The sequence below is a fragment of the Anticarsia gemmatalis genome, chromosome 7, assembly GCF_050436995.1.
Source record: "Anticarsia gemmatalis isolate Benzon Research Colony breed Stoneville strain chromosome 7, ilAntGemm2 primary, whole genome shotgun sequence".
NCBI classification, from domain to species: domain Eukaryota; kingdom Metazoa; phylum Arthropoda; class Insecta; order Lepidoptera; family Erebidae; genus Anticarsia; species Anticarsia gemmatalis.
The window spans coordinates 1,115,425-1,630,291 of NC_134751.1; the positions used below are offsets into that span (position 1 = coordinate 1,115,425).

Sequence of the window (514,867 nt, forward strand, 5' to 3'; positions counted from 1 at the left end):
CACTTTGTATTTTAAGAGGCTACTTTCAAAATGCCATGTGATTTCTTTTTATTTTGATCTCCTGGAGCTACACCTACTTTTTTGATTATGTTCATGTTATTGCACCTGTTAATTATATGTTACGTTGTTAGTAATATTCAAAAATAAAGGCTTTTATTTTCTTTCAAATAATAATTTATTGCATTCACCACACTATCACACACATATTACATTAAACAAGCCTTATTTTTACTAACTAGACGGGATCCCGAAAATCTCGGGATCCCGCGGGATTGATATTTCTGATCGCGAGGGATCTCGAGTTGACGATCTCGAGTCGGGATTGCATTCCCTAATTCAAATGCATAGCTGCGTTTGCGCTTTGCGCTAGCGCACGCTGCGCGCTGCCGGTTGCTGTCAATTTTGACAACTGTTATCACAACATAGGGGATGGATGAACAATGATCGATAAAACATCGATTTCAATTGTAAATTTACTAGGTAAGGTATTGAGTCATATTTATTTTAACTGCTAATTAAAGATTCCAATTTCACAATGATGTTAATTTAAATAAACAAAAACGTTTGTCGAATCTTGTGTTTTATTTTACTTCGCTAATTAATAAGTATCTTAGTGATAAATCTTTTATTTAAAGTCGATTTAGATTTATTATTACGATTATCAACATGTAGACGATGTATGCACTATCGATACTAATACTGTCGATTCATTGAAGACGATCGATAAAAAATCAACATCTCTATAGATAGAAACATTCCATTACTACTGAATACTTTTACTTAGCATTGAATTTTATTGCTATCTTTACTACATCAAAGAAAATGAGACTCTATCTCGCTTTGGTTCATCTGGTGAAGTAGTTTTGCTAAAGATTGATAATAACCAAAAACGGAACGTTGTTTTATCTCGGTCTGCTCAAAAGTCATTCATCAGTGAATTATTAAAAAAATATCCGGCGATAATTTACACGTTTTTGTGAATAAAAGAAGTCAATTTTGTGTATGTGATGTAAATAAGTTATTAAATAGGTGAAACAAGATGACTATGAAACATATTCTTGAGTTTGATTGGTAAGCTTATGTTTGTAGAAGTTTTGTATAATTCCCTCTCATAAAATATTTGCGAATCGCAAATATTATTTCATAAAAACATAAGTAGAAATCTCGTGTATGCTATGAGTATGTTACCAGCATATATCAGGAGTTGAATAAGCAGTAACTTATTAATAATTTTATACATGGTTGAATTACACAATGTCTATACTTCATCTATCTTTGCGTGAAATATTTGCGTCTAAAGATGCTTACTGTTGTGTATTCATTGAAGGAATCAATTAATTATCTTGTTTTATGTCGATACACTTGTATGATTCCGGATATGCCTATTTTTCAATCATTCATTAAGAGCTTGCTGTTCAGCTTCTATTGTGTGAAAAATATAAATAAAAATAGTTCTTACATTGTACAAATTTAGTTGATAATTGAACAGTCTTGGCTGGGTTTAAATCATCCTTTTTATTATTTTTCTTCCTCTTCCATCTCCATCTTCACATCCATCCTTTTTATAATTATATTTACAAAAGAATTATGATACTGTTACCTCTGTATTATGAGCGGGACTGTGTGTGCCTGCAGATCATTTGTACAAATTTTTCAGTCTAGTAAATCTGCTATTAAGTTAATCTATTTACTGCTGAAATACATTAGTATTTCTAAGCCTATTAAGGCTTAAGAAGTTATTGTTGCCAAAACATAGTGATAAGCACAGTCACTACTATAAACTATCAAAAATGCATCTTTGCCTACAACTTTGTAAATTACAGTTGTGTTATTATAATTTTTAAATGACATAATCTTTGAACAGGAATACACCTGCTGAAAACGATGAAGATTGTTTTCTTGATGAAGATGATGTAGACAACTCGAACATTGAGAAGATTCTTCGCAACAAGTTCATTGACCCCATGTTGAGTGATGAGGAAGAGGAGCCTCAACCTAACAACATTGATTGGGATCAAGTATTCAAACATAGTGTGAGTTTATTACCTGTAGAATTTTCAAACATTTTACAGATTTTTTTGATATAGTTTTGTTTTGTACACAAAGATACACTAATTCTACAAATTCATTGCTTTGCTTATTGGATTGCTCTTGTTAACTTAAATACAGACCCTCTTATTCATAAACACACTATAAACCTGCTTTAGTTAAAATACTACTATAATATGTTTTCTCTTTTTCATTATGCTCAGGAGTGAAAGAAACAATACTCTTTAAAAGCCTTCATATATTTTTATGAATAAGTGGGAGAGTTTATAACTATGTTGGAAAAAAGTTCATAAAGTTTGCTATTTGACAAAAATATGATTACCTTGACTAGACTCCAAAATAGTATTAGTGCAATTTAAAATGACAGTGAAGCTTGTTATAAAATGTGTATTTAAAGTAATTAAATATCATAACAAATTATTTAAATAGCAAATAATCAAAAAAAAATATTGCACAAGACAAGATTTGTTTTGAAGTTTCATTGGTTTTATTCAAGATATAACAAGATTGGTATTGCATCTATCCTACAGGCAAGCCGCACAAACAGAATATTTGTCCCTGGCCTGCGCGCACCACCTCCTTACCCCAAGATATCAACACTAACAACGGTACAACATGTACACGGACTGAAGATCATGTGTGCCAAGCATCCCAACATACTTGATGAGGTCCACCTGCCTATGCCTACTAAGGTGGACCATAGGACTTTTGAGGTATGTATTTGCTTAAAAGTGATTTATTTTGTTTAAGTTTCTATTGATTAATTTTTCTATATATTCTCGATTACGTCAAAGAAACTTAATCGGTTGTCTTTTCATGTGATTGATATAAATCAGTGTAATCATGTTTTTTTATTTGAGACCATCTTTATGTCTATCCCAATGTATCCTCTCGTCAGTCGGGATTTACACACACAGTATCAACACTCAATAACTGTTTTGCCTACTAGCAGCATCATGAACACATTTACCACTATGCCACGAAACCGTTTGTATTACTATAGTAATACGAAAAACAGCACTTAACTAAAACTAAAACACAGGTACTTCAATAACAATATTTGTTTGTTTTTATTCCTACAGTCATACCTAGACAAATACAAGAAAGAACAGAAAGAATACATAGAATGGGCAAAGTCACTCTGGACCAGTGACCATTGCATCCGCGCACTACGTCCCAAGCCGAGCATCGAGTCTATATATGAAGCGGAGTTCAAGATACGAGCGCAGAGGCTCAGTGGCTTTCCTAAACACTTTGATATGGCTGCCCAGATTCCTTTAGAATGTAGCAGGCCGTATAAATATGAGTTGACGTTGAAGGATACTTTGCTTGGGGTAAGTTTACATTGTTTGTTAGTAGGGTATTTTTGTAACCTGTGCCGAAACGTTAGGCGTTCTAAGGTAAAATGCGTGATTCGTGATTCCCGTATTCTATTAAATTGTATTTTTGCTAGAGTTGAACATAGATTGCATGTAGAAAGAATTTAAACACGACGGAACTTTAATTGAATCGTTAAGTACTAATAAAATTGCAAAAGAGTACTCGAGTTTAGAGTTTTTAACTTTGTACATTTACCATTCCTTATCAGACAAAGTTTAAAATCAAAAATTCTTAATACTTTTCACCTATGTCATTGACAAAAAAAAATCTTGCTTTGGCCTCCATTCATTCATTTACCTACTACACAACTTTAAATCTATATTCTTCTCCTGTTTTTAGGTAAACATAGCAGAATTGCCTCAAGCTCAGATTCCAGATCGTATAGTGAGGAACAGCACTATCATCAGACCATGTTCTATGCCAGAGCCTTGCCAGAAACACCCTTATCAATTTATACTACCAAGTAAGTGCATGTTCGCATTTAATATTTAAAATATTAAATAACATTGTTTATGTTTTAAATAGATCCTCAATTAAACCATACCTTAAAAGAATTGACTATCAAAAAATCTAAATTAGTTTTTACATTAATTAGTGTTTTCATCAGATATTATAAGAGTAATGCCAATTTGATGATGACATGTTACGTCTAACAACATCTAATGTTCAAACTCACACTTTTTTTAACTGCTTATCAATCTTTGGTAATAATAATTTTCAGTGTGAAATTTAAAGCATTTTTTCATCAATTATAATTGATGAATATTAGCAGTCATATTTATGCGCTATATATTGTTCCAGCGGAGGACAGTGTATCGATCCTGCCCATCACGGAGCTGCACCGCGAGCTGGCGCAGTACGCGGCGTCGCACGGCACGCAGTACATCTGTAGCGAGAACGCGCTCCGCTGTCTGCTGGAGTTCAACAGACACTGGACACTACCGCTCGCTGTGCATTCTGCTATTAATGCTGGTAATTATAATCTTCATATTTATCATGTTTGTCTGTCTGTGTAACATTCGCCGAAAGGTCAAGCAATCCAAAATAGACTGTAAGTTCGCACCATATAATATTGCGCAAAAAAATAAAATTAGTCTGTGTTCGCAATATAGTGAAAACAACGAATGATTCGTCATGCGGTTTTCACCAGTAGAAAGCGTGATCCATATGACTAGTTCCAATTAAACATAACTTTACAGAATACAGTGGTACTTTGCTGTAACTGACTGTTAGCCAGACTGATATTAGTAGTACTTTGTTCTTATTTCTTGGTGTACTAGACTAAAGTTCGTTTGTTTGTTGGTAGATGGTGAATGTGTAAACGTGGTGGTACTGGACAGCGAGTTCTCGGTGCACAAGGAGCCCGCCACCACTAGGACTTACCGCGCGTTCAGACACCTGCTCGAACATGCGCTTATACCGTAAGTTGTATCTCAATAATAATACCTTCTAATTGTTTAATCTGATGTATTTTAAGGCAACTTATATTAAATATTTTTAAATAAAAAAGGGAGTGGCCCGGTCTTCCCAATTACACCAACCCCTATATATACCCCTATAAGCCCTAAAGATGCAGGTATTATATTATATTAGTACTTGGGCATAAATCGAGTAATACACTGTTGGGATACAGATATTAACCTTTAAAGCCAACCAATAGCTTGTTTCCCATTACTATTTGGATGCCACCGCTACTGACCTTTTGATTAGGTTGTATTATCTACTGTTCTAGAAAAACATAAGATCACTGTGCATCATTCAATGTCAGTGCCAGCAAAAAAAATTGTTACACAGTAATTTCAACAGTTAAGTGTCTATTTTAATTAATAATATCCTTATTATTCATCCATACAGCTCATCAGAGATCCAAAAAGCCCTAGAGCGCAACAAAAGAGCGCCTAGGAAGCGTAAGCGCACGACGTCCAAGCCGCCCGACCCTAGCGAGCACGCCTCCAGTGATGACGAGCCGCTGAGCTTGTACATCGATGATGACGATGATGATGAAGATGCCAGTATGTATTACTTATGTTATGGTTTTGTGATGATATGTGGGTCTGTTTTACCAGCAGATAAGCTCTTGTTTAGTTGTGAATATTTGAATACGGAGTTATCCATTTTTGAGGAGAAATGGACAGATATAACAAATTTTATAGTTATTCCTCTAAAATCCTTGTTTGAATAACTAATACTCTTAAATATTTAATCAATTTTATTGACGAATGTCATACTTAATTCCTCTGCTGAGCAAAAGTCTACTCTCGTAATTAGGGAATACCTTGAATTGCCGTAAAACAGTCAATTTTGAGTATATTTTCTGAGTTTACTGTAGCTTCTTTATAAATTTTATGTTAAAGAAAAGTAACAAGATGCTTATTTGTCAATGGTGAAACTAACCCTAATTTTTGTTTACTAACCAAATGTTACAAATTAGTAGTTAATCAGGGTTGTTGGTAGAGATGTCTGTTGTTATTTTTTACAAAAGTCCCACTATTGGGCAACGGGTCTCTTCTCAGAATGAGAGGGGTAAAGCCATGGTGTATGAACCTATAACAATGTTTTTTAGAAAAGTCCCACTAAGTGCTATGGGTCAAAGTGTATGTATTATAAAGTCCCTCCTGTGGGCATCGGTCTCTTCTCAGAATGAGAGGGGAAAAGCCGAGGTCTATCCTGACCAAAACGAAATTGTACTTCAAAATATTGTTGTAGTTTATTTAACAAAGTCCCACTATTGGGCATCGGTCTCTTCTCAGAATGAGAGGGGTAAAGCCGTGGTCTATCAGACCAAATAACATATAAATTGTACTTACAAATGTTGTAGATAAATAATAAAAGTCCCACTATTGGGCATGGGTCTCTTCTCAGAATGAGAGGGGTAAAGCCATGGTCTATCAGACTAAATAACATATAGATTGTACTTTCAAATGTTGTATTTATATAATAAAAGTCCCACTATTGGGCATCGGTCTCTTCTCAGAATGAGAGGGGTAAAGCCGTGGTCTATGTAGACCAAATAAAATATAAATTGTACTTACAAATGTTGTAGTTAATTAACAAAAGTCCCACTTGTGGGCATCGGTCTCTTCTATAAATGAGAGGGGTAAAGCCGTGGTCTATGCTGACCTAGTAAAATATAAATTGTTTTACAGATATTGTAGTTAATTAACAAAAGTCCCACTATTGGGCATCGGTCTCTTCTCAGAATGAGAGGGGAAAAGCCGTGGTCTATGCAGACCAAATAAAATATAAATTGTACTTATAAAATAATGTTCTTGTTAAATAATAAAAGTCCCACTAGTGGGCATCGGTCTCTTCTCAGAATGAGAGGGGTAAAGCCAGGGTCTTTATAGACCAAGTGGAAGCTCCACTGAAAACAGAATTGTACACATAAAAAATATTGTATTTATACATTAGTATAAAAAAGTCCCATGAAATGGGCACCGGTCTCTTCTCAATATGAGAGGAGTAAAGCCATATCACACCACACTGACCAGACTCATCAAATACATAACAGAAATAGTTATAATTTTTCTTAATAAATACATTTTTGGAAGTTTTGGACAGTGTAGTGTTTTTAAAAATGAGAGGGGAACTCATTATAAAAAACCATATTGGGTCATCTCATTCAGCATGCTGTAATGTAGATGAAAAGCCCACCACCTTGTACAATATACATAGTTTATCTATGTATATTACATTACTATGACTTGTAATAGTATAGTTAGATCTAAGCCTGATACATTATCTATTTCTTTGGAGACTCACACAGTCATCTGATTGCGACAAATATGTAGTAACATGATTCTCGACAAGTTCAAGATCTATGACCGATATATAAGAAGAGCAGAGCCCAAATCCGTAAACATAGCTATTAATACAAAAACACTGGTTTTGGAAATTCAAGCCCCCTTATTATGGAAAATCTTTGGGATAAATCTGGTTTGAAAGTACTCAAAAGAGGTTAGATGACTAGCATTGGAAAGATAAGGAAAAAAAGTCTAATTTTTGTTTTGGTTCGTTTCGTTATTGTGGAGTGCTGTCCATAAAAATCAATATACTCTTGGTAATTTAGTCGGTTATGAGAGCGATTACAACTAATACTTTCTTACAAAAGTGCGTATACGTGCCAAAAACGTGCACCCTAATTGTAAATGGTCTAATAATCGTCTGTTGTACACATAGGCGTAGCCAAAAACTTAAACAGTAATCATTCAGATCACAAGAAATTCTTAGGAGATATTCTTAGCTGAGATTGTTGGCGTATTGATATTTTTAAGAATTAATTACATACCCTAATTTTGTTTAAAATGGCTACGCCTATCGCTGTGCGTAATATTCATTTAACTGCTGCATGATCTAATGGTATCAAATTACTATTTCGAGCAGTGTTATTGGGTCTTTCAATAAATACTCAGTAGCTGCAAGGAGGTAACCAGTAACCAGCTTTGACAAGTATCTGCCTGTTCCTGAGAGGTGCAGGTACGACGTTTGTCCGCGAAATATGTGTGTTTAATACAATAATAATAATTTAATGTTTATTTCTCTCACATCAAGTTCGTAGGAGGATTATAATGAATGGTATGAACCGGTTTGTCAACCAACCTTTATTTACTAGATATAGTCCATAGTTTTACCTAGATTTAAGGCTAAGTCTAGATTTTAAGGTACATTAAGTAGTAGCTTAATCAGAATCATTCACTGAACACATTACGGACTTTTTCAAAATTTACAGTATTTTTTTGTTCTGCTAAAATTGTACTTTTTGTTTTGTTTCACATTGGCAGAATTACCGATAGTCCGTAAACAATGGTTCTATCGTTATTTTTATTCACAAATGTGTAATTTTACTGAAAGAAGACTCGGTCATGTAAAGATAGCAGAGCTGACGGCTATTAGAGACGAGTGGAAGAATCAAAGCTACACTTAACACTGTGCAGGCCACTTTTAACGTAGAAAAGAATCAAGACTATCAACAAATATGTAATTTTAGTTCTTGTTAACTTCAAGAATATTACACGAACTTAATATCTTAATTGTTGGTAAATATTATTTTTATTTTGAAAAATTGTAAACTTAAGTTTTTATTAAAATTACATATTCATAGCCAAACACGTAGGCCGTTATTTTGATTTTGTATATAATGTAACTTTAGTTATTTTAGCTTAGAAAACATCTTAAATAATACATGTAATTTATACTATAACAAGCACAATAATGAACACTATATAATAATTAAGGTTTTACCGGCTTCGAAGAAACAAAGCTGTAAACATGCTTATATTAAATGCTACAGTTATATTGCTAAAATAAGCGTCAGGATAATTTGCGCTAAAAAAACATTTAATTTTAAGTTAAGGTTAAATTTAATGCATGCTTTTTACTTACAATATAACATATTTTCTTTTATACAAAATATAACCGTTTCACCCTTAGTTAATTTGACTAATGCATGAAAACAATAGGGTAGTTGACGAACAGTCAAATTGGGTACTCTTATGAGAGGTCCGCGTAGGGGTATATAAACTTAGCGTTTCTATGCTTCGGAGGGCACGTAAAAAGTCGGGCCTGGTTGTGGTCTACTAAGATAATAGTAGTTAATTCGCGTGAAAGGCCTTTCGGGCGGCTTGCATAACTTTGACACTATGTTGACCACTATCCATAAGATAAAACAAATCAACTAGTATCCTATTTTCGTTGGGATCAATTGAGTGCCTAATACAATGTGTCAGTCCGTAATAATTTTAGTGTTATTAGTTATTGTAAGTGTGAGCATTTTGGGTGAGCCTTTTACCAGTACAACTTTCATAGTTTTTGTCAACCTTGTCAACTACCCTATTTCTATTATTATATCCAATTGCATGCAAGCTTTTCAATGAACTATAATAATGTGTACTATATTGTTCAAATATTCGGGTTCAGCAGTAATTATAATATGAATCCGCACAAGTTTGTTATGACCACTAAAATGTGTGTGTTTTGTTGTTTTGCATATAACGCTTTGAAAAGTTACTAACTTTTGCTTTATTACATGCAGCCAGGTACATGCTCGCAGGCAAGTATCACTTAATAATACTAGAACTATAGTATTTTATGGAAATGTGATATAACTTACTGACTGCTGGAAGAAACAACCACATGAATGGCTATTTCATATAGTACAAAAAATCTTAAACGAGACGTTGAACATGATAAGTCTTTATGTATATTACTTGTCATTGTTGTTTGGATTGTTATAAAACCTAAGCTATGTAGTAGAACAAAATGAATTAAATAAAGCGAAATGGAAAAGTAAATTAAAAGTCTTTCACAATTAAAAAATGTTGATGTTGTTAAAAAACTAAGTATACCAAATGTCCTTACCCTTATTTACGTCAAAGAGTGACGTTAAAAAGAAAACGTTTTAGACATATGAGTGTATATGTCTAAACGTATACTTTAAAGTGTCCTTGTTTATTTTAGTTCTATAAGCAACATAGTATATATGTTGCTTATAGCGCTCTACTTGCGAATTCGCTTTGCGAATGTATACTATCTTAGTCATTATAATACAGTTATTAATAAATATATTTTCTTTCAACAGACGACAGTTATCTGTCAGATAATGCGGAACCGGGTTCAGATAAGACAGAGAACAAGCGATACTTTGAGAGCATCGCGAACGCCAGCGCTAACAAAATTAGGAAGAGCGATATCACTATGAATGACATCAATAAGATCATTGGAGTTTATAATTGCACTTGTTCTGGTAAGTTCTAGAATATTAAAAGTCTACATTAAGCTTAAAATAATGAATGGTCATTAATTATTTTATATTAACTCAATTTTTTAAGTGCCTTGGGTGACAACCGAAAATATTTGTAATTTTCAAAATTAAATATATTATGTGTTTTAAGGCTGGATATTGTGCATATACTTGTTGATAGTTGCTTCGAGTTTGACGACCTATTTATTCAAAATTTCAGACTTAACAAGTTTCTTACATAATAATGAAAATCAATGTTCTCATATTAATCGATCCCTAATATTATGAAATTGTGAATTATATTTTACTCTTTCAGATACGCTCTATGAAATTCCACCGCGGCGATCTTTCAAGAAGTGGCGAGTATCCAACATCAACACAAATGACAACATAGATTTTATAGTGCACACAGCTCATAAGGCCAGGGTAAGTTCGCTTGCAATAGTTTTCCGGAAGTTTCATGCACAGAAATATGTGAAAATAGCATTTGACTGTTATCAAATGTACTCTTAATATCCTTTATTCAACTCAAAGTTTCATGTGAAAAATCATAGCTATTTTACATAGATATAAGAAGTTCTGACTGCATTGCAAAATTCCGTGATACATTTAAATGTTTGATCACTGAAAAGTAACATATCAACGATATTTTCCCCTATAGAAGTAGCCTAAGATTAAATGGACAGTGATTTAAGCATACTATTATTCAACAGAATCGTAACACGGAGATATTGTTGGAACCACACCCTGAGTACCAGCTAGAACTCGGCGCCAGTGAACAGCCACCAGACAAAGTCAGGCGACTCGCTCTCTCGCTCATGCTGAGGAAAAATACTACAGTTCTGAACGGTAAGTCAATAAAATTACTACTAATTAAATTATAGAACCAAAAAGATAGGTTATTGTTGTGAATCAAACCTAAGACTTTCCGGAATATAGTCGCAACGTCTGTCAAAATTGCTTATCTGCCATATTTTGTTTGAAAACGCGATTCAGGATTTTGGCTTCACATAGATACGGTGGACGTCGATAGATAGCGTTATTCTCAAATTTATTTTACTTATACATATACTAAGGATGCGTTTCTACTGAAGCGGAGCTTTCCAAAGCAAAGCAAAACGGACCGCTTATCGACCAATCGCAATGTTTGAAATCGCCTCCCTGTCATTTGTCGATTCCCTAGTCTCTTTCAGTCCGCTTCAAGTGTGTTTCTTTATGGTAATAAGATTATGTCTGCATAACATTCAACTTTTAAAACTTATTTTATCATTATTTTATATTACACCGGTAATTTTTGTTCGCAGTCCGCGTGGACGGTGTGAACGGTGACATGGTGACTACTGAACAAGTGTCGGCGGAGGAATTCCTTATTCAACACGAGGATAAGGCGCAACAGGTATTACTACAAACTTTATAACATTATTTAATTAATTATGACTCTAACTTGAGTCTTGTGTAAACATTTATAAATGTAATTTTTGTTTTGTTCAGGTAGTCAATGTGTTGCACACTGCACTGAGTGAGCTTCAAGGATTACTGCCTGGGAATTATGTGCTTCAACACGAGGTCAGTACTTTTCCTACTTATTATGTGTCTACACACATATAATATCACGCTATTTATACCCAAGGGTGTACCAAAGGTGTATGAAATACAACCACGTTTCGCCATTAACAATGTTAGTACCAAGTAACGGGGTGTGTACCTGTTGCAATTTACCGGGTACATTACCAAATTCCAGGCTGCTATTGAGAAGTGTTCAAATATAAATTAGAAAAGACCAATAGCTCTTTTTGCCTGACTCTGAATCGAACCTGGGACCTAATGACCAGCATTTTAATACACCACCGACCGGGACACCTCCTTGTTATTATACAAATAAACGGAAAAATAATTACAAAGTAACTTTCGGAAATCTTTCTAGTTAATTTCAATAATAATAAATAGTTGCCTGGAAGAGATTGCCACTGTGCGATAAGGCCGCCAATTGTACTTTTATTTTAAGTTTATTTTATGTTGTTTGTGTTTACTTTATGTACAATAAAGAGTTTTCATTCATTCATTCATTTCATTCAATTATGAAATATATATATTTTTATTTATTGTGTACAGCCAAGTCACGGCGCCAACGCATTCCTGCTAGTGTCCCGGCCGCGAGCCAACACTCTCGTACTGGACTTCGACAGTACACAACTGACTGAGTCCGATGAGGCCAAGATGGTGAAGATACCACCCGTTATTACTACTGCTCTCTTGCCGTATCACAAGTAAGTAGAATAGTTTGATTTTATATTATAACTTCAAGGAAAATTTAAACCATGTGGTACCATAATTAAGTCGTTATCTGAATACCTTACAACGCCTATTAGTTCAAAGGACTACGTCAGTTTAAACTAATGCAATGACTGACTAATAATTGTCGCAGAAATCAGATCAGACCGTCTGAAAATCATTTTTACCGTCGCTAAATAAAACATGACAGTTAAAGTACTGGCCTTCTCATTATGAGCCCTATATTTAGATGTTTAATTGTACACACAGGTAATCATAATTGACAATATTTAATTAAACTGATAAGATTGAATATTGTATCATTATAAATTAGAAATCCTATCAAAATACCTGTAAAACTTCTACATTAACACCCGCAATTTGTACTGCCAATACAGTATTCCCATAATCCACAGGCACCGTAGGACTCTCCCATGCGCGTTCACTCCGTTCGAGAATCTGTTACTGAAGGACAAGAAGAAGGCTCCGGCGCGGCAGAAGACTCCGCCGCAGGCCATCATGGTACTAAATAACTATTTACTATATTATATTGCTGTTTTAACAGGTATTGGCGAGTGAAATCTAGCGAACGTTTGTGGAACTATCAAGTGTATATGTTGGCAAAATAGAAGTATATCATAAAACAAAACGCTTTGAATTATAATCTTAATATTTTTAAACAGAATTGTAACCTTTATCGCGAAATTTTAGTTAATTGTGGTTATAACTTAGTAAAATAGTATGATAGAAATTATTGGATACTGTGTCTCAACTTATAAATGTTGTCGCTGTTATTGTGCAATAATAAAAAAAAAAACATTTTCTGTAAATTCTGAACTCTAATCTACTTCTGAATAAAACGTCGGGTTATAAAAAGATGTGAAATTGTACGTTAACGGATCTTGTTAGTTCCACAAATAGCTAAAGAATCCAATCATCGCCAATAGTTCCAGAATTTTAATTTTGGTTTTTGTTAGCTGTGCTTGCGTTTCTTAAACGACGTTTTTCAGGAAATGTTTTTCCCCTTAAATTGATTAAATAAGAGTTACCAAACTCCTGATCTTTATAAAAGTAATACCTGATTTATAAATATTGTTGATTGGATATGCCCACTTGAAAAAATTAATTGTTTTATATTCTTATACATCTCTCCTCTCATTTATTTGTTTATCACTATTATTAATGTTCCAAAAAGCCTGAAAAATGGCTGTATTTTTAAGTGTTTTTCAGGAACATTGTCGCCACATGCACACACTGAGTCTGCGTTTAGAATGTGCCTTGTTTTATATATTTAATTTATTATTATACTAAATTTAATTATTAAATATTAAAGCCATCTATGGTGAGGTATTGGTAAAGTTTTCGACAAAGTTAAATATTTCCTTCATCACATTTTCAAATAGACTTAAAACACGACTCGTGTGAAATAATCGCGCTAATAAATTTCAAAAAGTTGTGTTATGAAAAAAAATATGTGTTGATATGTTTTTCGGCTCTTGTTTGTTTTTCGTGTAACGGTAAATTTGTGTTCATTTGGGAAAGGGATAAATAAAATTACTACAAAAGTCGCCACTGAAATAAAATTTTATGTCGTTTGGTAAGGTTCAATATATTTAAATATTTATATGTTTCGGTATCTGCGGTAATATAAACGTCATTTTTAACGATTTTTCATTTAAGTATAACATAATCACTTAAACTTTAGAATAAAATAGTTTTTGCTGAAACAATTTAAATTCAAAATCATGCTTTTCACTGTAAAAACATATGTCACTTAAAACAATTTAATTTAAGTATACCACAAATTCTATTATTTAAAAAAAAAATAATCGTCATTGCGGAATCTTAATAAAATTAGCTATTTATAGCGATATTATAAAAACGATAGTATCTAGCGCAAACAAATATCATACAAACTTACGGTCCATTTCGCAAAACAAAATAAGAAAAAAACCCAGCATATTTGGCAAGTAAATTCCTCACAATTTATCAAATCGGCACATTTTAAACCGTCACCTCAGTCTACGGCTGCTACAGTAAAGTATACCAATAAAAGGGTGATATTGCATGCATTTATTACAATTGTCAAATCTGCTTGTTTGCCTAGAGCGGAGCTGGCGGGCCGGCCATGGGGACTAAGGTATCACGTCAACTACGAAAGGACCTATGTAGCATTGCCGCGTAATGTATTCACAGCTGTTTTGAAATTGAGACGGTAGTTGTACTTGAAGAGATGCTGATTTCATTTTTTATAATAACTTTGAAAAGCAATTATTTAGCTCTTAAATGGCAAGGCTCAAGAGATTTCGATTTTTGCAGTAACACCGGTATCCTACTGGTGCAATTTTAAAGACGTACCTTTAATAAGTACCCGAGATTACCTAAAAACTTTTTAATTATTTTGCATGTATTATTTTTGTTAATACTCTTATTATTGTTGTTATTATTTTTAAGTTTCAATAATTTTCCTTAAATATATCCTTCGAGTATCACTATCTGACTGATTTCTATAACAGCGATGTTGTTTGTTTTATAAACTACTGAACACGATAGGTATGGTGTGTCTAGAATCTACAATGTTGGAAGTCACAGACAATATGTCAAAAATATTTTCTTAAGTTAACCTACCCATAAAGTCATAAGTCATAAAAATCTTAATTTTACTGAAAAGAACACATACTCCTTTTTTGAAAAGCATACAGGGTAAATTTTGAGTGCATTATTAAAATTTAATTATGAAACCCCCTAAAAATAATTATACAAGCAAGGGTTTCTCTATACTAATATGACTCGCCTCATCGTAGATTTTAGACACATATTAAATACAACTTAAATAAACTCAGTGCATAAGTATTGACTAATATTACACAATTGCAATTATGCATTACGACAAGTACTACTTGACCGAAACGTCAAGCAAATAAAGGTTAATGATGCATAATTGTGTTAATATCTAATATTAGATAATACTCCATTATTCAATGGTTTAGGAAATAGTAGGGCTATATATAAAGTCCCTCAAAATCGAAGTATCGAACAACTTATGAGATAAATCATTTAGAAATAAAGTCGTTTTATTTTTTGAGTAGTTTTGAATGGGTTCCTAAGGTAATATATCTAGGTATTTTGGTGTAGAGACATAACAAACGGACATAAGGACAGACACTTTCCCAAGTAATAGAATGGGGATAAATTCTCAGTCAGGTTTTCAAAATAATCTTGTAGAACTAAGTTTATTATTTAAACAGTATAATGAGTTATGTTAGTGAAAAATTAATACATAAATGTTGAATTCTATTTATTCGTATTTGAAATTGATATTGACATCTCATTATGATCTCATTGTACTGTACAAAAAGGTACATGTTCTCTTTACCATTCGGAATAGAATAAAAGACGGACAAATGCTGTGTAACTTTTAACACAAAAATATCCTTTTATTATACTAATATTTAATTGAAACAATGATCTAATTATAACTCTCATATGGTATACGTTTCAAAGCATCTTTAATTTCGCAATTGTTACGGGTAATAGCAATTTTCTAACAAATGTTTCTACCATTATGTTGACACGCAGCTCCATTGCGATCATTATTGTTTAGAGAACACGTACCTTCGTAGTAAATAGTTAATTAAACAATATTTCAAACAAGGTATTACGTTTATATCTTTGTTTCAGTGGCCAAAGAAGAACCGCAAGAAGAATAAGAAGAAGAAGTAAAACAACAAATTAGGTGATAATATTTATTACATTTTATTATAAAATATCTGGATTAAATAAATAGTGTCTCTATTCCTAATCTAATACACTTACAATTCATATACATGTAATATTTAACTTATGAATAAGTTTCGGCTAGCTTGACATTTGAAATGATGGGATTTTTCATACATTCGCTGTCACTTTTTTTAGGACATCTAGATGGGCTATCCGGCACTTACTCGTAAGTTGTAAACTAGCCGATAGTATAGAAACTATGAACAAGTATCAACTAAAAATAAAAATAAATTGTTCCACCCAATACTGTCCCACTGCTGGGCAAGGTCTCCTCCCTTAATAAGGGAGGGGTTAAGGTCACAGCCCACTTACACGACTCTGCTACCACCCGACTAATAAAATGTCATTCAAATATGGGCTGTAAGTTGTGGCCTTGCGGTATAGTTTATATTGACAACATAAATTAGCAGACAGATAGGTGTCCGCAAGCTTCCCGCCATCAGACTGCTCGGTAGTTGACGCCTTGCTGATCACGCGTTGTAAACGAGCGGTCGGCGCGGTGTCCGTGCGCTGACTGCTTGTAGCCGCCGCGGCGACTGCTTTGGCTGTAAAGCGAAAGCGCGACCGGTAGGTGCTGGGCGTCAGCTAGCTGTCGACGGCTGGACTGCTAGGCGTCTGCTAGCTGTCGTCGCGCGGACTGCGAACTGTCGCCTTGTTTTAGGGCGGTGTTGGGTGGGAGCAGTGTTGGAGCGGAGTCGTATAAGTGAGCTTACTCCTTTAGGCCTTGAGCCCACCTCGCTGACCAATTGCGGGTTGAGGGCTGATTTGCGTTAGTTAAAGCGTAACTGTGATTGTCATCGAATATTTGTTTATAGTTTCCATACTATACTACATGTAATCTTAAAATTCTATTGTACGCGCCAGTTAAATTTATGGTTCAGAATATAGTAACAAGCTGCTGTGAAAACGCAAATAATAAATACTCAAGACACATAAGAAGTGCGGGTGACAAAAACGTAAAGACGACACGTCTTCCCGTTCTGTAGCCCGCATTCCTTGCCTACGCCTCTTTTATTTATTTTCATCTTGTACAGAACGGCTTGTTCCTATATTCATAAACATAAAGATATCTGGCGCGTACTATCCGTGTAATACTCGTTGTTTAAGCAGCTTCGTCGAAGTAACCATCCAATTGAGTTGCAATCTGTAGAAACACAAGGGTATATTAAAATAAGCTATTTATCAATACTACAATGTAATCTTCCAATATTTCTTGAATAATGTTACCATTACTCATATTCGTATATTTCAATACGACTGGTTAGTCATTTCAATCAATTATTAATATATCAATTATCTTACTAATAGACGTCGTGTAAGCTTAGTGTGATTACCTACAGTTGGTACTATCGAGTGTCAAGCGTTTGACAGTTAAAATGTACTAAAAAAATAGTTTTTACGGCGCCCAGTAGAGGCGCTGATCAGATTTCATACAACATTTTTCGATAGCAAGCCTTTCCGTTGCCCATAGTCCATAGTGTTAGAGAATCGCGCTACTAAGTAGTTAGTGTTTTGTCACTTTCAATCAATTTTGTAACTGTATATGAGTGAACGACAAAATATAAGTTATTATGGCTTACACGAGGTTTATTAGTAACATGTATTTATTTGTAAGTGTATCATGATGTGTATGAAAGTATTATTTTATGTTACATGGGAATGAAAAATAATAAGAAATGAATTAATACTAGAGTAATTTTTCCATTGGCTTAATTTTTTGGCGCAGGTAACACTATCTGTGTTTGCTAGTAGACCTTAATTTCTATGTAATATAAGATAATGTTTTGAAGTGAAGGTATGTTTTCTAAAGGTTAGTACTGAAAGTGTTACGAGGCATTATGTACTATTACCGCGAACATAAAACATGATAAGATATAAGAAGAGTAAAGATTCATAATTAAGAACCACAGTGAATACATACAATTACGTTATTAGAAGAAAGCTTTGGTCTATTTAAACTACATAACCTTTACAAACTTACGCTAAAATCTGATGAACGTGTTAACTGACTTAAAAAAAAGGAGGAGGTTCTCTATTCGACGTGACTTTGTTATGTATGTTCCCCAATTATTAAGCTCTTTGGAAATGTCTTGTTTCCCCGTACTCATTGCACGAACTTTCGCTATGTAATACGTTTCATTAATACCTCGTAACACTGGTCAGTACTTTTAGCATTCGTGCTAAGGACTGAAGGTTTATGTGATCTTAGATCAGTGAAATGTATTGTTTAATATCTGTGGCAGATAGTCAAGTTTATAGTTACTAGTTTATCAGTAAGACTGTATATTCTCATTATTTATTTTAAATAAACATTCAGTATTACTCCAAAGTTTGTTTAATTTTCCAACCTAACCCAGAAATAAGTCGCCATTAATCTTTGAATTCTAAAACGAAATTGTATAAAATGCTTTGAAAATTATTTCTGTATGTGTATAAATGTATTTTTAAATGCATACTAAAATCGATATTCTCCTGAGGTTAAAACATTTTTACACTTATGATTCAATGACAACATCTGTCAAGTGTAACGAGTACGTGCGTATACGCAAACCTTGACAATAGCAAACATAAGATACTTTGAAAATCTCTTTGAGCTATAGTCTTTAAAATATAGCTTGATTAGAATGACAGATGTCAAACTGTTTTGACTAGGGTTGTAGAAGTATTGATCAAAATCGATAGCGAAAAAATCGAATCTAAAATAATTATATTCGATTCAAATATTTTTGAATTAGCTTTTTACGAATTGTTGTTGTGAATCTTATTGTTTAAGCAAATTCGTATAGGACGACCAGCCCTACTTTTAACACCGCACGGAGAACTCTCCTAGTTTAGTATTAATTAGGATCAATTAAATAAAACAATGAAATTAAAGTAAAATCGTTTTATCGATTTTAAAAAATACAACTCCCGCACTAAGGATTGCTCTTGTGTCGCGGGGACTTTTACAAACATACAAACAACGGACACAAAGCACAACCAGACCCGAAACAATTATTTGTGGATCGCACAAATAATTGTCCCGTGTGGGAATCGAACCCACGACCTCCCGTTGCAGTGGTATCGGCGTGGCGACCTAAACCACTGCGCCACGGAGGCAGTCAATATTAATTTATTCAGTTAATGGTGCAATTCTGATGATAGGGATGAAGTTGATAGTAATATAGGATGCGCAGTTAATGGTGCGCATCCTAAATCAGTATCATCCTCATCGCTATCATCAGAATCGCTGGAACAATCTTGGAGATTAATTATTAATTCTTGGTCACGAATAGTATCAAAGTGTACTTCGCGATTAACGATTAATCAGATGATTTACTCTTATCTATTGTGTCTCCTCACTAAATTTTTTCCAACATGACGTAGCCTTGTAGAGAGGTTGAAAATTATTAGTTTTATTTTTAAGACTAAAGAAAATAGTACTGATTTTTAGTTTAAAGGCTGATTGTATTGAATTATTCTGATTTCTTATTGAGGATCTGTATTTAAAAAGTAGTTATAATGCTAGACAAGACAGATTTTTCGTGTTTTAATTTGTAATACTCGTTAGACGTCACTACAAAGTTGTGTGCTCCGTTTTGCTTAGAACTGTCATTTTAATCAAGCTATATTTTAAAGAGTATAGTCGGTTCATATCTGACGGAACATACGTTGCGTAACGCCGATAAATGTAAAGGAAATCACGCGACCCTCCGCACTCAACTTATGATGCGTCGGTGCTAAGACCCAGACTAATTTAGGTACACACCACTACGTCTTTCATCAGATGTGAACCGACCCTATAGTGGTTAAAAGATAAAATAATATATTCCTAATAAATATAAAATAAATAATAATATATAGATAAAATGATATATGCTCACCTGCACGGGGCTGTACTTGACGTACTTGTCCGGGTTCTTGGAGAAGGGCAGGTCTGCGTAGTGGTCGTAGAAGGTGGTGTAGTGCGGCAGGATGGCTTGCTTGTTGTCTCTCTTGAGCGCCTCGCGCAGCTCGGCGTCGGGCACGCTGTACGTGCGCTGCACGCGGCTGCACTCCTCCCACTCGCGGTTGAACGACTGAGGGGCAAGAGACGTGCCAATTATTATATGTGTAGTATTTAATTTTCTAGTAGTTCAATGCCTGAGCAGCACCTTTTGTGGAGAACGTATAAATAAATGGGCTAGTAAGATGCTAGTTTAACGATTTCACTGTCCAAGTCAGTTAACACATTGGAGTTGAACCCACCAATTATGTTGTTGGCAAGTGTTAAATATAATTAACTTAAACTACCACATTCATGCAGTCGGTCATTGAACAACTGTCAATCGAGCCTCAAAGAGTATCCTAAAACTGTTGACCTTCCACCGGCCGTGTTTGTTGCCCATTCCATCTAACAATGCGTATTGTTTATGCACTTGGACACGTATAATCAAATTCCGGCACAGTTGAACTTCGTTCGTTCGTTCGACGTGTGGTTAGTGGTCAACCTAGCGTCAAAGTTGTTCAAGCCGCCCGAGAGGCCTTTGACAAGGCTTACACAGACAGTCGTTAAGCCATGTCAAAAGCCTATCTATCTTATTAGACAAGAGCCGGGACCGACTATTTACGTGCCCTCCGAAGCACGGAGACGCCCAGCTCAAATACCACTATGCGGTCACCCATCTATGGAATGACCGCGCCAAAGGTTGCTTAACCCACAGATCGTGTACTGACCGGTGAGCGCAACTGGCTATGGGCGCCTCGAACGAACGAACCACCAACAGTGATGAACTTCTGCTAAGAAAGAAGTACTCACCGCAAACTTATCCTTCAATATCTGCCTATCCTTGTCCCTCAGCTTGGCTGGCAGCTGTTCATCTAACACGGTGTGCTGCAACAGCTTGTTCCAGCTCTGTAAGTAGGCGCTCTTGTGCTCCTGGATCATGTCGCGGTAGTTGGCCTCACATTCCGGCTCGGCTAACATTAGTACGTCTAGGAGACCGCTGCGTTGGAGACCCTGCAAACATAAGAGTAGATTTAACTCTTGTACTACTAACAGGGGAAGGTTTCCTTTCGCGGTGTCGCTTTAGGGGCCAATTGCACATCGGAGCTCTATTAGGGTTCCGTACCCAAAAGGTAAAACGGGACCCTCTTACTCTGCTGTCTGTCTGTCTATCTCCAGGCTGTATCTTATAAACCGTGATAGCTAGAAAGGTGAAATTTTCAAAAATGATGTATTTCTGTTGCCGCTATAACAACAAATACTAAAAATTTAAAATAAATATATTAAGGGGGGTCCCCACACAACAAACTTTAATGCCATTCTGCCAAAGTATAGATAATAAATTACCTGTAGTAAATACAGCGTATTGTTCAACAGGAATATAGCTTTCAACGCGTCTGGATACTGTTCACTCTTGTTCCTCAGTGCGAAGTTCAATTGAGCCAACACTTTCCCTGGTACAAACAAAACATAACTATTTCATAGGAGACAATTTGAAATTATAATAAAATCTATCTCAGAAATTGAAATGACTAATTTATTAGGAATTAATCATTAGGAATCTAGAGTTCCTATGAATGGCTTCGTACTTACTCATATAAATAGCCAGCATGGCCGCGTTTCTGTCATGTACTCCGGACAGTTGACTCACTGCGCGGACGTAGGATGGCTCTGTCGCTAGTGCAGGACCTACAATTAATTTTAGTTAAAATAAATAGAGTTAACGTATACGTTTGGATTCTGAACGTACTCTTACACGCACTTGACGAATAACTTTTGACATAAAGTATTCAAATATGACTTTTTACTGTCTTCCAGAATGGAGCAGAAGAAAAAATTAAGATTTATGTCTTGTTTTTTCTTTGTAACGACGCCGACGCTGCAAAATAGTACTCAAGAAAGACTCAAAGCTTATTGCAGCCATCTTTTAATTATTAATTGAATATTTATGTATGCCTATCGATACATGTCTATTCAATCTTGGAACTGTACAGACACAGTTATGCTAGTGACGTCACAACACTGACCTATAGTGTGTATGTGCGCGGCGAGCGCGTGGCAGTGCGCCAGCGCGGCGGCGGCCAGCTGGTGCACGGTGCCGTCCACCGGCCCCGCCGCCGTGTCGCTGCGGATACCCTCCACCCAGTCCTCCAGGGACTTCACGCACTGCACGTACACACCATATAATGTTACGTGTAATCAATCAATAACTGAATAAATTTACAGATTTAAAATATAAAGTTTGTTGCGTTCAATTATATGTATAGTTCCTATATCGTCTATGTAGTGCACGAGCCTGTATTGTATGGCGTCGTCCTGATTTGCAGTGATCGTGCGATGCGATTTTCGTCGAACGATCAAAGTGGTCGTGCGATGACCCAACAGGTGTCCTAATAGATCGTACGATGGCTTTGTTTTTATGATCGCACGGTCCAACTCATCGTACGATCATTATGTTTCGAATAATACTCGCGAAGTTCAAATAGGACACTTTGAAGATATCTGTATGTTTGAACTCATCGCACGACGAGAACGCATCGCACCCTCGTACGATCGCTGCCAATTAGGACGACGCCTATGGAAGTAGTGTCCGCATACTATGCTTATACGTGACACTAACCGAATATATGAGATCATTTATATAAGAAATTTAGAAAATATATTTCACACTTCACTAAGACATTATCATTTATACATCGTCACAAAAGTATTCATCATATAATTAGGATACGTACATTCTGCTGGCAGTTGTTGAGTATGGCGGTGTATGGCGCGGGCGAGGCGGGCGCCAGCGCGCGCTCCAGCTCGGGCTGCAGGCGCTGCAGGCGGCGCAGCACGGCCCAGCACCCCGCGCCGCCGCCGCAGCGGGACGCCGCGCGACGGGAGCGGGAGCATGCGCGCTGGTACAAACATATACACGTAAAACTACGTCTTTTGACTATTGAGCGTTTAACTCTCTTTGAAAATCTCTTTCAATTACGATAACAACAAATAAATCTAAATCAATTATAGAAGATTCTAAGAGGTTTGCAATAGTTGCAATCTAAAACAGTAAAATAATTTCCATTCGACGAAAACCGGCTAAGCAAAAAATGTCGATACTACAAAATCGTATCATAATAATAATGGCGATGAACGAAGTTAATCAATAATATGTACGTTTTATATAAATTACAAATTAAAAATTTGTACTTCAAAACTTGGTCATAAAAAACAAAACGCTTTTTACAGCGTATACTTACAGACCGTAAATCATAAACGCGCACGCGTAAAAAAAACATAGCTCAACGAATTAATAGATACACAGTTTAAAAATATAGAAGACAAAGTATACCTCAACATCAGTAGCAAGTATGGTGAAACAGTGACTGAGTACTCCGGCCAATAGCGGCGGCAAGCGCGGCAACGGCAACAGACCCAGTACGTGACGCTGTTCGTGCCGAGCCAGGCGACAAACTGCTGCGGCAACATTACCGGCTAACTCCGCCTCCCACTCGTCTAGCGATTCGTTGCTTTCTTCCGTGTCTGATACCAAATAAGTCGAATCAAATCATTTATTCCACATTACATATAATAGAAAAGTTTATGAGGACCGAGGGTTTTGCGTGCTATACGAGGTACTGAGGTCTACAACATCAACTTTCTAAGAAAGGAAATAGATAAACACTGTCTGTTAATTGCCTAAAAAATCTTAATTATTTACTTGCCCATCCATGAACATATACAGATATAATTAGAAGTATTATTAACTGATGAGAGAAATATCAGCACAATATACTCACAAGCTTCTGAAACAGATTTCCTAGGTCCAATAGCGAGGCCAGTTGATTGTTCTAAAGTTTGTGATGCTTTCATCATTATCTTGTTCGCACGTTTCTCGATACTAAACCAAAAATATTATTATCAGTAATTATCAGTAAAGAAAATCAATTACATCTTGAAATGTGTCGAAAGAAAACAGAGAAGTAAAATTTCAAAGTAAACTTACACTTTTTGTAATTTACTTGTCCTTCTCTGAGTACTATCTGAACGATGGAGTAAATTCTTGGCTCTCTGTAACAAAAAACTTCTTTAAAATAGCATAACAAAACAACTAAAATAAAATTATTAAATCATGAACAAAACTCTTCAAATTGTATTTCAAATAGTCCTCTTTAAAACGTGCCAAAACAAAAGACATTTAATATGCTTCTGAACAAGACAAATCACATTCAAAATTGGTTAAATTTTTTACAGCTACCACTCTGCTATGGTAGCACAGACACACGCCTATCATCAATATGTTTAAACATTTTACATTATGTTGTATTGAGAGCTAAAAAATCAGTAGTTAAACAAAGAGCACTTACCATAAGCGGCGACGCAGCCATAGACCTCGACCTGAGATAATCCTTGAAAGCAATAAGAGAGTTCTTGGCGGCAGGCGCCCTGATAGCTAGTAGTTGACTGGCGGGCGGTACTCCCGCGGCACTGAGCCACGCGGCCGCCGCACGCATTGTTTCTAGAGCTGTAACCGATGTACTCCCGCTGCCGCTCACGCTTACACTGTCTACACTTGAATCTAGGACAATAAAGAATACAATAAGTTACAAAGCATCTTCTAATTTAATTAAATGTTCTATAAGCATGGCGTTACTGCTAGCTCAATGAAAAGACGTTCTTTTTAGTCAAGCAGTTTAATAATAGTGACAAAAGTAAAAAAAAACTTTGAGCCCAGAAACTGTTTACCTCTGAAAACTGCTATTCAAAATTTTATCTTAAACAACTGTCCAACCTGATTTAGACTAGAAAGGAAACATACATCATGTAGAAAGAACTTTTAAATGTTTTGATTAGAAATATAAAAAAATCTATGTAAAAGAAATAAAAGTGCTTACCTTCTTCCAATGCAATCATGTCCATCAATGTAGTAGGAGACAGTGGTCTTGTATTACGACTTAACAGTTCTTCAAAGGCATTCTCAAGCTTTGACACCCCAGTGTTATACAGTTGATTCTAAAAGAAATACAGTACTTATAGTATATTGATAATTTTTGTGATAGTAGTGTGAAGTAAGAAAAAAATGTGTTTACTTACAATGTTCTCCAGTTCAATACTTTGAGGATTGTTTTTGTTGAAATAACCTTGTGCATCAGCTAGTTTATCCAATGCCTGAAAATTTGAATTATATTTAAAGCTTGCTCAATATCAAAAGATACTTGTGTAGATTATGTGTATTGAGAGACAACATTCAGAAAGGATACCAAAAAGACAAAATTTGTTCATTTCTCTTTCTAAAAAATATATTAAAATACCACAATTTTTTAACAGTTTCTAAATGCCAACAGCTCGTAACTTACTTCAAGATAAATATTAAGTGATTCTGTAGTGGTTGTGTGTGGTCCAGCTTGTATGAGGTCTGCTAGCTCCCTGGTCACCATATAGTAGTTAATCACATGATCCAGTGAACGGACTGTACGCTCCATGTCTAGAAACAATATAAACCACTTTAATAACTCACTCTTAACAATGAAGGTAGGTCCATAATTTCTTATTACAGTAGAAAACCAAAGGAATTTAAATTTTATTGTTACTTACTTTGATGAATATGCTGCAGCCTAGCAGTATCTCCATACAGAGGCAGTACAGCAGTCTCCAGCTGCTGTAATCTCTGCTCACATGCTCCCAATACATTACACACATCATTGGCCAGAGAGGAGCTGCGTTTAGCTGCAGCTTTCAACTCTTGGATGTTTGACATTTCCTAGACAAAAATAAACATTTGTTTTGGTCAATTTAGTAAGTCTGAGTCTTTAACATGCTGTTCTCCTGTTTTGATACATGTTAATGATATAGTTACCAAGAATAGGCAAAAAATATTTTAAATTGTGATGAAATGTTTCGGAAACTGAATGAAATTTTCGTAAGAACTAAGGAAGTTCGGAAATCAGTAACATAATTCGTCTATTATTTTTTATTGCAGTCATTCGCTCGTGCCATGTAGTTGTGAGGAAGAGCGGATGTTTGAAATATTTGACACGCCCCCAATAGATATTTTATATATTATTTTCTTCTCTGTTTACACGCAATATACCATTATAGCGTACTCTACGTCGCGGATATTGTAGGAATATAAGAAGTAAAACCTTTATTGCTAAGTATTCAGAGAATTAAGCAGCAAAACATGAAATAATTGTGATGTAAACATACCTTTCGTAACTTCATCTCAATTTCGAACTTTTTCTCCACTGCGTACATCTTGATGGATAGATTTTAACTCTTTACATAAAAAGAAAACAACACTGCTTCTAGATATCAAAATAAATATCTAGAAACCCCAAAACTGGGTTTTTCTTTTCTACAAATACTTTTCCCAATGTTTGGCGATTTTCGATGATAAGTTCATGTCTTCATGTCTCGCTTGACTGTCACTTTTGTCAAAAAATTCTGTTGACATCACAAACAGCGTTCTGCTTCATGCAGAAAATACATAAATATGAAATTTAAAATAGTTTTTATTTTATATATGCTATAATATTATAGCTTGAAAAGCAAGTTAATGTTATTATTAGTAATTAATATTTTTTGTAAAAGGTCAAGGAAGAGGGCAAACGTCGACGCAGAAATATGTAAGAAACTGTAAAGACTTGAAGCATCCTAATCATATTATTATTATGACATAACAAGACATTCTAGAAGAAGATTTTAGGTGGCAGCCGGTGTACTTTAGTACGAATGTTTATAACACATATATTTTAATATGTCTTGTTTTTTTATTTTTCATCCTCGAAAGGTTCTTGCATTGACCAGACTTACGAAAATGACTGGTGGTATATTCTTTTATAAATATATACTCACAAATATACCTGTTATTTTCTAATACAATATATTATTATGCATCAGGGGGCACGGCAGTGCCCCCGCGAGTCGAGCAAAAAAAACGGCACGGCTGTACCATCCTTTTCTCGAAGCAATTCAGGCTATTTTCGACTCCCTATAATTTGTTGTGGATAATTATTAATTCGTGGTCAAAAATCCGAAAATCTATGAAATTCTAAATAATCTGATCATGTAAAAAGTATTCGAAATGCAGTACCTACTAGTTATAGTAAATATCAAATTAAAATGCAAATCAAATTAGGTGAATGCTAATTTATTTGTTGATTTACCTACCTTCCACGTTCGTGGTTTCCATTCCACGTATTACATTTAGCAACGTATCCGAACGCAAAATGTGTGGTGACGTGCCGTGAATGTCGAGACGTGGCTGACGTTTGCGTTGTTTTGTCAGTTTACTATCCGTAATTTTCGCCTTCGGTTGCTGCAAATACTACGATAAATTGCGCTCCGCATAGTTTTACACGCAAATAATTAAATAAATAAATTCAAGTAAGTAACAGTGTTTTATATCAATCACCATGTCAAGATTTCTAATTGGAATATACTATTTATCTAACTGTACCTACTGTGTCCTATTTCTAGAATAATGGATCAAATCGCTAAATTCGTCGAACCTGGCAAGCAGTTCGCCAAGGATTCTATCAGATTGGTCAGAAGATGCACAAAACCCGATAGAAAAGGTGAGTTTATCATATAAAAAGATAATTTTGCTTACAAACTATGTTACGATGTTGGCAGTTTTCCATGCAACCTGTACGTTTTCGGAGATATATTTCATGGTTACTAGTATTATTATTGACTATAATCATCCTTTAAACCATCTTTACTGTAACAAAATAAAGTTCTAATTAGATAAGCCTGTCAAACATATGTTTCCTTGGCCAGAAAATGAGAGTAGGTAGATAGTAAATGTATGAGACAAGAATGTCCAGCATGTTCCATTTACTGAATTAGAAAGTGCATAATTATAGGTTACAGTGAACGAAAAAGGTTTTATATTGTTTAGATACTAAGAATAAGCTTGTAAAGTTTTGTCATCAAATTCTTTTTGACAACTCACCAGTATCTAATAAACTAATTTGTAATTTTAACCTTATTTACTCCACAAATAAAAGCTATGCAGGTACTTATGCTGTCAATTCAACAGAATGAGCATAGTTTAATATGTAAATTTTAATGTACTTACATTCTATTTTCAAGTTCATAAACTAGTACTTTAGTAATTTCCTGTTTGGTAGAAATTGAAAGTATTTTACTAAGCCTTTTACCAAATTACTTAAATGTTAAAGATGTTATGTTATGCACGAAGATTTTGGGTGATTTGTATTTAGGAACTGCTTATGTTTCATTGCAATACATTGGTTTTAAAGAGATGTTGTTATTTTTAAAGTAAAAGTAATGATATAGCCTTATTGTAACATTCTTAATGCAAACTACCTATATCATCATCTACTTTGATGAAAGATATGCCAGTGATTATAAAAATTAACTCTATACCATAATATTGTAAAGCATCCACATTGAAGAAACTTCTACCATTTACTGTAATGCTAATGCTTTTGTTGTATGTAGTGTGGAGTAGGACATACAAGAGGCAGAAAATTGGTTCCATACATGAAAAGAAAATGTAAGAGCTACTCTTACAAACTCATTCAAAATTGATCCCCAGCTCAACACTAGTTGTATGGTTAATTCTGTAAAAAATGTAATTTGTGTATTTGACTGGAATAGATATAGCACTCCACAATTTTTTTTTCATACCATAAATTATATCTGATATGTTATATGTATCTTTTTAAATAAGTATGCACAGTGTTAATGTTAGTTAGTTTAGTTAGATATATCTAGGCAAGGTCATTTATCATACATCATCATTTTAACCAAACATTTTCTTTTATTCCAGAATTCCAAAAGATCGCGATCGCTACCGCCATCGGTTTCTGCATCATGGGCTTCATCGGTTTCTTCGTCAAACTGATACACATCCCTATCAACAACATCATTGTAGGATCATAGACGTGTAGTGTAGCTCTAGATGTAATTATGTGTAAGGCCCCCACTCTAAATACATTTCATTTACAATATTGTTTCTTAAAAAAATAAATTATTTCAACTCTATGGTGTTTTTATTATAGGTAACTTTGTTTAAATCCTATAATTGATATACAACTTGATTTTATACCTATCTTTGTGAATAATTTCTTTGTCTTTTTCATTAACTATGAGCAAAGTATCTATACTTAGGCCTTAACAAATTAGCGCAGCAAGAATACTAAAAATAGGAATGTGACAATGTGCAAATGTGAGCAGAGGGCTTGAAATGTCCTGAGTATTTATATTTCAAATAAAATTTTGTTTTTGTTATAAAGATGTGACTATCAACTTTAAATGTCTGTACACTTAAAAACTAAAGTGTTCATTTATAAGTTTAACTGCTGGTTAACTGTAGACGAAGACATTATCACGACTTTCAATAATGGTAACAGCAAATGATGTTGTAATTCTTGCAATTCCATTAATAAGGCCAATTAAACTATTTGTAAATTCACTGCACAGGTAAGAATTACATGATGATGGCATTAATATAAATATGTCATTTATGAAGGTAATAGGTAGGCAGGCACAAAGTGGTTATGATTTGGAATTTAATTTTGAACTGACTAAGGCTTGTGGGTCTTTTACAGTGGCGGTCCCCGTTAAAGGGATAAGTCTTTGTAGCGGTCTAAGACTTTGATTCCTCGGAGTGAGGTTAGGCGTCGATAATGGCGTTGATCAGCTCACGTTGATAGCGCTTAGCTTCCTTGTCGGGAAGACGCGTGTGTATTGGAATTAAACATAAAGTTATCATCAGAAACTGCCTTATTCAAACAACGAGCGCCATCTATCTAAATACTAGTGCACTTATTTGATATACAAATCTCTCGTTTATCGTAAGTGTATTTTATCCATGTCAGGTTTATTTAGCGAAAAAAATTACGACACGGTATTACTGTTATATAATTACGCATTAATGTTATTACAGATTAGATTTAATCTTCTTTTTTGAGTTTACCAATTGTGTCTATATGCGTTTTGCTATATTTTTAATGTAGGCGTTGGTGCAACATTAATAACTTCGTTTAAAACAACAATCTCCTTTAGGTGTTATCTTACAGTAATTCATAATTCCTGGGCGTCAAAATCACGAATTTGTGCTTAGGTAGGGAGAAGGTTGTTACCCCACGTACGGTTTTCACATTTTATTTTATATTTTTTTAATTTTTTGATAAATAAATTAGTGGGCATCTTAAATTCATAGTCTAACTATCTGAGATTCATTTAAAAAATAACACATGGTTTCATCTAATGTTTCATCCACAATTATGATTTTAAATAAACCCAAAATATGTACGAAGGTGCCCCAACCATGGGGTACCTTCGTACACTCTGGTGTACAAACTTGCGAATAAAATGACAAATATAAATCAAAATACTTCTATAGGTCCAATACTCCTTGCATAACATCTTTTATTGCTGATTGCATGGATTCTTCACCTACAGCCTGTCCACTTGTCTTTTTTGGTTTAAAAGTCCGACCACGTTGCAGTGGAAAAAATAAATAAGTAGGTATTAAAATATATACGTACGAGCATCGACTATAACAAAACATAGGTAAAAAATAGCAATTAGCACACTAATACTCTAAATCGTTACAACTTATCAGTTACATGGGTACATTTGTACGCGTTCAAATGTGCCCCATCTAGTTCTGTCCGAATGTACCCCACTAACCAAATAACAACAAAATATATGCTTTTTTAATAATAATAGAAAAAAGTTATAATTAAAATGTAGGAAACGTATCTTGAGTATATTTTGCTACTTACTGAAATAATACTCTACACGAAAACTTATTTTATATACTGAAACAAAAACCAAAAACATTTTTTTAAAAATTACTCACCGAGCTCGAAAACACATGTGTGCCTGTGACTTTACTCTCACAGGTGCAAATTGCGCGAAACTACATTGAAGTGAAGATGGTACCGCGGCTCACGCAAACATACAAAAGCAAGATCCTACGTTGTTTTATTCGAATATTATTTTGACTGTATGTATGTGCCCCGCGTACGAGGGGCAACGATCTTCCCCTACATAACGCACGAAAAGCACTTAGGTTCAAGCAGTCATTTTGTATTCTTTGTTATTATGTTCCAATTTTTTGTATATAGTAGTTTAAAATAAACAAGACAAGTTTTAACGAAAACAATTTAATATAATTTTATTTTAAATATTATTTGTCATTCATAGCCTTCTGACTTTGTCTAGGCTTTTATAAATTATAGATCTTATAAAAATTATAACAAATTAGTTTTATCACTTCAATCCTAGTAGGAAATTTTATTTCAGGGACATAATATAAAACGGTTCATGTCAAACAGACAAGACCATATTGTTAATTAATTAAATTTTTCTCTTAACTTTGGCATAATTTTAATCTGAATTAAATTCACTTATTTCTGAACGAAAAGTCAGGGGCAAAATGTAATCAATTTGAATTTAAGTAGAATGTGGAGTTTAAGGATTAAATCCTAACGACCTACAGTAATTTTACAATATTTGAGACATCTTGGTATTTAAATACGTAATATTAATTTATTAAATAAGTTCTAATAAATGCATATATTAATTCTTCGCTTTTTCTAGTACGTGTATGTAGAAACCGGGCACGGGAACTTGATTTAACGGCTTGAAGTCAGCATAGATGGCGTGGTGTTGCGCGCGGTTGTCAAACGCTTCGTCCAACATTTTCGTGAACTTTTCCAACTTGTGAGGGTAATAGCAGAGACGGAATTCACTGGAATTAGAAAATATAATAATTTAATACAGCAGACCGTAAGATACTGATGATTTTCGATATATAGACGATAAGATATGTTAAGAAAAGTAAGTTTAAAAAATAAAATCTATTATTTTTTTTTTGGTTCGCAACAGTGGATTGATAGGTTGGTAGAAAACTGTGCTACCTTCCACTGGATAGTCAACGAAGATATTCTAGGTAATTATTGAAACTAAAGTCTGAAATATTGTTTGTTTTACAATCATTTACCCTCGGTTTAGCGCTCAAACCGATATAAAAAATCTCTATCGAATAGATAAACTACCGCTAAATGTACTCAGAAACCGGGGGTTAGTCTGCGGTCAGTTGGGACTAGGTTTTGTTAGTTAATTGACACTATGGCAATAATAGAAATGATATTGTTTAAGTAATTTACCTAGTCTCATTGCTCTCCTTGTCGGTAGTGATGCAATAATCTAAGGCAACGAGCTGAGGCTTGCCGCCGACGACCAGCACTGACGTCTTGATGTCCACTGGATAACGGCACTGGAAAGTAAGAAAATAAATTAAATCTAACGTTACGTCTATCTATAGCGAAGTAAATAGGGCTGTGTTCCCTTAGTTTTTTATAAATAAAACTTAGAAATTCGTGACCTATATTAAAGAAAATTTCTTAACATAAAACCGACTAAGTAATAGGCAAATCATACAACGTAGATGTACTGCTCTGTGCCCAATCCAGCTTTTGGCACAAATACCTTGTTTTAAATGTTGTTAAATGGGTTCGATTCTCACATAGAAACTTGTGGGTAAATACGTTTTATATACGTGACATGATAATATAGTTTTAAATGTTGAACTTGGGAATTATCTGATATCGTTATAAAAAGAGTAGGTGTGGCTAACCAAAAAAAATCGTATCTTATAAAAAAAACTAAAAAAAACGCCTTGAACTATCACTATCTTCATAAAACTTTGTTTTATCAAACTTTATGCCAAATAATATTTCAGCTTTCGAAGATAAAGTTTAAATCATTCGACAATGTATACCTATTGATCACTGACCTTTTAATAAATAAAATAATAACTGATAATTTTCATATTAAACTGTTGTTTTTAAGAAATTTCTGTAAACATATTGATATGAGGCAAATTATTTTGATATTAAGATTATTAATTTCATAGCAACAGGTCTTTTTTTGTTCAACAAACAATAAAGAAATAATGACGTTAATAGTAAAGCCCCTTTTTAACACCCAGTTAAAAAACACAACATACGAATTGAGCGTTTAGAAATATATACCTACTACTAAATAAGCTACTTCATAAATTAGTGCTTTTGAAAAACGCTAGAGGCGCTGATAATTTTTTTCAACATTATTCGTATGCCTTCCGAAATAAAATTCTGGATTCGGCTTTGCCTATAAACTTGTCTTATTCTTCAATATATCCATGCTATAAAGTGTATAAACCGTAGAATAGCATGTTGTTACATGATAGCCGATAAGAAAATCTATTTCTAATTCAAATATAAACATAACGTGAACATTTTAGTTACGGAAATTATAACAATGAAACTATAAAACGACGGCAAAAACAATAGAAAGTATTTTTTATAATGCAAGGAATAGAAGTCAAGGTACTAACATGAAAACTTGCAAAACGTCGGGTAAACATAGGTATAAGGTATCCTAACCTTTAATTGTCAATCGCGTCAATCGTCAATCGCAATCGTAACCGACTGCTGATCATGAGGTTCCCAGTTCGATCTCCGGGAAGGAACAAAGTGCTATTGGTCTTTTCTAACTTAATTTAGAATACTTCTCGATAGTAGTCTGGAGTATGGTTACGTTATGGTAATGTGCCCGGTATATGATCATAGGCCCGCCCCCTATTACGTCTATATGAGACTAATATTGTTAATAGCGTGACACTTTTTTAATACCAGGTCAGATTTGTGGGTTACTCATTTTTAATGCAATCTCTCTGCCTACCTCCTAGATTAACTGATAAATACTTACATTATAATAAATAGAGTGTCCAGGAGTAGCGCCGCTGTCAATCATCGCATCATAATTCCTATGATCAATGAACAACAGGCCACCAGGCTTCAAGCATTTCGCGAAGTTCTTTAAGCAATTCTTCTGCATCCTCTGGTCTCCGTATTCGTCTAGTAAATGGGCGAAGGAGTTCCCTAAGCAGATGACAGCGTCGAACTGTGTTCCTGGCAGGAATGATTCGATGTCACGAGGAAGAGTTTCCCAGTTGGCTTCTTCGATGACTGGAAATAAGAAAAAGATGTTATAGCACGCGCCAAACAGCTTTATGTGCCTGAATATAGCAGCAAGCTAGTGTGATAAAGTAAAAAATATAAACAAGAGTTTTAAGTGCAGTGCAGGTGAAGGAGACGTTACATCGACTGCATCTGTCCGTTCCGTCGTGCTGCAATGTTATACTGCAATGACCACTTAGTAGTGATGATTTAAAGCTTGATTTTCGGAGCGCGAAAACAGTTATCTCGTTTTCTGTTTAAAAGTCTGAAGGCCAGAATTTGACTCATCTCATCTATTGTCATAATATTCAGCAAAATGCTCTACCTGTATATAGGACTAAAGAAGGGAAATAAAAGTTGGAAAAGTCACTAAATCACAAATTTTAATTTAATATGATAAAGGTAATAAACATTAATCACCTGAAGCATTAATTCATTTGGGAAAATCAATAAAAAATCCCAAAAATGCATGCTCATTGGCGAATGACTTTTCAAACCATGTAGGCATACTTTTAACCGCAACATCAATTAATTGTATCAATTAATATGATTCATGGGAATGCATTTTCCTTCCATACTCTTAGAGCTTACATCATAAGAAAGGTATTAAGGAAACTGCGACATGACATTGCAAAAAAAACATTGTTCCTATGGCACCTATTCACTTTATTCTATAACTACACCTATTTCCTTAAAGACTGCTCACAAAGAAAAGGTCACGCAAACAATCAATCCAAATATGTTTTATGTAAAGTAAAAAGAAGATAGTGTTTGTGTCAAGTATGATTTCATAGATAGATAATCTTTTGTTGCAATCATTTGCATACCTACAGAAAACAGTGGATGCAGAATTTTGAAAACTGGGTGTTTCAAACGCCTTGTTCTAGATACGATGGTACCCAAGTGAGAATAATGAACTCGGATTATTAAAGATTCAGCTTCTTAGGTCCTTATATTGATTAGTAATTTTAAAATGTGTATTACTAGTATGACAAATGTTCTTTCAAATCGATATTTTCCGCTACAGCGGCCAGTTTCATTAAAACATTAATATTTTCACATTCAACAGCAGCATCTAGCAGGTACAGGACATCGTGTCATATGTGTGCACCACTGCACAAAACTTGAGTAGCAAACGCATACACTATCAACCGCGTTATAAAGGTTGTTATGATGATAGAATATATATATTATGTCTTCAAAGGCCTACGTACCCCATTCATCATATTTGGCGTTCTTTCTCTTCTCCCAGCGAGCCTTGAGTGCGTGCTTCAACATCTTGTCTGACGCGTCGATGGACACCATCTTGAAACCTTCGTCCACCAACATCATGGAGTCAATACTGGAATAAAAAATATTATTTTTACCTACTGTTTAATAGAAATTACTTTACTGTATACCTACTTAACAGATCTACTATTATAAATTCTGAACTCAGTCTATCTGTCTGTACATAAAGCTTACACAATTGGACCACTGAACCGATTTTACAGAACTGAACTGATTATAAAATTTGGCATAAAATAAGAAAAAGTTCTATGCCGCATAGAACTATTTCTACTCAAACTGCACCTATAAAACATTTTAGGTCTTGGGCACGGTCATACGCAATTAGTTTTTTTAAAGCTATGTTTTGGTGTAAAAGCTATAGGACGGACGAACGGATGGACGAAAGGATGGGCAGCAGTGGGGCTAGCAAATGATTTCTGCCACCCTCCCTGCACTATTTGGAGAATCCTAATAAAGCTATTATGGCTGTGTTGGACAGAACTAGAGGACCAAAATGCTGCTAATATAATATCACAAATATTATCACATTCTAAAATGAGACGTGTTTGTTTGTTCATAAAAGTTACGTAACATGATGTAATGATGGCGAATAATGTCCATTATTACAATATCTGGCGATAAACACAAGTTCAACACTATGTTTCTGCTGATACTATTTTATTGTAAAAGGGGAGATAGTTCTTGGTATCTCCAGAGTGATATAAAATACGATAGTGACTTTGTATGCTCGTCTATTTCTCTTTCATGTTCAACCTCTGAACTTAATTTCAATGTTTTACAAAGCGATGTTTGTACAAGGAAAGAAGTAATCTACTCATTTTGATGGTAAACTTTCATGGCAAAGGAGCCGCGTGCTAAAGTTAGTCCACTGTACATTTACTGTTGGTATAATGGCTCTTTTTCTTTTGGTAATAGATGGAAAGGCAAAACCGTACAAAGATCATTATGTAGATTGTAGAGAAATAATTAGGAAGGCTGACTCCCATTTGGAACGAATAGCCAGAGACCTTTAATAAACAATATGGAAGCACCATTTGGTTTACTGGTAATCGAGAGGTCATGTGTGAGCTAACCCATTGCTCTACCGAAGTGAATCCACTCCCAATACAAAAAAAAATAGCTTAAGGGTTTAATAGGATTGCTAGTATGTACTGAGACGATAATATTATATTTATTATCAATGGCTAATAAAAAAGTTGCGTCATATTACATTTCGAGTTCACAGAAACATAATAATATGACTGAACCAGTTTAATCTCACAGTTAAGTGTACTTGAACTCACCGTGTGCAAACTCCCTATTATACGTGTAGGTACCAAGAAGTGATTATAACATGTCAATAAGATCTGGGTCAAGGCTGCTAATATTCGCAAACAATTCAAGGTCTTAACTAGTTCACTTACACAATAGAGACTGGTATGTCGTACTTTCTTTAGTGTTGGTTACTGGTCGCGAAATTTGATGAAATTTGTTGCAGAAATGGGTTGATGGTAGCTAAAGTTTAAGCTTCCGTGTTTTGAAAATAATGTTGATTAATTTATTTTTATAAACAAAATTAAAATAGTTGATTGAATCATATAGGTATATTACAGTTTATGCTTACCTAATACAAATTATGAAATAATCTTTTAAGACACAATATTTCAGCAATACTTAGTGGGTAAGTATTCGTTTCAGCGGACAGTTAAGTAGTTAGCAGGTATCGTTGTAACTAGGTTCACAGTGTTTTACTCTACCGACCCTAATAGCCCCAAGGTGCATTTTATTTTCACATTTGAGCAGATACAATTTTAAAAATTGACAGAAATTTTATCTCTGTAACCTATAGAGAACACTAAATTTCCAGAATGTCTACATCAGACAGGCCGGTTGTAAAGACATCAGCTAAACCCATTTACTTTACAGCATGTTATTGAGGGAAAACATGCTGTTTGAGGTAAAACACAAAAAGAAGACATCGCTGTAGATAAGAATTTCTGAAAATTATAACGAAAAATAAGATTCCCCATCTTTCCTATGAAAACGGATCTTTATCAGTATTACCAGAATTGATCAGTAATTTAGGTAGGTACTTTACAGCATGTTTTTGAGGCAAAACATATAAAAAAAAACATAGCTGTAGATAAGAATTTTAGAAAATTATAAGGAAAATTAGATTCGCCATCTTTCCTATGAAATCGGTTCTTTATCAGTATTACCAGAATTCGTCAGTTATTTCAAGTGACATCAGATCAAAAGGTTACAGTTGTTTACTTTCAGTATCTTGAACAAAACAGATAGTTGTTTTGTTCACTTATCTGTACTGATTACATTACAATAACATATGTATCTCTATGTGAAATTGTATAAAATAGATCGTTTTGATAGTGTATTACATCATTTTGTTTTTAACTTGAGTTTCCTTTTACTGAAGAAGAGAGGTACCTTCTATTTACCTACGAAACGCAAGTAGATACCAGTCTACCTGATTATAACATACGTAAAATCACGCCTTCTTCCTAGAGCTGATAAAACGCCACTTGATACTATCCTTACAATCAAAGCACAGACAAGTGCAATTTTCATGGAAATTAATTTTGCCTGAAAATTCACATGAGAATCACACACTAACTTCGGTTATCCGGGCACGCCTTCCAAAAACCTATAAGTACTTACTATACATACATAAATTCACGCCTCTTCCCCATAGGGGTAGGTAGAGACCAAGAAGGCTATATTTAAGATTCCTACAATTTCCCCTTGCTTCTTTCACATCTTGTCATACCAATACCAATACCATCAAAATTAAAAAAATACTCACCCAGTACCGCAAGCAGTATCCAGAATCTTCTTGCAGCCATGCTTCTTCAGAATACCGATCAAGAAATCCTTATAATTCTGTGTTCTCTGGTTGCTGTCTCCAATGAACTTGTTCCATGCCCTCGCGGCCTTGCCGTCTGCGTACTGGTCCTTCACTCCCTCGGAGGGTATACCCTCGGAACGAGAGTGGAATACTTGATCTGCTGACATTTTCTGGTAGAAGATGAACAGGATGTTAAGAATTATAAAATCAACTTAACTGTCATACCCTGTGACTATGACTGCGATAATCAATTTGGTAGTTTGGTCGGTAGTGTTTTCGACTGCTGATCACGGTCTCATGGTTCGATTCCCATGTAAGACAAAGCGCTAATAAGCCTTAATTTTTTGTAAGAATCATCTCAGAAGTAGCCCGGAGTTTAGTGAAAAAGGCTAGCTTTATATTATGTAGGATTAACTGAATACTACGGCAGAGCAGAGGGATTTTTATACACCTCTGCCTACATCATTGAGTATAACAGGCACAATGTTGTTAATAGAGACGGCCCACCCTTTTCAACGTTATCACCGTGGTTTTAAAATAACTACTTACCAAAAGGAGGGTGTGTTTATACATGATTACTCTTATAGAAAACGTATAAAGAATTTATAATTTTTCGAGAGAACGTGTATTTTTTCAAAAAATATTTCGTTACTCGTCTACACTACTTGCTACTTCGTATTACGGAAGTCGCTATGTGCAATTGTTTTGATAAGCAACTGTCGTTAGATAGCCTTATTACAAAATAGTTATCAGCTTACTGCAGGCAGGATATAAACAATCATTGATTAGGTGACATCATAGCTGTACTTCCCCGAAAATTAAGACACACAAGTATTGCTATGATAATAAATTCTAGACATAAAACTATTTAGTAATCAATATAAATTATTTATAGCTTAAGTTATGCTATTTTATAAAAAGCCATCACGAAATTGTCTTATGAACTATCAATAATAATATTGTTAATATATTTTTTTCTTCCTTGAGGATAGCTAATAATATGCCTTTTATTTTATGCCTCCTAGCAAGAATCGAACTCGCACTAGTATTTTGAGAGGCGATTTATTACAATAGCACTTTTTATTGCATTAGATACATTTCTAATAATCGACGTAGGTGTATTAAGAATGAACGATTTGTTTTTCCTAATATCTCAATTAAATTGATTGAATGGATTGCTAAACAACTTGAGTTTTGAGATAATTATTCAATTAAATAAAAAAATATTAATTAATTATAAAATAGTGCAGTAATGATTAGCTCACACGTAGCGTAACATCATTATATCATTGCGTCAGTCAATCAACGCCAACAGAAAAAAGAAGAAAAAAAAATACAATTAAAAAAAAGAAACACACATACCTGTCAAATATTTTTTTTAAAAGAATAAATTAATTTAATATTTTCTAATAACACTTTTTGTCGTAGTTTTCTTACAGTCACTGTAAAAGTACCGGTCTCGGTCGTTTCGCGAAATACACTGATTCCGTTTACCGCGAGCCTTGAATTATAACTGTTCTCGCATACACATCACTACGCGTAGAAATTATAGAAAGAAAAAAATATTATGTTATGTTTTGGCGCGCTCTAGCGTACGCTTAGCTGTAAGAGATAAGCAAACGCGTTGACGGACAGCTTATGGATGGGTGACCGGTAAGTCAAAATATTTTGCCAGTTATAACGTATTTTTATCACAGTAAGTCTTTATTGGTAAAATCTCTAGCAATCGTAGCAATGTTTTAATTATTTTTCAAAGGTAGACAATGCTGCGGAATACCTACTGTTTACTTCGATATCTTAGTGAGACGAATTGATATTTTCTAAACCATGTTGTAAGTGCTTTGAAGAGTAGGTAATATGGAGGTCTATATAATTCGTAACTGCGTGTTTCTGTTTTTGCTATTGGTCATAGTAAGCAATTGTAGGTAGCTCAAACCTTTTATTGGCTATCTTGAAAAAATCTAATTCAAACCAGAACGGTAGATCTATATTCTCGACCCGTGGCGCAGTGGATGCCACGCTGTTACCACTGCGTTGAACTCGTGGTTCAATTCCCGTACAACACAAATATACATAGTTTGTTAAAGTGTTTAAGTCTATTTAATTTGCGTTAAAATGCAGTTAATTGAGGGTTATCGCGTCGCCAATATTATAAAGGTTATCGAAGAAATGCAAGTAATTTGATGTTAATACTGTGATAACTGAACAAATGTGTGAAACTATGAACTATAAGTATCAACTTTGATAACATAAAGTTAAGTATAATTGTATCAAATTGGTTCAGTTGTTGCCATTCTAAAATATTGAAATACAAATGATCTTACATTAAATCAATTTGATAGAAGAAGCCAATGGAACAAGGGTTTAATTTTAAGGTAGTCCTAACAAACGTATACATTTTGAAAATAGCGTACGTATTGTATAAACAAACAATTAACACATGCTAACAGTTAATTATAATATCAAAAGAATATTTCAGTGCTTGAGTTTTATATAAACAATTTTTACAAAAAGTAGAGTCTCGAAAATCAATTGAACTTGAGGCCTAACCCCTCTTGCTTCGGGAGAATACGCTTGCCCATCAGTGGGACACTAGTGCTGGCTACATTTATTTATCTGCTTAGGCATTAACGGGTATTTTACTCTACAGAATAATATTATTCAGAGTGAAGGGCCTTGATAAGATCTAGCCTTGAACTGTTCAAGTTCATTTGATTTAGTCAATTAACATATTGTTTATTGAGAGGAGCACGTGGCGTAAGAGAAATATTGGTACGGGTTCCGTAACTTTTGCCATTACATGCTTGTTTTTGTTACGACATTTCTTATAATATATAGGCAATTATGGTTAAGAATTCTGTTGTATTATGCTCGTTTTGTATTTAAATAAAATAAATTAGGACAGTTGGCACTTAGCTATACGATAAGTACCTACCTACGTAATTTTATACTTTATTGTAGCTACCTTCTTGTAATTTCTGTATTACCTGTAAATTTAGCTATCAAACTAACAAAATTGTGAATAGGTATTATTATTCTGTGACATTTGAGCAGCCTTTAGACTTAGAGCCTGCTTGAAGAAAACAGTCGGCGTGAGGACCCCTAACTATAGGTTCAACCATTTAAATCACGTTACTTTTTAAGATAAAACGGATAGATAACTGTTAGATAAGTTCCGTTTATTATCATACAAATATTACGTCATTATTTAAGAATAACATCACAACAAATGACGACACACATTGAAATTGTAGCAAAGATGCTGTCAATTCCGTTTCAAAAGGATTTACCGATGTACTTACACACCTTTGCAGCAGGAGTTTTAGCTCTTATTACAAGCAACATAAGATTCAATATGGAAGGCTATTTTGGCAGTCAAAGGCAAAGTTATTGAAACAGAATGTTTCTTCGACTAATGAACGCAAGTCACGCATAGAATCATTTTGTTTACACATTTCGTGTGCACTGCGTTATCATTATAAAAACAAAGCGTTGGAAATTAGAAACGTTTTTAATAATATTACGTAAGACTATATTTTTATTAAACATTGATTACAATAAATAACTTACAAAAAAGTTAAGCGGAATAATTCAGAAACAAGGTTTTCGTAGCACTACTTAAGGACTAACAAATATTTTTTTGAATCATTTTAAGATTTTATGTCCTTACCTGCCTGTTTTGTTTTAGGTTGTAAGAGGTGTAATAATATCAAAATCGTACGTATTTATCTATTACCGTGTTGTTGTGTACCTACCTACTAGGTAATAGGTTAGGTAAGGAAAGGTAACTTCTTTGAAGAATCCAAGAATTCCCATCGTGAAGTAGGCAGTTGTTACAATTCTTTATAAGAGGAAAATATTAAATATTTACAACAAAACAGTTGAGTAGCAATGAAACGGCACAAACAAACATGGTTCAAACAGCTGGCAAATTACATCATGTCAACAAGTCAATGAATTTAGTCTCTCTTTCTGGTATTCGATGATGGAATGAGACAAAAACGGTTTGTACTCCGGGTAAATTTTGTTTGTTTTCCTACTGAGTATGGTTCGATTGATTACTGTGTGTGAATGGGTATAAGTATGTTGTTGGTATTTTAGCAAAGGCGCCGGTTTTCACTGACACAGGAAAAACATAAACATCATGATATACAGTCGGGCTAATTACTATAGGCCCGCCTAGCAGACCGTGTGTAACGTAGGGAGTTTTTTGTAAACCTTTGCAATTAAACTTCTGATCGGTAATAAAAATACTAATAAATAAAAAATTCACACCAAAACCAACTAATTAGTTCAAGAGCTACGATGTATACATACATAGACGCATCAAATATATAAGTAAAACTTACCTATTTTTGAGCAGAGGCTTGAAAATAGCAAGAAGTAATTATATTTATGACTTTAAGAAGGTATTTGTGTAGATTACTTGATAATAAAACACCAAAATTTTCACCATGATATTTATTTATCACGAAAAATACAAGTCCATATTATGATTCGTTTGTCGTGATTTTAAAACCACATGTTTACATAGCGTTTAGTCATTTATAACAAAACAATGATTACAGGGAAATTTTAGTTTTATGTATAACAAATTACATAAGAAAACCCCACGAAAGGGGTATACACCTAAATTAAAAATACATCCTAAAATTATGAAAGAAACAACTTACTTTTAAAAATTTGAGTGATTTTGCATTTTGTCTTTGTAGTTAAGGAGTAGCTATAGTGTTTTTGAGCTAGGCCACGCCTATTTTCATTCCCTGTTCTCCTTTTTCCATGAAAGCACGCATAGTATAATTAGCGTGACAGGACTACGATAAATACTATACACATGTAACGCACCATTCATATTTGTGTGGCTGAATATAGCAACAAATGACTTCGAGTCAATTTACGTAAATACAAGAGATGTAGATAAGGAGTGAACGAAGCAGAAAACTGTCGTTGTTACGTCTCCTTCTATCGTGGCTTGCTGCTATATTCAGAACATCAAAGTTAATCGGTGCATACTTGATACTATACTAGGTAAAAATAGCTCAAAATGATTTGGCTGAACATAGTCAAAGGTTACATTTTTTATACAATTTAGTTCAAATCGACATTTCATTCGTACCTTAGTATCTTCTAATATAAAAAGATATCTTGTTTGCGAGTATAATAATTGCATTCTTGTGTACAGAATGAAGTTAGCTTCAATAAAAAGTGGGTTAATGACCACTTATAGAATACTAGCTTTGAGTAAATAAGGAAATATCTAGTGATTATAATATAAAGTGTATTGTAAAAAAATACATATTTCTATTCTATACTAATGTGATTTCTTCGTCTTTATTTAGTACTATTGTAATTATTAGGGGTTTAAAGCTACTTGGCAAAATAAGTAATACGCTGTTCAGTTGATGTAGGAAAGAGAGTAAGAACTCTATACATTTTGACTGTTTTTTTTTTTCGATATCCATTAGGGTAGTTGACGAAAAATTATTACACTTGTACTCTTGATAGGTTCATATAAAATGCTCATGCTATGTCATGAAACTAAAATGATTACGGACTGAAATCATTAGAACACCACGAAAATACGATATAGTAGCTGATACGACTGGTAGTCAATTACCCTATTATTAAGGTTAAGTCAGCTTGTGACCACGTCATACATACCAAAGTTACCAAAGTTAGTATATACTTAAATATTTTTAACTGTTCAAAATTCACTGAACAATGGCTTGGTATAAATAACACAGCTACTGATGACTGCTACAAATCATTCAAAATAATTACTTAAGATACCGAATTATTGCTTAAATTCAGGTTTTATTTGCCCACCGAACTTAATTCCTCTACCTGAAAAACCGTTGCTACGTTCCCCGACAAATGAGATAATATACATCGCTAAAGTTTACAATTATGACCTTTACTCAACCACCAAATATGTTCATAATCCTACTGTCAACGGGTTTCCGACGATCAATATAAAAAAGTTTACGGAACCTTATTTATTTCATACCGTAACCCGTTCACAGTAGAATTATGTATACAAATCGCGATAGTTTAAAATCCATTACCCTGTCTTACTAATATACATCGTAAAAGCTCTGATTCGTAAGTGTTTTGTCACATTCAATATTAAAACTGAATATGAGTGAATAAGACAAAATACTGAATACAGTCAACTGCTTCTTTGATTTTTTATGGAAATTTACCAATACATTATTTAATTACAAATCTGTTTAATTATGATAAAGTATTACTAAACCAAGACTTTCATTACAAAATATGACTGAAGTTAAAGTATACATTTACCAAGTACAAATACCAGTGAAAATACCCATATTTTTCAGTTCAGTAGTAAGTTAACATGACAAAGTGAAGATGCCACAGTTGTTGGACTTGTTGGTAACTAACTAATACGATACGATAGCTTATACGATTTTTATTAGTAACAAAGTAAATACATATTGTCGTTATATTCCAGCACCTACATCAGAGGCATCAATACCTAACATAGCTAAGTCATCCATTTCTTCCTTCTTCCTAGCAACCTCTCCATTGTCCTTGCTTTCCTTACCCGATTTACTTTCTTGCTTATTCACCTCGGGTTTCTTCTTATCATTCTTCTGCTGCGGTCTTTTTTGCTGATGTCTCGGTTTTGGACTAGGAACTAACGGTACATGAGTATCATATAACTGCGGTCGAGGTTGGAATAAAGGTGCGTTGATATCAAAACCAAACATTTGTGGGTTCATAAGAGGTAAAGGTGGGAATGGAGGCATAACTCCGGCGAGCCCTGGCATGAAACCCGGTGGCATCGCGAACAGGTCTGGTTGAGACATGTCTGGGTTTTTAACTTCTGATGGAAATATTATGTCAAGAGCGTCCTGGAAGTCTTTTGGTAAAGCTGGCTGTTGCGCCAGTTGGGGCTGCGGCTGTGGTGTTTGTGCCCTGAAATAAATAATAAATAAACTATATTATGTGTTTCTAGTGTCTTTTTTAACTTGTTTATTTTGTTGTTTAGTTTATGATATCATGGTATGGTACTTTAGTTTTACATTTATTTTTACTTTTTTTTATCTTTTCTAAATAAAATCTCAATTATAACTGTTGCAGTAATCGATTTAGATTTTATTATTACAAGATAAATTTAAGTGTACACTCACAGTTTCACCGCATCAAGTTAAGACCTGGCGACAATTTCGATGTCAAGGGCCAATTAGACATGTATTGATCAAATATTTTAAAACCGACAACGTCCAATTTGTTTTTCTGTCTGTTATCGACTAAATCTTTGTTCAAGAGAAGAAAATACGGTATTTTGATAAATAACTTTTATAGAAAACGATCGCGGTGAGTCGCGGACAAAACGGAGCTTAAACTCTTTTTAATATTATGATTGCGAAAGCTTATTCGTCTTTTAAGTGCTCACGTCTTAACCATTGAATCGATTTTGATGAAAGTATGCATGAATATAGAAGATCAGGGGTCAATTATAGATAACTTTGATTTTCGACCTCCATATGAACAAAGTATGTAGGTGTTTCATTTAGTTTTAACCTGCACAATAAGTGTAGGATGCAGTCTACGTAGCGAACTTTTGGTTCAAAATTATATAAATAACTGACTCTTCTACATGAAACGCTCAACACAAATCAGCGAAGGCGCGGTGAACATACTGAGAATAAAATCAACTAAAAATAAACTACTACGACATGTAGTTTCAAACATGATGCGTAATGAAACGCCGTGTGCCACGCTATAATCGATATAATAATATGGCATACGTCTTAATCCACGTCATAGGAGTTTAAGTTCATTTTAAATTGATTAATTCTTAGTATTTTCGCTTTTTTTACTGGGTTGCGTTGGGCGTTTCGTGTCAACGATTCTTCTATTTTTACTATAAATGTTATAAATCGTTGACCAGATTTTTTTTGCTATAAATTAGTTAGAGAATGTAACATACGGCGGCGGCACGGCGAGAGTCTGCGGCTGTCCGAGCTGCGTGGGCGCGGCCAGCTGCGGCGCCGGCAGGTAGGGGTTGGGCAGCAGCCCCGCGCCCGGGTTGGGGCCCAGCGCCGCCGGCTCCACTTGAGACTGCTCGCGCTCCAGCTGCGCACGGGCTATCTTCTCTTTGAATTCTGCCACCTGGGAAAACGTTAACGGAAAGTTATATGTCTAGTTAGAACAAATAAGATATTAGTCTCCTCAGTAATAGAGAAGACTTCGTAAACATAAAAAGTAATATTGAGTGCATTAGAAACATATGAGCATTTGCCCGATGATGAAAATAAACATCCCACGAGAACTTCCTTGCCTGATACAAATCTCTCTTAAAAACGTGAACTTTTTTAATCAATTCGTAAAGAAATGCAAAATCCTGCACTTAGCTAGTGTATTGCAGAAGATCCTTGTCCAACAGAAGATTAGTAATAGGTTAATTTCTTTTAATTAGTTTTTTTTATGTAAAAGAATAATGTACCTTCTTTTGTATTTCAGCGTCCATCTCCTCTCTTCTCTTTTTGCTAACTTCTTCTTCCTCTTTTTTCTTTTGTTCCTCTTTCTTCTGCTCTTCAGATTTGGAGTTTTTTGATAAGTTCTTATATACAGGCATTTTTCCTACAAACGGACATTTTACATGAAATTAATAATTGGTTAACTAAGTAAACTGCCTAAGTTTGCAGCTTGTGGAGGTGCACAAAATTGTCAAGACTATATAAATAGACCTGTTAAACCTATATTTAATATTCTGCGTCGCCTTTAGTTCTTAACACAATGACATGAAGAGTAGAGTTTTCATGCGTTCGTGTGTCAAGGTCAAATTGGACTGTTACATGGCATGTCTGAGATCTGATCTGATGTTGTAAGGGTAACTGAGATGTGGAACAAATGAGTGGCACTGACCGATGAAGGGCATCTTGCGTATCTCCTGCGGCTTCTTATCATTGCTGGGCGGCGTGTTGTCCCGCTCGCGCCGCTCCCCGCGCCGCCGCTCGCCGCGCTCCCCACGCTCCCCGCGCTCGCGTAGCTCACTCTCCCTGTACACGAATATAATGGTCTGTGTTAGTGTACGGACACTGCTGACGCTACAATATTGTGAAGTCAGGCGCGGCAGCCATCTCATCGTCATTACCGCTCAGGTATCTGTAACCCTAAATTAGTAATCAACCTTATTTGACAAGAACTGTCAATCATTAACATCTAAGACTCTGTTAATAACATCTATAAATATGGTTGAATAACTACCCAATAGTAGTTTAGTAAGGACATTAAATATATCAGCTATGTCGTCTTACCTTAATTTCCTTTGCAGTTCAGCTACACGCTCTCTGTCACGTGTCGACCGATCGCGATCTTGTGACCGTCTTTTCTCGTCTGAGTCTTTCTTCATTCTGAAAATCAATTCAACCTTAATAAAATCTAAAGGCTATTTATAAACAATAAATGGTTACTTGTAACTTTTACAAGATATAACAGTTAAGCTTTTAAAGTTAAACGTTTTTGTTACCTGCTTTTAAGTGTATCAAGTAATTTTCTGTCACTATCATTAAGTCTGTCCATCTGTATGTTTGACACCCAGTCCGACAGTGTCTTGTCGTCCGGCACGTCGAAACGATTCTTTGATTTCTTATCTGAAAGTTTAGAATTATGATTTATAAACTAATGAACTTATATTCGCGCTGTAAACTGTAAACTTTCAACTCCTTCTGCTAACATATTATAACACAGAATAATATTTTTTTGTTATAATAAGCTTATTGCGTTTTGAGACACACAAACCCTCTTATTCATGAACACACTATAAACCTATCTTAGTTAAAAAACTACTATATTATGTTTTCTCTTTTTCATTTCGCTAAGGAATGAGAGAGAAACAAAACACTTTATAAGCCTTTCATAACTTCGTATATTTTTATGAATAAGAGGGAAAGTTTCTTTGTTATATCGGTCGATTTTGTCAAAATTTCAATTCCATGAAGATAAGAAATCAGTTTTTACCTTTACTTTTCTTCTTGACAGGCTCACTATCAGAACTATTACTACTACTGGAAGAACTGCTGCTACTACTCCTCTTTCTCTTACTCTTCTTCTTCTTATCTCTTTTCTTCTTCTTCTCGTCTCCGGTCGGCGGCGTATTCTTCCGTTTAGTGTGGAAACCATCTTTGTTGAAGGTGATCGTATGGGACATGTATTGTTGTGGCTTCTCGCCGTCCGATTTGATCTTGCCTCGGGATTTCTCGAACGCTTTTTGCCGATCCGACATCCAGTCCGTCTCCCAGTGGGGGTTTTGTTCTACGAAGTTCTAAAACAAGTAATTATTTTAAAATATTTTTTTATAAGTTTTTATTTTTGTTGTGCAAAAATTACCCCTTACTCGAAGAGAAATCAACATTGGTACCCAGTACCTACTTCTGATTCGTTGTCATATTTGATAAGACTTTCTTTGTTGAAAAAAAAAGACTTCAAATGACTGATTGTTTAAACCGATCTTATGTCTATAAATCGTGGAGTATTACAAAATTATGTTTTAATACTTACCATATAATTCTTGGAATGTGTGATAGATTTAAGATGAGCGGAGGCGCAGTGGAGGTCTCCTATGAACTGGTCGCAGAGCTTGCAATACCAAGCGGTAGATGGCACGAAGAATTGAAGACCTTGGTAGAAAATACCATTTAAAATTTATTTACAGAGAAGGATTCTGCAATTATTTTGAGTATCTTATAACATGTTATGTTTTTTTCCTGTTATGATATGCTTTCAGTAGCAAACTACTGTAAGAATTAATAATTATTTTTGAACAAGATTGCCAATTTAACGAACAAAGTTTTCTAAAGTCACACTTCAACACACAGATAAAATAATCACCATGAACACGAGTAAAACTACGTGGCAATGTTAGTAAAAAACTGAAAAATTAAGAGAATTTTTAAGTTACCTTTGATAGGAGTCCGTTTAGTTGGCGCAGACGGGTAGCTCGGGTACCCTTCGTTCATGCCTGACACCGTGTGCCAAGGTGCTTCTAGATGTGCCGCTGCCATTCTACAAACAAAAGAATTATGGGTTGAATACTTTACGTATGTAGATGTTGATGAAGCTTAATAATTACTAACTATATCTACAAATCCGTACATACATAATCCGTCTTACCAATAAACGTTGTAAGCCCTGATTACACAGTGTTTTGTGGTAATTACTCATACTCATTTCAAAATCAGAGCTTACACGAGGTTTATTAGTAAGAGTAAATGTTTTACCAGTGAACAAATACATCGTAAGTCTTTACATAACTAGAAGTGATTTCTGATTAACGTATTCTCTGCTGAATACCTATCGAATAAGCACATACATATTCAAGTCTAATAAATACACCTTTGTCATTTTATTACCTGTCTGTCAGTCCAGTATATTCATCCAAAAATATAAATATATTTTGATAAGATTATAAGATTTATCACAAAGTTCATTACCTGCTTTCTTTCTTGAGACTAAGACTTGCTGATAAAACAACTACACTTCATAGTCAGTATGTACTACCTACTTGTATCATAAAACATATTTTTTCACTCACTTGGAGATTTGATCGTTTCGTACTAGTTTTCTCGTGCATATCTGGTTACGGCTTGGAAAGAAGAAAGAGGGTTATAGCCAGCACACAATCATAGCATATGTTGTTAGAATATCGACTAAATTCACTACCTTTTGTAACCCTTACCTATTCGTTAAAAATGCTCACTAGACTACAGATTTCGCCTAGATTTTTCTTTTACAATTCTAAAACAATGAAGGTTTCCTTACGATGTTTTCCTTCACCGGTAAAACGATGGGTATTTTGTAAACATTAGATAACTATATTATTCAACAAAAAAGGGAATTAATAATGCTTTAGGATAGGGAAGTGGTTATCATGGTAGTAATTTAAAAACTCATACTACATATCTGTTTAATAAACGTCGAATTAGCACTGATTGTCAATTGTGTTTTGTTACTTTTAATCAATTTTGAAACTGTCAATGAAAGATACAAAACACTGTTATATAATCAGAGCTTTCACGACGTTTATAGTAAGATAGTTAGGCACAGCTATTTTCGCAATAAATTATTAATAACAGGGAATTTATGAAAAGAATCGTCAAAATTCCATCTTATAGATATTTACAAGTGAAACTGGGCCTAAATATAAAAAAAATGTTAGACATAGTGTTAGTAAAGACTTACTTGTGATGTGCAGGTGAATGTAAATGGTTTAAATAATCTTTAGCAGTTGGCGGAAACTCGTTGCAGACGCGACACCAATGCATCTCCGGATCGTAGTATATGTAGTTGAACTTTTTGTTCGACGGCGACCTGGAAAATATCTCACATTATTTACTACGTACGTACATATACTGGAATATGGACTAATTTGTAAGCAAAAATATTTAGTCGGTTGGTTAAAAGATATAATAATAATAAACACAATACCGTTTTTTAAATCGTATGTAATATTAAAATGTACCGAAAATTATTTTGTAAATCCATTTTCTAAAATTCCGCCTTCAAGTGATAAAATATTTAAAATTCATACAATAATTTTCATGTTTCGCATTCCGATAGAATAAAACCGTTTTTTAAACTCCATTTAAATCTGAAATCCATGTTACTCATCACTATAAAATATGCCTATTACTTACTCCACAATCATCTGCGAAAGGGTAAATAAAAAAACTATAATGTGCGTAAAATTTAATTGGATACATTAGAACATAATACATATCTAAAAGATCCATATAAAGGTCAAAAAGGTCAAAAAGAAACAGTCTTCCTAAAAGTTCACGACTATTAGTCGTACGTAACACACACGTGTAAGCGTACGCGGGCTTATACGTAACAAAAGGATTGGCATTCATATGCAAACACGAAAAAGACATTTGTGCTCAAACACCCAAATCTTAATCAATAATTGTTCCAGCGATATGCATAAAGCCGTAAGCAATCAATCTTGACTGTTTCTTATGTCCAAACAATGTACATAGTCACTTAAAAATATACATGTTTTAGTGTAATTCTAAACAAAACACAGTATCTCGTAAAAAAGTTGAGGGTCATAAAAAAAGCACTTAAAGTCGTAAGTGATGTGAATTAACAAAGTTTTTATTCACACAGCAATTAAGTACAGAAGCTTACAATTTATTTCAAGGAATAGCAAATTATAAATAAGTCGTTTTCCATCGATGTTGCCACAGCCCATTCTTGATATTGCCAGTCCACTAAAATATTAAAAGCGAATAGCTCTTCTTGGCACGCAAAAGCTGTGCAATCCTGATTTGGGGAGAAAATGTCACAACTAATAATATTTTATTTTTAACTTATTTCATTTATACACACATTCTCGCAATTAGTATTAATTCAATGCATAGAACATAGGTGCTGGAAGTTAATTTCTGTTTTTACTCAAGAATCTTAATAAAAAAGAACATCATAGTCATTATGGAACAAAAATGAACTTCCAAAATAAATAAAACGAAATGTAAATAAAATAAAAAATTGTAACGCAACACACCTAGATTTACGTTTGGCGGCGCGGTCTGCGGGTTCATCAGCCTCATGTATCTCATGTGCTTCTTCACCGATGATGCCGTTCAACATGTCCACCACATTGTAGATCGTCTTCAACTTGTTCTGTATCTCCAACTATAAGAACGCGTCGTTTAAAACTCATCACATCAAGCTGCACAGTCAAGCAAAGAAAATGAGCTGTAAAATTAACTAAATAGAGTATAATTTCAAGTGACAAAACCTGTAGCTTAGTGTTCTCCTTCAAGAACCTCTTGGTGTCAGGGCTCGGGGAGCGTTTCGCGTCGCCTCGTAGCTCGTTGCGTTGGTCTTTCAGTGTGTCCAACTCTTTCTTGAGTATCCCGCATTTCTTGATGTAGTCCTCTCTTTGTTTGGACAATGCGGCCTTCTGGTGACGCATTTCAGACTCGATAGCTGCTGTAAAATATTGTTTTATTTCATAATCTATATTTAGTTAAAAGATTAAGTGCAGCATCATTATTTGTTCGAATGTATATTCAATAATTTTTTGATTAATGATGCTGCACTTAATTCAAGCAAATTATATAAAGATTGTTTTCTTAGCTGTTGACGACCCACATCTGCTAAATAAAATGTCTAGAGGCAGTTTCAAGCACACTGTTTACCTCTATTATGAAACATTATAATCTGTACAATCATGCAGGGAGTGCTAAATGAGTTTATGTTCAGCAGGGGTAGGCGAAATATAAGAGGTTAAAGAACAAAGCAGGTATTTTCTTGAGGTTTTCTTCATGTCACCAACTTTATAACCTGAAATCACTGTGTTCTTACTGTATATAACAGTTTATAACAATAACAGGATAATTTTATGCATTTCTGTAATAGAAATAGTATGTAATGTAAGTTGATTGTTTAAAGAAACAATGACTTAGGTACATAAGAATATTTATAAGAAATATTGGTACATACTTATAGGTATACAATATTTATTTCACTGTTTCTTTATTTTATAAATACTTGTGTTGTGTTATGCTTAGTTTATTAAGTTATCAGAAAGTGGTTAGTTTCTTAGAAATATATAGTTAAAAATAAACATATTGAGTAACAAATGCACATATAAATAGTAGTAAGTTGTCTTTTTTAAGTTCATGTTTTGTTTTAAGAGTGGTGTTTAGTTGTTAATCAATCAATAAAGGTGAGTAAAGGAATGAGTTTTTAAATAATTATGAGCATTTTTAGATTTATATCCTTATCATAAACTTATCCTTATCTTAAACTCTAGCTAACAAATTTTAACATACTTTTGCAATTTCTTACTAAATATAATGAAACATTATAACCACTTTTAAATAAGTACAATTATTTTACAATAAAAACATCCTTTTACATCTTAATGCAGGCTTCATGAACATATTATTATTTCAAGCTCACATTTTATGCAGTATGGTACTGTGTTTAGAAGTTGTCTTATCTTATATTAAAGTTAAAACCAATTTAACACATTTAAAACAGTGAGATAAGTTGTATAAACAAAATTTTAAATAGGTATTCTGTTTACAAGAAAATTTGTAATGTCAGAATTTTAATCTTAAAAATATAATTATATTAAAATTCTAATTGACAATTCACATACATGTATACTCAAAATAATATCATAATTAGCCATAACACCGTAATAACCTGAAATAAGACATAATTAATGCAAAAGGTAAAATTAAATGCAACATACCTTCTTTCTTTATTTGGTCTTCTACGTTACTGACGTACGGAGCTGGCGGGGCTGGTGGTGGCTGCGAAGGGGGTGGTGGTAGAGACATCTGGTTCCATGTAGTAATGTCCGGTGGGTGTGGAGGCTGTGGTGGGAGTGCACCCACAGAGGGGAAGTCGTCATAGATGCCAGAGTACGATGGCTGATAGTTCCCAGCATAGTTTTGATTGGAAACACCCTTTAATAAAATTGGAGTTTGTAAGATGACTTGCGAGAACACATTGATGATTACTTTGATTAATAGCATGATGTATTTTAAATTTATATTCATAGAACTTGAACTTTTAAGCATACTGTATGAACATTATCAATACTTGTGATAGAGTCAGTCACTTTGTTATCTTTAGCATATCATCATTATAAAATTAGGACTCAGTTTTTATGTATTGCATACAAAAATTATGAAAGTTTTAACTCAACCACTATCAGTTTTGTTATCAAGTTACATACCTATATTACTTTACATTATATATGGTATCAAGACAGGTTATTGTTATAGGTACCTGAGTAACAATACCTTTTGTTTATTACAATGAAGAGGATACTGTTTTATTGACGAATTAATCGAATAGTACCTAAATGGATTGACTGATGTCAATTACAATAAAACAAACAATGGAACTTACCTCTTGAGGCGGCTGTGAAAATGTCGGCGGCGGCGGCACTGGAAAACCTTCTTGAAACTGATTGTCCCACAGCTCACTAGGTTCAGGAAGTTTGGATATTTCACTCAGTATATTCTCGTCTAGAATGTCTTTTTCGTTTTTGCGTGGAGACCGGCTGCGTTTAGGGTCATCTCTCCTTGGAGGAGATCGACTTCTTTTTCGCATCGGCGGCGGTCTTCCGCGGTAGTCCCCACGATCTCTTTCTCGTTCACGCTCGCGGTCCCGTTCCCGTTCTCGTTCTCGACCACGATCCCTATCCCAATCCCTGTTGTAATACCCCTTTCTTTGTTCATGCGACATTTTTGCACTTAATTTAGCACAATCACTTATCACTTGCAAAAATCAAAGCATCACCAAAACACGCTAGTTTGACAGCTGCGACGCCATGTTATTGATATGGCTGTTTGTGTTGCCAATCAAATTTTGACCGGAGCGATTTGTCATTACCAATTGCGAAAAATAGTATGTTAGATCAAAACAAGATACAAAAAAATATTCTACAGATCAACAAAAAATATTTATTCAATCTAACTTTACAATTCAGGATTGATGATAAAGTTCGTCATCAACTTATAATCATTTCTACGAAATATAAGGGAGATATAATTATTCATAACAAGTTGCAGTAAGGCAAATACTTCGGTGGAATGTAAGTGCCTATGTATACAAATTGGCCTTGTAATAATGACTTTACCTTGTCGATCCAAATTCCGACTCGAGAATACCAGCCAGAAACCGTTTAACCGGGTATGTTGTCATAAAATGATTATTAATCTCTCGGCCATAGAAGCTATTACCTACTAAAACAATCACATTTCATAAAGCAATAAAAAAATAAACTAGGCAAAGTCGTAAGTAATACTTTTATGATTTATTTTTCATACTTGATGCCCTCTACTCTTTGTAAAGTACGTAGGCACTTTAAGTACTTACCAAACCAACGTACGTTGTTTGGCCATGTGCCTACGGCATTTCCGACACAAAATGTGTAAGTTTATTTAAAGACTGCAATTACCAGCGTCGCTAAGCCGTACGCGAAACTTCAAAGCGGCTGTTTGTACTCCATTGAAGCAAAAGCAGGAAGTTTGTATAACGTTTTTGTTTACATTTCAAATACGTCATATCCACTGATCTCCATTAAATCGTTCAACGGAGCGGAATAGACTTTTAACAAATGAAGTGTGCTCGACAGCAAACGTTGTGTTTGGGGGGGCATGTCACATCCAATGTTCCACTTGGTTTCATCTTATTTGACGGCTTAAGTGCGCCCCAGATTGGAATTCGCGCCAATGCGACGCCCTGCTAGAAATTGGAGCGTTAAAGCTACTGGGACACCTGATGAATTTGCTACATTTATTTACAGCAGCCGATAAATATGGATGCCGATAGTAGAGGTTTTTTTGGAGGCAATTTCAGCGACATGGAGCGGTATAATGTCGTGACACTATCTGGATGTAGCACCGAAATAGAAGAGAGACGTTATAAATTGACATAATAATATTGGTAATGGTTTCTTGAGGTATTCAATTTCGCGGCGGTAAATAATGGCACGTCTTGTTTCTGAAATAAAACGTGCTACAGTTTCGTAGACTTATTGTAGAGCTTTCGTAGGCCTGTCATAGCTCTGATTAGAAATTGAAATGCATTTGTTGATAATTTAACAAGAGGGTTTAGAAAAAATTGTGTGTTGCGACCATATTGCGAATATACTACAATTATATAGGTACATATGTCTAATATGTGTAAAGGGTATTAAAGTATAAGTTAAATTTCAAAGACAACACCTCGGTGACAAGTTAAATATAAGCGCTGATGTTGGTAGATAAATCCGAGACATCTAGCCTTAAATCTTAAGATATCCTAATGGAGTGCTAAGTTTACATAGGATGGCTTGACAGATCCACTAAAAGGGCTGAGGTCATTTGAGTGAGTGCTGTTTGCAGTAGTGTAATTTTGGGTCCAGATATTAAGTGAAAAAACGAAATAAGCTCTAGATGAGTATATCCATACTTCCATACTAATATTATAAATGCGAAAGTAACTCTGTCTGTCTGTCTGTCTGTCTGTCTGTCTGTCTGTCTGTCTGCTACTCAATCACGCCTAAACTACTGAACCAATTTGCATGAAATTTGGTAGGGAGATATTTTGATACCCGAGAAAGGACATAGACTACTTTTTACTCCGGGAAAATGACGCATTTCCCGGGAAAATTCAAGTGGCGAACTAAATCCCGAATAGTCAATATTATAATGACACATTGAAATAACAAAATTCCGTTGTCATGGCAACTGTTTTAATGGCGGATATGCCTTAGCGCGACTTCGTTATATTAAGAGATATAAATAATTTTGAGAATATTTTGCGTTAAAAATAAACATATTTTATATCATCACGCTACGACCAATAGGAGTAGAGTAACAGTGAAAAGTGTTACAAAAACGTGGAAAATACTGACCCATTCTCTCTTATGTGACGCAAGCGAAGTTGCGCGGGTCAGCTAGTTAAAAATATTTACGATAATTGTGAATGTAATTTCGCAATTAATGTAATTCTGTTTTCTTCTGTCTTGTCTGCTATCATAGCTATACTAAACTACATAACCGATCAAGATGTAAGAAGACATGTGGTAGTATTTTGTGATTTTTACTAAATATAGACTAGGTAAATATTATATAAAATAAATTTCTACTTTTTTCTGCAGTACGAACGTCTCACTAGTGCACAAAGTTCTATTCTTGTTTTTACAAATGCCTCTTTTAGCGGGGAATTCGGACTCGAATAAGTACTTTAGTACCTTACTTAACACGCTCCGTCAGGTCTCAATGGTACATTGTAATTCAATAGTAATACTATTCTAATCGTCCCCTATTCAATATCACGGAATGCTCTATGCATCTTGGACTCAATGATGTGTGTCCCCATGATAGATGGTCAGTCCCATGACTAATGATCATAGTTCATTGTTTATCCACTCGCCGGGTACATCATCGTTGATTGATGGCCTCCAGTTTCAGTTTACATGACGTGTTTCAAACTGGTGCTGCTGTAGGTTTATGTTACGTAAGCGGCAATGGATATTGAAATTAATAATTTTTCGTTAACAATGTTTGTCTACTCACAGCAGTCATTCGGCTGCTCTATTAAATATCACTCAATCGGTTTTACCGTTAAGCTGTTAAACTGTTAAAGCAGTTCTTATCTTATATACTATTGGCAATGAATTGTTTTTATACAGATCGCATAAATCGTCGAATAATGTTTATTTTTGTAGCAGTAGCCCCATCTATGTATAAGAGCGCTGGAGACTGCAGAACCTACGCTTGACCTACCTCTATAGAGAAACCGTCATCATTTTCTTCACAAAATCCCACGTTAAGTAGGGTCAGTGTAGCATGTTTTCATTCTCCATTCATCTGTATCAGCCTTCAACTTTCACCTAAAGAGAAGTAAATGCATTTTCATTAAAATTTTAACTGTCCAAACTCGTTTCCCAGTATTATTTCCTTTACCTCTAATCTAAGAATTCTCTGTGCGATAAAAAGTGCCTACTTAATAGTCCAGCTTATTACAAAAGTTCAAGTATATCGTTGCCAAAACCACCTACAAGTAATCAAAGGCGACGTTCAATTAATCTTCAGTAACCTGTAGTCCCTATTATCGTATGACCTACATAACCTTGGCTTAGCACAAAGGTGGGAAATTAAAGCCCTCTTTAACCCTTCAATGCTTTTGAAGGTTAAATCAAATTTCATTAAACACGTATTGACATGTTATTGAATATTAATTATTGTGGAGAGTTGGAGGGGTATAAAACGGCACAATTTGCCGCACTTAACACATTCTATTCAAGTGTTTCAAGATACTCAGGTGTTTAAGGTGAGACTAGAACATTTTCTGCTTCCTTTCTTACTTATTTGATTCACAATATATTTTATAAAGTAATTTGATATAATTAAGGTGAAAAAAAATAAAAAACGGTATAATTCTAGACTTCTGGAGTAGGTTTTACTATTAACATATGTAATTATAAATTCGAAGTGGTATAAGTAACGCCATTTTTCAAATAAGTTTATCAGAACGATGCCGATGTCTTTCTTTACTTTAATGTTACAAAGAAATCTATAATATAAACATGACACATATCGACGCCCCCAAGGAATAAACCGGTATTATACTATTACCGACTTTTTATTGTTATTACATTTTCGGTATCTATGGGTGTGAATACACCTATACAATTTTTTTCAGATTTTTTCTCCCAAAATTTTCAATGATTTCCGTTATGACATGTTTGTTCCATGGATTCTTTTTTATTTTTATTTACGTGAAAAATACCGCTCTACCTTATTACAAATTAAATTATATGCCCAAATTTCGGTAAAGAAATATTACTGTAAAATATTCCCTAAAATCTTCTGGCTAACGCGATTACGGGTTTATTCTCGTAAATTTTTAGGCCGACATTTTCGGTAATACTCTATTACAGTAATCATTTGAGACCTTAAGATATGTATTGGCGTTAACTGGCCCGCGCTCGACGAATCAAGAACATGTCGCTACATGTAATGCACATTACTCACACCGAGACAAATACAGGGCGTACGCGATAACTGTTACAATTATTTACACTTCTATGGTTATTAATTTTTCACCGTAATAAGTCGGTAACTGAATATTACAATCACCCTCTGTAATGTAAAAACACGTTCGATAATTCAGTAAACTTATATTATGTCTATGATTTTTAAAAAATTCACAAGAATAACTCGGTAAGTAAACATTGCTGGAATAATATTAATAAGTGAAGATCCTAATATATCATTACCTTTAAAAGTGTTTGAAACCATTTTCGGTATTATGTATTTTGGCGATTTACTAATCCTGTGTATATACAATAATTTCACAGGTTATGTTTAACTATTAGAAAAAAAATTAGCTTTCCCTCCATATGACAATGTTGTCATAATTACCTTTTATAGAAAAGTTATACCTGAAAAACACTAAAACATTTCTCCTGTAAAATTAGATTTTTGCGATTACCGGTTTATTCCTTGGGGGCGTCGATATAAACATTATTTTAAAGTCGCTAGTAATTTGGTAAAGGAAATGTATTTGATATTGGGTTATAATTCTCAGATACATATAAGCTATTTTGGGATCCGGCGTGCAGATCGAAAATGCAAGATGAAGGCGTTAGTTATTACTTCATTAGGAATTTAGCCCTCTCATTAAAAGAAAATCAAAATATGATGTCTCAATTTAGAACAACGCGGCCGCGGCGGTCTCAAATCTCAAAGTCACTCTTTTTAATCACCAAGTTGGTTTTCTACACTTGCTTCTTTACAACTACATTCAAAATATACAGTTTTCTTAGTCCTATTTCTCCTTAAGATTGTTGTGTTGTAACTGTCTTGCATGTGCATCCAAAACCACTATGTGTTTCGTTTTAATCTTGTACGGTTTACGTTGCCAATTGGCTGCTTACAAACATAAATTATGTGCATGTTACACTGTAACTACCATCTTACTTTACTGTTTGAGACATGATATATTTATTGCGTGAACTGTTCTGGGTCAATTATAAACATAATATGGAGATAGGTTCCTTCCATGAGGGTTGTTTTTATGAACTTAAGCTGATCGTCCCTGCTTTGACCGGTTAATAACGGGCATACATTTACAAATTAGGCATTTAAATCTTTCTCGAGTATAACTCTATGTATTGGTGAAAATTAAAATTCAGTCAGTTAATTTCAAGTTTATTGCGAACAGACAGGTTGACAGACAAGGCGAGGAGATTTTATTTATTAACAAAGAACATAACGGAGAACGTCGTTTGTTTATTCGTCAGAGATCGTGATGTTGACGCAAAACCTCAAGCTTATCGGTCAACAAAATGACTGTAAGAGCCCAATGATGATGATACGATGTTCCAAAGTTCAGATCATGTCAATTCCAACTTTCAGATGAGTCTTCAGAAGTCGTTCGCGTTGTTGTTGTTGTGTGTTGCTGTGTGTTGCGCGCACGAACAGAAGTACTGCGGCAGATCGCTCGCCCGTGCTATAGCTGCACTCTGCTTCGAGACCGGAGACCCCGTTGACAAGAGAAACGACGGTACTATGTATAGTAAGTGCTGGAATACTTTTTTCTCTTGTCCTTATCCTATGTTGAGAAGGGTTGTACACATGTTTTCTATCTGTTTAACATTATGAAATCAGGCCTAATCTTACTTACGTCGGGACCAGCAGCTTAATCTTTTTGCTAATGATACAGGGTGTGATAGAAAGTGATTTATTTATAATTCAATTAATTTGCTATGTGGTGATTTATTATGGCTGTTGAAGCAGCTTTTTGGCCAGTGCATGCATTTGCCGAGCAAGCGGTGTTGGGTTTGATTGTGTTAAGAGCAAAGTATATTGTAACTAATATGATTCGTATTAGTTCAAAGTTTAGTAACGTGTCGGGTACCAATTGACATGCTCCCTTAAACCTGGGTCAAACAAAATACAAAAAAGAGCAAAAAGTGGTTGTATTCTGACAATATACATATTTTTTCGATTTACCAAAGACAGGCTAGTATCTAACAGCCTAAGACAGCAGTAACGATTAATATAATTTCCGTTAGCTAAAAGAAACGTGTAATAGTGTAGCAGCTGGTTATCTCCAGGCGCCATTTGTAAAAGTCGAGTAAGGAGAACAATTTGTTAGAGGAAGCGCCGGCGATCCATCAGTATTTAATGCAAACTGAGTATCTCCGAGCTCAATACGATTTATTTTCAATAAAGCCGCGATATGTGGAGGTTTTGTTACTGTTTAGAATATTGTGTTGTCAATTTTAATAGAAATATGAGTATTTTATAGGTAGTTAAACTGTTGAAAATGTGTGACAATTCTTAAATCTGGCTTGTTAAAGGAATAAATTAAAAAGAGCCACATTATAATACTGACTGATGTAATTATGATTTGTAAGTCAATGTGTAGTACTTAACAGGTGTCATTCATAAGTTCTGAACCTTAAAATTGTAATTGAGTCTTCAGGTATTTAAATCAATAATATTTTGGCTACAATGACCATTCGTGGCGGTAACCGTAGCAGCGCAACGTAGCACGCTCTACGGCGTAGCGCTATGAGTCTATACCCGATTAGATATTTTAGTAACTTAGAGACTCTAGTGACTATAGTGCAAGACTTAATAACGAAATGGGTCACTACTGAAGTAAAATACCTTGTAGTACTAACTTTTATAGTTAAGCTATGTATGTGTATGTGTATTATAGAAGATAACATTCTAAATAAAACTTCTTTACCTTCCAGATTCAATCCTGGCTCCATACTATAGGGACCAAGAGCCTTCATACGGCTGGGCCTGGCCCCCACATAAGGCTCGCGGCATGTCGCTGGCTCAGCGTGGAAAACGACTCATCGTCAACGAATGCTGCGATAAGGCCTGCACTGTAGATGAACTCCTGTCTTATTGCAACTATTGAATGTAATGCTGTTCTGTGGGTTTAAGGCTTGTTCGTACATAAAATCATTAGCTCGCTTTTTTCTGGCTATTCGTCTCATACGATGATAAGCCCCGCCTTTCTTACACGCTTACTTACTAACGCTTAAACTATTTTTGCACGTCAAAATCTCGACTCTCAATAATACCGACTGTAGAGAATTGCGATCGTAGACAAATGTATCAAAGCACATTTTCTTTTACCTCCAATTGAAAACGATTAATTATCTTATTCGTGAAAATAATAGTCGGCAAGTATGTGTGAACAAGCTATAAATTCATCAAAAAATTATCGTCTTGTAACTACTGAATATTATGCTACTCTGTGGCACTTTTTAACATCATTACGTCATTGTTATTTGTTTTATGTAGATAATTGTTTTGTAGAGTATTTTGCTGTGTATAAATCATATTATTTGTTTTATTGTTAAGTTTACTTAGTATTAGATTTACAACCTCGACGCCTGTACTCTCAAATGTTAACGTTTTATAATTGTAACATTAAATGTTTTTACTCACTCCTTATTAGAGTGGCCGTTTATAATTTGAATTTGCAATGTATAATGCCGCAAGTCCCTAACCCAGGCCAGCGTGATGGACACTAGGCCTGACTTCTTCCTTGTTTAGGAGGAGACCTTTGCCCAGCAGGGGGACATTAATGGTCTAAAAAGAAATGTCGCAAGACGGGAACGTTACTCAAATCTGAGCTCGTAAGTATCATATTAACTCGTTCTGTTTGACGAGAATTGTAACCAAAGAAATACCTTCAAGTGATACTTTAAATTACGTTTCATTGGTAATTGATAGGAAGTCTGATTTAGTCAAACACACGTAAATCTATAGGGACGGTCACAGATTACTTGATTAAGTTAAGTAACGGAATATTTTCTTATTATGAACATATTTGCAGTTTCAGTCCATATAGTCCCACTGCACAGCAACCCTCCTTTCCCTCTATCCACCTTCCTTTTTCCATTTCTGTTTAAGGCTATATGATACCTATTTATTAAGTCGGGGAAAAATCTTTTCGCATCGAACAGATTTTATTACAAGTTCATACAAACTATAATGCGAAAAGACTTTTTCCCCGACCTAATATTATAAGAGTCCAAGTGTACCTACCTAGTGAAGTACTATCTACACGTGGAATATTATAAAAAATATTACCCAACAAAAGGTAGGTTAGCTTTCCCCGATTATCTAGGTATAACAATTACCAATTAGTTACATCGAGAAACGTAACAAGCCTTGTAGAAACCTTTTTTTAAAGATATTCTTACAATAACGAGTGGATAAAAATGAGGGAATATTCTATACAATTACGAAAAACCTAGAAATTTTTAAGACAATATTTGTTAAAAAAATATAGTCTGTTAGGACATGTTCTGATATTCATTTTTGTAAAGAATTTAATTAGAACACGGATAGATATTTTTTTATTTCTAAGCGTAGGTCTTTTATGGTTAGTTATAAGTACTATGTTACGTTTTTAATACAAGATTATTAAAGAGATTTAGTAATAGGCACAGTTATGTTTGCCTAAAACTTTAAATTACAAGTTTGATAACAGATTTTGGCAAACCTGATGATGATCTTTCCGAACGATTTTGGCCATGGCGCCCACTTCGACTCCGAATCAGATTAACGCTGATGCGCGCGGATATCTTACAAAACCAATTTTAGCAGACAAATATTTAAGGGCCTGGATAGGCTACATAGATGACATATATATTAATATTTTAACTTTTTGAGCATACTATCGTTAAGTAGCTTTTTTAATTTTCCTTCTTTAATGAGTTGAAATAACTCAATAACATAGTAACAATAGTTACAAAGTGCAGTGCAATATCGGTGAGCACAATGTCTAATTTGTATGTCGAGTGCCACGTCTTACTGCAACTTTGAGGAGGTTTCTTTCAAAAGGAAACTGGAAATGTAGTCTTGTTATTGTTATCTGATGCACACCGACGATTGTTTTGTAATATACATTTTTGTATCTCATCTATCTAAAAGATATCTCACATTAATATACGAAGTAAGTGTTGTAAACTATGACTAACATTTAAAAAAATGTTTCGATATAGGTATGCTGGATTTCTAGGATTAATTAGAGTTTGTAACTCAAAGTGTTTGACTCTGGTAAAGTCGCTTACTTTACTTACATTCCAGCAATATTTTTGACTCATATTTTGGATGAAGTTATTTTTGTTTAAGATCGATGGCGAATCGTTGTTTTTAAAAAGGCTGCTAGATGGCAATATTGCCTTACGATCCTTATGAGGATGGATTAGAGTTCTAACTTTGATAAGTTAACCTAGTTCTTTCAATCTAGTCACGCTCTATTTTCGTTCATCAGTACTACGACATCATCATTATCTTGCAACAAAAGCCTAACTTAATTCCCTACACTAACGTAACAATTAGTCTCATCCCCAGACATCTTGAACGCGTTCAAACCGCTCGTATACAAAAACCAGATACAGTAAAGAAACTTTATGCTAAACCGAATGCACTCCCTGTCGCCGGCAAACGCCTAGAGTGCGCCGTGACTTGAATACCAAATCACTAACAAATGCATACCTACTACCATATTGCGACACCATGCGACCGCAAAAACTCATTTTGCTTTCACACCTACAAACATGACAACATACATCGACTGTTATGTTTAACAACCAACTTTGTATACTCTAACATAGCCAGCAATGGATGGTAAACAATTCGATGTATTCGCAAAGTCGGAGACAGAATGTTACATAGTTAAGGGTTGGATCCCATTTCGAATTCCTAGCATGTAATGGACGTAAACAAAGAGATTATTACGAGCAGATGCAATTAACATCAAAAAGATACAATGAAAGAACCTGGCCTTAAAAGTTTTATGAGTAAATACCGCCATAAAAGTCTCGTTGGCGAAATAACAGTAACGGTAAGAGTGCACGCTCTAGAATTCATTATTGGTGGAGAAAATAAGAGTAATAAAATATGCCTACGTATAAAATGTAGATGATTCTGTAATAAACTAGGGTCGGTTTCACCTTTACCTCTGAGTAGAGATAGATAACCTTTAACCCGCAAATGAGATCAAGTTATCTATACCAATATTAAAAACGTGAGTCGGTCTGTATAGAGTAAACAGATAGATAGTTTAATTACTCGTTCCGTAGCACGATTTCTTACCCCTATTTACTATCGATCACTGGCTAGTTATCGACAAATATTGCGTACTAAAATAAGATCAGCGCCTCTAGCGGCTGCCGCAGAAACTATGTTTTAAGTTCACTTCAAATGTCAAACCCTCAATACTCGGTAGTAGGCACCGACTTTAGAAAATCGCACTGCAGACAGTTCATGTCTTGCTGGCTGAACCCCGTTTCATGAATCAAACATAAGCTACTAGTTAGCTACAAGTAAATAATATATCTTCGCATAAAAGCCACTAAACTGTCGTAAATTTTCATCCAATGCTAAAACGAAGATAATAAATCACCTTTCTGCAATAATAAACACGTCGATAATATCACAACAAATGTTCCATAAAACCGTTTGATAGATTATATATTAATGGAAAACACTACACGTCATTTGTCAATAGTCTATTAATATTTATTTTATGAAATATCACCAACCATTAGAAACCCATTAATAACTTTAAAAAATAATAAAAATTGCAACAGCAATAAATTTTATATTTTCAAACCATAAACAATATTTATCTACGATAAAAAAGTATAAAGTCCACGTGAATGAGTGTCTGTGGTATGCCTCTGTCTGGGGATTACCCGCCATTTATGATGATTTATGTTCATCCATCGAGATGTAATATTATAGAAATATAGTGTTTCTCACTCACGTGTTGTCAAAGCTGTGATTTTATATTAAATGGCGGCAATTTATATCACATACTCGGGGGATTTGAAAATAATTTGAAGCATAACTATCGATCTGATTTAAGTGGTAACTTATTTCAATTACAAAATAGGTATTCCATTTTTCTTAATAGTTTGATCAGGGTTAGGCCTCTACAAATCTGAAAAATTGCTACATGTACTTAGTCAGTTTTGAAATGAGTCATGAGTGGAGTACAAATTAACAGCAAATAGTGCAAAATTGTCTTTTACTCTTCGAACAATCAAGTAAAGTAGCGAATCTTCCAGAGCACAATCTATGTAAGTTAGTTCAAAAGTCATACCGGCAACTTTTATCACACGTTAGAAATTAATAAGATCTCCAAGCCAAATTGCTGTACAAAATGCTCATGTCGATGACAGGTGTTCATGAAATTATTCTCAGTACACGACCTTTAGAAGTACAAAACATCAGTCAAGAAAAGATCAGTATATAAATCTTCTTCAAGATTAAGTTTTCAGTAATACATTAACTTTTACTTTTATTTCCCCACTACGCATGTGAGTAATATATAGTAGGTATGTAGTCCCCAATATTGGCTGCGGCTCAAGGTGGATGGCTAAAGTGCTTCGATGCTTCGTCAGGGGTCGAACCTGTATCTGATGTCTGCGATCACTTCGGCATTCGTGTACATTGTACTATGAACGAGTGGAGAAGGCAGTTTGCGGAGAAAAGTTACTGTTTTAAATACAGTTTGTCTATTCCTGCGAAGGTTGTGGTGTCTGTTTTTATTTTTTTCGCTCGGATATTGTACAGTAGATATAGTAGAAAGATTTGCTATGTTTAATTACGAATTCGTGTCATAAAACAACTATTTTAAAGAGTATCTGAAATGTAGTATGATACTTAATTTTTCTGTATCCACTCACATACACACGTCAAACACCCTTAATTTCAAATGATGTTCTCATTTAAAGTACTGTGGAGGAACGAGGTGATCATGTTCCTCCAACACAAAGGGAGGATCCTCCGACTAGGCGAGGTGATCATGCCTGGTGGGCCTAGGCTGCCCGACTGTTGTAGTCGGGAACTTGTATATATAGTCAGTTGCAGTGCAAACTTCGATAGCGCGATCTAGGACTTGTGACGTCAGTCACACTGCGCGTGGTGGTTGGTTGCGCGCTGGTCCCAGTAGATGTCGCTGTATGTAGCGAGCCGCTACAGTACAAAGCGATATACAATAAACTTAAAAATCTAAGTAAAATCAGTTTCACGCATATTCATTTTTTTTATTATGCCGGCGATGTAAAATCTGCCGTGTGACAGTCTGCCATATCCCTATCTTCTTAGTTCCTGGTCCCCCCAGCTCCAGGTAAATCGTGGCGCAGACTGAAGTGTTGTCACTGGCCGTCGGGCCACTTAGTGCCGTGCCTTATCTATAGATTTACAGCCGCCGTCGTATTACGTCGATACCTCTCGAGAGGCACAAACGCTCAGATTGAACTCTTGATGCGTAAGCTTATTGTTTTATTTTATTTATTATTATTACGGCACGTAGATAAGTGCCCACCTTGTAATACAAAAATTAAATTAACAATGAAATATTTTAAGAAATATTTGAGGTTAAGAATGCATGGCCAAGTTCTGAACGCTGCAATCTGCATTCTTGGTAGCGTCAATTGTGATTTTAAGGATTTGATGAAATCTTGTTTTTTACGTCTTTACAGCCAGTATCGCAGTTTATTAACGTGTCGTGATTTATTAAAAATAAAAGTTTCTGTTCTTCTGCAGAATTTAGTCTACCGAATTATTTGACACGGACAAGAAAAATAGACAGACTTCCTATTCATAATATTACGCAGTAACTGTTTTTCTTTTTCTCGTAACAATTTCATGCAGCTTTTCGGAGGAAGAGGAACATATCTTTAATACTATTTCCAAAATACAAAACAGATAACACAGGTAAACAAACAAACGAACATAGCCAATATCTAATACACACATGGCTTGAACAGCTAGTATCAAGATGGTGGCAGCCGCTGAGGCATCCTGCCGCTGAATGTACTCAAGTATCAAGATTGAACGAGCCGCGACTACCGACTGATATTACTGGTTTATTCAGGTATAATGATTTGTAAATGATAAATAGAGTATTTGTTGTAACTATCTGTTGTCTGAGTGTTGTAAAATAATCCTTAATGTTTATTTATAATCCTCAGATGTTTGGTTAAGTTTGGTTTTTTAAGTCACGTAAGGTGATTTTTTGTTTTCCGAGCTTTCGCAGTTTTTTACCGGGTAAAGGCATAAAGACGATTTCTAAAAAGGATTCAAATATAAATTGCGTAGTGTGGGTTAAACGTCATCCTTTTTATGATGCAGAGGGATATTTGATAAAATTAAGGTCAGAAAGTCACACAGATCATGTCTTGCAAATGAGTCAAGTGCGTAGTACTCGTAACCGGCAGTCCCGTATGACACGATGTATGGATGTGAATGAAGCATATAAAGTTTGTATGGATCGTACCGAGTGGTGTTTTCTGGTCTCTACCTTCCCTCATACGAAGGCGTGATTTTATGTAGGCGTGTAAAAAAATTAGTTATACAATGGTAAGCTTCCAACAAAAAAGGTTTGTGCTTCATAATAATAAGATATTCAAATAGAGTACAAGATAAATTCCCACACAGACAACCTAGCAACTGACCTTTAATCCATCCAGAAAGCGTAAAGCACATAAGTAAAACTATTAAGATAAACACGCGATGATTGATCGAGGCCACTCAACATCTTAGATACATTAATCACAAAGTTCTTAAGAGCTATTAAAATAACCCTTTCCCTGACGCCTCGTGGTCAGACGGTACTGTACATCTAGTCACTGAGTTATCACTTAGACGTTGTGATAAATTAACTTTTGTTAGAAATTATGTGTAGACTTTTCGTGGAAAAGTACCCTATGTCCTTCTTAATAAAGTAAGCTATTAATTATTGGCTTCATGTAACAGAAGACACTCAATGGTGGTCCATTGAGTGTCTTCTGTTACATGAAGCCTAAAGACACTAAGCCTTTAGGCTTAATGTAACAGAAGAACATATTTTTTTAGTATGGATTCGTATTAATCGTTTTCTTGTTTGTTGCTGTGTATCAGTAGCACGATTCTCTACAATTTAAACCATCAAGTAGCGAGAGTTTGACATTTCAAATGTGCGGCCAAAATAGTTTCTACGACGCCCTCTGGAGGCGCTGAACCGTTAGTCATACAAAATTGTTCGATAGCTAGCCGGTTGTCGGTAGTCTATAGAGAATCGCGGTACCTATTTTAAGCGGCGCAGGCCGATGTGTCTGTCAAATAAATGTCACGCTACAAAAACGAATGTAGTGATATTATCAAAAACGTACAATAGGCATTTTAAAAGATAAACTACAAGTTTTCCTTTTATACTTATAATATATGTATATCCGGATTGAACAATAGTTCCTTGCATGAGATACGTAAATAGTAATTTAAATTCTTAGTCAGAGTTATCCAATAAAAGCAATTTGTTTGTATAATATAACTTAGTAAGTATTAAATGATTTGAATTTGAATTTTGAAAACAATTTTATTTGTATTTACCATCAGTTTTCACCAAACCAAGCTACCTTTAGCACACGCGTTTAACAAACCAAGTTAACCAGCTATAAAATGTACTATTTTAAAAACAAACAAGCAGCACTACCTTTAAAACAACCCACAATACAGTACACTTCAGCACATAATTTAAAATTCAGTGAAGATCGAGTTGCGTTGTTAGTGGGTAGCATTTTTCTTATACAACATATAATAAATCATTGTCAGCTGGGCTCAGTTGCACAGCACTGTCCGTCTTAATGCCAAACCCTTTTTTTCTACCACCTAACTTAATTAATTTTCCGCGAAAGGTATAGTAGCCTGTGATTCGACTGACTTTTTTTTGGGTAATTACGTAGTTTAGGATTTATTTTGGACAATATGTAATTGACGGGAAACTTATGTTTTATTTTTGTTCCAGAAGTTTCTTAATTAGATTAAGTGGTGGACGGACCATGCTTTAGTAGCTCATTTTATTCTGTTAAGAGACTTACATAGAGTTGTGGGACCGAAACATGATTTATATTATACTGAATTCCTTGTGAAGATGACAACATCACTAAAAGAAAATCAATAAGGATCTATTTAAGTACCTAAGTTAATAATATTGTAGAAAAATACATAATATGAATAAATTAATGATTCATGTTTTTTGTAAAAACTGTTTCATAGTCACACAGAACATCTATTTTTGTTGTAACACAGAAACATATGTGAATTAAACAATGGGACTGTAGCTTAGTAGTTTGACAAACTAGCTTTTAATAAACAAGTTTCCTGGAAAGGTGTAATAACTTACGCGTACATGTGTTACGTAGGGGTGATAATTGACACCCGCAAGACTTAGTTGCAAGCTCATACCGGGAATCGCTTTAAAGAGAATACCGACATTGGTTTTACTCAGAATCCGGGTTCACGATCGAAATAGACAACTTTGTTTGATTTGATATCTTATGTGTCTTATAAAAGAACTTTATATTTGGTAAAGATATGATAGTATGCCAGAATGATATCATTTTATCTACAGGAAAAGTGTTTTCCTATGAATATAATTACTTATCAAAAATATAGTTTTAGTTGTTGACTTGCATGCCTATATGTTTGCGATTTTCTCACAAACTACTGACCCGATTTAAAAGAGGTATTAACTTTTATGTAATGCAGTACCGTATATTTTTGCGCCAATGTAGTTTACTGCTTTAGTCTCGTTACAGAATAAATAAAGACTAAAAAAAATGAGATCTAAATACTAGCAAAACTAAAAAAGTATAAAACCAAAAGCCTAACCTTCTAGTATATTGAAAGAAGCCTTATTTCCCAAACTACTCAATCATACCGTAAAAAGATAGGCAAGGTATACATTATTCAAATATTATTCGGCAACAGTTACTCGGGCCGGCCTAATTCTAGATGTAAAATAACTTTGGTGGAATTCAATATGGTTGCAACAATATCGCTACACCTGTGTTGTATTTCCATTCGGGGAGCGGTTGTTTTGTATAAATATTCAATTTACCCACTTCGCCATACACTCCTTCGTATATTGATGGCTATTCTATGGTTTAGATGGAGGCCGCTTGATGAAACTTTTGTGTATAGTTCTGTTTATACTGTTATAGTGTTTAGTATAATATCTAGAGGATAACATAGGCCTGATTTTACCACTTAGATGACTAATCAGATGGAATTTTGACAATATCATACATTAATATATTTACTTTCAATCTATCTAATAGATAAGTAGGATAGGTAAACTGACACCTATTGATAAGGTCTAATAATGGCTCTTGTAATTCTTCAGTTCAAAAGAATATGTGAGTTAAAAAGATTAGTAGTACATTCGCGACCACGTCACTATTCTGCTGATTTTTGCGAAAAATAAACTTAGTTTCATAGACTATTTAGATATCTTACAGATGGTTGTTTAATATATCGGTTATTAAAAGCCCGATATAACAACGATAATAGCTATAGGGCACGAAACTTTTCACTCAAGCGGAGACGCATATATCAGTTAGTCAAAAACATATTATTCACATCAAACAGCACATTCTTCCACTTAGCTAAAACATTCAACAGCGAGAGTTAAAAGCATTAAGTAATAGACACAACATTATTCAAACGAACCTTTTCATTTCGTTTTATTCTCTACTCAGTTGCGGTTTGATTCTGATACTCAAGTTATTGTTGTGTTGATGTACGTTTGTGGCGGTATTGTTTGACTCATGATATTTGCTTTTGGTGTTTATTGTAGACTTATTTTTTAACGCGGTTTTGCTTACATAATTTTGAGATAAAAAGGGTTCTTTAGTTATAGTAAAGCATGAAGTACAAGATGCATATAGTCGTTACGATTAGAGATTGTGGCTTTAGTTCCAATAATCAATATTTTTAAATGGTCTTATAATAGTTGCTTCCTATAATATGGGTACTATGTAAATACTCTGGTCTCTGCCTACCGCTATGAAAAGAAGGCGTGATTTTAAGTATTTTTATTTCTCTCTTGGCATAAGTTTATGCTTGCAGTGTATGAATGTCTGTATTTGTAAATAAATTCAATCTTAACATTAATTACAGTTTGATATTTTTTGTAAAATGAAGGTTTTACTTGCATTGTGGGAAAAAAAGATTTCTTAGACATATCATCTTCAGACAGCCTTCGAGAAAAGAGGCATCATACTACAAAATGAAATAAAATAAACAAACACATTTACCTATTTTATATAATTACAAAGGCTCTACCCGAAAACCCTTTGATGTGAATTTACGGCAAAATGTAGAAAGTTTTAATATTGTTCGGTTGCGGTCTGAGTTATTAGTTTAAAATATATTATTCTCCATTTAAAATAGTATGCTAATATTATAAAGGAAAGTTTGTGCGGTTCCAACTGTCAGGTGGTTTAGGCCGACGAATGTAATGAAACAAATAGTTGCGTTTTAGTTTATTTTGTGAACATATTTATTAACGTAATATATTTTGTAAATATATGATTTTTTGTTAAATAAAGTCGTGTTATTTCCACTATATATAATTTAATAACGAGTGAACCGATTTGGCTGGTGGAGAGGTAGCTTAGGACCGGGAGATGGACTTATGATTTTTTTTTTATTATACATAAAAACGATATGCGAATCCCAAGAACGGCTATTTTAACTTATTGTTTTGCTAAAATTGTATTTAATACACGGTAAAAGATTTATGTAGAGAAAAAAATGCGTGAGCGAAGCTACGCGAGTCGACTCGTACTTACCATATAAAATTGTTACAACAGAAAAATTTTGAAAAATACATATAAGATTTATGAAAGAATAATGTAAACCTTTCAACAGTCGTATATCATAAATCAAGGCTTCGTGAGAATGAATCACTCTCCAGAGTTAGAGGCTTCGTGGCCACACTGCAGGGGTTTGTGCAACCTCTCGGTGACAAGACGAGGTAATATGCATTCTTAATAGAAAAATGTACACACTAAATGCAAGTGAAATATCAGATTTATATCCAACAGCAAGAAAATTAATTGAACTCGATTTTTTAATACATCTTATTGGTTGGTGAGTATAAATCAGACAGTTTTACATATATTTGCTAGTTCCCTTCCTTTAATTCTGTCTTCTTACGTAATCTTGCAAAAAAAATATCTTGTGTTTCAAAAAAGGGATTTTTTTGCACCAGTCTGTAATTGAGTGATGTTAACGACGAACAGGTTTTATCTTATTACACAGTACTGAAACTGTAGACGGTAAAACGTGGTAGTATCACATGTACCTTTGTCCAAGACTCGCAAACTTCCGAGTATAATAGGTGAAAAAATTATAAAAAAACTATTAAATGAATACTTCAAACTGATTTATAAACGTCATCATTCGGACATCAACCACAAGACAAAACCAATTTGTAAATTAATTAAAAACAAAACTACATCAAACTCCGACCTCCTAATTTGTCAGACATTAGGCGTAAAATGGCTGAAATTAAATAAACTTCTCACATTATAAAGACGAAGATGAAACGTCTTTGTAAATTACTTGTTAATATTTCGACAAGATTAATGTATACAAGTTTATAAATGAATAGCATCGGATCCAATGTCCGAGCTTGTTAACGACTTTAAATGATAAATCAACTATAGAACAACAATGGGAGTTGGTTTTGAGTTAGGCTGGCGGTACAGTGATGGAAAGATATTTTAGGCTTGAAGATGCCTTGGTGTTTGTAACTAATCAACTTTTGAAGAAAGGGAAAAATATATTGTGATAGAATAATTCAAATTCCTTACGTGGTTACGTGGACATTAGGAGTTTATCTTATGTTTCCTAAATGATTTTTGAAATTTGTCACAAATATTTTTGTTTCATATTTTGGCAACAGGCCGAAGTTTGGAATGGATACTTTAGATACATATTTTTAGGAGCTATATGCATTAATTACGTCATGTTTGAGTATTTTCTTAATTAATCAATTATAATATTGAAATAGATTGTTATAAACGGGTAAGTGGAGATAAAAGAAGCAGATGGATTGATTGAAATTTGAAACATAGTAAACCAAATCATTTAGTCACAGCAAACTATTGAAATGTACAATTCCGTTGAAAGTCGTTTCTTATTGACTACAACACAATCCTAACACCAAGTTTTGTTTGGGGTCTTGGAAATTAATCAAATAGTGTATAGTTATGACAGTGCGGACATCGGATTGATGGCCAAGCGGGAATACTCGCTATCTTATCCAGCGCCGCGGCCATTGTGCTTCCTCGTTCACTCCCTGTATTAATTACACTTTCAATATGATGCTGTTCAAATTGAGTTTTGTTGCCGATTATATCTTGTACTCCCTGTTTGCTGGGTGTATATTTACTAAGGAACAGAGAGAGAGAGAGCGAGAGAGATACTATTGAATGTGAAAGACCGTATGTCTGTTAAGCTCTTACGAAACTGAATATGATGGGATATTGCTTGGCTATAGTTTAAGAACCGTATTCAAATATAAAATTAAAAAAAAAAAAAAAAATAACCCATTACTGTCCCACTGCTGGGCAAGAGTCTCCTCCCGTAATGAGGGAGGGGTTAGGCCTTAAGTCCACCACGCTGGCCAAGTGCGGGTTGGGGACTTTGCATGCCCTCAATAAATGTATTAAACAAATTTTAGGCATGCAAGGTTTCCTCACGATGTTTTCCTTCACCGTTGGAGCATGTGATAATTATTTCTAATACACACATAACTTCGAAAAGTCATTGGTGTGTTGCCTCAGATTCGAACCTGCGACCACTGGCGTGGGCGGTGACAACTTATACCACTCGGCTATCACTGCTCTATCATTCAAATATAGGATACTTTTTTCAAAATCAACCCATTAGCGGTTGAAGTAGAGGATTAAACTTAATACACAAGGTGTGTTTTCTAATTTACATCCGATTATTATCTATATCATAACTCCCCCGGAGTTTGGTATCATGCCCAGTAGCTATATGGCAATAGGCTCACCGCCTATGAAATCAGAGAACTTGCATTGTATAAAGGCAAGCGTGTTTCATACTCCTCTGCCGACACCATCGGCTATAACAGACGTGATGTAATGCATGCATGTATGTCATAAATATAATTAGTAATCATGACCGAAATGAAACACAAACAAAGTCGCAAACAATCCTATATCTTCTTCTATCCAAACTAACGACCATCGAGACTCACAGCATCCATCTCCGAGATGAATGAGCTAAGAAACGTGATTACCTCTGAATTATTGACACATGTATCTGTGAGGCACCTCCCTGTAGGGTCGTGGAGGTCGTTAAGGGTCTATCAGGTGAGTAGACAATGAAACTAATACAACTTACTAATTTGTGTAACGCAGTGATTCTTATTGATGAACGAGATAGGGAGGATCAGAGTACCATAAAGATGCAATGATGTGGTTATAAGCTATTCTCTCACTACGTTACTAGAACTGTTGATAAGTTATATAATGGCTTCGTATTCTGATGAATTTTGTTTCAGGTGTCAAGGTTTGACAAAGTAGGTACTTAATACACTTACTCAGGAAAATAAAACGCTGAATGCTAAAAGGTGTAATGTAATACAGATACAAATGAAGAATTCTTTTTCCACAAATTCGGGCCGAAAAACTATGTAGAGTTTCTGCTTTTCTATTTGTTCATCAAAGACAATATAACTTAGATTCGCAAAGCAAAGGAATAAGACAAGGAAATGACTACTATTAATTAATATTACCAGTATAACATTTAAATCAAATACAGTCATCAAATAACGGTTAATTTTGTAAAACAATATAAAATAATTATTAATTCGTTACTGTTTGGAGTTTTTTATCTAACTGCACTGCAGTTTTTGTTGTTTATATATATTAATAATTAATAATGAAAATGATTGACAATACGTGATTAATATTTAAAGTAAGTTCAACTGTGGGTAGGCGCAAAAATTCGCGCTACTATGCGACAACGCTTAGCAGCTTCATCAGTCCGCGCGTGACCGTTCCGGAGTAACTCGGTCGAAACGTTGACTACTTAAAAATTACAATGATTTTACGTAACCTGTGTTTGTTAGTTTGGTTTGTGAAAAGAAAAAAAGTGTGTTTTGATAGTGTTTTGCCTGTTAAGATTCTTTTTTCATAAAGTACTGCATGCTTTATGGAGCTCTTTTAAACAACTGTAAGTATTTTTCGTTTATTTTTTAAAAGAATTTAACCGTTACTTATTTCCACTTTGAAGTACAAGATATATTTTTTCGATAAAAAACAAACTCTTCTTAAATACATATAATTCAAACTTCGAATTAAATGTAATTATACTTATTGTCCTATACATAATTTCTAGAGAATTAAATACATTGTCTTTTTACTGGCCACAATGTAATCAGGTTAAGCATCATATACCTCTTATATACATTGACAGGCTATATAATAAAACTGAATCGTGTTTCACATGATCTCCCCGCAAACCGGGAGCAGAACAGCGAATGGGCGGGTCTTAAGGTGATGTAGCGAGTGTACACCCTACTTTAGAGCCCAATTACTTGCTCAAACAAGACCGATGTGCAACGTTGAAATGTGGTACATGCACACCGTAGCAAGAGATTTACTACCTTTTGATGACTTAACGGTTTTTGGATAAGATTGGCTATTTTTGCAAGGTCGAAGTAGCTTTAGAAAGTACTAAGATGCACAAGGGGTCTTATAAGCGGTAAAACAATTTTAAAGGTTAGACACTAAGGTTAACATTAGACGTGTGTGTGAAATACCTTCTAGGTTATGTGCTAAAGATTGGGTTATTTTAATTATATAATTAAAATTTTATGCGACATTACAGCAAACAGACTGACGCACGGAGACAGGAGATGGTTTTATAATTTGTAGCGAAGTGATTAACGTAAAATATTTAAAAATTATCTGAAATTGAAATATTTTGCGACTACGTTTGCATAACTATAATATTTAACGAAACGACAAAAAAATTGCTCCTTAATCACTTTCATCCGTTTAATCTTTACCAATACTTTAAAATCCTAGTAAAGCCATTCCTCTACCATCAATAAACACTATAAATATTTATCTCAGAAACTACTGGACTGTTAACAATAAAACTGCGAGCTAACTGTAGATTGTGCAGTATTTATTTAACTCGAACGAATCCGATTAGTGAATGGAACTTGGGTTGTTCAAATAAATATCTATAGAAAGTGGTCTTATTGTTTATAGAGATTTAAATACAACAAAGCATATTGATTTTGATAAGTAAGGGGTAAGTGAAACAAACGAACATTCATTTTACAAACGACATTACTGAAAGAATTTTTCGAATCGGACCAGTAGTTCCTGAGATTAGCGCGTTCAAACAAACAAACAAATAAACTTGTCAGCTTTATAATATTAGTAGAGATATGAAATGACCAAAAGCACTTTGTGGAGGTTAACAGACGGATACGGATGATTGTCAGTAAGTCAAGTATTCAGAAGTATACTACTAGAATTCAAATACTAATTGTGACAAACTTTATCATTCTTCGGAGGCCTCATGATCAGCAGTCACTACAGACCGCGCCACAAAAGTATTTTTTTTAAATCATTTATTCAAGTTTAACAATAAAATTTAAATTTTCACAAAAAATCGCCAAACTGCATAACAGTTTGTTGGCGACAATGGCGCCCTATTTCAATTCTTACATAATATTATATATAATTATACAACTCTTCATAATTATTATATAACTAATTATACTACTTAATTTATAGCTATAAACTTACTTATGTTATTATTGTGTTATGTATTTATATCTATAGTTCTAAAAGTATTTTCTTTCAATCTTTCTTCCTTTCAAATTTGCAGATGGCATAAACGTAAATCCTCAAAACAGAAAATTACAAACAAAACCACATGTAAAACATACATGTAATTCTAAACAACATTACGTATATTAACTACGCGAAGCGGTCGCGGTCCACGTCGCGCCGTAAACGACACAACGCCATCTATCGATCAACATCCAACACTCAATGTACCGTGGCTGACTGATGTATATCTGTAGCACTTAGAGATAGTGTTTATTGTATTGTCTTATACACTAGTAGTTGTTCTAGGCTCTGCTTGCGTGGGATTTGTACTAAAATAAAGGGGTTGAGGAAAATATACCCTAATCCTATTCAAAGAATCTGTGTTTCCAAATTACTAAAATACCAAATTTTATAGTTTAAAATTTGGGTTTTGTTTTGATTTATCAGAGAGTCAGTTAGGCGGTCAATCCGTAAGTCATAAAGTCACTTAGTCAGTCAGTCTGTTAACCCGTCCATCCTTCGGCTAGTTAAATTACTTTATTATACAGGAAAAATAATACCTGCCATAGTAATTACATAAGTGTATATGCAAGCACCAGGGTTCATTCGATTCACGGTTAAGAAAATTGTTGCTAAGATTGTTTATTTTATGTATATCTACATACCAAAAGATTAACAAGTTTCGACTGCGCTTCTATGGTGAGCGATTGCAACCATTACTTGTTTAAACTCATATAATATAGAAAAAAACGCTATTGAATAAATAAACTACTAAATGTGCCTCAGAAACCGGGGGTTAGTATGTATATCAAACTACGAAAACAATATTCCTTTTCCAATTTCCGCAATGCATATTCCGCATCATCTTGTATCGACGGTACCGCCCTCTATCGATCACAACCGGACACTCCATACGTCTCACTGATACCCCTATCATATAACCGAATTGGCCTTTATATCATAAACTTGAACTGCCTTTATATTTCAATGTTAAATGGGCTACTTTGTCAGCCAGTCATGTTAAGTCATGGCCATTTTTAAAATAAGTCTTTTGTAAAATTGTATGATGGGATTTCGATATTTTTGGTTTTAGGGTAAGGATGGTTTGGCTAGCGTAGTAAGTAGCGTGTTTTCATATATAATTATAAGTTTCTATGTTATTGTTTAATGCTGATGCTTGTATGAATATTTTGACATTGTTAGATGTCGTATAAAAAATCGGGAATATCTAAGCTCTGATTAAAGCTATATTTGTCAAGTGATTGTGTTTATATTAACACGTATCCTAGCAAGCTCTCTCATTCGCGCATGTAAGCCCCAATAATTGCGTGAACACATATAGGTTCGTAACAATCTAAGCTTACGGTATTATGACAATATACCTCTGAAAATTCAAGCTGATCTAATTATTTTTCTTGTTTTTCTTTGGAAAAACTGCTTGTATCGTTTTTACCTTGACCAATAACTGTTTAATTTCTGTTATCTCCAGAACCCATATCCAACTCCGAAAATATAATTTAAATACTTATTCACTTGAGATTTCAAACACCATACATAATATGACAAAATGTCAAACAACTAACTCAAAACAAATAACAACAGGTACCTAAGAGTACTATCGAAGTATAACAGAATAACACTAAAAGCTAGTAGTTGTCCAGCGTCAAGTTATTCGCTATAAACTAGTTATCGTTGTTCCGTTACTGTAAAACTACGCTGCATTTTGTTCTGAACGCATGGGTAATAGATCTCTTTACTAAGTTGTAAAGTTTCTTGCGAATGGATAGTACAAGGTACTTGTTCAAGTGAAAAGTACCTGAACTTATCATTTTTGTCCAATGTTAGGCATGAGTATTGAATCTTCAAGCAATTGATAATAAATACAATTCCTTATTTCCAAAGAACTAAGTAAGTCGGTGTTGTCTGTTGGCAGTAAACTCAAAATCTACAGAACGGATTTTTCCGCGGTTTTCACAAATAGATAGATTGAATCTCAAGGTAGGTTTTGGTGAATATTTTTTTAAGATAAACCCTGACAAAGCCGGGGAAGGCTGTGGAATTTAATATACCTAAATACAAGTCATAGAATCTTTTCGAGTAACAACAATAGCATTCGTCGATTTTCCTATTGTCAAATGTGTTCACGACTTTACGTTTGCAACGAATAATTGAATAACGAAACTCAAAACGCAGACATTTTTCTTCAGTGCCTCGATTCTCTATTACTATCGACTACCGATATCCGAACTGTCATCGAGAAATCTTGTATGAAAATCTGATCAGCGCCACTTGCGGGTGTCGTGGGAAACATTTTGGCAGTACATTCTAAATGTCAAATGTCGATAGCTAGCCGGTTGTCGGTAGTCGATAGTGGTAGAGAATCGAGGTACAGCACTCCTTATTTATTACTCGTATATCTATAAACAGACTAGCCTAGCAAAAGTCTACGAGACCTAAGTACACGCAATAACGGCCAGTAATAAAATAAATCAGGTATATCTCCAAACCGCATTTGTACTAAAAGCAGTTCCGTAAAGTCGTTGTCCGTTCAGTATGTAAGTAATTCAAAGTAAATGAGTTAGGGTGGTCGGCCAACTTGTTGGGGGCAGCTAAAAACTATGAGTGAGTTGCACTGTGAGTTAGTCGATGGTTAAATGTAGTTTTAATCTTTTGTTAACGATATTATTTGATTTTACTGTTGACAAGTCGTCCGTGACTTAAACTGCATTTATATTTTCTTTGTAGAGGCAAATATTGTAAAGGGGAAAGATTATACCAACTTTGTGAATGTAATTTTATAGATTTGGTTGCATCCAGGGGAACCAAAGTTATGACTGGACTGACTTCACTTTTATATTTTTGTGGAAAAAAAAATAGAGCCCTATTATAATTATGGGGCTTTAAATGCCATTATTCATTTTAATAGATTTTGCTTTTAAAATATTGTAGATAAATAACGAAACTTGCACATTTTTTAAGCCAAAGCTTATTTTTATAAAATGAATCTACACGTAGAAAATTTCATCAGAATTTACCTCGGTAATGTTAAATGAAAACATGATGAGCTAGTTTTAAGCAAGTGTATTTCATTCCTTACCTAAAAAGATGAAAGTTCCTTCAAAGAGCTGGCATCTTCGCGCGAAAGCCTTGTCAAAACTCATTACACTAAGTGGGATTTTTTCTTCCGACATTTTGTTAATACTTTGGTAAAGCTAGTCGTATAAATTAAATCGTATATTTTTGGGAAAGTGGCCGTATCTCAGTGAGATGAGTGCTTTTATTTACGAATAAATAAGAATTATATAGCGGCCTGATTTCCATCTTAAATTATTGTATGGTGTAATCTTTGCGATCAATGAAGTTTCGATTAAGCTAATCAAATTGACATTAACACTGTTTGAATTGTAAATAATTGAGTAATTTATCGAATAGTACAGTATTATATCATGAGGAATAAATAAACTGAATTTAGTGTTGTATCTTGTATAAAGAATGAATTTTACTCTATATTTTCTTTTTGTAAAATGTTATCCAAAATACGTGATTTATATCTACCCCTTCAATTTTAGCCCTATGTCCCAATACTTAGACCTACATATGCTTTTAAATTCAGTCGTCCTCATCTCATACATACACACGTTTCACATCCACTATGACTATAAGTAACAAACAGTACTTTAACTGGCAGTTAACATATAACGGTGCAACCGCCTCAAATTGCTTAACGAATTTATCCAAGAGTTAGTGGGCGGACAGATGGTACAAAACCGTCTACATTGTTATATGCAACTTATGTACCAAACAACTTTTATGTACTTACTTCTATACTATGCACTTGTTGTTTTTGTTAGTGATTTCATTTTTTTAATGTAGTTATTAAAAATGAGTAATAACATAATGTTAACATTATAATAAAAATAGTTCTTAAAATATTCACAGGCATTGATAAACCTTAACATGTCAAGCGTCCTGGATTCTATGCCCTCCTCCTTATTGTAGGGGGGGCACCCTTGCACGGGAGTTGGATAATAGTGGGTTACACGTACTATTAATTTTAAGATGTTTTAATATGTTATGAACTGGCATGATTGGTTTACCGTGGGCAGCGATCTTTTTATAACTGTGTCGGTTTAGCTGCGAAAGGTTTCGTTTAAATACATAATTATATTATTATGCCAATTGTAGCGTGTGTAACGAATTCAAAATCTGATCAAAACATTGCTTTGTGAGATCTAGAAACTATTGTCAACAGTTCCGATATTCCTAATGAGAAAATTTACGGAAACAAAACATGCCTATTTGAGATATGTCCGGCAATATTAAGTCAACAGTCATTGAAGTAGAACCAGACTAATAAAATAACCAACAGACACGAACAAGACGTGTAAAACGTTCATTGAAACACATCTCTATTGAACACATAATACTTTAAACTGTCAAGGGAATACACGTATACATATACGTGTTTCATCAGTCTCTCGTGTTGTGGGAAGGTATTTCCCATCGGTAGTACTGTGCCAGCAATGTACATCGACAGTTGCAATTGCATCGTGTAAGGAAAACTTAACGAATGGATATTGGTAGCGTCACTTTAGTGCTACGGGTCACTTTTCAGAATATATTCTGGATATACAAATTTTATGCTTGCTGCTGCGTTAAGGTATATACGTCTATCTTCTTTTAAGCTTCCTAAGCGCTTAACATTTTAAAAAGCAAGCCTTAGTTTGGGTCTTCGACATTTATCATGCTGAATTTCAAATCTGTATAGCAAGTTTAGCCATGGAAGCGTAACAGACATACTTTCGTATCCATAGTATTGGTATCGATTACGCATAGGGCCTTAGCAAAATCCTCGACAATCTTATTTATCGAACGCACCATTGAGTTTATTTTTTCGCTTTATTTATTGAGAAGGCTTTAATTAAAATTTATCTATTAAAAGAACAATTGGCATAATTCTATCTGATAACCTAACCAACACATATTCAGAAGTGGTGAAATCAGGCTTAGAATTTTCCATTTAAAATATTTAAATAATATAAAGCCATAAAAATAACGAGTGCAATACAAATAAAACAAGGGAGGCTGCAGATTAAGCTACATTTAGCATCAGCGATAGGCGACGTATCCCCGGTTTCTGAGGTACATTTAGCGGTAGTTTATCTATTCAATAGCGTTTAAACTTATATAAATTCACGTTTTTGAACAGATAAACTACCGCTAAATATACTTAGGGACCGGGCATGACCGCTTTTTGTAAGCACATATGTATGCAACATTTAAAAAGGCCGAACGCTTTAATCGCTTAGCGGAACAGTGACGCTTGCTCCACCTAAAATTCCGATCGCTGCGTTTTGACAGCTACCAAATAGACGCAGACATAGACGTAAACTTGCGACTCTTTACAGTCTGTATTATCGAGTAAGATTTGACATTTGAAAGAGTTTGACATTCTACATTCTACGGCTCCCGTTAGAGGCGCTGAACCGATTGTCATACTTTATTTGATAGCTAGCCGGTTGTTGGTAGTAGTGGTAGAGAATCGAGCTACTGTTGCTTTGTTATATGGCCGGACGAATATGCTAGAAGTAGTTAATCTGCAGTCTCCTTAACACAACAAACAATATGCAGTCTAATGCAACGTTATTACTGATCGTTATAACTTGGAATATTTTATTATAATAATAATATTATTGCTACTCATTTCGTTATATTATCTTTTGTTTAGGTATCGCCTTTGATGATATTGTTCAAGTTTATGGAAATTTTATTTAAGCGGAATAATAATTACGTACATGAAAAAGCAATATCTTTAAATAAACATATACTTTTATTGACAGATTAATTGGAAAGAGATAGAACTAGCACGCTTTATCTATTTATTATTAAAAAAATGTGGTTATAGCAATTATATGCTATTACTAGCTGACCCGCGCAACTTCGCTTGCAACATAAGAGGGAATGCGTATTTTCCCCGTTTTTGTAACATATTTTAGTCGTACTCAGCTCCTTTTGGTCGTAGCTTGATGATATATAGCCTATATATAGCCTTCCTCGTTAAATGGGCTATCTAAAACTGAAATAATTTTTCAAATCGGACCAGTAGTTCCTGAGATTAGCGCGTTCAAACAAACAACCTCTTCAGCTTTATAATATTAGTATAGATATTTAATATTTATGAAGTTTTTTATAGCTACAATAACAATTGTATGTTTCCGTAAACTGTCCTTGGGCATGTTTCTTTTCAATTTGTTTCTAATTTAAAATTACTATGTTTGAATAAGACAAATTTAATAACACGGATGGGGCAGAAAATAATGTCATATTTTCAGTTTCAAACGTTAAACATAAGTAGCAAAGAAATAACATCTATAATTAAATTTAAAACAAAACAAACTGCTCTTAAACAGAACTTTCATAGAAACTACGAACCCTTTCTATAAATACGCAGTCGGTTAGATAGATAGATCGTGGGGGCCGTAGTTAAACGATATTAAATCTAAAATGCAAATGTTACCAGTTCGATACTCCGACGCTCTTTTGTGAATACGAGTAGTACAAGATGTTGGGTTAATGGAAGTGAATTATTTGGTTTATTAGTAATGTTATTTAATAGTAAAGGATATATTAATTTGTTAGATATTGTTAATTCCTCTTTAGTAATTGAATTGTCATGTCAGCTAACTTTTTCTAGAGGGTTTGACCGATCTGGATAAAATGATGCATATAGTACGTATATTTCATAAAATTTCATTGGTACCTGGATGGTCAGTATTAAAGTGAGGTTTGAAGTACGTTTTATTATCTAAACTGTTATGTATTTATGTAGGTATGCTATTTCAGAAATAAGCACTACTTGGCTGCTTTGGCTGCTCCGCTAGTTTGCCTAAAAAAAGGAACTACATGAAGTAGTTTACCCGTCGAATTATTCTGAAAAATCAATTTTGGTGTCTCAGTTACAGTTGCCGGTTGTAGTTTGCTCAAAGTAGCATTTGCTACTACATAGAATGCACATGAGAATATTTGAGTCTCAGACCTACTCTCAAAATCTGAAAGCCATACTTTTTGACTGTATATTTTTCTACTTTCTGTCACAAGACTCTAAATATCCATCAAAGCAAAGCCACTTCCACATTCTCTTTAGTTCGTAAAACTGCATTCATTCCTTGCGCAGTCGGGAGAACTAATCTGCTAATGCATCTATACTTACTGAACCAACTATTTCAGGGTTTTGGGAAGCATTTCATTGGTGCACTGGTTTTAGACGTGTTAGGAGCACGTTTGACAGGTCTGACGGAGTATTTTCAGGCACGTTTTGTAGGCTTTTTTTTGGTCTATTCTAAGATAGGTTTTGGGTGTGAATAAGGATAGTTATACTTGCTAATGGAAGTGTTTTGGATAGAAAGTTTATCCTAATTTATATGAGCATAGTTTTTTTTGGACAATTATCTTTTTATCTTATAGTTATATTTTTTAAATTAATTTTCCTTTAGGGGTTTCTTTCCTTCCTTACATCTTTATTGTAGATCTTGTTATGTATGTTTTACTAAGTTTCTTTTAGACACAAGTTCAAAATTAATTGAATTATATAATTTGATCAATGAATTAAAACTGCTACATAATTCATCAAAAAGTGAATCAACTAAAAATGTTGTCAATCCCACTTTTCAATTACCAGTAATTTTTCACAATAGTAAGTACGTAATAAATTTGTCAGCCAACAGTATCAAGAGCAATAAATTTGTATTCAATATATCTAATCTATCAACGCCTTTAATATCAAAAGTGCATTGCAACCCACAAATAAAATCCACTTCGATTTCCTCTCGGAATATCAAGCATTCAGTTTCAGCGAACAACCACTTTGGTTTCAGCGAATTAAGAAAATTACCATAGCACCGACTTAATCGCATTCTTCAAGTCATAAATGTTCAGGTTTTGCACTGAAATAAGCCAGCCATCACGCTAGGCTGCAGGATATAGTAATAAGCCATTTTGTAGTACAGTTTGTGATAGACACGCGATGCAAGTTAAGAAATAAAACCAGGTAGGCATTTAAAGGCATTAGAAAACTATTATAGATTTTCTATAGGCTTTTTTTGAATCCACAAACTCTGTTGCAGATTGTACTTGACGCATTTAAAATATAATACATGCATGTGTAATAGATGTAGGCATTGATTAATTATTACAGCCATTTACCAACATATTATTATGATGTTCTAGTATAAAATGTGGACGACCTATGGGACGGACATATTTAATAAAGATAAATAATGAGAAACAATGAGTAAATAGGATTCAACTTGAAAAAAAAACTTTGAATACCGTAATCCCATGATAACGCCTAATGCCTAATGAATAGTAGGTGTGTCTTTTACGATAACATCTGCACTTGATATCTCAACATACATTTAAAACTGTTGATAAAGCACATAAACAAATAAACTCTACCCACCACATGAACTTATGTAACCTATCAATAAAAAAACCTATTACTCACGTTTATCAAATAAACCGTTATCTGTAATTTACACTGAGTCTCATGGCGTTAGTCCGTTACTTAGGTCGATTGGGTCCTCCCACTTTATGGCGTGGCTGTTCTAATGCACGTTTTATAGCCCTGCACCCTCCACGATCTTCAAGTTTTAATGTATTGGCTGTACCTTGATGGACCCTTTTGTGGTTAATTGCGAGCGATTATTGTGATTCGAGTTCGAGAACTTTTGGTAGGTGTTTATATACTCGTATGGTGATAGGTGTGATGAAATAGAAAAAAATTAACAGTCCTCTCTCTTAAATCTAGCAGTCTGGCCTGACTTCGTCCGAGTATACTACAATTTTATCCCGTTGATATCCCATACAAACCTTAACCCGACATTTACAAACTCATTCAAATCAAATCATTTATTGGTGTGATTTTGGGTACAGTAAAGTCTTACAAAATATTTCGTCTCTCCAAGAACCTGCCAATGGGCTTACACACTTAGCACATGTAATTATGAAAGGAAGAAAAGTAAAAAATCAGTATGGTATACAAAAACAAAAAGCTTAAAATTTATAACTGAAATGAACACAAACATAATAATCATAGAGAGTCATTTAAAGAATCAGTAATGCTGTAATAGCTTTTTTGAATTAAAAACATTTTTAGCTTAACTCTAAATTGTACATCGGTAAGTTCTTTAATTTTATTTGGTATTTTGTTATACACTTTTGGTGCCATACAAAAAATGCTTTTGTGCATTAGAGCAGTTCTTGATGGCCTTATGCATATATTATATTTATAGGCTGTTCTTGTGGTTCGTATTCGGTTGTCAGAAACTTTTTCAAAAAAGGCAATGTTATTTCTTACAAATACAGCTACTTCATAAATATACAAGCAAGGGACTGTCAATATGTTTAAGCCAGTGAAATTTTATTAAAAAAATAATTACTAACGTGTATGTGTGTACATACATTTCGGTGTTTCTGTTTTAGTTATATAGAGCTGACCTGAGTTACATTGCAAATGTGTTAAATATAAAATTTTCTACGTAAATTAATCTTATTAACTTATTAACAAACTACCTTGCAAAGTCATTGTTTGGACATAATAAAAGTTTTTTTAGTAGGTAGTAAGCAAAATGTGAATACCATATTATAACTAAAAACCTGTAAAAGTAGGAAGTAAATTAAAAAATCCGCCTTTTAAAGATTTTCTTTATTCGATAAATCAAGCCACGATTTCCTTGAATGCTCATATTTCTTCAGCTGTCCATCGTTTGAATATTCTCTCTATTACGAGCACTAGATTGAAGGGTTCTAAGTGGAGGCGGCTCGATCGATTACATTGGAAATACCGGTATCCTTAGGTTACCGGTATTACTACAAAGACGTAATGGCAATGGGCAAGTCTACTTTCACACGGTGTGACTACAAAAAGCTTGTAATTTGCTTTTCAACAGTTTGCAGTAATAGATTGCGATGCCATAAAGTAATCAATCAGTCAATCAAAATAAGGAAATAAAATAAACTTTTTCTGGTTTCCTATTAAAAAACAATAGCGAGTTGAATAAAAAGTCTTTGAAACACAAGTCTTGGGCCAGAATTCGAGTTCAAAGATGCGCAGACAAATTATAATGTTGCTGTCTATGTTAATTTTCTCGCAACACAATCGTTCAGTTTAACATCAGTAATTATGCTCCAGGAACAAATCATGGGCTTTACAAACTAAATATTTGTTCATAAGGAAGACAAACATCACAATTTATTTACACATTCTTTTATTTTTCTTAACAATGGTGGACAATAAAAAGCGTGTCAACAATAACCCAACGCCGTCGCTACCAGGAGGCCATGAACGCACGAAGCTGTTTAACAATTCAACCGTCCTTTGTGCGCTATCACGGCTAGCTGTTTGCTTTCAATTAGACAGTGCAATTGTGCAGCCCCACTCCGCTCCTGATGCCCTGGTACCTCGCGTGGATTTTGGTTCAATTAATTGGACGCGTGCTCCTTCGTTCGGATAGGTTTTTGATATTGATAGGAAATTACGCGGTTGTAGATTGTGGGTTGTTTTCAGTGCACCCAAAAGTGATTAAATAATTATGCATTATATAATTTAGTCCATCTATGTATCTGTCACGTTTTGCAGCTAAACGGCTATTAGGATTATTTTTTGGTTGAGTGACTTTAATAGTGATGTGGAATTGAATACTCGTAATTTCCACGCATCAAATACGCATAGGACGTCATTATCAAAATGATAAAGCAAGGGTGACAAGGTTTATAAAAAGTTGCAAAGTTATACCTTGGTAAGGTATTGCTGATTTATAAATGCAATAGACTTTGCTCTCTACTTTCAGAACTTAACATAAAGTCTACACGCTCTACACACATAGAAAATCCCGTCTGCGTCTTCGTGTAAAAATGTTGCTGAATCGTGAATTTAATTTATAGCGGGGCAAAGTAAATAAAAAGTTTTCCCCGATGTCATATTTATTTGTAGAGGGATGTAAGGGTAAGTTTTAATTGCATTGGCCGTCAAAGCGGCGCATCGAGGGCCTCTAGGAACGTTTGCGTTTGTACCCGGTACCCTATTAGAGGGATCTCAAGTTTGTAGGATTTGATCATTTCGAAGGCATCTCAGAATTGCGCTTTTTTGTAATTATGGTTTAGTTTAGGTCCTTAAAGATTTTGAAGAACATGCTGAGTGTTTTCTTAAATGCAAAGAGAGGCAGATTAGAACGTATCAGTGGTTAATAGTTTTTCACTAGTTTTCGTTTGGGCAACGCGCTCATTTCTTATCTAAATAAGAACTGATGCTCGGCCTAAAAGTGAAAATCAGGGCCTTGTCAGATCATGTTACATTAAGTCGTGTCTACTATAACAAGGTCGGGATTGATTTTACGTGGTTAATATATCTTTTCGTATTATTATATTTAAAAATACTTTTTGTTACTTTTTCGATAGAAGTGTTTCATCAAAGAATTTAGCTACAAAAATAGCTGTCTACAAAAAGGAAGAAATCTACAAAAGATCAAGTAAAAGAAAGAACAGATCATATCACCGTGATGAGCGGAAAATACTTTTTGCGGTGTCCGTGACGCGGCGCGGTGACCTTGTAATGTGATCAAGATAATTAGCTTTTTGTCACTCTAATCCACTGGTTTCAATGAACATTTTCTTGGAAAAAAAAAGCCTTGGAACAAGATGGCTTGTTTTGTTTTGTGTTGATTGGTATATTGTTGTTAGTAGGTAATTATTTTAACGCTAAAGATGAATAAGAAACTATGAGAGGGACGACCTCCGTGGCGTAGGGGTTAAGGTGGTCGCCATGCCACTACCGTTGCGTCAGGAGGACGTGGGTTCTATTACCACACGGAACAATGATTTATTTGTGCGATCCTCAAATAGTTATTTCGAGTCTGTTTGTACTTTATGTCCGTTGTTTGTATGCTTGTAAAAGTTCCCGCGCCAGTAGACCAATTCTTAGTGCGACAGTTGTGTTATAAGGTCTAGTACCTTGACCTAGATGAGAAGCAAGAGTGTAGTGATAGTAGTTTAATTTCTAGGTTATAAAAAACAATTTAATAGTTTTAATAAGTAGAGTAGAGTCTAGAATGAACTCGCCTCCAGCAAGTCTGTTGACCGCGTCTTTGGAAGAGGTCATTCTTGTACAAGCACTTTTTCGAGCACAACAATCTTTCACGGGTAAAGAGAAAATGGGAAATTTACGCAATACCTTCACGAATAGGACACTAAATCACTCTAACTATTGGTAAAAATGAAATATTCGTGCAGTTCATGTCGAGTTTATTGACATTAGACAAACAGAAACGGCGAGGGAACTTTATTTTATAATGTAGTTACCTATAATGTTCGTTAGCAAAGACAAGGCAAATATTAAATCCACGAGATTTCTTCCCAAAAACACGAAACAATAATTTTATCTAAATATTCCAGGGTCGAACATTGTAAAACTAATTTGGAAACATCTTAATTCTTGTGAGCACTTGATCTGTGTCAGCCGGGGGTGGCAATTAGACGCGATTTGTGCCTACTTTGATAAAACGTCTTGTTTTCAAACATTATTTGTTTGACGGCTGTATAGATTAAAACTGTCTGCGATTTTACCCACTATTTATTTAAATTGGCCCGATTTTTATAACTTTACAGCAATAATACTGTATACTGATTCTTTAGCCTAAGTAACATAATGTACTTAATTGATAATATCATCAGTATACATTTTAGTAATTTGAATTCTTTTTTTGTAGGTGCACTTTTTATCTGCTTCAGCGCAATATGTGCTTCAACAAATTTGAAGTATTCACTACAAGAATATCACTGGCTTTGAAACTTCTATTAACGAGAGTAATGAGCAGTAGAAGAGACTTCTCTTAAATCTCTATTTTAATTAAATGTCTTTTATTCATGTGCTGATTTTTGGTCATAATGTACCTCATAATTTACTACGTAAATTGTTATATTCTTTTATTTTTTTAAGTGTCACATACTGTCAACTTTATATATTTTATAATTCATTTATTTTTAAGTACGGTGTTGTTTTTTTTTGTCGCGTAAATTTAATAAAAATAAATTTAACCCATTACTGTCCCACTGCTGGGCAAGGGTCTCCTCCCGTAATGAGGGAGGGTTTAGGCCTTGAGTCCACCACGCTGGCCAAGTGCGGGTTGGGGACTTTGCATGCCGTCAATAAATGTATTAAACAAATTTTAGGCATGCAAGGTTTCCTCACGATGTTTTCCTTCACCGTTGGAGCATGTGACAATTATTTTCTAATACAGACATAACTTCGAAAAGTCATTGGTGTGTGCCTTGGGTTCGAACCTGCGACCACTTGTGTGGGAGGTGTCAACTTATACCACTCGGCTATCACTGCTCTTTCAAAATCAGTGCTGTGCCTAGCACAGCGTACACTGAGCTGTAACCCTTTGTTACATATAAATTTAATGTATTCACTAGATACTAAGTTATGCTAAGTTTTATTTTGTGTAACAAAAATAAATGGTTTAACGCCGTTTTTGTATGATTGTAATCATAAATAAGTAGCGCAATGAAACTAAAAAAAAACAGAGGCCAACATTACTCAATATTTTCAAAAGACATCTAAAACAGGATTCTTCGCAATAATTCCACGACAATATGAGACATTGTGCAAGTTTAAAAGCATTTCTATTGTCATCTCATTTCCCTTCAGCACTCAATTTACAATGTAAAGGAAACATTATAAACAAAAAAACTGGTCAAGCGTGAACGTTGGTTACGTAAATAATTCTTTACCCATATAAATCAATACTTACTTGATCTATTTTACTAGTCCTAAAAGAGTAAATTTAATTTAAATAAAAAAGCTTTCTTGGAAATAAATGAAACATAGTAGTTAATGCGCCGAATATCAGGCATTTTAAAGTAAAATGCGTGTTCGCGTTATTCCCGTATTCTAATCTATACATATCAAAATGTTTAATTTAATATTTCTCTTGGTCATGCCATCATATTGTGTGATTGGCTGGACCGATTTCACTAATTATTTATTTATAATATTCCTTGAAGTATTATTACGGAGAGAAAAAATAAAAAAAATGAAATAAAGAGATTTATGAATTATTTATTTATTAAATATCAGCTGTTAGGCGACACGAAGTTTGCGGGGTCAACTAGTAAAAATAAACTCTCATAGGGTTTATTACCAAAACAATGCATATGAAATTTTATAAGTCCCGAGTAACTTAAGTTTTATGAATCTTAATTAATGAGACAATCTAAAACATCAACTTGATCTAGACTTGGGGTTAAAGACTGTATTGTCTTAAAACTCATAAGTAGGACATTATTATCCTCTTTTTACATCCCAGGAACACAAAGTGCTGATCCCTAAAATCCTTCAAAGTGTAAGACAGGGGCGACAAAGGCCGGCCCGCAACGCTATTGTGACGAAAACTTGGCCCGCTAAGTTTTAATTGCGTTTTTAAGTACATCACCATGTAACGCGCTGTAATCTGATTGTAACAAACTTTCACAATGTTAATTATTTAATGTTCTAGTTTGTTTATGTATCAATCATTTGAAACTTTCGTGTAACATATTTATAAATCTATACTAATATTATAAAGCTGAAGAGTTTGTTTGTTTGTTTGTTTGTTTGAACGCGCTAATCTCAGGAACTACTGGTCTTATTTGAAAAATTCTTTCAGTGTTGGATAGTCCATTTATCGAGGAAGGCTTTAGGCTTTATATCATCACGCTACGACCAATAGGAGCAGAGTATCAGTGCAAAATGTTACAAAAACGGGGAAAATTTTGTGACGCAAGCTAAGTTGCGCGGGTCAGCTAGTTAATGATATGTTACGGGAATTGACGTAAAAAATATGAAACCCATTTCATATTATACTAGTTTTTTGCCCGTGGCTTTGCCAGCGTGCAATTTCATCGTCTTCGGGATAATAGTTAATTCCAAAAATCCTCTCTTTTGGAGGGACATAATAATATGCATCTTGCAATGTTAGCTTCTTGCGTTTAGAAGTTTCGGCCGTTCCGTGGCCCGAGGTTGAGGTGGTTGCCACGCCGCTACTAGTGCGTCGGTAGGTCGTGGGTTCGATTAGAACAAATATTAGTGTGATCCACAGATTGTTGTTGCAGTGTTCCCAAGATAAAAAAGCAATTCTTAGTGTGAAAGATGTCTTAAAAGACAAAGAAAATGACGTCTTAGTATCAAAGTGATTATAGCTTTTCAGGTAAAAGATATCGGTCGGATAACCACGGTTGTAAAAGGCGTATTGCTGCTCTCAATATTTAAACTGAACATCATTCCTTATTCTTTTCCACTATTTATACGAGAGAGTGAATCAGCATAGAAATGGGGCAGCAAATTAAATAATACAGTGGAACGGTTCTGTCACGACGGGTCGCACACTCGCACGATACCTTCATGATAGCTGTTCACCTTTCTCCTTGCGTAGGGACACCCGTTCTGCTGAATAGCTTACGTTTTAGGTGTTGTACTGACTTCCCTGAGTATTTGTTAAAATAAAATATAATTATTTTAGTTGGTTATTTGTTAAAATAAAATCTTAGTAATGTTCTCCTATCTATCATTGAAACCTGCCAACTTTTTTAGTATCCAAGTCTATAATACACCGGGATATGTATGTATATTATGTAGTTAATCACATCTTTCTATCATTTTATCGTTATATGGAAAAAACGACTACATGAAATACTATATGAAAGAGCATTCTGTACGTTTCCATGGTAACGGATATCATTAAAACTTAACAAATAACCTTGTTAAATCTTCACTACAATATCTTTGTTGTAATTTACTATTGAAGCACATTTTCATTAATTGTGTATGTACATCATTTCTTTACCTCAACGCTTAGGGGGTACAGAGACAGATACCTCGATTTTTATTATGTACAATGGTTAAAATTCTAATCAGTCTTTTCCTGACGGATGGTTTAATTTTAACAGCAAAGTGCGTGCACGTCCTTAGCCGAAGTTTGTGAAGTAACCGAAGTCCGAAACCGTTGTGTGTCACGAAGGTACACCATCCTTTTAGTACAGTCAGACTACTACTATTATACCCTGTACATGTATTTATTCTTTACTTATTTAGAAGTCGTTTTCCTAAGAACAAAATGAAGGCTACTTTTAATGTTTTTCTTTTCCACTTAGTTAACTTAGAAATCTATGTACCTACTAACACTAATAATAAAATAATAAACCCAATACTAACAGCTCCTCTAATAAAGCGGTATAATTTCGTTAGAAATGATTCGGTATTTTCAAACATAATTTATTAGGGGAATCAAATATACCTTTAGGTTATAACGCTATTATTTTAGTTCTAGAAGCGTATTATTGCTTAAAATATGAAGACAACATGACATTATTTATACTAATATTATTTATACTAATATTATAAAGCTGAAGAGTTTGTTTGTTTGTTTGAACGCGCTAATCTCAGAAACTACTGGCCCGATTTGAAAAATTCTTTCAGTGTTAGATAGACCATTTATCGAGGAAGGGTTAAGGCTATATAACATCACGCTACGGCCATTAGGAGCGGAGTAGCAACGAAAACTGTTACAAAAACGGGGAAAATTATGTCTCATTCTCTCTTATGTGACGCAAGCAAAGTTGCGCGGGTAAGCTAGTTATCAATACAGAATAATACTCTACACAAAATCACCATCGTCAATATAAAAAGCAGAATAAAAAGTTAAAAAGCTCCTTTTATTTATGAATTCAATGCGTTATTTGTTATTTGAACATGGAATCTACATAATCTGGCTTGACGGTTGGAACGCGAGGGTCCGGCGATGCAAGAGTATGACGTCACTGATGTGGGCGGGGAAAAATGCTTTAATGAAAAATCCTTGGTTGTATGACGTGGTTTAAACATTTGCGTCCCACGCAAGTGGTCGTGGGTTCGTACACTTTGTACGCAACAGAGGAAAGATTTTACAAAGTTATGTGTTTTAGAAATGATTATAATTTGTTGTTAAGGTGAAAGAAAACATCGTGATGCAACGTGGTTTAAAACAACATAAGGTGTAGGCAGAGGTGTATAAAATAAACCCTCGTTTTGATATTAACCATATTAGGGCCATGTTATAAGGGGCAAGCCATATATTGGGTTCGATACCAAACTTCAGGGTACTATCGATAATGATGTAAAATTAATTTGGAAAAAACCAATATTACCTACTTTGTTCGACCTAGGAATTAAACCTGGGACCTCGTGTTCAACAGGCAGATATACAATCGACCGCACCATAGAGGCAGCCACCAAATTATATACAAAATAGCATTTAAAAACTCGCAATACACACATGTAACCAACTGTACTTTTATAAAATATAAATCGAGTAGGCACGATCCCTATCCATGCCTTATTCACATCGACTTCCCATACTTTTGATTTTTTGATAGCTTTCCCATGTTTCGAAGCCGTTTCTTATTTGTTCACACTTACTTTTCAATGGATTTTTTCTTTACTTTGTTGGTAAATAAGTCTAAATTGTGTTTATATTGAACTTTGGGAGTACTAATGGAGTGAAAAGTTTATAAACAAAAAGTTTGGGAGATAGTTAGCTGGTAAACCCTTGGGCAGTTTCAATAACTTTGTTGGTAATCATTGTAACATAAAAATAAGTGCAATGTTTTTACCGTTTCGAAACCTTTTTTTACTCAATTTAAACCTAGCGAAACATATTTTATAGTGCTGGAATGGAGGCCAATCTATATATTATTTTTTTTTATTTGATATCAACAATATTAATAATAGTCGTCAAATTTTAAACAGTTTTGGGTTTCCATCTAGACATTGCCTGCGCCGAAGGTTGCCTACCCTATTGATCAGTTGCCAAACGGTGATTGCAACTGTATAAACATATAAACACATTTTCCTTCTAATTAATCATAAATGATTTCAACTGCATCGAAAAATTTGCATAAAATTCTGATCAGCGCCTCCAGCGGTCGTAGTGGGAACTACTTTATAGTATATTTTAAGTGTCAAAATCTCGTTGCTCGACATTACCGACTGTAGACAATTGCGCTACAGTTCGAGCAACTAATTGAGTCATAATTATTGGAAGTTAACAAAAGATAAACATGATTGCAGATCGCGGGGCGAGTGTGTGATCACGCAAATTGACCAATCAGTTGGTCAGCGTTGCGTTGCTTTAAACAGAGCTTTGACTACAGCGGTTGTAAGTGTCGAGCTGATTGGAGATTGCTTTATAAATAGGTATTTTCTGATATTGGTATTTAAACATTCGATAGAAGTTTTAGCCAGTGGCTCAAGCCATACACAGAGACATATTAAAAGAAAGCAGTAATGTAATATATGATGCTGTCAGGTTTCATTCAAATCGGTGTAGTCTTGATATAAATTGAACAAACGAATATACCAAATTTTTGCTTTCTATACGTGTGTGTTCTGAACAGGAAAGTAGTTTTGTCCAGCACTATTGCACCGTCAATACTTAAATTGAAATATTTTAAATTCGACACTGCCTAACTTATGCCGAAAAGAAAGGCAAGAGCCAGCTTTTTTTTAATAATATTATCGACACAATTGGAACCATATCCAAAAGACATTAAAGTAATAAAATATAGAAGTCGTCACTATCAATAATAGGATTAAAAACCCATAACATCTAGGAATATCAAACATGTTTCAACTTCATTACCTCACGTTTCACTCAGCTATGATAGTAGTAAAATGAGCTATTAAATGCAAATACATCAGACGACTAGTAAAACTTTTATTATCTATGTTCAGTCAGTTAATACATTTATAATAGTGCACTTAAGGATTAGACTGATGGATTAATATATGCATATCTTTTAATATGTATTATGTTAATTCGTTATTAGCAATATTGTAGAGAAGCCTTTAATAGCTGGTATAACATGTATTGCTTTTAGTGTGAAAATATTTTTGATTGCTAAGTTTGAGCTGTTATGAATCAATGGTTAGAACATTTAGAGCACTTACTGGCAATTATTGTGATCGTGCGTATTAGGTATTAACGACACACCAAAAGCTTATTGAAGTTAGATGTCTTTAAGAGTTAATTGATATAAGCTTAAAGCTGAAATAATTCTCGCCTCAAAGATAGTTAAGCAGTTCGTTAAACGATGCAAGTTCTTAAACGTGTACTACTAATACTACTACCTAGTGTGATGGGTTTAGGCTACCCGTACATTATTCCGGGAGGACATTAGCCTTGCCCAGCAGTTGGACAACTGTAGGTTAAATTATAAACACGCTTTCAATAAACGCGTCCAAAATACCATAGACTAATCTATACTAGTATTATAAAGCTGAAGAGTTTGTTTGTTTGAACGCGCTAATCTCAGGAACTTCTGGTTCTAATTTTGCAAAAATATTTTTGTGTTTAATAAACCACTTATCGAGGAAGGCTTTAGGCTATATAACATCACGCTGCAACTATTAGAAGCGAAATAATAATAGAAGACGAGGAAAAATATGTGTAATATTAGGAGACTTTATGCTACACAAACACCCACAAGCCGCATGCATTGTCAAACTTATATTTAAATCCACAAACACTCGTGGCCACAGACAGACTAAAAACAACATAACCTTCCCAGTCTTAACAAAAAAGGTAGAAAAAGTCCTTCGCAATTCCTTTCCGTATTCTTTGCGTGCAATATCGGTTGTGAGTCTATGAGTCTCTTTAGCCATGACTTTGTATTTATGTATTCCTTGTATTTTTGTATTGTATATCTTTTGTAGTGGTATGGCGATATTTTTATTGTGAAGCTTTAAGCAAGGATTGGTTGAGTCTTGGATGTAGTGAGTTTTTAGTTTCTTTTTTGTTTTTTATTATTGGAATGCTGATATTTATTATTTTTATTGAGATGTTGATTTAACGAAAATAATTTAAGGGGTGTTGTGATGGAAATTTTTATAATATAATTAATAATGCCATATTTAAATTAATTTGGGATTATATCTGAGGTGGTGTGGACGTGTGAAGGTTGTGAACACACGAGTGTCGTGGGTTCGATTATAAAACGGAACAAATGTCTGGTAATTTTAACGGTACGATATTTTTTAAGGAAAAAAAGGTTATATTTGATTCCATGTCTTCCACTATCTCCGTGCTATATCACGTAAAAAGTGATTTTGCGGTTTACCATTGAAAGGTTAACAAGCACACTTTCAAACTTTTATATCCATATTTATTTATATAATATAGAATAGTTTGGCTATTTGTATATTTAAAATTAAAGTTGAGAGCAATTAAAACACAGATTTCGTGGCAAATTCACTGTTTTTTATAACAAAATAATCCTATAAATGCATCAAAATGTGACCGTGAAAACAAAACCCGCTCTCGTAAACTACCAAACAGTTGTCAAAGTTTACCGCGCGCCGCCGACAGAGGGCGCCATCGTAATCGAATGTCAACACACGGCTTTGTGAATACGTAGCAGACCAACGATGCTCACTGATCTTTGTTTTGTGTGGGAATCGAACCGGCTATATGCGGTGCATCTGTAAATACCAAGACAATTTCACTGTGTTGATATTGTGTTGTGTAGTTTTATGGAAAATAGTATTTTTGTTTTTGTTTTGAATAACTATACGGCGTGAACCGATCGAAACGTTCGTAAGTAGCTAGATGTCGGTAAGGTTATCACTATGGGGTAATTTCTGAAATTAGAAAAGAGGCTGTAGGGTACGTACCGTAGCCAGACATTTTCTTTAGAATCAGCACCACCGAGTATCGAGAGTTTGACATTTAAAATATACTGCAAAAATAGTTCTTATGGCGCCCACTAGAGGCGCTGATCACTTTTCATGCAACTACTAGCCGATTATCCAGAGGCTATAGTGGTAGAGATTCGAAATCTTTGACCATCGGTGACCAGCAATAACAGCTCAACCAAATTACGTGAAATTTAATAGTATGACAGATATAGATATAGGACATAGGCTACGTGGACACGCAACCTAGACCTTCATAATTGCATTAAAACATTTTTTTTGTAGAAAAGTATATTACATGGATATCTAAAGTATATTTTGAAGTTTTTAATCTACTGTATCCTCTTCGCCAAATAGGAAAATCTTCTGTAACTCAGTATAACGATTAAAACCTCGTGAAAAAGCTAGGAAAGGCTTCGAACAGTCGAATGGCTACAAGCCAAGACTGTGTCGTGGCAACCGCTTCAGATGCTACATACATTATCACTGTTTATCATGCTGATGGGTTTATAGGCTTGCAATTACATATGGCGCGGTCGGTAGTGGGTCTAACTGCTGATCATTAGGTCTCAGGTGCGATACCCGAGTCAGGCAATCTTATTGGTCCTTTCTAATTTATATTAGGTTGTTCTTAATACAACATACTACTACAGTATCTCTCGCTACCCTTCTATTACATTACCTAACATTAAATTTCATACCTATCAGGCATAAGGCAAATCCTGGCGATGTTTGGGCGGTGCGTTAGCAACATCATAATATTTGATTACTTATTTTAAAATGCCACATTTACTCAGAAGACTTTATTGAACAAAACCTGAGTGAAGCCGGCTTTTTTCAATAAAAATTGGCCGGCTGTCAGCGAACGAAATTACTGCAAAATGGAAAGTATTTCTACTATCATTGGAATCAGCAACCAACAAATGTTTAACAATCAAATTACATTTTGATAATCACGAGTAAATCTGGATTTACTATTACATATTTCGATATTATTCGACAACCACTATAAATATCAATTTAGTCATAATAATGTCGATGTGAAGGCCGCGTCAAATTCTGCATATAAACTGTGATTTTCCGCGTCACTGTAAATGGAAACTTTTGTATGTCAATATTCATTGAAATCGGTTGCAGTTTAATTAATTTCGTGCTATTGTGAACATACTATACGTCAATGTGTTTAAAGGTACGTTGATGAGTGATTCTGCAATAAATAAGACGATAATAATCCTAATATTATTATAAACTGGTTTGTGAAAATGCGTGATAAATTATTTTGAATTAGCTTGTGGACATAGCTATTTACCGCTTTAAAATTTTTGTGTTATTTCCTATAGTTTCAAATGTGTCACCTTGCAAGTTAATACCCAAATTACGTTTGTCAAAGAAACTAACAGGGAAACATTTAATTTGCGTGTTGCTTTAGCTTCCAACTATAAATCACTTGTACGGGAAAAGGATGCTCTCTTGTCGAAACTCTTGTCGATCACTGCCAGGCAGAAAAATTTAATCTCAATTTAACCCAAGAATTTCATAAAAATATTTTTCTTTAATTGCTGACTAAGGATACATGGCAATACAGACGTGGAAACTGCCTTAACGTTTGATGTGGACACGTTTGTCAAAAATGTCGCGCACAAAACCTGCTGAAACAAAATCCAATACTTTCACAATCAACATCACTTCGCTATACAGTTGGCCCTGAGAGATATAGCAGAATAATATGCACTAAATCTGTCGAGGTCGCCGCCTAAATTAGACCCGGCTCCCATGAGGCTCGTAAAACACAACTGTGGACTCCATGGCAAGTTAATTTAACGGTATAGGCTTTGTGCGGGATGGTAAGCGATGTTCATCAGGTCGGGTTAGAGATGGGTCGCTGATGGAAGCTTAATTGATGTGTGGTTTTGTGGTTGTTAGTTGATTTGGTTTGCTCATATTTGTCTTAAATTTCCAAATTAAGCATCTAAACAATCTAAGCATCTTAGCATTTAATATTTTTCATGGAAAATCAAAAGTCATCAGTTAGGTTCTAAAAAAATATAACCTTGATATAATGACTACTCTCTCTAAATAATTTCTCGTGAATCTTATTTTTTGTGATAGCTCTACTATTATAAGAATTCATACGAAACAAACAATATTTAACTTTGCATTAGTGCAACTTAAATAATCCAGCATAAAATAAAACCAGTTCGCTACAGAAAATATATCATTTTACAAAATTCCATTTATTTAAACTATTACGAGAATAGCCCTCGTATCGCACCCAGTGCAATACGTCAGCGCTATGCATTTAATAAATCATGAAAATCGTCCGTCGGTCTGTCATCGCGCTCGGATGACAAATTGCGAAACTAGCCGACACCACCCGACCTCCCCCGACCTCCCCCGACCTCCTCCGAAAACTCCCGAACACCCACGAGCCTATAGTGCGCTCGATTGATGGCCGGTTTGGTAATTGCATTGTTTAAATTTTTAACGTGTGATTGATTTATTGATGTCGCTTGGTTTAGGAGTTTAATTACAACTACATGGCATTTTTCTATACTGACGATGTATTGCATGAAACCCCTGCTTTAGATAGGTATTTTAGTTGTATGAAAATAATATGAAAATGCAATTTATCAAGCTCGATAGGTTAGGAATGGTTATTGGGAATTTTATGGCTGAGAGCCGAGGATGAGATTTCTCTATCCGGGATATTAAGCAGGTCCTTTAAAAGACTTGTGGTGTGGTTGCCTGGCCGCAAATAGCCATAGCACCGTGTGTGTTGGGTTTGAATCTCACGAAGGACAAATATTTGTGTGAAGAGATCTGTTCTAAGCCTGATTGTAAATTTATCTACATTATGTATGTATTTAGGAGTAAATAAGTATGTGTGAGTGTGTGTTGTCTGAGTTTTCTTAAAACATTTTTTTATCCATCCATCCTTATAATCCAAAAGTTAAATGTATAAGAATGACTATATAGGCACATTGTACGTGTTTACGTCAATCCCGTATACATAATTTGATGTTATTGTAATCATAATTCATACAGTCGCCACACATTTGAATAGAATAACAAAATTACAATGTATTTATGTATTGATGGAATATTTCATACATAATTGTGTGTTTGATAAAGTAATGAGGTTTTATAGAATAGCCCATTATTTACCAATACATTACAGGACGACTGATTAATGAAATATTTATGATTATAACACTGAACGGCTTTCGTCTGCGTTCACATTAGTGAATTAATGAGATAATAAATTTAAATAACAATTTTAGTATGTATGTATTTTTTAATCCACTCCAAAATATTTGTAGGCTCTCAATTCGTATGTACTTTTTTTGTTACCTAAGAATTTTCTACTAGGTGGGACCGATTTTGACGTTTTTTTTTATTTGGATGAGAGGTACTTACCATGTGATCACATTCATTGTGGCACCATCTTACACAAATAGCTTTTGAGATAACTTTAAAAATGCATAATTTTGTATACATTGATGATGACCATTATTGGTCAAGTTTATTCGGGGTTTTACTAAAGTTTTGTTTTGCTTGGAAGACGGTTTTTTGTAAGAATCGCTTAAATAGTAATTATATTATCATTCAGATGGTTTGAGATTCGAATCTCGTTTGACTGAAGTAGACTGATCTAAGTTTGTGTAAGCATTGAAAATTATTCATTTCTGTGGACTATAGTACTTAGGTCACTACTTATATTTTGAGCCTTGACGAATCTGATTGTTTTAGACCCCATTTGGTGTTTTCATCGTAAAGTTTGACCTTTTTGACTACTACATTCCTAAGAAAGTTTTGAAATCTGCGCTGAAAATATTTTCAGTATCGTCGATCGAAAATTGTAAGTGTGCGGGAAAATGGTATTAGGATGTTAACATTTTCGTGCAAATTTTTTTTACGACTTTCGACGTGACTTATAGAAACAGTCGTGTCTATATCGACTTATTTATTATTTTGGTGATAAAGTCCGATCTTTTGAAAATTTAAAACGCTAATATGTAGAGTTCTATCATGATTATTTTTCCCTCACCAATGAAATTCCTGAAGGTCGTCCAAGGTCACCAGTTGTGTCCGGAAAAATCGATGCTGTGTGAAAATTAATTATGCATTTTCGTTTCCTGACACATCAATAGATCGATACAATGCTATACATTATTTCCACTCTTAGATATAAAATATTTGGAGAGAACATTTCCGTTTAGAAGTTTTTTTCTAATTGAGCCAATTTTTTTTCTACAAGAATTCGCAAAGGTACTCGCGCCGATTAATGCGAACAAATGCTTGAAAATTCTATCGTTTTGCTTCAAAATACATGTATCAAATTGTGATAGACTACAGATCTAGGATCTATGTGCATGAGCCGAAAAGTAAACGTCAGTCGACTTTATGGATGCTTTAAGATGAACCAAATCCAGAAAAAGTTTTTCGCGCTCGAAGCACTTCGAAACAAAGAGTCCCTTGATTTTTTATAAAAACTTTGTCACGGACCAAAATGTCTTTAGAAAAATGTAGAATGGTTAATTCTCATTGATTTACAGTCAAAAGTTTACCGAAAGACGAGTTTAAAATATGGAAAATCCACAAAATACTACAGGTCGAGTGCCATAATGACAATGCCCGCCCCAACGCATCTTGTTAAACAACCGGCTGTTATGTGCACGAAAATAATCGAATAAATTAGTTTCTCGCCATACACTACAGTTTGACATCAAATGACTTTATTTAGTTCCAAAACGTCAAGAATAAATAGCATTAACCTTGATTTTTCATCGGCACAAGAAACAGGTTATGCTTTTAAACACCCTGTTTTTGAGGGGTCTTCGGGAAAGAAAAAAAAATATTAAAAAAATATTTCGATCAGATAAAAATCTATCTAGATCATGCATAAGAATACCCGAAAATACGATAAAGTAGTTTCCACTCACATATTTACCGTTTTTCATAGTTAGGCTCAAAATATAAATAGTGGCCCACGTAACATGTTGGGCCATATTTTTCTCGTGTCATTTTTATGCGAAACTTAAAATATTTTTATTGGCTTAAAACAGTTTTTATTACACTTGCAGATGTTAATCTTTGTAGAAACATTTTCACGCTGGGATAACTACAAGATAGTTATAAAAGGGAATAAAGTAGGCTGTTCGCCAGTTTATATAAGTCACAGTACACTTTATATAAGTCATTATAGCATAGCCCAATCGAATGTTTTCTTATCTGCTTAAACCAGTACCTCGATTCTCTACCACTATCGACTACCGACAACCGGCTAGCTATCGAAATTTTGACATTTAGAATGTACTGCCAAAATGTTTCCTACGACACCCGTCAGAGGCGCTGATCAGATTTTCATACAAAATATCTCGATGACAGTTCGGTTGTCGGTAGTCGATAGTAGTATAGAATCGAGGCACAGTACCTCGATTCTCTACCACTATCGACTACCGACAACCGGCTAGCTATCGACATTTGACATTTAGAATGTACTGCCAAAATGTTTCCTACGACACCCGTCAGAGGCGCTGATCAGATTTTCATACAAAATTTCTCGATGACAGTTCGGTTGTCGGTAGTCGATAGTAGTAGAGAATCGAGGCACAGCTTGTGGTTTTGAGGGACTATTACTTACTACTATCGAATGAAAAATGTTTGCGACCAGATCCAGCTCATTCTACGCTCCTATCCCAAAATAATTATAGCTGTTTTTTACAACTCCATATCTTTATGCGATACACTCAAAATATATTAAACGGAATTTTATGTGACTTCATCATTATAAGTAAAAGTTAATATAAGTGCTTTTCGAAGGAGGTTTTATTGTTTTTTTTCGTCCTTATTTTGTTTCTATGTTATAACGCGTTATAACAAAGACAGGACTTACTAACTAATACTCTATTTTTGTAAAGCCCTCTCAATATACGGACAAATACTATCACGTTTATAGTACAGATTAATTTAGTGATAGATGGTAAGTACTAGGTCGGTAAATGGAGGACAATTCATAAAGTGAATGTAGTGGGCGGCAATTTTGTTCTTATTGATGGCTGCTTGAGTGCCAGACTTTGTCTAGTGTCTTATTTATAAGTATTTGGTATTTTGATATTTGTTCTGTTGATTATGAAGGACATATAATGAGGTCAGGTGGAGGTTACTTTGTGACTTGTCTTCAGGCTGATTTAATAAAGTTTTGCTTTCTATTTAATAATATTCTAATTAATAGCAACGTAATACATACCTACATAAGTTTCTAAATATCTAGAGAGGAAACTGTGTACGAACAATAACAATATAGCTATAAGATTAAATATGTTTTTAGCCAACGATTGTTTCGAAAAAATGCAATTATGTTGATTTCGAATCTGCGGTTACAGATAGGGTAATGTGATGAAGTTATTATTTTGTATTTCGTTTTTATTATTATTTTTTTTCCATTATTTAAAAACGAAGGAAAAAATGAGTTATGTTAAATATTTATTTGTATGTATTTGGCCTTTGTGGTAGACTCCCCAACAGTCAGACCATAATGATTTAACTTCATTTATATTACGGTACATAAATGTCATTTAACAAAGCTTATTAAATAACAACGGGTAACGAAACGCCACATGATACTGACACGAAATATTAAAGAGTATTGATGTACAATCGTATTGTGTGGAACTTAAAATGAAAGGCTTGACGAGAATGTGTTAAATTATTAAGTGTCGGTATAAATGATGCAGTAAATTCGATTATGGCAACATTAAGCTGAAAGTCATACTGTTATGAAGCTGGTGGTTTATTTTGTGAAATAATATTATTGTTAGCTGTTTTCACTGTTTGTTGTGTATGTGGCTGATCGCGAGGTACTGAGTTCTGTTTCTGGGTCGTGACAAAAACTTGGTTAATTATTTTCCATAGTTCTCTGAAGATAGTCCAGTCAGCGTAACGGTTAGTCTTGTGTTTTTCCGACTTTTAATCAAATGATATCCCGACTTTTAATGTCAAATGTGTCTATTTTGTAGAAGCTCTCTTTTGTGTCCCACTGCTGGGCAAGGGTCTTTCCTTTTTTCCTCTTAAACTTATTTATTATCTTATGCCATCTCACTCCACCTTAGCCGTACCTAATGTGTGTATATCTCCTGAAATATTTTTTGAGTATGACAGGTAAGTTGTTCTAAATAAAATTAAAAAAACATATCTGTTGAATGCAATATATTCTATAGAATCCTATACCGTGGGGCCAACGTCTTGAGGCTTAGTTTAATTACGATATCTAGTACAAGCCTCAATTTTCAAGTACAGCTTAACCTAATATCCAATTATTTGCCCCCAAAAAGCTCGGCATATTTTAAGCGTCAAAAGTATATAAAAGCAAGTACATAAAAAAAAATTTCTATCAAAATTATAGTTTTGTAAAGCTCAAAAATAAATTGAAAACACAATAACTATTATTACAAAGGACGAAGTAAATTCAAGTTCAAAAGAAAATGCGTGGTATCTCACCGCAGAAATTGGTTAACATTTATTGAAGACTAGCTGTGTCCTACGGATTCACTTGATTTTTAAGTGATTACTCTGTTATTGTTTTGAATTATTAATTTTTCAACGTTCCTGGAATTAAATGTAACAAATCTTGGAAGCTTTTTTATCTTCTAATGAAAAACCTTTTCAAATTGGATAAGACTTCTCATAAATCTTTTCAAAATAAACTAGGCAGAAAGATTAATAATTTCGGAAAACCGTTTTAAATATTACACCAGACTAAACAAAAAAAAAACAAGAAATATTGCTTAATCCTAGATATTCGGTAAATATTATAAGTATTTGAAAAAACAGAGTTGGAATCACAATCAGACACTTCAATATTATTTTTCAGTGTGTATAGTTTTTAAAAGAAAAGTCTGGTATTATTCGACAGTTAAAATAAATAGCGCGGTGTTAAACGAGTCTCGGTGACCGCATGTACTCTCGAGATAAAGACTAACTGTATAGGCTACTATATTATTTCTTGCGTGTTTCTTTATTTTAGTTTTATCGTTCGTGATTTGTGAATTTACTTAAAGGTCTTGTATTAGAAACTTGGTAAAACTATCGTATTTATTATAATAAATACTGTTTGTTTTTGCACAAGAATAAATGCAACTATTTGTTAGCTACCCGCGCGGTTCTACTCGTGTTCAAAGTTTTATACTCTATTCTAGCGCCTGGGTGAATATTTTTGAGAAAAATGCCATACCCAAGGTTTCAAGTAAATCAATGCTTCTTTCGTAAAACCACATCGACAATCCGTTACACTTGTATTAGCAATCTTAAGACGGCTAAAACTATCTTCCATCAAAAGCTTAGGTATTACAACTCATACCTAACTTGTATCTAGGTCTCGTGTTCCTAGACTCAATTACAGTAATGTGTCACACATCGTGGGTTTAACGCTATGTGTCATGGAACGTCCTGGTGAATCACGGGAATATCGAAGGAAAGTTTCGTGCCAAGTACTCTATGATGGTAGGTTATATAAGTTTTTGGTTTAAGAGTTGATGGGTTTTACCAAAAGACGATTTGATTACAGTGGAAATTTATTATCAAAAATCAAATCATGTATTCATTTAGGTCAAATATTGACACTTATGATCGTTGTTACAGTTACTGAATCTACCACAAGCTCGGAAAGGGGTACAGCCTTATGAGAAGAGCTAGCAACAAACTCACGGCCAATTTAATTTGAATCGCCAAAAGATTTAAATCAATACATAGCTGGACATTTCCATCGAAAGCACTCTTAGGGTCTATCTATCGTATGGTTAATGGTCAACCTAGTGTCAAAGTTGTTCAATCCGCCTCAAAGGCCTTTGACGTGGCTTAACGACTGTTATCTTAATTGACAACAACCGAGACCGACTTTTTACGTGCCCTCCGAAGCTTTCCGTGATCCCGTCATTTGAATCACATATTATATTTCTGAGAACCAGAATAAACAAACTTCGCATTACCTATCCATTGCACCTATAAAACATAAGTGTATAAAAATCAGAACCAAATTGTGCAAAAAAGTCTTGTAATTCATCGCATTCAGTTCGAAGAGTTACGACATAATATCCGCACATAAAACATGCACTTATTTAAAAACGTACTTTTATTGGCATCCCAACTAGCACACAAGCGCTATAACAAGCTGCACAATGGCCGGTTAAATGATTTTTATAACGCCTTAGGCTCCTTAGTAAGAAGTATAGTGGTTCTATAAGCGGCTACAGATCTTTTGTAGCGTCAAATAGGCCCATACTGTCCAGCTTATAGCTCTAAATTGGATCTACAGTGGTCGTAAATAGTAATTATAATAGTGCGTAGTATAGTAGTAATACAGGAGCGCTAAAATAAGATGAAGGTGGTATAATCGCGCTACAAGAGCTTTTTCGCAGCTTCGTGGCGCTTACCAGCTGTTGTACAGAGGTGGTTAGCGCCACGAGCGCTCGAAAAAGCTCTTGCAGCGCGATTATACCACCTTTAGCTTATTTTAGCGCTACTGTGTAACGGTTATAAATGCTAACGCTCTAAATTAGTAATATGGTCGGTTTATTATGGTGTAAACTAAATATATTTTTTTAAAATGAATCATCAGTGACAAATGAGGAGACATTTTATTTTTACGGATTGGATTATTAAAATAACAAGTAGTCTATCGCTTTTATTTCTTTGTGTACGTGATATGAAAGTGCGAGTTCCAGTTTGCTGTCAATATATATGTATATTATCGTCAATATTTTCATGCGCCCTCAAAATATTCCGTTTTAAATGCAAAAATTATATAGATATGTGGATTTGGAAATTGTATTTTGAACATAAATAAGACTTTGAGGGTTCCAGATAATTTAATTAGGGTTATAGGTAATAAAAAATGATTTTAATTATGTTAACGTTACCAGGCTATAGATTTATATGATCTTCAAAAGATCGTAATAACCTCAAAAAATTGTTTACCAAATGCTATAATGGCGTCTTGATCAAGCAGCTCTCAGAGTTGGTTACATCTGCTCTAGCGCCTTAAGCTGTACAAAGGCTCTAGTGTTTGCTGTTGTAGACCTCAAGGTTCTGCAGTTGTGGCATAGGAGTGCTTCAATATAACTGTTTTGGTCGCACACCAGCATTTTACTCGTACTTTTAGGGGTCAGTCGTTGAATATTAAAATAGTTTGAAAATCATTTTTTATTTATTTTATTTTATTTTATTTTATTTTATTTTATTTTATTTTATTTTATTTTATTTTATTTTATTTTATTTTATTTTATTTTATTTTATTTTATTTTATTTTATTTTATTTTATTTTATTTTATTTTATTTTATTTTATTTTATTTTATTTTATTTTATTTTATTTTATTTTATTTTATTTTATTTTATTTTATTTTATTTTATTTTATTTTATTTTATTTTATTTTATTTTATTTTATTTTATTTTATTTTATTTTATTTTATTTTATTTTATTTTATTTTATTTTATTTTATTTTATTTTATTTTATTTTATTTTATTTTATTTTATTTTATTTTATTTTATTTTATTTTATTAATTCTTTAAAAACAGTTGACTGACTGAACCACCACTGCACCTATGTAAATATATTATGATAATAATTTTAAGCTTTAGTATAAAGGTATATTACTCGGTTATAGCGCTTTAGGTGCTTAACAGAATTCTGTAATCCCCATGGCTGTAAAAATGTTTCGAATGATACCTTATACATCTATTTGCCGTACAGAAGCCATATAAATATCTGATATAACGCTCAAGGCGCTATTAAAGACCTACGCAACTCTTTTATAGATGAGTAATACACTAGCCCTAAAAAAATCTATTATAGAACCTAAGGCATTACAAAAAGCTTATTTACGCTCTTGAGCGCTATAAGCGCAACGCATAACTCCGTTTAAACTCCTTTATCTCCTAAAGTTCCCTTATACAGTTAACGGTGTTATAGAAGATTCCATTAACTCAGTTATACTTCCCTAGGCTGTCTAGCGATGCAATTACATGCTCATATATCACTATAAGTCATTAGTTTCCTACTAAACGGCTACTGTCCCGCCTAGCTGTTAAAGGGTTTCTTAAATAGCTAGTATACAACTTATAGAGAATTGTACAGCATTTGAACGACTCTTATGCAACTATCAGGCTGTATAACGACTGTATAAGCAGCTTGTGTGCTAGTTGGGATGTGCTTCGACATAATAAATCTTTGAAACAGTTCAACCATGAGACTACGGTGAAATGTTCCCATACAAATATATGGAATGCGAAAGTCTGTCCGTCCGTTACGCACTTAGGGCTAAACAGCTGAAGCAATTTTGGTAAAGTCCTGAGTTTCAACATAGGTTAGTTAGGGCTAGTTTCACAGTATATAAATCATTCTCAGATAACCTGTCTGCCAGGTTAGGTGACAAATATCTGAAACTTTTTTTCATAATTTCGTCTAATAAGCTACCCAATAGATATTCATATTGGTGAAACCTTACATACATATATAATATCACGCCTTTTCCGTAGACGTTGGCAGAAACCAAAGAACGGCACTTGGTACGATACTGACAAACTTCCCTTGCTTCTTTCACATCCATACATCTTGTCACACTTGTCACCTTGAGCTTATTTCAAGACATCACCGATACGATCTGCGGAAAAAATTACCTCAGAAAATCTTCATCAAACTCCTCCCGAAGCAAATACAATAAAGACAGAAAGGCACGCGAGCAGATCCGTGTGGGTAAGCTAGTCTTCCAATAAATTAATCCCAATGTTTGCTGCTCTAATAGATGTTTAACATAAAATACAAGTTTTGTATGAAACTGTATTTCTGTATGAACGATTGCCAATCGTTCCATTACCATAGTGGGTCGTTTTGTACATGTAGTTTATGACCATTTAACTTTGAAATTTAGTGCGATGACAGTTTTTATTACTCTTTTGCTTGTGAAATAAGAGTAATTTTAGAATATTATACGTACTTAAATGTGTCAGTTTATAAATAAAATAACTGGATAAAGACGTTATACCGATTATGATTAAAATTAATAGCAATTATTGATTTTTGATCAATGCATATTGACTGAATTCCTCCAAAGAAATTGCCTTAAAGTGATATATTATAGTCGTCGAATGGCTGAAGAAAAAACAAAAAGGTAACGGGTCTTCTTGCTTAAAAACCTATGAATTTTTTTCAGAAACGCTGTATTCATATTCCTCAGTTCTCATTACTCAATTTCATTAACAAATGTCACAATTAGCAAGCACCTCACAAGAACTACACTAAATGCACTAATTAAAATATTCCCGGTACATTTTCTTCAAAACAATTTCACGTTTGCAGCGCAATATCTCAGGTAGTGTTTTCAATCTCCCGCGGTAGAGGGCGCTACGTCTCCATCACCTGCAAGTGTTGTTACTATGAACATCTATCACTTGCAGCGCTGTTTGTAAACGTGCACTGACTTTCATGGGGAATACACACTGGTAGTAAGATTTTAGTATTGAAAAGCTATCGAGTTTTTGGGAAGAATTGGTCAGCGCCCCTGGCGTGATTTGTAATAACTAAATTATCAAGAAGTCATCTTCTTACAGGGCCCGTAACTTGCAATCGCTAATTTGTAGCAGGGTCTCATACACTATTAAGTATTGGGTTTTTTGAAATTTAAATATATTATACTTGAGGAAGTCACAGAGGCGCTATAATATAAGGTTCTTCGTGCAAAACTTCTTGATTGGTGATAGTTGATAAAGATTTGTAGTAGTTTGCATTTAACTGCAATCATGGTTATAACTTCTATACCCATTTATTTTTCTTCTATTGTATAGTTACAGTTTTTTGACCACCTGACTTTGTTTTTCACTCACAACATGTAAGGCTCGATTGCTGTAAATATCGTCTTTCTTTCACTGCGTAAACACCCAACTGTACAGAAAATCACGTAAACAAATGATTTGATGAGAAAGAAAGAAAACTGGCGATCCAAGGTATACATTTCTACCTTTTATATCCTACACAACACTAAGAAGTAACTGAAGACTAATAGTAGCTTAAAACATAAGAAACCCAGCTAAGGTAAATAATATGTTAGGTGAGTAGTGTATGCAGCGCTGATCCATGCCATACGTCAGTGCACCGCGGCACCGTTGCGAGCATTTGTTAGCCCGCTGACGCCCACAACAGCTAGTTTGTACGGAATTGAATCAACAATTGTTGCACTTAATGCTTAATGTTCGTGGTAAAAGGTTGTTTATTAATTCTTTGAGTATAAGTGGAGATCCCTGGGCATCAAAGACGCCTAAAACTCTAATCTTTCTCGGCTAGGATGCTCTGAAATTAAATCTTGCCGTCAATATGTTGTACATGAAAGCCCCAAGGGGACTTTAGGCTTTGCTGATCGTAAGGCCACATACTCGATTTCCGGATCGGAAAAAAATCTAATTGTTAGTTCTTAAAATATTCAGGTAATGTTGAAATTACTTGAAATATTGTTCACATCATTTCAAATCTACGTTTTGACCAAACATATTAACACAAACTTTTCCCTATAAGGTTTTTTATAGCTTATTTATCAAATGTTTAGTATAAATTAACAAGGAGAAAGAAAACGCGCAAATAAAAAAAAAGCAAACATATAATAGATAAACGAAAATATCTCGCGATAAAATTATGAGATAGGTAATTTATTTTTGTAAAATAAGATCCTTTTACAAAGAACTACGAATCTCTTTCAAGTTAAAAAGATTTGACTATTATAATGAAAATAGAAAACGTTACGAGTTGTAAAGAATATAAACTTTATCTGCCATGAAAAGACTCTGACATCAATTGAAAATATAAATGGAAGTTGTGATAAACACCTGTTTCTATTTTTCACTTTATCAGACTGGTTTTTGAAACTTAACGCAGAATATACTGTAGTGCGATTCTGTACTGTCGTTAGTGTTTAACAACAAGAGTTTGACATTTAAAATGAATTGCAAATTAGTTCTTAAAGCCCGCTAAAGGCACTGATTCGATTTTCATACAACATTTTCTATAGCTAGCCGGTTAAAATATGCTTAACAACTGCTGCAACTGCTTGTTGCCGCTCACATTGTGACTAATATTTGTCACACCTGTTATACACAATGTGTTGTCAATGGTGTATGTAATACACCCTCGTTTAGTCATTAACCATGTTAGTCACATGTAACAAAAGGCGGGTCTATTGTAATATGCCAAGAGCCTATTGCAAAGACCCAAGCTATGTTTTAGAATAATCGATTGTAAATAAGAAAAATACCAACAGCATTATGTCCGACCTAAAACGAACTCGGGACTTCGTGGTACGGATACACTACCGAACGCGCCATAGAGGCAGTCAGCTTTTCTTCTCAACAATTAGTACTTAATCAAAATTTATTTCAACCGTCAAAAAATATGTCGTCTACATTTTCCATCTTACAAGTACATACACATTTTATTTGTGTATTTGTGACAAGTACATATTGGGTACGTGACCGGGGACTCTCGACGGAACTCCGTATACTCATATACTGTTCGACTACAGTCACTGCGCGTATTTTCATGTTAAGTTTCTGGTACGTGTGTAGTTGTATATTATTTGGTTTGTATTGTAAATTAGTTAAGAAGTTGGTTTTCTTGAAAATACAGTTGCTATCCTTGATACTAAATTTAGTATTTAGGATACATTGTTAGCTAACTTAAACCTATAACCCGTTCAAAACTTTGTTTTCTACACATAAATAAGTCGGTAATGAAATCGTGTACACATACGGTCATTAAGTAATAAACCCGGCCGATTTCATAAAAAAAGCAGCCAACTTTGTATGTAGTGTTCAAGTGTGTGCACAATACACAGGTATTGTACTTTCTATTCCATCACGACCAGTAAGCGGTCAGGCTTAGGACCGATAGTTTTACGTGCTCTGCAAGGCACGGGAGCAGTTTGGTCATTAGAATATCATCAAACCAACTACTAAATTATGTACCCCTTTTTTAACAAAGTATAGCCGAGTGGTATAAGTAGACACCTCCCACGCAAGTGGTCGCAGGTTCGAACCGAAGGCAACACACCAATGGCTTTTGGTAGAATCGAAGTTATGTGTGTATTAGAAATAATTGTCACATGCTCCAACGGTGAAGTAAAACATCGTGAGGAAACCTTGCATGCCTAAAATTTGTTTAATACATTTATTTAGGGCATGCAAAGTACCCAACCCGCAATTGGCCAGCGTGGTGGAGTCAAGGCCCTGAGCCCCTCCCTCATTACGGGAGGAGACCCTTGCCCAGCAGTGGGGCAGTAATGGGTTAAATTTTAATATCTAATAGAGTTAGCATTTTATTGTGTACATTAAAAATGAGAATTGACTACTTCCCCGAGAAAGTATCCTAAATCAACGTACTCTTTTCACTTGTTGTACACTAAACATTACAAGTTATTCAAAAACAGTTTTCCTTAGCAAACAGAGCTACATAGTACACACAACATATGGTACGAGGTTTGATTACACGTCGGTGGAAGCACAGCTCTCCACAATGTGCCCAAATGATTTCCACTCGTGATCCGATTGACGCAACACTATACATGTATTTGTATGTTTGTATGTCTAGGATTGAAGGCGATTATTATAAATGTTTATGTTTTGTTTGTTAAAGAAAGAAATACACTTTTTGGCTTAGTTTGTCTAAAATATAGAGTGGGTCTTAGTACTTAATTTTAGTGGTTCTTAAAGAAATAATACTTACTTAGTGCTGTGAATACGAGGGTTTATTATTCCGTCTTTAACTCTTTCACAGCTAAACTACTCATCGAGATAGTTGAAAACTTAATAAAAACACTTTTTTACACAGTCACCATCTCAACTAATGCAATAGGGTATGAAACTTTGTACTCGGATAAAACAGCGTAATTCCTTTGTAATACGTACAGTAATTTAACTGCAAATGTATAACAGACAGACTTTTGTATTTGTAATGTTTTTTTTTATTAACAATACACTTGGACCAAGTACAGTCAGCTCCAAAAGTCACTGAACATATTCGATCTTTCGAAACCCTATAGCTGACTCTATCTACGACAAAGATTCGTCGCAATTGATTTATTATTAAGATATATAGGCCAGGCGGTAGAGCCTAATTGCTGGCCGGCTGGTGAGGGTCAATATAAGAAGTAAATAACTGGTATATATGTATTAGTACAATAAACAGAGTATATACAGGGCCGCGACGTGATCCGCGGAGTCCTGTTGTCCCGAGGGATCGCGCACGTTCTGCCTAGAACGGGAGCTAAAATGACGCTCTTTTGCGATATTTATTGCACTTGAATTCCTTATTAAACTATGTTTTTCTTATTATTAGATATTACTGCGAAATTGGGGTTTCTTGAGGATTAAAATATAATTTAATTGATCCATTAAGTTAACGGGAGTTGTTAAGATTACATTAACTTAGATTTTTTGTATTTTTTATTTCAGCACGGCTTAGTTCATACTAAGACATGGTCATCCAAGACCTATGCAGACTGTAGTCTTGCAAATAAACATATTGTTCTTTATTATTGTCTGCTAACTACATATAGATATTTTAGTTCTGAAGCAGTTGGACCATCAATGTGTTTATTATTAAATTATTAAATCACTCATAGAGTCAGATCAAAACTATTCGTCTGGATTATAATTCGTTAAAAGCGACAGGAATGAAAAATTTAATAAAATTACAAACAATTTATAAAAATATATATATCGATGTTTCGCTTCCTACCCATACGTCTCCATACATTTTAGTCAAAGAGAAACTCGAGCAAATTCGCTTATAGCGTCACTAACAGCAAAACAACTCTAGGGACCTACGTGCCGAGAACAAATAAAAACTACCAGCTCAACTTTGATAGAGGAAATTGTTTTAAGCAATGTTCAAGTGGAGATTTCGTAGGTGGACCCTCCCAGATGTACCAACTACCACGGACACAAGTTTGTACTGTCTTCTTGAACGGAAAATAAAATAAAGGAGTTCCATGTTGACTCTACAGTCTGTAAGTTTGTAGTTCGGTTTGATTTTATCGATAATTAAGGGGCACGTTTCCCTGATTTGATTTGGTTTGGAGTAAATAAGGTTGTTGAGGGACGTGAAAGATAAAAATAGTTTCGCTTTTTTGAGCGTAGTCTATTTATTTTGATTGTTTGACAAATGCTCGTTAGATGTCTTTAAAAGACATAATATTATTTGTGAATGTTAAAAAAAATATAACAATCTTTAGGAAATCATTGAATTTATTTGAGATAGCTTGTGATCACGGCCAGTGCAGCTAGGCTGGAACACAAACCATGAAAAACAAAAATATTAGTAATATAAGTTTAAGGGCTAGTTCTACAATAAACAGATAACTGTCGTCTAGAGGCGCCCATAGCCAGTTGCGCTCACCGGTCGGTAAACGATCTGTGGGTTAAGCAATCCTCGGCGCGGTCATTCCATAGATGGGTGACCGCATAGTGGTATTTGAGATGGGCGTCTCCGTGCTTCGGAGGGCACGTAAAAAGTCGGTCCCGGCTGTTGTCTTCTAAGATAACAGTCGTTAAGCCACGTCAAAGGCCTCTCGGGCGGCTTGAACAACTTTGACACTAGGTTGACTACTAACCATACGACGAACGAACGAACGAACGAACTGTCGTCTAATTAATTATGTATGAATAAGATTGTCTTATTCAGAAATGGTGCAGACTCCCACAAAAAGTTAAATTTGTAAGTTGAAAAGACAAGTTATAGCACAGGTTTCAAATGATTTTAATTGAGTATTGAATATACTATAACAAAGAATAAAATACCAAATAATTTTCTTAGCACACTGATTTCCCGTGATGCAATTTTAATGGCGGCACATAGAATATTCACCTGTTCACTTTTAGGGCCCGTTTGTCCCAGGCCCTTGGGAGAAGGGCACTTCTTAATGACATCAACTGAGGAGCAAAGTCAAGGGGTGCCTGATATTAACATTGGTGGGGAAGAAATACCAAATCATGTGGACAATTCGTACTCTTTTCTTTAGTGTTCTTTGATAGATATAATCGCCAGGGAATTTACGGGTTAAAACGTTTTTACTTAACATTATGTGACGCGCGGTTTCATGTAAATGTTAATTGAATATGCGCTCATGATATTGTTATCCTAAAAAACTGGAATATCCTTAAAAATTGAGCCAACCAACTTAACAACTACGAACGTTTACTTAGTAATTTAAATACATTTATTTACTTATGATTTTGGAAAAGATGTATGATTTTATCTCGCCAGTAACGCGGCTACACCTATATTACTGCTTAAGACGGATAAGTAAACTGCGTAAAGCCTTAGTATATTTCATTATACTGTGCATTTCAAGCACACAGTGTTTACCAACAACACATACACAAACACACATACATACACACACACACACACACACACACACACACACACACATACGCACACATAAGTGTATTTACACACAAACACGTCATTCGAAAACCCAATTTCCTTCGCGAACGTGAACGTTTTCCGTTTGTGAAATATCGATATTATTAAAGCTTGTGTGATATGATATCAAACATGAAAGACGTATCGTAAAGTACTGAGTGAAACTGGGTGTGGCTGTAATGGTTGCAGTTATTGAAAAGGTTTGTTAACTGCAATCTATAAATATAAAACTCTTCCGATACTGAGTGTCTGACTGACTGATGGACAACGCACAGCCGAAACTATTGAGCGTAGAAGGTTAAAATTTCGTATGAAGATTCCTTAGGAAGTGTAAAGAAGCTATAAAAGACGATTTTTGGAAATTCCCATACGAACGGGGTGAAATTCCACGCGGGCCAAGCTAGTTCGTAATAATCTAGTAGGAACAAAAACTTTATATTAGCTGTCAGTATCTTTACAGTTAGTTACAAACTTATTCAGTCATATGTAATGTGCACATGAATCTTAAAATAATTGTTACATTTACGAAAGTATGTGGTAGTTATTGTAATATATTTAAACTTATAAGTTATCGGCCAGGGGTTTGAATCGAGTTGCGCCAAAAAAGTTGATAGAAGGCCAAAAATTTGGCATATAGGTTTAGTGTTTATTATCGATAATATATATATTACAATAGTAGAACACGGAAGTAAGCTACGATTTTTGTAATTTAATTTAAATGCGGCCAGAGTCCGCAAGATGTCGCTAGTAGTCTCTGTGCGTCAAAACCTAAAATTGTACCTCGATTTTTTATTAAGATTATACGAGATTTTCTAAGTAAATATTTCAGTGTAATTTAATATTTCTATATTTATTTTGTTCACGTTTTACTTTTGAAAACTTGGATCAAGTTTTTAAAAGTTTCGTTGGAAGTTGTACAAAGTTGAGCTTGAACTCAGCAACAACATAATTAGCGAATTTCTTACCTTTTATGATAGATAATGTGAACGAATTTTAAAAAATCGTCTCCATGTAAGTTTACTCGTGTAGAACACGTGATTTCTTACAGACTATTTTTTATTTAATTAAGTAATATTTGTTGACTGCCACACTAACATAATTTCTTTTTCTTTGATTTTTTTACAAATAGAAAAACAACGGGCGTTATACCCTGAAACTAAACCTGAAGCGTCTATTGGTAGATCCCTCAAATACACATTTTTTTCGTGTGGAAATTGGTCCCACGGTCCCCTCGCACGCATTGTTTACTATATTATTATCAGTTTACATTGCATACTATTTATTGCAAAATTGCTGATTTAAGTTTTTAATTATATTTTTGGACGAAGTGCTTTATTATACCCCCTTAGGGATGCAGAATAGTGGGTTTTAGCATCGGCGAACGGTGATTTGCCCCATTTGGTTAAACTGCTAACCTGTCTCCTATTAAACAATCTGAAATTACACAATAAGACACGCAGAATTTAATTAATTTCACATCATCGTTCCGAGTTCCGAGTCGTAATAATCTAATACTTAAGTCACGGAACCGTATTGGGTCAGTCAGCTGAACGCCTGAGTAATTCCAATTATACCGACGTTGATTCCGCGTTATTTATAATTAGACGTCTTGCTGTTCATTATGTTTGTAATTAATAAACCTAGATGCTTGTGTGGCAGTTTGATTGACAATGGAACTTGTAGCGCGATTTATACTTGAAACTATTGTATTGTGATTTGTTTCACACGGAACTATATTATCATGTTTGAATAGTTCATTTGTCTATGAAAAATAACTTATGAAAAGCAATTGAGGAAGAACAGTTTGCGTACAAAATGTCCCGATTAATCGATAGTGCTATAGCCCGTAGAAAGAAAGTAGCACTTCTAATCAACTTTAAATACTTTCAAAATATTGTGAGTACAATTTAGAAGTCGAAAATAGATTATTTTAATATCGTTGTGGCCACTGGTCAGCGTAGTAGAAATTAGAAAATCATTATTTGGTAGTTTGATACCGCCTCGGAAACATGTCAGCTACCAAAATTCCGCGATTTGCATTATTGTTATTCATTTAACCTCCTCAAACAATCCTATCTTTAACCTTGCATCAATATGCATGTAATTTAAGAGCTATTGCGAACTGTTGTCTGGCGATCCAGACCACAGTTCGCAATAGCTCTTAAATTCTAGCTTTTACAACTGTAATAGACCATATTATGTCTATCTTTTTTACTCTACGGTATATGTAGTACATAATATAACAATACACAATAAAGTCCCTACGCGTAAGTACTCGCATACAATGGTAATAAACGTGGCATACAAACGGAATGTTCGATCAATATAACATGTTTTATGTACCTCTCGTACGTGTTGTGTACAATAAAATATAACACCTGAAGGTTTACTTTATAAAAGGGATAGGGTAGAATAAGAATTTTATTTGAATGATTTAATATTTAAATCTGGCTGGGAACAGGAGACGGCTTCTTACTACTATCGACAATGGGCTCGTCATTTTTGTATAAACACCGACAAACGCCCCTAGCGTGCTATTTAGGAAAATTATATTTAGTTATTTTAACTGTCAGAAGCTTAGTCGATTGTGCAGATTGTAGAAAATCTCTCTCACACAGGTCTCTAGCTAGCTACGAATTTCTTGACGGTTTTTGTCCATCTTGTAACGTAATGCAACTTCAGCCTGTCTGGTAACTTCGTATAATATAATTATGTCGGCGATGATCGTTCTATAACAAAAATAAGCTATGCAAATCATTAAAAGTTTTACCAAAAATATGCATAAGAATCTACTTAACAAAAGGTTTGTAATACCAGAACAAAAAAATATTTTACAAAGAAACTGAACCTACTGATAGAAATACTTAGATATTAAACTGAAAATGCAACGATTTCCATTACGAAAATCACATTACCAAATTCTCCTTTCCATTTATAATTTTAATATCTCACCCTTTAAATGAGTTATTCCTCATCTCCCTCGGCATAAGAAACTATTATATTATACTTTACATCGGACGGGGGATAAAAAGTAAATGACTAGTATATAATTATTTCGAAGTTGCCAATCTTATCAGTGTGATTCCACCCTCTAGACTCAACGACGTTGCACGCGACACAGTACATAAGAAACAGTAGTTCAAGTGTTTCTAGGAAATGTTGAAATTTGAATTGAAAACTGAAGTTTGACTTATAAAGTCCGTAAAAAAATTTGACTTTGGCAAATTCTATGATCACTTTATATTATAAATGCAAACAAACACGTAATGTTCATTAGCTTCGCTTAATCCGTTAAAAAGAGTACAATATAGTAATGAGTAGATTTAAAGTATCATATAAATCAATAAAAAAATTATAAGTAACCTTCTTTCTGTTACACAAGGGTTTTTTCCTAGAATTAAAGCAAGAAATCAAACTGTTAAATTCATGAACCTCGCTTACCAAATCTTAGTGTCGGTTTTGTTAAGGTATTTTTTGTGGGGGTTTAGGAACTCAACATTAACCATCATTGTTCAAACAAGTGATATTTATAAACGTGCCGTATTCATCCTTATACGTATTCATTGTTATACGTAATATTGAATTTAATATTCCTAGTAACTTTGTAACCGTTTCCAAGTTAGTCTACTGTTATTTACTGGCAAGTGACGTCACAGCGACGTAGCACAGTAAGCGTAGATAAGTTAAATTGGAAAAGCGATCATCTTCGCTCCGATGTTCTCGCTACTTCACTACCGGGAATATTATAACATTGTGAAAAATGAAAATATTACAACATAATGGAAATACTCATCTATTTACTTTTAGTTCCAAAATAACTTTACGGTGAAGAGATGTGAGTTAGAATATTTATTGCGAGTTCTTTTTGAAATAATTAAATTGCACTTTTCTTGGTTATATTGTTTGTGTTTTCTAGCTGTTAAATTTAATTGCCTTGCCTTATAATTATGAAAATTAATAAGACTCGTTTCTCATCCGTAAAATGACGAACGATAAATAAGCGAACTGGCCGTATGGCCGTATGGTACAATTTTGATCCCATCGATTCCATACAATCCTTGTCCTGACAGTTACAAACATAAAAAAATAATTATTCAATTTAGTTTAGTTTAGTTCAATAGTTAAACGCGGTCATACATTTCGGTGTTTCATTTCAATTTATATAGAAGGTTAATTGTACATTTTACGCAATATTTCGTTTTCATAATTACAGTTATTACAGTTCAACGGTCAAATAAATTGTTCTCACATTATTTCATCAGCGGTTCAGTTAGCTAAGGGCTGTCTGCGTGCAATGGGAATCAACCCTTGCAGGAGCACATATTTCATATGCGATAAATTAAATTAATTAACAAAATTGAAGTTACACCCCTAAGGGATGTGGAGGGTAAACATCGTTTTTAATTACTAAAAGTTTGTTGCAAGTGAAATGCAGACATAACTAGTCTCAGAGAGTACGTAGATGTGTCTTGCAGAGCCATTTTCAATATTTTTTAGGGGCACTGGGTGGCTAAGTTTTTTGGACAAGGGTCTCCTCCCAGACGGGCCTTACGGTTGACCTAGACCGCGTTGACCAAGCGCGGTTTGGGGACTTTGCATGCCCTCAATAAATATATTAAACTCATTTTTAGGCACACAAGGTTTCATCACGATGTTTTCCTTCACCGTTAGAGCAAGTGATAATTATTTCTTATAGACACACTAGCTGACCCGGCAAACGTTGTTTTGCCATAAAATTAAATAAAAATACATTGTCCAGCGGACAAAATTGTGAATCTAAACCATTCTCAGATCCCCTTGAACACACACAAAAAAATTCATCACAATCGGTCCAGTCGTTTAAGAGAAGTTCAGTGACATACACACTTACAGAAGAATTATATATATAAAGATAACTTCGAAAAGTCATTGGTTTCCTTCCTCGAGTTTGAACCATCGACCACTTGAGTGGGAGGTGCCAACTTATACCACTCACCTATCACTGCAACCAACATATTATCCCAATAAATTAATTAAAACTATTAACCCCCTAATACAGTTTCACACTCGTACTCATTGACATCACAGTAGGGCCAAGTTCACACGTAGTCGGGTCACGTCGTGTTATCAAAGTAATTTACACGGCGCGCACCTCAACTCCATCTAACTTGGTACAAAGTTGCTTGATTAGGCGCGTGAGACCAACTTGACGGGGTAATTATTTCCTTCTAGATCTCGATTGATGAATGCATGGCTTTTTGTAGGTTATTGGTTTTCAGTGTAATTAAAATTTTTGTGGTGGTAGTTGCATGAAATGATTTTAAAAAATATTTAAATCCTCCGGCTTACATCTTCTGACTGAAGTATAAATAGAAACAATATAAGTATATTTTTGTGTTTTGAGCTATGTTACTAGTGTTTGTTTTAAGGTGTCCGCATTAATTCGGTCGGTGCTATATATATAAATTTGGAGAGTATAAATACTAAAAATTTATTGCTCTCAGAAATAATAAAATAAATAAACAGTTCGTTAGAATGTTAAGTTATTTCATTCGAAATTATTTGGTTAAGTTCAAACCTTATTTAGGTCCCTGTATATTGTCTTCTGCAGTTAACGAAACTCGCTAAATACAATTATATGTAGATGCTATTTGAAATTAACAATTGATACACCAACTTCAATTCTTACCTAAACAGGTACTAAAACTTAATAATAACTTCAAACTATAAAAAATAAATCAATCTACTTTAAAACATAACTACTTGGAACTAAAGCCAGGTGGAGGTAAAATTATTCGAAACTTTCCGAGTATCCAGTTCCCAGGTATAATTTAAAATTAAACTAGTTCAAAAAGAGATGTAAGAAAGAAATGTAAATTAAAGTAGGGAGGAAGAAAAACAACATTATGCATTAATGGTACCGTCCTGGTAAAGATGGAGGTACACTTTAAGAAGATGCGCTTAATAATATAGTGGCTATGGTTTCCTGATGTAGTTTTTTGGAGAGAGGATTGGACGGGAGTTTTATTTGTCAGGCTAGAGTTTTGAATATTGTTGGTTGTTCATTTTGTTTATAACTCAAAGTTTGACAATTTCGGCGCAATTCTGTTTTATTTGGGTATTCTCGCGCGTTGTCTATATAGTATTGGATGGCATAATAATCTTTCGTATTTGAAGCATAACTTTAAAGTAGACTCACAGAACAATACTTATTTGCTGATTAATATCATAACTAACCTATGTAGTACTTTAGTCACATTACAGTGTTAACCTCGGGATAGAATTAACTTAGTGACCAGCAGTTACATTCTTAGCAGTCTCAAATTATATTCATAACTTAAATTATGATAGCTAAAAATATATGTATCTATCAACACAATTTATTAAAGATTCTGTAAGGTATTCTTAAAATCACTATGGTAGTCAATATTTTTAAATTGGCTTATACGCGGCGAAAATAATAAAATAATTACCTTATTTATTACTATTCAATTGTAACACTTTGACTATAATACCCGACGTTTCGACTGAGTTACATCGATCGTGGTCATGGGCAGGCTGAAATGACGATCTATGTAACTCGGACGAAACGTCGGGTACCAAAGTCAGAGTATTACAATATTCATACTCATCTTATTATCTCAGCAGTATATCTCGCAGTGCAACATAAACCCAGTAGACGATCACACATAAGGCTCGGCGCAAGTTATGACATTAAGATAAGACAAATAGTTCGTTCTCTTACAAATGGTTTCTTAATGCACGCAGATGCGATGCGATTGTGAACTATTATAGCCTAGGACTTACTTGGTAAGGAAAAGTTTTCATATTTATTGTAATAATGGTAGTTAGGTAAGCATTTTATGATTGGAATGCAATCAGATAAAATGTGGATAGAACTCGCATAATAATGAAATAGAATTGATAATATCTTAGCCGACCGGCGTTCTAAAGAAACCTATGGCGCAGTCAATCATAGGTTATTTTAAGCTGACACTACAAGTTTAGGTTACATATAGTTGATCGATAAAATCACAGTAATAGAAAATAAACAAGTAACTGAAAACGAAGCCGAAAAAAACCTTAAAAAAAGACAAGCAACTAAGCAAGCCGCTGAAAATCAAATAAAAAGCCGACAAAAGAGGCACCGATGGTATCAAAAATCAGTGATTCGACAAAGAGGGCTACAGCCTCCCTACATTGTATGTACGTGACTGTACTTCTAAGTTGAACAATTTTTCCCTTTGACTTATAGCCGATACAAATTGGTAATTATCTTTCTATTCTCCGGTATGAGCGAGGAATGTGATATTAAATTCTGTGATACGAAGAAATATTTTCTGTAACCCTCTGAACTATGTTTATGTTGTATTGCTTTCATATTATTAAATTGTTAGAAAAAAATACTAGTAAAAAATTATAGTAAAGACTCTTTATGAACGCCTACTGTCTTATATACTGGAAAATGAACTTATTTGCAAAAGGGCAACATCAGATTTCCGGTAAGAGACTCTTCAGGAAATATTTTTCGAAAGTCTTCGAGAATAGTGTTATTGTTGTGTGTGGTTTAAAAAAATAGCCCTGGAATTACGGATTTAGCTTAAAAATTTCCGATATAAGGATTTTAAACTATCAAACTTTAATACTTTTGTCCTGAACTATCTTAATATCGTTGCAAATTGAGTACGTTTTTCCCAACTCCTTACGAAAAATAAATTTCGAAGCTATTTTATACTCGTAAAATTGTATTTCCAAACACAAATTGCACTTAAGCAAATGAGCCTTCGTATCTCATCTTTCCTTCCTTCTTTCTTTCTTTATTTAATACTCGAGTACTCCTCAGTTCAATAGTAACACGACCGGACACGAGTTGCACTTACGATTCGCAGATAGTACCGTATAAATATTTAGAAAAACCGAAACCACCACTACTTTTGTTTCTCGAATTTAAACTCGAATATTATATTCAGAAGGAACGGACAACACATTTGATGGAACTGATATTCATTGGAAGGTGTATTTTTCTTACCTTAAGTGGTTATTTCAATTATATAAACACTCTTTAAATAGAATACAATTAATGGAATGCATACGATTAACACACCTTGGAATTGTATCGATTTCGTGATAAAATGTTTAAAAAACGTAAAATTTTATTCACATGAATATTTCCTTTCTTCTTAATTTTATTGAAAAAACAAGATAACATTTTAAAACAATTATATTTGCACGGTTTGTATATTTTTTCCTTAAATATCCGAGACGAGAAGTACTTACTTATAAAAACAAGCATGTGTCGTAACTTAAGCCCGAGTGAGTTTAGTTCGTAAAATCAGTGCCAGTGATTAGGAGCCCTGCCAAGTTGTTCCTCCTATCTGAAAAATAGACTCAAATTAACCGTAGCAGTCGAGAATTTTTGGTTTAAATGGATGAAGTATAATTCTGTTGCAATTAGCAGTAAGTTTGTAGCCGAACTCAGATAGCTACGAAAATTGCTACGGTGCTACGATATCTGCTACGGAGCTACGATTTAGCTACGTAATGTTTATCGAAATAATGTTTTCTTTAGTACTTTTAGATTGAAAAGTTTGAAGTTATTTATATTTTTTTTATATGATCTGTGGCGTAGATATAAATTTACAAGTTAATGTATATTCTATTTGAGTAATAAGTTTGAGAAAACTTTTATTTATGCCTGATATATCTGTAAATTTTTCATTTGGAATCAAGTTGTCAGCGTACGGCTCTAAGATAAGGCGTTATTTTGATTTCTTATTTAAGTATATACGACCCTAGGGTTAATTTACACAGCAGGTTCAATGTCTAAATAAATAAGATATGCTTACAACAAATAGTAAATATTCTATTGATTCAATCTATCCCATTTTTCATTTCTTAATTGATTTGTATTAATTATTGGCCGCTGGCGTAAAGTTAAAAAAAAATACTGGTAAGTTTTTATTCATTATCGAGAACTTTTTCACTTATTTTAAAACTTAACCATCTATCTTCAACTCACAAACTAGTTTCGAGTTTCCATAGTAGCATCCGTCTAGTTCGCGCTAAAAGCATTAAAGAAAGCGTCTGTAAAACAGCGGCCACGTTGAAAACAACATTGTTTATTCACGACCTACTCGACAACCGTACTTGACTCTTGATCACATGGAACTTAAGCGCACTGAGAATATACTATCGAGTTACGTACACTATTATGTAGTTTGTTATCGAGTAGTTACTAATGTTCTTTTTCTCTTTCTTTCTTTAAGAAATTTCGGATGTTTTAAGCTACATACATAGAAAGTAACAAGCCTGTTATACCCAAAGGTGTAGGCAGAGGTGTATAGCATATAGAGGAAATACGCCCGCGTTTCGCCATTAATAATGTTACTTTCATTTAATAAGGGATGAGCCTATTGCCATATATACTGGGCAATTTAGCAAACTCCGAACTTCTATAAAAATATTATAAATTTAAATTAGACCAATATATAGATAATAGACTATGTGCCCTGGGAATAAGACCTAGGACCTCGTAGTTAGCAGTCGGATTCTTTTAAAGGCATAAAACAACTAGACTAATTAGTAAATACATAAAAACACACGAAAATCATCTTAATCTCGTTTTACTTCAAAATTCAACAAACTGACTAAAGATCCGTGTTTTAGTGCCAACATTTAACAGAAATGTTTTCGTGAAACTGCACTTAGCAGATGACAATTTGAATCAAAATATAAATCAAGTACGTAACATTTGACAAACAGTGGAGGGGAGTCGTGACCCAATTTAAATAGATTTTGAAAATTCAGGAGACTGAGATGCACCTTACTAATATTTTAAATGGGAAATGATTATAGTGATGGGTGTTTGTGACTTTTACGTATAAAAATACAGTTCTTATTGATTTGATCAAATGGTTATAGTCCAGTCATTATAGTAAGTTCACCTCGGAATTCGAGATACCCAGCTGTAAATCTGTAAATACTTGTACATTGACACCCTAAAAGTTGTCTCAAAACCTACATATGGAAGGGTGTACGCAACTATAAAATTTCAAGGTCAAAGGTAACAAAAACCGGTTTTTTGCGCTTTTTTTGTAAATATCTCATTTCCTATGGAATTTTTGCTATGTGTATTCACTATTAATATTGTACAGTATAAAATTATCTACAAATTTTGTTTGAAAACATTTTTTTTACGGTGAACCGTTTTTGAAATAGAAGGCGGAATAATATTTATAATCATTGATTTATCGATAGTTCATCAACTATATATGGCGCATTTTCAACCGGAGGCACCGGTTGACCTGAAATGGTCCTGTGACCGCGCGCTCTCCGCCCTCTATTTCGAGAACGGTTCACCGTAAAAAAAATGTAAAAAAATATATATTTACAATACAATTAAAACACATCTACAGTCTAAATACTCCGTACGTATACGCGAAACATTTCTAAAAATAATATACCGAATACTTTTCTTAAAAACATTCCTTTGCTAATTCGGCAACGATGACGTCACTCCCCTCGTTGTAACAGTGACAAACAAACAGCCGGAAGCCTAATTACGTAATGTTAATTCGTTGGCTATTATCATTCAAAAACAGGAGGTACTTGGCAAATTGTTTCAAGACACAAAAACACGTCAAACACGAACATATGCTAATCTGGAATTACTTAACGTTAGTGATGTGACTCTTACTTTAAGGTTTTTCTAATGTAGCAAAACAGTAGGTATTTCTAATTAATTATCAGTCCGAAAAATATTACACACATGTTTTTTTATATCATACTTAGTTTGAAATGTTTAAATTGTTAAAAAGTGAGTGCAGATAAAAGTATAACCATAATTGTTTTATCATATACAAAAATAAAAAGTAATTTAATATATTTTTTGCACAATCTATTAAATAGATAGCAAGAGTAAGTTTCTTTAAAATTTTATTTATTTATTTGATTAAATACCCGAATATTATGTTAAAAAATTCCCTCTCCAACTAAGAAATTAATTGTCAGCATTTAAATTTATTAATTTGAGTCAAAAATCTTGATTGAAATATAAGACTTGTGATGATTAAGCGGAATAAAATTATAAAAGTCGAAACCCTGTATCTCAATTAAAATAAAATATAATGATAATAAAAAAAAAATCACACTTAAAAATTTCATCAATTACAGTTTCTTATTTCTTATTGATATATTAATACTATTTGAAAATAAATTAAATCCAAAAACAGCAAATCAGCCTTTTTAAAATGCAGAAAGTAACAAACGGATTTCCTCTATCAATTCCGTATAGAATACCGGAACCGTTATTCATGTTGTATCCCATCCCTAGTTAATATGTTCAGGGAAGATGAAACACTTGACTCATTAGAAAGTTACCTAATCCTTGTAGGTAATGTGTTCATTCGTTCAATATGCAAATCGCGAACGTTACATTCGGCTACATCCCTACTAATACTATACATGAAAGTTACTCAGACTGTCTGTTTGTCTGTCAGTCTTTCAGTCTGTCTGTCTGTCTGTCTGTCTGTTCTTTATACGTTCTATTGAAACAATTACCTAATGCCTAAACATAAAAAAAATAGCTTGAAATCACAGATCTTTGTCAGGTCTCAAATTAGTATAGTTTTTTTTCTAGAAATCTGACGGGAACGGGAACTATGTGCTTAATTCCTACTTATTTCTATAAATGCAAAAGTAACTCTGTCTGTTTCTTGTTCATACTTAAATTACAAAACAGATTGGACGATTTTTTTTAAACAGTTATAGACCCAAGAAAGCGAATAGGAAAGTTTACTTCTTAGAAATCCTCAGGGAACGGGAACTATTTATACTAATATTATAAATAACTTGCTCAGTCTGTCTTTAAAATGAAATTTTGTACTATGAAAGTTTTTCTGCAAAGATAATATAATTTGTTAACCGAAAAAGAAGATAGGATAGTTTTTATCCCGGAAATCCTACGGAACCGCTACAGGTAATAAGTCATATAACCACAGTCCACGTGAGAAAAGTCGCGTGCAAGATCTAGTTGAGCTACATTCGGTTACATTCGTACGCTAATGACGTTTTCGTTTAATTTGCCTTCGCTTTGTGAGGCAGATGACGTTTGGACTACGTTCGCATTGTATGTTAAACAGACTTGATGAAGCGGCCCGTTAAAAATTAATTTAGGTTTTAATTATATGGATTTTAGTACTTTATAACCTGTTTCTAAAGATATGTTTCACTTTAGTTTGATTGATGTTTTGGCGCAGGTTACTCTGGTTTTCAAGGGAAATAATTTTGAACTAAACTATACTTGGTTGGAACTGAGGAAATTGTATGATGATAATTTTAATGATTTTATCTTATTGATTCAGCGTTAGTTAGTGTTCCTCAGGTGGGCAAAGAAAAAAGAGGTTTTTATTTTCTTCTACAATATTCTCAATAGTAGTCCAGAGAGCACTTACCTGACTATTTAAGAAAATAGTGAAATGGTATTTTTACTTACACTTTTTGATAAATAAATAAATTTAACCCATCAATGTCCCACTGCTGGGCAAGCGTCTCCTCCCGTAATGAGGGAGGGGTTAGGCCTTGAGTCCACCACACTGGCCAAGTGCGGGTTGGGGACTTTGCATGCCCTCAATAAATGTATTAAACAAATTTGAGGCATGCAAGGTTTTCTCACGATGTTTTCCGTCACCGTTGGACCATGTGATAATTATTTCTAATACACACATAACTTCGAAAAGTCATTGGTGTGTTGCCTCGGGTTCGAACCTCCGACCACTTGCGTGGGAGGTGTCAACTTATACCACTTAGTTATCACTGCTTTTTTACACTTTATGATAATGGAATGTAAAACAACGGAGTTATAATCTATGTACCTATATAAAAATATTTTTAGAATAACCACAATTACATATAATGTATATGTGACGTTCTCTGCTTACACCCTAACATAACCGGGCAGGTTAATATAATGTGCTAATATTATCCCACTAAACAGCGCTACGACTGAAATTACACCAACTAAAATCACTCACGGTAATTTGCAAATGAAACATGAAACTAATCAATCACTTTAATTATAATATTGTATTAGCAGATTGTTTGCGAACATAATTTTAATAACTGGTTCCGAACTTTGCGTTGAAGTTATTGTGAATCAAGATTGAAAAGGGTTGTGTGGAAAGTGTATTTTATAATGGATAATATTTTGTATATTATGCTAGTAGTGCTTTGAAGGTAAAACATATTAGTGTATTTACTTTGATAGCTTGTGCCATATTTAAGAAGTTGTTTAATTTTTCTCATTCTCATCCTATTGTGGTCATCAGTTGTATTCCCATGTATTTAACTAGGGATCGTTGAGTTTAAGCTGACTATGCGACCAATAGGCGCTTTGTAGAGACATATATTATAGTCGAAGTGACATCAAAAGATGACGATGAAGAAAGAGTTGTATTTAAAGATAACAATATATTATTATGTAGACTGATCATGTTTTTGCGCCAAACAAAGGTATATATTTGTATATTATACATAAACGAAGCTAAACTAACGAGTGAGTGGTTCTGGTACTGGTTCAGATGTATTGTACAGTTAACAGTCAACAGTTTGACTGCCTCCGTGGCACAGTGGTTTAGGTCGCCACGCTGATACCTTTTTTTTTTTTTTTTTTTTTTTTTTTTTTTTTTTTTTTTTTTTCGTCCGGAAAACCCGTTGGAGTCGATTAAAACGACCCACCGGCTAGGTCCCCGCTGCACTGGGACTGCGCAAACGGGGTATGTGGTCCGCCGTAGAGCCCACTAAAAACCTGACGAGTGTCCAACCGCTTCCGCAAAGACGTGCGCCGGGATAACCGCTATGAGCTAGTACCGCAAGACGCACGCCATGCGCGGCTCGCCCCCCCGTAGGGGGGGCCCTACCCTGGGTGATGCCGCCTGGGTGGATAGTGACGGCATCAAACACCATAGACGATGGACGTGACACCACCCGCCCATCACCTATCTTGGGAACCTCACCTCTCCTGTGGGCGACGGAAGTCCCATTCCGCCACCCGGAGGTTCCAGTTAAGGAGGAAGGCGGCGCAGGTGCGCCGCCCGCCTGCGCCCGACGCGGCGTCGGCGGTTTGGATCAGCGAGGGGATCGAGCTCCCTGACCCGCTCCGCTTCCTCCTTGCGCTTGATCACTTCTTCGCAGAAGTTGACCATAGCGCTCCACGCCTCGTCGCTGTCGACCATGGCCTGGCACACAGTCGAGAGCGACAGATCGGCTCCGATGGCGTCAACAAGCGCCGCGCGCGGCCCCGACCACGCCGTGCACACGGCGAGTGTGTGTTCCGCCGTGTCCTCGGCGCAGCCACAGTGATGACAAGCCATCGTCGACTCCCTGCCAATCCGACACAGGTATCTCCCAAAGCAACCGTGCCCGGAGAGGACCTGCGTCAGCCGGAAGGTCATCGACCCGTGTCGCCTGTTGACCCACCGATCCAGGACCGGTCGGATAGCGCCGATGGTCAGTACACCGGCGCATGGCTCCTCCAACCGCTCGGACCACTGCCGGAGGATTTCGTCACGGCATTCACGCCGTGCGAGTGCTCCCGTTGGCAGCAGTCCGGTCCCCTGGTCCCTCTCTGCTCTCGCCTGGCGGTAACGTTCCGCCAAGGCACGGGCCTCGAGGTCCCATGGGGGAGTCCCGGCGAGGACACATGCCGCCCCAAAGCTGACGGTCACGTATCCCCGTATGGCCCTGTTCGCCATCACACGTTGCGGTCTCTGAAGGACCGCAGTGTTCCGGCGATTCAGGGCATCCACCCAGATGGGCGCCCCGTAAAGAGCCATCGAACGCACAACGCCGGTGTAAAGCCGGCGGCATGCACCCGAGGGCCCCCTCAGGTTCGGAAGCAATCTTCCCAGTGCCCCGGCAGCTCCAACAAGTTTGGGCGCCAGGCGACGGAAGTGCTCCCGAAAGTTCCACCTGCTGTCGAGGACGATACCTAGATACCGCATCGTTTTACCGACGCAGATAGGAACTCCGCCCACCACTAGCTGCGCTCCGCCCGGCGGCGCCTGCCGAGGTCCATGAAAACAAATGGCCTCGGATTTGTCTAGGGCAACCACGAGCCCCAGGCGCCGAATACGGCTGACAACTTCGGCGACGCCGGTCGTGGCCAAGAGGGCCGCCTCCGGGTATGTATCGCCGCGGGCCGTGACGAGGGTATCGTCCGCGTAACAAGTCACGTCGACCCCCGCCACGAGTGGTTCCCGCAGCACCCAATCGTAGCCGATGTTCCACAATGTCGGACCAAGTACCGACCCCTGTGGAACACCGCACTTGACAACCCTCTGACGCCACCCGTCCCGCGTGGGATACGCTACGGACCTGTCGGAGAGATAAGATGTTAACACTCTCCGCAGGTACTCCGGCACGCGGTGGTGGCTGAGCGCAGCGAGGATGCAGCTCCAGGGAAGCGAGTTAAAGGCGTTGGCGATGTCAAGAGACACCGCCACGACCACCCCTCGCCCTTTCACTGCATCCCCAATCAGGGATCTCACCCGCGAGATCGCGTCAATGGTGGACCGGCCCCGGCGAAACCCGAACTGCGAGTCACAGAGGTCCGGTCCCGGTCCCATTAAGTGCTCGGTGAGACGGGCTGCCAAAAGGCGCTCAAAGAGCTTGCCGGCTTCATCGAGCAAGACGATGGGACGAAAAGCCGACGCAGAATCTGGCGGGCGTCCCTCCTTCTTGATCAGGGTCAATCTTCCCGTCTTCCACCTACGGGGAAAATGACCCTGCGCCAGGCACGAGGAGAACAGCCATGTCACCCTGGATTCGAGCGCGTTGGGCAGAGCCAATGCCCATGCCCGTCCGGGAATTCCGTCGGGCCCCGGAGCGGTGTTACAGCCCTTTAGCCTATCCACCGCCCGGTGCAACTCGTCCAAGGTGACTTCGGGCGCGACTGCTTCCTCAAGCTCCTCACTGCTGGTACTGCTCCCCGAATCCACCGTCGCCGCAACCGCAAACGGGGGAGGATGTTCCCCCCGGTCCGGAAACAGGCCTGCTACTACCTGTTCCAGAAACTCGGGTTGGAGACTCTCCGTCACTGGGGGCTCCCAGGGGCGTAGCTTGGCACGCACCAACCTGTAGGGCCGCCCCCAGGGGTCCCGGTCTAACGTCTCCAGGAACTCCTCCCAGGCCTTTTGTTTAGCCTCCGCAATAGCCGCCGATAGGGCCCCACGGCAGTCCCTATAGGCGGCATATAATTCGGCCTCACGGGCCTCGTTGCGGCAGCGGCGCCGGCTTCGGGCGTATCGGCGTCTAGCGATCACGCAGTTCCGACGACACTGCGCGATCTCCGGCGACCACCAATACACCTGACGTCTAGGAGGGCAAGGGCGGGCCCGCGGCATGGACGCATCGCAAACTCGCGACATCGCGTCCACGAGCCACTCAGCCTCTGCCTCCACGTCCGCCGGACCCTCGGGCGCTGGACTCCACGACTGCACTAGGGCCGCCTCGACCAGCAGCTCTCGGTCGAGACGCCCCAGTACCCACCTCGGACCGGCCCCGCGCGGGGCCCGACCCGGACTGTCCGGAGCAGCTGGAGAAGGGAGAATCCGATACCGGATATACCGGTGATCAGATGCTGTCTCGACCTCCACCAGCACGCTCCAGTCCCGGACACGGCGTGCCAGAGCGGCATTAGTGAACGTGAGGTCCACTATCGAGCCACCCTGCTGGCGCACGCACGTGTTTACCGAACCCCGGTTGGTCAGAACCAACCCGAGCGATACAGCCCATTCTTCCAGCGCCCGTCCCCTGGCATTAGTTGCCGGAGATCCCCACGCCACAGACTTGGCGTTGAAATCCCCAGCCACGAGAACGGGGGAGGGGTGTGCCCATCTGACGAGCCTCGACACCTCTTGAAGGAATCGCTCAAAATCAGACGGGACACAGTTCGGAGAGCAGTAGCATGCGACCACCGTCACGGATCGCATTGACGCCGCCACGCATCCGCGACCCCTCGCCACCCTTTCGAAAGGTGGCGAGCCGTGCGACGCCAACCTCACCAGGGCCGCCGTGCCCGTCAGGTCCCCAACCCAATTATTTCGGGGTGGAACCATATAGGGCTCGGAGACCACTGCCACGTGTATCAACCACTGCGCCATACTCTGGAGCAGTAGATCCTGAGCTGCAGCGCAGTGGTTGAGGTTCGCCTGGAGGAGGCGGATCTCGGCCATTATTTAATTGCCAAGTTCCATTGCCTCCCCGGCCTGTGACGGCTGGCCATTCATAATGTCCTGGGGAGCCTTACCCCCCGTCTTTTGAGAGGCCTTTCCTAACTTACTCTTGGGCTTGGGGGCCCTACAGGAGGGACCCCCAAGACGATGCTCCGCCGGCAACTTCGCCTGCACGCAAAGTATGCAGTGCGGTGCGGCGGAGCACTGCCCCGCCTTATGTCCGGCCCGACCGCAGCGGTAGCAGATGTCGCTGCGGTCACACTCGGAATCACAAACGGCCCGGGCGTGACCGGCGACCAGGCACCGGAAGCAGCGCATTTGGCGGGGTTCAGCGACACTAATGCGAGCCGAGACCCACCCCACCAGTAGCCTTCCGGCATCTACAATCTTTTTCGCAGCCGCAATTGGACATTTTGCCCAGGCCGTACCCTCTCCGCGTGGTCCGCTGCGGACCGCGCTAACCTTCACTGCTTCCGCTGAGCAGCCTCCGGTTCGCGAAATCGCCTGAGCCACTTCCTCTGGAGTTACAGAGTCGTCCAGACCGCGAATTCGTAAATCGACGCACTTACAGGGTCTGGACACTATCGCGTCACCCCCCAGGACCTCTCTCAATTTCCCCGCGAGGGAGTCCGCCTTTCTCTCCGCATCTGGACCGGGGATCTCCATTTTCCGCGCGCCAGTCGCGGCGACGCAGATTTTGGCAATCCCGCTTATGCCGTGATCCGCCAGGACGATGTTCTGTTTCGCCCTGGCGATCACTTTAGCGTAGGTGATGCCTCTCGCGATGGCATCCTGCGACACGGTCAGAATGATTGCTGCAGCCGACGGGGGACGCAGCGCGACCGCCGCTTTCTCCTGTTTTTTTGCAGGAGGCTTGGTTACCGCGGCTACAGGCGTCTGCGCCGGTGCGGCAGCCTTTGCCCCTTTCTTTGACCGCTTACGCGCCACAACATTCCATCCCTCAGAAAGGGGTGGGTCCACCGGAAGGCCCGAAGCAGGTTGGCTTGGGGCGGGAGCAGGGGCAGGAGTCGGTACAACTCCCCCCTCTGACTTCTTCCCCTTCCTCTTACCTTTGCCTTTGCCCTTGGAGGCCTTGCCATCTCGCCCAGAGGAAGATGAGGGGGCCGAAGAAGGAGCCGGGGCCGGAGGGACAATTGCCCACGCGACACTAGTCTGCGGGGCGGGCTTTGGTTGCGCCACCCCTTTGTCCGCTGCTAGAGGCGGGCGGAGGCGAGGCTCCGGCGGAAGCCGGGCCTCTATGGCCCCGAAGCGGGCGTCCAAGAATAGCCGAAAATCGGCCAACCTCCGATCGAAGTCGCCCCCCGACGCCACCTCAGTCGGCCTAGAATTTGCCGACAAGGACTCCACCACCTCCTTCAGGGCCGCCACTTCCTTGGTGAGATGGTCGACCCTGAGAGTAAGGCGATGATTCTCTGCTTTTAGAGCGACGTTCTCGACCGAGGCGGTTCGCCGGCTCAACTCGGACGCCGCCCGCCGGACTTGCTTTTCCGCCTCCTTAAGGGACTTACCAAATGAGCCCTTAAGGTTGGAGCGGTCCGCAACATGGCGGACGGCATCCATGTGCCGCAACATTAGTTGGGCGATGTCTGTCGCAGTCAGCTTTTCCAGCTCCCGGTCAGACGGCCCTGGCTCCAATTGGAGGCTACTTCCCTCATCGGCACTCAGGGCTATGTCAAGGTCGGTCATCGACCCGGTTACGGCACAGCTGAGGCCACCCTCTTCGCTAGCGGGAGGCGATCGCGCTTTTCCTTTCTTCTTTTTCCCACCCTTGCGTGGGCTCACTTTGGCCAGAGGCTCGGCCTCTTGGCGCATGGCTGATACTGGCCGCTTTCGGCCTTTGCCAGATTCGCTGGCTACCTGGCGTCCCTTCCTGAACATCGGGACTCCGCCCGAAAAGGCAGCCTCGTCCCTTTCCGACTCGCTGTCACTAATCGAGGGACGCCTGAAGTACGAAGGCCGCTCAGCCTCGGATAACTCAGCGAGCTGGTCCGCCTGCCCCGAACTAGAGGCCCCCAACACCACAGGCGTCCGGGACCTGGAACGTCTTCCGCTAAGCGTCCGGGACCTAGAACCCCTTTCGCTAGGCGTCTGGGGCCTGGAACCCCCTCCGCCTCCTTCCACCGTCTGGGTATTTTCAGGCGTCTTAGGACGCCTGAATATTCCCTCATCTAAAACAAGGACTACGTCCCCAACTTCTCCACAAACTTTTTTACTATAATTGGCAATATCCATACTGATCCCACGAGTATGGGGGAAATATACCGTCCACCCAGGCAGAGCCCCCTGTACCTGGGTAACCCTATCTACACCGTGAGGTCGGGCAGGTTTCACGGGCATTCTAACCTAAAGTTTTTTATTGAGGTTTTCTCCTCTTGACCCAGCCAGTTAAGGCAAGGCCCTCGGTCCCAGCAGTGGCCGCGAGACGTGACCACGACACCACCGCCGGGATAACGAGTTTGAGGACGGTGACTGAAGTCTGCCCACCCAGAAACTATACCGAATCCGGGTGAGCCCGTCCTCCCCCCACTGGCCTGGAAGCCCCGGCGAGCAATACCCGCGAGGAAATTACCCGCCGTTGCTTCCCGCCACACCAGCCAGAACCGCTCGCCATACCACCGACCCGAAAGTTTGTGGGATGAGGAACGGAGCTGCCAAAGGGTAATTTTTTATAGAGGTTTTCTTCCTCGCGACCACCATCTCAAAAGAGACGGCAGCCCCCGAACCTGACTTCCGTCAGGCCTTACGGGTTGAGTCCCTCCTAGCTTCACCGTGGCTGGATTGCCACGGCTACTGAGCCCCCTCACCACGACAAGGTGGAAACTCCCCGAGGGGGACCACGCTGATACCTACCACTGCAACGGGAGGTCGTGGGTTCGATACCCACACGGAGCAATTATTTGTGCGATCGACAATTAATTGTTTCGGGTCTGGTTGTGCTTTGTGTCCGTTGTTTGTATGTTTGTAAAAGTCCCCGCGACACAAGAGCAATTCTTAGTGCGGGAGTTGTCTTTTTTAAAAACTAACAAACTACCAAAAAAGCTATTAATCCCTACATTCAATTCAAGTCTCAATAAAACGTACTCTCAACTATTTACGTAAGCTGGCAGCAACATTTAGATGTAAACATTACGTTCATTGTCAAGTCAGCGAGGCTGGCCACTTCGCTGGGTAATTTTAACTTCAACTAACCTATTTAGTCTCTCACGGCTCCTAGGCTGAGTGTACAAGTTACTTGTAAGAATAAAATGTAGAAACGTATTTTATTTTTCAGTAAAAGTTTTAAATTACTCTTTAAACGACATGAAAGAGTTCATAAATTTAATTATTACATAACGCCTTTTAAATCTAAACGTGAAGGCAGAGGTACAAAATACATCCAGGGTTTTCATTAATGATATTAGTAATGTTATGCAATAAGGGTTTCAATTTAATTAAACCCCATAGCACTTTATTCGAATACAAAATCGAACGTGAGACCTCTTAATCCGCGATTGCACATTAGCGCTTAGACCACATTGTTTTTCTTAGACGGCAATTACAACACTTACCTACTGGTGAAGTTATATGTAGAATATTGCTATGGTTATCGAGCACTCAAAACATAAAACGACAGCCCAAAAAAAATTACCTAACTTAGAAATCGAACCCATCACAATCTACATAAAACCTTCTCATTTACCACCAAACACAATAACACTAATTATATCCACTCATAAAATACATACATACAAACAAGCATACATATTTATAGTCTTTACATATTAACGCTACCGATACAAGCTCGGTAGTCGGTAGTAATGTAAGTTTCGCTCGCCCAAGCGTTTTCATGATTAGGCCTTTTGGCTAATTCTCTAAGGCACTATGGTCATGAATACGAATACGAGAGTGTTCTTGGAGCATAAAAGTGGGAATGTTTATTGTGATTCGTTAGTTATGAGCCTGTAGAAATGAAAGGTTATTGTGTGTATTGTGTAGTTTTAAGTGTTATACAAAGAAACGAAAATATACATAGTTTGATGGTACAGTGATTTGATTGTTGCGTACAAGTGGTTATGAAAAATAGATATTATCTAAGTCCATGATTTCTATATGACATGTGGCGATTTTTTTGTTTTCTTTATAAGACAACTTTAGCACTACTGTGAACAATTAGTTATGTGTTGGTTTTTTCTTTGAACAGACAACATTGGCGCTATGAATAGCTTGTGTCAAGTAAACATTAACGAAACACAAACAAAGAAAAAGACATCTCATAGGAATTGAATGTACGACCCTTGTGACCCTAACAAAATAATAGTAGATAATTGTTCAATACATAAATTATTATCTTATTAAACAATATAGTTTCTAAAACCATCCTTCATGTCCGTTAACTGAAACTAATGCGACATGTAACTAACTACATATATTATGTTTGTTGACTCTATATTTCAGAGCTTTATTATTAAAGTGATGGATTTGAAAAGAGCTGGCTGTGTTTTTTTTTTCTTGCAAGTATTTGCTTAAAAAACACCTTTGTTCATTAAAGCTCGATAGGGATTTAAATTAATGTAAAAAAACACTAATGTTAATTGAACTAAATATCCACGTAACCTTCAAATTGTAAAGGTTATGAAAAACATGACCTTTCTAAAAATATTACTTTATCAAATAACACTTTTCCACATCGATCGTTTCTAAATCAAGACAATCAATCAGATCTATTCCTAGTTCTAATCAAATATACACAAGTAATCACACTAATGCACTTGCCTTATAATCAAAGTAAATAATCAAAGCAAGATAATCGCTAGCAGCGATGTAGGCGGTTATAAAGATGATAAATATTCCATTGGATCGGACGACCATTTAATCGCTGTAAGCCTAATGAACAGGCTTTCTATGAAATCATGCTTTGAAATTTTAATAACGCCCGCGAGCGGCCGGCTCTGTATATTTTTTTTATCGAGTTCCGCATAAAAACAAGCGGAACGGAACGTTGATGCCGAAAACACTCGTTTTGTTTAGAAAAATCGCGTGTGTTCAGGTGCACGCATGAATGCGTGCGGTCAGGCATTTGCGTTCACGCGTTCATGTACGCTCGGTGGCTTCGCTTAAATCTGCAAAAATGGCTATTGATGACGTCATGAGTATTGCATTCGAATATTTATTGTGTTCATGGATTGCACTGAATATATCAAATAAAAAGTTGACGCGGAGTATTTTTTTACACTTTAAAGTATTTCAGTTGAAATGTTTTTACTTCAAAGCGTTATTAATGTACTTAATATCCTACAGTAGCTAGTTCTAGATTAAAATAATATTTTATTTAATCATTTTCTTAATAAACTCTGTAAATATGCGCGTTACTTTTAATACCATGCAATATGCTTGCGTACGTGCTTGCATGCACGCGTTAAAGATATAATTGCGTTCATACTATCACTGTAATATCAAACGATAGAAGTGTTTCAGTTAAGATAAGACAACTGTGTAATATTGCGTGGGTCGACTCTGATTATACCAATCACATTTTCTGATTAAACCACATATTCTGGGAATTCATGATTGATGTAGAATAAAGAGCAAACATATTGTAGGTCTAAAACTGAATTATATTTTATATTAAATTTAACTTTTGTACATACATAGTATCGTGCCTGTTATATCCGAAGGCGTATGAAATACACCCACGTTTTGCCATTAACGATGTTATTCCTATGTAATAGGGAGCGAGACTATTGCCATAGTTTGTCTAAGGTATAAAGCATTTCATTTTATGCTTGCATATCATAAATAATGTATTTTCGTATAATAAATTGAAGTAAACAAAATGACAATAAACATTACTTTAAAATAAGTTTCCATAAGTTCTACAATTTAAATAATGTTACAAGTTGCAAAATAAGTTAAAAATACTAGCATAACTCATTGCAAACGTCAACTATAAATTATTTTGTTAGCAATAAACAGTTTATAAAAGTTTCAGCATAACATTAACTCATTGTAATTACTTTAAACTTGAAAGCACAAAGTACATTTATTGTACAGTTTTTTTAAATGTAAAAAAATATAACAAATCGTTCGCACTTGACCTTTTTTTCATTTCAAGTCATAAAATAAAATGAACTTTGAAATATTAATAGCAAGTATTCGGGGAGGGAATGAGGACTTTTATACCTTACGACTCAACTTTATATTAACGTTTTGTTGTTTGACTGCCTCCGTGGCGCAGTGGTTTAAGTCGCCATGCCGATACTACGTCGGGAGGTCGTGGGTTTCATTCCCACACGAAGCAATTATTTGTGCGATAAACAAATAATTGTTTCGGGTCTGGTTGTGCTTTGTATCCGTTGTTTGTATGTTTGTAAAAGTCCCGGCGACACTAGAGCAAATCTTAGTGCGGGGGTTGTCTTTCTAAAGAAATAAAAAAAAGTTGTTTAAATGTAACCGAATAAATGTAGTAGTAAAAATGAAATTGAATGAGCTATCAGAGATGTTCGTAAAACTTTATTATCATAGTTTGTGAGGTGAGGATATAAAAATGCATGTAGTAATAAAAGTGTTTTGTTTTTGGCGGACATAGTTGCTTTAATGAAATCTTTTCGTACATCAAGAAAGCAGTAAAATATTGCTTATTATAAGATATTATGTTTATTAAGAAAAAAACGAATACCATAATTTAAAATAAAAATACATGGGCATGATAAAGGTTAACAATAATGAAGAATTAACTAAATAAAAAGCTTTTCTAACGTAACGACACTCACTCATTAAATTACTTGTATATTAAATTATTTACAACTACCTTATAATTTTTAAATCATAAACGAATCTCAAAACTCAATCATAATTCCGCGAAAAAATGATTACCGTATTTGAATAACAAAGCACAGATTAAACCGCATCATATAAAGGTACTTTTACACCGCTGCGTCTGGGATCTGTGAGCCAATTCGCATGAATTGTGCACGCCCGGGTAACGATTGTTGCGAAACACACCCGGTTATGGATCCGGTTAAACACGGACCGCCAGATAAGACACGTACGAACGGTTAATTTGTTTGTGTACTGTTTTACGCCGGATAAGTTTAAATGTAAAAGTTCGCCTTTTTGTTGAACACTTAGAATGTTATGACTGCAATTGTTTAGCTGTGAAACACTGATATTATTTGAAAGCTTGGTATTAAATATACAAACAGTAATTATACAAATACTTTAGCGTTAAAAAAATGTTAAAAATGTTTTTCCAGTCCTTTTTGGTTTGAATGTAAATAATATTACACGTATTCTTCGGTTTAGTTTATCGTAGCAGTTCTATTAAAGATTCCTATAATAATATTTTATTTAGAGACGCCGGTCTTTGGTCTCTGCCTGGCTTTGTTTGTATGTATGTATTTAGAGCTACCTACAAATTTATAGATCAGTTATTCGCGCTTCTAACTCTTAAGTCAAAATGCGTTGCTCATGCAAAATGATTTAGCCGTTTAAAATGAAAACATAACAAAGATTGATTTTGACTAAGACGGAAATTTACTAATATTAGTATGGCTATCGTAGACAAATCCCCGGGAGACAGCTAGTATAGATAAAAAATATCATTATTTATTCAGGTTAATGATTGTCTAAAATCGATTTGAAGTGAACACGAGTTTTTAGTCATGTTATTCCCCGTAGACGCTGATATAAAATTAATGGTTATGATAGAGAAAAACAGTTATTAAAATACTGGTGAAACGAAAATACTTGGAAAATTTCTGATTTGGGAAGAAAATTGGCTTAGCAACGTTACTTAAGATGACCTTAAATATGCTAGTTGCTGTGTACAATAATAAATTTTAACAAATAATGTAAATCTGAGGGCTATTAGGTATCTAAGTTGACCACCATTTGAATGTACATTTTTTTGTTTCTTAGATTTTTAGTGATTAACGCGTTACGTCAAAGCAGCAATGTATTGAATAATGACCATCTATTTGACTTAAAACGAGAGAAATTACAAAATATGAGGGAAAAATGTTGTAACGCATGTCTTACAGTTCTGAATTACAATGGTATGTCAAGTCTAAGTCTACGTTTGCCTCAGTAGTGGTAAATATGTTGAAACTATAGAGTTTCAATAAGAAAATAAACCAATTGTATAGACAATTGGTTTATTTTCTTATTGTTAAAGTATAATTTATTACCATAATCAATGAAAAATTGTCCAGTATTTGAATCAAATCTTGATCATAGAATTATTGTATTTTTCTGTACGAAATGTCTTGGAGAAAAAAACATCTGACGGGACCTTGCCTGCCTTAAAGTTATTTCGAAACCGCCCTTGTAAGTATGCAAAGTCTACATCCAGTACTTTGCTAGAGACTCAAGGCCTACTTTCTCCATCATTGTTCATTAAAATTATTATCCTTTTAAAATAAACCTGCTCAATAATATTCCTCAACTCATAGCTTATGACAAAAAGACCTTCTGTGCAAATTAGGTATCCGTAAAAATACATTTAAAATTAGAGACGGGAATAATCGGTTTTCCTTGTTTAGGTCGGTGACCTTTTATTTATTAATTACAAGGGTCAATTGACAGTCCCTTCGAGTGTAACCGTGAGTGGGTTAGGCAGGAAGCCGAGTGGACGCGAATAATTGTGTTTAAATTTTTACCGACACGGTTAGAATGATCCTTTTTCTAATTATTAAATTGTCTATAAAATGTTGACTCATTGGCTATATCGTCATTGGTCATAAGTTATTAGTACGAGAAAAAAATATGCACTTTTCAGGTATATAATGTTATCAAACTCGGAGTTACTATAGAGACTAAAGAAATTAAAAAACTCAATAGCGCGTATCTTTAACCAGAAATTGAAGCGACGGACTTGCGATCAGCGGTTACATATTACTTGGAATGCAAAGGCAGATTTTTTAACACGTTTGTTAGTTTGTTTGTCTAACTTGAGGTCATTGCATTGACTTTAATCAATAAATATAATATTCCAATCATTATCGTTGTGAATCATACATAATCATCATCATTTCAGTCAAACACATATAGTTTATCGAAAGTAAACAAGAAAAAAATGTCGCATAAACAAACACCTTACCAAAAGCATTTTAAACATCTAACACAATCCCAAAACAAGCAAACGTGACGCAATTTATCTTGAACGCAATCTATGTGAATGCGTGCATACGTAACGCGTGTTATGCACGCGTTTGCACTTGCGTGATTAAAATATTGCATTATGCAATTCATGCAGCCGTGAATGCACTTAGCGGGATTGTCGTGTTCTATTCAATATTAGTGTGACTAGATTTTGCATTAGATAAGAGAGTACTAACATTTTCTCGCAACTTCGTCGGGTTAAAAATATTTCCCGATGTAAAAAGTAGCTTGTTTGATTTCAGTTTATAATGAATCGTTTTATGTCATCAAAACCATTTCGAAGATTTTGCGTGAAAGACCTACAAAAAATATTCTTTGTTTGTTTATTCGGATAAACTTCTGCAATAATTATGTTAGACAACTATTTATTTATTAATACTAATTACTTGTAAACTTGTAGCCCTGAAATTGAAAAAAAATATAAATGTTGAAATCTATAAATAACGATAATTTATATTGAAAAACTTAACCACACCTGAACAAAACCAAAATGTAATTCTGTAATCTTGCTGACGCTTCTATTCCTCGTTTAAACACTAATACCGTTAAACTAACATAATAATGACAATAATAATATAATGATTAACAATAACAATATTTTACACCCACTAAGCCCTTCTCTAATCAGTGGAGAGCAGGCTTCAATAACTTATTGTAACGGCTCTTAGCATGCGCTTAACGATCAAATACTCTACAAGCTTGTAATTTGGAGGTCCGAGGACAAACCGCTTGCTCAAACTCTATTTAATGCATATTATTATGAGGTGATACTGTGGTGAGCGTTACTAAGGTTTCTTGTAATAAGGTAATAGTGAGTTGTAGGACTTGCCTCTGGTTTCTGAGGTATATTTAGCGGCAGTTTATCTATTCAATAGCGCTTAAACTCATAAAAAACGCTATTATGTACTCAGAAACCATGCATGAAATAACTAAAATAGTGCAATATATTACTTATTGAGAACATTTAATGTGGTAATATCAAGTTGCAAACAGTCGCGTGGAGTTGTTTTTTGGCAAAAAAAAACAAGTTAACATACTTTATGTGCCGTCATTTACTTACTTTTTAAGATTAAAGTTTCAGTTTGTTATAGTTTTGGGACAGCAATAATTTATTATGAAATTCAGCGATTTATCGACTTCAAAATCGAATGCTTCTAAATTAATTTGTTACTTTCTCTGGCATCATTGTCAGTCACATTTACGAATAAATATAATGACCTGTCGGCGTAGACAGTAATAAGACTAGTAATAGCTGCTGAAAAGGAAACTCACAAGCACCAACAAAACTCACTGCAAACTCGCTTGTTCCTAAATCGAGAACCGCTACTACCTCAACTGTTGGTACACAAATATTAGCTCGCAGACCAGTGGCCACGTTTGCTTGTTACCGTTATAATAACCGACCATTATCTACTCGGCCACAGTAAACAGTCGCCGCTGTGATTGCAGTTTTTGTTTACATTCTGTTTGATAGACTACCTGTTTTATTAGTACTTGACGAATGCACTCAATTTTGGTATTAGGCTCATTGGTAATACAACAACGACGAACTGGTTATGCAGCAAGTGAACCCGGCCGAAGCAAGGCCAATCAAAGTAAAGTTCTAACTGACTTTATTACTGTGTTGTATGAGATTTTTATAAGCATAAGACTTCTTCTTTTTTTTATCGTATGGTTAGTGGTCAACCTAGTAACAAAGTCGTTCATGCCGCCCGAAGGCCTTTGACGTCATTTTTACCTTCGCGCGATAGAAAAGTAAACTCTTATTGAAAACAAAACGGCAGTTAAAATAATATTGCTCTACAAACTGATTTTTAATAGTTTGCAACTTGACTGTCAATAATATTAACGTCACTGTTTTGCGGACTTTAAATAAAATTAGTTAAATAATCTCTTGTCTACCCAAAACAAAATAAATTCTCGTTGAAACCGGCAACATTACGTTGCCGCTACATCGCGCCAAAAAACGTGGCGTCATTGTCATTTGTCATTGCATTCATTTATCATAGTGGTCAACTGACAATGCAGCATGCGCACGCTTTAAATAACGCTTTTGGACCGCACCCATCGATACTCGAATATTATGAGTGTTTTGGAAAAAGTGCTTGTAATTATTATTAAAGACAATTTCGTGTATAAGTTGCAGGTTAAATTTACAAAGATTTTAGACATTAATTGCAAAATGGACAGAACAAATTATAAGCACTATTTGGTAAATTATTACTTACCAAGTTAAGGGTAAAACTTCCTTCAAACTATTTTTGGGTAACAAAGGAATACTAAAGTTAAAAACTTTTTGTAATCCGATCATTAGGCAAATGTTTTCATAAAAAAATAACGTTAAAAGCATTGCCTGACACTAGCATAAGATCAGGATTTTGTTTAAATTAGTTGCGTATGCTCAAAATTATTATTAGTCTGTCGGAAGTATATCCAAACTTTCAAAGCAAATACAACATTTTCAACAGCCAACACACGTTGGTGTTGCCATAACAAAACAACCTCAAAAATTAAAACAAAACTAAAATATAACCATAAAGTTAAACTATTTGCTGAACGTGTGGTCGCGCGTGGTCGTCGCGTGGTCGGCGCGTAGTCGCAGCGCGGTCGTGGCGTGGTCGCATCGATTTTAATAAACAGACCACTAAACTTCGGTCGGTATGGCTGTGCTAATGAATTTCTCTGTGGTTAACGACATATGTATATAATTGTTCGTAGTTTTGGTAGATAGTTCGTTTTAGTGCTGATTGGGTTTTTATATATTTTTGTAAGTAAAGTGATGCAGGTAGTGAATAATATTGTTTTTGTCTATGTTGCATTAAAAGAAAACCTGCGTTTGGAAGTTATATTAAATAAGGTCTAATTTGCCCATAAGTCTGAGGATTCTTAAAAAAATGTTTTTATAAGCCGATTACCTCCATAAAACAATTTTATACTTATTGCATAAGATGTTATATCCCGTTTTAATACCTGTCTTAAGCTAAAGCTAAGCTATACTCTATATTAAAATAGGTTCAGCGGTTTTCATGTGAAAGCGTAACAAACGGACAGATAGACTTTTTCATTTAGAAGATTGATATCAAAGTAATAGTTGTGTAATTCTCAGTATCGATCTCCATCGCTGGACGTTTTGTCGGAATTGATCTAATGTTCGCATGATAGATCTAGAGTACAACGAGCTGTGAAGAATAAAATTGTAGTGATAGTGGATGCGACAGTATTAAGACTTTATTCTTAAAAAATATAATATATGGTGTTGACGATATTGATATAATATCAATTGATTGTCAACTATAATATTTTACAAGTTCTGTTGAGGTTGTAATGTAATGACCGAATTTTACGGCCAGTTCTATGTATAAATTGTATTAACTACGCCATGTACGAGGTGAATTATGGTAGTGAATATTATGCACCGCTACGTCGTAATAGTATGTACATTTATTTACATTTATGTACAATTAATATAAGTTGAAATCATCACAGTTATTGAAAATCGATCAGTTTAAAAAAATATGCATATTGTCAAGAAAAAAAAAAAATTAAGTACGCGATCGTTTAAGCAACAATTATACATGCACAGCATGGAATTACAAAAACACTTAACAACACCCATAAATACGTACAAATAGAAATATCTACTAAAATATTAAACCATCAAACCCCAATATTCTAAATCGAACAAGACACTCAAATATAAGAAACACGACTACGAACAACTTTTCAGAATTCTACAATCTCTGCCCAATATACCACATCAATGTTTTCTTGGCTCAAGAACAAAGCACTGAGCGAACAATGATTTGGTTTTATTAAGGCGACATCTGTTCCGCGGCTCCGTTAAACTGTGGCGAATTAAATACGATCCCGGTTTATCGCCTGCATCGACACTTTGTTGCTGTACGAGATACATTTCGTGCTGTGAAAGCGTAAGGAGGAAGAGAGATGTTTGGGACAAAGACTTGTAAAGGTTGAAATCGATGGGTGATAGAATATTTCTGGATGTTTGTTGTGGTATTTAAGTAATCGATTTGAAACGAATTGGGTCATTTTAAAGTAAAATATTGTGCTTTAAAAATACATTTTCTTAGGCGGTGGATTGTATGGAGAAACCTTGCATTAAAAGTTACTAGTGAGTTTATTTTACAGTTATTGAAAGGATGAATAGTTTCTTATAAACTCATCTTTCATCTCAGTAAGGACCCGTGACAAATATTGTGACAACGCTAGTGAAATGCTTAGTTAAGAATTATTTTTATAATAAAATCTGCTTAAAAATATGGGTATGCTTTTGCTCAAGGTACTAAGAGCCTTTCAATCGCTACCTCTTTTCTGATCGTTTACTAACCAAAGAGTTTATTTAAGAGCCTCTCAAAGGCTGCGTTAAATTCAGTCAATTTGAATATGATGCTTACAGTTTATCACTTGCATCACTACTTTGTTGTATAGGTGTACAATTTCGAGATTTAAAGCGTTGGCGGAGTACTAATATAAGGTTCGTGGTTCATATAAGGTTATGAACGTTTTGGAGTGTGTAATATTATAGTAGTTAGTTCATAGATTCATGTATTATAAAGATATTTATGAACAGATTTTTTGGTGCGTGAGTTAGGACTTTTGAAAAAGTCTTGCCAAAAGCAAGGTTCTTATCGTCTCGCGGGTGCTTCGAAATCGGATGAAAAATTACGACCAAACCCGGGATTACTAATTGCTTCAGATGGGAATCGAACTTTTAACTAACATTGACACACAAGTAAAGTAACGCTTCTGTCTATCACTAATTGTAGAAACAAGTCGGACTTAATAAACGCCTCAAAAAACCAATAAACTTTAAAACACAAAAACAAATCCCTCATAAAACAACCCTCAAAAGCTTGTACAAAACGTGTTCCATCATAGTCGGTAGGTACTGTGAACTAATTCTGTGAACACTAGGCACAATGCGTTTTACTGCCTATCGGCTTTCCACGCCATAAACGTCCCGCGGGACGCATTGATTGCCGTCTCAGATTTTCTACAATTTGCATTTTATAATTAAAGAATTAGATGTCGCTTCGTAGAGTTGGGTTAAGTGGAAGATGAGCTTGACTGTAACAGGATTTGTAAGGTCCAAAATACTTTACTAAAAATGTCTCTCTGTACTTTTTATCGATAAGAATAAAATGATCTAACCATTAAAAAAAATATATAAAAATATATTTTCACCTACATTATGATATTTTGAAGGTTCAAAAACTTGTGTAAATGAAATTGAAATTCAGTTCAAGAGATCTGAATTGAACACTGTTTTTATAGAGATAGATATGCTAAAGTCAACCTAAGTAGTGTCTTTTCTTTTTATGTAATTATGAAGATATTCATTTCTATCAGACACTTACAATATCATACAATAACATCTATCGTTACAATAAACTTATGCGATAGACAACAGTATAAATGGTTGCGTAATACTAAGTACTGTAATAATTACGTTTTGAAACCCATAAGAAAGATAATAAACTAATCAAAAATATTTCCTTAAGGCTGACTATCCATTCAAAAATACAATCGCAATCAATGATTCAATATAACCAACCTCGCTCATTCCTCACTCATCTTGAACAAGCACCGCACCCTCAGTTTGGCTCAAAGACAGTTTATTTGTACTGCCGCGTCGACTTTTACATTTTAATGACGCGTTTTCGTCGGCGCTTTTTCTTCAGTCGCTCAATGATTTGAGGGTTAAGATGTACGGCCTATTTTGTCACGATTTTTGTACTAAAACACCAGTGTTTTAGGTTAGAATTTAAGGATTTAAGATTTAGCGTGCTTTAAATAAAAGCTGGTAATAAAATCGTTTTAGTTGTAGTTTTATGTTAAGTTAAAAGTTAGTAGGCATTTCAAAGCAAAAGTTTATTTTATGGCGTAGGTTTTGTTTAAAGTAGACTTACATAGATGTTAATAACACTTTAAGTAGTTTACTTGTAATCAATCCGTATTATTGTAGTAAAATAATAAAAAATGTGTCTAAACGGCTGAATCTAGTGACAAAGTTACACAGAAGAATATTACCTACTTTATAAATATATCGACAATGGCCGTGCTGTAAGCATAGTCTAGTAACTAATAAAGTAGATTAGAATTCTCATGTTATGAATAAAATGTTAAAGATAAAGAAATATGCTCGCCTTTAAATGAAAAACAAAACCCTTCATTTGCCATATCATTCGAGAATTCTCATTTCTTAAACACAGATACTATTATTTTTTACATCAAAACAGCAATAGCGATTCATACATCAAGATTTATTATTTAAAACAAATTCGTATATAGTTGTAGTCTCAAGAGTACTTTAACGTTAAGATAACGTACCTTTGCTCTTAATATTTGATGTAATGCTTCATACAGGGTGTCGGATAAATTCTTTTAACATGTATGAAGCAGGGTGAGAGATTTATTGTATGAGTAGCGACACTCCCCGACTTGATTCGAGTACGTTGTAAAAAACATAACTGCCTTTATAGCATGATCGGTAGTGTATGCGACTGCCGCACATGGCCGCGGGTTCAATCCCCGGGTAGGGTCAAAAATTTTATTTCTTAGTTTCGTCAAAGTCAAAAAATGCTTAAGGAATTAAGTGCCTGAGTATGGAAGTTCCAAGCATCGGATAGGCTATGAAGCCGTCGATCTTGTCGCTGGTCGTGGTCGTCACACATAATTAGGAACATACAAAAAAAAATTCAATTGGTTTTTGATTCTTAGATAAAATGTTCTCAGGCATTGTGCTTACATACATTTCAAAATTGTATTTTTTTATAATGATAAATAGATAGATGTCGTATTGATGTTTATTAAGATCTATGATAATATTTTATGATGGGGTTGTGTTTGGGGTGCATCTTTCTATAAGGGTGTGGAGAGATTTCTTTACAGGCTATAAATAAACCTTTATTACATTTTCACTATTTGGAAGGGGTTGTACAACTTCTTGAAACCCTATACTTTAGTAAAATGGAACGGATTACATGAAAACATTGAAACATTACAACAAGTGTGAAGTCAAGTGAGTGTCATCAAAAAAGTAATTATGCGTATGTTTACCATATCAACCAAACAAACGCTAAATGTACGCACAACTATTTTCTTATGAAACTGTTAAAGAACCCTCAAGCGTGCAGATTAAAAAATACTTTTTTACTAGATATTTGTTCGATCAAATGTCAAAGCCAAATTGATATATTTTCTATAAATTATTTAGTAACTAAACAAATATCATAAACAACACAAATACAATAATTTAATATGAAAATAATACGGAAATTGCGTCAATAAAGCAAAAATAACAACTATCGGATGTGACGTCACTTCCCCTACAATAACTACTTGTTTTTCCTTTATAATAAAAAAAACAAAGCGTTCTCTATTTATAAGCACAACTTCAGCTAGTGACTTCGTCCGCATTGACGGATTTTACGCGATATCAACCATGGGATGATGTTGTTTTTTTAACTAACAAACAAAAACAGTAAAAACTTTTAAAAATCTTTTCATTTTTCAAAAAGTAAGTAAAGGCCTCATTGTTCATATACTAAAACGTTAACTGTTTTCCATTTCCAATATATAGAAGTTAGGTAAATGAACCAGAATTTAAAGAATACAGAGAATAACTAAATATGACGTATTAAAAAAAAACAAGCATATTCGCAACTTAGCATTAAATTATAAAAATAATGTTAAAACCCATGCAAAAGTTGGAAGAATCTTTCAATAAACGATAGTTCAAAGGTAATCTGTACCATCAAATATTGTAGATAAAAATATTGTATACGCAGCAACTATTATCAATCAGTTCCTCTACGTATGAACGTAACAACGAAAAAATATCGATATTGTTTTTCACATTTCAGCATCCATTTTCAGGCGTTATTTCCCTAAAGACAGCAACAAATAATGACCTATTCGGAATAACGAGAAAAAAGTAGTATTGCCATGACAAATAATTGGGGCTTTCTGTCCTAGACAAGATGTGAATTCTCATGAAGTATAAATATATTATGATATTATGTATTTCTATGAAACGCCTACGCAGTTTCTGCGTAAGACTTGTAAAGATATATAATTTTACATTATATTAAGAAAAAATGTCTCACTGTTGGGCATGTGTCTCCTTTAGGAATAAGAGAAAAAATATTCAGTAAATATGAGTTTTTTTTTTAAATTAAGTTTGTTGCTATTAAGCTAAATTCTATCCGATTTTTACTGTTCCATAAGTATTTAAGAGTATGTACAATTAAAAGTAGGTAATTATGCTCTTTGTGTCCTAGGTTATATAACGTTACACAATGTTGTATAACGTTATACAACATTGTGTAACACCATAATAAAACAATTTTGATACAATTTTAAACCAATTTTGTTTAAAAACAAATTTTATAAGTCAGTTTCTAACGTTATATAACTGCTGTGTAGGAGCACCCTTAGTTACAAAATATATTTTTTCCAATATTTTATTACCGTTATGTTATTCATTAGTAATTTAGCAAAAAGTCATTGTCTTCTATATATGAGATTGACGAAAATAAATTGAGTAAAGAGTGGGAGTGTCATTCTACCCACTCTTTCCTCGAAATTTTGAAAATGGAAAGTTGTCATTTTATTTATATATCCTGTATATTAATAATAGCTTTATTTAGTCAAAATATAGTCTTTTGCATAACAAAATCATACCATACACGTGCTTCAACATTTCATAATATTAATACACTACATCCCTAAGCAAAAACTGTCGTCTCTTATTCATAGACGTACTCGCGCAAAAACTGATCCATATTTAATTCAATCATAAAAATTCATAACATCACCCCTCGCTTAACTAATGAGGTGGTGAGCAGTACTACCCTTAGCCATAAAAGAGGGGTTATAATGAAATCGCAGCCCCATAGATCACGAACGCTTAAAGGGTGTGATATGGGGTACTATTTAACCCCTAAGACGATTTAGCAGAGGGTTGCAGACCACCCGTCGCGTAAAATTAAAGTTAGTAGGTTTCATTGTGTCTATTGTGGTGTGAAATGAATTAGATAAATACAATGCACGTGTTTGTTTGGGGGAATGGATGCCGTAGAAAATTTTAAATGCAAACATGCAAACATTGCAAGTAAATATTTTGTCTTTGTACTCATTAGTATAAAGGAGAAGATTGACTGACTATGTATTTGATTAAATTTATATAGGAGCGTTTATAAATTTATGTAATTTCTGGGTTTTAGACGTAATAAAACTTTAAGCTTATTACCAAGATCAACGCCTAGAGTGTTTTTATTAAAACGAATTCTAGGTACAGATAAAGTCTGGTTTTAGATGCAAAATCTAGTTTAAGTAAGCTATGCAGAAAACCAAATAATTTCATTAACGTTTCAGGGATAATATTAAGTATTTGATAAGTTTATGTCGAGTATTTTGAACATCTAAAATACTGTTGAGATTTTTTCAACTCTCTTTAGGATTCTTCGTTTTACTGCACAAGTCATATCAAGCGGAAAAAATCGCACATAAAATGCTCTCTAGTCGTAAAAACGTCACCCTCTTATTCAATGGGGGGTTGATACGAGTTCAACTTTAAATATCAACGTTGCTGAGAAGAATTTTAACACTTTACACCTCATCGCTAATCACACTGAAGAAAATCTATAAATATTTCTTTTCCTGACATTATTTCAAAGTTTTAACACTATTAGGAAATGTTGTACATTCGTTTGTCAAAGATTTTGACGCGCTATTACTATCTAAGACATTACCAAGATGACATAATATACCGTGTGTGTCTACAGGCCATGTTACACGCGCTCTTCGACGAACCTTTGACTATATTTACAAAAGTCATTCTAAGAAAATGCTTTCTGTTCCATAAGATAAAAAGTTAGCAGTAAACAAAACAGAGTCACGAACATCATGATTCACGCCGCACAGATTTCATTCATTAAACCAAACAACAACTTTACTCCGAGCGAGTTCGTTTGGACCGACATGTGGTTCTAAACTTTCTTTAAACGGTTCACGCCGTTTGCATACCTGCATACTTTATTTGTACATTGCAAAACATCCTTATGACGAACCAAATAGAGTTGAGAAAGGGTTGAATGGGGTGGAAATTGGGTTTGTTGGCAGTAAGATGTTCTGAGAGAAGAGTTAGTTGCACCACGCATGCGCAGTAGTCACTGCAGCTCGGTCTCCCACGTTGTGTTGACCGTAACTGACAGTCGATAGCTGGCTGTCACAGCGACCGGTCGCGCGCGGCTCTAGACAGCCTTCATCCTTACGTATCTACGTAAATTTTAGTGTACGCAAAATTCGCTTTTAGTGTCGTAATTAGATTAAAATAAATGTGTTTAAACGTGCCATGTTTAGATATTAAGGAATTTAAATAGGTAAGTGTAAATTTTATATGAAAATAGGTATAATAGGAAATGTTGAAAGAGGAAAATTTGGTATAATTAGTTAAAGGGCCCGCTGATTTCGTTCTTTATAAGTGGGAAAATTTCTTTTGAGTGAGGTTTTATTATCTTTGCAGTGATTTTGGGTTGTATCTTATCTTCCTAGGGTTTATCTTACTGTCAAACAATTTAGAAGTTGGTATGAGTTTTCGGACCTTCTCCTATTAATATACGTACCATTTTTTTACTCATACAATAATACAGTTTGTTAAATGTACTGTTTACAGTTTGAATTTTTTTTGTTTATTATAATAATATGTTATTAGTTCTTTTTGACTAATGAGAGTCGAAACTATCAATTTTGTGATTTGAACCCAACCGTCGTTTTATCACCTAAACTAAATTGGCATGCACGTTGCAATAATTATGAAATACCATTATTAACTCTACCGCCATTAACCAAGTAGCATACAGGTTCAATTCCCGGTATTTACTCGAAAATTCTTCGAAACGTTCGGTGAAAAACAATACACGCGCACATACAATTTTTTTTATTTGTTTTTCCATTTAATGGCTCGTGTTCTGTTGCCAAAACATTGTTCGGTTTGGTTTCATTTGTTTTTTGGTATTTTGGAAAACTATTGGGTATCAATTTGTTATAAAGTTATTCTTTTCAATTTTGACTTTAAATAACACAGAGCTCGGAAAACATCGTAGAGCTTTGGTTATTGTATTTTATATTTGTAATAGTTCAGTGTTAATTCATTACTTTTGCAGTATTATCGCATAGATTTGAAAAAAAAAACCTTTTTCTGTTCTAAAGGTTGACAGTAAGCTTATATCAAAAGAGGGATCTTCATGTTAGAATCTTATTTTTGGTTCTGATTGTTAGTTCTTTCAAAATATATTTTGAGTTAGTTAATATTGTCACAACTACTTTTTAAATTATAATGATTAAAATAATTTTAGTTTAATGGGTGATATTGTTGCTTTCAAATACTAATGTTTCAACGTGATAATCCCTGTTGTATTATAATCACAATACAGGAAATAATAACGTTACTTATCTTGTAAATAATACCACTTCTGATTGTTAGTTTGTTAGAGTTAGAGTAGTATGTTTGCTAAAGTTAGAAACATTAAATTATATTTGGATAAAATTTATAGATAGTTTATTACTTATTTAACACACATATAGTTGAAGATACAAGACAGATAGTTGAAGTCCTAAACTTTTATTTTATTTCACGAAATAACTTAAAATGATTATTTCGTAAAACCTTCCCTCGTAACCCAAGTCACATAATCTAAATACGTTCTGTAACATTATAATGAAGTTTGAAAAGCATGTCAGACAAACAGACTGCTAATCTTGTTCCGCCCACGTTTCTTAAATAACTTGCCTTTTCAACCGTTAAATGGACAGAGTCCTCATGTTTCAGTCACTATAGACGTGAAATTAAATTGTAGGGTATTTTTTATATATTTTATTTTAAAATGTGTTATTGGAATTAGGCATAAAGTAAGGATCGCCACGTAGATAAACAATAATAATTGTTAAGTTACACTTACGGTTGAAGAATATTAATTTGTACTTTTATTCATATTGTGCTTATGACTGGTTTAGTTTTGTAGGAGTATATTTATTTTTATTTTGCTCAATTTTAAATATGAGAAGATCTGCACGGATATAATATATTAAGTGATGAAATAAAATTGTGTTACATAGTAATTGGTTATATAAGAAACTTTTTAAGGGTAGTAAAAGGTCTTTCATGCTTTAGTGTTTTAAATATCAATAGAGATCGGATTCCGTATTCTATTATTGTGTTTGTATTTTGACTAAGTTCTAAGAACTATGTCCAATCTTTTATAGGTATTATTATCGGGAGTGTTTCAAATAAAATTGTTCAGTAGCATTAGTTCAAAAGTTTAAACGATAGAAAATTGACTAAAGTTTTTAGAATGCTTATTTTAACTTTTGCTCGACAACGACAATAAACAAAAAATTATGTAGTCATTTCTATTAAAGATTTTTTTATAGTAAAGTTAAGTTTAACCAAGCACATAAAGTATAAAAGTACTAAAATTTTAATATTGTCTGGTAACTTCAAAAGCAATATTATTTAACTACAATATTTTAAATAATTCAAAGCAGAAGAAAACATATTCATATTGTACAAAAGTTTCTAAACTTAGAAATTACTATATTCTAAGAATAATTACAATTTCATACAAAATTCTGTTATCTCACTACGTATAGCTGAATTTCTCAGTATTCGTCGTTACAGCGGTCGAGATGATTTACGTCGAAACCCAGGCCGAAACCCAGACCTATCTAGGCTTAGATCTTAAGTAGCTCGGTCTAGAACTGATACGCAAGCCACGCAGTTTTGATTACGCTAATTTAATTTTGGTCTCGAGTTTATTAGGACCATAAAATAGGGTCATTAAAGGGTTTATTAATGTTTTACACAAATAACATTATAACTTAGGTCAAATAGATTTAGAGGGGTGAGAATAGTTTCATCCTAATGATCTCATATGGCTGTACTATGAAACGTGACTCAATTTTAAATAATCAAATTACATGCTTTGTATATTATTATAGTATTTATAAACTTTGTGCTAGTGACTGAGATATTTTAAAGTTGACTTACAATTTAGTAGAATTTAGTTTTTGCAGATATAATATACAAAAATGTATAAAGATCTAGTTTTTTTTCCGTAGCTACGTGTATGTTCGTACAGTACTTATGACTGGAATAACAATTCAGTTAGGAACAATACATGTAAAATTAAAACAATGTGGTATTTATTACAACTGAATATTTGTACCTAACAAAAACGGGTTGACCACTAATTATAATAATCAAAATGATTGAGTATAGTTGAAATTGTTGTTTGGTTGAACACACTACATTAATATTATTTAGTTTCTTAAATTTCCTCCAAGCTTTCGCAAAATAAAGTATAATACAGATTATCTAACTTTATTTTAACATAGTCTTACGCAGTTTGTTTTGATAAAGTACTAATTAAGTTTAGTGGAAAAATGGTTAAATTTCACTTAGAAGATAAGTAAAGAAAATGAAAAGCTAAAAGAACGAGAAGTGTAAAAGATTGTGGAATAAGTTAATTATAATTATGCCTCTTTGGAGCTTTCCCACCAAATTATGTATTTGCTTCAATCTTTATAGACTTGAGCGTGAAATTCTAATTTAGAGAGAAGCGAAAATGTTTGACATTCTTTCTTGAAACTTGGACCTGTTTTTTAAAGTATGAAGATATTTTCAACAATTTATGGGACTAATAAAATGTGTATTTTCTAAACTTTAATTATGAAAATTCGATCAAAAGATACCTTTATTAATTGCTATGAAGATACTTCATAACCTGCAATGGAAAAGCCTGTTGTTGCTTTGAGGAATTAAGGACTAGATATGTTTATCTTTAACTGCGCAGAGAGTTATTGTGAAGATCTAAAAGTCTTTTAAATATTATAAAAGTATGTACAAGTGTGTATTCTCACTATCTCGCGTCGTTAGAATTTCTCAGTAACCTTCTCAGTTCTGCGAAGCGAATGAATAACTTTGTTTATTTTGTAATCTTCTCGTAGTTTATGTGCTGTGGTTTATTTTCTTTTTTCTAAAGGATTATTATTGTATCGTAATTGCTCTCTAATTTATCGTTCTTAAGGAATAATGTTTTGTGTGATTTTCTTTCCAAAATATTTGTTTGAACGATTGTTAAGTTATTGCAAATATTGTAAAACATGAAAAGTCGATACCTACAATCAGATTTTCTAAATCGCTATCCATGATATTACATCAAAACCGCCCCCCGTGACAAGCGCTAGGAATGAAAACCCAAACATCACTGTGTGCGCCGTTTTTAAATAAAAGTTACCAAAACTAAATACTAACCTATAGTATTTCCTGTATCTAGAAAAGTATAATTATTAATGACAACTCAAATCGATTTTTTACTTTTAGCTCTACACTTCCAAAAATCATAAAGACTATCATTCTTCAGAAACTAAGGTATATAAGCAAAGATTTTACAAAAAAAAACGCTTTGCAAAACGAAACTATATCACATCAGAAACAGGACTATACACTATGCATGACATCATTACACTATCCCAACATTTACAAACATAGTGACCGCAAGCAAGGAATTTCATCACATCAGACGGTAACTAATCGTCAGAGTTGTTTAGTAGATTGACCAAATAAATGAGATACGTACTCCGGTCGTTTGTAGTACATACTTGGATGTTGATTGGGAAGTGCTGGTTAAGTGCTGATGTATTGCAGGTTATACATACGAATTAGGTTTGAAGATTTGTGACGTAAGGATTTCTGCTTGGTTTGTGTTTTGAGTAGCTTTATGTTGTCATCTACTGATTGAACGATAGGGAAATGGATATGGTTATTTCGTTTATTATATCACCGCTACGTTGTGAGGGTTTGAATTTCTTATAAAGATATATAGTGTGATGGGCTTGATCTGTTTCGAGTCTGGATGTAATTTTAATAGTATATGTAATTATATTTTTAGTTGTATAGTTACCAAATTATAAGGTTTGGGTGACTACCATAATTGTACCGTGTGTATACCATAGATATTTTGTACTGTTACATTTTTATCTGCTTATCATTGATGATTTTCAATCGTATAATTATTTAAACAAATACAACAATTTGCCATTTAAAGCCAAATACAACAGAATTGGAAGAAGGGCTAGGCTGCTGATCAACCAACAAATACGTTTAAATTCGAATGGTAATATATTATATTTGGCTATTAATGCCCAACTATTAAACGCCCATAATTCAACATAAACAATTTCAACAATAAATCGTTTCTTTTTAAATAGCAAAAGAAATCTTTTGGCCAGAATCTAGGCACTTTTATCTAGCAAAATAGGCACATTATTTCTAATTGCCCGTCTTTATCCGTCGCCAAGGCTTTAGGCTGAAATGCCTGGAAACTTAGGCGTCTACCACTATTTATTTATTGTTAAACGCGTCGTTTTGAGGATTTAGCTCGCGATAACTAGGGTTTAGTTTTACGATTAGAAAAGCGTGTAAATTGACAGCGGTTTGGCATTACCAGATGGTGACTTTGAGGTCAGCTTAATAAAAATAAAGAAGGATTTTATTTTTCTAATTTGTTGCACTGCAATGAATTTAATGCATTAAATTAGTGTTAAATTAGCAAAAGATATGAATTAGTCATATTTCGTGTTTAAGAAAAAGTCCTTATTTTACACGAGGTTAGATCGTTACAATATTATTATGTTTTCTTCTTCAGCTTCGTCACTCGGGAATCTTAAAATTAAAGTAAAATTGATAAGGTTTTCTGAATTCATTTTACTCATAATCTTCTAAAAAGATGTAATGATGTAAAAGTGTAATTCTCTAATGTGACTAACATAAAAATAAAATACAGTAAAAACGGAAAACCAAAATGCTTTTCCAACAAATAAATAGTTTAAAGCATCAGCAATAAAGCAAAGCACAAATAAAACAGTTTTATTGGTACTAACAATAAAAATATTTTTAAAGCTCCCTCGATATTTGTACAAATGGCTTACCTTGTTATTTTACTGTAACATAGACGCTTTAGTACCGTAAAGAACACTGAGATTTGAGATGAAGCTGAAGCAATATTTTTTTGGAGATTTAATGCCCTATGTAGAATTTAAAATCAAAGGAAATGTTACGGCAGTATACTCGCTCCTATTACATGGCGAAACGTTGTCGTATTACAACTTTATTTGTACCTTTGGGTATAGTAGTCGTGGTGTTATTTACATATGTTTGTAACTTGATATATGTAGACAAAATCACAATGTTTAGAATATTTAAACAATTTACTATGAGAAACATATCACTTAGTGAAATCATTTGAAATTAAACTATTTAAAATTTAAAACTTACTATCTAGTTTATTCCTCACAAGGCGAACAGTATCGAGGAATAAACTCAAACAATTTAAAACATATAAAAACAAAGTGTTAAACCAATTATAAAAACACCGACTACAAACTAAACTGGTAGAAACCATTCTACATTAACAAACAACATTCAAAATTGGATCGCAAACTAAACACTTATGCCTAACAATTAAAGCAAAGAAATTGCAAAACTCTTCAAAAAAAAATTAAAAGGTTGTTACTAAGACGATTAGAGTACGGAGAGTAAGGAGCTCTACTTAATCCTGTATACGGATGTAGAGCCACGCTCTATTTGATTAACTATTTGCTTTAACGAGCGCCGTTAAAAGGGTGTCGATGACGCAAATACGTTTTATAGAGTCTTGAGGTTTTGTGGGAAGGAAAAATGTAGAGGCAAACTCTGTTTAGGTAGAGTTTTATCTTTTAGGTATATTTTGATAGTTATCGGAATACAGTTTTTATGAATTACGAAATTTTCTGTAATTTGATTTTTCTTTACTATTTATACAATTATGCATTTCTTACTATGACGAGCTTGACGTTTCGGCGCTGGCCCTAGTTGTTTTCTGTTAGGTTTTGTATCTATTATAGACTAAAATATTTTGTATTTTTAAGAATGTATATATTGTTATATAGGAGTTAGATATATAGATCGGGAAAATGATTTTAAGTTTCTCCAACTTTGGTTGAAATATTGTCAATAGAACCCCGTAGTTTTGTTTATTTAATAGCAGTACAATAGACATAATTTATAGTTCAAAGCCAAGGTTGAAGGTCACAAAATATCCCTCATTAGTAAATTATTTGGTTTTAGTATCGCTGTAATTATAGGTGACGGTTTAATTATCAAACAGGCGTATAATTACTGTAATTATAACTTTAAATATAATATTATTTGTGGGATCAACGACCTGTTTGGTGAAGAAGATAATTTTTTTGTTAGATTTAGTGACGCTTATGGTCCGTGTACTTAGCCGTTTCCCAGATTTCCACATGAAAGAGAAATATATTTTGAGTTCACAAATGTTAATAACACATATGTAATTAAAATAATTATTAACAGTCAGTTAGTTGGGTGGAACTGTATTTTCTATTATTGTTTAGTACGTTTGTAAAAATATTGGTGTCACAAGATTAATACATAGCTTATTAAAGTGTGTTATATCTTAAAATTCTCGTAAAAATATCTAAACTAAAAAAAATATTTTTACAACGAAATTGTCAACGATTATTTTTCCAAATCTAATTAAATTAGTCTATCTCCCAAACTCCCTTCATCCACTCAATTGCCTCTCATTTAAAATCAACTAAAGCCATTACAGCCAAAGCCGCGGCTTAAAGCCGTCACACAAATGGACAGGGAACAATATAAACATTTATATCGACCGCTAAGCCAGTATAAAGATGGCTTATCTAAAATCGATCCTAATGAGCAATGAACAGTGTACAACTGTAAATGTTCATCTGATTTTACTATTGTGTATAAATGGGTTAATGTATGTTGGATTAAAGAATCGTATTTGAGTTATTAGTAGTACAGGTCAATGAACTCTTAGTTGAAAAATGTATAAATTTGTGTGTCCAAAAATCGTGTTGGTATGAATGTGTTGTGTTTTTGGTTCTTAATCATATAATGTTTTGTTTATTTTGTCACTTTTATAGCATTTGTTGGTTGAGAGTTCGATTCATTAACGAAACTATGTTTTTGCAAGCTTATCGTTCAATATCTGACACGTAATCAGCTAATAATCAGCTAGTAATTACTGGCTATTATTAATAAACATCCCAGCGGAATTTGAAGAGATCGTCTCGCACACGGGAACCAAATCCAATATATCACGATTGAACAAACTGTTGCTCGGAGCACAGACTAAAATACAATTAGAAAAACTGTTGAACTACATTTTTTGAACTACATTATCACCAAAATCAACTCAGCAATTTTACAGTAATACCTCAACAAACAAACCAACATACCAAATCTCAACAAACATTATCTCCAAGCCAGCACTTTCACCCCTTAACGTTTATCTAAGCAGTTCCCTTGCGAACGAATTTCAATTGTAATCAAATGTGTCCAGGGGCTGAGTACACAACGATAAAGTCTGTAAACGTGTTCGTTTGACAGCGCTTCATGTATGTTGTGTTGTAGCTATGTTGTGAAGAGTTCGTGTATTATGTTTGAGAGGTAAAAACGTGATTTAAGACGTTTGATCGTATCATATATTTGTGTTTGAAATTGTATTTTTAAAAATAGGTTCGTCAAAATATTGTATTTTTCTTAATATGCTCTTTAATAAATTGTTAAAACAGAATATGTTCGGTGTCACTAAGGCGCTATTTTTGGTACAAATGCCGTGATTAACGTCAAACCTTCTATAAATTTAGCAGGTAAATAATTTTAGACTGACGTTGAAATAAAAAAAATCTATGCGACAATCTATCTACCTATTATAATTTTAATTAATTTGCGTTAATTGCCACTTTTTATTATTAAAATTGTTCGACATTGTAATTTGTTTCAAAAATCGTTATAATTTATTAAACAAAACTTATTCTATCTGCAATTAATCTACCTTCAACGTAAAACCTATATTATATCTGAACTTCGATAAAAAGAGCTTAAAAACATAAAAGATAAACCCGCTATAATACAGCTAAAAAATAAATTAAAAATAAACCCGCTTAATCAAATTCATTATTGAAAGTAAACATCGTTGTAATATTTAAAGAATAAAAGCCTACTGTGAAAGCCTTTTGTTACGCTAATGCAACTTATTGTTACGGACATTTCATAATCTATATTATTTCCATTAGTTTGAACCGACGTTTAGAAGGTTATTTTTTTGTTCGAATTTTCTTTCTGAAAAGTGTTTTTTTGAGGTTACGAAAATAAGATGAGAATAATGGAGATTGTTGGAAATATGGTTAGCGTTATACGTATAGAGATAGTGATGACTGCCTCTGCGGTGAGGTCGGTTAAGTAACTCATATATTTTTTTAAGTTACGGTAGCTAAGGCTATCGCTAAGGCTATATAATTATGTATTACCTATATTTTTGTACAGTCACATGAACACATTGTTATTTATTTGTAAACCTTTTTCTAAACTTAATTTTCCTCCTTTATAATTTAAACACCTACTTCATTTAATCTCTGCATCACCCCAAGGTAGACTGGCAGAAAATGTCTTTCACGAGACAGCCCAAAAAAATTACATTTAAAATAATGGAACAAATAAACCGTTTGAATAACACTTGCTGGGTCCGAAAATTCAACTCGGGATTTCGTAATAGCCTAATGTTGGGTACTGAGATAGTTGATACAAATTTATTCTAGAATAAAATTAATTACCATCGTACATATCGCTCCTTGAATACAAAAGGGCCACAAATCGAAAACTATAAATTTTACAGGACAGCCAAAACAAATTTTTGAAACTGTTTTTTTATAATATTTTATATATTTATTAATTAAATATAAGATGTTAATATATCATTAGATGCGTATTTTTTAGCTCTATCTATCTACAATATAAACTTTGTAATAGCTGTTACCTATTAAGAAAAAAACGCATATAAGTCCGTTTTGCATTCAAAATTTGAACCAATATCATGAAAAATATGTCAAAAATTAAACACAGTTTTGCAAATAAAAATGGTTTATTGTACATTTTTTGGTAAAAAACCGTATCAAAAAGTTAAATCTTATTTGTAAATAAAACCATAAGGGAATAGACACCAGGAAAACATTGTATTAAACAATCTTAATTAAAAAATCTTTACTTATTATTAAGTAAGTAATATAATAGAGATCAACTTTGTGCGTAACTTTCATTATTTAGTCAAATTAAACATCAATCATCATCATCAATCAATGGGTAACGTGACGGGTAGACTGAGTGCAGCAGGAGTATTAAAGAAATAAGATAATAGAAAAGTTTTATGAGTTTAATAAACCTTTATATTTAGCATTCGTGGATTATTCCAAAGCTTTTTGGCAGCATCAGTCATTCCGCCATAGAATCATCACTCCATAACCAAGACCTTCTTAAAGATACTATAAAGAATCGAAGCTACATACATCAAACTCATCAAAGCAATATACAACAATCTCTCTAAATCCAAAGAAGCGTGAAACAGGGAGACCCGCTATCTCCAAAATTACTTACCAGCTACCTCGAAATTTTTTCAGGAGCCTGGTGGCAATCGAAAGGCATTGTTGTAAGTGGCAAACAGTTAATAAACCTTCGTTTTGCAGACGACATTGTCCTCTTCTCTTCCTTTGCATTGGAACTCGAATCAATGCTCAAAGATCTGAGCACGGCAAACCTTCAGATTGGACTAAGTAAGAACCGTACAAAAACCCACGTTATGACCAACAACACAAAACGTAGGGTCAAATGTGTTTATAAATTTATATTTTGTAGTTTTAAGAAAATAACTGTGTCGATTTTTTGTTTTTGTTGTGATGGGGCTGACATAAGCTCATAGAGTTAAAAGCCCTCAATAAATAAAGATTATAAAAAAAAAATAAAAAAAAAACGTAGGGTCGAGGTAGGCGGGCACGTCATACACTATGTCGACGAGTACACTTACTTGAGCCAGATAACCTCTTTTAACAACCGACGGGACAAAGAGTTGGACAAACGTGTCACAAGTGCCTGGAAAAGCTCCTGGTCCATGAAAGAGCTAATGAAAGGTAACCTTCCACTGTCACTAAAGCGGAAGCTCGTCGAAATGTTTATACTACCCGTCCTAACCTACGGTGCCCAAACATGGTCCCTTACGGAAAACCAAAAGTAGAAACCGAAGGTTTGCCAGAGAGAAATGGAGCGTAGTATATCAGATGTAAGAAGAACAGATCACGTCCAAAATTCTATACCCAAACTCACATAGCCGATTTAGGGAAGAAGACCGCCAGGTTGAAATGGAACTGGGCCGGCCACATTATCCGCATGCGTCCGGAAAGGTGGGCCCGCATATCTACCAACTGGATGCCAGAGGATAGTCATCGCAGACGCGGGAGATCTAAACAGGGATGGCGGGATGACCTAGACGCATTTGAAAAGGACTAGTCGGATCTTGCCGCTAAAAGGGCGATTTGAAAGAGAAGGGTCCCCTCTTGCCTTTCCCTGCATCAAAGTGTTAAATTTTATTTCGACAATTTTAACGAAAACTAAAATTATTATCATGCCAAACGGTCATATTTATGGCCTTCCTATTGTAGCATGCTAAAAATAATTATTTATTCCACAATAATTTATTGCAAAAAGGACGTATTTCAAAATATGCTACTGTTATATTACAAAATATAATAACAAATACTAGTGTTTGAATGCAAAACGGTCGTTTTCAGAAATATGGCATTTTTGTATTACAAAATATGGTAACAAATACTATAATTAGAATGCAAAAAGGACGTTTTTCAAAATATGGCAGTTTTGTATTGTGAAATATAATCACATGAACTTGAAATTTTGCACCCAACACAGACGTATTTTGGATTGTGGCACTTTTTCACGCAACTGACGAGCATTTTCGTTGAATCTCCGGGCGCAACTCACAAAGTGCCTGTTTTGCACTGACATTACCTGTCAAAGTGAGCTAATGCAAAAAGGGCAGTAAGTCAGTGCAGCCATAAAATAAGCAAAAATGATGGGGGTTTTTTTTTACTATAAAATATAGTCGGTTCAGGTGTCATTTTTGCAATAAAACGATTTTCATTTTTTTTTGAGTTGTGGCCCTTTTGCATTGAAGGAGCGATATAGTACCCTAGGTTCCGATTTCTATCCGATAATTTGATGTGACCTCAATTCTCTCCCAGACTTTTCCTAGAATTGAGCTGAAGTTTTAATTTGTGCTGGGTCAGGGCAATGTAGGCGTAATCGTAAATGAATGGACTTAAGTTAAATTAAGATACTTGAGAACATTAATTATTGCATACACAGTTTCTTCTTAGTAGTAGAAGTGATTTTACAAACGGAAAAGATAGTTACGATGGTCTAAATTGTTGATTCAGGGAATAATACTTAAAATAGCTCTAAACTTAATTAATAATGAACACATGGAAAACAGAAAGATTATTGCACTCACCAGTTGGGAAACATTGTGTAGATAACGCAGCTTTTTGAGCATACATTTCATAGATAATATTTAAGGCATTAACTGGTATTTAAGTTTCGGCCTAAAAGTCTTCGTACTTTTAAAAATACGTTAGAATTTGGTTGAATTGTCAATCGATATATTAATTATGGCTAAAATTATTATTTAATGTATTAATAAAAAAAAAATGGCTAAGTAAAAAGATTTTTATTAGAGTTGAGTTACGATTAAATTATAACTCTAGGTTTAACTAATCATACAAAATAAACAGAAACATGGAACACATAAGGTTAGAACAAATCGTATCAAGTCTCGAAACAAGATGCGGCTTTCAATTTTCTTTTTTCAAAGAAGCCCCTACATTTTTATATTCACGTCTAATATATGCAATACGGCACTTGGCTGCCTCACTATTATCCGTCCGCAGTACTTGAGTACATTTTATAATCCCGGACCATCCCTTGCGGAAGTTAGCGTTCCAGTGAAAGATATGGAAGATATTCAAGCTATAGAAAATTATCTCAAAATGTTACCAAGATGTAATGTTTTCTAAGGTTCCAATGCTTTTTTGACAATATAATTACTCCCTGGCACGAATTAAAAGGGGTCAAAAAACAACAGCACCCAGAACTACTTTTTATAATTCCAGGAACTTCATAATCTCACTGATATTATAAACTTGACGAAAATATTTATAGGAAGATGAATGTTTATTAGTCTTTCACACTTAAACTTGTGAACGATTCTTTTTGTTTTTTTGTGCTGGTGTTTGTAGGTTACTTATCGAAGCTGAAAAAAAATTATCAGACACGAAACTTGTGTGCATGGATTTCATACGAATTGATGACATTGCTAGTAGAAAATTATACTAACAAAACTAAGGTTTAATTTTATTGCGGCACAATCTCTCTAGCATAGCATAGCTTTCACTGTGGTTAAAGTACTTTACACTGGCATAAGATCAAGCCATAAATTTACCCTTTACCCAACACGGCTCTATGAATAAATGTTGCCGTGGTCTTAGAGATTATGTATTTTAAAGGTTAAGCGAAGGTATTTTAAACTGTACCGGAATATGCCCCGTCTCGTTTAATATGTTAAGTGGGAGTAGCAATGCATGAGCAGTGCTTAATTATGGAAAATACGGAGTGTTGTAAAAATGAAATGTGGTTTGCGTCGATTTTTCGGTTTTTGTTTGAAGATGCTGTAGTAGTTATTTTTTATATATGCCGATCTAAAATTGGACTGGGATTTTATGAATATTTTTAGACTAGTTACGAGTATAAGCCATGAACGAAGATGTATCATCATTACAGATATTTTTCTGTCCGACGTCATCTGAATCATCTGCAATAGATGAATGATGACTAAGTGAAGACTAGTGTAGCCGACCGTTGAGCATGAGGTCCAGGGTTCGATTCCCTGGCCGGGCAAATATATAATAGTACTATTGGTCTTTAGTAATTTATATTCGAATATTTCTCAATAGTATGTACAGCAGTTACAATAGGTGTTCGATAGATATTATTCTCTCTAAACTACTTACCGACGTAACCTAAATCTATAGACAGTCTGAGAAGCCTTTCTAGGTTAGTTTCTGTGTCACAATTTCAAAAGGACATTTTGTTGCTAAGTCGTTTCTTTACACTGGTTCTAGTTTGTTTGTCACTACTTAGCTCATCAGATGCACTTTTAGTAGCACGGTCACTATCAACAAACTTCTAGCTATGAATAAATTTTGTACGAGAATGTGATCAGCAAATCTAGCGAGTGTCTTAAGAACTAATTGTTTAGTTCATTTTAACCTCTCGTATGCGGAAACGTGCTTCGCACTAATACCTTTCACTGCGGGAAAATTGGCGGGAAATTCGGAAAATTGGACAACATTCGATTATGTTTATATATTTAAAAAAATGTTCTATAGCCAAACAACAAATTAATTTAATTGATAGTTGGATAAATCGTCCATAATGTTACTATATAACAAAACACCAAACTTATAACATTTTTTTTTTATTTACGATCAAACTTACCATACGCGTGGCAACATTTTTGAAAATAATTTATAATTTATGCTTTGAATCCTATTATTTACAGTTCCTAGGTTAGTAAACTATAACCTTAATATTATAATTACTCTCCTTAACCAGGAATTACTCCAGAAAACACACAAAATACACAAAAAAAAGGTTTTTGCGACGCGCCCATTTTAACGGCTAAATTCAAAGTGGTATTTCTAACAGTTTTTCAATGTTCATTCTAACGATATTACTTTATATTGTTAGTTCACTTATCGAAGTTAAATAAAAACACAATTTAACCTTTATTTTCGAATATTCTTAAAATAAAATTTTCAAAAATTTTCAACAGTTTTCCAGAGCACTGATCAGTGCTTACGCAAATAAGAGGGATGGCACTGATCAGTGCGCCCGCAGCTTATCAAATTCTTAATACTCAAGAGTACCGATTGTAGATAATTGTGCTACAACATTTATAATAATATTACAATAATATTATTATAGCAAAACTCAGCTACCTCACATCGTAATTTGCTATTGATAACGTTTCGAAATTCATCGTGTTTTTACTTCAATTTTCAAATCAATTAACGCTGTAACCCTTAGCAGTTAATTGCCATAAAATTGATTAAAACGATTACGATTATTACTTATGAATTTTTGAAGTAAAACTAAAGTGTACAGACAGTGTTTTGACCTCCAGACGGTATGAAGGTAATAGGTAATTTTGTGATTGGTTTGTTTAAACTAAGATATTTTGTTTACGACGGTTTTATAGCCTACGATGTACCTTTCTAGATAGCTTTTGATGTTTGAATTATTTTTATTGAATATTCGGTTATTCGGCTGGTCTGATATTATTTTTTGTAATATTTTTTTGAGGTTTGCAAAGAAGTATTAATATTATAATTTGTTTAGCAAAATACAACTGCATAGTGAGTTTGTAATATAATTTTACTGTTAAGAATTATTTGATTGATCAATTGTTAAATATCTAACGTAGGGTTAAAAGGTTCGGAGTTTGAATCCCACAAATTGCACTGCTCATGTAAATACGGTTATAGCTTTTATAACCTGATCTGCCCTTATACTTAATTTTGTACTTAATACAAAATTAATGTTCAGTAATAATCTTATTGTAGAAATATTTGACTATCTATAAAAAATCTATCAATGTGACACTGATAGATTTTGAATATAAAATTCACCCTCATATTTTATATCTAAAGATTATTTAAAAATAATCACAGGCCCATTACATGAATCAGTGACATACTGTCATAAGTGGATATCTGAATATACACTTTAGCCCTGCTGTTAGTGGGAATCGAACCCCAGTATTATAAAGACAATCTCGCGTCGCACCCCACCAGTGGTGAATTATTGATTATTTCCATACTTTTCTGTCCGTTGTGTGTATTTAAATTATGTTTGACAAAAGGAGTTAAACGGTAGGCCGTATTTTTATATTCGGTACTATTGAGAACGTGTTGGCATTTTAAATTACTTTAAAAATAATTCGTGTAGGATAGACTATGGCGATCTATTTATAATACATTTCTCGATTAATCTATTACTTTTGATACATAAACGTAAAAATATAAGTTGTTACAGTTTCTATAAGATCTTAGTAATTTTCTATTATTTGAATACAAAATATATGTTACCTACTTTAAATTAAACATAAGTAAGTCGCACAAAGCATTATTACAAAAAAGTTAACAAAAGTACATTGCGTTTTATGCACTGTAGGGTAGCGCAGTGATTACTATTAGTACTGCAATGGACATTAAATATTCAGAGTGGTTTGAATTAACGTGTACTGTAGCCATTGTACTAATAACAGTGTTGTGGTCAATATGATTATTACTGCTGTAAAAGTGAACATAGAAAAATTAAATGAAAGATTTGTACTTAGGTACTAAGTACTGTGTCCTACCAATAAGTTTCCTTTTGAAGTTTATTACTATTTTTATTAGCTTAAATTAGATTTATTCAGCTTTTTTTTTTGAGTGTACACAGTAAATCATCAATACTAAATTGTATCAAGCAAATTGACATTTTAAAAGAGCAAGCCGTGTGTTTCTTGCCGTTTCTTCTCACGAGCAACCAGCTTTTCCGAAACGGACAAAAGAAATACAAATACGTGACTATTTCAAATACTTTGTAAAAAGTTTACGAAATAAAGGATATTTTGAATTTGAATTTAGTTTTAGTACATTATTGGTTTTACTTAAAAAAAGATAACCAATAGGTAAATACGTGTGAAGTCTTGTGCTTTATGAAACATTTTCCGCGTTGTCATTTGTTTAATTTTGTGTGTTATGATGGGAAATAATTATGTTGGTAAGGATCGTTTGTGGTTTCTGGACTCTGCTTATCCCTCAGTGAAAAAGACGTGATTATTTTGATGTATGTGTGTATGGAAAGTTCATATCAACAAGCTATTAGATTTCGACAAATGCAAAAAAATATGTGTCTAGTTTTATATAGCTAATGGTTTCGAAACAAACTTACAGTTATTCAAAACGACAGTGTTTAAAATAGCCGCGATTTTAAGTTTATTAAGTCAACAATACAAGCACCATTTCTAAACCAGGAGTGGCGTTTTCCAAAGAAAACCGCTATAACAGTTTTATAGCACAATAACGAAAGCATAATTAAATTCGTGCACTCAGAATAATTGATGTTGATTGCAGTATGAAACCGAATCACAGCCCTAAGCTTTAAGTGGGTGCATAAAAAGAAATTGAAATGGCAGAAACCAGTGATAGCTTCGAACAACCTATGACCTTTTGCAATTGAGAACGGCTTGTAATCTTAGATGAACCTTGACTTTTTCAGTTTAAATTTGATACTTTTTTACTTGTAAAGATTGTCGTCGTAGAAAAATCTGGTTAAGATATTTGAAAGCTTTTTATAGACAGTTATTAATGGTTGACATTTTTATTTTTATTATGTGAAGTAAGATCGCAGTCAAATTAAACTGACCAAAGAGACAACTTACGTAACATTTGATTTTAATAACACTCACGGACATACTTATACCCTCTACTTACCCATTTAAAATAAACAAATACACAACAAGAGTGCATTAGAATAAGACGTTAACATCATAATGACACATTAATGTATTACATGACATGTGGCATTTGCATGTATACGAATCAGCAGTTCTGTTGTAGTATTTACAAAAAAGAACTGCAATATATTATCAGAAATAAATTTCCCTTTATACAAAAGTACGCAACTCATCAAAAATTCAATTGCGAGATGTCAATTTGAAACCAGCATGCGAAATAAAAAATGCCATAGATTTTGCATATCGGATCGATATTCATGCATAAAATATTGTGAATGAAGGAATCAATCATTTATTCCGTGGGGTCGGGCACGATGCCCCGATACAATCAGGGGCTACATGGAACCACTGCGAAATGCTAAATGCCTTTTCAAGCACTTGTTTTTACTGACAGACCTTTGGTACGCGGTGATGACGACTGGTGATCGATGACGACGGTTAGTGGTCGGTGATAACGATTGATGACTTTTAGTGTCAGATTTTGAATTTGACCTATCTTTTTCTGCAATCGGCAATCCAAATCTGATAATGTGCAACTAATTGAACAGAATAGCGGCCTAAATTATTTATCTCCAACACATACATACATAGATCAGCAAAAGCATTAAAACCAGCATGGTCTTAGAATCAGATTGGAACAGTCACAATAAACCTAAATGTTCACATAACAAGTGAAGCACTAACTACTAAATGCAAAACAAAAACACGAAAGCATTTAGAACCGGCCGACTGCTAAAAAACTATAATACGAACACACGCGAACAAAACACCGTCAATCAAACCTTTTCCCGTTTACTTATTTACCCATAAACTTAAAGGTGTCCATTAACTACCAACGATGTATACCAGATAACATTTATTCAGATTCACCGACGTATCACACGAACGAAAACTTGTAGTACACATTGTTAATTCATCAACATACGTACAAACCAAATGCAACCTTAATCCTCTGCAACTAAGTTTCAAATCGCATGCAAATCCAACACCCCTACCATCGACCCGAAAGGCGAAAATGGAAAGAAAGCGCGAATAACAACATTGTTATCGCTAATAAGTCATCGTTAGCTATAAGCGGTGTTCTTTTGACCCGACATTAATGCTAGGGGAAGTGGAAAATAGACCGTTTAGTCACATTAACAAGGTCCATTGTTGTGTGGCATAATTCTTTGATGTATAAAATAACTTTGGACGAGGAAGTTCGTCGTAATTCGGTTAATTCTATTGTAATGTTTGGAAAGATGGCACGGTAGAATGCAGATACAAGAAAATTGTCTTTATTTTCGTGTATATTTTGAGAGATCTTTATTTGAAACGTGAAGAATTAGAGTTATTTTTGGGCTAAAAATCCAGCTAACAACTTTTTTGGTGAATTAAAACAAACAAAATAATTATGAGCATAACAAGAACATAATTATTTTGAAAAGGCTATGTTCATTTTAATCATAATTGTGACAATCAATTAAGTAATTATCTTTATGTTTGTCGAATGTTGCCGAAGACACAGTTATTAAATATTACGAAATGAAAGTCTCTGAAATATGCTCGAGGTCCTAATACATTAAAACAAAAGCCTAATAGCGCATCAAAAACAATAACTTTGCAATAACACTTTAAAGTTACTTGAAGTAAAAATATGTTTTCTACAAAAGTAAATATTTTAATGTTTGAAGTTTAGTCTTGGCTCTTATCAAATATGATTGATCGCTTGCAATATGCCGACTCATCTATCTAATACCTGTCATAATGCTCTCGCTTTAAGATAAAACTAAAATGCTTTTGAAAATATGTTTCTTTACAATCTTGAATATTCAATTCATTTTTGAAGTTGATAGTCACTTAGAATTGTCTAATAACATTAAACAAATAATTCCTCATAATACAGATAAAAAGTAGCAACTTTTTTAAGTCTAAAAACATCTACTTTACTACTATTCTATCGATTTAGGTTAGATTTGTTTGGATGTGTAGAGTTTAGTGAAACTTTTGCATTTATAATAATTATGTATTGGTGCAGAACTAGGGAGGGATGCCTCGAAATTCTAAGATTTTTTATACGCAAGACTCAGTGCAAGTAACTTTTATCACATCTCTTAAAATATATCAATAAATACACCAACACAATATCTGTTTTATTATGAATTTGAAAAAGCCATTTCTAAAAAGTAACATATCTATCAAAAAGCCATATCTTCGATCAAATTTCTTTCCCATAACATAACTATTCTTGCAAAAATACCCTGTCCTCACGTGTAAAGAAACACTGAACATTTTAGTATGATTATCTTCACGACTGTGACAAATCGTCACGACTCCATTTGTCAAAACACGATGGGTTAAGAAATAAACAAATGTAAGGTACAGTTGTTTGGGTTTAACCGTGCATGTTTATTTTACTGACGGACTGGACACTCGTCTAGTACGAGTGTATGAAGAGGTGCAACGTTTGAACAAGTTTTTAAAATGAAAAATTTGTTGTATAAGTTTGATAGACAACTTTTGAAAGGTAGTTTTGAGTAAAATACATAGATTTATTTTATTTATGTTCTAGTACAAATACGAATCATACAGTTAGAACAATCGTTTGGAATGGAAATGAAATCAATTAATGCCTTCACACAAAATCTTAATCAGTGACCGTTGTCCGAGCAGTAGTGTATACGACAGTAGATATCGTATTTGATTCCATAGTTGGCCAAAGTGTTTCGTCTGTAATATTTTTTTTCAGAAGTAGAGCAGCTCCGAAATGTGTACCATAATCAGTATATTCTAATAGACACAACCAAGTTATTTCACTAACAATGTAAAAAACAAAACATGTCAGTGTAGGTATTATAATTCACATCTGTCCACACCTTCGTTAAATGCAGCTATGATGTTTCAAACATATATTATTATCTACAAACAACAATTTGCCTTAAAGTAAACAGTATCTATAAAATACCCCATCTCATCTCACAGCACTTTCCTCAGTGATTTCATAACACAAGGTAGGTGATATCACGACCGCATATTCCGAGGCTTACTAGAGACACTTAATCGAGTGGCAGCCGTTGTGGCAGGGCTTGGCACTCGATGTATCCAGGTCGCAGCGGCTCGAGACGACAACTAAAGATCGCTGTACATTATGAGCATTGTAACTTTACATTAAGTAAATATTAGGTCGGGGAAAAAGTCTTTTCGCATTATAGTATGTAGATTTACATGCCGTTTTGATAAAAAAAAAGGGATTTCTTTGATATTGAAAACTTTTAAGGTTTCATATATGCAATTGATTTGAAACAATCAATAATCATCTGCAATTGATGTATTCAGGCCGATTGATGATGATTTGAAATCACCGTGACTAGTAAAGTTAGTCATGGATGCGAAATAAGTGTCTTCATGGTTTGAAGATCTTTTTTTGTCGTACGTAAATAAAGACGCAATATGTTTGAGATGAACTTCCTCACGTGTGATTTAAATTAACCTATTGTTCAATAACTTATGTTAATATTCTATGCAGAGCCGATTGCGGTCAACTGCGTGGAGTAATACATTACTTTCCAGTAGGTATTTTAACTAATTTTGCAGGTTTTATGCCTTAATCCATAAACGATTTTACAATCGTGGCGATTTTGGACAGCAATCTGCAACTACAAAGGTAAATGCATAAATATTTCAAGTGCTTACAGTCTGGTATATTCTCGCCTTAATACATTTTATCATGAGCGGCTACACATGTTTACCTCACCCGTTTGGCTGTTCATAAATCGTGAACGTGGTTTTGAAAACACATTAGTTTACGTCCAAAATTTAAAATTCTTGCAAATCTTGTAATACCGTTGGATATTGCACTTTGGATCTTTTGCCAGCGTTTCACCAGATTCGAGTTGCCATTTCACTTTTAAAATTCATTCTCTATTTTTCGTTAATGCATTGTTCCAGTGTATTTTTTATATATTTGACTTTGCTAATACAAATCACCTATCCAGTTATTGACATTCAGTCTATTACAACTACTTGTGGGGCAACATAATAGGACACTAATAATATGGCACTGCAAAAATATAGCAAAGTAGTTACTTTTAAAATGTACTTTACATGCAAAAAGTATGAGCTCTGAATAACATTGCGTAAGTTTTAAGTTCTAGAATTCACAATAACTAAGTTGTTGTTTATTAGGTACACAGACGATGTACTAACACAATCATTCAAAAACTTGTCAAACTAAAACATAACATTTTCAATTCGACGGGTCCTTAATGCGATTCTCATAAGGGAGCACAAATGTAGCTGACGCGATGAAAAAAATGTATTTTCCATTTGCCTCCCCGACTATAAATTATATGGAAGCGATCGTGTTTGTTTGACAGTTATACTTCACTGGACGCCATATTGCCGCTGTTTTTGTATTAACAAATAATGTGATGTTTTGGGTTTTTACATACTAGAGTGTAATAGCCAGTATTTATATAATTCATACTTCGAGGAAGAATGACGTGAAATGAAACCAATATCAGGTCATTCATGCATTAATTGTAATTAATGTACAAAAAATTATGAAAGTGAATATACAATGTGGTTTGTAATATAAGTGTGTGAACATAGTTTTATCAAGTAAATTAAAACTTTGGCAATAGTGATGATTTTATTGCGCGGTTGACAATTTACCGTACGGGATTAAGCAATTGTCATTAAAATAATGAATCGAGGTAATCTCATTGCAACACAAAGGAATTTAAAGTACGTGATAGTTCTTCAGACAGTCATTGTTGAATTTTAAAACAACAGTTAAAAACTTAAATAGTTAATTTTCTTATCAACAGTACTTGCAAGCTTGTTTGATAGCATCTTCATTCTTAATTAAACCATTTTCATTTGTAGCTCACAACAGACTGTCTCAAAGTCTTATGCAAATAGACAATTGAAACACTAAATAATGCTTACACATTAACAATGATTGCTTCTCAAACAAAAGCTAAGGGCTAGAAGTCAAAAGACTACTAAGGACAATAGCCTTAACAATATACAAAATAATATATTCAAGAAAATTCACTTATACATTTACTAGACGTCTAAAGAAGCAACGTGAACATATTAGAAATTTAATAAACAAGAAGCATTCAAATTATAAACAAAGATCAAAGTAAAACATTTCCATCATAACTCGAAACTTGATTGAGCCATCAACTATGAACGGAGCTACGAAACGTCTACATTACTCGTAGCTTTCGTAGCAACAGCTACGAGAAACGCTACAAACATCTACGCTTTTTAAATACGGCATTGTTTATTCACTGAACGTAATTTCTGATACTCATCGCCGCTTTCAGTCTAAAGTTTAATTGTTTTAGCTTTTAGAGCTGTGTACAAAAATATCAATTAATCTTGCCACTTAATTATAAACCGCAACCCTGATGCCCCTGATGGCCACCGGCGATCCAATGAGTCGGCAAAATGGCCAACTTTAATAAACCTTCTAAATAATTAATTACAAAGTTCTCGAGAATAAAAACCGGTGACTACATTAACCCAAAATTATTTAGTGCTATTACACAAAAATACCCTTTTCATTGCGAGCCGTCTAATTTAAGTCTTTCGAACAAAAACATGACAAATGATCGCGGCCCTTTGTTTCGTACAGTTTTACAACTCTCGGCCTTAGGCGAGTTGCAGACTATCAAACTCGCTTGACAAAACTTATTGAGAAAAACAAGCCTTCATTTAATTAGAGTTAAGGATTGTAAGAAACGTTCGAGTCTTCTAAATTACTTAGTGAACTTTAAGTTATTTTCTTTAAGGAGTCCACGGCCATTGAGTTGTGAAAGATACGCAATTTTAATAGAGCATATTTTAACTACCTAACTATTTATCTATGTCTATTTTTCTAAACGCTGCCAGACTAATGAAGAAGAAAAAATACACAGTAAGATCTATCTTTATTTGAGTGATCACAGAAATTATATCCAACAACCGAGTAGCTATGGATAAATCTATGAAGAAACACCAGGGCCCCTAGTGTACATAATTAGAACTAATTCACGTTAAGTAATTTCAAATGTCAAACACTCACTATTCGACAGGACCAATTGTAAGAAATCACAACGTCAACACCATAATTTGCTCCAAGCCAGTTTAAACTAAACTGAACTTATTTCGTCGTACAACGACGCCATCTAGTTCCTACATTGTAATAATGCGAGGTAATTTTGGTTTCAGGTAAACGCGAGTAAACTCAACACTTAGTAAGTTTGTAGTGCTATCTTGTTACAAACGCTGCATCGCGATTAAAGCAACGTACGAAGAATTTTTAAAGCTACTAGAATGTGCTGTCTAAATTCCTAGCTATTTAGGTGATGCTCGTTTTGTCTTTTTGATGCCCAGTTTTGTTTATGTACCTGTAATTTTTCTTTGGAAATATGTAGTTTTTTTATATTCTAACAATTTAGTAACCAGCCTGTTTTGAACAGCCGATTTATTTTAGAAAATCACTAAATTCTTAATAATAATCAGGATAAATTGTGCATGCCGGTCGGAATATAATAAAAGTAAGATTTGTGACAAAACAAACTCATTACCATATTTTTCTAATAAGAAGGAATTTACTAAAGGAAGTCAACGACAGATTTTTTAAAGTCATAGTGATTAGAAATTAATTGTTTTTGACATTATAGATATCGGGTTAGTTAGTTTGTCAGTCAGTTTTGAGCCTCTCATATTGAAAGGAAACCTTTTTTTCAGAGTGTGGCATTAGTAGCTTACCTACCAATGTGATTTTATGTTATGTAGTATTTGTAAATTAATTGCACCTACTTTAGTTTAGAATACTTTAAAAATCAGATTAAGTAAGGAGGTATGTTTTGTTTGTAACCGACTTCAAAAAAGGAGGAGGATTTCAATTCAACTGTATTTTTTAATGTTATAAATATAATGATTTGATTGTTGAAAGGTTGTATGACTTTTTATTATTTTTTTGCATTCCAGTATATCACACAAAGGCTCTAACAACAAAATCATAATCGTGACACTAATAACCCACACGTCAAATGTCCAACTATCATCGGCCAACATGCTCGCTCGCATGTTGGCTGAAATGTGGGTAATTATTGGCGCATGCATTATGTTTTTATGCAGTGTCAGACTTCTATTTAGTGTTAGAATTAATGTCATGTTAATTTATGGGGCAAATTGTGTGGTGCAAGTTACAAGCGATGGTTTTTTAGCCAATCAGTTATTGTGTACCGTAAATAGTAGACTTGTAGAGTTATAGACGATGAAGCCGTAAGTAATACGGATGTTAAATCGCGCCTTGTTGTTTTTGAAGTAGATCAGGTCTTGAAATTTTCACTTGCTTCGATTTTTCCAAACTTCTTTTATTTTACTTTACTTAACTGACACCAAAACATTTAGACCCTAAATATTTTATCTTGAGTAAAAAATTGAGAACCGCCGTTACTAGAACTAATTATACTTTTTTTACAATTTTGTTGAGTTTTAAAGATAAATTTAAACATACTAAATACGTTTTCGTCCAATGTTAGCGTCAAAACTATTTCATTAATTTTCTATCGACATTTCTGAAATCCGCTTTTCGCTTTCACTTGAAACGTCCCGAACTATAAAATACATAGTCATATATTAATAATTATGAGCGCAATGCAGTTATTTGAACTAAAATACTAGTGATTTCTACATACATACCGGTTATCGTACATTGTCGTTACTTACTTATTCGTGAAGAGGAATTTAGATTAGACATTCTATTGGATCTATGTAGATAATATGGGTTGAATTGTAGAAAAAACCGAATCTGTGAAATGGTTCGTGAATCCGAAGTAACATTACAATTTTGATGTTTAACAGTTATCATGTCATTGTGTCTATATGTTTTTGGTTTTGTACTTTTGTGAATTATAGTAGTAGTAAGTTTAGACGATTCAAATTTCATTCTGAAGAAGCTGGAAATTGTCGTGTTTTCCCTCAAGTAGGTACTCCGACTATACATTAGAACATTTTATTTCTATATATCTAGTCGTTATTTATCCAAATTACGTCTAGATCTTTAATACAACTCTAAACAAAATGCTTTCACAATACGCCAACTCAATTCAATAACAACAATTTCAAAATTTTATCCTATTAAGTTCTACAATCGTTACTGGTATTCCTATTTTGTTTACAATCAACTTTAGCCTGGAATATTCCATAATGGCACTCATAATTTCCATAGAAACAGTGGGAGTTCATTTTGTGAAATCTCTCGATTATATTCAGAATAGTTCTGTTGGATGCTGTGACAATGAAAACTGAAATTCAGTTGAAATTTGAAACAAATTTACGAAATTTTTTGAATTTGATTATTGTGCTATGTGAATATTATTTGCTGATTGAAATGAGTGACCGTGAATTTCGTGGTAGCACTTTTTATGTAAATTATTTTTTTCGAATTAGTGGTTCTTAATCAGTAACAATATAGGGGTCAATATGTACTGATAAATGATTAAATTATTTGATTAAAATATTTTTTCCCTGAGTGGTCCCGGAGGTAGTGCTCGAGGTCGTTGATCATAAGGTTCCGGTATCGATTCCCAGACTGAAAAAAATCTTATTATTTTTATATAGGTTTACCCCCTTGTTTCATTGCACTACTATTGTAAAAGGTATACCTGTGCCTAAAGCGAACAGTATAAAATAAAATGTTGCAGTGTATATAAAAGAGAATAATAGAGTTTGAAAAGTTTGTACAGGTTTAGTGTGTATCGTTTGCTAAAAGCTTTTTAAAACTCTTTTGCCCCGAATCGGGTTAGTTTTGAATTTTGGTGAAACTAAATAATTGGTTTTCGTTTTTCTCTCATCTCTATAGGCAAAGAACTTGTATTTTAAGTATTGTGTTTAGAATTTTATTGAAATTCAGTTGTCAAAAATCGCACACCATTTAGTATTTAAAACGCTTGAAGAAGAAATAGGTAGAATATTAAAGGTTTAGTATTGTAAAATAAAACGAATCCACACATAGAAATGTCAAGTCTTTAAAATTTCAACCAATACCAATTATAGTAATAAACTCTTTACATCAAATTATCAAACCATTAACTTGTGACGTAAAACGAATTATTAATTCACGAACTAGAACGACACTACCCCACACGACTTATTACAAGTAAACCTTCAAAATAGAGGCATTGAAACTCCTCAATAACTTCAATCAATATTAAAAACCACTTTAAACCCATTATAAAGACTGATTCATGATTGCGTGTAGATATCAACATTTGTATGAATAAATAAACGGTTCGCGGTAAGGCAACCTGCACACGTGCGGGCGGGACATAAAGCGCGGACGTGCTTCGTAATTGTACCAAATGATCGCGTGTAGCCCGCCGTAGTCATATTTGAGTACGATTGGCTTATAATAAGATTATGCTTGATGTTATAATAAAGGGAAATCGTGCTGTTTCGTAATAATTGTGCTTGTGGTTTTTCGTGTTTTGTTTTTGTTGATTGGGATGTTTTTGATGAGTGTTGTCATGCATATTTTTATATTATTAGCCAAATAAATATGCAACTCACTCACAAGCGTTTGCTTTTCTTGTACATTGTAATCGATATTGTTACATACTAAAATGTACTGTCGAATAGAAATGATATAGATTCAGCTGTTAGACCTCCATGATAAGAAATAATTCAGCGATACAAAATTAGACTTATTAAAAAAGAAATCGCCAATCGTTCAATAATTAATTTCAGTTATTTTTAAAAAGCTTTTGATAAAGTACACATACCTATTATACCATCAAAATAAGCACCATTAACCAATCTTAATCGCCGTATCATTCCCACAGGGTAACTTATGGTGATACCAATAAAGGTACGGCTCAAATGAATTGTATTACATTCCGTTTCATTTTGGGTCAATTATTTCTGGGGTCGTTAACCTCTCGGTATCCAGTCGGTATTCCCTCGATTTGCCATTTGACAGCCGTGATGTATGATATAAATTAAAATATTATGAAAGTGAATTTGTGTGCTAAATAAAATATAACGTACATTCTTTGGTCACATAGTTGTAGGTAAATTATGAGTTTATTTTGTAATGAATTTGCTAATTATAATATTTGTTGAGATTTTTTTCGTATTGGTATTTAGGCTGCGCGTGGTTGAATTAATCGCCATACGTCAAGTATGAGAAGTAGTTAGTTCACTTCTCACATTTATTCAAAATATTTTATTTATTTATTTTATTAATATAGGTCTATTGTTGACACTTTGTTAATGCTATTTGGAAATTAAAGCCCGCACAATAATAAAATAATTTTGTGATTTACAAATACTTTTACTTCGCCAATGATTTTATGCGTTACCAGATTACAATTTTTTTCTTAGAGGGTTTTTTTTAAAGAAAGTAGAGATCCAAATCCAACATTTTTCAGCAGGTATTTAATATACCTATGTGATTAGAACCCTTTCCTCCACAGCATATCTACCAACTTATATACGCGCAAGTCATATCACTAACCAAGACGTTATTTATGAGTACAACATGAAACGTAATAAGTCTGTTGCCATGGCAACAGATTATAGCAAAAACTCAAGGCCAAGCGTATTAACCTGTTGCTTATCGTGGCTTGGTATCTTTTGTACGAGTCCACAAAGGTTTATGAAGAAAAGAGCCATGTGTGAAACACGAGTATAAATCATGACGAGACTGAAATTGCATCGGCAATTTCTCGGAGTGAGTGGTGTTTCTTGATTTGATTTTATTAATAGATATATTTCATATACTGAGTCAATGTTAAATGAACCATTATTATTAGCGACCACCATAGTAACTACACTTTCACCAAATAAGCAAAAATTGTAACCTCACCTCACCTGTTAAAGATTATTTGGACGATAATAAAGCTTGGGACTGTGCTGCTTCTACCAAGTCTGTTTCAAATAATGTACTAATGTTTTAATGTACAATGTTTTACTGTGTCCTACCAATAAGTTTCCTTTTGAAGATTATTACAATTTTTATTAGCTTAAATTTTAAATTAGATTTATTTACAGCTTTTTTTTGAGTGTACACAGTAAATCATCAAATCATCTTGTATCAAGCAAATTGACATTTTAAAAGAGCAAGCCGTGAGTTTCTTGCCGTTTCTTCTCACGAGCAACCAGCTTTTCCGAAACGGACAAAAGAAATACAAATACGTGACTATGTCAAATACTTTGTAAAAAGTTTACGAAATAAAGGATATTTTGAATTTGAATTTGAATTTGAATCAACCTGTTCAAAATTTGTTTCTGTTTATTTCATGATCAATACTCTCCACTATTCTCAAACAACCAAAACTCAGTCCATCACCATTTTCCACTACATTTCAAAGCTTTCAAACACCATTTTCACGGTCAAAAGAACCCTTCAACTTAATAGTTTCCCGCATAATCCCTCGGGGCCTTAATTCCTTCATTACAGGGCAAATTGCGTGTCAAACGTACATTTCGTCATGTGTACCGTCCGTGGTCGAGTCGAGTCCGTCCCGTGGTCGTACCGTGCCCGGGATTACTCAATTACCTCTCAACGGGAACAAAAGTTTCGGACACAAGTTTCCCCGAACCCTACGAGAGTTCATTATCAAATCTATTTAGAGGTTTTGTTGAATTCTCCCACAAATGAGGGTAATTTTACGTCGGGTTTTATTAACAGCTGTTATTATTTCCCTGAAATGCTTAGCGGTTTCCACTGAAATGTGTTAGGTTTATTTCAAATAGATGTTTCGTAACGAGTGCTGTCGTATGAGAGTGCACTTTATAACTTAAGGTATATTAGTTTTACGACCATTCCGTTTATTTCCGTGAATGAAGGCTTTTTAACTAACTGAATACTACTATTAAAAGAGTCGGATTTTAAATGTAATAATAATCAGAAACCATCTGTCTGTATCTATGCTAAAACTAACAGTCGCGTCGTTTAAAAAAAAGTTTGATTCTAGTTTTTTAATTTATCTATGTTGAATTTCATCATTCATTTCATAAGAATGTCTTTCGCATTTATATTATTACTAGCTGACCCGCGCAACTTCGCTTGCGCCACATAAGAGAGAATAGGTCATAATTTTCCCCGTTTTTGTAACATTTTTCGTTGCTACTCCGCTCCTAATGGCCGTAACGTGATGTTATATAGCCTATAACCTTCTTCAATAAATGGACTATCTAACACTGAAATAATTTTTCAAATCGGACCTGTAGTTCCTGAGATTAGCGCGTACAAACAAAAAAACTCTTCAGCTTTATAATATTAGTATAGATTATTTATAATAGCATTCTCTTAATTTTTTTATCTTAAATAAAAATACTTGAATATATTTTGCACCCCGTCTAAGTACTAGCACATTTTTCCACAATAATCACGTGAGCAGAATCGGTAACAAGTAAGCAATCACAAGCGATAGTGCCATCTATCGGCGGGGGAGCGTTGTTCAAATGTTTGCCAGTCGATTACCGCGAATCAACCCCGCCCTGTCCCAACAGTTCATGCTTCCAACGTTTAATGGAACTATTTTTGTACTGAATAGCCATTTCAAGTGGTTTTCCCTTTAAATTTGAATGGGAAATTACTGTAGAATAAATGTTTTTGAAAGAAATGTTCGATTTTTTTCTTTTACTGGTGAGAGACTCATGCCCAGCAGGAGGATATAAATTGTCAAAATACACGTTTTTCAAAACCGTACGTTTAATAATATATGTATTCTAAATTTTTGACGTCGTTTATGGTTTTTTTTCATTGTTAACTTTGCAACTAACAAAATCAATAAAACATTTATAACTATTTAAAGTTAACAATAAAGGCAAAATGTTAACAAAAGCAAAGGACAAACTTTTTATCAAACAGTTTTCGCAAACATCAAAAAAATATATTTCACAAAACAATTAACCGAACCAGCAACGAAATAAAGCCTTTTATTAATTAAAAATAAAAAACATCGGATGTCAACTGCGAACTGTCATTAAAAAAAAAAGAATCCGCAATAGCGCGTCGATAAGGCCAACAATCTGTGAATATAACAGAAGCTTAATCTACGAAGTAATTTAAAGAAAAATAACATTAGCAAGTCAAATGGCCGTCTATCGGGCACTCTTATTAACTGTCGAACTGGGAAAGTGAGGCGAGCGACAAATTGACTCGCACAGGGCCGCCTATCGAGAAACTCGATTTATCTGATGGACTCGATGTCATATTTTCTTTACATTTACGAAATGGTGCGAATTTATTTTTAAAATGTCGGTTGTTGTTATGATAAAAATATCGGAAGGCGTTCTTGAAATTATGCGTGATTGTGAAAACGTTGCTTTGCGTTAAACTTCTAAGTAATACCAACACTATTTTCCAAATTCGTTCGTTCAACGTTCTTAAAGCCGTGTATGATTGTAAAAACTAATGTATTGTCTTAAATTTCCTAAGTAAAACCAACACTATTTTTCACCACTAGAATAAATAGGACACTAATAAACATACCCTTTACATTAACGCACATTACATTGTAGAATGATATAAATGCTATTATCACTTGAGCCTTTTTAAAAGTGCAACGCATTAGAATCTATACTAACCGTCAATTTAAAAACAGCCCAAAATAACATCAATGTTACCTTACTTACGCTCTTTTGTCTTTGAAGATCGCATATAGACCTCTAATACCCACACACACAAAGTCGCTCGTAACATAAATTACGCACACAAGTAAATGTAAGTTTTATCTTCTGTTTAGGTGGTATTATCACCTCAGTGGAGTTAGGAACATTCCAGCAAGAGATTTACGAGCCACACTAAATACTGGCGGAGAAAAATGTCTACTGCCTAGTTGTTTAAGTATGGGAGCGAAATGGAAACTGTAATCATGTTGGTAAATTGATAAACATAAGTTCTGAGATGTTATGTTTTGTGAACATTATGTGGTAATTGTAGCAGTAGAAAAGCTGCTATACGTTGATTGCAAAAAATAATTGCAGCATCCACTTATTAAGTTTTTTTTTTATTTAATGCTCCAAACACAAGATAAAGGAGGAATGTATGACCAAAGCATTCTCTACCGGTCAAGCTACGGGTGACCCAATTTTTTTTAAGAAAATGCGCATTGTTGAAGTATGAGTGCTTAACTAAAGGCTTGTACCTATTAGAAGAAGAAGATTTTCAATATTGTATAAGACAAAGACTTGCCACTGATAATCTTTGGTGTTCACTCTGATTTTATATTTTGACCCTTATGGTCAAAATATAAAATACAGGGAAAGGTCAAGGTCGAACTATTCAAGAAAGAATGCTTCACCTTTGAGATGTACGGTTCACTTTAAGGCTGAAGCATTCTTCCGAGCTTGATTAGTGACTGGATCTTCTTTCTTTTATTTTGTAGTCTACAATACATTTTCTTCGCTCGCTAAGGACCGTAAATTCTTGGAATATAAAACATAGAACATATAGCAGTGAATTTCACTAAATCACTGCAAATAGCTGCTTACTATTCCGACAGAAAACCCCAATAAAACGTGTCCAAACTAATCTGAACGGAGACCTTACGATCAGTCTAATTATGTCACATATTTACTCAAACTTTATATCATAGCATAGCTATCAAGATTCTCGTTTACCAAGCGATAAAATCTTCAAGGCAAGACAGTTTTATTGAGATGATTCTGCCACATTATATTTGAAGTTTTTACGTCTTCATGTTGTTAATAAACGAGTATCTAGCTAATTGGAACCGTGGTATAATGGCTCGGCCGAGATTGCGCGGGATGTGTGCTCGTAAATTACAACGAACGGTTTAGGTACTTGCGCTACATATCTTCAGAATGTTGTGGAGGATTACGGCATTTTTTTTTTTAGAGTTTTTTGGTTTAAGAAATTAGTTTTGTAATGGTTTTGGAGATTAAAAGGCTTTATAATCCAAACATTTTGTAAAGAGCCTTGTATCAAGGTTTGTGGCTTGCGGAGGTATACAAAATTCAGAATTCAGAACATCAGTGGCTTGCTAGGCTTATACAGCTGATGGTAGTCTGTTTGGTACAGCTACTTTAATTTGTAAATACACAGAATTCTGAATTGGAATCTAAATAAACCGTGCTAAGGCTCTGTATTAAGTTGTCGGATTAGAGTACATTTCAAATAGCCCTAAGGATGTCGAAACCGACATAAAATGTAAATTAATTTACCGTATGATAAGAAAAACGATGCATGAGTGACACAGGGTAGAAAATACATCACATATTCATCTTTAAAATAAAGAAGGGCAAATTGTTCTCTTCAGTTTACCTTCTACGTTATATACAAGTCGCAAAAGAGAACTTTACATTATGTTTTAACTGCTGTCCTCATTGTAGAGGTACTATTCCTAGGAATTAGACACTTGAAATTTGCACCTTATATTTTTTTCCTTTCAAAAAGTTCAAATTCTACAAATCAGTAACCTTACACCTGCAAGGAATTTGAAGGCCGGTCGCCCAATTTTTGTGTGACTCGATACGAAGGGAAACCAACCAAGTTGATTGTTTGAAACGAAACACTCCGGTTTAATAAATTGTAATCCATACGATTTTGTTTTGAAAATTTTTATATCGACTTACGAATTGAAAACAAATATTGAATAAGATTGTGATAAAAATTACAAAGAACAAGCTTATAGCCGAGACTTCGGCCTCGTGAAAAGATTTAATGCGGTAAATTGTATCTTTTGTATTAAACCAGGTTAAACTCTATCAGTGTACCAAATATCATTAAAATCTGTCCCGTAGTTTTTTTCTTGAAAGCGTAACATACATACCTCAAATATATAAAATTCTCGCGTCACAGTTTTCGTTACCGTACTCCTCCGAAACGGCTTGACCGATACTCATGAAACTTTGTGATCTTATTGAGCAGGTCTGAGAATCGGCCAACATCTATTTATCATGTCCCTAAGTAACACTTTTTTTTTTTTTAATTATGGCAAAACAACGTTTGCCGGGTCAGCTAGTATTATATAGATCCATCCTGACGAAATTTCGCATTTGTAACATAAGAGAGACAAATAGAAAGATAAATAGAGAAGAATACTTTTGAATACAATCAGCGTGTTCCTATATACAAGCCGCCGTAAATAGAAAATATAAAATACTACTTCGACAAAACTAAATTCTAGAACTTGTGGCGAGATCACGAAATTTCAATTCAATTGTATTACGGACTTATTGTAGTTAGATAACGTTCGACCTTTTGTCATATTTGGACAAAATTTTGTACCAGTAGGACGAGGTTTCTTCTGAATACAGGGGTTACTTTAAAATGGAAAGAATAGATATGTTTACTATTATACTATTTAAAATTAAACAATTTTGGATGATACCGGACAATTTATTGAACTCATTGCTAGCGTTTTGTGTAAGTTAGTAACTTATTTCAAACTAGCTGACCCACCACTTCTTCGCTTGCGTCTCATAAAAGAGAATGGATCATATTTTTTCCCGTTTTTATAAAAAAACAATTTACTGTTACCCTGCTCCTGTTGGTAATAGCTTGATATTATATAGCCTTTCTCAATAAATACTATCCAACAGTAATATAATTTTTCAATTCGCACCAGTAGTTTCTGAGATTAGCTTGTTCAAACAAACAAACAAACAAACAAACTCTCCAGCTTTAGATTCAGTTTCAATGACAGCTTGTTTCTAGAAATTTAGAGAAAGATGTTTTGAGCAACAAAAGTCCAAACAAAGGTTAGTTTTATCCGTTTTTCGCCTGTGTCCGTATCTCTATATGAACTGTTAAGCTACAAATATTTAGAATACAGACATAGAAACAACACAATCCGTGCAATACCAATATTTTTATATTCAACAACGAAAATAACTAATATTTACCTACTAGTGATACGAAATAACTATCAAACGTTGAAATAGTTAAAGTTATTCGTTTTTGTGGTACTTGTAACAACACTACAAGTACTAGTGTTGTAACAAGTGAGTGTGTGTGACGCCATGACAGATTTATTTTGTTTTTTTTTTATGTTTTTTTATAGTGAAGTGCCAATGATTGCGGTTGTTTTAATCGATAGTCGTTCATACTATTGCGGTAGTAAATAGACTATAGTATTTTGATTTTACAACTTTCATATGCTAATTATTTTGATTTTCCAGAACTTTTATATAATTTTTCTTACTTAATGTGAACCCTATATGGTATTAAAATTTATTAGAGTCTGACCAAAGCAACTGTTGAATTTTGGAAACAAAATAATCGGTTTCCACTAACTAAAAGAATCCATGCCTTTTTTGGTTTATCTTATAGCATAAATATTTGTTTGGAGGGTATCGAACCCACGAACCCCGAAACACATGAAGGTCGTAATTTTTATGATTCTCTTAATACACTTCCTTCCAGACTTGCTACTAAGCAGGAATTAATCATAAACAGCTGAGCACTTTATTATATACACACAATAAGTTAATTTACGACTGACTATAAACGTTATGAGCAAGCAATGCTAATAATGAAGGAAGATACTTACATACAGAAAATAAATACAAGTTTTGTTTTAATGCTTATTTTTACGACCGTTATAATGATATTGTGTACTATTTAAAACAAGATAACTGTACCTCGATTCTCTACTACTATCGACTACCGAAAACCGGCTAGCTATCGACATTTGACATTTAGAATGTACTGCCAAAATGTTTCCTACGACACCCGTCAGAGGCGCTGATCAGATTTTCATACAAAATTTCTCGATGACAGTTCGGTTGTCGGTAGTCGATAGTAGTAGAGAATCGAGGCACTGTAGTCGAATTCTCTACTACTATCGATACCGACAACCGACAAAATCTGATCAGTGCCTCTAGCGGCAGTTTTAGTTACTATTTTTGCAGTACATTTTTAATGTCAAACTCTCGATACTCAATGTTAAAAGTAAAATATGAGATTAGCTTTAGTGACGAAACACGAGTGTATTTCATACACCTCTGCCTACACCCTTGAGTAGGTATAACAAGCGTGATATTTTCAACGAAAGGATTATTTATAACTCTAGCGTCTGTACGCAAAATGCGTAATTTTATCGATGTATATTAAAAAGCATTCCTTTAAAATATTGACTTGTGTCAATAAATTAAACTTGCTAGCCTTGAAAAGTTTTCCAAATATATTGTAACTAAACAAAGTTTATAAGCGTTAAGTGTCACAGATTATATAGATAAAATTGTACGATATTATTTTATTAATGACTTGTTGTTTCCATAAAATAAATCGATTACAGCTGTTGTTTATCATTTTTAAAGTTAGGGAAGAGGTAAAGAAGTTCTTTGTGATAAGCAAAAAATGAAAAAAAAAACAAAAAAGTTTGCTGGCCTAAGCTTCATTTTTATTATGATACTGGCTTTTGCTCACGACTTTTCTTGCGGAACTAAGTATGTTTTACGAGTATAATATTAGTCTGCACATAATACATATATCAAATTTATAGACATAGTCTATCAAATTCCCAAACTTTAACTTTATTGGTTATGACATTTACATGTCAAAATAGGACAAAACAATTTGACATTTATGTTATAATTATAATAGCAAAATCACGAATGATACTTTTCTAAGTTCGGCATAGATTTTAATAAATCAGTCAAAAACATCAATCGTAAACCATAAAATTTATCGAAGACAATTATTATCAGTTAAACAATTAGCACTTAACTAAACTAACAAACTCTCTACCCTTCTGCTCACTCTTTAACACATAAAGGCTTATTTAATACAACAATAATTTCGGCACCTTACAAGTATGTAACACTATCTTTCCATTAAACTGATAACATTTGATACAAAAACAGTTCAATATTTGAGACACCGATATGTCGATATTAATTAAATTTTGTTAATTGGAAAGTAAACATTATAACGTAATTAATTAGAGTGTTGTCGAATATACTTGTAGTTATTAGTAGTTAATGAATGAGGCTTCTTTGAAGGGCCGTGTAGTTGCACTGTGCAATTTGGTAGATAGTTTTGCTGTGACATTTGGTAGTTAAAAGGTATTGCAAAATGTTTAGAAGGATTTTGAATATTGTAGGTCTCTGATAACATAGTTTTGTACCATCATGAAGCTTCCGATAAAGAGTTGTGTATACATGTGATTTATGAATGAATTAATGCATATTGAATAACATTATTTATTCAAATTATTAGTTTTAAATATCGAAAGTAAAAGAGCTTGATTAAATTTATGTAAATTTTGCGTTTGTTTAAGTATCTTGTGTAATATGTTGTATGGCTAAGGTTTTATGTAGTTAGAGTCAGGGATATGAAATTAAAGAAATGAAATCTTAAAATAATAAATAACGAAAATCATTGGCCAAATTAAAAAAACGAAACGTTTACATCGAAAATAAAATAATCAGAAGGACTGGTTCCATGTAATAATATAACGAACGTATTTCAAATACATTCACCGAGTCATTCAACTAACTGAATGAACTGAACATTAAGTCACATAAAATATTTTTTATCTGTTCCGAACGGCGACCGAATGGCCACAGATAATTTATATAGTACTTGTGAGGTTTTTATTCTAGGAAAACGTGGAAAACGTTCTAGGTATTATTTTTAAGTTGAAAAGGCTTTCCAGAAAGTCAAATCTAGAATTCTCACTAGCTAGAATAATATAGTAGCCTTTTGGCGCAGTTACTTTTTATGCTTTTTGCACTGCATGTGACAATTTTGAATTATAAGTTCGCACCACTTAGCTATTATTTTTTAAGTTTTACGCTACGAAAATATTCATATTTTAATTGTTATTCATTTAAGACATTGTTCAATACTGAGGTATGTAACGATGAATATAATAATATTTTCATAAATAATGATCGTCATGAGTCTGTATGAATAACAGTATAAAAGTAGTAAATTTCATCATGGCTACTTAAGTATCTAGCTAAATTAGTTTTTTCTATCATTAATTCAAATCAATCGTTACAATAAAGTTAGTAAATGCATATACATATTATGTATATCTTATTTCTATCTAGTTCTACATTAAATTACAACGTATCCACGTACTAATAAGTCCATGATAACCTGTCGCCCGTACCGCGCGTGAAACACTGTCACAAAAACAGTCGCAAGTGCGTTTCGTCGATGATTTACTGCGGACACTGGATGTCTCCATATATCTCTCTGTGGCTATTATCTCTGAGCTAGCCAGATAGTCTATTTGATAAAGTATTACTGAATTTAACTGAGATTTTCTCATTTGGTGTAGGTATTGTTTAGTACTAAAAGGCTGTTAAAAATGGCTTGTATTGATTTTTTTATCCTTTTCGCTTTGAGCTTAAACCATAGGAATAGGAAACTCATAAGTACATAAATTACGTCAAGTTTTCAACAATATTCCTGACTTATATTAAACATTTTTATGATGTGAATCTGAGTTACAAACTTACTTTTTTTTTCACGTCACATGCTTTTTTTCATACTCAATTAAAATGTTTTTTTAGGATCATACTTATATTTAGTTAGCTAGAAGATTCATAAAAGTAAGAACAACAGTTGATAATTCATTTTATTGATTGTCAATCACGATAAAAAAAAACAAGAAACACTCTAACAAAAAATGCGAAGTAGCCGAAACCAATACTCACTTTTCAAATAATGTTGCCAGTGTGGTTTCTATTAGGGTGTGTAGGAACAAAAACGTCAGCCACAATTGCATAATATATTCCCCAATGATTTATTACTGGCTGGACGTCTTAATATCACTTCACACATGCCACAGTGTAGCTGACGGTACTGTTTTAAAATTACTTTGGAACTGCATGTGGTAAGGGATGGATAGATTTTGAGAATGATTTATATGCGATTAATGAACGTGTACGCGGTGTATCAAAACATGTCTTTTTAAGTTAATAAGTGTTAGTTTTTTGTAGTGTACTTATTGATTGGATGTACTTAATTGAGCTCTTATTCTGAACATAGTAAGCCCACAAGGAGTAAAAAAAATACCTGAAGAAAAAAACCTATAAAGCACATTTTGAAAGAAAGTTGAACTTTTGTTTTAGGGAGGAATAGAAAAAATATAGTTTATTCAACTCATATTTTTTTAATACCTACGGCTAATACGATCGGTGTATTAGTTTAATATAATAATATGTGTACCAAAAACCTGCATTTACGAATCAATCATGGCCACCACATACTTCAACAAAAAAATAACCGAGACGTTCCAATTCCACATTTTCATTTCACTCTCATCACCCTGTCCAGTTAACATCCCATCTCATAAAAAAACACCCACAAACATTATTTAATCCGATACGGAGCTCTGGTCGTAAACTGGTACGGTAATGAGGTGCGGAAGGGTCCAACTATCACGGCCTTTACGTAGCCGATAAACGGTGTAATGTAACCCGCGCTGGATGGATGGCAACACTTCCTCCCGATTACAATGCTTTAAAAAAATATGATAAGTTCTTTTTGAAATTTGGAATTAAAAGGCTAGGGAGGGAATTTTTGGAAGGTTTTGTGTGGTGGGTTTTTTAAATGCAGAGATTTTTTAGAATTCGAACTGTATTTTTTTAAAATTTTGTTTATGTTTTGTTTCTGAATTTGAAATTAAAATTGTTAATCAATTAAAATTCATATTGTATTAAATTGCACTAATCTACTAGTTTGCACTAATGCACTGTTTTAGCTATCAAAACTAAAAACTTCACTTAAAATCTCAAATACAAACCTTTCACTTTCAAACTACAACCTGCAATCCCACAAAATATTATATTTACTATTACTTAGTAAGTGGCAATAAAAAAGCGAATATTATACGTAATATTTCACTCCTACTATCTACCGGTGCGCTAAAACTACTCTATTTTCGTAAAACCAACACTTAACCTCAACAATTAAAATCAAATCAAGTGGATTGTGACGTCATCGTACTACGCGTAACAAGGAAACGCTTTTGTGGAGGAAATAGTACTTTTATTCAATTTTCGTCGATTACATACGGGCGGAAGAGGTTTTATGTAGTTTTAAATGCTTAATAATAGAGTGTAAGCTGTTTTTAGGCTTCAAGTAGTAGAATTCATTGTCAGTATTGATGATAGGATAGTGAAGCAATTAGATGTAGGTACTTCCCACTGTACTTAAAATTATGAGTGATATTTGGAGGTCCAAGTGAATAGAGTGGTGCCTAAGGCCCTAGAGTATAAATATGAGTGATTCCGTAAAAAACTCATTTAGCATTGAGACCACACTATCCCGCAAAGTGGCTGAGACTCTCAATGAATCAAAGTCCAGAACTACGTATTTATCACACTAAGTACATAAATATCATATATATTGATACGGAAGAAGAACTGTGGTAAAAAGCTGGTTAGACAGTGTACTTAGGCTACACATATATACATGTACAATATGTACATACATACCCACATATTTCTTTATGTAAAGTGGTGAAAAACCGTGTGGTCATCACACGTTGGCTCAACAAGGAAACGCTTTATGCAACCACTATTACGTAACACTCGTATGTCAAAGCTTTTAGTATATCACATTGTAGGGTTAAGCGGGAAGGGCGTATTTTAATATAATGACTGACAATTTATTTATTATGTGTTTCAATATTGTTCCTTACCCCTTAAACACAATGCGTCTTTTTGCTGTATTGCATTTTCGTTAACTTTGCCACATATGTTTGTATGTTTGTAAAAGTCCTCGCATCACAAAAGGAATTCATAGTGCGGGAGTGGTCTTTAAAAAAAGAAATAACATATTGAAAAGCTGAGTTTCAATCTCGAAGTCCATTTTCTCACTTTTTTTAGTAAAGAAAAAATAATATTTCTCCGGAAATCAAATAACATGGTTGTAAGCTCAACAAATTGAAAAATATCGTAATCAAAAACGTACGTCACAAATCTTCTTTTTCGCCAAAATGGCATACGAAACGCAAACTTAACACAATACATCAGTAGAGACTTAAAACTGCTCATAGAGATTGCGAACAGACACTCGAGTGCGTCCGTAACGGCCGGGGTTAACGTTTACGTTCCGTTACGAGAACGTAAACATTCTTTGTACTTACACTTTTTCTCCGAGATTTGCTTTAGGACGATTTTCTTTTGTACTTTTTTCGTTGAAGTGATTTTATTTAGGTTGGTTTTTTATTGTAGTGCTTAAGTTGTTATGTTAAGGTTAGGTTTAGGACTTCAACGACCGTAACATATTTTGTGTGTCGAAACGCCGTAAATAATTTCTTGGAGTTATTATTAATAAGTATTTAAGAATGGAAGGTCGATTGAAGATCTGCCAATAAATATGTTACAGTGATTAACAGAAATACCTCTCTCTTCACTTTGCTTGTAGTCTGTAATGACCGTGGTCGTATACTACAAGCTAAAGAAGGTCTAGTAAAACCGATTAATATCAATGCAATTATGCGCTAGTCTCCGTGGAGAATAACTTAGTATCTATTTGTTACAAAAAAAGTCTGTTTAAAAAGTAAGGATAGGCTCCTCATCATTCTTATTCTATATGTGATAAAGCATTATACTACAGTCAACCTGCTTATCATTTTAATTCTTGTAAAGTCAAAATTACACTAAAACTAATACGTTTAAATATCAGTCTTATGACTTTTCTCATCCATCTGCAAAAGCAACATAACTCTGCCATTTATCAAGCCTTCAATTACTCACAGCTGAACTAATACAATAACGTTTTAAACCATTTAAATCGTGAAATCTAAAACATAAAGGCGTATGAATTTGATTAAATCCCGCCATATAAATTGGCTTGGAACACTTTTACAAACCTACATTAGCAGACAGTCCTTTGTCATAGGCTAATCACCATAAGAGTTCGTCCACATCAGATACGACGCGGTTAGTTAGACGCGCAATTTAGCGTACATGTTCAGTGCGTTACCAACGCATGGGCAATATAGTCATTTACTCGCGTGATGTAGCGTCTGCTAACTGATGTACTATCGAAAGTAATAATATTTTCTTCTTTATCATGTCACGCGTTATAGTGCATTGTTGATGTTGGAAAGAATTTTGGCCTAGAAAGTAAAATTAAAATATGTATTCCTTATTGGCTTATGTGAATGTGTTGTAAAATTTCCCGCTATGTCACGGCTTTAATTATAAAATAACTTGTAATAGATGCACATTTATAAGCGTCTTTTCTGCATGACTTGATACAAATGAGATTTTATACAGTATTTAACATTAGTATTGGACTAAACGCGCGGTTTAGCGTCAAGTTTGTATTTGTCTTTATTTTATCTCGTCGCGACTACATTGTATATTTGACTTATTTGAGCTGAAACATTTGCATATGTGTTTGTTTTGTTTTAAGTCTGTTACTGATTTGAATTTATTCAAACAATATGTACGACCAATATTTTGTTATCTTTCATTTGGATAAGAATATAAATTCTGAAGCACAGTAGATTATATTTTAATAAGATTTTTTAAACAACGTTGCTTCTATGTATGGAAAAAATCTTAGCACGGCCTAAAATGAAAGGATATTATGCCTCTTTATCGTACAGCGTCTAACTAAAGCTTGATGCACTATTACGAAACAATAACTACTGACATAATCATAGTAAAATTTTCAGAAAACTTCATGTTTAATACCAATTCAATCTAATTCACACTATGAGTAATTAATGAAAGCATTATTTTATTCAATATTTGTAGCTTTGTGTCTTTAGTCCTTTAAGTCCCACGACAACAAGATATAACAACATAAAAAATCCGTAACTAAAAAATCCAACACGATGACACACTTACAAAATATGCTTGAATATTAAAATAATGTAGACAAAAAAGCGTTCATTATTATTCTAGAACGTCGAAGGAAGTAATCAAAGGGAAATGTAATTGTCATCGCGAATAACATTGGTTCTAAATTATTAATTTATACAGACGGATGAACGCCTCGGGCAACTACTATTTATTGCTTTGTGGTACAATTAATAAAATGCGGATTTTATATGTCGGTTTCGTAGTTTTATAGTTAAAAGTAATTGCTTGGACGGTATTATTTTTAGATACGGAATATGAAAGATTCTTTTGACAAACGGTAGACACTAGATAGATTTCAAAGACAAGTCAATTTAGAAAAGTTGCAGTTAATTTCTGTTACGATTACACGAATTAACCTATATTCTTGTAGGTTATTTGAAAGCCTGAATTAAACCTTAAAGTATAGTTTTGACGTGAAACAAAAATCATAAAATTCGTTACACATCATTGGCATAAATTTGATAATCTACTTATCTCCTTATCCAATAAATTTACTTTATTTCGTTCAATGCATGCTTTACACCGAAACATTATTCATGAAATCTATTCGACTTACAAACTTATGACTAAAACCTTTTTTTCCCTTAGCCTGTTTGAGTGTCCCTTCCAGTCCTTTTCAAATGCTTTTTTTTTCTTTATCTATGGACTATAACATTGGCTAAAATAATTCTATTAACCAAAACTAAAAACCTTGACCTCATCAACGAAAAGAATATCATATTTCTATCTTCAAGTACTCAATAAAATAATCCGGAACAAATTCCCTGGAGTCGATAATTACATTTGAGTCCGTAGTAAGGGTTGAACAGCGAGACAAATTGTAACGGTAATGAATAATTGGATTAACAGAAAATTCAATAGACTGTGCTTTATTCCGACTGCCCCTTTATAAGCATAAATTAGTTTATTTAAGTAATTTGTTACGCTTTGTACTTTGTTTATTTGGCTAACTAGTTTCCTACGGATGTTATTTAGTTAAAATATTAACCTGTGAAGTGTTATTGTTTGTTTTATATGCAGGTTGTACAGTCACGTGCCAATGTATGTATTCAATACTATTTTGGAGTTATGATGATGATATGAACCTTGATATTTTTTTGTCTCTATCCTGCTTGTACAATATACTTCAATGTAGAAAACTCAAGTAACCTTTAGCTCGGTAGAAGACCCCAGGCCTACACCTGCATATGGGCTTCTTTTTTTAAATATTCAGGCTGTTTCAGAATTTATAATAAAAATAATCCCAATTGATTCAGCGGTTCAGCCAAAAAGCGTGACAAATTGACAGACTTCGTTTTATGTAAATTTAATGTTTATGTAAATAAATCCTTTTTCCTATAGCGGTGGGCAGAGAGCAAAGAACGCCACCTGATACGATCCCAACAAATTTCCTCCCATTGTTTACATCCATATTTCACATCATCTTATCATACAAGACCGCTGGTTACGAGTACTACCCGTCTGACCTTTTGCAAGCCATCATCGATATGATCTGTGTATTTATTTCTAGGTATAATACTTAATGTGTTATATTTCTAACATAATTTAAAAAAAGAACACCACCAGCAACAAGCAATCTCTAAATAAAACTAAAACAGATTACAAACAGCCATTAACTAAAATAAAACTAAACCTGTGTTATAATCCGGAGTTCGGTAAAACAAATAAACTGGCCAGTTATCGCTAAATACATTCATTTGCTCGCATCAAGCGACCGCTCACAAAACTATGGTCACTACATCGCTTTGGTCAATGTTAGGGCTGACAACTGTACTTATTTACATTCAAGTTTGAATTTCATGTCAGTTTTCTATAGTACTTATGCAGACAACAGTAATTTGGTATGATTAACATTTTTGTTAAATTAATTAATGGATAGTAAGTAACTTATTATCTGCGGTAATGGGATTGCGATTGTGTTTGATAAACACATGTTACGAGTATATTTTTGTAGTAATTTAATTATCAATAATAATAAAAATCAATGTTTTCAGTTCATTAATCAAATTAAATATTTACACTATCAGATAATCTAAATTCATTTTGTATGAAGTATTCGTTTGTCATAGTATTTTTACAATTATATATTTTATTAATTTACTTGATGGTACTTTGAGTACCACTCATGCAAAGCTTCAATTGACTTTAGAATCACTCTGCTCAAAACACGTCAAGAAATCAGCACAAAAATATCTTAAACTCACATAACCAAACTAGTCAACCCTAGCACCACCGTCGGTCAGTACTACATGAAACTGTGTGGGACACTTTACGTCCCATTTGGTTAATAACGACGGTCCCGACGTTCCTACGATTCCTTTATGATAGACCAGCTTATCTTATTTAAATAATTGATGTTATGAATACGGACGTCCAGCGAATGAATAATATTTGCGATGAGTTTGTGGATTTATATTGAAAGATTTGTGAAGGTTTAGTTTTGATTTGGTTTTGAAAACATATTTTTAGAGGAACTCTGACTAGATTGCTATATGTGGATTGGTCGGTACTTTATCTAGTGAGATAAAGTACCGACCAATCCACATTCACTTACCAATGATTCACCTCACCCGAGATTTCAACATAAGTAGTGACTTATGTTGAAATCTCGGGTTCGATTTCTGGATCGGACAATGTGCTTTTGATATTTTCTAATTTAAGTTAGTGATTTCGTAGTTTTAGTTTCTATCTTCGCTGGTCAAGCATCTTTACCTACCACTTAGGTATCCAACTTCATGTTTTATTGTTTACATTACAGTGTAAAATAGTTCTTAAAGTAATGTAAATTGGGTCTTAAATCCAAAATAGGATAAGCACTCAGTATTGTTACAACTACAAAAGTCGAACTTCAAAAGATTTCAACTACGCCCACACATCATACAAAACGTTATAATGTATAATATTTTTTGTGTGGGAGTTATATTTCTATGTACCGTAAATATACCTTTAGTTGGTATAATTTTATTCTCGGAAGAGGAAAATGAATTCTTTAATAATACGTAATAATATTATGAAAACGAAAGTAAGTCTGCTACGCTTTCACGGTTAACCTATTTGAACATATTATTTGCGTTAATTTAGCAAATGTTACAAGTTATAAGTGACAAAATTTCACCTTAGTTAAAAAATAAAGTGTACTTAATTAAATCCATAATACTAACAGTGAAATCACCACACATGTTATGTAGTCTCCTACGTAAATAATGAAGTAAAATATAAATTAAAAAGTTAATGATATAAAATTCTGTTTTTATTTTTTGGAATTTTAGGAAAAATATAAGTACTTAATATAACGGTAAAACTAATACCTATAACAATCATCTCATTCTTCAATAACTACCTATCATGACAGTCTATCATTCTTACACTTAAACCAACATAATATTGACCTATTTCACTCTATTTTATATAGCATCCAAATGATATTCTATTACTTGCAGACCTCCAAAACGTGCAAAACAGAGAATGATTCGTGAACAATTGTAGGAAGCCACACGAAAATTCCTCGCGTTTCCCTTGAATGTCGTATATAATTAACGTGTGAGAGAGTAGAGTAAAGGAATGCATTGTTACTGTTATTGATGGAAAACTATCAAAGGAATAATAGTAATTGATACGATATATGAACTGCTCTTGTTAATTAATCGTTTAACTGCTAGCGATACTTTGATATTATATATTTTAGAAAAATAGCTCAAAATTGAGCAGGGCTTCGATCTATTTATAAGCTAGTCCAGTTGCATGAAAATAGGTTAAGTCGTTCAGCAGAAAGCGTAATAGATGGACAGACAACGTTGACACAAAATGTTTTACTAGGGCAGGAAATACCACTATGAACAAAATACTGAATCATGTGTGACAAGCATAAAAGGAACTCCCGTTTATTAAGACCGTAGACCGAAGTGCTCATGTCGTAACCAATTTAATTTTCACCCTTAAAACTCAAAACTAGAACAAAAACCAGCAATAGCGCTTCTACATACTGCAGCTTATTACAAGGTCAGACCAGTAATTTGTTCCATATTCTTTTAACTTTCATACCACGGAATATTTAGCAGTTTTTTACATAAGTTCGAGCGCAGCTGTTGGGAACCTACAACGTTTATGTGAGTCACGTTATGACTATAAAGCTGGGAGCTAAATTAAATTCATAAGCATGTTTCGTGTTATGGCCAGTTTTTCTCAATACCTGCGACATGGGATTCGACCATGTAAAAAAAAAAGTATGCGGTTCGTGTATTAATTTTTGAGAGTTTGTACGCAATTTGTTCGCGCTTGTGTTTTTTTTTGTTTGTATGAGTGAAATTGGACTGGCTGTTTCGGCATATTGTTGGTTTGTCATTGTCGTTATTTAAAATATGTTGTTTTTTTTATATTATTTACTCACGGACTATAACGAAGTCTTATGTGGTTTGCCCAATACCAAATCAGTTTATTCTCAAAGTAGTCAGTAGTTTAGTAAAGTGCCCGGTGTGTGGCAGTAGGCTCAGCCCCATATTACATGGGACTAACTTTGTTAATGGTGAAACGCGACTTTATTTTGTACATCTCTGCTTGCGGCTTCGGGTATAACAGGTGTGATATTATATATGTATGATTTGTATGTAGTAAGTAATCAAAACTATGGCAGTACATAATAATATGTAACAAACACACATAATAATTTTGTTTACATACTTTTAACTGATTGCTCTCAATCACAGTAGTTTGTTATGATCTATTCATGAGATCAGTGGGAGGTAATATCTTCTTTCTTGAGAATCCGATGTTTACATAGTGATTGAATGAGTATGACGCAGTTATGATTTACATAATATTGGTTCCATGAGTTGACGATATTAGACCAAAAATCCAATAATAAAGACAATATGGTTAAGACACATTCAAGGCACTTATTGTGGGCCTAGAATGCTTTTAATAGCTTTACCAAAGTTACCATCATTCAAAATATTTCGAACCGATCTTTTACATGGCCTATGAAACACTGCACTCAACTTAAATACCATCATCGACTATCCATCTAAGGACTGATTGCGGCTATGACTCTTTTACACAGATCACTTGGCTTAAATGGCTGAACGTTGTAATTGCGCTTATTATAAGTGCCGAATATTGCTCATCTACTTTTAATCGTATTAATTGTGCCGTCATCCCAAAATACGGGTAATGATTGAAAATCATTCAAAACTTTGGTCTAAAAATCGTCAAGCACAATAAACGTCCAATTTGCAAAAAACTTGTTTATACGTATTCAATGAAAAATCGTTTCATTTTACATCGTTAGAGCAAAGCTTTTGTATGGCTTTATGTTGAACCCTCAAAATGTATTAGGGGAAATATTTTTAATATTACGAATTTTTACGGGTTTCGGTTTTGAGTTACAATTGACAGCGAAATTACTAATGGTTCTGACTTTTAAAATGTAAAAAATGGTTTAGGTTTTTACTATAATATTCAAATTTATAATCTAACTGTTATAAACATCATAACTTTTAAACTCTCGCTAACTTTTAAACTATTTTTTCAATGATTGTTCAAGCTTTTATAATGATGTTCGTTTGTGTTATTATTTAATTAGATTATAATTTCCTCGTCATCATCTTGCATATCTTATGTGACGTCATACTCCTACGTTGTATTCAGAAATGGAAGTGGTTCGTTGCTGCGAGCCCTAATACGTCACTTCAGGGTATCCTAATAGTAGTAAGAGTCTTTCACTCTGGTCTTACTTATACTGCAATTCTCCAAAATATTTTAAGAGAAATGATTGATTTTATGGCTTTGGCGCTATCATAATGGACTATGTACAAAATTTGTCTTAAATACACAACAAAATACTAGCGCCAAAATGCCCGTATACTACCAAACATAGCTCTATAAGCATGAGCTATCTGCGTTCATACGAGACTGTTTTAAGCTTGTTTTTTGCGAACAGTTTTAAGCCGTATCTGCTCAAAATCGGTTCAACAGTTTTTTAATTATGCTTGACAAGAGATTTTGTGAGAGTAACGTTTCCCTTTTAATTTGCCTCTACTCTGTTTAAATGGTCCTACATGAGAGGAACAAAAGTTGTAATGTGGAGTTTTGTTTTAGCGAACTAGTGAATGCTTTTAACTGTGATTTGGAAATAGTTTTTAGAGATTCGGGATTCGTTTTAAGCGATAACGTAGATGTACGTTTTGTTTAAACTAGTGTACTAGTTTTAAAAATGTTTGCCATTTGTTATTACTTAATTATCTATGAAATTGAGATAATAGTCGAATTAAATAGTTCTCATTTATTTGTTTATTCATTAGCTGTATAATGAATTATCATTTTTATCATTATTAGGAATGATAAAAATGTACCTTTCTTTTCTTTTAAAAAAGACAACTCCCGCATTAAGAATGCTCTTGTGTCGTGGGGACTTGAACAAACATACAAACAACGAACACAAAGCATAACCAGACCCGAAACAATTATTTGTGGATCGCACAAATAATTGTTCCGTGTGGGAATCGAACCCACGACCTACCGACGCAATGGTATTGGCGTGGCGAGCTAAACCACTGCGCCACGGAGGCAGTCAACCTATGAATATATACCTATTCCCAGTAATTCTTTAACGTAAATCAAATTAAACTATGTTTTTCATACATTCTCCCCAAGCAAATAAATATTACAATAAACAACTGCACCAACTAAATCACTTGAAATCCAAGTCATATCCTTCATCTTCCAAACAAAAAGATACAGAGTCGCATTTAAAATTTAAATATTTACGAACTTCAGTACTGTCCGTATTCTTTAGAGGTTATGCATTCGTTTGATATATGAACGTCACGGAGTTACGACGCGTGTATCTCCGGGACGACTAGCAGTATGGGGAATATATTTTTGAAATTATTCACCATATTCGTAGAAGATAAAGCCATTAATATTTAAATTTTAAGAGTTCGCGCAACATGGCGTCGAGGCTCGAGGCCTTGTTTACGATGTGTTGAATTTTATATTAAATGCCTCGTGTTTAGGTACTACGATTTTGTGCTGTAAGTATATATGAGAAGGTTTTTTTATAAGATTTAAGTTGAGGTTATTTATGCTTTCTATTTTTGTAATTAGTCAAATGTTTTCCTGTACCACTTTAACCAGATATTTTTTTACTATTGAGAACTATCTAGAATTTTTGTTAAAAACCTAATCAGCGCCGTAGGATATTTCACAAGTGCTATATTTTTTAAGTAGTGTCAAACGCGCAAACGGTAACCACTCAATAATACAGACTGTTTAAAATGCGCTATTGGTAAATATAAAAAAAATTGAGTGCATCAAAACGGCAGAATTCATATTTTTTCATTGTTATTAATACCCTTAAATTATTTAATCAAAACCATATCCAAAGGTGGTAAAACCAGTCATAAAACTGCACAATAAAATAACCACGGTATTTATTTAACCTTTACAAAGTCTTTGTAATAGGCACGACAGTTATTTAATAATAAATTCTTATTTAAAAGCCTTCTTTTATAATTGTCTCTGCGGTCCCTTTGTCTTTAATCTGAAATTTATAAAGGACAGCCTTTGACCGCCGAGTATTTTACTTGAAAAAGATGGGTAATATCACAAAAATGGTCTGTAAATATAAAATACATAAATGCCGTTTATAAAGTATTTTCAGTAGTGCGATTCTCTATAGTCGGTACAATCGAATATCAAAGATTTGACATTTAAAATGTACTATGTAAATATTTCTCACCGAGCCCGCTTGAGGCGCTGATCAGATTTTAAAACATTCTTTTTTGTTAGCTAGCTGGTTGTTGATACGCTACAGTAAACGTATTAGTTCAACTGTACACCCAGATGTGTATGATTTGGAATTTGTTTTCTAAACAGTTAGTTTTTTAGTAAAAGTAATAGTACATTGTTTAACCTTCTGAGCAGTGAAAACACCGGCTAAATGCCAATGTTACTACATATAAATAAGTTGAAAAACAGAATTACAGTGACCTAAGAATCAATCTTGATCAAATACATAATCCACGGGAAATAACCTAATAATCTTTTGACGACCAAAATATCAAAATTTACACTACAAGCCAAAAAAATTACCTACAGCATAAAGCTTCAGAGACTTTAATTATTTACAACATCATTTGCAACATTTTTCTCGTCAAACAATACAAAATTATGAGCGCACTTCATCAAGTAAGGTAGTTCATTAAATTTATGAGCCTAATAAACATCCATAGTACACTTAAGGCCATAAATTTAGTACAAGTAACCTGTGAATTAGCCGCGTGTAATTATTAAAGTGTAATGTGTAGGTGAAATGTGTGGCCCGTAGTGTAATAAAGTATAGTTCGGTAGACTGTTGGAATATTAAACCTTGAAGTGGTTTGAAAGTGTCCTAATATTATGAGATTGTATGATCATATTAAATGTGTCTAATCGTTGGTTTCACATCGTTAGTAGGTTCTTATTTCAAACTGTATATAGTGTACATATTTAAAAATAAACTTTAAAGTTTCTTGCCAATAGTATTTTCTTTTAAATATAGCGTACATTTTTGCGATTTCATTAGTTTTTCGGCGCTAACTAAAACAAAATTAAAGTAAGTTCTTCAAAATTGGTCGCAAATTGTCTTATTTAACACCTAGTTTTGAATATTTAATAATGAAATTCGTTGCTTAGTTAGCAATTCTAGCAAAATTCACACAAAATCCTCATCATTAATCCGAATAAACAGCCAAGCATTTTTAATTTAGATTCCTCACCTACATTCGAAATTAGGTCGCAATTTTCGCAAAATTATTCGTCCAATATTCTGCACACAAATCATAACACAATACTGATATATAACAACCGTAAAATGCTTCGCCACATTCGTGGGAACTCGAATTATTTATATTTAGTACTATCCGAATTTTGCGGACGGATTTTTTTCCCTTTAATATGATATTTTGGGCACGTCCGCTACGAGTAGGCCACACGAAAATTCATAACTCAGCAATATTGCGAGGGCTATATTGAAAAATAGTTATTTAGATTACCGTTGAAACCATGCGAAGAGACGAATGGTATTTGGTGGTTTTATTCGTGATGTTATGTCGATACTCGCTGTAGTTTTTAATAAAACTGTTTTAGGAATACCTCGTGTGTTTTGTTTATGTTTTGATGTTGCGTTCAGTTTGTAGTTGATAGAGTGTAGTGGGGCTTTTAGTGCAAATAAGTTGTGAAACGTGAAATATTTTAGATTTTATGTGATTTGAGACTATTGTCTAACAACTTAGTAGCTTTGTATGCTAGGTTTGCAGTCTTCAGAGTATACAAAATTCATTATTTAGACCCGCCGGTTTATGTAACTGACAGTGGCCTGTCTAATATGCTTACTTTATTTTAGAAATACACGGTGGTATTAATATGATCTAGATAAATCATCGATATCAGAGCTCTCTTCTTGGTTGTCGGACTATTATATAGTATAAACCTATAAAAAAAAGCAAATAATAGTAATCGGATTAGTGTTTATGTGTACACAACATTTTAATCCATTATTAGTTATATTTTTGTATAACGTCGATCTACTATTATTTTTCAAACGATGGATTTTATATTTGAGGTCGAATCACCTGACTGTTATTTTATAAGCCGTACAAAATATTAGTGAGCCGCAAATAATTTGGAGCTAAGCTTTAATATTTGAAATTTTTACCATTTTTATCGGTTTTTGTTTTTTTATGTGTAACCTCATATTTTTCGTAACACAATACGTTAATTGAAGTTTTCGATGAAATGTTTAGTTACAAATTGTTTTTGACCGATCTATTTTGAAGCAAATTGCGTGCATTGCCCGTTCCCGTCCACTTAAAACATTGATAATGTTGTAACTTTGATGACAACACATTATTATTATACCTATTGATCTTATTCTTTCATAATTATAATACGGTTTATCTTAGTTTTTGTTGTTAAAAACCAAATAATTATACCGACAAAAAGGATCTGTGATGCTATAAGTATTGCGTTATGGAAGTATGATTGCTTATAATAATATCGTACGTTTGTACCAAGTAGCATTCTTTGGATTCTACCTACTGGAATGTTGAAAAGGCGTGATACAACTATATGTATAACTAACAAACCCTTTCTCTTGTTACAGGCAACAAATGTGCAGATGTAGAAATGTAACACTCAAATTTAAAGCACCAAAGATGAAGCGTCGGTCTCTCACCACAGTACGCGAAGACGTTCCACCTAGGACTTTGTGCAGTGACTTAGCTATCTACACCATGGTCACGACGACCGCAGTACTGAGTTACATTAACACGTTGAATGGAGACTTCGTTCATGATGATATACCAGCGATAGTGACTAATGGAGATGTGGTGGGCAGTAATTCGTTGAAGCAACTGCTGTTGGATGATTATTGGGGCATGCCGATGGCTGATGCTAATAGCCATAAGTCTTATAGGCCGCTTACTACGCTTTCTTTTAGGTGAGTGTTTTAAACTTTATTTTAGATTGTTAGTCTTTACTTATATCTATACTAATATTATAAAGCAGAAGAGTTTGTTTGATTGAACGCGCTTATCTCAGGAACTACTCGTCCGATATGAAATTCTTTCAGTGTTAGATAGCCCATTTATCGAGGAAGGCTGTAGGCTATACATCATCACGCTACGACCAATAGGAGCAGAGTACGAGTAAAAAATGTTACAAAAACGGGAAACATTTTGACGCATTCTCTCTTATGTTGCAAGCGAATGTTGCGCGGGTCAGCTAGTCTTTAATATCTGGAAAAGAAATAATTATGGTAGAAACAATTTGATCACTAATCTTATCGTGTCTTTACCTTCAGATTCAATTGAGTAGTTGTAATCATTTGTTAACAAAGGAAGAGTGATGCATTTAAAATTATTAGATAACTTATTAGATAAAATTATTAGATGCTTTATTAGATGTTACCAGAAATTCTTTTCTAGGCTATTTACTGATAGAAAGAAGCGCAAAATCTTTTTTACTAAACTAAATGTATTTAAATTCAATCCTCGTAAACGTTTTAAAATAAATTATAAGTAGATTCTCAACGATAAAATAATTTAAATGAGCATATAAATTTACGTTCAAAACACGTATAAATTTTCGTTTAACAATCATTCAGAAATATACAAGTGGTTGGAAATTCTCAATTCATTTTATAACTTTATTTTGAGCAAAAGCGTAAGATTGCTAAAATACTTATTTCAACTAGTCTGAGTATTTAGTGCGAGCTCTTAATATTTTGCGCAGTCACGAAGTTTCTTAACTCATTTCTGTGCTAACATAATTAGAGCTATGGATGTAAACTGTATGAAACTATCTAGGTAGGTGAGCAGGAGATATTTTATAATGGATATAGGAAATGGTCTGACTTTAAAAATAACGATGTTATGATGTTCATGAAAGGATATGGCAGAAACATTACATCATGTAGGTATACCTATGTAGAGATATACACTGTTTATAATAAAATAGAATTATACTGTCAGTCTGTTTCTGTGGCGTGGTCGATAGTGTATTCGACTGCCGACCAAGAGGCAGGACCTCTTGGTCAGCAGTCGAATTCCGAATTCAAGTTTGATTCCCAGGTCGGACAAAGTGCTATATTGGTCTGGAGGTTGGTAGTGAAACCGGTATAATAAAGCAATAGGCTTACCTTAGTGGCGAAGCGCAGGTGTATTTCTTACACCTTTGCTAACACCGTCGGGTATAACAGGCGTGATATAAGTTCCAAAAATATTTATACCATTTATTTTTAAACAAAGCTACCTATTCCACTGTTCAAAGAGTAACATGTATTGTGTAAGACGTATGTAGAATGAAATAATAAGCATTCATAGAGTGATATCAAATAAAACGTACACGACCTTGCTTCTGCGTTCAAACACAAATGTTTATTGAATTGTGTTCTTATAAGAAAATACATAAGGTATAACAATATGTATATAACTAGTAGAAATGTGTTTTAGACATTTAAAACCCATAATATTTTATTTAATACCCATTTGTAGTATTATCTGCAGCGTGATTACTTAAACGGTGCTATGGACGCTGTTAAGTTAAAAAGTCAAATTATTTTTCAAAAATGCACTCGCAAAAGTCGCAATGAACCTTGATCAGTATTTCATACAAGTCTACAAAATAAGTAATTAAGAATTGTTAGTACTAGAAACTTGCACTACTAATTGCATTGTTAAAAGGCTGGTCTTTTCGTTATTCGAATAATACAACTCTCAAATCGTAGACTGCAAAATACTCATCACCAATCACTAAAATGTAGATTTTAAATTAATTTCTATATCAAAACCACGTTCTCATTTCACACAGTATCACTATTTCCAGCCAAAAATCCTTTTATAATTTCATTGAAAATTGTTCATACTTTATTCCCCTTCTATTTGCGTAAAGGCCCATTTAGACGGGGAGAGTTTCTCGTCTCGAAGATACGATTATCGAAAGTATAGAAATAGAATATATAAATTTTTTTTCGTCTAAACATTCGCTCTCCTCGCTCATTGCTTTGGGCGAGAATTGCCTTGCAATGGAATATTGTTATGTCCGTGTAAACATAATTTTAAAGCAATAATCGTATTTCGAGATTTTATGCCATTTGCTACCATGAGTGCAGTGCGCGATGGTGTTTTAATTATATCTGTTCTTCTAAGGCAAGAATTAGTTAAACGGAAAAAGAAGAAAAGGTGTTGGGTTAAAAATGGATAGCTAGAAGAAATGATTTGGAAGCATCTAACACGTTGTGCCTTGAATTACAATTGGAAGATGAAGAGCCATTCAAAAATATGTTTCGGGTTATGAAAACTCAACTCATATATTTACTTCAAGAAATTGGACCATCTATACAAAAAAGTAATACAAATATGCGTCAAGCTATACCCGCTCGTACAAAATTGAAAATAACTTTAAAATGTTTGGCTACAGGAGATTCATTTCAAACATTATCAGAAAAATTGAGAGTAGACACCTAGGTGTACCATAAGTTACTTTTTGGTAGAAGTTCTGCAAGCTATTTACACAGCATTGGAGGATTTCATTAAAGTATGAACACACGATTAATTTCAAAATCACTTAACTATCAAAAGATTATCTAAGTATTTATTCAAAATCAGTCTTGCTTTAATAAGGTAGATTACAAAACAAATAAATGGCAATTAGCTTATAATAAATCAACTTAATATAGAGATATTTGGAAAAAAATAATTATTGTGCATTTATTGAATCATTTGGAAAGTCATCTTGCATGCTTGAATGCCACCACTGTGTGTCGCTATCAGTTCTCGAAAATGGAGAATCACATCGGAGTTCATCGGATCACTAAACTCGAATGACAAATCTCGCACTAAAAACGATTCAAACTGATTTGTACGATACTCGTATCAACTTGAAAATATGTCACACGAGATCGTGTTTATACAAGTTGAGATTCTCGTAAGCAACAATCTGCTTACTATACCTGCGTCGTGTAAACAAACATAGGCAATTATCGCCTAGCGATAAGTCATATGCGAATCTCGTATGACATAATCGTAGGCGAGATTTTAGTTCTTGCCTGTATGTAAACATATTGATACGATTGTGTTATGGCGATAATTGCTTGTGATAGTAGCGTATAGTTTCTCGCTCGCAACCGTACGAGAAACTCTCCCCGTCTAAATGGGCCTTAAGGAAGGGCACGGCACTAAATTACGATAGCGCGCCAAAATGCCTTATCTTGCCATAGATTCACACTTTAACGGAATGTAAATTTATGACATTTTTCTTGTACCATGTAATAATAGCTGTTGGTATCCCTTCTTCAGTTTGGTATTCTGTAATATTAGTTCATATTATTCGATGTTATATTATCAAATACAGCTTACGAATTTGGAAAATCAAACGACACATATTTCTTTATTACACGGTATGACGAGGTAGTCCACCTAGAGCACCCGTTTGAATAGCATCTGCCAAATACAATAAATATTGATGGGTGCCCTTTGTGGACTAGGACTTCCTTTTCGTCAAGGTGCTATTCCAACGGGTGCTCTAGATGGACTTCCTCGGTATGACATTGTGAAAATAAATATTACAAAATTGGTTATGTGCCGTGGCGTAGATAATAATCCGAAGAAAGTATGGTAAGAAAGTACTAAGTAGGAATATAAATGCTTCAAAATCTGTTATGGGGGTCCTGACATGTGATTATCTCGGATTTGATGTCTGAACCGATCAAATTTGAATGTTATCAGAATTTGTATTAGCCCCTCCACAAAATAAAAAAGTTCTAGATTTTATATAGGTAAGGGTCTGTGTCATATCCACTCTATGACTAATGTTATGACCAATGACATTTATAGGTCGCCTTATGCGATTTATAATACATGATTAACAATATTAATAATTCAACTGCAAACTAATATAACTATATTCATTTGTAACAAATTAAACAACATAAGTCCAATATTTGATCAAATATTGGATCCAATATATCAATAGGCGAGCCTTTGTGAGCGACTAATTGTATTGTAGTACAAATCTTTTGTTACAGCTCTATGAAAGAAATATAGCCAGTTGAATTGAGCTATAAATATTAATATTTGTTAAGAAATAGCTACGTACGCTAGTACGGTTGAAAGTTCTATTGTTGAAGGTTGTTACTTAATCACGAATGTATTAATGAAAGGCTTTATAAAAAGCTAGTACTTAGTAATTTTATTCTTGCGAAACATTCCAACTACGGTAACACAATTCTACCTGAAGTTTTTTCCTCAACTCAAAAACTCTCTAAAGTATTATTCTATCTATCTAAAGACTAACATGCTTTAAACAGATCACTATGATCTTAAGCAACAAAAATTACCAGAATCGGCCATTAAATCCGAAATCTGACGAATTAATATGATTTGTATGACGTCACATATATTTTTTCAACTTTCCTGCTGCTGTTACTCCACATCCTTTACCACTGAGACACACACATATTCTGTAAGTCTGTTTTAAAGAAATCTCAAATATTTTGTACGTATTTCCTCACAACATTTTGCAAACCACTGCATTGCGCATAACGAACTCACAAGCCCTATATTACAACTCCATACAAAGCTAATAAATAAATAAAAGACTTTCATTTAAGCCCGCACATGTACAGGGCGTTATATTTTCCAAACTTAAACTACCGCGAAACAAACACAAAACGTATAACTTCGCTAAGACTATGAAAACAAACACGAAAGCGGTCGAAATCGGATTACACGGGGCGCTTTTCAGCAAAAACCAATAGCGGGGACAAAACTAGTGTTGTAGTGTTGCAGAATGCTGTCGTGTAAACGCGGGAATTGTAAAAAGGACTTATTTTGAAGGAAAGACAATGGGGCATAAGTTGTTTTGTATGAGCGTATGGAGATTGCAGTTGTTTGAGCGTGAACCTACATTGTGTTATGTTTTGGTATACTGTTACGTCATTATACAAGAGTAAGAAATCAAAACAGTGCCAACAGTAATGTATATTTCAATTAAATAATAGTAAAAATACAACTATAAACAAATATGTGTTATAGAATACAAGCAGTGTTGCGTGCAAAAATATTTTCACCTTTCAAAAACATCTATTCCAAAAACCCCTTTTTTGCACCGTATACAAAAATCGATACCTCCAACTGAATATTTTAAACTCACATATTCATAACACACGATAAAAAAGCTCACGGACTCCCCGGGGGCCGGGCAGTCCCGGAAAATCGTCGCGACTCCGGGATTACGACATACCAACACTACAGCAGATGAATACCCGTGGGGCAAACGCATGAAGGTTGTGTAATCTTATTTTTTATAGAAACGCGAACATTTCCTTACATCTGATAGTATGAATGTCTGTGTAGGTCTTTATCGCGGTGTTTTTATTGATAATAGTGTGACGATCGACGCGTGAATGCCATGAAATTATTTGTGTTTGAGATAAGGATGGGAAATGGCCTTTCGGGATCGGTTTTGTAATTTATTTTTATCGTTTGTTAGATTTCAGCTAGATGTGTTTTTTGATTGTTTTAGATATTTTATGGTGTGATATTGAAACTATTGGTGTAATATCGAGGTTGCAAAAACACTAATAAGTAGAACATCTATTGCGTAGATAAGATTGCTTCGTTATAAACGTTAAAAAGAAAAATCTTCACTAGAACAGATAATTTCTCATTTATCTTTTTTTACGTCTATTCTTTATAAACTGCCAAAAACTTTACCAAAAATGGCCTAAAAAGAATAAACTTGATATATTTATTGCGAAAACCAGCTTTGATAAATAGGAACCAACGTTGTACGGCAACCGCGCAAACCGACCGAATTAAAGAGACCACGGCCTGCAGCGGTGGCCTAATAAATTGGTGTCTATTAATCTTTGTCACTTAATACTCCATAAAGTTTAACTTGATGAATTGGGATTGCACCTGAGGCCAAATAATGATAATATGAGAGATCTTTTGAGTTCGCGATTTTTATTAAAATAAAATATGACAAAATCATGTCTTGATTAGGGTAACGTACGCTGTAGAGCGATTCTCTATCGCTATCGACTAGCAATCGGCTAGCTATTGAGAAATTTTGTATGATAATCTGATCAGCGCCTCCAACGGGTGCCGAACGAACTAATTTTTAGTAGTCAGGTTTTTAATTCAAGTTCAAAAATGACGTGCATCTATCTATATTGTTTTGGTGAAAGATACTTTTTTAGGTTAAATATCAATTAAACTTTTAAGTTAAATGCAGGGTAATTGATTGTAATATTAAAATTAATAAGCGATTGAAAATATCCTACCAGTTTCAGATTCATAATATTGTTAATGTACAAAACAGGACTTATCAAATAGATGTATCTATTCAGACAATTATAATCCAGCATACAACTCTATCCCACCGAACACACCCAAACAATCTTATTACATTCAAACACAACCCGATCTGCACGCAATTTGCAGCAAACCGCACGCGTATTACACGCATTACGTAACGCAACTCCGGCTGGGTTACGTTATTACCCCCTATTTGCGTTCAGTTGCGTTCTATTGCGTTCAGTTGCGTTCTATTGGTGTGTTGTCGTGACGCGTGTCGGACAATGCCGTTTGAAGCGATTAGGGGTGTACACACTATTGAAAATGGTGATCGGTCGTACTAAAAGTGGTGTTGTATTTGTATATCGTGAAAGGGTTGTAGAGGTTTAAGCTTTAGTTCTGTTAAAATGTTCAATACGTTCACTCGTGTATTGGATTGACATTTAAATTTATAACATTGTAATGCTGTAAAGTTACGAGGCATAAAAATCATTTGCAGGTATTACACAACCTGTCGATCATTGAAGTCACACTTTTATGGTACTCCTACAACCTTCTTGCCATATACACTCAAAGTAACAGCCTCTTACTTCCATTTTTTCATAACTAAACAAAATTGACATTCTTAATTAGTGAGACAAACTACACTGACACAGCTATATGACATCGATCCGCTTCAAAGTACTGAAGTTAAGCGTCTTTATTATGAAACGTTGTTGTCATATAAGGGAACTAAAACCAACTTAAAAACCTTTGTGACAATTTTGACACTAACTCAACCACTAACCAAATAAAAAAGTACCATTTTGCCCGTCTCAAACCCACAATAGCGTGTTGAACTCAACATGAACCCACGTACAATCCTAATCAATGTTATCCAGGACCTCCATACAAGTTTAATTCCACGTTAAGTCGGGTTAAACTCCATTTTATTATTCAAAAGGAACGTGATGGAAGCCATAAAGCTCGCCTGAAATATTTAAGGTTCGCTGTAAAAGTGCAATTTGAACGGCACGCCTTCCTGAATCGGTTGAGTATTAGTTAGCAGGTGTTGGTATGTGTTCGGTAACTACTATTGGAAAATGTAGTTTGATGCGGTGATTTGTACGTGGTTACTATTTTAGGTCTTTGAATAAAAGATAGACAGAAAACAACATTTTAGTCTCGTAAAGTAATGTAATGTAAAGTAAAGGAATGTCAGTATCACGTATGTCAGCTGACCACAAGTTTACGTCAAATTGATGGTCACTATTCAGTACATTACGGCTTTGACCTTAAACACTATCACTGTAAACAATGTGCGGCATAGTAGCTTTAAAGTTTTTAACTGAGATACGTAATAGCCACCCTGATGGTATTGTGTATCTTAGTTGATTGATTATATTATTGTAAGACTAATTGATAGCCACTATGCATGCATTATTTTAGAAAAGAAAAAATGTACAGAATGGTAGCTATCGAATGGTCGATTCAGACAAATAAAAGCCCCCTAAACAGATTGAATATCATGGGAAAATTAAATCGATATCTCAAAAAACTAAAAACTATAATGTAGTGCTCAAAACCGTACTAACGAACTGTTTTTTATCTTCAGTAAAGGATTGAAAAAGTTCACCAGTAAAAGATAATGTACTAAGCAGCAAACAATTCGTCAGAACAATCCTTTGAACATAAATAGTGCTTTCGATCAAAATAGCATGCATCGCATTAATAATTACCTGGATCTGTAGAGAACATTCTCATGTACTGCACATAACTAAAGTTCGCAACAACTTGTAGTGAGCGTTTGAAACTTCGTTTTATTTTAACACATCGCTCTGTTCTCACTTTATTGATTCGAAACTGTTGTCGTTCAGTTCTAAATAAGGTTATTTTTACTCAATGTCTGAGTCCGAAATTGAATAATAGGATTGATTGGAACAATCATGAGAAAAATCTGAAAAAAGTTAGCCCATGCAGTTTGAAAATAATGGGTATTTAAGAAAATCCTAGAATTTTGGTCCAACTATAAACATTATTTGAGTTTTAGGACAGCCTGTATACAATTCAAGACAAATGTATTTTTGGTTAAATACATTTTTGTTACACAATTACCAATTCATGACACTATTATGAATACTCTGAAAGTGACAAAGGTTATCCGTCGGTTACACATTTCAGTGTAATGGAAACTGACATTACTATAGAATATAGATTAATCTAGCTAGACTCCTTTTTTTCTGCAAAAAGAACTATCTACATAACATATACGCAAGATAGCTCTAGGAAAAAACATTACAGTATTACGTATACCAAGAAGCATACAGTTGTTTCAAATATAGATACTTTTCTCAATAACTCATTCATGCACTAACAAGAAACTTAAGCAAACAAAAAATATAGTGAAGCACCCTATTGAGTTATAAAAGACCGTATAAAATAATGAAAGCATTCAAATAAAGAGCCATAGGAATTTCTGTGACGTAGCCACAATACAAGCGTTCTTTGGGATATATATTTTTATTTAGTCGTGTCCTCTCGAGGGGTCGGGGCGGCAATAAAAATATTATATACCTAAGTGCTCTGCGGTCGTGTGTAAGGAGGAAGCGGAGAGCGAGGTCATCATTCTTTGACATTTAATTTACAGAATGAGAAATGGCGTCGTGAATCTATCAAAGTATAAGTCGTATTTCTAGTTAATCTTAAAAATTTGTACATACACTTTCATATTTTCCTAAGTGAATACAAAATGCGATAAAAAAGATAACAGTACCGCCATTCTCAACGGCTATCGACTACCGATAACCGGCTAGCTGTTGAAACATTAAGTATGACAATCGGGTCAATGCCTCTAGCGGGCTTCGTAGAAATTATTTTTAGTAGGTACATTTTAAATGTCAAACTTTCGATACTCGATAATACCGACTGTAGAGAATCGCGCAGCACAGCAGAGTTTATTCAAATTTAAAAATAGAGCTTAGTTTACGTTTACCTATTTTTTTCACTCAGGAGCAAACATATTATTATATAAAGCTATGAGAAACTAGTCACTGAACTGTAATCGCTGTACACTCAAATAAACTATTGTCAATATCAACAATAAAGTTCTCAGTTACTAGTACCACGTATATCTGTAAGTACAATGTAAGTAAACCTCCCCGCTCTCACCTTGCGCCGCACGCCACAATGAATGAAACATGGTCGGTATACGCTCATCCTTTATACCAGGTAGAGTTAGTAGTTTGCGGTTTTCCCGGAGTTTCATTACGCCCGAGTTTATCCCCGTTTAGTAAGATATAGTTGCGATTTGTAATATTCTAATGACTGGTGCATATTGTGCAGTGTTATTTAGTGCACCTGTGCTTCGAAATGGAAATTTTGGAGGTGTTTCGTTCTGTGAAATATCTATTTGTATTGTGTAATTAATAAAAGCTATGACGTCATATGTGGCTATATTTCCTTTGCACTCAACAAGTGGTATTAATCGTAAGACAATATTTTGTCGTCAAAATATGGATTTGAACATGGCAAAAATTGAGACTGACTTTTTTGTGCTTTCCGAAGCAAGGAGACGACAGGTCAAATGAAATTAAGCAGCCACCTGTCTATGATATGATGGTAACTTGACCTATTGGTCGTTTACTCATCGACGAATGCAATTAGCACATTGATTCTTTAAAAACAATGTTTCATATATTTTTTTTAGGGAAAGGTAAGGCGCGTAAACTGTCAATTACATGTGCTTACATTTTACCCGTGTAAATCCCAGAAACAACGAGATTGTCAAAATGCTAGCAATCTTCAAATCTCTTTAATAAGAACACAAGTTAAGCCCACCAAAAGTAAAACAAGAGTTTATTCGTAACCCACATAAATCAAAATAAAAACGCAGAATAAAAACTTCCCTCCAAGCAGAACAGACATATTGTCGTATAAAACAGAGCTCACACAAGCCAACAATTTGCAAGTAACCCAGAATAATAAATAACATGTATAAGCATTGTAGGGATTAAAATAACCTTTTGGAAGGCGTCCCGTACAAGAGTTTATGTTATGTTTTATTGTACACAAGATCCTCGGGGAATGCCTTCGTAGCTCCGTAGCGCTTTTGTAGCTATCTCGTAGCATACTCGTAGCTCCTGTGCTACGGTATTGATTTTATGTTAGTTTTTCTTTGAGATTCATATTAGGACGTGAATATGTTTTTAGGTTTCTGAATACCGGCAGGAGATTATTTTTTAGTGTGGCGTAGGGGATTAACCTTCGCAGCGAATTCAATACGGTACATTTTATCTGAAATATAAAGGTTCTAGAAAATGTGTGAATAAAATAAGAAATAGGTGTAAAAGATTGAGGTTCATGTATATCCGTAGAACTGAGAAGACGGACCTATCGGGATTAACTATTTATATGAAGTTTTTCGACTTTACCGAATTGTCATAATGAGAATAATATTAATCGAAACTTGGTGGTGAGCACTCATATGATTTACTTTGTTGTTCTGTTCTTTATTGATCACAGCTAAGGCCGACTATATCTACTCTATGATTAATGTCCACGCTAGAGATTGCTGTGCTAATCATTTTCCTAGTCATAAAAAATACCCTCAAAGTACGGACAGCAGCGTTAACTAGGTTATCTTCAAAAAAACAAATAAACGAAATAATTATAATAACTCACAAACGTATTTCCTACAAAAATTCAACATTCATAAACATTTTGATACGCACGTCTAGACGGTACAAATATCATAGCCAACGAGACAGGTTTTATGTGAGGAATAAAACGAGTTTTGAATATGTACGTACATCTGAGCACTGTCACCTTTAATCGTGTCAAATGTACCTGACTTCGAGCAAAAGTAAGCTCTGCGATAAAATGTAAGAATATTTTAAAATATTTACTCTTTTGATGTTGGAGTTTTCTTAGTGAATTTGGTGGAATAGTGTTCAGATTTAGTTGAATGAATTATTTTTTGGGTGTGTTGAAATGTTTGTACGAATATATTGTAAGCAATTATGTGTTTTAGGAGTTCTTCAATAAAGTTTTGGTTTTGGTTTTAGTAGTGTAATTTTTACAATGTCTTAGTGTCAGTTGCTTAAATAACTACAAGAATTAATTTCCTAGTTATGTGCCGATGGCATACAGAAAAGGGTATGGTAGTACATTGGGTTTTTTAGTTGAAAGAACTCAAATGTATACCCCGTAATTTATGTAGCACAAAAAATACGTACAATAACAAACGAATGCACGTTGTAATAAAAGGACCCTAAACAATACAATATCATGTTTACATTGCATGGAAAAATACGAACTTCCTGACATAAAAAAGACTAATATTATAGCCAGGATGCTCACGCAACTTCACCTGATATTCCGTAGAGATAATATTTATTATTTGAACTGATAAATATTTAGTGATTGTTGTTATAAATCGCGGTACGTCAGCCGTCGCATGCTGGCTTGCAATCACGCGCCGCACTTACACGAATTTGGGGTAAATACACAGATATTTAAATAGACTGGATGTTGTTTCATCTGTTATTATTAGAGAGTATTTAGATCACGATGACGTTTGTCTTAAAGTTTTGCCTTGTTAAATCTGAGGCATATAGGGACGGTTCACATCTGACGGAAGATGTTTCGGGCGTAGCCTAAATGGTATGGGATTCGCAACGACGCATCATCGGTTGAGTGTGAATGGTCAAGTGTTTTTCTATATATTTGTCTGTTCTGACGTTACGCGACCGATAATACGCGACGCATGTTCCGTCAGATATGATACTTCCCATAAAGGACATGCACGATGAAATAATTTCAAGTGTAAGTGACGTAATAAATCATTAGATAGTAAATGATTTTTAAACACTGAAAACGATTGAATTTTTGACAAAATCTTGACTATTTGCCACACAGATTTGAAATTTCTCCTTGATAAGTTTTACAAAGAAATGAAATATATGTTGCCCAGATTTCTTTGATAATAAACACAATATATACTTCCGCAGTCAAACCTTACAGTCACATCTAGTAGCTTTAAATTCGCAATAATAAGATTTATGTACAGTGTAGGGGCGGGTGATGCTCGGTACATGACGGTACATGGCACGGCCTACCACACCGAGTAATTACAGAATTTACAACGACTTGCCGTAATTGTTCGCATTATAATGACATTCGCGAGTGAACCACGGTTAAGGTTCATACACATTGTATGCGTATTACACGAACGCAAAAGTACTCAAATAGGCCTCCAATATGTTCGTTTTTAAAAATGAATTTTCTCTTTTATAACTTTTTAAAAGTAAGTTTCGACTGATAACTCCGTAATAATAGTAGAGATACATTTTTGTAACCGTTGTAGAGTTGCAATCTTGCGACAGTTACAATAAATATTAAGTGTATTTTGCGTAATTTTATACCCTGATTTCTTAAATTACTCAATTAACTTAAGTATTCTAAGTTACGACTCACTACTATCAAAGTGTAAATAGACATGAAAATAACATTACTCATTTCATTAGTCATACAAATGTTTGCTCCCGTACTCTAATGTGTACTCCCCTTTACCCGTCGAGCCTTAAATTCAAAACGTGAGAGAATGAGTTGACAGATTTTATTCCGCTTATATCTGTAATTCTGTTTGTAGGTATTCGTTGTGAATAGAAAATGTAGGCTCTACTTACAAATGTGACTTGTACGTAAATTAGTTTTTGAATGTTGGAGAAAGATTGAAGCAATTGACTTGGTAGTATTAATTATTTGACTGTACTAGATTTGGTTAAAATATTTGACCAAGTAAAATGTTTTTATTTTTCCTCGTTGAATGTCCCACTGCTGGGTACAAGCCTCCCCTTCTTGATTTAAATCACAGCAGAATGTTAAGCGTAAAATTCTTGAGATTTTTGATTTACAAGGTGGGTGACACATACATTAAGTTTTTCTCTGTGATATATATTTATAATTCTATATTTTACAGCTAACTAGAGTACTTAGAATGAAACTTTCTTAGTAAAATGGATAATATTATGATGCCTTTATAAATAGATCTGGCCAGGACCGTTTGCCCAAAGCCTGTTCTATCATAATTCCATTTCATTTATACCTTACACGTGGCAAAATTTCAAATTTTTGATCCCAAAATAAAATACCAAAAAATATATTCAAATAATTACATTTTACACGTGGCCATAGATACAGGTTTCACGTTACGTTGAAACTTGAAAATCGATATTTCGCGTAATTGTACCGGCGGAAAGGATACAAAATTAAAGGCTCGAACATGAAGTTACAAAGGGAAGATAATTATTCCGTCAAGGTCACAACGTAGGTAAATATCGTATCCAAAGTAACAGGTACGTAATAGGTACTTCTTGTTTATTTATAATTTAACAGCGCTTTGTATTAGCTGTTTGTGTATCAGATACCTGCAGGTACCTGTTAATTAATACGCGTATTTACTTTATGGATTAAATACCTTTATAATTGCTGCGTTTTATCTTAACTGTTTTATGTTTTCAGCATCCTATGGAATTAAAAATCAATTTGTAATTAATTTTGTGAGTAGCGATCATGAACATTGCCTGATTATAAGTAGCTATTAAATTTATATCGAGCGCTGGATAACAGCTTATATGAACTACGGACTGAAAAAACGTTGTAGTAGTCGATTTACGAGTTTGTCAGTCACATTTTACATTTTTCTAAAAGTCCTCATCTTTGAACGCCTTCAGAATATTTTTTATCGTATTACTAGAAAGTTCTTACTTAATTCAAAAGTAAAAATCTAAATTATACATTCTAGTACTACAAAAAAACTACAATTTAGTTTCCAAATAGCAGTCATAAAACATGACACTCGACCGATATTTTTCTTTCAACCAACGTTAATGAGAGTTCGCTTTAACCAGTTAAGGGTACTACAGTTGTCATTATTTTAATGAACCCCCGACCTCACCCGAACACCCCCGAATACCCCCGAAGACCCCCAAACACCCCCCCCTTATTACTATAATGACCGTTTCAAATATTCATCGAAAACTAACGGTGTGAGTTATTGGTATTTTTTGGTACAAATTATTCTACAATATTACTGTTGATTTGGTAATAAAAAGAATGAAATAATGATGATTTCAAGGTAAATTGGCTGGACATTAGTGTCTTGTTGATTCAATGGTCATCGGCTTGATGAGTTCACTTTCCTAATTATGTTTATTAATAATACTTGCTTAGTAATTATAAGCAATTTTCCAGAAATAATAAAATTAAAATGCCCGAATCTTTAAAATCTGGATACGATGCTACTAACTATGGATAAAGGTGGATATAACACCTTATGGAAAAATAAATCACGAGGTCTAATGCGCATACATTAATTGACAATCACTAACGGGACAGCATCATTGACTGTTGCTTCTATTATTCCCTTGCTTTTTTTTTTAAGACAACTCCCGCACTAAGGAATGCACTTTTTTATTGACTTTGTTGACATTTATAAACATTCAAACAGTAGACACAAAATACAACCACACTCGAAACAACTATTTGTGGATTGCAAAAATAATTGTACCGTGTGAGAATTGAACTCAAAACCTTCCGTCGCAATGGTAGCGGTGTGTTGACCTTAACTACTGCGCCACAGAGGCAGTCATTAGTCACCGTATTAACTAATGCAATAAAAGGTCAAACAGGTCGATGATTGCTTACAAAATAAATGTTAAATAAAATAATAGTGTTGTCAACGAAGACAAACATATCCCCCCCGACATATTCAAAAACATCTAAACGACCCTTCGATCTAACGTCTAGACATTTGTCTAAACAACGTATTATGCGCGGTGACCGCGACTTGAATATTTTAGCAGATGCTTTAAACGTCGTTTGTCTCAAGGCAAGGGATCAACATGTAGTTTATTCACGAATATATCATATTAAGATATATTTACTTTCGTATAATATTGCGCCTGTTATACTCAAAGGTGTATAAGGAATAGTATGAACAGCAGGCATGTAATGTTATGACGTTTGTTATGTTGGTCAAATAACTTATGGGCAAAATCGATGCGATTTACTTCAATTTCAAAATTAAAATAGTTCTTTACCCAATTTGAAAAAGTAGCCCGGGATTTATTATCAACAATTACAAAACACTTGCAAAATGTCCAATGAAAAAAAACTATGAGTTACACAATATTGATATTAATTGAGTAGCTTTTATAAAAATGAATTACAAAGCATTTTTAAATAAAACTTCAAATATTTGCTTAGCACTTAAAAATAAAGTTATTTTAAAAATCCATGGTACATTCACCTTCGTAGTTTGTAAAGAATTGTGTACGTTTTTTTGACAGTTTTGATTACAAACTAACGTTACTAGACTGTGAATATCATGATCTTGTATCTAAAACTCTTTTTTTTTCTTAGATTTTTTGATGCGTACATTTAACAGTAAATGAATATGTTAAGTAACGAGCTCTATTATATAATCTAAGCTTGTTATTGCATGCACCAAAAGTCTAAATTAGAGTCTAAGTTTCATATAATAGTATCTTCTAGTCTTGGCCTACGCTTATGAGAATAACATGATTTTATGTATGTATCTCTAAATATTATAAACCTTAAGTCTTCAGTTGGTCAATCCACTTTATGTCTAGTTTAAACTGATTATAAAAATTTGTTCGCTGTTTCATTTAAATAAACTCAATACATATTTAAACTAGACGCACGACACGTCATTGTAAATATAGAAATTAGCGAAAAAAGCAGTCCTCTTGCATTTATTTTTATCGTTTCTTTCTTCAATATTATTTCTGCTGGTGTCACAATTACTGATATACAAATAAATATAAACACTCCAAAATATCATATTGAATCAAATACAATAGCAAAAACCGGAAGAAACGTTATAGAAGCAATAACAGTTCTAATACAGCCACGGTCGGCTGGCATTCGGCCACGGACTGCAAATATCACGACCAGTGCGTATGACAACAGACCCAATTTGCACAACCCTGGAATTATTTAAATGTAGCACTGTGAAGTTGCCATGATAGTTTAAAAAAATGTAGGACTTTTTATTACACTTTCGACCATTTTTTTTTCGCGAACAAGCATTTTACCTTGAAATGCCTAACGTTTCGGCGCAGGTTTAAAAGTTATCACTTTTTTTCGTTTGATATTATTGAACGATCTATTTATTTTGGGCTCATTTACCTAGGTAAATGAGCCCAAAATAAATCAAATCCTAGGATTGAAGTAGCTCAAAGGTTTGATTGATTGTCTGGACTTTTGAGACTAAATCATCTGAAGCTCACTTCAAGACCAAATTTGGGTAAATTTCAACATGCAATGATTAATGGTAATTAATATAATGTTCAAAAATATCAAATCGTAATAATATTTATGATTTGCAATTACATACTTTTGTAACTCAGAGGTAGGTATGTTACTCTTGTAAATATAAATTTATAAATAAGTACATTTAATATGTTCAATACGAGCTCGTAATGAGAGCGTACTAATGAGAGAGGAATAGTAATACCACTCAATGTTTCAGCAGCTTATTTTACACAGTAATGAACAGTTTTCTACGAATTCAATCGAAATAAATTTATACGTAACTCCTGGAATTTGTAACAAGATATTTTATTGTGTATCTGTCGTATCCGGTAACATTTGTAATCTCAGCAAGATTACGCATCAAGTACTTAGAAATGGAAATTATAAGAATTCAATTTCCACGAAATTTTAAATTAACGGTTTCCGAAAATTTCGATCTCGAGCGTATGATTGTAATGTATATTTGGATTTTCGATTAAATTGATAATTTTCTCAACACTGATTTCCTGTAAGCAGCCTGAAAATCTTATAATCTTTTACTTCCCACGCAGACATTCTATGAAATTAATCTTCTGCGGCAGCAAGCTAAGATATAAAACTAAACGTTTCACATAATTTCAACCTACTTCATCTACTTTATCTAAAAAAAACTATTTTAGACAAAGTCAGAAGCCCTTACATCATATAAAGCTATAGAAGGGATGCCAAAACTATTTACAGATACTTGGCCAGCAAAGAGAAACATACCTTAGCGACAACAATTGCGAATAAGTTTTCAAGTACTAAGTAGGTATTCGTGAAGTTTTGTCCGGTGCAGCGTGGGTACACTGGCTACCCTAAGTGCTGCTAGTGTCTGTGCCAAACTGGCTCGTTGTGCTTCGGATACAAGCACTCTGCCAGAAAGCTTTCAATTCACTGGTTTCATAAAACTTGAGTACAATTAGAAAATTTGTATTTTTTATTTGCGACAAATCATTTTTGCCGTTATAAACATACTCTTAGGCTTTGTCTTTTCTGATTCTAGTGTTGAGGTAGTCTAAATACATACAACTTCCATATCTTAAGTCTAGATTCCTATCCAGATTTCAACAGCCAGAGCAGCTTTGACCGAGAACGCAGTCTAAATATAGTTAACTAGTTAACTAGCCAGTAACTTGCTAAATCTACACTGGAGAGTCTTCACCGTCATTACGAATTGTTTCCACAGTAAATCCACATCACTTATTTAGTTGCTTTTTCGATGGTAGTATGTGTTATATTGTTCGCGAATTCAAAACCTACTTACTAACCAAAGAAAATAAACGCCGCAAAAAAAGTTTTTTTACATCATTTATCAAAAGTCTCACGAAAACTAATCTCCACATTTAACCCAAAAATAACATTGACAAATTACCCGAAATCAAATCAAAATCATATTCGCATTCATTCGTAGACATTCACCAATCGTTACCATTAAGTCCGACCTTCGCAGTAATATTATTAGCGGTATAATTCCCGTTCAAAGAACATCTATTATCATTCAAAGAGCCGTGTCGTCTTTGCTCGTCTCGTTCTTTTCACGCACTAAATTAATGGTAGAGCGCACGCGAGCCTTATTTTTATATCAGGGTGTGGCTTAAATGGAAGACGAAGGCGGGTGAGAGAACTATTTTGTAGTATTTTTTTGAAGATTACAGTATCTTTAAAACATAAGACGTAATAAATAAATAGATGTACACAACAAAATATGACCATTTATATGACCATAATAATACGTCGTTGCTTTGATTGAGTTTTTATATGAAACTACCTGTTTCAAATAAAAACCTACCTAGATGCTAGACTATATTTTATTATAATCGCCTAGATAAATGTATTCGTCGAAATATTAGTTGTCAATTGTTCGTAATCGTTTTTAGCAAACAATATTTTATTGAATATAATTACTTCATACAATTCAATTACGTAGTTATAAATAGGTAGTTTAATAATATACTTCCCATTTTCAATTATACTCCCACTCACAACACGTCATAATGGAAATCAAACCATCAAAACTCGCTCTCGCTCCTGCTTAAGCCTCCATCTTAACCCACACCCAACAAGAAGCCAGTCCTACCCTGCCGCAGCGACTGTGTGCCACTCAGTGACTGTCACAAAAATATTCCACTAAATCTCTTAGTGTTTGACTCGATCATACGGCAACGTTCTACCAATTATAGCATGCTATTTTAATTTATATCGTATAGCTTGTTTGTTTTTTGCCCAAGGTTTTTTGATGTATGGAAGTTTATTTTAGACTTTCTTTTTAGGTTTGGATTATGTTTTGTTGTATGATTAATGGATGGAATGAAAACGAATGTGCTTTGAATAAGGGTATTTTTAGAAGGTTTTTTCTAGATTCTAGGTTTGAAGTTTTGTTTGGAAATAACTATGTTTTGCATTATGGTGTAATAAATTGCGAGTATAAACTGCCTCTGTGGCGCGGTCGGTTGTATATGCGACTGCGGTGCGAGAGGTCTCGGGTTCGAATCCTGGGTCGGGCCAAAAAGTCTTTTCTGAGATTTTCTGTTAAGAATTTCTCAGAGATTGCCCGGAGTTAGGAAGTTGAGGTCGAAGACCTCCGTGCCTCGGAAAGCACGTAAAGCCGTCGGTCCTGCGCCTGACCTCTCACTGGTCGTGTCGGTTATCCGTCCCACCAAACAATGAGAGTGATGGAATAGAGAGTGTACCTGTGTATTGTGCACACACTTGGACACTATAAACAAAGTCCTGCACAGATGGCCAGTTTCAATGAAACTGACCGCCGTAGCCGTATATCGGCTAGGAGGACATTATTATTGTCGTCGAGTGAAAATACGGTCGTATTGTTATTTAACTTTTACTTTTGATCAGCACTAAGAGTTAGAGTAATTAGAATACGATGATCATCTATCTAAAACATGCCTTCTGCTAGCTGTCTTCCAAAAGGCATATTCTACCCACGCACACAGTGTTAAACGTAAGATAGAGTATGTAAAAACGTAACACAATTATTTTGTATTTTTCCACCTAAAATTTCATCAACAAAAACAAACAGCAAACAATATGAACAATCAAAACACAAAGCTATCTATTTATTTACAGCTGTATTCACTTAAAAAGACATAAAACAAAACAATTTTACACATAGATACAGATATTTTCAAACAAACAATTATTATTCATTTGTGTTGCGTAGCATTTCGACCAGATATCACAATGAAACTATATACATGTACAAAACGATAACGTAAATATCGATGTATTGTGTTACATTGAACGGCGTGAACGGACTATTCATTTGCGAAGCTTTGCCGAAACGGCGATGAATGTGTTTTGTGATATATTGTAGGGAATTTGTGTTTGTTGTTATGAATCTTGTTAAGTATTAATTTTGAAATGAATGTGATTTTTAACTTTGTTTCCCTTTTTATGTTGCGGTAGTAATCGTATTAATCGTGCGAAAATTAAGATGTTTGGATGAATTTTCATTATTTAATCACGTCAAAAATAAAAACAAATAGCTTATAACCTGAAATCTTTTGACAAAGGCAAAAAATTTTAAATACTACATGAGGATTTTTACGAACATCTAGTTTTTTCAGCAACAACTCACATTAACATACTAAATCACTTGGTCAAATTAAGACCTGTAGCAAAATTATCTACAGTCGGTACTGTCGAGTCTAGAGTTTGACATTAAAATATACTGACAAAATAGTTCCTACGGAGCCCGCTAGAGGTGCTGATATATTTTTCATACAAAATTTCTCGATAACCTGTTGTTGTTGGTTGTAGGTAGCGAGTACTAGTAGAGAATCGAGCTACTGATCAATTAACCAAACAATTCCACACTCAAACCGATGATACTGATGTGTAAAATTAATTTCCTAACCTAGCTCCTGCAGTCTATTTGTGCAAGCAGTGTAATTTGCAAATGATCAGTATGGCTTAATAATCTGAGCAAATTGACCAGAGCGTTGTGGGCGATTGCGTGTAATGCGCCGCGGTTTGGGAAGGGATTCCCTTTGTGCAATGGATCTGCAGTTGAGCGCTGTTTGGCTGTAGGCTGTACAGTGATTTCATCTTTACTTTACATTTTATTACTGTCAGATTAAATGGTAATCATTCCTAATTAGCAATTGTAGAAAGCGTGTCTTAAAATGCATGCTAGATTAAATTGTGTACATATTCTGTATGTTGGGTAATTTTTTTTGAGAATGATTTCATATGTGTATGTCATAAAATCCTTACTGCTGTACCGCAATTCTCTTCTACTATCGACTACCGAGAACCGGCTAGCTATCTATATTAGAAACGAATATCTGTTAAGCTCCTCTACCGGGCTCCGTAAGAACTAATTTGGCAGTACATTTTAAATGTCAAACTCTCGATACTTGACAGTACAGACTATACAGAATTGCACTACTGGACATATCATTGTATGCATTATTTTTAACAATCTGATGTTTTCGAAAAGCCGAGAATGATTTATAAAATGTAGAAGTTGTAACATTCGTGTAGTATAAACCATGTTGTAGTCATGACATTCGTATGAATCAAACTAGATATAACTTATAAACCACACTTCTTGTTCACGCTATTAACATAGATTGCACGTTTCATATTTCACACCTGCTTTACGAATTCTTGTATCATGACTATGTACGTTAAAAAGCGGGGATTCATGATAATACGGCAATGTAGAATTGTCAGTAAATTGTAAGACAGTCTTGCCAAAGTAAATCGAGTAACATTTAAGTACAGCATCGTTGAACGTTGATTGCATCTTGTACCTATATTTGTTTAAGACTAACACTCAGACAATTTCTAAATACTGATTGTTTTGGTTGTAAAGTCCTCATAACAAACAAATTAAATAGAATGCGAGCAATCAACCCTAAAAAGGGCATAAAATAGGGTGTATAAAATATTACGTATATACAGAGAAAACTCAGACAAAGCTTGTTAACAATACGTCCATTTATAGTATCATTCGCAAGCAAGTGTCACACAGTGCCAACTAGTACCGTCTTGTAACTATTACATGCCTTAACTGGCTAAGAGCACGCAATACTTACTCTACAAACTTATATTTGCAGTCCCCAAATTCAACCCTTCCTAATAATACAACTCAAAACTTATATTTACAACTGCATTATTAACTTTGTATAAGACAATCTTATATTTGCAGTTAGGAATACAAACTTTGGCTGAAAATACATTTTGCATCAAAGAACAAAATGGCTTAAACTTTTCTTTAGGACGTATTTTTATTTTAAAAATGCGTTAGACCAATATGTAACTTAATTTTACTTGAATCGTTGAGTATTTTGCACTTGGCACTTTTTCAAGTAAATGCGGGTCTTCTCTTAGTGACATGATTTGATTTTGAGACATAAAAAACCATCAATACCAACAATGAACTGTCCCTGATTTCAGAATAAGTAATATACGTTTGTTAAAAATATATTTATTATTATTGCAATATAATGAGTCATTTAAATAAAATATACTTTGACTTTAAACGTAGTGCCACCAAAAGTCAAATTTTAACGTTGACAAAACTTCTTAATGTCCTAAACAACTTTCAGTTCTTACACAGTGATATATACACATAATTGTAAAGTTTTGGAATATAATATGGTTTCATTTGTTAAAAATAAAATACATTTTTGCAAAAAATTCAGCACAAGAAAATTATTAGAAATGTTTCGTTATTTAGTTGCCGCAAAGTGTGTATGACGTTCGTTATACTTTCTAAACTGCAAATGTAAGTTGGTCTGTCAACATTGTAATGTGTTATTGACGTTTTTTATCATTTCAATCGTATTTTATAATTTCGTGAGCTAATAAAAGCGTGTTTGTTTATGTAATGCCTTCGTAATTTGGTTTTGTTGGACTATTTTAAGATTGGTGAATTGCTTTAGGGCGTTGTAAAAGAAGAAATTTGAATTGATTATAAAGGTAACAGTTTTGGAATATATTATGGTTTCATTTAAAAAAACAGAATGTTATTGTAACATCAATCAAACAAGGGATTTGGCGGTAAACTGATTTATTGTATCATTAGAGTTGACCAACATTGAAAACAATAATAATAGTATTGGCCAACATTAGCATTAGTAGTATTAGTGTCGGCCATCTTGCAGCTATAATTACAATATTATTTTCTATGTGTTTTTTTGTGGAATTTCCAAAGCCTCATTCCAGTCACCCACTTTTTTATGAAAAAAAAGGCTTTTTTTAATGATACATTGTATAAATACCAATTTCATATTTTTTATTACAACACTAACGTTTTTTTCTATAGAGGTATATTTTAAAATTAATTATTCTTAAAACTATTTTGTCTGACTTCTAAGTTCAATTCAAATACATGTTATTTACAAATACGGATGTGATATTGTAATCAAATATACAATAAAAAGTAAAGTATTGACTCAATACAGTCGAGTTGATGGCTTGTTGTTTGTAGTTGTTCATCAACTAAAAGCACATCAATACAACATGTTTTATCATGTAATGGCCCGTGAATAAAATATGATTGCTTTGGGAAACGGTCGTACTCAAATATTAGTTTGAAGTTACATTCGTTATAGTGACAGAAACAGCATACAAATTTGACTTTTCTTGAATCTCGGTTACAGTTTTCAGACATAGGTGATTATTTAGTTATAATTAATCTCTTTAATATACGTTAATGGTGTATGAGAGTTGAATTGATTGCTGACTTTTGTGACGAAAGCACTAATTGTCTTATAACACAATGTTCTGTCTAATATCACAAATCTGTATGGCCACTTAGGTCTGTCGTCGGTTTTTAATACTTTTTTATCTTCAAACTACATAACTTAAAATACATTGAGGACTAAGATTTGTCTAAGTTGACGCGTATATGAAAAACCATTTTTAAGTTAAAACTGGCTTTAAATTGTTTTTGTATGCCCGCAGTACTGTTCGTCTCTTGTCTGTGAATTTTAGTCTACATATTGGCTATAAGTTAACTCACAAAGAAGTAATCTAGGCTTTTATTTCGATTTAAGTACTTCAATCGCTTACTTTCAGTACTTTAATATTTAGCTAAATAGTTACAGGAAGTGCAAAAATACAAATTAATAATACAATCATGAAATTATTTTAAAGTCATTTATGTACCATTTTGTTGATTTTATATTTATTTACCTACAATGTTGCATTTGTATTATTAATAATATCTGATAATAAATTCCTGAAAATACATATTTAGCGTTCATTGTATTTCCCAGTAGTTATTGAATATCGCGTGTCAGTCAGTAAATAATTACTGAGTGATAGTTATTGTGTGTTTTTGTATCTGGGATTTCATTGTATTTAAAACACCTTAAATTATTATTATGTTTTATTTGCTTACAGTATATAGACACGAGACTAAATTATCAGTGTATTAAAAATAAACATATTAGTTTTCATTTCCGCAAGTTACATAGCTCTTATTCTACTTTTTGACTTCTGCATCATATTTTATATTATACAAAACTAACAACATGAGTTTCGTAGAAATGTGAACGCCATCTTTATTTGGGGTCGGTTAACATAAAAATAATGAGGTGTTATAACATGAGTTATTAGTAATAATTTATGGTCCCAAGCACATTATAAAAAATGCTTCTAAAGCGTCATATGTGAGAATATTATGAGCCCATAAATGTTCTGAACATAAAGCCTCCGATACTACGAATACAAGGTGCAACGACAAAGCATTGTATGCAAAAGGTAGCTTCGATTGCACGATTTCGATATTTGTATGCAGTGTCACGCACGATACGGCGTAAGGAATAGAGGGGTGCGTTGTTTGCGAGGTTCAATACTATTTGGTGTGTCTGTGCAAGTGTAGTGTCTCTGATTGTCTCCCTTCTAAGAAACGGGTAGTTTGTTGACGTTTGGCTGTAGTGGTGTTTGTTGGTGTGCAGTGTAGGTTTGATACGCGTATCGATATTTACCTTCAGTTTGTGTATGTCTGTATGCTGTAGAGCTTACAATACGCTATAAAGAGGAAACTTTTGTTCTAAAAATAAGTAACAATTTTTCTTTTTTTGTATAGTAATTTTTGGTCCTATCTATAGGACAGTAAGTAAACTTAATTTAGTTCTTTGTTAACACTTTATTTTAGCAACCGTAGATAAATAACGAAAACACTTCTTGGGAGGCCGGATCTAAAAACAAAAAAAACCTTCAGTTATCAGGATATAAAATAAACCTACAACATTTCATCCACGTTCATAACAAACATTACTGCAACAAAAAATAAAACAAAGGGCACATAATATTCAACTTTCTCAAGCAAATCTAAAATCCTAAGTCATATAATACGAACTCCGCTCCAACGTACTAACAAATACGGGCGTACTACGTCGTACCGGCGTACTCCGGCGTACTTATGATTATGTAAATACGCCGCGTACTACGCTAACTACGGATGTGGGGTTTAGTTTAAATACGCCACCTACTTACATGTGTAAATATGATTTTCTTAATGTGTATTATGTGTGTGTGTGTGTTTCGTATATGAGCTTTTTTGGTATTGATGTCAAAGATTTTAATATATTTGATGTGCGTTAGTTTTGGAGATATTAAATGTCGATTTTAATGCATGATAAACCTTCACCTCATGATCAAAGTTAGATTTTGGTGGTTGTAAAAACAAACAAAAGTATAAGGTGATTTACATGAGATAGTGAAAGACTTATGTTTTGTGGATAGTTTGGTAACCCATACAAACGATTTGCTGAAGTTCAAGCCCTAATCCATGATCCATTTGTATGTTATTTTATCAAAAAATATTTTTATTATCCAATCTGCCTCTAGCGGGCGCTGCAGGACTATTTTGGCAGTACATTTTAAATGTCAAACTAAGTATCTAATACTTGATAGTACCGACTGTACAGAATCGCGCTACAGCATAGTGGCTTGTAAACAGTTGTCAACTGAGATACATGATAGTTCCCCTGAAAAGAACGCACTACAATAAAAACCTCTATCAATACACATTTAGAACTGTCACCAATTATTGACACGTTCCCCTTTCAACCTACACGACAGGGGTGGAACAAAGACCTATTGTCAGACTACCCACTTTTCATGTTTATCTCGCGAGGAGCGTAATTGCCGTGTATCGAATAGAAACGCAGCGGTGTGTTCAATCCGCTATAGAATTAGCTCACAAAAGATCTACTTATAGGTTTAATTATACTATTGAAGTACTTGTTAGGTTATAAGGAATTGAAATAAAAGACATGTTGAGTGATTTTCATTATTCGGTCAATCGTTAGTGGTGTTTCGCTGCTAATCATGAGGTCCCCGGGTGCAATTCAGAACAATGATCACGGAACAATAAGTGGTGCTATCCAGAAATACTTGTTTCGAGTCAGGTTGTAGTTTGTGTCCGTTGTTTATATGTTTGTAAAAGTCCCCGCGACACAAGAACAATTCTTAATGCGGGAGTTGTAAAAAAATGAAAATGAAGAAATGAAAATTGTACCTTAAATCGAAAGCCTAAACTTAACATAAGCCTTTGGAAAAAATTAAAATAAAAACAGAAAAATGAAAAGTGTTCTTAGTTACAAAACGTAAAAACTTTCGTTGCACAGCTAACTTTTTATGACACTAGTGACCATTAAGTCTGAACCAGTATGTATAGCATAACGGATAAGGCCATTGTGAAAGTACCGTAGTATTGGGTGATACGGGTGCAATCTCGGCGATAACAAACATTTTTGCACCCATCAAGTCCGAAATATGGATTCGGAGAGAATATTGGAATCCAATAAAAATGTACAGAGGGGCACTTTTCTACCACTATGGACTATCGACAACCTATTAGCTATCGATAAAATTTTGTATGAAAAGGCGAAAAAACTTGCAGTACTAGAGTCTTCTTCTCATCGTATGGTTAGTGCTCAACCTAGTGTTAAAGTTGTTAAAGCCCGCCGAAGACCTTTGACGAGGCTTACCGACTGTTATCTTAATTGACAACAACCGGGACCTACTTATAACGTGCCCTCCGAAGCACGGAGACGCCCATTTCAAATACCACTATGCGGTCACCCATCTATTGAATGACCGCGCCGAAGTTTGCTTAACTCGCAGATCGTTTACCGAATAGTGAGCGCAACTGGCTATAAGCGCTACTTGAGTGATAATAGTAATAAAACTGAGTAACATAATCATGAAATAATTGATATTATACCTACTGATGACTAAAAAAAAATATCAGTAGGTACCCATCAATTTCAGTTCTTTGCCTAACAACAATAGCCTAGCGAGCGTGCGAGATGATTTTTATGAGTGTGGATGTACAAAAAAAGTAGAGATTTTAGATTACCTACTATCAGTATGATAAAATCGACCGGACAAACCACTAAATATTGATCAAAAACCATCGCCTAACGTGCTAAAACAGGATATGTATGAGGGCGAAGCCGGTCAGTTAGTCATGTATGTATTTAGGTTTAAACATGCTGAGGAGTGGCTAATATCTAACAGTTTTAAATTAAAGTACCATCTGGTCTAAAGATTAATTAACACTACCATCGAGCTTCCATTCTCCTTAGCTAAAGATAAAGACATAAACTTAAAGTTGTAATTACTGCGCCAGAAACGAATAGTTTTGGGTGAACCGATTGCTAGCAGACTATTCTTGAAGCTATTTTGCTTGTAAAATATTAGGGATCCTAAATGGTAGATAAGAGAATGGGCTGGGTTTATGCGAACAATCCGTTTTGTTAGTAAATGTGTGGAAGACGGCTTTTCTTTGATATTGAGGTTACTGCTAAGATTAGGCTTACTTGTGAGATATTTTGCATAACATTTAAGAACCTAATTAGAAATTATTATTACTTGCTCTAAAAGTGAAAAAAAAACATCGGGAAATTGCAAAAATAAAGAAATATCTACATATCTTGAGGGCATGACCACTCCCCAAATCGCACTTGGCCAGCATAATGAACTCAAATTCTAATCCCTTCCTGTTCGGGAGGAGACCCGTGCCCAGCTGAGGAACAGCAATGTGTTAATAAAAGAACCTAATTAATTAGTAGTAACGATATTTTTTAAAGCCTTTTGTGTGAACTTAGGTGTTGCATGGCTGTCATCAATTAATATACAGGTGTTAATTTATACTGAAGATATTTGGTTCGTTTGACAGTTTGGCAGTAGCTTCAATCGCCATAGTCTCCAACTTAATAAAAGACGTGTAATGATGAATGTTTTTTAAAATTTGTAGATCGTTATCCCTAATTCTCGTGAAAACATTTTTCTAATAAGATAGAATGGCCAAAAATAAATGTCACCAACAAATCGAAATTACTTTATTACCAATCTTCTATTCTTAAATGTGAAAGAAGCAGTAAAGTTTTATTGGACTTCGAACTGTTGACACGGTGTCTTCGCACGATTGGAAAATTTCCGCCATCGTGGATTTGTGAAAATTTATTGTTTTGCCCAACTATTGCAATTTTTCAAACCGAAAATTTTGTGTTGCAACTGAACTGCTATGGGATTGTGTGATTTATTCAAGAGGAAGCGAATGAAAGGATTTGTGCGCGATCTTTGTTTTTTATTTGGTCCGTTGTCAATCTAGTGACATCTATTAAAGCTACGTAAAGGTTTTTTACATGGCATACATTTTCTTTATATTTGCGCTTCTAATGCTTATGCAGTCTCTTTGTAATGACTTAAGTAATATAAATTTGATATCTGTAAAAAAGGCGTACCTAGTTTACTTCTATTAAAATCCTTCAAAAGACAGTCTAAGTTTGTTTAAATCATTATTGTTTATGAACTGATGAACGTACCTATCTGTCAATACGTATTTAGTTATGTGTCTAACCTGTAAAACAGTTCCCACTAATCTACTTATAACAATTTCATCAAAGCACATAAGACAAAATAAATAGTATAATTTATAATCAGGTATTGTTTATCTATCGATGAATGCTACTGAAAATATAAAAAATACGACTTAAACCGAGACTATCTAGGTACTTAGCTATTGAAAGCAAAGTCTAAGCTGCTAGTGCTTTGTTAACAAACAAAAGATTGTACAAGGACTATATTCCCGGAATCGGAACAATGAAGTTTCAAGCTGCTTTATTAGCTCCTACTTTATTATATTTTTTACAATATAAATAATTATGACAACGGTTTTCCGTCGATATAAAAAATATCTGCCCGGTTTAAAAGAACCTTAACTTTAGCGGATATTTTTTCAATTAAATATATCTTACATTTCCGTAAAGTTTTAGTAAATGGACACTATAACTATTAAACTTTGAAGGCAGTCATTCTTAACTTGGGAGTACCGACGTTTAGAACTGTACATGTCATTAAAGGTAAAATTTTAGTCTAAAGCTCAAGAACCGGTATTCTTGTATTATTAAGACGCTGTAATTTTGCAGAAAAAAAGATTACTTATTTTATTAAAATTGTTTTATTTTTTGCTTGCGTAAATGAGGAATTCAAAGCATGAGTAGAAGACATCCAGTCCAGATAGTCCCTTATGGTTAACAAGTTTTTTCACCCTAAACGGTCTCTACAAAACATCGGGTACCCAATTTTCATTACGCGTCTAATCAAGACGGCACCGATTGCAATTCCTGCGACGATCCATCGGAACGGGCGGCTCGTTAGCCAGACTTTTACTTATTGCTCGGAGACTTCACCCTGTACAATTTGTCGGTCGATCGGCCGCGAGTGTAGAGATTGCTTTTTTAAAGATACACTCTGTTTCGAATGAGAAAGGTCGCTTGGATTTTGCTGTAAGTCTTTTCGTTTTTTAGCCTGTTACACGAAATTGACTGTTAGTTGGTTATATTTTGTTGGGAGTTTAAATTGGTACTTCTTTGTAAGTATATCAGAAAACCTGAATATTTGGACATGGTGATCAGTTTCATTGCAACATTTAACTGCATGGAGGGTTTTAGTCATGATGAAAAGTGACAATAGATATTATTCTCATATGAATATCACGTGTGGACAACGGATGCTATTAATTCTACTCACAGTTACAATCTTTTCACAAGCATGCAATATTTTTCACGACAGATTGTTAAGTACGAAGAAAATTTCGATTTACGCTGCTTAACTAAAAAACTATTACTCAAGAATTTATGTGGCATTTACAAGTAATTTACAAGTCTACTAAGATAAACAACAGCAAACTCTTACACAAATAGGTTTAGTTGAAAACCTCGTCAATTCGTTAACTTGTAAACTTTGTTCTAACATTGCATTAATACTGAGTACACTAAATCTTGTGAGTCAGTACTGAACACACACTAGGCCGAAAATACGCGACCGAAGTTTCGCGGCTGATTTTACACATCATTATAATACATCAATTCAATGGCGTAACCTTGTGAGAATTTAGTGTTTTCAGTGATTTCATGGTAACGTGTCAAGTTTAAAATTTATGGTTCAGTTATTTCTTTTCGGTTTCTTATGCAGAAAAACATAACAAATTTGGAAGCATGTCTACCTTCTGTTCCGCCCTATTTCATCCATGGCAATCGAATTGAGCATCGGTTATAGTTCGGTAGAATGCTAAAACGCAATGTAATTCCTGCATAATGTGCGGTCAATAATTCAAATAGCATTGCAAGCGTAATCATGCCGAATTTCGGTCGCGTATTTTCAGCATAGTGTGTTTTCATACTTAAACTAACTACTAGTATGTACTCTTCAAATGCATGAAGCGAAGATTGAACACAGTTGACTTTAACTCTTAGTCTGATTTGTATGAATATCATTAAATTATTTCGGTAAAATAGTAATGTTTGTTTACATTGTTGTGTTAGCTTATATAAGTTTGGAATTGAACAAATACATGTTTATAATTAACAAGCAAAACAGAAGAGTTTGTATAACTTAAGACTTTTTATGAATCTAAAACGATTCTGTCGTAATTTTGATAATACAACAATGAAACACACTAAAATACGGTCGAATTGAGAACCTCTTCCTTTTGAAGCCGGTTAAAATTTTTAGATTAAGTACGGTCTTTAAAAAAATTTGAAAATATATTAGTATTTTAGAAGCTCATAAAATTGGTTTTTATGTATGTTTTTACTAAACAGCAAACTGCCTATTTCAAATTCAAAGTAGCATAGCATGTGCTTTTCAAACGCAAGCGGCAGAGACTGAATGTTGACGGGTATAATGGATTGGCTCAGTGCCGCGTCAATATTAGCTGTCCAGCGATTGACTTTGTAATTCCGACTGGATAAGGAGGCTTTCGGCACTGCTTTGAATTTTGACCTCTCGATTACGTGCACTTGATACTTTAGTATCGCTTCTGTAACAGTAGCCGGTTTTCTCTTTCGATGTTTGATAAGTAAAGTAGTATCTTTTTTCTGATACTTCGCTTGCTATTACTCACCTATTTACTCATTAAGAATATCTACCGAAATCTGATGGGCCATTTTGATGTCTATCTATTATCTAAGACATATTATTGAAAATTACTATTAAAATTAATAAGTAAGTAAAAAAAAGATTTTATGTTTGGACATAACTTCTAAAAAAGCTATTTTTTGTTACAAAATTGATAGTGACGTTAATAAATAGTAACAAACGTAATACTGATAAAAATGCACTTAAAATAGAGAATTTGTCATTAAACAAATACAACTTTTAGCACCAGCTTTCAACATAATTTTAAAACATCTAGATTTAATTACCATCCCACCTGTCGCACTATAGTTTCACCTAAAACAAGAGAGGAGCTGGCCAAGTGCCGGTTGGCGAAAATTCAAAGCTAAAATTGTCTGTATCCCAAATCGATACGAGAGACGTAAAACCATTGTCTAAATTCCGTACACATTATAAATAGCCAGCTAATCTGGTTTGACCTTTACGTTCAGGATATTTTCATAACGATCAAACACCGCTGAGATTATAGCCTACTGAGTTGTTAAAGTCCCATCAAACACTTATGAAGGATAAGTCGATGACCTAGCTGCAGAATAATAGGAAACTAAGTGACCCACGTGATATTTAAATATTAAAAACTACACACTAACTTGCAAGCTTGCAACCACAGTCAATGTAACCTGTGCCGAAACGTCAAGCTAAGTAAAATGTGCGTTGGCTTACATTTCAACATAATATTAAATACATTATTCTGGACATTATCTTCATATTACATAATAACTGTAAGTATTAAGTATAAGAATCAACTGTATACATTGGTTTCAGATGTTGTACTTGGGTTTGGTCAAAACTGTAACAAGATGTTATATGATTTCAGATGTTATTTTCTGAATGAACTTATTCTGTTTAAAATGCTCATATTTATCATGAAAAATAGTTTCGTTCTTTAATTTAATACTCCAACTACTACTATTTTATACATTTTGCAAAAAACCAATACCAGCAAACTACCAAATAATCACAAACCAAAAGCCATTTCAAAAACGTATTTTTAAAAGAAACGCTACCTCAACCAGAAAATTAATACAGAAAATCTCTTGTATGAAAATAGAGCGTTTTGTATGAAAAATATCTGTCATTTCTTTGTGTGCATAGTGGCCATTGTCCAGGAGTTTGTTTACGATAGGACTTTGCAAGTCTTCATTAAAACCTTTGTGAATAGGCTCCTGAGTCGATAGTGGGACGTGGGTATAATAGTTATATGGTTGTTTGCTGGGAAATAAGTTATTTTGAAAATGACTCTTAAGTTGGCTTTTTAATAGTGCTTAATGAAAATTTAGGGAGCTTTGCATCTAGTTCTTGTTATTGTTTGTACATTTTTTTTTTGAAATATTACTTTGATGATTGCTACGCCATACTCCTCTGTAGTTATTGTAGCGACTACACATGTGCTACGCCGTAGTATTGCTACGAGATTGTAGCAGTCTTTTTATTAGTTACGTAGATTCAATTTTATTTAAGTTTATATATTTTATTGTCTTAGTTGTCCAAAATTAACATAATATTTAATGCCGTTTAACTACTAGTCACAGTAGGTGCTTCCTTACTTTATTTACATAACGCTTTGACAAAGACGTGTTAGGTAAACTATTATACTGTAAGAAAATTCTAAAATATAAAGTACATCAGAAACTCATAACTTGCTATGTCGACACATTAAAAATGCAATAGAATTTCTCTCCAGTATCTTACATAAGAGATCTGCATACCAAAGAGTCCGTATTCAAAATAGAGAGGAATTTTAAAATATGTATAGTGAAAAATTGATGCTACCGTATACTGTGCTAATTTAGTCACTAGAAAGATATTAAGTTATTCATTGTATGTAAATCAGTTCGATATATTGACTACAAAATTTTGTTCAAGACAGGTATTAGTAGGCATTGTAATATTTTAATAAAAACTGTAGTCTAAAAACTTATTAGAGAACCTTCTACGCAAGGTTCACTGCTAGCGCAGGTAAATATAATTCAGAATTTGGAATTTCAATGATCTGTAAGCTTATAAATACAACTGACGGTGGCTTTTTTGATGCAGCTAATTAATTCTAAAAAACAAGAATTATTAATTATAATCTAAATAAATAGTACATGGCGAGGGTCTCTACAAAGTTGTCGGACTAAAGCGACTCATTTTACACAAAAACTTTAACAAATTCTATCTATTGGTAGAATCAAAAGAAAATCGGCCTGAGTGTAACATTATTAGTTTATCACAAACAAACAGACGCAGCGAGTGACTTTAATTCATAATAATATGTAGGTAGTGATTATGTTAAATTAAGCTTTTTCTCATTACCATTTGTTTTATATTAAAACTGTTACGTCATGCTTGTATTTCGTTTGCTCATTGTATCTCAATCTCTTTCAGAGTCACGCAAATATTGATACTGTGTGGGAGGCAAACCCACGCAATCCAATGTTGTTTTAACTCGACAATTAAGCTTAATGAACTTTCGTTCTTTTTTAAGAACTCAGTAAAATTATCTTTGATTTTCAATTTATCACAATTTTCAATTACGTTATATGAAATCACGGTCACAATAATTATATGAATTATCATTATATATGAAGTCAAACCTTTTTCTATGGTAAATAAAGATTGATCAAAGAAATAGGAGCTAGGCTGCTGCCACGTATCTCAGTTGACAACTATTTGAAAGCCACTATATTGTACATAGTTTTTTCCCTTAGATTATAATGATTTACATATCGAGTCAACGCAACAATGTATTGCATAATTTGACGTACACTCGTTGTCAATTTAGATACATGATAATTCCGCTGGAACTCTCAAAGTATAAGTAACCTAACCAAGGCTATTAAAAAAATACTGTTACTGTGGTTTACGTGTAGTGTGCAGCCCTACAAAGCCTCCCCATTTGTTCAAAGAAGCTTCTATTAACTAGACACCCTTCTACATCCATCGACGTCAAAAATACACCGATACATATTTTTCTTTCACGTTCAGTAAGCAATACACTACAATAATTCACCCTATAGCAAAAAAAAAAACCGAATTCAAGCGCTCCATTTACGCCAAATGCTACCTCAGCACCACGCGTACGATATTTCATGCGATTTTGTGCGAAAGCTATCGAACCTATGTTAAGGTACATATGTGGGCATCTACTTGTGGTGCGTACACATGCGAGCATGGTGGAGTTATATATTTTTTTGTTTTAATATAGTACTTAAGGCTATTTGCAGTCATGGGTTAGTTAACTCTCCTTAAAGCAAAAATAATTACCTATGATGCAGTAAGTTCATAGATATTAAGCATCTTTGTGGTTTATGAGCACTAAGTATGTCATAGTTTCCGTGGCATTTTTAGGAGACTAGAATAAAAGAAGCTTAGGTTTGGCTAATTATGAAAGAGAGTTTGAACATTGAAGGCAAGGCAAAAAGTATACCTAGCTACCTACAAATCATTTATTTATTGTTAGACTCGGAGCTGTTGGAGAAATTAAAGCTTTTGTTCCGTGTCATTGGATAATTATTTGAATATGATTTCTATAGAAATATAATATCAGAGAGTCAGCCTGGGACCACGGCGAGTGCAACCAGGCATTAGGCATTTTAAGGTAAAATGCGTGTTCGTTAATTCCCGTATTCTATTATACATTAAACATGCAACGCGAGAGTTTAAAAGTTATGAATATAATATCAGTATTAGAGCTTGTAATTCAAATCTTTTTCACTTTAATAGTACGAGCTCAAAGCCTACCTCCTTCCTCATTCCGGGAGAAGACCCTTGCCCAGCTTATCAACACAAAAATTCAATATTTACTTCCACGTCCGCTAGTATAAGCCTACCTTTAGCTAATACGTTCCCATGTCGTCCAAATAAAACAAGTCGAGTGATAAAGTGTAGTCATTTTCTTTCGTAAAGAGGTGTACATTCGTCATGCGGTGTTAGCTAACTTTTCATTCGCGTCTGAAGAGTGAGTGACTCGAACTGAACGAATCTGTTCTGAAGATGCGTGGTTACCTGTTGATGTATGGAGTGAGTTTGATTGGATATTGTACCTATGTAGTTACTGACAATGACATTGAACAGTAATAGGTGTTGTCGCTACTGAGTTAGGTTATTTTTTGAGCTCTAGCGACCGACTATTTATGATAACTTTATCAGAATTTAATAAGCCAATGAGTAAGTAATATAATATGTGAATAAATGTCGTGTTTTGTAAGTAGGTGCTATTAATTTGACACTGTATTTTTTTTTTCAATTTTATTTCCAGCCAGTGTGCTTTTGTCCAGCAGTGGGCATCTTTGGTTGTTCTGGTGATGATAATACTAATTGTAATGTATTAATATTAGTAATTAACATCGCTTTGAATATTCATGTTGTTAGAATGGTACCTAAATGTTTATGTTATTTTGATGTTCGATAAAAAATTTGTTTACAGGTTACCAGTGAACATAATAATTTTTTTTTTTGACCGTTTACCATTTTTGACACTAACAAAAATGATACAAAACGATACAAAACCACACCCACATTCATTCAACATCTTAAAAGCAAGTCTTACAAAACAAGCTTACAATTGAAACTCCCCCACAAAATATTTGAAGCATTATTTAAGTGGGATTTAGTCGTTAGCTAAACTGCTATAATGTCCATTGTTCAACGGTAGTTCCGTACAATTTCGCGGCACATTTGCGGCGAACAACTATAGTTCGAGCACTAAGTGTAGACTGGACTTTAGGGAATTCCTACTTGTTTATTATCATTATTGTTCTGCTGTAATTTTTAGTTTTGTGGCTTTTTGGGAGGAAATATGGTGTTTTACTGAGAATTATTAGTGTAGGAGATAAAAACAATTTAGTTATGGGTGGGTGAGTGTAATATATTTACTACTTAAAGTAAGTGAATAAGTAAGAATATCTGTAGGTGAAGGCAGAGGCGTAAAAAAAACACCCACGTTTTGCCATTTTAATAAGATTATAGCCGATTAGACCCTATTCCTATTCATTGAGTACATTACTAAATTCCAGGCTACAATTGAAAGTCTATATCTGTATAAATATATAATATATTATAGATTGCTGTTCGTTAGTCTCGCTAAAACTCGAGAACGGCTGGACCGATTCGGCTAATTTTGGTCTCGAATTATTTGGGGAAAACCAGAGGAGGTGTAAAAATAATATATTATTCGCGGTATTAAATAAAAACAAGACAGCGTGAGCGGAGCTGCGCGCGGGTCAGCTAGTATTCTAATATAAATTAGGAAAAGAACGCTTTACCTCGGAATCGAACCCAAGACCTTATTATCGGCAGATGTTCTACCACCCAGACCAGCAGGGGCTAAAAAATAATCAGTCGCAGTCTGTACTGAACTAGCGAACGTTTAACGTTTGAAATAATATGAAGAAACTGACAAAATTGTTCTTGCGACATTACTCTCTGGGCTCTGATGAGTTATTCAAACATAATTTGTCGATATCTACATGGCTGTCGATAGGAAATCCACAGAGAGCTTTATTCTCCACCACTACACTAAACTATTGGGAGATTTGTATGAAAATCTTCAGCGCCTCTAGCGGGCACCGCAAGTACTATTTTGGCAATACATTTTAAATGTCAAACTTTCGATATTCGACAGTAACGACTGTAGAAAATCGCGCAACTGATATTATGTAACATGTTAGTTGTAAATTCACGACGTCAGCTGACCGTGTTAACTATTAAATTGTACTACGAATAACAAACGATAATGATTTATTCACATCTTTATGAAGTCATCAACAGTTGTCAGTAATGCAGCTGTTATTAATTCATAACTGATGCGATGTGTGCTTTAATATTAATATGTACATTTGAAATGGGCTTTAGTAAAATTAACTGCATATGTATATCTGGGGGCACGGAAGTGCCCCCGCAAGTCGAGCAAAAAAAAAGCGGCACGGCCGTAACATCCTTTTCTCGAAGCAATTCGGGCTATTTTTGACGCCCCTATAATTTCGTTGTGGATAAAACAAGAAGCCTGGATTTTCAGCAACTAATCAGTCATTGTATAAACACGGTATATTTAAAATTTCAGTCAATTTGAACCAGTAGTTTAAGAATGACAACTTGTTAAAATTTTGAATTTTGTCACTCACTGATTCACTGACTCACTGACTCACCGATCATCAAAAGTCTAAGGTACTTCTAGCAGACTTAGAAGCTTAAAATTTAGAATACAAATAGGGTTTAGTGTCTTAATCATGGGAAAATTTTAATATTTTCTAATTTCGGTCCAGTTTTCTAAATACACCAACTGCAACAATAACTTTGTAATTCTATATAAATGTATAAGATTACAAGGTTACATTTGCAGTTAAGAATAATTACTACTGTAGAAAATAATAAATAATAGGTGTAGATAGGTACATACTATATGAGGCATAACGGGAGGGGGTAAAGGGTGGGTAAGGGTGTTTAGCCCATGAAACTAAACACCATTCCCATAAGAAAATATGTTGAATTATGAAAAAAAAACGTCTTTCCATACAAATTTGACTTATGTTCGCTCTACAAAAAGAAGTGAGATGCCATCAAAAACATTCTGTAAAAACCTCAAGTCTCGCCGTAAAAAGTTGTGAGATCTATATAATACCAAGTCGATTAATCTATTTAGTCTCTACTTAAAGGACCTTCTGTCTTAAGTTATTACGTATGTTATTATCATGCCAATTTAAAAAAAATACCTTTTAAACAAATACATCGACTTGGTCATCGCAAGAAAACACAAATTCGCCATTATTAACATTTCAGGAGCATTAACTTCTTGTCGTTCTGTGTAGTGTGATACATACTAATAATCAAATCATGCGATGGCCAGGTCGGTCTATTTGTTTTAGAGGTATTTTTTTGAAATTGGCATGATAATAACATACGTAATAACTTAAGGCAGAAGGTCCTTTAAGTAGAGATTAAATAGATTAATCGACTTGGTATTATATAGATCTCACAACTTTTTACGGCGAGACTTGAGGTTTTTACAGAATGTTTTTGATGGCATATGGTTTTTCCCCAGTGGGTTTAGAGACTACAAAACGCATTGTTTCGAAATATAACTACCTAGTAAAACTAGTCTATGTGTATTTAGTAATTCAGAATTTAGACCTTTATTCAATTTTACTGTTATTTTAAAAAGTGCTGGAATTGAGTAAGTATCCCGTAGCAGTCAATTGCTTGAAACAAATATGATAGGAACTAAAACGGTTGGTAAACAATGCATACTTATGAACTTCTATTAGGCTTTCTATAACCAATTTGCAATCGAAAATTATATCGTTATACACCTGTATCAAAGTGAAGCTCAATTTTCTACAGGCGGTGCTGAAGACTACCAATTTTTTTACATTTAAAATGTACTGGAACAATTTTATCAGAATATCGAGTTGTTTTCATACAAAACTTCTCGAAATTTAGCTTGTTGCCGATAGTAGTAGCCCCTCTTATGTATCATAACGACAAAGACTTGAAGCTCCTATAAAAAAAAGCTTACATTCAAAATTCCCCACCAAAACATAAACCCACCGAACCATTTACTTAGACGAAGTTCAAGTCAAAGTTAGTAAACAAATACACTATGCTAATAACAGTATTGAATTAGTTAAACATAGTTCAAAGAACAGAGCCGAGATAGCGCTGAACAAATTTATTTAGGCGTTTTTACTCAGTAGTACTGCAGCTGTTTGAACTTTGAGTTCAATGTACTGAGTTGTAGGCACTGTTTTATGTGCCTTTTAAATAATTATTAGATTCTGTAGGTTGAATTAGAGAGAAGCATACGTTATTTTATTCACGTTACGGTACCTAAAGGTGTTAGGTTCAGGGTTCAGGGTTATACTTATGAATTTTTATAAGTACACGGGCAGTTTTGATGATAAATACTGATCGTAAAATGAATAGTAAATGGTCGAAGTGATTCCAATTATGCTGTTAATTTCAGCTGCATACATTAAGTATATTATTTGAAACGTTTTAACCAAATGAATAATGCTTAAAGTAACATAACTAAAAAAAAACGTACATAACATTTTCATAGTTGTAATAATGTATTTGTCAATCTTTTCTTAATCTTTTATTGCATGCTGAAAATACCATATCACTTTCCACAGTTCCTACTGAACGATATTTTGCCACCGTGCTCCTACAAAGAACTTTACATATGTATTTATACCTATACAATGACTACAAACGTTAAATCTTCGCTCATAACTCAATAATTAATGCATTCAAGCGCAATGAGTGACCACGGTGTAAAGTTGCCATCAGTGACTGTCACTCGACGCGTGTGATGACTCTACACTGGACAGTGTCGGTGCTGAATTATTACGACTGTCTCTGAGTTGTGGAGCTGTGAAATATACGGATATCTGATGATTAAATTATTGAACTGTTACTACGTTCTAGGTTAGATAATTTCGTAAGGCTTGTTTTGTTTTTTAGAATATGTAAATGTGTAAATGGTGATGTAAGTTTAAGGGAAAATTTAAAGTAGTTTTTTGATTCAAGGCGAAAGAATTACTGACTGCCTCTGTGGCACCGTCGGTACTATAACCACTTGCTGATCATGAGGGCTCCGGTTCGAATCCCGAGATGGACTGCTTTTCGTCTTTTCTAATTAAAATTAGAATATTTCTCAACAGTAGCTTGAAGTTTGATAATGTGCCTAACCACTAATGCTAAAATAAAGGATAATTATAAATGTCAAATGAACCAAAATTTAAACAATAGTCACATAAATTTTCATAAACATTTATAATTTATTGATAACAATGTTGACGTAATCCCTAGACTCTAACTAATATAGAACACATTATGTAGACTAATGAATAATGAGAGCATAAACTAAATAATCATAATATTCGCGGAAATATGTTTAGCTAAAATTAAACATTTGATAATGACAAATTAATTACATTCTGTCGTCATAGATTATATATCATGAGAATCATTTTGCTGTATCTATTCTCAACTATGCATATAAAATGTATGGATCTATTCAATATCTAGCCTGTTTATACACAAAGGTGTAGGCAGAGTTGTATGAAATACATCCATATTTCTCAACAACAGGTGGCGTTCTTATAGGCGTTACTAAAATGCTTATTCCTATATCCTAGATGCACTGAATACTATTCAAGGTAACATTTCGTGTCAAACTGCAACCAGAAATTCAAACTTTCGCAGAACAGTCTTTTTAAAACCAATAAATCAGTCTACTATCTTGAGTAACCATTCGTATTTTTGTATACTCTCTAAAGAAAATGAACTCAATAATCAACTTCCATTTTAATTATACACACAAGTCAAATACACACAGACACAAATACTTAAAAGACCTTATAACAAAGTCTTTAAATAAATCACCGACATATAAAACATTTACAACATCCCCATAACCCATATCCAGAATTTTCTCGGCCCATTAAATAGGAAAAAAAACAAATAAAATATTTTCAGTGTCACCTCGGTATTGATTCATTCGGCCATTGTTTCAACTAAACTACAGCTATGACAAACGAGACCAATAAAAAACGAAGGAGAACGTAAAATAGCGAACAATGCCAATAATAACTGGGATTGCGCAGTCATCAGACAACATGTGGCTGGGAAACTAGCGGGGATATTACTGTTTTATAATTTATTTCCTCATTTCTTTCAAAATGTTCGAAGATTCATTTGTTAAACATTAAGGCAACGGATACCATGCACTTTGGGAATCAAAATCACAGTTCTGGCATGAGTAAGTAGAAATTAGTGCTGACACAGGCGCATAAACAGTTAAGCGCAGATTCCTATATAGCCATTTTTTCAGCACCTACACCTTGAGCTATAGAAAATAAAGTGCTGAAATTATGAAGCTGAGAGAAGAATACTTCAAAGAATAATATTTTTAGTCAAGGAACTCATTAGAATGGAATCTCATTATAAAAAACAAACTATGTCTCCCTTATTTTGTCTTTAAAGTACGAGTTAAGCCACACGTTTTTTTCAACTATAGCGTACATTTTCCTATCACAATCGCCGTTGTAAAGGCCCTCTAGCAAAACGGAGGTGGTTCGAAGCAATAACTGTAAATCAAAATATAAAAAGAATAGTACCAATCTTTTGGCTACTATTGCCCAGCGATGAAGGAAATTATGTTACCAACATTATAAAGTATACTACTTTCGAGTGCAATTTATAATAGCTATTGGTGATAGTTTTAAGAATTTTTCGTCGACTTGTTTGAGAGGTTAGGTCGCAACGTCGCTATCATATTGCGTTGGGAGGTCGTGGGGTCGATTCCTGCACGGAACAATAATAATTATTGACTGTCCTTCGTGCCCGTTGTTTTTGTGTTTGTAAAGTTCCTTCAAGTTTCAAATATATCAAAAATAAATTCGATACTAAATACAAAAACGTTACATTACTATTGACTAATTCTTATTATAAAATACCTAAACATCACGCCTTTTCCCCATAACCCTAATGAGAAACAGGCTTACCACAAGCCTTTGCCTACAAAAAAAGGCGTGATTGGTTTCGACCAAAAAAATATTACAAGCAAAAATCCAGATCATAATACCTTCCGAAAAACAACACAAAAACTATAAAACCTCCCACAATCTCGGAAGTCGGCATTGTTCTTTTTTAATAAGCGCAGTAGAGCCTTAATGTCTCACAGTACGCGCAATTACGCGAGCTTTGAGTTCACATCTCACTAGTACTTAACCATCTTGGGAAACAAAAATTGTTAAATTGTTACCGTTATATGTTTTTCAGGTAAAAATGTTAACAGTTTTGATCGAAATAGCCATAGATAGCTTGCTTATGCAATTTTCTTCTGATACTATGAATGCGAAAGTGTGTAAGAATAAGTGTTTTAGGTGTCTTATACTTTAAATCAATCCAGACAATCTTTTATAGCAGATGAAACCAGTAGTAACACGATATATTAAAAAAAAATTTAATAACTTTTTCTCACTTGAAAAATGTTTTATTACACCCTTTTCCACGCTAACATATTTATTCTAATGTAAAAAAATATGCCACAGTTACGCACACGTAAGTCCTCTTCAGACGTCGCACGGCATCTACTCATTCACTCAAATAATATATGCTTACTGGCAAACTACGTTAGCTCTATCTTTTAATATCCTGATGTTCTTACTAAGATAAAACTAAAAAACAAGTATATGTAAAAACATCTATACTAATATAATAAAGCTGAAGAGTTTGTTTGTTTGTTTGTTTGTTTGAACGCGCTAATCTCAGGAACTACTGGTCCGATTTGAAAAATTCTTTCAGTGTTAGGTAGCCCATTTATCGAGGAAGGTTATAGGCTATATAACATTACGCTACGGCCATTAGGAGCGGAGTAGCAACGAAAAATGTTACAAAACCGGGGAAAATTATGTGACGCAAGCGAAGTTGCGCGGGTCAGCTAGTCGCTAAATAAATAAATATTGAGAAATTTCATTTACAAAATCCAGTTACTACAAATATTATAGAATACTTCATTTCAAAAAGCCTATCCAATCTCCACAAACATTGACAGATTTCACGGTCAAAGCCACACAAACCTTTTCAATATACTATCAAACATTGAAACACTAAACAAAACTCTCCGAAACTCGTATCTTTCACAATTCCATTACTTTTGAAACCGTTCAGCAGAAATTTGCCACATCATGTTCATAAACAAGATCAATGATTTTCACTTCATCTGTTACACAACGAACAAAATTACATGACGTACCCTCGATTCTGCGACGTTAGAAAGAAATACATAGAGATTCGTACATACTGGAGCATTGACTTGTAACTTAATTTTACGGGAACGAAATAAATAATGCTGTGGTGATGTCGAAAAAAAAAATTGCTATTGATTTGGGGTACAATTACTGCGTACATCAAACCATAATAATAATGTTGTGTTTTGATAATTCAGACATCAAATTCAAATCCCATAAAAAACTTACAATTCATGTATCTATTTATATATCCATTCTTTGTATACATCATGTCAGATCACTTATAGTATATGCAGTATTTTGTAACAAATAAAACATACCATTCAAGCTTACAAAAGACTGTAAGAAAGTATTTTAAAATCATTAAGTCACGTGCAGACATTATTTTTGACTCATCAGAAAAAAAAACAGCCTTAACATTCTATTACAAATAAATACTCCAGTAAAACCGCGCCCTTATAAAGAAATACATAATATAGAATACGTGTGACGTGAAAGCCGGTTTCGCGATCTTTTCTGTCACTCGGTTCGTAGTGACACGTGAAATCAAAGCTCGTCTATCAACTGAACTGCCGTGTTCACAAAAAAACATGCCTTAACACGTTACGCGAAGGAGATAAATAACAGTAGTTCTATTGCCTAGAAAAATAAATATGTTCAGTTGACTGGAAGATGATGTCATCCAGATTAGTTCTTATATTCAAAATGTTTTATATTATTATGGTTAAATATACTTACACTTAAACCTATAAAACATTTTGAACACACATTTTGTACAAATAAGAGTATTAAAATTAGATTTAGAAAAATACAGTTTAAATTCTAATATCGTATGTTTTTGTTAATACTTTTTGCGGTAAAAAATTGAGATTACTTCGTAATTACCATAATCTATGGTCATCTACTTATTCATAAAACATTGAGTTTTTGAAGTATCCTTGAGCTCATGAGAAAAATCGCTCGAAACTCAAAAAATCATGACGCCAAGCCTTAAATTACTTATATTATGCAAAATACGAAAGTATCAAAAAGCAAAAGAAGATTTTAATTCTACTTCAGCATTATAATATATCGCATATAAATGAAACCAACAATAATACGCATTTAATCTTCTACAAATAGCCTGTACATCGTCATAGCGGTTCAGTGGTTACATTCGCAGAGTCTTGCTTACTTTGTGCGGTTGAAAAATTGTTTGCACAACTGTTTATTTGCGTTACCACCGGCTTTCTAAACGTACAGGGTTCATGCCTCGATTGGTACAATGGCTTTAGTTATTTCATTGGTTTATTTTGAGTAATGTTTATGTTTTGTTTATGTATGGTTGAGATTGTGTGTTTAATTTCCGGGTTATGAATGTGATTTTTAAAAGCTGTAAATGATTGCTATTTAAATTAATTGCATGCATTTTAATAATGCTTAACGCTAATTCTATTTCTACCTGGTACACATTTTCGTGTGATGAACACGAATAGGTTTGGTTTTGGAAATTAATTTGTTTACATACAATTTAAATATCAGTACCAAGATTCTCTACCACTATCGACCATCGCCAATCAGCTAGATATCTACAAACTTTTTCTGAAGATTTATTTGTGGAACCTTTTCTGTAGTATATTTAAATTTTCAAAATCTCGATACTCGATAGTACCGACGCGACGGTACAGAATCACGCTATAGTTATCTAATTGCCACACTACAAGCTCATATCTACTTCGTATACTGATGTGTAACTTGTCGAATAATATTTATTTATTATAAAAAATAATCATTTACGTTTTGTAATATTATTCTATTCTAATCAATATTGGAAAGGCTTTACATAAAGCCTGAAGACCTATTAACCCTAGTACTGCTAGTATCCTGACATCTTTAACAAATGAGTACCAGCTACGCGGTGACACCTACCATGGTAACTGTCTGACTTTTAAACAAAGCCACCCGTGATAAAGGATAGTGTAAAAGAGAGAGGTTTTAATTCCCATGGCTTGTGAACAAAGCTAAGTTTAGTTGGAAGAACTTAGATTTTAACAGTCAAATCTTTTGAGCTACAATAATAACTTCAGTGTCTATTTATGTAATTATTTTAGAAGCTAACGAGTTTTTGTTGTTTTCATAATTGTGTGATAAAGGCCATGATATGAAAGGGGCTAAGACAAAATTGAGGGCTGATGGTGATTGGTGGAAGAGAAACATAATGTACCGATTCACATACCAAGGGATAACGTCAAGAAAATAATGAGTAGATGCTCTTTTTCTTATCGTATGGTTAGTGGTCAACCTAGTGTCAAAGTTGTTCAAGCCGCCCGAAGGCCTTTGACGTGGCTTAACGACTGTTATCTTAATTGACAACAACCGGGACCAACTTTTTACGTGCCCTCCAAAGCACGGAGACGCCCAGCTCAAATAACACTACGCGGTCACCCATCTATGGAATGACCGCGCCAAGGTTTGTTTAACCCACAGATCGTTTACCGACCGGTGAGCGCAACTGGCTATGGGCGCCTCAGTAAATGATAAGTAATGATAACTAATTACCTTAAAATAACCTAACGTTTCGGGGTTAATTCCCGTATTCTAGTTTAAAAGTTATGATCTGTTATTCCAGTCAAAAAAAGAAAAATAGCGTCTACTTGCTCTACAAAAAATAATGTTAAACATTATGGAACTCAGGCATCATTTTTTTTTGTTATATTTAATTATCCTTCACTATTATAAGAGGTGATCATTATTTCTAAATTCTGATAAACAATTGGCATACAAATAATTTATACATCACAAATCTATACAAAATCATGTATTAAATATTCGCACATACATACATAATTAAGTGAAAGAGCACTGTCAGTTAATAGATGATGATTGCCGACCATGTAGCTACGTTTATAATGTATGCGAATGGTAATACCGACGGAAATGAGCGGTAATTATTGAAATGTGCCGATATTCTCATATATTTATGTATTTACTACACTGTAGAGCAATATATTAATCACACTACAGTGTATTACATATATTATTATATATTAAGTGGGTGAAAACTGGCCAAGAATAGATTCGTGCACAAAGGGATACCCAACTAGCACACAAGCGCTATAAGAAGCTGCACAATGACCAGATAAAGGAATTTATAACGGCTTTGGGCTCCTTAGTAAGAATTATAGTAGTTCTATAAGCGGCTACAGATCTCTTGTAGCGTCAAATAGGCCCATACTGTCCAGCTTATAGCTCTAAATTGGATCTACAGTGGTCGTAAATAGTAATTATAATAGTACGTAGTATAGTAGTTATACAGGAGCGCTAAAATAAGATGAAGGTGGTATAATCGCGCTACAAGAGCTTTTTTGAAGTCTCGTGGCGCTAACCGGCTCTTGTACAGAGGTGGTTAGCGCCACGAGACTTCGAAAAAGCTCTTGTAGCGCGATTATACCACCTTATACATTTATTTGCCGTCTAGAAGTCATATAAATATCTGATATAACGCTCAAGGCGCTATTAAAGAGCTACGCAACTCTTTTATAGATGAGTAATACAATAGCCCTAAAAAAATCTGTTATAGAACCTAAGGCATTACAAAAAGCTTATTTACGCTCTTGAGCGCTATAAACGCAACGCATAACTCCGTTTAAACTCTTTATCTCCTAAAGTCCCCTTATACAGTCAACGGTGTTATAGAAGATTCCATTAACTCAATTATACTTCCCTAGGCTGTCCTGCGATGCAATTACATGCTCATATATCACTATAAGTCATTAGTTTCCTACTAAACGGCTACTGTCCCGCCTAGCTGTTAAAGGGTTTTTTAAATAACTAGTATACAACTTATAGAAAATTGTACAGCATTTGAACGACTCTTATGCAACTATCAGGCTGTATAACGACTGTAATAAGCAGCTTGTGTGCTAGTTGGGTAAGTATCATTGTTTTAAAAAAAACAGCAAAAGTATTACTTTCGTTGTATGGGAGCCCCCTTAAATAAGTACCTATTTATTGTTATATTTTTTTATTTTAGTGGCAACAAAAATCCGTGAATGTTTTAACGGTCTTACTCTAACGGTATTTGACACAGCCATAGCAATAACCTCACCCCTTACTACTAATTTTATTTGTAGTAGAAACTGTGTAAACGCAGTAAAGACTTATATGTATATATATATTCGTAAGTATAAGGGTAAAATTCCAAAAAAATAACATAAGCTAATTTCGCAGGTGAATATAATGTGCTATATGAAAATAACAAAGTCGGTATTTCGGTCGCACAGTGGGTTGTCATCGCTGATTGCTTTTACAATTAATTCACGAGCGATGTCATGTTGCAGTGACAATTGATGTTAGCTAAATTGGATATTATAATTTGTTTTTGTTTAGAACAGAACATGTAATCAAAAAATATGGTTGACAGTTTGTTAATAATAACTTTTATCACCAGCTTTTATGGAATGTTTCTATTTTAGTTTAGACAAAGGGTGTTTTTCATCGATTGAAACACATAATGAACTAGATTGATAATGATGACGCTAACTTCCAGTAACTTATACTAGAACATGTGGTTTCTTAGGATTCAACATGGCATATAGTGATTGGGATCATTTTTGCAGTTACTGTGGTGGGTTCGAATCCCACCCGGGACAAATCTTTGTGTGATGAGCACGAGTGTTTGTTCTAAGCCTGGATGTCAACTTATCTATATAAGTATATATTTAAAAGTATATAAGTATGTTTATCAGTTATTTGGTTACCATAGTACAAGCTCTGCTTAGTTTGGAATCAAATGACCGTGTGTGAGTTGTCCAACAATATTTATTTATTTATTTATTTATTTACTGTATGAACTTATAATGTCGCTTTTGTTACTTAGATTTCCTTGAGAGAATGTAATACTAAAAATATCGGTGCGGTCATTTGACCCCGAAGAATATATCTTATTTGAAGAATTTTGAATATGATATCCTGTTATGAAAACAATCACGTAATATTTAACGTCAGTTATTGTATAACACTGTATTGTTTTAGCTGCAACGACAATTTAACTTAATTATCATTCCAGTTGTTTTCGTAATGCATTAACTAGCAGCCAATAAAACAATAAAAAATACATGTAACTAAAATAGCCAAATAGTACGACAGACAAAACATGGAACGGTTTGAACAGATCAGTTGATCTCTTTTAGTTTTAATCACTGCACATGTCGTGTTAGCTAGCTGATAGAATATTCGAACGGTTTTCAGTTGAAGTTGAACCTGCAAGCCATTTTAAATGGATGAAAGTATTTATGTGATAGTGCGTCGTGGGTTTAGTAGACTATGTTTTAAAATTTAAATATTGTTTATTGTAAATTGAGAAGCCCATTCTTGAGATATTAATAGTTAATATTAAAGATGATATTAAAGATGAGTAAAAATATAGCAAAACAAAATAGCTAATTATTCAATTTGCAACCAACTCAAAAATGTAGCAAGGTTAAATTTAAAAAAATCTCTTTTTTACTGCCTCCGTGGCGGAGTGGTTTAGGTCACCACGTCGCTGCCATTGCGCCGGGAGGTCGTGGGTTCGATTCCCATACGGTACAATATTTGTGCGATTCACAAATGATTGTTTAGGGTCTGGTTGTACTTTGTGTCCAAATTGTTGTCTGTATTTTCGTTGCGGGAGCTGTCTTTTTTTAAAAGAAAATAAAAGAATTTAATGATCTTTAAGTTTGTAAGAATCATACGAAGTGTCATTCTCTGGTCTCATGTTACCCCTATGGTAGAAAGGCACAATTTATGTACGTAATAATATGTATGTACATACATAAATTATTTAAAGAAACTATAATAAAAAAAATCTCTCGCACTACAAATAAAAAACACAAAATGACTGCGACAAAAATCTCACACATATAGAACAAAGCATGTAGAATGATCACAAATCCGCAACCCCATCAATTTCCACAAAACGGCACGCGCGCTGTCCCTCAAGTATTTTATTGGAGGAGTTTCATGTCGTAAAGAACACCGTCGTCTGTATCTCCGTTGAGATGGGACAAGGGATTCTGCCAAATGTTTAGGACCGAAATGGATAATGTGTTCCAAGAATCTATGTATTTGATACAATTCAGAAGAAAACTGGTGTAAAGGAACATGATTCTTAGACTGCATTGATATTTATACACATGAATTCACCTCATTTTTCCATAAGGACAGAAAGTGGTCAAAAACATTGATATTTATCCGAATAAAATTAACTGCTTTATCAAGTAAGGAAAGTAGTATAATTCACAGAAAATCATGCTCATTCCTAAATGTCACTAATTATTTAACAAATTTCTTTGATGTCAATTTATCAAAGGATCGTCCTCGAATAATTTCTAACAAATATCATTCATCTTTCGGTAATATCACGTAAAACTATATTTACTCTTATTAACAACATAACTTATTAACATGTCTAACTTCTCCGATCTTGAAAATATTACCAAATAAATAGTCAGGAGCTATTTCACCATGACCATAATACAGCGGAATAAAAAGTCTCGAGAACTAAGGAGGTCCTAACACCACCATAAAGTGACCGCTGTCCACTATCCGGTGATAGTGACATGGGTCCCAGTTTAATAGAAATGGTCCAAATCTCATTTCGCCAACCATCTTCTGAGGAAAAACAGGAATAATGCTGTACTGTTTAGGGTTTAGTGGTATTTATGTTGAATATGTAATCATTGAGACGCTTATAAATCTCATTAAATGGTTAATTATGATTAAAACGACCAACATCCTAATTCAATGCTTGCCAAATTCTGAAACGCATATTTCTTCATTTTACGTAATTATGAAATGTTTACTACGTGTTAAGTATTTAGACAAACAAATTGAATCTTCTAAGTGTAGACATCGTAAAAGCTTTTTCAAAAACTTAAATAAGAGGAATGCAGCGACAAAGTTTCTAGCTCCAGTATATTTGAAACCTGAACAGGGGAAAAACATGAATTCTAAAAGCATGCGTTAAATGTTAAGATGGTTTTTTACATTGACGGCAAATAACAGAACCGATTTCGATAAAAAAAAATCATATCATTTATTCATTAAGGTCAAAAGCTGACACTTATGGTAGTCAATGATGAGAGAGTTAATTTACCGCCAGTTTGGAAGGTAGGGCCAATGAGAAGAGCTGGCAAGAAACTCCAGGCCACTAATTTTTATCGCTAAATGGTTTTAACAATATTTATGCTTGGTATAAATCATTGATGATGTAAGTAGCTGCTACCTACCAGCACTACCTAACACACTTTGGTCATAACAAAAGTTAAATCAATATATTAGGGTGCTAATGAACAAGATATAAATAGTATTGGAAGCATGATGGGAGCATCTACCTACATATTTATTTTTTTTTTTTTTTTATTTTTATAAAAAGACAACTCCCGCACTAAGAATTGCTCTTGTGTCGCGGGGACTTTTACAAACATACAAACAACGGACACAAAGCACAACCAGACCCAAAACAATTATTTGTGGATCGCACAAATAATTGTCCCGTGTGGGAATCGAACCCACGACCTCCCGTTGCAGTGGTATCGGCGTGGCGACCTAAACCACTGCGCCACGGAGGCAGTCATATAAGTATCGAAATCATAAGAGGCATTTCAAAAGCATACAAGAGATACAATTAATCATCTTACATGCAAGGACACAAACCCGCAAATATGAGCTAGTTATTGTATTTTTTCAAGTATGAAATTCAAACTTCTAAAACAAAATCAATTCAAGCACAATCCAGATTCTTTTAAAAGTGATATCGTTCGTTTCGTAAGTCGTAAACAAAGAGTGTCTACTAACTGTTAGCTGAAGAATAATGTTAAGAGAATACATTCAATAGTAGTAGTTGTAAACTTATGGCCAGTTTCCAATGTATTGCGTTCCTTTGGCTAGATTTAGTAGGGTTTTAAAATCGATATTGTTTCTGTTTTTAAGTTGGGTATGTGGAATGTTGTATCTATACTATCTATACTTATATTATAAAGCTGAAGAGTTTGTTTGGTTGATTGTTTGTTTGTTTAAACGCGGTAATCTCAGGAACTACTGGTTCGATTTGAAAAATTCTGTTCACTGTTAGTTAGCCCATTTATCGAAGAAGGCTATAGGCTACATATTATCACGCTTCAACCAATAGGAGCAGAGTACCAGTAAAAAATGTTACAAAAACGGGGAAAATTCTGACCAATTCTATTATGTGACACAAGCGAAGTTGCGCGGGTCAGCTAGTTGTTTTATATGAATCTTGCTCCCGTTATAATCTGTGTGGGAAGTTACATAATCAGGAAACTTTTTCGCGTAGTTTTGGCGTTGATTTTTGGTTGAATGTGCCAATGTTTGATTTCAAGTATCCAACTAACTTCATGATAAATTTTACATTAAGGTGTTGAAGGGTTTAGCCATGAAAACTTAGCAGACAGGTATTCTTTCGTACTTATATTGCCGCCTGATTTTGAACCGACTTCGATTAAAAGAAATTTTTCAAGTTGTTTTATTTTCGTTACGATATCAACTATTTTATAGATTATATTATTATTTCTTCACTGTAAAATACACATTAATACATGTAATCGTTTACTCGTATCATCATGCACAAGAAACTGTATACCAAATACCCAAATGCTATAAATTGGTTTAGCCGTTTTCATATAAAACAAGACCGCAGTAATATTACATCACACGCTTATTTATTAAGAACTGTACATTATATACTAACTTATTTATAATATTAGTACAAATTAATCCCATTATTCATAGCAACAATTCAAATATAGCCCATCAATTGAACTCAAGTCTATATACAGTTCAGTTACCGGCTGAGTGCGTTGTGTTGCTCCATCAATATTGAATGTACCGATAAATGCGACTGTTGCGACTATTGTGACTGTCGCGACTGCGACTATAGTCTTGTCTTCGTGTTCAGAATAGAATATTGTTATCGATAGGATTAAGGGTTTGTGGTTACATGTTAGAGTAGATGTGTATTATTGTTGGTATACTATTCTGGGTACTGTAGCTCGATTCTCTACTACTATCGACTACCGACATTCGGCCTCTCTTCAAATTTTGTGTGATAATTTTATCAGCGCCTCTGATGGGCGTCGTAGGAAATATTTTGGCAGCACATTCTTAATGTCAAACTTTCGATACTCGACAGTACCGACTGTACAGAATCGCGCTACTGAGACGGGGTTGCTGAGTTTATTGCTGAGGTTGTTTAATAACATTATTTATTATGATAAATGAACTTGATTCTTTCTAGTTTGTATGGTAGTGTATGTTTATCATGAGGTCTCAGGTTTGGTTCCTGGTTTAGACAATGTACTTTTAAGTTTTTAGGTTTATAATTGTCATGATAATAGTGACGTTCCCGTTGTATGGAAGTGGATGGATCATAAATTATATGATTATACGTCAATAGCTGAAATGTTGGAATTCATTCTACCTGAATTGGATGTAATACTAGTAATAGTGGTCATATCAACTTTCCTTATCACTCAACATAAATCATTCGTACATTCTTTCATTACTTACAATAATACAACACCTCTCTGACATTATTAATTATTATAATAATTATATTATTATACACGAGATACATCCAAAAAAGATCCGAACAATTATTCTCAAGTTACAATCGTGTTTCATCGTTATTAGCCCCTACTCAAAGTTCTCATTCCATTTCTCGATATTCCGAGTGCGGTGAGATACTATCGAGTGTTTCAAGTACTGTATAATGAGCTTCATAATTCGTTCTTGTCCTTTTTGATTTCTCGATTCGAGTTTTTTATGATTTCTTATTGCTGTGTTAGTAGTTTACGATTGCAGTTGTGGTACTGCTATAAGAAATTGTGCATGGTAAATTATTGCAAGTGTTTTATAAAGCGATAATTTATATTGAGGTAAAAGTCACACCTTCTGTGAAGAAATGGTACATCAGCCTTATAAAGCTAAGTTTTTAAAATCGTAATTAAGCTCAGTTGAATATTATTGTACTTTTTAACTCGTACGACCTAGAAGTCCTTTTTTAATTATTATTAAAGCTTCTGAAATGTTTCATGTCATTTAATTTCATTCAAAACTTATTTGAAATACTATTTGCTGTAGTCGCGTTAATTTATATTTCTTTTTATGATTATAATAAGATAAAATGGACAGAAACAGTTCAAAAACTAATCTATTGGCACATAAAACATCATCATCATCAAAATTGAAAGTTCTTCTTTCCACATAGAAGGCTTCTCTAGATAACGCTAATCTTCTACCCGGTGCCACTAATAATCGAATATGAAAGACAAAATCATCCACATCACACCCGTAATTTAGAAATCAAGTACGAACTAATATCCTTCTACAAAACCGCATTCCCCTCAAACCGATGCTCAGACGTTTTATTGTTTCTGAAAGTTTAATAGTCTGTGGTTCGCGTGATGTTCAGGGTATTAATATTTCCTATTCGCTGACACCACACCTCAGGAAAACTCTTTCATGGCGTTGCAATTAAGTTGGAAATGCAAAATGCTGTTGCACCGAATCGCCCTGCCTTTTGTAAGTGCTCCGAATTCATAAGTAGAGAGTTTCGGAATAATTCAGAGCATTTTCTTACAAGTATCTTTGAAGCTATTTGATGTAAACAGATTTTAGTTCGGAGAAATATTTTGTATGAATTTCTGTTACCGAAATTTTACTGTTATAGTGCAAGATTAAAATAAAATATATAACTTTTGTGTGTTTAATATGAAATGTTAATATAATTTGTCGAACAAGTAAAGTTAAAGGCTGGTTCAAGTATAAAATAAATTAAGTAGTTGCTAAATAGTACCTACTTATATTATCCTGTATAACAATTAGAAATATAATAAAATAAAAAAATATGGGCTAAACTCTTCTCTTTTAAAACGGACTTGGTACAATTGCTCCGCAAAGATTCTTATTTGAATCTAAAAAACAACAAGCCATAATACAAAATTTCAAAAAACAACAGCTAAAGACCACATGTTTTTAGTACAACGCGAAAAAGTAATACGCGCTGGATCACGTATCGCAAAACGACGAACGATTTTAAACCTGCCTAGATACCGGCGCCTATTAAAAACCAATCACTGGACACTGCGTTTACCTCGCACGAGAATGGATACCTTTCAATTATCAAGTTGCCAGAACACTGTTTTTGCTCTACGTTTAGTCTGTTCTTTGTTTGCAATCGATTTGAATTAAATTCAATTGATTTGGGTGTTGATTTTTGTATTTTTGCTGGTAAAAGCTGATAGTTTTACTAAAATGTACGGTTACTTATCAGTGGGAGTTAGTTCGTGTATTACCTACGCATTTACCAGCGCGGTTCACTGCAATTACACGCGCGAACTCTGACCATTATCTATACATATAAAATCACTTGTATTTATTATTCTTATTCTATTGTTAGTACAAATACCTACTAACTACAGGATGTGAATCTATGATAGTGGAATCTCACTTGTAGACTGCTTGAGTTAGTAGATCGTTCCAATTAACCAAAGATAATTATACCTAAAATCGGAATTTCGATTTACTTTTCTAAAATTTGTTAGTCCTACTGTTAGGCAAGGGTCTCATCCCGAACTAATTAAGCTTAATATAATTTACTATTACTTTTTGATAAATCACATATTATTATTTCAGAGTCAAAACACACCTATAATCGAAGCCTTAATTTTTGCATAATATAGGGGTAAGATAACAATAATGCAATGCGACTGTTTAAGTTATCATTCATTCCGCATTAACTTCATGTCAATACACCATTCCTATAGATATCCCCATAAGTTTATTGCACATTTTCCCTCCGAATTGTAATATTCCGTGCCGCTAAATGTTTTATAATGACACAGGCATTTAAACGTTTTGTTTATACCTCTTTGTGGGTATTTACATCGGTCGTTGTCGGTTGGTCAGCCATTTTGGTGTTCTGTCTGTACTTAATGATGGTTTTACATACGAATGTGGGCTTTACAACGTTTTATCGGTAATTCTGTGTAAAGTTTGTAGTGTAATGTTGTTTCAAGTTATAATTTCGATGAGTTTGGCTGGGTGTTATTGTATTGTTAATAAATTTTTTGATTTTGTAGAAGACGATACGTAGTTATCATATTCAGTTGGCTACGATCAAGCATAGGTTAAAGATTGATAGACTATTATGTTTGAAAAAAAACATTGGGCAATTTCTCAGCGTACGAAAAACATTTTTCAAAGTTGCATACTCATTTATTATTTGACTTACACATATTATGTACTTTCAATAGTTCTTCAATGAGTAGTAAGTTACACAAATAGTTAAGTAACTGTTCTAAAAGAGACGAAGAGATAAAAATGTGATTTCTTTGATAGATACATAAAGTCACGCTTTTTTACCATAAGGATAGGAAGAGTCCAGATAACGCCACTTGCGATGTTCATACAAGCTTTCCTCGCTTCATTGTCTTCCATACACCTTGTTATACAGCATAATATATCATATCCTCACAATTAGATCTTAAAAAAAAAACAAAAAAATAAAAAACATTTCTTTTTGGATCTCGTAACACTGACAACAATTTAAACGTGCGTAAAAGCGATCACTTGGCAGTAAAAAGGGCATAGTGTGACGTCATAAAATACGGTTAGAAGAAGTCGTGCAAAGTTGTGGTTATGTGTTCTGTACACGCATTGTGTCGGTTTACGGGGAACTGAGTAATATAGTGCAGTGACAATAGGATACCACATTGTAAGGTTAAAGGTTGAACGACGATACAGCATTTTTTTACGATAGTTTTAAAAAAAATCTCTTAATAACATAAAAATAAATATAAAAATAATGTTGTTCTTCTGCTTCTACCTTAGTTTTTCACTATTTACAGTCGCGGATACATTTCTGTTTTAACGAGACCAAATCTGTTTTGTTGATTTATGAATATTTAGTATATTAATTGTAATACAGCATCATTAGCCCAGCATCGTTAAAATAGTATATGGATTTAAGCAACAAACTAGAAATTACTGTAGTTATACAACTCCAGTTAGTGACCGCCAATCTGCTGCATTCTCAGATATGAAGAACGAAAATTTATGTATAACCAATAATAACTAAGTACAGTTTAAACTCCTACAATTAATTTGAAAGTAAAACTCCTCTCTTATCTAGTAACAACATGAAGTCCAGACGCTATACTAATAAAAATTAATCGATTCATTGTTTTACAAACTACACAAGTCTAGTCTAAATCTCGAAGGAGGGTGATTCAGTAGTCTGTAAAGTTCAGGTACTTATGTACAATAAGGGGACGGCTAAGGCAGTATTGTAGTTAAGAGTTTAGAAGGGGTGAGTTTGGCCATGGCTTTTGTTTAGACGAATAATATATCGTTTTAAGATAAAGATATTGATGGTTTTAATGTGAAAATGTGATGCAAATATCTACCTAAATCTTGTGATAGCTTATTTACTAAACAAATGACTTTTTAGACTCGTAGCAACTAACTAAGAGTCGAACATTTGTTGTTTTCGGGAATTCAAATGACTAAATCTGTTGCAATTCGATTTTTTATTACTCTGTATGTAATGTTAAAGCTAAGTTACTAGTTAATTTGGATTTTATTATACTGTTTCTGATTTTTTTAAATCCTCCGTGACTAAGCAGCTGCCATCTAGCTGAGCATCTCCTTGCTTCGGAAGGCACTTTAAAAGTCGTAACCGGTTGTTGTCCGTTACAATAACAGACGTTAAACCATGTCAGAACTTCGACATTAGGTTGACCACTAATCTTATGATAAAATATAAAATTGCAGATAAACAATATTAATAAAAACAGAATTCAAAAGTTAAGTTTCTAATTTTCTCATTTCAGCATTAATCACTAAACTACTATCACCGAAACAATATAAAACTATCAGCCAACTAAGATCGAGAGTCGTTTAGAATTCTATTCAATAATGAAGTGCACAAGCCCTTGAGGGGCTTAGTTTTATGATTAATGAACGTTGTTTGTTTGTTCCGAGCCCCGGCCATTCTCCACTCGTTAATTTAACTTTAAACTTGTACTTAGTTGACGAAAGCTTTCCAACCAATTGTACAGGCGTGAGCAAAAATATGCAAACATTAGTTGAGACGTAAAAACTTTTATCCCAGTCTTCAACTCAATGTTAATTTTCTTGGTAGATTGATTGTGTGTCCATGATATATTTCACTGATATCAATTCTACGATAAAACTTAAACGATCATACTGATAACCATAGATTTTACATTTGAAAATATCAATATAACGTGTAAATAAAAAACGCCTTACACCCATAATTGATCGGCGTAATGTCCGCAATAATTTAACTACATTTACACAGTGAGCAAGCAAGATCTTTTTGAAGATCACATACTAAGTAGTTTTACTCATTGCCTAAAATAAGGTTAAAAACATCTATACAAAACGTTGCTTGTGAGTGTACAAGCTTTGATAAAGGATTTCCAGTAAAAAACGCCGCAGCCATTTTAACTTTAATTTACCTAAAGTTATAAGTTTAATTAAGTTGTTCAAAGTAATTTTTTGATAGGTTTCCCTTGAAGTTATTTTTGTACGGGCTTGTTTACGGATGGTAATTATATTTGAATTTTATTCCGTGGTTGAATTTTTTGGGCGTTTCTTGTTAGTGCCTAATGTCAAGGGTCTAGGTTTGATTCTCGAGTATAGAAGTTTTGTAATATTTATTGTGTATCGATAATTTTTATTGCAATACAGCTACTTAATAATTTGTTATTTACCTTATCTGATAAGAGCACAGAATGAGTCTGTTTATGTTCCAAAAAGACGTGTTTTAGTCCTTTTATATAAAATAACACTCCTTCCCACTTTGCTACATGATATTCAATGCTGAATGCCCAACCATATCTGTATTGTATCACCAATCATAAGATCAACAAAACCTAAACCAATCAAACGCAACTCATCCAATTTTCTCAGAAAAAAATATTTACTTCTAATAATTTCAGACGAAACTGATTCCTTCAAGGATTTAGATCGAAAAGAAAAGCTTCAATTACCCGTTGTTCATGATAGCAATATTATTTTTATTGCTATCAAAGCGATACAATCAGTTTTTACTGGTTCATGTTATCGAGTAATCGTAATGGACCAATTACGTATTGCTACTTTGACGTTTGTTATTGCTATTGCTTTTTATGGATGTGTTTATTGTTTGATGTTATTGTGTGTTTGGTTGTAAGAAGAAATAGCAATAGGATGATAATAAAGAAATATGTTGTAAAAATCAGAAAGCCCAAAGATCTTTCCTAGTTCTGTATGGCTAAAAACTGACTATCTCATTAAAGACAGAGGTACTCTCTATACTTACCTACTCTGATAGTTTCATGTACATATTCTCTATACTGAGAGTACTGTAGAGACTGTAAAGGTACTGATGACCTGTTGTAGATGATAGAGTCACCTCTGTCAATAGTCAGTAAATTTTCTTTGAAGAAATCAAACAGTTTATTAATGTATATTTTTGGATTTGACTGTACATAACGGTAGATATAAACACAATACAGTTAAAATGTCAATAATTAGATGATTTACCCTACTTATCAATGTCATACGATTACATGTACGATATATGCTTGGTCATCTTCTTTAATGAGCCCCTAAACAAAGCCTATCCCAACCAAAGGCGAGACATCTCACATTTTTCTTCTCATAATCAAAATACGGAACGAACATTTCACTTGCGTCCTATTGTTACTTATGCACGTACATAATTCGTCATAAGTACACTACGTGGTTGAACCTTTTCCTTGAATTTACTTGCAGACGTGCGATCCTTATGAAATGGGGGAAAAATACGGCTTTTTTGTTACACTGACACCTGTGTTGTCGATAAATGGGTTATGTTTTAAGGTTAAAGCCCTCTTTGTTTATATTTTTGGGGTAGGGTTTGGGAAAGCTTTGTGTGATGTTGTGGAGTTGCTTTTGAAATTGTGTAGTGAAGAATGTTTTGGTAATAAGTGTAGTAGAGTTTATTGTGAGTCTTTAGGAAGCCACCAATGATCATAAGCTTTTGTTAGTGTTGTTAGTGACTCAATGTTTATAATGTGTAAAAAAACAGTGTTCAAAAGTGAAAATAAAAGGGAAGTAAGGTTAAATATCACAAAACAATATCATTTCCACCTTGAATCAATATCAACTTACTAATTAAAGCAGTTTATTAATGTGCTTCTCTGAGTTTGAAGACAACTTACCATTTCTACCTAACTATAAAAAGGGAGGAAATTCTCAAATCAGCGCGATGTTTTATTCAGAATTTCACAAACCGAATTTCCAAAAAATAGTACAGAGGCCAAAACCCACTAACAATTATCCTCCATTGTTGCAGACTAAACCACGCGCTCGCAGGTCTTCGTCCGTGGTGGTGGCACGCCTGCAACGTCGCGCTACATGCCGCATGTTGCGCGCTTGTTGCACGAGCATGCGTAACAATCGCGCGGTTACAGCGACCGTTCGCGGCGCTCGCTGCGCTGTTGTTCGCTGTACACCCTGTACATACTGAGGCGGTGAGTTTTTATACATGGTGTTGTTTTTTTGTGGTAAACGAAAAGTGGAGTTTTTAGTACTGATTACATAGTTAAGTTGAAGGTTTTCCGCCATAATTTGGTGCAGACGGTTTAAGTTCACTTTGATGCTATCAATCTTTGTAAGGGTTGTGGTTCCACCCGCATAAGAAAATACAAGTATCATACGCACATTTTAGTAAACGGACTTGAAAATTTTCAACTACTTTAACACAGCGCTAATCGCTTAAAATCCTTTTTTTTGTATTATTTTTGTTGTAAGTTAATTCTTAAATCTGACACAAGAACATTTTTTTATACATACAGTTGGCACATACTTTATTTATTTGCAACTGGAACTAACGTTTTACTCTACATATGGGTAGCAACGTAACTGGATTACAATTCTAAGCTCTGAGAACTTTCCTTCAAAAGGCAAACAGACTGTTCCATTCCTGGAAATGTCGCCCAACTCAGCTATCAACAGTCTCACAACGCACAGAAATAGTTAGCAGAACTTATGTTACTAGGCTTAGCACGAGGATCAAAGGATAGAGTAGTAAAAAAACTGTCTTGATCCTTTTGAAAAACATTTAAGTCCTAAGTCTAATTGATTCAAATTTTATTGTCATTAGTTGAATATTTCGATGTGAAAGTGAATTTTCTATGAACACCTGTACTGTATGTACCCTACAATATCTTGTTAGTATGTTTTAGATTTATTTTTGGTTAATTAATGTATTTAGATGTATATTTTGTTTGTGGCAGGTAGCCGGAGTAGTGGGCAGAGCCGACGTGTTAGCTTGTATATTCTTCCTGTCTTCACTACTAGTTTATCATAGGTAAGTTTTATACATAATATTTAAGTCAAGCGACAAACCTACGGAGACGCGAATTATGCGTAAATTCTGCGCCGAACGTTTTATCGTTCAACTCGCTAGCTTTATTATTCAGACACACCGATCAAAATTAAGCCGGGTTCAGCGTAGAGTGGAATCTCTTCTGACCACGCTTTCGACAGGTGTGTCGTTACACTAAGATAAATATTGTAGTTTAAACTTAGTTCTAAAACCTATACATATCTAAACAATAAAAATAGTTATTCTCATTTAGAAAACAATTCACGCAGACAAAAATTCAGTACAACACAAAAATCTCAACAACACTTAATTTTCTCTCCGCTCTTCAGTGTAAAATACCATATAAAACATGACCATTTATTACAGGCCTACGAGTAACAAGAAGTGTGTATGGCTGAGCGTAGTGCTCGGAGCTCTCAGTATGCTGGCCAAGGAGACCGGCATCATGATATTCATACTCAATCTAGTATTCGACTTTTATAGATGCTGGCCGTTTGTTAAAAGGTACGTGATTGATTTTAATCTATTGTTAAATTGAAGACACTTTTTATGCAATTTGGGGTGCTTAAGTTTTAAATTTGACTGCCAAAGTGATATTTATATAGACTTTTGAGATTGAATTTTGATCTTGATTTAGCTTATCTTGTGATTTTTATTGAGTTAAGAGACCAAGTGAGTAAGTACAAATTATAAGAACTAAATTGGAATTGGTGCTGTTGAACTTTTTCTTTAGCTTTATAATCGTAAACCAATTGGTACCTAGTTTGATTGTTTCAACACTGACAAATATTCGGTTCAACAAAAATAGTTAACATAATAAGTTGGAGTTGTTAGAAGGTTATTAAGACTTATCTACGTTCTAAAACTACGGGTTCAAACTCTTCATAAAAACGTCAAAAGAGGAGCTTACTCTACGGAAAATACGTCAAGTGCCAAAACGTCGTAACTGTCGTAACCTAAAAGTCTTCATGAACCGACCTTTTCTCGTATACATATCATCCAAGAATTGTGTATGCAGTCGGGATCAAAATTATGTATGCAAAGGGTATTATCAAAAGTGCTTCTCAGTTTCTATGACTTTTTTTAGAATTGTTTTATTATTTTGAGTTTGTCAACTGGTATATGGCTACAAAATCGATCCCTTTTAACAAATCGTCTATTACATGGGACCAACAATAAAATTATATTGAGACTTCTGTTCCGGTATTCGAAACCACAATGATTAATAAGACAATTATAAACAGAACAAATCTCAGTATAATATTCTCTATCTTTCAAAAAAAGTCTCTCTCACTACACTCACTCTGCTGCAAATATTTCGTCAATATCGAGCACTATTGTGGCTTGTTTCACCTTGTACGACTTATGGTTGTGAGATATTGTCCAGTTTCGTAGAACTGACTCTGTTTGCGCCTGTCTGTTAGCGATCAAACAATATTGGGAAAGTGATAGTGGTGGTTTCGATGGAAAATATTGGGGACGAGACATTGTAGCGTTCGAAAAAGAATGAAGGATTACTTTTAATATTTCATTTCATTGTATTACAGAGAAGGAGTGGATGGTTCTTTCATTTTGTATTACTTTAAGTGTTTTAATAACCGATTAGAGTGAGTAGTGTAATAGTAAGTTGAAGTTACGTTTAACAAATATTGATTTTGGTGGTTTTTTTTTCCACATCGTCATATTTAATGAACGTTTATACTGGAGTATTCGATTTCCAAGTAATGCAAGATATTAAGGTCGTGCCAAACTATACGTTGTTTCGAAGATCTTTTCTTAACTACATAAAAACATAAAGTACAATATTATTATGTTCACTTGTTTTAATAAAACATTATGGACCACCGTCAAATCACAACTTGTAGCAGATAGCAGCCTAATCGTTAGAGCGAAATATTGAATGTTATTTTTACAACCTAATACGAATAATAACCTAAAATATACACAAAGTAATCACCCTATACGTCTTCACACTTAGACTCACAATAGCTCAACAAGTAACTGTCGCTTACGCCCTTTCACCGTCACATCAAACACTTGTAGCGCTATTTGCTTCTCATTTGTAACAAGGCAGAGTTTTTCCTACATTGTACAACGCAAATGTTTGTGTTAACGTTCAAATGTTCTAATGATGTAGTTGAGATCTTTTCTTTTGGAAAAAAATGGATATTGAGATTATTCGTTACTTTTTTGTGAAAGAAAGCTTTGTTCTATGGCCTGAAGTTAATAAAAAAGATGTGTATAATATAAATCTACATCATTTCTCATAACCTCTCAAGCGCCCGGCCACCGTGTCACGGTTGAATGTTCTACCCCCGTCAAGCGCCCCGCCACCGTGGTACGGCAAAACGATCTTACATTTAAAAAACGTAAAAACGAAATGCTAAAACTATGTTTATCCCTTTTAAACATATTTGACATTGAAGCTGATGAAACGAGACGACGATCTAATGCACACACTTGAATAAGTGGTTGATATAGGCCAGAGAGCACCTTAAACAACATCTGACCCAACGACATGTTCCTTTATGACCAATATTGTAAATACTTTTTTTAACTAATTTTAAAGATTTGAGTATATTTTACAGTTGGATTTTAATGTCATTATTCATTAACTACACGATAAGACCTTTCGTCATATTATTTTTTTTGCCTAAAAATATTTATTAGACTTTCTTCAAACACATGGCTAAAGCACACAATATTCAGATTAAACCGACTATTGTACTACCACTATCAAATATTATTTGTGGTTTATTGTTTTAATCTATAGCAAATTTTATGTAGATTTCAAATATATAAGGTATGTCTAGGGTGTTAGTATTAAAATATGACGGAATCGACGCTTAAACGCCAACCGCCAATTCAATTTCGCGCGCCATTTTTGGCCCGGACGCTTAACGGTATATTTGAATTTTGACGTTGGGGCGCTCGAGAGGATAATAAATATGCACATACTTACGAATGTGACAAACGTGTGAAAAAGTAACAAACGTATGTATTTAGTTTTTGATATCAAATTTTCGTGTGGTGAAAGGTTTCGAGTTGTCTGGTTAGCTTAGTTTGTAATAAAATTATGGTCATAAATTACATTTTACAACGTAGTTTTTAATAGGCCCCGCTATCAGACGTCTGAAATAAATCACGTCGTCGATGCATTTTCAACGTATAACATGCAGATTTTATGCGTTTTAGTTGCGTTGGATATGCATCATCAATACGTTTCAGACGAAATTCCCAATCAACGTCATGCCATAATAAATGAAAACCCATGTTAGTTCATTGTTACAAAACAAAATCTATAAAAGTATAAACTTAAAGTCGTATGGCCCTATAAAAACACCTGACTTTAATTTGAAACTTCAATATTTAAAGAGTTCTACGTTCAATTCTGTTCAAGATTGTAAAACATTTATTGTTATTGACTTTAAAATTTTTTATTCGACCGTCAATGTCCACGACGACGCTCATGAAATTTTACAATTGTTATTCTTATGTAGAGGTATACTGCGCTGAAGCTTGTATACATTGTATAATTCTGTTTGATATTTTAAATCATACACACAGTTTTCGTAGAAATTCTTTGCAGCTCCTTGCATGATCAATTATTGTATCAACTACATTGTTATTCATTTAACGATTGTAAAGAGTGGCCGTGAGTTTTTTGCTAGCACATAGGCTCTACCCCCTTTCCGAGCTAGAAGTATATTCAGAAATGGTAACGACTACCACAAGTCTCAACATAAAATTTTGATGTAATATATAAATGATTTGATTTTGATTGTGTTTTGTTTAAACAAAGTAAAAACTATTTTATAAAATTGTTGTATACACAAATATTTTGCAATGTTATCGCTTCATGCAAACATTGAGTTTTATCAAAATTATGAGCTTTAGAATGTAATTTATTTCCATAAATATTTATGTTGAATGAACATTAAAATCATTTAAGTTTGAAATAATAAACAAATAAATTTTAACGATAGTAAAATATATATAATAGTTGCTCTTCTCTCAATTGAATTTATTTATCATCAAGTAACGCTAAATATTATTTATTTGCAATAACATCGTGAAGTACCGTAGAGAAAATTATTTATTTTCTTAATACTGAACTTATTTGATTGAAATAAGTCTCAGCCCACCGTTTCATGACAATCCAAAGCGAATGATTTCAGGGCTTATAACTTACAGACTGTCACTACATGACTGAAACAATATTATTTTACATAATGAATGTCCTCCTAGCCGATATACGGCTACGGCGGTCAGTTTCATTGAAACCGGCCATCTGTGCAGGACTTTGTTTATAGTGTCCAAGTGTGTGCACAATACACAGGTACACTCTCTATTCCATCACTGTCATAGTTTGGTGGGACGGATAACCGACACGACCAGTGAGAGGTCAGGCGCAGGACCGACGGCTTTACGTGCTCTCCGAGGCACGGAGGTCTTCGACCTCAACTTCCTAACTCCGGGCAATCTCTAAGAAATTCTTAACAGAAAATCTCAGAAAAGACTTTTTGGCCCGACCCAGGATTCGAACCCGAGACCTCTCGCACCGCAGTCGCATATACTACCGACCGCGCCACAGAGGCAGTTACATAGATAATAATATATTGTAGTAGTAAATCTCCTCAAAGTGTAATCGAAAACCGTAACATAAACACAATAAAACGGATTTATAAAATTCATATCCCATCAAATAATTGTACAAAAGAAACGTATATTTAGGTCCGATACCCACAGGGATAACATGAAATAAAATTACAAAGGTCGATGGGTTTCACGCATGTGGTGCCCTCTGTTGATCAAACTTCAATACTCAATGATCGTTCGCTCGGAAGTTTAAATGGCAAATTTATTTTGAGGTTGGCAATACGTTTGTTTAATTAACCGATATTGGTTGATCATAAGATTTGAGTTCGAACGTTTTGAAGTATTTTTGGTGCTATTATTTTATTTATATTTTTGGGTTGAGTAATGTTGGGTTTAATTTTGATAATATTATGTCACCGTTGGTGTAGGCAGCAAATAATAACGCGATTTGCGATCTCTACATGCGTCATATTTAGATAGTTTTTTATCTTAAAACAAGTAAAACTCATTAGTTCTTTGAATGTAATAATTTACTTACTACTATAATAATTGACTTAAGCACCCCAAATGAATACAGTCTAGGAGAAATGTTTGTATTACCTGCAAAATTAAAAACAAATTTCAAAAATTACACAAAAAATATGTTACACCTGCAAACAATTTGAAAATAATGTTTGAAATTGGTATTGAATTGTTCCCACACCTTTCAGTAACAAGAATTCTCTTCCAGGTCAATATGTTCGTTGAAGATCGAGAAGAAATGCACCGGCCTGTCAATAAGAACGATCAAGGTAGTCGTGTCTTTAGCTCTGCTGGTCTGTCTGAGGCTGGCTCTGCTGCAAGGCACGTGGCCTTCGTTCTCTCCTCAAGATAATCCAGCTGCTTTTCATCCTAGTTTCTTTGTAAGGTAAGAAGGAACAACAAACTAATTGATACGTTTTAAATGAGTATAATCTTCGCTTTGAGTAAATTTTTATTCGTCAGGTAATTTTATTCGAGAATGCTATTTTTGAGATATAATCTACTTAATCTACTTAAATATAAAATGCTTAACATTTTTCTATTGAGAATTATGTTTTTTTATAGATAATGTTTCTTATAAATGTCTTGAAGAAAGCATAACTCTTATAACTCCTTGGTGGATTTAGGTACTTAAATCCATTGAACTACGACTGTGCAAGTAGTTACCTAATATTCGCTTGCTACACAATCCAAGATAAAAAATCTTTTTTTAATCAATACACTTTAAGTAATAAATAGCTTGTAATGATGACAAAGGCATCTCTTTATATAACAGAACCAATTTAACACTAATTAATTTCCTACCAATAAGAAGGTATAATTAATATTGGAGCACCATTTTAACGAAATGAGAGATGAAAGGAATATCAGAAAAGTGCTCACTCATGTTCATGATTTCAGCTAATTTACGTTTTCATGAGATTCCGCGTATGTAATATCAAAGCTCAATTATAAATAAGTTCTGAATAAATTTGCGATAATTATTGATAAATGTTATTGAATAATATTTATGTTTATATGGCGATTGTATTTAATTACATAGAGTTATATAGTAATAGTTATTGATATCAACTTGATATTTCAATTTATACTTAAAAGTGTTTGATTCAGATAAAAATGTGCAGATAACTTCATATACTATACAATTTTTAGATAGACGTGCTCTCGAGCTCTTACGCAATAAACGATCAGTCCTGCATGGTGTGGTGTAGCTAGATATGACTTAACCACTAACAGCTAAACATCTAACACTTGACAAAATATGACAAACAATCTGCAATACTATTCTCTGAGGATACACTTAGCAAATCACTGGTTTCTTTAAACCACTGGTCGATTTCTAGTTCATTTACTGACATTTAAAAAAACAGCATCACCATTTCCAAAAATCCCTTCCTTCATGGTACAGGTTTTAACTTATATTTTTCCACCAGGTTAATGACATTCTGCTACCTGGCCGCGTTCAACTGGTGGTTACTCCTGTGCCCGTGGACCCTGAGCCACGACTGGCAGATGGGTTCAGTGCCTCTCATCACCAGCGGCTGGGATCCTAGGAACCTGCTCACTTGTGCCGCCTTCGGAGCTTTGCTGGTACTGTGCTATCGGTTTATTGCTGATATGGAGGTGAGTGTCACCCTAATATTATTAAGTTAAAGTAATTTTCGTTGTATGCTCTATTCTCAGGGATTACTGGCTGGTTTTGGAAAAATATTATCATTGATAGGCGTTGACATTGTTTCCCAATCATTTCGTGCAATTATGAATTGTGAAATGTTTTTGTTTAATTAATCGTTTCGCATATTTTAGTCTTTAAAATCTGTTAATTTGGTTGCATATTTGTTACCTAAGCGACTAAACCAAGGAACTGACAAATAAAACTTAGCACGAAGACATTTCAAGATCTGGAATCAATCAAATACTTATACTTGCTGCACTTTTTTTATAAATCAGAACTTAAGCAGCTTAAGTAGTGGTGATAAAGGCAAACATTGTCACTAACTAGAATTATAGCATCGAGATATAGAATAGAATAGATATTATAGAATTTTGTAACTAATAAACCTGTTTGGCGGCTGATTCCAAACTACACTCCCAAAAACTAATCAAGACACAACTAAAGTTAGTATTCAATTCTCAATTCACGAGTCTTGAGTACCGCAGAATTTCCATTGTATTAATTGCACCGTCAGAATATCTTGAAACCAATTACGTGAACAACATTTTGGATTTCAATTGTGCAGTGACAGGTTGTTTAGCTATCGACTCTGAATCTATTGAGGTTTACGAGTGCGATCTTGGTTTGATTGATACTTAGTTGATTTGTGTTACATTGGTTAATGAGTGAGTTAACGGCTTAGATCAGTTTTAATATATTGCTGATTCTTTTGGAAAATAACCAATCCCCGCGCTATTATTATCTTAAAACTACGAAAAAACTGCTTTACGCACTTCTCATTCAGCAAAAACTGTCAGGTTATTTAATTAACATATTTTTTTATCAAATTTATTGGCAAGGCCTTTAGCCAACAAAAGTCTATGTCGGCCTCATAGGGAAAATCTAATTGTGTTCAGCAAAATCCTAAAAAAAAACTAATTTCCTAACAAAAGGCGATTAAAATTCGTGAAAATAGAGATAAAAAAATGTAACATAGCGTATCTACGGAAAAAACATAACTAAAGAACTTAAAAATTTTAATCGCCTTTTCACAAAACGGGTCATTTAAAATAACATTTATCATTCCATTATGGCAAGAAAAATTAACATCTTGCTAACACTTATACAAAATTCTTCAGGCATTTACGCGTTCAAGAATAACGAACATAATTCAACATTAAATTTACCGTTTTACTAATGAACGATAAGTAAGCTTGGATTAGTTATATAGTGTTTTGTCACTTTCAATCAATTTTGAAACTGTGTATGAGTCAATAGGACAACAATCTTTACACTGCATAGTTTAACATAAGAGCTTACACAACTTTTTTAGTGAGACAGTTGAAATATAAGTAGGGATATAATATTTTTTATTGTCTACAGGTACAAAAACACACACCAGCAGTAATAGGCCTACTCCTAATGGTGCTCCCGTTCGTCCCAGCGAGCAATCTATTAGTGACAGTCGGATTTGTGATCGCCGAGCGAGTGCTGTACATACCTAGGTAATTATTACTGCCAACTAATTGCCCAATCTGGTTATTGATTGTCGGATATAATTATATGCCAGTGGTGTAAGATATTATTATGTCGTGACTCGATTAGTTTATTGAGTTTAACTGCTTGTGGCAATAGTGATTGACTATAGAGGTAGTCTATCAACTTAGTACAGTAACCCGATTCTCTACCTCGAGTATCGACGACCAGCTAGTTATCGAAAAAAATATTTATGAAAACTTGATCAGCGCCTCTAGCGAGCGTCGTAAAAACTATTTTGGCAGTACATTGTAAATGTCAAAATCTCGATACTCGATGGTTCAAATTGTCGAGAATCGCGCTAGGCACGGTCGATTCCAATAATTTTTCCATCCAAATTGTATGGTCGTGGATCCAGTGTCACAATAGTATAACGTGCCATATTAGTAACTAACAGTAAAAGTAAAAGACTCTTCCTTTCCTTCTGCTATATAGCAAACTTTATCATTCCTCTTTTTCCGCAGTATCTAAGGGTAATTTTTTTTGTAATGAGGATGCCCTCGAAGATTATTAGTTTGAGTCTTACACACAGCAATAAACAATGAGTTATTTCTGGACTGTTTGTAATTTGTGACAGTTGTTTGTATGTTTTATAGTCCCATACATAATTTGATTTTTGTGTGGGAGTTTTCATTACTAGGTAATAAAAAAAAAACTTAAATAAAAAAAGCAAGTCATCGTGACAAAACGTAACATAAATCGTAAAAAAACATCAGCGTGTTCCCTAACATTTTTGAATAATGTTGTGTGGGAGGCGGACTTTATACGACAAGTTATTATAACTATTAGACGTAAGTTTTATTGTACTAACCCACGGTATCTGAAGTACATTTAGCGGTAGTTTATCTATTCAAACTGTCATGTTTATATGAGCTTAAAAAAACGCTATTGAATAGATAAACTATCGCTAAATGTACCTCAGAAACCGGGGGTTAGTTAAGTTTTTCGTTTGCAATGAATTAAACCATGTCTTCTTCTACAGTGTGGGTAGTGTGATAATCACGGCATACGGCGTTCAATTGATGTGGTGCTCAAAACCTGGTACCAAAGTGTTCCTGGCTGTTGGTCTAGCAGTACTGGCCGCTAGTGGAGTAGCAAGAACGCATAGGAGAAACGCTGATTGGAGAGATCGAGCTACTCTTTTGAGGTGAGCAACACAATTATTACACTTTCTTTCTAAGCATTTTTTTATACTGTTGTAGACAGAGAAAGACTCGGAATGGTCTAGCTTTTGCGTTGAATGTTTATCGTTTAAAATTATACGGGTATCAACGCGAACGTGCATATTAATATAACCTAGATTGCTTGAAGTTTCGGTGCAGGTTACACTAACTGCTGTCTAAATACATCTTCGTACCCTAAGAAAAAATCCTAGCAAATCAGAAAAATAGCACGAATCCTTAACTTGTAAAACAATGCTCTTCTAAGTTAGTGACGACGACATATAATTTGCACTATGTTATATACTATAGATAATAAGATCTCTAGAGCTTAACAGTAAATCAATTACATGATACTGACATATGTAATTTACGTATATATTTAGTCTGAATATACAATGATTCTAAAACACAAACCTACAAACAAACGACTGAATTTCATGTCGACCTTCGCCATATAAACCGTTTATGATATTCAGAACGTCACAGAACTTTACGAATTATCACAAGAATTTTAATACAACTTTAAAGGTGCCTTTAGACCGCACTATACTTTAGAGGCTGTTCATTTTCCATAATAATAGTTGGAACAATAGTAAACTTAGACTAAACTTTATTAATAAAACTAAAAAAAATAGCACACCGAATCCCAATTAAACACAATTATGCGTATTCATAATAATAACTATTTTGATATGATGCAATTTGTTGCTTAAAATGAGACCCTATTTTTTAATGTCGATGTTTACCTAGAGTTAAACTTATTTTAGCCGACAAAAACATTGACATGACTTAAGGAAGCAACCGGCAGAAAAGTTTTTAAAGCATTTTCAAATGCAGACATCCCGATTAATAACAATTACTTGTCCTATCCATACATATATGTATGTATAAACAACAGGTTTGTTAGTAAAGTCCTTAGCAATTCATAACTAACATTTACTACGTCGAAACGAATAAACTTTCCTTCGCTCTCAAACATTAATACAATATTGTTATAAAAGCTATACAGTAGTGTAATCTAAAGTCGCTTTAACTAAGAAATTGCCTACTGTCATGGCGTCTGACAAAACATAATACAAGTATAACAAGTTCCGACGGTTTCCTTAGTTTAGAACTTGCCAACTATTTAATTGCCGGGAAATTGTTACTTTATGACTGACTTTAGAAGTTGTAATAATAATTTAATTGTTTTAGAACTGATGGTTTGTTAATTCGTAATGATTTTTAGGGTTACGTACCTAAATGGTAAAAACGGTACCCTTTACTAAGCCGTGGTTTGTCTGTCCGTCACCAGACTGTATCTGATAAACCGTAATAGCTAGACAGCTGAAGTTTCCACAAATGAAGTATTTTTGTTGCCACTATAACAAAAACTACCAAAAATAAAAAAAATATGTTTAGGGGGTCCCTATACAATATGCGTTTTTTTTGGTATGGAACCCTTCGCGCGCGAGACCGACTCACACTTGGCCAGTTTTTTAAATGACCCTTGCATGAAGGCTATGTGCTTGTTAGAAATGGAGACTGTTGTTAGTTTAGAAGTTAATAATTATATTGTTAAAATAACGACTCCAAATTTTGTTTCATAAAATTTATTATGAAAATAGTTTTTTTCCTGCAGTTTTACGTGGGTGGTTTTTTTGCCAAAGAAAATAAAAATACCCTATATTTATTTCTACTATATTTCGTAATTTGCTAAAGTTACTACAACAACCTAAACCTATACAAGGCGTAATGCTTTTAATATGTTTAGTCCTTGCCTCGAAAGTGCATCCAGACAGGTTTTTTATGTTGGTCAAAGATCTCCCACATACTTAGCTATAAAACCCCCTAGATAGTATTTTTTTATTTAATTTTTTAGCAATATTTGACTATTATACCAGAAATTATAGAACATTTTGTCCTAAGTCACAAACGCGGACGAAGTCGCGGGCAAAAGCTGTCAATATTTATCTACAGCTACAGCTAATCAATAGCGATATCAAATTAAATGAAATTATACACTTGACTGCAAACATTTCCTCGTTGGCTCAACGCTTCACCGAAGTAATTACTTTATGGGCTTTCCACGAACATTTTACTATCAATACCGGTTTATTGGTTCATTTGATCGGTGTTATTAATGTAAAGGCAAGACCTTCGGTGTCTATGAAATACTGATGAGAAATGGAGATGTATTTCTGAGAATAGTTTATTTGTGGTGTTCTATTTATATCTTTAGGGGCAAACTGGAACTGTTGAAGTAATATCTTAAATTATGTTTTTTTTATTACGGCTGCGGTGAGGTGGTTGTTAGTGTGTCTAACTGTTGATCATGAGTTCTCAGGTTCGATTACCGAGTCTGGCGGGCTATCAGTCTTTGTTTTTTAATTTATCTTAAAAATATTTCTCAATAGTAGCCTGGAGTTTAGTGACGTGCCTCATAAATAGCAATAGACTCGCCTCCTATAACATGGGATAAACATCGTTAATGGTTAAACGATGTTTGATACGATGGGTGTATTTCATTCACTTCTGCCTACACTTTCGGGTATAACAGGCGCAATATTATGTTTGTATGATGATATGATCGTACGAATGCTACATATTTTCATCTTTTTAAAAGTAGGTACCTAGTGAGTTGATAAGTTTAAAAAGTAGCGTCCAGTTGAATTACCAAGGATACTAAGTAAACGATCACATTCTTAAATTTTTCTAACATTAATTAACCCAAAAACCAATGTATACATACTTGCAAAGCAAATGAAAGTGATCAGCTAACAGTATCATTTACATGAACAAAAGCGCCTTCACATACAAGTTGGTATAAGTGAGCACCTCTTTACTCTATACGAACGAAGGTCTATGTAGGGCTGGCGGTAATGTGGATGATATTCACATATTGGCATAAACGCCTTGCGTTTGTGTAGAAAGTAATCGAAATATTTGTCATCGGTAACTTTCGTATTTTTGTACATTGTTAACAATAATTTGAGCAATAATAAAACTATTTTAATAAGTATTATTGTGAAATTGAATTTAAACGAGAGAAATAATTACGGTCAATCTAGTATCTCTCAATAGTGTTAACCTCTTCAGTTAGGCTCAAAAATGTATGGTTGATGTAAGAATATATTGCTTTAGATTAATCAAATATAACTGCTAATATTAAACGCAACATTGTACGAATGTAAACTACGTCAAATAGAAAACTAGAAGTTGGTCAGTCAGCCTGCGACCACGGCGAGTGCAACCTGCGCCAAAACGTTAGGCATTTGAAGGTAAAATGCGTGTTCGCGGTTATTCCCGTTTCCTATTATATATTAAACATGCAACGTTTAAAAGTAATGAGAAAACTAGAAGCCTACATTGCATACAATTTTCTGTTTATTCCAATAGCAGCCCTAACAGTTCACCTCGCTTTCGACTCCGCCTCAATACAAATGCGTCTGATATCATACCGCGCCTGGTCTTTCAAGACGGTAACTTCATAAAATACTCCCTAATGAAATATCGGTTATATTAAATTCTGCTTTTACGATGCCATTCAATTTTCTATGGGAGGTTTTAGAACTTGTTTACGACATTTGAATGTGTTTGAGCAATTTGTAAGAGTTTTATTTAATTGAAAGACGGCTTCTAGAATTATTGGCTGTTTTATCGTGAGTTATAATTATTGTGTTTTTGGTACTTTCGTACTTTTGATATTGGTTATACAGCAAAATGTTACAAGCAATTTTAGGCAATTATATTAATTTTTATTATTCGTGACGAACTATATTGTAGGTTCGATTTATTTTGAAGGCTTTAACACATAACCACCTATACTTAAAGAAAATAGAATCAGAACCTAAATGAAGAACTGATTTTTTTTTTAAGAAACTAGCGGACGCCAAGCTGTCGCGCTTACTTATCGAGAAATGTTAAGTGAAGTCGACATGACATTACAGATAGTAAAAAAAATTTGCTTAATCCAGTTAACATAATTACATATATTTTTACTCATCTACCCTTTGTTCTACCATTTCCTCATGTTTCAAATTCCCACGTTAAAGCTCAACATAGTTAAAGCCTGTTCTAAATAGTTGTACAACTTTGTCCAAGAGGGTGCGCAATACCGTAACCCTAGCACTGGCCATACACAACGAAAGTTTCACTTTACTTGCACCATACATTCTCGGGCTAGATAAACTTGTCTAAAGACTTGCAAAAGCCTGTTTTAGATGGCTTTTCTTTAAATAAAAAATCAAAAGTTAATCTGGTTATATTTGCGTGAAAAATCATTATAATAGTAACAATTTTGCAAATACATAATATGTCGAATTAAAATTTACTTCAAAAAAAGTTTGTTATAATATTTTCTTAACCGATCTGATCTGAATTGCGGATAGTTAAATTGAAACCAAAGAAGACATGAAATAAAGATATTTTGAAACACGCAAGTCATTTAAACGAGTATGTTTTTAGTTCAATAAGTACAATTCTCACTAATTCAGCTACACGCAAAATCAGTTGCTCTACGTTAATTTATATAATAATATGTATCCACGTAAATTTTACTGTAGACGAAACAAAGAAAATAAGACTTCTCAAATGTATCTTGTAAAAATTGAATCCACGTACTCAAACTGCACAAAGAGCAAACAACTATTTGTAGATGCTATAAATTGTGTTCCAAATGGGAATCAAACCCGTTGCACGTCTTGCATAAGTAATTCGCGAGCCGTGTTTCCAATGCACATAACGTGCAGACTTAGGGATATAAAACTACCTTACAACCGGCTTGTGCATTTAACGATAGATTAAATATTGAAAACATGTAGAACATGTAAAGTTTTATTGCTACGTTTTTTGTAAGAATACTTTTCCGTTTCACAGCCTTACAAGCTAACTGATAAATGACTAATGCCAGAATATAAAAAATAACACAAATTAATAGTAATTAAATTTATCCCCGTTTAATGATAATTCCATTACATACACTACAGTACATAGCAAGAGACAAAATTTCCTTTTCCGTAAGAGTCAAAATGTATGTGATGCTTTGTATGTTGTGTAGTGTGGTGCTTTATAAAAAATAGTAGGAAGCCGTAAATACGAAACAGGATATTTTTCCTCAGTGACAAATGAACAACCAATTTCGAACCGAAACCAGGCTCTTACAAAACAAACGCAATTTGAACACAAATCGTTTCCCGCAATACTAATAACTTGCAAAAACACCTCGAATTTCCTTAAAATATTAAACAAAAATGTATAAAAGCTGACATAAAACCGTAACCACGATTTACAAGTTGCAATACTCCTTACCGAGCGCCGCATTTCGGCGTAAATTACCTCTAAATGTGTTTTGTTTGTTACAGAGCGGATTTAGTGACTCTGCCGCAAAACGCTAAACTGCATTACAATTTAGCAAACTTTCTACGCGAGACGGAACAACAAGACAATGCCGTCAAACATTACAAAGAAGCCTTAAGGTAACAAAGCCGTTTTGCCGTTTCGCAGTTTTGACTTTACACCAAACTATCCCAGTAAACTTTATTAAGCTATTCGTCATGTGCGAGAGATATTTTACAGCGTGTTAATCCCCGGCTAACTTCGTTTACTGCCACTTTTAGAGGTTTTTAAATTCGTTACAAATTGTGTAGTGTCAAAAATTGCGAGCACTTTTCGTGGAGTGCTTTATTTTAGTGGATCGTTTAATTTTTTATTACTTTCAACTAAAATGTGCTTGTGCTTTTTAAGAAATAAAACTGTATTTTCATAACTGGAGCTTTTTTTTCTGAAGTGATACATGGTAACTTTTTACGCACATTTTTCGTATGACCCAGAAAGCATTTTGTATCTTTTGTACATGTAAAAGGTTAATATAAAATAAATGTAAGATTGTAAATAGTATTATTATTAAGTACACAGATAAAAAGAGTGAGAAATACTTAGGTATCCTATATGATATAGAACCTTATTAAAATTATTTTATTATTTTTACAAATCCTCAATATTGACGGAATTTTCTTCCACTTAAACCTATATTTTGGTTGTAGGTTATGGCCAAGCTACGCAAGTGCTCACAACAACATCGGTACTCTCGTCTCCGGGATGGATAACGCTGAGCACCATTTCTTGCAAGCCATTAAGTTTAATAAATACCACGTGAACGCACACTATAACCTTGGGAAGCTTTACAAGTAAGTATTATATATAGTATATAATATATAGATAAAATGACTTGAAAAGTTACAGGAGAATATGATTTTGAATTAGTATAAAAGAAAAACGTTATCGTGAAAATTACTAGTTAATCCACTCGGTTCCGGTCGCGAATTCAGTTTAGTCCCGTACTTTTAAAAAACAGCAATAATGTTTGACTCCATATCATCGTGGTTTCATCAAAATTGGATTATACATAATTTATGCCGTGAAGTCATAAGAGAAACACTTTTGCAATATATCTAACCATTGATATTGACCTTAAGTTAGTAATATTAATAATAGTTATTAGCAGTTATTAATGATCCTAAAATCAAAAAAGTTAAATTATAAAAAGCGGAAAATATCATAGTAGCATTTAAAGAGTTAAATGTTTTTAGGAAAAGTGGTCGAACACACCAAGCGATAACAATGTTAGAGAAATGCATATGGCTTCAACCGAGGTTCGTGCAAGCTCACGTGGAACTGCTGACCATGAAGCCAGAGAATGAGAAGCAGAGGATACTGACGAGGCTGGTGGACTTAGAACCGAATAACTGGGAACATTACGTGCTGTATGGAGACTGGTTGAGAAGTAGAGGTAAGTATAATATTTAAAGAAATTACTTTTTAGTACTTACAGGAATTGTGTTCAGCCCTTTATAGACTTATAATGGCTAAAAATATTTTTTGGCATTTTGCTCCACGCATCAGTTTTTCAAAAATAACTATTTTTGGGCCTGAAAACAAGAAGCTTCAGACTTAGTTAAAATTTCTTTGGTCACGCCAAGAAAATGTGGTTTACAATTTTTTCCCTACATTATTGTTAAAGAAAATGATTCTTTCACATTGTCAGGCATCGCATTTTGTACATATAGAATTTTCTTTTACTTTAGGTTTACCGGCACCAGCGGCTAAATACTACCTAGAAGCGACACGACTGAGCTTCAGGTACCGCGGCATGGACAAAACAGTGAGAGCAGACCTCATCACGTTCAGATACACCGCGCTCATGTACCGGTCCTTAGGACAGAAGTCCAGGACGTTACAGCTGTTGACCAGGTTAGTTGGTACATAGAAAATTTGGATGTTATGAATTTTCTCGAAATTACTATGTTTCTATTCGTACTATATGTGTCTGAGCTGAAGATACATTATACTTTTTCGTCATTAATTTCTGATATTATAATTTTATCTATTCACATTAATTTGTCATGACACTAATGATCCGAACATAAATTGTAGTACTTATGATAAAAGACGCCTGCATTGATTACAATCAAACTTGAGCCAAGTCATTCCCTTCTAGAATTAAGATTTTGTCGTTCAAATAAATTCAGTCACGCTGTGTCTTAACCCACACAAAAACAAATAAACTCACTTGATACAATACCCGCAAATATCAGCTAACATCATTTGTTTATTTGTGGGACTAGATTAAATAATACGAATCTATGTCTCCCTCATCGATTTTGCACACAGTACCTACGGTTGCATTTGTAATTTCCATTACACTTTTATATTAATTTTTGCGACCACACAACACAAAACCTTCCTAATGGGTCCACCGACGACAATGTATCAAAATATCGTGCAGCGAATTCGTGTTTCGCCACTGTAAATGAATTATACGTAAGCAAAATCGCGAGTAAAATGTACTACTTCATAAATAACGTTGTAATGTTTTCATTTTGTAGTTTAACTTTTTACATTTCCTCACTGCGAGGACTTTTTAGCGCTAGGAAAATATTATTGCTGGTGCATTGTAGGTACTAAGTTTGAATACTCGTAACTTTGAATATGTATGCTGATTTTTGATGAAGAATATTTTGTACAGTCGCATATTTATAGTAATATTAAGTTTTTTTTGAAAGAATTGTTTGGTGGACACTGATATTTATGTATTTTTTAGCTTACATGTGCATAAATATGATGTTATGAGTCAAGATAGTTTTTCATGAAAAGTGTAAAAAAAAACTATTGATCAGTACCGCGATTCTTTACCACTATCGACTTCCGACAACCGGCTAGCTATCGTAAAAAGTTGTATGAAATTCGGTTCAGCGCCTCCAGCAGGCGTCGTAGAATCTATTTTTGCAGTAAATTTTAAATGTAAAACTGTCAATACTCAAAAGTACCGACTGTACAGAATAGTGATACTGGACTAGCTGAAAGCAAATCCTGCTTAGAATATTTGTTTGTTTCCTTTATTTTTCTGATAATTATTAACTACAGTTATAAACGCTGAATGCTAAAGCTATATTGTTTGTCCTATAGATGGCATACTTGGCGACGAGGATGGCCAAGTTCAGCAGCTGCACACATGTACTTGAGAGACTGGCGACTGAAGATGGAGCTGGAGGGTCGAGCGCAGATCTACTCCAAAGCTGTCAATCCTACTGTAAGTTGAAAAAGCAACTGTATTTGTTTATGCATAAGCATAATTTTCAAATGTATTTTATTAGGAACAAATTGTTAAATCATTATGACTTAAAAGGTACTTGATCTAATAATGAGAAGTTTAGCCTTATCGTTTACAAATCTTTGAGCCATAATGTTGACCCGTATCAAAATAATAATGATCAGTTCTATTTTGGCAACATATTATTTTGTTTACTAACATAGTACAGAGTCCATCAAAACATTCCCAAGAAAGTACATCGACATTCAAGTAAACAGTTTACGATGAGAATGTGAATACTATGTTAGAGAAGATAGTAGTACTCGTAAGTGTAAAGACAATGTTGCAACTAGTGAAATAGTTGGGACAAAAGCTTAGTTACATAATGTTCTAAAATATCATTTTGTCACTGACTGTACAACAATTACGTTTTTGACCAAATGATCTACTACGCAATGACAAAACATTTTGCTAATAATAATATAGAAAACATGAATGTCGTAATTTTATTTTGCGTAGTAGACAAAGTTCTTGCTTTAGGTATTTTACATAGTATGCATAAATACTTAGACAATGCGAAACTGCAAACTAAACCAGCTGACACTGAAGTAGATAACTTAATGATTAAAAAACTAAGATGTATTTTTGTCCACAGAAATCAACAAAATGCTTCGACCACTCACAACTAGCGGTCGCACCAAAAGAAGAAAGAATATCAAAAGAAGACAAAAACAAAACAGTGAACACAAAAAGTGCAAAAGCAAGTGATAAAAAAGCAAGTGACAATACACCGTGTGGGACCAAAAAACGTAATCTCTCTGTCTCGTCACAAATTAAGACGACACACAACAAATCAGAGATTGGACTTAAAGACAAAAAGTGTACGTTGCATAGAAAAGATAAGAAGGAGAGTAACAGTGTTATAACGAATATTGGTGCGCCTTTAGCAGAGCATATACTTATGAAAACTTATTGAGTTCAACGCTTTTGTAATGATGTTGAAGAGAAATCGGGACTTGTTGGTTTTATAGATGATTGATTTCTAAATTTAGATAACCTCGAATTATTTATAAAAGGAGTTCTTTCGAAATTAAAAGCATTGACGACCCAAAACTTTTTTTCAAGATTCCATCTTTAAGTGTTATTTATGGATGAAATAAAACCGTGTTTAACATTTTGTATTCTGTTTCCTACCATTTTTTTACATGTACATTTCTTTACAAATTTACATTTGTAATCACATATTCCTCGAAGTTCATTTGAACAATTCCCAACAATTTCCCGTTATTGATTTTGATTCTAAAAATAACAGCAATTGAGTAATTACCATCATTACCGAGCTCAAGTCCCGAGCGCTCGTCTCAAACAATACCTCAGGCAATTTAGTTATATTCACGATTGTGAACGATACCTTTTCATATGAAATCAACGTTTTCGAGTGTGATATTTTGAATATTATTTAATAGTAGATGAAGCTTCAGTTCTGTTCAGATTAGTTTTAGATAAGCCGACAATATCGCAAGTTAGTTAAGTGAAAAACACGCCCATTTTGGAGATGTCCAGCTTTTCTGGACTTCCCAAAATGGGCGGAGCGTTAGATAGACAACTAATTTAAATGATGTGTAGTATTAATGAAATGAGAAACAATCTATTTTTGTCAGGGAGTGGTGGGGTTTATATGAAAATGCACAAAATTTTTACGCTAGCGTTAGAAACTTAAAATATTGTTGTCAACCATTTGAATATTTGAAAGGTTTGAGGCCATTTTGCAATATTACACATTGTCTTCAAAGACAAACACACACTTTAATTTTGCGGATTATTCTACTTTTTCTTGGTCATGTGACGCTCATGTCGCTAAAAAGTTTTTTTTTATTAGCCCTTTGTGTCCCACTGCTGGGCAAAGACCTTCATTCTTACCCTTCTTTCTAAAGGAGCTTATTGCTATATATATTCCTCATCAATATTTCGTAAAACTAAACTCTCTTGATCAACATTCTCAATCACTCCTCGGATCAATAACAACTCATTTCTCTTACAATTTCAATTCCGTTTTCTTTCACGTCGTTCGCATTTGTACAATCGAGTTTTTATAATAACTTTTTCAAACGACAATGAGAGCGAGGCATTTGTCATTTCTTAAGCTGGAAAACTATTAGAGATGTTGTTAAGAATACAAACTACTTTTCATTTTATATTTCTTTCGACTAAGCTGCAATTGTTTGCTGGACGACTTCTGTTTGTGCCATTTGACCGCTAGACGGTATTATTGTTAGTATTATTTAGGTCCTTAAATATTTTTGATGAAGTTTTATAAATTAATTTAAGTAGCCTTTCGCCTATCTTTAAATGTATCTGTATGTCTGCGGCGGCGTAGCTCCTACAGATATGGTATTACTTTGATGTAGTCCTTCCGAGTCATACCTACTCGTATTACAATAAATAAATAAACAATTAACAATACCTCAAAAAACATCTAAGCTTTTGAATCAAAGTTTATTTTACAGGAGCAATTCGTTTTAAGAAGTCATTTTTTTAACTCTAGTGGTAATTTCAATACCATTATTTTTGTAATTGTAGTTATTTACGACTGAATATATTCAAATGGTTGATGACAAAAGCTAAGGATTGTGCCACAGCTAGTACCCAGTTCGCTTGGCCTTATCAGACAGTATTGGATAGAACACGGGCGCTTGCTGAACGAAACGACAGTGTGACGTCAAACACCAAACTTGAAACTATTGGGTTCTGCAGTTAATAGACCATTGTATTAATTTATGTGTTTATAAGAAGAATTAAGTGTCTAAAATATTTAGCGAATATTGTTTAATTGATATGTTTGCTTTTGATGTGAAAATATTGCTTAAAAAAGGATACTTATTTTTGTTATAAAAATATGAATCTTAGGTATAGTATATTTTGACTATCAAAAACAATTGTCCGAGTTTGTAACAATGTGTGTGAAATAAAATTGTACACGCAGTGATTTTGTCGCTTTTCAACACCAACGCTAATAAACTTCGGTTAAGCTTCGAATTTGAATCGTATATGAGTGAGAAAGACAAAATACTGTAGTAATAAAAGATTCCTCGCGTGATTCTTATGCGTTTGTCGTATATGTTGTTTAGTCATTTTATTCATTCTATCAACTGCAGAATCGAATATGTAAAGATCTCAATACTTAATATACAATAAGATGTAAATAATATTTATAAGTATAGACTTTGGCACGTGACAATGCTTTGAATGTACTGAGAATAAACCATTGAATTATTTTGTATGTGTTTCATTTTATCAGAAGTAATTTCACTAATAATTATTATTTGCTATTTACCTACTACAAAAACCGTGACACAGAGTATTAGAATTTACTCATTGTTCTGGATTCTGCAAGATGCATTTCTGAATAGTGTAGAGTGGAGAAAGAGAGTAACATATTTGGGGTGTATTACCCAACTATTTAAAATACAAACATTAAATTTAATATTTACAGAGAAAAAAACACCTCAGGAAAACAACTTAGATACGACACAATAAAATGCATCTAAGTTAACGACCAGTCTCGCATCCTAAAGGCACTAATAAAAGCAGGTGACAAGCACTATATCCAATTTCAGCGCGAACAACGTCATCAAACATTCCATGAGTAGAACAGAGATTGCTGCAATCACCGCGCTAGGTGTTTCAGCACCCGCTTACACCCGGTATCACCCGGTAACACCCCTCTAACACCCGTCTAACACCCGTCTAATAATACTGCTAATCCTTTAGATTGAATCTCACAACAACGGAATCCTAGATCTTGCAACAAGTGGAACACAACCGCCAAACAAATTTCAACTTTATTTGTGGATGATAAAGTTGAATATCGCGTGTGATGATCCCCCTTTTTGTGCACCCATTCGAGGTTTTACAGCATTGAATATAGTGCAGTATTTTATTATTGAAACGTAACGTTGTTAGTGCGTTGTAATATTGCAAGCATCTACGAATGTACTGGCTTTGTTCACAGTAGGTAATCGTTTCAATATGATTTTTCTATATACTTTATTTTTGTTCAGTCTTATAGTCACGAGTTTAAGAATATTTTCATATTAGTCAGGAACCTATCAAGAAGCAACTATTTGATCAAAATAAAAACGAAGCTCATGGCTTTCCGACCACGATTCACGACGGCATGTTTATAGATACAGTACAGTTTCAAGCGGCGATTTTAGTGTTCGTTGTTTGTATTTTTGTAAAATCATTGCAACACTAAGCACTAAGTAAAAGTTTTTATGAAGTTTAAAGTATTTAGTGGACTCAAGGCCTAGCCCCTCCCTCATTACGGGAGGAGACTCTTGCCCAGCAGTGGGACAGTAATGGGTTAAATTTATTTATTTATAAAGTATTTATTTAAATATGTGCAGAAACATAGATTATAATAGAAGACTTAAAAGTTTATTCTATTTCTTGTTATTGTTTAAAATTACACAAACAAAAACATTTTACCACCTTTCAAACTTTAAACTGTCTTTTAAAATCCTAAAACAACACGTTTAACCCAAGTCGAACCTTCCCATTATAAACTATTTGTAACACTTTACTCTGTAGAAACAATCTGAACACGTCTAAACCTTGCTTTAGCAAAAACTCAGTTTAACAAACTAAAACTAAAGATAGTTTGGTTCTGTGCGAGCTTTCGATATAAAGGAGCGGGTATTATTCTGCACAACTTTACTTAGACCGAGAATTTCACCTGGTTAAATCTCAGAAATGTTAAAAAATAGACATTTAATATTGCATATTTAAAAAAAACGCGCGTAACGAATGTCAATGTCATTAACAGCCATAGAGTATATTGAACAGTGCATCATTGCTACACTAAGGCGGTACAAAGTTCGCCGAGTCAGATAGTTTTATGATAAAAGAGGAATGTATATGTATAATCTAACCAACATAAAAGAAGTTTGGCAATGTGTCTTCCAACTCATTTACCTGGATGAGTATAATTGTTGATTTTGATCTATCATTAAACTGCAAAGTGGTTACCCCGCCGCTGTAACCGTAGTGCCATGTGTGGTGCGTTAAAATCCCACTCAGGCCTAAAATTGTTGTAATGAAATGAGATGATTTTGAGCATAAAGGCGTGTTCTGCAAATGGACGTTACTTTGGAAGTGTGTGTCTATCTCAATCCAATACTACAATGAAGTTAAAATGTATATTCGCTATAAAATCCTACATTATAAAATGCCCCCTATATGCATAAAACAAAGCGCTTAAACAAAAGAAAAACTAAACTAAAACTGAACTGAAGCAACAGTTCCATCATTAAACGCTTCAAGTGACTCGGATCAAAGTTTAAATTAGACGGAATAGTTGTCCTGTAGTCTCCTCTACTTTTGCGGTGACAAATCCACGTAATCACCACTAGAAGTAGCACACTAATTGAAAATTCGCGGTGAACACCGTGATGGGAAAACTTGTATGGTATGTTAGTGAAACTGTTACTTGTGTTTTGTCTTAACGTTAACGCTGTAGTTTAAGTTTGAGCAATAGATAATGGGACATTTCTGTTCATCATTATACATAATAAATACATGTCCGTAAAAACAAAATTAAATAAAATACTTAATAATGACGATTGTTATGACTGAAGATATATAGGCAGAAGTTTTATTAAAATTTCATAATGAAATACCCTTACGCTTCGCCATTTACAATGTTAGTCCCATTTAATAGTGACTTATACTTATTTATAACTTATTTTTATTTATGCCAAGAAAATTAAAAAACAACACTTTACTTTACCTTATTGGTCAATGGTTTTTGAACCACATTTTTATTATTTTTCTACTTGCTGAAGTTTCTTTATAAATTATTTATAAGACCTTCCAGATTACCACTGCCACGTAACTTATTTTAAACAAAACAAACGTAGTCACTATTCACTATTTATTCCGATTGTATAATTTCACAAAACAACCCCGAAAAGCAAAAAACAGACAACAAGAACGACAAAAACATCTCAGAAATGTTAAAACTCACAAAAACTGAACTACCCGCACAAATATTCGTACATGAACGCGAGCTCACAACTAATTCCTTTAAGAATGGAAGCGATGCACCGAGTACCGAGAGCTAAGAATGCAACGGTACAAAGAACGTTCCCAACAATCGTCTTACGCAAACATTGCGCGTTTTATTCCAACCGTTGAACTATGACGCCGCCTCGAAGATGTAATGCATTGAAATATTTTCAGTTGAATTTTCTAGAGCTTTGTGAACGATATTATTGTTTGTTTTCGGTATTTATTTCGTTGTGAGGTTTGTTGTTTTGAAAATGTTGAATTGATTTAGTTTGAGGTTGTTATGATGAAGAATTCCATACAATATTCAATGTTTTGTAGACTAAAGACTATTCGTTAATTTTTCGACTTCGTTAATCAGATACTAAAATAACCAATTTTTTAACAAATCCATATCATGAATTATTATCGTATAAAACGAATTATCTAGTTTGAACCAAAACAATAGTACACATGACAACCGTTGAAAACGTGTTTTGATAACGCAAGTTAGCATGTGTACAGCCTGAATAAAATGTTTGTAGTTGTAAACATTCAACGCTTGTCATGTGAAAACGCTCTATTTCTAGTTTGTAATCTAACAACAATAAAAGTGATTGCAATTAAAACTTTTCGAATCGGAAAAGTTTCATTTTGTCATAAATATTCTACTCATTAAGTACTAAACTAATAGTAGTTAGAAAACCATTAACAAAACTTAAATATGATAAAGCTTGCGACGTAACGGTCGGCGAATGTCACGATATTATTACAGAGTTACATTCAAAAGATGAACACGGAAATTAACTAGGGGTGTATTGTCATAGTACTACAAAGTTAGAATTTTAAATGATGAATTATGAAACATTGTTTGTGATGTTAGTCAGCGATTTTTAATATTAAAGATTTTTCTTTAGCCAGTAAAATCAGTAAATAAAAATGACTGAAAATTAATTGTGTATATAGTCTATGTTAGCATAAAAAAAATATTAAATTTGGTTATGCTTTTCAATTAATGTTATAAGAAACATTGTATTTCGATGTTTGTGTGTTTGTTACTCTTTACACCATAAACAGCTAAACGAGTTTGAATAAAATATGACCATCAGTTAATCTTAAGCAGTCTGCTCACCAAGAGTATCACTCGGTGACTAAAAGTCAGCGGTTATTTCAAAGGCAGTCTACAAGTCGCCAAACTGAAACTGACTGATACGACAAAAACTAGTTTAAAAGAAAAACATAAACATGAAAATAGCATCAACCACAATCAACAAAAAACAAATAAAGTAATTACAAAACAAAACTCAAGAATAACTCCCGAACGTTCGCATGTTTCCTCGCAATAAAGAGGGCGCCACTGTCTTCGCAGTAAGCGGATGCGATTTATTATAATAATTTCCCGTTTAAATGGCCGCTTCATCGCTTGTTTCGTTGCTGTGCGTCGCGTGACCATCGTAAGGAGAACGTCATGAAAGATGGGGATATCTCCGGTCAGGATTCAGAATTGTAATTTTGATTAATGACCATTTGTTCGTTGTTGAATGTTTTACGCAAAGGGTAGGTTTAGTTTTGTTTTATGATCTAATTTCTGCCCGTGATTTTATCAAGGTGGAAATATAACTTGGTTTAAAGAGTATCCTATTTAGTTATCGACGCTATCTACTATCTAGTCTATGTCTTCAACGTTTCCATAATCCATTGAGTAATTTTTGCGTGGAAAAGTAACTGATATCCATGCCTACATCTATCTATTAAAGCCAAGTTGTGCGTTAAAGTATAAGTACGTGTAAAATAGGATGTGATAATGAAACCAGTATTGTTAAGTATAGTTACTTGTTTCTTGATATTTCACCGCAAGTTGCATTGACAAGGATAACATTCTTGATCACTAAAAACCTCATACAACAACATTTAAACAACGTAAAAGTCAAAGACACTGTCAAAACAATATCAACAAACCGACAAAAGCTTTTAAAAGCAACACAGTACTGAGTGCAACAGCAATTATTGTAACAAAGCAAGTGCAAGGATATATTCTAGATGTTAACAAGAAAATTAGCAATGCATTACGTGTTGCACCGCGCGACGTCTTGGAATAAAAACGTGCATTTCTTTACATGCTCCAATTTTAGTTTTCTGTTGGATCTTGCTGTTTTTTGAATAGAAGATGATACGATTTGAGATGGAAAAATACCTGTAATAAGGACATTTTCCTTCGGCTAGTATTTTTCTTTAGTTTTTCTGTTGATTACGTAATTATTAGCCTTTTAGATAAATACTTTCATGATTTTTTACAGATCTATATCAATCGAGTCTGTGATTTTATTAACTGAATACTGGTAAATTGAAAAACATATAATTTTTGTATAAAATGCCTTGCCGCCCGTCGTTACTGAAGTACCTACATTTTTCTATTACTAAGCGGAGATGATCTAACTAAAGTTAGATAAAGAGAATATGAACATTTATGGTCACTACGTTTGTTAGTCGTTCATTTTATAGGTAACCGGCATCATGTTAATAAAGAATTATTTATTTATTTATTTGCATAGCGCTAACTAAAATATCATAATTCTACAAAAACACACAACAAGCTTCAAAGAAATAAGGTAATAATAAAGTCTTTGAATATAAAACGTTATTTTAAACAAAATTGTGACTTAGAAACTATAAAACAAAGTAATATTTTGTGTGGAATAAAATTTGTAATGAAAAGTAGTGTTCTCACGCCAGCAGGTCCTCATTAGTCCTTGACAGGTTGTGCCAACGACGTCGTGTTATATGCCCGGGGATTATGTCACACCAAAGTGTAAGAAACAATTCGTCCTTTGTTTGTAAACACAATGGGCATTTTTGAAACGTGTCGTCAAATTGCGTAGAAAGCGTAATGGTGTTTAGGGATTGTGGACTTTGTTATTGGAAGTATTTTCATCTATGATAGTGATTTGGCCAAGAAGTAATAAATTGATGCTAAATAAAATATACTTACAACTGTTTCGGCACGATAAGATACAGCAGAATATTGATGCGCTCAAAATTTATAAAAAAAAATTGTCTTACCAAAATAACGAACGATCTGTAACCTGGTATGTAACGCATACTTTTGTCTAGTATAGTATTACCTAGAATACGCACAACAAGAGCAAAACCACTACCACAAAAACCGAGATACCGCGAAAAAATAAATCACGTTCGCCTGCCAACTGCCAGATTTTTACAAAAACGGTGCGGTGTGACACGTGCCCGCCGCGTTCCGCCCCCGGATAATTTGATTACGTATGCATTAAGTGCATTTCCATTTCCCCATACTGAGTGGATTTGAGATCTCTTTTAAAACCGTCGATGTAACCTTTAATGACGCGACGCTGACTTGAGCTTAGGGATTTGCACATTAGCGGGATGACTGCTTTAGTTTTATGCAGTTGGGTCCAAACTGAATTAAGGGTGTTTAGGTACTGTTTGATGTTTGAAGGTTGTGTTAGTTCTATATTGTACAACGAACTTTAAGAATATTTGAAAGCAGTAAGTATGTGCGCTTCAATAAAAGGAAAATTTGTTTTAGGTGGTAATCTGACTCGTAAGTAAATAACTGATAAACTCCCAGTCATCAACTAATGTACGTCAGATTGATTGTCACTATTTACGACTTTGGCGCTTTGACGTAACGTGTCAATCACTTTAATCTAAGAGAGATAACAATGTACAGTAAAGTAGCTTTCTAATAGTTGTAAACTGAAATATATAAATAACCGGGGCCGATAAGTTTGAGAACAAAAAAAATTGTAACAGGGTGAAACCTTTTGAAATAGGAAGAAAATAGGGCAAAAAGTATAGGAAATATAGTTTATGGGTAAACTGCATTATTTTTACATGCTCTGAACTAAAACGGAGTGTTTTATGATAAGACTATGTTACCTTTATTTCAATAACGCAAGACGTGGTGTATTCTATCCTTTATATAGTTGAGTCCGCCGCGAATTGTAATAGTCTGTTTAACGGGTTAACAGTTGTGGAGATCGCGCCATCACCATTATGAATCTAATGTCCTCTGTCTCACGGAATATCAATGTACTGTTTCATTTTAACTACCTATTTAAGATAATTAATAGGATTTTATAGAGATTAGTAGTTATTTTTTTGTGTGTAAGTAGTGAATGTAATATTAGCCCGGAGTTACGATCGTGGCTGGTATTTGGAGGCAGGATTGCACATTATTGCATGAGACTAAAATTGAAAATTGTGAATACGCATACAGCAGTGCATGAGTTACAACCAGCTTGTAACTTATACACTGCTGCCTACACCTTTAGTGATAACAAATATGATGTTATAGACAAAATAGAACAACTGCTTAATCTGTATCTACGAGTACATACTCAGAAATTGAAAGTTTACCAAAATATTTTTAAAGTTTCGTTGTATGATGTCAGGTATTAAAATCGCAACGCTCACTGGTAAAAGACAGTAAAATGTAACAAGTTAGCTGAAGAGTCAGGTTATTTGCATTTCAATCCCACACATACATCATCTTTGTAAAAAACAGAACCATTTTGCTCTCTTCAACCACAAATCCGTTAAACATTTTCAAAAATATTTTCGCTCAATTTCTATGCAAATAAAAAGGTTCGCACAAAATATTCCCACTCAAGTTCATACACAGAACGCAACACTAACGGCGACTAGCGTACATTTTAAACTGCAGTTGATTTATCAGAGAGAGCAAAAAGAGCACTTGCACCTTTTTGCTTTTTTATTATTTTAGTGTTCAAAACGTCGAAATGTATTATTTGATATTGTATTTCTAGCACTAGTTAATGTGTAAAGAAAATGTAAGCCAGGCTAAAAATATTTTAAAAAAAAGTATTATTGTCAAATTAGTCCTGAGTTAAAATTAGTAATAGCATCGTAAAATTTAAATATTATGTAGATTTTGCTCTCTTAAACTCTACGCAACAGTAGCAGAGAATTGCGGACACTTCGGGACTGCACTTGATTTATTTAAGAGAGAGCTAAATATGCACTTGCACCTTTTTTGTTCTTTAGTATTTTTGGGATTCAAAACACTGGAATTTATTGTTTTGACAATTGGTGTTAAAATGCAATGAAGAAATATTTTTAGGGTCAACTAAAACTAAACTATAAATTACTTGTACCTGAAATATAGTTTTGAGTCAACATGCAACAGACAGTAGGTAACATAATGCTGACTTGTACAAACTGTTTAACGTTAAAAATTAAATAACATTAATCGAAATTATAGAAACAAGAATACAAACATCCATTAGACCAACTTTATAGTTTACCATTTCAATGTTGTTCTTCATCAAGAAATTATATTTTCCTGAATCCCATAAGTCGAAAATTCTTAGAAATAATTTTACCAAACCGAAACATCATCAAGTAATCAAAAAAGCCTCGTAAAACTTCAACAAACCGGACTTTAATAACGTTCTTTATGCAGAAAATATTAAAAAGTCGTTGAAAAAACGGAAACACGTGAGCGTAACCGCGGACGGCAACTTATGAATAAATAAATAAGCTTCAAAAATCAAGGGATAACTTCGTGTAAAACGCAACCAAAGTTTTTTGGAAAAAAACGCCGGTTCAGTGGTACGCGAGGAAAAATCAGCGTAATTTCGAAGTGGAATTTGCATTTTTGATTACGCATATCGTAACGAGAAGGTCATGGATGGACGTTTTATTTTACATTTTACATTCCAAGTTGAATTTAGTTTTCTATAGATTCTAATTATTCTGTAACTCGGTTATGGTAACCTTTTTTCTGTTTACTATCCGAAATTTTCATATCTGGGGTCTGATTTAGGGCATTCGAATAAACCATCGTATTTTACTACAGCATTGATTTTTAACATCTAATTCATACAAACGGATAGAAATTAAAGCAGCTTCAAAACTCAACAAGGAACAAGGACGGTTCATAAAGACAAATGCTAGCGACCGCAAAGAGAGCGATCTACAACCTACATGGATGTTGAACCTTATAAGAAAGATGCAATTATCAACAAGAAGAAAATGACAGCTGGCTTTGTAGACTGGTTTTATAGTTGTTATAGAAACCCGGGTAAGCCGCCAGTATAGGCTCCCGGACAGCTGTTAAACCAACATAATGCACTAAAACTGTATGACAAAGAATAATTTCTAGTTAAATGTAACAAATCCAGAACTGAGTAAGTACTCAAAAGTTTTTCACAAAGAACCTAGTTTAGCAATAACAGGTAACAAAGTGGTAAGTCTATTAATCGTCGTCACTAATGTTCTGACTAAAGAACTGTTTCTAAGTATTGTAGGAAATTACATTTCCGCTCTTTGTTTCTGATAATTTGATACTTCGAGATAAGGCGCTGGTTAGAATCATTCGTCATGTCTTTGTGTAGTCTTTAACCTGGTCAAGGAAAAATGCTAAATGGGGAAAGAGGGGGGGCTGGGTTATCTGAAGCCTTAAGTCATGATGATTAGTTAGTTCACAAACTTTGATCAAGCTTTTTCGAAACTCGACAAAACATAAATGAATAATATACCTTCTTCATTATATACCAATGCCTATACTACAGGCCTGCCTTACCTAAAAATATTACAATCTATATATTTGAGAGATATTTTCTGTTTTGATGCAGTGTAGTCGTTATGTGCACAATGGTGTACGATTGTTATTAACAATGACACTGTTCGTGAATATTAAAAAATGAAATGGAAAACTGAAAAGAAATTGTTTTTGAATATAAAAGTAATTGAAAAGAAAACTTCGTTTCGATTAAACTGAAATTCTAAAAGCAGTTTTATAAAGTTAAAATAGGTTATTCCCCAAAAATATCCTTTTATTCAGTGAATTTACTTTGCAGTGTACATTTTAATGTTAAACTAACCAATGGCAGTTTCCAGTTAAAATCGAATACCGATTACAAATATTTATTCAGGTATTTCATTGCACTATTTATTCGAATAAATCGGTATTTATCGTATTACAACGTTAATTGACTACTAATTAACAGGAGAATTAAAGTCAAATAAAAATAAATGGGAATGTCATTTTTAATTTTAAACAGCTGCTAATTATTTACTTAAAATATTAAAAAAAGCAGATTAATAAAAAGACTAAAGGACGATATACTTCATTTATTTGAAAGTAAAGGACAAAAAATTACCAGCCACCGAAATAACACCAATTAATTATTTTTCAAACAAACACATAAAAAACTCACAAAAATACAGCTTAACGAAACTTAATTCAGTCCTTATTCAACAAAAATTTCAATTCAAAAATAGCAATTTACCAAAAAACGCAACGGTTTTTTTCCAAAAAGAACGATTTCCGGGGAGAGAGTGGGAGCTGCCATCTTTTTTTTAGTTCATCAAAAATGCAAAACTTCATGAAAATGTATGCGGCCGAGTGTGCGCGCCGTGGGTCCTGTACGTCGCCGCGACGGAAACGTACTCAGTTTGCGATGCAGATCATACCAGTTCTATTGAGCATAGTTTTAGTGGTTTGCGTCTTGTTTTGTTTGAATAATGCTCTTTGTAGGTGCTATTGATTGATATTGCTTTGCTTTTGTTGTTGCTATTGTTATGTGAATGATACATTGGTGGGAATACGAGATTTTTTTGGCGTTTAAATGACATAAAGATTTAAATTGTTAGCGATGCGTAGCATGCGATGCGTTGACCGTTGTTCACCACTACGTAGGCTTTTTATTTTCAAGTTGCAATAGTTGCCAAATTTATCCGTGATGTTTTCTAGGAAACCGTTTTAGTAATTCTTAATTCGTTAGTGCGATCAATTATAGTCTAACAACTTAATAGAGAGATTTGTATGCAAGGTTTGCAGCAGACCTTGCGGAAGAATTTAGATTATCAGTGACCCGTTGGTTGATATAGCTACATTGTTTTGGAAATACAGTTTACACGCACTTTTTTATTAGAATCTAAATAAATTGTGCCAAAGGTCTTTACAAACATATCGGAACATAAAGATTAAACTCTGTTACTAAAACTAGGTAAATTGTATAAAGTTATTCTACACCACAAATAACTTGTTCAGCCTTATAAAAGAGTTCGTTTTAAGTTCATTCAAAGTTTGATAGAACATTTATTTAGAATAAATATCATAAAACAAGTAAAAGTATTTTAAAATTGAGTCGTCTGGCTCCCAAATCCCCAGGGAGCTTACAGTTTTATTTGATATGTCTATGACATAAATAAAATTACGTTCAAAGTATGTTTTATTGTGTTATTCCGAAAAACTGATATGATGTATTTAGATTACTTTATGAATGATATTTTTTATATGCTATGTTAAAATATTTCATAATATTACATATATTAAAACTAAGAAATCAGCATAAAAAGCCAGTGTAAATTTGCTTGCTGTGCGTTAAAACAGAATTATGACGACGACTTTTGACGATGCATACTGTGCTAAAATAGGAATCCTTGCAAACTAAATATTTGCATAGTTCGTAGGAAACATAACAACAATACTGATTACTATTTTTTCTTACCTTTTTAATTTTAATTACATTAATGTCATTTTCTAATAATAGTGTCTAGTAGCGCGATTCTGTACAGTTGGTACTGTCGAGTATCGAAAGTTTGAAATTCAGAATGTACTGCAAAAATAATTCATCAGATCAGATTTTCATACAAAATTTCTCGACGAAAAGTCGGTAATTGGTAGTCGATAGTAGTGGAGAATCGAGCTACAGTAGAATAGTAATTTAGAACATAGTAGGTGTTATTTTTAACTTTGATAGCGACATGATAACAAATCATCCTCGAAATTACGGAAAAACAGTTCATATCCAACCGCAGAAACGATTAATCAAAATGAGTTATCACAAATCGCGTGCAACTTAACCGCACATTCATTTCCGTTCACCAAGTTTTGGAGACGAATCAAATGTGACAATTTTAGTTCTAAAATCCTTCCTGGAATCAAAATTACTTCATTGCAGGAAGAATTTTTAGTTTATCGCGAACTGTCAAACAAGACGCAGTGAGAAGATTTTATTTTATACTATGTAATGATACAGCATCGTTGATTACAAATAAATCATACCTAGGTCCAAATCTTTTAATAATGACTACAACCATACACTCAAAATTCGACATGAAAAACGACCCATGTCGCTAATAAGCCACGCTTTTTTCAAACGAAGTTAAGCTGCATAATTCTAAGGAAAATCTAAAAACTATTGACCTATTTCACCGGTCCACGGCTTTTCGGAACGTGTAAGCTGCTCCTTAATATTGTCATAGTGGAATCTGGGAATTAGTTGGCAGCCTGCCAACCGCGGGCACAATTAGCCTTTGCACCGACGGTTGTTGCATACAAAATTGCAAAGACAAAACTGCTGGAGAAAAAGTTACAAGCAACTTTTGTTCAACTTTTCTACCGACCACGGATTATCTCCGTGAGACTTTTAGAGAGTTTTATTGCACAGATTTTAGAAAGTTTGCTTTCAAATTTATCGATCAGGCTGGTTGTAATTTTTGCTAGTTTTCCGCTTGCACGCTTTGGTGTTTTTTTTTTTGGTTTTGGGTTGCATATTGTGTACTTAAGTCTTTGGTAGACAAAATAAAAATTGAATTTGTTTTTGGGTGAATAAAAAAATATTCGTGATTGGCGTGTTGTTAAATTATAATTTTAAACAGGAATGCAAAGTGTTCATGTTGCTTACATACCTACAGACATTAAGTAAATTTTACTCATATATCAAAGTAAAAAGGATTGTATGTTATTCGTATATACCTATTTGCTTATCGTTTGTAGCTCGCTTTAGTTAAATTGTAACCGGAAAATAATGTAGTTTATATTCTTGGACATGACAATTAAGATCAATTAACGGTTGTCTCACACAGCTCGAAAAAGGTCACCTGTTAATAGTTCCTAACAATTTTTATACCACTATTACTTATTACCATAAAATTACGAGTTACTGTACAACTTTACAAAAATGTTACATCACGCAAAAACAAACTCCAAAAACTGCATCGGGACTATCCAAAGCACGTAACTCCCGATTAAATTATAAATCTATAAGACTCAACAAAAAACGAGGGCTGGCACTAAGCCAGTGTCCTGTTGGTACCTACGGTAAATGCAATATTTTATATACCCGTCTCTCTCGCACGTGCTCGCTCTCGCTCCCGCTCGTGCGCTCGCTCCCGCCTGCACTTACGACCTGTCAAGTTTTTAATTCACTTCCCAAGGGAAGATTTATCTGTTCATTTATAGAGTTTGCACCTTTTGTCGAGCTATTGACACTACCGGTTGCTATTAACATGCGGAAAATGATTTTCATTTCGGTTTTACATCATTTTTGTTTAATGAAAAATGAGGCTTTATTTTCGCATTGTACGCTGTCTGAACTTATGAATATTAAAAGGTATTATGATATTTCGATTTCAATACGATTGAGTCGGAATGTTCTGTCACTTTATATTCGGAAAATCTTTTTTTGGAATACTCTGTCAGAAAAACATACAAGGCTTGTACATTATTATCTTCACCACAGTATAAAATTGATGATTTCAAATGTATTTATTTTTATTTTTTACATAATGAGCAGGCAATTTCACAGTTAATGAATATATGTCAGTTAACCTATCTTCAAAATAAAGTGACATCAATTTTATAGAAAACAATGAAAACCTGTACTCATAAGAGGTCTGATGGGTGTTTAAAAGTGGCAAAAGTAACTTTTAAATATATGAATAACGTACACCCTAATTTTAACAAACAAAAAGATTGTTATAGCTTAAACAAATGTAGGCGACCAAGTGTCCTCACATTGGAACGAAATAAAACAAAAAACTTTCAGTTGGAAAGTCACCCTATTACTTTATAAGAAGCGATAAACACGCGTAAATTACATTTATAATATGTCACGGAGACAAAATGTCGGGTAAAAATCACTAGCAACAACAAAACTTAAGAACAAATGGTGAAAGGGTGCAAAAAAGTGGCAACAAAACCCTTAATAAATTATCTCGTCGCTTCAAAGGCGTTAACATGTCTTTACTAAATCAAAAATATGTACACGCGAAAATAAACCTTATTAAAAGCACATAAGGTTCATAGAAACTGCATTTGTAACTTGTCGGAAATACATATCAAACTGAAGACGTTACAAGTTATTCTTCAGTCAATTTTGAATCGTTTGGCTTTGTTTTAAAGTTGTTTTTAGCTTGTATAAAAAGTTATTGGTTCGTTTCCACCAATGGATTCAACTAGCAGAACAATTTATGTGTTTGCCTAACTTGGGTCTTTTCGGATCATTATTTTTATTTAGTTCTCTCGTTTGAAGACGATTTTGAGACCTGTAGTGGGTTTGGCTACGTTTAAGACAAGAACTTTTTATTTGTACGAGTTTTGTAATAAATATAAAATCGGGAACATTATTTACGAACTTTTGTAAAAACAATCGGGTTCAAACACGAGTTCCTGAAACTGTGTAGTTTAACGGTACTTAAAAGGGTAAATATTTTCTAGTGATTATATTATAATCATTAAGTTAATCATAATATTATATTTTATACACAAACGTAAATCAATAAAAGCCTTAGAAGATATCCCGGTAGAACAGTGTGACAATAGCAAGTAAAACAAAATGTGAAAAATCTCAAGCAATATTTTACGTTTATTCTTAAAACAGACGACAATTTATTTTGTCTACAGTGGCAAAGGAAAATAAAAATTTCACTCACTACCATATAAAAGGCAAAAAACATTATTCACTGGACGTAAAAGTTAAATAATTGTCGCTTACTGAAAAGCCAAACGCAATTCTTCGAAACGCGTCAAAGACTAAAATACAGAACCAGAGCGTAAACTGCATAAAAGGCAGGTCATTCATTAGAAAATCTTGCTAAAACACCCTTAAAATACTTTTTAATTTCTTTGAAAGTATATGCAGAATATTTGATATGTTTTTCCAACTTTATGCAGTGGGAATAAAGGTCGTTTTCGCTCGTGCACATTTAAATATTCCATGTGTTTCGCTTAATGCAGGAATCGTTGCCGTGTAAACGGTTTCTTTCATTGCTTTTTGGGTTCCGTGGGTGGTAATTAGGTAATGTGATTACTGAGGCTTTTTATTAAGGCTTTAAGGCTCGCGAAATATTCTATTCCTAATCAGAACAAAGGCAAGGTAATCCTTTATAAAATAAGTTATATGTCTTGCTAGTTTGCAACGTTCCAAAAATATAAATGTATTATATATACAATTTTCATTTTTATAAAATTTTAAACAGTCATAACACTACCACGGTTATCATCTCCAATCAACAATTGATAATGCAATTTCTTGAAGTAAAACTATCAAACGACATCGATTGTGTTATTATACATTTTACGATTGATCGTTGATTATTTGATTGACGTTACCATACCCCAAAAAACAGAAACAAAGTATATTTTTAGTAAAGAAAAATACTATATGATTGTAGCAGTAAAAACATTTCGGAAGTTCCAAATCAACAGTAAATAAATGACTTGCATTTCCTGCAGCAAATAACTCGTATTTTCAATGCATTAGTAGGTAATTGATTAAGCGTACAATTTCCCAGCGGAGTGAGCGTGCATCCCCAATCGGTTTAATGTACAAGCAGTGACAAACAAGTCACACGTGGCGCACTGTTCCTATTAGTTCTAGTTACAAAATACGTTATATATTAAAGATTATAGAATTTGTGCTTTAATTCTCCAATATAATGAAGAGTTTTATTGTTTAGGTATTCGGAAATACTAGTTGTTCTGTGTTTCATGGTCGCTTTCGATAGGAAGGCTATAGGTATCAATGATAAGTGGGAATGCTAAAAAACAACACGCTAGAAAGAATTGGATCGAATCACTATAAACGCGGGTAAAACGGTACGGTAGGTATATTAGAAAAAGGACACACCGACCGGATTGAGAACCTTCTTATTTACGCAGTCGCTTAAAAATACAAATTATTAAATGGATTTGCTTTAGTTACCGACATCATTGTTGTAAGTCATTTGAAGCCTTATCTTCAGTACTACATATAACGTCAAATAAATATAGTAACTCACTCAAGATACAAAAGCAACAAAATAAAAAAGCCAAGACACTAATACTTACCCCGCAATCTAGACTTTTAACCTCAACAATTTTGTGTGCAAGCATTTACATCAGCCACGGAACCCTCATTCATTTATCCTTGAAGAACTTAACTATATTTTAATGGCCCTGTATTTCTACCTGAGGCCCTCGCTTTGGCTCTAATACACCGTGCTTTGCACAGTAATTAAAAAAATATTTTTCAAGAAAAACCAATGGCTAGAAAGCCCCTCGTTTGTATGTTTTGTAAGAGAAATACGGATCAAATGGGTTTTTAAAAAGGTGAGAGTGTAAGTATTTTTTGTAATATTAACGTGTCTTTAGCTTCAGTATGTTAAATTACAGACATTTTTAAATTATGTTTTATTAACGTTTAGATGTAAATGGCTGTTTGGTGAAGAAATACCGGTTCACAGTTCATATTGGTATACGCGGGGCAAACTTTTGGTCAAGATGATTTAATGTTTGCATGAATGCGAAGGTATCGCATTCATGCAAACATTAAATCAATCGATTAACTTCACCGCAATAACCGTAGCGTCGCGTGTGGTGGGTTCGAATCCCACCCGGAACAAATCTTTGTGTGATGTGATGAACACGAGTATTTATTCTGAGCCTGGTTGTGTGTGTGTGAGTTGTCGAATGATATTTATTTATTAACTTCTAACCATTATAGATAAAGACAAAAAAAGGAATAAAACCAAATATTTTTAAATTGAATTCAGATACCAGAAAACTTAAAATATCAAAATTCATATCACCTTGTTACATCTTTAGCCAAGAATCAGAACGCTCTCAAAAACTTTCACCACAAAACAGTGAGTTTAGCAGTAAAACTACAGTGGCAGTTCGATTCCCAGCCGAAGTTGTACGGTAACGTACCCGAATATGGTTTCGCACGGAAATTGAATCGTGAACTTGGCGATTGGAGCAGCAAGTTTGATCATAGTCGTGATAAATCACAGTTTTGTTGTAGTTGACGGTGTAAGTGAATAAGCTATGAATATAGTGGAATCTCAAGAGATTTGGAGGAAATTCAAGAAGTTCGCCGTGTGGAACTATTGTGTGACTATATTTCTCATATACATGCTAGATTTATCCTGCACGTATTCTTTAAAGTAATAAATTATGTTCTTTTCCAGGATACGTAGGTCCATCTATATGCTCTATATTGGTTTAAAACCGCTGTCGTATTCAGAAAAACAGCAAGACAGAAATATTTTCATGTACAAAATCGATTATCGGTGTACAAATTTTACACAATTAAATAAAAATAACCAATACAAATACAATACATCATCATGTTGTCCAAACCAGAAATTATTACTAAACCTTTAATTTTACAGCCACTCAACACTCACTCAAGAGTCATGGCTTGTCTTTGCATGCAAAAACAAGCATGTACCAATAACCCTTTTCGATATAAATTCCTCACAAAAAGCGTTCCACCTTCCCCAATCACCCTATAAAGTTTCCCCTTCAAATTCCCTTGTACAGAACCCATCTACTTATAACGTTCATACCGTGCTGAATGCTGAATACCTCACGATCCCTAAAAGAATTCCGTTGCAACGGGAATGCGCTTAAAATCCGACGTTAAAACAAAAATAGTTGAATAGTTTATGAATTGTACAGATCCGGGATGTTTTTAAGTGATAATTGTTCTAAATATTCTATATCTATTCTTTTCTAGATCTGGTTGTTAATTTATATACATAAGTATGTATTTAGAAGTATATAAGTGCGTTTATCAGTTATTTGGTAACCATAGTAAAGGCTCTGCTTAGTTTGGAATCAAATGGCCGTGTGTGAGTTGTCCAATGATATTTATTTATTTCAAAAAAATGGCGTATGAATATATGTGATTGAGTAAGTCAGTAGTCAGTAGCGGATTGGTTCAAGTCCTGGGTGGAAACAAAAACTGTGGCTAAGTATTTTTTTTCGGGAAAGATCAGTGCAATCTATAAGTTCAGTAATAGAACGAGCAAGTAAACGACATGGCGACGCCGCGACGTTGTGAAATTTTGCTTTAAAAGTCAACATACTTATTAAGTACATATATTGTTAAAAAGTGCCACAGTCGTTTAATCAAAGTATAATTTTATTTCAATACAATATTGCAATACTAGGAAATTATTTTGACCACTAAATAATATTTATTTGGGGGACTATAACATTATCAAGCTTCGTGAGAGCAATGGTTATTCTAGGAAAACGTACCAAAATGACAATTATTAATTAATTTCTTTTGTTATGGACATTATAATTATTAACATTTGACTAGCTCAGGACAACAACCAAAATAATTATGAACAAAATAATAATGTTCGAAATAAAGACGTTTCTTCGTTTGCTTTACACAATCTAGTTTTGGACCGGGACTTCACTCGAACATACAATTCTTCAATATCTTTATCTGTATCTGTGTTATAATATATTTGCTGTAATTCATATAAGCCTAGTCGTAGTCTATAGTAAAATATTTAAAAAAATTGTCAATACAAATAACTAACTGGCAGAAATAATTAACTATGTAGCAAGATAACAACAAAACTCACCTTTTGACTAAAACCTGCTCAAGAAACTCTACAAAAAGGGGAAAATCTTATTTACAATAGTATGAATTTACACATTTTTGTATAAGCAAAAAAAACTTTAACATGTTTTCTTACACAAGAACATAAAACCTCAGTTATTACAAACGCGACTAGATTCCAATGGTTTCGCGAACATCTTACATATTGATGTGCTTATGAATACCAACGGCCTAGTTTCATACTTCGCTGTGTCGATTATCGAGAACTAGTTACACCATGATTTTGGATAACCGAATTCCCTTCACTATAAGACATTTTGTCTTCCTCTATCTGTCTGCCTCTTTGAGGGGTCATCTATCGTACGTCTATCTTTTACCGGGACCCCAATTGCTATCGAGTTTTTTATATTAAGAACTGATCAATGCACGTGTTATATTGTGGTTTTTAAAGTTAAGTACCGATTAAAGAACGACAATACTGTCAAACTTTTTTGTCGTTGTAGTTCCAATTGTAGAGAATTGCGCTACAGGTTCGTACAATTTACATTCTTGCATCTTCGAACAAATTTGAGAACCGATTTTATTGTTGAAGCCTTTCTTGCAATCGACAACTTGATTCGACGAATTATTTTAAAGTTTTTGAATGTTTCTTCATAGGTATAGGTACCCATCAAAAACCTCAAAATGTGTACCTCAGCAAATTATTTCAACGTTTTCAAAGGTTTATTCAGAGTTCTACCTATCAAAAACCTAAAATGTTATCTCAAATTAAGATATCTGATAGAAATCTTTCCTTAATGATACGTCCCCTACTGATTAAGTATTCGTCACCGATATTTCATCGTGGCATTGTAATGAGGGGAAAGTTTTTCCGTCATTATGTCCACGTTTGAATCACTGATTTATGTGTGTAGTTCGTTTGTAACTTGGACTTCTGGTTTCGTTTATTGTGGCAAAGTTGCAGTAGGTTTTTATCTATAAGGAGGTTGTACTATAGTAATTTAGACCAAGTTGTTATACTGAAGGAAATTTGTGGAAGCGATGCGTAATTTTGATGACTATTTTCTCACTATCAAATATTTCTTAATTTACTTATACTAGTATATTATATTAATTCCATGAGAAGGTCAAATACGGGAGAAGTCTTTTGGCTGATATGATGATGATGTTAAGACACTTACCCACAAGACAGAGCATTGAACCAAGGGCTATCTAATGAAACATTTGTATTTTCATGACGACCTTAAATTACTTAAGAGTGATTTTAAAGATAGAGAGTTGTATTCATATCCATTATTTGTATAATATGTTTATCGTATTCATTATTTGTATATGCTTGTGAATTTATACTGTATGATTTTATAATTTATAAAAGATGTGATAACGATTTAAAAAAGGCTTCAACATTATACAATATGGAATAATTTATTGTACAGTTAACTACGTTTGAATTTTTAGTTAAAATATTCATAAAAGTATTAATAAAATGATGGAGAACGATCTCCAATGCTTTTACAATATTAATTAATAATTCACTTTAAGTGCACAGACATTTTAAGTAGATTAAAATTTTGGTTGTATAAACTTTTGTAAAATTGACGATAAAATGAAGTAAAATCACAGTGACATAGTGTAGAGCGTTGAATATTGTAACGCTGTTATGAAACGCTGTTACGGGTATGTTTTACTATATAATTACTTTTTTGGAGGCATTATGAAGGTTTTATTTTACATAACGTACGTATTGAACAGCTGATCCGGCAAATGTTGCTTTGCCAAATAAAAAAAAATGTGTCACTTAGGTGTATGAAGAATAGATGTTGGCCGATTCTCAGACCCAGTCAATATGTTCACAAAATTTCACGAGAATCGGTCAAGCCGTTTCGGAGGAGTATGGCAACGAAAACTGTGACGCGAGAATTTTATATATTAGATTATTATACATTTAAAGGCAACGGACGCTATACTTGGTTTATATGCAAATGATCGCGCGTAAAAAATGTTTTGAGATATTTAAATTGTTCAAGTCAACTTGCTGTAAAGATTAACTGGTACTTTTACTATTACATACTTAACTAATTTTGAAGAGAGAAAACTATCACGTTGCTTATCAAACCTTTATATCAATCACATATTCACAAAACAATACCCTTTTAAACACTACCATCTCGTTTGAAACACTTACAGAAACCGCTAAGCGTTCGTGTATTAACGCTTGATTCAAATGAGTACAAATCGTCGCCGCACAATGACACCGCACTATAATTATTTGTGTACATAGCGTTTAAGTGCTGCAAGGGAGAGGGGTTTAGTAATTAGCTTTTTCCGGAATATGTAAACGCCGTTTTGAACTTTAGTATATAATATGTGTAGTATTATTTGACTACCGCCGTGGCGCAGTGGTTTGGGTCACCACGCCGCTACCATTGCATCGGTTTCGATTCCCACACGGGACAATTATTTGTGCGATCCACAAATAATTGTTTCGGGTCTGGTTGTACTTTGTGTCCATTGGTTGTATTACTATGTTTGTCAAAGTTCCCGAGACACAAGAGCAATTCTTAGTGCCGGAGTTGTCTTTTTAGTAAAATAAAATAAAACATATATTATTATGTGAAAATGAGTTTAGTTTGCCTTTCTTTTCTGTTGAATTAGTTGAACCCAGAAAATTTACCAAAGTAGTGGTTTGTGGTTAGAGGAAATTGTCTAGAAAATTTTGCCCGGGAGAAGCTGCAACCCTAAGTTAGTAATATTATGACATTTATATTATTTGGTTCGATATGAAAAAAACACTCATTGAAATATTAAGATTTTTTGATATTTAATCAAAAACCCAAAACATGTCTTAAAAATATGGATCATAATATAATTTATCAACATTTTACAATAACTTTAATAAAAACGGCCTTAAAGCTCGTACCGTTCTAAGTTCCTTCATCTAGTTTAACCATAAACGGCTGAAGAAAACCGCTAACGTTCGTGTATTAACGACCCATTCAAATGACAATGACACCGCGGTACAATTATTGTGGACACGACGCCACTTAAGAGCTATTACCGCCACTAATAGCACTAAGATTTGTTTAATGCTACTTGGTAATGTATGGAATCGATTTATGTTTAGTACTAACGGGTTTGCGGATTATACTAAGTGTTGTTTGGTTACAGTAAAAGTGGGAGATTAAGTAAGTAATTTTTTATTTACATAATTTACTATGATTTTTTTTTCTTGTGGAGGAGGAGACAGCTTTTGCTTAGAGTCCTGCAAGATCATCTTTTATTTTAAAGTAATTTGAAATACTTTTTACCAGAGTTTAAGCGATATGACCAAGTAGAATCAGGTTTTCAATTAATAATGTCATATTAAGTACATAGTCTAGCATTCCAAAATATTATTTTTGAAGGTAATTAAATATTTTATACTTAAAAATAATATATACATTGTCCAGAAAAAGTAAGCCATGAAGTATATTCTAATAAAATAAAATTCAGAAAAGACTTCCTCTCATAAAGGAGTGTTCATTGTCTGAAAATGTTCACATTTAAAATTATATTACATCTAACAGAAGAATTGTATGTTTTTGTCAAATAGCCAAAATTTTAAGTACTTTTAAAAGTACGCGAGTAGTTAGCGAGCCAAGTAACATTATTTGGAATGGATATCTTTAACAAACTAGAACCTACTTTCTGTTACACATAAACATCATTTGGGAGACGCAAACCTATCGTATAGTCCAAGAAAGAAAGGTTTTTAGGAAGCTAGTTGACGTTTATAAAGCAATAAGCAATAAATACTAGTCACGTTTTAAAATTTGAATCTTAGTAATTGCACGTTTGGCGCAGTTGTTAAAGTAGTGTGGTGGGTTCGAATCACACTCGGGACAATAATTAAAGCGATGAGCACGAGTATCCCTTCTGAGTGTGGTTGTTAATTTATCTTATTTGTATTTAGAAGTATATAAGTATGTTTATCACTTATTTGTTTGCCATAGTACAGCTCTACTTAGTTTGGAATGACTGTGTGTGAGTTGTCCAATAATACTTATTTATTACTAAGAATAGAATTTATTAGGAGATTTGTGTTTAAAGTCTATCTAGGAATTTATGCATGTTCACGCGTTGCATCACGATATTTTAGGAAACTTCCTAAGTTTAATGGGATCACTCCCTAGCACAAATATTCGGTTGAATTTCAGAGAAGACTACGACATATTATAAGAGTAGCATTAATGTAAAAACATGACAAGAAAAATATAAAGACGTTCAAAATAAAATTCATATTTTTCCCAAGGATGTCACAAACGTTTTCGCTCAGGTGAGTCACCTAGACACAAAATCAATTTAACTTCACCTGACAGCCCTGTATTTACTCGTGCCGGTGTAAATGTACGGGCGTCGGGGCCGAAAGCATATGAATTTATAATAAATTGGATACTAAGCCGACCACTCTGGGCCTTAAGCCACTGAATTTATTCAGAAATACGGCCCCAGGACAAAAGGACCGGAAGATGTTGAGCAAATGGAAGCGGTCTACTTTCTCAACTTTTTTTGGCTTTACTTTTTTTTGTTACCTACATAATAAATGTTCTTACCTACGAATAAACGTCGTGATGTTAACAGTGGTAACAAAGAATAAATATGAAAGTGAGATTTATTAAAATTCTCCAATTGATTGCTAAACCACTAACTCTATACGACACTATGAAAAGGTTTTAACGTATATATGCGTTGATTTTGTCTCAAATTTTCCGACTTTTTAACATAAAGACTTTTCCAATCTTCCGATTAGAAGTAGTATTCTATGTAGATTTGTAATCCAAAATAACTAATGTTTCTGTCAACATCGGTTTTTCTAGAACAAAATATGTTATAGTTACAATAATTACCCAACAAACAAACCTGTCTTCAACAAACAAGGACATGCATAATTATCTATCTGTATTTCGCTTCACCGTTTAGAGCAGCTCACAAAGACGCGGTTTCCAAGAACTCGTGCCGACTGCGTCGAGCTTATTGCACTTACAAGATTGTCATACAATACACAGGACCGTCAACTTTACAGAAATCCTGTGCAGTATTTCATTCGCTTTTCTTACAAACTTTTATATTTCGCTTTGAGAAATAATAACAATCCTTGAGGCTGCGAGTAGATTGCTAGTTGATAGTTCAACTTAAATACAAAGGAACAAAGTTTGTTTTAATCTTAAATAGAAATAAGTTTTTCTTAGTCTAATGACGTTTGTCTGTTCTGCTTCTAAGTTACTTTTGTTATGATAGCAATTCTTGTTTTCCATTACGATGTTATAATAACTATCATTAAGTGCAACTCATTTAACTAAGCTTTATCAGGCTTGTCTTAGAATCGAATGCAAAACCTAGAACAATAATTGGCAATAACTGCGAGTATTAAGTATATTGTTATCGAGGTTACACCTCATAATCGGGTAGGTTGGAAGTAATTTTCAAGTTAATTTATTTTGATATAAAAATGTTAATGGTGGGCTATTTTTAATCAATTTCATAAGTTTAATCAATAAAAATGTAATTAAAGCCGATATTGAACAGAACAACTAAATAAAAAAATATGTTCCTTATCACATCCAGTAAACTATATATCCACTCTGACCACTAACACATCATTAACGAGAAAACAATGGCCCGTGTCGACCGTCAAGTGACCGTTGCTGACGGCAAAAACTTACCGCTCTTTACCGCACATTATACAACACGGTTACATTATTGTTCCGCTACTTTACCGTCACGGGAGCCGCTTTTAAATATGGAGGGGTTATGTGTTAATTAAATCGGAGGTTTTATAAATATTGTCTTTGTTGGTAAGCTACGGCGTAGAGGGTTACGTAGTATAGTGCTACGGCGTAGCGTAGCGTGCTACGAATAAAGAAATGTAGTTTAAAATAATATCGTTAATTTTGTATGTGTTGTTGTACTACTATTCTTGCCAGTATTTTATGCGCAATTAATGAGAGTCTATGGATATAAAGACAGGCTTTAAACATAACATTATGATGGTACTCATAGAAAATGCTTGAAAGAGATATTCTAAAATTATTAAATATCGATGAGGAGTTATATCTGTTTGACCTTTAAATGTCAATGGGCTGGTTTCTAGTTACTAATTGAGTTAAAAGCTGGGTAAAGGACCTATTTTTAAATCTCAGAAGTATTTTTATAAATAAGAAAAAATAAACAAATAGAATTCTAAATGAGCATTACAAATTTATTTACGAAATGCCTGGTATGTAATTTTTCAGTAACAAAACGATTCCAAAGAAATATATTTTCCTTTTATTATAGGAACTGACTTTACGCCGAATTGATTTATAAGATTAATTTATTAGCGTTCCTAATAAAACTAATTTCCTTTAAAGATTGTTTAATTTAAAATTTTCCCAAACTTGCAAGGTTTCCTCAGCATGTTTTCCTCTATCGCTTAAGCAAATAATTATTATTTCTAATAGACACGGATTAGAACTTTCTAAGAAGTCTCAATCACGAGCGTGGATGGCTAATGCTAATACCACTCGACTCTCTTCTTCATACTGATAAGTATTCAAACAAAAATACAAACAAACCACGGTGTAATGTGTTAGTATAAAATATGCGGTGCGCATCATTTGAGCCCTTTCTGTCGGTGTCTTAATGTTGCCGTGACAAATGACAAGCCAAATGAACGGGTATTAGGTGGAAGTTACTAAGGGTTCTCGATTAAAAGTCGAAAGTAATACCGTGAGTTGTTTGTGAGTTTAAAGTAAAACAATTATGCTTTTATTTGGTAAAAATTTGTTGGTAAAAAATATTATTTACTTAGCAAAATTTTGTAGTCTTGTAGGATTTGCTTTGAAGTTTTTTTATAAATGTTTGATTTATTGAAGCTATATTCTATTGGACTAAGAAAGTCAAATACTTAAGCATAATATGAAAACATAGCATTTATCTTAACTGAGAACTTTTAATTTTCTTTATTTTTACCTTATTTTGCTAAACACTAGCACTAATACAAATCTTTATTAATTTTGGATCGAGTTCCCATAGTAGTGTCCAAAAGCTTTTACTGTTCTGAACCGTTGAGCGTGTAATACATTCGCGTATTTGGTCCTTGAGACACGGGCACAGGTTGGCTTCCTATAAAAATGTATCGGCCCATTGTATTTGATTGGTGGTCAAGTTCTAACACCGCAACCATAGCGTCGGGAGGTCGTGTGGTCCGTTTCCACACGGAACAATTAGCTAGTTTGGATCTGGTTGTACTTAGTTGGTTGTATGTATGTTAAAATCCCCGCGATAGTGATTTTAAGCGTGGGAGATGCCTTTAAAAAAATAAAAGCAAATATATATCGCATCCCCGGTGCAATACTGTCACTTATGCAAAAATTTAGTTTTTCAGGAGAAGCATTTAAAACGTTCACACCTCACACAACAATGACTTTGTAAGATATCTATAGATTTGTTTTTTTTTTACAAAAGTGACAGTGTTGCACCGGGAGTGCGATATTTTTATAATATTTTGCATGTGCTTTCATTTCCCCTGTCACGCATTGTCTTTGCTTTCCTTGTCTGCCGTATTCTTGTATTTAGATTCTTAATTTTAAAGGAAAGGTAAACTTTTTGGTATTTTTCCGCCTTTTGTCTATGTAGTTTATCCTAGATAGTGTATACAGAGGCGTATGTGACGTGCGAATTACGAGGCACGTGTAAAATAATCCTGTTCGTGGTCCGTCAAAGCGTTATTGGGAATTTCTGAATAGAAATTCTTGGTATCCAGTTGGAGTTCGGCAGCAGTTATAGGCCTTTACATATATCAAAATGGAAGTAAAAAAGTGTTCTGTTAGATATTGGTATATTACTACTAAAGCAGAAAAAGCTGGGATTTAAATTTAATATATTTTTTATAAAGATAATTCCCGCACTAAGAATGGCTCTTGTAGCGCGGGGATTTTTACAAACATACAAACAACGTATACAAAGTACACATAGACCCGAAACAACTATTTGTGGATCACACAAATAATTATTCCGTGTGAGAATCGAACCCACGACGTCCCGATGCACTTTTATTGACATGGCGACCATCTTATCCACTGCGTCACGGAAACAATCATAGCTAACTTTGTCAACGTGTATATAATTTATGCCTGTAAGGCTTAAAACTGTTTGACAAATTTTGAATAATTTTGCAGTTTTATTATGTCTTAAAAAAGGTCATACGCATTAAGATAATGATGATGACACATATTAAGAAGTCTTAGATGAAAACTATTAACAATTTACAAAATAGCAACCCATATTTGTCTTTATAGTTTTAATTGTCCAGACTTCTCCAAAGTAACCGTTACTTTAGAAAAGTCTGGACAATTCTAACTTTTGAAGAGCAAAACTAAACAGTCTCGTAAAGCCAAAACATTTTCATTACAATAAATTCCCATAACATGCACCATATAACCCAACACTCGTGATCGTCCACCCATTATAATTATACGTATTATACCACATTAAGACTAAATCCTTACACGATGGCCGTATTAATTTTCATAGCTCTCTTGGGACGATAGATAAAGTCTTAGAAGGGTCTAGTTCAAATAGACTGGTGAACTGTCTTGGGTTCAAATTTCAAAAGCTTTCTTGGTGTTTTAGTAATTATCTATTTGTTTTGATATAATTAAGTAAAAACTTTTAAGAATTAGTTTCTTTTTTGTGTAGTTAACTTGTAGATCAATGCCTGCGTGGCCCTGATAGAAGAGAAATCACCGTGCTTAAATCATTACATTGTTTTAGAATTGGAGGAATAACGATATCTGTTGGAGAGTCATCGACTGCTTAAAAAAGTAAATAAATATACAAAAGTTCATTTTTTTACTATTTTTTTTACTGATAACCGTTTGTAAGAAATCGTACCAAATAGCGTTTTTTAGTTCATACCTATACATATTGAAAAAAATTGGGTAAAATAAAATATTTTGGAAAAAAAAAATAAACAAAAAAAAAGAAATATTCCAAATCTCTTATGAAGCAAAAATAAAAGAATACCCATTCCCACTGATTCCAAATATAAGTGAAGCAAAAGGTATCAATTTCTTACAACTAACCACTTACCAAACGGCCCTCTTGATTCAACAATATTCATAAGGTTTTCAATATAAATCGCCGTTTAGTACCGTAATTACTATTATGCTAAATCGACTATTCGTTTAATCGGTAGTCGAGTATCGTTTAACTGGTAAATGAGAAATTAACGATCACTGAATTGCTATTGTTATTGCTTAATATTAAGCGATTGTAGATTGCTTTTGCGAAATATATTTTAGTCGATTTCTTGAATATTTGCTGCTGAAAGCGTCGTTTTAATCGCTGCTGTTTTATTTGTTTGGGAATATTATTTGATGTCATTGCTTGTGATAGGACTCGTTTTATCTTAAGTATTGTTAAATGAGGCTATTTCATGTTTCTGTTATTTTAAAAATGGTAGCATTTCCAAGATATGGCCAAAACTATATACTTTCGCTTTTGCATTTCAATGTTTTGTTATTGTGTGATTTTTTCATGGAATCAAATCCAGGAAAGTATCACACAACCTTTTCGATTTGTAGATTGATAGCAAATACCAGGTTTCAATATATTCCTCAAAAAGTCCAATAACTCGAATCCGAGAATCGAACCGTAAAAAAACATGCATTTTCTCCAATAGCTCGATAAACGTTCAAAAACAACAATAAATGAGGTTGGCAATACTATCGTTAAACCACGCAACCTCATAAAAAGTTTTCAAACACGAAAAACTGACAACTTCAGCCATTTTTCCTATGAACGGCTTTAAAATATGGATGCTAGTTTTTCTACGGACAAGTCAGTGGAATAGTCACGCACATTGTATCACGGAACAAATGGAATGCATCCTTTCTTTCCTTTTTTATTCTACGCTATTTTCAAAGATAGCCGTAAATAGAATTGAGATTTAGTAGTTTGAAGAAACAATTAAGAATATAGTGGATTTTAATAAATGTTACTAAGAAGAGTTTAATTAATTCATTTCTAATAAAGGACGAATATAAAAAATTTAATCCTAACTTACCATAAGTATAATATTATTGATCAAAAATCCACTTCGACTACCCCTTTTTTTTATTTATACAATCATGACTAGTCAACTATTTACTAACTAAAAAACCTTTTACAAGACTGCATTGTTTTTACATTCACGACTATTATTTATATCGACGCGGGCAAATATATACCAAAATAAGCCAACAGTTTCACGGTTTCAATTCCCTACTAATCGAGTAGTCACAGATTACAGCTCGTTGTACAATGGAGAATGTTACCAAATTTTGATTTTTAGCACTCCATATTCTCGTTTAAAAATAAAAAATACTGGTGAAAGAATTACTTCGATACGTCAATTAGTTTTCGATTTATAAGTAAAACAAGTTGTAACCGCACGACGCTAGCTCTCGGTGACGGTGTGACGTCACTCTACACTTGCTCAGGCTGGCTCACACAGTCCGCTTGAGGTCGCGCGCTCGGTGCGTTGAAATTATTCCTAAATACTTTTAAAAATGTTCAATTCAAATACTAGGAAATCATATGTTGTGCCTAAATGTAATTTAATATTATGTAAGTAAGTACATAAGTAATAATAAATAACTTCATCTTATAATGAAACAATTTCTAACCGGATTGAACGCCAGTTTATTGATTTTACTGTGGCAGGAAAAATGTAAAATCGATAAGTATACGATTATTTCGGTTAAAAACTGTTTCATTATACCTAATATGCAGTGATCGTAAATATTTATCTAACATTATTACTTATTATACCTATGTATAATATACTAGAAGCCGCCCACGACTTCGTCCGCATGGAAACCCTTCCCGCGTAAATCCCGATCCTTCGAGAACTCGAGGATAAAAAGTAGTCTATGTGTTATTCTGGGTCTTCAGGTATATATAAAATTTCATCGTAATTCGTTCTGTCAAATTTGCGTGAAAGAGTAACAAACATCCATACATACTTACATACCTACATACCTACATACATACATACATACATATACAAACATACGTACATACATACCTACATACTTACATACATACATACATATACAAACATACGTACATACATACATACATGCGTACGTACGTACACACATACATACGTAAATACATACATACAATGACATATGTATGTCATTGTATGTATAACTTATGTACTTATGTATGTACATATATACATTCTCACAAACTTTCAAATTTATAATATTAAGTAGGATTTCGGAAGCAACAAAACCTCTATTTGTTTCACAAATAATTCGGAACCATTATTCCATTTATTTTAGGTACATTATCCGATTGCCCTTTTTAAAATCCTTTATCCATTTTATTAACCGAATAGTATTTACTATTATTATAAGTTATTTTATACATAAGCGGACGAAAACACAACAAAATACTACGCAAACTATTACACCTACAACAACGATTGGCGACTTAATACTAAGCGGGACGCGGCCCGCGCGGCGCGGTAAAGTAGTATGACGTCACAGCCGCTCACGCGGCTGTTAGCGGGACTCGATATTTTTCGAAACTTTGAATGCTTATAAAATCAAAACTATTTGGTATTTTTGACTAAAACAAAAACTAGTTTATATGTATACATACAGGCTATACTGTGTCAAAATTTCAAGCGATTTGGCATACCTAGTAACATTCTCCATTAGCGATACGTCCTAACACTAATGTCGATAATAGCTTGTTCTGATCGTTACTCCCGGATTAGTTACCGTTAGCGGGAGATAACACAACGCAAGTTGCGATTTAACTTCGTTTTCTATAAACGTATTCGAAATTCGTTGAATTATTTAGTTATAGAAGAGTGACATACAGACATACCTGTAGCGCGATTATCTATCAGTGTAGTACTATCGAGTATTAAGAGTTTGACATTTAAATCTACTGTAAAAATAGTTCCTACAGCGCCCGCTAACAGCGCGGCAGCGCTGTTTATATGTTAACACAAACATTTTCGATAGCTAGCCGGTTAGTCGTAAGTCGATAATCGTAAGATAATAGTATAACGACTCGTTATACTGGGTTTCAAAGTCTAGTTTTTGTTTGTAATACGAGTCATATAATTATAAGCATTGCGAACGTTTAAAAGTAAGGCTCTTTGTACACAAGGGTACGCGAATTTTCAATAGTCACAGATTTTGGTCTTCAAGCGACTGCGGCGGGAGTCTCTTGAAGATTGAAATTGTATAGTTTCAAAGATTTGCGTGGCATTGTGTACGAAGAGCACAAGAGTAAACTGGGTACCATTTCCATGAAGTCAAGTTGCACGACGTATTATAAAATCATTAAGAGAAATAAGCATATAGAAATAAATTTAATGAGTTACTGGAAAACAGGTATGTAGAATATTCATCGAATCATTTTAATAACTGCATTCAAGAAGAAATGCCTTCAGCAGATTTCTGTAATCGTAATATTCCAGTTACTAAACTAATTTAATATATTTCATTTAACATACCTCTGTTAATATTAAAAATTCGTTTGATGTAGAATTCTGCAAATAATTCATACATAGAATCACGCCTATTTTATCCGAAACTTTATGCCGAGATAAACGAAATACGCCCATGTTTTGCCATTAACAGTATTAGTCCTATTTTTTTTACTGAGCACGTTACCAAACTCCGAGCTACTATTCAAAAGCATTCTTATATAAATTAGAAAAATAAAATTATAATACACTTCGCATAATTAGCAGTCGGACGCACTATAGACCGCGACACGTAGGTAGTTAAATACAGTGACTGAAGATTATGTATACCTCTAGGTACAGGTAAGGTAAGTAAAACGTTAAAATCTTAGATAATCTTAACGAAGGTCTTAACCGGATGAAATCAAAGCCACATGTTGGTGATAAACAGATGGTTTTATAAACAGACACGCCTTGCATTGTGTAAACTTTCACACAATACTGCAAGAACACTGCAGGTATGTTTGCTTTTTAATAGGGCTGTGACGGACATTTGAATCCGCATCCGTAAATCTGTAAAACTTTCGGATGACAAGTTATAAAGTTTAAAATTAACGCAGGCATGTTTTTTTATTATCTAGTCTTATGAACATGCTCAAAGGCATCAACATCTCAAGTGCTGAAAACTTAGTACCCTTATTTGCGGATTTTTTACAATAATTTAGACCTTTAGTTAAGCGTCTATATTCCCGAACTTACAGGAGATATCAGAATTTTCATTGCCACATCCATTGCCTGCAACTTGATCTCATAAATTACACATTTACTAAACACGTATTTAAAAGGTTAGTGTTTTAAAGTTTAATGTAAAAATTCTATTCCGTTCACATCTGCATTCTCAAGTTACAACCCTAGTTTGTAAATGTGACCTGCCATCCAAAGCTGTTTACCGCCTTGGTTGGCTCCTTTTGAATAAAGTTGGTGAAAACAGTCCGAGTGTAAGTAGCCTAATGCGTTAGAACATTTTGTTTGATAGTTGATTATTAGCCGTGCATTCTTTGTTTTCTAATGATTTTAACTTAGTTAAATACGAAATGATAAGACTGATGTCCTTACATTCATTTGTTGTCACTTTACAACTACTACAAGCCAATTACTTGCATAAGTTTACCGTTCAACAAACCTTTCCGGTCACTGTATTACTTGAATAATATATAACAAGTCACTCTTTATATAAACATCTTTTGTAAATTTAATGAAGTAGTTAAAATTCCTTATTATGTAATTTTTTACCAAATTACCGAAGAGTAAGTATAATCATAATTGCATTTTGGATGCTTGAACTTTTACAAATATTGAAGTTAGCCACGCATCACGTACTTTGACTACTTAAAGCATGAATTTAGTAGAAAATTTGAACCCATTTCACAAATTGTCAACTAGGATACAACCAATTTCCCAATAAAGAACCTAATATCGGATATAAATATAAGTACTCAAAATAAAAACAAACAATACATAGTTATGGTAACACCCACACCTTCCGCCTTAGATTAAGTTTAGAATATAGTTTATGCTTAGCCAGCAGAATGCTGATAATTCTTAGAAGTAAGATAAGCCGGGCCCAACGGATGTGTCTCTCCTGAGGGTCTAACGCTCGTAAACAACTAGAATTAAAACAGCCTCCGAATCGGCTACACATATATCTTGTTTTAATTTCTCACATTATTTTAATTAAATTAGTTTTTAAAAAATTGTTTCCCCGCTCCGGAAACAAGAGTGGCGCAGCCGGTAGGATTTCACTCAGTTATTATTTTCCGCGGTAAACTCTAAATCGTCGCGCCGCGTGAATTTCGACGACGAGTGGAATCCGACGAATCAAACAAATAACTCTTGGTACGTGAGCTCGAGTAAGAAACAGCCGGTATGGGAGTCGCAGTCGGTTGGTGAGTGTATTTTTTCGCCAATCCTTGTTCCGCTATCCTCCTATATCCTATATTAATATAATTACATTATTTTGAGATCGAAACTCTCTCATTATAACGTGTCCAATTGTTTATGTTATAAGTTCCATTGTTCTTATCTCTGTGCTATAAATAGAATATACAGAGTAGTTAAAAGTCAGAGAATACTAATCTTTTCTGATATAACTATAAAATGTGTTTTAAATGTCTCTTAAATATGTTTTAATTGTGTTTTAAATGTGTCTTTTTAAAGTATAAAGTAACGTGTATGAGATTCTACACATATTTTATATAATAATATAAATTTTATACACACATATAATATTAAAATCAATTTAAAACTCTTAGCAATTACATTTTGCTTTATACTATTGTTTAATTTGATCTACGTGTGTTAATTGTTTTATTTTTTCGAATTTTGTGATTTTTATTAGTGTTATATCTGTGTCGTACATTACTCTGTAAAAATGTCGAACCCTACTATCGAAACTGTTCCTACTGTCGAACAAATACCAAAGGAAATTATTCAGTTAATACCTTTATATAATGGGGATAAAAGACTGTTAAATCTTTATTTGAAAAAGTGTCAATATGTTCTTGAGCGATACAAGGGAAGCCATGAACAAAATCTTTACGTATATAACGTGTTAACTAGTCGTTTGCGAGACGACGCAGCCGCACTTCTATCAGAACGCGAAGATATTGTGACATGGTCCACATTTCGGGAATTACTCATCCAACATTTTGGAGACCCACGTAGCGAAGCTTGTATAAATATTGAACTTGAATCTTTAAAAATTAAACCCGGTGAAGGTTATTTAGAATTTTGTAACAGAATCCAAAGTGTCCGATCAGCTCTAATGTCCAAGGTCAACATGATCGATGATACAGATTTGAAACGCGCGAAATCTATTATTTATAACAATACGGCTCTGAATGTATTTTTGTATAATCTTCCTGAGAATATGATACGTGTTGTAAGACTTAAGGCACCCGAAACTTTGGAAGCGGCCTTGAGTTTAGTACTTGAGGAAGTTAATTTCTTAGAGCAGTACAATACCAAAAATCGTATCCAAGGTCAATCTCATAGTTCAGGATCAAGGTTAGTAATGACTCCAGCTGGATACAAACCTTTATTACCCGGTAATATGAGTGCACCAAAATTTAATTTCGGTATTCCCCAAAATAAAATGCTTCAAGGTCAACCATCTAATGCATCACGCCAACAATTTGGCTACGTACCCCAAACACAACAATTCGGGTACAAGGCACCTCAACAATTTGGATATAAGCCACCTCAACCGTTTGGCTATAGACCACCTGTGCAGCAAAAGTTTGGCTATAGACCTCCACAACCTCAACAATTTGGCTATAGGCCTTCACAACCTCAACCGTTTGGCTATAGGCATCCTCAACCTCAGCCATTTGGATATAAACCACCACAACAGATTGGTTACAAACCCCCTACTAATTTTAATGTTCCTCAACAACAAAAACCGCAATTGCAAAACACAGACGTTTCTATGCGTACAGCACAGCCTAAATCAAATGTGCCACAAGGTTTCAAAGTTAATGAACTATGTACCGAAAATTATGAGCCTTATTACGAAGAGTATTACCCTAATTATGATGATGAATATAACTATGACTTAAATTATTATGACGAAACTACTGATTGCGAACAGCAAATGGAAACTGAAATTCAAGATGAAAATTTTCAGGAAATAGCCTCGAACGACAAGAAATCTTAGAACTAAATTTTGATTCTAATTTAAAATTACCTTATATTTACTTAGAAGAAATAGACGCGAAAATGATGATAGACACGGGTAGTATGCGCTCTTTTATTAGTCCTAGGAAAGCGTACGAATATTTCAGTGACTATATAAGCAAAGAAAATTTCCACGTAGTCAGTACACATGCTACTAGTGCCCATGACGAAGTTATTGAAATACCACTTTTACCTACTTTTGTTAGTAACGACTGGCATAAGTTCTTTGTATACGATGTCGATATAAGATATGACGGACTTATTGGTAATGATCTATTACAACAATTAGGCGCTGTTATTGATCTGAAAGAACAAACCTTACGAACTAATTCTACTAGTATTCCAATTATTAATAATAATTTAAATTATAAAATTAATATACAACCACGTTCAGAACAACGTGTCAAACTACCAGTAGACCAATATTCAGGTGACGCTATTCTTGACTATCATGACTTTCAAAATGGACTACGAATGCCAAGCGCAATAGTCAATTGTGATCACGGATATGCATTTACAGTCATACAAAATACTTTAGACTGTCCAAGACAATTGACTATTACACGACCTTTTTCAGTGACGCCATACAATAACTCTGAATGTAATACTAATTTTACTGCAAGCGACTCTACCATAGAAATAGACAAATTACTCGAGGAAAATTTAAATAAATTAAGACTCGACCACGCTAATGACGAAGAACGTAACAAAATATATGCACTTTGTAAAGAATACAAAGATATATTTTACTGTGAACAAATTCCCTTGACATTTACAAATCAGGTAAAACATAATATACGTACAAAGAATGAAGACCCCATACACATTAAACCGTACAGACAGGCACCTTTCGTTCAAAATGAAATTAGTAATCAGGTAGAAAAATTATTACATGACAATGTCATACAAGAATCGCATTCCCCATGGAGTGCTCCAGTTCACCTAGTCCCAAAGAAAAAAGATGCATCTGGCGAAATTAAATACAGAATGGTTATTGACTACAGACGACTGAATGACATTACTATTGACGACAAGTACCCCTTACCCAATATCAACGATCTTTTTGACAAGTTAGGAAAGAGTGTTTACTTTACAACGCTAGATCTAGCAAGTGGATACCACCAAATAGAAGTAGAAGAGAAGGACAGACAGAAGACTGCTTTTACCACGCAAAATGGTCATTTTGAGTTTCTCAGAATGCCATTTGGACTTAAGACTGCTCCGGCGACTTTCCAACGTACTATGGATAACATACTGCGCGGTTTACAGGGACTGCACTGTATGGTTTACTTGGATGACATTATAATTTACGCAAATAGCCTTGACGAAATGATAAACAGACTTAAAATTGTATTTGACAGACTTAGAGCCACCAACATGAAAATTCAGTTAGACAAATCGGAATTTTTGCGCAAAGAAGTACTTTATCTTGGACATACCATTACAAAAGACGGACTAAGACCCAACAACGACAAAATAGATGCTGTTCTCAATTACCCATTACCCAAGACTACAACTGAGATAAAAAGCTTTCTCGGTCTCGTAGGTTACTATCGCCGTTTTATAAAAGACTTTGCAAAAATTACTCAACCATTGACCGCCTGCTTAAAGAAACGAAACAAAATTATTATTGACCAAAGATACATAGACGCATTTAATCAATGCAAGGAACTTCTGACACACGCACCACTATTACAATTCCCTGACTATAATAAAAACTTTATTCTGACAACGGATGCGTCTAATGTCGCCTTAGGTGCTGTCCTATCGCAAGGACAGATTGGTAGTGACAAGCCCATTGCCTATGCTAGTCGTACTCTCAGTGATACAGAATCACGTTATAGCACTATCGAACGTGAACTGCTCGCTATCGTTTGGGCAGTGAAACATTTTAGGCCCTACCTATACGGTCGAAAATTTTATATTTACACAGATCATCGCCCCTTAGTTTGGCTTCGATCACTCAAAGACCCTAGCAGTAAACTTACTCGATGGCGATTACGCTTACAAGATTACGATTTCGAATTGATCTACAAGAATGGTAAACAAAATACAAATGCAGATGCTCTCTCCAGAATCAAACTTAATGCGTTATCCTCAGACGATGAAAATCAGTCTATGGCAGTTAATGTTGATGAAAAGGAAGATAATAATTTAAAAGAATACGTTAAAAGTGTAGTTGAAGACATAGAAAAGCTAAGTGGAAATAAACCGGAAAGAAAAAGTTCATCAACGATAACAATATCTGATTCTAGTCGAACTGCGTCATGTAGTAGTCCTATAGAATTTTCTAAAAATATTAGAGACAGTAACCAAAATACTAATGATTATCCGATGCGATCAGAATCCAGTAAATCAGACGGAACTATTCATTCAGCCGTAGAGTTAGAATCAACTGGAATACCTATATTACATGAAGCAATAGACACCAAGCCCAATCAAATATTAATATTTTCATGGCTTAAAAATCAGATACATGTAAACAATTTATCACGTGAAAAACAAAAGATATTAGAAGTTTTCCTTCCTAAAAATAATCCCGAATTGGTAAAGGACTTTCTAAAGAAATACATTCAACCAAAACTTAAATACTTTATTTACTTTGAGGAAGATGAACATCGTAAATTATTTAGTAATATAATAATCGATTTATTCAAAAAAGGTACAGTTAATTTTTATGAATGTACGGAAAGGGTTATTTTTATAGAGGACGAGAAAGAACAGAAGGCATTAATTTTGAAACATCATGAAGGAAAGTCTTGCCACCGTGGTATAAAAGAAACGTTACTTAGATTGCGTAGAAATTATTATTGGGATAGAATGCAGGAAACCGTAACAGCCGTAATAAATAGTTGTGAAGCATGTCAAAAAACAAAATATGATAGAAAACCTATAAAACCTATTTTACAATTAACGCAAACCCAGGACGCGCCATTTCAAGAATTATTCATAGATTTGTTTAGTATTGAAAATAAAACTTATTTAACTATCATTGACGCATTCAGTAAATTGGGTCAAGCAATCGAAACTCAGGGAAAATCAACTCCTGAAGTAACGAGAGCACTTATGAAATATTTTTCTTATTACGGTACTCCAAAAAAGATAAGCTCTGATCCCGGTACTGAATTTAATAATGAACTTATTAAAGAATTTTTGAATTTACACAAAATAGAATTTCATATTGGAACACCAAACAACCCTAATTCGATGGGCCTTATCGAGAGGTTCCATTCTACTTTAATAGAAATATACAGATTGGCTAAATATGAGAAACGATGTACTGACGCGGCCTCGGTTATGACCTATTCCGTTTTGGCATATAATCATACTATTCATTCTGTTACTGAGCTTACTCCATTCGAAGTTGTCTTCGGGCACACTGACTCAACTAGCCCTTTTAGCATAGAATTAGATAAGCGTTACTTCCAAAAATTAGTAAAAGATCATGCAAAAAGAATAACAACTTTATATGAACACTTAGCGGAAAAAATGGTTACTATTAAAGAAAATAATAGAGCTAGGAAAGGTGGTGAAGGCGATGTAAAGTTTAAAGAAGGCGATACTATTTTCGGTAAAGATGTAAATAAACGTAAAAGTAAGGACAAACCGCGATATACGAAAGCTAAGGTCACAGGTGAAGCAGAGAGAAACGTTTTACCCATAAAAATAGGTGATAGAGATACTAAAATTCCTATTAAAAATATAAAACGCCCTCCACAGGTGCGTCGTGTTACTGATGACAGTGACAATGCCGTCGCTGGCCCTTCATCTGCAAAGCCTTGAAGGAAATCCAGGAATACTGCCGGTGAAACAAGGCCAAGCATATTACCAAACCGATCATTGGACTATTGTAAAAGCTATCAGTCTTGAACAGATTTATAAAGATTTACATTATATCTCTACAAACTATCAAAAACTTTGTAATTTAATCGATTGGAATGCATCATATTCGCAAGAAATCTTTAGTATAAAATTACATACAGAGTCTATACGCGATATAACTATGGAAAAGTATCAGCAACTTGTACCATCTAAACGCTTTAGGCGTGGCCTTATAAATCCATTGGGTTCTATTATAAAAATTATAACCGGTAATCTAGACCATGATGATGCTTTACAATATGATAAACTTATTTCAAAACTAAATCACAATCAAATCATTATATCTAAAAAGCTAACTCTGGTCTCTAAAATGTATGATAGCTTTATAAATATCACAGAAACAGTTGAACAGAATACAGTTAATTTTCATAACAGATTGACTAAAATTGAAGTACTAATTAAAGATTTAACTGTCCAACAAAATAATTGGAATTTTCTAACTTATGTAATTGGGTTATTCAATGTTTTTATGAGTAGCTTTCGTACAATATTTATTAGATTAAGTGAAATTGAAACTGCACTAGCACTAAGCAGGATATCCATTTTACATCAATCAATTGTAAACTCTTCAGAACTTTTATATCATTTAAAATTAATATCTGAATCTGAGAGTCTAGTATATTATCCCAATGAATCAAACTTGTTAAAGATAGAAGAGATTATAAGTGTCAAAACTTTTATTAAAAACTAGCTGACCCGTGCGGCTCCGCTCGCGTGAATTTCGTACTGTTGCTTATTCGTTTGAGCACGCGAATTGCGAAGCACTCGATACACATAAAAATGCTAACAACTCTTTTGTCATCTAATGGTTATACATATACGAAAGGGACCCGAAGGGCACACAATGTGACACAGGCTCAGGCAGGCCTGATTTCCTGTGGTTACCTTCTTTTCCGCTCTCGTCTGTATCCGTACCAGTTTACAGTGTAAAATATAATACCTTATTATAGATTCTGAATCCAGACGGGTAAGCAATGCTTACCCGTCTGGATTCAGAATATTATAATAGGTACAGACAGACCTATCTGCGCCGGAGCTCTTCACACGCGTAATAATGTTTACTTGCGATGATACGTCCGAAACCGCGTAACCCGTAATTATTTTTTATATATCATCCGTTGTTTATTTTTTAAAACTTACCACGTAGTCTGTTTCATAGCTATACAATTTATTTCCTTAATGCAACCAATTAATTTGGTTATGTGTTTCGAACAACAACGCCATCTGTTAGTTGCGGCGAACAACAAACGAAATTACTCGGTTGCCATCTAGGATATCCCGACCGCACCGGACCCACGTAAACCAACATTTTTGTGTAATATATCATACAACATTTATGTTTAAAAATCTTATAAATGTATAGCATGTTTCAAAGGTATTTTTTTACAATAAAGCCATCAAAACAAATGAATTAGAAAAAACATGCTTTGTTGCGAGCTATAACGCCATCTATTGGTTGGTGCGAACAACAGGTATCGATACGGCAGGCGCCGCGTTAACTTTATGCGAATGTTGTGAAATGAATTGTAACGCCATCTATGGTCTCTATAGGGAAACGCAGGTTCAAACGATTTCTACGTATATTTTTCAATTTTCTAATTTTTTTTGAAATTTTATGCTATAAAAAGTATCCTAGGAACTGCTCCACTACTTAATCTATGCATATACCAAATTTCAGTGCATTCTATCCGGTAGTTTTTACGTGATAGCGTCACATACAGACGGAGGACAGACAGACAGACAGACAGAAAAGAAAATTATAAATTGCAGATTCGGTATCAGTATCCGTTACTAAACATCCCCCATTGGTTTTTTTTTAAATATATTCAATGTACAGAATTGACCTCTCTACAGATTTATTATAAGTATAGATAATCAAATAACATTTATAATGGAGATCCCACTTACTGATAATGCTACTTATAATTATTATAAAATATATTCCTTACCAATATTCCATGAATCTGATAATAAAACCCTTACTATCTTCCCAAAATACCCCTACCTATTGGCGAAAGAAAGTACATACTTACCAATCGTAATACCGTGCCGATCATTCTCTGCTGGCAGCCGCTTCCTGTGCACTGCAGAAAATCGAGTTCCTTACTATGAACTTACCTGTATTGAGCAGCTTATGAATTTTGAAGATGACCTTTCTCGCTGCAAGCAACACCCAATCCAAATTGAAGAGGTCAGGGTCCAGCAAGTTTCCGTTGACAATTGGATTTTGTACAGTAGACTGAGGACTACGCTAACAAAACATTGCAACAATGTGGTTAGCAAGCAGCTCGTATTTGGTACTTACCTTATGACCATTGACGAATCCTGTGAATTGGAGATCCGTGGCATTCACATCCACCATCGCATCCTCGTAGAAACAGAAAGAGTGGAAAGAATTCCAATCATCACCTAGTTACGAGCGAACGCGACTCTATCCAGTACACGTGCACTTAACATGAAAGACGTAAGCTTGGATGAAGTTAAATATATGGCGTACTCATTAAAACATAGTGAAGTGATTGAAAGTGTTTTTGATGAAAATAAAAGTAGCTTCAGTGCGTCTTTAGTGTACGTAACTTTAGGTTTAGTCATATTAAGTATTTTTGTGTTTTCCCTTTATGTGTTTCGGCTCAAATTGTTGAAATATACGTGTTATAAGAAAAATTATCGGAACCAATCTCAAATCGATTCTCCCGATAATTTTCCTCTTAAGGTCGGAGGAGTTATGGTAACACCCACACCTTCCGCCTTAGATTAAGTTTAGAATATAGTTTATGCTTAGCCAGCAGAATGCTGATAATTCTTAGAAGTAAGATAAGCCGGGCCCAACGGATGTGTCTCTCCTGAGGGTCTAACGCTCGTAAACAACTAGAATTAAAACAGCCTCCGAATCGGCTACACATATATCTTGTTTTAATTTCTCACATTATTTTAATTAAATTAGTTTTTAAAAAATTGTTTCCCCGCTCCGGAAACAAGAGTACATTCTAACAGCTTCAACAAAACAAGATAAATGACACAACAAACTAACAACTATCATATGCCAACTATGCCAAGTGAAGCCTCAACTAAAGGCTCAAGTATTGTGTTTTTTTGTGACCTCAGCCAATGAATAAAACATTCTTGACCTCAATATCGTATATTGAAAGTGATGCAGATGCTGACGGCATGATATCACAGTTTTTGATGGTAACGACCTTTTTTCGATTGTAATGTTACGTTTCTATGTTTTTATTGTGGTAAAGAATTGGAGTGTGTAATACTGTACGCTTAAGGAGGCTGTCGTGATTATAAAAGAACATGATACAACTACTTTTTATATAACAAGATTTAATCACATTTGCATATTTGGGGTATGAAAATCTGTATGTCATAAGAAGGCTATAAAAAATAATAGAAAAAAATGTATCAATAGAAGCCTTAAAAATAGAATCATTTTACACATTTTTTTTCATATAATTATGACCTTTCGTATTTTATATCGATCGTATTAGTATGTAGTTTTTCTAAGGTATATGCAGTGCGTGATTAAATTGATGATTATTGGATACATGGATCGAAGGGAAGAAACTAAAAGTAACATTGCAAATCGATACAAAACAGAAAATATCTCCATGTGTATACACTAGTATACATAGAAAATAATACGACTAACAGTAATTTGAAGACATTAAATTCAATTTCTCAACATTTTATAACAATTATAGAGTAATATAATACTAGATTTCTACACCCAATACAAGATAGAGCACGTACAGAACAATAAAGTTTTATTATAACAAGTGTGCAGACGTAAAACTAAACTCTGTAGTTCTAAATGTGGAATTGTAGAGTCTCCGGTGAGCGTAAAGGCGGCAAAGCAAGGGAAATAGTATGTAAACGCAGTACTCGCATTTCATGCTGCGTTTAGATGGGAGAGTGCACTTGAACGTTTTACCGGACCGAAAAATTAAACAAATTTTGGTCTTTTTCATAGACTTTCAGATCTATCGGTTGCCTGTAGTCAAAGTCTATTGTGCGTTATCAAATAGATATTGTATGTATTAGAATGTATTTATTACTTTTTAAATATTTTTTTTTATAATATGCGTCAAATTACTATTAATAATCGAATAGTGCCAGAATCAGGTCGAGAAAAATATTATCAAATTGCTATTAGTAATCGAATAATATTAGTAATATCGATTGCCGGGTCTAGAAAAATATTACTCAGTATATTCGAATGCTTGGCATTGACGATGATTACGTAGAATCCACTTTATCCAATCCATGGTTAGGGTCACGCAAAAACTATTTGAAATATGTATTTTTGTATGATGTAAATGGTAATTAATACTTTTTCTTCTAGGATAAACCTAAATATTCTTTCTGTTTTAAGAACAACTTAAAGATATTGTTACATCATATCACTCAATAATCCTTCAAAATATAATAGCGAGACAACATAATATGAAAAAGAAAACGTCAAAGACTTAAAACAAAAGTGAGTAGGCAATCTTTGGCAAAAAGTCTTTGAGACAGTTAGGAAAATTGAATATGTCACATTGATGGATTAAGATACAATGTTAACATAGATTTTAAGTAAAAGCTCAGCTTCAAACCCTTGTCTTGTAAAAATGAGTTTGTATAAAGGATTTAGTTTGAGATTATTTTAGATGTATCGTTTTGGAATTGCGTGGGACATTTGTTTTTGGATGATTTTCAAAAATATACTAAAGTATTTTTAAAGACTTAACAATGGCTTTTTGGGCTAGTTATAACTTCACAGTAAAGATGTACATTTCGAATATAGTTTGAACCGTTTTTTTTTCAAGTATGTACATGCCTAGTCCTCTTAAAACCGAAATTGTTTTTTCGAGTGCTTAACTATGCTTTCTATAGTAAAATAATTGTAAATTTTACTGATGTAAGATTAGTCTAATAATACTAGTAAGTAGTAAACGCAGCACAACGTTTCAAAAGTGGAGAACTTATAGCGTGAAGTCACCCACTTTATTCCTTTTGGTATAGCGAGATCGTGCCAAATGAGTATTGTAGTCCGCTTCTTGTGTTTGTCTGTTTGATACACAATATGCTGCAGATCTACTTCTAATGCTAGTTATTTTAGGCTAGTTTAAGAGTACTGTTCAAATACCTTAAATTTATGTAGAGGTGGTAGGTATAAAATAACTATATTTTAGAAAAATAATCATAAAATAATTGACGTCGGTCACATTCACAATTAATTCGTGATGAGTTTTACAATATCTAGTCTGACTTGTAAATAATTTTTCGATTGTCTTGCAATAAATTAATAAAAAAAAATATTGAATCACGTGCAGGAAGTTTAAATATTTAAAATCTAATCTTATGTTACTGCTTAAACAACTTACTATCTCGGTATGTATGTTTTGAATATATTATAAAAATATTATAAAAGACCATTTTTTTTTCAAATATAAGTTATTTATAAGCAAGCATATTTAAAAAATCTAGAATATCGTTATTTACAAGCACTTTTTTATACAGCCCATATTGACTACAAATTAATGGCCCATATATTTTTGAGGTTTCTCATTCGTAAAGTGAATACTCTCAAACACTTTATATAAAACGTTTTATTGATACACGATATTCCTATTCAAATATTCTCCTTCAGTAATCTTGGTATCAGACACATGAAATTTCAATTTTCTGAACAAAAATCTAATGCGTATAAAATCTTTGAATGAATAGCTTTAAATTTATTTGGGTTTCGATAAATGTGGCTACAAAAAAGACAGCCATTTAAAATAAATAAAAATGTGTTTCTAGTATTCATAATATGTATGTTAAAAAAACAATTGCAACTGTGAAGTAAAACATTGCTGCATTACCGGGAGGACGAACCTTGTCGTTCTATGTTCAGACAATCCGATAACTTATTAGAGAGCCTTCCCTTGCGTAATTCATCTAGGTTATATTAAGTTATTCAGTGTTTTTCCAAAATAAAGTATCTGTATCGGACAGGACACCGTCAGCTACATAAGTCACTCATGTTCAAGTTCCTTATTTTTCTGTTTTTCTCCGCCAGTGTCGAACCTAAATTTTGGTCTCTAATTCATATCCTAAGTTTTCTTCCAGCATTTTTACTGTAACACCACTATTTACTACAAGCAGACTGTTTATACGATTCGTTAAAATGTTACTTTTATCCCCTGAGCGTATGTTAGAACACTCACGAGTCAAATAAAAATATATTGGTCGTACAATGTTTAGTGAATTGTTAGTCTGGATAGTTGACTGTGACCTTCGGAGCTGAGGAGTGTTTTTATACTATCATTTCTTATGGCTATTTAGAATCAATGAGTAAAATAATAGGTGCTTAGTTTATTTCAGTTAAATTCAAATCTGTGAATCTTCAGCCTTACAGAATCCTTACTAATTTATTGTTATTTCGGAATTTATTTTGAAAAAATCTCAGGATATAATCCGGTTACATCAAATACCTATTCGAATAAAAAATAAGAAATCCACCTAACCTATCGCCATTTCACCAAAATAGTAATTTTAACCGGAATTTGGAGTGTAGCCACTTTACTCATTGTAGCGGTAATACAATTAGTTGGATTTAAATTAAACTATTGTTTCAGTTAACTAAACAAGATTATGCAACAGAGCTTTAAAATGTAAATAATCTATAACCTACTCAGACATTAACCAAACAAACATGAAAGTACAAATCAAACACAAATTATAATTAATTATGCAATTAATTCACAACTGGCTCGCGTTAAGGGCTTTTAAAATTTAAAACAGCTATTATGAGTGGCGATAAATTTATCGTATGCAACGACGCAGATGCAGAAATACTGGAAAGAGCAGAAAAAGTTCTAAAATTTTAAAGTGAGATAGTTACAAGTTCAAGAGAATACAATATATGATTACGATTGGATGATCCTGAAGTTGAAAGATTTCAGGTGTTGTAACAATTTGAAGAATCTAGGTTGACTTTTTTTATAATAGCCAGGAACAAATTTTCCAAAGGAAAGTTTGTGAGAAAAATATAAAAAAAAGAAATAGTTGAATTATTCGTGACTAACAGACATGAATAACAATAATTAATAAATGTGAGTGAAACAAAAAAACTCTAACAAGAGAACAAGATTTTGATTAACTCTACCGTTAAGGGGATAAAATAGGGATAAAAATTTGAATTAAAATTCCACCCGAAGTCAGAAACCACGCGGACTAATTTGCAGGCAAAAGCTAGTTTTAGCATAAAGCTAAAATAAAATATACCTAACACAAAATTTGGTGACCAACTATTATAAGTACGTCTTCACCAAACCACACATAATATAACCTACACCATCTATTTTAAAGAGTAGTTTTCTAAAAATAGTGGCTCAGTCCCGCGGGTGTCGTAAGGGTCATGGGATCCGTTCCGATGTCCACTGAAGTAGTTTATCATCTCGCTAACCAGCGTCGCCGCCGGCTACAGTTACTCCATGTTATATGGTGCGAGGAAATACAGGGCTTTAGTTAAGTATCCGATTTAGGTAGGTATTTTTTTATTAGATCTATGTAATATTCAGAGAACAAAAGACACCGAAGCATCAAAACTTTTTTTGTAATGGTAAAATACAAAAAAAAGTACTCTTACAAATCTTACAAATATCCATACTAATATTATAAATGCGAAAGTAACTCTGTCTGTCTGTCTGTCTGTCTGTCTGTCTGTCTGTCTGTCTGTCTGTCTGTCTGTCTGTCTGTCTGTCTGTCTGTCTGTCTGTCTGTCTGTCTGTCTGTCTGTCTGCTACTCAATCACGTCTAAACTACTGAACCAATTTGCATGAAATTTGGTATGGAGATATTTTGATACCCGAGAAAGGACATAGGCTACTTTTTACCCCGGGAAAATGACGCATTTCCCGGGAAAATTCAGAAAATTCAACGAAGTCGCGAAATATCAATATAATGACATTGAATTAACAAAATTACGTTGCCATGGCAACTGTTTTAATGGCGGATATGTCCTAGCGCGAGTTCGTTATACTAAGAGATATAAATAATTTTGAGAAAATTTTCCAAGCATATTTTATATCATCACGCTACGACCAATAGGAGCAGAGTAGGTAACAGTAAAAAGTGTTACAAAAACATGGCGTAATATGTGACGCAAGCGAAGTTGCGCGGGTCAGCTAGTAATATATAAATTGTCTTTGCTGCCTTGGAATCACACCAAAAGTGTATGCAATTTTGTCATTAGCCGGGCCGCGGTTTAGTTCTGAAGTGAGCCGAAAAGTTTCTTAGTTCCATCTTCAATGAATTTTATCTGTAATTTCCCGAAGGACAGAAATTAGAGTTATAGACCTGTCTCGTTTTACGTGAGACGATCGTGAGGCTATGAGAGTAACGGAATATAATATTACTGTATTCATAATTTACCTGCACTAGTGCTGCTTTAAGTAAGGCGGCCAAACACTAGTTTAAAATATCAATTATTGCGTATTAGCATAATTTGCGACGGTTTGTTTTACAATTGAACACTTTCCAGTATCCTATCTACATCATAGTTTTTAGAAGCGCATCCGAATCCATTTGCATCGGCCACTCGGCAATACTCGGCATATTTCGTGAACATTCGGCGCTCGTTTATCACTGCGTTCGACCATTTACGTTTCACGCGGAATTGTGAAATATTATGAACATTTTAATCTGTTAGAGTGGTGCACTTTTTACACATTTTTTTTAAATTTACTATGTGTTTTTTTGTTCAAGTCGTTAGTTGAGAATTAACGTTTGTTTTACGAGGAATACTTGGGGGAGATATTATGATGTGTGGGTTTTGTAATGCAGTTTTTTTACAAAACAATTCATTTACTTTAAGATAAAGTAGATTAAGTTTTCCGTTCCTCGTTTATTTGAATAAGCACAATAATTTTACGACGCTTTCGATTGACGGTATATAAATGTCCGCGACCGGTTTATAAAGAATCAGTAGGATTATCGCTCACATTCTATAAAATTATGGTCATTTTGTAATGAGAAGAACGTTCGTAGTTCGAAGGGTCACTAAAAATGCAGGTCATTAAAAATGACAGTTATTCGGGTACCCTGAAGCACTTTGACACTACAGTACCTAACCTTACGATAACATACGCAAAACTGTATACAACTCCGCAGTTTAAGCCGTGTACGGAAGATTGAACAAAAAGCCGATAAATGCCTTTAGTAAATTACACTGGCAAAAAAATCTAGTAGGTCAGTGCGAACGATGGTTTGATAATATTTTGATAATTACGAAAATAGCAAACAAAACTATAGCAAAAATAAATGTCAGCCACATCCAACTGTGAAACCTTACTCACTAAGCGCTTGACGCTTGAGAACAAAGCGTTGTACAATGTACATATTTATTACATTCACCTCATTTACTTATTTACTGAAAAAGAAAACAGCTATCTAATGTTAAATACATGGTGGCCCCCTGCGTTATCAATATTTCATTATTTTCAAATTCATATACGCTCTCCGTCTCCGATGTGGTTTCCATGATTCTTGTACACTCATGTGTACGCGGCTTCAGCCCCCACTATAACAAGTTCTGTAGCCTATTTACAGAACAAACACAGAGCTATCACACGGTTAACTTTACACAAATATTTGTTATCAATACACATATGCCTACGACAATGTAGCTGTACAAACACAGTGTTTCATATTGGAAAACGAGTGCAAAGTGAAGAGGTATTCTTACTACGCGTCTGTAAATAATTTTCATGTTGTTTTTGTAAATGTTTTTGTGTTTCGTACAGATGAGGTTTTGTAGTGTAAATATTAACATGATATTGAAAAGAAACAGTGGAGCAACAATATTACAATTTCCTACGTAATTTTGATATATAGTAATATTGTAGTTATTACTATTATATCTTATAAATTCAAATGCCGTAAATATCTCGATGTTATGTAAGCAATTTTAATCCATTATTAAAATAATTCAAAGATGAAATTTGGCAGGTGGTATTTTTGTGGTAGATTATAATATTTCGGAGAATGACTTATAATATATTTTCAGAATCGCTGTATCTTCTCAGAATTCCCTATTCCAATATATTGAATATACTAATTTTTATTATTTACACAAGAATATTTACAAGTAAAAAAAATATTAATATTAATTTTTAATAATTTTGTATATTAAATTATGCCATCTAATATACAAAATTATATCACAACACATTTTTAGCTGATTTAACTTTTATTTATATTTGACCTTACAGCAATAATTTTAAACCAGCAACAAAATAGTAGCTCTAGAAGTAGCAGTAAAGAAGTACAAGAGTAACATTAAAGTATTCTGTAGGTGTGCAATAGTATCCGTTGCATCACATCATTTCGACTACAGCCCTAAGTGTTTCTATTACACTTTCCATCAACTTTTCACGAGACGGAGCCGTCTGCTTGACGCCTTATTCTGTAAGCTATAGTGAAAGAAAAAAGTAGTTTTGGTACAATAGAGTCCGTAAAATAACGTTGATATTATTATTATAAATACGTAAAATAACGTTTGAATTTAATAGTATTTTTTATCTATACTTCTAAACTAATATTATAAAGCTGAAGAGTTTGTTTGTTTGATTGTTTGTTTGTTTGTTTGTTTGTTTGAACGCGCTAATCTCGGGAACTACTGGTCCGATTTGAAAAATTATTTCAGTGTAAGATAGCCCATTTATCGAGGAAGGCTATAGGCTATGTATCATCACGCTACGACCAATAGGAGCAGAGTACCAGTGAAAAATGTTACAAATACGGGGAAAATTATGATTCTCTTATGTGACGCAAACGAAGTTGCGCGGGTCAGCTAGTTATAAAATAAAAAATACCTGAACCTGAATCTCTTAGTGAGAAAAAGAAAAAATAAGCTGGGTAAATAAATAACTTGGTCTCAGAATGTGAATACACACTATGTATAGCAAATTTTATCGATATCCGAAAATCCATCCGTCATATACTCCTTATTTACAATAATTGTAAAAAGTAGCTAACTAAAAACTAATGAGGTTTCCATGCTGCACCTGTATTTAAACACTGTTTTATAGAATTCACGTTTTATACGTAAAATATTAAGCTAAAATTTTAACATCGAAGAACACGTGATTCAGAATAAGTCGTTTCAGGAAACATCGCTAAAGTGCATTCTCATCGTTCCCATCTTTTGTGTTAAGCGGCAACTAGACTAACAACTGTTGGTCCACGCACACAGCCGACGGCTTCTTACTGTTACACTCTAGCACTGATGTTCGCGGTATTTTGTGTTATGTGACGTGTTTTTGACTGTTTTATCGTATAAGAAAAGATTTTCGTAAATTATTTTGGATATCGATGTTTTCTGGAAAAGTGGTTGAATATTGAATTTGAGCGAAATAGTGGTTGAAAGTTGAAAGACTAATTAAATATTGTATAACAGTATACGTATCTTTATTTTAACCAGCAACTATAGAGTGCTACGAAATTTAATATTTACTTAGGTACAGTCGTTTGCTCGCCAATCGATTCGTAAATGTAAATTATTCTATTTTAGGCATGCCTTCCAATTTTTTCGGTGCATTTTGGAAAAATATCATTGTATCAGCCGATCGATCAAATGCAAACTTGCATCTATAACACTACTATGTCTCAAGTTGAACAAAACGATTTTACAAACAAAAAATAAGCAATTAAAAGTCCACTCTCTCAAACACAATCCATACCGTTCCCTGTACTTCATAACCAACTGTCCCACATCCAAGGATGCAATTTCGGTACAGTGTCGGACATTTTTCATTGGCCGTCGCGTCAGTGGGCCCGTGACGGAGATCTCGTCAAATTGAGTGCGCGGCGCGTGACAATCCTGACGATTGAGAGAGCTTGTAACACTTGTGCTTCTTTTATTGGAGCGAAGTAATTTTGGTCGAATGTGTACCGAGTTTTTATGTTTGTTAGTCGGAAAATAGAGTATTTACAAATTGAATTGTGCAGTTTCACCTACGTGTACTTTACTTTAGAAGGCCTGACGTTTCGGCGCAAGTTACACTTGTATATGTTTTATAAATATGTAACGCACAATATAAAAAATATGGAAACTATCATACCCTTATTTGATTTCTTGGTCAAACTTTTATCAATGAAAAATTACGATTAGGACCGAGCTTTATGATGCTTTCCAAAGCACGGAGACTTAGCGTTCTAAGTGACCAATGAAGGATTTTGTAATGTAGTACCTAAACGGAATGAATGAATATTCAGACTAAGGGTACGAACATCCAATCTCAATCTCCTACAAATAATCTAACGGCTGTTACCTCACAATAAAGTTCAAGATCAAATCAATAACGTCAAACATTTTTATTTAGTACATACATAAAGTATAAGTATAAATATGTTCAACCAATGAACAAAATGTAGCGAATTGACAAAAATATTTCAACATTTTATTTACCCATCACATATTGATATGACAAACTAAATATGTACCAACAATCTGCGTCAATTACAATACACAAATATTGACGTAAACACAACTAACGAACTAAATGGGAATATATTACACGACTGACTTTAATTCTCGACTGCGGTAAAATTCTCTAAAAACTTTAAAATAATACAAGTGATAATATTTGCCTTTGCCTAAGACAACGGCCTTGTCACGTAGTTTAATGCTCAATTTATTAAATGCTAGGCCATCGCCTACCAATAAGGCATAAAAATATATTTTTTAATGGACAAATTAATATACATTTACAGAATATTGGGTCTAAATGAACATATTTTGATAGCTAATAAAGCAAACAAAAGCCTAAATTGCTAAGTTAATTTACTCAAGAATACTCAAGATACAGAAAAGACCAAAATGACACAAAAACTAATATTAAAACAGCGCAATATGTTTCATTATAGATTCTAAGTACATATTTATAAATAATAACGTCAACACAACCTAATCACACAGGAAATAGAAATGAATCAATAAATTATAATATAAAGTTATAAATAACAAAACCAGCAGTCATATTTCAATACATTGCCGTATCGGGAATGTTGTGGTGTTTCAATTTTAAACTTATACCCTACAATCAGAGGTACCAGCGTCGCGGTATTGTCGGGACAATCCCAATTTTAGTAATTTTGCCTCACTTTTGAACCTTGTACATATTTCTTATCTTGAAAAAAGGATTTGGACGACTAAATTATATTTTAAAAATCACGGCTAAATAGTGCAAAGGAAGTCCGAAAAAAATGGACGAATTTTGAGAAAAAGTTAAGACAGAGTTGACGCCTTAAAAAGATGAGTCAAGAAACACTTTGGTGACACGATTTAACGTAGGGTAAGGAACGGATAAAGATTACTCCAAACTTATCTACCATGTTACGATGTTATACCCACATTGATAGTCCAGTAGAGCGATTCTCTACCATTATAGACTAAAGTCAACCGACTAGTTATAAAAAAAAAGTATGTAAATCTGATCAGTGCCTCTAATACCAACAGTATAAAATCGCACTACAGTTGTCCCGATTTTCTAACTATAAAAAGTGGTAATCCTACCTACAATAGTTTATTACCCTGTAGGGAATTCCACATATTTTCATACATTCATTCTTCCCAATCCTCGCTTGGAATATTCCTAGTTCTGTTCATCAATATTTTAATTTGAAGTCTATACATTTTGTAGAATTTGAACGTAATTTTGATTTTCCTGTGCTATTTGAGGGAGTCGATTGGGATTCTACTTTTTCAAAATACATTTTGTTTTCAATTTAGGCATAGCATTTTTCAACAGAGCTTGTATCTACGATACAATAAATGCGAGCAGATGCTAGGATTTTGAGTTTATCCTTGATTCAGATTGAAGTTTTGTTTAGGTCCGGTCTAACCACGGAATTTTGACAGTTTATTTCATACATTTAATGACACTTTCTTTATTTACACTGATTTATAAACTGTAAAACGCACTTTATTGATGTTAGCAACCAGTTATCTAGTGGATTACTATTTAAATGCATAAATAATAAACCTGATAACAGAATCATACAGAATAATAAATGCTCTTTAATAAGATTAAAATATCACCACAATAATATGAATTTGTAGTTAATATTTCAAATAATAATTTATTATTTGCCCATTATTATCTAAAAACCGGCCAAGTACGGGGTAGAGGCGTTTACGAATGGTTCCGTACCCTTTAAAAAAAACGGCAGATAAATTACGTATGTTATGTGGGAGCCCCTTAAAAAATATATTAAGATTTTTAGTCTTTTTTGTTATAACAGCAAGAGAAATACATCATCTGTGAAAACTTCAACTGTCTAACTAACATAGTTCAGAATATACGGCCTGGTGACAGACAGACAAACAAACAAACATCGAAGTCTCAGTGATAGGTTTTTACCCTTTAGGTGCGGAATACTAAAACTAATTTTCAAATATTAGAGTTCAAAGCAAATACTACAGCGGTTAATAATTGCGTATTAATAGAGGCATTAAATAATTCACTAACGAACGTGGAAATTATTAGAAAACCGCATAATAAACAATAGTCGATGTGCTTTGTGGTGGAGTGCGGACTAAATCATACGCTTATAATTATTCGCGATTCATTTATATGCATTTAATTAGGGAATATGTTTATTACGGAACAAATTGGCAATGACATTTTGTTAGTTGCTTTGAAAGAGTAGTAAAAAGCATGGTTTGCAAACCTAAATTTTCATTGCGATGTTTTCCTTCACAGTTATCAGAGCGAGAGATAATTATTTCTAATACGCTCTTATCTTCGAAAAGTCATTGGTATGTTGCCTCGGGTTCGAACCTTAAACCGCTTGGCTATCACAGCTTCAACAACAAACAAAACAGAAAACTATAAAACTTGTTTTATCCAAAATCGCCAAATAAAAAATACATACACGGAAAAATTCGATGAACGAACGTAACATACCAATAAAGGGGTGCAATGTATCACGACAAGCAATAAAGAGAGAACGCCGTTAGTGTCTAAATAAAGAAATAAAATATTCAATGGCTTGGAAACGCACACATTATGCCTAACGCTTCTCTCTTACTTTAACTTTGGGAATATAAGGTTTTTATGTATCGATATGTACTGTGTTTTGATTGGAATGCTTTGATTAAGATTAGCTTCTTATTAGAACAAAATAGCTTTGATAATTGAATGCGATTTTGTTAGCGTGGAAAGATTTTACAGGATAAAAAGTATCTTACGTGTTTATATAGTTAATAAGCTTCATCTGTGCCTAATTTCATCAAATCTATTCAGTAATTCTTGCGTGAATAGGACAAACAATCATAAATCTATTCACCTAAATAAACTTCGGATTTTGTATACATATATTAGTATGATGTCCGGTAGTCGTTAAGGCTATACGAAGTGTGCTTACTTCTTTGTTCGAACACTGATGATGCAAAATTAAGATTTATTCCAAACAACTGAAAAACTAGTGCTAAAATTGGAGCAACAATTTAGTTATTAAAAGGAGAATGGGCAAAATAGTATGGAGCCTGGGCGATCCGCGGCCATACTTGATTTTGGTATTTTTTAATGTAGTTTGGTCCTATAATTACTCTGTACAAGTTTAATTGCCGCGACACACTTATATGACGAATAAAATACATTTTTGTTTTTGAGCACTTTAAATAGTATAAAAACATATTTTGGCTTATATTCGGAGATTAAATAAAAAGTACTATTTCTTATATTGCATACAAATATAGACATTATTAATATTCGAACAATCATAACAAGTAAATATATAAATATCGTAAGAAGTAAACATCTTGCTCTTCTATAACATATTCACTGAGACGACTTATCTGTTGTTCATGATCTTCTTCTTATTAGAAGAAGCCTGTCTTGAATGCTCAGCTCAATAACGAGGCGTTCATAGCCAGTTGCGCTCACTGGTCGGTATACGATCTGTGGGTTAAGCAGCCGTTGGCGCAGTCATTCTATAGATGGGTGACCGCATAGTGGTATTTGAACTAAGCGTCTCTGTGCTTCGGAGGGCACCTAAAAAGTCGGTCCCGGTTGTTGTCAACTAAGATAACAGTCGTTAAGCCATATCAAAGGCCTTTCGGGCGGCTTGAACAACTTTGACACTAGGTTAACCATATAATAGATAGATAGATAGCATACTAACTACGAGCTTACTTCACTTCATACATCATCATCATCAGAAGATGATCCACCAGATGATGAGCCTTTTTTCGACGATTTTCCTAATCTGTCAGAAGACAGATTAGGAAAATCGTCGAAAAAAGGCTGATCGCCGGTGATACGTTAGAATGCTGCTCTTTGTCTATTCATATTGTTACGGTTGTTGTTTATGTTGATGGCATTGCAATCGTTATAAGAAGATGTAACGTTATTACACAACGTTAAATGCATTACAGACACGAAATAATCGGTATTATGTTCTATGAAATTCTATTATGTTTACATGTAAATATATTGTTACCTAAAAGGATTGCAGCGAAACGTTCGTAGTAAAAGTTGTTCCTAGTTATCATTACTTTAATTTGACACTACTTTCATTAATGGCCGCCGACCGCCCAGAAGTGCCCATTCTCCTTTACAGAGAGACATTTGAAACAGAGACATAATATACAAATATACATAAAATAACGCCTTCTTCCCATAGGCAGACGCCAGATAATATTATTATATAATTTTTTATCAAAATAGTTGCACAAAAATAATGCAAGTACATTCAAATGTAGCTAGTTTTACTTGTTAATAGCATTATGACGTTGTACACAGTAGGCTAAGTATGTAAAAGTAGAGTAACAGCACGGTGGTCGTTAGCAGCGGCCGCGGTCCAAACGACACTACTTTTTTCATTACCTACGCAACTGCCGTGCGGCCATGAAAATAGCGGACTGTTTCACTCAAAAAAAAGTTTAACTACAAAGACTTAATTTAAGGATGATGAGGCTTTTATAACTTCTTAGCTCGTACCAGTTACTCCGTAGACCTGAATAAATAGTATACGACCAGCTCATCTCCCAATTGGTTCTTCCGTTTCAATATTAATGAGAGACTAACAAACCATCAAATATATACTTTCAGATTTGTCCATATTATTATGTTAAATTTGCTTCCGACAAAATCAAATACAATATGTGAGCTAGAAATATTTGTTCTCGAATAATCGATTAGCGATTACTAACTTCCGATACTAGTTTTACAAGCAGATATTAACAAACTATAAAACAAAGTACCTTTTAAAATTCTAAATAAACTCGTTGAAGATCATAAAATATCATGTTTTACTCCAACTTTATTTTTTCTTTAAAAGATGGTTAAACAACATTCAACTCAACAATTAGACCTGACGATGAAGCTACCTTCTTGTAAAGTATACCAATTTTCTTCCGCAGTCTTAATGGCCCCAAACTAAGTGCTAAACTGTCGCAGCTTTTTTATTGTGGGACTACAGAAGCTTAACACTCTTGTTTGCAAGTTACACTTGAGGTTTTTTTGGCAACGATTTGTTGCTCCTTCCCCTATAATTCGTTAAGTCGATATTGGTAAAGTTTTATACCAAAGTATGTAATGGCCGATTTAGCCTGCTTTTATTTTACAATTGTAATTTATTTGTGTTTCATTGTTAGGTGTTTTTCTGTTTTATTGTTTCTTTTTTTACTTTAGTTGTTTTAGTTTGGAAATGTGCCAGGATATTAGGATTATTTGGAAGGAAAGTAAGAACGATTATACTTATAACATATCGTTATGATCATTATCACTTTGAGGTAGAACTTTTAGTAGTTTTCTTCAGGATTACTTTTTTATTGCATTTAGTATAAAGCTATATGCCATATATTACGTGTGATGCAATACTATATGGGAAGAGATAGAGAGAGAGAACAAAACGCTTAATAATTTTGATATTACTCTATTTACTTACAGCTCAACACAACCCTTTGGGTCTGACTGATTTGCTCAGGCTTAACAAAAAAGAAATCTAGAACATAATAAACTACATCAGAATACTGACAAATAAGTTACAAACCAAACCTCTAAAATATTAAAAAATCTAATTTCAACAATTACATTACCGTAAAAAAATCATCAATATATTAAACAAAACTCCATTTACAAAGGTAACAAAATAAGGTACAAAATATAACACTAGCAGGATAATCCCGTCTCATTTTTAATATGTAAATGCCTAAGTAACTCCTGTTGGAAAAACTGACGCGCGCTCCAATGTTCTCTCCTAACATGATTGATAGTGAAGAAAATACATTCTAGACAGGCCATATGAAAACCTTGCCAGTAATATTTTGCTTACATTATGAAAATTCATTCCGCTTTGAAATACTTGGCGTGGAAAACGGGGTTTTGGATGTAGTTTTTAAGGTTTTTATTCGGTTTGATATCGATGGCTTGAATTAACGGCAAGACTTTGAAAGTGTTTCGACTTAGCCATTTAATTTTTGAATATAAATTCAGTTTATTGTTTTATGTATAAGACGTCCTAAACAGAGAATATGTCAAAAGCTTCTACTTTTTAATATTTTAAAAAAAATCTCGGGTTTGAACCTACGACCACTTGCGTGGGAGGTGTCAACTTATACCATTCACATATCATATAAAAAATCATTAAGATAACGCAGAACTGCTCAACTAAATTGAGTCCTGGAAAACACATTTTTATATTTGTATGGAAATTCACACCGGACGCACTGTAAGCATATTTACTATCCCAACCACAACTAAACATCATTTATCTTCAAACACACAAAGTTCGTACATAATGTTTAGAAAGACGTTTATTTTATTTATAGCAGGAACTTCACATCCTTTACAAAACATCCCGTTGCACGCAGGATATGAGAAATGTTTTAAACAAAATCAAAGGAAATAATGTTAGAAAAGGTTTTACACCAACAAACGACAACAACAGCCTATAATTTAAAACTATTATTTTATTTCTTGACTCGCGATGAAGGAAGGTCTAAAGTTCGATTTCATTTATGAAAGAGTGCTCTTAGAATAATACTTTTAAAGGCTCGATTATACATATCGGCAATACTCAGACCCCTTGCATACCAACTATTTTTTCAAATTGCTACCTACCTAAAATCATAGGCTTAACTTTTTTTTAATAGCCTTTTATCCCACTGCTTGGCAAAGGCCTCCCCTCCTTCCTCCCAAATCTATCTGTCCTGTGCCATACTCTGCCACGATGGACCCGCAATTGCCGTTATATCATCATGCTATTATAAAATCATTAGTACAATATAAACATAATCATTCTATATTCCAAGCTCATTCCAGCAAGCCAAAGGTTATTGACCCTGAATACCACCTTCTATTTCATAACCAGAACAATTTTCAGTAACCGGAAGAATTCAATCAAGATGTTCATCCCACACTGACCTCTGTTATCGCACTACAATAAATCCTGTTACACAATACGTACATACAGACACAAATACATAGACAAATGTACAGCTACTTGCAAAAATACAATCTCACATTTTCAAACTAATGAGTATTCTTGAAGAAAGCTATATAAGTGTTTTACTGCCTCCGTGGCACAGTGGTTTAGGTCACTACGCCGATACCATTGCGTCGGGTGGTCGTGGGTTCGATTCCCACACAAAACAATTATTATTTGTGCGATCGACAAATAATTGTTTCGGGTCTGGTTCTACTTTGTGTCCGTTGTTTGTATGTTTGTAAAAGTCCCCGCGATACAAGAGCAATTCTTAGTATGGGAGTTGTCTTTTAAATAAATAACATAAATAAGCATATTTTGAAAATGAATTAGCTAAAATATATCTTTTAAGTCGACAAAAAACAGTAACTTTCTTAATTCTTTGATTAAAATTATATTGAGCTTAAGCTTGATAAACATATTACTAAAAATGTGACAGTGTAGTGCAGTACACTTATTTTTGTTCACGACTGTACACACACGCATACACGTTCAAAGACACTAGTACCCGTGACACGCACACATACATAAGTACAGTCACACACATATACAGGTGGTGACGGTTGAACAATAATTCCCCGTCGCTATCGCAATTATCATTAGACCGTGTTAACATTGTTAAGGGGAGCGGGCAGGCTGCGTTATATTTTCATTGCTGTACGATAATTCAATGATATTAAAAAAACGTATAAAGTATTGAAAAAAGGTTTAGCCCGGTAGATGTTTTTGCACAACTATGACAAGAGATTACACCCTTGTAGACTAAATGCTATGCAAATAGAGAAAATTAAATATAACGCCTTTGAATTGGCAGCAGCCATCCAAATATTGTATTCTAATATTAATATTATAAATGCGAAAGTTTGTGAGGAATAATGGATGGATGTATTTTTGTTACTCCTTAAGAATACAAAATTAAAAGGATTTTAATGAAATTTAATACATAGAGAGGTTATAGCCTATGTATAATAGAATACGGGAATTAACGCGAACACGCATTAATTCCCGTATTCTATTATACATTAAACATGCAACGCGAGAGTTTAAAAGTTATGGTTATAGCCTATATTCAAACATAGGATACTTTTAGGCGCGGATGAAGTCGCGGGCTAAAACTAGTTGTAACGAAAGATATCCACATATAGCACATTTCAATCTACAGTATAAAAACGCAGATAACAACGCAATCTGCTCTGAATAGAACTAATTCATACATCTGGTCTAGGCATTTCATTGTGGTAACGGAAACTTAATATCTAGCGTAGATCGAGAGCCTATTGTTGGGGGCTCATCATGACGATATTGCGATCCGGTGCCGCTCTGAAGATTAAACGCATTCAGCTAGTGTCATTTGAGCTTGTACGATGGACTAATTATGGGTATATGGGTACATTGTAACTTTACTCGATCTTTACGAAAAGGATAAAAGTACGAGAGGACTTAAAGGTATGATTTTGGAAGGAATAAGGTATGATTTTGTGTATTTATCTATACAAATTTTATAAAGCTGAAGAGTTTGTTTGTTTGAACGCGCTAATCTAAGGAACTACTGGTCCGATTTGAAAAAATATTTCAGTGTTAGGTAGTACATTTATTGGGGAAGGCTATAGGCTATATATTATCACGCTACGACCAATAGGAGCAGAGTACCAGTAGGACATGTTACAAAAACAGGAAAAAAATTGACACATTCTCTCCTATGTGACGCAAGCGAAGTCAGCGCGAGTCAGCTAGTGTACGAGTACTTATATTATTATGTGTTTTTGCTAAGTCTTTTTTTTTCTTAACCCATATCCCACTGCAGGGCAAAGGTCTCCTTCCTAAACGAGGAGGAGGGGTTAGGCCTTTAGTTATAGTGTTGTTGAAACCGAAAATTTCAATGTAATAGTAATTGAATAGTTTAGTAAAAATCTCGGTTGATGATAATATACTAGCCACGAATCCTTCGTAAAAACTACTTTACATGGAACTGTTTACACTTGAATATAATAATAAAATATTTTCCTGAATTTGTAAATTAAAGCAGCAGTAGTAAAATCTATGAATAATATTTAATAAAAAATGGAAGAAAGAAAATTGACGCATAAATCTAGTGAGACTAACACGAATAAAATCTATTCAGCGAGCAATAGAAAAAAAAACAAAAAAAACTGTCTCTAAAAATTCTAGTCGCAATAGTTCTTAATTAAAATGAATATTAAAATTCACAATAAAAGTAAATCGAAATCCAGTTTCGTTTAATAAACGTAAAAAGCTTTGTACCGAACAAAAATAGGGTAAAACGAAAAAATGTAAATGCTGTGCTAATATTCTGACAGATCTTTCATTTATTTATTAAGAAAATGGCTGAAATTGAATTTCTATTGTGCCCGACCATTCATTTAATATTTCTTATTCAATTACTGATTATTGTCTACTTTTTTACTATTTTTACTAGTGAACAATGTAGTGTCGAAGAAGTAGTTTTATAAAATAAATTTAATTAAATAAACTAAGCAGATCTTGTACTATGGTAACCAAATAACTGATAAACATACTTATATGTAATTTCTATATACATACATACTTATATAGATATATTAACAACCAGGCTGAGAACAAAAATCAAATCGTTATCCAATATTATACTGAAATTATCGCAAACGTGCGTTTAATCTTAGATCCTTTGATTTTTACACTTACCATGGTCGTAAGCGTATTTGTTATTTCTTAGTTTAGAAAAAAGGTTTCGATTGTCGTTACAATGGCATGAAATGCACTTATGTCATTTGACTGACGTCGTTAAATCTATACTAATATTATCTATACTAATATTATAAAACTGAAGAGTTTGTTTGTTTGTTTGAACGCGCTAATCTCAGGAACTACTAGTTCAAAACTTCGCTTTACGAATATACGTTCGCTTTACAAATATACCAAACGCGGACGAAAAATTACACTATCTGTGTATGACACAAATAATATTATTGTATGCCAAAAAATATCTGTAGCATGTGAGTTTTTATGTTTTCAATTTGCTCTGTTATGATAGACAACAGTCAGACTGTTAAATTGCTGAAAAAATACTTAATACATTAAATAACTATAGAATACACAAACATTTCACCAGTAGCAATCAATTCAGGTTCGGTTTCAGGAAATCCCAACTTGAAATTGAAACAGTCGTTAAAAATGTTTTAAATACATAAATATTCGCAAAATATTTCATTTTCAGTCGTGCCGATTAATTGAAACTGAATTTCAATCGGAAAAAATATGTGTGGAGGAATCGCTGAGGTAGTAAAACCAAAATACGATTTTTATTATCAAGGGGTGTTGTGAGGGTATTTTAAAAATTGAAAAATTACGACCTGCGATAGTCGTGTGAAATATTTTTGGTGGAATATTTCAGGATAAAGCTTAAACTAGTAACTATAAGGCTAAAAGGTTTATTGTGAAAGTCGGCTTTTGTAGTAATAAATGATAGGCTGAGTGAGTGAGGATAGTGATTACAATGTGCAGTAACAAAGGAAAATATATCAATAAATATGTCGTACATTAACATTTTTTATTGTTAGATAAGCAAGAGAATAAATCCCCTGATAAAATCCTAAGTCTTTCTGACCTCTAAAAAGTACATTTGACTGCAGATTTTCAACTAACTCCATGCAGAATTTTACTCAGGTCATTTCTGTCGTTTAGTCTTCAAAGCGGAACATATAGACGAATAAACTTTTGCATTTATAATAGTAGTGATTGTTTAATTTCGTTTTTTGGTCTTTACAGTCTATATGAAAACCGAAACTATTCAGCAATTGATATATGAATATTGTATAAAATTAATCATACGTTATTCACAGTGTCTGCGAGCAGCTCGGAGTGTACGGCTGAGCTAATTGCAAAAAGCTGGTGTATAAAACGCAGTGATACTCCGCCGGTGTCGGCGGTCAGAGCCGGCTATTGTCCGCAGCGGTGAGTGCTTTGTGCTCCGTGCTTCCGTCGGCATTCAATACAGACACAGCGTGGTACATAACGTAGAAGAACGCGATATGGAAACATGTTGGATTCCTTTGTTTTACTATATTTGTGGTTTGACACTTACTGTTATATTTCAGTATCGTAATATATAAATTGTACAATTTTTTTGTAAATTTAAGTAGTTGATGGAATATTTTTACTGAATTCAAACACTATTGAATTTGAACCGTACAATGTATGATTGTAATTTAATTACAGTCACTGCATTGACTAGCAGGGCAATGTTATGTGCATATAACATTTATACATATAAATTCAATTTCTATTCCATCTCCAAAATATTTTTTATGTTTATCTGACTTCCCTGACTGTCGTCAACTTGCGACTACGACATCCTAAGATAAAATGCATGTTAGCGTTAATTCCCATATCTAATACAACATTATTTTTACTTCCTGCTCAATGATGTTTTACTTTTTCATCATTGTTTACACTGCAATAATCAAATAAACCTATTAGCAACCCGCTCGTCCTGTACCTTGTGCCAAAACCCCATGTTTCACACGATAGTCTGATATCCCTTTATACATGAAATATGTTCGGCTAACGTGCTGTAAGACTATACAAAGTAAATACAATGCTGTTTTATTCTGCAGCAAAGAGACTACTGTTTCATTTGCTGTATTCAGAAATGTACGTATCAGTACTTACAAAGGAAGAAGTGTGAAGATTTTTTGTTTTGTTTTGAGTTCTGATTACGGATAGAAGATAAATATTCTACATAAACTTTAAATGTAACGAAAAATAAGTACATAAGATACTTAGATAGTGTCATAAATAGTAGACTATTTGCTTACATAAATTAAATCTTGGCGATCTTAAGATAGACGTAGAAGGAAAGTTAGCTTGTTGCAAGCTGAAAGAGCTCTTTTCTTCCATTTAGTCTTAGTATATCAAAGCTATTACAGTTTGTCAGAAGCATATCTATATTTTGAAGATTACCTAATAACTCAGTGCCTGTGGCTTAAGTGTTAACGTCACAACATCGTAAAGTTATACTGACAACTTTCATAGAAGGACGAAAATCCACACAAAAAATAGGTAACAATTTTCTTGCATTACTGATCAGTATTATAGAAAACAAATGTCCTAGATTCTCACCTACGCCTCAAAAAATACAACCTGTTCTTTTCCGTGCAACTACTTTGTTCAGAACTTAAAAACGGAATCCGTATTCACAAACAAAGATAATGTTAGCAGTGAATTTCGCATGTCCGTGTCGAAATCTCAGAGAGTGTGGCGGACAGACAGACAGACAGACATATGACAGTAGCAGGCCCTTTGTATCGGACGAATGTTACTTCGGCATTGTTTGCTGAGTAACTGTGTTAGTGCTAGCTCTAGTTGTTTCATTTAGTTTATTGGGAGGATTTTTTTCTTTTGACTTGGCTGAGAGGAGTCGGGAAATAATCTTATCTGACTAATTAAAATAAACGGATTATTATAAATGTGTAAATTAGTGATACTAACAAAATATGAATGATTGATTAAAATTGTTAAACTCTCGCATTGCATAGGCAGCTATCATATTATCAGAGTCAGTCTAACCATGATTAATGCAACGTAACTGAAATGTCTAGAAAAAAAATACATTGAGTATTGTACAATTCCCATGGACGAAACAATACAGTAAATTTTCAAACCATATTAACAAGAACTCATATTCCAATATTCCACAAAAGATTTTATTTCACCGCACTTGGAACTGGCCTACACTCGAGGAACCATAAAAATAAAATCTTTCTCCAAAACTTGCCAAATAGAACTCCAATTCTCTCATACGCTATAAATTGTGACGAATATCGTAAAGCCGGGTCCACACGGGCTTAAATTACGCGAGGGCTTGCACGTCTTATCGTCCCGGTTGGTGTTCACAGTGCATAAATCACTTGCACGCTCTGATACCGGCTCGTGTGTGCACTGCCTAACATCTTTGTGACGTCACACCGTTCATCAGACGTTATCTCCCGTTGAAAGGTAATTAGATTGGATGCGCTTTTGTTTAGATGGAAATTCTAAGCGCTTGGTTTTTTGCGCGAGAGGAATATCCATGATTTATGGGTTGTTGATGTTTTATATTCATTTGGAATTTGCTCTGTCTAACAATTCGACTTTAAGCAATTTTTATTATAATTATAATTATTTAATCAGTATGAATCACAGGAATCGAACATAAGACATTTATTAAGGACTTCTTGCAATGAAATGCCGTACTCGTATATATCCATTGTTTACTAACAAAAAATAATCGTTATCTATCACTTACACTAACCTATTTATGAATAACAATTCTTATCAAAATCACTTAACAGTAGATCATTTCGATTATAAGATAGGAAGGCTATCTATTATAACCTATAAAAATAGCCTATAATATATCAAATTCAATACTTTTTACACTTACGTATTTCACTTCCCCGTTTTATACAATGAAAACATAACCCAGCAAAATAAAAAACCAGTTCAAATCTGTCAGCTAATTCTATTTCCATTCAAAACTCGGAAAAGCTTACATGATTCGGCTCCGATTTTCCATATGCATAACTTTAATTGACATATGCACACACTGTGATTGGCATTTTTACAAACGTCATAGAAGTCTAATTTTACGTTCGTGTGACGCTGATTGGACGGACCGGCAATTCGCTAATAGACTGTTTGTTTTGTACGTGATGTAAAGTGTATGAATAAATGAAAGTTTGGCTCGAATGTTTTGGAAAATGTAGAAGATATTTTTGGTAAAAGTATAAAGAATCGTTTCATGATACTTTTTTTCATAATTATAATATTTTTTTTAAGTATATAACATGAATAAAAAATTGATATTTTTCAGTGCATTCGCAGCTAGCCATTTTGAGGCTGATTTTTCGATTGAACCTTGAGAAATGTATGCCACAGTGTAAGTTTTCAATGCACTACAGTAAAGTGCACTATGTACGTTTCATAGGAGGATTAACATATTTAATGTTTTGGAAAATTGTAACTTACAAACCACATTCTTGTGAATATTCTCGGTGATTTAATTATGATTTAATCTGTACTAATATTTTAAAGCTGAAGAGTTTGTTTGTTTGTTTGTTTGAACGCGCTAATCTCAGGAACTACTGGTCCGATTTGAAAAATTATTTCAGTGTTAGATAGCCCATTTATCGAGGAAGCCTGAATGTTGACCCATTCTCTTAAGGGACGCAAGCGAAGTTGCGCGCGTCAGCTAGTTATGATATATTTACCCCGTTATCGTCCCGATGCACGAGAAAGGTACCTTTCCAAAAAAATTGATAAATTAGATCTCAAGTTAGCCTAGTGTGAGTTAATACCTCAATCATTTAAGAAAATATAAATCCAAAAAGCGAATACTTTAAAATGTAAAATGTTTGAAGCAGCTTTATTAAGGTGTCGTCTTGAACTTTGATCAAATATTAAGACGCTAGACAAAGTGGAGCTCGGCTGGAATGGTGCACTCAAAGCGAATTTTATATGTCCCTGGACAGGAATTAAGCATTCATGGTTGTCTGACTGCCCGAGTCATATTTGGAATATTTAAAAATATTAATATTACGGGGAAATCGTTGCAATGATTTACTAATTGAAACAACTTATGTAAGCGTATTAATTTGATGCAGTTATGATTCGTTTTTTTGCCTTATCATAAATATAGATCATTGATATGATTGTGGCTCATGCAAGTGATGACACAGACGCTTAATTAAATAGTAATTCTGAGTCTAATTGTACTTTTCTGTTTGCCGTTACTAAAATATTGCTTATATAACCGCAAGAAAATCACAGTTTCCAGAACTGACGGTATTCCTTTTTCTATGTGATTTAAGAAAAATTTAATCATTTTATCACAGTTAATTAAAGCTATAGTGCATAAATCGGTTAAATATCTACACCATTGTACTATTTACTCAGTTAACTACATAATGACAAAGACTAGTAATTGAAATCATGCAAGCTCAATTGAACAGGAACAAGCTTAGCCGTGATACAGTGCTGGCTTCATAATTAGTAGCGTCATTTGATCATACAGCTCTAAGGCCTGAGTAGACTGACTACAAATATAATTGCGACAATATTATACCATAAAAAAAAATTGTTGTTGTAGTACCACTGTAATATTTGTAGGTGTGAACAGAGGTATTGAAAAATTACAGCTTTCGCTGATTTATTATGTTGATGTCTTTTTATACAAAAGTTATACGTAGTAATTGTTTTGCCTAATATAAAGGCTAATTACAAAATTACGGGCTACAATAGAGCGCATAGTGACATACAACTGACAAAAAAATTATAGTAATTTCCAAAATTCAGGTATCAAATCTCGTGTAGCGCGATTCTGTACAGTCGGTACTGTCGAGTATCGGAATTGTGACATTTAGAATGTACTGCCAAAATATTTCCCACGACTACCGCCAGAGGCGCTGATCAGATTTTCATACAAAATTTCTCGATGACAGGTCGGTTGTCGGTAGTCGATAATGGTAGAGAATTGAGCTAGTGTTTGTCAGTTATAACTACAACATCTTGTGTCACAGATGCAGTTTATTATATCTAACAAAACGTACAAATAGCTATTAGCACAACAAAAGTCGAGCATAAAAATCGTTCGTCTGTACCTTACTAATTCCCATTGTTAGCACAATTCTAGGTAACTAGGACATTGATAGTTTCAGTTTGAGAAGCTCTACAGATTCTATAACAATTCTCGGCAGCATACCTCAAATATTAATACACGGACTGGTTTTACGGTTGACAATACGAGTGGATTTAGTTGGTGTAATCTATGTTTCACGATAGTCAAATGCACCGACATTTTGGCAGATATTTTAGATATTTAATTGCGCAATTTCTTTAGGCGGTAGTATTGAGTATTGAAAGATAAGGATAGATTAAAAATGTGCATCTAAAACTAGTTCCTAAGTTTTCCGCTAAAGGCACTGTTCAGGTCGGCTGATAGTTGATAAAAGGCAAGGCATACAGTATAGTACATATGCATGTAGAAAATTGCGCTACTGTACCAAATAATCTGCTTAACACTGTTTACCATTGGACGTATAAATAATATTCGGCGTCTGATTTTAAATGTATTTTGTACAAATGATTTACGTTTATGAGTCGTAAGTTACGCATCTAGTCATATATTTATTTAAAAAATCAGCATAGCATCGCGTTGCTTCAGTTAATAATAGCCCGTCTATGATACAACCCAAATTCAATTCTGCGTTTTAACTTTGGATCACATACGGTTATATAATCGATATAAGATTGTATTATTGCACTGATAAACTTTTTATAATGAAAGGTATAATGCTCCGTATGGAGTATAAATAATCAGATACTCAATATTATGTAAGCGGATAAAAATATACAGAAATTCTCTGAACGCATACAATATTGACAGTTGACATAAAATTACGAAAATTTTATTACCACTCGATGCTTATTTCAGTCCACACTTTAAAATGTTTACATATTCATAGTGAAATGCGAAATATACTTTATCATTTCCATTCTTTTAAATTAAGGCCGCTATCCCACTCGCGTGCTACGAGCGTTGGCGTTGCTCTAACGTCTGCGCAGCGTGAACGCTGCGTAACCGCTGCGTCAACGCAGCTTGAACGCCGCGACAGCGTAACATTAATCGCGTTTGTTGGCAACAGATACAATCACGCTGCTCTATTCACGTACCTCAAATAGTATCATGTGCACGACGTAAAGGTTACATTCAGCTCAGTTATCGTTTGCCACGCGACGCACACGCTGCATAGACGCTGGAGAGTCGTCAACGCTAGTAAAACATCAGTGGAATAACGGCCTAAAGGTTAAATATAGTCCCGGCTCTTTTTAAAGCTATAAAGATTGCACTTCGGCTGGCAGTGTATCGTGACATTCCGCTAAGTACTTTAACTTGTAACTGTCTGATTATTTTAGTACCGCATTGTACGAATCACTTTACCTGACTGGACTAGAGTTAGACGGACAGGCCACTTAGGGACTATGTACTAGATTTTATTTTTGGACCGGAATTATTATTTGATTATGATTATATTTAGAAATGGAAGGGTTTTGCATTATAATTTAGGATGTATTAAACATTTCAAAAATAGTAGATACTTTTGTTGACTAACACACTTCCTTACTCGAATAATTAGTTAATTAACAGTACATGCTTACTTAGGGTTGTGCATCTTTTGCTAATATGACAATTTCGATAAATTAAGTTACTGTTTTTGACAAGAAGAAAATAACAAATTATCACATACCACACATACATAAATAATACAAAATTATCACATACATAAACAGTTTTAAACATCATACTATGACGCCATAATTAGGTAGTTGACTGGGTTAAAGAAAAAATATTAAACTCGTACTCGTAAAAGGTTCATCTAAAATGCTCAAACTATGTAGCTTTTTTCGTAATGAAGTTGAAATTGTTATTATAACAAGCTTAAACATTTTAGTAGACAGACTCATTTGATACCAACGAAAATATGAGTATAGTGACTTCACTATGTCGTGTTTCTATACTGACTGGTAGGCAACTACCCTATTATGGGTAAACATGCTTCACCATTCCTACAACTGGTAATACAAGCTCGATAACAAGTACTTCGACTACTGACTTTTAGAAAAGCATCACCGATATCATCTGCCTATTTAGAGCCTCCTTCCCCATAATTTCATTTACCAAATGATTCTTGCACAGTCTCATAACACGGCACTTCACGAGGATAAACGCACGCGTCACACGAGCGGGATTAGACGAGCACATCACACGTCGCCGCTAAGCTGAACATGATTAATAACCACTTGCATCAGTTCCAATGATTTATTGATATTATAACGCTCTTATTGGTATATTTTATGAATTGAAGTTACCTTGGTTAAGATAGAGTGGTATTAATTAATCTATTAATGAATTTGATAAAAATTTAGACTCATACCGAGGGGTATCGTATTATAACCTAGGTAGTTACCTAGGTTATAATAATTATTATAACCTAGGTAACTACCTAGGTTATAATAATCCTCCACAATCTAGTTAGATTGTGGAGGTCCGATAGGCAATCGTTCCATTTAAAATATTGGTATTCAGCTGCATCCGGCTAGACTGGTAGCCGACTCCAACATGCTTGGAAGAAAGGATAGGTTAATGACGATAACAATTCAGACTGCATTTTAAACCTTTTCTATATTATGCAGTTTACTAGTTGCCAACACGTTAAATGAATATATTTGGTTTGATCCAAGTTTTGACATGATTTTGTACGTTTCTTTACTCTGTGTCTAACAGTTCCCGTATTTTTTATGTAGAGATTGAATACTTAACGTTGTAAAAAGTAACTATATCACATTATTTTACTAAATTTAAAAGAAGCAATAGAGGTAGCAATACACGACAATCATCTATAACCAACTCAACAACGGAAAAAGTCTACGATTCTAAAATCAAATCCTCTCCCCGTAGCACACGTTTAAACACATTCAAGCAGGAACACGCTAATAAATTTCCTTATAACCTTGCTCCCTCAGTTGACAATAATACAAGCAATAAAGAAAATAATGCTCTCATCGACCGTTACAAGCAGATCAAGGCGAGCTCTCGCGCCCAAATCGCTAACATTTGCTAACAGCTGGGATATACGTTCACGAGATAGTATTCAGAGCATTAACTGGATCACAAATATCTATTTACTGGTGATGCAAGCGAAAATAGGTCGTAAGGTGAAGGTAGTTGAGCCGAGATTAGGTTTTTGTAACGGTGTAAGTAAGGTGGTAAGAAATTTTGGGGGTGTGTTGAGTTAAAGTTGCTGGATGTGTATTTTGAGAAGTAGAAAATCTGTTTACTGTAGAAAAGAAACAAGGATTGAAAATTTATTTTCTTGGTATTTATGATCTTTGCTCAAGATCGGAAAAAGCTAACCTAAAATAAGACTTTTTTTATAGTTACTAATTTACTAATAGAAAGGCTTTCGGAGTAAAATACTTTATGTAAGTAATAATCCAGATTTTAAACTATCTTTAATCTAGTTATCGTTTCGCGGTGTGTAAGTAATATTCATCAATACAAATATCAAAGATTTTATATTCCTAATATTTAAATTAGAATAGATTGTTAGAAAAGATTACAATTCATACTAATATTATAAAGAGGATAGATTTGTACGTAAGTGTATTTGTAACGAATGGCCTCAAAAAGTACAAGACCGATTTTAAAAATTGTTTATTGCTGCATTATTACTGATCAAAATAAGCTATTTTAATTGCTAGAAAAAAATAGTTTCCACCCGTGCGAAACCGGGACGGACCACTAGTATCTCATAATCCGGAAATAACTCAGCTTGTTCGACTTTTGTTACTCAAAACACAGATTTGCCAAAAGTTATTTATTTACCTTTGTTATGGCAGAGTGGAGTTTTACAATGGCCTATGATAATTGCAGATGTTATCTCCGTAATATATTGGTGATACAGCCTCGCCACACTCATGTAATAATAAACTGTGTGCATTATGTTGCTATGGGAAGTGCGTTTTGGTTTGTGATACCATTTGTAGCCATGGAAAGTCTGATTTTAGGGATGAATAACTATGTCTTGCCCCCGGATTCTGAGTACATTTAGCGGTAGTTTATCTATTCGATAGCATTTTTTTATATGAGTTTAAATGTTATTGAATAGATAATCAGAAACCGGGGGTCAGACTCACTACATACTCCTTATCCAAGGAATTAAGCTATTGTTAGTTACAAACCTTAATTTTTGAACTATTTTCAGGCATTACCTTTCAACCCAAGATCAATTTAAGATTAGGTCATTAGCATTTTGGCCTGTTTCATCACTTATAAGTTAGTATTGAATAGTTAATTATAACGGTTTTTTCTATAGATTTGCCGTTTATTAATCCATTGGAAAGATGATAGCTGTTATTCATAAGCTGAAGAATGAGTCGTTGATTTTCTTTTTTGTAACTTCATAGGTAAATATTTTTTACATGAAGAAGTTTTAAAATATTTGTCGTTCTGTGAAGTCCAGTAACTACTAGTAAATAATATTGTAATTTTATATCATAACCGCAAATTAAACTTGCTGTGAAGATATTTACTAAATTTTAAGCTAGTAAACCTTACAGTAAGTATGGTAGTTATTTGCCTAAAATTATACTATAAATAAATAAACTACGCTGTATAACTGTTACCGTGATGTTGTCTCTTCCAGTAGGCAGCTACATCATCGAATGGAAGACGTCCAAGTAACGCCTTTGATAATGTATGACGCGAACGCTGCCGTAGTCAGAATTGATTGATACGCTTTTAAGTGCTTTATATAACGTAACGATTTTTTTATTCATTCATAAGCTGTGTTTCAGCCTTATTTCTAAACGTGGGCGTCAACATATTTAGGATATGCCAAGATTGATATATTTCCAAGAAATCTGCTGACTGTTTGTTGTTATGTGATGTTTTTTTTTTGGTTTTTTGTAACAATATCACGCGTGTTGTTCTAGAATGTATAGGTAGAACTGTATGTCTCGTCTAATAGGAGACAAGCCTATTGTCAAATACCAAGCACGCTAGCAAACTAGTCGACTATTGAAAATAATATATTTTAATATAAATTAGAAGCTCAATATCACTTTACCCAACTGACTCCGTGGGACAGTTGTTAAGGTCGCCACGCCGCTACCATTGCGTCGGGAGGTCGCGGGTTCCACAAATAATTGTTTCGGGTCTGGTTTTAATTTGTATCCATTGTTTGTATGTTTGTAAAAATCCCTGTGACACAAGAGCAATTCTTAGTGCGGGAGAGGAGAGAACCAGACCCCAGGGGCAGAAGAACCTGATATATTTCGTAGAAATTTTCTGACTGTTTTGTTATGTTTTTCCTGGAAGAGACTTTGCCCCTAATTTTCATACCTCCGTTATATTATACGGATATTTCGAGATAATGTTTTGTTAGTAGATTACGATGATATTAATTAGTTCTCAGAATTTGTTTTACGTGAACATAATTTGAGCTTCGGATTTAATAACGTCGTGTTATTAGGAAAAAAGGTAAGGAACAAGGTAATAAAATTAATTTATATTTTAAGTTATTTTTAACATTTATTGAGGGCACATTTAAGTCTTTTACTCGCTTTTGGCGTACTAGACTCATAGCCTAACCCCTCCCTCATTTGGGAGGAGACCCTTGCACAGCAATGGCATAGTCATGCAATAAAAAAATATTAAAAAAAATATTCCAACGTCCAAAATATGCCACTTGTTCACTGTTCTAACTTCACCAAGGCGGATGATGATGCAGTCTAAATAATCACGGCTAACTCCTACCTATCTGGAGTAGGCAGAAACAAAAGAACGCCACACAACACGATATTTTAAAGAATATTTCGCAACATGCTCACTGGTTACAAGTCTATACCTGCAGAAATCGAATTCATAACTACTTACTTACTCTCGTAACTACGCGCTTGACATTTCAATAATAATTTAGAGCAAATTCGACAAAGTAAAACATTTTAAGGTAACACATACATAAATTAAAACTCCATAAGCCATTAACAAGTAATATGTATGACGTGAAGTTCGCATCAGTATTGTCGTTAGCGCCAACTTTCCTTATTTGGGAATCTTTCAGACCTTCAGAAATAACTTCGCGTCAGTTTTATTGACAATATTTTCTTCTTACTTTATTTCGTAACGAACCAATTATATTCGGCATGTAACTTTTCAATTTTTCGTATGGCTTTGTGTTATATCTCGTTAATGCGCGGAAAATTCGTATGGTGGAAAATTGTATCCTTCATTAAAATTGAAAATATTTGATCGTATATGTTTATATGGCAGTTGAAATTATTTCATACTTAGATAATAATTTGTAGTCAATTATACAATTGGCTATAACACTATAAAGCTATGAAACAATACTGCGAAAACGTATTTTGTTAGGCATCCAATACTTACATCTTACATCCAAAATACTTATTTTTTTTTCTGATTACCTAAATATTTTCTGACAATATTTCACATAATGTACTTAACTATTGCAATAGCAATCGATTCAAAACTAGTCTTAATACAACACTCACAAAACAGTAAGGTCTACTCTCAGCCAACTCGTTTTCAAAACGTCAATACATTATTACACTTCACCAAAATGTTGAAAATCAAGAACCCGATCGAAAAGCATTTCGAAAAAATAACCTGTTACCACATCTACTTCTTTGTTTTTATATTTCTTTCTAAAATTCCTGTATACTGGCACATTATGAATATGATATTTTTGTCTCCACCAATGAACTATACTTGTTTGGTGCCGTTTAAAGGAAAACCATGTCCTTGCGATGATCCTGATTGGGATAAGAGTGTGTTTACTCAAACTATGCAGACGAAATATGGGATCGTGTGTGATCAAGCGTGGCTGGTTAGCTTCTCACAGAGCATGCTGTATGTGGGCACGTTAATTGGCGCTTTGCTTTTTGGATTTTTATCTGACTTGTAAGTTAATATTACTTATCATTTCGATACATTTCTTGCCGATAATTGTATTGTTGTGTAATTCAACATTTAAATGAAACTTAGTTCATATCAAAACATAGTTCCCATAGGAGTACGAGTTTGTTTTACTCAAATATTCCTAAATCCTTGGTTTGCTATTGTGTCATAATTATGTGCTCAATAATTTGCTTTTATCTTTCACTATTTACCACTACCGTCCTTAGGAGTACCATGCTTCCAATCTGTTACAAATATACCCAAGACAAGATCCAATTAACCTAACCTAATCATATTTTTCTACCTTCAGATTCGGCCGCCTCTCCATGTTTACACTGAGCTGCTTCTGGCTAGGAATAACTGGATGCTTAGTCATTGTTATGCCAACTGTCACCACCTACACGGTTATGAGGTGTTTAGAAGGGGTCGGCGTTGGAGGAGCCATCGTCATTGGCTTCGTGCTCCTCATCGAGTTCTGTGGGACAAAGCACAGGGAGATGGTGACAGCCCTCTATCACATACCGATTAACATTGGCCATATATCTCTAGCAGGAATGTCTTACTTAATGAGAGATTGCGATGTGCTTCAACTGGGTCTGTCGTTGCCCGTGTTTCTTTGCGTGGTGATTTGGTTTCTGGTATACGAGTCTCCGAAATGGTTGATGGATCGGGGTAATATACCTAAAGCGGCGAAAGTGATGCAGAAGATTTCAAAGTTGTAAGTATGAATATTACATGGGACAAAGACGTGATTATATGTGTTTATTAAAATTACACAGACACCTATAATCTTTAAATGTTAATTTTCTTATTTTCAGTAATAAAAACAACTCCTGTGATACAATAGAAGAAGAAATGAATGAATTCTGTACCGCCCGGGATGCAACGGCACAAACAAAAGTGCATTTCTTCCAAATATTCCGCCATAGAAAACTAAGCAGAAACCTTCTCTGCATGTCTTTTATATACTTTGTAACTGGCATGGGGTATTATGGAGTAGCTCAGTACATCGGAACAATGTCTGGAGACATCCACCTGAATGTAGCTATATCAGGCACTTTGCTGATTCCAGGAACATTATCCACAGCATTTTTACTAAGGCTGATGAGTAGAAGAAGGTTCCTTATGTTGACGAATTTCTTTTCTGGTGTATTCATGTTAGCAGTTATATTTATCCCAGCTGATTATCCAATAGTACGAATGGTAATGGCTTCAATCGGATGCTGTTTCTTCTTCATGTCTTTTGTTATAGTATTTTTGTACAGCGTGGAATTGTTTCCTACTTCTGTGAGAAATTCTGTGTTAGGTTTTTTATCTGTATTGTCACGATTAGGTCAGATTATAGCTCCTCCTATAAATTCTTTGAATCCTACGGTAGCTGGTGCTATATTTGGAGTTGCAGCTATTATTGGAGCAGCATTATGTTATCCTTTACCGGAGACCAAGCATATAGATCTGCCGTCCACTTTAGAAGATTCAAAAGCACTGCCTCGGACTAGACAACAGATGAATGAAGATATTCAGTTAAGATAGATTTTGGTGATTTTTTTAGAACTTGGAATGTAAAGTGTTATTTAGATATGTTTATTATTCTGGTGATTGTACTGTTTTGATATTTATGTATGGTGTGAGGTTTATAGACTGTGTATAATTTTGGAATATATTAAAACACTTTGAAGTCTATTATCATTATTAACTATTTTGAGTAAATAGTAGTACTCGTTACCGGCGGTCCTGTATGACAAGATGTATCAATGTGAATGAAGTAAGGGATGTTTGTAAAAATCGTACCAAGCGGCGTTTTATCTCTGCCTACCTCTACGGGAACACGGCGTGATTTTATAATATTTTATTTTTCTCAGACAATATCAACAATAGAAATCCCTTTTACCCATGTACGACTAATCTAACGTTCCCTTAAAAATTCCTGTCATCCAGTATGTATGTTTTTTCAGAGATTTCAAAACAAAAACACGAACGTAATACTTCCGTACAACGGGACAAGCAATTTACAATAAAACAAAAGCGCTACGGCGACACTGTTATTTTCAATAAGCTGCCTATACACAGGGTAATGAAAAAAGTTTTTATAACCGACAATGCACGAACTAAGTAAAGTATGATGTTTTTAACTTGGCCAATATGTAAGAATGTTGTTTTATAGTGCGAATGTGAGTGGAGTTTTGTATTTCTGTTTGTTTTGATACTAATTTAGGTTATTTAAGTTTATCCGTCAGACGGTGAGTAGTCAACGTGAGACATAATTTGAAAATTCTTATTCTAAGCCTATAGGTCTATGGGGAGTACTATAGTACTCCCCACAGACTAATTGTATAAACGGTTTTGTGAGGCTTAGATTAAGCTCGTGATCTATTCGAATTGACTTATAAAGATTATAGTAAAATAAAATGAACAGTTGGAATTAAATTTTAACGCAAAATATACATCTATAAAGTATGAAAGCACTGCCTATGTCCATGCTAACCCTAATGCAGCATATATCATTAAAAACCTGCATAACAATGTTCAAATGATTAAAATGTGTGATTTACCGTAATATTTATGTACGCTAGAACCATCATGTATTATTTATCGACATTAGATTCATCATGTTCGGCCCATTATTGTCTAAACAAGCCCATTCGCTGTTCGCTATGATTGACGTCATAGCAGCCTGAACTGCCTTACTGAAGTTGTTTATATTTTTATGTCTTTGACACATGTTCGAACATAAAAGAAAAAAAAATGGCATAGAGCGAGTTGTAATCGCGTACGAAGAGCTCCGTGCCATTCATATATTTTAATCTAACACATCATCACATTCTGTGTATAACAAGCGTCTTCGTTCTCGTTATCAATATCGAGCAATAATGAACAGAAAAATAACGTTCGTTATATGAGAGCCAATAGGTATTTATAATGTAATATTCTATTTTAAGAACTTGTTGTTATGAAGGTAATAGATAAACATAATCTGTAAAACATTAAACTGCTTTTGAGATACAGCCTCGTAAGATAGACCGACAGCAAATTCTCAGTAACAGAGTCCTGTTGGTACCCTTTAAGAGCGGAACCTTAAAAAAAAGGACTTATATTTATAATATCAAACAGTTTATATCTAAACGTGTGTTTGTGTAACTATATATCTTAAGCTCCCATCACATGCATCATACTATCCATAGATTATAATCCGGCCAACAATAGCTAACACAACACAGCAATATCTCATTACCCTAAAACACAATTCAATTTCAATTGTCCAATACATATTACGTAAATCACTGATCTTTGGCTTAGGCTTAACACTTAAGCTTAGTAAATCTTAGCTCGGGCTATTGTAAATCAATTTGGTAGGTTATTATTCTGGTGGATGAGCCATAATCCTGTATGAGAGTGTTACGGCCTGAGGGTAGCTGTAAATTAAGCGAGTGACCCCGGCGGTAATGTACGAGAGCCACGCCTCCTGGACATTAGGTGCAGTGTGTGGTTTGGATAGTTTGAGTATCTTTTTGGCTGTTTTCGGTGTTATTGATGAAGTTTTAAAGGTCAGAAGTAAGCTGAAATGAGAACTAATTCGCTGCAGCCGCATTTCAATTCATTTTCATGCAATGTTCACAATGGAATTGTTAGTTGCTGCAATGCAAATGTCTTAATCAGATTTAAGTGTCTGTGGCGCGGTCAGTAGTATATCTGACTGCTAATCGTAAAGTCTCGGGTTAGATTCCCAGATAGATAGAAATTTGATGACGTGACCGTTGGAGGGCTAACCTTCTTTTACATGAGATAAATGTGTATGAAACACTTTTGCCTGTACCTACGGATATAACAGGCGTGATATTATGTACGTATCATAGAAAAAATATATAAAATTATCTGTTTGCAAAAAAAAGGTAACAAACAAAGTATCAGAATCGTTCTTACGGGTTTAAAATGTAGTTTATCAAATGATTTAAACCAATATTGTATCAACAAAATTGTACAGTTAATACTTGTTAATTTCGTGCCATGTTTCATAATAAATCTAAACAATTTAGCATTAATTGTTCCAAAGTGATAAAATACAGACTTGAAACTCAGTTGTTTGGAGTTCGCCGTGTAAAGAGCTTACAGTTAACAAAGTTGCACTTCATAAGTACGATCACTTACTATTATAATACTTTATAGAGAAGCTTAGTAAAGTCCTGAATAAACAAATATACACAAACACACACATAATTATGTTATATGATAACACAATGACGACGTATAACACTTAAATACAAGTTTAGAAAAGGTTTCATATATTTTCAAATAGACAGTGACAAAATAGGCATTTATAACCTGCTCTTAGAAACCTAACTTCTTAATAATAAAAAATGGTATTTTTATAGCTGCTGGTAATTAATAAGTCTATCTATCACCACCTCAAGATTATATTTCAACACTTATAAACATCTTTCACGACTAATAAACGATAGGCAAAACAATGTACTGAACTAACCTTTTTTGGTGCTTAATAAAAGAACCAAGACAATTTTCAGTTCTATACTGTTAGTCAAGGATTCAAGATCTGCAGGTTTCTTAATATAATGTAGTCATTGATTGTCGAGCGTGAAGATTCAACCACAATACTGATCTCAACTGATCGTCTTACACTTACCAATTAGTAGCAGCGCGGCCTCTTAGAATGCATTTAGCTAACGTAATTATTATAATTATTATCTTAATGCAATTATTACAGCTATTGGGCAAATTCATTTGGTTTTTAATATCTAAAGGCTGTTTTTCCATACGTCTCAAGCAAGAGTCATGATGAGGGCGGGCAAAAACCTGCAGTTCATCACGCTAATCAAATACGCGATTATTTCAACAACACATTTTAAAGAACTCGCAGGCATGCACAGATTCCAAATGTTCTCCAAGACTGCATTTTTCCCAATTTTTTGGGGAATCATTTCGACATTTTTGATAGTTAAGATTGAAAATTGGCCTTAGATATTGCGATGTATTTTTAACTATTATAATAATTTACTATAATGAAAACATTAGCGCCAGTAAGGTTAGCGCCTACCGTTCATCATTGAAGACATTCACATATTCATAACAGTACGAAACGGTCGCACTAGGACAGGTCGACGGCATTGTCGCGAGGAAGGGTTAACCGCATTGTTACCACTATGTATGGAACTAGTAGGTAAATAGTCAGTAGGATAGGTGCATTAAATTACAACTAATCTCTTGAAAATCATTTCATACAACGTAAATTATTTTTTAGTAGCTCGATTCTTGACGACTATCGACTTTCGACTACGACTAGCTATCAAACGTAACTTGTTAATCATCTTTGCTATTAGTTTAAATGATCTATAGGTACCCCTGACCTCACAAAACTCTGGTCTGGTGTAATACTGATTTACTGGTTCAACATACTGGTTCAAATGGTAGTCTGATTTAGCATACTTATAGCGACAGTGATTTAAAACATGTAACAGGAAGAAATCACATTACATAATAAATACAGATATACACGTCACATATATCCATTTATAAGTAAATTTTGTAAAATAACTCACCAGGATTCAGATGTTGAAACTGGCCATCACACATAGGAGTATTATACAGAAAAAAACCAGATAACATTTAATTAAACGCCCGCCTTGTCAACTAGTACAGACTCTCGATTGTCATTTAATTTTGTTTCTACCCGTCATAATTAGTTTCGAAATAGTTACGTTCAGAAATTAAATATTTTTATTCGAATACATTCGATTCGATTCACAATTTTATTGTGCTAATGATGCTACGGTCCTTAAAAAACAACTAGGGAAAATAAAATACACAAACTAATAAAAATAATAATTTCGGAAGTGTTCCAGGAATTGATTCGTTTAACCATTCATTGCGTTCACTACCTCTCAGCGCAGACGACAGATTATCCGTGACGCACATTTTAGTCTGTGAAAATAGGACCAATGTAATTATAAGCAGTAACGCGCCGGACTTTTTGCGCGTTGTGTGCGTTATTGCATATAATTGCATAGGTTCTATTTTAACAGACTAAAATGTGCGTCACGGATAGTCTGTCGTCTGCGCTGCACCTCACTATGTTCATCTTACTTATTTATAGACCAGCATATTGCCATAGCCTTATCTTGGAAAATTGACAAAGATATACGGATATTCCTAACTTGTACTTCTCAATAGTCTCTCCTGTGTTCTAGATTAACGCACCGTGTAGCCGTGACGTACTATTATTATAAAACCACGACACGTCACTGCCGTTGCGTCACACGGGTCAGGAATGTAATATTCAGATACACCCTTTGTTCTGTGTCTAGTAAATTCTAGTTAGTGCTTATATTATTGTGATGAACTCAATGTAATAGTAATATATTATGTAATGTTTTCAACCTATTTTTGGTAGATTTAACAAACCGGTATATTATTCTCAGTGGTTACAGGCAAAAAAGGCTTATTTCAGTGGTGGTTACTCTAAACCACTAACTAGCTAACTAGCAAATATAAATTGTTTGTCCGTAGTATTACACAATTGTATATGAGTTGAGTTCAAACAGTAAAAGAGTTTTCTTGAAATTAATACAATATGGGATTGTATAGCCTATTATACTATACTTTTAGCGCCAAAGAGTGGATGAACGCAAAATTTTGTATCTGAAATAGGAGCCTGTGTTGTGTGGATTGAAACAAAACTACTAAGCCCAAAAATCGCCGATACTAAAAGTTACCCTGCAAGCTTACATGGCGGTATTACCCAAAAGAAACAAAAAATATCGAAAGCTGAAAATTAAAAAATACCTGTGCCGAACTAACCTCACAAACTATTAAAAGTAAACACAATTACGATCATTATTCATGAAAGCAATAACATTTTACGATTGGGCGTATCGCTCGGAGGACGTACAGCGTACTAGAGTAGTTAGCTCACGTATCGTTTAAGAAATTTATTTATTTTTTAGGGAACCACTTCGACTATAATTACTAAGTCGTTAGGAGATTCTGTTACGAGACGAGAATACTAAATCATAGAAATTGCTTCTTCTATTTAATGGCGCAATATTGTATTTTAAATAGACTGTTATAGCTTTTAAGAAAATTTGTTGCGACGGTTCTCTTGTAAAATTATCTCGTTGAATAACAGTTGAGAATTTGGTTTGATAGGTACATCATTAACGGTTAGTTTTATTTCCTCAAAGTGTATAGCTTACGATTGAGCTTTTCCCGGATAGGCGTGTATTTTTGACATAGGTGCCATCTAGCGAAAACAATATACAAATGTCGTGATCTATTACAGTTACAATGCAAAGGCAATTCAATTTGGAAAACAGTATTTAATATTTTTATAGTTTTATAGTGGAACAGAAAAAGCTTGTTTTAGCATGAAATCGTGTCCTACAAAGTGAAGTGATGTATTTTGTTTACGAGTAAATAAAACAAAACTACGATTGTGTATTTTAAAATTATTTATTAAAACCGACACTATCAAATACATCGTCTTACAATACTCACTATTTGTATGAGATCGTCAAATTAATCTAAATTTGTATTCCATTGTATATTAGTACTAAGTAATTATATTTAACAAATACTAGAGTTATTTTGTTGATAATAAACATTAAAGCATATGAATTGGGAAATAAAAATGATGACTATCTCAAAGACCTTAGTTTTCTAATCCTTATGGATACCGAATTCTTTCATTCGTAAGAGTACTTTCAGAACAACATCATCAAGGCGTTCATATTATAATTTAATAAAGGAAGAATGTGCAAGAAAGCATTAGAAGGAAAGCTAAATGGGAGTAACAGGACTGATTAACAGTTGGTTATTATCATAATAATAAACAATATTTCATCAAATAAGGGACGGAAAGACTAAGAACAGATGGATGGTTTGAGTAAACATAGAAGAAGGACATGAAAAGACCGATTTGCCTGCTGACTTTATCAGCATGATGAGTTGAAGAAAAAACCATATGCTTAAGCTCAATGTAGGATTTTTGATTGCTTGTCGTATGGTTAGCCTAGTGGTCAACCTATTGTCAAAGTTGTTCAAGCCGCCCGAAAGTCCTTTGACATAGCTTAACGAATGTTATCTTAGTAGACAACAGCCGGGACCGACTTTTTACGTGCACTCCAAAACACGGAGACGCCCAGCTCAAATACCACTATGCGGTTACCCATCTATGGAATGACCGCGCCAAGGGTTGCTTAACCCACAGATCGTTTACCGACCGGTGAGCGCAACTGGCTGGAAAGGCTATGACAGTGATGACTTCCAATTACATAAATAGACTTACATCAATCAAAGAAATATTGTTTTTAGTTTCCACTAGTCTAATCACAAACTAAACATTAGACTTAATAATGATTAGAGAATGCGTATCTGTGTTCAAGGAAAGCCAACAATATCAAGTTTCTCCGCAGAATTTCGACAATACCTGCAGAATAGGACAGTGAGATATTCTCATTACCAATGAACCTGCTAATAGGCCAATAAACTAAATTGATACTATTGAAACCCAAGCCTTGTTGGCTGTCGTTCATTAAACCCGTTTCATAGGCCATTATTACGCTTTGACTGTACTTTGTCTAACTAGCATCTGACATGTAGTAGCAGAAGAAATTTATACAGTCAGCATCAGTCACATTTTAGATTAAACGTCAATGCAGCACTTCTGAATAAGCATGATTATTTTAGCATTATATGCGAAATTTTGATAAAAAATTTTATTTATTGTTTGCTGCTTATTTGTCTATCGGGTAGGTTACCCAATACTTATGAATAAGCTGTGAATGTAGTTCACTCGCCGTGGTCGCACTACGGCGAATGCAACCTGCGCCGAAACGTTGGCCATTTTAAGGTAAAATATTAATTATACGAGAAACAAATCTACTCGCCAAAAATCTCAGTATTTCATGAACTTGAATATCGCTACCTGAAGATATCTCGAATTTTATTTTGAGTTAATGTATGTACTCGTATGTAAAGACTATTTCCGAATTGACTATTAGTTCTAAGGATAACTAACTACCCAGAAATCTATGGGAATGGTGTTTTACTACCAAGCAATAAAGGAATTAACGCAAGCAAAGTTAGAGACATCAACAAAATAACTCTAGTTGATAATAATAAGGCTAAGTTGACACAACGTTGATCGTTTAATCCACAGAGATGAGGCCGCTCTCCCTCACCACCTGCTCCGTCGACACTGGGTTTAGGAACACTGGAAACACAAACGACTAGATTCAGACAAGATCTATACTCGGCCGTTACACACGTGTAACTACATCATAGTCAAAGGAATTATATGAATCAGACCAAACGACTAGATTCAGACAAGACCTATACTCGGCCGTTACAAACGTCCGAACTACGTCATGATCAAAGGAATCATATGAAAGTGACAATGTGTAAGTACGAGCGAGAGTCTCCAATAAAATGACGTGACTTGGTTCGCACTTTGGAAATGGCCTGTTATAAATATTTCGTAGCCTCGATGAGCTTGTTAGATTTTACATAAAATTCAAATATTATAAAAAAATAACCTATATTCCAAAATAATAGTTCGGTCTCATACGATTTTACTCTCATAACTCTCTCCGACTCTAATGAACTTATAATTTTAATGGTAAACGACACTTTTCAAATAAGTAGAAAAACAGATTTTTAAATTAATACAAAACAAATGTGTGAAATACTTGTAATATCCAGTGCTTAACAACGGCTATCTTGCGAATAGCAGAACTATGCTTTGGTAATACAATTTAAAATAAAAGATCATTCGTATAGTAGTGTATCGTATACTTACTTGTACTACCAGTAAATAAGTCTTGGTCTGGAATAATGCTGGCAGCTGCGATGGCTGCTTCGTCGAGCACGATCACCTGAAATTTATCCATACAACGTGTTCAACAACAATATTAAACGAAACACTAATTTACTTACTTAATTTAAACCAACAACATAACAAAAAAATATTGAATACACAAAATCTAATGTTGAAAGAAAGCAGCTTAAACATGACAAAGAAAATAACATTTCAATTAACTGTACCTACATTAAATTAAAATTACGGCTACACTACTTTTTCGTTCTCTAGTCTGCAACTTCTGTATCTTCTCTTACATAAACATTTCTTGTTACACATCGCCTAAGCTTAAACTGCACAACATAATCCACAAAGAACAACTCCGAAGCAACTGTCAACTCACTTTAGGAAAACCAAGAATCCTGGTCTTCTCAACACCAAGGATGGGCTTCTTGTCCTCAAAGACGATACGGTCTCTCAGCGGGAGCAGGTCGATGGCATTAGCCGCGAGAGACCAGAGATGGCCAGCGCCTTGCGGAGCGCGCGCCCCCTTGCGGAAGTGGGGGTTGATGGACAGATTGTGTCGGACAGAGTTCTTCCAACGCTCATCGTTGGCTTTGTAGAATGGGAAACGGTCACTGCAAAGAAGATAACACGCTATGTTAAGTGAATAGTTGAAACTATAATAGAGATCGTTTACACACAGTATTTGCAAATGCATCGTTTCTGTAACCTCAATAGTAAGTAGACTTGTATCATTAATGTAATCTGGTTTTGTTTAACATAAAATACTGTCATATGCATAATTTACTGAAATGGATGTCATACACCGGAATGCTACTAATTTATTTCTACTAGCAAAATCGAATTAAGCTTTCAACCGAGAAATGTACAGGAAACATTAGGATCCGCAGTCATATCAACAAAAATAACACTAAATAAGATACCTGTAACAAGATGTGAAAATGTTATATCTTCCTGTCTACAAAATATACAGGTCTTTTAACAAATAATTGTATAATACTCTCTTCCCTTTTGATAGCCTTGGTAACAACCTAGAGTAATGAACTTATGCTCTTTGAACATAATCTTGATATAGTAGAATCTTGTAGCTTTCCGCCTACATTATAAAACCTAGTCCTACAATCACTGTAGGCGTAATACATATTTGCGTAACCTTTTGATAAAAACGAAATACATTTATCTATTTGAGGAAGCAATATAAATATTATTTGGTATACCTGTGCTCTATTTTACTAAAATAATATCAACTGATATATTTTATTTACATTAATTTTATCATATGTTCTTTGTATTAAATTATTCAAATGTTTCTGAAATAGAATCCAAATATCACATTTTTAATAAATATAAAGTATACATCAAAAGTAGTATCACCCATACGACAAAACTCATAAAATCTTTTTAAAACGATTATGCTCCCTTCCCCTTAAACACATTAAACATCAAATAAACGGCATCAACTCAAGCGTATAAACAAATCGCCGAATCTGATACAAAATGTTTAATTCCACCACCTGTATTAACCCCATAATGTTCAGTAGTGACAGAGTGGCACACGCGAGCCGGCCGGGGGCACGAGGTAGGGCGCGCGTCCCATCACCGCCTGGCACAGTGATCGATTACGCCATGAACCACGACCGGTGCATGGATACATTTTGTTTGAAGGATTCTGCACCTGCTCGGCAATATTTGGGTTTGAGGCCAATGGCGTGTAGTTAAAAATAGATTTTATATCTTCAATTTAAAGATAGGTCACTGCGGTTGCTCGTTCACCTATTTTACTCAAGCTACTTGACATTGTATTGGCATTGGAAATATTGTAAAGGAATTTTTATCGGAAAATGTTCGAGTAAACGAACAAAGCAGGCTGTCAGTGGTGCCGCAAGATACTACAGTCAAACGTTAACTTACTAAATATTGTACATTTTATCATGTCGCTAGAAAGTATTATTATTTTTGATGCTATATTTCGGTAAAAAAGTTAATGAGTACAAACTGATTCTCTAAAGTAAATATGTGTTGAATATCAACAAAAACAACAAATAACAATATGTATTTTCGAACCAAACGAACAATATTCTGAACTTTATTAGATTCCCAATAATAAGCAAATCCCAAAACAAACAACTGCACCCAAAACAGGAGCGTTAATCATACAAAAAAATATCACAATCCACGTTATCAAAATCACAATGTCAAGTAAAAAACAAACTCATTGAAGCGTAAAGCTTAATCAGTAACAATTACACTATCAGCAGTGTTGTCGACACGCGGATTCTGATGTTTATCGCACCGTGACCGAGGGGCACTAGACGTTTATTAATTTATTATCGCGTTAGTTTACAATGCGCCGTTTAGGGTTAGTTGGGGACTTGCGATTGATTGAACTAATGTGGTGTTTTGTTTTGTTTGTATAGTACTTAAGGTGGGATGCTAATTATGTCTTGTGTCACGTGTACGTATATAAGACAATTTCCTGTATGAAATTGATGCTATCTTTTTTAAATGGTAAAGTTTTGAAATAGACCTTTATAGAAAAACTCAATTTATTTTTTTAAATCATCGGGCTCTATATTCTATAAACTGAATATAAAGGAGTACTTTATCTAGAGTACATGTGACTAATAGCAATTAAATAAAGCATGGTAGCAGCAAATATAGGCACAAAAAGAAATGTGGATGAATATTTTAAATAAATTTCCCTTGAAACAAGCAAGCTAATTAAATGAAATATCCCTTTTAAAATAAACTACAAATTACACAGTAAACAATAAAGATCCCCACACAAAGGTATACGAGCCGTACAATTTGTCGGGCCCCTTTCAGATGGCACGATACTGGCTGAACCGACGCCGCGAGGTATATTGCGATAGTCACATCGTCTGACAGGTGAAATACTACAATAATATTTGTATATCAGAGAACTGTGTACTTTGTATGTATTAAGATAATAATATGTTATTATGTCAATGTAGTAATGTTGCTTTTAGTGAGAGTAGACAAATACTAGGTAATTGCGTGTGTAATGTGTTAAGATTCATACAGGCGAAAAGGTGCCTTGGTAACCTCGTTATGAATGATGATTGTCGAAAATCACCCTAACTGGTTGACCCGTTATGGTGTCAACACAACATAGATCGTTTTAATAATGTAAAAAAATATATAACGAAACTTTTTTGCGAAAGATTACACCTATAGAAAACTAAATGCAGTTTTAATTTTACTGGTACATAAAACTTATGACGCCACCTGAACCATATGCAATAGATGGACACAGGCCAATGATGATGATGATGATGATGACATGAAACTTATAGGATAACTTTATCAAAATGTTACTCCCTGTCTTTTCGTAAAAGATGCGAGGTTTATTTCTAATTGAACTATTTTTTTATCGCATACTCACCTCTGGATTTACTATTTACTATTCATGATTTTCCCATCATTTTAACCTTATTTCAATAATACCAACTTCAAATCAATTGTCTACTCAATACAACAACAATGCTTAATTGTGTATAATACGGACAAATGAAATCGATACACCCGGTCTAATGCGACTGAGTGAAGTCGGAACTATCTCTTTTGTTGACGTAATACGATATTATGCTATTGTGATTGTCGTTACAATGATTTGAATTGATAGCCTTTGGGGTAGTTATTTAACTGGGGTAAGAGATTGTAATATATCTTGATTAGTAAGAGATTCGATATTCAGAAATAATGCACTATTTTTAATTTTGATAGTAGTTGGTATAAGTATAACGAGCTCCGAAATACGATGCGGCGTAACCGTTAACCGTGATAACCATGTGGTATGCTTTATGCTTGACATAATATAAATTATAAGAAAGTCTAACACCTATTTTAACAGATAGAACGAAAACGATATCTTACTATCAACGCAATGATATAACACAATACACTAGCAAGACAATACTCGTATATACGTACTTATTATAACTATGAATTAAATACAAATAGGGAATAAGCTCTAGGACCGATCTACGCCGTTGACTTTCCTATGACGCATTTTCTTTGCCCCACAAAACGATAGATCATCAAGTATGAACTGAACTGAATTTTAATAGAAATGAATCAGTTCATAGTAATCGTGCGCTTTAATTTGCTACAAATAAACTTTTTAGTTAACAAGGTATTTTGCAAAAGTGTAATATAATGACGTACTAATTAATATGATAGACTTCGCCACCAAATCTAAGCTTGAAAACTTGAAAAATTACTTCATAGATTTCTAAAAAATGTTGAGTACTGCATTTATCACATAAAGGAAAATATGGGACATATATATGCATATGGGACAATAGCGAAATCAATAATAATCATTAATAACTACATGTACCAATTTGATTTTCATAAACCAGTCATGACCAACTAGATTTTGTCTACTAAAACACACATACACTACGTATGTTACTACATATAACATACATACAAACTAAATATAAAACGAAATAATACGACACACAATATTACGTAATAAAGTAAACTCACGAGATCCACTGATAAATTGCAGACACAGTCAACTCCCCGTTTTCCCTCAAAGCTCTTTCAATCAGCTCAGGATATGTATACGGAGGTTTCTTTGGCGCCGGTGGTGTATCAAAGTATTCAACCTTCGGCTCCTTCAAAACAGGCTCGTCATCCGGCACTTTTATATTCACGAAATCATCCAATCTGAAGTTCAACAGCCAAGCGAGGCTCGCACAATCATTGTCGTCTTCTGAAGGACTTTTGGAGCATTTTCTTCGTCTCCATTTCGACCTGTCACCTGTTCTAGCCGCCATTTTGGTAGGACACGATTGGCAGCCACGACCGCACTGATGCCGTTCGAAATTCAAAACGTCAGTGTGGTGTTCTGTGCCAGTCCGCGCTATCTCTGCTTCGTTTGTAATCTTATTAGGGTGTATGGAGGTGGTATATCAGTTTTATTCGAAAAACTTTTATTAAAAAAAATAAACTGCATGGAACGAGTTCGAACATTTTTGTAGGTATTTATTTATGAATAGGAACTTTTTGTTTTAAAAGTAATAAATTATGGGTTTTTATTGATTGTGAAGAGTTTAATAAGTATAGTTTTGCTTGTTTATTAAAACTGTTATTATTGTGTATTGTTCTGTATATTGTTATTTTAGTTAAAGATTTACGATATTTAAAAACATTGATATAGGTTTTTAAAAGCTTATAATAACACAGAATCATCAATTCGACACGATCGACCCGGAGCCGATTAGTTAGGCGGGTATTATACCGTAGGTCGTAGTTGGGGTTTGATTCCCGACAGGGACAAATTTATCACAAGGAGAATTCTATCACATCTACTTTATTTTCAATATTACAGCAGTATCCACGTCAATACAGCTACTGAAAAATACCTGTTATCAATATATTTCTTTTCGCTTGAGCTCTTCCTACAGAAATATTTTATCAAAATTATTACAAAGAAAACAATGAACAAATCCTGAAACATTTATCGAAGATATTTCGTAGAAAAGGTTTAATACTACTTACATTATAGCAAAGAAATCTTTAGAAAACGATAAAAATATTAACAACTGTCTTAAGCCCGCGGTTCTGCCCTCCCGACTTTAGACCAAAAAGATTGTTGTTTAATATTTTTTTAAGTCCTTTCTTTTTAATAAGTACTCTTTCTTAGTGTTAACTAACACTTATCAATAATTCGAAAATTTTGCACCAAACCACAGTCGTAATATTACATTTTAATATTTTAAAAACAATCTGTATTTTCTTTTAGAGCTTGTCTCCCTTTAAAAGAACTTTCTATCCTTTCTCACACAGACACATTGAAACAATGATTCAAACATTATTTAATTTCAGCTTAATCGTTTACTAGTTACCAGTGTAACAGACATACAGATTTACTGTAGCCTCTATAATATTAGTACAATGCCATTATTCTACTTACTCAATCAATAGAATTTATTCAAAATGGTTTCCAAGAAATGCTATTTATAATTATTTACGATATCGAGTGATTCCGATTGTTTTGTGAGCATCATCAATAAATTAATTGAAATATAACAAACCTCTGGTCTGTAAACCTGGTCGTTGAAATCTAAACAAAACGAATATCTTATACAATAAGACCACGTTTTAGTATTGAAAATTGCGGATATTTTATTATTTCTTTATTTCTCTCCCTCCCTCTTTCTTTCTCTTCGAGGCTATTTTTCCATTTGCTAGTGGGATTCCTCCACTTTGCCGTGTCTTCATAGCCATCGTCTTCTACCTGACATGCCTTCTGTCCACGTGGTCTTAGGTATCTAGATTTGTTGTGCATGTTGTTTGAGTAATTGTTAAATCCCTCGCGACACATTAGTAATTTTAAGTTAAGTGTTTGTTGAAATAAGTGGGAAACTTCGTGACAAAGCTGTTTCGATTATTAATATGAAACAGCTAGATCACATAGTAACATGATTTAAATGATAATTTACTCCAAAAACTTTTACAATTTCTGTTTGCTATCCCTAGCTTTTAATCACCCTTTCTTTTCTAAGTTTGTTATCCTCGTCAAACGCTGTCAAAAATCTACCTGTTATATTTCCTGCTACATAACGATATGCCAAAAGACTTTTCACGTTCTATTCCAAAACAATATCCCTCTAAGTCATGGTGTCCCTACAACTAAACAATACGTGGGCTCTCGGCATGTTTTCCTAAAATAATTGTTTTCAGATTCAATGCAATGTTTGCGCAACGTCGTGAGTTTTGTTTACAATGTCTTTTGTTTGTACTGTTATACTTTCACGCGATACGCTTTTATTTGCGAACGCAAATAGACTATTTGTCGAACGATTGAATTCTGTTTGAACTGCTTTTCGTGTTGTGTTAATTGTTTCGTTTTAATGTTTTGTACTTTGAGTAAAGTTCATTGTCATTTTGCCAAAAGCTGCATCTCGGAATTAAGATGGAAATTAAAGTTACCGTCTTACCACAGAAAAGTAAAAAAATATTCAATGCATGTTTTAACATAGTTTATTTTGGATACACAACTAGTCACGCAATTAACAATGATTCTTTTTTGAGCTTCAAGTAAAAGCTAAGGAAATTAATATGAGGTGGCATAATAAAGCTAATCTTATTGCATTTCATCACAAAATTTGAAAACAAATAGGTTTAAAAATTATCAATGCGTCCTATTTGCCTGTCAGCCTTAGCATATACGTATCTAAAGCCTAATTTGGCGTTATATCTAAAGTAAACTAATCTTTTTGTAGTACAACATTAATTGTTGGAATGCTTTAAACTCGTTGATTTTTCTCAATTAACACTTCTCACAATTTATCCGTATCATTACTCGAACAGTGAATAACTGTATAACAATATTAAACGGCCTTTGCTTCCAGGCTAACAGGTCACTATTGAATTACCACCGTGGGTAGGAATACCGTGTGCGTTTTAAATTCAATCACATAGGCAATTTACACTGGGGCGACGGATTTTCGTGCCAGATTGATTTGTTTTATGCGCTGATTCGTTTTTGTTTCATTATTGCGCTGAGGTCCCGTTTTGATCGCTTGATTGATGAGTTTTTAGTATTTTTGGGTAGTAACTACTGTTCATTGGTGCGGAAAGATTTAGTTAGAACCGAAATGATGCAAGTAAAATAATAAGATGAATTGGTTTTTGTCACTGCATTCGGCGAGACTAGAAGTCGTCTCTATCTTAGTTGTAAGACAGGCAATGATGATGTGTTTTGTCACTGCCTCTGTATTCACCGCCAAGTTTTGTCCTCATTTCTCGGGTCAGGCAGTGTTTCTTATTTCCGTTGAAGTTTAGTTCAAACCAGCTTTCCTTTATTACGGAACAAATAAAAAAAATCGCCAAAAAGGGGTCAAAAAATATTCTACGCACAAAAAATGATTTTCATTCTTAAATCTTCTCTTCAGGGGAAAACCTCATCTTCAGATGTTACAATATAATTCGACAGACAAATAAAAACTGTATTTTTATCTATCTTTACAGATCATGACATTGTAAAAGCCCATTTAACAAAGTTAAACGAAAATAGATTAACTATGATCGTACAAAAGTAAATCCATTTATAATGCTCTAAAACAAAACGAAGGAGGTTGTAAACTTCACCACAATGCACAATGGTTGGAATCAACCCCTACTGCTCAAACACCAGCCCTTCAGTGACCTTGGACTAGTTAGAAGGCTTTGTTTGCAACCCCTTAGGCTAACACTTGCTTGCGCCTTTAAATCCATCTGTGGCCGAAACGATGGCGTTTTGGCAAAAGACTCGCATCGTTGAAGTAATATTTTATGTTTCGTTTTATAACAAGCTAATTCGTGCGGCTTTCTCGCGTGTAATTTCAGCTTATTAAGGGTTTAGAAAAAAATGAGTTTATTTTTGATCCCATGACTACAAATCATGTAATTTAAGGTAAAACATGTAAAAGACAGACACACTTTCGTATTTATAATATTAGGATGGAAACATGATTATTAGTTGATAAGTTGCTTAAATCTTTACGTATCAGTGGAAAAAATTCGTTTCAAAAACTAGTCCAACCGTATGTCACACAAACTATTTTTCACATTCAAACTAATTTATATCCAATCAGAAAAATAATTACCAACGCAGCATCAAAGAGATAGCTACAAAAATAAAACATCCGGCGGAACCGAGTGAGATCCGATTTTAATTCGATTACGAGTATCGCATTGAATCGTTTCGAATTGAATCGATTTCTAAGTGTTTCGATTTAATTGAAGCCCATGCTGTTCGCGTATCCGAATGCAATTATTTACCATTTACCGGCCGATGCCCGCAAATCGTTATAATCAACGGTGCTTCGTTTGAACTTGTTGTTTTAAGAGGCGAGTAGTTTGTGTGAGTCGTACATATTTGCAGGTGGCCAATAGACAGGCGGGCAAGTTTTTGTGACTCAGCTGAAAACGAATATCAAATTGTTTTTAACTTACTAGTCAAGAATTGTGTTTTAATAGAAAGTGAATGACACGAATATTCATCGCATTGCTTGTATTGTATTAAATATTTTTATCTTTCGTTTTCAAGGACTCTGTTAGTCAGTAGATATTACTACTGCAAAATTGCACTACATTTTTTGTCTTTTAAAGTGACAGAAAGTTTATTATAAAGGACAGTATTTGTCAATTTGCGTGTAAAATAATCATCACCTTAATAACAAAGTTTATTTTATTGTCTACTATTGCATTATCATTAAGACAATATGAGGAATATTTTTGTTGTAAGTGAAGGAAGCATAAGTCGAGTTCCAGTACTCATTGTCATCGAGTGGCTTTAGATCGCAGGAATCCATTAGGAGCAGATACTGAGAATTAATCGCGAATGGTTCTCGCCTCAATAGAGTTCCTTATAATGTTTGTGGATTTTTGGGGTCCTTTTTATACAAACCAAAAGAAAGAAACCTACTTCATAGTAAGAAAGTTACATTTTTACTAAAAAAATATGTACTTTTGAAACGAATCAAGAAAGTAATGCATGTTTTTCATATGTTCGTGGGTTTGGGTGAAACGGATACTAAACCCAAAGTCTAGTTAGCAAAGTTTTTATCCAGAGACATTTTTATTTAGATTAAACATCGAATTCTCGATACAGAAACGACAGGACTGTGTCTAGTGAAGAAAAGCGTAGACCTAAAGAATAATGAAAACTGATTAGTGATAGACCATTAAATTTTCACCAAAATAACATTGAAGACTATGGACTGATAATTAGCGATAGATTAAAATTATTCAAAATAAGTACAATATTGTCAAAGTGTAACGTCTCACGCTTGACCGGTCATAAAAAAAACATTACGCCTGTTATTATTCCTTTGTTACGAAATTAATAAGTTTTTCGTAGAATTTATCTTTAATAAAACTAAAGGTGACAAACTAAAGATTATATTTCCATGGAACTTGAACGCGATTAATTAATTTTATTGAGTTTCATAAGAGTACGGGGAAATGATAATTAATTATAATACCAGGAAAATATTCTCTGCCTATCTTTTACAAAGTATTTTTATTATATGAACTATTTACCGCAATGTACAATCAGGAAATTAAAGTAGATTTTTATGAATCCTAATAATAGTATTAGATGGAGAGATGAGCTTGGCTTCTACAAGCCTACTACCCAGAACGGATACAGACTGCCGGAGGTCGTTTGCAGTGAAAAGCTATGGGGCAGGCCTTTACCCAGCCGTGAGACGATATAGGCTTATAATAATTAATATTATAAATGCAAAAAGATTCTCAGTATCGATGGACGATATCGATTTTTATGAATAAGTATCATACACACGTATGATACTTATTCACAAAAAAAACTACAGGACGGATTTTAATTAAATTTGGCTTACTGATAGCCGATAACGTATAGGATGCTTTTAGTCGTAGGACGTTTTTCACACGGAAAATCGCGCTTGTATTGCGTTCATTTCTTGATAAACAAAATGGTTTCACAATTTTTTTTCTAGGATTGTTTGATTTCATGCTATTCTTCTTAACTACCAAGTATATAACGAAGTCATACATTTATCAGACAATGAACTAAATACCTTTAAATAAATTAGTATAGTAAATCAAAGTGGAATTTCTCTCAGCGAGCAAGGAAGTCCATTGCAGGAAGACACTAAGTGCATCTTAATTCAATTGGTCGTCCGCTCTCTATACAGCGCCATCTAGCGTCTAATAGCTGAACAACAGATGACTAACGGAATAACCGGAGTTCTGCTTACTTGTTTTGTTTTAGTTTGATTTTATTGAAGTACTGAAAGCGTTTGATAGCAACAAAGAAGGGGGCGACATAAGCCTGCACCACTCGCAAGTAAGAGATACTATTAGAACTTCCTGACTTCAAGAAAAATAAATCTAAACGTCTATCCTTCCCTTACCATAAAGAACTAATTCAAAGTATTATTTCCATTTAAACCATGACAATACTACTCTGGCATTTTTGTTAAACCTGTAACAAGTCTTCTACTTGTACCCAATCTATCCCCGTCTCTTTTACACATATCCTATTTAAGAAACATTTTACTATCAACAAAATTGTTTTTTTGCAACAACGATTTTTTTAGTGTCCGTTGCCAATATGACGGCTTCACATTAATAAAAATGTATAACCAAATTATATCCTTCTTAGATATACTTAAAACTGACTAATCAAAAGACAGAATCTTAGTAACATATCCTCATATAGCATGTCCGATACGTCCTTCCATTATACGGCTCTTCAGTCTAAGCATTTCGCCAGATGCGATCTGTCGCCCGCGTCGATTCAATTACAGACATGCATCTAGCTCTACCTATATCTAATAGTGTCGGTTACAAGGCAGATTCCAGTTTGATTGTCAATTCATATGTGGGCCTTTTGTGTCAATTTGGTAAGGGCGATTTGCTACCACTATCAACGCGATATTTTGTATGGAAAATTTGACTGACAGCGCCCCTAGCGTATTACACAAGAACTTTTTTTCGTGTTACGTTATATGATGATCTTTATTGCGTACATGAGTTTAATTCCCTATTTCTGCTGTTATAAAGTAAATGTTTTTAAAAATCCTGTGCTTTAAATGAGTTTAGGTAAAATCTCAAACCACTTAGTTGGTTTAGCAGTGAAATCAAAACGGACAGCTATACTACTATTTTATTCAACAAAAAACCGTTCATGCAATAAAGTCAAGTGCGTAGTACTCCTAACCAGTGGTTCTCTATAACCAGATGTATGGATGCGAATGAAGCAAAGGAATCTTTGTAAGGATTATAACAAGTGATGACCCCGGTACCTCTGTACCCACTACTATGGAAAAAAGTGTTTGTATGTATGTAATGCTAGCTGACCCGGCGAATTTCATACCGCCTTAGCGTAGCAATGATGCACTACTTTATTAACTTTAAGTAACCACGTTTCCGAACAAACGATGCTCTTTCAATATGGCTATTAATGACATTGACATTCGTTACGCGCGTTATTTAAAATATGCAAAATTAAATGTCCATTTTTCAATATTTTTTAAGAGATTATAAATAAGATTATTAATAAAACCATAATCCACAGAATTAATGTAGCAAATACAAGGAGAAATAGCATCCCTATTCGTTGTAAATTACCTCCACACAAGAGTGCTTGGTTCAAGCACGTCAACACAGTGCGTTGTGCGCTAAGTTGCACTAATCTCTTGTAGTGCCTATTTCTAGCTACATTTGCTTCTGTCTACTGCACGTATAATGCAGGCTTAGATTGTGGAATAATGTTAGAATTACCAGTCTTAAGCAGGCATATGAGGTTGGTTTTGTGAGTGGGTAATAATTATAATAACCATCTCTAAAGTATTTTGGCAAAATCGCAAAAATAGACGATGTTTCCTTTTTGTTTCGTTTCTTTGGGTTAAAGGTATGTTAAAATAATCATGTCTTAATGAGAAAAAAAACAAATTTTTTTGTATTGTTCAGTTTGTTGTTGTCATATGTATCTCAAAGTCATGTGAGTGCACACCTTTCTTATGAGCGAATTCTATAAGGCAATGGCGGTCCGCACATGGCCGTTGTAGCAACTGCCAATTTTCCTCGAAATTAGTCTCATACAAATAAAAATACTGAATTGTGAAGTAGTGCGGCACATCTTGACCTTGCTCCAGAAGTCCAGACTATTGTTAGCTAAAGAACCCACCTCTGTATCAGCAGCACGTGTTGACCTTGCCATCAAACTGTTAGCTAAAGTATTTAACCTCCATGATACAGTCTTTAAAATAGCTTACCACTTCCTAAAACATCATAATTACATTTTCCCAAGTAATCTAACACATTCATAAGATAATCACTATAACGTATTAAATCCACGTACATAGTGCGTAGGTGTTAGAAGTTAATATTTGTGGAGAGAAGGCCGCGAATATTGATTGCTGGTCGCCGTGACAAGGGTCTGCCACTCTTAGGTGCGAAGCTTTTAGCTGTTGTACGGTATTCTGATGCTTTGTAATGTATTATAGTGGGGATATCTTTTGTCTATACGAAAATTTGTATTGTAATGATAAATTAGCCGTCGCAAAAATCTCACACTATCTCATTTTGTATTCACAGGTATTTTAATATCTAGATTGAAGAGAAAGATACTTCGATACTATCATATTTTACTGCTTCATAAAAAATCAACTCTTAGCTAACCCCTCTCCCAATTCAGCAGGAAACCCCTGCCTAGCCGTAGGACAGTGATGGAAAAATACAATAAAATTATAATATAATGGTAAATTATTTATAATAGATCAGTAATACTCATATTGCCCAAACTCATATTTTGATACAAAATCTTAATTATTTTATAAACCTTAATGACTAGAAACCAAACCTAAGAAATCCAATAGTATTTTTTTAAGCATTACAACAAATTTTGTTTTTTCTAAATGTCACTTCAGTTACAAGACCAAAACGATATCGCAACGATATCGCACAAACGTCCACAGAATTCGCCTCCTACAGATGGGCCCGGAATTTCAGGTTTACGAAGGTGTATTGTTTGTTTTCGGCTAAGATTAAATTTGTTGGTACACTTGCTGAGAGAGGCCTGACGTGTCACTAAGGAAACTATTCCTGTATTTGTAAGACATTTTACAAAACGCTGAATTTGATTTTTTTCCATATATGTAGGTGTCGATAGGAAAAGCTGTCGAGTTTGCCTCGTAGACAAAAATTGGAAATGTTGTATAAAGCAATTTGAAATTATAAGGGCTTCCTTCTTAAGTCTTATGTTTGAAACCAGTTACATGCAGATTAAGCTAAATACAATATTGTCGGTATACAAAATGTGTTTATGCTACTCAAAATGAGCCCAAGGGGCTGCAGCTCAGCATGTGCCACTGTCCACAACGTGACTGTGCCGCTGATTTTTAGCTGAATCCTGAGGCCCAATGGTAAAAATGGTTGAATCACTGCAAAAGTCGTCACTTTCTACTCTTACTTTTATTTTTGCTAAGGTTCTAGCGACCCGAGATCAATTCCCAGCCTTGGAGTCTTTTGGGGTGAAAGAAATAAACTTACTAACCCACTAATCTAGTTCACAAAAAGCCTTGAAAAACTTAACTACATTTCTCCAACAATAACAAAAAGGACCTTGAATACAAAAAAAGCGAGAACGAAACCTCTAATTTTCCAAATTACTCACCATTTTGCTTCCATTAACACAGAGTAACTAAAAAACCAGAGGTGTCAAAACGCACCATCTATCAAACGGCCCTTAAACTACAATTAGGGACCTTGTACATTCACGGATTTATTTGAACTAAAAAGCTATCCATCATTCTTTACCCCTACTGCTTTAAAAATAAGCTTTAAAAGTGGTTGACATGCAGTTACCGTTTGAAGCAGGAAGTGGTTGAAATACATGACCATTGCGTTTCATTATCGGTGCGCGGGTTGGATAACCGGCTGTAAAGTATAATGTTTAATTCCAGTTTTATATTATTTTTAAGAAGTTAATAATGAGCTACGACCGCTCACTGACTTAAATTTCTTAAAATATTTTAAAATGTTGTTGTTTGTATGTTTGTAAAAGTCCTTTCGACACAATGGCAATTCTTAGTGCGGGAGTTGTTTTTTGAAACAGAAAATAAAAATGAATCTTCATACAAGTAACACAGTGTAAAATCCCTGTTAAACAACATTTAGTGAAAGCTGTCGTGAGTCGGAACAAAACGCTAATGGGACGGGTGCTTAATTATGCGCGTCATCAGCACAGACAATGCGATGCCCACTGACGCTAATCATATTTTAAACTTTGCTCTACTACCTGGGAAACGCTTCAAGTTGTTTTAGTTACGATTAACTAGTTTTGGTTGCGACTCTGCGTGTTCAAACTATCTTTGGTAAGTGAAACAATGTTCTACGATAAGTGTATCTACGTAGGACATAAATATATATATTTTCTACAAAATAGTGATTTTCCACAAAAACATGGTCTCAAAATCGGAGTTGTGATAAAATATTAGATAAGGAGCTCAGCTTTAGAAGGAATAGAAAGTAAAAGACTATGTGTTGCATTTAACAAGATGTTTGTTTAATTGTTGTTTATATCCGAAGACGATGTCCAGGAAAGAGCAAAGTGGAGAAGTAAGGTAAGAAAGGTTGACTCCACTACCATATGGGATTCATAGCATGGAAGAGAGAAAGAAAGTTGTAACGCCACTACTCCTTCTCATGGGGGTCGCGAATTCGATTCCCTGTTGACAACATATGCTATGGGATTAACAAATCGATGTCTAATTGTACACGAGTCCATTACTTGTCCATAAAGGCCAATGAGCAAGTTAATCAACTCATTCGTAATAAAAAGACACATTTAAAATGCCAACGGATTTTTAAATAGCACCACTTTTCTACAATTTCAAAGGTAACTAAACGTAATTACAAAGCACATGTACTTCCATCCTATTATCATTTCTACCTTTGCTTCCTACATACCCATTCCAAACGAAACAACTTTACAACGCCCGTACGTACAATTTGTACGTAAATAAAAATTGAGCACCTACCCGAGTGAACCCATGAAATTTCAAATTCATACAAACTGTTCTATGGAGTGTGATAAAAAAATCCCAAATAAGTGGCAAACTAAAGTCCTTAGTAATGGGCTAGGTGTAGTATCCCTGAGTAAGCGTTTTAAGAACAATACATATGGAGCCTTTACTAACATATTATGTAGTATTGTAACAATATTTTGGGTAACGTTCAGCATGGAATGTTTGTCTGGCAAAGGCTGGACAACTGCTTGATAAATGTGTCAATGCTGGATCAAACTTTAGCTTGCAAGTTTCACTAAATATATATTTTTTTTACCTTGTTACTGGCCAAATGCTTGGCAAGGGTCTCCCCCATTTGGGGAATGCTTTGGCCTTGAGTCCACCACGCGTGGACTAAATAAGTGCGAGTTGAGGACCTTATATGCCTTCAAGAAAAGCGTTAAACAATTTTTAGACTCATATCCGCAAAATTAATTACTCAAATCGACCAAAACCTTCATCCTCAAATTGTCATACTAAAAAATATAATCTCCAAATACATTTAGTTTCTTTGAAGTTTGTTTTAATACATGTGAACAGTCTATTATGTACTTACATTTATGTTCACTGGGTATAAAGGCAATATAAGGTAAAATGACCAAGGGTGAATGAGCCCCATGCGTCCAACGCCAGCCGTTTTCGCAACTGAGATGTTGAATTTTTTATTTTACTTTTTTTCGGTGACTTGGTAATTTTGACAAAGGCTGTGGAAAGTCTAAAGGCCATCGAGGCCTTGTAAAATTACGCTTGCGATACCCAAATGGAACAATGAACAGATTCTGTGTTTAGTTTGCGTTTTTGAATGAAATGTTTACCATAATATTGGTTATGTTGGCCGTACATATTTACCGAACAAAATACAATAAAAACATCTGTATTATTTTTGTCAACTCATTTGTTTACCTGTTTGAAACAAAATCGACCAAGTAAATTTTATAAATATAGAACACTAGCTGACCCGCGCAACTTCGCTTGCGTCACATAAGTGAGAATGGGTGAATTTTTCCCCGTTTTTGTAACATTTTTTACTGGTACCCGCTCCTATTGGTCGTGGCGTGATGATATATAGCCTATAGCCTTCCTCAACAAATGGGCTATCTAACACTGAAAGAATTTTTCAAATCGGACCAGTAGTTCCTGAGATTAGCGCGTTCAAACAAACAAACAAACAAACAAACTCTTCAGCTTTATAATATTAGTATAGAAGTATAGATTTGTAAGCGCTATTAAGGACAACTACAGAATACATTCGTCAAAGCCTTTAACGTATCAAGTTACTTTTAAAAAATAACTAAAAAGCGTTAATGTTTTACATGAAATATAGTATTTTATATTAAGTACGTTCATCACCAGCTGTGCTCACCCTTCAGTAAACGATCTGTAAGTTAAACAACCCATTGTGCGGCGATTCTTTAGATTGGTAACTGTAGTATTTAAGCTGTGCATCTCCGTGCTCCGGAAGGCTCGTAAAAACTCGGCTCGGCTCGTTGTCTACCAAGCTAACCATCGTTATGGCCTTGGCGTCAAGTTTAAGGCCTTTCGAGCGGCTTGAACAACTTTGACACTAGGTTCACCACTAACCTAAAGACTAAATACCACCTTTACTGTTAAAATAGTTCTAGGAATAGTACCTACCTATTCTGAGCATTTTAAACAAAAACTCTGTCTATTTCAAATTCGCGTGTCAGAATAATATCCCAACAGAATCGGCTCCCGCATTAGCCAGTCATTCGGCCGTAGCCCTGTATTGTTATATATTTATTTCATGAGAAGTACTCGTTTGTGCGATAAAATGACGATTTACTGTTACGAGTGGGATCATTGCGATGGGATGTACTGCGAGGTAATGTTCAAGGTGTTATTGCATTTGTTATTGTACGGATTATTATTGGGTAGTTGGTAGTATAAGTGTGTAGGTATGTAATTATGAGAAATTCTTGATTAATATTTTGTAGACGCTGTCTAGTAGAAAATATGCTTGTGAGTAGATTCTTGGTAATTGCAAAACTATACCTTTGTACTTATTACTTTAGGCTTCTCTCATTTCATGATGTGAACCTTACTGAACTTAATATATTTTTCATATTTATTAATTTTATTTCGTATTTTCTAGACAATAGGGATTAGGAAAATTTTAACTGAAGAAGCAGCTGCCTTCTTTACTACTACATCACAGAAACACAAGAAGAATCATATAACCAAAAAAAATTACTTTAATGTCCCAAATTTATTTCAATTCTAACAAACCAACCGCACAAATTTTAAAACGATGCCAATAATTCTTTCCTTCCTAAATTTTCCAGTCCACTTATAGAAGCGACGATACAAATTAGATTCCATTTAGCCACCGCGGCTCATTGGCTTGTGCCGTTTATTTAATTATTTCAACCGCACAATCCAAGGCATTATTTATTGCTTACACATTTATATCGACCCCGCCTATTTGTTAATTACTGAATTAATTCCAATTTAAATTCGTTTTGACCGACCTATTTATAAAATTAGGGAAGAAATGATATTAAAATTTTGGATATTAATTTAAATTAGGCATCTGTATTTTTGAATGTGACACTTAGAAAATGAATTTTATTTTAAAGACAAGCAGCCCGAGATTAAAAGTGTAATCCATCAGTATGACTGTATTAAATAGTTAATTAAGTAAGTCTTGTTAGTTATAATATTTATTTGAGAGATAATAAGAGAAAAGGCAATATACAAATTTAAAACAGTTAGGAGAAAGAAAAGATGAGAGCAAATGCATCATTAAATGGAATTAAAAATAAACGTTAAGTAAGCTTTGCTTTCGGCACATACGTTTTTCTAGTTTATTAGAGATTTACTGAAACTATTGCAAACTATGCACTATTGAAATCATTCATGAACGATAGCACTATTAGCAAGTTTAACTAAATATATAAATATAATTGGACAACTCACACACGGTCATTTGACCCCAAACTAAGTAGAACTTGTACTATGATAACCAAATAACTGATAAACATACTTAAATATGTACTTCTAAATACATACTTATTATAGACTAGCTGACCCGCGCAACTTCGCTTGCGTCACATAAGAAAGAATGAAAAAAAAAACCGTTTTTGTAACATTTTTCGTTGCTACTCCGCCCCTAATGGCCATAGCGTGATGTTATATAGCCTAAAGCCTTCCTCGATAAATAGGCTATCTAACACTGAAATAATTTTTCAAATCGGACCAGTAGCTCCTGAGATTAGCGCGTTCAAACAAACAAACAAACAAACAACCAAACAAACAAACTCTTCAGCTTTATAATATTAGTATAGATACACTAACATCCAGGCTTAGAATAAAATAAATACTCGTGCTCATATAAATAAAGTAAATATATATTTTAAAATTACTATTATTCTCCGCGAGATACTACTTTTATCACTGCACTAGCTGACCCGCGCAACTTCGCTTGCGTCACATAAGAGAGAATGAGTTAAAATAATCCCCGTTTTTGTTTTTTTTTTACTCGTACTCTGCTCCTATTGGTCTTAGCGTGATGATATATAGCCTATAGCCTTTCTCGATGAATGGGCTATCTAACACTGAAATATTTTTTCCAATCGGACCAGTAGTTCCTGAGATTAGCGCGTTCAAACAAACAAACTATCAAACAAACAAACAAACAAACTCTTCAGCGTTAAAATATTAGTTTAGATTAAACTTCCTTCTTCATCATCCTACAGTCAATTATTCACACAAGTAAAACCATAAAATAAAAGACACAATAAAACAACTTAATTAACTAAAGTTCCAAATAAAAGCGAAATAAAGTAACAATTTATAAAAGCCGGTGACAAATGATAGTTTAATTTATTATTGTCAGATGACTTCATGAAACTATTGTAACAAAACTGAAAGTCATTCGTTCAATTCTCTGAAAGTACGATGATAATGCTTATTATTTTAGCTGTCTTTTAGCTATTAGTTGGTGGCGAAAAAAAAATATATTTCAATAGATAATACATAATTGTAATGTATAGGAATGAGTAACCAGTCTTCCTAAAAACATCAATTTCGAGTCTATCCAGCGATAAAAATTCTATTAATATGTGTGACAAGTATATGCAGAAAAAACGAACGCAAAGATCACTTGCTATTAAAGCTCTCTAATACACAAATGTCAATGACCTCAAACAGCACACAGTAACTACTTATGAAACTGCAGTGAAACTAACATGAACCCCCTCGATCCCACTCATGTGATTCGAACTCATTACCACACATGCAGGCTCGCAATAAATTCATGAACAAGACTGCAAGCGCTAATTAGTTTACGGCGTACTGATAACGGAGTATGAAACTTCTTAATAGTACCTGTACCTGTTGAGTTTGTGTAAGTATTGTTTAGTAGTTCGTGTATTAAAAATGTAATGAAGCAGTTCGTGTATTAAATATGGAGAAGTACTTAATTTGCTTATGTAAATGGATTACATAATAAATGTGAATTGTAGATAGAATTTAAGTGTGCACAAGTATGTGAGTAATTGTTATACGTTGGATAAAACGGTGTATGTAATCACCTCATGTTGAGTGTTAAAAATTCACACTGAGCAGTAATTCTATAATCTAGAAATATTTATGAATAAGCTTGTTTCATATGTAATTCAACAAAACAATGCAACAAAATCCCTGCTCATCGTTCTCTTTCTTACGCTTTCACAACTAAATCTCTTACCGATTTAAAATAACACAACATATAAAATTCTGGGATTAATGAGCTTTCTTTGTTCAAATATCAAACCACGAATATTTTAATATATCAAAATTACACGCGACTAAAGCCACGTGGATCAGCTAGTCAGCTTATAAGCCTGTAAAATATCACGCAGAATATTCCGCGACTAGTACATCAGAGTAATGTACAAGAAATATTAATAGTAAGCCGAGCTGCATCAAGTTTCAGCGCTAAACCGTTTCGTATAACGCCTAGAGTTATAACTCAGTACTCATTAGAAAACCAAGCTTTAAGGGACTTTACACACTATACTAAAAGAAAAAAGTTTTTCTAGCCTCCAAGCTATGAATACGTTTTGCATTATGTCAGCCAATAAACAAGTTATATTTATCTTAAAATTTTGGTAAAAGTAGAAGCTTGTAGCTTACGTTGGAGTCGGAATTTGTATTCAGTTACAAAAAAAAAACATTTTGATAAACACGATTATAGCTGCCATTACTGCATTCCAAAGGTTTTGATAAATATTCTCTAGAACGTTTTTTTATTTAAGCATTTAACGGAAATTCGACTGCCATTTTGGATTTAACATGGCAGTCGAAAACCGAATGCTCAACAGAGATAATCAATTCATTTGCACGGAAAAAGGTCTAGTAGACCTTCATTATATTTAGTCATACAGTAAAATAAATGAGTCTTCTAACTCTGTATGGGTAAGTGTACAAGCACTTTTTCACATTCATATTTACAACATGCTTTCTCAAAGCTGGTAATATTGTTTAGGGATCTCACAGCGGTAGTTATAGTTCGTTTTATTGAGATATACAAGTTCGTTATTCTTTACTTGTGGTTCACAACCCACGGGGGATGTGCATATCTTAATAATACAATAAAAAAGTAATAAAACAACTGTTGAGAGTACTTTGACTTTACTAAAGTTCATTAAAGGATAGCATCGTAATAAAATAAAAACGAATTTTCAGAACCTGTTTTTATAACGTACTCAACAATTATCTTTTTTTTCGTAGATTGCATAGATTAGAGAAATCTTCTTCTTTGTTCTGCTTTTGTCTTGCTTAAAAGACAACTCCCGCACTAGGAATTACTCTAGTAACAGGGAATGCAGGGACTTACTATTAAAAACCAAACGAACAATTAACCTTATATTTACATATTTTAAACAAATAACCTCTTCATAACTTCACAAATACATCCCCAAAATAATCCTCAACTAACCAAAAGATACCAACATAAATTTCAGTTTAGTTAATAAGAAACAAAACAAAAAGTGTCCACTGGTTTTATTAATTTGGTAGGAGACAATAAGCTCCCAAATCCCTTGTAACGGACGACTGTTGGGCCAAGTTAGGTATTTGAACACCTGTACCGCCAGTTATAAGTTATTAATACAGCCTCTTTACCGCTTTGAACTACATCGTGGTTAGGTAAACTTATTCATGTTCAATTTTAAATAGTATTACAAAGTAGCTGCTTTATTGTCCTAGTAGTCTAGTTTTTACTTCCATACTAATATTAGAATGCAAACGTTTATATTATTATGATATTTGGATGTTTGTTAATTAAGGTCCCTGGGTCAAATATGACCAACCGAAAAATATGGCCACATGCAAGGGTATGTGGCTATATTTTTCGGTTGTATATTTCTTGTTTGGAATAATGATTCCAAACAAGAAATATTGTAACACGATATGAACTGTGGCAATCCAATGTGTGTATCCGAACTGCGTACCTGTCACCTCTTGCAGCGCCCTGCTAGTCTCCTAGTGTCGATGCAAGTAAAACTTGCATGAGGTTTTTAATAATGGTATGTGGCCGTATCTTTCGGCTGGCAATATTTGACCCAGGTACCTCACACCATAACTACAGAACGGATTTTATGAAGTTAGCTAAACAGATAGTTTATAACCTGATATAAGACACGGGGTACTTTTACTATAGGGAATATATTCATGCGGACGATGGACGCCGCAGGCAAAAGGTAGTTAAAACACAAATTAAAGAACACCTTGCTTTGATTTCTCGAAACTTATTTTAATTATTTTATTATTAGTCGTGTTATTCTTGACATTTTATGCATAAAAACTATTATCATGACAAAACATAATTTTATTGTGTACTTTTTACATATATTTTAAGTAAATTTTCAATTTCATCCATTTTCGAAACAAGGCCACTTGTTCATGTTTTTCTCAGTTTTTTTTCACTTGAACAAACAACATAAACGACTAAAATAACAACTTAAAAAAACATTAAGGCACTTACACTTCGTTTGTGGATCTTCATCGTTAATATTGCTCTTGGAGGCTGTAAATTTGAATCTCACACAGTGAAATTGTTGATGTGATCGAGCCATGACAGGCTTGTATGTATATTTAAACAAAGGAATTTCCTACGATAAGCAACTATCGCGAATTTAATAAAATAATAAAAAATGTGCTGTACATTTTTATTATTTTCTTAGCCAATTATTTAGAATTTTTTTTTTTCAGTCATAATATTTTTGTATGGGGATAGAAAGAGACCAAACGTCACTAGCTACGATTCCGATTAAACGAATTAAACGATATAAGCGAGTGGCTAATGGGGCTTAAAAAAAATTTGTACTCAAATTCAAAACAATATAACACAAATCACTCTACAACTTATACGTACACAAACGTTAAAACACGGCCAATTGTAACGAAACATCAGCTTTATTGGGCTCGTAAATCTGTTTGTTTGATAACAGTTATTAATTCAGTGGGCAGCGCGAAGCGACCGCGTACAGACAAATGGTGACAGCCGGACGTGCTTAGTCCACCATCATTGTTTCAACACCTTCTCGTACTGGCTTATTTATTTCGGTGATAGAGCATTGTTTTGTGTAGAGAGAAGAAGTACGACCGAGGAAGGCTATTATTTTCGGTCTTATGATTAGTTGCTGGAAAATGTGTTCAAGTCGTTTAAAGGCTTCTTATGTTAACGATTCGCTCTCATTACCTAGTATATACGCCAGATTTCGTCATTCTGGATTCAATTTTGACATAGTACAACAATCAAGTGCCAAAGTTATTGAAGGTGTGTAAATTTTAACAACTGACTTCAATGCACATAGCTTTGATTTCCTTGTTTAACGCTCAGTGTAAGGTATCAATAACTATTTAATGTATTTGATAACAGTTATTTATTCAGTGGGCAGCGCGAAGCGACCGCGTACAGACAAATGGTGACAGCCGGACGTGCTTAGTCCACCATCATTGTTTCAACACCTTCTCGTACTGGCTTATTTATTTCGGTGAAAGTGCATTGTTTTGTGTATATTCAGTAAGAAGGACCACCGAGGAAGGCTATTATTTTCGGTCTTATGTACGTACTGAAAAATGTGTTTAAGACGTTTGAAAGCTTCTGACGATTCGTTTCGATTCGATATAGCGTAGTGTAGATACACTAGGCTATATCGAATCGAAACGTATCGTACTACTATCTAGTAACCACACATAAAACCGACTACACGACCATGACGAAGTAAACTCGTACTCCATCCACATCGCTGTCCACCAAGAACGTTCTCACAATTCTGACAGCAATACGAAAACTTGCAAAAACTAATAAACCTAATACATTTACCTATGACATCCATTTTCATCGCTTAATTCAGCTGTTGGCAACAAAAATAACGATAATTTATATTTAACGGATGATCAAATTGAGACATACGTACGTACGCAGTTTGTTTAGTTACAACATACAGGAAAATGTAAAAAATAATATTATACTTTTGTTATAACAAAGAAACAAGTGTATTTTGCAATTGTACAAATATTTCTGTGTATATATTATTTTAAGACAATTGTATTTTTTAAGAAGGTAATTGGGTCTGTTTCTGAGCAGAATTGAAAAACGTATTGCTAAGGTAATTAATACCTAGCGAGCTTGATGCCATATTGAAAATAGAAAAAATTAGGAAAAATCTTACAACAGGTACACAGGTATACTGTTCGACATCGGTATCAGAACCTTGTTTTCTGCAGTTGTATGGACTGCCGCCCGAATAATAGATTATAGTAATACTTATGTGTTATGCTTAAATAAATTCTGTACTCTTCATTTGTCTAGCCAACTCATAAAATTTTTATTACACTCATATGTTACATATGTATAGCACACACATAATTATGTGAACACACTCTCTGAATCTGTAGTTATTCCTAACCAACACACAAACGCAATTCTCTAGAGACAGACTCGTTCAATCTTAATTTAAATTTCTGTGATTACAGAACTAATTCAAAAATTCAAGACCTAAAAACTCCCTAGATATATTTCTGCTCAGTGGAGACGTTCAGAGGCGAGGCTCGTGAATAATGAAAACTAATTATTCGTTGAGACATTATGAATATGAATCGCCCTCGGCCGGATATCTACTTATTTTTCTTGGACGACAAACTGCTCTTGAGCAAAATGATCGCGAACAATATCGTTCTCGGGTATAATGAAAATAGATCTCCTTTTGCGACGTTCTCATAATTATTTTCTTAGTAGTGAACCGAAAATAATTGTGTGTCAAGCTTGTTATGATCGCCGACGACAAATAGGCTATAATTTATTTTTATGCTATTGAGGAGTTTCCTTGAGGCTTCTATTTATTTACCATTATGTTGTATTTTCTGTAGCGAAGGAATGACGTGTTATGTTTCTTTACTTAGATATAACAACTGTCTCAACAATCTTTGGATTCGTTTATAAAAAGACTTGTTATTTTCAGCTTGTAATGGAACCAAATTCTGATTGCCCAATAAAGAACTGTACATAATTAGACAATTATTAACATAATCGGTAATCTCATAAAAAAAATTGTTTGAGCTCTTTTACAGTATCATTTATTTTATTTCATAATAACTCATGTAATATTCGTTAGGTGAGTGTCGGTGCAATACGACAACTGCATAGGATAAACCTGCATTTTTACTGGGCGTTTTGATAGCATTCTTCGCATTTTGCTGTTATGTACCACGTTTTCAATAATGTAAGCAAATTTCATCTATTTATATATATATACATATAGTTAGTTTGTTGTTGCTGTTCTTAATACAAAATGTGATTGTAAATATCAAATAATTTAATCTTTAATGTTTGAAAAAAAACAACAAAAATAATTTTCAAATAATTTATAGCCGTTTTATTAACGTTATCTAATGATTGAGCTTCAAATTACAAGGCTGCTTTTGTCTTATATTATTGATACCACCTCTGCGATTGCTCATTAAACTTATAGAACAGGTTCCAGAAGGCCATTCTCCTGTGATGAGGCCGACTGCCCAGTTTGAGCTCACTACCTATGTCCATGTAGTAGAAGTTCTCCTTTGTAAGTGGCTCCCATTTCACTGGCAGTAGTTCCGTTACCTCCGGCGTGGGATTGCTGAAACAAAATGTGAGAAATGTAAAATATAGACTGAACTTTTTACAATTATATCCAGAAGCTTCCTTTAGAACTGAGGACACCACATATCTGGCGTTGGATTATTATTAGATATCTGTCGAAACATCAATTAATACGTTCTTGAAACAGCTAAAGCCGATATTAAACTGGATTCTTTAGTTTAGTTTAAATAAAATACTATTTGCTAAACATATTCGGTTTTGGCTGAATTGCAAAAAATCTAACTTAACTTACTAAGGGATTTATATTTTTACCTGTACTTAGCAAAATTCGTCCACATAGCGGTAACACGTTCCATAACCACTTCATCAGTTGCGTTTAGTAATGGCTGTCCTTCTGAATCAAACAAATACGCGAGTCCATCGCTATGTGAAGCACAACACGCGTCACTAGTCGGTTCATGCTCCTCAGTAGTAGCTACCAAATTTCTTCCACCAATATACGAAAACATATAATAATAAATATTCCCCGCCTCACTTTCAAGGTACTTTCTTATAGTTCTCTGTACAGGGTGAGCGTATGTGAAGTCAGAATCAAAACGAATAATTCCCCATTTGACATCTTCGCTCATAGGCTCATCACCAAAATAGTAATGTCTCACTAAATCTCTAGTTTCTTCAAATTCTTCTTCATCAGCAAAGTCAAATGTACGTTGCAAGTATTCAGTTATAAGATTAAAGCTTTCGTAATATTCAGGTTCTTTATAAAGATGTTTAGCTCCCATTTCGTGTTCGCTAATACCTATTAACACTGGCATGTTTTTTACTTTAGGAACTTTGGCGTTAATCCAATGAGTTGTAAAAAACTGATCAACATCTTCATATGCAGTTTCAGCGCAAGGTTTGAATACAAGTTTTAATTCTGAAGCTGCTTCAACTACTAGACTTGGTTCAACCTTAGCTAGTTCCGATAGAGCATCATTTATATTTTCTACTTCAAGACCGAGATGTTTAGCAATCTTCAAAGCAGCTGATCTATCAGGTTCGTATAAAACAGTACCAGCTAAAGAGCTACCAGTTTGTAGTATTACTTTATTATATAACTTTTCTTTCGTTGATATAAGATGCAAATCTATGGAATGGCCGCCGGCGCTGTCACCAAACAGAGTTATCTTATCAGCGTCACCACCGAATGCTTGGATATTATTTTTAATCCACTTCAACGCGATGTATTGGTCTTTAAGACCTTGGTTTCCTGATGCTTCTGGGGTATCGAGGCACATGAATCCGTATACTCCGAGTCGGTAGTTGAACGTGACTACGATGACGTCATTTTTTACTAAGAATTTTGGAGAGAGCATGCTCCGTCTTCCATCGCCATGAGTAAAGCCACCTCCATGTATGTAGACCATGACTGGGACACGGCTGCGTGATGTCGCTGTGGTCGGCACATAGACATTGATGTGCAAGCAGTCAAGACTGCCTGATACGGTGTCTCCATTTATTTGGGGACAGACAGCTGAGTCGTCGAAAGCATCAAATGTGCCTGCAAATGGTGGGTATGGGATTGCATCCTAAAACACAGACGAATAAATTAAAGCTCTCGTTATTTACAGAAAAGTATAAACCATACAAACCTTTTGAGAGTAAAAAACTTGTTTTGTTCTGAATTTCTAGCAACTTAGTGTGAACCTAAAAATCAATCAAGGTCGTACCAAAGGTTGGTCAAAATGGTAGGGAAAAAATTTTAATTATATTATCGTTATAATCACAACAAATGATTTTACCTAGACCAAAATTAATAACGACCTCAGTAGTAGGACCAAACGTATATATGTATTGAAGAAGGAGATGGCTAAAAATCTAAATCATGTAAGCACTTACCCCAAAAGGCTTATCAGCATCAACCGTTGCATAAGGTATTCCCATAAACATAGAATAATCACCATCACTGGCTCTCAACCCTCTAATTAGCCCAACTTTAGAGTCAACTAAGGGGTCTATTCTTGTAAAACATATCACATTTTGAACAACTAACAACAGGAAAAATACTTGCTTGAAACCCATCATGATGGATTCTTGTAGCGAATTGACAAATGTTATTATTGTAATGCATATTGATGGTATTTGATAAGAATGTCACTGATAACATCGAAGTTACGAGAGCTGCAGATCTTCGTTATCTTGACTGTTCGGTAATCGAGATAAATTGTAGCTATGTGAGGAATTTGGCCGGGCTCGTTTATATTAAAATGTGCAATAATATGCGCTACGTGGAAAACTAGTCTTATTATGCACTAGTTTTTGCTCACTACTTCATTCGTGTGAAAGTTTATCGAAAATATTCTGTCTTAAACTACCTACCTACAATATCTATGCACCAAAAAATATACACTGCGCCAGAGCAACACGGGTTCTTCACTATTCACATCGATTACATTGACTTTTCATTCTTATTGTGGGATTTTCTTTCTTATTAATAAGTGATCACTATAAGCATACAGCATTTTGTCGACGCGCAATCCGGCCTTTGACTGTTATTTTACACATTTTATTACGCTTATAAATGGGTCAATTATTATCACATTCTTGAGGAATAAACAATTGTTTATTTAAATGAAGAAATATATCATTTCTCAATGTATAATTACAAAGCATTCTCTACATAAGTAAAACCCTATGAAGTGACGTAATAGATAAAAAAAACTGATAATATATCTTGTATTGATGAAATTACATCTAGACTCGAAACTCTTTAAAGGATCAAATATTTCTTTAGTGAAACAATACCAATCATCACTGTATTTTACTCTTGCTCTATGTCAACAGCGACGTATTGACATGACTCATATTTTACCGGTCGTTGATTTTATATTATTATTCAATTTAAAAACACAATATAATGTTGTTGAAACGAGTTAAAACCAAAAACAGTGACATCGGCCATCTGTTTTGACTTGTAGCACACATATCAAGTCAATAAAAGATCGACGTGGTACACTCCGAGATGTTCGGTTTATTCGCTTGTTTTATCATGATCACATCTTTGTTTCGCTGAATACAAAGGTTAAGCGTAAAACAGAAATTCACTTCATGTTTCTAGTAAATAGACGTCTAAGTCCACGTTATTGTCATCACTAGCACTTAAACAGGGATCTAGGCGTTTGAACGTACCGCTATCGCCGCCACGCCGTTATCACGATTTTGAACTATCGTATATATTTTTTTTACAAGCACCGCTTGCCTGAAATCAGCCAATCTTTGGCAACAATATCTTCAACTACCGTTTGTAAAGCAAGCTTGGCTATGTATGCTACGAGCTCAATCATTATAAATATTCATAACCTCGACATTTCAATATTCACGACAGACTATTTAAAAAAACACTTAAAAAAATTCGTTGTAAATTATCATAATGACAGACGGTGACCAAATAGAGCGCTTGTTAAATTATAACAGTTTTATACTCACCGGTAAATTATTAACGGGGTGAGCAACCATTGGTGCGGTCAGTTTTTGGATGCACGTTCGAGCTGATGCTCTTCTCTCTTCTTACACTAGGTATTTTTTTCATTTTTCCGTCTTCTGGCATGAGGACACCAAATTAAACTGACCCAATAACCCACTAACTGGCTGAACCTTTAACCACACAATAAAAACAACAAACGTTACATAAATTCACTAAAAAATAAAATAACATTCTGCCCAAACCTTTCATGACGTGATGGTATGTGTTTAAACAAATGTTTTAGGACTATCAATATCATATGGCGGTTTGCAGTCGTGAGCGACATTAACCATGTTACGTAAGTAGATAAGGCATGCATTACCAACCGTGGTACTAAAAGTATGCAATTAAAATTTAATTAGTGTAATACTTGTTTTAACGGTAATTTTCAATCGCGTTTAGGACCCGTTGCATTATAATATTATGTGCACAAGTCGCAAGAGTTTAAAAACGTTAATTATGATGAAACCTTGATGGTATTAGATAATTCTTGATGAAATGCAACTTCTTCGATTATTTCTTAAATATTTTGCTTAATAGAAAGTCTAATTAACCTCTCTATTATTTCAGAAGAAGACCCATGTCCAGTAGTGTGACGGTGATGTTTTTTTGCCAATTTCAATTATTTATTTTATATTTCAAATGCACTATACTCAGGTCTGAGACAAAACGCAATTGGAGTACTTAATCGCATTTGCAATCTTCAGTCAGTTTTAACAAATGTAGTTAATTACTTTCCACTTCGGGAATAATAAGCATTTTATTGTTGTTTAAAAACTGGTTTTGTAAATTTTGTTATTTTCTAACTGCTGCCTACAGCTATCGAAATGTGTTGATTCAAAGACTTTCCGACTTGGAATTTCCTTATAGTATAGACATACATAAAATGGTACAAGAAATTCTACGACCACCAGAATCTTAAACATAAAGTCAAAATCCGTTCTCAATGACCTAACACAAAATCAAACCAAATACACTTGACTTTGAAATACATTTGACACAGTAACACAGAGAGCAATAGGTTATCAGTCACAACAAAACTCGCCAAAGATAAAAGGTTGACGACAACTGAAATGGAGCGATAATAAATTCGGAACTGTATACAAATCGGTATATCCGTTCCCTCACTTTAGTTTGAGGTGGACGTTGTTATAATTAAAATAACAATTATGATATTTAAAATAAGTTTTTATATTTTCCTCTTGCAACTCGTAAGATGGTCGACTTGCGACGATATATGTGTGGAGTCCAATGTTGGGACGATAAAGGGTTTGCTGTCTGACAATGGTGAATATAATATGTTTATGGGCATTCCTTACGCTGCGGTCAACGAGAGTAACCCTTTTGGAGTAAGTTTTTAATCTTTTTTTAGTCTTTAGCTTAATCTTTTCTTGTACGCTGTTTTGTCAATACTTGATGCATGCGTTTCAAAGATATCAGTGAAATCAGGTTAATAAAAATTATCGCGTTTATTTTTTGTAGTTGATGTAGGCGTGATCGTGTCAACAACCGACCTTTGTGGCCGATAGCCTCATCCCCGCTTGATATTTGCAATTTACATATATATTATCTAATACTAGCTGACCCCCGCAACTTCGCTTGCGTCACATAAAGGAATGGGTCAAATTTTTCCCCGTTTTTGTAACATTTTTTATTGCTGCTCTGCTCCTCTTGGTCTTACCGTGATGATATATAGCCTATAACCTTCCTCGATAAATGGTCTATCTAACTCTGAAATAATTTTTCAAATCGGACCAGTAGTTCCTGAGATTAGCGCGTTCAAACAAACAAACAAACTCTTCAGCTTTATAATATTAGTATAGATATTATTATGTCATCACACAGTTATCTTAAATGCAAACAGGTCTATTGATATTTTTAAAATCTCTCTAGATCTTTATAAAAGCTACGACAATATTTTGATTCGAGCATAACTATCAACTTAATGACTATAAATCACACACATTATTTAAAAATATTTTCCTTTGCAGGTAGCACTTGCATATCCATCATTTACAGAAGCATTTGAAGCTTACGATGACTCAACAATGTGTCCTCAAGTGAACCAAATAAACAGTACAATAACCGGTTCACTGGACTGCTTACGTCTCAACGTATACGTTCCAACATCAGGAAATGTATCGAACCTTCCCGTAATGTTCTGGGTTTTTGGAGGTCGCTTCCAGTCCGGTTGCGGCAGCAGAGACTTGTACGGACCAGACTATCTCGTCCATCATGACGTCATTGTTGTCACCATGAACTACCGCCTAGGACCTTACGGTTTCATGTGCCTCGATATCCCTGAAGTCCCAGGTAATCAAGGCCTCAAAGATCAGTACCTCGCTCTTCAATGGGTAAAAAATAATATTGAAGCATTTGGAGGCGATCCTAACCAGATAACCATATTTGGGGAAAGCGCAGGAGGTCATTCCATTGATTTACATCTCATGTCGACCAGAGATATTCTGTTCAATAAGATGATACTGCAAACTGGTAGTGCTTTGTCTTTAACTGTTTTATATGATGCTGATAAATCTGCTCCTTTGACATTAGCAAGTTACATGGGCTTCGAAACAGAAGATATAAGAGAAGCGCTATCGTTCCTTGCGACAAGCAATACTACGGAAGTCATAGACGCTTCTATAAAATTAGGTATACAGTTCAAGCCATGTGTAGAGAACTCTTACGACAATGTGGAACCTTTTATATCAGCGGCCTGGATCAATACACTAGTACCTAAAGTAAAGGACATTCCCATTCTCATGGGTTTCAATAGACATGAGATGGCTAGTAAATTTCAAAGTAAAGACTTCACAAATTCGACTGAAATAAGTGACAACTTGATGCAAATTTTCGATTTCACTGATGAAGAACTAAATAAAATGAAAACATATGTGTCTCATAAATACTTTGGGGATGCGACGGGAGCTGATACTAAATGGGGCATGATTCGTTATGCAACTGACTTTACATACATACACCCAGTACATAGAACTTTAAAGAGGTATTTAGAAAATGGAGCTGGCAATATATATTGCTACATGCTTTCATATGTCGGTGGTAGGAATTTGTACGTAACAGATACTTATGATGAAGATAATGGTAAATGTTGTGTCTCTCATGCTGATGACCTGCCGTACGTATTCACCATGCCTCTTAGACCAGATCCTACGGAAGCAGATTTAGTTATTATTAATCGTATGACGGCTATGTGGACCAATTTTGCTAAATACAGGTAAGACACATCATCACTTTTCAATTTGTTGCTTCCAGTCTGCAATAATTAATTGAAAAAAAAATCTTAATAGAACTTTGACTCACTTTCGTCAAATCGACTTTAGAGTTGCTTATTTTGGAAAAACTTGTTTTGTACTTTTTAGTTCTTATTTCTTTGTGACATACGCCATTTTTCTTCCAGTAACCCGACTCCAGAAACGACAGATATTCTCCCAGTAACCTGGTTACCAGTGACGTCGGAAGTTTACAATTATCTAGACATCGACACAGACCTCACTATGGGAAAACGACCATATTTCGAAAGAATGGCGTTCTGGGACTTGTTTTACGAACACAACAGCAAGCTGCAAAAAGGATACGTGGAACTTTAAATAATTATTTTACCTTTGCATGCTTGAATACACTGTTTTTAAGAAAACGGTTGAATAAATGGTTTACAATTTATTTTTTCAACAGGTGTTTCAAATCTTCAAAATATTTAATTGCAAATAAAGAATAAAGAAATTAAAAAAAAAATGAGAACGTAGCGATACAACTGTTTAAAACATATTATTTACCGCACAGACGACATTTATAGATACATACAAAATTACTAATAAAACTAAAATATCAGCACAGACTGTTTATTATTAAATAAATTTAATAAAATCGAAATACAGAAATTTTAATAAAAACACATCTTTTAATTTTTTATCTCCTCACAGTGTATACTCTCATTTATTTCCATCCAACTTATGGTGCATAGTTAATATTGCTTCACAAATAAGTCTTCTTTTAAAATAAAAATAGATAAATGTAGGCATTAAACATACTATACTCAGCTTTAAAAAAAAACATTGAACAAAAAAGGAAAAACCAGTGCTGTCTAGAAGTTTTTGACCAATCACCCGCGTTATGGTTATTTGATACTTTATTTTATTATAATATATCCTATTGACTACTGACTATGTGGATAAGGTTGCTCTTCTACTTGTTGTTTGTTTGTCGTATGGTTAGGTTTGTCAACCTAATGTCAAAATTGTTCAAGCCACCCGAGAAGCCTTTGACATGGCTTAACGTCTGTTATCTTAGTAGACAACAGCCGGGACCGACTTTTTACGTGCCCTCCCAAACACGGAGACGCCCTGTTCAAATACCACTATGCCCATACCCATCTGTGGAATGACCGCGCAAAGGTTTGCTTAACCCACTGATCGTTTACCGACCGGTGAGCGCAACTGGCTACGGGCGCCTCAAAAAACTAGCCTTGTCCGGATTTATACAGCCAACTCACTCGCGGTATAGTTATTCTAAAGCTAGATCTGTTGACTATGTAGATTAAGGTTGCTCTTCTACTAATAGTTTAGATGCTTCTCGTGAGCTAACTGTGGACTTGACGTGCACGCAGTGATACATGTAATACATACAACTCTATACACATGAGTGAATACTACCCTTGATTTAGATTAGACACTATCAATTGCACTCAATTATCTCTTTACCTTCAATACTATCAGGCACGAGCGCATCTTATCCAAAAACTAAGATAAATCTATAAGTACGTATTTATATAGACATCATCTCTCTACTATCTTAGTCTTAATAGAGTTAGGAAACAAAAATGTTGTTGAAAAGATGTGTTATTTTATTTTTACTTCCATTAGTTTATGGAAAGACAAGGATAGATCCGCTTGTTGATACAGAAGTTGGTCTTATAAGAGGATTGAGAGCTGATGATGGAGACTATTCTATGTTTCTTGGGATACCGTTTGCGAAAGTCGATGAGAATAACCCTTTCGGGGTAAGTACTTATTCCTTTATTTTTGATAATGCCTAAAGTTGCAAGGTCCCTGCCTGCACTTGGCCAGCGTGGTGAATAAATATAACTGTGCGGTGGCTTTATTTCGAATCAATTTGGATTATTCTTAGAATAAGACAACCACCAGAATTTTGGAGTAAAATAAATAAAACACATACGTATTGCAAAATATATTTTCATATTTAAAGAAATTCAAGATAAAGAAATGAAAAATTTACGAATGTTTTTAACTGACCCCGACAAATAAACACTTCAGTTAAAAGATAAGATAGCTTTAAAAAAATCTAGTCACAGATATCTTATATCTACCAAATTTGAAAATAATGCAACCTTGTTACTTTATATGACACTTTTTTCCAGGCATCGGTACCATATCCAAATTTTGAAGACACCTACGATGCGTTTGACGACTCAGCAATCTGTCCACAAATCGAAGAGTTCAATAACACTTCAGCCGGCACTCTTGACTGCTTGAACCTTAACATATTCGTCCCTCTCTCTGCTACTTCCACCAATCGAGTACCAGTCCTCGTTTGGGTTTACGGAGGTGCCTTCAGAATAGGCTTTGGTAACAGACATCTATACGGCCCTAAGTTCTTAGTAAGACACGACATTATACTCGTCACGGTAAACTACAGACTCGGGCCTTACGGTTTCATGTGTTTGGACACTCCAGAAATACCTGGCAATCAAGGATTGAAAGACCAGCTGCTAGCTTTAAGGTGGATTAAGAAAAATATAGCAGCTTTTGGAGGTGATGCAAATAGAATCACGATATTTGGTGAAAGTGCTGGATCTATTGCTTTAGATATGCATTTGGTATCAAATAATGAAAAACTATATGATAAAGCTATTCTTCAAAGCGGAACAGCACTGTCTCCAGTAATTTATGAGCCAATAAGAAGAGCACCAATGATGCTAGCAAAATATTTAGGCTTTTCTACCGATGACATGGACAAAGCCCTTAAATTTTTAACTAAAGTGGATACTCGATTGGTGATTGCCGCTGGTCATGATTTAGGAATCAGTAACGATTTCAGACCTTGTATAGAAAAAGAATTTGAAGGCGTTGAGAGCGTTCTTACAGAGAATTGGATAACAGCAAAAATACCTAAAGTTAGAAGAATGCCTATACTAATTGGGTTCAATAGCGATGAAAGATACGCGTATCATACTTCAGAAGACGATAAATATTATAAGAATTTAAATGTGATTCAAAAACACCTTGCAAATGGTTTCGATGTAAATAGTTATGATTTTGAAGGAATGGAGGATTTAGTTCGTCAATTTTACTTCGGTGATGAAGAAATCGGTGCAGCAGTGAGACAAAATGTCGTTGACCTTGAATCAGACTTCATGTATATTCACCCAACTTACCGAAGTATTTATAAGTATTTAGATAATGGTGCTAGGAACATATTTTTATACGTATTTTCTTACTACGGAGATAGAAATTTCGTAAGAAGGAACAATAATGTTACAAGCGGTACGGGAGCAACCCACGCTGATGAAATTGGTTACCTATTTGATGTGTCCTATATGAAAGGCGAAGAAATTACTTCAGAAGATCAAAAAGTTATAGATCAGATGACAACGATGTGGACTAACTTTGTTAAATATGGGTAGGTAATCGTAAACCAATTTTAATCTCCCAAAAAAGTATTTTGTAACGAATTTAAATTTACCTAACAATGTTCATTTTAAGAACGGGAGGTCCAAAGTTTTAAACCAGTCCATGCCCTACCTACATTAGTAAACGTTCTCTAAGTCTTTACTTTATCGTGTTAACTGGAAAGATTTTTTTTTATTAGTGTTACAGGCATTATTTAATGAAAACTTTTTCAGCCAATGGATACAAGAGATGAAAAATCTTTTTTCTTTGTTTCAGTAACCCCACACCAGAAACCTCAGATCTACTGCCAGTCAAATGGACGCCAATTACAAGTAAATCAGAGATGCCTTACCTAGACATTGGTTCTACACTCTCACTCAGTACTCGACCCTTCAACGAACGAGCTGTTTTCTGGGATTTGTTTTACAAAGCAAATGCACATCTCCAAATAGCTTATCCTAGTGCTAAAGTCGAATTATAAATTCGTATAAATTAAATATTTTTACTGTGAACACAAATGAAAGTGTAAAATATATTATATTGTATAAAAAAAATGTAAACAGATAAAGTTTTATTATCTGAAACGTGATGTATTTTCGGTCAATGTCGCAGATAAAGATCAATACATATACTTTCCAACCAAATACATCTCTTTTTTACAGTCACCAGATCATTTTCAAGATTTTTTGTGTTCAGTAGATTGTACAAACATACAAATATATTATCTCTAAAAGACTAAAAAAGGAAGCGTCTTCTAGCACTAACATAAAAACACCCCTCATATACTTTTGGGCAAATTTTTTTTTCGCCATCAACCACCTATTTATAGACTATCCATATGTCAAAATAGTTCTTACGGAGCCCGGTAGAGGCGCCAAACAGATTTTCATACAAAATGTCTCGATAGCTAGCCTGTTGTCGATAGTCGATAGTAGTAGTGAATCGCGCTACTGTAGTTCGATTCTCTACTACTATCGACTACCGACAACCGGCTTGTCATCGAGAAATTTTATACCAAAATCTGATCAGCGCCTCTAGTGGGCGTCATAGAGACTATTTTTCCAGCACATTTTCAAATGTCAAACTTTCGATACTCAACCGTACCGACTGTAGAAAATTGCGCTACTGATCACTGAATGCAACTACCACCGTGTCACAATGTCCCAACAAAGGAAATGAGCTGCCCTTAATTAAGCCATAAATGTTCTGTCAATCAGCTGCGCCGTATCGCTGGACAGTTTAATTTGTCACCCTTCAAATATATTCAGTGGACCACGCCAGTAATGGGACGATAGGAGTCGAATCAATTCTGTAAATGAATGTGAAAAATTACGTTGTAATTACCTTATTATTATACAACAAATATAAACTTCATGATAATGTGCGATCTAATATGAGCTAGTACTAAGATTTCGTTTGATAAAGAGATATTTGAAACTACTAGGTTTAGAATCTTGTGACATTCTTTGGCATGAATTTAGGCATTCAAACAAACGAACATTCTGTGTAGTGCAATGACTCGTATACTGAATTAGAATACTGTAAATAAAATTGATTGTTCTACTAGTCAATAGTGTAAGAAAGGATGCAAGCAAGCAAAAATAAACTTCCGTGTTTTAACTAGGATTTTAGATACACGTTGGTATAAGGATTTAAATAAACAGTATCTACGTTTTATAATAACCTCGTGGAGCTCGTGGCTTAGTTAACAATAGCCGCGCGGATCGATCTCTGAGGTTAGGCCATGCTTGCCGAGGTTGATTTGTGGATGGGTGACCATCTTATACATATCGAGTTCCTCCGTGTTTCGGAAGGCACGTTAAATTGTGGGTCCCGGCTGTCATTTTTGAAGATCTTTGACAGTCGTTAACAGTAGTCAGAAGCTTGAAAGTCTGACAACCAGTCTTACCGAAGGATATCGTGTTATCCCAGGTAACTGGGTTGCGGAGGTCAGATAGGCAGTCGCTCCATGTAAAACACTGGTATTCAGCTGCATCCGGTGAGACTGGAAGCCGACTCCAACATAGCTTGGAAGAATGGCTAAGCTGATATATACGTTTTATAATAACCCTGGACAAATTAACTGCACAACTCATTATACATACACACCAAATTACAAAACTTTGTACAAATTACAGCACGTGTGTATTACACATAAATCTCATCTAAAACCAGCCTTTTGTAAATCAATATCCGTGGGGTGTTATTAATTTCCGTGTTAATAGAAAACTGTCAAAAACTGAGGCACGTTAATTTTACACTTCATTACTTTCAGGGGTCGGTTCGACCGTGCGATATCCCATTACGTTTCAGCCAATTAATTAGCTTTGAAGAAAGAATTCGAGGGTTAATTGAAGCTAAGTGCGGATTAAGGGTTTATGCTTCGGACGTGGATTAGATATTTCCAGACTTAGGTTCTTTTATTGAACGATGGCGCTTTTAAAGGCTTTGATTTGAATGGAGCGAATATTCTTATTATGTAGTTGAATGCTTAAAAACCGTTTTTTCAGACATCGCGTTTAGTCTCCATGAATCTCCTGATATCTACCTTCAATAGTATATATGCCTAGAAAGTAATGACATGACAATAATGAAATATACATTTACAACAATTCAAATAGCATAACGATGTTGACTACTAAATTATTATGTCACTGACTGAGTGCACCGTTTAATATGCCTACTGCATATTTTTAACGACGCAAATACGCGGTATTACAAAAAAACACATACATGAGTCAGAAACATCGTGGCGCAGTGGTTTAGGTCACCACGCCGATACCACTGCATCGGGAGGTCGTGGGTTCGATTCCCACACGGAGCAATTATTTGTGCGATCCACAAATAATTGTTTCGGGTCTGGTTGTGCTTTGTGTCCGTCGTTTGTATGTTTGTAAAAGTCCCCGCGACACAAGAGCAATTCTCAGTGCGGGAGTTGTCATTAAAAAAAAAAAAAAAAAAAAAACAAACAATTATATTACCGATAATTTTAAAGTGATTTTTGAATAATAATAAGATGTCATTTTTTATAATTGAGCCGATTGCCTATTGTAATTTTTGTAACCACTCAAATACGTAGCTAAAAAATATATAATTATACACATATCCAGCCAAACTCTCTCAAGCACATTCAAATAATCTAATCAAAAACAAACGTAAGTACATTCGAAACACAAAGACGGTAACTCCTCAAGATGAATAGACTGTCATAAAGCGCTTTTTATCCAAATACGTACCTACGTAACGTTCCCCCGTCAAACAAGAACTGTGAGATAAAATATGATGCAAAAACTGAATTAATGAACACTCAAAGTCTGCTATATTAATTACGTTTCCTTTCTCCCAGTAACTTTGTTTATTTAACTTGAGTTTTTGTTTGAGAGTCCAAAGTTTTTGTTCATAGTGCTTAAGGCTTTCAATGTCTGTCTTTAGTGTAAGTTTTTGAGTTGTTAAGTTGAGGATGAAATTGGCGATTGTGCCGGTATTTTGTTGTTTGAGGGTAGTTGAGTTGAAAGTCAATTGTTTTCATTCTTGGAATGTTTTAATGTCGAGTTCTTTTCTGGAACTATACACCTATGGATTCGTTTTTTTCTCAAGGAAAGTTACTGTTAACGTCAGGCAGGCAAGCAATGGTAAACATCGGCCAAAATTCTTATTTCAGCGTATTTTTTAATAGAAAATATGTCGTGCAACCCCTTATAACATAGGATATTATTATAGACAAGACAAAGAAAAGAAGAAGGAATTTCTGAGTTTCATTTTTGCCATTAGGTATTAAATTTGGCTGCAAAATTCTGTAATGCTATAGCCATGAATTATTTATTATGGTTTCATAGTATTAGATTAGGAGACAGTACAGCCGAACTTATTGGTAAAACTGTAAACTTTACATATTCATATGAGCCTTTATTATATGACTTAGTAGAGTCGAAAACAAATAAAAGTTGAATCCTATTTGATACAGACATCAATTATTATGAGAAATCTAATCTGAAAATGAGAAATCTATCGTTAATTAGGTTTATTACTCAATACTCTTTATTGAAATCTATTAGTACTAAATAATTAATATATCTCTGGACGCCTACTCAAGGTTTTCGAAACGAAGCTGTCACAACATTTGAGTTAATTTAAGTATTGAAAATTCATGTATTCAATAGTATTAATTGCATCAAATATGGTATCGGTGTGTTTGGTTATACTCGACATACTGTATCGAAATATTTTTTTTTTAGAGATTTAAATAAAGTATCAACCCAGATGAAATTATACGTTTTTTCGCGTATTAATTGTCTAATATTAAACGGAAATCAATCCAAACAGTAAAACATGTAAAAGATTACTGGACGTTTTGGCGCAGTGTACAGTTTCCGTTTCTTTAAACGCTCACCTACTAAATTGAGACAAGAAGCTCACGAAATAATATCAAAAATACTATATATTCGTATAATTGAAATAGACCCCTCGATACTAAGTAAAAAGTTTTCTACCTATCAAATTCATCCGTTGGGAACAGACTAGATATAAATCCATAAAGTTATTCAGTGATTAATTATGAACACTGCGCCCGGATACAGGGGCATTTTCAATTTATTTGTGCGAGGGAGAAAACTCGAGAACACTCTAGGTTTCAGATTAACGTTGCATTATTAAACAAGTTGCATTCATATTATATTCATTAGTGAAGTGTATTCGGTTTACAATGATTGTAGGTACGAAAACGCAGGTGATTTTTTCATAAATAACCCTTTTCTGTGAGCTAATGAAGAGATTCCGGGTTTGATTAGGTTATGTAAATAATTATTTTGCATACTTTTTTTATGTATTGTTTGAATCACTTTATAATTTTGAAACGGCATATTTCCGATCCGATTTCTGAATTTATTATTATCTGATTGTACGAATGTAAAAGTTAATTGACTCTACTGTTATGGTTTACTTCACTTTTAATATTTTAACGTTTTTGATATTTTTATCCCCTTCCAATTATAAACCCTTTAACAATGCACTTCTGGCATGGCTTCTTCAAATTGTCAATTCAAAGCATACACGTATAAAAAATCATGAAAGACAACTGTGAAAATAACTTTCCAAACTTTTATCAGAACAAAACAGCCAAACGTTTAAATTATGCTAAAATAGCCAAACAGATTCTACACGTGGCTAACAATTAAAAACGAACCCAAAATTATAACCCTTATAAAACACAAAATAACCGAACAAAAGTAAACACAAGAGTATTGAAGGAGCCCTGAAAAACGCTTACAGCTATAACATTTAAAATATCAACGGAACGGGTAATCTCCTAGGTATAATTAATTATTTTGTACACGCCATGTCTTCCCATGTTTTAATGGAGAGAAATAGTCATTTAAAATGAATGTTCGGCCATCTTGTTTCTCATCAAGATATACAGTTAAATAAACGTGGAGTATTGTTGAGAAACGTTGATGTAAGAAGTTTAAATTTTATCTAAACTTTTAAATTATTATTATCAAGTAATCTTATCTAGAAAATAGTTTGATAGAATGTTTTATAAATTATAGTCTTCAATCTAATAATTACAAACTTTATAATATCCGTAATTTTTTTTTTGTAGCAATATGTCTTGCAATAGAAATCAAACATTATAGTTTGATTTACCCGAACAACAAACGTATCTTTTTTTTTATTAAAACTAACTACGTACCAACACTTTAAAATGAGATCACGTTGTGAAAATTCAAATTATATTTTTCTTATTGTCTTGATGTAAAAACTTGAAAAAAAAACCACCGCGTAATCGAAATGCAGGACCATGATATTCAACAATCCACAATTGATTTTCTGATCCTTCCTTGTATAGTAACTCTACTAAAAGCGCTTCATAAACAAACGAAATTATTATTAGCCTTAAAACTGAAGTTCACGACAAGTAATAGATAAAGTCAGTGTTGTTCAGTTCTCACGTATAAAAGCAAACCTGTTTGACGACTCTTCAACATTACAATGTCGTTGAAATAAAAGTTTTCTAGAGTTATCTTCCTAGCCATTATTTTGTTTTTAGTAATATACTAGCAGAAGGGCCCGCCTCCCTCAATTTTATCCCGTCAATTCCATTTCTGTAGGAATTTCGTTTTCCTGATAGTTACAAACATAATTATAAGAAAATAGTTATCCTATTTAGTTTAGCTGCTCACAAGTTATACGCTTACATACATTTCGAAGATACGTTTTATTAATTTGAGAAGAACCCTAGTATAGCTTTTGCATGAAAGCCTAAAGACAACCTTTTAAAAGATACGCAATAAACCACACATCTTGTTACTCAATAAACAAAAACCCACACAGTAATCCAAGCATTGATTTATCCTTCTAAAAATACTCACTAATTCAAACAAACAATCTATCGGGATTGTTTGTTTGAAAATAATAGATTTCATGCCCATTGTACGACAAACAACCGATCCAAATTATCTTCAACTAATACCTTAGTTCATTAGGATGAAATAAGGGCGGCGAGAATGACCAAAATCGGGTAAATTCCCACTGAATTTTGGCAAAACAATAGCCAGCTTTAAGACCGTGTGGGGGAAATAGGAAACCGTCCCCTAAAGCGGTTCGGCTAGTAATCCACTAATCAAAGGCATTGTTGGGGGCACAGTCGCAGCCTAGATTTGCCTAATTACCCACTCGAGTCAGTTCATGTGACATACGAAACTAATAAACGTCGAACAACTCGCTCAAACCTTTACGTAATTGGCTAATTTTAGTCGTATTAATATTAAACTATTAAGTATAGAAGAACAATGGAAAAATAATAAATGTTTCAAAATATATATTTGTGTAAACTTCTTTAAAGTGTGTCTGTTAATTTATTTAATTATTACAATACCCTATGACTATAATTTTCATAAACGTGAGAGACAATTGTTAAGAGCATATTTTTTCCTTAGAGTTCATTACCGTGAAGTATCCTTACAAGTTGGCCAACTTGCTGGATAACTCATACATCGATGTGTATTGACTAATTTTATATTCCCAGAGGGAAGCTAGATTTAGCCTATTCTGTGAACAGCTGAAATAGGAACTCACAGCTTATAGTTCCTCGATTCATTTATCGACATAAAGAACTGCATGTTCATTATTACATATTTATTTAATTTTCTTGTATAATTTATGGTATAGTGATCTACTATTGAAATAATAGGGTACAAGTTTGACGTGGATCCTTCCATAGAAACAAAAATATCTTAGACTTATGAATTAAAGAGTACATATATTTGCATCGAAGCCAGAAAAATTGGGAATTTATTCGATTAATTGAATTTTTCAACTGACATTTTTATCAGAGTTTATAAATGTATGAATCGAATCGAAAAAATGCGAAAAACAACTAAATAGAACCTGGGCAGTCCAATATAGACCGATACAGTAAAAGTTAGTTTCAAACCGTTTCGCATAGACTGACACAAAAATAAAACCCTCCAACAATTTAATAAATATCAATATTTTAGCAACTAAAACAATCCTGATGGATGCTCTCAAAACTATGAAAATAGAATATATTGCGTGTCACGTATCAGACACACTCCACTGGTAATGGGAAACGGAAATAGTTTATAATAATAGGCTTCAATTCGATAGTCGTGTTGTGCAAAATATTGAAAATTGTTTTAGATTTTTCCTGTTCATTTAAGGAAAACATTGTGAAAAATGACGTTGCAAGCGGTGGTAATTACATTGCAAATGATTAAGTAAGAATTCAGTGCCTCGATTCTCTACTACTATCGACTACCGACAACCGAACTGTCATCGAAATATTTTGTATGAAAATCTGGTCAGCGCCTCTGGCGGGTGTCGCAGGAACCTTTTTGGCAGTTTCTAAATGTCAAAATTTCGATAGCTAGCCGGTTGTCGGTAGTCGAAAGTGGTAGAGAATCGAGGTACAGTTCCTTTTTACTATTGTCATGGATCCATTTTAAATAAGTTAAGATTGCTAAGGTTGTGTTCTATAAAAATATTTCGTTAAGAATTAGAAAGAGGTAACAACTGTCAAATCGATAAACAGTCTATAATAACCCATCCGAGATGGTCATGTTCCATTATATTTTATAGGTATCGAAAATAGAATACATCATACATCATAACCTTCCAAATACTCTTTGCAACTTCATCAGTACATAACAAAAAATAAGAACCAAAAATATGAAGCTGCAACAAAACCCATGCCGTACGTATAAAGCCTAAAAAAAGTAACCTTTTTAAACAACGGCGGGGAATTAAAGCCGTCCGCCTGAACGCGACAATGCGACAATGGTTCGGCACGGAGCGTTCCATACGAAATCCAACTAGTCACGACGACTGTGTCCACAATAATGTGACAGGAAGACTGCCGGCGGTTTCATTTAGCTCAGCGGTACTCAAACTTTGGGGTCATCACCCTTGTTACACTGTAAGTTTGAAATTACAGTGGCAGAGGTAGCGGATTCCGCTAGCGGGTAAGAGAATCATGTGGATTTTAACTGAGGTAAACCGAGACGGGGCGGGTGAGCGGATAACGCAGCGGAACAAGCTGATGTCGCAAGCGAGCGGTCAAAACAGTAAAAAAATGCAATAGACAAGTAGTCCATTGAAATGTTACATGAGTTTTACATTTATTAGAGGACGCAATTTTATTTTTGGATCATGTAGGGGGGGTCAATAGAAGCTTAACTTGAAGTTTGTGGGGTCGCCACTCTTGTCCCCCGGCCGCCATCTTGGAAAAGGGGGTGGAAACACTTTTTTCGCTATATCTCGGAAACTATGCGTCTTACAATAAAATTGTAAAAGCATAATTAGTAGCAAATTATTTTACCTACATATATGTCAAGTAACTTTTTGCCCTAAATCAACAATTAAAGAAGTTATAAGCAAAAATGTGTTTTTTTTTTTATAAAAAATTTCTTTCCGAACCCGGTCTACTTCGAACCGCTGTAACTGTATTTCTAATTAATGAAATTTAAAAAAGTCATAGGGAAAATTTTTCTTCAAAAAATACTCTATAAGATTGGTCTTTGGTAATTTTTTTAGATATATAAATCAGCTTAGCCTTTTGTCCAAACTATGTTAGAGTCGGCTTCCAGTCGCACCAGTTGCAGCCGAATACCAGTGTTTTACATGGAGTGACTGCCTATCTGACCTCCACAACCCAAGTACCTGGGATATAACACGATACCCTTCAGTAAAACTGGGTGTCAGACTTTCAAGCTTCTGACTACTTTAAACAACTGTCAAATATCTTCGAAAATGACATCCGGGACCCACAATTTAACGTGCCTTCCGAAACACAGAGGAACTCGATATGTGTACATTGGTCACCCATCTACAGAACAACCACGGCAAGCGTAGCTTAACCTCAGAGATCGATCCGCGCGGCTGTCGTCAAAAAAAGTTACACATCGAAGAAGAAAATGTTTGTAAAAAGAAAATCACTTTTTTGTTTATAACTTCTTTAATTGTCAATTTAGGGTAAAAAAAAATTTAACATTTTTGTAGACAAAATAATTTGCTACAAATTATGCTTTTACAATTTTATTGTAAGACGCATAGTTTCCAAGATATAGCGAAAAAAGTGATTCCACCCCTTTTCCAAGATGGCGGCCGGGGGACAAGAGTGGCGACCCCACAAACTTCAAGTTAAGCTTCTATTGACCCCCCCTACATGTTCCAAAAATAAAATTGCGTCCTCTAAGAAATGCAATATTCGGCCCTCAAATTGTAACATTTCAATGGACTAAAGTAGCTTTCATAAAATGATATTATTATGTCAAATGCACCGGCAATATTGTCTGGTAGTATGAACTGCTGGTGCAAAGCGAGTCTTAATCTAAACCTAACTAATAAAACCAAAAATCTAATTACTATTAGGTAGTATTCAAAAATGGATTCTGTTCCCACGTCGATTGTAACTTTATGTCCACAGTATGAATAAATATTTTCACATTAAATTACCAACATTCATAAAATATGTTAGATACTGTTCTACATTCGTAATATTTTATTGGACAGCAGTATAACAAAAACGTCCAATGTCCATCTGTGAGAGGATCAGGAAAACCTTTTAATAATACAAACTACTTCTGAGAAATTGTCAAATGCGATGTTATACTCAACACAATGGTATTTACTTACAACTCATAGGCAGGCGACACACTTGACGGAGATTACGTCGCGGATCTATCGCGACGGAACGCTAAAACATATGATTTTGTTCCGCTACAAAATCATATGTACGTCCGGAACGACCGATCTTAAGGCGGCGGTCCGCGCCGCGATAGAGACAGGAGACCAAGACATGAGGCCGTGACCGGAGACTGCGACCATTAGGCCAGCAGTTCGCGTCGCGACTAAGACAAGAGGCGAGATAATATGAAACCGCAAACAGAAACTGCGATCGGTACTTGACTTTAGTTGATGCATAAGAAACAGTTCGTAAGCGAGACTGAGGCAGGAGACAGATTGTTAGTAAAGTTACGGTCGCAGTCTCTGGTCATCGCCTTATGTCTCGCTTGCAAACCGCCAACTTTAGTATGCCCGATATATGTAACTTATATGCAAATACATGTTTTGGAGATTGGTCGCGAAAGATCCGCGGCGTTATTTCCGCCAAGTGTGGCCTAGCCATAGATGTTTTCTTATTTATTCGCTTATTCATAAAAATCTCGGCGATAGAAATGTTACTAAAAATAAATGTTTATACCAAGAGAACGCAATAAATAATCTGTTTTTGTACAATAGAAATATTTCTAAAGCGATTTATTTTTGGATGAAATATTAAGTGCGTACTGCCTCAATAGTATTTACTTGCGCACGGACGTACTATCAAATAAATGTAGTCAAAGGAATAAGACCCTATAGAGACATAAACTAAATTTTCAATTTATAATGGGCGACGTTGCTGAAGATTTGGAAATTTGAATACTTCTAAGGATTAATACAAAAGTCAAAGATCGAAGAGGACTCAGCTTAAGTTTTTACCGAATGTAAAGATAAAAAAAATTAACAATACTTAGTGTTTACATTCTCTACAGAAATAAGTTATTTGTTATTTATAGGTACACAAAACCAAACCAATATTAAATAACTGTTTAATGTTGCATTCCGTGTATTATTCAATGCTAAAGATTCTGCAACATACCTATATGTTATTATTTACATTCTATCGATACCTTCTTTAATTTCGTATTTATTTTCTTGAAAAAATAAAAACCAAAAAATATTCATAATCCAAAATAAAACCACCAAATATTTGAGCACCACTGCCTAACCCGATCGTGTGACGTGCTGAAGAGCTGCACAAATGTTTGTTCTACGTTAATTAAACCTATATTGCTTACTTCGTACCGACGGAAAAATACGTCCCAACGTTTCATAAAACCAGTCAAGTCTAAAAAATAAACAACAATCGCTACTGAATGTTTGTATTGGGAACTAATAGCGTTCGATGCGGATTGTGTGTCGGAGTATTGAGGATTTATGTGGCGAATTGATTTTCATAGTGCTTTCACTCAGTAAGCTTGGTGTGGTCTTTTTTTATTGGCATATGTCATTTGGTGTATGGAACTTGTGCGATTACAAGGTTTTGTATTGCATTCGTATTGAGCCTTTCGGGTTCGAAATTTTAGATTTTCATAGCGGCTTGCATGACAAAAAAATGATTCGATATTATAGTATCGAGATGTATTGTCCAAATGTCAAAAAATTATAATCTGACGTTAAAACGTTTGTCAAAGTTTTTGTAGGTGAATACCAAAACTTTAATATGCGCTAGATTCGCTGCTTTTCCAAGCAGCATTTGAAATTAGAAACTTTTCAAAATTGTTTTAGGTTATTAATAAGGTTAATAATTGCCTTATGTTCATACCTTAAGAATTTCAAAAAAAAACAAATCATTAGGTCCAATATTGACCCTTATGATGTCGTTACAATTACATTACACAACTAGAACTAAGCTAGAGACGATAGCTCTCGCTGTCCACAACTAGACATTTTCATCCCTGTCAACAAAGTCATTAACCCTAAACATCATCCAAATCATCTAAAACAGCATCCAGTAACCCCTACCTCATTCCATTTATCATTCCCAACTCAAAACTCCACATGAAATTTCAAACAAAAATGTTCGTTATCGCTCGTCAACAATAAAGGGAAAGGTATTGAATAATTTCTTACTGAGTTTCTGAATTTCTAATGACACAAGTATCAAGAACGTTTGTTTAAAGGAGAACTTTCAATAATAATGTAACAAAAGTTAAATCCAAAATGTTCGTTAAATTTCATTTATTTCGTTATTGGGTCTCGTTTTTAACCAAAGGGTCCGTTAAGTCGGTTTGTTAAGTTGGAAGTTTGTCTGTTTTGTTTTTAATTTATTTAAACGGTAAACTTTTGGACAGGTTTGGTTACAAAGGACATGGTTAATTAAATCCTTGGGTCTTCGTCATCATCGGCCATCAACTTTCTTCCTCCATTTTGAATGTAATTACATCGATTTGATTAAATGATTTTCTTACAAACAAACTTGCCGATTACTTTTTGAACATTCAGCAGGTTTCATAACACTACCAGTACTGCGATTCTCTACTACTATCGACTACCGACAACTGGACTAGCTATCAAAAAAACTGTATGACAATCGGTACAGCGCCTCTAGTGGGAGTCGTAGGAACTATGTTTGCAATTCATTTTAAACGACAAACTCTCGATACTCAATAGTTCCAATTGTTTAGAACCGTGCTACTGCAAGTCGTCTCAGTATGAAATATTGATCAACGTCTCTATCCAGTTGCATAGAACGTAATTTAAGTTACATTCTGCATCAATAGTCAAACCCTTGATGCAATAGCAACACAATAGTACCAAGCTTGGGAAATCACGCTACAGGTTTCCTAATCCCAATATCGTTGCCCCATTTACCCTCAACAATAGCTATACCCAATCAGAGCACCACAAATGGAGCTGTAATCCGTCAAACATTGTCCAGATTCCTACATTTCAATCTAGACCAGTTGCAAGGCCTAAATGCCTAGCAGTTGACAGTACCATAGCACATTCCCTGCGGTTTTGCTCCGAGCGGATTGTTCAAATTTCACAGAATACGCCACCACAACCATGTACTAATTAGTAGCCTGTAATTATACTTACATGATATTTGATTTTAGATAATTTGATTGCGGTCAGAAAACATAGCGCCATGAAATAGGTGGTTAGTAATTTAGTGTCTAAATTTAGTGTTACTCCCGTGGGGTGGTGTTTGTTTATTTGGTTAATTAGATATTAGAGCTTTATCATAGAGTATTGTTAGCATCGTCGTTAGAAATTATTTTAGGGCAACAAACAGAAATGCTCGTTAGTTAGATAATGAAAATATTAGGCATGTAATCATTTCCTGAACTGAAGGTGATTTTGCTAAGTATTACAGATACGGAGTTGGGGTAATGTATAGTTTACTATTAAATGATCGGTATCGTGACGTCATGCGACTATTCTGCTCAAAGTATCTCCACTATTTAATGATATTGCACAATAAGAAAAAAATAAAACATTTTGAAAGTTTTTCACACACCAGAAGGAATAAAAATGAATCAATATCTCCATTGCAGACTTGGCAATGTAAAAACAGAAAAAAATATAATCATTACTCGTTTCCAAAAAACGTATTTCATAACATTTTAACAACTATTCACTCTTACTTCGGAGACATTTATTGCAACGAGTAACAAACGACCCGCAAATACAGTTTTAAGTACAAACCTGTCAGACGTACGATTATGAAGCTGTTTCTAAAGACGCAGAAATTCGTTTTTAAAAAACCCTAAGAATATCTTCAGTCTACTTGAAACTGGTGATAACTCTCTCAACTTTAAATAATAAAATTATTAACAGCAAAAAATGCAAAAGCACAAAATTATTTACCACTGTCGACCATCAAGAGGCTACTAGCTGTCAAATTTTGTATGAAACACGAATCAGTGCCCCCTAGCGGGCACATTTGGTACCAATTTTGTATAAACATACATTTTAATGTCAAACTCTCGATACCTGGCACTGTCTGTCAAAAATCGCGCTCACAATTATAAAAAAAACAGTTTCTTTTGATCTCTGAGGCGATTTAAAACTAGCCATTGCCAAGGAATCTATTACATCATTTGAAACTCAGACCGATCACATATGAGAGTATTATTCGCAGCGCGTCCGCTACTCGGAATCGAAAAGGAATTGATTCAGAATCCACCCTCAAATCTCTTCTGTTACGTGTTCTGCTTCTTTACAAGCGACGCCGCTGAACGAAATTAGTTTCGCTGAGAGATTTTTTAACAAAAAAGTTACATGTCATTCAGTGCAAGTCATATTATGCTTTACGTTACAGTAATAATAAATACTTACACTGCGCAAAATGCATTGTTATTGTACGACTACGGCGTAGTGGTCTTGGATTCAAATCCCGATGCAAAATAATATAATTAATTGATAAGTTGATGTTTTCGAAGAGAATGTTTCGTATATTTCTGATTTCATTGGAAGCTGCTTTTCATCACAGATTTCAAAATAAATCGTTAACTAGTCTATATTAAATTTCGAAGAAAATATTCCTGAAACCGTTAGCAAACATCAATAAAATCAATTTCAGTTATTATCAAAATAACAACAAAATATCTCAAAATTATTTTATAACCAATTTCAGAGCTCTACTAATACTTTAATACCAATTAAAATGTCCGTCTATTATTCTTCAGTGAACAATAATTTTCAATGTAAATGTATATTTGGAATTGTTATTGTCAATACTTAATTGGTTTTGAGTTGTGATTACTTGAGTTCCACTTATAGATCCTTGATTGATGTTTAATATTATTTCGAGTTCCGAAGACTTAGAAGGTACCGGTAACAATACGAAAATAATCTTGGTTGTTGTGCCAAATACTGTTTTTGTTGTTTATTGACTGGTAAATAACGCGATCAAATTTCAATGCATTACAGTTTTTATATCACAACATACATTAGATATTTTTACAAAAAAGTGTCTAGTGGTCTTTTTTGAAGATAAACGCAAAGTGAGGTGACCAATCGTAGGTAGGTTTTGCTTCATTTTAATGTAAGTTTATGTTCAATGCTACTAGTAACAGTGTAGGTATTAAACTAACAATCAACAGTTACATTGAGCCTAAAAATATGTGTTTTTACCATTGGGCGTAAAACCAATGGAAAAACCATAAAATAATAATTGACAAACTCTAATTTAATTCAGTAAAACTTGAATTTCACTTCACAAATATTTTTTTTTACTATTTGATGAAACAAACTCAGTAAAGTTAATTCTAGCCTGCAGTTACATTTCCCGTAATACCAAAAAACTACTGGCAAAAATCCTCCCGGAGATATTCGAGCAAAAATGTTCAAAGTAACCCCTCTAGACACAGCTATCAAAAATAAAATTCGTTTCTACCTGAGTTGGACATTTCAAAAATTGGTTATTCTACGTATCTAGTAGCATTTCCTGAAGGCACTTCATGTATTATTAATACTATGGACGACGAGTCTTTGCCTCGAGCACCAATATATATTTAAAAAAAACTCTCTTAGCTACAAACGGAATGCTACGTTATAGAATAGTTGAACATGCCTTTTATGAGTGTCCAGAGAGTTATAAAGGGCCGTTCTAGAATATTCTAATGGAATTTATGCAGAGCACTGACATGTTTATGTTTTGTGAAGGTAATTGAAAATAGTTTTGTTTTTCTTTTAAGATTAAAGTTGTAGGTTTAATAATGTCAAACGAGTCAGTTTTGATTTGAGAAGGTTTTAACGGATGAGGGAATTGATTGCTTGATTCAATATCAGTTATCAAATGGCTGTATTAGGAACATTTTGGGAACAGAAAAATGCTTAACCCGGATAAAGTATAGGAATTAGAAGTTTGTAATTACACCGCAGTTTCCTATATTGAATGACACGATGACACCCTTAGAAGGGTTAAGTGTAACAGAAGACAGTTCTAACCTATGATATTAAGACCAATTTTATAGTACTTTCAGTATCTTGTTCAACCCGGGAAGCGAACCCGAAACCTCATGATCCGCAGTCGCACTCTACCATCACAGAGGCAGTCCAATAAAACAAAACACTTCTTAAACCTCACAAAAACCTAACAAACCAGAATCAACAGAACCTCCGATCAATAGTAACCACATCGACTCTCGGTCGGTTCGATAACTGTTACAGATCCGACCGCAGTTTGGTCACCGCGCCGTCTTGAGTTCAGCCGAGCTATTTACTTACGGACAAATAAATATTTGAACTTTAAAGTAGAATGGAGAGAATTTTACGGCATATTTCCAAATTATATGACATGTGTAGGTTAAGTAGCTTTACTGCCGTAGTACATTTTTGTACTAATGTTATAAATGCAAAAGTATGTATGTGTGTCATTCTTACAGCTAAAGTGCAAAAAAATTACAAAAATTTACACGGATAGACACAGAACCAAACATAGATTACTCTTTTCAAGTCAATCTTAAAGGAAAGTTACACGATTCAGATAAACACAAGTAATATAACTATTCAGTGTGAGAATCGAACCTACTACCACCCGTTCCTTTAAAGGTAGCGGCAACATGTTTTAACCTCTGTTGTAATAATATTACGTTTTGTATATAACACTATAACTGAAAAATTTCGTAGCGGCAACTGTTATGGCGAGATTATCCATACTAATATTATAAATGCGAAAGTAACTCTGTCTGTCTGTCTGTCTACTACTCAATCACGCCTAAACTACTGAACCAATTTGCATGAAATTTGGTATGGAGATATTTTGATACCCGAGAAAGGACATAGGCTACTTTTTATCCCGGGAAAATGACGCATTTCCCGGGAAAATTCAGGTGGCGAACGAAGTCGCGAATAATGAATAGTTTAATGACATTAAATTAACAAATTCCGTTGTCATGGCAACTGTTTTAATGGCGGATATGCCTTAGCGCGACTTCGTTATATTAAGAGATATAAATAATTTTGAGAATATTTTTCGTGAAAAAAAAGCATATTATATATCATCACGTTACGACCAATAGTAGCAGAGTAACAATAAAAAGTGTTACAAAAACGTGGAAAATTTTGACCCATTCTCTCTTATGTGACGCAAGCGAAGTTGCGCGGGTCAGCTAGTTAATATTATATATTGAAGTGGAAAATAAACAGAACTCCGTTATATTAAAATGCATTTTTATTTATTATAACAATATGCTACTTTTATTTAACAAAGTAACACGCTTTTGCCATAGAGGACACAAACTGCAACACAATACTACTGCTACGATAAGATTTCTGCGTTATTTTGTTTCACATAGATATTTTAAAAGATGCAATGAGAATTGATGATTTTCCGCGAAAAGGTATCCCCTGTGCTAATCTAGGATATAATGGCTGACTCTATATGTTTACCAAAGTTCATAGACTCCGTTCAGAAGCTTTTCGAGGAAGAGTGACATCCATCCTCACAAACTTTAGCAATCATGATAAAGGTAGGATTAGCAAGACATACACATGGCCTCTTTAAGCAACTCTCGCGCAGAAGTTGTTTAATTTACAATATCAATTGGACGGCAATAGTCGCAAAGCAATTCTAAATATATCGGCCAATACCGTCGCTATTATACTAAAAATAACAATCCAACGATTTTCCCCATTTAAACCCTTTAAACGCATTACAGCAAAATACCTGATAAAACAACCACCAATAATCGTTAGCCCACATTTACATATATAAATAAAATATAATGTTGTTCAGTTGAAAATGCACCTATTCGAATGCTATCGGCACGGTACTGCGGCGCCGACCTCTTTCTACAACTGAATATTAAAACAACACGTGACATACAATATGCATGTTACAATACGCCCGCGAATCTACACTGGCCGGGGTGCACACTGGTGGTTAACGTTTACCAGTAATATTGAGATTTACCTCGAAAAGTTAATCTTAATATTCCCTTAAACATAGGCCACGTCAAAGGCTTTCGAGGGGCTTAAACAATTTTGACATTAGGTTGACCACAAACTGTACGAAAAGAATAATATTACCTTTGAAAGTCTGACAATTTTACTGAGGTGTTACAACAGCTCCATGTAAAATACTGGTATTCTGCATCAGCCTGCGGCTGCATCTCGTGAGGCTGGAAGCCGACTCCAACATAGTAGAAAGAAAGGGTAAGCTGATAATCTATACTTATCTATACTTAATATTATAAAGCTGAAGAGTTTGTTTGTTTGATTGTTTGTTTGTTTGTTTGTTTGTTTGAACGCGCTAATCTCAGAAACTACTGGTCCGATTTGAAAAATTCTTTCAGTGTTAGGTAGTCCATTTATCGAGGAAGGTTATAGGCTATATATCATCACGCTACTACCAATAGGAGCAGAGTAGCAATAAAAAATGTTACAAAAACGGGGAAAATTTTGACCCAATCTCTCTTATGTGACGCAAGCGAAGTTGCGCGGGTCAGCTAGTCAAAAATAAACTCAAAAATATCGATATAGTCGTCTCATGACAGATAAATTAATATCACTGGACCAATGTTACAAATGTAAAAGTTTGTTTTTCTGTTTTGTCCATGTTTCTAACTCTTTCATGCAAAAATTACTGAGTGTGGTTAAATAAAATTAGCACACATGCACTTTATAGCCTAGATAAACTCATAGGATTATTTTTACTCAAGAAATCCACTGACATGAACGAACTCGTCAATAGAAACTAGTATTATGACTAAGCTGTGCTAACTGTGCTTAGTAACATTACCTCTATAACTAAGTTAACAAAATTCTTGTTATCTGATCAAAATAGATAAAATAATTAACCTGCTTGTTAAAGTAAACTATATTTACGTAACAAAGACCTTTTCATTTGAAACTTGGCCAAAAAATAAAATTACAAACTTTGAACATCAAAATTAAAAAATATTTTGTATTTAATAAACAAGGTAAAATTTATACTATGTTTTAAATTCTAGATTACAAGTTCATTCAGTCTGTTTTTAAAAATAACATGATAAATAACTATTTTTTTTGCATGATTTCAACTTCATGGAATGCTTTCGATGTGTGTTCTGTAGCGCGGTACTGTGCAATCGATACTATAGTGTATCGAAAATTTCATATTTCAAATGTAGCAACAAAAAAGGAGTTACTACGGTACGCGCTATTGGCACTGATCAGTACCTCGATTCTCTACCACTATCAACTACCGACAACCAGCTAGCTATCGACATTTTGACATTTAGAATGTACTGCCAAAAAAGTTTCTACGACGTCCGTCAGAGGCGCTCATCAGATTTTCATACAAAATTTCTCGATGACAGTCGGTTTTCGGTAGTCGATAGTCATAAAGAATCGAGTTACAGTTTTAAAGATTGTCAAAATATGTATTTTACTTACTTGCTATATAATATTTAACGACAAACTTTTATTAGCTTTTACTCAACAGTGTGTCCTACTCCTAAGCGTACCAGAACGTTTATATTGTAGCGCACGTATAAGATGCAAGCCTTTTAACTTGCGCTGCAACCTGCCAATGGTTTCTATGAGTGTAGATATTGAAATAGCCGTGTCTATTCATATTTACCTCTGTTACGTGTCACCATGTAAATGGAATTAGTTGTTACATTTATGTTAATTGTAAATGTAAAAAAAACTTGCTTTTTATTTAACCTTTACAGATTTTCTTAACAGTGACCTGTAATTAGCCATCTGGCTTTTAATCATCATCACCATTGGCCTGTGTCCATCTATTGCAGATGATTCAGGTGGCGTCAGACAGAGGAATATTTGTTACAAGGTAACATCTTGATGAAAGAGCCTGGGGTCGATGGGGGATTTGAAATCGTCACTGTTGCGACTAAACTCTGAATATGCAATGCTCGTGCATCAAATATTGTGGTAATCCTTAAAATCTTTGTTTATTGATACTTTATTAAGCCGGTATTGTTGTACTTCGTATAGAACGATGTATAGAAATAGAACCTACGACTTCCAGCACAGTTGAGATAGCGTAGCGACCACCTTTGATTAAAACCACTATCTCAAAGTGTGCTTTAGGTCAAAGACCTAAGAAAGTCACAAGTTATGTTTAAAAAACTTGCAATCTAGTTGTTTCATGAGAAAATATTCTAAACCACTTATCTATACTAATATTATAAAGCGGAAGAGTTTGTTTGTTTGTTTGATTGTTTGTTTGTTTGTTTGTTTGTTTGTTTGAACGCGCTAATCTCAGAAACTACTGATCCGATTTGAAAAATTCTTTCAGTTTTAGATAGCCTATTTATTGAGGAAGGCTATAGGCTATATATCATCACGCTACGACCGATAGGAGCGGAGTAGCAACGAGAAATGTTACAAAAACGGGGAAAATTTTGACGCATTCTCCCTTATGTGACGCAAGCGAAGTTGCGCGGGTCAGCTAGTCTAATATATATAATAATCTTCAAAAATAAAATGCTTCCGTTATACGCCACAGCTTTTACAGCCACCAATAATCTCAAAATAAACAAATTTATATTTTCCCTGGCCCAGTTTTCCGGCGTATGCTTAGATGCCATGTGTAATAGAGAATATTGAAAATTCCACAGTTCGCTAGGTGCTGAAAGAATTCATGATGAACCGAAGCGGGTTGTTTTACAAAGGGAAGCGGACTAGCTACAGTCGGCCGATGCAGATAACATGCACGATACTAGATAGTAAACTGTCTATATTTACTTTAAATATGTATAAGATTATAACATTTATGGTCAGTGTAAAGGTATTATTTATATATTATGGTATTAGAAAACCTAGAAAATATATAACAACCACTGATAAGTTCAGCAGTAGGTACTTGTTTACAAGTGGAAAAGTCGGCAGTAAATATTTTTCTTGAAGTGTGTGACTCTAAGTATGTGAATAATTTTTATCAGCTGCAATATTAGGAACACGGGTAAAATTGCGAACACTCATTTTTATTACAAACATACATAATAACGTAAAATCATAAAAAAAATACTTATCAAGTTTACTAATAAGTTAAATAAATTTTTATTTCCATTTAATTTGTTTATTTCGCTTTCACAGCTAAACATTTAAACAGATTAACAATACTGTGCTCCAGCCAGTGTCTGTAATCCGATGATAATATACGATCCGCGTCAATCACATCCCGAGGGCGTCACGTGATCTAAATACCGTGTAAACATCTATTGTATCAAATTATATGAGTAATTGTTACGTTTATATACAAGCATACACATAGTAAGCGATTAAAAGTATATGTGCGAGAATTGTGTAATAAAAGTTGCATTGGAGTTGACAATCGGTTGCAAATAAGTTACGTTGCAGTGTGAAGCCTGTTCGGTTGCAGTTGCTTTACAAGCGCAAAAAGATTAGCTTAACGGATTCACAAATATTGTTACTGAGGTTAAGTTGTGCTTACAGAGGCTGTTCTTAGGATGTGTGACCATATTATACATACCGAATTTTTTGACAACAATTACCAGTACTCAGAAGCTTGAAAGTCTGAAAACCAGTTTTAGCGAGAGGTATCGTATTATAACCCAGGTAACTAGGTTGTGGACGTCCGAGAAGCCGCTGCATTTAAAATACTAGTACTCAGCTGCATCCGGTCAGGCTGGAAGCCGACTCCAATGACTAGGCTTTTACATGCATATTGTACTCATATTTTGAATAGATAAATAATGTAATTGAATGGTTTAAATCCTCCAATACTGTTAAAACAAAATTACCTGTTTACAACTAGAGTTCCCTGTAATTCGATGATAATATATGATCCACGTCAATCATCTCCCGAGGGTGTCAGATACTAAGTACCGTGTAAACATCTATTGTCGTCTCCTATTCTATGAATAATTGTACCGTGTAATGTAGTGTGTATGCTTATTGTCATTTGGGACAATCTTTGACGGGTCATGCAATGATCGTTGTAATTTTAACGCGTGTGGTGTGACACTATTGTTTAATGGAAGAAATATTTTGTGATGTAAGGTGATTTTATTTCGTTTCAGAATCAGTTTTTTTATATTTATTAAAATTGAGTGTCTTCTCGTTAACCAATGCTATGCGATTGTTGGAGTAAGGGTTTTTTCAAACTTATCCGGGTGCATCTGAACAATGTTGTTCGTTTTTTCATTATAATATCTGTTTTACTCGTCAATAAAATTGTACGCACGAGTTAATCTTAACTATGCATATACGTAAGTAACTAAAATACCTAATTTGATTTTCGTTATTCAGAAAGAAATATCATTTCTCAAAAACAATCTCTTAAAATTCCAACCCATTTAAGAAAAATCCGTTTCCATTATAACTCTAAGCAAACACACTACGTACTAAATAAAAATACGCATAATCTCTAGCACATTTTAAAATGCACTTCAGCCTGAAAATTTTCACTTGAAGGCCTGTAATCAGATTTCAGTAGGTGTTTATGTAGCGTCGAGTGGCTCTCATTAGTCGAAGCAATTGGGCCTTGTTTTTACTTTACTACTTGCCTTTTAATTACCGTCTAACGTGTAATTACTTGGTGCAAAGTGTACCTACAAATATGTATTGTGAAAATCTGTCTGTACTGTTGTGCAGAATATTTTTATTTGGTTAGGACGTGCACTGGATTGCAACAAAAAATACAATTAAATTTATGGGAAACAAAAACAAAAAGTTTTTTTAACGTTTTAGTTTAACACTTAATTTTTGTTTGGAAAAAAATTTAGTTTATCTTCAGTGTATCTTTTCAACCGATGTAACTTTAACTTTTATAAAGTTCTATTATTTTTACCAGTAACAGAGCAAATAAAAAAGCCTTTTTTTTATATTATTACTTTTTATTTGTAATAATTTTCTTTATTATTTGTTCCAAACAATATTAAAGTGGCAATAAAGCTCTTACAGCAAAGCTACCACTATTTAACATTGAATACTCAAACAAGATAAATTATTTACATTTGTAAGCAAACCCGCAGCACAAACCATAACATATAAAGGGGTAAACTCAAGTTTTTTCCATTTATTTGTCTTCCTGCGCGAGGCTAGCAAGTTGTTTTTAAATTCAACACCTCGAGGGCTGATTAAAAAACATGTTGACTCAGCCTTTACTCCGGCTAAGCAGCTCGGGGGCACGCTGCCTCTCCCCCAGCTAGAAGGGGTGTGATGTTATAATGAATATGTAGAGGGAAATTACATGATCTTGCTTTTGTTCGCTTGGCGTTTTGATCATGACTTGCTTTGAGTACTGCTTACGTGTTGGTATTTAAATTGAAATTTTATTTTTTTATATTATTTAATGTAAAAGTAGTTATGTTATTATCTTCTTATGTTTCTTATAAATTTCACAGTTAATAATATAAAACTTGAAAAAATAACATCTTCCAATCACTTATTTAATACATCCATATTAGTGATTCTAGTGAGAACTTACCGATTGTAGACAAAAGACTATAAATACAGTGCGTACTTCTCTAGATTAATTTCCACAATACGAAAATAATCAATAAAAAAATTATATTCAAACGTAATACGAAGTCAGTAGCGTAAGTTTTTGATTAAAAATCTTTACTTTAAAATCGCATTTATATCACAATAAAACGCTATACATTCTTGCATTTCTAATTTGTTGACATTCTACTCTATTAACAAATACTCCAATATTTGACCCATCATTTCTATTTATCATCATTCCCGTTTCAATTAACTATCCAACAAAGCAATATTCTACCTAAAAGTCGAATATTTTAATAGGTATTTTATTCAAATCTCTATCAAACACGTGGACCGAGAGCAGGTGTTCTTGACATGTAATTTTATAACCAATACACCCATTTATCCAAATAATTTTGTACCGCGGTTTGATCGTGTGGCATTTGCAATTACTTTTTTGTATATAAAAATATAGAATTTTAATTGACTTTCCTTTTATTGATTGTGTGTGTCTTTTGAGAATTGTATTAGTTCGACCTATATTTGGTCACAAATTTAGTTTGCCGTCAAAAGGGTACTGTAATCTACAAACATTAGATATCACTCGTAAATGTGAAAAGCCATAAAACTACTTTAAAGAACTTTATCTACTCTGCAAATCTATGATACAGATTAAAACATTGATATTATTATATCATTTCCTTCTAATATTTGGCATACCTGGGTAGGTACTAGATATTTCATTTAAGTAGACTCGCTTTCGTTAACTTTGTATCATTTTCGTTCCAAATCTTTAAAAACTTTATTCAAATCTAAATTGTGCCCCATAACTTATAGAAAACCTTTCATATTGGTAACCATAAGTACATACAACAAAATTTTGTAAACGATTACATAAATAAATCCATACCTATATTTCAAATAGTCCGTTTTTCTCGGTGATTTTTCCATTGATTGTGTGTAAAAGTTTGAAGCACAGTGTATAAATGTCATCGTTACTCGTTTAGTTCGACCGCAGTTGGCTTTCGCGGTCGGCGGTCGCTAGCTAAATTTTATAACGTTAGGTACTGTAAATAGGACGTTATCGATAGCAATACAGGTTTTTTAAACGATAGTAATGACTATGCGCATAGTAAGCTAACTTTTGGTAAATCTTTTTACTGTACAAAGTTCCACATCCAAGTTAAAATCAATGTTGTGGCATTTATTGGTCAATTACAAGTTTTATCACCTGATTTAAATGAAGAAATAGTTTTATTTAAATGTATATTAATCTTGCTCTAGAAGGTACATTGTGATAACACAACCGCACGGCGCACACAATAATGTGCCTTAACATATAACTATTCAAAAACCTTTTACAGATATGAAAGATACGCTACGTCTTTACAAAAAAGTAAAAATCAAAGGACAACAATTGACTCCGTCATTAGACCCCTTTGTCAAAACCCACCAGTTATTCCCTAACATAAAAGTAAGGCCTCCAAAATCGCGCACCACGTAAGGCCTCCAAATCGAGCACCACATGAGCGCACACACAACTCAATCATTCCTTAATGCTCTCAACTAAATACTTCACAAAAAATATAAAGGAAACACATGTCCAAACGGGCGAACGATTCCAAAACTCATTTCCGCAGCGTCGCCGAGAAGCGCTAAGTTTACAAACATTTTCTGACCCAATAACTTCTCATTTCTTGTGTAAATGAAAATTTTAACCTTACTGTCTGAAAACTCACAAAGGAGTTTTAATTGATAAATGCGGATTTTCGTTTTGTATTTCAATGTATTTAAGGCTGGTTACTTATCTTATGAAAGCAAAGCAGCTTAGCGTTGCATTAAGTATCTCTACACGGAACTAACATAAGCATATTAAGCATTCCTGGGGTATATATTTTAAAACACACTGCTACCTGAATCATGATAAAGTACTGCTAAATACAAGGCAAGAATCGTTTCTATTTTGGACATTAAATAGAAACGATTCTCGGTTTGAGGAGAAGTTTCTCATCAATCATTTATAGAATAAACGGTGTAAGAGTGGAATCTGTAAAAAATATTATACATCTTTTGATAATGAAAAAAAAACTCTTTGAGTTGCACGGATTAGTAACCCTGTCCTATTGAAGTAAGAAAGAGTTTAAACTTTAAGTCTATCACCCTGATTAAATACAAATTGGGGACTTCGAATTAACACATAAAAATGTTTGTACAAATACTTTGAATACTGTTATACAAATAATAGCATGTTTACCTACAGCAGTGAATTCACCTTGTAACATTCGACCTACATATAATACACTACATAAAGCAAAGTACCAATTAATAAGATTATAGATTATTATCAAACAATATAGTGATTAAATTATTAGTACGATTAAGTACGTGTAATCGGATTTGTGGCTTCGCATCATGTTTGATTTCAATTGTTAAGTGTACATACAAGAGTTCATATTGTAGGTTGATTTTGGATAATCATTTGCATAGGTAGCGCATATGAACTGTAGCGAGATTCTCTACAGTCAACATAACATACAATAACATACAATAGTAGGACGACAAGTATCAAGAGTTTGACATTTAAATTATGCTAAAATTATAGTTCCTACAGCGCCCGCTAGAGGCGCAGATCAGATTTGAATACAAAACTTTTCAGTAGCTAGCCGGCTGTCAATAGTCGAGAGTGGTAAAAAATCACCATTCTAACGCCTAACGCAACTCAGTAGAGAGCCTTGAAAACAAGAAGACAAGAGCAAGATTTTTTCTTTCTTCATCTAGAAGTTTTAACAGTCTTTTGAGCGTCTTTCTTAAGATTAGCGCGATAAATATAATAATACTTTGACAAAAATATAACTAAAATACGCACAATATCCTCTATCTGATAATTTACGGAGGTCATCGCGCACACACGGGGCATATTCGGAAATATATATTTATTTTAAAAAGGCCCGCGACTCATAAATTTCGTTTATATTCGATTCAGTGTGCCGCTGCCATAAATGTCATCGGACGGCAAACGACGCCACCGGGAGGCACTGTATCAGCTGTCGTTGTTAATATGGTACATAACACAAGAAACAGCGGGAATATGAAGTACAACAATCTGTCTTTTGTAATTTTCTCAGCCGACTTGTATAATCGCCATGTGATGTTAGTTCTACTCAAGGATAATGAGGTTAACCTTAGTAAAGTATTCCAAAACATGTGAACTTTTTGGAGTATTTTGAATAATGATAATGAATTGTGTCCGGCTTTATTTAAAACAGTTATGAAGACTAAACTTTTACGGAGGGTTAGGCCTATAATACCCATGAGAAACCTGTACCCAGTAGTAAGACAAAAATATAATGTTCAATGTATCAATGTATCAATTTTCTTTTAATATCGGGCTTTAACCCAACATTTTATTTTGGAAAGTAAACTGTGACAACATTTAAAAATAGATTATATTCCCTCGAGTGCGCTCAAGTTAAAATACATGAAGTCGCTATATCTTGTAAATTACACCGCCCACCAAACATGCACCAACAAAAATCACTTTAATATTTTATCGAAAATAACGTTAAGTTTCACAAATTACTGTGACTTCATTATACCTACCATATTTCCACCGATATTGTATTTATGAGCTTAAGTACGTAATACGTCATCAATGTAAACACACCACGCGTTTACGGATTTCCAAATAATATATTATACGAATGAAAATATCTGGGAATATTTTTCAATTAACTCGTAATATTAATGGTAAATGTTTTAATTTTGCTCCACCTTATTTAATTTAAGCGGTTCCAATTCCCAGGATATGGTTTTTTCTCATATGTGTTAAGCAGTGCTATTACCTCTTGAAGTTTTCACTTTATATGAATTTTAATCATGCAAACGACACTTGCCCAACAGTGGGACAGTAATGGTTTACATTTAATATTATCCAAGAGATTCAGTAGTTCATACATTTTCAATTTGATTTCTAGACGTCTCGGCACATACCTTACTACAAAAGAAATCTTTAACACATTTATACATAGAAATAGATTATTACACCAATGAAGAGAGAGTGAATGTTGTTACAATCAAATTATTTTATTTGTAAGTAAACAATGTTGTGAACTTGCTAATCTAATCTCTAACCAAAGTTTTCACTCAACGTTTGACTTGTTGATAAATGGTTGGCATGTGTTTGTTTTAACACTCACACACATCATTTAACTTTGCTAACTAGACATAATGTCAAAGTCATATTGATTTTCTAAATTAAGAAGAGAGGCCTTGGTTAAAATGCGGATTGTTTTTGTAATGATTTGCTCTTTTCACTGAATACTATATTACCCACGAGTTACACCAAAACATAGAAATCCTATATTGCAGTGCATGTTTTTTTTTATACGGTACTATCAAGAAGCGAACGTTAATGTTATCAAAGAAAATACGTAATAAGTAATGAAAATAGTTCTAACGGAATACGCTAAATTTCTTTAGCCTAACATGCGATAGTTACTTAGTTGTTAAGAGAAATAGAAGCACATACATCATATCATTTCTCTCATACCCGAAAGTGTGGGCAGGTGGTGTGATAAAATAACCATTCGCCATTAACAATATTAGTCTCGTGTTTGGTCGAATTTGGTAGAAAATCTCCCCTCTTTTTTTGCAGTATTATCAACATTAACAAGATTTACAATATAATTATAATAATACCTGCATAAATAACACTAGTATATTAATATACATATACATAGTATATTATGTACGTATAGTATCACAGGCCCCGGGAGTCGCGTTACCGGCGCCATATTTACACTGTTGATTAAAAACTGATACACGGATTTGTGTGTATGAAAAACATTGTAGACCGTCCTGTATTGAACTGAAAATTGTTCGTAGTTTCATAGTTAACGGGAACACTGAAATATTGATATAAATATCTTTGGGCAATGTACACATGGTTTTCTGTTTCCAAAATAAGTAAAACTTTTTCTACAGTTACCCGGCTGAAAAACGTAGATAAATATAAACAAATTTATTTTTCAACTGTCTTTTTTTGAGCCACTGTTCGGTAGATGCCGTTAAAGCAGCATGAGTATACTTTTGTAAGGATAATTCCTTATGAAAGGCAATTTTTTGTTTATGTTTCGGAAAAATTTTAAGCAGATTTTGTATGTCATAGAACTATTAATAAACGTTTCTAGCCTCTAGCTAACTATAAAACCAAAGTTACCCTATTTCTTTAGTCCCATCTTAGGATTATGTCACTTAGTTTCTTCGTTATACATTAATTTCGAACAATCGCATTAAATCAGCACTTTTTTCTTCAAAATCCAAACTACCGATCTCCAGATTATCCCATGCTAATTTCATTAAAACGAGTTTAATTGGCTGATTGCTAAATTTCATTCATATTATTCAAAAACTTCAGCGAGTTGCTTCGAAAACTTGTTTGGAAGAATTTCAATAAACGTCATTATACTAATTGGGAGGATTGTACGACAGACGGATTTTAATAGATTAAATAATACTTCCTTGTGTTTGAGATATCGATGTTTCCGATGGAAAAGTTACCTTTGTGAAGTTTATTATTCGGATTTTGTATTTTTTCTATAACTCTAACAAGCTTTAGACAGCCAAAACCTTTAGCACAGGTCTAGACTAAGCCACTTAGATCTTGATGAATCTTGCGAAGTTGTAAAAAAACAGCACCGATAATAATTATGATTATATCGCAACAACATGCAAGGAATTTGAAAAGAATTCTTAACTCAAAAACTGTGACACTTAATATGTAGTATACAAAAATATAGAATCTAAATCAAAACCTAAACTACATCATCCTGTGCAATGCTAATGAAGGGACTTTTCAGCCGCACAAAATATTTAGTATAAATTATAATATGTATCGTAAATTATTCCCAAAAAAAATTAATCAGTCTTAGGGGAAGAAGCTCAAAAAAACAAAAGTCAATGTGCAAATTAATTAAAAAGTGGCAAGTAACAAAACGGGAGTATTTAAATTGCAAAACAAAGGCCATCGGGCACACTCGCCAGTTAGCATATTACAAGGACTTGCAATAATTGTATCTGGGGTGCGCGCGCCACCCCACTGATCATTTACATCACTAATGAACGGGTGAAATGCGAAGATGTTTTTCGCAAGTGCGGATTGTTGAGGGTATTGCACATAAACGAAAACTGTGATTTGAGACTTACTTACTTAATTTTTTGATATGGTTAGTGTTCAACCTTGTTTTAAAGTGGTCTCAGCCCAACGAAGCCAATTCCGAAGTCACTCGAATTGTTTGAAAAAAAATTCTATGGTGTCAAGAGTGGGCTCCAAACCAATCACAGCTCTTCAAAATAAAACTGATGATATATGAATTCGATTAATTTAAACCGTTTTCCTTTTTCTGAATTTTCCTAATAAATATTTTTAACGTTAATTTTAGTATCAATTTGTACGTATTGTTTTAAGTTAGTATTTATCTTTTATTAAAAGAATAAGTACTTATAAAAGATATGAAATATGTGTCATTGATGAAGTAAATGGACAGCAGTTGACGAATAACGGTCTTCCACATACCTAATAATTCGTTCATAATATTGTCAATAATATACCAAGTATACAATCTCCTTAACCAAAGATTTCTTGCACTCAATAACCACAAAGTTCTTGCAACACAAACGTTACTAGCATAAGACTCGGCGGTATTTAGTCGCAAACGATTAGTAATTCAAATTGTTCATTATTAACTTTTTGATTTATAAGAGGGTGTGTTCGGGGAACGTTTGTTTTGCTCAAGTTGTGGATGTTTCTGCTGTTTACGGTCTGAGGATAATTGTGTTGTTAGTCGTTTAGAAACATAAAATAATACGTATAATCACCGAATCGCATCATCTTCAAAACTTACATCAAATCATATTAAATATCACATTTTTGAGTCTATTTTGGACGTTATACATATTTCAACGAGGCACAAAACAATGTGTATATCACACAAAATAATGTCGAATCAGCCTTGTGTCAAATAGTTCCACCCGAAAGGCCTTTGTGTTTTATCTTATCTTTGTAAAGAACAACCGGGATCGACTTTTACGTGCCCTCCGAAGCACCGAGACGCCTATTCACTCCTCGTTTACTGACTGGTGAGCGGAACTAGCTACAAACGCCTCATCTGTATGGTACAAACACAGATAATCGCTCAACTATCTCCATACAAGCTAACCCTAAGTTCTCACACGGTCCAACAAGTTGTCAACTAGCTGAAACTATGATGTTGTAAATTGCCACCGAGTCAAGTCCAATCAACAATGATAAGACTCATGATTAGGGGTCGGCATTCGCACCACGTGTTGATAATCAAGAAAGTTGGCCACGACGACGTCGGGAGACGTGACGCCCATTCACCCAATATGGCACGTGACAGACGGCATAGATCGTGCAAATATGTAGAGAGAATGCTAGGGTAGTAGGTTTATGCCTAAAAGTTTCTTGCATACGAGATAATGAGCAAGGGAAAGCACCAGGTACACGTACCTATGTGTGGCTAAACAACAAATCCTTGTTTAAAAATTACGTTGCTGGCAACTATGAAATATATATGATTAGGAACTAATTGCTAATGTGTGTGTATGTTTTGATTGGTACTGAACACATACTTACGACAATTTTAATATAATTTGAACATCTTCACTAAAAGCCACAAATTACTTCTGTTTCAATGATCTTTTTTTAGAAACATTCAAAATATTTACTTCAGTCTCTTTAACTAATGTGAAACAGTTATAGCCGAACCTATCCTTTTGCAATCAAAGACTTGTACAACATCTAGTTTCTAATGTAAATCTTCTACAGGTTTACATCATGATAAACTATCTATACTGCCAATAAATAAATAATAGGCATCTTCTTCAAAGCTTGCTCGATATGTCGCATCTGCACAACAATAATCTCCACCATTACCGAATTACTAGGAAGGTCTGAGTTGCATTATAACTTGGGAGTTGAGGCGTGCGTACGTAAACCGGGATTTATTAATGTAATCTTCTTCTTTGGACAAACTCGCGTAAACCTTACTGCGTATGTACGAGTATAATCCTCTCATACTGTTCGACGTATGTAAGATTGATGGTTTATTTGCACATGAAAATTATGGTGAGTTCGTGTAATAAACCTTGTATTATGAAATAGACTGATATTATTGAACTGACTGAGTTACATAGCATCAATCAGTGAATCTATTAAGTACCTGAGTTAAGCCTTAATACGGTGTTATAGATTGTAAAACGTTTTTTGTTTAATATATAAAGTTTAAGTATTAAGCTACATCTCTACACTTCTTCTACGCACGGCAACTACATGCATGTTATGCATCGTCATTCTAATATAAGAAAAACATTTTGAAATCTCTTTTAATCAGTAACACGATCTCCTCAAAGAAACACACATTTTAAGTATCTATATCAATACTACTGATGTCACGTTACTTATTCTTAATCGTGTAAAATATTATCAGTTCGTGTATTAATGTATCGGAACCTAGGCTGGTCGTAATTCGTAAAGAGATATTATCCTTAATACGTGCGTCCACTTATTGGTATTGCATTTTGTTTGCGAATTGGAACAATCGAATTATGTCAGCGAGGAAAACAAATCTTTTAGGGACTTTATTAGTTTCTGTTCTAGCAATAATACTATTTTATTGGCAATAGGGCTGTTGTGGACTCAAAATACTAAGTATCAAAATTATTTATTTAAAAAACTTGATAGTAACTTTATTTAAAGAGAGCCAGCCTCAATCTTTATTTTTTGTACAAAGCACAGTCAGCCAGCGATCACGGCGAGTGCAACCTGCGCCGAAACTTCAGGCATTCTAAGGTATGTGCGTTCGTGTTCATTCCAGTAATCTAAGTTATAATAAATAAATCACAGGAGTTACATAAATGCTCACCGTGCCATGATTACTCTTGTAATATATCCTGAATTTTTCAATAATTATAATAGTCTTAAAGTTAGCTAAACCACATACCAATAATTGGAAGAAATAACATGCTTATACAGCGCTTTATCTAGCAACACAACACTCAAAATCTCTCACACCTCCAAAAAAACATTACAGAATATTTAATACAAAACACTAACAAAAAACTTCACAATTACTACAAACCAGTACTATTTCCAATAGCCTTTAAGCGAGATTAAAAAGCTATATTTGTAATAAAAGCGGCGATATCGCTTAAAAGCGGCGATCTCGCTTAAAAGCGATAGTTTCAATCGAAGTGCTCTCAGCTACCTGTTTATCGACCACATCTTTTTCTATTCCCTACTTATTGTCTAGCTTTCTACAAATGTAGTGATTTCTTTGTTGTGGTTCACAGGTTGTTGTTTTATTTCAGACTGGTTTGAAATACTTTTTCTTGTGTCTTTATTCAAGATACAAACTCTAGACGACTATAACATTGAGAAAGTTAAAAACAAAACAACTTTATATGCAACGACGGATTTTAATGATTTGATTGTTTTTCTCTTTCATTCGTTATAATATTTAGGCCTGAAAACTAGATTGGCCGTTATTAAGATACACAAATTGTAGAAGTTTAAAGGTTAACCAAAATAACTCAAAATAGTCTATTTTAAGCTATACCTACCTTCTTATGAATTTTACTACATTATATTGTGAAAAAACAACACTAATGCGTGGCATTGCAAATTTTTCTTGAAATTATAATTAAATATATTGACTTTTCGAATAAATAGACTGTCAGATATATTTACCTTAACACCTTGAAGAACATCTACATAAAAAAACATAATATACATATAAAATACATAAAAATAATACATAAGATAGAACGAAGTTTAAACTCAACAATGTACAAAAAAAAAATATTTTCTCAAACAGCCTGTACATAGACAGTCTGTGTGCGGTATCTTGAGTCAGTTGTGACAATGTTCACGGCGTTATTGCGAGCGGGCGCCGGCACAAATGTAGCTGTCCTCTACACAGATACAAAATATATATTGAGACTTAATCTGTTGCTTCGGCAACTTTCATCTTTGGATGTAGACTTTTTTAAATATAGAGGTGAAAAGTTTCACGATTTGGGTAGTGATTGTTCGTGTGTTTAGAAGATTTAGTACATACATAAATACATAAAATCACGCCTTTTTCCCATAGGGATTAACCAGAGAACGCCACTTGTTACGGTCCTTACAAACTTCCCTTGCCTCATTACTACCAGACCTTTTTGCAAGACATCACCAATATGATGTGTGTATGTCTTTCTTATAGCTTACAGTTTTGGTACCTAAATTTTTTAGCGCTATGTAAATAAAATGTATTTTGATTTATAGCTAGTTAATCTAAAGATCTAGGAACTTGATTCAATTTTCTCCACGTGCGTTTTAAAATTTAGTGTAAAACTCCGAGCTACTATTGAGAAAATACTAAAATAAATTGAAAAAGGCTATTATCACTTTTCCCGAAACAGAAATCAAACCCGAAACCTCGAAATCAACGATCTTATTGACTAACCTACACAGGGTACAGCAGTATATAAATAACGACATAATATAAATTAAGTTTAGTAAAGACAACTTAAAGGATTCCCTTATAAACCCAGTGCTGCTATGAAATGAATTTTACCTTTTTTTGGTTAATAAAAACTTGGCAGACTTTGTCCCATCACAAGCTATACTATGAACAAGCTTATCTAAGCGAAAATTGTTATTTACATAGTGTTTTTCTACCTTGAAATTATATTTAGAACATCGATATCTTTTTACCTTTATGATTATGACTGTTTCTATTTGCATCTCAACTGCCTGATCTTCGATAGATTTATTTCTGAGCTCCAATATGGTACACGACTAACGAAGAGATGGTATTGTCAGGCGTTTTGCTTTTTTTTTAACATAGTAAATTGGATCATTTTGATTTTCATTCCGGTATAACGTAAAGGTATATTCGGTAAAACTAGCAGGATCAAAGATATAGACATAATTACGTGACATTTCTAATCTGAGCAAGGGCATGCATCTGAAGCCTTCAGGTGCATGCAATGTATACACGAGAAATGTTTTCTAGAAATCGAACCCTGCACTTGGCCAGCGTGGTAGAAAGCCTCAAAGCCCAGCAGTGGGACAGTAATGATTTAAGTTTGTTAATTTTATTCTAATCTTAGCGATAATTTTCAACTATGGAACACTGTCCTAATCTGAGGCGAGCGTAATTAATGATGTTCCAACGTCATCTTCCTTAATTGTCTTTGTTGTGGGCACGTCTTAAAATACTTTCAGAGTGTTTAGAACTTCCCGTCCAAAGGAATTACAACATGCTTTTCCAAAAATAATGAAATTGCCGCTTATTTTTGGTATGAATCAAAATTAGTTCGTTTAAGAGGGCAAAAGTTTTAATACCGTTTCGGGTTTACGGTTTCGTTTTAATTTCGTGTAATTTCTCTGTGTTTATAATTATGTTGGACTTTGGAGATGAATTTGTATGTCGTTAATTTGTTTTGATCAGTCCTATTATTTGTTTTTAAGCTATATAAGCCATCTCCAGGCGCATCAATGTCAATTAGATTAGGAGTCGAAGTGGACACAAAGATAGAAATTGTTATATAGCTCCATGTTACTTGTAAACAAGCATAATTCTCTTAAAACTAAGTTATTAAGTAGTTCACATAGATAACTTAATATTAACTACCAACAATGCACCAACAAACTACTAACAAAACCAAACAACGTAACAGCAAAGTCAAACTAAAATTCCAAGAAAATAAGGCATTAAAAGCTGCCCATTTATCAAATACAAGTGACATTTCCTTCAGCTTGGTGTACAGTAACAAAGAAGAACCACACGCCTTTGTACCGCGAAAACCAGCGCTGTATCCAGCGATCCAGCGGATGACATATGAGACAGGAGGAGCGATGAGTGAAGCGTTTTTAATGCTTTACATATTGTCTGCATTTTTTCGGAAACATACCCTTAACTCCTTATGTTAAGAAAGAACTCTGATTGTAATCTTCTAACAGAATACACGTTATGTACCTAACATCGCACACCAATAAAAACACAGTGGGATTGAACTACAATGATAAGTAAATCGAGATCTTGAAACGTAGGACTTCTTCTTGATCCACTACTTCAATAAAACATACATACATGCCTTGTAAGGGGTAAGCAGGGTCTAATAAACACATCTTGATACGATTCTTACAGAGTTCCTATGCTTCATTCGGAACTATTCATCTTGCCATGCAAGACCGCCGATTACGAGCATTACGCACTCCACATTTTTTAAGGACATATAGAAAACACACATAGGAACATATCTTCTCAGAAGTTCAGCTTCCATACCCACAGCCTTAGTTTAACAGAGGAACGTGGTGTAACCGTATAGTGTTCAAGATAAGCGATCAAAGCGCTTCTTTGTATAACACTGAAGTGCTAATATTGGGGAATATCGTGTGTGAACACCAAGATAATGGTTTTGTGATCCGAAATGATCTTAGGACATATACTTCTATAGAACTGATTTTTCTTCTGTCGTTTTGTAAATACTTTACATAATAAATAATGGTTCTAACGTATCGTATTTAATGTTTTTAAACTATCGCGTAATTAAACATACCAAATAAGATGTAATTTTGTACAACAAGTCAAACATTTTAAAGGTTACAATAACTTATTTATCTCCTGTCATTTGGACCGTAGCGTGTCTTAGTATTAAACTTACGATTCAAATCACGGTTTAAGAATCATATAAGGCATTGAACCTCTTGTGCGAATGTAGAGAATCTGTAAACTAAAAACATTATAAAAAAAATCAAATAGTACATAGGGATAATCCGCTTGCTATTGTAATTTACCTCTCAACTTTGTAATAATAACCACAGAAATAAATAATATAAAATTTCCTTCCCCATCAATCAATCAGAACACAAGATTTAAGGTTTCAACTGAAATTTCAATACGTCGTTAAGACGGCCGTCAAATTGACGCAATCAGTGTAATGAGTCTAATTAAGACGCCGCTAATTACTGTGCCTTGATTGAAGCGAGCCTCATTTCTAATGAGAAACTGAAATTCAGACGTAATTGCCTATCGTTGCCTCGTAAATATCATATTTTGTAGTACTGATTTCTGTTGTAGACTTGGGAATTATAAGTCTGAGAGAATATAGACAATTAGGCCAATAATTACATACTTTAGTCGAGAATCAAATTGAAAAACGTAAACAATATTTATTGAAATCTGTTTATTCCCGCTACTCTTTTAATAGAAGTAAAGTTCGTCGTAACTAGTCATGAACAAACCCCATTAATCATAAATAAAAGGTTGACTTTAGCCGTCAAATAGTTTAAAAGGCATTATTTTCTCAAAATCTTCAAATACAGTAACAATCATACTTTGGATTTTGTTTTATCTGTTTATGTTAGTTATACCTAAACTGTCGACGTAATAATTTGATTTCGTAGCAAACTAGCCGCAACTTTACTACTCATAGTTTTATTATAAAAGTGATTTCAGAATATTTCCTCTCTGTTTCCTCGAGACAGGAAAGTTACACCCAGTTCGAGTAATAACTGAGGAAGAGCTCGTTTACAATCACAGCGTTTGATCTGAGTCCCCGAACGTGATAAGAATCCCATACTTCAATAAATCGATCCTTTACAAGCGCCTGATAAAAAATTAATAGCAAAAAGTTGCAGTACTGAGTTATTTAAAGGTGTCGTAATTCCATCAGGCGTTATGGAAATTTTACATTCGTATTTTAGGTAGGTAGATGTATTAAAGGCATGTGTGTTCGGGAGTAATAACAGTCGAACATCTCACAATCACGGCGTTTGAGCGGAACCGCAGACGTGATGCGAATCCTATACATCAAGAGCAAAGACGTCGATCTGCAAAATCGAGGAACGTTGGGAGAGTAATAGCAATGTAGTAGTAAGTGAAATATATTTGTAATCTAGGTGCCTTTGTACGTGGGAAGCAAATTTTCGATGCTGCCTGAGGTACGCATTTTCCGCAATACATTTACGCACTTATCGTATCGTTTTTTTCTTTCGGATAAGTATATAGAAACTGATCGGTTATGTTTGCTATAAAAGCCTGAAGCCGGTGATCGTTATTGTATGTTGTTATGATAGAAAATGTTGAAAACTCTCGTTAAAATTGCGACAGCTAGTATTTGTACCGTAAAGGAATTTTCTGATTAAGTTTATTCTAAAAAAAGATAAAAAAACGCATTGACTAAAATATTTTATTCCTTCCTTCTTAATTCACCAAAATCTTTTTTTTTTTTTGTTTATTTACCTGCGATTTTCTTGATCCGGAGAATGCATTGTAACGCATTTATTTCCCCAAAAATATAAACACCGAAAAACCCTTTTGAAAATAAATAACTAAAAGCGTTTGCAACTCAACCGGAGGGGGGCGGAAGTGAGGAGTGGCGGTGTTTCCGGTGTGTGACGTCAGCGCCCAGATGTGGCGTCCGCTTCCGGTCACGGTCGAACCGCCATATTTGATACGTTCGTATATTTAATTGTTTTTTTTTGCCTCATATCCTCTTCCTTTGGACTGTTGGCTTCATTTATAAGGCTGTAGTACTCACTCTATGGATTGGCAAAGTAGATTCCTTTGCGTTTAAAGAGGTAATAAATAACAAAATTTAAGTAAACCAGGCAGAAGACTCTGCCATGTAAGAAAGAAACTGTAACGGATTAATAAAATAGGTTGATATCCTGGAATGAAAAGTGGATTAACACTTCACAGAAACATTTTGGCTCGGCCTAGATCAGTTCATTAGTCAGTCCCGCTCATTTCAAACTGAAAGAAAAGAGACCTAGATATTGTCTCGCGAGGCTGTTCGCTCAGTCAGGACCCGGCTATTAAAGTACGGAAGATGCCTTCCGTGACGCACCCAAGCCCAAACCAAATACCACCATAAACCAAATCATTTTTAAAACGTTAAAGTTTTTAAATTTTAATACTGCAGCCCAAAAAATAACCTTCAAACCAAAAAAAATCCACTACAAAACATAATTACAGGACATTTGCGAACACGAACAAGTTTCGTTGTGAAATGAATGGCACAATAAACTTTATTGTCAACACCATAATAATTTCTGACTTGTAAATGAACCCATTTAACTGATTAATCCCCTCGTTATGATACGACTCGATTGTTTTATGTTAATTTTTGTAAATCGCTGTAATATTCGGCTGTTGTAATGACTTTTTTATTTTTTAGTTATTTTACTATTTGAATCTATTTAGTCTGAAAGGTAGTCGTTCCTTGTGAAATACTGGTGATCAGCTACATCCGCCGTTGAGACTGGAAGCCGACTCTAACATAGTTGGAAGCCAGGCTAGACTGATATATACCACTTTAATCTATTTATTAATTTTAAGGTATGCAAAGTACAACCCGCTCTTGGCCAGCGTGGTGGACTCAAGGGCCAACCCCTCCCTCGATTGGGAGGAGACCCTTGCCCAACTATGGGACAGTAACGGGTAAAAAATATATTTATTATGTCGGCTTAGGGCGTTGAGATTTTTACTTATACGAAGCATTAAATACGAAATTCTCCCTGTCTTTTGCCTAAGGCCTGGTTGTATGTTACGCTTTCAAACTAAACTTCTTATTTTGAGCATAAGAGATTTCTATTTTGTTAATCACGGATGCTAATATAATGAAGAAACTAGTATTTTAGTAGGTCGGTATAGACCAAATAATAAAGAAAGAAACCAAATAATTTATAACAAAATAAATGTACGTAAAGACGAACCGGCTGTAAGTGTCTCTATAGCTGCTGACACAATTAATAAGACTATTTACTCGTATTTAGAAGCTATGTAATGTTTAACAACATTAGCAAACATAGCAAGAAAATCATTATCGATTTCGTCCCAGAAAAGTATATAAAATTTTCAAATTAGGTCAACTTATATAAAAATAAAATGTACAAAATCTCTGGACTGTTCAAATCTGTGTTTTAATAAAACTAGACATTTAGGTGGGACCCTTTTCAAGTGGATTACGGTTTTTGTATGTCCTAACATGCGAGAAACAAGTTCGTGTAATATTCTTGTATCTAATTTGGGGTTTGTTCATTAAAAGGTTGGTCACTGGATTTTGTGATATTATTTTCGTTTTAATGGAATGTGGTTTGTAATTTCTCTTCTTTGTCTAATTGTAATTTTGTTGTTTAAGACTAGAATAGAAGTATAGACTGCCAAAGAGCCCATCAGTGCTTTTATACTTTATAAGGCATCTTTATTATAATTGAGTTATAACCGTTTGTATTACCAAAATCATATTAGCGTAGGTACATTATCAGCTGCACGTTTGACGAAATGGTTAACGTGGTCACCCCGTAATAATCGTAGCCACTCGGGTTTGAATCCTATTCAAGACAAGTATTTGTGGTGAGTACAAGGATGTGTTCTTTACATAGATGCATTTACTATGTATTCCGAAGTATATACCTATCAGTTGTCTGGTTACCATAATCTAAGCTCGGCTTAAGTTGCACTCAGATAACTCTAAAAAATAAACGAAAAATATGGCTACAAGTACAACCTAAAAGTACACAATGGTAGAGCAACTAAAATTAGATACACTATTAGTGCTTATCAATTTACCCTACTGACCTAACTTAGGACTAGATAGGTAAGTCTGTACCTAGTTTCAAAAGGTTTCATAATCTACCTCATATCCTGAAGCAAAGAGCCACGTGTGATAAAACGACCGGCAAACATACAAGCATTAAACCTAATCTCAACACTTTTTTTGCTCCATTTTGGTGCGGAAGCATAAAGATTTTTGTAAGGACTGCGTGTAAAAAGAGCTTATATTGCTAAGGATAAACGACCAGTCAACCAAAAATGCCTAGAATGAAAACTTTTGACTCAATAATTACGTACTTCAGTCAGCAAGAACAGTGTTCATATGTGATTACCCAGTTGAATAAGCTGGGAGCTAATTATTATGCAGTTAATTATCATTTTATCAGCCCGAATACGAAGATTACTGTTTGACCCTGTCATAGATCGAAAGAAAGATCCCAGTGCCCTTAGTATTTGAGTTTAATACTCTAAACCCTATTTTCTTTACCGTCGTATCGTGGACACCGTCTCCCTCGGTCCATAAGACACCATGCGTCACCCTGTAAGGCCTAAATGTTTCTCAGTAAAACAATTCGTAACAGATAAAATAACAGTAAAACACAGATAGCGCAACGGATTCTCCAGTTTTCAATCCGTGCGAAAATCCGTGCCGGCGTAATCCCTTAGATAAAAGAATAACAAGTACTTACAAACAGGATATCCGAGACCCGAGTTCATCGTTCAGAGTTTATCCAGTACCTTTGAAGCAAGTCTATCATTGATCCAAGATAAGATAAGAATCCAGTTATAAATGACACCGGAGCGATAATCTTCAAAATTTAAATAATCCTCGAGTTTTCGCCAACTTTTCGCGGGGTTCAGAATGTGTAATTTTTTAAAGAGACACCCGTTTTGAATTTTGATTTGGCTGTTTTGTTATGGAAGGAAAGTGGTGATTCTTTTTTGTTTAATGTGTTTATTAAGTGTTAAGCATTGGTAATGGTGCTAATGTTTATATTGTTGTCATTTTTACTTTGCAGAGTTAGAAAACATCTTGTTTTTTCCTTATTTCTGTTCTCCCTTGTTCATTCATCCTTGTCGGGTTTGCTTTATTGCAAACACCGTCAATAATGATACATCCCAAATCTGCTAATTGACAAATACTTATAATTACAGATTCAAGTTTGTAAAAGGCACATTTCTAATGTCTTTCTCATGTGAGATTATGCTCTTTTTCGAAATTATATAAGTTTTTTTGACAATACTATTTCAAAGAAATTCCTGAAGTGAAACATATTTAAATCATTTTCTTGCAGTCACATGGTTGAGCGATTTGGATATCATATGTTATAGTCGAATAACGGTTTCATTTGACAAAATAACCGGATAAAACCGGAATACTCAGCCCCGCTACATAGAACAACCAACTGAAAGTGTGTTTTTAAACGTTAAGTCTGTGATACAGTGGGTGGAAACTTTTACAAATTGTACTATGTAGTAGTAGCAGGCGGCTCCACTTGCATGTAGATTGATTTTTGTTGTTTAATGTCCCGCAAAATATTTCCATTTTAATTTTCCCTGGACTTTCATAAATACTTTAAAATCAATATCAGCCAAATGCTCGAACCGATTTCCAAGTTTAGCGAGTTAACACAATACAATTGATTGACTGATTGAAGAGCACGGCTTCACTAAAAACAAACGGAAATGACTCTACTATAATAGTTTTTTTTTCTTCTGTTGACGCATAAACATCCCTTGGCGAGACGAAGTTCGCGGGCCCCAGCTAGTTTATATTATTTAAGCACTAAATAAAATATTTTGTTCTCATTGTACTAACATCTTAACTTAGCCGCTTCGTTCGAGTCTCGATATTTTTTATTCAGTTTAAGAAGTTCCTGGTTACCTCAGAGCTTATCCTGTGTACAGCGTTTACTAAGAAATGTTAAACAAATGGTTCTATTTTCTTTGTGGCGATACTGCCTCTCTTTCTATTATGTACAGTGTGAGGGAGACAGCGTGTGTAATTAATTAGTGCGTTTTGTATCAGTGAATTGACTCGGAAGACTGAGTGTGCTTTTATCGGTTGAAAATGTATTACGGGTTTGCTATTAGGTCAATAATAATGTACTCATAATATTAGTAAGTCTGGTTTGTTTAGTGGTTAAAAAATGGAAGTTATTCTGACCTACATTGAGATTTTTTACACTCAATACGCAAGAACCGAATGGCAGGCGGAATTTAAAATAACTACTAATAATTATTACAAAGGCAACAGCTACTTGGTAATTAGTAATTAGTGGTTTGAAACCTAATCTTAGTAAAATATCGAGCAATGGTTGTGCTGTTGTAGGCTTGAACCATTGCAATGGAATCGAATCCGGTACCACAACTTCGGTAGTCTACACTACCATTAAGATTCTTCTCTGATCTCTGTCTACCCCTTGACTTATGTATGCATGAATGTATGTAGGTATGTGTGTATGTACGTATGAATGTAAGTATGTCTGTATAAAGATAACTAATACTAAGTATATGGTTATATTTTATCAATAAGATACTTCTCATTCCTTTAAATCAAACAATGGTTCTCAAAAATGAAAATATCAACCCGTTGTTCAAAGAACTATCACAACGGTTGAAGGAATTCGAAATGTTACAATAATTGTTGGATGTTTTGATCGATTCATTGATTTGAAGAATTTTATAAGTGAATAGTTGTTCTGTGAAGTTTTTGTTGTTACGTTTTTAAAGTGTTCTTGTGCTACTCTTAGACTGTAGGGTTTTTGCATTTCGTGATGTTTGCTGAGGCAGTTTTGGTTGAATATCTTCTGATCTTAGACAACCGATATTAATTTATACATATTGTGCATGTAACATTGAACGTAACCGTGAACAAAATTTTGCTATTTATAATATTATGTATTTAGCTGTTAAATGTTTGGATACACGGCTTTTGCCCGTGATTTTGTCCGCGTGATATATTTTCCGGAGTAAAATAAATGTATATTCAATCACGCAAAGAAATTTGTTAAAAAGTAGTTTTTAACCTCAATTAACACTTAGATAATCTTTTTTACCCTAGAAAATCTTATAAGTATCTGACAAACGTTGTGGAAAGCTAGTGTTAAAAAGAAATTGATATAAAATCTACATTGATTCTTCGGTTATAACAGAATGATATAACATTAGTCGTATACTATTATATTCCTTGTATCGTAACAAGTTGCGGCGGCAATTCCCTACGTAGGAATTCCATTCACGCTTCATAGTTTAGGAGCCAGGGAGACGAAGTTTAAGTCCCGGTAAAAGTATCTGTACCAAGAGGTCGGTGACCTCCGACCCTCTGAAGTTTTGGAAGTCGCTTTATTTCTTAGCAGTATTTTAATAGACAAGTTTCATGAAAAAATATGGACACTTAAACACTCATAATATTTATTAAGTGGAGCATATATGTATAAGAATTTCTGAAGTGATGTGTTTAAAAAATATGTATTATCGAGCGGCCTGAACTCTGTCACTAGACACCGACCATAGTAATTAACGGGAAAATATTCTTTAGCAAAGCACATATCTACACACTGTCTTCAATATAATGAGCATCATGATTAACACTATTCTTGTAAGCTTATAATCATCATCATGTTCTCATTTCTTCATCATTCCTTTTCTACATGAAACTACGTGTGTTTTATATACATTTCCTTTCGCATTTATAATATAAGTAATAACCTAAATCTAACCGTTCTCAGAGCTCTTTACCTAACATCGTTCGCTGCACATCGCCCCAGTATTAATATTGCACGAACACTCGCAGGTGTTGTGCGGCCAAATTGAAAATTGCTCACATCGGCACTGCTGCGCCACAGTCGTAATTATACGCTCAATCTGCAAGGAATCAAGATATTTCGACAATGTTTTTTGGTAATTGGAAGCGAATAGGTTGTCAATCGATAGGTCTTTGATGCTTGAATAGAGGCTTTAATCTATACTAATATAATAAAGCTGAAGAGTTTGTTTGTTTGTTTATTTGAACGCGCTAATCTCAGGGACTACTGGTCCGATTCGAAAAATTCTTTCAATGTTAGATAGCCTATTTATCGAGGAAGGTTTTAGGCTATATAACATCACGCTACGGTCATTAGGAGCGGAGTAGCAACGAAAAATGTTACAAAACGGGGAAAATTTTGACCCATTCTCTTAGGTGACGCAAGCGAAGTTGCGCGGGTCAGCTAGTTCGTTATAACGAGCATGCTATATTCTGTGCATATGTCTTTTAGAATGTCGAAAGAAATAATTACTGAGTCATAATGCCGGTTTGAACTTCATGAAACTGTCAGGACACAGTTCATTCATTTGTATAATTAAAATATGTTTTTAAGGTTAATCATGGGTTTTTTGTAAAAATTCTAAGCCACTTAATTATTCAGCATCGACGATTTTCTTACGTTAAAAGATTGTAAAATTTTTAGTTAATATTTTTATCTTAACAAACTGTTATTAAAATAAATCGGGGCCTTATCGGACGGGAACCTCGGGGATCGGGATACTCAGGGAATAACCCAAAAGATCTATAGAAGTTTAAAATAACTCTCTAAAATAAGTAATTTAGTTTATTTGTATATTGTACTATTAGTTATTTACATTAAAATTAGCCTATTAATACTTAGAGCCAGTTTCAAAACTTCTGGATAAGTATTAGATAGCTTATCAGATAGTACTTCGACAGTAGTTTTCATACGTTTGCTGTCATATTATCTAGCAGATATGCCATCTGACTTTTACCGCCTCTGTGACGCAGTCGGTAGTGTATTCGACTGCCGCGCAAGAAGTCTCGGGTTCCATAATCGGGTAATCCTAGGTCAGGCCATTACGTCTATCCTGAGTTATGAAGTTGAGTTCGTAGATTTCCGTGCCTAATAGAGCACGTAAAGCCGTCGGTCCTGCGCCTGACCTCTCACTGGTCGTGTCGGTTATACGTCCCACCGGGCTGAGTGTAAAGGCATAGGGAGTGTATGTACCTGTGTATTGTATACACACTTGGACACTATAAACAAAGTCCTGCACACAGTTGGCTGGTTTCAATGAAACTGGCCACCGTAGCCGAATATCGGGTAAAGAAAACATAATTAGGCTATCTTACACTTATTCATAAGCAGTGAAACTAGCAATTAATGTCTAGATTATCTTTTAGGAACTTATTCTTTCCACTCAAAGCCTCTATTCTTCATACCCTCTTTATCATCACAATGTTCAATACTAATTACGTTATTATGATTTAAAACTATATCTTTTTTCTCTTTCATTCCTATAGCTTCAGCCTCTTTTACTGTATCTGGTAGTGATATTTCAGCTACATCGGGAACTAAGAAAGTAATTAGGCCTGCGATTATTGAGACGATGCCGAATATTAGTGATGGTAAACCTTCCCAGTAGACCGTCTGGAAAAGAAGGAAAATATTAGTATATAGAGCAATAGCTCTATAAAGTATTAAAGAAAAACTAATAAGAGTATCTTGTCATTGAAATATTTAGAGCAAGTTGCGTTCGCCGGTTTTTAAGCGTTCAGTTGGTTAAGCAACCTTTAATGCGGACATTCAATAGATGGGTGGCCGTTCATTGGTAATTAAACTGTGTGTGTCCGTGTTTTGGAGGCTATATAAAAAATGTCTCATTGGTTATATTTAAAACATCTAATCAACGGATAAAAAGTCATAGATACAACAAAATTTACATTTAAATAGCAGCATAATGAGCAGTATTGATTGCACTCAGCCAAAATCCTTAATATTTATTTATGTTGTTAATAACTAAATATCGTCTTTGGAAAAAAGACAAAGGTCACAACGATATTATCAATACACTCAATCAAATGAATATTCAATCTCTAATAGTGTTAATGCAATGATAGCCTAGTCTAAACAATCGTCTTCCACGCAAGTAGTCAAGATTTCGAACCCGAGGCAACATACCAATGACTTTTCAAAACTATGTGTCTATTAGAAATAATTATGACTTATTCTATCGGTGAAGGAAATCATCGTGATGAAACCTAACGTGCCCAAAAGCCCTTTAAACAGATCTTGAAGATATTATGCGAAGTTCCCCACACGCACTTGGCTAGCATGGTCAACTCAAGGTCTAACCATTGCCTCATTCCAGGAGGACACCCTTGCCCAGCAGAAGAACAGCGATGCATAAAATTTATTCTTATTTAAATTGCATAAAACTACAATAAAAATACTAACCAATAAAGGAGCCTGTGGAGCCACAATAGAGCCGACTCGCCCCAAAGACGAACATAACGCGTGCATAGAGTTCCTTGTGTAAGTGGGGAACAATTCCGATGTGAAAATATACGTGATGGTGAAGTACAGAGACGCCATGAACTTGCCAGCCATAAACATGGTTATTGATAGCCATGGCATATCTGAAACAAAAATTGAGGTAAATTTCGTAATAATTCAAGTCTAAGAGTGATACAAGTCTAACAATGATGACACCGTTGAACACCATAATGATGATGATCATGACGTTGAACATGATAATGAGTAATCCAAGAGACATGGTGGCTGGTGATTATTTCAAAAGTATCTATAATTTTCAGTTTCTTTTTATAGAATTCTAATTTATACTATTAGAAAACTAATAGCAGAGCACTTAGCTCGACCTAGGAATCGTAACTGAGATCTCGTCATCAGCAAACCATATACCCTACCGCCGAAATCACAGACTTAGTCTAAATCGCTTAGGGTTTATAAAGTATTTTCAAAAGATTTTCATTTATTTTGCGTAATATTTGGACCGTTCCAAGTGAATAAACTTATAACGAACACTCATGAGTTCTAGCTTATCATATTAAAAGACTCCTCTGGGTATATTAATATGTCTGGCTTTAGCCCCGCCCATCTTAAAGTTTGAGCTCCAAAAGCCTTTCGCAAATCTTTATAAATATTTAAGTAATTTATTTTAGAAACTATTGAAGTTGTCTGTCTCTGTGACTACGAGGTTTTAGGTTCGATTCCCATGTCGGACATGGTGCCATCAGACTTTAATGAATATTGTTGGACTATAGATCAAAGGCAGTTAGGTCCAAAAATCAATTTTAAATAAGGGGAAATTTTATTTCGGACTAGGAAGGTCCAATAGCTCGTTTTTCTATTACTATCAATTACCGCCGACGAACTATCAAGAATATGTTGTATGAAAACTTTATCAGCGCCTCCAGCGGGTGCCTTAGAAAATAAATATTAAGCATTTTAAAATGTCGAACTTTCGACACTTGATAGTACCGCTTGTAGAAAAACGCGCTTTAAATATTTTAACACTTTCCGGTCCAAAAGTAATAAAAATAAAAACGCCATCAATTTAAATTTCACGAGTAAATCTCTAATTATTCTCTTAATAACCGTATTGCAGTCTTAAATCATCATGTCACAATTACTGAATGTCTTGAATACAATAGAATTATGGTATAGATGTTATGGGGTCGTTCATTAAATCACCATAACGCAATGACCAGCTAAATTCTACTGTTTATGGTTATCGGTAGTTATAAAACATCTAGGAAATCTAAATCAATTAATTAAGTATTTATTTTATATTAAACTAGTGAAATACGAATAGATTGCTCCTACTTCCTGTGGGATGTTTTATGACATCGTAGACTGTCTGTTTTTAGCATGAGTGATTACTGATTGAACTTCTTTTCGATAGCTAAATGCAGCCACCGATCGCTACACCCCGCACACAAGTGCGTATCTGCCATGACTATGTATGGTTAATATAGATATCATATATTATGTAGCAATCGCAAATCAGTTGTCAATAGTGGTAGAAAAACTCCTCCATTTTAGAATCGAGTTATTGTAGAAGAATATTGTATATATTAAAGTACGAGTAAGATATCGTCGGTATAATAATATCCATGTCGGTATAATAATACACTATGCTACAAATAGCAATACTCACCAGTCGGTAAGAAAGGTTGTCCCACACAGAACAAACCGGCGAGCAAGAACGACCAAATCAGAGGAAACTTTCTTCTATACTTCATCAGAATATACATTGCTAAGAAACCACCAGGAACTTCAATCAATGCGATCAAACTATAGTTAATGTATTTGTTTCCTTGAAGAGACACAGACGTGATAGTCATGCCGTAGTTTACAAAAGTAGATGTCGTCCACCAAACAACACATATTATGAACCGTTGAACCAAAGCAAAAGAACTGAACATGCTTTTAAAAACAGCTGAAAATTCCACATTCTCTTCCTTATCTGTATCACAAATTAGATTGTCTAAAACATTTTCGTCTATTTTCACTTTATTCTTTTTGGACATTTTTTGTATTATTTGCACTGCTTCTTTTTTTCTCCCTTTTATTAGCAGCCATCTTGGGCTTTCGTCTAAGCAGAAGAGATAGAAGAAGAAGAGTAAGGCTGGTGCGTAGAGTACTCTTAAGAAATTCCTCCAGTCTGGAACTATCCAGGCTATGAAAGCCTTAATCACAGCTCCCACACTGTAACCTATGCTGGTGATTGTAAAGAATGGCACTCGTTTCTTAGTAGAGACGATTTCTACATCTGCAAATTAAAAAGATGAATTGCACTTTGTGAATTGCGAAGTGGTGGAGAAAGATCAGGAAGGCTGATCCCACTACCATATGGGATTCATAGCATGAAAGAGAGAGAGAGATAAAAAGAGAGGTGAAACAAATTACTTCACTCAAACATTTTAAATGAATAGTTATTTCTAATCTGTAACAAAATTATCTTTAGTAAAAAAAAAAGATTCTGCACTGGTAACATGGCCCTCATGGCCTGAGTTTTTGGTAAAATACATGATACAAACAGTGAAAAAGTAAACAACACATTTGAGAATTACCTAAAAGATTTCAGTACCTTTTTGTTAAAAATTAGTCTTCTTCAATAATTAAGCAACATTTATTGCAAGGGTGTGTAAAGCGATAGAGCCTTTATAATAATGTAAAGTATACTAAAAATGACCACTCACTCAAAATATAAGCAGGCGAGCAAATATCTCCGAACGCCGACTCCAGAAACTCGAGAGCGATGTACAACCAGTATGACGTCACAAAACTCCTCGCCACTCCGAGGACACCGCCAATCACTCCCGTCAATATTATCATTGCTTTTCTACCTAACCTGTTGGAGAAATAACCATCAATACATTATTATAAAGCTAAATCGACCACCGTGTCTAACTATCTGTCTGTTCACGATAAACTTAAAATCTACTGAATGGATTTTCATGTGGTTTTCACCAATAGAAAGAGTGATTCTTGAGATTTTTTTTGTGTATAACTTGCTAAGGTAAATTGGATTTAACATAGGTGGGGTAGAAGTAGACGCTAGCTAAGATAAATAAAATTTAATCAGAAGCATGCAGTCATTTTGTTCACCACGTCACCAAATCCGGTTTGAGATCATTGTTCTATGTAGGTAAGAATAGAAAATAATTAGAAATTATAATATGGTTTAATTTTGAGTCATGTTTATTTACCTGTAGCAGTTTATTTACAGAATATATGCAAACTTATTTCGAAACAATGTTAGCATAAACTGCAATTTATTATAGTGTAGAGATAAAAATATATTTATATGCTATTATGCACGTGAGACGGTCAAGTACGACCGTTGTTCAGCGTTGCAAATTAGTAGAATGGAAAATTATACCTATAATTATATTAAATTACGTATAAGATTATAAAAATAAAGTTTATACTTTTTGAAATTACCATAAAGGCTTGTCAAAACTACCTCTATTTTTTGTTTTTGTTTTTTATATCAAACGCCTACTGAATCGTCGCAAAGCCAGGGTTCGAACCCAAAACTTCGATATCAATAATCACATTTACATTGGCCTTTTATTCATTAATTGCTACTAACTGTTTTGTCAAAGTATTTTCATGAAACTAGCGTATTTTATCTAATGTTTTGTACGTACCTGTCAGATAGCGGTCCAACGAATATCAGTCCTACCATATAAGCGAGACTGTGTACCGTCCCGACCAAAGTTCTCTTCCAGTCCTGACATGCTAGCCCGAACTGTAAGTCATAAAATTGTATTATTCTCCATAATATAGAGCCAAGACAGTGAAAGAATATATGTTATCATTGCTTTTACATCGAAGAACAAAATACAACGGTCGATAGTAATAAAAAATATCAAAATACACTGTGGTTACCTTATTGAATTTAACAGACAATTCTTGCACTGAGAAATCTTTTACTTTGCGGTGGTCTTTTAACCACACATACTACGACAACAAGGTAGGAATTTTGCACCTGGGTGATTAAGAAATAATATAATAATTACCTCAGCAACAAAACTGTCAGGTTTATCATAAATCCACTCCGTGCACCTCGCAGAGTTGATAGTCCCGCACGTATTGTTTTCGAAGGCTGCGTCTGCGCATCTGTAACAAACCGGCAATGTATTCAAACATCTGCACGTGTGTCGTTCTGATAACATATGACACAATGATGTTTCTCATTGTCGTTTCTTTGTTGTTGATGTGCGGATATCGATAATGATTTACATAGATATTGTAAAACGAGAGAAAATAAAGTCATTAATTGATCTTTTTTTTTCCTTAGAAGGTTTTATTACTCTAGAGATAGCTTGATAATGAATTGAATAAATAAAATTAATTATCGTATAGTTATTGATCTTAGGCGTTTGGCAATCGACGACTACCTGCAAGGCCTTTTAACGTGTCCTTTAAATCAGGGCGACACTCATATCAAATATTACTAAACATGCACCCATCTATGGAATGTCCTCACCAAAGGTTGCTTAACTTGCAGATCGTTTACCTATCGATGAACGCAAAAATCTATGAACGCGTCATTGAATGTCAAAAATCATAAAAAATACACTCAATTTCCAGGAAATTCCTTGTTAACCGTCTTTTATAGTTATTATAATTTATTTAAATTTCAAAATGACTATTACTTTGAAAAATAAAACTATATTATAGGAAACTGTTTAACGGCTTAAAATTATGGATAGTCTATGGAAAATTGTTTCACAATTATAGCCGTGAAGAACGTTCCGCCTTTTGAAATGATTTTTTACATATTCTATACAAATATGAATATTTCAAACTTTTGTAACAAAAGGGGTGTACTTATTTAACGCGTAATTATTTGACTGATATTTTAATAACAAAGATGTTTACAAAGAGATTATTTCTGGCGCGAAAAATTGTTTTCGAGTATTGATTTTTGTTTTTATGCCGAGGCGAGGACGATTTTAACCAACGACATTTGAGGATACCATAATATGTTCTCATGATTAAATTTTGTATACGAAATGCAATAAATGGCTTCGTCCGCGCAAAGAAATTTCCCGGGAAACTCTCATTCCATGTGTTAATCCAGGTCAAAATTAATCTGTGTCCAAATATTATCATAAAACGTTAAGTCGTTTAACAAAGAACCGTCCAAATATCCAAACTTTAGCATTTACTAGCTGACCCGCGCAACTTCGCTTGCGTCACATAAGAGAGAATGGTTCAAAATTTTCCCCGTTTTCGTAACATTTTTTACTGCTACTCTGCTCCTATTGGTCGTAGCGTGATGATATATAGCCTATAACCTTCCTCGATAAATGGGCTATCTAACACCGAAAGAATTTTTCAAATCGGACCCGTAGTTCCTGAGATTAGCGCGTTCAAACAAACAAACAAACAAACTCTTCAGCTTTATAATATTAGTATAGATTATAATATTAGTATAGATTTTATTTCAGTAAGATACTACAAGACATTATTACAATACTTGCATACATAACCTTCTAAACACGTCAATTATGTCATAAAATAAATTGAAAACATTGACCACGTGTTGTTCAATGTCGCTATGAGTGAAACTTGACTTTCACCTCAGTTAGTTGTGAGGTCAACAACTTCTTAACCTTATAGATAACTGAATATGTTGTACTAATACTTGAATAGTTTTTAAGATGAAGAGCAATGGGTTACGAGAAACTTGCAAGATGCCACACTAGGGCTAGGGCCAATGTAAAATGTAAAAAAAGTGTAGTTCTCACAGTTTTGTTAGGCTTGGTAGGTAGGCGCGGTAATTTAAATCGTAAACTTAAGGCCATTGTACTGACTTAGTTTGACACTACAAAGGTTTAGTTATAATGAATGCAGTACGCTTATCAACCGTGAAGATTCAAGGACATTTGTTATCTATAAGAAATATTTTTTCAACCCTAACTTCTTCGTCAATATTTTTTCGGTAGTTATTATTTGTTTCACTTGATCGAATTGTTCTTATTTTTATTTTTTTTTGTTTTTTTTAACGTAGGTACCACTGTTTAGACTAGAAATAGCTCAGATTTATTTTATTGAACATACTGCTCATTACGTTACATAAAATAATTAATAAATAATAAATCGGGAGGTCGTGGGTTCTATTCCCACACGGAACAATTGGCCATAGTTAAACGGAAACGATCCAACCCACACAGACGTAGTTTCGAGATATTTAACTTTTAAGTTCAGATTGTATTCCGTCATTGATTCTCCACTTTAACTTTGGGGACTATAACTTCATGGTGGGTTTGAATTTTACTTGGATTGTTTTCGTGATATTAAAATTTTAACTTCAAGGAGTGTTTTGGTATACATAACTCATTTTCGGCCATAGTGTGGGTTGGATCCTTTCCGTTTAACTATGGCCAATTATTTCTGCGATCCACAAATAGTTGTTTCGGGTCTGGTTTTACTTTGTGTCCGATGTTTGTATGTTTGTAAAAGTCCCCGCGACACAAGAATAATTCTTAGCACGGAAGTTGTCCTTAAAAAGGGAAAAAAAATTAATAAAGAAGCTATTACCCACCTGTATTCGACTTCTTCAACAACAAATAAATAATTGGTGGCGTTGAAAGAATTAGATATATAAGCTAAACCTATGAGCAACAACACTTGCCGGTGATAAGCACCAAATATACTGAACTTACTTAAAACAGCATCTATTTGATCTCTTTTTTCATTTTCTATTATCATTTTTGATAAATTATTTACAAAATTATTATTCGATAAATTATTTACAAGTTTTTCAAAGAATTGTACAAGTTCTGTTTCAATAACTTTCTGACATTAATTCGTTGGTTTATATCGAAAATATAATTTGAAATTAAAATTTTCAAATACTCCTATTGTTTTGAAAAATATTGTTGCATGGTACATAAATTTCTAATGCTTTCTTTAAAAAAGTCTAATATTCTAATATTTAAATTTGAAAATAATTTTGTTTTCCGTGTACTTATTTTTAACAAAACCTATTTTTTATCTTTTCAACAACACATGTCATTACTCAAAGCGCTACTTTCCTGACGCTTATTTATTTTTATCTAGTTAACAGTCACTAAATACGGTTATTATACTATTGTTTTACAGAACACTTCTGTTAAAAAGAAAACAATACACTGAATAAAATTACAGAAAAATCTTACTAATAATATAAGGACAGTAGAAGATAATTTCGAAACAATAACCGTAACACTGATGTTCCTAACACGTGTCGAAACTTACGCAAATTACGCGTGCGGAATTAACATGCGACTAAAATTATTTTGAAGGATATTCTTTTTTTTATCCCCTTATTGTCCCACTGCTGGGCAAGAGTCTCCGTGGACAACTCCGAGGTCAACTAGCCACAAAGATACGAGCGATGCAACAGGCCATTATCAGTATATCTTTTATATACAGGGTGTCCCAAAACTCAACGATAATCCGAGACAGGATGAAAGGCCAAGTCATACCGGTTATAGGAAAAATAAAAAAAAAATTCCATATCACTTAGTTCAGCAATAATAGACACTTTTCAAAAAAGTTGAAATTCCACACCCTTGGTCGCATTTTCAAGTCCTGTGATCACCAATGTCACAATTTCGCTGTGTTTTTTTGAATTTCGTGATCTTAATGAAATATGCTATTAATCGTATAACAAATTAATGCACAAAACATTGTTAATTTAATGAATAAAGTTAAGTTTTAGTGAGTCATCTTTCTCAAAAATATCGTTAGTCAACTTTGACGCTTCATACTGAAAAAAAAATGTACTACACTACTCTTGGCAAGTTATTTCAAAAGTTGGCGCATTTAATCAAGATTTCAAAATGGTATAACACTTGCCACTTTTCTTGCCATTAAAGATGTTATTTTTATTTGAACGAAGAGTATCGTCGCAAATGGATCGGACGCAGTGGTACAATTTTATGGCCTCCTCGTTCTCCCGATCTAAATCCAGTAGATATTTTTTACTGGGAATGCATAAAAGAAAACGTTTATTCGAAATCAATACAAAATCTATCAGAACTTCGCCAAAAAATTGACACAGCGTCAGAAGAAATACATGCAAGGAATTTTGCTTGACTGGTGAAAAAATCTTTTGTACGCCGTTGCTGAGCCTGTATTCGTGCCAGAGGAAAGCAATTATTTTTAGTAAAGAGGTAATTGAGTCAGTTCATAACATATATTTAATGTAATAAACATAATAGGTTATAATAATTAAAAAAAAAACAATGAACGAACCATCCATCTTATTTAATTATTCTCCTTAAACTAAAGTAATTCCGAATTGTTTTCCTCTAGCATGAATTCAGGCTCTGCAACGGCGTACAAAAGACCTTTGCAATTCAATTTTTTTGTCAATCAAAATTCCTTGCATTTATTTCCTCTGACGCTGTGTCAATTTTCTGGCTAAGTTCTGATAGATTTTGTATTGATTTCGAATAAACGTTTTCTTTCATGCATTCCCAGTAAAAAATATCTACTGGATTTAGATCGGGAGAACGAGGAGGCCATAAAATTGTACCACTGCGTCCGATCCATTTGCCAGGATACTCTTCGTTCAAATAAAAATAACATTTTGAATGGCAAGAAAAGTGGCAAGTGTTATACCATTTTGAAATCTTGATTAAATGCGCCAACTTTTGAAATAACTTGCCAAGAGTAGTGTAGTACATTTTTTTTTCAGTATGAAGCGTCAAAGTTGACTAACGATATTTTTGAGAAAGATGACTCACTAAAACTTAACTTTATTCATTAAATTAACAATGTTTTGTGCATTAATTTGTTATACGATTAATAGCATATTTAATTAAGATGACGAAATTCAAAAAAACACAGCGAAATCGTGACATTGGTGATCACAGAACTTGAAAATGCGACCAAGGGTGTGGAATTTCAACTTATTTGAAAAGTGTCTATTATTGCTGAACTAAGTGATATGGATTTTTTTTTTATTTTTCCTATAACCGGTATGACTTGGCCTTTCATCCTGTCTCGGGTTATCGTTGAGTTTTGGGACACCCTGTATAAAACTTAAAACTTATAACTATCAACGCACAGCCCAAACCACTGGACGGATCGGGCTGAAATTTGGCATGCAGATAGATGTTATATTATAACGTAGGCATCCGCTAAGATAGGATTTTGATAAATTTCTACCTTAAGGGGATAAACTAGGGGATGAAAGTTTGTATGAAAATTCTGTCTTAAGTCACAAACCACGCGGACGAAGTTGCCGGCAAAAGCTAGCCATAATACAAACTATGTTTTATGCATCTACTTATTTATTAACATAACCGTGGTTATCGTCCGATAGTGAAAGGCCCTTTTGGAACAACGAAATACCTACCTCAGGGTCAACTGCAAACGGAATGTACAAGCCAAGTGGGAAGTAATCAACATAAAATAATATTTGTTTATATTCCCATCGTTAAACTATAAAATAATTATAAAGGCCGGTTCAAATGCTTTTGAATAAGTGTCAGATAACCTATCTACTAGATAAATTAAATGCTTAAAAACTATTGTGTAAATTCCATCTGTTAATCTTTCTAAAACTTTTCAAGAAGTGGTGAAAACAGCCATACTATTACTAGTGAGAAGGTACATATGTACAAGAAGGAATACGGCCGCTGGAGGTCTATAAGGTGAGAAATAGACTGATCAAGGTGCAAATCAGAATAATTTGCTATAAAAAGTCCAATGGCACTGTTAGAATATGAATAATTTGAATTAAAATAATACTAGTCCTTTAAATTACCAAAGTCTTGGTCGTTAAATTCTTCTTAGTGCAACAAAAGATAGTAGAGTCCATGCTGACCAAATTAATATCAACTGGTCTTCAAAACTATTCCAATGTTTTTTTTAAGATATGCAAGATAATTATACAGTATTTTGGTTACCATAATAAGAAAATTAAAATTGTAAGCAGGTTTTTATCAAAATGCAGCAAGTTCAAAACAAACGAGTATTTTATCTTTGAGTGAATTATGTGACAAATAATTCTCGACAAATTAACTGAAAATATTTTTATGTACGAACTTTGACCAACAGGTAAAAGATTCTTATCTCTCTAGCACTAAGACTAAGAAACCAGTTTTTGTATACCTGATAACCCTACAGCAGAGGTCAATCAAGTAAACCAATCATATTTTACGAAGATGACGCCAATTATACTTTTCAACATTAATCAGATTCTTAACGAGTAGGCATATCAATTTGACGAATTAAAAATAATGGACATCCTTCACTCACAACCCGCTAAAAGAAAAAAATATTGTCCTTTCAAAATAAACAGTTGACATTTCCAAGCATCGGTTTCTAAAACGTATGATCCAATTCATTGATGTACAAGAATAAAGGCCTTAATTCAGTCTTCATTCATGAAAAATCCGGTATACATTGTCAATATAAAATCGACCTAAGAATGAACAACAGGTACATTTAAAATACTATGACGCTTTCAAATACTATTAAAAGTTTATGAAATAAAACATATTAATGATTTTGTTAGGGCCAGCTGAAAATCAGCGCTGTGCCCTTCACAGCGTAAACTGAGCCCTTTGTTGCACATAAATGTACTGACTAATTATTAAGTTCTGTATTTGTGATGTTTCTTCATGTGTAACAAAAATAAATGGTTGAAACATACACACACATTTGACTTTGAAACATAATCTATCCGACCGATTTCGGCCATGACGACCACTTCGACTCCTAAAAGTAGTAACAAACTCACCTGTAATCAACTTCTTCAACCGCAAACACATAGTTGGAAGAGTAAGCAGTATTCGAAGCATACGCCAAACCAATAAGCAATATCAACTGCCGATGGTAGGCACCAAACATACCAAACTTTCCCAAAACATCGTCCAAATGGGTCTTCTGTTTCTCTTCACAAACCATTTTAGAAAATCACAATCAATTTTCCAAAAAAAAATTCAGCAATTCATTTTTTTCATCGCATATTTTCACTGTTTTAAACACTTGTACACGATATCGGAGCTATCAACAAACTAAAGTAATGAATACGTATTCAAATTCGTCACACTTAACAGTCACTCAAAAAATTGTATACAAATACTACTGGACACGGTTTATTATTATTTTTATTATCTTTTAAAGTACTATTATTTGTTATTCTTCGGTCTGCCTTTAACACATATTTATTTGAAAAACCGGGCATAAGATATACCTATTAAAAACTAGTTGATGCTCGCAACTTATTTCGCGTTAATTTTATTTCTAATTAAAACTACTTAGGTACAGTATTAAAAAAAAGAACAAAAATTTCACACCAAAAAATACATTTTAAGGCGTATTTAACACGATTCTTATTTCGATTAAAAAAACGCGGAAGAATCACAAACACAAGTCATAAACCATACACCGTATCACTACAAGACCTCAGTATTGAATGTCCAAGTATAGTTCGGTCAATGGACAGATGCATTGTACGTACGAGTATAACGACTACCATTCACGGTGCGACTGTAATAGTCCCACATCCGCTTCTAATAAATTGCGACTAAATTGTCGTGATATTTTTGCGTTGATATTTCTTTCTATTTTTGGAGATGCTATTATCAACTCTATATATTTAACACGTTAATGTCCCACTGCTGGGCAAGAATCTCCTCCTGTAATGAGGGTAGAGTTAGATCTTGGGTTGTCATCTCAATATAACAATATATTTTTTTTTCGGTATTGTTCGGTATTATTTGGTATTCATATTTTATTGACTTCGATGTATAAAAAGTAGAATTTTTTTAAAGAACTAACGCATTTAAACTAACTCCAAAATGACGAATTCACATTTAAAACACAATTTTGGATTAGTACGAATAGGAGTAGTTTTGTTTTGAACCTATCTATATTTAGCCCAAACTCAAATCGTCCTTTTCCTTTGTTCTAGGATAATGACCTAATCCAAGGATGACCTCGGTATAATTTCTTGTAATTTTGACAGCGATACATCATGTCAGACAAAGGGGACTACAGAATGATAATATCTGTCCTACATTCTTAACAGAACTATGAACTTCCAAACAGTATGCACTAAACTTTTTGGGCCCGACTCTGAAATCGAACCTGAGACCAGTCGTATGATAGTATATACGACTGGTCCGGCCCACATCTCAAAGCCAGTCAAGTAATTTTTGAACAAAATTATAAACTTTGAAAGCATTCATAAATGACCACGCTTTCACTAATAGAAAGTAACATAACATCTTTGATAAAGGGCCGATTCTCCAACACCAGTGATCATTTGATCAATAATATCGCTGTATAATTTGTTAATCAGACAACATACATACATAACATCATGCCGTCTATATACGTAGTCGCACTCACAAGTACAAAGATACTAGTAGAGGTGAATTAAATAAAACATAAAAATATGATTACTATTGAGTAGGCTATCGAACCGTAAACATATTATAAAATATGCATTTGACACTAGGTCATAAACTATCTCTAACCAAAATTTTATCAAAACCAGTTCAGTCATTTACCTAACAAAACGTAACCAACAGACAATCTATCGCTTTATAAAATTAGTTTAATGTCAATGCATTTTCAATCGCATAGTGAATGTTCCAACGTTTTTTAACACAAGTCGCGACCTTGTTTAGATAATGAACGGTGCACTTACGCGTAACTGGCTGTCGAACGCAACCTTTAAATCTTAGAGGCTAACTACCGCGTAATAAAAACTATACAGAATAGAATAATTTAAATGCCAATCAATGTTTACAATCATTGACAATGAATAATTTTCAATTTAGTTGCACGTTTGGCGCAGTGGTTCACGTGGTCGCAATAACAGCCGCGTGTGGTGGTTCGAATCCCACCCGTGATAAATTTTAAGTGATGAGCACGAGTATCTCTTCTAAGCCTGTTTTATCTATGTAAGTAAGTATTTAGAAGTATATAAGCATGTTTATCAGTTATTTGGTTACCATAGTACAAGCTCTGCTTAGTTTGGAATCAAATAACCGTGTGTGAGTTGTCCAATAATATTAGATTAATATGATTGACTTCACAATAGCTTAAAACATTTTTTTAAGTAATCTCTGCGGTGCGGTCAGTTATGTTTGCGACTGCCGTGCAGATATCTCGGGTTCAATTTCCAAGTCGGCAAATAATTTCAATGACAAGAAAAACAAACTAAAGCCAAACCCAAAACAATTATTTGTAGATCCTACAAATGACTTTCTCTAGAAATCGAACCAAGTACGTGTACTGCATATAAAGGCAACAGTGACCTAGTCCACCAATCGTGCATTCTTTATCGAAATCAACAATAAGTAAAGGTTTTTTTCGGAAATTGATCATTTTTATTCTATCATATGATAAGCATGCCCATGTGACACAGTAAGTAATCAGACTACTAATTATGAGGCTTGGGTTCTATTCCCGTGTCGGGCATAGTACTATTGGTCTTTGCTAATTTATTGCGCTTTTCTATTGTCAGTCAACGATCAGTGGTTAACCGACCTGCTCCCTTTGCAGGGACACTCAATAGATGGCTTGTCACCTCCGTCTTTGGAGAGCATTTTGAATACAAAACCTTCCGTTAGAAAAGGTTTGGCCAAACAACGACTAAAAATAAAGCCATCAAAATATTTAAACTAACGAAAACTATCAACATTTATGTAAACAATAAAGTAAATATTTATTATTCGTATAAATGAAATTTAGAATAATAAAATAGCTTTTCAAGTTATGATAAATATGTAAAATTTAATTTATTGGCGTTGCTGTAGCCTGTGTTATCTATTTTATTTATTTATTTAGCCATGCGTAAAATTATAGATAAAATAAACTAAGTAGAATAAACGTGTTTAACAACGATTTATTTGTTTTATAAATAAACAACAACATTTTTAGAATTATATAAATAATTAACTATTATTACAGCGTGTTATATACATTTCAAATTAACTAGTTAATAAATTCCTTCGCTATTGTTTTGTAATTACTAACGCTGCGCTGATGCCAGCCTTGACAAACTAAAAATGACTGAAATTATGACATTCCTTTCATTATTGCATAGCTTATTTTTTTAAAGATAACTCGGGAGTAGTCTTAAGAAAATTAAGCTATTCATAGTGCAAGCACTAAGTATTGCTTTTGTGACACAGGGACTTTTACAAGCAAAGGACACAAGGAGCAACCAGACCCCAAACAACTATTTGTGAATTGCACAAATATTTATAAGGATGTAGGACAGGTATTTGGAATCGAACCTACGACCTTTCGACTCACTGGTAGAGGCGGCTACCTTAAAAGTACACTTTGTGTCCGTTGTTTCTATGTTTGTAGAAGTCCCCGCGACACAAGTGCAAATCTTATTGCAGGAATTGTCCTAATGAATAATGAAAAAAAGAATAACAAATAAACAAACATCCATCCTCATGAAATTTCGCATTTATAATATCAGTAGGATAGTAACCCAGTCATGTTGATGACCTACACTACAAGCAAGCCTGCTAGCTGCATAATCACAATGTACTATGTGGTATTTAACACTGCGTATCATGCGTGGAATTACGTGGCGTCGTGATGCGACGTTCACATTGTGCCGTTGACATTTGCATCTAGCGGTTCACACGTTAAGATAACTACGAAAGTAATTATCTGGCTTAGTAACAACGACCTTTTTTTTTTTTTTTCGTCAGGAAAATGCATTACTGCATGTCCCGCTCCAGGGAGGTAGCGGGGGTCTGTCGGGCTCTCCCGCCGGCTAGGCGTTCCGGCTTTAATTTGGGCATACCGACTAAAAACCTGACGGTGTTCCTTCAACTGTCACCATAAAGTGGCCAGGACGCGGTACCTCCGATTGGATACTCCGCGTCCTAGTAACAACGACCTGCGGGACAGGACTAACTTTAACAGGCTTTTTTTTAACTTTAACTGCACGTTTGGCGCAGTGGTTTAAGCGGTCTCCTCGCCGCAATAAACGTAGCGCCGCGTGTGGCGGGTTCGAATCCCACCCGGGACAAATATTTGTGTGATGAGCTCGAGTATTAAATTTGTTCTGAGCCTGGATGTTAATTTATCTATATAAGTATGTATTTAGAAGTATATAAGTATATTTATCAGTTGTCTGGTTACCATAGTACAAGCTCTGCTTAGTTTGGAATCAGATGACCGTGTGTGAGTTGTCAAAAAATATTAATTTGCTTTATATGCGGCTTGATGATCGACAGTCACCATCTATAAATAAACCAAGCAAAAGATTGCTTAACTTAATTGGTATCACAATAAAAAATCTCTATTAAAAACTTAAATAAACTTTAAATATTTACTTTATAAATCTCCACACATATGATTAAACAATGTAAATCATTTTAACAAATATACCGACAAATGCTGTATCTCATACAATTTTTATATTTAAATACATAAATTAAACAAACGTGATAATCCATCTTCATGGTTTATAATCCAGTTGTAAATAACGTTGACTTTGTGAAGAAATATGAATAAAAAAGTAAGCAATACCCGTCACGGTTTATACTTACAAAGTAGTTTTATCACATCACGCTTGCTCATCAAAGAGGTGTGTTAGTATAGCTCTATAAATTTAACTACTGTACCTCGATTCTCTACCACTATCGACAACCGGCTAGCTATCGAAAGTTTGACATTTAAAATGTACTGCCGAAATGCTTCCTACGACGCCCGGCAGAGGCGCTGATCAGATTTTCATAGACAATTTCTCGATGACAGGTCGGTTGTCGGTAGTCAATAGTAGTAGAGAATCGAGCTACTGTTAAGTAAAGTTTGGTGGTCTAAAGTCGCTTCAGGCATGGCCAGGGTTCGATATCTTAATTTGGTAAAAGTATAAATATAAATCTGCAGTAATGCTAGATTTCATTGTAAAAGGCAAGCGAATTTCTATTTACTGAAACGACCGAAGGCCCATAGAATAACCTATATTACCCAAAGGCAGACAGGAGCGTTTTAAATACATAACATTACAACAAACCAACTTTTTAGTGTTCCGTATTCAGAGGGTAAAAATGGAACCCTATTACTAAGCCTCCGCTATCCGTCCGTCTGTCACCAGGCTGTAATAGCTAGGAAGCTGTTTTTTTTATAAATTCTGTATTTCCGTTGCCGCTATAACAACAAACACAAAAAAATATAAAAATTATATATTAAGGGAGGTCTTTATTCAATAAACGTTCTTTTCGCATTTTTTGGTACGGAACCCTTCGTGCCCGAGTCCGACTCGCACTTGTTTATAAATAAATCACGAGAACAAACATAAAATATACACGTGCCGATGTCTTTACTGCTGAATTTAAATACCGTGAACAATTGAAACAAGACAATCATTATCACAAATACTTCATATATTTTATGAAGAAACGTGCACATCATTGTTCTATTTAGGCAACATTGTAATATTCTGATGTTGGTATATTATTTATTTGAACATGTTTTACATGAAGTATAATCATGTATTTTGTGTATGGGGATAGACAGACACTTGCTGCAAGCCCTACATTTGTACATATATAACATACATTTATGTCTACATTAATACATTAAATGTTATCATACGAAACTGAGTAACAAGGATATGTCTTACACTAAAATAGATAGATAACTTTCTAACTTGTGTTACATATTATATTAAATAATATAGAGGAATATTAGCGGGAGCTTGCACCTTCACTTGATAATAAGAAAAAATTTTTTTTCTTCGTCTGAAAAAGACAACTTCCGCACTAAGAATTGCTCTTGTGTCGCGGGGACTTTTACAAACATACAAACAACGGACACAAAGGACAACCAGACCCGAAACAATTATTCAGGGATTGCACAAATAATTGTCCAGTATGGGAATCGAAACCCCGATCTCCCGACGGAATGGTGGCGGCGTGGTGAAAATTTTTAATTCGAAAATTTTAGCCTTCATATACACAGAACCTGCCAAAGAAGACAAAATAAAAAGGTCATATCTACATCGGCTCTCAGACAAATCTCTAAGAATTACACTTTACATAGATTGTTTTGTAAACAAAACACTTCAATAACATTTCCCTTGAAGGCACTCTTAAGTTGCTATAATGTATAAAAAATAAATACTAAGAAAGCATGGCAATTATTAAAAATAATAGCTTTTAAGTTTCTACTTGATTCTCTATTCTCTAATTGACTCTATCTTTTTTAAATGAGTTCAATAACCTTACATATTATAATAATGTGACCTTAAAATTTTCAAACAACGTGTGAAATAAATGTTACAACCTCGACAATTTAAATATCCACCGATAAAGATCGCACTAACATCATCATCAAAATAATTTCATTCTTACCACGAAAATTACTTCATCACATACATACGTGTAGAGTGTTATCAAGAGAAAAACATATGCTACCTAAAGAAAATGACCACGCGAGAGGCGCTACAGGAAAACCCTGTACAACAACATAACACCTCAATCCATTTCCTCAGATATAATATTATTACCTACGCTACTAATAAAGAAAATTGACATAAACTCGTGAAGACTGGACTAACTTCGTCCGTCAAATGAGAGCCGTAATTCTATTACTGAAACACTCTCTCAAGTTTTCGTAGAGATATGATATGTATGGTAATATAATATTACTGTTTGTTACTCCGACGCCTTGAGGCTATGTCGATGTCTAGGTATCGAGTGACGCCGGGATGTTCGACACGTCTGCAAGTCGTTTATGGGATTTCGGCATGTTCTTTGCCATCAATCTTGATTTCATGAATTTGATTAGACATGATTTAGGAAGACGAGTGTTAAGTCTGGCTCCGCTCGCGTGTTAATTTATTTTTTGAAGATAAGTAGACTGTTTTTGGCCTTGTATCTTTAACTTTTTAACAGTTAAAGATAGTTCCAAGTTACAGACGAACAGATGTTTGTACTATTAGAATGCATAAGTACTAATGGTAAATGTTTTATAATATGTATAAGTATGAAGAAAAGGATATACAGATACCTATTATGTCCTGTGATATGAGTAGCATAGAAATGCCTTAAGTATTAAGTTAAGCAAACCGCTATTATACAACTCTGTAAAAAAATAGATAAATAAATCTTTTTCGTATTAAATATCCGTCAAAACAGCTTTAACTGTTACTTTTCAGACTATAACTCAGTATAGCACTGGGTAAGTATCATTCGCATAAACTAACACTTAACCACTGAACACTAAATATGATTTTAAACATGCTACACAAAAACAAGCCAGACTTGGTATTAGAAAACTTTGTATTAAAAAGATTTTCATATTCTATTTGGAACAAGAATCTTTGATCTTATGTTTATGAATAAGACATATTCTTCACATTATATATTCTAACTTATTTGAGGCTGTTATAGAATTTGTAATAAATTTTCTAACTTCACTTAATTTTATATGTTCCTGAATTCCTAAACCAAGTAGGATAATTCTTATTTTAACCGGAAAACGGTTTGCATATGATCGATAGGAACAAAAAACCTACGGCAATTAAATCATAAGAATAAAATTGTACTATACCCGACGAAGCCAGGCCAGTCCGCTAGTGATATAATATAATAAGTTGTATTTCCGTTAAAAGCTATATGATCACTTTGGCCTTTAATGGCCACATTTCACATGTAATGTTCATTCCTAGTAATGTGAAATGAAACGTCTTTGAGCTCAGTTAAATGTAAAATTATAATTTTAATTAAGTAATCCTTACTTCCGCAATGTTTTGAATAAGATAGTTAATTTGTCAGCCTGTTTGCTATGTTTTCATATTTAAACTACCGGGTTGGTTAAATTGAAAATTTAGGTATTATATATCTTCGAGAAGAACAAAGCCTACTACTTTCAGAAATCGCTGCCAGAGCCTTAGACATAGGTACTAGGTAGTGTTTGTACATCGAAAAAAACAGAGGTATATTTAAAGATACATAATTAATAGTATATCAAGCAATGCTAATCTCCAAACATATTCATTTTTCAAGAAAGATGATCAGTATTCCGTCAGAACAATAAACCTACTACATGCATTACCGATAACATCTGGAAGTCAAATTTAATTTCAGTCTCCCAGAAACAAATTATAAATATACCTCGAAATCGTAAAAATCTAAAAATACATCTTATAAAAATTACCCCCGAAGCGCATGTTCTTAGTAAAATATATCTTTGATTGTGATAAAAGAAAGATAAAATCCAGTATTCAAATCCTAAGCGTATCATGAAAGGCTTTCATGTCGAGAGCATAAACAAAGGTGATTCAAAGGGGTCACGGTTTTAAGTGATAAGATTGTAGCGGGCTGATATCTTGGGAGGTATTTTTAATGTGATGTGTGGGAGTAAAGAAAACGATTTCGAAGAATGGTTAATATTTTTCTTGTTAACTTGAGATAAATCTGTAACTTTTACAGCGAGTATATTTAGAAACGTAAAATTCGAATAATATGCCATTGAATTAATGAATATTAGTCAACATAGTGTATTTCGATGTGACGTGTTACCAGTAAAAAAGATTTAAATACACAATATATTACGATAACTTAAATATTCGAAAAAAGTATACCGGAAATCCATTCAATAAGTTTATTGTTTTAAGTAGTTCACATATTTGAACAAAAAACACCGTTTGGTTTTGAATGTTTTATGCAAATAATCATTCGAAAATAGTGAAAAAACGGCTACTAATCACAGATACCGCTAAAAAACTTTACAAAAGTGTTTTCTTCCTAAATCGCTGTTCTCTTATAGTTTATGCCGCTTGACGACATAAGTGCGTAGTAATGGAACTTTGTTTGTCTGCAGGCGACATTCGTAAAGTCGCTCACATAACCATTATTCTATTAAACGAGTCAAATCACGATTTATTTAATTACAGCTTATTGTATAGACGAATATTAAAAACAACACTCCCCTATTGTTTTTAAAACAACATATTTTTATTGTATTTTTCTATGGAATAGAAATTAGTATTTAGCTTCGAGTCTACCACTATGCTAGAATTTGGGAATTTTATTTACAAAAGATATGATTCACAAAACGTTTTTGTCCTAGAATTTGCTACACTATTCGACTACTATCGGTATAATTAAGTTTAACACTCTAGGGGCATTGATCAATTCCTATACTAACTTATTGTGGGTTATTTGGTCGGCAAAAGTTGCTAGTAATAGAAAATCATCCTGCTGACATTACTTTTCGAAAGTTCATTGACGTCTATTTGAGTAAGACTTCAATAAACTTTAAAGCCAGTTGCTAAAATTCCTTTTTATTCCTTCTTCACTTTATCACCATCTGTTACATAAGAAAAAAACTTCACGTTATCCACTAAAAGGTAAATCTATAACCTAACTCCATTGTCGCAACAAATAGTCAGCCACTTAATAGTTGAAGTCGTGTCTTCATAAGACAGGAACTGTCGGAACTCCTAACTCCCAACTCCTAACTCCGCGGGTACACCTGGGAAACCAACGATATTACAATATCATTTCATTCTGGATCTTTTGAATTGTTTGTGTCGAGTTAGCTCTTGTGTCGCGGTGTTTTGACATGTAGAGTTAACTTGCGTTGCAGCATTTATGTATTGTCTTTATAGAAATACTGTCGAGAAAATAATGTGCCTGATACCTTTGATATTTTCTTTGAGTAAACTTTTCATCTGCATACTTGTGTGTTGTAAATCTTAGACAAAGGTATTACTATCTTATGCATAACATTTTAACACACAAAAGTAAACGCACCTTACTTTATTGGTGCCTATTTGATTGATAAAACTGCAAGAAAATAAATGTCTTAATGTTAAATTATATTAATATTCCAATATTTAAACTTTAAACTATATAAGGACTATGTAGTTTCCATAGTTACAATCTATTCTTGGCATACAAAAATGTCTTTCCTCTTTATTATGTTAGTGTTGATGAAGGACTATACATAACTAAACTGTTACTAAACAAAATAAGCAGTTTCCATTAAAACTCCCAATACATTTGAATCATAATAATAAAGCAGGTTCTATAGGTGCACGGTAAGCTAAATTTTAAGACAAGCCCCCGTTTTCTGAAAAACATTTAGCGGTAGTTTATCTGTTTAATAGCGTTTAAATTCGTATAAAATGCTATTGAAAAGACAAACTATCGCTAAATTTACTCAGAAACCGGGGCAAATATTTCACAGCTTTATCCAAAACGCCTGTTCTAAATGTAAGAAAGTAAAACCCATTATAAAACCACTTCACGTGTCCACAATATTCACCTTCTACCTTCACCTCGGCCCGTACATTTCACCTTGGTCAGCCATAACTAAATAAGGAGGAAACACACTAGATATTCTGTTTATTTTTTCCTCAATCGCTTTTATTCGGGTCACTTCCGCGATTAATGGTGAATGTTTTCTGATCCTTAAGTACTTAAGCTTTAAATATACCACGTACTTATTTGAATAGGCACTTATATTATTCTACCATATTTAACTAGCAGAAGGGAAGAGCTGAGTTCTTCCCGATATCTGAACTAAAGGGAGTTCAATTGTGTGCACTGCTGAGGAAAAACTGCCTATTGAAGAAGATATGACCTGATTTCGTTTTAACTGTTTAACTGGGAAGAGTTAGATTCGACACAGAGTTCAAGAGATTAATTTACACTATTAATTGTATTAAAGTAGTAAAGAATCTTTCTTTTTCTTTTATTCATTATTTAAACCGCTACAAAAGAAACACTAGATTAAATTTAAGTTTCTACAAAATTAACCATACTTTTTCGTGATCTTAACACTCAAACAGATTTCCCATTGGCTTCTTTAAATTTCCGTTCAATTGTGTTCAGCCGCTAACTTTATTAAGGGACAAACATTCTATCCATCTTGCACATATCTAATATTAATAACGATATCTTTATCCATATTACAAACAACAATAGTATAAAAGCAATAGTTTATTCAAAACGTTGGCTATCAAAAACAAGTAGGTATTGTGATGTAAGTGCGGTGCAATAAGTTGTTCGAGTGTATGTCTCTGGACGGCTCTACGGTCGGCAGCTGCCAAATCGCTGAAACTTCGTCTCTTCCCTCAACGACTTTGTTTGTAGTACAAGTAAAGAGCGACGAGCGATTTCACTTTTGAAAAAGATTACGTTACAAGAGGATACTTTGAGATTAATTGAGATAAAAGCTTCATTCCTTTTGTTTTCTTGTTGTTTGGATTAAATTACATTAGTAGTAGTTCCAGTAGTCGTTCCAGTATCATAAATCTCCAAACGTTATTGCATGAATCCTGAAAACAGTTGCATTAATTTTGGTTAAAAATAATTTCTGCATCATGTTCTCAACACACTTTTAAATTACTTTGACACTTTAAGAGGATTTCCTTGGGATATTTTATTTAAAGTTAATTTGACTCTTATAAACCGTTTAAACTTGCATCTCTTTTAAATAATTTTACATCCATTCACATGCCAAAAACTCCCAACAAAAATAAAAATGACCAGACTATTAATCAATGTGACAATACACACTTCTCTTTTCTTATAACTTATCCCACATGGATCCAGAAGCACGTGTAAACAGAATTAGCCGAGTTTGTGCCGTGTGTGGGTCCTTGAGCAACAATTGAATTACCCGGCCCTGTAATTATGTCTTCGGCCCTCATCATTCAGTACATAATACGAGCTATTGAAACGCCCGACGTTTGTGCGAGGATATTCTAATGGAAGATCTCCTCCTGACCTTCGTGATGTCAAAGGTCTTTTTGAAGTATTATGTGGGTTTGTACTTAAATGTGAGTGTCCTTATTAGGGTAAATAAACGTTTGACGCATTGCTGGCCTAATTTTGAAAACGAATTTATGCTAGAGAAATGGCTTATTATAATTGACCAAGAATTTAAAATTTGTTATAGGACTTTAGATTTTAAAAATACACAAACATCTGACCCAAGCAATTGTGAATTGCATAAATATTAATTCTGTGTGGAAATCCAGCTAATCCAGCTAACGATCTGCCGAAGAAGATTTAGCGGTGTTGTTGTCAAATATATTTAACTTTCAAAAACCTTACACATATATATATACTCAATAGGCAAATAAAGAATACTCTTAGCAAGTCTAATATATAGAAAAATACCATTATTTTACCACCTTTTTGGTTTTACAAGTGACATTACTGAACCACACACCAGCTGTCTTTAGGGACATCATAATTTTCCGTAAAAATTAAAAAGAGCTGTATAAAACTAAACTGAAAGTTCCCACCTAATATTTTTTACGAAACTGGCTGAATAATTAAAATGTGGAGAGCATAAATTATACAGTAGTGGGAAAGCTATCCTCCCGTTGACGATAAAGAGAAGTAAAAATGAACGAAATGCTTGCATAAATACGCTGAATGTATGAATGTGTATGAACGTGTATGTGTATGGGCCGTTGGATGTATGAGCGGGTGGGTGTATGAATGCTTGTATGTGTATGAAATTGCACTCAAATGAGTAATCTGTTTTCCTTAAATGGTGGCTAATTTATTTAATTTCGCCGTGAATCTAATATTTGTGTATTCTGTTCATACGATGTATGTCTAATGTTAAGTAAGCTGAAACGAGTGCTTGTGCTATTAAAAATTCCATTTAAGAGATTGTTGTTGTAAAAAATATAAATTAGAACAAACATTATTAAGTATTCATAATAATTTGATTCTATGTTGTGGACACTATAGTCTGATATTAATAGATTCCATGCAAAAACTCGAAAATTACAAGTCTTACGTTTAGAAAATTCTCAGTATAAATATCTTCTTTTAAGGAAATAAGAGTTTTACGATAAAAACCATCAATTTAAAAACTAACTGACTTTCAAACTACGATAAAATAATTCGAATAAAATTTCATAAAATATGTTTTCTGTATAAAATAAGAACTACAGCACTATCACAGTGACCTAAAAAATAAAACGCTACAGTTTATTATCAAATGTTTTGAACTCACATAGATAATTTCCGCTTATCAACTTTCTAAGTGCTTTAGAAATATTAGAAAGTTTTAGAATCTAACTTTGCTTTTATATTTTGTCTGATATCAGTTTTTTCTTTATATTTCCAGCATATTTTCCACTACTATCGACAATAAACATCCGGTTAGATGTCGAGAATCATTGTAAAAATCTGATAACCGCCCCTAGCGGATACTGTAGGAAGTATTTTGCAGTTAATTTTTATAGTCAAACTTTCGGTAGTACCGAGTGGAAAGAATCGTTTTACTGTTCTTTTTAAATATGCATATTTTATAAATTTATACTAACCAAGATTAATAAAAATACATTTGGTCAACTCACACACCGTCGTCTATAGGCAGGTTTACTCTGAAGTGCTAGAACCGGGAAAATCGATCCAATGATCTGGCATTTCCTTCTACGAACTTTATTTTCTTCTATTTTATTCTTTCGTTCGGGTTGCATCCGATGATTCTAAACTAAGCAGAGATTTAAACACATTGTTGTCCGAATTTCAAAAATCGAGCAGGTTCTCAATTCAACTGTATTTTTTTCTGTTTGTTTTGTTACCTCATCAGTTTTTATGGGGTGGACCAATTTTGATGATTCTTTCCTTATTTGAAAGCTAGTGCTTGCCGTGCGATCCCAATTTTATAAACTGGATAAATGTAAGTAACATTCTCCTAAATACATGTCATACTTATATCTAGCTATTAGCTAACAACAATATTAAGTACATACGTCACATCGTTTAAACTACATATTTAATATTCAAAATCACAGTACATAATAACGAAAGCATCCATCTATTAATTAGCGAGATTAATTGGAAAGCTAATTAATTTAACATAAAGTACTCAATATAAAGGTACCGTGGAACCTTACAAGCGTGTAACGTATTGGAATAATGTATTTGAAGATAATATGCAATACATTAATTGATAAATAATTGAATTATGAAATTAGCTTATACACAAAGCTAAGGTCGCGTTTTCTTTTTGTTGAAGTAGAGTAAGTATATAGGTAGTTCTTATCCTGGATTTAATATATCACTAGTGCCCGGTGTCTGAGGTACATTTAGCGGTAGTTTATCTATTCAAACTGTCATGTTTACATGAGCTTAAACGGTATAGACTACATAAACTACCGCTAAGTGTATCTCACAAACCGGGGGAAAGACAATTTTAATTCAGATCGGTTCAGCCGCTTTTGCTGAACAAGCGAATATACACTACTTTCGGATTTTTGATATAACGTGGTCTTGGTTGGTAATATTAGTATATTAACAGACCAAAACCTTCTTCAATGGGATTTGACACATACCATAAACTCTACTTGTTGCGTTTGAAAATGCAATAAAAGCAGATACTTCTGTTTTGATATTAGCACTCTTTTAACCTGTTTCACTGACATAAAAAATATTATATAGTCGAGAAAAGCCAAAGCTTTGTGCCAAAAATAACTCTCAACGAAATGTAAAGACAATATACAAATATTCACAAGGAACCACAATCTGACCAAACATCAAACGCTACCACAAAAACTTCAAGGAACTTTCTGTTTTCTATATTCAGAAACAAAATTATTTTAATAACTCACCCCTAAAAGAGGGAAATATGCGAAAACCCAAAAGTTTTCAGCTAACGGCGAACTTTTCAATAAATCGTTAGAATACTTACGACGGAATATTCAAAGGATTACAATGTTTTATTGGAATTTTTATGCAAAATACTTTGTATAAAAATTATAAAATCAATCTTGGGTAGTTTTAGAATCTCTTCTTCCACAGTTTATAAATGAGTTTTCTTAGAAATCTGTAATGGGTCAATTAATGTGACGAAGGATTATCCTTCACTGCCCTACTTGCCGGGATTTTATACCATTGAGAGTTCGACGTTTAAAACGTACTGTAAAATTAGTTCCTATATCACCCGCTAGACGCGCTGATCCGATTTTTATACCAGATTGGTCGACAGCAGTAGGAAATTGCTCCTAACTGACCTATTTTTAAAATAATTATTATTTTGTTGTGTGTAAGAAGTTATCTCCAGAACCAGTGTGAGTCTACATATGTATATGTATTACAAATACTATTATACATCTACAACTATTATTACATACCATTAACTCCATTGCCTACTAACAAAGGTAGCCTATAATTTATGCTATGTAACTAAATCAATGCATGCTAGTTGGCAATTATGATCATTTTCGGTTGACAGCCACTAATAACATAATGTGTGTGTGCAATTAAAATATTTACATTGTATACATATTGAGAGATGAATACAAATATTTACAATTCTAAAATTGATTACGCAACTAGTGTTTGTTTCAAAAGTATGGGTTTTGTATTTTTTTAAACCCAATTTTACACTAAATCTGACGGTGACTTTATCCACGTTGAAGACTTTTTGGAGCAAGAAGGAATAAACGTCATAAACTTAACCTAAATTCATTTAGTAGTTTCACGTAAGGTTTTCCTTTCTTCCGCTATACGTATATTCGCATTTAAAATATTACTAGGACCTAACAAGGAGTCAAAGTGGTCGCCAAGCTGAAATCGGCTGAATGGATCATCATCATCGTTTCCAGGATTTAAAGTACTGAACGATTAAATAAAATATTATTTTTCGATTAAAAATGTAAAAGATTATCTCCTGATTTCTAAAGTAACAAAAGCCGAGGCAGAGAAAAGATTAGTTTGAGAAAAATATCAATTTCCCCGAATGAGTACATTAAAAACTTTATAAAGAACAAAGCCATTTTTTCTAATAAAGCTAATTTACTACCTAGTTATATAATTCCTTGAATTATCGAAGAATTTAATAGTCTTTGATAGCTTCTGGTACAATCACCAACAATTCGTTAAATCTTTTATTAAATTCTAAAGATATTGTAGCGAACATCAAAGTGAAATTTCCAAAAGGAATATTTTCGAGATTTTGTACGAATTGAAAGGTTATCTTTGATGTAAGCTTAACTACCGAGGAATATATTTATATCGTTATATAATATTCAGGTAGAGATTATACGCTGTCTATTTTGCTTTAGAGGAAAAAGAAACGTTAGTATAATCCATATTTTCGAACTAATATAGTAATATATTATTATGTTAATGTTATATAAACATGAAAGTGGTTCTGCTATATTTTTGTATTATCTGGACTTTTAGAGAAAGCTAGGTGTATTCTAAAAGCGTATTGGTGATTGTAGAGCAAAACTTTTTCTAAAGCATTTCTATTGCAGTTGCTTTCGTTTCAATACTCGACTGAGTCTTATATTTTGTGGCCCTATATGCATTGAGGGGTCCTATATGTTGTGTATGTAGATGGATGTCTAGGAGCAAAAAAATATTGTGTAGTTTGAAAGTCTAGGTGGCAATTTTACCTATCTGTGTAAAAGCACCTAATATTAAATTCATTATTTACCTACTAGCAAAACTCTGCAGTTCATCACGCATTTAAAATCCCATCCCACCTTTTATCCTCTTAGTGTGTAGCGAAACTATTTACGCTTTCAGTTAAATAAAAGTCGGTTCAGCGATTGAGCTTTAAAAACGTAATAAACATACTTTCGTATTTCAATAATACCATGGATTTTGCTTTTGTCTTTTCCTTCTACTAAAATTCAATAGTATCACACTGTCTCGTGTTCAAAACACAAAGTCCATCCAAATATTCAGCTCGTACATCCAATTTCACACGCCGGTCCCCATTAAACCTCCAGCTTCGGCGGCTTAACGCCTAGATATCAAAGCTCGGGTAATCTATTTTGTCCAATGCAATCGATAAGTGATACCGACGGCTCTTGATTTTATTACCAACTATCCATGAACGATGTTAATTATTTTGGATGGATGTGTCTTGATACGTTAGTAAGGATTTGATAGTGTAGTGTTATATGCAAGTTGAGAGAAGCAGATACGTAGAGGCTGTATGTTGTAGTCGTGAATATTGTATCAATCTGCTAAAGATAAAGATAAATTATTTGTGTTACTGTGTACGTATGTAGGTGCAGTTAGATTTAATGCAACAGTTTATCATGCATGTGTAAACCCGGGTTAAAAACAGTTCTCAAACTCCAAAGTAAGAAGACACTCAAATATGATATTCATTTTACAGGACGGCTAAAACAAGTATGAAAAAATATGGGTGGTTTGAATAGTGGTTAGAGATGGGTTCAAGATAAAATGTGAAAATATAACCATGAAAAAAAATCACATACTGAACCAATTTAATGTAAATTACATTATTAATTAACCAATTTAATGTAAATAACATTATTAATTACATTAAATTGGTGCAGTATGTGTTTTTTTTTAAGAAATAAGAGAACTACAATTTTCTGAACAAGTTCAACTAGGTGATTGGAATAGTATTTTTGTGTCATAATTCTATTAAAAACACAATTGCTTGGTTTGTAAACCACTGGTTAGCAATTAGTCAGTTATAAAAACGCAATAAACTAGCACGTTCATATCATCAAGCCGTATATTAATAAAAATTGCATGAACAAATAAAACAAAACCATTTATTTTACTTCGCCTGTAATACAGAGCTGTTGCTACTATAAATTTGAATTAAAACTTTTATCCATTATCGTGTGCGACCAAAATGTCGCTGCGTTTTATTTTGACGCACAAATGTATGTTTATCTGTTTGATTGATTGTAGTTCGAATGTGATTCGTATGCGGTTTGTGATTACAAAAATCCATAGTTTTCGTTTTGTAATTACGTTTATTTGCAATTGATAGCGATTTCATTTCATTTATATTATACAAAACACGTTAATATGATGTTTTACCTAATTTTGGCTTAATAGACGCAATTATTTGAGAAATCAATTTCCTGACACACAACAATAAAAAAAATATTCAATACGGTAATCGTGTAAAGTGCTCTAAACTGAAAATTTGAACCCGTAAGGCCCCTTAACTACTTACATAGGTAATTATTTTCCCCAGTTTTATAAGTGTGCTTCTAAACCAATTTCTAAAAAAAGAAATAAATAAATTCGACTGTTACGTTTTCTTTGAAATACTATACTTGCCTATCATTAACTTGAGTTTTAAAATACTAAATAATTGACCTCTTTTATCCAGCATTTTATAAAAAGCCTATGTATATTTGACTTCGTATATCACTACAAATTGCCTACGTCGAGCACACAAAATAAATAAACATTTGGCTACCAAGTAATTATCTTTCAGCGGTTGTTTTCATTTTACATATGCAAAAATAAAAATTTGAATTTCAATAAACTGTTGGTAACACCTGGCTCGCTTCGTGTATCGAAACAGATTTTACTTTTAAATATACAAAGTTGACTTTGTAGCTATTTATTGAAGTTTTCGATTTTATTAAAGCTAAGATTTTGAAAGATTTTTTAGTATTCTAAGTAGCGTGTTATCAAAAATAAATAATAGAAGTCCCAATTTCGGAATAGTGTTATATGTTTTGTAACTGAAAATTACTTGGTGACTTGAAAAATACTTGTTTTGGTAACTTGAAAGTGAAACTGCATAAATAATTTTAGCATCGTAGAGTCCTAAATATCTCCAGATATCACAACCACCTTACGATTGGACCAAGATTTCGTCATTGATTGTGGTGAGTAACGTAAAGCGACAAACTTTTTGCAAGCAATAATACCAGTTATGTACAACAAAAATAAGTAATTGTTATGACATAAAAATTATCATGTAAACGCTACATTAAAATACATTCCACGTATGCACAATGACCCAACCAAAAGATTTCGTTGCCAAAAAAAAACATTTCTATGAATCACATAAGCCACTTTTACGTGAAATACAGTTTTCTCGGAAAATTTACTGACTTTTGGCGTATAAGTACATTAAACAGAAAAAGCACCGAATCCCGAGAGGTTTGGCGAATTTCAACCGAAACGTCTAAACACCGTGAACTAACTTGTTGCGCAAATAGAACCTTTCTGCGAATACATTATACAGTTATCTAATAAATGTGCGAACAATTCATTTAGCGGGTTCGATGCCGGAGTCATAATATTGACACTACGTACTGGATTGTATTCATCGCAAACGCTTTGTTTTGGTGAATAAATATTGTATTTGACAACGACTAATTTGGATTCCGATGATTTGAACGACTAAACTACGTAATAATTATTGCCGGTTTGAATTATGCAATCACCCCTATTTCTGGGTTTAAATGCGCTCAAATTTAAACAATAAAAGAATGTATTTCTAACACCACCTGCCTGTATCTTCGAGTATAATAAGCGTAAGGTTATTTTTTATCTGTGTAAAAGTAAGTTCTTCAAGAATTTACAAAATAAATAGTTTCTAACGCTCACACGTCTAAAACATAAAATTTCACTGCGAAACTTTAATTGTACACCTAAAATTAAATATAAATAGTACACAATAACATTCTAATATGGTGTATAATTTCAATTGATTATTAAAATGGAAAAACATGTACGGTATGTTATTCTAAAGCACTCTTTCACAGCAAACAAGTGTACAAGTGCTGAAGCACTTACTTGCAGTGCTATCGTCGAGTGCTTCAGTCCAGATTGCCCAGCGCCGTGAGATTGCAAATATTGTGACAATCGCCCTGTATGGACACTGTTTCACACTATTGCCCTTGTCGGAATGCTCTGTAAATGCGAATACACCCAGCAATTGTTCTTGTTCTTCTATGAATTAATGCTAATAGTAAATATGGACATATTTTTACGTTTGTAAAGGAAAGCATAGTGTGAAACCCTTACAGAAATTAAGAAATCTCTCAAATCGTTTTTGACATGATGCAATATCCCTAAACAACTTAAGGAATAACCACAGCCTTATTTCATTTCTAAAAAAACTGAAGTTAATCAGCATCAGTTTGTCAGTATTACTATTTTTTTACATTATATTTTTATAACACAAGTAACTTTACATAACCTGCCCTATGTTTATTATTCACACACACCTAACACCGAAACAAAACAACGGCCCATTTATTTAAAGCACTAAAACGAAAATATGAAACGATGATCAAATAAAAAAACATATATTTACCTGTTTTATTGACACAGGAGACCTTTGAGCACTTCTTGTACCTGTCGTAACTTTTACGAGGGCAGCCGTAAAACCAGAATAGACCCCTATATCACTTTATATCGTTTCTTTTGTATATTTAACGCTTCTATTCTCTAGAATAAGGATATATAAGGTTTTTATTGAGACGTTTCACCCATTGGAAATGTATTTCTTATTTTATTATCGATAGTTTACAGTGAATGGGAATTAGTCGTAAAGTGCCGTTTAGATAAATTAGTACTTAAAGCGTGTAAAGTCTAGGGTCTGTGAACTGTTTAAGTATTGCTTTGGGAAGTGTAAAAAGGTTGGTTACCTTTATTTTTCAAGACGTTTTCTTCTTGTCGAGACATTATTTCAGTTTTGATTTTGTTTTTCAGGCTTAGTATTGATTATTGGCGGTTATCATGGTAAAAGACCATTGGAGAAATTATATGTGACCCAGAAAAATATATTTTTAAGGAAACCTTTAAGCACGGTATATGTATTTTACTTGGGAAATTAGAAAAAGTTAGGGTATCAATTATCTTGTCAAAATCTAAGCTAAATTATGGCTAAATCTTAGTGTTTTCCTTTAAAAAATATTCTATTTGTTTCAGACGGCGAAGCAACTTCTGCTACTGTAAGAAATGTGTTAAAAGGATCACAAATGTTAATATGAATTAGTGCTAATAAGAAAAGTAAAAAGATTCTCTAAATTATGAAAATCTATTAGTTAGTCGAGCATACATCGTCTGTATTGATGTGCTCAATAAAAGTGGTACTCTTGCGTCAAATTGATACATGTACTGGGAATACCCGTAAAACCAGTGACCGTTACGTTACGTAGTCGTAACGTGGTCGTTACGTTTACGTCGTAATGTCGTCTTGTAAAATATTTAGTACTAGGTCATACTGGACGTTAAGTTTGCTATTTATTTATGTTGTAAGACTTAGTTGTTTTCATTTGTAGTTTAACATTTAACTCCCGCGATAATAATTAATCTTAAACTGTATAGTGATTTTTGAAAATAATATTACGGCAAACGCAAACTACAATCAAACTAAAATCGACTAGTTGTGAACTACACTCATTGTTTCGAGTAGGAACCGAAACAACGACCTGCCGAAGTAACTGCAGCGGCGTGGCAACCACCTTAACTATCGTACCACGGAGGTCGTCAAAAAAAAGATTTAAGGATTTAAACATTTGTTCTATGTCAGAATCGAACTCACAAACCAGGGTGCAGGGTCATTGGTATGGCGACCTTGAGGACTGCTCTATATGCATCCATTTATAAAAAGTGGGATTCGCCATCTAAATTTTACAACATACAATTATGACGTACAAATAATAATAAAGTAAACAAGCATTTATCTTACAACAAAATTAATTTGTCAAGCATGAAAAGAAAAAAATACCTGGGTCATTGACCTTTATCCTAAAAGAAGCTACAACAATCTATCTTCCAAAGAGAACCGAAAAAAATACATAAACCCGTACCCTATCAACTCCCATAAAATAACCCGAACTCATTATAGAAGTAGAGAATCCGTACAATTTCCTCCGCGACCGCCGAAGCAAAACACATAAGACTGATAAAAGAACAGAGCAATTCAATTCTCAATACAAAACCGCTTTATACGTAGCAAAGATGAGACGGTCGTTGTAAAGGGCACCATGTCGACGATGACGCGGGTCTGAATAGCATGAGGGTGTGACCACTACTACTGGTCACTATAGGAAAAACAGTGAGAAAATGGTTTTGTTTTCGAGCAAGACTTGAAGGTTCGAGTTTCAATCGAGAAGTTAAGTAAAGGTTTTTGGTTTCTTCTTAAGCTTGATTTGTTAAAGTTCTGTTCTTAAACAATTTAGTCATACAAGAAAAGGATGAGGATCTAGAAAATAAGAATCTAGTAAATATTGATATCGATAAGTACCCAGTACTGTTACTTATATCACATAGTTAAAAATTGGGGTTTTGTTAGTCTAGGTAGCTCAAACTGCAGGTTTTAATTTTCGAGCAATGCAGACCAAACAGACATGCAAATGAAATATCCACATTAAAAAATCCTTACACATTTTTCACTTGTAATCTAAACAATCTAGACATCAACGTAACACAAATGCCAACTTTTTAGCACACGAACTCACACACATAATATTAAGACGTGACAACTTCTAGTAGGGGCCACGATAACTGTACAGGAAATAAGGAGTCGCTTGGGGCCTTATACTGGCTCGGAAAACATTCGGCTTGATTGGCTTCGTAGGCGCGGCTCCACTGTGACCACAGATCAACTCGCTACGACCTACTAGCTGAATTACATGACGCTTTTTTGTATGCCACCGTTATTGTAAGGGTGACAATTATTTTAATTAAATTTTAGTTCCAAAGACGTTATAAAAACGTTATAGAAGAAGTTATAAAATTTCTGATTGCAACGCTCCTCCTAAGTGGTTTAGGTCACCACGCCGCTACCGTTGCGTCGGGGGGTCATGGCTTCGATTCCCACATGGGACGCAAATAATTGCTTCGGGTCTGGTTGTACTTTGTGTCCGTTGTTTGTATGTTTGTAAAAGTCCCCGCGTCACAAGAGCAATTTCTTAGAGCGGGAGTTGTCTTTTTGAAGAAAAAATTTTTTGCAGTTTCTTATATAACAGTGATGTGTTGACCTCTTGTTAAGCCTCGTTGTTAAATAAGCCCGTCACTGGCCTTACGAGAAACACAATAGTTCAACAATTAGTATATTCGCATGTGAGTCTTTAGACAGGAAAATTACCTATAGTTTGCTCATTGTCATATAATTGTTACTCGTATGGTAGACAGTAGTTCTAACTTCAACAAACTTGACATTAACCTAATCACTACCACGCTGAAGATATCTTAAAGGCTTTTATACAGTATAAAGTAGCTTTGTCCTTTTCATTACCTTGAAAAAGAAAGAGAAAGCATGTCAATGAGATAATTAATTTCATATTAAAACATAATGCACCAATTTGAGCAATGATCTGTAACAATATAACATTATTATATCAAACCATAAAATAACCACAATGTAAATTTAATAATGTGGTTGAATGCAGTTAATTTAAACAATTTTAATAATGTACAATTATTTAATTATGTATGTAACTCAATTATAGTTTAACACTTTATAATTATTTTACAAACCGGAATATTATAATAAAGTACGCATCGACCCGCGTGGCTCCATTCGCGTAAAAGCCTTACTGGGAATATTTTTCAAATGTAATGTATCTAACAACTTAGCAGCGAGCCTTAATATGGACTATTTATCTTATTATACAAAAACATGTTGTGTATTTTAAAAATAAAATATCTGTATAAAACAGATCGTCAAATGCAAAAGCCTTAACTGTAAATTCTGAATGTTGTTTACCTACGCCATCCGTTAACTTTGCACTGCTACATTGCTGGACTTAAATCTATACTAATATTATCTATACTAATATTATAAAGCTGAAGAGTCTGTTTGATTGTTTGTTTGTTTGTTTGATTGTTTGTTTGTTTGTTTGAACGCGCTAATCTCAGGAACTACTGGTCCGGTTTGAAAAATTCTTTCAGTGTTAGATAGCCCATTCATTGAGAAAGGCTATATATTAGGCTATATATCATCGCTACGACCAATAGAAGCAGAGTACCAGTGAAAAATGTTACAAAAACGGGGAAAATTATGTTTCTCTTACGTGACGCAAGCGAAGTTGCGCGGGTCAGCTAGTAACATGATAAACATCAAAATCAATTTAGTGATTTAGCGGACAAAAACAGCCAGAGAGACATATAGACTTTTGAATTTAAATTATTAAAGTATAAAAGTAGTGCTGAAATTAGCACAAATCTCATTAGTTTTTAGCTCCCACAAGCATCGTATGGCGTCGGTGCTGCATCACAATGAAGTTTAATCGTCATCGCAATTAGATGCCACGGGCCTTCAATTAAGCTCTCATTAGTAAGAGAAGCGATCCGATCTGCGATTCCCGTATAGATTCCATTGCTAGGAAACTAGTTATAAATTCTTATAACGGCAATTTAAGTTTCGCTTTAGAAGTTTTGCGAAATTAATCTGCCTTGCAGACGGTCATGGTGTAAGGATGTAGACTCATTGAAGTTCTAGAATAGAGGCTTTGGTAAGACAATGCTTTAAATATTATTTTAAAATAAGCAGTTGTTGTGTTCATTTTTTAAATCCAAGAATGTAACATACATAAAAGGAGGCTTTTTTCCTATAGGTATAGGCAGAGACCAAGGAACGCCACTTGGTACGATTCTTACAAATTTCCTTTGCCAAGTTCAAATCCATATAACTTGTCATGTAGGACGTAGCATTATAAGTAAATTAATATTTCTGACAAAAATGTTTTCTAATAGTGCTGAGTACTTAATAAACTAAAGAGCATGGATTGCAGGATACTATTACTTCAAAAGCAAATAGGGATGTTATTTTTATTCTTCCAACAAAATACAAATAAAATTTTCCTTCCCCCTAAACAGTGGAGAACAAAAACAAAACATAAAAACAATATTTGTTCGTACCATTCCTTCACCTTATAACTAGAGGAAGCGTTGACAACGAGGCGTCGTAATCATAATATTTTATTATAAACCGATAATATAATATAAGGCACCGATGAGATCTCAAAACTCAGAATATGGTTCGTAAAAGTCAACGAGGAACTTACACTGTTACTATTTGGTGTGACGATACACGAGAGGATACGGTTTTCGTTAAAGAATAACGTGTGACTATCTGATGGTGATTCTGGCTGATATGTTTCATGTTGCAATAGATAAGAAAATGGTATCTTTTACTCTTCCCTAGTATTATAAAATCAAAATCAAATCATTTATTCATTTAGGTCAAATGCTGACACTTATGATAGTCAATGATACAGAGAGAGAATTTACTAGTTATCTATTAAACGAAACTTTGGAAATAGGACTGGAGTTAATAATTCTTATACTCCAACTGAAATTGTTAAGGTGTACAGTATTTCAGGTTTATGAAATTACATTAAAATTATTTGGAAAGACCCGTTTCTTAATCATCGAGCCTAATTTTTGCTCAAGCAAATGTTTGTTTTTATTAATTGAATGTTAAACCAAACATTCACAGTGATTGTTTTCCATTGCAGTCTTCTAATTCAAAGGGTTAGTACAGACTTAAGTATAGCACATGAAGAATCACATATGAAGTGTATACACATGAATCTATCATTTATTTAACACATTTATGTAATATCATTGGAAATAAACTTAAAATAAGAACCCTCAAAAACAAGCGATAATATAAAAGCAGCGCAACTCAATGGCGTCTCAAGTTGCCTCTACAATTGAAAAGGCGCAAAAATACTGAAATTAAACACTACGTAGATTATATTGACAGAAGCGAAAAAAACGTGTTATATTGTTTTAACTTGTGCAAATAAATGCATTTTACATTCGTATGGTACCATTGTCTAATGTGAATATATTATGTTTAAAAATAGGATTTTAGAAAGTCTTCAGACCTACTTTTGGCGTTTCTAGATTGCAATTTCAGAATGCGTTTTTATTTTTTTTTTTGTAACTTAAATAGATATCCTTAGTTGTTTAATTTTGGTGGTACAATTTTTACCACCTGATATGTATAGTGGTTTCAACTGACATCGATTTATTGGTTCTAAAATGTAGCATACATATATTTGCTCTCGCTATGGTATACACGTTTCAGATTGGATTACTTTCGCATGCGTATGTCGCGTACATAGTATCGGATTCGTCCGAATCAGTCCATTATTATCCGGTACAATAATAATATTAATATGTTTAAGTTTAGAAAAACGCAAAATAAACATCAGATGTATCATGTTTCTAAACATCACTCTCTACATGCAATTTCCTTTCTATTTTTTCTTAATTTTTAATTCAGTGTTAAATTAGGCATTTGTATCCCATTTCACCTGATGGTGAGTGATGATAAAGACGAAAATATTACATTCCCAAACAAATAAATAATAATATAAGCATTAAAAACTATCAATAATGCGTATTCGGCGGGACTTCAAAACATTCCCGAACTCATTAACCTCTCCACACTAACCCAACAAAATAAAAGCTTATTATGCAATTACAAATTCAAATTATACAACTCTGAGTTTATTATGAGAAAAGTTTGAGCGGTTGAATAGTTCTTGACACCTAACACAAATACTGCCGCTGAGTGCGACTCCGTTTACATTGCACTCGCCAAGTTCACTTGTTATAATTGACTCCCAGTTTTGAGTTCAGATTTGTGGACGAAGATAGATAGGTGGAATTACTTTTGAAGTTTTTGGAGGTGGTGTGAAGCGAGTGTGAAGGACGAATGAGAAACCAGTGTATTGTGAGATAACATTTCTATTAAAGCTATTTGATTCTTCAGTGTTCGTTTTCTATCAAAAATAATGATCATATCTTGCAGTTATTTGCCTTAAATCGTGCCCAAAGATCTCCAAGTTCCATGATTCTTTAGCAATAATCAGCCTTCTACTTTTGAGTCAAATAAGTCCAGAGTTAAGTTAGTCACAATGCCAGTCATTTGAAATCAAGGCTTGATGCAGTAAAGGTATTTATTGGCTATTTTGCCTGGTGCTAAACAACATAAAATACAAGACGAATTAATGAATTTTTCAAATCGCCAACAAACAAAGGAATGTACTATTATGCTCAATAATATTATTATACCGGACTTAATTTCCAACTCGTGTCAATGAAAAAAAAAGTTAAACCCATTTAAATTATTTACAATATTTTAACGCATTCGTTTCACTTGTTTCACGATAAACATTTATTTACAGTCTATTTCGAAACGACTAAATTAAAGCCTTATCACTATAAAATACAACACTCATTATAGAACAACATAGTTGGAAAAGGACGCTTTAAATACATAATGAATTGACAAAAGTGAGTTTGTGTCCGGAAAAATAAAAATTTTGGTAAAATAAATCTACAAAAATGGGTTTATTGTCATAATTTTGTTATAGAGATAAAACATATTGAATATGGTGAAACAATGCTAATAAATAATAAAAAACTGAAAATAAATTCCTGAAATAAATTGGGAAACAAAAATAAATTAAACAAACATAAACAAATTACGCAAAATAAATCCACGAAACAAAAATTGGTAAATTAAAAAAAAAACTAAATAAAATTTTCGGTGAAATAAAACCACGATAAAATCAAAATGACAGTAAAACCAGACTTGGACATAGAGCAAGTATTGCAGAAGTTTAGTTTGACGAGCCCTTTCTATTTAAAACTGTTTTCTTTGCTGGTTTTCGCGGGTGTTACAAATGCTTTCTACAGCCTTAACTATGTGTTTGCGGCCACTGATTCACGATACAGGTATGATAAGTTCTATTATATTTAGAGGTATATTTAATTCATTTATAGACTTAAGTGTATTTTTGCTTCCAATTCTAACTTCTTCATAGGCACTGTCTCCGTTGTACAATCTAATAATTATAGTGATACGTTTTAAACCAAAACGACTTCCTAAATTGTACCTTTACGTATGTATTTAAGACCAGTGTTTTTGTAATAATTTTATCTAAAATATTATTTTAGGTGTAAATACCCAAATTGTGAAAACTTCGACATAGAACAGACCCTAAACATCACACTAGATAACAGTTGCCACAGGTTCTCGTTTGTCGACAATCAAACTTTCTGCTCAGCATCAAATATTGATATGAATAAACTAGTAAAATGTGACCAGTGGATGTATGAAGATGAGAACACATTTGTCGGTGAAGTAAGTCTTACTTATTATTGTGATATATTGAAGACTCGGTAGCCCATTGTTTCTGTGGTCAGGCTGCTTTTTTGTCCACCGATCAAGGAGACCTAGATTCTATTCAAGATTGATAAACTGTTGTCTGATTTTAGCAACTGCGCTGACTGGTTTCTGCAGTTACGTTTGTAAGGGTCAAAGTTTTTCAAATGTGTAGCTTTTTTCTTAGACACAATGTGACAATTTGATTCAGTGAGAATTTTCTAGTTCCGTCTTTTTCAACCTGATGTATCTTTGCTTACAGTTCAATCTCGGATGTGAAGATTGGAAAAGAGCGTTTGTTGGTACTGTACACAGTTTTGGATATATGATCGGATTGCTCATCATGGGACCCCTTGCCGATAAGTATGACAACTAACAATAGGATAATCATTAGAACTAGAAATAAATAGCGGAATACGATTTTCCGAACCGGTCGCTTCCACTATTAATGTGGACTTTATTAACTGATCCCAAACCGGTAGAGGGTGAAAACTTCTATTATGTTTGTATCTTAAATGTATAAAATTCCATTTATGTTTTAACCATTCCTATAGTTTAAATATTAATATCTTCTTTAATATTTTAGGATCGGCAGAAAGAAGCTGGTAATCATCACAGGGTTGACAGCAGCGTTTATGGGACTAGGACGAAGTATAGCGCAGTCGTACTGGTTATATGTTAGTCTTGAGCTAATTGAAGCGTTGTTTGGTGACTCGTATTCATCGACTTTTATGTTAGGTAAGATACCTAATATCAATGTGCTTGGAAAACATAAGTTGAAATGCAAGATTTGAGTATCGTAGACATGCATGTACTACATGCGCAGAGAATTTGAGAATTCAAACTATCTCAAGAAGTTGTTGCAGTGTAGTGCTGAAGAGAAAAAATAAATATTCATAATTTTTTAACCCATGACTGTCCCCCTTCTGGGCAAGAATCTACTCCCAAACTAGGGAAAGATCAGGCCTTGAGTCCTGATCATCCTATTAAAAATTGAAACAGTGGTTTAAGTTAAAATCAATGTCATTAATATCAAGATACAGACAATATTAATTGCCTAGCTGACTACAAGTAACAATCCAATGATTTTGAATAAATATGTTGTATTTGCATGTCGAGTCACTTAATCCTGTTAATCCCAAAACTAGCACTATTAACCAAACGACTTTCCATTTCCTAAAGTCACAAGTAAACTATAACAGACAATGACAACTAAATAAACATTTGCAGGTGTAGAAATGGTAACAAAAGAGAATCGAGTTTCATTCATCACGCTAATGACAGCGAGCACGTCCTTAGCCGGAATATTGATGGCACTTACAGCCTTCGCCATTCCTTACTGGAGGAATTTCCTCAGAGCTATTTATGCACCTGCTTTATTATTTTTGTTCTACGCCTTTGTACTGGACGAAAGCTTCCGATGGTTATTAATCACAGGTAAAAAGGACGAAGCTAAAAGTGTTATAAGAAAAACGGCGAAATATAATAATGTTGATATTACTGAAGACGAGTTGGATAAAATTGATTATGAGAGTGAAAATCAAGGAGGGAATAGTATGGGCCAAGTATTGAAAATGACACTTTCTTCAAGAAAAATGGTTTTAAGATTTTGTGCTTGTGTTTGCATGTGGGTGACTGCGTTATTCAACAAATATACTTTGTTAATAAACTCGGTGGAATTGGAAGGGAATAAGTACATTAATTTTGGTTTGGCAACTTTCTCTGAGTTACCCGCTAGTCTTGCTCTGGGGTTCTTGTTGAAGAGATTTAAAAGAAAACCGCCTTTGACGTATTCGTTTCTTCTTACTGGAGTCTTCTGTGTAGCACAGTCATTTGTTCCTAAAGGTAAAGCCTAGCCTATTTACTTTTTTATTTTAATTTGTATTAGTTTGGTAGCCACTTTTCCATCGTTAAACCTTTCGCAGTCTTGGCCCTATACATTGTGTAGTGTATTTTTTTTCTTTTGACATTATTTTTTATTCTTAATGAACTTTTCAACCTTTATTTTTGGAGTAATTGCAGCCCAAACCAGAAATAGTCGAAACATTTGTTTTAAAAATATTAAAAAAGTAAATTTTGTTTCTCTAACTGATTTAAATGGTTTGTACTATTTCCAGGTCACATAATCCTCTCAACGTCTCTCTTCCTGATCGGCAAGTTCATGGCGACGATTTCATACGCCATAGTTTACCTATACACTTCAGAATTATTTCCTACCTACACTCGTAATACTATGCATTCGCTATGTTCTTCGCTGGGACGAACTGCTACTATGTTGGCACCGCAGACTCCGCTGTTGGTAAGTTATTAAGGTCATAAAACTCATTAAAATAAAAAAGGCTCTATAAATATAGATTTTATACCTACACTAGCGATAACAAAACGCCCATTTCAGACGATATTTTTCGTTGGCTCTAATAATATTATATCCCACTTTTAACTAGTCATTCTCATAACATAATAAGTTAAACATTTGCGTAAAATTTTATACCCAACATATATAATAAATATAAAATCAAATTGTGTAACTTGGCACGTTACCAAAAGCCTGTAAGAAGTAAAAAACCCCAATAGCACTTCTTCCCTAATCCGGGAATTGAACCCGAGACTTCACGATCAGCATTCACATAAAATATCATTCAGATTAACACATTTTTAATGTGGCAAATTTCTCGTCTACTAAATAACTCAAACCCATGACATGTTTGATGTAACATCGGAGTTAATTATCGAGTGATTACAATCGATCCCTGTATACTGATGGACATAGTTCATTACACTAACAGACCTATTAGAACACTCATGAATACACGGTAATGCGATGCATCTGTTTAGTGCTAAGATTGGGACGATTAGCTAAACAATCGTTGTGTATTTTTATGAGATCTATTCATTTAAGGGATATGCCAACAAAAACATTCTGTAAAAACCTCAAGTCTCGTCGTAAAAAGTTGTGAGATCTATATAATACCAAGTCGATTAATCTATTTAGTCTCTACTTAAAGGACCTTCTGTCTTAAGTTATAACGTATGTTATTATCATGCCAATTAAAAAAAATACCTTTAAAACAAATAGACCGACCTGGCCATCGCATGATTTAATTATTAGTATGTATCACACTAATCAGCACGACGAGAAGTTAATACTCCTGAAATGTTAATGGCGAATTTGTGTTTTCTTGCGATGACCAAGTCGATCTATTTGTTTTAAAGGTATTTTTTTTAATTGGCATGATAATAACATACGTTATAACTTAAGACAGAAGGTCCTTTAAGTAGAGACTAAATAGATTAATCGACTTGGTATTATATAGATCTCACAACTTTTTACGACGAGACTTGAGGTTTTTACAGAATGTTTTTGTTGGCATCTCACTTCTTTTTGTAGAGCGAACATAACTCCAATTTGTATGGAAAGACGTTTTTTTTTTTCATAATTCAACATATTTTCCTATGGGAATGTTGTTCAGTTTCATGGGCTAAACATCCTTACACACCCTATACCCCCTCCCGTTATGCCTCATATAGTAGGTACCTATTTACACCTATTTATTTTATTTTCTACAGTAATAATAATTCATTAACTGCAAATGTAACCTTGTAATCTTATACATTTATATAGGATTACAAAGTTATTGTTGCAGTTGGTGTATTAAGAAAACTGGACCGAAATTAGAAAATATTACATTTTTCCCATGATTAAGGCACTAAACCCTATTTGTATTCTAAAATTTAAGCTTCTAAGTCTGCTAGAAGTACCTTAGACTTTTGATGATCGGTGAGTCAGTGAGTCAGTGAATCAGTGAATCAGTGAATCAGTGAATCAGTGAATCAGTGAGTGACAAAATTCAAAATTTTAACAAGTTGTCATTCTTAAACCACTGGTTCAAATTGACTGAAATTTTAAATATACCGTGTTTATACAATGACTAATTAGTTGCTGAAAATCCAGGCTTCTTGTTTTATCCACAACGAAATTATAGGGGTGTCAAAAATAGCCCGAATTGCTTCGAGAAAAGGATGTTACGGCCGTGCCGCTTTTTTTTTTGCTCGACTTGCGGGGGCACTTCCGTGCCCCCAGATTATAATAAACACGCTTTTAAGAAATCCATAATAATACGCATTTGAACGTGATGCATACTTAATAGCCTGCTGTTATACTCGCGAGTGTAGGAAGGTTTGTTTAAAATACAACCACGTTTCGGCTTTGACAATTTTAGACCCTGGGAACAGTTACCAAGGGCACGTTACCCAACTCCGGTCGACTTTTGAAAATAGAAAGTAAAAACAACCAATAGCACTTTGCCCAATCTGGAAATCGAACCCGAGACCTCACGATCAGCATTCGCATAAACTGTCAAATACTGGACAGAAACAAACTTTTTTTATCTGGCAAATGACGTTTCATAACTTCTGCTTACGCTCATAGGATTTTATTCTCACTTACTCATTATTTATTTATATAATTGTATAATCTAATAATTATATTGAGTTGTCTTTTTGAATTATATGAGTAGCAATAAAATAATGTTTAGAACACAACTGATAAAACGATCCCAAACAAAATAGTTTAAGCTCTTTATTGTTGATGATGCATTTATTTAGTGGCCTTCTCCTTGACCGCGATACAAAATTAGATTTATTTTTATAATATTTAGGCAAACACATGGGCTAAAATAATTAAATCTATTTAATTAATAACTAAGGTAATTTTTCCACTAGACTTTTATGGCTAAACTGATTCAGATTTAATGTGGCAGAGTGATAAAAAACTAGCTGCTAACTTATTGCTCCATCGATTGAATTTGATTAATTTTTCCTGTTTTTTAATATAAAACATCGAATGCGAAAATGCTCTCGGTGAACTAGAAAAAATATATAACATACGGCAGCTAATATTATAGTTATGTAATCTAGTAGGTAACACTAGATTACTAAGATTTTTTTATAAGAAAAACCCAACAACAAATTGCTCTCTGCATAGATCAAAATCAGACCTTTAGATATGTAATAAAATACCAGGAAGTAAAAAAATAAACACTAGTCTTCGTCCACGTCTTCATATGCTTAGATGATGTATAAATTCTTTATCAAGGTTGTACAGGCTATTTTGTACTTAGTTGTAACATGTCACCTTTTACATCCAACGAATTAGGCAGAGATATATACTCACGTTTCGCCACGTACTTACATGATTGTGTTATTTTTTAAAGCCCAAAAAGATTTGTTTTCCATGTGGATTAAAATCAGTTGTTTAGATGTGGATTAAAATAGTAGTAGTCAGCATATACTTAAACTATTTATGTATGAATTTTATAAAAGTACAATAGATTATGTTTGTTAATAATATCACGCCAGTTACATCCAACGGAGTAGGCAGGTATAAACTCACGTTTCGCCATTTATAAAGCTAGTCGCATATAATCCGTATTGTTTCAAATCCGCTTGTGAAACGTTTAGCAGCATTGTCTACAAGAAATACTATATTTCCTTAGATGCGGTACTGGTACGGTCTTCCGTCAGTCATAGTGGGGGGACTGTCGTTGATCACGGGACTGGTCGTGATGACGATGCCGGAGACAGCTGAGGACGTGCTACCAGACACTGTGACACAGGCTGAAAATGTCGGCGTGAGAGAAAATAGGGATAATGTTACACGATTTTGAATAATAAATACTGTAGAAATATGGTTGTGTTTTTTATTGATAACCCAAAATTGGTTGTTTTATTTTTGACAAATATTATTACCTCTAGCTTCTTCGCTGGGCCCTACTGTTTGCGTAAAGTATATAAGAAATAGCGACTGTTTTGAAAAGGTCAAAAGCCCATGTCTTCAGTATTGTCAGTGCTTTTCACAGCATTCTGCACGTTGAGTGGTGCAGCCGTGAACAGTAACAAGAGGATGATTAATTTAATCCGTCATATAGTAATTGAATTAAATATGTTGTATGTTAAAAATATGTTTATTATATTGCTTCAACCTTAATTATACAGACCTTTTCTAAAGACAAAAATGTTATCACTATATACTCAACTTATAGAACTAATGAATGAATATTAAGTCTGCTTATAAATCAAGATAACAGGCCACTACACAATAGTATTTAAATTAACTGTTGTTGTTTGAAGGTCATGCTAAACTATTTAACAAAAACACTTATTTGCCTGAATAATTCTTAGACGACAACACACAAAGTTTACTTACTATAATTCATTAATTTAAGCCCATTAACATTTTTTAAAATTACATTTATATCTGAATATCATATATTTGGAAATCTATGTTCCTTTTGCGTATTGTCCCATTACAGGGTAAGGGTCTACACATATTCGGTTTGGTATTAATCCGCCTAGCCGGGCGGCGAAACCGACTATGTGAAGATGAACCCGATCGGCAAAGACCGAAGAAGGGAGTAGAGTCGGTTTTGTTGTTCGATAATTATTGCCGAATCAAGCCTAAGGCTCATGAATGAACGCGGGCAAATGCAGGCTTCACAGAACTACTGTCTCCGTGGCACAGTTACGTCGCCACGCAGCTACCATTGGTCGGGTCGTGGGTTCGATTCCCACAAGGGACGATTATTTGTGCGATCCACAAATAAATGTTTCGGGGCAGGTTGTAATTTGTGCCCATTGTTTGTATGTTCGTAAAAGCCCCCGCGACACAAAAGAAATTAATAGTGCGGGTGTTGTCTTTAAAAAAATGAAAATGAAATGAACTTGTAGGCATGCAAAGTTCTATTACAATGTTTATCATCTTGTATAAAAAAACAGCTTACGTTACAATTGTTTATTAGTACTGCATTACATTTCCTGCTTTCTGTGCTATTTCCAAACGAATTGTACCTAATTTAAATATTGAAATTTATAATGTTTTGTTCTTATCAAGAGTCAAGTTTTTTCACTTCAATTTAAGATACTAATTACGTATATGATAAGGCTATTCATTTCGACGCTCCTATTTCACAATTAGTAACGTTCCGAGTGCTAATGGCTGTAGTTGTGATGACTTGAAATAAAATAAAGTACGATTAACTTGAATAGAAGGTAAGGTTTGTTTTGTATGTATGAGTTGTCCAATATGTATTTGGTGTAAGAGAGAAAATTGTATAACGGTTTAGAAGTCTCGGAATTCATATTATGGATCAGATATCTTAATGTGATGTACCTAATGGTGGAGTCCAATAATTATATTTTTTTATTATAATAATATTAAACACATAACTATTTTGTGTGTGCTCGTTTTGCCTACTTACTGCAGACGTTGCAAAATACAAGTCCGAGTCATATTACTGATGTTTACAATTAGTGCATTTTTTAAAAACATAAATAATAGTGTTCGTGTCAATAAACACTATTATGGCGTAATTTAATTATTATGCCTTTTTGTTTTATATTTAACTAATTATTTTTCCACCCGGATCTCTTTTTTCAACCTCAGAATTCCGTAAGTAGCCGATAGACCACCACGCTAGCCGAAAGCTGTTATTCATACCATGCATTGACTTCACTTTCTCTTTTCATTCCATTTCCTTCTTCAAAAACTATTTTTATCCCACTTTAAAAACGGATCTGTTTCAAAAGTATCAAGTATAGGTACCTATGAATGTATGTCCATGATTGTATGTTAAAAAGCCTAGATAGCCAGTTGCGCTCACCGGTCGGTAAACGATCTGTGGGTTAAGCAGACCTTGGCGCGGTCATTCCATTGATGGGTGACCGCATAGTTGTATTTGTACAGGGCGTCTCTATAAATCTACATAATAACATTTCAGAAATGACAGAAGAAACAGAAACGTGCATAAGAAAGAAAGAAACGAGAGAGGATGTGGTACTCGAGAACATTTTATCAAAATTTCGTCCTCTTGGACCGTATTATTTACGGTTCATGCCGTTCTTGATCTTCGCATGCATGACTAACGCGTTTTACTGCATGAACTATGTATTCGCTGTGGTCATTGTTGATTATCAGTAAGTATTCATAATTTATGAGGAAATGAACAAGGTTATTGACATTTAAGGCCATATTTGCAACGAACTCAAAAACTATTGAACGTATTTTCATGCAGTTTTCACCAAGAGAGAACGATTACCCAAGGAGATTTCAGTGTGTAATAAATTTAGAACATGGGCAGTGCGAGCCTCATCATTACATAAATTAATTTATTTATTTCAGATGCAAATATCCTGAATGTACACAAACAACACTAAATCAAACTATCTTAGAAGATAAATGTCATAAGTACCAACTGATTGAAAATGGCAATTGTTCAGCAAATAACTTCAATTTGTCTAGTCTAGAAAAGTGTAATGAGTGGGTGTATGATAACCCATATAGTTTTGTAGCTGATGTAAGTACCAAAAAACTTTTAAATCGTGTCTGATCACTACATATCAGCGATTGTTACGAACATATACAGTTGGAAAATATAACAGAGTGAGCAGTATACTATAAACCGGTTAAAAATCGCAAATAATTATTATTTGTATGTAAGAATCACAGGAGTGACCGTTTTCGTTATCATTCTCACTTCCTCCTATCCTCCTATTTCCTCCTTCTATTGCCATTAATATCAATATAACAACAAACTATATGCCATAGTCGACTGTGGAATGTACTTATAGTATAAAAATGCAACTATTTTTTATGTTTAAATCTTCAGTTTCAGCTAGGCTGTCAAGACTGGAAACGTGCCCTTGTAGGAACAGTGCATAGTATAGGATACATGCTTGGACTTTTACTACTGGGACCTGTTTCTGATAAGTATGTGCCAATAATATTCAACATAGCCATGTAAATGTGAACTTTGAAGATTCATGGAATCTACAAAAATAAATTATAAACTTCCTAAAATCAAACTAATACCAAAGTTTTTGTTACTTCTTTAACCATTACTGATAAATCAATTATGCCTTCGTTGCAAGCCTAACCCAAGTTGATTATAAAAATTAATATTTTCTAAATGTCTTGTTTTTTATATCAGATTTGGCAGAAAGAAGCTTATAGTGTTCACTGGAGTGACCAGCGCTATAATGGGTCTAGCTCGAAGTGTCACCTCGTCTTATTGGATGTATATCGCCTTCGAACTGATTGAAGCATTGCTAGGAGATATTTACTCACCCAATTATATGTTAGGTAAGATTTTGCAACAAAAGACCGACTTTACGCATACTTTACCGTAGAAAAGCTGTGTACTTGATGTGTGCCTCCAACCTTATTTTAAGCGACGTTATCTTGGCGACAGTCGACAACTAAGTACATTACAATATAACAAACATTGCTGCATGTCTTCTTTCTTATAAATATCGAAAACAGTATAATGTCGTATTTACATTATTTTATTGAACGTTTCAGGTGTAGAAATGGTGACCAAAGAAAACCGAGCACTCTTCGCACCACTAATGATAGCTACCATGTCAGTAGGAGGCATGCTGATGGCGCTTATAGCCTGGTTAATTCCTTACTGGAGGGTCTTCTTAAGAGTCATATACGCACCAGCCTTGATCTTTGTTCTATACGCTTTCTTCTTAGACGAAAGCATTAGATGGCTACTCATAAAAGGGAGGAAGAAGGAAGCGAAGAATATCCTTAGAAAAGCTGCAAAGATCAGTAATGTGCATATAGAAGAAGAGACACTGGATAAAATAGAATGTGAAAAGACCGCAGCTAGTGTTGGTCTTTTTACTCTATTGAAGATGACAGTCACTTCCAGAACTTTATTGTTAAGATTCCTAGCTTGTGCATGTGCTTGGATCACAGCTACTTTCAACAAATATGGTCTTCTCATCAATTCTGTCAGTCTAGAAGGGAATAAATACTTGAATTATGCTTTGACGTCGTTTGCTGATCTGCCTGCCAGTATTCTTTTGACGTTCATGCTGATCCAGTTTAAAAGGAAAAAGCCATTGATATTTTCGTTTTTAATGACTGGATCTTTTTGCATCGTGCAGTCTTTTATACCGAAAGGTAAGGATTTTATTGGTAAAAGTACATATCAGAATACATACAGAATTTCAATAGTTATATGCTCTGTTGAGCATCGTGAAAATCAAAAATATATTTTTCAGATAATTTGTGTTACTACCTTTACAGAGATTCTGACACCGTATGAGGTATCAGCATATAAGATGGGACTTGATTCCCCCATGGATAAAATTTTTATCCACGGGAATGTGGCTCAAGGATTGTAGCTGCAAACTTAAACTGTGTACTTTGTTAAAAAGTATTGGAGACAAGTTTTTAAGATTTGAGGATCTTTTAATTTTACTGTAACTACGTTTATTATTTTCCAGGTCACCCAATAATTTCAACATCACTATTCCTAGCTGGCAAGTTCATGTCAGCGATAGCATCAGGAACGGTATACTTGTACACAACTGAATTGTTCCCGACATACACACGTAACACCATGCATGCGTTATGTTCGTCTATTGGAAGAGTGGGCTCTATATTAGCACCTCAGACTACTTTGTTGGTAAGCATACGATTAATTTAATTGAAGAGAGCACTTAACAAAACATATTTCATTTGATTTTTTTATTTGTGTAATCAATATCTTTAAATCTAAATAAAATATCACCAAGTTGTTCCCTATACACATAGGTCGTGGATTCAATTACGTACTATATTGACTGATACTGCGTCTATTGGACTCGCGTCACAAAGTCAACTTGAAGGAATTCGTGGTGCTAGTTCAAACTATCTTTTTGCCTAACGATCAGTTTCGTTCATAATTAATATATTATATTCTTAAGTGAAGATATTTATCTATGTTAACTGCCTCTGTGGCGCGGTCGGTAGTATATGCGACTGCGGTGCGAGAGGTCTCGGGTTCGAATCCTGGGTCGGGCCAAAAAAGTCTTTTCTGAGATTTTCTGTTAAGAATTTCTCAGAGATTGCCCGGAGTTAGGAAGTTGAGGTCGAAGACCTCCGTGCCTCGGAGAGCACGTAAAGCCGTCGGTCCTGCGCCTGGCCTCTCACTGGTCGTGTCGGTTATCCGTCCCACCAAACTATGAGAGTGATGGAATAGAGAGTGTACCTGTGTATTGTGCACACACTTGGACACTATAAACAAAGTCCTGCACAGATGGCCAGTTTCAATGAAATTGACCGCCGGCGCCGTAGCCGTATATCGGCTAGGAGGACATTATCATTATTATATGTGTAGTACCCCGAAATAAATTATATTATTTTAATAATCCACAAATAATTAATGAGCTTTATATATTGTTACCCCTATTTACAAAATACCTCGCCACACAATACTGTTCCATAATTTAAGAATTATAATCTTTTCAGATTCAATACTGGTCAGGGTTCCCATCCCTCATAGTGGGAGGTCTCTCACTAACAACCGCACTGATAGTGATGATGATGCCTGATACGGCTGAAGACGTGCTCCCCGACACCGTGGAACAAGCTGAAGCTCTTGGTATCAAACATACGAGTCAAGACGAAACCAATTTAAGACCTTTGTTAGTAAATGTTAATTGTTCTGTGGACAAATAAATATGTTTTGCTTATACAATGTGTAAATAATTGCAAGTCCTAAAAGTAATTTGTTCAGAGTTAAAACACAATCAAAAGTGAAATATCCGTCAATTAAGTTTTGACACTTGAACAAAAACATTTATAGCACTTCTTCTTCTTCTCGAAAGTGTAAAATCACAATCTTGGTGAATCACACAGGAAATAACTGTAGAAATATGAATTTAATTCTAATTAAAATTACAGTGTTCAAAAAGACTAATATGAACTGAAAAGTATCGACTTTACAGCGATGAATAAATCGTTAGCAAAACAAATATCAATATAACACCAATTTATCTATATTATAATTAATTTTTCCAAAAAAAGTCGCTGTATCAGACAGGACACCGTCCGCTGCATAAGACTGGTGTCCTTTATTCTTAATCTAAACTAATATTATAAAGCTGAAGTAAGTAAGTTTGTTTGTTTGTTTCTTTGAACGCGCTAATCTCAGGAACTACTGGTCCGATTTGAAAAAATATTTTCTTTCTTCTTTCAGTGTTAAATAGCCCATTTATCGAGGAAGGCTATAAGCTATATATCATCACGCTGCGGCCAATAGGTGCAGAGTACCAGTAAAAAAAATCCAAAAACGGGGAAAATTATGAACCATTCTCTCTTATGTGACGCAAGCGAAGTTGTAGTTTTGTATACAGTCACCAGCCGCGAACATTGTATACAAGGCTCTCTACTACATTGTAACACTGTACAGTATCGTTCGGCCTTCGTATAATAAAAACCTTCGCACTACATAACTATCATTGATCGCTAACAATCATAGTATCGATATCCTTATAGTTTTCCTTAATTTATAAGTGGTACATCTCAGTTGCTAAGTCATTGACCATTGGTACTCGTACAAAGTAATCGTTTCATGGGAAAATAATAAAGAAATTAGAAGGAAATAATTGATTAAAAGTGATAAATTAATTAAGACATGAAAGGATATAACAACTAGTGTTAATAAAAATATTAATGATATAGCAATCAAAATGGAACTAACAGAAAGACATGTAGATTTAAAACCAAATAATGATAATAAAACTGTGATTGAAAATGAAAATAAAAATATGGAAGAAAAAGAAGATAATTTGGAAAGTGTTTTGAGTGAATTAAAATTATATGGATGGTATCATTTGAAGTTTTTGTTTTTAATCGGATTGTTGTCATTAATCAGTGCACAGCATAGCATCAATTACATATTTTCTGCTGAAAATGTTGGTTACACGTAAGTAATAATTTAGTTTGTTTAATTTATTTCATGAACTTCTTTTATGTAATTCTGTTAATAAGTGTTATTATTTTGACTGATAAGCGACCGTGTTGAAAACGAATGTAATGATTGCTTTATCATGAACTTAAATTAAATATATTTTTCGATTGCTTTTTTATTGCATGTCAGTGTCAGGTCATTACCAAAATAGTTTTGAACGACCCAAAGCTGACAGTCACATGACATAGGTACTTTACAAATAACGCACACGCGACAATGATCACCCATGCGAAGAATAGTCGTCTCCACAATTCTTTTTTGTAATGTTAATACTATAATAATACTATAATAATACTATAATAATACTTCTTTCTAGGTGTAAGTATTTAAACTGCAGTTACACTGAAATATCAGAAATACAAAAGAACTCAAGCATAGATTACAAATGTAGTAGTTATGACATGTTTTATAACAACGATACATGTACTGAAGATAATTTCGATACATCTAGTACTACGGAGTGTACTGAGTGGGTTTATGATAATCCTAATAGCTTCGTAGCTCAGGTAAGGGGAATTATATTTTTATTTAATGCATATTGAAGTGAATCCTTTTTATAATGTCCAATAATATGTAGCCTAGAAATGTTTTTTGGATGTATAAAAAATGTTCTTTGGTATGACAACTTATGATGGCAGATGATAGATTTCTAATAATGAGAGTATTTATTTCGATTTCTGTACAATTTTATTTTAATAACATTTAAAGGTTATGGAACAGTTCGGAGAAGGATGGGATCAAGTTTGTCCTTGTTTTATTGCATCGTACAAAAGAACACGTAAATTATTTCCTACATCCATGCCTATGTCGTTGTTTTATACTGAAGAAGACTTAGTGCTAGAGTCGCAATAATGGTTTTCACGGTCAAATTGTTGTAGTTTAACCTTGGCTGTGAAGATTGGAAGCGGACCTTGGTGGGTTCAATGCACAGCACTGGTTATATGATTGGTTTGCTTCTCATCGGTCCGATGTCAGACAAGTATGTTGTATTCAAACTTTATATTCCAGAGTTTGGTACCGTGCCCGGTAAATGGCAAGGTCGCCCTCTATATAATGGGACTAACATGTTTAATGACGAAACGGTTGTATTTCATACACCTTTGCCTAAGCTTTCAGGTATAACAGGCATGATATTATGTACATTCCAAACGGTAAAAATACAAAAACGGTCAAAGTATTCCATTTGTTAATGCTCTGCTGTTGTGCAAGTTGGGCAGAATAAAATATAAAATTGACTGTGGACGTTTTATAAGATAAGTCCTATTCCGTTTCAAAAAGATTTAGTTGTCAAAGCGTAGAAGACAGATGGATTTCTGCCTTTTTAATGTTAGTATTCTATAGGAGAAAAGAAACTCAGGAATATAATTAAATGTCTTGATCTTTTTCAGAATAGGCAGAAAGAGAATGGTAATATTCAACATGCTGGCCGCTGGTATCCTCGGCGTAACAAAGAGTGCGGTCACATCGTACTGGGTATTTATAGCACTTGAAATGTTGGAACCGCTGTTCGGAGAATGTTACTCCACTATCTTCACTCTTGGTAAGTTCACTTTACAAAATAGTTTCATAACATCATCAGTAGTCCGATTCTCTGCTACTATCAAGTATCGAGAGCGGCTAGCCATCGAAAAATCTCTGACCAGCGCCCCTAGCGGACGTCGTGGAGACTATTTTGTCGTACATTTTAATAAGTAGGTTTGTAAAAAATGTAAAAGCTCGTTGACGTCACCAGATCGTGTGTTAAGCAAACTTTAACTTGGACATTCCAAATGTGTGGTGGCTTTGGATTACATTTGTTAATTCGCTCCTAATTTTATGTTCCTCCTTTTATATAATTTTTACTTTTCTATACCTTATGATTTTCTTTATATCTTTTATTGTATTTCAGCTGTGGAAATGGTCACCAAAAAACATCGACCAGTGATGATTGTTGTATTATCAACTTTTGCCACCATAGGACAGATCTTAATGGCTGTAATAGCGTATTATACACCTGAATGGAGAAATTTCCTTATATGCATCTACGCTCCGGGCCTTTTCATCATTATGTACTCATTTTTGATGGACGAGAGTCTAAGATGGCTGCTTATCAAAGGAAAGAAGGCAGAAGCAGAAGAAATAATAAGAGCAGCTGCTAAAATGAACAAAATAAAAGTAGACGAAAATGCTTTAGAGAATTTGAAATGCGAAGAAGAAGTTACAAGCGCAAGTTTTGGGACTTTAATCAAAATGACGTTTTCTTCAAAAACCTTATTTTTTAGACTGTTGATATGTTTTTGTATGTGGTTTACTTCTTTGTTTAATTCTTATGCACTTTTGATTAATTCTGTGTCTTTGGAAGATAATAAATATGTGAATTATGGCCTAGTGTCGTTGTCTAGTGCTCTTTCCGGGTTGATATTGTTGTATGTATTGACAAAGTTCAAAAGGAAAGGACCGTTGATTCTGGCGTTGACGCTGACTGGACTGTTTTGTATGACGCAGGCGTTTGTTCCTAAAGGTAATTATATAATTTCATTATTGCTATTTTCTGAAACTTTGTTGTTGTTAAATATTAAGTTAAATGTTTACTTTTATTTTAAAATGTTCTTCTCTAGATAACTAAAGAACGTTCTGTGTCTAGTTTTAAGTTATAACCTTTGCCATTAATTCATAGATGTCAACCAATTTTGTTGTTGCAAGATATAGTGATATACATATATATTATATAGATATAGTATAATTTAGCCCATTTGTGTAATTCAATTCGTGACCCTGTAAGTCGCACTTCTGCTCATACACCTAACCTCTTTACTTACAAGTCTCTTTTTCTAACAAGTGAATAATTAAATTCTAAATGTTTTTCATCCTTCACAGAATACAGATGGCTATCAACATTACTATATCTCTGCGGGAAGGTCAACGCGAGCATCAGTCTCCGAGTATCGTACCTGTACACAACAGAACTATTCCCGACATACACACGCAACACCATGCTTGCACTGTGTTCTTCGTTGGGCAGAACTGCTACTTTACTGGCTCCACAAACTCCTTTACTGGTAAGTTGGGTTATTTAATGATTATAAATTCGAAAGCAATGGCATTTTTCTAACGAAATGATTTGTCGAATCCACCTATTATACAATAAACAATTCTAGAACATCACTTTTTATATCCGGTGTCAGATCCAAGACCAACGAATTAACGTGTGTTTCGAGGCTGTGGGGTACCATTGAACATGGTTTAAACCATTTCAAGTAAATCTTAGGAGGAAGATACTGGAACAACATTTTTGTTTAATCCAAGACCCAAATACATAATCTACTTTGCAGTCACATTTATTCACAAAGCAGTAAAAAATGACGTAGTGATGGCTACCACAATATTTGCATCATATTAGTTGTAGTCACATTGTTAAACATGACTATTTGAACAAAGATATTTACGAAATAATAGATTTTTCCTTTCAGTTAAAATACTGGTCAGGTCTACCATCCCTCCTGGTCGGGATTCTATCCCTCATGACTGCGTCAGTAGTGACGCTGATGCCGGACACTTCAGAAGACGTCCTGCCAGACAACGTGAGACAAGCGGAAATTGTCGGAACGAAGAAGGAAAAGGAAATGTGCTCTAAGTTGTAAATAGTAGCAAATAATTTCGTGTAATAAAGTAACTAGCCTTTGCCCACGATTTTATCTTAGTAAACTTGAATATTGTAATCCCTCTCCCCGTTTGGGAGGAGACCCTTGCCCAGCAAGGAGACGGTGGACGGTCAGGAATAGGTAAAAAAAAAATTGAAACGTTCTATACCTAATTTATGTCTCAAAACTGATTTGGCAATTTAAACGTATCAGAAAAACAAGTATGTAAAGGTCAATTTCGTATTTAAATTACTTAAGTACTTTCGCTCACAGCACTTGTTGTATGGAAATATTATTTTATTCTTTATTATTTAAAACTTTTATTTAAGTTACATTAAAATAGCTACGGTGTTTTCCGCCGTAATATATTATTATAATCATCATATGTCAAATGGTATATAGTACTCTATTAAGCGGCAATCTTATATTACAAAATCATTTAAAAATTGATTCTCCAGCAGAAATAAAGTTCTGGAGTGAAAGAATAAACTGTAATAGTTATTCTGATCACGTTTGATTCCCGGTTGAAAGGCGACTATATTGAATCGGTTCTCGTGTCAGCGTACTACATACACTACTTTATTAGACCACACAGCTTCAATTCTAACCAGTTTTCTTTGAAAACCAGACATTTTCTTTTTTAAAGTGGTCATACTACTGTCAAAGACGTTTAAGTGACTGACAGTCCCACCTTGCTATAGCTTAACTTTTTTTAACAGTGGATATAATGTGTGTCTCTTATAGTCACATTCATTCCAATGCACCGGAACACTCAGTTTAGATACCACAAAATGGTCACCCATCTTTAAGCTATCCTCACATAAAGTTGCTTTACACAAAGATCGCTTGACGTGCAACGCGTCTAGATTACACGTTGTAAGAACATTTTTATTCTCTCTTTGAAGATATCATCTTGCAAGTCATAGTCAAGGCATGCACTCGTAATCTATCTTTCGTTTTAAACATCAGAAACTATTTCCCCAAGTCCATGAAGCTAGACAGGTACACATATCAAATACATTTCTGCAAACCTAGTGGGATATTTCCAGTATTCTTCAAAAATAAAGGAAAGCTTCATACGTGCCTCTAATACGGATTCTAAGTTGCAGTGAATCACGCTCGTGTGACTCCGCCGGCATTCGGCCGTTTCCGCTCTATTCGCGTCACGTGATGCGATGACGTCACAGGCTGAAACTAAGCTATATTGGAGTGGAATTAGACGTGGCTGGATATTGAATTGTGGTTCCGAATTGAGGAATGGTTTGAAATTAGATTGTTCCCTATATATTCGCTTATTTCGTTGCATATTAAACTTGAAAGCGTTCTCTAAGAAATCTGGACATCATCTTAAAAGACTACTGCCACATAGATTATTTCGAACCTGCGACCCCTGCGTAGCAGCAGCACATTGAGATTTGATTCAATTCTACAAAATGTTGCGATACCTAGTGATTGTTTTTATTTCCTACTAGCTAACCGACGCAGCTCCGCTTACGAATTTTCTTTGCATTTATTGTCTCCATTAAAACCTTTCCCGTTTCTTAAAGACGATTTTACAAAAACAATAAGTCAAACTAGTTGATCCATTCTTGTTTTGCGCATAGCAACATAATATGTGGCGATTCATTTTTAAAAATGAGGTTTGCCATAAAATAATATATTTCTGTCTTTATCATTCACCATGTAAATAAATGAGACAATATGATGAAGGCTTGTATTATACAATCGTATCAAAACCAGTAGTCCCGTATTGAACTGCAACAGACAACGCACATGATGTTAATTATAATCATGTGCATGAAGCTCATTGCGTTGCGTCGATTGCGAACGATGACGTCACAATAACACAGTAAGCTGATAATGAAAGCGTGTTGTAAACAGTAGTACACTACAGTTGGAACCTTCGAGTATCGAAAGTCTGACATTTAAAATGTTCTACCAAAATAGTTTCTACGACGCCCGATAGAGGCGCTGAACCGATTGTCATACAAAATTTTTCGGTTGTCGGTAGTCGATAGAGGTAGAAAATCGCGGTACAGATGTTTATATTATTCTATGTAAAGTGCTCTTAACAGAAATACGAACAATGTCGCATATGATTAAAAATTTCAGGCGTATTACAACTACTCAGCTGAGTTACAACTGACCTGCCATATGTATCAATAAGATAAAGACAAAGAAGTGGCCAGCAACTTATCTATGTAACATAATATATAAATAATATACATACAAATATTTGCGTGACGATCACAAATATCCGTTCTGAGCCTTGTTGTTAATTAAGTATATAATTATATAAGAATGTATTTAAAAGTATATTAGTATGTTTATCGGTCATTTGGTTACCATAGTACAAGCTCTGCTCACTTTGGAATCAAATGACCATGTGTGGTCCAATGATATTTATTTATATATATTTGAGGTTATAGTAAATGCACATTATCACGTATTCAAACCAAACCTAATCAACTAACTAGTTACCCCGAGCCTCTTACCGTTTCTTAGAACTGAATAAGCTAACACAGTGATTCGAGGAATGAGTGCTTTGATCTCTACTTACGAAGCTTTGATATGATCGCATTATACCACGTCTGTGTTCACTTTCATAGAATGTTTCAATGAGGTGTGATGTGTGGAACTTTATAATCCTGCAACTTATCAACACCAAAGCGAGGATGCACGAATGTTTCGCTATTAAAGAAGACTTTTGAACAAATTACGTAGAAGTGACCAGCTTACCGCTCGCGTTAAATTTTACCCTTTTTTGGGGTGAAATTTAAAAAATTCTCTCCTAGTGGTCCCCTATACTCTACAATGAACATAGGTACATGCCATATTTCTTGAGTTCAGTAGTGGCTGCTGTGTGTTATCTGTCAGTCAGTTACTCAGATGAAAGAGTTGTTGCAAAAACTACATCATACCTCAGTACTAATAGTACCGGTAGACAGACAACAAAAGCATATGAAACACCTAATATTTGTTTTTCCAAATAAATAAAAGTTTACTTGGTTAGGATACATTAAGGTAAGAGGGCTAATAACGTCATAAGTTGCTAAAACACGTACCTAACTATGACGTCGTGTAACTTTTCAACTTAATGTTTTGTCTCAATTTTTTATTACGTAAAGACGAAAAACTCGGTCTTTATTTTTTTTAATATTTCCACCAGTAGAACGAAAAAAGACCACATTCCTAGAGTCCTAGAAGAGGGTCAATTGTACCCTCTCTATTGCAACTGCACAGTTGGTGTAAAACCAACTGCTATAACGCTATTTCAAAGTCTTAATAACTGCAGCAGTAAATTGACTATCCAACTTCAGTCCCAGGTTCGGACACCGCAAAATACAATCAGAGAAAGATGTACTGGTCTAATAACACCAGGCTAGTACTTCCTACAATGAGAGAAGACCGTCCAGCTCACATTACTAGTTTTTACTAGTAAATGACCATAGATATCTTATGGCTAAATGGCTAATAGCTAAAAAAAAAATATTTTAATTATGTTGCAAAAGCACTAGCAGATGAATGTGTTTCATGAATTAACTTAACATAATTTATTTAGCAATGTAATAAATAATCCATCAGTATTTTAATCAGCGTAATATAAAAAGCTCAAATCTAAAAACCACTTTAAAAAGCAAATAAGACACAAACATAACACATGCACAAAATTCTTAATTATTTAAAATACCTACAAATATTCATCATCCATTAAACCCAAGCCAAACCTTTGATCCCAACATAAACCTTTATGCGAATAAAATGAAGTGAAAATGAACTGCAATTAGCTAAATTGCCGAAAGCCCTAACGTGCGATCCCGAAAAAAATAACACCCTTCCACCCGACACCCAATTTCACCCCCTTTTGTGGGGTACATTGAACCACTTTGGGCGACAATTTGTGGGAACGTCCAGCGAAAATGGGATCGACCGGTAAAACACTGGGTATGCTCTGAAATTATTCATGCAAATTTCAACCAATGATAGGGACTCGCATTTTAGTTCAAAATGTCGATTGCCGGCCAAAAATTAAATTCGTATCTGTTCAGATTTATACAATGAAGCTCATTCATACGGCGTTTAATTCAGATTGATGTATCGAATGTTAATATATTACTTTCATTGACTCACTTAATTGAATTCTACTTGGCTGTATTTTATTTGCTGATTAACTTTTTGGCGTTTTATTTTTAGAATTTCATTTAGGTATTTGTTGGACACGTTTAATTTATATAAATTATTTGCCAATGTTTAAGCAGATTGTTAGAATTAGCTGTGATTCCTTTATAACATTAGTAAACTATGTAGCTGTTTTCTGTTACTAAGTTAAAAAGTTTTTAAAACTAAACCTGTAAGCCTGTATGTACAAAAAATACAAAATTAATTTCAGCCTATTTTCCCCCGTCTACATTTTAAAACAAATTAGCGCCAAAAATGTTATCTTTTACAAAAACGACGAAAAACAGTGCACTTAAAATATTAATATTATAATTCCTTTAGCAGCGTATTCATAAAAGTGTGGTGGATGCACATCTTTTTAATTAAACTCCGGTACTTGTGTACCAACCACCTGGGTTCATACAAAACTGAATTAATATATACTATACTCGGTTACTAGAGGTTTTTAAATGGACGAATCGTGTTCAAGACGATGCGAAATACTTTTGTATAATTAAAGGGATTATGAGTTGTTTTTACTGAGGAAGTTTGTTCGCTGCTTCTTCGTAGCTTGAGTAAATATATTTAGAAGAGAAAATATAATTTTTAAACCTTATCTAAAAAAGCAGACACCGGTGTGCGTGGGAGTCAACCTTTGACTTTCTATTTTTGTGTGATTCAATGAGTTATTAATCTAATAAGTTTCTTTTTCTTTATAAAACGACTTAGTTTTACCTTTATTAAGATAGCACTTTTAAAACAAACACTTTTCCACGACAACAAACGCCCTCTATTTTCTACAACCCCAGTTTCAACTCAATAACAAAATAATACCAAAGCTATTTCACAACAAACCGGCCTATCGGAATGTGAAATCTGAAAAACATTGGTTTTGTAGAGATTAAAATACATCCTTTAAAAAAACTAGCGGGACAGGTTTATAAAATATGGACGTATTTGTTCATAGTAACGCGCGGTGCGTCACCGCGGGCCATCTGATAGAGTGACATTGTTTAGAAAAAAAACAACTCACGCAATATATTGCAAACTAAACTGGGTAAAAATATTTTGAAGATATTTTTATTCATAAAGGTTTTAAAAAATACAATTTCTGTTTCTTTTTTGGCCTTTCAAAACTAGTTTGGGATCGGTACATAACAAATGTTATGCATCCGGATACTTGATAATATCATGCATGAAACTTTCGAAAAAGTAAAATACATAGGTATATTTTTTTTACGAAGAGTTGAAGACTGTTGAAGGTTTTTGAAGCAGATTGTGAAAATTAGTAAATTCTTGAAAATTAATGAATTAACTGAAAAGTACTTACTTCACTACCCATAGATACCACGTGTTACCACGCACACAAAAATTAACAATTCCTTCTACAACAGTAAGCTAAAAAAATACCCTAGGTCGTACAAGTAGTAACTACACTCCATAATTATGCTTTGTAAAAAAATAAACAAAAATGAAAACCTCGTCTCATACAATATTCTTTCAGACAGTTTCACGTTACATTACGGAAATAAGTTAAACGTCAACGTTGAAGCATTACATTAATTAAAGAGGATTTTCAGTAACTCACTGTATATTATTATTATTTTATGAAAAGCTTAATATTTATGTATTTTCAAGACTGAGGATTTAAATTCGATTGCTGTTGAAATCATTAAATTATCATACTCGTGTTAATTTCGACGTTAGTTATGCAATTGTACTGTGCAAAAACCGATATTTTAAACTCTATGAATATTAAAACAGAAATCCTGTTCGATAACAAAGTCTCTATTAACTAAGCTAGTATGTAACAGAATTTTGCTCAATTTTAAAATGTAAAGAATGGCAAAGTTACAATATTATTATTGACAGATGTAGATAATCATGCAATGTAAAAGTATTTTTGAATCCAATAACAGTTAAAATTTCCCATTCTTCTTCTTCTATAGGTGAACAACACGCGAATTATCAAAACCTTGCAAGAAAAAATATATTCTGTCTAGAATTTAGACAGCTTTAATAAACAATGATTTAAGACGATCCAGGGTTAGCACGAAAGAAAAACAATCCAAATCATATTCAATTAAGACTCAACTGGACTCAGTAACCTAATTAAGTCATGTTATAATAGAACAGACCAATAAATTGTCTGATATGAATTCAATTTACTAACATCATCTATACTAATATTTTAAATACAAAGGTCTGTCCGTTACGACTAAAACCACAGAAACAACGTTCAATCTTAACAGAGCTTATGGATGTTAGTAACCGGGACTTTAAATAGGAATAATTTATGAAATAATTACAACTTGCACT

The 514,867-nt window shown here is 34.1% G+C and overlaps 17 protein-coding genes across 27 annotated transcripts; 11 read left to right on the forward strand and 6 right to left on the reverse strand.

The window, feature by feature from the left end:
• Window positions 1-887: 887 nt before the first annotated feature.
• Window positions 888-16,171, forward strand: LOC142974241 (uncharacterized). 4 transcript variants are annotated; one of them, XM_076116424.1, is made up of 19 exons: window positions 888-1,071; window positions 1,865-2,033; window positions 2,580-2,762; window positions 3,132-3,383; window positions 3,769-3,892; window positions 4,231-4,401; window positions 4,736-4,850; window positions 5,284-5,441; window positions 7,981-8,004; window positions 9,461-9,478; window positions 10,007-10,171; window positions 10,485-10,594; window positions 10,882-11,017; window positions 11,473-11,564; window positions 11,660-11,734; window positions 12,281-12,435; window positions 12,856-12,961; window positions 14,547-14,579; window positions 16,121-16,171. In XM_076116424.1, exons 1-19 carry the CDS (start codon window positions 1,040-1,042, stop codon window positions 16,160-16,162), a joined length of 2,160 nt encoding a protein of 719 aa, XP_075972539.1. In that variant the 5' UTR covers window positions 888-1,039; the 3' UTR covers window positions 16,163-16,171. The 4 variants fall into 4 exon arrangements, with proteins under 4 accessions (XP_075972539.1, XP_075972538.1, XP_075972541.1 ...); XM_076116423.1 differs by having other exon boundaries at window positions 14,547-16,171; XM_076116426.1 differs by lacking the exon at window positions 14,547-14,579.
• A 620-nt stretch (window positions 16,172-16,791) lies between these two features.
• Exo70 (exocyst complex component 7) lies at window positions 16,792-26,584 on the reverse strand. Its single transcript, XM_076116428.1, has 16 exons — window positions 26,373-26,584; window positions 25,761-25,926; window positions 25,523-25,650; window positions 25,260-25,334; window positions 25,061-25,178; window positions 24,533-24,744; window positions 24,172-24,236; window positions 23,966-24,066; window positions 23,518-23,708; window positions 22,919-23,083; window positions 22,211-22,349; window positions 21,777-21,872; window positions 21,531-21,637; window positions 20,997-21,197; window positions 20,083-20,277; window positions 16,792-17,363 (listed from the first exon to the last, which is right to left on the reverse strand). The coding sequence occupies exons 1-16, from the start codon at window positions 26,418-26,420 to the stop codon at window positions 17,322-17,324; spliced, it is 2,049 nt and encodes a 682-aa protein (XP_075972543.1). The 5' UTR covers window positions 26,421-26,584; the 3' UTR covers window positions 16,792-17,321.
• An 808-nt stretch (window positions 26,585-27,392) lies between these two features.
• LOC142974110 (protein transport protein Sec61 subunit gamma) lies at window positions 27,393-29,180 on the forward strand. The gene is made up of 3 exons (XM_076116262.1): window positions 27,393-27,551; window positions 27,645-27,742; window positions 28,966-29,180. The coding sequence occupies exons 2-3, from the start codon at window positions 27,649-27,651 to the stop codon at window positions 29,076-29,078; spliced, it is 207 nt and encodes a 68-aa protein (XP_075972377.1). The 5' UTR covers window positions 27,393-27,551; window positions 27,645-27,648; the 3' UTR covers window positions 29,079-29,180.
• Window positions 29,181-31,338: 2,158 nt separating this feature from the next.
• On the reverse strand, window positions 31,339-207,557 carry Gnmt (Glycine N-methyltransferase). 2 transcript variants are annotated; one of them, XM_076116440.1, is made up of 6 exons: window positions 207,545-207,557; window positions 38,244-38,458; window positions 35,368-35,495; window positions 33,903-34,162; window positions 32,318-32,427; window positions 31,339-31,899 (listed from the first exon to the last, which is right to left on the reverse strand). In XM_076116440.1, exons 2-6 carry the CDS (start codon window positions 38,450-38,452, stop codon window positions 31,728-31,730), a joined length of 879 nt encoding a protein of 292 aa, XP_075972555.1. In that variant the 5' UTR covers window positions 38,453-38,458; window positions 207,545-207,557; the 3' UTR covers window positions 31,339-31,727. The 2 variants fall into 2 exon arrangements, with proteins under 2 accessions (XP_075972555.1, XP_075972554.1); XM_076116439.1 differs by lacking the exon at window positions 207,545-207,557 and adding an exon at window positions 39,648-39,801 and having other exon boundaries at window positions 31,341-31,899; window positions 38,244-38,455.
• On the reverse strand, window positions 42,732-54,617 carry LOC142974243 (uncharacterized). 2 transcript variants are annotated; one of them, XM_076116430.1, is made up of 14 exons: window positions 54,192-54,617; window positions 53,527-53,743; window positions 52,060-52,250; window positions 51,823-51,953; window positions 50,499-50,627; window positions 49,219-49,322; window positions 48,819-48,937; window positions 48,279-48,582; window positions 47,788-47,911; window positions 47,576-47,671; window positions 47,184-47,317; window positions 46,762-46,898; window positions 46,246-46,427; window positions 42,732-45,227 (listed from the first exon to the last, which is right to left on the reverse strand). In XM_076116430.1, exons 1-14 carry the CDS (start codon window positions 54,528-54,530, stop codon window positions 44,750-44,752), a joined length of 2,685 nt encoding a protein of 894 aa, XP_075972545.1. In that variant the 5' UTR covers window positions 54,531-54,617; the 3' UTR covers window positions 42,732-44,749. The 2 variants fall into 2 exon arrangements, with proteins under 2 accessions (XP_075972545.1, XP_075972544.1); XM_076116429.1 differs by having other exon boundaries at window positions 52,060-52,253.
• On the forward strand, window positions 52,739-62,260 carry LOC142974244 (bombyxin A-7-like). 4 transcript variants are annotated; one of them, XM_076116433.1, is made up of 3 exons: window positions 52,739-52,992; window positions 60,197-60,356; window positions 61,546-62,260. In XM_076116433.1, exons 2-3 carry the CDS (start codon window positions 60,197-60,199, stop codon window positions 61,716-61,718), a joined length of 333 nt encoding a protein of 110 aa, XP_075972548.1. In that variant the 5' UTR covers window positions 52,739-52,992; the 3' UTR covers window positions 61,719-62,260. The 4 variants fall into 4 exon arrangements, with proteins under 4 accessions (XP_075972548.1, XP_075972546.1, XP_075972547.1 ...); XM_076116431.1 differs by lacking the exon at window positions 52,739-52,992 and adding an exon at window positions 54,893-54,977; XM_076116432.1 differs by lacking the exon at window positions 52,739-52,992 and adding an exon at window positions 58,084-58,106.
• LOC142974245 (protein O-mannosyl-transferase TMTC1-like) lies at window positions 75,696-287,552 on the forward strand. Of its 3 annotated transcripts, XM_076116436.1 has the most exons (16): window positions 75,696-75,865; window positions 176,863-176,888; window positions 205,598-205,933; window positions 265,206-265,383; window positions 266,149-266,222; window positions 266,607-266,744; window positions 271,570-271,746; window positions 272,795-272,984; window positions 274,399-274,520; window positions 275,534-275,698; window positions 281,057-281,170; window positions 281,738-281,881; window positions 282,284-282,483; window positions 282,779-282,944; window positions 284,160-284,283; window positions 284,939-287,552. In XM_076116436.1, the coding sequence occupies exons 3-16, from the start codon at window positions 205,605-205,607 to the stop codon at window positions 285,257-285,259; spliced, it is 2,442 nt and encodes an 813-aa protein (XP_075972551.1). In that variant the 5' UTR covers window positions 75,696-75,865; window positions 176,863-176,888; window positions 205,598-205,604; the 3' UTR covers window positions 285,260-287,552. The 3 variants fall into 3 exon arrangements, with proteins under 3 accessions (XP_075972551.1, XP_075972552.1, XP_075972550.1); XM_076116437.1 differs by lacking the exon at window positions 176,863-176,888; XM_076116435.1 differs by lacking the exons at window positions 75,696-75,865; window positions 176,863-176,888 and adding an exon at window positions 153,342-153,486.
• Window positions 287,553-320,890: 33,338 nt separating this feature from the next.
• Window positions 320,891-322,174, forward strand: LOC142974184 (uncharacterized). Its single transcript, XM_076116347.1, has one exon. It carries the CDS (start codon window positions 320,891-320,893, stop codon window positions 322,172-322,174), a length of 1,284 nt encoding a protein of 427 aa, XP_075972462.1.
• Window positions 322,175-360,685: 38,511 nt separating this feature from the next.
• On the forward strand, window positions 360,686-362,746 carry LOC142974118 (solute carrier family 22 member 3-like). The gene is made up of 3 exons (XM_076116272.1): window positions 360,686-361,066; window positions 361,374-361,781; window positions 361,882-362,746. The coding sequence occupies exons 1-3, from the start codon at window positions 360,726-360,728 to the stop codon at window positions 362,594-362,596; spliced, it is 1,464 nt and encodes a 487-aa protein (XP_075972387.1). The 5' UTR covers window positions 360,686-360,725; the 3' UTR covers window positions 362,597-362,746.
• A 5,774-nt stretch (window positions 362,747-368,520) lies between these two features.
• On the reverse strand, window positions 368,521-375,774 carry LOC142974111 (fork head domain-containing protein FD4-like). Its single transcript, XM_076116264.1, has 4 exons — window positions 375,411-375,774; window positions 371,275-371,509; window positions 370,872-370,947; window positions 368,521-370,286 (listed from the first exon to the last, which is right to left on the reverse strand). The coding sequence occupies exons 1-4, from the start codon at window positions 375,701-375,703 to the stop codon at window positions 370,222-370,224; spliced, it is 669 nt and encodes a 222-aa protein (XP_075972379.1). The 5' UTR covers window positions 375,704-375,774; the 3' UTR covers window positions 368,521-370,221.
• Window positions 375,775-396,353: 20,579 nt separating this feature from the next.
• LOC142974247 (juvenile hormone esterase-like) lies at window positions 396,354-399,155 on the reverse strand. Its single transcript, XM_076116441.1, has 3 exons — window positions 398,439-399,155; window positions 396,870-398,128; window positions 396,354-396,594 (listed from the first exon to the last, which is right to left on the reverse strand). Exons 1-3 carry the CDS (start codon window positions 398,622-398,624, stop codon window positions 396,411-396,413), a joined length of 1,629 nt encoding a protein of 542 aa, XP_075972556.1. The 5' UTR covers window positions 398,625-399,155; the 3' UTR covers window positions 396,354-396,410.
• Window positions 399,156-401,190: 2,035 nt separating this feature from the next.
• LOC142974248 (cholinesterase-like) lies at window positions 401,191-403,922 on the forward strand. The gene is made up of 3 exons (XM_076116442.1): window positions 401,191-401,411; window positions 402,054-403,297; window positions 403,481-403,922. Exons 1-3 carry the CDS (start codon window positions 401,232-401,234, stop codon window positions 403,668-403,670), a joined length of 1,614 nt encoding a protein of 537 aa, XP_075972557.1. The 5' UTR covers window positions 401,191-401,231; the 3' UTR covers window positions 403,671-403,922.
• A 969-nt stretch (window positions 403,923-404,891) lies between these two features.
• Window positions 404,892-407,340, forward strand: LOC142974112 (cholinesterase-like). Its single transcript, XM_076116265.1, has 3 exons — window positions 404,892-405,079; window positions 405,458-406,719; window positions 406,986-407,340. Exons 1-3 carry the CDS (start codon window positions 404,900-404,902, stop codon window positions 407,188-407,190), a joined length of 1,647 nt encoding a protein of 548 aa, XP_075972380.1. The 5' UTR covers window positions 404,892-404,899; the 3' UTR covers window positions 407,191-407,340.
• A 44,021-nt stretch (window positions 407,341-451,361) lies between these two features.
• LOC142974249 (organic cation transporter protein-like) lies at window positions 451,362-464,552 on the reverse strand. Its single transcript, XM_076116443.1, has 7 exons — window positions 463,856-464,552; window positions 457,128-457,227; window positions 456,756-456,856; window positions 455,802-455,953; window positions 454,757-455,371; window positions 453,034-453,215; window positions 451,362-452,226 (listed from the first exon to the last, which is right to left on the reverse strand). Exons 1-7 carry the CDS (start codon window positions 464,020-464,022, stop codon window positions 451,984-451,986), a joined length of 1,560 nt encoding a protein of 519 aa, XP_075972558.1. The 5' UTR covers window positions 464,023-464,552; the 3' UTR covers window positions 451,362-451,983.
• A 26,443-nt stretch (window positions 464,553-490,995) lies between these two features.
• Window positions 490,996-497,634, forward strand: LOC142974131 (organic cation transporter protein-like). The gene is made up of 7 exons (XM_076116286.1): window positions 490,996-491,537; window positions 491,760-491,946; window positions 492,230-492,330; window positions 492,554-492,705; window positions 493,198-493,812; window positions 494,085-494,266; window positions 497,463-497,634. Exons 1-7 carry the CDS (start codon window positions 491,377-491,379, stop codon window positions 497,631-497,633), a joined length of 1,569 nt encoding a protein of 522 aa, XP_075972401.1. The 5' UTR covers window positions 490,996-491,376; the 3' UTR covers window position 497,634.
• A 1,314-nt stretch (window positions 497,635-498,948) lies between these two features.
• Window positions 498,949-503,476, forward strand: LOC142974185 (organic cation transporter protein-like). Its single transcript, XM_076116349.1, has 8 exons — window positions 498,949-499,014; window positions 499,743-499,938; window positions 500,144-500,318; window positions 500,631-500,731; window positions 500,952-501,103; window positions 501,323-501,934; window positions 502,261-502,442; window positions 503,267-503,476. Exons 2-8 carry the CDS (start codon window positions 499,745-499,747, stop codon window positions 503,474-503,476), a joined length of 1,626 nt encoding a protein of 541 aa, XP_075972464.1. The 5' UTR covers window positions 498,949-499,014; window positions 499,743-499,744.
• A 2,262-nt stretch (window positions 503,477-505,738) lies between these two features.
• LOC142974186 (solute carrier family 22 member 3-like) lies at window positions 505,739-508,390 on the forward strand. Its single transcript, XM_076116350.1, has 6 exons — window positions 505,739-505,749; window positions 506,159-506,310; window positions 506,659-506,979; window positions 507,139-507,270; window positions 507,627-507,808; window positions 508,220-508,390. Exons 1-6 carry the CDS (start codon window positions 505,739-505,741, stop codon window positions 508,388-508,390), a joined length of 969 nt encoding a protein of 322 aa, XP_075972465.1.
• Window positions 508,391-514,867: the final 6,477 nt, after the last annotated feature.

Bases quoted from the DNA above. Each gene is read 5' to 3' on its own strand.
- LOC142974241 (XM_076116423.1), top strand. From the start codon at position 1,040: ATGACTATGAAACATATTCTTGAGTTTGATTG. The intron at 2,034-2,579 runs GTGAGTTTATTA...TCTATCCTACAG, and splicing joins ATCAAGTATTCAAACATAGT to GCAAGCCGCACAAACAGAAT. The intron at 2,763-3,131 runs GTATGTATTTGC...TTATTCCTACAG, and splicing joins TGGACCATAGGACTTTTGAG to TCATACCTAGACAAATACAA.
- Exo70 (XM_076116428.1), bottom strand. From the start codon at position 26,420: ATGTACGCAGTGGAGAAAAAGTTCGAAATTGAGATGAAGTTACGAAAG. The intron at 24,745-25,060 runs GTAAGCACTTTT...TTATTGTCCTAG, and splicing joins CATGATTGCATTGGAAGAAG to ATTCAAGTGTAGACAGTGTA. The intron at 23,084-23,517 runs GTATACTTTGTC...TGTTTGTACCAG, and splicing joins TACTTGCTACTGATGTTGAG to CGCGCATGCTCCCGCTCCCG.
- LOC142974110 (XM_076116262.1), top strand. From the start codon at position 27,649: ATGGATCAAATCGCTAAATTCGTCGAACCTGGCAAGCAGTTCGCCAAG. The intron at 27,743-28,965 runs GTGAGTTTATCA...CTTTTATTCCAG, and splicing joins CACAAAACCCGATAGAAAAG to AATTCCAAAAGATCGCGATC.
- Gnmt (XM_076116440.1), bottom strand. From the start codon at position 38,452: ATGTCAGCAGATCAAGTATTCCACTCTCGTTCCGAGGGTATACCCTCC. The intron at 32,428-33,902 runs GTAAGTATTTAT...CTTACTTTCCAG, and splicing joins GACACTCTATTTATTATAAT to TGCCGTTATCCAGTGGACAT. The intron at 31,900-32,317 runs GTAAATTACTTA...TTCTAATTCCAG, and splicing joins AAGGAGAGCAATGAGACTAG to TGAATTCCGTCTCTGCTATT.
- LOC142974243 (XM_076116429.1), bottom strand. From the start codon at position 54,530: ATGTCGCATGAACAAAGAAAGGGGTATTACAACAGGGATTGGGATAGG. The intron at 52,254-53,526 runs GTATGTTGCATT...AATATTTTACAG, and splicing joins AGACCAAATAAAGAAAGAAG to CAGCTATCGAGTCTGAAATG. The intron at 45,228-46,245 runs GTATGTTACATT...TATTTATTTCAG, and splicing joins ACTCTCGCCGTGCCGCCGCC to GGCACAAACACCACAGCCGC.
- LOC142974244 (XM_076116431.1), top strand. From the start codon at position 54,915: ATGACTTTACCTTGTCGATCCAAATTCCGACTCGAGAATACCAGCCAG. The intron at 54,978-60,196 runs GTATGTTGTCAT...TCCAACTTTCAG, and splicing joins GCCAGAAACCGTTTAACCGG to ATGAGTCTTCAGAAGTCGTT. The intron at 60,357-61,545 runs GTAAGTGCTGGA...TTTACCTTCCAG, and splicing joins AAACGACGGTACTATGTATA to ATTCAATCCTGGCTCCATAC.
- LOC142974245 (XM_076116436.1), top strand. From the start codon at position 205,605: ATGTGCAGATGTAGAAATGTAACACTCAAATTTAAAGCACCAAAGATG. The intron at 281,171-281,737 runs GTAACAAAGCCG...TTTTGGTTGTAG, and splicing joins CATTACAAAGAAGCCTTAAG to GTTATGGCCAAGCTACGCAA. The intron at 284,284-284,938 runs GTAAGTTGAAAA...TTTTGTCCACAG, and splicing joins CCAAAGCTGTCAATCCTACT to AAATCAACAAAATGCTTCGA.
- LOC142974184 (XM_076116347.1), top strand. From the start codon at position 320,891: ATGTCGAACCCTACTATCGAAACTGTTCCTACTGTCGAACAAATACCA.
- LOC142974118 (XM_076116272.1), top strand. From the start codon at position 360,726: ATGTTGAAAATCAAGAACCCGATCGAAAAGCATTTCGAAAAAATAACC. The intron at 361,067-361,373 runs GTAAGTTAATAT...TTCTACCTTCAG, and splicing joins TTTGGATTTTTATCTGACTT to ATTCGGCCGCCTCTCCATGT. The intron at 361,782-361,881 runs GTAAGTATGAAT...TCTTATTTTCAG, and splicing joins ATGCAGAAGATTTCAAAGTT to TAATAAAAACAACTCCTGTG.
- LOC142974111 (XM_076116264.1), bottom strand. From the start codon at position 375,703: ATGGCGGCTAGAACAGGTGACAGGTCGAAATGGAGACGAAGAAAATGC. The intron at 370,948-371,274 runs GTGAGTTGACAG...GATAAATTTCAG, and splicing joins GGATTCTTGGTTTTCCTAAA to GTGATCGTGCTCGACGAAGC. The intron at 370,287-370,871 runs GTAAGTATACGA...TTGTGTTTCCAG, and splicing joins CTTATTTACTGGTAGTACAA to TGTTCCTAAACCCAGTGTCG.
- LOC142974247 (XM_076116441.1), bottom strand. From the start codon at position 398,624: ATGATGGGTTTCAAGCAAGTATTTTTCCTGTTGTTAGTTGTTCAAAAT. The intron at 398,129-398,438 runs GTAAGTGCTTAC...TCTGTGTTTTAG, and splicing joins ATGCTGATAAGCCTTTTGGG to GATGCAATCCCATACCCACC. The intron at 396,595-396,869 runs GTAAAAATATAA...ATTTTGTTTCAG, and splicing joins ACGAATTTTGCTAAGTACAG to CAATCCCACGCCGGAGGTAA.
- LOC142974248 (XM_076116442.1), top strand. From the start codon at position 401,232: ATGATATTTAAAATAAGTTTTTATATTTTCCTCTTGCAACTCGTAAGA. The intron at 401,412-402,053 runs GTAAGTTTTTAA...TTTCCTTTGCAG, and splicing joins ACGAGAGTAACCCTTTTGGA to GTAGCACTTGCATATCCATC. The intron at 403,298-403,480 runs GTAAGACACATC...TTTTTCTTCCAG, and splicing joins ACCAATTTTGCTAAATACAG to TAACCCGACTCCAGAAACGA.
- LOC142974112 (XM_076116265.1), top strand. From the start codon at position 404,900: ATGTTGTTGAAAAGATGTGTTATTTTATTTTTACTTCCATTAGTTTAT. The intron at 405,080-405,457 runs GTAAGTACTTAT...ACTTTTTTCCAG, and splicing joins ATGAGAATAACCCTTTCGGG to GCATCGGTACCATATCCAAA. The intron at 406,720-406,985 runs GTAGGTAATCGT...TCTTTGTTTCAG, and splicing joins ACTAACTTTGTTAAATATGG to TAACCCCACACCAGAAACCT.
- LOC142974249 (XM_076116443.1), bottom strand. From the start codon at position 464,022: ATGGTTTGTGAAGAGAAACAGAAGACCCATTTGGACGATGTTTTGGGA. The intron at 455,954-456,755 runs GTACGTACAAAA...TTTCTCCAACAG, and splicing joins GTTGGACCGCTATCTGACAG to GTTAGGTAGAAAAGCAATGA. The intron at 455,372-455,801 runs GTGAGTGGTCAT...TTTAATTTGCAG, and splicing joins CTCGCCTGCTTATATTTTGA to ATGTAGAAATCGTCTCTACT.
- LOC142974131 (XM_076116286.1), top strand. From the start codon at position 491,377: ATGACAGTAAAACCAGACTTGGACATAGAGCAAGTATTGCAGAAGTTT. The intron at 491,538-491,759 runs GTATGATAAGTT...ATATTATTTTAG, and splicing joins GCCACTGATTCACGATACAG to GTGTAAATACCCAAATTGTG. The intron at 493,813-494,084 runs GTAAAGCCTAGC...TACTATTTCCAG, and splicing joins ACAGTCATTTGTTCCTAAAG to GTCACATAATCCTCTCAACG.
- LOC142974185 (XM_076116349.1), top strand. From the start codon at position 499,745: ATGACAGAAGAAACAGAAACGTGCATAAGAAAGAAAGAAACGAGAGAG. The intron at 500,732-500,951 runs GTATGTGCCAAT...TTTTTATATCAG, and splicing joins CTGGGACCTGTTTCTGATAA to ATTTGGCAGAAAGAAGCTTA. The intron at 502,443-503,266 runs GTAAGCATACGA...TAATCTTTTCAG, and splicing joins CACCTCAGACTACTTTGTTG to ATTCAATACTGGTCAGGGTT.
- LOC142974186 (XM_076116350.1), top strand. The intron at 506,311-506,658 runs GTAAGTTCACTT...ATTGTATTTCAG, and splicing joins CTCCACTATCTTCACTCTTG to CTGTGGAAATGGTCACCAAA. The intron at 507,271-507,626 runs GTAATTATATAA...CATCCTTCACAG, and splicing joins GCAGGCGTTTGTTCCTAAAG to AATACAGATGGCTATCAACA.